This window comes from Battus philenor, unplaced genomic scaffold (assembly GCF_028537555.1).
Source record: "Battus philenor isolate CCGP_79_NKW_IND1 unplaced genomic scaffold, ilBatPhil1.0.hap1 SCAF_22, whole genome shotgun sequence".
Lineage (NCBI taxonomy): Eukaryota > Metazoa > Arthropoda > Insecta > Lepidoptera > Papilionidae > Battus > Battus philenor.
Genome location: NW_027181685.1, coordinates 4120577 through 4697292, shown reverse-complemented (window position 1 = coordinate 4697292; position 576716 = coordinate 4120577). Strand labels below are relative to the sequence as shown.

Below are 576716 nucleotides of genomic sequence, written 5' to 3'. Positions count from 1 at the left end.
ACTGCCCAGAAACAAGCTTCCAGAGCATAGGCAGCAGCGTCCTCTACGTACCACAACACCATACTGCATGGTTTACCCCCTCATAGATATTTTTGGGGAAGGCCTAAGCCTGACAGTTAACAACAAAATACTTTTTGGAAGGAAGTTGACTGGCAAAATTAAGTGGTCAATGTAGTTAACTATGAGAATAAATGTCATAGCTCTATCTGTCAGCCTTTCGATTGTAAATGTGTATGTATGGCTATTTCAATAACAATCATTATGGTATTCTAGTATTGTAATCAGTAAGGGAAAAGTAAGTCCAGCTGCGGACATCCTATGTCTGAAATGATGATGATAGAAATTCTTGACCAAACTTTGGTCACAGTATAAAGTTAGTTCACCAAGCTCCACATAACTCTATGCAAAACTATGGATTTTATTTTTACTCGTAGTAAACGATTCGGAGGTGAGAAAAACGGGACATATGACATTAAAGTGTTCTCTTACAGGAGCGCTTCATGTAACTGACAGTCAGAGTTATTGCTCTTCAGACAAGTGCACCGCGTCTATAAGTTCTGTTTTATTGCGACGCGGAAATTCGCTTGGCTCGGATTAAACGTGTTTGGTTCGAAGGTAAACTCTTTTGCTGAAAATTAAATTCTTTGGAATTCATCTTTGCGCTTTCATGAAAATGGCCAAGATATATTCTTGAAAAATAGAATCAATTCATCCATTTAAATAACAATGGCGAAGGAAAATCAAACTCAAGTTAAGTTCCACGAACTTTAAGCAAAGGAAGTGACATAGTTTCGAGTTTTAACAAAATATTTTATAAACAAATTACTAAATTAGTATTCTATATATGTGCTTTGACGTAATCATCGATTTAGCCCAAAGACGCGCTAATATATATACTATAGGCCTCCCCTAAGATATCTATGGTGTAATATACTATAATAGACACGCTTGGCAGGCGAATTGTCGATCGTAGTGTGGTATTGTGTTACTTATAGGACGCCGCTACACATCCTATGGAAACTTATTTGTGAGCATTGGCAATACTATATAATTAATGCCCAAAGCGTGAATTATATAAGATACTAGCTGATCCCGCAAACGTTGTTTTGCAAAAAAAAAATGATATTTTAATTAACAAATAAAAAATAGGGGTTGATCATAGAGGGGTGAAAATTTATGGTTGGATGTATTCTTGTATGTTGTATCATAAAAAAAATAAAACAAAAAATTTCGTTAAAAAAATAAAAAAATTTTTTTAAGTGTGAACAACCTTTATCACTTAGGGGTATAGAAAATAGATAGTAGCCGATTCTCAGTCCTACTGAATACGCATATTAAATTTGGTAAAAATCGGTCAAGCCGTTTCGGAGGAGTTCAAGTTCGAACACCGTGACACGAGAATTTTATATATTAGATTATTCCGGGATTCGAACATACGATCGCAAGTCTTAAGTAAATAACTTTGGTTTATAACAATATTTTAATTTTGTCTTCGTAGTTTATTTTAACTTATCAAATATATTCCCTCTTGCATTGCCCATCTGCATATTCCGTAAAAGACATCCTTTCCAGATATTGTAGTTCTCGAATATACCAACCCAAACCGTCACGCTTTGGAAATCCATTACAGATTATTTATGGAGTGGCCGCAAAAATATTTATCTGTGTCGATAATGCGTCGGTCGGCGGCGCGCCCGCGGCTTTCACCGGAAATGAAAGCCTTCTGTCGCTTTCCTTTCGCCTAACATTTAAAAAGGATGATATTTGAATGATGTTGGCTTTTATTAAAATTACCATTTTGCTGCCTTGTCTGCGTGACATTTTAGAAAATTCATGTAAATATTTTTGTTTTGTTGGGAGCGAGCTACATCTTGTGTTTTTCAGTGATCCTAACTGGGTCATCTTTTCACCTTGTGGGCGGAAGTCCTAAGCTGCGCTTGCCGGTCCGAGGTTTTTCACCAAAACCTTAAAAACCCAGCAGCTATCTGTTATTTTTTAACTTGCCAATTCTCTAGTGTAATTAATAGAAAATAAAAATATCTATTTCTTTTTTTATTTCGATGCTGGTTTTATCGCCTAACAATAGTATATGAACTAAATAAAAACTATAAAAGAATTGTGTTTATAAATCGTGAGTTTAGTATTGCTTTATGTTTTACATATAATCAATAACCTAACACACAAACTACAACGTTATAGACGCTGTAACATCACGTACAACGCTTAGCTATTGTAATGGAAATACAATACGTGGTCTGTCAATACATCGAGGCATATTACAATATCAGTATGTTGTAGCAGGAAATGAAATTTTGTGTGTTGACGTAGCCTTTGCGGTGGCCGGTGTCAACCAATCTAATTTGCGTGTATAGCAAATTTGTTATATCGTTTTACGTGACCATTAATATTTTACGCTGGCAGTAAAAATAAATTGTACTTAATTAAATAATACATCTTTTTATGTATATTTTTTTAGAAATCCATTTATTAGATTTCATCGTCCCTAATTAACAGCTTGAAATTTTACTTAATTATATTTTTACTGTTCACCATAAATCATTGATATTGTAACTGACTTTATTATTGTTAAAGAGAAATTTTCTCATAGCTAACTCTTGGCATTTCATTCTTTAGACAATACCAAAAAATTAAACATGTACTTAAAAGAAATAATGACACATGAAATATGCCGCTTTTTACCGGTTCTGTTGGTCCTTCGACTGAAATGATTATGGTGATGTTTTGTTTTAGTGAATGTACATTTTAAATCAGTCCAGTAGTGAGTACAACTTATATATTATATATATAAATATATATATATATATATATATATATATGTTGTTTTCCCTACTAAATTTATGTACATATATATAATATAATAAAATGTTTTATATATATATATATATATATTATTTACATATATATATTTACATCTATACTTCACGCGTTCAACTCCAGACAAATGACCAATGTAAAACACTATAGTGCACACGAAGTTGCTTTTAGTTAGTCTTATGTTATGGTCATGGTGAAGCAATAGCCGTTTCATTAGACATCTCAAAGGCCCTTGACCGGGTCTGGCATGAACTATTACTATCAGAAAAAGTCCAATTCTTTTATTCCTCTTTTAATACTCTTATCGGCTAACTAGCACAGTTTCCACTCGGTAACTTATCACCTCGATGGTTATCGAACGAGTGACCGAACCCACGACTCAATAATCAAAACGCTGTTTCAACCCCGGCATTCTCAATCCTTTCACCGGAAGTTGTCACAAAAGAGTGACGGGGTCAAGTAGTGTTGCCATTTAAGAAAATAAAACTACCTTTTATAAAATATTACACAACTTGGTAAGCTTCCAGCATACAGCATACGTACTGGACCGTGCGACTGGATATGTGACTTCCTGAGGGAACGGTCCATTCGAGTTGTCTTGGATGGCTGCTCTTCCGATAATGGCAATCAATGCTGGGGTACCTCAGGGATCTGTTCTCTCTGCAACCTTGTTTCTGTTGCACATATACGATCTTTTAACACTCGATGTTATTAGCTAGGCCGATGACAGCACCATATTTAAGTAAATAACAGAGGTACATGTGCAACTCACGAGCTAGTCCAGAGGAAATACAGTTACTAACCTTCTAGGGTTAGGTTAGGTATTACCATTACCTCTAACCTTAACTTTGGCCAACAAATTGAGTCTATGACACAATCGTAGACAAAAAATTATCAATTCTTTCAAAGGTATTTCAGCCTTTAACAGCTGCTTAATCTTTACACTGCCCAAGTTCAATCCTACATGGAGTACTACAGTCACCTCTTGGACGGTGCAGCCAAATATCATCTGGAAGCTTTGGACTCTATTGAAGTTCTCAAATAGCAGATTACACACCTTTAAGCATCGTCGTCGAGTTGCCAGCTTATCGATTTTTATAGGATACACTTTGGAGAGTGCTCAAAGGCTCTTTTCGAACTGATTGAGCTATCTCCATTTAGCACCTAGTGGTCCTTTATCGGACTCCAAGACGCAGGCAAAAGTTTCATCCATACTTTGTTGACATACGCAAAAGTTGCACTTGATGGTTTATCAGCTCGTTTTGGTGAGACGCGTTAAGATTTGTAACGATCTGCCTTGATCTATTTTTCCTGAGTTGAACTCTGGAGCCTTTAAGGGTGAACAGGTTTCTTTTGGATGGGCGTATACCTCCTTCGTCTTCATCTACACTTTCCATCAGGTTAGTTGAAAGACAAACGCCTATTCCATTACAACTATGTTTAAAAAATGTTAAATCTACGGAGGAGGCCTTCATGCACCAGTGTGCTACGCTGAAAAAAGTAAAATAATTTATTCATTTATTAACAATAAGCAAGCCAACAGCATAAGATAATAAACGTGTGCAATACCATTGTATAGCGCTATACAAAGTTTAAAAAGTTTGTCTATTTTAGGCGTATACAGCGTTCACACATTATCTATAATTAAGCTATCTTATATAGAAAATTTGATTAATGATAAGCCAGAAAATAATACTAAACGGCTATAGCTACATAGTACTAAAATAAGATACTCACATTATATGTTACATTAATTATAAACAAGATTTTAATTACAGCTATATTATAGAAAACAGTAAATTATTTACGAAGTTTTTAAGCATCTTTATATATGTTATTGTATATATGTGTCCATAGCTGCGTTAGCAGTGTTTATTGTAAGTTTTGCACTTTCTGGGAATTAAGTTATATATTACAAAGTTAGTATAGTGCTGTTGAATAGTAAGATCTTGGTCAAGTACATTAAAACAAACACGCAATCTAGAGCCTTTTTCGCATCAAGTAACTCGACAAAGTCTCGATTCTGTTGGCTATAAATGTATTAACCAAACCAAGGCATTGTTGTTTAATCAATATGCATAATTCCGTATATCCAGTACAGCGAATATCTGCACAGAAATACACAATGTTCTGTTTCAAAATAGATATTCGCTAAATGCGCATTCGTTCAGCAATAATGAGTGCGTTGCCGAGCTACATGCAATAGATCATATTTCATTCCCATTATGTACGAATGAATCTATCACTTCGATAGAGCATTATTCAATACTGAAATTAATGGTTTGTAAACAGATCTTTCTTTTTCTTATTACATTTTCCTCACCACACTTTGCTTCAAAATACTTAAAACAGAGAGAAATATAAAAAAAGACTTGGCTGAGGGAAGAGAGGCTTATACTCAATAGAGATACCTTCCCAAAAACAAAAAAGTGTAAGAACTTATTGAGAGAAACTGTAAAAAAATTGTAAATTAAGAGAACTTATTGTTATTATTATTTAGTGCTTCTGTACCGTAAGATGGATTTACATATATTTTTTCATATACTCAATTTTGATATTTTTATTGCTACAAATATAATACATAGAACGTTTTTAAATGACAAAAAGGCCTAGTGGCCCAACTGGATGGAATGGAAGATAATTTACTAAAATAGGTGACTTAAAATCGATGTTACGCTTCAATAAATTATAAAAGTTTAACAACAACTTTTTTTTCTTAAATTTAAATACGGATTACTTTTAGTTTAAATACGGATATCAAATTTATTTGCATGTTATTTATTTATCTGCATCTAGTGATTCGTGTAATTGAGTTGGCGTAGCAGACTTCAGCGCCCGCCGGCTCACTGCACGGGGCCATGGCCTAGACATTGTTACAATACCCCTAACTGTACCATAACATTTAATTTCGACTACACAACGGACGCAATTAGGAAGTTTACTGCAATTAGTGTCTTTGTTTTATATTAATCTCGAAGTGTGAAAATTGTTGATCATTATACTGGAAATCTTTGTGATTTTATTAAGTTCTTGTACGTGATCATAACGGATCTTATCGAGAAGTTTTCAGAAAGTCAAACAAATATGTTTGTTCACGATTTTGTGACTCATCATTTGTCATCGTAACATTTCATTTACTTTCTGTGACAGTACTTTTGTATATATTAAAAAAAAATTGTTTTAGTACAGAACATCTTACTAGCACCCAACAGTTGCATCATTATTTCTTGGAGCACAGGAACCTTAGTTAATAAAAATGAGGCAAGAGAAGGAAACTTAGGTAAACGGTATCGTTTATTATATTGTTAACTTTATGTGTATTACTTTGTTAACTTTCTAAATAAACATAAGAAACATTTAATTCGATGAAAAAAATTTGTGTTACGTAAGAGTTACTTAATTTATTTAGATAGGTTAGGCATTAAAGGGGCAGATACAAAAAACTCAATACAAATTAAACAAAGTAACTTAATTTTATATATATCCGAATATTACCACTAGAACTTTCACGATTTATATAAAAGCCTTAAATTTACAATCGTGTAGCCAATATTGGGTCATTAATTTACATTTGTCAGTTGAATTATTACTTTGTCCACATTAAAAGTGAGGATTCATTAATTGTATGCATTACAAATGACTGCTTTTAACATTGATCCATAAAAAATGCTTGTATTATTAACGGTAATAATTCAAAATTGATTTATTATCTTTTGATAACTGATCATGATATTTCATGAGCACGTGATAAGCAAGCGAGGGGTGGGGCAATGATATGATAATCTGTTTTTAAATATATGATAAAATACAGTCTCATGGTATTCGTGTCCTTGTGAAAGTTTAAATATCATCGTTATAGTTAGGAGACGTCAACTGCAAGGCTTAGGCCTACCCTGAAGATATTTATGCGGAGATATATCATAATTTCTTTGCTGGGCGGGTGATTTGGTGATTGCAGTGTAGTTTTATAGTATGCACAGATCGCTGCTGCCCATTGGAAACTTGTTTATGACCTATGGCATATAATTAATACACTAAGTATGAACTTTTTTTAATTGCGACCTGGCAAACAAACTCGTGACCTATGATCCCAAGTCTCAGTCCTCTGCCGCTGAGCTATCTATGCCACATGTTAGCTGAATGATTAAATATGCCACATGTTGTTTTTTATTTCTTGATTTACAAAGAGAATGTAATATACTGATGTAACAATGTGGTAATAAGTAATTTTTTGATACAAAATTCTGCCTAACACCAGACCCAATAGAAAAGAGGCAATGACGCTAGCTCTACCGCAGTTTCAGTCAGCAGCTGAATTACCTAGGCGACTTTTCAGTAGAATAGATCCACTAGCCAGAGAAATGTGTGCCTTAAGATTTCAAGCCGCTCATTATCAATAACTAAGACAAACAAGGACTCCAACTTTGGAAACAATATAAGATTGACAATATTAAGTATTATTATTACCATTTTATACTGTCATATATTGAATGTTTACAATTCAGTCTGCTTCGTAAATACACGCAATGGTCATAGTAAAGTCGACTTCAACTTGAAAAGAAAACTTAATTTACTAAACAGAACACCCAATCTTTAAACGTTCATCATCTGCAGGCAATTATGGCACGAATTGATTAATATGCATGATAATATCTGCATCTATTTGAATAATGAAAGCGTGCTTACTAGTCCGTTAAACGTATTCGGAAATCGAATAGACAGCCGCTAACGCTCCTATTATCCAGATTGCACGTACAAGGTATCGTTTAAAATTAGCTTGTTGTTATAGTGAGCAAACTTAATATTTACAAGGAGAAATAACTTAAATATTCAAAATTTTATTTTCAAGTCTTTATCCTATACCAATAAGGAGATAAGTACTACAGTTCAGTCTTGTTTTTTTTTTAATTTCGTCATTTTTTCCGCGAAGAATGCCAGAAGAGCCATGTTCGGCTTCCTTAGAACGATATTCTTCAACTAAAGCCACGAGATTTTCTTACGCGCTCTGATCTCAGCTGTTTCCTACATTCATGATATTTAATACAGTAGTACAACAATTAATTCCAAAGTTTTATAATCATATATAAAATCCTTTACACTATAATGTGATTTTTTCAGGTTTCTTTTTCAATAAACTTTTTAATTTATCATTTCAAGTTTAGACATTATTCAAATTACAAATTCAAAATATCTTAATTCAAGTAAGCATATACATGTGCTTTTGAATCATTCAATATTTTAAATTGTAAGTCGTAAGCTACCACCGGCTAGAAGCGCTGATCTTTTGAGAAGAACCGGCTAGAAAGTCAACGGTTGCCATATTTCTTTTTTCAAATTCAATATTTCTTTTTTCATGTCAGTCATGAATGTTAATGGCGCCAGATCGCACGCACCTTTAGCCACACAGCAAAAATTAAAAGAGTTTGAAACTTTAGATTTCAACCTGTTTCGGTATCTTTAGAATTTTTTGGGTAAGCGTCAGCTTAACATCAAGAAAGGCCTGCGAAAATTACTAACAGGTTTTTTTCTAGAAGTCCAAAAATTTCTAAAGAAACGGCTTCATGTTACTGCCTACAAGATGGCTAAAATCTTCGAACAAACAGAACCTTTTTAAACAATTGAAAAACAAAAACACTTTTTAACAAATTGAAAAAAAATTTCCCGGTAATTAATATTAAACGTGAAGGAAATTTTTACCAAAACTATAAGCCAAGCTTACCATATGTATAGACACAATAACTTTTCTAACATCACGGAAACTCTATCAACTTTTTACTACACTGTCTCCACCGAGAAAAGTCTAGAATTTTTAAACTTTTCTGGCGACACGACTGCAGAACTCTGTCCAGTTCTACAAACTTCGTCACCTCATCGGAAACTTTTAGGTATTATTTACCTCTCTAGAACAAACAAAAAGTTTCCTATTTTTTTTCTACGATTGCATAAGATGAATTGAAATGTTTTCGTACTTATTTGGTCTATCAAATCAACGAGAGGTGCTATTCGTGTGCATGTATTAAAGGCCAATTTTTGATTTTTCGCTTTAATTTGAATTCTATCGTTTTCTTTATTTAATTATTTAATTCATTAAATCATGTTATACAAACTAAATATGAAAACAAAGATAAATGAAATTTAAGCTTTTATTAATTAACAAAATTGATTATTAAATTTTATTACATAATTAAATTTTCACTACCGATTTCCAAAATAACCAATAGCGATCTGCATGCAGGGTCTTCTGTCGTCTACATCGTGTGTAGACATACCACGCCGCGCTAACTGGTCTGTGGTATTCACTCCACAACCTTAAATAAAAAAAACTAATGTTATTCACATAGCTACTATGTATAATTTCGTTTGGTTCATATGTACTAATAATAACTACCGAAGTAAATTAGCTATGAATTCTAGGACTTTTCCAGTCAAACCGTTCCATAGAGCGTAGCCAACTTTCTCACCTCGATGAAACTTTATTCCTGTTCAATTAGTCGCGAAACTTGTTCAATGCTTTGAAAGAACTAGCAACTTTGCGTTCGTGTCTTTTTTTGCTAATAAATGACGGCAAGTTGCCTGTGTAAATATATTCGTTATTCGATCTACATAGTATAAAATGAGAATCCAAATGTATTTAACTTTTTTATTTTATATGGGAAACTAACACGTATCCATACAGGGTACAAACAAGACTGTAATAATGTTAAATATTTAAAACTTCACAAATATTTTATTAATCACTTAAAATAATTTAAAGGTAGAGTAAAATCTATAATAAAAAAAACATATGTATCAGGTGTTTCAGTGCACCATTAAAAGTCTTTTATTACTTAACAGAATATGTGTTAATAAATTTTTTATTGTAAATTTTACATGTCTGTTGAGAAGTTGATTTCACCTGCATTTACACGGCAAGTAATTGTAGCAAAGAACGGGAAAATGCGTTCCTTTCGCTTATACTGTAACGTTGCAAGTTAACGTCCCATAAATCTTAGTTAAAATTTTAACCAAAAAATATATAATCACGAGAAACGTCTCATAAATCGCAATACGGCAAAAAATTGTTCAACCCTTAGCGGGTAACGGTACGTCTCAAGTGGCGTGGGGTCGTGGGAGCATGCTATTGGTTTAACGGATCTTTGTTTTTATAACAAAAATTCCAATGCGCCCGCGCACCAGCACACAGAGTTTACACCAGTGCTCGGGAGAAGGATCCTGGCCTCGGTCGCGTTCACTAGCTTGGTGTCGTCTCACGCACCGACGCACACTCTTTGTGTCGGTTGCGTTCACCAGCTATGTGTCTTCATACGCGCCGGGGCCAATTAGAATTTACGTTATAAATTCACGCCTTGGTCCTATTCATTCTCCGGGCATCATTTAGTTCACGCCACAACCTTTACATCGTCTCGCACCCCAAGGGGTGCAAGGTTTACACTGCAAAGTTTATACTACAAGTTTTAGACTGCAAGTTTTACATTGCAAGTTTTAGACTGCAAGTTTTACATTGCAAGTTTTACACTGCAAGTTTTACACCGTTGAAATTATATCACCGTGCACCGGAACCGACACATACTGCAACCTACCGGCGCTCCCTGCTATCGACTTGCTGCCGCCTGACCAGTCCTGGGAGATCGTGCAGCTGCCTACCACCACCATCAGGGGAGTACCGAACTGCGGTGCAAAATTAGACCAGGCCTTCTGCCCACTACCCTTAGTTAAATAATTAAACACATATATATTTTTCTTTGTGTGCCTTTTTGTTGCCATCAACCGCTACCCTTTTATTAAATATATATTATATATTCATCTTCTTAAAACGGCACAATACATAAATATTATTTAATAATTTTTGGCAATCCTCCTTATTGTCTATTAGTATTATTAAGAGCATCACTGTGAACAATATGCATCTCGATTTCTAACCAGATATATATTATGCTACTATGCTTCAGAGATATACTATAGGTTATATTATGGCAATAGTTGTTCTATTGCCATAATACGCTATAATTTCTTAACATTCTGTTTATATTAAGCACAATTTGGTTCACAAATCATACATCATAAAGTGTCTGTGACGGTTAAAGTATTTTCGTGCACGTATTTGTCCCATATTCTATGGCGAGGAAAATAGAAACCATGTATGACCGTGGTGGTGTTATTACAAATATACAGAGACTAGTTTCTGATACGTTTACCCCAATACGATGGCAGCGACTACATCACTACTAGCATCTGAATCCAAATTGGTATTTGAATTTGGATTCAGCCGTGTAAAAATAATTTAAATATATAAAGTCTAAGCCTTATAGGAGTTATTAATACATAACGTCCTCACATGAATGTTACAGTTGTGTTGTTAGCGGAAAAGCCAGAAACGGTACAACCAATTTGGAAATTATATATATTTTTAAAGCGCTACGAAGGCTCCGACGATGAAAAAGTAATATTAAACATTGAAAAGAAAATAGTATTAACTAAATTTTTCTTTTCTCATACAAATCATAGAGTAACTTAAACACTCGTCTATGGCTTTAAAAAAATCGATGTCAATAGAAAACAAAAAGGCGTGTTATATATATTATTATTAAAATTTTGCGTACTGCATAATTAAAACTTATTTTTGTTAGTAATTACTGTATATTACCAATATTATTAATTATTTATTTAATCAGTGACTGCAAATTTTCTATATCTATTGAAAGTACGAAGTATCTGGGGAGATGGTCGACGTATTCTGTGTCTTCATTTAGGTATCTCATCTCCATCCAAAGGTTTGTGTTTTCCACCTCTGTATCAATGAAACAGAATAACAAAAATAAAACAAAGGTGGTAACTCCGTATAAATTATTTAACCTTTGTTTATTCTCTATATTTATTTTGTGAATTATAAATACTCTGACGTATTTCTTTCAATTGCGTTTTAGTGTACAAAAAGTATAAATAAATACATAAGTGTCATTGAACTATTGTTTCACAGGTTCTGCGATATACAGCTTAGATTTCCTTTCAGCATTAGGTAAGTTAAACACTGGCGTCATAATTTTTTTACGCCATAAAATGATTAAAATAAACACAATTAAAAAAGACTTGGGCGATGAAGGTACATATATGTATAATTAATTAATAATAAATGGTTACGCATTTGACACTAGTAAAACTATTGGAGATATTGTATCTCGTTCAGTACTTAGACAAGCATGTTATTGGAGCGTGACGACTCAATCCATATATGCCAAAGAGGGGCAACACGTAATCTGCATATATTGAAATGTTTCGGCCCAGGGGTGCATAAGTTCTTGCCGCAAATTTCAATTGAACATTGCCGTCAGTACGGCTGCAGATGCATCGACGACCCCCGGGACATGTTCTGTGCGGGACTTCTATAAACTGAATTGTACAATTTCACACGAGCCGCATGAATTTACAATCAGCGTTGTTTCTCTTTTAAAACCCTTCTACCATTATTTTCTGTAGCATTCTCTTATTCATATCATTATCAACATAGGATTATTCTTAGAGCTTTTGCCCAATTGTAAACGCCATGAAAATAAGGCCAGGAGAACCTCAATTTAATAGAAATAAAAATAAGATTGAACTAAGCTACAATGATATAATTCAACTTAAAGCTACAAAGATTCTAAATGCACCATAATTTTAGAAAATCCCTTGGCCAACTCGATGGATTTTTTTAGGTCAGTTTTACGATATATTATTTTTATATTTTATTTATTTAGTCTGCACTCAATCAAATTCCATATCATGAAATATGTTATATAAAGAAATTAAAAGAAGTATAAGTTCACAACTGTTGACTAAATGCAACATTCACTTATTATATTTACTACTGTGCCGTTTAAGTAAAAGAAATATAAATATATATGTTTATATATATTTAATTATAATGGGTAGTCGGCAACAAAAGGCAAAAAAGAATAATATATTTGTATTTAATTATTTAACTAAGGGTAGTGGGCAGAAGGCCTGGTCTAATTTTACACCGCAGCTCGGTACTCCCCTGATGGTGGTGGTGGTCAGCCGCACGATCTCCCAGGACTGGTCAGGCGGCAGCAAGTCGAGAGCAGGGAGCGCCGGTAGGTTGCAGTATGTGTCGGTTCCGGTGCACGGTGATATAATTTCAACAGTGTAAAACTTGCAGTGTAAAACTTGCAGTATAAAAGTCGCAGTGTAAAACTCGTAGCGTAAAACTTGCAGTATAAAACTTGTAGTATAAACTTTGCAGACTAAAACTCGCACCTGTGAATAAATGTCACAGTTATGATATACATATATAAGTATATGTACAATTTGCTCCGCTGACAGTAAACCCCGAGATGGCTTGCGACGAAGGAAGGGAAGAAGCCGAAAGCAGTTGATGTGATTGTTTACTGTCAGAACGGAGTTACAAAATGTAAAGCATGTAAAACAATAATAGGAGAGATAAACAAATAAACAAATTGAAAAGTAATAATGAATACATAATGATGGAACTATGGACACAGACAAAATGTTGAGCTCTAACTTATAGATAAACGCTACTTAATAATGATGTCTTCATAATATTTGTTCAACACTTACCCCTTGGGGTGCGAGACGATGTAAAGGTTGTGGCGTGAACTAAATGATGCCCGGAGAATGAATAGGATCAAGGCGTGAATTTATAACGTAAATTCTAACTGGCCCCGGCGCGTATGAAGACACATAGCTGGTGAACGCAACCGACACAAAGAGTGTGCGTCGGTGCGTGAGACGACACCTAGCTAGTGAACGCGACCGAGGCCTGGATCCTTCTCCCGAGCACTGGTGTAAACTCTGTGTGCTGGTGCGCGGGCGCATTGGAGTTTTTGTTATAAAAACAAAGATCCGTTAAACCAATAGCATGCTCCCACGACCCCACGCCACTTGAGACGTACCGTTACCCGCTAAGGGTTGAACAATTTTTTGCTGTATTGCGATTTATGAGACGTTTCTCTTGATAATATTTTTTTGGTTAAAATTTTAACTAAGATTTATGGGACGTTAACTTGCAACGTTACATTACCCCGCGCGTCACCGAAGGATTTTATTTCATTTAAAGGAAATAAAATCCGAACTTATTGATAAGAATTTCATTTTTATCCTTTTAAACTCTTTCTTTCATACTTCTCGCAAACAAACTAGCAATAGTAATCACTATAAGGATTACTAACGCGACCAAACAATAATGAAGGTTATAGATTCATTCTAATAACCCAAACGAAATATTACGCGGTTAATGGTAATGCTTTAGTTTATGTTGTGTCGCATTGTTTGTTATTTATTCAAACCTATTATTTTTAAATCCTTTATGTGCCATGTTCCAACATTTTTATCGGCCATGTTTTCTAATACATACACTAAGAGAGAATTATTTTTAATTATACATTTTATTTAAAGAATCAAGAATAACGTATGTCTTAACAAGCACGTCTTCTACGCTATCGGAATCGTCCGAAATTTGATTCACTCTATTAGTATAAAACATCCCCAGAAGGAAAAAGAGGACCCAGTGTAGCGATTTGTTTACGTAAGTTGTTAACAATAGCGCCATGTTTTATCTACTTAATAAATTGGTAAAGAGAGAAAGAAGAAAAAATTAAATGCACCACAATAAGGAAGGTGTTGAACAAGTATTCTACTCAATCTACTCCGTTCTGTTACAAATTCACTAACGAACGTTATGGTTGCTAGTATAGATGTAAAAAAAAATAACACAAAAAAAATATGAAAATGATGCGTATAACTGCAACTAATGTGTACGGTCCTATGAAAAAATAGCAGAAGCAAAAAAAGTTAAACATAAGAACAAAAAGTATGTTAAACTAAACAAAAACTTTTTTAAGTGAAGGATGTACACTTCAGTTGCTGGCAGTAGAAAAGGCAAAAATAACGTTTTACAAAATTAATTAAAAAAAAAACAATCACATAACTACACTACAATGCAAAATCAGACCTTTTAATACCACGTTAAGGGCGCCAGTGTGCCGTTATAAGAAGAAAAATATGTATTTATAATAAAAATGGGTAGTGGCTGTTGGCCTGGTCTGATTTTACATCGCAGCTCGGTACTCCCCTGATGGTGGTGGTGGTCAGCTGCACGATCTCCCTGGCTCTCCTGATGGTGGTGGTAGGCAGCGCACGATCTCCCAGGACTGGTCGGGCGGCAGCAAGTCGAGAGCAGGGAGCGCCGGTAGGTTGCAGTATGTGTCGGTTCCGGTGCACGGTGATATAATTTCAACAGTGTAAAACTTGCAGTGTAAAACTTGCAGTATAAAAGTCGCAGTGTAAAACTCGTAGCGTAAAACTTGCAGTATAAAACTTGTAGTATAAACTTTGCAGACTAAAACTCGCACCTGTGAATAAATGTCACAGTTATGATATACATATATAAGTATATGTACAATTTGCTCCGCTGACAGTAAACCCCGAGATGGCTTGCGACGAAGGAAGGGAAGAAGCCGAAAGCAGTTGATGTGATTGTTTACTGTCAGAACGGAGTTACAAAATGTAAAGCATGTAAAACAATAATAGGAGAGATAAACAAATAAACAAATTGAAAAGTAATAATGAATACATAATGATGGAACTATGGACACAGACAAAATGTTGAGCTCTAACTTATAGATAAACGCTACTTAATAATGATGTCTTCATAATATTTGTTCAACACTTACCCCTTGGGGTGCGAGACGATGTAAAGGTTGTGGCGTGAACTAAATGATGCCCGGAGAATGAATAGGATCAAGGCGTGAATTTATAACGTAAATTCTAACTGGCCCCGGCGCGTATGAAGACACATAGCTGGTGAACGCAACCGACACAAAGAGTGTGCGTCGGTGCGTGAGACGACACCTAGCTAGTGAACGCGACCGAGGCCTGGATCCTTCTCCCGAGCACTGGTGTAAACTCTGTGTGCTGGTGCGCGGGCGCATTGGAGTTTTTGTTATAAAAACAAAGATCCGTTAAACCAATAGCATGCTCCCACGACCCCACGCCACTTGAGACGTACCGTTACCCGCTAAGGGTTGAACAATTTTTTGCTGTATTGCGATTTATGAGACGTTTCTCTTGATAATATTTTTTTGGTTAAAATTTTAACTAAGATTTATGGGACGTTAACTTGCAACGTTACACTACATGTACATTGGACAAGTTATAATTAACAACAAAGAAAATATTCTTAATACAGAAGTAGAACCAATGAAACATGAACTTTCGGAATGAAATATGTTAAATTAATTTAGGTTTTCGATTAGAATGTGACAGGCCATTTACTTATTTATTTATATAAAACTTTTTTATACATTTTATGTATAACGGCTATTTAATACCGAAGGCATTCTCTGCCAATTAACCGTTAGACAGTGTAGCTATAAATTAGTAAAGGTAGGTGAATTACTTCTAGAAAGTCTGCAGGGACACATAGTTAACAATATTTTATTCTATTATTAAGAATTCCGAATTTCGAAAATGCTTTTGTACAACATTATCAGTATATTATTTATTTATTTCTAAAGTCATTGATTTTAATAATAATATAAGAATAATTGACGATAATGCTTTTAACAAACTATCAACTATCATAACAAATTATCTTTCATATTATACGTCTATTGTGGATAATTACAATACGCGCATGTGTGATGTCTCTAAATTATCTTGTTATAAACTTAAGACATAAGGACTTCCCGCAAGGAAGTCGCTGGAAGAAAGCAGCGCAAGTCCAGTCATTGTGGTGACTTTTGGGGAGGCCTCTGCCTTGCAATAGGAGGCTATGAGCTGATAGCATGATGATGACATCGAATTTTTAACTCCTTCTATTATTTGATGACCGCCCGTTTTATTTCCTTGGTGATTGAATTCATTCAATGGTTGTCTGGAAGAGAATGCCGTTTGCAACTAGCCATCTGCTTTATTAGATTTAGTTTTGCCTGTGTATTATTGTACAGTAAACAACTAAATTATTAAATCCAAATGTATTGAATTTACCAAAAAAGTATAATAGAAAAAATAGTATACCCAGTCAAAAGACATTTTTATTTTAGAAGAACAAAGTCACTTTTCTTATATATACAAAAGCAAACATTACCTTATAAAATCATAAGTTATTTCACGTTACTAGTTTTGTAAGGATATCTTCATTCAACTCAAGAAATTTGCTACTCAACTTTTATAACGTGATATTAGTAAAACATTGCAGTAAATGTCAACAACGAGCTCGTATTTCGAGACTCTTTGCTGAATTTTAACTTAAAAATTTTGTTAGGGTAATGTTGTATATGTTATCTTCATTTGACATAGCAACAGTTTATAATAGGCTCTGATTTTTTTCTCGTAATTGAAAAAAGGCAGACTTACTGGCTAAATATAATCCAAATTTTTTTAATGAAACATACGATAACAAAAGTATCCACTTAACAGGTTTTTACTTATGTTATACAAACTTTCTTTAAAATATGTTGTCAATTTATCCATCTTAGCAAGAAGTATTATATATATGTAAATAGAATAAAGCTCTAGAAATATATTCTAGATTTACAAGATGACTGGTTATAGGTTTAAAAGCTGTAAAAGGTGAATTTAATCATTTGCCGTAAATTAATGCATAATAAATTAAAAGTAGTGGTATTACTTCATATTAAAATAAATTATTTTTACTTACTATCCCTGCACACTTTGCACTGCGAAATTTTTCATCAGTCTCATTTTAAAAAATTTATATAACATATCTCAAAGTGATGACTATAAATGCTGGTTTCAAATAGATGGCAAAGCCTTAAAGCTTTTTAGTAATAACGAAGTTATACATTCACATCTTGAAAGTTTTTACATCTGTATACATCGGATGAAGACTTTTAATATATCATATATATCAGATAATAAATCAGTCTCTAGACTATAGTCTTAACTAACAAATTCATTTTCACGCAACTAAGAAAGAAATTTTTGACCCGAACTGTTACATATACTACATGTAGTATATACTACTGAAGGCATTAAATTGCAACTTTTATCTTTACGCGCAGCCTCCATGGCCGCTACGAGATATTCTGTGAGAAAAAAACGCGTTCGAAGCTTTAATCACGCTAAAACCTTCATTCCGCCATTTGTGCTTTAAAACTGTCGAACAAAGTAAAATACAACTAAATATCTTTATTTTCACTTAGTTGAGATACGCTTGATTTTGAAGCCCCGTTAGATAATTATTAAAGCTTAATTTATTTAATTTTGTGAACCATACTTCTTGCGTCAAAAAAAGTGAAAAGTAAAAACGTCAGCGAGTTTTAACATACATTGATCAGATCAAAATTAAATCTTAACTATTGAATAAGAAAAGGATCGAGGAAATAAAAACAACAGGTGGTATGCAGTCTACATAGCGCATGAGACATGGTCTCTGGGGCCTTAATTTTCATCTTGTGAGTGGATATATTACGCTGTCTTATCAGAAGTCTATGGCGTGAGCCTATTGCCGTCTTACGGTTAAATAATGATGTAATTACGCATATATTGGCTTTCAACTATGTCTTATTTAGATATTTTATTTTAGTTTTCGATTACGAAAAATCAGACATCATTTTTAAAGCAAATTTGGAAAAACATTAAATATGTTTTTTTACTGTAAATCGTACAACATTTATTAATAAACGATGTGTATGTTTTTAACATTTGAAACTATTAAAAGTTATTCAAATTTTGTACGTAAAAATTTGACTTTATTATAGGGCCAACAGGGTCGAAAATTAAGTAAAATTGTAAAAAGTCAAAAGATAATTGGTGTAAAAAAATTATGCACATAAAGAAATATCTTTACTTTTTTTTTTGAAACTAAACTCCTTACATTAAAAAAGATAATCAGAGAAGCCAGATGCTACTAATATTTGAAGAATGAACCAGTGTTATTATTATTGTACAAAAGCAAAAGAGTAATAAGCTGGCGTAGCGGTACTGTACTACAAAGTATTAACGTGTCAAAGAGTATTTTTACGTATTCAAGAATCATCATGAGTGAAAAGATATTTCATCTTGACTACAACAACGAAATCAATATCCCATAGCTATTCAATTTAATTTCACATCACTTGACAGCACTCTTAGCAAATTACTCTAAGTTTCTATAGGAATAATTGGTTAATAAATTATTTTGCTAGAGAGCATATCCAATAAACAGGAAGGGTGATAAATACTGTAACTACCAGGAGAGCGATATCAACAGGCTTGTTTACAAGTAAAGATTCAATTCAGTAGAGAATCAATAAACCAGTCGGTGTAAATATTTTCCAAGTCGTACAGATATTTTTATGATTTGTGGTAATAGAAAACAAATTTACTTCTATTATTTATTTAGAACAACAAAAAAATCTTATCAAAAGTTTCTTTTCAGAAAAGCTTAACAAATACAGTCAAAACTAAGTTATGCGAGTTCGTTGAAAAAGAACAAAGTATTGAAATGACCGAAAAACTAACTCTATGTAAACTGCTATAGGTATATTTGTTCAAGTAAAATAATTTATTTAATTCTGTGTTATTTAATTAAAACCACAAATAAATTAAAAAAACTACGAAGCAAAACTCGCGTGTATTCTCTTTTATCTATTAAATACTATTTACATAAGCCTTTTAATTCATACATGAATTTGCATATAAAAAATGTATAAGCATAAAATAAAAATAGCTATCCCGTACTCTCTTCGCGTGACCTGCAATACACTTTTATGGGAGCAATTTAATAAAATCCAATCTTAGTTTTTAGCACAGTAAAGAAATAAACTGTTACAGTTTGAATTTTTTCTGTGAAGTCCTTTGCAACTGCCCTTGCATATAGGATTACATAAAATCCGTGCATAACTGATCTTTACGTGACAAAATTAAATTTTTTTACCAAAATTTCAAGTTTCTGAGTCTTACGGTTCCAGAGATATTGTGAGAGGCAAAATGTAGGTGGAAATTTTTTATATTTACAGATAATTACAGAAGGAAATGTTTTCATAACATACATATACTGATAAACATAAAAAAATCAACCATAACTGACCAACCAAAGCTTAAAATAACGTTAAATCATTTACCATAGATACAAATCAATTTGAGATATTACGTAAGAAACTACAAAACATGGTGTTTAGTGATCCGCTGTTTTTTACGTCAATATATCTTTGTTTTTCCCTTCGTGTTTTGCTGTTTAGTACTGATAAATACGAATCCATTGCATTAGTATTCACGGGGCAAATCTACTTAGCATCTGTAAATAAGAAAACAAATGGAGACGGCGAAAGTAATCTCTGCTTATGAACCCGCCGGTAACTTGGATTGAAGGATATCCGCGTGTTGCTGTATCGATTTGTTTATGTACTCTTTACACAGATGAGGCAGCTGTGTTTATTCTCACAAGCATATTTTGCTTTAAAAATTATATCATTTACTTATATAAGATTATCTGGCAATATAAGCATGGAATTCCTCCGTTTACACAAAATTCTCTCTTATAATACAAGATCATTAATATAAAAGTACTATTTATTTGCCGAGTAATTATATTATAAAGGGTTTTTGGAAATAGGTGTATAATCTTCAAAGAGTAAAACGTATAGCACATTATTCAGCAACAAATTTTCACGGTTTTAAACATGTTTCTAATCAACCCAGTACAAATTGTTTCTCGGAAAAGATAAATTTTTCCGAAAGAATATTACAAGCCATTAATTTTTAATAGTACAAAGTCTGTGTGATAGTAAACAAAAATTAATTTGGATATGTAGTAATTCGAATTTTTAAACGGCTTTTTCTTACTATATTACCGAAAAGTTATTTTTTATTTCTGACAAATTTACTGCAAATGAGAAATAAATCATACGCCTCCTTATAGCTTCTACACCTTTAACTTATCACCTTTATATAAAGAATATAATATTAGAGCTCTATTCTATAAACATACATAGAATAGAGCTATATATAATAATAATATATGTCTATAATAATAATAATACTATCCGAGTTTAAAAAATTTATGACAAATTTAGAACAAAATTTAAATAACATATAAGTAGGAAACACTGTTAACGTATAGTTTATGAAATATTTAGGTAGTAATAAAAATCCAAAATGTAGTGCGAAGTACATTAGTTTTTGGATTTTATGCAGCCAGCAATTTTTAAAATTAATTATTATGTGACATTAATTGACAATATTTACACATATAAATATATCTAACTAGCCATAGTAGTGCTATTGGAAAAGTGTGCGATGTCATATCACTGAGTTAAATATATCTTATATTCGGCTAACAGCGTAACAACGTCTCCAGAGATCAACGAGATAACACTTTTCTTGTGCCGTTGCTGCGTCGTTATTTACTTCCGCTAAATACAACTTTCGTATATTCATAAAAAAAATTAAACAATGTTAACACTTTCTTTTGTTTTTGATTTTAGCAATATAATCTATTTGCTATAAATAGTGTTATGAGTTATTTTATCATAATTTGCTATGCTTAGATCTAAAGATTTTTCCCGTAGAGGTAATAAATAGTCTGTTTTATCTCTATGGATTTATAAAATAATTTTTACCAGAGACAGCTATAATAAGAGCATTTAATTTGGCGTGTCGGAAATATTTCGTTAATAATAATCTCTTATAAACACCGGTTTTAAGGATCTATATTTAAAATATATTTCAGGTGTGCAAAATCAAAATCCTGGCACTAGACATTATCACTTAATGTCTGAAGAAATCGTAGGCTCTTTAATTAAAAAAGATTTTGAATGTCTATAATTTATATAATATTATGCAATTTATAGTTTATACATTTATAAAATAGGATTTAACACAACCTTTCAAATAAAATCTTTATTCGTCTACAGTTAAGAGAAATAGTTTTTTTACTACTAATGTGTAATAAATACTTAGAATATCTATTGTTATAAGGACTGAGTTTTTAACCAATATGATTAAAATCTAATTATTTCGTGTCAAGCTATGAAAATAAAATTTAAAGCAGTACCTAGGTGTTGATTGTACCTAGATTTTGATATTATCACTTACATGCTCTCGTACTTAAAACTAGACAGAGAATCCGGTCTAACGAAAACAAAAGAACTCAATGAAAATTTTGTGAAAAAAATGCTTCACAAACTCTATGCAAAAAAAACTCCTTCAGTTCTCGCTGAAATCTACGCAGTCTGTAATGTTAAAGTGGCCACAAGTAAACAGAAATTCAAAATGTAACTTTTGGCTAAATTTTCCACTGAATTTGCCCATGAATACATTTGGCAACGTCGGCGTGAATGCTGAATGAATAAAAATGAACAAAGTGAGGTGCGGAGGGCGGTTAATCTTTGCTGCTTGGAATTTATTGCGCGTGTTTCCAGATTAAATATTTGGGTTTTTTTTTGTGGCGTCGCGAATTTTTTTCTTTCGTTTTAAAACTAGAATATATTGCATGGACATTTCTACGGAACAATTTCCGTTATGGCATCTACAATGTCTGTTTGTGCATTTAAATTTCATAAGCAAATATTGTACTAAAGTAATATTCTAGTGTGTCGAGAATATATGTTTATTTTTTTCAACTAGAAATCATACAATTTATAATTTCAATTACGAAAAGAATTAAGACGTCTTCTATTATGCAGATTGCTTTCAATATTGTTTTCGTCGCAGAAACGATAGTCCCTTCTAAATATGGTGATGGATAAGGGTGCTGCAGATTATCGTGGATTAAGCATTGCACTAATGTTGGAGACACACATTACAAAAAGTTTCTTGAGGACCTTAAGCTTAAACAACGCCTCTCGTCGATTGTAAATTTCAAATGATTTAGCTACCTTATGCGAAAGACGTAAAGACGTCGGCAACACTTGTTATCCAAGGTTCTACACAGACTGTAAATTTGTGGTCGGCTCTACTGAAATCAGGGCGCGTTTAGAATGCTAGTAGATAAACAATGCCATTATAAAGATGTACAATCTGATTCTAGTTTCTATCAAAATGGACTCTTCTGGCATTCTTCTCATTTCGTACACTTGTGTTTACTGTTAATGATCCTATTTGAATAATAATACATACATATTAACGAATAAAGAGTTGGCCCAACTTTTCGACGTACGAATCAAAAGAGGACCTTCTGGAAATCGCATCCGAACTATCTGCAACGACCTCTGTGACGACTGCTAAGCTAATAACATATTACTACGAATATCGAGTAAACAATGCTTGAACTTTCAATAAAATTTTTCCTAAAATTTTGTATATAAGAACGTGTGTAAGTATTTTACATTGTAGATATTAACTTTTATTTAGTTGTGTCTTAATAGATTTTTATTTGTGTGTAAAGTGAAAACAATTAAATTCCTTATTTATTTTATGATAATCTTCAATTAGGCGCTTTCGGAATATTTTAGTCAACTCTTTTAGAAATTCATAAAAACGCGATCAATTGTATATTAATGGGTATTTAAGACATTCAGAGGGTCTAGTATAGGGTCACAAATGCAGTGATTATACGTAAAAGAATTATTATTAATTAATTTTTAATTATTAATGGAAGTGTTATATTAACGGTGGTACGCAATTGTTCCTCGCCCGTGAGTTCACGCATTATTTGTGCGCTTATGAATGGACAGAATAGTAAAACAGTAAATTGGGCTTACATGTGTATTATATTATAATTAATAAATAATTATCCATAATGAGTCATAATATTTTAATGAACACAAATAAAACGGTTTTAAATAATACTCTTTACCAGGTATAATTCATGTAGACATTTTTAAGCAAAGATGATGGGCATAAACAGATTAGTGAAGTAGATTTACTCACTAACGTAATTTCTAGGCATCACATAATCCCGAAAGCAATTCTATTTCCTCAGTTCCGAAGTAAGCGGATTTTCTGCGCCGCAATAAAACAGATTCTACTCGAGCCGTGTACTTGTTTGAAGAGCTATAACTCCGGCGTCCAGTCCCGGGACATGTCTGTGAAAGGACAATTCAAAGTGATATGTGCCCACTCGACTCCACCTCAGTCGTCTATTTTTATGACGTCACGAGCCCGCTTACTTCATATTAATAACACGATGCCACGTTTTGTAATACAAAATACAAGTTAGGCAAAAATAAATATCGAGCTTGATCAAACATATACATTTTTATTAAAGGAAAAAAATGAGCAAAAAATTTTTATTTTTTATTTTGTAGAAATTACATCACAAAGATGTACTCCAGATGTTTGAAAACAATCTAATAAACGACACTGAAGGTTTACAAAAAAAGCCTGCTAGTTTGAGTAATTGGAACCGCTGCCATTTCATCTCGAATATTTTGCTTAAACTCAGAATGTGTTTTAGGATAGTTACAGATGAGTCTGCTTTTGACACGTTGAGGTCGTGACATAAAACATCGTATATCTGGACTTCGTGATGGCCACTCAACGGCAACTCTCTACGATATTCAGCCAAGGTATGGAACTACCTACCAGCAGCATTGTTTCTAAGCTAACTATCACTGTTTTCTTTTTTATAGCCTCCGTTCTGGGGAACCTAAGTAAGAGTACTCCCACATCTGATTTTCGGTACAGGGTTTTAAATTTTTAATCATTATATTATTCTTTACTCTTAAATTATTTGTCCTGTAGTAGTAGTAGTAGTCCAGTAGTCTATCTTTTCTCTTTCTTTCATTCTACAATCCTCTAGCATTACTTTGCATAATAATTTCCTTTCATGCATCGCATCTCTTTCATTACGTCGTTCCTTCAAAATCACACGTTTAGGCAGTTATCACATTTTCTTTGCTTTCAGCTTTATATTTATTCTACACTATTCTAAATTGTTATTTCATATATTTATTTAATACAGGTTATCACATTTTGCTAACTATAACTTGGGAATCTCGAAAAAGAGAGTGTATAGGTTTCTTCTAGGCAAGCATGTAGCATTGTAAACCTCGTCATTATTTAAAATCAGGCTACAGAGATGTCGAATGCTTCGCCTATAAAAAAAGGTTATGACTTTTCTTGGCAACATTCCTCGTACAACCTTCGCGCCGGCATGGGATGTAGAACAAGTGGCCCTGTCCTACTGGAGCCAAGTCATGTTGCTACACACATTGAGCTCTTAAAGCTTTAATTGCAAACTTTATATGGGACACACTTTATTTTATTACTAATAGCACAATTGGTGTCGTTATACCAATTTAAATAACTAGTACGAATTTAAATACGTAAGACGGTAAAGTTTACTGACTGTTTATTCTGTATATCTGTATTTTGTGGGATACTATTGGACTATTCTTTGATATTTCAAAACTGCACATTTAAGAAGGCGTGTACACTATCTATTTTAAGGTCATGATTGTGGATTTTGAATGTCATGTCATTTTTAAAAACAGGGTTTGTTAGTTTGTCATTGAATCATGTCATATTTCACATTACTGCGACAAGCAATAATATTACCTAAATAGATTTTTAAAAGTCTTTTTATCATATTCAGATTTAGTTAAGTTTTTTTGTGCCCAGTTATAATTTTTTTCCATATTATTGTGATGTGAAATAAATAATCATCTATTTGTTTTTTTCAGTTAATAGATGCCAACTTCAAGGCATAGGCCGCTTCCCAAAGATAGAAGGGATATACTATAATCGCCACGCTTGGAGGACGGATTGGTGATCGAAGTTTGGTATTTTGATAAGCTGCAGACGATTATGCCCATCCTTTGAAAACTTGTTTATGAGCAGTAGCAATCAGATATAATTAATGCACGAAGTGTAAATTACATAAGATTCTATATTCCGAAAATCGGTTCTCTACCGCTGGGAAACCACTGCTCTATCTGTTGAACTTCACAAATTCGTTAGATTTTCGCATAAAAAAAAGTATTTGTGCAAAACTTATTTTTATGTGATTCATGTTTATCATTTATTTGTATATATTCTTGTTATAATGAACTATGAAACCACAGGAACCGCAGATCTTTAAAAATAAGTGTTTTTACCAGTGTCTTTGTCACTATTAGGAATATGATAATTACGGATAGTTAAGATTTAGCTTAAGGTTGTGGAGAAGAAGCTATGAAGCGTCAAGCGCAGGATGTCCACCGAAAGTGGATACAAAAAAGGTCGTCGGAAAACTCTGGACGCAGACCTCTGTCAACCAGTTCTATTGGAAATCTAAGGGCTTTTTATGGCTGAAATTATATAAATAAGGATTGTTTAACTATCAGTTCAGGATTTCAGTTAAATCAATGATTGGTTTGCATAGGAAAATATTTAAAGCCTTAAGAAATTTTACTTATGTATTTGGTGGTCTCTTCTATTTGTATATATTATTTGTAAGTACTAATTCGTATTTTAATTGGAATCAATTATTTCGCTTAATCGAGCTTGCTATTGTGATAATCCTCGACACATGCTTACACCTGACGTAGACATCACCGCACATATGTATTACCAAATATCAATTAATAATGTGTACATAGTTTCTAATTCAATTAACAGATTACTAATATAGGATTACAGAGTTATTATATTAATTCGTTAATACCGAATTCTACAGTTTTTAGCGAAGATAAGTATATGATATCTAATAAATATTTTCTCAATGAATATTTTTTGAATAAATTGTCTACTAATGTGCTAGTGAAACGTTTTTTCTCTATTAGGCATCTACATTTGAATGGAGATATTAACACAGGTGAACTATTTTAATCTCCTACTTCTCTTACTAAAAATGTAAACTAACGAGTGAACTGTATACTTAGATAATTGCATCCATCAAGGCACCATCGAGTCGAAATACTAAATATATATGTATATGATGACAGCTCAAGCTGAGGTCCTTTCTCGGGCCCCAAATGTTCACTCTATCCATAAAGTCCTTGCTGTACTCACTGTTACTTAGAGCTGAGAATACCTGTTAGAATACGAAGCGGTTTTAGAATTTATGTAACCCAGGGTGAGGCATCATAAGCCATCGAACGAAGTATATACGTAGCGCATTCAGCGCTCTGTTGCTTCAAATACAATGAAACTCATTTCGAACATAGTAAGATGTTTTGTAACTATGTGTTGTGTTAATGACAAAAATAGAGGAATTGAATGAGTAAGCCTAGATGAATATCTATAGGCACCAGAACGGCATTGACATGCAGAGGACACACAGACAGACATGAAAAGAGGCGCACGCGAACATAAACAATTTTTATAATTACTTTTATTATGTATAATCAATTATTTTTGTAATAGTAACACAAAAACCTTAACGAAAAAACAAAGTAACCTAACACGGGAAAAACATTTGATTGTATCGATTTCGAAATATATTTTTTCTTTACTAAATTCAAAAGAAAGTAAAAAGAGAAAATTGGCTGATGGCGTACGCCGTAGATAATAATTTTGGAACCAGACAGATAATCATTATTATTGACCACGAGGAGATGCACGAGGACAGTTCTCCTTTAAAGTCTATTACCTAAATGGTAAAAAAGAACGTTAATATATACGATGTAAGATTATTGGACAAGCCGAGCCATCTTTTCCCCAGCTTGATTTTTTCTTTGTTCTTCTTCATTACTGGAGCTTAACCTAAATCAGTAAATCAGTATTATCGAATATTGTTGCAAGAATTTTAAATTAAAATTATGAAGTAACCGATACAAATAACTCACAAAATATCACTGGTGAAAATAGTTCAGTAAAAAGGAATGTTATATGTTTTATTATTGTGCTAGAAGTATATCGTTCTGATACTTAATATAACATCTCTATCACTGAAATGATGCTTTTGCTTAGTACCTTCTCCATGACTAAGGGTTGTGGCCAAGCACATCAAACGCTGTTACAATTTTTCCAGGCTTGGCATAAAATATTGTAAGAGATAAGAAGCTGTGCATGGCGATGTTGCAAGAAGCGAAATTTCTCTAGAACAATAATAATAGATATAATCAAAGCACGCGGTTTCTCTACAATTTTGTTAACTGCATCGATGTCGTTAATTAATCCAGTCGCGGATTAGGACATGTTGTTATTTATAGCGCACGATATCTTTAGCAACTGTTGTTGTATTAAAATTCAGTTCATCGATATAAACTAATGAGTAATACCTCAATTATTACAAAATATTTATTCAGTATTAAAATGTATTATTTGCCCCTCATTTTCTAATACAATAAGAAGTATTCGTTCTTTTCTCTTTGTCACAGTACAAACAACGTGAGCGAAACTTAGTAATTAAGTTTCTCGTACCCGGGTCGATGTGAGAACTTATCCTTTAACTTCATTTAGCTCCGAACAGAGTACTCAGCAAAATAAACTGTTGCAGAATTTTTCAAAGTTCATTCGGTGACTTCGTGCCGGCGAAGGCCCGCAGGGGACTTACCTTAATGAAACTTTGATTCAGTTATATGAAAGTTGAACTGGTTGCAGTGAAACGAATCGTTTTTAGCTTTTCGCCTCTCTAACGAAGCGGTTCGATTCGCTATTCTTCTATATGTCCAAGAGACCTGGAAGACTTTATCGGTATCATACCTCGCGTATATTTAAAGTTATACCTATATAGTATGTATCTAAATCAGTGTTATTTTGATAATTGTTAAGACTCTTGTTTCATAATACGAGAAGTCTTAGATAAAAACATATATAATGAGGGTTAAATTGCAACATTAACCGCTTGTAATATATTAGGATTTGTTTTTAGTTCAACATCGCAGAATACCAGATACGTCATCATCATCATTTTTGCCGTAGAACATGTACTGAATTATACATGTATATACGGAGACATCCTTATTATACATTATTCTTTTTCTACAAGTTCAGTCTGTCCGTTCCCATATGGTTGAACGAACTTCATTGCACTTGCTGACCTGTGAGCCCCAGCGGTCATCAGGTGTGCGCGTTAAAAATTAAATAAAAAAAAAAGTCTATTTCAAAGGTTTTTTATTTTCAAAATCTTTTTGCTCCTTGCCATTTATAATGTCGACGGACCTGGGATAGAAAGGTATCTACTTCCTATGAATGGGGCTTTACTTCTTCCTTAACTAGGCCTCCTTCAAGAGTCGCAGACAAAGCTGTTGCATTAAATGTTTCTTCTGAATAGGTGTCCTCAAAGCTTTTAAGTCGGTTTCGAAGCCTTCGTTTATGTGTGACTGGTGACTAGACATAAATGTAAAGATGGGAACTAAGCTTGAACTGGCAGTTCAGAGACGTTTAACACTTCGATGCCAGAGTGAACAAGCACAGGTTGGTTTTAAGGCCCTAAGTGTCATATAATTTTAATGAAAAATTCTGCATCGTATAAAGTTACCTATTTTCATAAATGTTTAATCCCATGTTAAATAATGACTTCAGCTATATTTAAATATAATAAAATCATAAATTGTTGCCGAACTGCTATCTCTGACGTGATATTGGCGCGCATTTCCATAATATCCGTTTTATGGTGATCAGGAAATCGCATTCGGTTTTTTAATCACGGATTTTGCGATATTTCATTTTCGTCCGGCGAACGTAGTGGTCGAAATTTTAAAAAAGTTGTACGTGATTTAAAATAAATTATCTTAATTACGGATTACGAAAAGATATTATCTGTTTTTAATCGATTTCATCTGAATACTAAAAAGTTTTTTTTTTCAAGTACAGTTAATATATAATTTAATTTCGAAAGAAAATTAATTAACAAAAGTAAAGAGTGTATGTTTCAGCTTCATTTTTCACAAACAGAAAATAAAAATAAAGCCTTTTTTTACAATATGCTATAGAAACTTCTATGCTCCCATGAACCAAACGGATATCAAATATCCCTGCCGTGTTATATAACGACAGAAGTTATATATATATATATATATATATAGTTTTGTATTATGAGTTATAAGTTGTCAATAACAAAAGAACTTGAACTTTTAAAATCTAATAATACGTCGGTGTGTGTATGAAAAACGAAAAACTACAGAGACAACACGAGAACCAGTTTAAAATTTTGAAAACTAGATTAAAATAAAACTTAAAAATATTTTGTGAAGGGTACCGGAAATCTCAAAAAAAATCTTTTCTTCTCAACTTTCCACGTTTATGTTTAATGTAGTAGTTCATATAGATGTATCATAGCAGTACAAAATCATGTTTTTAAATTTGTTTACTTTATTTAAGACAGATTAAATAAGGTTGCCGTCATAAAAGAATGTTAAATAATATCACAGATGTGTGTATGTTTTTTGTACGTATGTGTGTATATAATGTGTACAAAATATAGCCGCTGAAAACAGACCACCAATCGGCCACTATGCTCTTGCTCTGGAGCATGCGTTTTATGCATTTGTTTTATCGCATTATTGTTATGTTTTTGTTAAGTTTTGATTAACTTATACATGTAATGATATATGTAGAATCAAATTGTACTCCCCTACGGGTGCTGAACTGAGAAAAGAAAATAAATTCAAGCTTTTTTTTATAAAAAAATCGTTTATATTGACGATAGTATTTATTAATTTAAAAACTTTTTATACATTTTAGGTATAACGGCGAACTTAATGTCGAAGGCATTCTCTACCAGTTAACAGTTTGGGCGGTGCAGAGATAAATTAATAAATATAGGTGAAACATAGAAATATATAATATATACACGAAAATAAAATAAAAAGTAAAATTTAATCGAGAAGGAAAATAATTACTTATAACACTTAATATATACTAATGGGTAATTTAAAATAATTATAAAATATATAACATACTAATGGGTAATACGTAATATAATCATATAAATATATAAAACTCCAACTATCGTTATTGTAAAAAAAATCGAATGCAGTTATTCAGAAGGCTGTCTAGTTTTTTGAGAAAGTTTTGAGAAAGTCTGCATTCAAATCAAAATAGCACACATTCCATAGACAATTATAGGGAGAATGAGTGACTGCAAAGCATTGTTATGGAAGGAATCAAAAATGTTAGACGGTATAAGTTTAATCTTATTTTTAAATAACATTTAATTTATTGCTAATTAGTTTATGATTATTTTACTTGTATACCTAATTCATAAATATTTATTAATGAAAACATAAGACTAGGAGAGTTTTAACAGTGCCATCAGAAACTATGAATATAATCATTAGAATTAATTATGTAACAATATACGCTTATGAACTATCATTAATGTAATAAATCCAAATTTAAAAAAAATTATTATCAATTTTTCCAGACGTGTGGTACGTCCACAGTTGGACAAGGGCTTCTCCTATAAATTTCTAATAAGACAATTAGGATCCAACCTACTTCATTTTTCAACGACTTAAAAATAATTATTATAAAATTCGATCAAAATCAATCGCTTTTAAATAAAAACAATAATAAATGTTTTGCCCATTTACTCTTTTATTTAGCATACAGTCATTTTAAAATAAACTTATAGTTTTTCCAAGTTGTTGCTAAACATGGCAGGTATACAAAACTATGAAATGAAGTTAGTGAACTAAAACTTTGAATTCCATCTAAATGACATCTGTAATAAATATAGACCGATTGTTAAATAATTTGTTAGTCGTCAATAGTTATGCATAAAAACATAAAAGCTAGATGGTGTTTATGCAGGTGAAATTATAAGAAAGTTGCTAATAAGTCCTGCTAAGCTGTCCTAAGTTCGTTACCGATGACAATATGAGACTCTAATCATAAGTCACATAGTCACTAGTTAAAGCAAAGCATTAAGTTAATATTAAAAAGATAAGTAAGCTAAAGTCAATACTACGAGTAGAACTGGAGGAGTGTGATAATGTCAGTATGCATTATTTGATTTTCAAGCTTGAATTAATAAATAAATGTACGAGTACATAATGAATTTCCTTTATCTCGTCATTTTTAATCCGACGGATAGGTAATGGTTACACCAAAGTTTATTAACAAGAATAAGAAAAATTATATGTTAAACATACTAAAATTTCAAAAATGAAAAAATAATAGAAAAAGTAATGAGGTTCGTTTATTTAAAATAATACTGCAAGATATTTAGCGACAGTTTTACGACTTTTTGTGGCAGACATCTGCAACCTACCAAGAATATGTCGACCCTCTTGGCGGCTATACGAGTACCATTAACGAGAGATACCCCAAGCCGTGGTCCCCTCAGCGTCCCCTCCCGCACTAGCGATCGAAGAGTTCGGCTGCCTTGCAATTCGGTAAAACGGTAGTATGTAGCCCGCGCCGAGCCCTCCCGGAAACGATCAAGCTTCGCTACCTTCAAAGAAGTATCAGGCTAGGCGCTCTCTGAACCCTGCCACATCCAGCCTGCGCAATCTGTAAATGGAATTTGGGTATTATAAAAACATTATTGAAAATTTTATTAGATTGAACGTTAAATGGAATCAACTTATAATAAAATACGATAAACTAAACAATAGACAGCCCTATACTTAACAATGTATTGTTATTGGTATAACTTCAGAATTAATTATATATAGTGATAATTAAAACTGGAATATCTGATTATTATATTAAAATAACCCATTTTTACTACCTGCATATGAATATACATATGGTACATATACAAAAAATAACATATTTTTTAAAATTTTTGTCTGTCAGTTTGTTCAGGCTTATCTCTAAAAACGAAAACGAACGAAAAACCATAGAACCTTAGATCTAATCTAGTAATCCTATGCACATCTCTAAAATAACTTGGGGAGTATGAAAATAATAAAAAGTAAGTGAAAAATTTAATGAAGGAAGTAAATCCCTGTTCCCAACAAAATAGGGGATGAAACGAAAGATCACCAATAGCGGGACAAAAAAAAATAGAATTAAAAAATTGGAACTTGGGCAACAGTGTGCCCAAGTCCAGTAACCAAAACTCAAGTGCAGTATGCCCCGTCAAAAGAATACTTTCTACTTATATTAAATACATGTAATTTTGGTTTATTATATACTTTTCCACAGCTGCTAAGATCAACCGCAATGTATAAAATATATTCATTTACGAAATTGTTCGAATTTCAGCATGAGCCACAAATAAATTTCGATTTCAATACATTGCGGCCGACGGCCGTCACTTGCGCTTCGTCACACCGCCGACACCGGACATCGCGTTAAACCAAAAACAAAGCAATAAAAATTTAAATGAACGGCATTTTAACATTATTAATAAATTTTGGTAACTCTGGTATATACGGGTTTATTGGTTATAGGCCTAAAAACTTTAGAGGTGTATGTACAGCTCATTTGCTAGAAAATAAAAAACTTGAAATCTTTAAGACATATTTCTAATCATTCATATATAGTATAAAGTGATCACTCTGAAATATGTTACATTATTTTATATTTTCTATTGGAATACAACAACCCAATAACTTCTAACAGTACAATCTTCAGGGACAGAGAGTGAACAATACATTTTTTTAATACGTAGTAGACTAAATTTGGAAAAGGCTTTTCTTACTACTATATTATGTTCACTGCTAGGCAAAAGCCTAAGCCTCCTATTTCCAATATAACCGATGGGTCTGCGTCTTCCGACAACCTGCAAAAGCTCATCTGTTCACGGACTTATACACTTAACATAAACTTATTCTCTACTCTATCATTAAGACAATATTGAAATTTGATTAACAATATCTTCATTAGAAAGAGATAACAGACGGCGTAGATAAAAGAAATAAATTTTTGCATCTAAATAAATCTTTGATGTGATTTGATCTATCACCTTTACTGTTATGAACTCGGTAGTTTAGTATGTGTACGTGGCTAGCCTCGTGAAATAACTAGTATAGACGATTTATTGAGAATATTCGACGACAGTGTAATTATAATATTTGTTTAATCTTAGAATTGACTTATTATATTTAAAAGAATACTTCAGACTGATTCATTTTCATTACAGATCTGTATTAATATTAAAATCTCATGTACCAAAACTATGTTAATGATATCAACGCTGTACACCGTTAATCATTGTGGATAATAATTTCTTAATTACAGTGATCCAATTAAAACATTAAGTGAAGCTCGACAAGGAAAGCTGCTCAAAATTCACCTCGAGCACAAATTATGCAAACTGTTCGCCGCAATATTCTCGTTTTCGACAAAATATTTGCATTCGGAACAGAGCTGTGACGGAATAAATAGCCGCCACGGCACGTCCGCCCACTCCGCGCTCTACTCACGAACTGATTTGAATTGACAATTTGTTTACTAGCTTGAAACAGCTTTTTTCGTGATTTTTTATTCTAAATACTTATGAAAATCAATGGTTAATGTAGGGGTAATACTTTTCCTACGATATTATGCGTAGACGTTCTAGTAGTTTTAACAAAATGCGTTGAACAAGACCAAGGGGTTTTAGTCAGAGAGGTATTCCATGCAGAATTTCCCCACGAAAAAAAAAAAACTTCTTTCACAAAAGAGACAAAATTAATCGGTGATTGAGACCACTTTCGTGGCGTGTCACATACCACAATAGTAAATACTAAAAAATATGAGTATTTGAAATTTACTTAACTGTCATCATTTCTTCAATTAATTCCATGAACATGCACTTATTGATATAAACCTATTTAAGTAATTGACCCTGAAAAATATTTATATTCAGAGAGCAAAATCTACTAATTATTACTTATAATCAATCATCTATAACCGTTAGCTTAAAATTAATCTACGTTAGTTCGTATCGCGCCACCTACTTAGAAGAAGCAGGAACTAACATAAAACTCAGTTGAGTTAGTAGTTTTTTTTGACGATTGTATTAAAAAAATTCTTTAAAATTAGAAGAATTCATTTATTTAATATTTTTAATATTCTTTATTGTACACGTTAGGATACACTTAATAAGTTTTACAATAATATACAAAAAAGTACAATGGGCGATCTTATCACACAAGTCAATCTCTTCCAGACAACCATAGTATGGAAAAGGTAAAAGTACTAATAATGGGTAGTTTACGTGTACAAAAAATACATATTTACAAACAAACGAACATCGACATTTACAAAAATTTTTGTCCTGAACACACTCTGAAAAAGAGTAATATGCCTTTCTACAGTGTCTGTGCTTAACAAATTTATTTACTGCATCACTTCGTAGTTTGTTTTAAAATTGTGAAAACCTTTGCTTTCATCAAAATATAGGGAGCTTGCAAAAATTCTTGACCACATGTAATATTCTTAAAACGTTATCATATTTTTAAGAGTAAACATTTGAAAAAATGTTTCATGATTTATTAAAATTTTATGAAACATTATGTAATAATATTATAATATTAATACTTGTTATTAATAATAGTATTATAACACTAATATTTGTTCTTAATTACAATTTGTAATGAAAATACGATGAAACAATTAACACAAAACAATGAAAAACAAAAGCAAAATTTTATTATATTGAATGTTAAGTGGAATCAACTTGTAATAAAATATGATAAACTAAACAATAGACAGCCCTAGACTTAACAAGATATTGTAATTTGTACAATTTCAAAGTGAATTATCTATACAAATATTCAAAATTGGAGTGTCTGTTTGTTATATTAAAATTACCGCTTTTGTAGTACATGCATATACATTCGGGACGTATACCAAAACATATTTTTTATAAATGTTTGTCTTTCTGTTTGTTCCAGTTAATCTCTGATATAGCTGGCACTTACACTGGCAGATATGTGATGTAAAAGGAAGTAACTTAGGCTATTTCTTTAGGAAATCACGCGCACAGCTCGTATTAAATAAATGTTTATTGTAAATTTGATAGGTATGAAAGAGTATTTTTATAAATCGATAGTGAAAGATTTTATAAGGGTTTTCAACATCCAGAGTGATAGCTGCGCAACTGGACTTTGAGATGAGCGAACGAGAAACCATAGATCCTTAGATCTAATCTAATAATCCTTTGCACGTCTCTAAAATAATTTTGGTAATGACAATACGTCACTGTCACTGTTGACGGAGAATCTTATTTTCCTTGACTATTGGCACAACAAAATCTCCAGCGATCAACAGCTCTCCTCTTGAACCGCGTTATTTATACCAACGCGTATAACTACAATCCAACGCGTTAAATTCAAAGTGAAATTCATTTTAATAGACTACTATACTATACTTACAGTTTTTTTTTATGCAATTTTCCACCTTGTTCCCATAAAAAACTTCTGCCAAGTATTAAAGTTTCTTTTAAAAAAAATGTGAAATTTGTGAAGTAATTAAGTTATAAATGGTCACTATTCACAGTTGTGTAAATTTTATACTAACATGTTAAAAGAAATTTATTTTATAATGATTAATAGTAAAATATTATCTATCAAATTTCAATTTCTTCACGATACACATGAGTGTTTGAAATCATCAGAGAATCTGAAATTAAAAATGCCGGCGCATTCTTTTTCCTTTATGGCCAAATCTTTTACCACACAGGCCGTTTGATTGTCGAATGATTTACCGATGAATATAAGACGTCCAAAATCACTACTTATTTTTAAGAAAAAAGATAAGAAATATTTACTAAACCGATGATTGATTATTTACCCTTTAATTATATGTTTCTTTCAGTTTTTTTTTATTCTTTCTGAGTCAAATGCGATCCAAGTCAGTTTTAATGTTTTAACTAATTATTGTATTTATAAAATGTATTATACCGTATTTATTACAATATATATGCTATATTTATAAGTATATATGTTTTTGTAAATGTATGTTTTGTACATGTTAACTACTCTTTATTTATGCTTTTACTGTTTCTATACTATGGTCATCCAATATTAAGTAAAAAAATAAAATAGCTCAAACTAAGAGGCTAGGTATAATTAGTTCTATCCATAATGTTTGCTTATTAATGACAGTGTAACTTAGTTTCGATTTAACTTACTGTTATGCTTACTTTTATCTTATTCTATGCATGTAGTGTTCACTCCCAGAAAATCGTTCACCTGATTTATTTTTTTATTTACAGTTCGTTGTAGTAAAATAAATCTCATTACATAACATATAAATACTCTATTGTCACTAGATAATTTTTTTAACTTATTTAATATTATTGATACAAAAGACATAATATACAACAATCTAAGCAAAGCATCACAGCTGACATTCAAGGAATGTTTGAGACTTCACGTGATATTAGTACTGTGATTTAATTTAGCACTTCGAGACAGTAGATGACATATATCATAAATCACACTAAGTCGAATTCAAATTATAAACTTCCCAATTCTATTATTAACTATTAATTTCATAATATGGTAACTGTTGACTTGTATAATATGTAACATATAATTCCATTAAGATATACGATTTCATACTTGAAGTGCAGCGGCAGCGGGCAGGCAACATAGTGCGCAGAGAAGGTGACCGCTGTGGTTTTTCTGGAGTAGAAATCACGTACCGTCGCGTAGTAAAGTACGGAGCCGATTTGTCGCTGAATGCAGGCTACTTTCAATCGCTCTTAATAGACATCTAGGGTGGACGTCTCATGTCAAGCATTGGTCGTTCTTTGGCTGAAATTAAAATGATAATATAAGGGCACAATTCCTAAAAAAAAAATTATAATTAATATTTACTACTAACTTTTTAACACTAGAAAGACGGGAGCAGTCATTTGACTGAACTTTCAATTTATTAGATTGCTTATTACAATACTTTTAAAATAGAATGTGATAATTTATGAATTTTACTAACTTATTTATAAGCTTACAGGTACACTATCAATATAATCTTTGTTTCTTTGTTTACTTTTTAAAACGCAGATATGCTGACAAAGACGTCGGTAGTCATTTGTCTTGTAATGTAAGTAATTTATATATTTATAAAATTATGGTGCTTTTGTAAATAAATGAACTATTTTTTCATATTTATAACTTGCTTGAAATTGCTTCTTTTTAAAATATTTTAATTATAATCATTAAATTACTGCAAAAATGACACAAAAACTTCAAAACGATGAAATACTTCATTTGCTGCAAAATCTACTAGAAAGTCAATCAGAATGTGGATCTAAAAATATGCAACTTAGTAGTGATGAAAATTTTCAGAAGCGTAAAACATTAAGTTTTGAAAGTGAAAAGCCTGATCCAAGATGAGGTAGCGGTTGCTACCATATGTCATATTAGCAATATCAATAATCGTGGTCGCAGCAAAGGTAGGAGTCGCCATTTGCTTGACAGTACTATTCACGAACAATTTTAATTAATAATACAGATTCAGACAGAAGATTTATTTTTCCATTTCAGCTAATTATAATTTTACGATATCGCGCTAACAACTTAAAGTGATCCGTATAAGATGACTAGGATAGTCCCGTTTCTAATTCACATTCCTATTTTACTTTGCGCTGCATGTATTGACGGAGCCGCAAAAATTTCCATCTCAGGCCGCGACTTTGACACCTCTGTTTATAAATCAGACCATACAACTTAACTTTAAAAAATATGTATGACTCAGTTTATTCATTACGAAACTATAGGCATAATAAAATATATGAGACTGTCCAAAGAGGACCCTATAGGACCTTTAACATCCCCTCATAGAAATTGTCAAGATAGGGTATGCTTTGCGATGACCAAATTTTCTGGCAATAGACAAGCAACTATATTGTTGTTCTGTTTTCACTTCTATACCATGTGACTAAGCGATTAAAAGAAGTCGCGGGGGAATAAAATATTAAAAAAGTACAAAAAAAGTAGACATTTCAGAGATCTTTATCAATATATCAATACCTAGCGTACTCCTATGAAATTCGAGAGGGCGGCTCCATCGAGAAGATAATAATGGGTGAGTAACACCAAGAGAATCAGCGATAGGATGCGAAGGTATGACTGCAATTTATTGATGAAGCTGACCCTTTTCTTATTAATTCAATTTTTTATTAATAATTAAAAGATGCGTCTTACATAAATTAAAACCAAGTAACTGCTATTCTTTCTTAACCTAACAAAAATTCTAAAATTTTACTAAATTAAGCGGATATAACAGAGTACGGAAATTGCAAAAACTCGTTAAAATTAACGCGTTTTTCTGTCTTATCACCATAAATAACTGCAGCGGAATTCATTTTGCGCGGCCAAAGCGTCCCTAATTCACAGTGAAACATGGATACGAATATTTGAACAGTTTTTGTACAGGCCTTATTAAAAAGATAATTGTAATTTGTCCTATTACTGCTCCTAATTTCTAATGAAATCCGGAATCGAAATATATTTGAATCATTCCAATCAACTTTAAACTGATATTAAGTATAGTAGCATTGTAATAGTCAGACTTTGATACTATAGTGCTCCGCAGTCCGCCGTCAACACCTACGATGGCGGCACTCGTGCGCTCTTTCTCGGCTGCTTCCTTGCCGTGTTTCTCGAAGACGATTTCGGTAGCACTTTAATACAACCAAGTGAAGATTCTTCTTTAATAGAGTATGGTGCTATAAAAGAAATTCTGTTGTGTGGAATTTTTGTGTGTACCTTTTGCCTGCACATATGGATGAAGCTTTCATTTTTAAGTGCTGTGATACTAATTTTTGTAGCGTAATACTTTCACCATCCCTATCTGCACACATCTAAAATATGGGATAATATATCTCACTAGCCAAGTACTATGAAAAATCTATAGCCGTATAAAATATGATTGTCTTTCCGCGTGGCTATTGACGCTCTATGTGATCCTTAATCTGATCTGTTACATCTTTAAAGCTCAGACGGGTTTTGCACTATCTTCAAAAATTTGAGTTTGCGATTTAATATTTTATAACTTAAAAATAAATTAGAAACAAGGTTCCAACACCTCTACATATTATGTTTTCTTTTCGTAGATTTTATAACATTACAGTATTTCGTGATATAATATTGAAATATATCAAATTAGGTTATCATATTCTTTAACAATTATCAAATAACAGCACAGTTTTAGTAGTGACAAAAAAAACTTTTTTTAAAAATTCGTAATGTTTGTATTATAGTTGTACTATAAATGCCCACTACAGGGCTTTCTTCCTCCCACAAAGATATTTATGAAGACATAGCATAATCGCCACACATGGCAGGCGGGTTGGCGATTGCAATGTCGTATTATAGTACGCAGAGAACGCTCCTGCTTATCCTTTGGAAAATTATTTGTGAACATTGATAATCCTACATAAATAATGCACAAAGTGTAAATTATATAGGACTGTATCCCGGGAATCGAACGCGCGACCTACAATCGCTATTTTCAGTCCTCTACCACTGGGCTACGAATGCTCGTTAAAACCCATACCTACCACGAAAATATTAAAAAAAATAGAAAAATCGATTGATATAATAAAAAAAATATTTATATCAATATCATTATTTTAGCCATAGGACGTCCTCCACTAGATATAGCCCCCCCCCCCCCTATATATATCCAATAAGACTAGTTGGAAGCGACCTGCAGTAATAATAACATACATACAGTAACATTCAAATAAAAACTTTCGAAATTTTTAATTAAATCTTCTCAGATTCACTCGGTTTAATGTTTGTTGTTAAACGCCATAATATAGTTATCCGCTCACTACGAGTATTTAGTTCAACGTCTACAAGCATCTGAACACTTAATAAAGTAACGCTGCACTTAGTGGATGAGAGATGATGTTTCGCTTACTTAGTTAGTAAATTTTAAACCTTCGCGCAACTTTAGAACAGTAATTTAATTTTCCATAATTATATTCATTTCATTAGCTAAAGGAAAAATCTTTACAATTACTATATAAGACAATTTTTATTCAAACGTATTATCGCGACATTATGATATTTGATATTAAAGTTTATATTGTATTATATAATATTTAAACCATAAGACAATGTTGGACAAAGTCCTCTCCCAGACGCATCGACTGCACGAAGAGTAAATTATCGCTTATATCACCGGAAAATTATAAAAGCAATACATTATAAAAACGATTACAAGAAAAGTGTTTCAAACCATATTACGACAGAAGTGAGTCATAATCACCAAAATTATGTTAGTGATGTCAGATTTGCAGACGTCATTTAAAAAATTATATTTTTTGGTTTGGTTTTACGAAAAAAAAAACGTCTAAATCTTTTAAAACATACCAGTAAGATTATAATAACTGTAAAGAAGCAGTACATGATGATTAAAGAGTATGCTAGTAAAATGTTACCATATGTACCAACTTAAATAGCTTCCATCACTACTTAAAAGTCTAAATGTGAGTCAATGATTCTTATTAATGATTTTTTTAAAGACTATGGAGTTTCAAAAAGTAAAGGGGGGTCTAGTTCTTCTTTTCAATCGATAGACGCCCACTGAAAGGCATAGGCTGCCCCCAAAGGTCGCAGAAATGACCGGCCCTGCGCTGCCGACATCCGGTGACTTACCGCGATCTACCGGAGGCCTACTCACGCCGCGTGTTTCGTCTTGTGGTCGCAACTCTAGAACCTTCCAGCCTCAACTCTCCATCAGTTGCTCTAGCGATGTGCCCCGCCCTGCTACTTCACCCGACCAATTTTTAGTCCTATGTCGGTGAAGTAGGTTTTTTTCTCCTGGATCCGTTCTCACAACTAAACTCTGAGTATAGCTGTCTCTATTGCTGGTTGACCTCGAGCCTTCTTAGGCTTATCGACAAGCCAATAACTTTCTCCTGCTAGAAGTCAGTAAGCCTGTCGTTATCCAGAAAATAAAATACACCTAACATATTTCAAAGAGAAGACTTTATTATTGATTCAATATTAAATAATTTAATTTTGTTGTTGATAAATCTTGAGAGATGCAGCAGTTAAACGGCAATTTAAATTTGCAGCGCGTGAATTGCCAGACGCGCAAAGTCCAAAGCACAAAGGATGAATAGCGATTAAAGTTTCAGATTTTTTTTAAATTATCTGTGTAATTTTTTAACATGAGAAATATCTACAAAATATTACGAAACTTTTATAAAATCGTATAATATCGATAAATAATCACTACTATCTTATACAAGGTTATATATTTATCTGTTACATTTTTAGTATTATAATCTCGAATACTCAAATAACTGAACCATTAAAAAAAGGCTAGTTCTTCATTTTAAAACGCTATCATTCAAATGAAATAGTGCGGAAACGAAAAAGAAGCGTTAAAAAATGAGTGCAGAGATATCTCGGAGGAATCTAACAGACGGCGGGATGAAAATTGGATTTGCCTCTGATTGGATTTTTATTTACTTAAGACAAGAAAAATTCTTCTTACGAGACGCCTACCTCTTAATAAATTATTTAGAAGATTAATCCGGACCGTTTGCCTGGTAACAATTTGGTGTCTAGAGAATTAATAGCTTCACATTATTGTTAGTCGCCAGCTAAATGTAATTTCCTCTGAAACATTGTAATCAACAATAAGTAATTTTTGATACACAGTTTATAATAACAAAGTCTATGTGTATGCTGATTTAAAAACACGAAAGGTTTCACTTCATTATCATCATGTAAACCGATAGACGCCCTCTGCGAGGAAGAGGCCTCGCCGAAGATAGTCACGTTGACCGGTCTTGTACTGCCCGCTTCCCGCAACCTAGAATAAGTTGTCGGTCAACCTAATGGGCGGCCTTCCCACACTGCGTGTACCTGGTGGTACTAGTGAACTGGTGAACCTTTCATCACCAATGCCCGTAAGTTGCACGAGCTGTGTAACAATGTCTACTGCCACTTCAGATGGTGATCGTGAGTCTTCTGTGGATCTTCTTATTTTTGATTCTGTCTAACAGCGGAGCTACGAACATAGCCTTTCTCCCTTGCACTATGAATGACCAAGAGCCTTCTTTAAAGGCCCTTTGACATATTATTTATAAATAACCAACTAAATTAATAGTTACGAAAACTACGATGCAGTGTATTTAAAAAAAAACAACAACATTAATGTCTTTGGCCAATATTTTTATAATTATATATCTATTAACTCTTTATTTTAAATCAACATTGGACATAAGAAGAAATCAGATAAATTAGGAAAAAACTCCGGTCTACAAAATTAAATGAGAATTTAGATAATGTACTTTCTATTGTTGTAGCCCAATATTTATAAATATATATTTAGGCATTAAGTATATGATGTTTCCGAATTTATATCGACCAGCTAATAAATTAAATAAAGCAATAAACTTTTTCAAATAATACTAGAAAATCCTTGAGAACTTCCCGGCATCCCATCTACATATGAAAACAATGTTCCAGACGAAAAATTTTTCACGTCTTAAATAAATGAAAATCTAATCAGAGATAAATTCAATTATAAATCCTTCGCTTGTTGGACTTCGTCTTCTGTTGGCTTCATTTAAAGCGCTTTCTTTTTCATTACACAATGTCTCTATTTCGATTATCATGTGATAAATGGTTAAGCAAGACGATTGTTGCTTTGTATATCTTTTAAATTTAAAACTCATTATCTAAAATCCTCTTTTGTAAGTAAAAAAAATTCTTTTAGTTTTATACACAAAATTATTACGCAAGATTTGTGTAGAAGTATAATATACAGTCAAATGAAATTAAACATAAAAAACACAATGCGTTTAGTTGGAAATGCACGTCATACGCAAGGGACATATTTTTTTTGTGCTTACATTAGCTTTGTCAGCGGCAGAGTAGAAAAATGTTTTGTTAATATTGTTCAACATACAACGTCACAGGCATGCGGGATTTAGTTGTTTTCATCGCTCTTTATTTTTTTATTTTATTTTTATAAAATGTTTAAGAAAATTAAACGCGAACCACTCGATTTATTTATGCAATTTTAAATGTTTATAAAAGAATGGAACGCATTAATTGCATTTACCTAATTTTCGGCGTAGTATTGTAAACACAACACTAAAGTGGGAGTGGTATATTAAATTGTATCTTAAAAGAAAAATAATAAAGCAACGTTAATCATTATCATTGCATATAAAAGCTAGACATAGACCTCCCCCATTAGATTTCCAATAACACGTGTTGTAAGCGATTTTCATTCAGCGTCTGTGGCCAGCCAGATTCAACTTCAACTTCCTCATCCGTTGTGCTATGTCGACATCTTTCGTTCATTTTAGAATCTCCTCATTCGTAATTTCGTTTCGACCTCGCAGAATAATCGTAATTACAACCCTCTTCATAACTATTTAAACAGACGATGACGATGCGCAACGTCGATAGATCACATACGAGATCCCGAGTTTAGTTTGAATCATTTCGTTGCGCTATTCGATTGTAATTACAAGCTATTTGATCCTATGAATATTATAAATAAATTCTTAGCTATTTTCTTTAACACCTTGCCCTCGGCTAGTAACTGGTCTCGCTGTCGGTCATTTCAATCCATTTTTGTAATTCCAAGCTCTTTAAGCAGATTAAAATTGCTAAGACGGATTGCAGCATTAAAACAAAATAGTGTGAAAATATAAAATGAACCGTTGAGAAATGAGGCCAGTGAAATCCAGGATGAGTCTAACAAGCGGCGGAATGAAAATTGGATTTGTCTCCGATTGGATTTTTATTTACTTAAGGAAAAGAAAAATTCTCCCTCTCGCGAAACGGCGGCTTCTTTATAAATGATTTAGAGATCTGATCCCCGCTACTTGGCTGATTAATAGTTACGATTGTACGATATTCAACTTACTTTATACTGCTTTTAATTTGTATTGTAAATACAAATACAGATAATCTTTTTATGGCAAAACCGCTTCATTGCGATTGCACATTAGTGGAGTTTATATACAGTTTGAATGATTATATCCTACGCGTGGTCTTTTAAAACTTAACAGATGTGGAATTCTATTGTTTAAGGTAAAGATGATTACGTGGGTTGTAAAGGAAGCCAGATCTATACCTGTATCGATTATGAGTCCGACTTGGCCCCCCGCACGGCTAACATTACCAAAGTTTAATTGCATTATAGTGTCGTTTGTATATTGTTAAAACGGTTTACAATATACACGAATTTCGTTTAATAGTAGTTAGTGAAGTTTAATTCGTTAAAGACATCTTGTGGGATTATTACAATCTGTAGAAACTTTAAATGGGTGAAGGTATATCTCATTTGTCAGAAAAAACACTTTAAAGCTTCTATACCTATTTTCAATCATCCATATAATGTGATCACTGTGGAATAAGTTACATTATTTTTTTTTTTGTATCAGAATGCAACAGACAAATATTTTTTTCCAGCAAAAAGTTTGCGAGAGCAGGTAGTGAGTAGTGATTAATTTTAAAATGAATTAATTATAATTTCGAAAACGTTTTCGTACTATATTATTATAATCGTCTTGTATATTATGTGCAAGCTACAGAAATTATGTTGTTATTCAATCGAAAAAAGATAAAGATCGAAAAAACGCATGATAAAGGTAAATACTGCTTACGACATCCGACGTACAGACGAACAGACGTCCTTGTTAAGATCGTCAGAGAACACGGAATGCAAGCCGCTTTTAGTCGTTTCTACTATAATTTTATAGGCGAGGCCTATATACAGTTGTGGACGTCCTGCGGTTAACATGATAAAAGTGATGATGAAAAACAAGCTTATCTTATAGCAACAGAATAATTCCACTGCTGTAGTCTATTTCATATACAACCCAGTGATACTCATGTAGGATACTCTCACACCAATACGTACATAACCGCTGTAATTTTATAGTTTACGGTTTTTTTCGTTATCATCATCAGTTTTTCGTGTTTTCTATGTATATTTTTATTTACAGTAAAAGACGCTGACTTCTCGAACACTTATCCAGCACAGAAACAGAGAAATCAATTAGAATATAGAAAATATATAGAAAAAGAATATAGAAAATGTAGTATATAAATATAGAAAAAGAAACATAATTTTAATCGTTAGACGTCTACAGCTGGGCATAGACAATCCCCGAGATTTCTAATTACACTGGTTCGAATCGGCCTGCATCCATTGTCTTATTATTGTATTAAAAAATTGCAGTACATAAAGTCGACATATAGGGTAACTAAAATAGATTGAAGAGGTGAAACATTTCTTACGTAAAATAAATATCAGAAATAATTTGAACGCGGAACTTTATGAATATATTCATCGAGCGCCCGTGTGTAATGAATAGAATAAAAATGAGCCGACCGAGGAGTGGAGGCGTTTCCATTCAAAAGAAGAAAAAAACAATCGTTTTCTTATTTTAACGATGAGAAAACGTGTCGGTTATCGCTGACTTTTGTCTTGATTTTGTTAGAACATATCTTTGTACAGTCAAAAATCATGACAGACATGAGCCGCTTACAAGCGGACTTACTCGCACGTCGTATGTTTGATATAAGATCGAAATTGTAATGAAAAAAGAATAATAGATGTGTAAATCTCTACACAAGGCTTAGTGTAGTGTTTTTCAAAATCATTTAAAATTGCAACTAAATCTCCGTTTACTGTTGTAAATATATTGTATAAATATTTATTAAGCTCCCAAATAAGTCGAAATGTTGTCTTGTTAAGATATCTATATAAATATTATGTAAATAATAAGCATTTGTAAGAACTGACTCTTCGTACAATATGACTGATCAGTCAGACGGCAGGGGCAGACCTTAAACAATATTTAATTTTAATATATAGTAATTAGAATTTTGAGAACATTTTTGTTTACTATGTAATTATAAGGTTTAATTTTTTTTTTCTTACCGTTGACTTATGGATAGGGTGGACCATACATTAATTGACAGCAAATGAACTACACTTTCACACTTTTACCTATAACTAAACACCCTGTAGAAACATTTTAACAGTTATACCTATTCCATTTTGACCGCGCGCTTATTAGAGGGTTTTTAATTGCACATGGGCTGCAGACTTCACTCTGCAGGCTAAAAGCTAAAATAAATTAAACCCATTTTACAATCCTTTTTATTTCTTCCAAATAATACTAAAGAGCGCTTAAGTTAAAATCAATTCTGTTCTGCTACTCCACGGACTTTTTGTTCGATTCCGAAACGATGGAGGTGTTCATTGTTAAAAAATGAATTCATTATTCAACTTTGACTTTCATTAAGTTATACAAAAGTTTAAAGTTACGACGTCGAATTTGAATTTTCCGATCGCTAAAGCATTTCTGTGTTAATTTTTTTTATTATAACAAAAATATAATATAACTGTTTTAAAGCCTCGAATAATGCCTTATTTTAATATTTTGAAAATTGTAATAAACAGCAGTTTAATATTATTTAAATACTTAAAAATACTAATATTGTATGTATTATTTTTTTTGTTTTTAGCATAAGTTGATTACAAAAGTGTGATTTAAAACTTATGCGCATGGTACACCCTATCTAAAAATCAAAAAGTTCAGTATTTATAAATAACAAGAACAAAACTTCCAAATTCCATTTTCATTCCAAAAACAAGAATAAAATTTCTGATTACTACATCATAAAAGTAATTATTGTTTAGTATCAATTTAAAAGTTTAGTTTAAAAGCCTTATTTCTTTTTGCTGACAAATCAGTTACACAGTTATAAAGTATCTTCGATCACTTTCTGTGTATAAATGTATAATTTATGTGCTTAATTTGTAATTATATATATTTGATTATGATTGTGTTATATTTCAAGCTATCTTTTTTAATTTAAACGTTGACTACCAGCTACTTGTCCTTCTGGTTTCCCCTATAGTTGTTTATAAGAAATCACCTCAAGTGATGATAAGTTTCTGATGTTACGTGTACTATAAAGAGTATTAAAATAGAAAAATACATATTAAGCGATGCAACGTTTAAAAAAGGAAGCTTGAATTTGCATTTAAAAGTAGCATGCACGTGACACGTTTTATGCAGTTTCCGTAATTCCACGAGTACTGTTTCGCCGCTGCATATACCTTACCGGCCTGTCTGCGAATAAAAAAATCTGTTCTTGACGTTACTTGCTAGGTTTTTTTTTTAATTTTATTCTCTATTAGTTTTATGCCTTTGATATTAAGGTAGATATTATTTAAAGGCCGTATATATTTTCTTCACAGAAAAATAGAGATAGCTATTCTCGGAGCATAGGTCAAATCAGAAATGGGAAATTTCGCAGAAGAGCCAAGGTCACTGACATAGCTCGAAGAGTTGCTGAAGTGGCAATGGTCAAGGCACATCGCTCATTCAACCGACGGCCAATGTGGCTAGAATGTTCTCAAGTAGCGACCACAAGGCTGTAGACACAGTCTCAGTGGATGGACCAATGACACACTCAAGGCGAGAAGTCACTGAATACAGGCAACGAGACCAGTAATCGAAGCGATCTTTAGCAGAGAGGCCTAGGACTTGTATTCGTCTAAAGGGTTAATGATGGCGATACATATCCTTTACGATGTACTTCATAGCTATAAAAAGAGCTTAATTTTGTGAGCTACGTCATCATCGTCACCTATTCAGCCGTCTACAGATGTGTGTTATATAGCCCTATCCCATAGACTAATATACATAAATAATGAACTAGTACAATATCTTTATACTAGAACATTATGAGAAGTTACATAATATTAATAAATAACTATATAATAATGAGCAATAGGTCTTAGACAAAAATTTAATGTGATTATTTTTAATTGATGCATTATATAGAATATAACATTTTATTCCATTTGTTTAGATTTGACAAAAAATTTACAATTTTAAACATATGCAATAAAGTTAAAAAAAAAACTCTGGACTGATTGGATAGAATTGTCGATAAAATTGATTGGAATAATTATATTAAAGTTGAATGGAGGTATAGATTATATAATGGCTTGACGTAAAAAATCCGTTATATCGTAATAGCATTTTTAAATAGTAATTAACATGATTATTTCTTAAATACAATTACTGACAATTACTTATCGGTTTTGAGAATTAAACTAAAATTCTCATTTTAAAATCCAGTTGTACGCGTTGCTAACCTACGCAGCCGTCAACTGAATTGCGAACTAATTTTAATTTTCATTCGGCCATGGGTTTTATTTCGCTGCTATGAAAATTTTCACTTGCAAGGAATGAATACATTAATGAAGTTTTATTTCTATAGAGATTTTCAAAAACTTTCCCCTAGATGGGTAGCTTAATTAACCAGGTAGTTTTAAGAAGATTTTTTCTTGATTTATTTCTGTAAAAAATATTCCATGTAATATAGTTTTAAAGTTAGAGACATATAATTAATAAATTCGGTGATTCTCAAATCGTTTTATACAAGACGTACTTGTGATAGATTCATTTGTATCAATCCATAAATATTTAAATAAATTTATCATTTAAAACTAACCTTCTTTTTTATTTAATAAACATCAGGAAGTACTTCAACCGATTCACTTAACCAGTGTTTCTCAACCTTTTTATATCATGTCCCACCTTAGCCTTTCTAAAATACTTATTGACCCCTATGCACTTGCATATTTTTAGAATCAAAAAATAACTGATCATTTAGACAACCTAAATGCTAGATTTTAGGAAAAAATCACTAGAAAATCAGTACAATATACATATTTATTAAATCAACGATCTTTAAGAGTTTAGACAGACACTTATTTCAAATTAACACCAACTGAATCCTGTGAGACACTACAGAAGTTGCGATGGGCGGTTCAGGTGCGAACAACTGCGTTGTTTAGCAAGATTTTATAACGTCCTAGATTCCCCGCGGAGCCTGCCGCCTATCGCGGGGAAGTTTACTTGGCAACGACACCTTGTTACTATTTGTGTCGTCAAACGAAAATATACCTGATAATTATTTACCGCATTTTTTTAAGAATTTGCTTTTTACGATCAATTTGGCACAAAAATCTAGCATTAAATTTAAATCGTTCTGGCCGAAACCCGTGTCGTGTCCTCGAATTGCCCCATTGAACAATTAAAAGCCCCCCCGTGTGGGCGTGGGCTCCGCTTTGGGAAATACACAAGTAATACATAGTTATAAGCAAGTTTATTCTTATCCCACTTGTACATAAGTATAGTAGAAATAAAATGTTATCTATCTACATTTATTAGGAGAATATGAACATACTTTAAATGTTTTGGTAAGTGGTATAATTAGCAATAATATACATGCTACATAAGTGCGTGTAAAGTAACTTTAATTTATGTATTTAATATGATCGAATGTTATTAAATTTTGAAGAATTCTAAAATCATTAAAATTTAAAGAATAAAAATGAACACCATTTTTTTCACGCTGAGATATAACACACTAAATAGTGACGCGCAAAATTTTGTGTTGAGCTTTTAAATTATTTAACTATTTGCTTTTCAATCTGTCTTTTCAAACTCTTTCTGTTTGTCTGTACTAGTTCTGTTGTGTTAAAGATAAATTAATAATTGGCTAATTTAGAGTAACTATACGTGCCACGTTTATTTTAAAAACTTAATAATTAATTTTTATGTAGGTATAACAAAGGAAGCATATTAACATAGTGTACCCGAGTTAATCCCAGCTTAAATAAAGCATTGACAGTAAACATATTACCACTACACCGCTGAAAAAATAATTATAATTGAATAAACATTTTTTCTGCTTTTCATATAAGAAAATACTTTACGCTACCCTTTCCAACTGGCTCGTTGGTCTAGTGGTATGATTCTCGCTTCGGGTGTGAGAGGTCCCGGGTTCAAATCCCGGACGAGCCCTTCTTTTACAAACATTATTTATGATTTTAAACGTACATCTACATTTACAACAAAATTGACCGGTTATTAATATTACATTGAGCAATTTTTAATGAAAATTGCTTATAACTTAATGAAAACGATATTCCTTGAGAAAAGGAATTTCTGTTAATGTTTGATAAAGTAGTAATGAAGACTAAATAATTTATAGGGCTAGTTTTTATTATAAATCTTTTGAAGTAACATTTTCTTAGTGTGTCGTTATTATGGATACTTAAGTCGCGCAAATGGCAATATGAATACTAGAAAAACATTTCTTAAAATCTCTTAGAATAAACAAAGGTTGAGGAATTGCAATTCGAGGCCTAAAACATGTACTATTAAAACTTAGTGGGTTATACAATATCTTTTTCATTCAAAGGTTTGTTAAATTGCAGGTAAAGCAGTGAATAAAACAGTAATATGCTTATGATTTCTCTACGAAATCGAGTCAGGAATGAGAAGATCCGCAGACGAATGGAAGTTACCTGAAGCTGAAAACAAGGGCAAGTTGAAGTGGCAGCATTCAGGCCGCATAGCGCGTAGTGACCAGAGGGGCCTCGAGGTTCTAGACTAGAGAAAATAGAGGCAACCACAGCCTTCGACGTTCATCCGTAAACAGGACCAACGACCGCGTTGAGGTCATCGAAAAACGCTAGAGGCTGGCTGATTCCGACTGGTCCAAGTGGAAATTTTTAGAATAGGCCCATGTCCAACAATAGACGTGCTATAACTGAAAATGTGATGATACCGATACCGTGCAGTAAAAAAAGAAAAGTTAATTCTTTTCTTTATTGTTCTTTTATTTGTCAATAGAAACAGCTAAATCAGAAGAAGTAATGACAAGAGTTTTTTTTTTATTTAATCTTCATTTATATAAGGTTTTAATTGATAATTACAATACATGATTAATTACTTTCAATTTTATGTTTTATTGCCGATATACAAATTAATTAAGCGCTAACTGAAAATCAGAATTAATTTAATATTAATTTAATATTAATATTATATATAACTATAATAAAAGAGCACATTGCCAACCCTCAAACCCCCTGCGAGTAATATTGAATTTTTTATACTATACACTTGTATACATATATATTTGAAGATTGACCTGTATAATGAATAAAAACCACAAACATTCATTTTGGAGCGGGTAATTATAGCACAAAAAAATTGTTTTACACCTTTGATTATAACAATAAAAAAAATTCTATCGTTTTCATGGTGCTTGCTTCTTTTAATTTCTACTTTTGCATCGCATATTAAATCTGACACAGGGTAAATAATCATACAGTATAGAGATAAAGAATTAAAGGGATAAGTTAACGGAAAATAATAAGTTTTAAATAAAATTACTTGAACGTTTCGATATAAAATAGAGTTTGATCAAATAAATGAGCAACGTTTTAAATGTCAAAATCGGTCAAGACGGTAAAGCACTAAACATTTTAATTTACGGAATGGACCGTAAACGTCGCACCCTTTATTTTATTTCACAGTTATGCCTTCGTAAAATATATTATACAATCACACACATAACTTCACGTAATACCCCCCTCTAGTCTGAAATTACCGGAAAAATGGCCGATCCTTTGTCGAGTGGATCGTTGGGGAGAGATAAAAAAGTATTCGTCGACATGACGAGTACCCTTCTCTATGTATTGGGAGATTAGATAACGTACCTCGAGGCGGGGGCCTGAAGCTACGAATATGCCTCCCGACTACTGACTACGACGCGCAATTGCTACGACGCCGTTTTTTCCTTCACTATTACAATGTCTTTATTGACTTATATCAAGTTAGGTGTTGAAACTCTCTAGAAAAATATTTACCTCTGGAATATTATGGCGGCTACATGTCTTCATTATATAATTATTAAACATATGTATTCATTTACTTTTCTTACACTTTATGTAATGCGGACCTAATGCTTTGCATACATTTTCTACCTCTTTTACAGAAAATAGTACAGAGATGACAAGTAGGGCAGGTGTGTGACTTATTGCACATAAGGATGGAAGAAAATAAAATCACACAATAAAAAAATGTACGGTTTTTTAATGCATTAATTAATATTTATATAATATAATAAAAAATATACATTGTTATAATATTTTAATACATACTTAAATATGTCAATATATAATTCAACATATTATTACACAATTATATATATATTATTTTATGATTATATATATTATTACATAATTATATATATTATTATTCGTAGATATGGCTTCATTCTAGCTGCTTTTTAGTAGTTGCGGTACTGTAAAATAACTATAACTTTTTGTAACCATTTTAGCATTTTTTAAGTTAAAGAATTCATTACAGAGAAACATTATTTGATTTTGTTTTGTAATAAATTATGATATCATTAAAGTCAAAATCAAAGGTAGCTTTTAATAATCATCAGCTTTTACGTTACTTCGTATTGCGCCACCTACTGTCAAGAACTAACAAGGAACTCAGTTGAGTTTTGAATTTTTTTTATGATTGTATAATATTAACAAAAAAATCATTAAAATTCGAAAAAAATACTTCCAAATATCGTCAGGGCTAATATATTTTAAAGTAAGTATGACTTTGAGCAGAGCCTGTGTTTTTAAAAAAAAATAAAGTCATAAATATAAATGGATAAAAACGTAAAATAATATGAACAAATGAATAAATATTATTTGTAATAAGTAACTTTTTTCGAGATTCATAAAACATCAATATTTATCCGGCCGTTCGTAATATTTTCTCACTATAACATATTTTTATTAATTATTATTAACTGAAAATTACAAATAATGATTCTAGTAGCTTCTGCCTACGCTTTTGCTTGGTACCTTGTCTAAGTGTTTCCTCTTTGTTCCTGAAAAGCTTTCGTAGCACCTAGATTTATTATTAAAGTTGCTTTTAAAGGCGACACTCCTCGCAATCTCTGTTTGCCCGCGTTGCAAGGCGACAGTTCGACGCGCGTCAGCCCGCGCTGACAGTTTATAGACTTCATAAAATAAAAACCGGTTATTACTTAGCTGCACCTTCTAGCTGTCTTTAATGCATGTCGGACACGTTCGTATTTCCCTCATATTGCGAGTAACTTCTTACGATTTTTCTAATTGATAATGTATTGGTTCCCTGGCTGTTAGATAGTGGGTAAAATTCTTTAATTAATTACATTTTGGGTGTATTCTATACACTAAATCTTCTGTTACATTCTCTACTTCTTTTTCTAGAGTCGAGAATATGTAATGAAGAAAATATAATTATTTGTTGTAAGTTTCCCTAATCAATAAACAAATATTTTCATTAGGACATCTACTGTTGGACATGGGTCTCTCCCATAGACTTCCAACATAACACAGGTTGGCAGTGACCTGCAGCCAGCGTCTTCTAAGGACTTTTACAACATCATCTATCGACTTTGTAGTTGGACTTCTTGCGTTGCGCTTTCCGATCCGTGGTTTCTATTACAGATCCTTAACGCGTCAACGGCATTTTGTTCTGCGTACTATGTGACCGGCCCACCGCGACTTCAATTTTCCAAACCGCAAGACCATGCCAGCTACTTTTTTTGTTTACAGATATTCTCATTACCGATTCAAAATGATTTACTCAACACTTCTGGCTTCCTTAGCAAAGCAAAGCACCTTGCACAAAAATGAGATTTCAGTCCACTATTGAAACTCATCAGCGATTTTCTTAGGTCCAGCCTGTCTCCTTTCTTCAGTTCTGATTGCGGAGGTGCGTTATTGTTCTGTTGTACTATACTATCTTAATTGCTATTTTATATATTACACAATAAGTGTTAATTTAGCATTAGTGGCTTGCTACAGGCTTCCCACAAAGATTTACAATATGACCCATGGGTCTAAATCCAACGTGATCCGACGTACTTAACAGGTATATTAAAACTTTTAAAAACGTGAAACGCTTTGTGCGAATGTCTAGTGTTAGAAATTTAATTTTCAAAATTTCTACTCTTTTATTTGAATCAAAATATTTAATTAAATTAATAAGCTGGGCTTTAGCTTTTTAATTAAAATAAAAGCAATTATGTTATCGAAACAGTTATGGACGATGTGCCGTCACACGCACTTTGGCACAAAATAAACCGGCAATCAAAGAAATGCGACGTCGGCGGGAATCCACATAAATCCGGACTCAACTTCACTTCGGCCTTATTCAATCTTTGGGAGAAAAGAGACAAAGATAACTCAATACTGAATGTGACTTATCAGAATTTACTTAAAGTATAAAAATGAGCTCCCACTAGACGGACCAATGACGTAATTAAAGTCACGGAATGTCGCTAGAAGCTGACAGCGTAAGATAGACGATCTTTGGAAGAGGCCTACCTCCTTACTCCATGCCTTGGGCATTTAACGCCTGATTGATTCTATTAAAATGTTTTATTTTGTTTAATCTTTTTTATCACAGTGATATTTAATGGTCGATAGAACGCAAGTTACTTACAAAGGACTTTGTACAAAATCATCTTTGGTAAAAATGCACAGAAGTTTACATGAAAAATATCATGGATTCCCATATAAATTGTATTATCAGAGAAGTACATTAAATAAATAAAATTCATAAAGGTAACTAAAGCTATTATACTAATACTAATATATATATAAATATCGACTTTATTATTTGGTGTAAAACATATGTATATGATTCCATTAAATATATTCTCTCTATAAAGAGAAAATAAATTAAAAACTAAATTACCCATAAAAAAAGCATTTGATGAATCTTTTTTATATTTAATTTAAAAAAAACACAAATTTTCTCTTCCTGTATCTTTATATCATTGTAAAGATACTTTACGGGAGAGGTTGTGTTTCGCGGCCCCTAGATATAAAAGTCCACTTTATAAAGGCTGACCGCAAACGCCGGATTTTATACGTTTCTGATTCTATGAGGATTTTATTTTAATATTTGAAGTTTGTCTTTTGTACTAAGATATAAGCACCTACTATGTATGGGTCAGTGTATTTGATTTCTCTGAAGATACCTCTACCACTCCTTTTTTAAATTATTTTAAATAAAGTTATTTCGTTCCTTTTAATTTTTGAAAACAAAAATATTTTATTAAAATAATTCTTACACATAGTGTACGGCATTTTAACCAGTTAACTATTTGGGCGGTACTAGATAAACTAATAATTGTTTCAATTATCAAGATAAATAAATACGTTCTTATAAAAAAAAGTATAAGTAACATGAAAGTGCCTTAGCGTGCGTGTTACGCATGTATGCGTGGGCAAGTGCGTGTCTTGGGATATGCAAGAGTATATGTGTGTGTTTGATACTTAATATAAATTCTGTATTTATTAAAAATTACACTTAGTTACTGTACAAATAGTTCGATTTGTTCAATTTTTTATATTGAAAGCGTGTTGGTAGTAACGGCATTTATAATAAATATTAATGATATTTTAGTCTCCTTTCATTATTACAAATATTCATACTTAGTTTCGACAGTTTTGTGTTTTGTAAATTTATTTTAGTCTTAATAATTCTAGTTTTGTCTTTCTTTTTTTGTTTTGTAGAAAAAGAAAATATATATTTGTTACGGCATATTACTAAAGCTCGTAAGTCAATGCGACATATGTTCGAACATTTAGCGAAATAATTCGCTCAATGCCGTTAAGGGTCGTTTTCTTTTATAGACTCAATAAAATATCTCGTCGCTAGGAGTTTCATATTTCTTGAGAATACGTATATCTTTATAAATGCGCTGTAACGTCCACTATCTGGATTAGGTAAATAGTTACGTAAAATAATTTCACATAAAAACTAGCCTTTACTTTACTAAAATGGTAGGTAGCTCACCGCAAATATTTCTGGTTATGTTAGTGACACTTTTATATGATTTGAATATAATCATTGTTTACAGTAATAACTTGTGTACATGAGAAGAATGCCAAAAGATTCCAATTTGATAAAAACTAAAATCAGATTAAGCTTCTGCATTCAACAAATTCAGAAGGGTTGTTTTTAACGGTTATTCAATCTCATGCTCGATTATCACCTAAAATGCTTCACACTCTTCCAAATTTTTTAAGAGTTTTTGTATGAAAAAAATCAGTAAGATATATAACATTATGTTACATATATAAAACATATTAAATTAGAAAATTTTGCACAGAAGTTTACTGATTTATCTTACAGTTGGCCACAAATCAATACCTTGACTATACAAAAAACCTCGGAGAAGACCACGAAAAAAGAAATGTCAGAAGATCATCTAAACAGTAGGTTAATGATGGCATATCAAAAGAACAGAGAATTATCTAACTGAAAAAGGACAAGAATAATAAAAATAGTGAACATGAGTGATAACATAGCTGTGAAATGAAATGTAAATTAAGTGTAACATTAACAAATGTCTGTAAGCTAAAAAATGAAAAAATAATAAATGTAAAATTATTGAATTCTGGAGGGATGGCGAATGAAATAATGCGATGTATGAAAGAAAGCATGGAAATGAATGTAAGATATTGATAAAGCCGAAAGATTATTATTTAAAAAAATATCAAAAAAATAAACATATGTAAATAAAAACCCGAACGACCCATGAGAGGGATTGAACAAGAGGCAAAATATAATTTAAAAAAAAACTAAGAAAAGATCCACAACTTAAAAGTAACTATACAATTTAACGCTAAAAAAGTCCGCATATTTCTTTGTTAACTATTTTTGCATATTAATGAGATGGCAAACTTATTGCCGTATAGGTATTCTTTACCAGTCAACCCAAAGTGGTGCAGAGATAACTAGAAGACAGTAGACAGGTGTGTAAATATTAAAAAAAATATATACATTTGTTCAATATTGGAACTTTTAACAGGACTTTTATTGATCGTCAACTTATTATCCATATTTTTTAAATCTTTTTTTACTCTACTCTGCTTTTCAAGGTATTATAGTTTTGGAGAAGAACCAGAAAGAAATTCCACAATAACACATCTTTTAGTAAAGTACGTAGTAAATACAAGTTTATACATTGTATTTGTGACCAGGGACAATCCTATACAATTAATGCACAAAGAGTGAATTATATAAGTTTGTATTTCGAAAATGGAACCCGCGATTTATAATCGCAAGACTCGGTTCTATACCGCTAACATTTTTTTAATTTTAATCGACTTATTTAGGAACCCGTTATTTTTCATTTGTACAATGATAAAGAAATTAAATAAATTATTAATTGTGTAACGTAATCAAAGAAAATAACGTTAATATCCTAATCAAAAGGTAACCGAAGCAATAAATTTAATGCAAGCATTGCCACGTTTACCTTCCGGGTAATGGCGTCGTTCAAATTTTATTCACTTTTAAGCTAAAACGCTATAAAGATCTAGTTTTAGAGTCGTCCTAGATGTTCCCGCAGATTTAGTGCCGAGATTCCAATATCCGCCGCTAGATGGCGTAATGCGACACGCTCATAAAACATTTTACGTTCCTTCGCAAGCGGATTGAGCGTGTGTGATTCAGAGACATCCCTTAGTTTGAGCCGGATTCGTCACATAATTGTGATTTCACTTTCAGAAACAAATTCTTTGGAAGGTACATGATTTCTTATTCTAATCATCATAAAAAATTAAAGTCTTCAATTATTATTAAACTTTGTCATTTTATATGACACATTAAATTTAGTAAAATATATAATTTTAATGTTTTTAAAACTTTTTTACTTTGTTAATTTTACATGTTAGTACAACTCTAAAACCGGCATTTTAAATAAACATCTTCATCTTTTGTTTACATCAATCGCATTTACACCGACTTGCACTAAAAATAACAGAACTGCTATTATTAATAAACATGTAAATAAAAACATTGTAAATAAGTCCATGGATTTTTTACAACAAAAATGTATATTTTTGATTTACGTTCACATGATCTGTAACTTATAGTATAGCTGTAAATAGATTAAATAATTGTTTTAATATCAGTAGTGTGTAAATATTTTAAAATATCTGCTTTTCAGAAATTTAATTAGAATCATTTCAAAATTTATGACAGTTCTTTTATTTTACCTATCGTAATCCGAATCTTCCAGGACTGCGTTCAATAATGTTGTAAAAGCCGGTAAAGTGCCAAACATTATTAATAATTCATTTATTCACTGCTCGAAAATTGGCTGCGCTGTCATGTTGCATCATCCAAGTTGTTTCTCGTAATATAATTCTTTTAATGACTTTTGAAATTTACGCGGACATTATTTATTACATCACAGTCCATTTGCACAGTCCATTTACGGGAACTAACCATAACAATTAACAATTTTAAGGGTACCTCGAAATAACAGTGACGTATGGAAATCAATACCGTAGTCTTATGAGTGTCCGTGAAAGGTATTGAAAGCATCGGGAACATAAAAATAAAATAAACTGAGGTGTGATTGTTTAAAAAAAAACAATTTTATTTCATGAATAATTCTCTTGTTAAATTAAACTTCATAATCATAATATATGAAAGAAAGTTTTCTCTCTCATAGTTCTCATGCGAGAATATACGAAGTCACAGCGAGCGATCTCTTTGAACACCTCGTACATTACGTTTCACAGACACACAAACACAATTTGCCCGGACAAGCGCTGCTAATAAAGTTAGTCCGTGCACCGGGCGCGTGTTCTCTTTACGGGACGCTATTGCAAGGAAATTGAATGCGGAATGCGGGTAGAATGCAAACCGACACCTGAGCTACCTTCGGAACATAACCACAGATCCTCGAACTAACGTCGTTCGGACTTCACTTCTTACAAAACGCGACCATAATAGGTCATGGGGATCTTTACAGAATATATTTTTAATGTCATCTTTATGTCTCTTATGGCATGTGGATCTTGTAGAAATGACCATTATGCAGGGTAATTGCTTACAGGTATAAAAGCCTTATAGGGGTATGGAAAATTATAACTCATTTGCTTACACTTTATGCATGGTACACTTTATCCAAAAATCAATGGTTTCCGAAAATCTAAGTAACTTAGTGTAACATAGTAATAAAAGATTAAACAAAAAAATAAAATAACGTAATGGTAATCTAATATATAAAATTCTCGTGTCACGGTGTGATTGAACTCCTTCGAAACGGCTCGACCGATTTTCGTGAATCTTAGCGTGCATATTGGACAGGGTGGAGAATCGGACAACATCTATTTTTCATCCCCCTAAATGTTAAGGATGGTCCACCCATAATTTTTTTTTTCATTTTGAAGACAAAATTTTTTGTTTTTATTATTTTAAGATACAGCATACAAAAATAATTACAACCCTAAATTTTCACTACTCTACGATCAACCCTTATTTTTTATTTGTTAATAACATACATGGCAAAACAACGTTTGTGGGATCAGCTTTAGCATAAAAAATATTGTTTGCAACTGTCGCATTCTGATAAAGAAATTAATGTAACGTGTTTCAGAATGATCATTTTATACAGAACGATTATAAATAGATGTAAAAGCTTTAAAACTTTTTGCTATCTTTTACAGGTTTTACAGCAATCACCAATAATCCGTATAAAGTCCGGGTAGCAACGTGAAAGCGCTTCATAGCTCCCATTTCCATTATATATATGGATATTCAGGTCCGTTCCATATCCCTTTTACTTGTATTGTGTCATATAATAGAGTATAATAAAAGACACACTTTCGAACGCAATGGCAAATTTGAAACTATTTGATCAGGGGATAGCGTAACCACCCGACAGTGATGATTCTCTGCATTTTAAACGCAAACTAACTATAGTAAACCAGTGTTATTTTTACATTGCTAGGTTTCCATTCTAGCCAGCTTTGTTACCCCAATATCCATCAGTGCGTCCCCAAAATTATCCAATAGCCCCTCTTATAATAACGACTGCCAATAATTTTTAATAATAGGGTACGTGAAATATACAACATACATTTTCGATTTATTAGTTATTAGTTCTCTCCCAAGCCAACTGGTCCTCGTGGGGGATAGAGACCACAACCCTCCAACAAAAAGGAAAAAAAAAAACAATCACAAATGGTCAAAAATACATATTGCAGCTCTAAATGTTCCAACCAACGTTACCAACTGGCAAAGGGACTTGACTTACTTATATATATAGATATAGATATATATATATATATATATATATATATATATATATATATATATATATACACGTATAATATTAAGACATAAACATTATTGTACTTTCAATTCCGAAAAAGGCTTTATTGTTATATAGTTATTAGTTATGTAACTGAACAAAAATGCGAAAAATAAATTGTAATCACTGAGTGATTTATCTAAAAAAAAAATAATTTTTAATTAAAATTTTAGTCTAAAATTCTTACAATAATTTTGTTTATTTTGATAAGAAAATTGTCAGGTTATGAAAGATATTTTATTGTAATGGATTTACTATTATTGTTTGTTTTTCCGTTAACTTAAAAATTTCTATGACTTCCTCCAATATCGAGTACGGTTCGAAGAACGCTAAATGTTGTTAAATACTCTTCGTTCAGACTTCACACAGGCCATTTACAGAGAGTACATTGACTGGGAATCTACAGTTTATTTAAATTTTAAACGGTTATTCTACGATTCAGGCGATGTTCCAATCATATCGAGGTTATTTGCGTATATAATAAGATAATTCCTTGGAACTTTTTTTATTGGGACAGTTTTATTTTTATGAAGAATTCTTCAAGTGACATTGTTTACAAAGCTTTTTCGACATTTTTGTTATAATGTATTTACTTATTGAAATATTTTCGTTCGGGAAAAATCTTTCGGCCTCCTCCCAAAAGCTGTTAACTCCCGGAACCCAAGAAGCAATACCTCAGATCACTTCATTAATGTACTAAAATACGTGAAACCGCCAAAGATAATCGCTGTGAATTTAAGATCCTGACATTGAAAACTTCGGACAGGAAAGCTCAGTAATGTACCTTCACCCATAAAGTGGTCGTCGGAAGACGCTGAATGCTAGCCGCTTGTAACCGGTCTTATTGGAAAATTGTACGGGAAACCTATTTCCTGCAATGTAAGACCTATGAAGGAAATGACGATAATATTTATTATCACGCCATATACGTAAATCATATAAAATTTATGATAAATTGGTGCAGTATGACTTCGTGAGGAAATAAATATCTTTAAGTGAATTTGAAACGACTCAATTTAACCATGGGCATTGAACCCTCGTGTTCGAAATACTACGCAAACATTGAAATTCTATTTATTAATTTATTACATTCACTACTTAAAAGGTACTATAGTCATTGACGACTACGAGTTTAGCTATAGTCAAGACGGAGCTCGGGTTTCGTCAATAAAAAGTACCATAAAACGTCCGGATTTCCCCCTCGATCATAAAAACTGGACTACGACACCGCCCCGCTCGGAACGACTGTTATAATGTGTGAAATAAAAACGTGATCCCAATACAATTGCTTTATATTTTATTGACAAAGTTTATGTAAGAAATATGTACACGAATTAAAGTGCCTTTTAATATTTTCTATGTAAATGTCAAATTAATTTTTAGATACATGTGAATAAGTATTACAGAAATGCTAAATGCATAGACCCTAATGTGGTCTATACGGATGTTAAGACTTCAGATACCTGATAGGAACGATAAGCAACACTACCACCCACACGTTATAATACAGAACTGCAATTAATAATATCAGATAACTCTGCTCTTAAACAGAAATACTATAGCAAGAATTAATTAGACTATGATTTACTCCATATGCTCCTAGTAAAAAGAAAGATACTCCGTAAGATTCTGGACCCTGAAAGACTAAAGACTGGTTGTTGAACAATACACAGTGCTGATGTCGAACAACTCACGGCTGGAATCATCTAATGCAAGACAAAAACGCAGATAATTTGTTTATTAGGTCACTTGGAATGATAAAATCAAATGCGATAAACGTAGGCTCGTTTTTGGGTGCAACAAATCGGCGTCACCCAATTGGTTGACTCAGATATCGCTGGAAGGACGACTGGAGCTGGCTTGCAAAGTCACGTCAATAGGGAGTGGAGACGAAGACTGAGTTTGAGTCCAAAAACCAATCCCGGGTATTCAAATTCAAAATTTAAATTCATTAAATCTTTATTCGATTAAAGATGCATTTCATGCGTTATTGACATTAAGTATAATAAATACCACAGAAATCAGAAGTACAAGCGAAAGAAACTGCCGAACTACATATTTATTAAAAGAGTATAAAAATACGTAATAGCCTGAAGGAGAACGCATCCCAAGGTGGGTTGGGGATAGGGAAACGCAGACTCAATAAAAATATGTATTTCATGTCAAAGTTTTCAGTACTATTCTAAATGGTTATGTACTAAAGCACATAATCTGTTTCAAAAATCATTAATGGTTTCATTTGTATATATTTTCATTTTAGTACAGAATAATCGCATCATAACAGGAAATCATTTTCGCAGCTAATTACGTAGCTTTTGTTTAGAATTATTTTTTTTTCTTATGTATTGAGGTCTTAACGTGCTTGGCTTATTTCGCTGATTAAATTCTCGTCACGCATGGCATCTAGGTTGATGAGAGCAGTTTTTTTATTTCAAATATGTTCGGAAGATGCTGCTGCCTATCGACCGTGAATATTTTTCCTTTATCTTAAACTTTTAAGAAATATCTACAATGTTCTTACTGCCCGGTACCCTAATGCAGTGATTCTAAGTTCATATCTAAGGTCTATTTTTTTAAATTATGTCATCATCATCATGTTTTTTTCACGCTTTCATACCTTTATCGTCAAGAGGCAGAGACTGTATTTTTAAAGTAAAGATTTTGCTTTTTTAAGATTTTTGCTTTTTCTATTTCTTATTTACTGGACTGGCTGACTCTTAAGCTCTATCTTATTATTTTACATTAAATCTTAACTTGGTCTAATATTATTTTCTTATTAGTAAGTAAGATCAATATCATGTTAGACATTCACATAACAATGGACATCAATTTATCATTAAATACAGGTACAAGAAATTTGTAATTATTACTTGGTACATAATTATACATAACATACATTGGCATAATTTAGCTAAAGAAAAAATATTACCATTTATATTTCTACACAGCACGGTATAGAAAAGTACACAACTTTTATTTTCTTTTTATGCCTCCAAGTTTAGAAGGCCAGCTTTGATAAAGAAAAGTTTGAGAATCTTTTTTATAGTGCAATAACAATTACAAAACGTTCACTTATGACTAAATTACAAATATAAATTTAGTTTAAATGAACATTTATGGTAATAACTACTTCGTCAAACATTCAGTATTTCAGAATTAAAACCTATTTTCTTTATAAAACTCTGGGAACGCGGAACAGATGAGTACTAAAGTCTTATGGTTCTAGACTGAAAACCACTAACCGGCAAGAGCAGACCTTGTTTAAGTCATCAGAAGACACTAGATACAAACCGCTTCAAACCGGGGTTATTGAAAATCTAAGAGAGGGAAATTGATTTCCAGCGCCCTACGGCTGAAATAATAATAATAATGATTAAAGTGAACGCAACATTTTACCGAATCATACTGTACTCATAAATGCAATATTTTCTAAACACAGAATCTCATGGAAATATTAACCTGCTAACCCAGAACCCAGACCCCAGAGGAAATTGCATAAATAATGTATTTGTTAAAAATAAATAAATATCACCTGTGATATAAAAGTTTACTTCATGAACGGTTGCAACAGTCGCATCAGAAAATTGATGTTTGTCCGTATGTGCTCCCCCGTTTGCCGAACACTCCAGTCTGACTCTCAGACGACGCTGTTACCGACGCGTTTCGGCTATATATTTTCATCACAACTTTACTTCAAAATTTTCTCATTCCATCTTTAATATAAAAAGAATGACATAACACTACCATTATTTTCAAAGTTAAGCATTATAAATAGTCAAAGTTAAGTCCATAGCTTGTATAGTTACTTGTTTTAAGCCGATTTCCATCTCACATAACGTCATAGTTAATTAAAGAAAATTTAATACTACTTTGAAACGATCTATATCAAAACAGCTACATCATTTTTTAAGACCACGGAGACGGCTTTACTTGGAATTTCTCTACGACATTAAATCATAAATTATGAGATACATAAACAAACGAAAATAACATAGCCGAGCGGACTGGTCAGTTGAAGTAATATAAGGCGTGTCACATAGCGCGCAGAACAGATAACTGCTGGAGCCTTAACGTTCTGGAGTGGAGACCACGGACCGGCAAACGCTGCGTAGAACACGAGGTGGACAGACAACTTTATTAAGGTCTTTGGAAGACACTCGTCCTTATGAAAATCTATTAAAGAGGCCTATGTCTGGTAATGGACGTCCTATGTCTGGAATAACAATCATGACAACAATGACATTTTTATTACGATTTATATTTTAAAGAAAAGGTGCAATGTGTGATATTGAAGAGGCCAAGAAGTTGGTTTCTTGTTTATATTTGTGCTATCAACCTCTGTTAGAACTATGTGCACTAGAAGTCAAGAGCTCGTGATTAGTAAGATCTGTTAGAAGTACGATTGAAGCTTGTACTTAATTTACTTTGTTGTTACCATTCACGTTTCTACATGTAGTTCGTTGACTAGTTGTGGTAAAAGATAGAAAGTGGTCCGCTCGCCATATGTATTATACGTACCATTAACTTGTTTTGAGCAATGAAAAGGAAAAACTTATATTTCAACAATCATCAAGATTTAAACTTCATTTTTATAAAAATGAAATCAAACGTTTTTTCAACAGCTTAGTGGTAACTTATCTATTCAGATATTATGTATATATAAGTCCATAACAAATAATTTGTGAAAATTTTCATATGACAGTATACATAAATATAATGAATTCATATCTTATCCATTTTCATCAAATATCTGTATTCTAAAATATTTCTGTGTAAGGTATAAAGCAGACGTTAAGTCTTGCCCCGGGCGGAGTGCAGAGACGTAGCCCGTCAATATTGACCACCCACTTTGATGTCGAAGCACAGAGCGAAACACGATTCCAAGATATTTATGCTATTGTCAGAATTCCATAGTATTTATTTAATGCTCACTCACAAAACTTTAACATATGGTAATATTTTGAGGATATTCATTTAATTTTCACAACAACATGTATGTAAATATAGTTCATAAAATTTGTACAGGTCAATCAAAATGAGACCAATTTCAACTGGGAGAAATATTCTAAAGAGATGCCTAGATCATTAATCATAAAATGGAAAACCAGGGAATACATTTTGTGCTTGGTGGGTAACCTAAACTTCACACTATGTATGTTAACCTATGAAGCATTAGGTAAACAAATGATATCAAACCAGACCTAGCGTGACTGACTTCACAAAGCAAGTAGTGGACATTCTTCGATTATAAAGATGTTGATTTGACCCAAAATGTCACCTTTAGGGCATTTGGATAACCCATATTCCCTCAATGTGAAAGTGCACATATATTTAAATAACCAATATCAAAATAACTGAGTCTTTTAAATTGTTTGATTGTACCCTTTGAATTCACTTGTCACCTTATCTTGGACGCATCTTGGAGTCAATCAGTCAGATCTACAGCTTACAAGTCTCTAAAAGTAAAAAAAGTACCAGAAAACAACATAATAAAGTAATAAAAAAATCCTCATACAATCATGTTAGGTATAAAAATGTTTATAACATTAGTTAGAAAGATTGTTCAAGTTAATATTACTTAGCAATATTGCTTGTTACGTGGGTAGTGTGGGCAGCGCAAGGCGAACCGAAACGGATAGCCCGCGGCGAGGTTCGCCTTGCCTCCCGAATGTTAATACCCACTGTCTTTTATTACAAGGGGGCATACGAGGAATCGCCCACGAGCATTTTGATATTAAAATATTATATTTGTTACGAAATAACATCATATTCAAGATTTCAAGAGCCGTTATTAATAAATATTTGAATTTTAAGATTAACAAATACCGTATTAATTTTTTAGCAATATGAATGCGCATGTAAAACTATTTTTCTGATACAATATTTAGGTATCGTCGTGGTATTCTACGGTTAAATTCAAGATAATCAGAGCTGCTCAAAAATGGTAAAAATAATCTTTTGAGAATTCCGTCATATTTTATAACAATAAATACTAAATTTAAAGAAGTATTTTACATCTATGTTCTTGGTTTTTGGACGAAAGCTTTTTTCGGACCAATCTTAATAACAACGCAATCGAAGTAAAACAATTATCGATCGTAGGATGTTTACCTGAATATTTCCGTTAAAACAAGATCTAGGAGATCTTCAAACGAAAGAAATTAACCGACATAGCTTAGGCCTATGCCTTGCAGTATGTCTATAGGCTAAAACGACGACGACAATATATCTTTAGTTTCTTGGTTTTTACTTTAAATATTTCTAAAATCATTTTTCTTTATTCCAAGGAATAAATTCAGTGACGTAGTTTCTTATTAAATGTAAAAAAAATAAAATTTATTTTTAACCGTTTCTTATCCTTATAGGAAAAGCATGCTTCAGCTTTACTTTAATTTTTTCTCGTGCTCTAGTTGGTGACTAAAAATTTGTAAAAAAATCAGCATCTCTGGTATCTAAGACACATTCTGGTCCTAGTTTAGATACTAGAGAAAATCAGAGGTAATAATAATATACACTTTTATTTTATAACACATTTTAATCATTAATATCAAATCTTATGAAAGTAAATTTTAAATTTTATATTTAAAATCAGTATTGTAAGAAATATGAATGATGAAAATATGTAAATGATGAAACAAGAATTAAATATTGTGAAGAACGGAAGAAGAGGATGCAAATAAAATTAAAAAACATGGACCTACTATGTATGTAAACAATATGCCTTAAGGCAGGGACTTCATTTAAACCTTTCACTCTCCTTATAGGCCGCTAGGAGCCAAAAAAGAAATAAACCAAAAAAAATCAATAATTTTAAGTCACGTTTTCTACGTTTAATTTTGATACATTTGCTTTTTACTATAGTTTTACCGCTACCCAGTGATACTAGTTAAGAATTTCACTAATTAATAATTAAATTTAAAAAAATCCAAACGTGTATTACAAATAGCAAATGTTATGTCTGCTGTACAAGTGCCACAAAAATCTTTTGTACATAAATCATAATTGTTAATAAATATAGTAGAAATTTCAACCACTATAGGCATTCTATTTCAATAAAAAAAATAACAAAGATACTAATATATAGCTAGCTAAATAATTTTTCACGTTCAAAATGTTAATAAACGTCATTAGCCAAAAGGAATAACTTATGTTATCTTTTTGACAGTTCCTTCTTGAACGAAAGAAAAATCAAATGTAACTTTGAAACTTTACGAGCCCAACAGTACAAAGGCGTACGTTAAATTGAAAAATAGTGAAGTGAAAAAGAAATAGGGGCAATCACATTATTACAGTTTTCTTGGAATATAGCCGGTTATAAAAGCAATAACCTTAGTCCAGTGCCGTGCTCGGATTTATTTATGAAGTGTACACATCCCGGGACTCATAAATATCCAATCTGAAGATGGCATCCTCACTCGCATGCTGAATTTATACATGTTGAGCAATAGTTGCTGTTGACTGTACAGAAATAAATATCAATGAGGTGTTTCTAGAACAGTTCAATCATGGCGTGTGTGCTCACTTTCAGAATAACGTTTTGACCTACCTGGCGTATGTCAAAGAGTTTGCTTAACAAAACAGATTCCCAAAATCATGGCAACTTTATTAACAATCAAAATTTTCCATTTTTTGCACGGTAAGAGCAGAGTATCAGTCTCGGTTATTAAGTAAAATTTACTTTGCCCCACTGGTGGGTAGATTTTCGCCAGAACACCAATAAGGAATAAAAATAAAAATAATGAAGGTAATAAACAAGAGTGAGTAATAAAAGTGCAAATTAAATGCTGTGTAGATAATAAGAAAACAAATATGAGTAATAAAAAAAAATTGTAAAATATTAAAACTAATAAAACGTAAAAAATTAATATAAAAAATTATATTATATTAAATAAATATGATTCACGTAAATATTAATATAATTTAAATAAAAATATTTAAACTATCAAAATTATTGAGCTAATATAACACCTTCAGCAGGGTTTTTTATAAAAACATTTTTAGCGCATATTCGCCAACATACTGCATCTAATGCTACGAAAGAATGTACACAATTCATTTTCTAAGGTCTGGACAACTTGATTTTGAATTTTTTAGGAAAACGTTCGAAATAAATAATTTTAGCGGAAAACACGATATCTAACTAATCTTTTTTCATTGAAAATATTATTGACTAATCATTACTATATTATTCTAAATGTCATTAACATTATTTTAATAATCAAATAATCTTTTAAGTAAAAAGTTTTCGTTATTTTGAAAGCAACCAAAAAAATAACCAAATTATTTCGTCTAATATTTACTATTAAATCCATTTAAAACTATTCATTAGATGCATCTGAAGGAAAAATTTTAAAAAATCGAATACAAACAATGTAAAGGAATTTATTAGCTAAACAGCATAACAATTAGATTAAAAATTAGATAGAATCAAAGGCTTCAGGATACTGTATACTACTATCATCATCATCATTAGTTTTCATGAGTGTTTCAACCACAGAATGTTCACTGCTGGCCCCTCCTACATAGATTTCCAATAGGACCTGTTGGAAACGTCCAGCTTTCAGCGTTTTCTGACGCTAACAAAGTCGTCTCTCGTACCTCGTGAATGGACGTCCTATGTTATGCTTGACAATTGCCGTGGTCACCATCTCAGAATAATAAAACTGAAGCATGCTACGCGGTATATGACCTATTTACTACCACTTTACTTACTGCATTTTTTTCATATTTTTTTCTACAAATTTTAAATTCTTTATTACGAACTTAGTACGCTAGGAGTTACTTTTGAACGAGAACATCTCGAATGCCTGTAGTACCCATGCGATAAAATTTATAAAGTCATTTACGTGCAAGTCACGGAAGCTGTCGTTTACTTCTTTAGAGGCTCAAACAGTATTGAAACTTACATAATCAGTAAAAACCCACACGAAAGTAAAGTTAAAAAGTCCTATACGTGGTCGGAGTGGCAAGTAACCGGCCGGTGGCGAAGTGAAGTGAACTATCTTACTTTCAGCGGGCCTCACCTCTCACAAATAAAGTAGCTAAGTTAAGACCGGCGCCTACCATGGATGTACAAATTAATTGATACGGCAAATAAACATTATTAAAATTTGTACAACTTCATCTAAGAACTTATGAATAGGCGTTATCAAACCGTGATTTTATATATTCCTGCAATATTAACTCATCTTTATATTGACGGATGGCGAATATTTATCTAAAGGCATTTATAAAAACAACAATATACTTACTATTAGTTGTAAACTTTGTTCTAGATTATATATGTACATCTAAGGGTAAGTATCATTTATTTTAAAAGTAATACTTTGCAGGATTTACAGATTTTACCGTGGTGAACTTATCGTATTAAATAAATTGAAGGTGTAGGTATTTTATATCTATTTATATTTACGAATTTTCACCGGAGGAAAGTCTAAATGATTGGTATTCGTCTTTACCAAAGTACATTTTATAGTTGACGTAATATATATCTTATTCTAAGATTATTTGTGATGTCCCACAGGACGAGTACCCGCATCTCGGTACAAGAGCATGGTTTAGAAAAAGATCAGTTAGTTCTCCCATCCGGTTCCACTAAGGTAGGAATTCTAACGTAGATTATTTTAGTTTGATTTAATAATATTTAAGTATACTTGTATAAACAATGCAATACTACTTAGTGCAGCCGATCAAGCTTTATTCAGGCATCCTGGGAACAGAATTTTAAAGGGGTGCTGATTTTCCTCTAAAAGATCTAAATACTTGATAACTTCAACAAGCGACATAATAGTTCTGCAGCCTCCCAACCTGCTTAAAATTGATGTAAGGACCTATACCCAGGTTGACAAGGGAGCCTTTGAGCTTAGTTATTAAAAAACATGCATGCATACTTAAAGCGCTTTTAGAGCTATGCCATCTCTAATCGATGGAAATATATAAATTTAATTAATGTAAATAGTTACTACCATCCACATAAAATATTACGGCTTGCTTGTTGAAATCACCATCATAATTATTTTTACAGCCGTAATACATTTTTTTCTTGATTTAGGGCTTCCCCATGTACATGGACGTATAGCGACGACTGTAATAAGGTCGTCTGTCTATCTTTTGTATGGATGTGATAGTAAATCCATGATATCCATTCCAGAACCTTCAGTTTAAAATGCCGCATCCATTTACCTATAGTAGACAGACATTCTAACATTAAGTTCGTGCATTGGTATGCGTACCGCGGCGCCCGAATGCCGGACCTACTTGCAATACTTATAGCAGTTTAGTACTGGCCCCTAGTATTGTATTACAGCGAGTATTATGTGCAGAGCCGGTGGAGGGTTAGATATGTACGTGACTCATAGAACTTTGAATCAATTTTCAATCGTAACGGCTTTATTATTCTTGACAGCCTCTTACTTTGATATAAATTACGATATCTATAAACACCTAGATCGATGCACTGTCACTCCAGGAAAATATTTTTTCTCGGCAATAATACTTGGTTCTCTATCGTTATTTACATATATAGGACTAACAACTTTAATTTGAAACTGATATTAGTAAAACAAATATTTGCTGACTTAGCAATATCTACTTTTATAACACCTTAATGTATAAGTTGTGTTCAATTATTTTTGATACTTGACATATATTTTTTACGAATAGACCTTTTCAACGATTTCAGGTATATATCGGCCATGAGATTCTTTTACCTTTTTTTCTCTTTCTCTTTCGTTCTTTTCTTTCGTAACTCGTATTTAGCGATCATTAGCAAAAACCCATTAATATTTTAAAGGTTCAAAAATAAACACTCTAAAGTCTTATTAAATCCTATAAGCAGCTCGTAATTGGAATGTTATGGTAAATAGTAATGAAAAACAATATACAACTACTAAGGGGATGGGGTGATGTGTTCTCTTCCAGACTTAATCCTGAGTAACAAATAAACCTTAAACATACACAACAAAGGTAAACAAGTTATAATGACTTAGTTACTATACAAAGTAAATAAAAGTCAATTAATAGTGAATTTATATGCGGTCGAGTTCGGAGCGAAAGGTATGACCGAGGGAACCAAGATATAATCTGCTGAAATGGCGATCTGTTCAGAGCATTTGCTTATTTCTGAAACGGGCTTCCAAAGCAGCATAAGGAGGTTAATTTCTACGTAGATAGAGAGAAAAGTATGGCCAGTAAACGTTAACGTCAATGTATTAAAAGGAAGCCTCTTCAAGGCCCATCACCGTGCAACGGTAGACCCATAATCCACACGGTGTATCCGTGAAATGCTGAGAAACTTACTATACCATATTTTGCAAATGATAAACCGAGTCAATTTAGTAGGATTTTTTATAAGTTTTTAGAACTCGCGTAGAAATGGTGAATATAATATAAGCAAAGATCACATGTGGACCGTAGCAAACAGGGGCAGTAATCAAATATTACCCGAGATAGCGCCCGGAGCGCAACGTGGACTCTACCGCCTTGTTTACTGGATAAACAAGTTATATTTCAGATAATAAATTTATCTTATAAGCCTTATCTTCTTAGAACTAATTCGATAAAAGAATTAAACAACATTCCTCGGCCTCTTGCTATCTTGTATATAAAAAATCTCGTCTGTTTTGTAGGTAAAATTTTATTTATTTAATAAGGGTAGACTTTTAAAATTTAACCGATTTTACGTATGCGTGGCTATAGTGTGTCAGTTTAATTCATTGATAATTAATTATAAAAAATATAAAAATAATAGAAAACAATATTGCTATCCTCATAAAGTAAGTTTACAAACTTACATCAAGCTATGGAAATTATTTTCCACAATTCTGGTATTCATAAATTTTAATGTATAATTTATTTAACTCTTAAATGTACATTAAGATTAGAAATGGAAATTATTCACATAAATAGGTAAAAGAAATAATAAACCGCGACCTTATCGCACACGACGCCTAGATTTCGTCTAGACAACCATTGGACTCGGAAAAACAGGGCGGTCAAAATCCAATGTATACAATCACTAAAATGTACAGTATTTATAATAAATATAACATAAAATGCGATTTATACGTACATGCAAAGACATGCAGAAGTATAGAAGTAATATGTTACAGTGACATTTTTTAGACCCGACTGTCACTGATTTGACAGTTTTGAGGTAGCAGGGTGCAGAGTGCTCACCTAAGACCTCTTTAATGTATCGGAGCTCGAGAACTCCCGGAGAAGCCTCGGTTCAAGTCACTACACACCAAGCTCCTACTATTTTACCGGATTGGTAGGCCGAGCTCTTAAGTCGCTTCACCTGGAGCTCCATGAAGTACCTATGCTCTAGAGTCCCACGAGGGGGACATGTATGTATTTTACCATAAAGACCTTAGTGCGTACTAACAAGCTACACGAAATACTGCAACTACTTGGCTAAGCTTACTTAAAGACTTTTCAGAAATTATCTCTACTTAATTATGTTTTATTGCAATACCGTTATTAGTTACGACTTTAACGAAAATACTATTGTCCGTAACATATTCCCTATATAAAAATTTCTTATTATAATAGACCATTTTAAATGGAACAATACAATTGATTTATGGAAACATTTTAACGTTAAATAAAATTATAGAAAAAATGTAATATCCATTTTGAGATTGCTTCTCCTTATCCGTATATTTTGTTATAGGTTAAGGTTTTCCAATGTTCGTCTAAGTGATGTCAAATTTTCTCCATACGTCCGACAAGGGGATATGAAGCGACTTACAAGGCAGCAATATTAAATTGGCAGAGGCGAGTCGGCCTGCACAGTTTGCACTTTTATTTAAATTTTCTGAGCAACTTTTGTATTTGTCGTCCTAAAACGTTTCCTTTATTTCTTTATGTCTTCATAAGGTGATAGTAATATAAATTACTATGACTTTATGCTAACCAAACTCGCGACATACTACATCAAAATAATTAAATAAGTTTTTCCTACAATAACAAAACTTTTGTAAATGATGATTGGATATTACCTTATTATTACATTACCGACACTATACAAAACAAAGTGCAATAAGAACAATGAAACAACGGAACCATAATTAAAAACAATTAAACAGCTTAACGGCTAACTCGATTTTTCTAAAGGATAAACAAGGTTTTTAATTATTAGTAAAAAGTTAGTGTACTGTATACCCTATCCAACAATAAATGGCTCCAAAAAAATAATAACTTAATAGTAATATGAAAAGAGAGTTATGAAAATTCGTATTACTACATTTTAATAATGTTATTTATTTTTACTACCTGTCCTTGCAGACTTTCTACTGCTAGATGTTGTTGGCCGGTCGCATTCAGAGTTTCAGAGAGATCATCTTATATAGGAAGATTGTAATAGGTGTCGATTTAAAGCCCTGCACAGTCACCTCTTTAAAGTTTTCACACGTATAACATCTATGTACAAAGAAAATTTAACAATAAATAACAAATAAACGGAGTTCTAAAAGTTTTTTTCTTACAATCTTTTAGTCGTAGACATAAAAAAGATTAACTTTTTAGTAGTTTTAAACAAGATGCTGTTGTGTATTTTAGCTAGATCACGAAATTTCAAAATATGTAGTGGACTTAATATAAAATGAGATTCGTGGAAATATTAAATATTCATCGGAAATTGTATTCCGCTGGCAACAAATACATATTAATATTATAAACATGTTCCCCGTAGCCCGACGTGGACTCGCAAGAAAGTAATATTAAATTGGCAACGACGTACCGCCTGCCTACGTTAGCAGTTCTGTACAAATTCACGAACAAGTTTCGAACATGCAGCGCTAAAACTTCTATTAGAGTTATTCCACTGCACTACACGTCATTTAAGATTAGACTTTGTTAGTATATGTCTGTGACCCTTGTATCGCTGCGACATGAAACTTCTTAAACTGAATCGATTCTACAAAGTTTATAAAATATAATTTATAGGAACTATAGATAAACCTACCAACATATACAAATAAAACATACCTAGATCACTTATTTTTTAGCGAAAGTTAATTACATTTACCATTTAAATCAACGTAATAAATAAACTTTTGCATTACGTCATAATATTTTTAAGATACGAGAACTGATATTCGGATACTTCGTCAACTTGTTGCTCTACTATAAGGAGAGATTTTTTGTTAATTTATCTAATGACTTTGAATTCAATATATAAGTTCATAAGTTCCAGAAATTACTATAGGTAATATGCTTCCGGATATCTGGTACTAAAAGGTATTCTCTCATTATCATCATTTTAGTCGCAGGGCGTCTACTGGACAGACCATTCACCCATAGAATCAGCGTCTGATGATCTTAAAAAGATCGTCTACCTTGTTGGTCTCTAACTCCAAAACCTTGAAAATTAAAAAAGTGTGAAGTTGACATTTAAAATATTTTCTTTCAATTACCTCACAATGTTATTTAATATTTATTTATAAATAACTTCACATGTTCATTTATTGTGTTATTGCAAATGTAGAATACATTTAATGTAATATAGTAGTAGTCTAGACTTGTTTGTGACTAATAAAAGGTTATATGCAGGAATCTACTGCTTTAGCGCGTTACCTCGGAACGTTGAGCACGTGACCGGGGCTCAAATGTGCCCCTCTATTATCGTAGGTCCTTGAATCTCCTTTACTGCGATCTCTATCAATGGATTCAGTAACAATAATGTTGAAGATAGTCGATAAAAAAAAGTCTTTATTATTTTATTCATTACAGTCATTGCATAACTTATGAACTGTTTATATGCTTTTTTATAATAATAGTGATATTTGTTCATGATAGCGTTATTTCTAATCAATGGAGAAAAGTTAACGTTCCATGTTTCGAACAAGCTGAAATAAAAAGTTGTAAAAAGTTCTCCCGTTCCGTTTTGCACCCAGATCGGTATTTGTTATAAAATTTTAGGCAAACTGTTCATAAACAAATAGTTCAATTCACTTGAAACACTTTAGGGTATTAACAATCATAAATAAGTGTGGCTTATATTATAGAATTATGGCAGATAAGGTATTAAACTGACCTATGTGAAAAATGTACTTCGAATTGAACACTGTACAGAGATGAAAACTACAATCCGAACTCGAATTAGACTACAAAAACTCTAACCAAAACTGTAAATGTTCACATAACCATAAAAATATACTAAAAGACGTCATAAACCATGATAGCAAAATTTACAGAATTGTACCAGCACCACACACTACATAGGTCTTTTTCAACTTCTGTAATATACGCTCTGTATTTGAGCCCGTTTCAACATCCAACCACAAAGAATCATCTAATAGATATAGAGTCCGTCAAATACCTTCTTAACAATGTCACCAAATCCTCTTCAACATATTTTCTGTGTATGTGAGTTTCAGTTTAAAATATATTACTGTAAAATAAAAATAATAAAAAAAATATTACATTACTCACATGATCACATAAAAAAAAGATTGCAATAAAAAATGTTTTACATGATTTATGAGTTATGTAATAAGACAAATTTTTATTAACATTGAAGTAAAAGTACAATTAACACCTTAATTATAAAGAATTTTGATCTGAACATAAAATTTTAAATTGTAACAAAGTGTTAAAAAAGTAATATTGTTCAAAACATTGTTCTTTGCATATCATCAGTCTTTAATATTCTACCTTTCCTGCTGAAAGAAGTACCTCCATACGTAAAACCATAATTTTATTAATTATACATAGGGAATGTTTCGGAAGCAAGGTATACGGAATGACCGATGTCTGACTCTGAACTGTGTGAGAATTTCTAATGAACGTAGGCCAATGCATCCACTATTTATTTGTCTATCTAAGTACAATAAATAATGATTAAACGTAACAAAACCGTGTAACCATAAATGTGGCGAGGAATAGTAGGCGATGCGTGAATGTAAAGTGAGTGAATGCAGTGAGAATGATAGAAAATCTGAAGGATGAAAGAAGGAAGAAAAAGAGAGATTGTAAAGAATGATAGAGAGAGAGATAGAGGTGAAAATACGAAGGTATATATCGCTGTCCAAAAAATAAGACGGGGAAAGAGTTTTAAATGAAAAAAAAATAATGATTTTATACAAAAGAAAACACATTAAAAATATACATGTAATCCGTTTTAGGTTATTATTTTGGGTTCAATAGTACAGCGCTATTATAGCAAGCAGAATCCTATGTTCACATAAATTTACATAGAATGTTATTTCAACTTATTCAACTTCTCACTTCGTTAGTAGATGTCACGATGCTCGTAACACGTGCACGAAGCCCAAACGCTTTCCTTAAATACATTCCGTATTGAATGAAACACGTGTCGTTTTCGCAATACGATTATCTTTTGTACGTTCAGGACACGTACTATGAAAAGGAATTCTGAAAGGTATCCTCGCTTATGGGACACCATTTCCTATTTATATACAAAATACACTTATCATGTCTATTAACTAAGTTACACATTGATAATTTAAAATAAACATAATTTTTTGTACTTTTGTATTCCTATATTATGTATACATTACGGCAAACGGTAATTAGAATGTTTTGTCAGCTGATAGAGGCTCACTGCCTGGCATAAGATTCTTTCAAAGATCACCAAAATGACCAGTGTTACGGTGCCCGCATCCAGGTACTTTTCTCGACTATACTACGTCGTCGGTCCATCTAGTCGGAGCCCTGTCCGCATCATGTCTTTGGGCTCGAGATATTAAAGTCAAAGTCAAAAAATATTTAGTAAATATTATCGTTACTATCATTCATAATGGACAGCTTAAAAGTTTAAGTTAGTTCGTATCGCGCCACCTGCGTATAAACTAACAAGAAATTCGGAGGGATTTGAATTTTTTTTTAGATTAGATTTCATAAATTGGTAGACTATTTTGAAATTTGGTTAGATAAAGAAAGAGTCCGGTTAAGGAAGATGAAAAACTAATGCGTTCCAAAAAGGACTTCTTAAACCTGCTTCCTGGGGCGTCAGCCTAAATTCTGTAAATGTATATATCTGGCTATTCTCTTCACGATTCGATGGACCTAGCTCCCGCGCGGTGAATCCTAAAAAGTTAGAAATCGAAATAGAATAGAAAAGTCAATAAATTAGAAATGTACAATATTATTGACAATGCATATAAAAAAACACGCTAACAAAAAAAGTAAAAGAACAAGAATATATCGTGTAACGTTGCAAGTTAAAGTCCCATAAATCTCAGTTAAAATTTTAACCAAAAAAATATTATCACGAGAAACGTCTCATAAATCGCAATACAGCAAAAAATTGTTCAACCCTTAGCGGGTAACGGTGCATCTCAAGTGGCGTGGGAGCGTGCTATTGGTTCAGCGGATCTTTGTTTTTATAACAAAAATTCCTATGCGCCCGCGCACCAGCGACAGCAGTTGACATTTGCCAGGCAGAAGGATCCTGGCCTCGGTCGCGTTCACTAGCTAGGTGTCGTCTCACGCACCGACGCACACTCTTTGTGTCGGTTGCGTACACCAGCTATGTGTCTTCACACGCGCAGGGGCCAATTAGAATTTACGTTATAAATTCAAGTCTTGGTCCTATTCATTCTCTGGGCATCATTTAGTTCACGCCACAACCTTTACATCGCCTCGCACTGCCTGCGACTTTTATGCTGCAAGTTTTACACTGCAAGGTTTACACTGCAAGGTTTACACTGCAAGGTTTACACTGCAAGTTTTACACTGCAAGTTTTACACTGCGAGTTTTATACTACAAGTTTTACACTGCAAGTTTTACACTGTTGAAATTATATCACCGTGCACCGGAACCGACACATACTGCAACCTACCGGCGCTCCCTGCTCTCGGCTTGCTGCCGCCTGACCAGTGCTGGGAGATCGTGCGGCTGCCTACCACCACCATCAGGGGAGTACCGAGCTGCGGTGCAAAATTAGACCAGGCCTTCTGCCCACTACCCTTAATTATTAAATACATATATATTCTTCTCCTGTTACCCTTTCATTTTTAATTATTCTTACTTATAACGGCACAATCGTAACAAAGAAAATTAAATATCAACAATAGTAACCAAAATCAGATTAACTACAGTAAAATGAAATTAAAAATGCATACTGTTACTGTAAAACCAAAACAACATGGAAATAACACAGAAATTAATTTACTTTCAGTTAAAAATAAATTGTAGAAAAGTTTTTAATAAGACAATGAAAAAATAATTACAGAATATCAATATAATAATAATACGATAATTATAATTTTAATTACATCATAAGCTATAAATATGTATTAATTTTTTTGCATTTTGTTTAAATTAGTATCTTCTCTTTTTACTCCGATAAACGCCATCTATAAGGCACAAGCTTTTCCCAAAGATCCTCACAATAATCTGTATAACTAAACAGGAAATGTATAGATGTGTTCGTTGTTCACAATGTACTAAGATATTTTTAATGTATTTACTCTTTTCGATGCTTCTTTCTCTCTATATAACAATATTCTTCATGCCTTGAAGAACGTATAAAAATGGCGGACTTAATAAATAGTTCTTACTCAAGACATTTGACGATTATTTTTATTTATTTTGCATATATAAAATAGATATATGAAACGAAACTGTTTCGTGACGCATCTTGATTTTTAATTCAATAGTCGACGGTTTTATAACATATACAAAACTTAACGTAAAACTTAGTTCATTGTTAATTTTATATTATAAAACAACTGGTATATATTAAGAGTTATATATTATTTAAGCACATTTCGTCGGTCACTTATGAAAGATCATTAAACTGTTTGCTTTAATTAACAAAATAAACAACCACGCACGGGAATAATACTTAGATACACGGGGCGATCTCTCAGCAATATCTATTTTTGGGGGTCCTTTTCGGCGTATGTCAAAGCGTAGAAAATCATGACATAGGCTGCATCAATAAACCGTCACGCTCCTTCAACAAAAAATCAAGTATAATCAAGAGGGAATACGACGGAAACTAAACAGAGGCATATGGACAATCGGTGACATTATATATAATGATTTAAAGATGGCTCTCGGGTTCTCACGTGGTAATGCATTATCATATCGATCAACTACTTACGCGATCCCAGGGAATACTGCAACATGTACATGTCTCGTGTTAGGATAGTCAAGCGTGCTAATTACCGCTCATTCTTTTTGTGTATTGGTTTCAGCCCATAGATGCCCACTAGAAGGCAAACGCTTCCTCAGCATGGGACAGCATAATCGCCATACTTGGCAGGCGAGTTAGCGACCGCAGTGTGATATTATGGAATGCAAAAGACGCTGAAGCCCATCCTCTAGAAACTTATTTGTAAGTAGTAGCAATCCTATATAATTAATGCACAAGGTGTGAATTAGCTATAAAAGATCGTATTCCGGGAATGTACCCACAACCTACGATTGCAGGTCTCAACGTTCTGTATGTTACGGTTAAGAAATATCTACAGGGTTATTGGAGATTTTGTTGTATTATTGTTTTTGGTTTCTGGAATAATACAAAATGTAATGATAGTATAATAATAAAAAGCTTTTCTGAACTCAAAACATATTATTATAAAATAAATTATTGTTTACTATCAGTACCCGTCGAACTTGTACTGCCAGAAGTTATTAGCATGCTGCAATGGAACAAAAATAATAGTGATTACTTTATACAAGGTGATTAGAAATAAGTGTAAAAGCTTTAAAGTTTTTGCATACGAGTACAAATGAGCAACTTATTCACACATATTACCAGTAACAAACTTAGTTCTGAAAAAGGCAAGAGTTACACAAAGTCGTAATTTAACTGTGGTAGAATAACCCTCATATCAAAATAAAACACGTAATTTGCAATTAGTAATTAATTTAATTATTATTACAGTTATAAACGAATAATTCTTCGATAGAAATAAAATAAAAAAGATAAAGTATAGATGTCAGTCGACAGCCGTGACTTTCATGCGAGAACCTACAGAAGATTCGCAAAATGGCGGGAGATAAATGTCGGCCATTTGCAAGACGGAATCTGCAACTTGTCATCTTAAACTTTTTACACAGGTTTTTTTATTTGTCTTCATAACTTTTATTACATATTTTGCGTCGGTGGACACAACTTTTACGAAATTATCTGTATTTCTTTCTCTTCGAATGTTGCCAGCATTACATGCTTTGAAACAGAGATGGTACGTTTGATAACAACGCTTATTTGGATGATTCTTGATTCTACATGCGGAAATTTTCACCGATATTATTTTAGTCGTCTATGGCCAATAATTATTCTATATTTAATAAAAGCCTGTTACAGAATTCAGCTAGAAACTCTGCCATAAGTTGACACAATGAAAAACTGATTGTACTTGCTATTATCTTATACATGCGTTCTCACAGCGAAACGTAAACGTCGGCACTCCAACTAACCAAAAATAATGGAAAATTAACACGAAAAAGTGACGAGTACAGCTTTCACAGACTAAAAAATATTTTTCATAAACTCAGATCAATAACTGGGCTGAGGAAAGCAATGGAAAGGAACGTTTCAAAAGATCTTGTCGTCGATTCAAAACCATCACGACTTACAAAAATGAGAATACGACTGAAAAGAAAAAGGACTAACAGAAGCAAGGTTAAAGATATAAACAGAAATGAAATCAAAATTGAAAATTAACACTTTTCTTAATATAAATAAATTATGACGTCTGGATATTTATCGAAATAATTAATCTTATTTAATGTACGTTTAAAAATAATTTATTAATAATAACATGTAAGTTCGGCCACAGAGCAAGCTTAATGACCGAAACATTTATGGCGAATGATTAATAGACCCTAGCTTTGCTCCAACATCGTTATTTACAATGCTACCATTTAAAAAAGACTTGTGACTCTCTTTACTATTCCCTTACGCATCGTTTTAATAAAGTCCAAATTCGTTTATATGGGGGTCAAACTAAATTGGTATCCAGTTAAGAATCATGTTATACATCATCTTGAACACAAATTGCACTTGTACATATGTAAGGGCAGCTAATGAGATACTTTGGAAGCAATGGAAATTTTATAAAATTTGTTATTTCATTTTCTGTGTTTGTGACAACTGAGAAAATTTGTAAAAGCGTAATAGGATGTTTTCAAATTGTTTTTTAAAACCTTTATTAAGTAATTAGATGATCGAGACACGTAAATAAGAATTACATCACTCACATGAGTTCAAATTTGTATGTAGTGTCGTTATTTTTAAATGTGAATACAAAACAAAGTAACACCTAAATAATACATAAATAATATCGCTTGACGATAAAACTTTTCTTATTTCAGTTTAAACACGTAAATACGTAACGTTGTTATTCTTAACAGTTAACAAGTAAACATAAAAGTTAAAAGGAGAACTCATAAGTGTCGCTAAAACTCATACATATATATATATGTTTCAAATTTTGAAACAAACTATTCCATACAAAATGTTTTTACTTTTGTACCGAAATCAAATTACGGCATTTTTATTTTTCATCTTGCAGCCTAATTTGAAAATGCAAACGCCATTTCTGTTTTTACGGCTCATAAGCCGGCACGCAATTTTCAGATTGAATTTTTACGACAACAAACAAAAAGACAGTGCTGTAAACAGACGAATAACCGTCGAAGAGCGCGTAATTGCTTGTAAAGTGGTGCGAAAAGGGTGATAAATATATTTAATTGTATTAACAGGCTTTTTTGTCTTTCTGTCTCAAATAAGCACATGTTTTTTATTACTTTTCAACAAAGTATCAAAAAATTGTCTTCTTTGTTTAACTATAAGTCTATTAACCAAAGTGAGTTTATTAACTCTGCATTAGTTGACTTCTATTACACCGTAAATCGAAGTAAAAATTATTCACATGTTTAGCTATACATTCACCCCTTGAAACTGATACCAATAAATTACAAACAATGTTAAAAAAAAACAAAAGGAAATTATAAAAATTGGTAATTAGTATTTAACTAGAGTATCGTCTCGAACGCTGAGTCCTATTTATCAGAAGTAGAGAGCAATTTATATATATATATATATATATATATTATACACAGAAACCTATACATGTTCACAGAAATAGACATCGTAACGCCATACTGACATGTAATATATAAGAACCAGCAACCAGTTTAACAAAATAATGCATGACATTGATTTAAACCCTCTTGCACAAGAGTTCCGAGGTCAAAAAAATTGCGATTGATGCATTCTTTTGAGTTGAATAGCGTATATATTTTGCTAACTATGTATTTAAAGTTCGACCTATACATTTCTTAACACAAAACAAAATTTTGTCATTTATGTTCTTATAATCATAATCGTCTCCGGTTATTATAAATTTTAGACGTAATATTATCTATATAACCAATTTGTAATATCTTCACTCTAGAGTATACTGCGATCTTTAAAAGAAAACTTGTAACTTTTTTTAGTATTAATAATGCGTAAATTTGTGGTAGCTGCAAGTTTTCCGTAATAAATAAATAAAATAATAATATACATTGATTAGTGTATTTTTATAGAGGTAACTATAGATCGTATATTCCGTTCTTTTTTTTTTAGTCTAATCTCAGGCATTACATTCAAAAAATATTATTAAAAAAAATACTCTCATTAAAGTAAACAGTTATCATAATAATATAAATGTTCAGTATGTACAAATGGCGTCGTAGCTTGGAAACACTTTGTTGTATTAGGCAAGGCATACAACTTTTTATATTTCTTCTCCCGCAACTATAAAGTGTACCGGTATTAAAATAAATATCTATATAAAAGAGAGATTTCTTAGAGCACTCCTAAATTACTTTAGTTTACTCAAAGGCGAGTGAACGCACGGTAAGGTAACTCTGTTTATCTGTTTTCCGTCGGAACGGTTCGTTTGACAAGTCAAACATACAATCCAAGAGCATTGACTTTACTCAACGTTGTTTTGGTTCTCTAATGATGCTTCTCCAAGTTGTTTGCAGTAAAAACCTAACGAAGAAAAAAAATCAGTTGAATTTAGTTTCATTTTAATACAATTCAGTACTGCCGATTACTATAATCATGACACAGAAAATGAGGAGCGGTTTTTACATGATTTTTGAGGTTTAAAACATTTTACACCTATGTGTTATTATTTATACATAGATAAAAAAAGTTCATAAAATTTTATAACTACAAAAAGGTTTAATTCAATAATAAAAATAAAAGAAGAGCTTTTGATGAACTAACTGTGTATTTAATACATATAAATTTTATATTTTTTTTACGAAACAACTGTACACATATATTTATTTTGACCGGCCATTTGATAGTACAAAGTCTGCAGGGACAGATAACAAATGACGATTAATTTTAAATCGTTTATTAATTCTAAAACCATTGACCTTTGCTAGGGTGTATCATATGTTAATTGATAGCAAATATAATAAGTTCAATAATATTGACTTGTTATCGTAAGTCAAGATTTCGATTCCCGAGATACAATCTTATATAACTTATACTTTATTTACAAACATAAGCGTTCAAATAAGTATTCCTTTCGAGCCAATAATTGAATAGTTACGTATACCGTTAGTCACAAAATTAAAATATAACGGGTTATTTAATTTCTGAACCAAAATAGATATATTCAACATCTAGCGTTTGAAAATTAAATTGATCAGAACACGGGCTGCACCTGAATAATTCCGTTCTTAATTTACAGAGCACGCTACGCCCGTGGGAAATTATCGCTTAGCACCTTGCACGTAAGTTGCAGCGTGTCGGCGTGAGCTAACCGGTCATGCAGTTGTGAAGTTGGAAGAATGGAAGCCTCTCGTGATAACGTTCGAAGAGTTATGGAAGAAACGTAATATATACACTTCAGAACAGTGATAGTTTAGTGAATCTTCACCGGAAATACGAATATAAGTCTCAGGATCATTCCCGACAGACATACACTTCAAATGAAATATAACATCTAATTCAAACAATGCAACAAAAAACTATTTTAGAATCCAACCTTTTGTCTCTCCTTCTTTTCACAATAATAAGCGTGGTAGAACATGATAGGGGTTCACTTCGTATGAAATGTAGCATCGCTACAAACAATGCCTTCGCCTTTTCCCACGACATTAAACCCGCGTAGAAGAATATGCCGTTTTATCCTCTGTAATTGAGAGGAAACTTACGTCAAACAACAACAATAGGAATTAACATCTATCATTATATTTGTTGTTTGTGGGTACTAAACAGAAATACATTCATTTTATTTCTAATTATATAAAAGGTATAACGAATACTTTTTTATGGTAAATTATTATCTATCTGCCATAAAAATTGCAACAATTATGGTATGCAGAGAACACTGTTGCCTATCTACGAAAATTTATGAGCAGTGACAATTCCATCTAATTAATGCGCAAAGTGAGAAATATATAAGATTGCATCACGGAAATAGAACCTGCGACCTACGATTACAAGTTTCGGCTTTCTACCGCTGGGCTAGCACTGCTCGAGTATTACATTATATCTGTCAGTATCATAATATAACTTATAATTTGCATAATATTTAATTAATAATAATTTCATGTGTACAAGTTTAATGCATAGTTCCCGATTATACGAACAGCGAATAAAGATCTTAGAAATAAAAATTTATAAAATGTGACTTCCACTATATTTGCAAAAGGCCCTTGTGGTGGATTATGTCAAGTACCTTCTATCAAAAATATGCTTGTTCTTATTGAGAAAATTATAAAGCAAAACATATATATACAATTACAATTGTATTAATGTATTACAGCATTTCTTCAAATATGAAGGAAATTGTAAAAGTAACAAATTCATAGACACTCAATTGACTTCGCTTTTATATGTTTTTCTTGCAATAGATAAAGACAAGGCGACAGACGCCGCGAAACGTAAGCTGCTAAAAAATGTAAGACATAAAACGACACCAAAAATGTACATCAAAAATTTAAAAGCCAGTGTTCGCGAGCTCCTTTTACACTAACTTTATTGAGAAATAGCTAAAAGAATTCATTCTGACGTGTTCCGGGGCCATTTTAAACTTGGAATACTTAGACAATATCTAAACAATTTTTAACCTTATTTTCTTAGCTGTAAAGTATATTTTAGGCTATCTATCCATTCGCGAGATGGACAGGAAAGTCAATAGGCTGTCATGATATTTATGAGTGTTGCTTTTTGTTTACATTAGGCACTAAAAGAGGAAAAACAACTTTTGCGAACGTCTACGAACTTATATAAAAACAAGCTTGACGCTAAAAATAACACGCTCTTTTGCGTCCTATTTTATTAATAACTTTTAAATAACAATACTAATAAAAATTCAACGAATACCTGTTAAAAAGGTAATGTTATTTATAGCTACTGAGTGTTATTGCATATATAAAAAAAACAGGACAATCAATCGTGTATTATTAAATTAAATGCTTGCTGTAAAATAACGTAGAGTATATTTAACTAAAATAAGAATCTTTAATCTTTAATTTTTTTTGTTTACATTTGTATTTCATCATAATCATCAAAACGGTAGAATGTCCACAGCTGGACATAGGCCTCCCCCATAGTTTTTCAATGAAGCCAGGTGGAAGCAGCTCGCTTCCACCGTCTCCCGGTGAACTTATCAAGGTCATCTTTCCACCTTGGACGTTCTAGGCTGCGCTTACTTATCTGTGGCCTCCATTTAAGAACCACTGCCAATTTAACTTGCCAATCCGGTAAACTATGTTAGTTTCTTTCGAGCTTATGTGTCTTTAATTCTGATTCGCATAACTAATAACAATGTGATAAAATAATGATTATTAGGAAAATAATTTAATAAAATATCAATTTGGTTACGCGCTGTATAAAAAGGGAGTCCACAAGGGGCGGTCTCTGAAACTGGATGAAAAATTACCAACTCCTTTCTGTTTGGTTTTTGTCACTTCTCTTGGCTGTTAACCCCGCAATTAACAGAAAATTTTCATGTTGAAAAGACAAAATTCGAAATAATAAAGTACGCTTTATGTACAAAGCACTACTAGCAAAATCTTATATTTTACAAAAAACATTAATTATCCTATGAATAATAAATTTATTTCATATTCATACAAAAACAAACACCAAAAACTTTATCTTAATTAATACTTTTATATTTATTTATCCTTATGGCACGATATGTAGAGTAAAGCTAATAAAACACATGTAAATCTACTTAAATTAATTTACATAATTTTATTTATTTTTATCCGACAACGCTTCGTCGTGAAATATTCAACTGAATCCTTCTTATATTGAAGTGGGGTCTATTGCCACAGCTACGCAATTAATAATACAATTGCGTTTCCTGTGTGATAACACTTTTTGTGTTTTTAAACAAAATATTTTTGAATCGACTTTAATGTGGTTTGTACTAGACCGACTTCTCCTCGAATCACAGACGTATAACGTCCATATAACTGTTATCGATGTTTTAATTTTAAATGTAGATGTAAATGTGTTAGTAACTTGTGATTCTTTTTGTTTTTATAATTGTATTGTTTGTGCAATGTTATGTAGTCTAGTTATGACTTTAACTGTTTATAATTGATATTCTTAATTGACAAATTAACTTTTATATTTAACCATTCTATGATTCTGTTTATATTGTATTCATTTTACAAAAGGTACTTTTATTTTTCTTAAATGGCAACACTACTCGACCCGTCATTTTTTGTGACAACTTCCAGTAAAAGGATTGAGAGTGGTGGGGTTGAAACATCGTTTCTGTTTCCGAACTGGAGTTTTCTAATAATAATAATATAATAACAATTAATATCATATTTTGGTACAGTACCACGTTTTTTTTATTTTTTATGAATTGCGTATTTACTTATCATTATCAGATATTATCTGTTAAATATTATTATGTGATAGATATAAAATTATTATTGATTGTAATATATATTTATATAGTTGACGTACCTATATAAATATATAATGATAACTAACTACTAAAAACCGTTACTCTAGCAATATAAAATTTGAGAGACAAATATTTTTATATATATATATATATATATATATATATATATATATATATATATATATTAAATAAAATAAACTTAAAGAATGCTTTTTATGGTTCAGGAACTTTCAAAAGCTTATTTTTCTAAACACAATCCTGTCACAAATAAAGACGTTAATTTAGTGTAGTGAGTGGTACAATCAGACACTGTCCGGCACATTGATATTGATGACGACTGTACTCGGTAACGCCTAATGTGCGCTGAGTCGACCGCTCTTCCGCTACCATCTCCTGTTTCATTTATATTGATGAGTTTTTGTTGCGAAGTGAGTCTCGGTGAAAAATGTATCAATTCAGACAATCCTTGGAAAAACTTGCACCAATCTTTTGTTTAATATATCGATATTTTATTGCACTTTAATTTAATATTTATGAAATACAGATAAAGAAAACTGTATAGAAAATACTTTTTCGGATAAGCTGTGTGGACGGGTTACGCTTACAAACGAAAAGAAAAACATCACAAGAGTAAACTTTTTAAGATTTATCCAATAGTAACATCTAATAATTAGTCAATACATAGTGACTAATTTCGTTCCGGTTGCAAACACTTTCTGGACTTGCGAGATAGATTGCCATCAGGGAGAAATACTTGGTTACGAGTAGTTCTACCTACGAAAACTAGACGACAAAACATTAGTAAGTGTATTTAGAACAGTGTTACGGTCACGGCGCTTTTAGTATACTAACGTACAACCTAAAGAGATTAATTTACAATATGAGGAAAAAGTCACAAGGACAAAAAACCATTGATTTCAGCGATATGAGAGATACAATAGAATTGAACAAAAATTTAATCAAGCTACTTTTCACTAGGGGTCTGACAGGCGTTATATGGGATTTCTACCTGAGGATAGAATCTGTCCTGTATCGATTCAACTGTTTCCTTTTGGAACATGACAAGCTCACAGAAGGAGGTCACGGCCTTTCACACTGTTGGTCCATTCAACAACTACGACCACGGGCAAGGAAAAAGTGGACCACTTGAATGTGTCGCTCTGACAGGTATGTCAACCATCATAACTTACCCTTAGTGTGTTTATATTATTACCAAGCTCCCGACGCGTATGTAGGTTATGACTGCGAACGTGCTGAGCACGACTACCGAATGGATTTTATAGGGATTCCCACAAAACACTGTTATTCCCCAATCCACTGGTCTATTCAGGGTAATGACAACGTGGATAAAAATAAGACAAAGTTAGCCTTATTTTTTTCACTTCTGGTAATTCTCTGATGATTAAGAATTCGTTAAAATATATCACAAAACCTACTGCTTCCTGTTTTTACCATTCTTCATCTTCGCATTAAAAATAAGCTTCTGTAATTGAGACCTTAAAACGGCAAACGTTGGACGTGCGCTCACAAGATGGAGAAACGACTTTAAGGTCGTCCGACGACACTGGATACAAGGCGCTTCCAACTGCTCCTATTGGAAATTTATTTTGAGGGCTTATGTCCAGTTGTGGACGTCTATCATCTGAATACTATTTATAAAAAAGTTTTTACATGTTTCTCGTGAGCTATAAAGTAATAATAATATTTAATAATATTATAAATATTGTGGTGCTAAAAAACATTTTAATAACATATACGTTAACATTAACTCTATCAATTTTATTTATTAGAATAGCAATAACATAATATATATAATAATTGTAACCTTAAGTATCAAAAATGTTAAGCGTAGTATACACAGCGTTGTGAGGGCGTGCCGTGAAACGGAATAAAATATTGCTGACGATTTTTTCATCTGGTTTGATTCACTACTCGAGAGACTATAGCCTGTGATGAACACGGTATTAGTTTTGTTTTGAATAAATTGAAATTTTATTTGCCTGGCTTTGATCACTATGATGTATTCCATTACTATAAAATACAATTCAATTCTATCCTATTAGCTAGTTCTTACATAACACATTTACATATGAAGATGAAGGAGAGATGCGTAAATGAAATTAATGCGGTCGAATTGCATGAAAATTAATGAATTAAATATAATATTTTGAATAAGCAAACAAATGACATACTAGATGGCCATTTATCCTTACTTTTTATTAATTAATAACTAGCTGATAGAATATCTTACCCGAAGTTATTAACGTGCCGCATTTTTATAGAAATAGTAAATAATGTTACATATTTCAGAGTGATATCATTCTATTTATTGATTAAATATGAAATTAATAAATCTTGTAATCCTTACATACTGACCAATGCAGCTTTTACCTTTAAAATTTGCGACTAAAGAACTTTCTGGAATTTTTCAGGTCATGCGCAATTTTCTTGATTTCTTACCATTTTAATATTCTATAAATTATTAGGAAACTTATAAGAAAAAGTGTGATCTATTAAGTCGGAAACGATTGTTACAATCATTAAAAAAAAATCAGAAGCAGTACCTGAACCGTTCTAAAATAATTGACAACGATAATTGCCTATGTGACGGGTCCACGGTACAGGCTTTTCACCACTTACTCAGACACTGCTAACGATTCGAATCCAAAAGACGTAACTACGCGACCTTATGCGAAAAACTTAACATATCTCCGTTCAACTTACCGGACCCCCGCAGGTAAACACCTACAGCCGAATCTTTTGATTAGCTGACAATGTGCCTGCATTGTTCTAAACCAAAAGGCATTTAAGGGTCTTTAGCGTTTGGGCAGCGACTTCAAATAAAATAAAGTACCAATTAATGTATAATTAAGTTAAACTTCCGAATTGTATTGTATATATTTATAAAAGAACCGTATCAAATAGTGCCAACGCTTCTCCCAACTGTCGGCACTTAGTAAAAGCGACAAAAAAATTGTAAACAAAACCGTAGCAAACCAAATTACAGTTAATAAAAAAATACAAGAAATATTGTATTGAAATACATATATTAACTATAGAAAAAATTATAAAAATTAGATCTTAGCTGCAGATTGATCCAAAAACTTTAATTTGTGGCGGTTTAGTTGAATCTATCACTTGTATCAAGTTTGAAGTTCGACTTGACGTCGTAAAAATAATTGTACGAGTATGTTCCTGGCATTCATCCGTTTTTTTAAGACTCGATAAATTCATAATACATAATATATAATTTGGTAAAAAAACATTTTTGTTTTTTAATCCCAGTAACCCAATTTTAAAAAAAAATACTACTCGCATGCGTTCCATACATAATTTTTTTCGTGATTCGGAATTCGGTTATTATTTTAAAGTGAAGAGATAGCTTATAATTACAAATTGAAATATTAAGGTTATGTAAAAATTAATTAAAGTCCACAAAACCAGAATTAAAAACATCTTTAATAAATGGATATAAAATTAATAAGTGCGACAGTCGTGAGCACTCGCTGGAAGAGCTATAACCTCCGGTCAGGCACACGCGGCGCCGCCGGTCGAGAACTCTTCAAAACGATAATAAATAGCCACTCGACTGGCACCCGCGTCCAGTCGCTGCTTACTTTATTATATCTTAACCCACATTGAAGATAACGAAACTATGTATGTTATGAAAATAATGTATCTAATTCGATGCACTAATTTATTTTTACATTTACTAATGTAAATCGAAATTCATTGGAAATCAATTCAAAATAATAATTATAATTATTTAGTAATGAATTTGAAATAAATTTTTGTAATTTTTTTATAAGTCATTGATTATTTGTGATCCATCTAGAGGCGTAAAATATCATGATCTGAATCAATGTGTTTTTGCACACTATCGACCTCATCGACATATGATGATATCATATCAGCCGATAGACGCCCACTGCAAGGCTTAGGACTCTCTTACAGTTCGCCATGATGGGCAACTTGCACTGCCTGCATCCAGAAACGTCTACCAGCTCGTGATCGCCACGTGAACACCATTCAACTACTCTTAAGACAAGCAATTCTTCAAGCTATGTAAGTGATCTTAGTTCTTTTACGAATCTGCTCATTTCTATAATTCTTCCACATTCGCTGCGCAAGCTTCGAGCTATTCTCTGCTCTATATCCGATTCACTCTGGGTAACATTAAGCCTTCTTATAAAGCCAAACGTAAACAACCTCGTCTCAGATCTGTGTCATCAGCGGTAACAGTCAACAACCTTCGTCTACAGACATCAGCATTCATATACTTTTTAAATATTTCCTGTTGTTCAAAATTTATGCTTTCGTTATTGTTTTACTAATTATATAATTTTTGAGAAACTTAAGGGACAGTTTTGAAGGAAATTTTAATAAAAATGTTTCACCAACTATTTTCTAGTTACAGTAATACGCAGTTTTATACTTTATAATTATATTAAAGTTATTAAGTATTTTAATTTTGTTCCGGTAAAGATATTAAGAACACAAAATTTTATAAACTCTCAAAAGAAAAAGTACACAATTAATTTACTAATTACTCGCAAAAAAAATTTTATACTGCAGTTGTAAATGAAAAAAGTAAAGTAGGCATTTTTAATTACTTGGAAAGAAATATTTCAATGATTGTGAAGAGTGAATATACATAGCGCACGTAGAACTTCGACGCACAAGGTAAAGCTCATTACTAGCCACATCGAACCACACGTAATGGAAATGTATAGGAAGGGCCAGTCCTAATCCGTAATATGTCCAGCCATAGATGCCCTGTTGCTGAAAAGTTGATGATTATATCTTTATATCTATAAAAATCCGGTCTAATAACATGAAGGGAATTTAAAGTCATCATTTATTCCTATGCCCCCAAGATGGGGCAGAGGGCGTCTACAGTACGTCGCCATCCCGAGCAGTATTAAGCTTCACGTTTTTCTTCGCTCCACGTCATTCCAACTGCCTTCACTTCTGTAGTATTCGTCCGCCGCCAGGTTTACTTTGGGCGGCCACGTCTTCTCTTTCTTTGAGGATTCCATTCTAGGGCATGCCTAAGTGTGTGATCAGGATCCCTTCGGAGCGTGTGACCTATCCAGTTCCACTCGCGGCGTTTGATCTGCTGGTCGATCGGCATCTCACCGCAGCGTTTCCAGAGATCTACGTTGGAGACTTTCTCAGGCCAGTATATACCGAGAATACGTCGAAGAAAGTTGTTAACGAAGACTTTCAGCCGACGCGAGATATCTTTTTGACCTTCCACGTCTCGCATCCATATATAGTAACACGGTTTTCACATTAGCCCGGAATAATTTTGAGCTTAACTCTCCTAGTCAGTTTCCGTGATTGCCATACAGATCGGAGCACCACGAAGGTTGCCTTTGAAAGGAATTTGAAGTAGTTATTATCAATTTATCTTTAAGTATGCAGATATTTTTATCTATTATTGATTAGAAATGATAGTACATAGTCGCTTTTAAAACATTACATATTATGAAAATTGAAGTAGTCACTATCAAGCTATCTTTAAGTGTTAATTTTTATCTGTTATTGATTGGAAATGATAGTAGATAGTCGTTATTAATACGACAAAGTTATTAGAACTAAGTTATTATAACGACCTAAGCCTCTCAGGAACTAAATACTTAAAAAGGGCTGGTGCAAAAAAGGCTTAAATAAAAGGGATAAAGTTGGTCTTTATATATACTAAAGGTTAAATTCCGTTGAATAACGTCTCACCTCGACATTCTAATACTGTATATTACTCGCATACCTTTGATGAATATATTCATAAGGGTAGAGCCAAGTTTAAGTTTGATGTTATGTTTCTTTATTCATTTGAACCTTTTTTGTTACGAACATCTTGTCTGATATTTCATTCTATACAATATTGCTGCTTGCTTATATTTATTTATTGCTGCATGATATGGTGAATAAGAGTTTGGTTATTGGTTAAAACGACTATACATACTTTAATATCAAGTAAGATACTTTGTTTGAGATTTAATTATTAATCTACTAATATCACTAGCGACGGTATCTTTCAGCCCTAAATCAGGAATCGCTTGGCTACTACTGTTTCCTAGCAGATTGAAGTATTACTACAATAAGATATGAAAGATACATTTAGTGTGAGAGTTGTAATACCTTGGACTTAGTTGATCTTGATCTTATTTGCCCTTCGTTGCCTACTCCTATCTTGGACTGCGTCATGAAGTTTAGTTTTAAGTTTTATTTGGTATGAACATCTAATGAGACTACGACCTCTTTTATATTTGCCCTTGGTTCTCGCAGTCACTTTCAGCTGCTCAGTTATATGAGATAAGGCTTTAGTACCTACATATGGCATATTCGAATTCATATTTCTCTAGTTAATCTATTTGTATCTGAAACTGATCGCTATCTTATCATAGCTTTGCGTATAATAGAATGAGACAACAAACTGAACCTGCATGAGAGCAAATAGACTCTGAATTTTGATTTAATTTATTTATAACTTATTAAAACCGTCTCCATAATGCCTTCATCAATCAACCAGAAATAAAAATCAACATAATCTTGGTTCTTTCTTGATCTCTTTTTAACCTAGCTTGCACCACTGTTGGAGTGATGTTTGCAGATTCCGCAGGTACAAGAGGGCAGGGTGCAATAAACGCTTGGCCTGAAACCTCTTTTAAGTTAGCGAAGCTCTAAGGCGCCTTAGGAAGCTCCGGATCGGACAAATATTTATTACAATTTCACTGAATTGGGAGACCGCTGAGCTCTTAAATCACTTCGGCGGACATTTCATTCTATCATAGAAACAGTTGTTGATTCGACACTTATGACGTATATACTCGTATATAAGAAATAATAAACATTATCTGAAAATGTGGCGGTGATTAATGCTTGACAGGATTTAGAGTTGAACATTTCCTGCGAAACGAATACACCCAAATACAACACAACTAAAGTAAACAAATACTACAACCTAATTAAGGAAATAACTAGAAATAAAATCGTGCTAAATTTGTACGTGGTGGCGATAGAGGATAATAGAACCGCATGGTCTCCTTTTAACCCGCTGAATGCTTCAGGCCTCTTAAAAGCGAACATTGTATTATTTCTGAAACAAGCTTCTAAAACAGACTGATCTATATGTAAAGTTAGTAAATTAGGTTGCGAAGAGAATTCTGGTCGTGGAACGCCAATGTATCGCATAGAGTCCTCCTCAAACGCTACGCGCGCTGAGCACCGGGCCCTTCCCTACAATTCTATGGACCAAGCACCTTCATGATGAGTTAGTGAAGTGCTAGGAAATCAATTCTTATAGATGTCGAAATATATTATATTATAGAATATAACATGCAACCGAATCTGAACTCTTATGACCACAGTCGATAGCTCATTTTCGATCGCAGCTAATATTATATAATAATAAATATTTTTTCTTGCATTAATTTTCTCTCGTTTCCGTGTTTTATTTACAACAAAGTGTTTTATTTACATTATTTGTATTCTAATTCTTTTAGAAAATTGTAGGAGTGAGTAAGAGTAAGAGAGTGTATTTTATTTTCTTCGCTTTAACATAGCTTTGTTCTGTTTCTTCTTCTGGGGAAAAATTTAAATCGTGTTTCTGCAATTTATTAGACACAAACTCTTCCACTCTAAATTTAAATATAACCGATAGATTATTCTATTAACAATTAGAAGAAAAGTCTTCGTTAATTATTGATTAATTTTAAATGCTTGCCTAAGATTCCCCCATATCACCATATCTAGTCCTGGTTGGAAGCATCCTGAATCAAGTCTTCCCACAACCTTAACAAGGTCGTCTGTCTACCTTGCGAAAGAATATCTTAAGCTGCGCTTGCTGATACAGCGGGTGTTGGTGCTGTTCTGTGCCCTGTCCGCTGCCACTTCAATTTGCCAATCCAATGGGCTTTGTCGTTTACTTTCATTACTGGATCGATCTCAAAGAAAAATCTGCAAGCAGACTTACTTCTTGCCAATAAGAAACTGAGGTCACCACCTGAAAGACCTTCGCTAAAATGTACTAGAATTAGAAGTTTCTAGAAGCATCCTGAATTAAAGGAGTGGTCTACCCTCAGTGACTGGACTTCAGTCTTCAGTGGAATCAGGCGTTATTTTGCGGAAGTCCATCCTAAGTAAGAAAAGGACCAATATTTAACCACTTCCGCACATGCAGTGGTAATCGTGCAACAAAGTGCACCGCCCGCTAACCGTTAGATCACTCAACACTTGTTTCACCCCTCCACAGGGAAAATTAGGTGTTATGTTACGCCGATTAATGCCAAATACAGTGACTCTTGGTCCTTTTCTTACTTATGAAACATTTTAATTTATATATTGTTAAATTATTACTGACTCGTTAAGGAGCCTTGGATATAGAACATAATTGTCATTAATTTTAAATTTATTTTTATTAAATGATTAAAATTATTAATATTTCTTTTAATTCTAGATATAACATGAGACGATTCAAGAGAATTTACTATAATTATATTAATAATTAAATTAAAATTTGTTATAAATACTAGAAAAATACCTATATAAATTTATATCTATGGCAACATATACCTACATAGAAAATTTCAAAGTTAATCATCCAAATCGTTGACATATATTTAATTCTTTTGAGATAAGGCACCTTCGTGATACAGGGATTTTTCTTCCCTTAAGTAAATAGCAATCCAATCGGAGACAAATCCAATTTTCATTTCGCCGCTTGTTGAACTCATTCTGCATTTCACTGGCTTCAATTTTGTAGAAAGTAGATGTTATATTTTTATTTTCACACTATTTCATTTTAGCACATAATCTATTCAATTTAAAACCGGATTTTGATGTTAAGTATGGCATTTCGATATGATATCGTTATAAGAAATTTAATCAATCGTTTTAAAAACACTACATGGCTACTATTTCTTAGACACGCAGACACACGGTTAGTAATCTATTGAGCTATTTTCTTCTTTTGGTCATCTCAAATAAGTTTTGTAAATTAAACATAACCTTCTAGTTATATTTACAACGTATAATAAGTTTTTACTGCTATAGGACCAACAATTTTAAAACTGTTTCGCTTTGAAGCTGTTCTTTTAAGTGGAACGTTATCCCACTCACTACACTATACACCTACATAGTTCTCCGCGTGTGTACATTTTCGTCGTAAATGGGATACGATCCCCAGCGTTTTAAGTCCGTGGACCTCTGTTTCCAAAAGGGCTCAATTTCGATGAAGCTGTACAAAGCCTAGACCGGCTAACAGCACAACTTCTAACACATCAAATGCAATGGAACAATATTTAATATACAATATTCATCATAATCATCGTTTTTGCGCTGGGAAGTTCACAGTTGGACATAGGCTTTCTCCTATAGATTTGCTATGAGATTAGCTGAAATATCTGCATCAATCCAATGACCTTAACAAGAACGTACTACGATGTGCTTGGCGGACCGTGATCCCCACTCCAGAACCTAAAGACCCTAGCGGCCATATACCCTGGTGATAGTGGCACAGAACACTTGTTTTGTATGCCATGTGACTTACCAACAGCCACTTTAACTTGCCAATCCGTCATACGGTTACTTTGTTTACAGTGTTGTATAATCAGTGTAATACTTCAATTATTTAAAATACTTTAAGAAAGGAGTATGAGCCGTAATCCATTACATGAGCTGAGACTGAAATGATAGAAGTGATATATTTAGTAGGCTTTTGTACCCGAGATGTGCAGACTTCTTACAGATGTTTCCCGTTGCTTTTTGTAAACGAATATTTACGGTAAAAAAAAAACAATTAATCCACAAAATTGAGTCGCAAACCGTCGCAATTCTTTGTTTATAACTACTAAATTAACCACTATCGTTGCTAGGATGAAGAGAGACTTAAAGAATAATTCAATAGCTGAACATAATATAATGTAAACGTTTTTAATACTAAGATCGCTCACTGATTTATCCATTTCATGGTAATACATTCCACTTTAATAAACGTGTATCGAATAAAGTGCTTCGCGCTGGACTTTTTAAACGTCTAAATTTATTGCAGACATGGAAAGCAATTTTTAAACAGTCCCTCTAACTGGTTAGCCGTGAAAAACATACCGAGTGGCGGGGAAAAATTGTATGCGGGCTTCCAACATTTATTCACGTTAAATTCTAACTTGAATTGGGAGCAAATTTCATTTTAATAAAATAGAATTTTTTATGATGTATCATACTATTTATATCTAATAAAATAAATTCGAAAACTTAAAGTAAATTATAAAATTACAATCCGACTTTTTAACTCTAAGTGTAAACTAATTAACATACAATTATTTTCCTTAAATTTGAACTGCTTAAAATAACGTTATGGTTTTAATAATAAAGCCGTTCATTGAAACCGCATCGAAACGAACGTTACTTAGAATAGTACAGTTATAATTCTCAACAATTTAACAAAACCCGCTCAAAGGGGACGAGTACCAATTAGTAACTGAGATGGCTCGGTTCGGGTTCCGTAGAACAAAAGGGGTACAAATAAGCGAAAAACATCTATAAGTACGCCGGTTTAGAATTCCGCTGCCGTGTAATTGCTGCGCCCCGGGCGGAATTGACAAAGATTAAGTAAATAAGAAATGCATTTTGTAGTAAATTTAATTTTTATGTCTACCGATATGTAATTGTACTTTTAAACTACTTCTTGTGTTTGTGAAATAAATCCTGAATAAATACATATTAGTAAGTTTATAATTCTGATATAAAATCGTCATCATAGTAACATAAGCCTATCCTAAAGATCATTCTGATCACTGGTCATGCGTCATCCGCATCCACCTTCGACCATAACCGCGTCTATAGGCTCGTTAAATACTATTTCGCATATAAATTACTGGTTGCCGAGTTCAGTTCTGTTGCGTTTTACTTTATTTAAAATCAATTTTGAATTAATTAGAAAAAAACTGTTTAAAAAATGTTAACTGGTTAAACAGATAAACTACATATATGATTGACGTCAAATATATCTGCGTCCTGTTCAGTTAATAAAAGAGACCTCAGACCAGAGAAGAAAATTCGAGAGATACTCAGTAGGACCATACATTTTTGAAATGAATATGAGATTATATATTTAATAAACATTTTCATAGCCTCGAGCCTGCCAAATATTTACTAACTACATGAGAATACTCTATTATTGAATTCGCTTTAATTTGCTGGTTTTAGCAGGATATAGCTTAAAATATTTTGATCAGCCTATAAAATAATTTATCCGAAATATGTTAGATTATTTTTTTTATTAGAATGCAACAGGTCAATAACTTCTTGTACCATAAATACAGGCAGATAGTGCAAAGACAGATAGTAAACAATAAATAATTTTGATATGTAGTAATCCTTACTTACAAAATGCTTTTTCTTACAATATTATCGTATAAGAAGAAATTATTTAGCTGTTATTTTAAAACCCTTTATTTCAAATTCCTATAAATCATTTCACAGAAAATCCCTTTAAAGCTTTTATACCAATAAACAATCAACCGATAGAAGTCGCCAAACTTAACAAAATATATCACACTACGTAAGGTAAGCAAAAAATCATTACTTTCTTAAGTAAAAGTAGACGATTAAAAATAGAGTACTGTTGTAAAATATTAAGTAACAAAAAACATGTTAATATTTTTCTTTCTTTAACGTAACTTTTAACTTAAAGACTAAATTAAGCATTTAACTAAAACATTTAAAATACTCTGCTTAATCTTTGATCTGTTCACTCGTGAGACGCTATTATGCGATGCCACTACTTAACAATCAATCAAAGGCAACCTCAAGTTAAGTCTACGTTTTCTTAAGATTTTTTTTTTCGCTTTTCATTCGTATATTATGCAGTGACGAACTTCTTTTCGCTTGACGTCTTATATTATTTTTAATAAGTGTAAAAAAGGAACAAAAAGGCTGTTTTAAAAAACAGTCCGTAAGGTGAGCGCGAAGTATTTTTTTCGTCATAGCTCAATCCCGAACATAAATATATTGTTCAAAACTAAAGTATTGCAGTGAACAAATGTTGCGTAATTTGAGCATTAGATTTTAGACCTTTCCTATGTGAGATTTACTTAACGTTTTAATAGAATGGCTATAAATGAAATTCATATCATTACTCCCAGCTACGGACCATTTGTCGATAGTGACTTTGCCTTTTCTTGATAATTTGTTACTTTCCTTTGCATACATTATGTTTACATTTATTCAGTTTAATGTTTTTTAGTAGTGATATTTTTATCAGCAATTTAATAAAATTTTTAATACAATATTCTTTATTGTACTTGCTATAAAACATATAAATATTTTTAAAATAAAAAACAAAAATTACAATGGGCGGTCTTATCACACGAGGCAATTTCTTGTAGACAACCATAGTTTGGTAATTTCAAAGGGCTAATAAAAAGGAACTTAAAAATAAATTATTATGTAGTTCCAGCAGCATCTCAGCTGAATTGGCAATGGGCAGGATACATCGCTCATGCAATCGACGAATGTAGAGGGCTACGGGTTTTCGAGTGGCAACTTGTAGCATCCACGACATAGTAAAGGTCACGAGAAGTCGCCGGACACGGTCAGCGCAACCCCGGTTATCGTAACGATGTTTGGATTAAGCCTATGCCTTGTCTATCACCTGATGATATCTCTATAAATATACATATAATCAATCTGTATGAATAAAACTTAAACTAGTACGTAAAGCAGTAAAGATCAGTAACTTCAAATTGTATCAACTTCGAAGGACCTTTATAAACGTTTTAATTCATTAAGTCATTATTATCCACTTACAATCATTTACAATAATAACTTATATATGATAATATGAATGAGAAGAGTACCAAAAGAACTAAATTTGATAGAAGCTAATATAAGACTGAGTCCCTCTATTAATTGCCATTAACTTAAAGCTATTCCGATTGTAATCTGAAGAAAGGCCATAACAAACTCTTACGGGTTTATTTTTTAGTCAGTTTATTTATAAAACCCTAACTTTGTGATCATTTAAAAATTCTTTAAAAACGTATTAATTTTTTTTTCTTCTATCAACATAAAAAATACATAAAGATATTAAATTATACTCTGAATATTTATACTGTTAAAATAAGTTCAAAAATTTGTAGCGTTAAAATTTTATCTAAATCAACACCCACGTAAATTTTAATAAATTACTCGGTGATAAATTTATGCTGCTATATTTATTTACCCCAACAGTAATATAAACAATGACAAAATTTATGTTACCATAAATATTTCTATATCAAGATTTTTAGGGTCAATAAATTAGTGCTGAATTATTTATTTCACAAAAGAATCAGATGTTACAAAGATTCGATTAAAGATAAATAATACCTACTGCTATTTAATCAAGTTTTGCCTACAAAGCGACGAGACTAGCAAATATTCCAATATTAATTAGGCATTTTATACCTATTACATTAAGCAGTGATTTGAAATACTGTTTTGCGTTCACTCCACTGTGACATGAGAAGGTGAGTAGGTACATTGGAGACATTTTTAGAAATGCTGTTTAAAAATATTAACAAAAAAAAAATATTTTGAAAATGGAACTCTTTGCTTATCTTTTCCGGTACATCATTCCGACATTTATTTTTCTAAATTAATAATATCTTAAAAAATACGTTTCAGTGTCATGATAGATTTAACGCGTAGAAATTTAGGTGTATATATATTTTTTACGATTACCGTTACGTCTGTATCTCTAACAGATAAATCAAAATGGCCTTAGATTAGATTTTTCTTGATTTTTTTGAACCTAGTCTTTCTAAAAATTATTTCCTTTTTTGTAGAAATATATTAAATTCAGGCTTCAAAGCCCACGCTACTAAGTAACAGAAATGATATAATGTTGAACGTAAAAAATTCAAGATGAGATATAACAGAGACTGTCGACTAAGAGATGAGCATTTATCTCTCCAGGGTCGTGAATTTGCCGGAGGTTTCCGTATGAAATTTACGAAAAACGCAATCCTTTTCAGGATGATACTAATTAACTTATATTACATAATTAACTTATATTACATACTAATTACTTATATTATATAAGATAATATAGGAAGAAATTAATTTTTTCAATTATTATATTAAATATAATAGTCATTCAATATTTTTTTTTGCAAAAATTAATTAACCATCACATTTGACTGATTTTCTATGTTAAATTGATTTTTTAAAACCTAAAATCTAAATGAATTCAAGAAACTCTTTACTGCCATAGCGTTTTCCTTGACTTCTTCGTTTCAGTCCAAACATGCCCACTCCAAGGGCTTTCCAAAAGATCGCCAGGCGCTTTTTTTTCCATTTTGCATTGCGACATCTTGTACTTCGCATATTAAGAATAAAATAAGGATAAAAAACAAGAGTTTAAACGATGATGTTATAATAAAATCGTGTTACAACAATGACTTGCATATTTGTAAAACCTAAAAATTCTAGAAACAATTGACTGTCATAGCGTTTTCCTTGACATCTTATTCTTTTCAGTCGATAGACACAAGGCCTTCCTGATGATGTAAGAAAGCTACGATGAACATTCTTTTACTGCCTGCATCTAGCGATTCCGCTTCACCAAATATATCGTTGGTCCACCGAGAGAGAGAGCAACCCACGCCGCGTCCACCTACTTGTGGTCACCACTCGAAAACCTTTCAGCTCCAACAGCCAACGGTTGCAGGAGCGGTATGCCCCGTCCAACTGCCATTTCAGACAACCTATTCTTCAAACAACGGTGATTTTGGTAGTTTTTCGGACCTTCTTATTCATAATTCAATTACGCAGCGAAAACCCGAGCATAGCCCTCTCTATTACTCTCTTGTTGACCATAAGCCTTCTTGTTCATCGTAAGCGATCACGTCTCTAATCCGTATGACACTACTAGTAACCAGTAACATTTGTCAAAGACCTTATCAGACCCTGCGGAATTTTGGACGAGAAGATGTCTCGGAGGATCCCAAACGCTGCTATTCAGAGTTAGATTCAACGATTGACCTCTCCTTGACTGCCTTCATAAAATAGGGATTTTCTAGGATTTCGTTACACATCGAGAATAGTCGGTAGCGTTGCTGTATATTTGCCATTATTTTATTGTTATTATTATTTTCAAAACTATACTATGTTTCGTTTAAGCGCTGCCTTTTTAATTGGTTGTTAGTCGGAAGCAATAGAAAAAAAACTGATCAATAAATAAAAGTTGCAAAGCACTTAATGCAGTATTGCCTTGTGTATGTTAGCTACATTTATTCTACTGCACTATGCACAGCCGAAATAGCTCAGTTGGGAGAGCGTTAGACTGAAGATCTAAAGGTCCCTGGTTCGATCCCGGGTTTCGGCATTTTTACATTTTTAACTACAATTGTTTGTTTTGAAAACTAAATAACTTTCCTTTTTTCCTCTCTTAAATATTAAAATTTACTTTACATATGGTAATTCTACCAAAATTCATAATAATTATTCTAATATATTTTAATAACTTAATTGCGTTACGAGGTCGGAAACACTCGACTTTTCTTTTATGCGACAAACAAAATCATATATTAAGTACATGTATAAAGTTCCTTATGTAATACTAAGACCAATCTATGTTTTTGCTTCCTCCCTTAAATTTGATTCGATGACATAATAAAAAAATTAGAAACTTATCAGGTCTCATACGCAGTACAGGAAAATTCAGTTAAAAGGTATTCTCCTCCAAACAACAAGGTCATAGTTATTTAGAAATGACGCAGAGAGTGTTAAACAATTTTCATGAACAATACTATAACGCAATTAAATTAAGGTAACGGTCGCTATACGCGAGTCAGGGTGGCAATTCAATGCAGCCAGGTACAGGGCTGCCTTTCTTAACGACGGCTAAACAATCGCTACCCGACATATGTTAGCTTAAACAATACATTACTACACATTTGTTCAACATGACTGATACATATCATCAGAGAGAGACACTTTCTATCTGAATTTTCAAACAATATTATATTTAACCTTTTCACCAAGCATACTATAGCCGAAATAGCTCAGTTGGGAGAGCGTTAGACTGAAGATCTAAAGGTCCCTGGTTCGATCCCGGGTTTCGGCAAGTTTATTATTGTTAATTCCAATTTACTCAATTTTAAATTCCAATAGATCATATGCCACCTTTAAACGTTTCTAGATCGTACTCAAAAGACTAATGTTGGTCACTTTTTTATATAAAAAGACTAAACTCGTTGGTCAAACACATTGATAACCTCATTTTAATCTATATAATTATAAAAACATTACTGTGCACAGTAATGTTTCTATAAAAATAAACAAAATTAGTGTGACCACCTGATCTGTTCCAATTTAAATTTAAAAACTAGCTATACTTTAAATAAGTATTAATCGTATTGATGTCAAACCCTGAGCGAAAGTAACCGTCATTGCCGAGCGATTTGGCAAGTTGAAGGACAATGAGTAGCACGCAAAACAGGTCACCACTAAAGCCTTCAGGTTCTGGAGTTGAGACCATGGACCGGCAAGCGCAGTTTAGGATACCTACCAACAAGCGAGCAGCGGTATACCAGCGGTAGAGCACTGAGACTTGCGATCGTAGGTCGTGGGTTCAATTCCTAAGATTTTTTTTAATTTCAGTCTTATGGTGCATTAGTTATATAGGATTGCCACTGCTGACAGAGAAATTTCTAGAGGATAGGGAACAGCGTCCTCTATATATGATGTACCATAATACCACACTGCATTCGCCAACCTGCCTGTCAAGTGAGGCGATTATGGTATATCACCCAAAGATATCTCTGGGGGAAAACTAGGTTTGCAGTGGGCGTCTATGACCTGAACCAACCCACAAGTTGGACTAAAGACATTGTTAAGGTAGTCATTGGAAGACGTTGGTTGCAGGCCGCTTGCAGCTGGTTCTACTGGAAATGTATGCGTGAGGTCCATGTCCAGCGGTTTACGACCTGTAGCTGAAATGATGATGACGTCTAACTGTCTTACAATTTAAACAATTATTTAAGTTCTATACACGAAAAATATTTTAAAAGCACTTTTAAGAATTCTCTGCATCGTTGTTATGATACTGAAATATTCACATATTTCGTATAAAATATTTCTTAAATTTGTTGGCATACGTAGAGCAGTTTTATAATGTCGGAATATATCTAGAAGCATTTTTCATTAAAATTTATCTTATTTTTATGTATCCGCCCATACCGTAAATAAAAATTATCTTTTGTTCTATTTGCTTTATCTGAATAATTATTTTACTCACATATACCATGTGCTGGTTACGATGTATGCATGTATTCAGCGTATGGAGATTTATCGCAGTTTTACGTAATTAACATGCGGGTGTGCAATTTCATAACTCTCGATACATTATTAAAGTCGCATGTGTAAATGCTCAAATAACTATTTTGTTTTAATTGTCGAATCGATTAAAATATCTATTTCTTTCAGCAAATAATTGTTTGCAATCGTTGTTATTTATTATTACGTCATTGGTCAAATCAAAAATTATGAAAAAAAAATTGCTCGTCTTCTGACTTCTGTGGCAGCGGTCAAGGCACATTGTGCGGGCAGCCGATGGCTGTTAAGGCCGAAAGATTCTCGAGTGGCACTATTAACAACACTGTCAAGGTCAAGGGGAGTTCTGAATGCTGGCAATGTTAGACCGGTGACCTCAGAGAACAATTGAACTCAGAATTATGAATCATTGTATCATTGTTGTGTTATGATAAGGAGATACCATACCCATCGAACAGATTCCTATTACGTCATGACATTAAAAACTCAGGAACCGTTTCATGGTGAATCTAAAAGGAACCCATATAGCTGACCCGAAGTGTAAGCCTGTCTCCAGCCAAGCAAGCTTAGATTGGGCTAAATGCTTTTGATGAATGAAAATGTTGATTGGGCTAAACACTTAAAACATAAGCCTTTACTTCTTGCGCGCAGGCGGTGTCACAAATGTAAACCAGTATCTATATTGCCAATGCATCACACTGTTCTCTGGTACCTGACTAAATGGTATTAATAAATAAACTCAACTAAATAATAAATAGTTAACGTAATAACATTATAAGGGAAAGATCTTTAAGCATATCCGAGGTTTCGGCAGATTCAACATGATAAAAATAATAGGTCCGTTTTATTAAATAATTAAACAATAATTTCCATGCTTTTACAATTTGAAATCCTGATCCTACATGTTACTTGTGCGAAGTGAATCTGTTTACTCCCCTTGTTATTTTATTTTCAAAATACAACATACATGTAAATTATACATATGGTTGTTGATGGAAAAGCTCATTTGGTATCGATTAATGTATAGCACACCTTGTTCAACAAATTTTGTTAAAGAAAAAATAAATATCGTAATGATCATATAATAAGAGAAACCGTTTTCAAAATTCTAATTACTACACTTAATAATTTATTATTTTTTACTTTCTATCCCTGCAAACTTCGTACTGCCAGAAGCTTTGGGTCTGTAGCCTTTCAAAAGAAAAAATAATTAATGTAACATATTTCAGAGTTATTACTTTATAAAGGGAAATATAAGTGTTAAAACTTAAAATCATTGATCGCACGAAGACGCAGTTAAAACGAATTAATTAGTATAACTGAATGTATTTACCTCTCTTGTTATTTCATTTTTAATATACATGAATGCAATAAACGTAAAAGCGGGCTTTTAATAATTTAAAGAGGTGAAATGTAAAAATAAAAATAAATTAAAACCTCCGCTTTTGAAAAAAGTCGTTTAAAAAAAAGAAGGCGGCCATCTTGCAACGCGCCATTACTATAACTATCGGGTGAGGAAAATAACGGCACGCGGGCAGCGTTCCTCCGATAAGACGTACATTACTCGCCCTCTCGGATTGCAACAAATCGTCGCCGCAACCCTTGTATCGAATTACCTTTACGGAACCCGAATCCTCGTTACGAAGGGGTCACGAGCTGCGTTTGTTATTTTCTTGCTTGTTTTGTACTACACAACTCTTATTTACTGAAGAATGTGCAAAAATACCTTGGTATGTACATAGGAGTAACTACAAACATAACGTAATATATCATAAATGAATTTGATTAAATGTATATAATAATATCAAAAATTCCATCCCAGAAATTTGATAAACGGCGTAGCAATGAAAAGAGCTACGACCTACGTAGCCAATTACTTATAATTTCCCTCGGGCGTTGACGCGAATTTATGCATTTTAAATCAAGAATAAAATATTTCATATAGTTTTATTTTAAATTCAATTGAACATTATATAATGAACGTAATTAAATCTAAACCTGCAGATAATATAAAAATCCGTCGTCAACTTTTGTTTTGTGCATTTTTACATAGTACCAAATTTGGTTTAAAGTTTTCTGGACTTAGACCAGAGATTCTTAGAAAGATATTTAGCTCCGAAGGATATAGGTATTTATATACTTATTATTATACATCAATGAGTATTAGATATGGTTATAAATTAAACTATCACTTTTAACCGTTACTGTTATTAAATTTAACATCGTTATACATACGTCAATATATCATTCATTATTTTTTGTTCTAGTAAATTGATAGATCTACATATTTTATAATTTTAATGCAAGTCAGGTTTACACGGAGCAAGTTGCTGACGTTATTTTTACATACGTCATACTCTATACGACGACTTACGATGAACCTAAAATAAAGAAATATGAGAAAAAAGAACCAGTTATCATAAGTAATATTATTGAAAAAGTACACACACAATTTCTAAATTTTAAGAGATCTTTTCATAAGAATATGTCAAAATAGATACAAATGTAAAGACTTCCTTGAGAAAAATGTTTGTATTCGATTTTGCGTTTCTTAAGTTTATGTAATAATAATAATAACCGTTATTAATATAGATAAAAGTACAAAAACTACGAGACTTTAGGTTTTGAAATAGTATTATATTACAGTGTCAAGCGTTTATGATAGGTGAAGGAACATACAATTAATTATGTAATATTCAGAGATTATAAAAATAATACAGATATTCCTTCATTCATATCAGTCGATAGACGCCCACTGTAATGTATATGTATTTCTCAAAGATCGCTACAATCGATTACCCGCGACCTTGATTATGTCTATATAACATACATTTAATTATATTTAATTAGAATGAAAATATTATAAAACATTTCAATTGATTCTTTGTTAAATGTATATTCCTTATATTTAAAATTATTTAGTTTATTTACTCGTGAACATATATGCATATAATACTTTTTACATTTCACAAGTAAATTAAGCTTTTAGCCCTCATCATTAACGTTTTCGCCGCAGGACATCCAATGCTCGATATAAAGAAAAAGCTTGCATCAAGCGTGTGAAGAGTTTAATCAGGTTAGTACTACACGCTATTTGGCTTGACCACTGTCACTTCAATCTACTGGGCCATGTTGTTCACTCCTTTCGTCTACGGAACATCGGCGTTGAACGTCTTTGAGTTTGCCAATGAGAAGTAAGAAACCGCGATTCTCTTCCCCCTCGAGTTGTATATCTATACGGTGCAATAGTAGTATGTGGTGGCCCGAGCCGTGACTCTCTAGGAAGCCGTCGAGCTTTGCTATTTTAAAAGCAGTCTTAGGCTAGATACTCGGTCACCTAAAATTAGCAAAATTGTTTGGGTAACAATTGACAATTCGGTCCAATAAAAATGGGATAAATAGTGTTATTCTCAGTTGATGTCGTTTCTTTTATGATTTATAGTTCAAAAATATATAAACAATTAAGTAAAATAAAAAATATACCGATTTGTAAAATGTTCACGTAGCCTATTTTAATATAGTAGACTCGGAGCGATTTGTGCTAGATGTTAAATATAGCTGAGATTATGTCGGAGCAATAGTCGGTAGCGGGTGTCGCCGACTGGCTGCAGATTAAACAAATATTACCCTGTGATAACGATGCCATGACTCTCTCATAGAGTCGGCACCTCTTTTTAAAACATCATTTATTTCCTTCTGACATCTTTTTTGCGTATCCTTGTGCAATGTTGCTCCTGCGCAGTAACCTTAAATTTGTGAAATAAATTATAGATAAAATAAATGTCGTGTCTCTGTTGATTTTATCTGGTAAATTAAATCCAAATCAAACGACCATTATGCTTATGCAACTACCCGTGTCAAACTAATCAATTAATGTTGCTTCCATTGGCACCTTTTGAAGTAATAGTACTCTGATAAATTGCATATAAACATTAAAAACATGATATCTATTATACTATCTAGAATTCTGCATATAAGCCGCTGAAACAAGAAAATCCGTTGTCGTACTTAATCGTGTAAATTTTCTTGCGTGTGTCGTATATTTTAATACCTTCAAAAAATTTGAAAAACCCGGTACAAAAATTTGATATAAAATTTGACATATATCCGAAGCCATTTAATAATTTCGATAGATGACTATATTTTTAACATTTGCCGATCTTGCATATAAGTCTTTCAAGTTACAATAAAGCAAGAATGACGACTATTTTACAGAATTGATGAGAACTTTAAAACAGTAGTCGGCTAAAACGACACATAAGAAGGAGAATTATGATAAGAGCAATATAAGCTGCCACAATGTGGTGCTACTTGCTTTCATAAAACAAAATATTATTCATAAATACATATACTACGTGATAGCTCAGCGGTAGAAGACTGTGACTTGCGATCAGGTACCAGATTCGATTCTCGGAATAGAATCCATTAAAATTCACACCTTGTGCATTAATTATATGAGATTACTACTGATCACGAACAAGTTTCTAGAGGATGGGCAGCAGCGTCCTCAGTATACCATAATACCAGAATGCAATCGCTTATATATATTCTTTGGTGAAGGCCTAGGCTTTGTATTTCATGGGTTACGATAATAACGATGAAACACATATGCATACCTATCATTAAAATTCAAATATTTCGATAACTAATATATCTTGTTAACATATTTATAAATATATCATTTTATTTAGAAGATACTATATACATAAAGTTTTCTCGTAACTTTAATTACGTAGCGTCTTAGGATGAAACATTTTCAATAATAACAGCTAGTTTTTTTTTTATTAAACTTCGGTATTATGTCCAGCTATGGAAGTCTAATGGCTGAAATCATAATGACTGTGATGATTTATGGTCACAAAACATCAGATCCAGTAGTACAAAGAACGTATATATTCGATCGACACATATAAAGCGAAGATATAGATTAAAAATACAGTTATTCAACATTCGTAGGTCTATGTAACTCCGCCAGCTTTTGGCTCGTAATATCCAGCAATATCAATACTGGGAGTCGAACCTGAGAAATGAGCATCGAGGACGTCCTCTCCGGCGCCCCGCTTCTCGCCAATAATATTGCAAGTATACTGTGCAGTAGACAGTTATCAACCACGTTCCTGCACGAATCAAATGAACATTGCCATACAACATAAATATTGCGCTATAATAACCGTAATATTTAAATTGTAATCCTTTTATTTTTATATCTTTCTTTCTTTCTTTCACTTTGCTCACTGCTAAGAACAATTGCTTTCGTTTCATTGCTTTGTTTATTGCACTAATTGGTAGTTCCAACACCTGCGATATCAGATCCTACAGCAATTTTGAACTTTAGCCTACTCATTCTCCTTCGTTCTACTTTCTTAGTCACAGTAAGGCCCCTTTATATGTAAATTGTAAATTGATAGCCTCAGAAACATTATATGTCATCCTTTATACTTTATATTATTTATTTAATCTATGTATCGCCGACACTAGTGTCCGTGCCTTTGTTTTTAAAATGACAATATTTCCGTAATTTTTCTTATTTACACTTCTACATGTCACAGTGTTTACAGAGTAAGTTTCCCCATACTAAGTAGGTAGTATCCCCAATATAATATAATATAATATAACATAACATAATATAATATAATATAAAAAAAAACATAATGCAATGCAATAAAGAACGGCAGGTTTTCCAAGGCCAGCCAAGTTATTGAATAAATATATATAATTGTAAAGTCATCTCTGTTGGTTAATTCGTTTATAAATATTTCGTTTTATCTGAAATGAATTTTGTAGCGCGTTCCGTGTCATGCGGTTGGAGTGCGCGACAATATTTACCTGGCTTTTAAGGACCACTGGAACATAAAATGGATTCTTTGATCTGCCTAAAAGTGGCCGAAGCGCTGCGTCAGGCGGCGTGTCGGAAATCACCGTAATGGATGGGGTGATACAGAGTCAGGGTTGAGCAATTTTAGGGGGTCCTTTTTAATTTTTATTCACTTTATTCGTGAAAATAAAATTTATTACCAAGCGATATACCTTAGGCAAGAATGGGTAATATAAGACTTCATCGTCGTCGTAGCTGATAAACGTCCGTTAAAGGCGTAAGTCTCTCCCACAGATCGCCAAGACCGGAATATTCAATACTGTTTTATTATACCTGCCCCGGGGTCAATAGTGAACGGATTATCAATCTATTAACAAGTTTTATCATAAAAATATTTTTTTGATATTCTGTAAAATAACAGTACACAAAAATTGTGGTACCTTGATTTTGAGAACAAAAATTATTTACCCTGAATATTATATAACACCAGCCAAGTATAAATATTAGTTTTTATGTTTTTTTATAACTTTTATATTTTTATGTAAATATGCGTCATTTATGTATATATATATATATATATATATATATATATATATATATATATAAATATAATGTGTGATACTTAATGAAGTCGTGATTTAATAAAAAAATAAGTATTCAGCAGTATTGGAGGTGAATGTAGGCTAATGAACAGTATACAAACTAATTTCAAAATCAATTATTTCAAAGAAATGTTATAATTATTTCTACCGAAGCTTGTTATGTTCTGAAATAAGTACCGATACAACAACTTACGGTACTTACCAATGTAAAACGACCAATAGCTGCATGAGGCTTTTTGTCAGCAGCAACCCTAACTTAAGCCGGTGCGTCTGGGACTAATATCCATTACTGGGCACTTGTCTCGGTCGCAAGTCAAGCACCCGTTGGTCGGCAGTAAGATCTTTCTTGAGAGATTCTTTACGATTTTTACGCATAGTCATACATCATGAGTGAAAACAACAATTTTTTTTATCCTTGTATATATGTATAATAAAAAAATAATTCTAACGTTTTTCGTTGATTACATTAACATTATATAGTATAGTCGCTGGGGCTTAAGATTCTGGAGTGAGACCAAATAACGGCATGCGTCAACGTACGAGGCGAAGACGACTTTGCTAAAGTCGCCGGAACACGCTAGATGTGAGCCGCTTTCAACCGTTCTTATTTGAAATCTATAGGAGACACCGTATTTAAAGGTCAGAATGGGATCTTAAAAATGAAAACTGCACAGCATCACAATAAATATAATATTTATTGCATAGAAATAACACTTTGATGTAAAATCTTAACTATCACTGTTCAGAGACGGAAATATGACTTAGCTATAATGCTGTTACGAAAGGACTGCCTTTACTAAAAGGTAGACAACTGTTCAACATCAATCATCAACTCATCTGGTAAATCTCAATCATCAACATAAATCAACATCATTTCAGCCGTGGAACGTCCACTGTATATAGGTCTCCCCCATAGATTTTCAATCAGCTGGAAACCACCTGCACCCTTGCATTCCGCTCTGTGATCTCCACTGCAAAACACATAGTTGGATTTTTTATTGTAATCACTTTCACGGGATCTCTTAATCCCGTAGAGCGACTTGATGATGACATGGCATGAAGATTTAATGACTGTTTTTATTTACTAATAAAAATTTATAATTTGACCATTCTGATATCGTGGGAGTTTATTATAAAAACGGAAACAGTTTCCTATAAATGATTTATAAATTTTATAGTCGTTTTTACTTATTGCTATTAATCAACCACTTAGATTGGTTATAAAATTCTAGAAATGTTAGTGTAATAAACTGTAAAAAATTCTAGAATTTTAGTGTGTTACGTAGAAATACAAATCACACAGAAATTCACGAAAATAGAAGAAAGTATAATATAAGCTAAAAAAAATCGCAGGCGTTTATCGCGAAGTAATCTCTGGCAAGACAAGGCGTATTCGATCGGGGAGGTACTTTGCCACGCATGCCATGTTGAATGGCAGCGAAGCGGAGTGAATTCGTGTTATCAGCTCGGTCTCGCATACTCCAGGCCAGGAAATTAGATTTTTGCGCGCCCTTACGTTTCAACGAACCCATTTAGCTAGCATGTTCTGAACAGGTGCCCCATTTAAATAAACCTCTCTTGATTACAAGATATTCTTTATTTATTTCGCGAACGCGCAATTAATTTCGCGAAGTTATATTTGTAACCATGATGTTATCAAAATTGCTACACTTTATGACTTGTTTCTTTTTTCAAGTAATCAGAATATATTATTTATGTGTCGGTGCGACCATCTTATATACCATATATATAAGAATAATTATTAATATTAAAAAAATTGATTAAAGTTTGAAATAAGAAAATTAATTTTCGGATATTAATATTAATTAAAATTGTTTTATATGAATACGAGTATGCCGCTGATTAATTACCACAACACCCGTGCTTAAGGCCGCCCACTCCCTAACCGCGAACAGCGTGGACGAACTGAGGTTGAATCCGGATCCATCCTTGGCTCACCTGTGGTCCACGCTGCCGTCTCAAGCCGCATACACAACATCAACACTACACACCTCTACTCGGCTAGAGCGGTTTACTACGTCATTGTACAACTGGAATGCTTCTGTTTTGTTTTTAAGTTCTCGGATCCTTCCGCTTCGTGAACTCAGTTCCGATGAAGTTGTAAAGGCTCTCGGGCTAACAGCGTTAACTTCAATCGAAACCAAGCATCGTTGATTGAGGCCTCAACATTGTTGTAACAAACCCGTTTCTTGGTATGTATTGCAACAGATGCTGGAATGTATGGAAGTGTCTCAATAGTTTGAAAGTTACTCTAATGTGTATTACGTATATAAACAATAAACTTACAATATGTTTTACAATTGTAATAGAATAGCTACGGGTAATGCAAGGAACCCAACTAAAACCTACCTGCTTATACAATTTTTCGCACGGCATTGCATTTTAAAACAGCTTGAGCACAGCATTTTGCAAAGAGAGAGAATACGAATTCATATCAATTGAACAGCTCTCTAGTATCTTGTGTACAGTACATATCAAATCTAAAAATAAATCTCTAAAAATAAAAATATGTGTGACAAAAACTATTAGAATGATATTAATTTAACTTAAAAAAATTGATTCAATTTTTATCAAACTCAGATCTAAAAGGCATCGACAAATAGCTATCGATCAGTATTAACTAAAGAAGACTTGTTTAAATGAAATCACTTAATTGCGAAGATTGCAGCGTCCTGGAACAATGGAAGGCTTTTAACGAATTAGACGGTCCACTTTTTACAACGGAGATATTCTCGGTGAGCCGTTGTTATTTACTGTAATTACTCGTGACGTTAGTAAGATTATGGTTTGGTTCAAGTGATGAGCGTGAAATAGTTAAATTAAAAATTACCTTATAGAAAAATATATGTGCATATACGGGAACCCTGTAGTTTCAAACGGCACCGATAGATGACGCTAGGAACAAATTGCATTGCACTATACTTTCTCGTCAGGTAGAAGACGGGCACCGCTCGTTTGGGCCAAAATTAAAAACTAAAAAGAATCAAAGTAAACCCGATGTATAATATGGTATCTGTTAGCAAATATATGTTTTCAAACTTAAATAAAAAAATACAATATTAGACACAAAGTTTTAATAAAAGCGTTTTAACGAAAAAAACGAAGGAAAGAAATGCTGATTTAATTTTTTTATATCATCCAAATGTCTTCGGTGAGTTGCACCTACTGTTCAAAGAAGAGCCTTGTGTTCTGCTACACATTTCTCGACGAATATTTTTTATTTAATTCAGAAGCGTTAGCGGCTTGTTGTTGTAAACCTTCTGAAAAGCTGAATATGAAAATACAGAGAAATTGACTAGTTTAATTTTGGCATTCCATATTATTCATGATATCCAGGTCTCTTCAAATTTTATATAGTAGCGACATTGTCTTTTGTTGGCAATACCTTTACGTCTCTTTATTTTTTAAAGTAAACAGTAAGTGCCCTATATGCTTTCTTTATTTACTTACCACGTGAAATTTAATTTCTATTCTTCTGTCTATTTCTTTTCCCATTAAGGCGAAGTATTTAGACTGCGGTCATATATACATATATACTTCAATCTCGTGATAATTACTTATCACAATCTAAAAATATGTCGAAGCGATAAATCAATGAGTACTAAGATTTTTTTTCTGCAAAAAAGATCATTTATTATGATCATGTTTAAAATTACCCTAAAAAATAAAACTTAACGTCAAATATTTCATTATTTATTTAACTCTCCGATGTACAACGAGGTACTGGAAAAGCCAACAAATTATGTTTAACAGATTTGAGTAAAAGTACAAACGACGGTCCCATTACAAAAAGTTGTTTCTTCTAGACTACCATTTGCCGGAATTACATACCAAGAGAAAATAGAGTATAATGAAGTAAATAGAATAACTTGATGACCTTGAATAAAATAATGATGATGATGTTCAAAAATGGCAATCTATATTAAAAATAATACTACTCATAAAACGCATACATACATGTTTATTATAATAACAATTACATACTGTAAAATATGACGTACACAATTTTAAATATATGTTATATGTATAAAGATCTAGTACATTTTCAATGAAAAATCGCAGTTACCACACACAACGTCCGATCAATCAATCTCTGCATTTCCTCCGAAAAGGTTGGAGCGATGCGTGTCGATTGACCGGAAATAGTAGCGGCATGTATTTACAACTTCCGCCCCGGGGTTGCCGGGAAACCAATTAATAACTTTTATGGCTTCCGGTGTTGGCGTCTCGCTCAATTAGTACGGCCGTAAAAATCTTCACGGCTGATTGGAATCGGCGATGGGCAGCAAGGCTTATCGTTACAATATATTGCCGGTATTGGAAAATAATTACGTATTTTATAAATAGTTACGTTGACGGCATACCAATAATTTATTAAGAGTATTAATTAAGTTTGAGTTGTATCTTAATGTCACCCACAATCGCGAAAAGCGAATATTGTCTGTAGCATGTCCCTGTATATTGTAATAACATTATAATTTTTTTAGGTTAAAAAAATAATCAAAAATCGTTATTTTATTATTAATAATTAAAATTCAAACAGACATAATGTTATGATTTTATTTATTGTTAAATTTTCCACGTTTCTTATGACATCATATATATAGTTCGGTGACGTCACCATCATATTTACCCGCACCCGCACTATTATATATATCGCACTTCAAACTACAAAACCGCTCGAGCTATTCATCAAAGCGATAAGGAGGCGATGCATATAGTATCTGAGATTTTTGTGTTATTGTATCACAAGTACAGTCGCTTGCAAAAATGTTTACCCATTTTTTATAATTGTACAAAATAATTTTTTTAAACTCTCCATTTCTATTTATAATTTCTTCATGTTGTTTGAAATTGCGCAACTTTCTGTCCGTTCAGCCTACAGTGCACACACCACGAACACCTTTCGAGTTTCTTCTGCAATAACGCTATGACTACATCAAGGAATTATTATTTGTTGATTATCATGTAGGTTTTTTTTATAATTAAAAACACAGATGATTAGGAAAGTTTCTGTCAAAATACTTATATGTGTATAACTCTGCAATTGTCGAAGACCATGTTCGTGAGAGACTACTTCTGGATCGAGATTCGATAACAGAAAACCTCAATCTCTATAAGGTAAGGTTGTAAGGTTTACTGTCTTCTGCTTCTGTTCTTCCAGAATGCGTCGTTTCTCTGGCTATAACAATTTCTGGCATGTTCAGATAACGTTTCACGTTGTTTGTGCGGTAATGCTTAATGTAATTAGAAACTTAAGGCAAAATAAGATAGTTAACCGAAGTCGTAAAGTTTTATAGGTCATTTATAACTAATAATAACATAAACAAGTGAATATTAATATAAATAACATTAGAGTTAGTTACTAAATTTAAAGTTTTCGACACAGGCCAAAACATAAAATTCGGTAATATTATTAAATAATAATCAATAGCGTCTCAATGGGACTTTAAAGATTGACTAAACTCCGATAATATTATTTATAGAAAAGATCACGAAACTATACATAATCGTTATTTTTTTTTGTAATTGTCTGTTCTCAGATCCGGACAAGTTTAGAATTCTGACTATAGGGAAGCTCAATTTGACTTTACCTTCCGTCAAATCGGCCTATTCCCAAATTATTTTCACTAGAAATGAAATCCCACATTATTTTTTTATTTATATATGTTTCCACTAAGGATTAGTGGAAACATATATAAATAAAAAAATAATTTAGAAACCTTCGCTAAAAACATTAAGTATATGACTAGTATTGTGATATAGTGTTTCGTGAAGGTAGCAAGCTCTTGGTGCGCTCACAGCACATTTCGTTGGCAGCGAGTGTACGTCAGTAGTGCGGTTAAAGCTCGACTGGCGGTAATTGAATGAGAGCGTCGCGGTGGGACCGGGGCGCGTCGTTTGTGGGAGCCCCCACAAATCTACTTAGAGGGCTCTTTGTATTGACTATCGCAGCGTACGAGGAGCTACGAAGCGATTGATTTAAACTCAGATTCTTCTTTCTTTTTTAAATAAATATGTTTCAAGATTTCGTATCAGATATCGTATCACAGGTGTTAAATGACCGAAACATAGTTTGCTTAAAAAACAAAGATTTTAATATCCAATACCGTCACGTCACATGCGTTACCATGAATGTACACTAGTTCCTTGGTTCAAACTTATATTAATGACGCATACAATAAATTTACTGATGATGTACATCTCTCTTCCCGTTCTAACATACGCTGTCACGTGCTTCGCGCATACTAATGTCGAGCGACGGCCTAAGACCAGGTCGTACAGAACAGGTGGAACTGCCAATTATCGGCAAGTTCCTAAAACGGGACATCGATTCATTACTTTGACTCTGCCGTTCAACACACAAATTCACTGATATTGGGTGTTGGAACACCAACCCTTGATCATATTAGATAGAAGCGTTGCTGGAATTTTTACCGCCACTTCTTCTTCCAGCAACTGACAAAGTTGAGGCTCCGGCGCCCTTGTATCGTTATGCTAAACGGGTATTATCAATCATTGACAACCCCAGCCGAGGTCATCTAATAAAGCCCCTTAAGCCTAGGCATTTTATAAAGCTTCTGCCGAAGCAATCTCAGAGCTCAGCAGCCTTACATTACGATGAAATAGTAATACGTAACAACCGGATCCACGGTCCTCCAAAAGCCTTCGACCTTCGCTACCCCCAAAAGGTTCCGAAACCGCGTAGCCCCCCCCCCCCCAAGATACCTATGTGGGAGAATATACAATAACCGCCACGATTGGCAGGCGGGCGCAATGTGGTATGTATCATAATACCACATTGGCAGAAGCCGATGTTGCCCATCCTCTGAAAATTTGTTTGTGAGCAGTGATAATTAATGCACAAAGTGAATTCTTTACGGTTGTATCCCGGAAATAACACCCGTGACCTTCGATCACAAGTCTCCGTCCTCTACCGCTAGGCTACCTTTGCTCTACTTTAAATGTAAGTATTCAAATTACGTATATTACTGGGTTACCAGTATTTTAATTTTCAGATTTCTATCTAATGATACACTGTTATAGGCAAGACGAAACATCGGTCATGTTATGGTCTCTTGTGAAAATAGATCTTCGTAAGTATATATGAACAATTACTTATAAATATTCTACTACTAATGTTTTGAAAGTAGAAAATAAGCTTTGAACTATCTTTATACTAAGACATGTAAAGACACTTTATACATACTTGATAACAGATGATGAGTAATAGGCGAAAATCTCTAATAGAAGAGAGTATATGAGTAATGAAACTATTTTAAAGATGTTGATGATGTTTGCATTGTAAACATTGTAAGTATTTATTATTTCCATAGAGGTACTTAAAAACCTTGAGCCAAGAATATATTTGAAGTGTTCATACTCGATAACCTCCAAAATATTATTCAAAAATTCAGTTCACTGTTCGTACATCATTGAATATCGCTTATGCGCCCGGGGGCCAGTAATGACATTGCCGAACGATACTCCCCCGTTCGATCTCTTAGAGACTTTTATCGAAAAATGTTATTGACGTAACACAAGTGAGTGCCTATTCGCAACTTAGTCGCCGATAAACATAAAATTATCGTGTACGACACACCATTGAACATTTATTTTGATTTTACTTGGATCACACTCTGATGCATATGTCTTAACTGCTTTTGTGTTTATATGGAGTTCTTCTGCGAAAAAAATCATTAAAAATGTTCATATAATTAAGATCGTGCAAGAATTTTTAAGAGAAATCTAAATATTGGAAACGGGAATAAAATCACTATTTCGTTAATTAAAACGAAAAAGCAAACTATACCATCATCGGATAAATGTAAATTTATGGTACGTGAAGCCTATAGAATTGCTGGTCTGAAATGGCAGTGGGCGTGACATTTCGCTTGTACAACCGACTATTAAGATCTAAATGTTCTTGAGTGGCGACCACGAGCTAGTAGAGGCGGCGTGGTAGATTCTCCATTAGATGAACCGACGAAACAGTTAAATTTGCAAAAAGTCGTTGGTGGGCAAGAAAGACCGGTCGTCCATGCGATCTTCAGAGAAGTCCAATGCCTAACCGTGGGCGTCCATCGGCTGAAAAGAAGACTGGCTTATGAATATTTCTATCGACCAAATGACTGTATTTGTTACTAATTTATTACAAATATTTTTTATCTTCAACTCCTGAATAACACCAATTTATGGTAAGTAACATTTCAACGGTTGTCTGGAAAAATTTAATTGCAATAAGACCACCTCTATTACTAATATTATATAGTAGTTTATGTATATTTCATCTGATTACTTTTACTTACATACTCTGTTGATGATAAAGAATGAAATATTTTAAATTAATTAGAAATCTTTAAAAGAATATTTTGTAACACGAGGTGGTTACGAGCGCAGAGTAATTCGGTACACGTATCTGCACAAGTGATAACACCAGCACGGAGCGGATAGCAAAGAACTTTTCTAATTAACTTTACCCAACTTTTTTCGTTAGCGTCCCACCCAACGAAGTGGCTTTTGTTGTAGTTTTAATGTTGTCTTTACTTACCGCAGTTCTTTTACTTTACTTGTTTCCTGTTTCCGATAATTCATTCCCTTCGATACGTTACGTCTTCTTTTCATCAATGTTATCTACTTTTTAATTAATTAACGGACAGAAATAGCCGAGACAGCCCAGTGAATTGGCAAGTTTAAGTAGCCAGGAAACATAACACGTAGAACAAGTGACCGTTAGTGCCTTAAGAATTTGAAATGAAAAGATAAGCGCAATTTAAGACGTCCACCCACAAGGTTTTCTCCGATGGCTTTGACCTGCAAGCCACTCTCAACCGGCCCTATTGGATATCTATCTAAGAAACCTATTAGGCAGTGGACGTTCTACAAATTAAATGATGAAGACGATGTAAAGGGTTCTTTGTTAGTAATGCTGTAATGTTGCTACGTTGCTTATTTCTGCCAGAAAAAATAGCACAATAATTTCCATGTTTTAGAATATTAACCGATATTGTAAGCAAACATAAAACAATTATGAAATCTATAAAACATATATAATAAGCTATTAGGAAAGTTTAGCCTTCCAAAACTGTGAAATACGTAAAAGTATTCCCTGAGCATACAACTTATTTTCTTAGTAAATCATTTAATGTTCGTGCTATTCGCTTGTGGGACGAGTTGTCGGTGAGAGTAAGGAGTTTTCAAAGGGCTGCTAAAAATTGGTTAATTGTATATTATTGTGTACATTGACCAGCTGAAATGTGCACTTTTGCTTATCATTAGAAATTCTGTATATTGTATTTTGAGTTATGTATTATAATATCAAGTAAATATTTTTTTGTTATGTATATTATAAAAAAAAAACTCTAATCTGGTGCATCGGATTTTCAGTCGCTTCTATTACTCCATGACTATTCATTTTATTTTTTCTCAGTCTATTTTCTTTTCAATGGTTGTCTGGAAGAAACCGCTGAGTGCTATAAGTCCGTCGTGCGAACATATTTTTAATTTTATATCAATTCAATAAAAAATATTAAAATAAACAATTGTGCGCTCTCCAAGACACCAATATAAAAGAGAGAAACTTGTTTCCTGTTTATTAATACAAAACTGTTGTTTATAGTACTTGTTTTTTTAGTACTAGTCACGATTATGATTATGACATATATAGATGTAGTTGTAGTAATGATCAGAGTGCCATTCAATAACCAACCTGTCTCGTTGGAAACGAGGCCGGATCGTATATGACGTCGGTAATATTTCATAGGGGTCGCTAACCCCCGATTATACTAGATACTAGCGTTGTTGAAGTATCTTCCGTCACTTCCTCTCCCAGCGCTAATGGTTTCTGAAGTGGTGGTTGTGTTATTATCCAGGTAATAGCAACCGACCAAGTCGGGGTTCAGTCCTTTCGCAAGCCCTTGTGTTGGAATGCTAAGCAGGTATTATCGACCAGTGACAAGCCAAGATGAGACCCTTCGTAGAGACCCTTGGGCTGTATGAAGTATCAACCGAAGCAATGTAACAGCTATACAGTATCTTGACCATGGGAGTATGTCAGAAGCCAACTTTCTTTTTAGTAATTTATTTGTGTAAAAAGGATTCAAATGTTACTATTTAAGTACCATTTGCATATATAAGATAAATTAAAATAAAAAAGTAAGAAATCAAAAATATCATGAGATCGGCACTGCGAAAGAAATTCTCTCTATCAGTGCGTGGTCGCGTTTTTGGCACGTGACCGATGAGAAAATTATAAAAGATTACTAAAGACGAATAGTTCGCCAACGAAGTTATAACGTTCAAGCGCAGTGCAGACACGTTAGAATGTTACTTCGTACGATGCCGGCGCCGTACTGGCTCATAAAAGCTAAAAGCTCAGCAGCCTTCCAATCCGGAAAAGTGGTAGTAGCAGCGGCCAGACCCGAGACTCCTGCAGAAGCAATTGAGCTTCGCTACCTTAAAAGAGGTCTTAAAAAACAAATCTTTGAAATAAGGATTACTAATTCTAAAGCCAGGGTTACCCATAATAATTTAAAGCGAACTACTATCGTATCGTATCGCATTTTCTAACTTAAAAAATCTCGTAGAAACAGTAGTGATAAAATAAGTATTAGGGGGACCGGAGAGTAATGTCGTTTCTGTCTACATATTTTACAGAAAAACAGAATGATTTTACCGCTCTGGCATTGAAAATTTTTATTCTAGATTGCAAAAGGTTATTAATTACGAAGTTGAATATATTGTTGATTAGGAATAAAAACTTGTTAAAAATGCAGTCGTATGAGTTTAACTTAAGTGACATTACGTGCAACATTTTGATCTCCTTGCTATGGTTTTTTTTCCATGTCTAATATGTTTACTGGACCTCTATGTCATGTTTCTATATGTCACAATTTACGTCTAGTTTATATACTAAGTGTATACTTTATCTCCCCTATGTCGGATTCAGTGTCTGAATTCAATAAAGCTGTATTCGCTTTAAACGTTACCACCACTTTTGTTAATAAATTATCGGTAGCTAATACGTCGTTGTTAGGTGTTTAAAGGTCACTTTGACTTATTGATCTTTCCTGAATATTGTCATACCATCATAAACACTAGTCAGTATTGACTTTTAAATTACTGGTATTTCGTTTCAAAATCAGTATACAGTACAAATTCTAATTAAAATTTCAATAGATCCCTTCACCAAAAACTTGTAATACTGAATGATGACTGCAACCATCTCTCATAATACATTTCCTATATATATATATATATATATATATATATATATATATATATATATATATATATATATATATATAAATAAATATAGATATTTAGATTATTACTAGGATAACTTCATGTTTCGTCCGTTCATAATTTATTCTAGGACATAAATAATGATCAACTTATACATTTAATGTTTATTGATTTATTTAAATACAATCATATACAACAACAAATATTATCACACATTTACTTTAACTAGATAAGGCTTTGTTTACAAGACAGACACGATTAACAACAGCAATCTTAGAATTAACAGGAGATTTTTTTTTAAATCTAATACAATTTTAAATAAACTTATCTTTGCTGTCATACCAATATTAACTATATTGAAAGACGTGTAAGTTCTAGATATAGAATAATAACATTCTCCTGTAAGACTTGGCATATTTCTAATACATATTCTTTTTTTAAAATAAGTGATTTCTACATAAAAATGGATTATTCAAAATTCCAAAAAAATGTATATAGTTAATATTGGTTGGACGACAATTTTAGGTATAATATATATAAAAAATAGCACAAAGAACAACTTTTGCAGAGGTAAAAATTAAATGTATAAATGCAGATACGGACGCTTTAACGAGTTTACACAGCACACACAGAAGGTTCTTTACCAAGTCGCGACCATATGGAGTCATGGAACAATCATTAATTAGATCTTATTAAAGTGTTGTTTAACAGAGATACAATAGCTTAAAAACTGAGAATACCGACAGTCAACAAATTCACTCATTAAAAATACTCGTAATATATACTTAATATATTCACATGCTGGAATAAAATACTATAAACTGTAAGTGGTCGAACCAGATAGATTGAACGTTAGGAAGTATTATTATGGGGGATCCACTCGCATCTTTTTGATTAATGAAAGAGGACTGGAACACAAGTCGCTGAGGCACTCGGCAATGTCGAAGAAACTACTGTTCCATACCGCAAAGACGTTACCGTCATTTCAAAAAAAAGCGTCAAAGACCGACACAACCAATGGGAATTCCTTGAAAGATTTTCCCACGATACAAAGATAGTATTTTGCGGTAAAGGCACCTCAAACTCTACCCTACCGACCAAGCACACTGGTAGAGTGGTCTATGTAACTTCAAGAATAAAACAAGGACTAACAAACAATTTTGATTACATTATCATGAACATTTTGTCATTTTCATATTATTGTCTGTGTTATTCAAAAAATACCCCTAATAACTATCATAACACAAATAATACAGAGTGATCTCTTATTAGATCTCCAAAAATGCCAGAAAGAAATACATAGTAAATAATATCCTTTTTTTTTCAATCACAATTTCTTTTTAATTTAAATTAATCTTTAATTAACTTTATTTTTAATATAATATCAGGTATAATCAACTTACTCGAAAAGACATTTATCTTTTATAACAATATAAATACTATAACATTTTACACGTCTAAAAACAGTTGCATACTGCATAATTTTCTCTTTTGTAATTTTATTGTGATTTGTAAATAAACATAAATAAGATAAACTAATAAAATGATTCAATAAATTTAGTAAATCACAATAATTATTATCGCATAATTAAATAATAATAGATCCGTTTCAAAGCAAAATAAATTGTCATTAATGTTGAATCATCATAAATAGCTATTTCGCATTGCACACTTACGTAAATCCATAATGTTTTGCGCTAAATATGACCAGATAGGTCTCATAAAGGAGAACTTAATTTGGTTAAGAATATGCAATATTTGATTCACATTTACAGCACTTAGTAATGTACCTAAATTATTTCTTAATAAATTGTACAGTTAATTTCAGAACAGAAGTTAATTTTTTATCTGACGTGTAAATTAATTGCAGAATTTTCATACATAACTGTATTATAAAAGAATGTGACACATTTATGTCTAACTACGACATTTTAATATATGAATGTAACATATATTAAAATAGAGTTTTAGTAATGCAAATTTTTGAGAACAAGTTTTAAACAATACTGCATTTAAAATTTTTTGTCATTAATTATGTTTATTATTATTATAAAAACAAGAATTAAAGCAATAACAAAATAACATTATAATCAACTAAATATTTGTAAACATAAAAATCATCTAGCACATGCGAGTTAATCAAAATTTTGATATTTAACTCGACGAAACCTGATTTTTTGGTCAATTATTTATCGTAATTTCTAACATAACGTTTAATTTAAAAAAAAAATCAATTTTCAGATCCACCAATTATACTTATTTCGGTAAAACAAAGCAAATAGTTAAACATGTTGTGGTAGTGTTTCCTCGAATTCAAAGAACACCAATTTACGGCTTAGATACCTGAGGTAATTTAATATTGTAATAAAACCATAAAACAATAACAAAATTGTGATATTCGAACACTGTTACTATAAATAGTAAAGTGATACACTGAAAACACGCATCTTCAAAATATATCTTTTATAATTAAAGAAACCTTTAACAGTACAATGATTTACTTGCATAGCCCGTTGCTCCCCTACAGTTTTTCCGAATTATTTTAACAACAAATTTTACATGCTTATCTTTATAATTAAAACAATCTTTGGAGAAATAACAATACACCAACAATCTAAAATAAAAAGTGAAACTTAACAAATAAACACGATATTTGTCAGTGAACAATGTTGTACATTCAACATACTGCCGTCCAATATTGAGTTATACTTCAACTCTTTCCAACATCAACGAACAAAGTTAAAAGTTTTGCGCTTTTTATAAACTATAGACAATATATAATAGAAAAACTGTTATAAAATTATTAATACAAATTAAATAATGTTTAGTTACCAATAAAATTGTAATTTAAATTACAAAAATAAATCTCTTTTCACTTATCAATTGTTATGTAGTATATTCGATCTAATAAAAATAAAGTATAAAAATAACAAGCTATTATCTGCTTAAATAGGTGGTTATTTACTCCTTTGCAATAAAAGAAAAAGAATATATTTTGAATGTAATTTTAACTTACACACAATGTATGTTAAAATGTACTATGTTACTTTGTTACTATGTACTATGTTATTTTCTGTCTTATTATAAATCTTAGCACCACTATGGATTTGGACGGCAGTGAACTGAAAACTCAAAAAAAAAATCTAGCAAATCAACAACGAATTATCGATACAAATATAAGTACAAAACCTTTGGTTCTTGCATCACATAGTATTATAAACAAAATATAATACTCTAAACGGTAAAAACTATTAGGAAACTTTAACATCGATCTCTATAGTTCGGGTTCCACCAACTTCTAAAATCCTCGTAGACAGTGGGTCGTCGCATCATCGTGTCGTTATTCAGAGCGGCACACAACTCGCATACGCTATCCGAGGTCGATGGGTCCAGGTACGTATACTGGGATTTCCATCTAAAATATTGACTAAATAATTCCGGAGAGAGCGTCAAACGGGACATCGTAGCCGCCAAGTCACTTGGTCTCATCTTCAAAGCGTCCAAATAAGTGTTTGGAGGAAGAAACCTGAAGAAAAACTTAAAATTAATAATAATAATAAATTTCTAACAGTTTTTGGTTCATAATTCATGGTACTGAAAGACCTTATTATTAATTCCGTCAAAGCGTTATGGATACGTTCTTTAAAAATAAAAACACGGTGAGTTATAGGTAGGTAAAACCTACCGCCGCTACTTAAAAGCCCTCATGTTTTTGCTTAATCATGGTAATAATCTATTTCCATTAATTAGTTTTACCATCATCGATGTTTATAAGCCCTCTCCACGAAGAACAGGCAAGCAAGGAAAAATGAGAACGGTCCTACTGATGTGATGAAATCCTTCAGCGTATAATGCTGCCTTTCGGTAAAATAGTGTATTTAGCATTTAGCGTCCCAAAGCGAAGCCCCCGGTTTGAGCCGCTAAATGCCTGACAACCTTTGCTACCTTAAAAGAGCTCTTGGGCTAAGCGCCCTTTGTGCTCCGGCACCTTAAACCTGCGGAATCTGCAAATCCGTCCGTTCCAAAAAAACGTGATCATCTATTTAGGCTCATCATCATCATGTAAGTTGATAGACGCTCCCGATAGGTCTCCCCAAAGAACACCACAATTATCGATCTTTCCCTGCTTGCTTGTACCCAACCACCCACTTTATATTTGTAATATTTCGAGATAACTTCGCGACCTAGATTCTTATGGTTTTTTATCTCATTTGATCTCGCAGCAAAGCTCCAAGCATAGCTCGGAGAAAATCTGTTAATCTAAACTTGCCAACATTGACAAAGGTAAAGTGGTCTTAATGCCATAACAATAAATGTTTTAAAAAATTTACTCTATCTTTTTATTAGTTGATTAATTTTTTTAACCCCGCACGCACAGTTAGTGTCGTGCTAAACTAACCATGTTAGTTAAAACAAATTTGTACAACAATGCTAATGAAGATAATAAGTAATAACAAAACGTGTGATTGCCCAAACAAAGACACGTGTCATCGCTTGCTTGTTCTTTATTATTTCATTGAATTGTTATTGATATTAATACTATACCTTGAGTAGTCTGCGCCGCCGTACACAATCGGTATCGTGTTATGATGTAAAGCGGTCAATAGTTTCTCTGTCACATAATCTTCTGCAAATGAATTTTCTAAAGACAAATAAAAGAAATAATCTCTTTCCAACATATCGTCACAACTTTTCTTAGCATTTCTAGGACATTTCAAGGGCCCGCAACCTCCATAAATATCTATACTCAATCCGTACGGATCTAAATACTTCTGGAGTACCTTCACCAACTTTTTCCTTTCACTTCTGCTTGAACAATGTGAGACAAACCATGCCGCTGCTTTACTCTTATTCTGTATAAACGTTAAATCTTCATGAATTACTAGTTTCTCGTCCCATTTCATATCCGGTTTCGGTCCCACGACCTCTCCTTTACGGTTTCTTATTTGTATATAAGGGAACGGAATGTCGGAATTTAACTTATAGGTTGCCGTCCAATTAAAATAACCATTAAATATCTCGTTGCAAATTGGATAATTGTCCGATGATTCCATATTAAAAAATATATATTTTTGATGCGGTGTTCGATTTTTTGGGAGTCCATACTGCGACAGGTGGTCTATGTTCCTTCCGTTGAACGCTATGGCATCGAATTTAGTTATGTTGCCACCGAAAAAGAATTTGTCATCGGTGACATAACAATTACTCATAGGACAATTGTTTTTAATAAATGCACGTTGTCCCTCCCCCAGGCGGGGGAACGGCTCGTAATCTTTCTGTGTCCACAACAAAATGTACTTAATGCCGGCAGGCAGCCGGTCCTTTTTCCTGTACACCTCCGCATACCTCGAGTCTTGTGCGATGTTTTCAAGTGCCTCTTGTACATAGCTATCGCTGATAGGTGAATAGTCTTCTTTGTTCAGTATTTGAATAAAGAATATAGAAATAATGATCCCGATAGCGACGACGGATAAAAAAAACTTATAAGAAGTTGTCTGAATCAGGATCGAAGAGAAACGAAATCGAAGCGGGGTAAATAAAGGCATGTCTGCTGCGACATGTTCAGGCGCTCCCCGCGCTGCTCGGTGTAGATAGACATTGGTGCGACGAGAAGCATTAATTGGAGCACCTTTAAACAAAAAAAATAACATTTTTATGCAAGAAAACTAACTCGCCTCGAGATTGCAAACAAACATCATTTTATGCCAGTCTAGTCACTTGTTAGTGTCAATCTTTCGAAAATATGCCTTCCACTGGACATTATAGATTTGACTTTTGATTCAAAGACTGTGACTATGCTGGACAGTGATGGTTCACTCTATTCTGAAGGCAAATGAAATTAAAAACAAATACATAATTAAAGCTGTGTTGTAGTTGCAAAACTTTTATATATAGGTTGACCCATAGCAGTATTCAGATTTTTAATTGAAATTTTTTCGTAACCGTTAGACAAGGGAGCGGAAAGGGGAACCGCTAGTGTTGTTATTTGTGCGAATTTTTATGATTTTTGAAATCCGCATAGTTACCTTTTTATTTTCAATGAAATAAGTGTTTCATTATAATATTTTTATATGAATTTAAAATCCAAATTCTGTCACCGAACACCCAAATAACCACTATATTATTCAATTGATAAGTATCAAAAATATTAAGAAAGGTATCGTTCGGTGTGAAAAATAATTACAATTTTTATAATAATGATACAAGTTTCAACAATACTAATCATTATTTTTAACTTAATTACGAAAGATATATATGTGTTGTTTCTGCAAAAGATATATAGTGTTATGACAGAACTATTTAAACAAAGGTTTTGTAATGAAGATGGTACGGTCTTATTAAGGTAAGATCTTATGTTTTGTAATTTCGGAATGCCCGGTGTGGCAGTCGGAGCAACGGATGAGAGTGGATGGGATCGTACAGCATCTATTCGTATCCGCAGTCGCATCAGCTCTACTCGGCAGGTAATTAGGTCCTGACCTTCTCCTCTTGAACCGTCATGGTCCACAAGGAGGCAGACAAAAGGGATCGACAAAGGACGGATCCCGCTCGGAAATATCGCCTTTAACACAGAGGCGGGCTTACGAATAGGAGTCGCATATCTCTATCACGGGAATCCTATAATTTATCAAGCTTCCGAGGCTCTGAGGCCAACGAATAACGTGGTCTCAAATTATCGTGATAGCACCACGAAGGTTTCAGGTGTATTATAAATCACCAGACATACTCTGTGACGGGCTATCCAAAATAGCACGACGCAAGAGACTGAGGAAAGAATAAAAAAGTTCCTAAAGGAGTTACGAAGATGCCTCACGCCGCGTAGTGAGCGACGAAAGCTAGTCTCAAACTTCCTAGAACAAGTTTTTCAGACCTTATACTAACACAGGCTATCAAATTGAAATACAAAAGTTAATCAAAAAATGAGTTAACCTTAATGAAATAAAAGTTTTTATGTTTCTTCATCGATATAAAACCGTCAGTACTATTTGCAACAAATTTGCATGCTTTTTAACAAGGTATGTAATGCCTTTTATAAAATTACTAATGATTTTATTACCTATAGTCGCTAATCAATCTCTCGAATCAACTTTGTGGAAGCCGGCACTTCATCTTTATTTACTTTTCAATGGTTATTTCAAGCGTAGTCGGTGCGGCGTTAAGAACTATCTAGGGCACGGTGTAAATATTTTATAGCTATTTTCTATCTATGTTAGTTAGTTAGTTAGTTAGTACGCAATTCGTTGTACATCCGATTTCCTTTCTAAACGAAATAATTATAAGATTTACTATATAATATATATACTATATATATAATACAACTTGTTTACATTGAACTTGTAAATGATGCAAAAAAATCTTTAGTTATTATTTTAGTACGCAATTCGGTGGTACCGTTTATTCACTAATTAATTCAAGTATACAAACTCTGTGGTTATATGTTTAACAGCTTTAAAGAGGTGAATTTTAATAGTTAGTAATCTGAATCATCTGAATAAATCCGATCACTAAACATCTCCGAATATATTGTAACTTATATAGGAGCATGTTCATATGCTTTTGACCATATATATATATATATATATATATATATATATATATATATAAGTTGATCTGTTAGAGGTATTAAACCTTCAAAACCGAGGATGTATATCTCATTCAGTATCCAAAAATCTATTTTTTCGGAAATAATAAACAACGTAGTAGTAATAGAGTAAACATTTTCCAAAATTCGCATCACTACACTGCATTCATGCGCTCCATATATTTTCACCTCTTTAAAACTTTTACACCTATAACGAATCACCAGTATATACGTAAACGCTGGTTTATATGATGACACTATATGCTTTACTTGATAATGTAAACAAAGACAAAAGTCTAAAAACAAAAGAACACCGGTCAACATTCGTATGAGGAAAGGATTAACTCACTCTTCAAATAAATAGATAACATTAATAGTGGTAGTTCAAGTAGTGGTAGCGTTAGCAGAATTTATACCTCGCATTAGCATATTTAGTGACCATTTACGTATATCGTCGAACAATCACTGACAGTCACAACAGGCAGCCGAATACACAGACCAGTACACCGCATAAAACAAAACAAAGGTTCAAATTAGTCACACGATCTCGAAACCTGTCATAATATTGTTTGATACACTAACCATAAATCAAAACACCTCGCGTCATATTCATGTTCGGCAAATGTGAGTAAAAATATAGAAACATAGTTTAATTAAAAATATAGATAAAACAATTTGTAATCTATACGAATATAATATTGTTAATTGTAAACGAGGAAATATACTGTGTTATACAAAACAAGTTTTAAAGCCACCTAAAGATCATGAGGCCCTGGTATTTAGACACAAAAAAGTGATATTATTGGACGGCGGAACTCACCGTCTTAAATAAATAAGCGACTATTTAAAAGAAAATTTCTTCTTGCAAGTAAAGTGTACATAATCAGTGTTATAGTTAGTGGCGTATATTTAAAACACGTATCTCAAAGAATTTCTTTCGTCCGAAGCAGCTGTTGAGGCCTGTATAATATGCTGTAAGATAGGGGTAAGGGCTATGAAAAACCGCGCTGGCACAGTACGAGTGATGTAATCTTTCAGTGTGTTTGATAATAAAATATTCATATTTCATTGTATATACTTCAATTTTTTTTTATAAATTGTTATAGTAATTCACGCAAACTATAGGCTTTTCGAAGTTCAAACTCAATCATCAAATTCATGTCGGCCTATAGGTGCCCATAGAAAAGCATAGACTTCCCCAAACATCACCACGATGACCGGTCTTGCGTTACATCCAGCTATTTTCTGCCATCTTGACTATTTCATCAGTTCACCTATAGGGAACTGCCTACCCACGTCGCTTCCTGTACTCCGTGGAAGATAAGACAACGGTTCGAATTGGTCACACGAGCTGGTAATTTATAAAAGTCAAATGTCATCGTTTAATATAGTATCCTTGACCCTTTAATCCCTTTAATTCTACTTAGTTTCTAACAGTGTCCGTTGCGCTTTGAATTTGGTTGTATTAAGTCTTTTCAAGGTTAGATGTACAGTCGTTACCAACAATAGTAATGTGCTCATATGCGTGGGGTAAATATTGAGTCACTATTGTGAGTCAACTTAGCCAAACGCTATACTATATATACCAATTAGATCTCGGTAAAGACGAAATCCTAAAGAATAGAATAAATCTTTTGTCATTTATTAAAAGTGATACGTCATATATTAGTGAAGGTGCACTGTACATAAGCTCTTTCCTTGACAATAACCTCGCTAATTAAAGAATAGGTGTAATCAACAGCAGGTTAAAGGGCGATGAGTGTAGAACAATTACTAGGATTACACGTGGTACAAATTGTCATAAAGGAATAGACTTTATGAACATTATTTTTATTGAATAACTAGGTGTACCTATTGACGCGTTGCTGTGTTTTGCAAGTAATTAAAACAATAAAAAAGATAGCTCAAACATAAACTCATAAAAAACAATATACCATATAAACTACCCAATTTTCACGGCGATTGGGTGTATGGTTTTTGAATCTATCGAGTAAAGACAGACAGACATTCATTTTTAAAAACAAAAATAAAAGATATTTCTATTAAAAAAAAAACTAAGAACGATGGATTTTGTATCATATTTTTATTACGTGACAGTACTTTAACGCGTGACTAATTATTTTTTATTCATAGGGATTCACGTGTTAGGGTTTTCTATTTAATAATCACGTGTACAATTTGTTATGAACGTTCCGTTTATCGATTTACAAAATACCTGAATATGTCACCGAGAAGAGTGGCAGACATTTTATTTTTGAAAATCGAATCCTTTATGGTCTTTTTTGTTGTTCATTGTCAGATTCTTTTTAATCTATATTTGACGTCGGATTTTCGATCTAAAACCCTTATTTACCGTTTAACAACATATAGGATCGCTATCACGGTATAAAATTACAAATTTAGTCAATATATCTATCTTTCGCTAATCTTCCTCCCCTACCAACTCGTCTAAGCAAACATAAGTGATGAATCACAAGTCCTACTACTATGCTAATTAAACATAAAAATGTTACGTAAAATATGGATAGAAATAGTAAATTAAGCTGTCTAGCTGCCTAATGCTAATATTTGCAATATAGCTATTTAAAAATTCACCTGAAAATATAAACGCCGACTCAAACTATTGCCGATGGAATTTGGTTATCCGTTTTTAGTTGATCTCTTTTCGACAAAAGGAATATTCTGCCAAACGGTTTTAGAAATATCCTGTAAAGTATGTATATAGGTGGAAATCTATTATATACAGGTTGATTGGTTACAGGTGTAAAAGGCTTCAAGGGATAAATGTATAACTCATTTCTTGTCAACTAAAGTATGGTACTTTCCAAAAATTAATGTTTCCTGCAGACTTTGTACTGCCAGAAGTTATTAGGCTGTCGCATTCCAATTTACGTTTTCGGGATTGATCACTTTATACAGGTCGATTGCAAATGGGCCTAAATGCTTTGAAACTTTAATGGCAAATGTGCTATTTATTCACCTCTTTTAAGCTTTTACAATTGTAACCAATCACTATGTATACTTGAAGGTACTGAAATGCGTACTAATCACCCTGAATATAGTGCTAGTGTTTCTAGTGTATCTAACGTACCAATGATCGAAAAACTACACTTAGTACAAAAACATAAACATAAAGAAACATATTGTCAAACATCACATTTTAATTATAGAGGATAATAACTTGTTTTAATACGTAAGTCACGAAGACACTAGGTCAAACACAACCAATACTGCAAAACTGGATAAACAATTTTGTACAGAGTTTCCTTATTTATTGTAAATATCAATAATCACTAAAATATTAAATGTCCCAATCTTCTCACGGTTGAATTTACATAAATCTATAACCAAGACTGAAATGTATTAAACTTACATATGACTATAACTATTTTATAAATAACACTAACTGTACTATTATGCGTGGTCGTTAAAATAATGTAATCTTCGCGGTACGCGGGGTGAAATCGGACTGCATGTCCAGTGCAGGTAAAGAACACTCCTCTAGCTACGCCCACTTCTGTGCCAGACAATGAGGTCCCTATTATGCCCACATCTGGCAGCCACATTATAGATAAAATCTCGTACGTCCTATAATGTGAAATAGAAACAGTTTTGATAAGCATTTATGTAATAACTGTGTAAAAAAATTGTTAAATGTACTTATAAGCAACTATGATAAATAAATATCCAAAAAAAGGAATGGAAACCTAAATAACTGAGTAATTAAAGCCTCTGTATAGGATTTTATTTATAACGATTCTTCACAATATTTTTAATAATATAATCTTTGTATTTTGGGTTTTGAATATGATTCACATTTTACACCTTTCATAAACTTTTGTAACAAAAAGAAATATCGTTTTAAATTAGTTTTAAATTACGTAAATTTACAAATTTTGTACCTTAGGGTACACCTGTTGTAAACACGTCGCTATAATCCAACGAAATATGTAGGTCACCGCACAGACGTCCGCATATTACTTTTTGTGGAGTCGCAATTTTCTGGAGTTATTTCGCACATGCGCACGGGGTCCATGGCAGACACATCGAGCAATGGTATCGGAAAACGCATAAAATGGTACGGATATCACAAATATGTAGATGTTAAATGCGTTTACAGTTTATAAATCGATTGTTTACCATTAATATATTGTTTACACTTTAAATATTCACTTATAAGTCGTAGAAGTCTATTAGTTTTTTTATATAAAAACACCACTTTGCTAAGAACGGGTGGATGGCGCGACGAACGCTCGCTTACTGTCGGCCGTCAAGGTCAAAATTAATACTTGCCGTATTCTTCCGTTAACCATAATAAAAAACTCCATGAATAAATAATCAATACCGTTTATTTCATCTTAATATTTTTAAGTTTGAACAAATAATCAAAAAAATGATGTTAATTTACAATATAATTTTTTGTTATTACTAAACAAGACGAAAAATTAAAAACGAACACTGAATATTTGCTAATAAGCGGTGGTTACTCAAAATTCTTGTCTTTAAAAACAGAATCATTATTTAAAAATTTATACAAGAGTTTGTTTAACTCGTTTTTGGTTTTACAACAGCAATCCCACCCTGGTTAAAAGAAAATAAAAATATTTTAACCACTCTTATATCTTTCAATCAAACTCAAAATATTTTTTGATTTAAACAACGATAAAAGAAAAAAAATTGTTTTGTTAATTCGAAATCACTTTAATAATTTAATGATTAGGTTCATGCTAATTGATTTTTAATTCCCCTGGTATTAACAATCGTAAATTTATTACCAATTTGTTCGATTTATTTGATGAAATATTAATTTTGATGACACAAATCGACACAAATTGCATTGATTTTATTATATTGTATTTATTTAGTTCAGTGCAATATTTACAGTAACAGAGACATTACGATGCGTCATACAGTTCCATCAGATATGAAGAGCATAATAATTTCTCTCCTTTCAGTGCAAATACCATTAAACGCATGAAAAATGTTTTAGATGTTTGTTATGATACTGTTTTTAAACATCACTTGACGTATTTATATACAATAAATAATATAAATATGTAAAATAGATTTATTTTAGGTACACACTTTATTACTTAAGGAAATTAAAAAAAATGGTTTTATTGATAAAAATTAGTCGTCTCTGACGGAAAAACTAAGCCACACAAAGTAGCAACCAGAATGTTGAACGAGTATTTAGTGACTGTATAAGCCGAGTTCCCCTCCCGGAGACCCCTACGCATTGTAAGGACCTCTCAATTTAGTAGTACAGTGAAATGAAGCGGCGAGAGTCGAGGCTGCACAGGAAAACTTCGAGCTTCGCTTACTATAAAATAGGTTTAAGCAAAGCGACAAAAATGTATTTTCTGTAACACGTTCGATTCTCGAGAAATGTGATAAATTTCATAAAACAGTAAAAAAAAAACTTTGAATTATAGGTGCATTAAAAATCTAAATATCGCGACGTCTGTCATATTACACTAAGACCTATTAATAGATTTGGAGGCGTATACGAACCTGGTCTTTTAACAATGTGATTTTTTTGAGGTTAAAAAGAGAAATTGAAGTGGCAGAGGTCAGGCCACATGTCACGGAGAATAGAGAGGCCATAAGGCTTTGGAGTAGAGACTACAGATCAGCGAGCCGACCAGCTTTGCAGGGTTCCAACTCGTTCTCTTAGAGGAGACATATAGGCTATGGACGTCCTACGGTTTAAATGTTCAGAACGAATAAGACAAAAAACCCAAGTTGGGTAAAGAGATAAAATAAACAGAACGTTGTTGTTGTTGGCACAAGGTTCACATTTCACACAATGCAAATGTACTCATCAGCCTGTCTAATTTACGGTGCTCTTCGAACCATAACACAGTACTGCATACAAACTATTATACAATGGTTTTATATGTAATGGTGCAGGCATCAGCGCATTTTTTTCGAATGGCCCCATATATTGGGACCTCTCGTTCCTCCAAGCATAATTAAGACAGGGACGGCAACATTTTTGTCTCTAATTGCACCACGCCATCAAAACTCGGGGATTCCCTAACTAAAAATCAACGCAACAATAGATTTATTTTCACTTTGCTTTGCAATTTTAGAGATCAGTGTGTTGTAATGTAGCGTTTCAGGATTTTTTAAAAAGGGAATAATAAATATGTTTTTTTTTTTGTTTCTGGTCACAAAAAGGGCTTTTTTACTGGCAATTTATTTATTGGTAGAGTTATATTTTCTTTTTTAAATGTTTATTTTGTTCAATTTTCTTTTAAAATAGTAGTATTTTCGTGACCTTGGTGCGTATCTTCGATTTTTATATGATTTCATATAGAAAATCTTAGTTCACTTAGCGTCATTTTAATGTAGACGCTAGTTGTTTTTTTAGAATATTCTTCTGTATTTATTTCCTCACTTCTCGCACATATTGAATGCATCGCCATCCTTCCCTCATCATTTCTGGATCATGTAGTCATCGTGGCGATCTATGGAAAGGCAGGGCTATGCCTTTCAGTAGGGGCCGTTCTGCTGATATGATGATAAGGACATTGCAGCAAGTAAATTACAGAGCTGATGAATTACGAAGTAGAGTACTTTATGGCACACGCTCTGTTGACGTGGTAATGCGCTGAATACTGTACTTAAATATTTTTATTATGTTCTTAATATATAATTATTTCCTCTTTTTACATTTTGTGTAATACCGGACTTAGGCTATTATTATATATAAGTTAATGAGCATTCTCTACCGTTCTACCTAGAGAGGTACAAAGATAACAAGAAGGCTGGTGTGTAAATGACCTGATGAATTTACTAATTAACAAATACTTGAATATCAGGAGAAAGATGAAAGATGTACATAAATTACACTTATACATATATTGCATAAGACATGTGCACGTAAAGTGCATATAATTTCATCAAATCTTTCGTCAATAGTTCTCCAATCTTCTTTTTGAACAAGTCACGATTTAATGACACTTATTCTGAGAGGGGGTTAATTTCAAAGAAGTAGGTAAGTAGTTTAAGATAGTTTTGAAATAGAAATAAATAATAGTAAGTAATAATAAATAAGTAATAGGGAAAATCTAGTTAAAGATTATTAAATAATCGTACATTTACCTTATGGTTCATATCAAAAAATTGCAACTATGATTTAAGTAGAAAGAAGCATTTGACATAAGTAGATAATAGGGAGTAGTTAAAAATTACCATATTTTACCATCAGGTGTTTATTTCGTAGATTAGAAGTAGCAGATCGCTGAAGGTCCTAATCTAAACCTTGTTTTTAATAAAGAACTTTAAAGAACTTCCTCCGAAGAAGTCGCAGCACTATGCTTGTAGCGGGCGCTGGGAACCCCATGTGGGAATATCAGCTCGGGTTGTCACTCGTACGCCTTTAGCATTCCTTTTTAAGGGTACCAGAGAGAAGGGTTTACAATACCGCGATTCCGGGATTCCAGTATTCGGGATCCCGGAATTTTTGTTCGGTATTCAAAACCAGTATTTATGTTAAAATACTGGTAATTCGGTATTACATTAGTTGATGAAAATTGAATTTATGCACAATATAAATCCAATTTAAAATGATGTTAATTAATAACAAGAATTTTTTAAGCAATTTTTACAAACAATGAGATTTTGTTAAAATGTATATCAGGCACATTTATTACACAAACGGAGCCGAGTATGGCACCATCGAGAAGCGGCGGTGTCGGCACTATAAAGCGATTGTTTATGTTTTACGTCTACTGCCCAATGAACAGGTCTTGTTTATACAAATACATAAAGTATGTAACACGGAAATTATTAAATTGTTTAAGCAAATTAGCTGTAGTGTTTACAAGTAAAAAATTGAACGATATTATGTTGTGAATGTAGCGAAAGTTTTACCACAAAGCTTACTTTAATAAACAAAACGCAAGTTATTAATATTATTTCATAAATGCTTTCAATTTAATTATATTGGTTGCTTCTTTAATTATATAATACCTTACCAGCCTATTATATGTAAAATGTAGCATAGAGTTCAATATTGGATTTCTTATATTATTTGTTAACAAAACAATATAACAACTGAGGTAAGTAAAAATATAACTACTAAATTATATATATATATTAATAATAATACCGGTTTTATTACCTGTATCCCGGTATTTCAAATTTAAAATATCAAATACCGGTATTAAGATTTTAGCTGGATAATGTAAACCCTACCACCTGATCCTCTAGGGCTCTCTTAATACTTTCGGGCTACCTTTACTATCGTTTTGTAAAGTGTTAGCGGTTGATGAAAACCAGCGAAAGAAACTTCTGTAACGCTTCTAGCCACGGTTGAAAAAAAAATATCCGGTGTAAAGCAGTATCACGTGTTATAACAATTCCCACTGTCATCCAGAAAGTCCAAAACGTGTATCAATCTCAAAAAGATTTGACAGATTATACTTTCAAGCGAGCTTCTATTACTACTGAGTACATTGTAATTTTAAAATTTATTGTCTATAATTATAACTATAATTAATAATCTCCTAACTGTGATAAATTGAGTTATTCAAAAAAAACTTTTTCTCCTTATAAATTTTTTTGTTAAAATAATACATCAGTTGTGACTGTGAATTATTTAAGTCAGTTCTCGTTGAAATACCCTATTCTACTACACTATGGTAACGAAACTTTTTTTTTATTTTTAATTAAATCGTTTTATTTTACCTGTTGTGGGTAACATGTGGGAACACTTGATGATTTTCTTTGCACGTTTAAAACGCTTTTATTTTTGTTTATTTATAGATAAACAAAACAGATATCCATCATTGAAGTTCGCTCGCAATTACACTGAAACTTGTAATGGGACCTATCATGACTAAACGTAATCGTTAGTCACGTTCGACAGTATTAGGCTGACTTTACACGAGTCTCTGTATATTTAATAATTTTTTTAGTTAGGTGTTTTTTTATGGACCAAATGTTAGATAAGATGCATAATTTTCTCTGGTAAGTCTTATCGGCGTGATCACTGTTGCTCAACGAACTATCGAGAGAGCTATAGTCCGGGAGACAAACGTAAAGTAACGTAGCCCCGCTGATTAGCAAGTAGAAGTAAGTACCATTAAGCGTTTTGTCTCTAATTACAAGTGTAACATTTTTATCCTTATTTTGTATATTATGTACAATTAACTATTGTATTTAATATCAATATTAAAATGTATATTTTATTTAAACATACATTTCAATATTGATATTAAGTAATATTACTTTTTTAATATCTTTTACACCGTTGTTTTATTTTTACATATTTTTTTCGTTAGTTAAATTTTAATATTAATTAGCTTTACATTTTACAGTTCATAAATCGATTGTTTACCATTAATATATTGTTAACACTTTGAATATTCACTTATAAGTCGTAGAAGTCTATTAGTTTTTTATATAAAAACACCACTTTGCTAAGAACGGGTGGATGGCGCGACGAACGCTCGCTTACTGTCGGCCGTCAAGGTCAAAATTAATACTTGCCGTATTCTTCCGTTAACCATAATAAAAAACTCCATGAATAAATAATCAATACCGTTTATTTCATCTTAATATTTTTAAGTTTGAACAAATAATCAAAAAAATAATGTTAATTTACAATATAATTTTTTGTTGTTACTGTTCTGTAACAACAAAATATTAAAAACGAACATTAAACCTTTCCTATTAAGCGGTGGTTACTCAAAATTCTTGTCTTTAAAAACAGAATCATTATTTAAAAATTTATACAAGAGTTTGTTTAACTCGTTTTTGGTTTTATAACAGCAATCCTACCCTGGTTAAAAGAAAATAAAAATATTTTAACCACTCTTATATCATTTAATCTCTTATATCATTAAAATATTTTGAGTTTGATTGAAAACTCAAAATATTTTTGATTTAAACAACTATAAAAGAAGTAAAAAATAGTTTTGTTAATTCGAAATCACTTTAATAATTTATTAAACAGGTTCATGCTAATTGATTTTTAATTCCCCTGATGTAATAAATATTTAACAATCGTTAATTTATTACCAATATGTTCGATTTATTTAATGAAATATTAATTTTGATGACACAAATTGACACAAATTGTATTGATTTTATTATGTTGTATTTATTTAGTTCAGTACATTGTTTACAGTAACAGGGACACTACAATGCGTCATACAGTTCTTTCAGTGCATATACCATTAAACGCATGAAAAATGTTATAGATGTTTGTTATGATACCGTTTTTAAACATCACTTCACGTATTTATATACAATAAATAATAAAAATATGTAAAATAGATTTATTTTAGGTACACACTTTATTACTTAAGGAAATTTAAAAAAAAATGGTTTTATTGATAAAATTAGTCGTCTCTGACGGAAAAACTAAGCCACACAAAGTAGCAACCAGAATGTTGAACGAGTATTTAGTGACTGTATAAGCCGAGTTCCCCTCCCGGAGACCCCTACGCATTGTAAGGACCTCTCAATTTAGAAGTACAGTGAAATGAAGCGGCGAGAGTCGAGGCTGCACAGGAAAACTTCGAGCTTCGCTTACTATAAAATAGGTTTAAGCAAAGCGACAAAAATGTATTTTCTGTAGCACGTTCGATTCTCGAGAAATGTGATAAATTTCATAAAACAGTAAAAAAAAAACTTTGAATTACAGGTGCATTAAAAATCTAAATATCGCGACGTCTGTCATATTACACTAAGACCTATTAATAGATTTGGAGGCGTATACGAACCTGGTCTTTAAACAATGTGATTTTTTTGAGGTTAAAAAGAGAAATTGAAGTGTAAGGGTTCAGGCCACATGTCACGGAGAATAGATGGCCATAAGGCTTTGGAGTAGAGACTACAGATCAGCGAGCCGACCAGCTTTGCAAGGTTCCAACTCGTTCTCTTAGAGGAGACATAAAGGCTATGGACGTCCTACGGTTTAAATGTTCAGAACGAATAAGACAAAAAACCCAAGTTGGGTAAAGAGATAAAATAAACAGAACGTTGTTGTTGTTGGCACAAGGTTCACATTTCACACAATGCAAATGTACTCATCAGCCTGTCTAATTTACGGTGCTCTTCGAACCATAACACAGTACTGCATACAAACTATTATACAATGGTTTTATATGTAATGGTGCAGGCATCAGCGCATTTTTTTCGAATGGCCCCATATATTGGGACCTCTCGTTCCTCCAAGGCTAATTAAGACAGGGACGGCAACATTTTTGTCTCTAATTGCACCACGCCATTAAAACTCGGGGATTCCCTCTCTAACTAAAAATCAACGCAACAATAGTATTATTTTTACTTTGCGTTGAAATTTTAGAGATCAGTGTGTTGTAATGTAGCGTTTTAGGCTTTTATAAAAGGGAATAATAAATTTGATTTGTGTGTGGTTTCTGGTTACAAAAAGGGCTTTTTTTATTGGCAATTTATTTATTGGCAGAGTTATATTTTCTTTTTTAAATGTTTATTATGTTCAATTTTCTTTTAAAATAGTAGTATTTTCGTGACCTTGGTGCGTATCTTCGATTTTTATATGATTTCATATAGAAAATCTTAGTTCACTTAGGGTCATTTTAATGTAAACGCAAGTTGTTTTTTTGGAATATTCTTCTGTATTTATTTCCTTCACTTCTCGCACATATTGAATGCATCGCCATCCTTCCCTCATCATTTCTGGATCATGTAGTCATCGTGGCGATCTATGGAAAGGCAGGGGGCTATGCCTTTCAGTAGGGGCCGTTCTGCTGATATGATGATAAGGACATTGCAGCAAGTAAATTACAGAGCTGATGAATTACGAAGTAGAGTACTTTATGGCACAAGCTCTGACGACGTGGTAATGCGCTGCATACTGTATTAAAATATTTTTATTATGTTCATTATATATAATCATTTAATTTTATTTACATTTTGTGTAATACCGGACTTAGACTATTATAATATATAAATTTATAGGCATTCTCTACCGTTCAACCTAGAGAGTTCAACAAAGATAACAAGATGGCTGGTGTGTAAGTGACCTGATGAAATTACTAATTAACAAATACTTGAATATTAGGAGAAAGATGAAAGATGTACATAAATTACACTTATACATATATTATATAAAACATGTGCACGTAAAGTGCATATAATTTCATCAAATCTTTCGTCAATAGTTCTCCAATCTTCTTTTTAAACAAGTCACGATTTAATGACACTTATTCTGAGAGGGGGTTAATTTCAAAGAAGTAGATTTAAGATAGTTTTGAAATAGAAATAAATAATAGTAAGTAATAAGTAATAATAAATAAGTGATAAGGAAAATCTAGTTAAAAACTATTGGATAATCGCACATTTATCTTATGGTTCATATCAAGAAATTGCAACTATGAGTTAAGTAGAAAGAAGCATTTGACATAAGTAGATAATAGGGAGTAGTTAAAAATTACCATATTTTACCATCAGGTGTTTATTTCGTAGATTAGAAGTAGCAGATCGCTGAAGTTCCTAATCTAAACCTTGTTTTTAATAAAGAACTTTAAAGGCTTCCTCCGAAGAAGTCGCAGCATAGTGCTGTGCTTGTAGCGGGCGCTGGGAACCCCATGGGGGAATATCAGCTCGAGTTGTCACTCGTACGCCTTTAGCATTCTGTTTTAAGGGTACCAGAGAGAAGGGTTTACAATACCGCGATTCCGGGATTCCAGTATTCGGGATCCCGGAATTTTTGTTCGGTATTCAAAGCCAGTATTTATTTAAAAATACTGGTATTTCGATATTACATTAGTTGATGAAAATTGAATTTATGCACAATATAAATCCAATTTAAAATGATATTAATTAATAACAAGTATTTTTTAAGCAATTTTTACAAACAATGAGATTTTGTTAAAATGTATATCAGGCACATTTATTACACAAACGGAGTCGAGTATGGCACCATCGAGAAGCGGCGGTGTCGGCACTATAAAGCGATTGTTTATGTTTTACGTCTACTGCCCAATGAACAGGTTTTGTTTATACAAATACATAAAGTATGTAACACGGAAATTATTAAATTGTTTAAGCAAATTAGCAGTAACACTACAGCTAATTTGCTTAAACAATTTAAAAATTACAAGTAAAAAATTGAACGATATTATGCTGTGAATGTAGCGAAAGTTTTACTACAAAGCATACTTTAATAACCAAAACGCAAGTTATTAATATTATTTCATAAATACTTTCAATTTAATTATATTGTTTGCTTCTTTAATTGTATAATACCATACCAGCCTATTATATGTAAAATGTAGCAAAGAATTCAATATTGGATTTCATATATTATTTGTTAACAAAACAATATAACAACTGAGGTAAGTAAAAATATAACTACTAAATTATATATATATTAATAATAATACCGGTTTTATTACCTGTATCCCGGTATTTCAAATTTAAAATATCAAATACCGGTATTAAGATTTTAGTTGGATAATGTAAACCCTACCAGAGGGAGACAAATGCGACCTGATCCTCTAGGGCTCTCTTAACACTTTCGGGCTACCTTTACTATCAGCGGTTGATGAAAATCAGCGAAAGAAACTTCTGTAACGCTTCTAGCCACGGTTGAAAAAAAAAATATCCTGTGTAAAGCAGTATCACGTGTTATAACAATTCCCACTGTCGTCCAGAAAGTCCAAAACGTGTATCAATCTCAAAAAGATTTGACAGATTATACTTTTAAGCGAGCTATTACTACTGAGTACATTGTAATTTTTAAATTTATTGTCAATAATTATAACTATAATTAATAATCTCCTAACTGTAATAAATAGAGTTATTCAAAAATAACTTTTTTTAAAAAAAAAGTTTTTTTGTGAAAATAATACATCATTTGTGACTGTGAATTATTTAACTCAGTTCTCGTTGAAATACCCTATTCTACTACACTATGGTAACAAAACTTTTTTTTATTTTTAATTAAATCGTTTTATTTTACCTGTTGTGGGTAACATGTAGGAACACTTGTTGATTTTCTTTGCACGTTTAAAAACGCTTTTATTTTTGTTTATTTATAGATAAACAAAATAGCTATCCATCATTGAAGTTCGCTCGCAATTACACTGAAACTTGTAATGGGACATATCATGACTTTAAATATAATCGTTAGTCACGTTCGACAGTATTAGGCTGACTTTACACGAGTCTCTGCATATTAAATAATTTTTTTAGCTGGTATTTTTTTTGGACCAATGGTTTTAACGTAGTTCACTGGCTTTGTGGTGGCAGAACTTGAAAGATGCTAGATAAGATGCATAATTTTCTCTGATAAGTCTCATGGGCATGGTCACGTTTGCTCAACGAACTATGGAGAGAGCTATAGTCCGGGAGACAAACGTAAAGTAACGTAGCCCCGCTGATTAGCAAGTAGAAGTAAGTAGCATTAAGCGTTTTGTCTCTAATTACAAGAGTGACATTTTTATCCTAATTTTGTATATTATGCACAATTAACTATAGCATTTAATATCAATATTAAAATGTATATTTTATTTAAACATACATTTTAATATTGATATTAAGTAATATTACTTTTTTAACATCTTTTTACACCATTGTTTTTATTTTTACATATTTTTTTCGTTAGTTAAATTTTAATATTAATTAGCTTTACATTTATTTATAATTGTACAATGATACACCTGTAAATTAAAGAGAAACTATCGAACATTAATGTAATGGGTTGAATAAACTCCGCGCTTGCGATAATATTTAAATCTAAATGATAATTACAAGACCTACCGCAGGATAATTACATCATTTGTTTCTTTTTATCTCGTAACACGTTTACACAAAATGCTCTATCCGGAACGTAACATACGGTTTCTACAAACGTTTGAACAAGTTATCGTGCAACTAGTTAAACCAATAACACCAACAAGTTGGACATCGCGATAATATTTGTTTTAACTGTGATTTTAAATACGCTATGTAGCAGTTAAAGAAATAGATTTATCATTGTAAGTCCTGTATTCAATTCTCTGCAACGACGAACACTTTGTGCTTAATATATAGTCCACAGATAAGGAAAATTGAAAAGTATGCGTTATCTGCTAGTCCACACTAGGCCCGAGTAAACTCTCTTCACCAGAGAGAGCCTATGCCTTTACAATGGATACATCAGTATATTGCTGCAAAAACCGTACCGCTCGATAAGATAGCGCGGCTAGATGGAGGCCATGAATGAAGGCTTGAGCACCACTATAGGAAATGTTGACAGCGGATTGACGAAATGGAGAGGCGGATACTCCCGACCTTCTTGACACGTTCATACCTAAGCTGCATTCCATGCATGCATCCATTCGCAATCCCGTATTGCTCGCTAAAATTTTTTTCACACCTGCAGAATATGCAAATACCACTTAGGCAGCAAAAAATACAGTTTGGATAGTACTATAGTCAATTAATTACTCGATAAAAAAGGAAACACCATTTAAGTTTTTGAAATTCAACAAATTATCTGTTCATTACTCTTTTCTATCTTTATGTAAATTGAAATTGAACGTAATTAATTTGCGTTTTCTTTTTGAATGTGAGAATTAATTTATTTGAAACTTTTTCTGTTTATAGCGAAACCAAATGAAACGAAGTATTGATGGTAGGTTACTTATCGAAAGAAAAAAAACGAGTATTATTTATTGGCTGACGACAAGAAAAGTAAAAGTAAACATCCCTTTGCATTATTTGCTTACATTTTTAAACGAAGCGAAAGCATGTTAATGTTATGAACCCATTATTAAATATAATATCAATTCTCTGAGTAGTACATATTACCTTTATCTAGTCACCATAGATATCAGATTAATATCTAAACAATGCGAATGTTCTTCCTTGCCTTGTATTTCTAATATGTGTTATCTTTAAAAGCTGCAATTTCATATTATGCACCTACATTAAATCGACAGAGAACCAAAACAATTTTATAAATAAAAATACCTTAAAAATAAAAAAAATCGTTGCGTATTATTTGTCTTCTATTGTTTCGTAACTTGCGATAAACAACGAAAGTTTCCTCGCCGTCTGCCTGAAGACGACCGTCATTTTGACAAACAATAAATTAAAAATAAAAAGAATATAAAACATCTATTGAAACGAACAGCTGCGTGACATCGAGGACAAAAGGATAAAATTTAAATTCAATTGCTTTCGACACAATAAATAGGAAAGACATTTTCTTTTGTAAATGAACCGCTTAAAGAAAACTCAGATTTTATAACAAATTAAATAGTATCTATTTTTAAAAAATCTCGAAACTTTACATGGATGTAATATATACGCTCATCATACAGTTTTATCACTGGAAAAATTTAATTCGGACCCTAATGTGGATTATCTCTTATTTGCTGACTGAATCGGGTGACCAATGAATCTTTGTTGGGATAATCCCTAATTGTGCAGACTCATGGTTTTCTTTGTATGGGGCAATGATAATACTTATATTCTGGGACTTAATAAATTTATTCACTTCTATATTTTTAATGCTCAACGTTCAACTGTAAAATCATCTTGGCTTCATAAGTTTTTTCGCAATCATAGTATATGTTTTCGTGTGGTTTATATATAGCAAATATAGCGATATAATAACTTAATATATGACTATATAATTATGAAAGAAATATTTGAAATCATTGACAGATTACATATTTTAAAGTTATTATTAATATTTAGTCATTTATACATATTTTTGCCCACTTCAATTAAGGTGACCACTTGTACACAAGTGGTTACTGTTACTAAGTGGTGATCTGAGAATGGCTCACAACAATCTAAGACCTGTTTTTTGTAGTCGCTTTTACAACATCCTAATAAAACAATTCCCTAGCTATAATAATTAAAAAAAATACTTACCAAGCTTTTTTAAAAGTATTACATGATAATCCAGAGATATTGTAGTGGCCATATTTGAAAAAAAAAGATAAATGCTATTCCTTCGCTTACAGCTTCGCCATTTCGGAGGTGCAGTTAATATCAATAAGTTTATAGCTCCTTTTAAACAACTAAGCTAGAGCCCATTGGAAGCTCGACTCGAAATACAAAGTTCACGATGTCCTTTACACTTTATATAACGAATGGTTACCACCACGTACACAAAGTGTCACATCTGTAGAGTTTAAACCCGCAGCCAAGGATGATTAGTTAATATTAAATTGCTCTTCTATTAATTTAAACAAGGTCCGAAATTCTGGCACGATGGAATAATATCCGTCGCAACCAAAGTGAGACACGTGAGACTGGTATTTCGATATACATATACGGCTCTGAACCATGGACAATTCGTACAGCAGACCGTAAAATTTGATTGACGCCTTTAAAATGTGATGTGGAAAGAAAATGTCAAGCATACCGTGGACAGCAAAACGCATCGACGAGTCAATCCATCATTAACTCAATATCAAAGCTATCTACGATATATTATCAACGAGTCTTAAGTTATATCGGTCACATAGCTCGCAGATAACTGGCACCCAAACAGTACAAGACCACTCGGATAATCACTAACATGTTGGTTTATCGAAGTAAAGTCAATAACTGAACTATTTTTTAATCATTGAAGCATTGATATCGGAAGATAAGACGGCATGAAAAGAGTTTATTATCAAAGACACGCCCTTCAGTAATAAACTGTTATAAAAATTACGAACACTTATCCATACCGATTAGTAAAAACAGTACAACTCTATAGTTCACGGACCCCTCCGTTCCGTGAACTGATTTCCGATGAAGCTGTAAAAGCCGCAAGGCTAACAGCACAAACTTCACACGAGACTACAGACTATAGTACAACTGAAGATCAGTACAAAGTGTATGCGCGCTAAATCAACAACCTTTAAAACGATATCGATATCTCTATATCGGTCAAAACCAAGCAGATTTAAGTTATTATCTTGTAATATATTAATTTTTAATTTTCTACAGGGATTGAACTGTTCAAGTAACATAACCAAATTGTCATTATCGGAAGAAAATAAATATTACCGTATCAAACTGTATTCAAAACAATCGATCTACAGTGCAAAAAACACAAACAATGTGCTCTTTGTAAGGTTCACAATGGATATCGTACCACAAGAGAACAAAGGGTACCAGCGAATACGATTGTAAATAAAAAAGAATAATTGAATTAGGTTACGGAGCTATTTGTATTTGTATCCAAATAAGATGGCCTGCAAAAGATTTTTATTTTTAAAAGAAAATAGAACGTATACTTCATGAACAGGACGAAGTTAATACGTGGTGATTGGTTACAGGTGTTTGCTCTTTTGCTTAAAATTAGCGTAAAGTACAGGATGTACATAACATTAATTGAAAACACCCAAAAATCAATGAATTTGGATATAATAAACAACATAATTATAATATAATAAGAAAAAGTTTTTTCAGAGTGGATTGTTAACGGGTGGCTGATGGCATTTATGTTTACAAGCTTCAAAAAAATGTAATGTTTGGCACAGTTTTAGTAAAGCCAGGATACAAATGCAGGTTTTATTTTTTTAAAGAGTGTATCATCTAAATGTCTTCCGTCGAATTGCCGACACTGTACAAAACGGAACCTTGTCTTCTACGTCACAAACTGCAGTATACTTGATTCAATTGAGCTGAGTTCTCGGCCAATAATCTCTTTTAAATTCACAAGATTCGCGGATTGTAAACTCTCTCTTTGAGTTACCTCTATCAAAAATTCATTGGATTTAAGTCGGGTGACTTTGGTGCCCACGGGATATCCCCAAAGCGATTGATTTTGAAAGAAAGCTTCGTCAAACAAATTCGTCAAAGCTTTAGCCTTGTAAGCAGTCGAAGATTCTCGCTGATCTCAAGTTAACTTTTAGCTATATGAGTTCTTAATATCTATGTCACATCCTTCAGAGATGCCAGATAATCTTGTAATGGCAAGTATGGATAAGAATAGATAACATAATCTCTGATACAAACAAATAGTATTGAAACTAAGTATTCTGTCTCTCAAACAAATCCCAGAAAGATTGAATGTGAAGCGATAGAAGTCAGATGATATTAATAAAATGTGGTAATGATAGATGCACTGCGTCACCTTAACAAAATGTAAAAAAAAAATTTAACCTCTTCAAGGACTTTCAAAAATGTTAAAAATTCTAAATTTAAAAACAATCATAGGATTACATTCTTCTTTACCAAAATTTTATGCGAATCATTTTTACAATACACTTAGAGTATGGCGAGCAAAAATAAAGAATATATTTTTTTAGCAATTCAATTATTTTGTCCGAACCCCGACTATATAAGTCGGGATTCGGTGCTTACAGGCATCTTCAATAGAAATTGTTGAGCAATATTAAAAGATAACCTCTAAATAGTGCCTGAAGGACTTGTCAGCTCGTCGACCTGTGCAATCCCATTAAATGACTAATGTCAGCGACTGAACCGAGGTTTTCTTGAAGTATACTTAATTTAAAATTAAGACGTTTAGTCTAAACGCCGACGCTCTAAACACACACTGACCCGTAAAATGATCAAACGCCTTCTCCTAAGAGCATGGAGATCGACAACATGAGGCAACACATGGAACTAGATCCGCCCATACAAGAGGGACGCCAGAAAGAAGGAACCCAAAAATGAAGAAAACTTCAACACCGAGAGCTACGGAAGCAGCGAAAAACGACGCCAACGACTACGGAACCTGGAGGTAAAAATTTATAAAAAAGCAATAATATAACATGTATAATTATTTATATTCATATTGTATCCTATAATACATTATAAATTAAATCCTGCTCATGGTAAAACTCGTAAAACAGTAACAAAAGTGAAGAGTAAATTGTAAAATAACATTCACCGCAGACAATATTCACAAAAACGTACTCTTCACGGAAAACAAAAACATATTTAACCACAATTATCCCGCAAGCGTACATTGAACAAGGGAAGTTAGCCACTTTCCCGCCACTTACATGCGGACAGCCGCCATTTTGGTAAACAATAAAATAAAAGGAGTTATCATAAAAAATAACATCTCTTTTGTTTAGGGAACGGGATGGAACGGAGACGATCGAATAAATTTTAAATTCGTTGTCGCATTACAGTGAGCACGGTAGACATTTTCCTTTACAAATGAACCGCTTGAAGGATGCTTTGTTTCGTAAATCTGAATCGGATTTTCAAATGGATTCAAAGACGATTTAGAGATGAAGCTGCAGCTAACGATGTACTTGAATACTGTAGACGTTTATTTCAAATGTATATTTCATTGATAGATTTTATAGCGGTCACAATTTATAAGTATTATTTAATGATTTCTACTAACTAGTACAATAATAAATATATTAACTAGTACAATAATAAATATATTAACACTATATTCTATAGAAAAGTTAATATAACACATTTTCAATATACAGGTGATTGTGATATAAAAGATTTAAAATGGTTTATATATATATATATATATACATATATATATATATATATATATATATATATATATATATATATATATATATACGAGGGTGGATTGAAAAGTACTCGGCCTAACACAGATCCATTCAATTCTAAAAATGAAATCTACCCATATTATTTAGTTCAGTTCAGACAAGTTCATTGTGTGAAGTTCGAAACGTGTGCGATAATTAGTTGTGATTTTATAAATTTATTAACAAAGTAATCGGACATAATTTCCGCGAATGGAGCAAATCGAGCAGCGTGCCGTCATTAAGTACCTCCATAAGAAGGGGCTATCATCAAAAGCCATCCATGATGACATGGTCAGTACATTAGGCGATTGTGCTCTGTCACATTCATCCGTCAAAAAATGGATAGCAGAATTTAAGCGTGGTAGAGAGAGTGTGAAAAATGAACCCCGCTCTGGAAGGCCTTCGACGTCAACTACTGACGAAAATATTAAAAAAGTACTTGATTTAATAATGGGAGACAGCAGATTAAAAATTAGAGAGATAGCCGAGATTATAGGCATCTCTTATGAATGAACTCAAAACATCATTGTCAACGAGTTGGGTTTCCATAAGGTGTCTGCGAGGTGGGTTCCGCAACTGCTTTCAGTTGAACAAAAAAGGACGCGATTGACTATTTCACGCAACTGTTTGGAGTTATTTGAAGCCGATGCAGATGATTTTTTGAATCGTTTTGTTACTATGGACGAAACATTCCTTTCACTCCTCCTCGGTTCACCACCCCCTAAAAAGGCTAAGTTGATTTTGTCGGCAAATAAGGTGATGGCTCCAGTATTCTGGGACTCGAAAGGTGTGATTATGATTGATTATCTTGAAAGGAGTCAGACTATAAACTCTGATTACTACTGCACCTTACTACGTCGTTTACGAGAGGAAATAAAAGAAAAACGTCGAGGAATGCTCAGAAGAAAAGTCCTGTTTCATCAAGATAACGCTCGTGTTCACACGTCAGTACAGTCAATGGCTGAAATTCACAACTGTGGCTTTGAACTGTTACCGCATCCGCCGTATTCACCTGATCTGGCACCATTAGACTTCTTTCTGTTCCCTAACTTAAAAAAGCACTTGGGAGGTCAAAGATTTTCGACAAACGACCAGGTCAAAGCAGCTGTAGACGCATATTATGACTCTAAGGAAGAATCATTTTTTTTCAACGGTCTAAACGCTTGGAAGGGGAGGTGGCAAAAGTGTATTGAACTTGATGGTGATTATGTAGAAAAATAAAAATATAACTGATTTAGTATGTGTTTATTTTCTTGGTTAGGCCGAGTACTTTTCAATCCACCCTCGCATATCTCATTTGCTGCCAATTAATGTATGGTATATCATATCCAAAAATGAATGGTTCCAGAAATAACAAATGATCTAATTATAGTGAGAAGCGTTAATTATTATTTACTATCTGTGCCTGTGGACTTTGTACTACCAGAAATTATTGACTTGTCGCAATCCATAAGAAAAAATAATTAATATAACATCTTTCAGAATGATCACTTTATTCGAGTTATTAATAATAGAAGCAACATTCACCAACATAAAGTTTTTATGGCTTTAAACAATTACCCTGCAGCGAGTAGACGAGAAGCAAGTCCTTCTGTATTTACAAGAATACTTACTCAATTGTTGCTATGTAAAGTAATTCGAGATGTTCATAACAATGAATATAAATAACGAGAAATTGTATAGCAAAAGTTAAGACGTTCGCAATTGTAAGGGGTTATTCTGAAATCGCTTGCTCAGCCTCACAAGCAACACAATAAATCTTTGAGGGGATAATCTCGAATTGTGCTGACTCGCTGCCGGGTATGTCCGACGACGATAGTATGACGAATGTAATGCGACAATATAACCCCTGCTACTTAAATGTACTTGAGATTAATATTTGTTGACTCAAAGATGGAAAGCACTGTTTTTTACTATACACCAACATAAATAAATTTTAAAGCTATTCTTAATTTACATTAGAAGATCAGCGTAAGAATTTAGTGATTGGACAAAAGGGCCTTGACTTGAGCTCTGACTCAGGATCCGGCTAGCATTACGATTCAACTTTGCCAGTAATTTCAGACCCCAGGTCGCTCAGTTACTATTTTTATCTTATATCATCTTTATTCTAAATAACATAGTTGTCTATACTAGCACATTCACATGTTGACAGAGGGATAATCATCAATGCTCCTCATCGGTGATTGGTTGGAAGCTTCCAGACTTGTGCACTATATCTTTTATTAAAATACAAATAAGTCTAACATGTCGGGTTATGAAAAATGAAAAAAACGGTGAGGGATTTGAAGGAACCACATCTTTTAGATATTTTTAGACAATACAACGTTACATATTTAATTAAAATTTAAATAACCCGGAGGCGTAAACTTCATTCATCTAGTGTAACATTTTTTACAAAGTAGCACACAGACGTACTTTGACAATTCTTTTAATGTTGCTGCTCTTGTGTGCATTACCAGGAATCATATTATAAGCGTAAACTCTTTCCATTGAAGCATTTACTAGCTCAATGAAGTCTAGAACAAGCATTTTTTTTTGCTTCCAGAAATTTCGTACGTATCTGAGTATCTGGGTAAATCAGTAATGTTTTGTGGACATACAACACATTTTCATACACGCATGGTGATAGTAGATAATAATAGTGAATTTATTATAATAATAAAAATGTAATAAATAGATATATGTACTAAGGTATTCATGTATATTTTTACTCGTCAAAGACTAGTTGTAGTAATTCATCAAAGAGTTGTACTAGGTCTAGACTAGATGAAAGATTCAAAACGAGCGCAATACAAAATTTTCCACGTATCAGTAAATTAAACAGAGCCGACGGAGCGTCGCGGTAATCGGCTTACGTTAGCAACCGCTTATACGAATTCCAATTGATGAAACGTACGTACAATTGATATATTATGAGAATTTTATAGGCGGGACTTAAAAATTTGTCAAATTAATCTACAAAAGATGTGATGCAAAGTTGTTGTTGCTGATGTGAAGTTAATGAACTCTATTTTATTTACATTTTATTTTAATTTCTCTAAAAATGTGTAAACAAAAATATATTACAGGGTAACTTTGACAATTCAGTGTAAAAAAACTATTTTAATATTACGGAGATATAACAAGCATTATGCTATGAAGTATAAAATTTTTCATAAAATTATTAATTTGAAACATAAACTGAAAATAATTCTCTAACACAAAACTAATAACATTTACGTCCCAATTTTTTTTATGAGGTTTTTAAATTTTGGTAAAGGATTATTCTAAATATTAGTTTCTGGTGAGAGGGCAATAAGTTTATTGTACTAGTGAGTTGTTCGGCGCTGACGGTGAATGTTTAGCATGTTGCTCCGAGTTCTGGGTGCTTTCAGAAAAGAACAAGTGAAACCTGGCTTAGCTAGTAATACAAAATGTTAATTATATTTTAATTTCGCGCATAATTCCGGCTAGTTAAATCGAATACTAAATGTATCTCAGGGATTTATTCATTACTCGTGCGATTTAAATTAACATTAATTTGTAAAATATTTAATAACTTGATGACATGTACAATGAGGCTTAAATTAAGGCTTTTATGCATTAAATATAATTTGAAATGTTAATATAACAATAATTGTTAATGTTCAGAAGCGAAGCGTAGCCTTAAACATATGATGGCAAAGTCAAATTTGCGGAGCCCCGGACTTTTATAGTTCCTTGGCTACTAGAACCTTAAGGTTCTGGAGAGAAGACAATGAACTGCCGCAGGACGTCCATCTACAACCTGCGACCTTAATAAGCTCGTATGACGACGCTACAGGCAGGCTGCTGTTATATTATATATCTATTGTAAATATATGTGGAAGGCTTTTGACCAGCATTAGAGGTCGTATAGCAGAATGAATAGCTGAATTATGATAATGATGGAGCTTAAGGTTTGTAAAGGTAATTATAAAGACTTAAGAGTTTCGTGTCCGGCCCTAATCAAATACTTTTAATCACCTGCATTTTCGAGCCCAAAAGTATTGAAATTAATTAGTCATCTATATTAAAGTCAGGAGTCCTCGCCAGGCCCATTTAAGTGCTAGAACGCGAGCGTGGGTTAACTTCGCCCACGCCTAACTACGTTACTGGCAGCTACTTCTCAGCGTTCGAGTATTAATCATTTCGCAGACCTATATATTGGTGGTTATCACATATTTTCGGTTTTCTAACACTCAAATTCACGTACTCTTGTGATGCTTACCGACAACGCTTGTTAGCGGTGGTAAATACGGGACATTTATAAGTGTATATTTGCCGACTTTCAAAACTACCTTAAGTTACCTTATGTTGAAGATTTTATAAGGTAACAATATAATAATATTTAAAAATTCATCTTTACTGCAGTATTGTGAACGCATTAAGATGAAACAAACATCTAACAAACAATATTTATTGTTATTGTGGCGGCATTCAATGACGTCATTATCGTTAAAAGAATGAGTGCAGCTGACATCTGACAGAGCGGTCAAGGAAAACTGTCAAGGACGAACTTTAGCTCCTCCGGATGACTATTGACGACAGTATCTAATGAGGACTAACTAATATTTTTTTAAATATAACTAAGCCTCTAATCTATTTATCCTCTAAGTGATATTGATTTAGTTTTGCTTCAAATAAAAATTCCAAGCATTATATCATCAAATAATGAAAGGTATCATTACAAATATACTAAAACAATATTAATCAATATTATTGTCATAGGCTTACTATGAAAAAGGTAAATTGTAATTTAAGTTACAAGATGACAGCGACTTCTCTGCAATGATATTTATTAATATGGAGTAATTGTGTTAGTAAAACACAAATACTTCAGACTTGACTTATTTATTTATTTTATTTTATTATTTGTATGGAAAAGTTACAATGGTATTTAATTATATACAATTAAAGCGTTGTTAAATTGTTACCTAATTAAAGTCAATTTTCTTATATCATTCATTTCATTCATATCATTAGGTTACAAATATTTAAACAATGGGCCACAACTAAGATGATTTTGTCAATTTTTAGCGTCAAAAGAAACCATAAAAATTCGTCTCGCCAACTTGTTCAAAAAATTATGTCTCGTGCACCTTGTCTTCGAAGAAACGGTGGTCCAATAAGATGTATGTAATACTGCTTCAAGGCGCCTATTAAACATCAAAATTATGTATTAATTTGTAAGGAAACAACTGGCTAAAGTAACAAATCCCAAAAACTAATTATTTTTTTTGTTACTTTCAATTGTGGCTCGGAGAGAAGAAAAAAATACATTGACCTAATAAATAAAATCATTCTACAGGTTCTCTTTCTGGGTCCAAGTCTTGTTACACCATGGAACGTCCCAAGTTATCTAAGAGATCGACCACCTTCTAATCCATTAATAATATTAGAATGTAGGGGCCGGAGCTAAGGATTCTAATGGAACTCTCAAGCTTTGCTCCCAGAAACGAAGTTTAAGCTACTTGCCAAATGAAAATTCCAAAAGACAACAGTTACATACTTTTAAAAAAAATCCTTCCGCCTCTCTTCGTTTGTACGGGCTATTATTACCAAAATAATATATTAAAATATTTATTTTTAACATTTGTTAGGAGCCTATGCGTTAGAACACACGCTACTACAGCCAGTTACACAGTTTATTCACAACTTCGTACATTCTCGCAATATGTCGCCCCGCGCCAGGATAACAGCCGATTTTATTGCAAGACTTTTCAATAATTTATAACAGAACACATGGCGTTGTTTCCGCTTACCCCACAATTCGTTTAGGTGGTGCGATCCCTATAGAAGGTGCTTTGATGTGATTTATTTGGTACGATGGTAACCAGACTGGCGCATATTAACTAACTTATTAGGTATATCGAAATTCAAAATATTTCCTCAGCTGGGACAACTCCGTTAGGGTCGTCGAGAGATACTGGATGCAGGTCTGTTCCAACCGATCTTATCAAAAATCTATAGAGGACACCAATGTCTAATAGTCGACTGCCTTCGGCTTAAATGAACAAAAGAAAGAATAATCTAGTTAAAGCAATATCTATATGTTATATAAATATTGTGTTCACATCTTAAACAATTTCATCTTCAAAATCAGTAACATCCATCCAGACAACGTGGCGTCTTGTTTACGAACGTAAATTAGTGGAAAAGCAATTTACAAAGTATCGACTTTATGAAGCCATATTTCAAGTAAGTAGATTACGTAACGGTGTATCTGACAAACTACCATTAACACTAGCCATCAGACAACGTTAAGATTATTGATAACTTTTATTTTACTCTTTAACTATTTCATTTTGAAAGTTCTTCAAAAAATAATAAACAAGAAATCATTAATTACAAGTAGATATTAAATATAAGGTTCAACATAATGTGTACCTGAAATCTAAGGAGACACAGTATTTATTACTTAAAAATTAATAGATTATCAGCAAATAAATAGACTTTAGGTTTTAGTAACTGTCAAATACTAAAATATAAAATTATTAACTACTAATTTTATAATTATCACGAATTTATTTTTGGCCATAGTAAATATCATTATTGGATTTGATGTTACAAAGTATAAATGTGCTACTTTTTGTCGGCATCCTTGATATCCAATCGGATAACATGTTAAATATTAGTTATTCAACCGCTGCTAAATAATGATTTAGACACGTGGGCAGAGACGCTTTTTTTCGCAAATTGCTGTATCATATAATATTATTAATACATATTCAACATAGGCTTTTGTTCATAAAAATTGCAAATCTGTCTAGAGCTAATGTACAAATTTTCTACAAAGTCGGTTTTTATTTCAACTCTATGAGACGTAAAATATCACATGCAATTAGGTGATTTATCCAAAACCTGTATAAATATTAACTGCTTTAAATATACGCTGCCTGGTAGAAAGCCGTGTATGGTCTCTTTGAAAAGGAAAACTAACAAAGTTTATTCGTGCATTATGAAACTTAAAGCGAAGGCTGCCACAGCGAGGCCGTGTGTAGAGAAAATCTGTAGTATTATCGGCGACTGTCCAGCCCGGTTTAGCTCGACCCAGAACGACGCGCTAAGTGAATTTGATCCGACAGAGACCAACTCCGACCAATTCCCACTTCCCTCAATGCAATTTTCCTCCTCGTGTACTTTCCAAGCTACGTTCTATGGTTTTAATCCGATAAATACCGAAATATCTTTATAAAAAATTGTATATAACATAAATTGTACAGAACAATATAAAATTTATTTTATCTGTGTCGGCGTGACCGCTTTGCCAAAATGCTTTAATTGATTATTAATACTTTTAAACATTTAATAAAACGTTAAGGTCAACGTGTTTTATAAGCACCTGATTTTTATATTGTAAATTAATTGTTGAGCTTAGACGAATATTTGGTCTATGTTAGACGGTATAAATATGTAACAACGCATCGAAGCAACGGCACAGATTTGTCGGTTTAACTACTGTACCATATACAGGGATAATAATTTATTGATGTAAACGCTGTAAAAGGGTGAATATATACTATGTAGCCTATTTGCTGTCAATTAATGTGTGGTACACATGTCCAAAAATCAATGATTTGAGAAATAATAATTAGCACAATGATATTAAAATGAAATAAAGCGTTTTAAAAATTCGGATTACTTAATATTAAAATTAATCATTGTTTGTTTTATTTATTAGGCTGTCGCATTTCAATATGAAAAATAAATTTATACAAAATATTTAAGAGTGATTAGAAATAGATACACCTATATACAAAGCTTTAAAGATATTTTGCTGACAAATTAGCTATACACTAACGCCATAAAACATTCTGCCGGTTTGATCTTTATTTATTTATTAGAGGGAAATTCCCGAAGAACCTAGTATCAAAATTACCGCCCTTAATGTACGTCATTACTAAAAATAAAATTACACAAAGAAGACCCCATAATAAACTTCTTAAATATATTATTTAAAGCAAAATTTTGTAGCTGGAACAGCTATGTTGTCATGTAATAGAATATGCTCTTGTAGATTATTAAATTATTTATCTTTAATAAAGTTTAAAAATTAAAGTTAAGACATACTTATTTAAAAACTAAGTAATTGAATAAACATATTAATAACTTCGTGGATATTATCTGCTACTTACGCAATACTTATTCCATTATTATTACGAATATTATAGAGCTCTTTTTTATACAAATTTTGCATGAATTTTGGATAGAATAACTACTTGTCTAACAAGGTGACTTATTGTGTTTTGGGGTCACGATTAACTATGTGGTAACAAATAAAAAAGCAGGCATCGAAAATTATTAACGATACTATATTGTAGGGTTTTAATTCTACATTTACTACCGAGGAAATTTATTGCGAGTCTCAATTATGTTAAAGCCTTGTAAGCAATATTTTAAAGTTACCCTGCACTATAAATTAACGTTGCATGTTGAAAGAAACGTTAATTAAAGCCAAGATAAGTTTTATTCTGAAGTCGCATGAAAAAGACGGAATGAGGAAGAGAAAAACGGAGTTGGTTCTCGGCCCAACTGAATAATATACGACTGAAGAATAACGAAGTATAAACATGTGCGCTTAGCACATACGCGAAAGCGAGTAGATTATCACTTATTATGTAAATGTAATGATTAGTTATAAATAGAATATTAACCAGAGATCAGTTAATCCGGTCTTTTTTAATTGGATGACTTATTATTTATGGACCAGGTCACGGAAAATGGTCAGCTGGAGACGTTCTATAGGGTCACGATTGAATATCAGTGTTTCTTCTACTGGGTGATCCTGGTCACATAGTCACGAGATCAATATAAATAGTCTTTATTTGTCTTATTTTGTTTTAGTGTAACTTATTTGTCCTAAGGTTTCATGTTTTTGGTATTGATTTGTATATGTATAATTATGTGTGTGTGATGTTATTGTGCTGTGAATGTCTATTTATCTAAGATCACATAAATAAAAACCATTTAAACCCCTCACCTTTAATCAAAAGGCTTTCTAATAACTCTGGGAAAAGAATAGTTCTTTGACCTAACTGAATTAAACACTGTTGTTTAGTAGTAGTACACAGTAACGCGGCGTGTCGAATGGCGCGCAATATGTCAACGCGGTATGCTGTTAAATCGTCTTTTCTTTAAATATGGCGGAGTTTTTGAAGACCAGTCGCTTAGTCGCTTAGTTAGAGTCGATTTCGCTAAAGCGTACCGTTTGTCGGAGCCCGTGGGTTAACAGTTATGCAATAATATATAACTGAACCTTTCTCAATAACAAAATTTGTTTTACTGATATAAGAAGAGATTTGTCCTAGGAATATCTCTACATCAGTCTTGTAAGAGTGCCCGCTCTTACACCTCAAACTAAAATGCGTAGAAAATCATGTTTTACGTATAACGTTTTTTAATTCGCTTTAGCAAAGAAATATAATGCTAGTGGCGGCACCACCTATATCTTTAGATTGGTAAAACGTTTCATATTACGCCTAGTTTTTAGTATAGATATATCACAAAACCGGGATCTCATTTTTCATAACTGCCAGACCTTATTCTTTATTATACAATAAAAGTTGTATAAAATTAAAATAATTCTTTATATGAAAATCTTACTACTTTTATTTGTTTTATTTTGATTAGACAAATGCCCGGATCACACGATTTAACAGCACAGAGTTATTTTTTGTAAGGCTAACACAACAATAATAAGGGAACCAATCTGTTTCAGCTTTAAAACTAAAATTCTTTGACTTGAATCACGTAAAGGAATTGGTATTATTAATTAAAAATGTTTTAGAATAACATAGACAAATTCAATTTATTTACTTGAAAAATATTTTAATGTAAATTTTTTTAAATCAAGTTAAACATTTATAATCGCTCCGCTTATCACGCAGTTCACGCCGGCGAATTCAATCAGTTTCAAGCTCACGGTGATCTTGGCTGCTAAGGGCGTGTGCATAAATAAAGGCGCGGCGTTGCGCGTCCGCCCTCATCCCTGTCTATGGATCCTTCAGGAGTTATTGCCCCCGACTGCGATGGATGGCCAGCCGCTGCAGGAAGCCTTGCGCGGGGCTTACGCAGACACCACTTAGCGATTTATAAGACACTTGGTTTGTATTACTTGGGGGGAAATAAAATGTCTTTATTAAATGTGGACAAGTAAAATACTATACTGTATACGATATTGCCAAGTTAACCAATTTCTTAAAAGTTAATCTTTAGATTTTTTTTACATTTTTTGCCTCAATACTTTTAAATAACTGCAAAGCATAAATTATACGAATGTGAGAAAAATAAAGTCGGCATTGTTTCTATTTAAAATTTATTCTAAATTAGTTTTATAACCAATTGAAATTTTCAAGCACAGTATAACTCTGTTCATTTAAACGTTTTTATTACAATTTAAAATTAATACAGTATCACATTACATATTTTTGTTATAAATTTACTTGTATTAAGTCGTTGTCATATTAGTAATGTTTCTTCTTCGAGAACATATTATTTAAAGAGTGTGCGGGCCATATACCTGGCACACGATAATTTAGAGATAAGCGATATCCCTAGAATATGCTATGGTTATTTCTGGCTTAAAACTTTTTTTTTACTTTATGTTAAACTTACAAAAAATGTGGTAATTTAAGAAACTTATTCATTGTCTAAAGAATTAATGCAGTATTCGTTTTCTCCCAGGTTATTACTATAATAAAAAAGTATAAATCATTTATTATTTATCAAAATACAGTGCAAATGTGTACTAAAACATTGTTGTATCGTTTAGTTATCATTCTGATAATACTTTACAAGGTCACAAATTTCAAGTGCCAACTATAGATATACACGTGGACCCAATGTGATAAAATTTTCTTCTTTTTTCTCATTAAATGGACTCTGTTGTAGACAACATACCAGATGTTGTTTACAACAGGGTCTACCTGATTCCTAATTTCTTCACTCTCTTTCTCTTTACTTGTGAACATTCGTTAATAGCGGTGATGTAGATATTTCTGGCAAAAAGCATCTAACGAGAATCGAAAATGATCCACTGGTTACTCTGATTAATATAATATCTTAAAAGCATTTAATCATAATGATTAATACATATACAATAAGATCTTAGTGTTGATAAAAAACATGGATACATCGAAGGTATTCGACATTAAACGCGTTTATAGAAAAAACAATCTAACGTATTTGCACGCACTTCGAATAAAATATCCCGTACTTCCTTTCCTATTAGATAGAAACACAAACAAATGCTTGCAGCACATTTCGCCGGTGATCGATCCGACCTCGAAGCCATTCATTCAATCACAGGATTTTCTTTGTTCTTTCTTATGATAAAAATAAAAACCATGTCTTTCTTGAATTTATTTGTTTATCTAATCCTATGACACCTAATATTGTAAATTATTTTTTTACCTGATTTACACTGCTGCCCAAGTGGTATTCGAAGATTCCGCGTGTGCGAGACAGGGCGCAGAGAGCGATTTGCCTCGAGGCTCTTTTAAGTTGGGCGCAGCTTGAGAGCTTAGTGGAGCCTTGGCTTGGGTCGTTACATACCACAAATTCACTAGACTGGTAGTCCTCCAAGCTCTTAGTTGTTCCCACTAGGGGATCTCGGCTAGGGCTGTCACTCGTTGATATTACCCATTCAGCATTCTATCTGGAGGTCACCCAAGAGAGCCAAACCATGACTTGGTCAGTATGTAAACAGTGATTAGTTATATCTCAATGAGCCTTTACTTACGCGGTCCAAGATCTCAGTGGCTTCCCATTCTTGGTGATCTTCATAAAATTAACTTCTTTTTGGGTAATTGTGTACGGTTTTACAATACACTGTCGTGTAATGTCCCTCTAAATATCATGTAAAAAATTTAAAAGGTGTAAAATACGCTTGCAATAAATCCTATTTTAGAGTGAAGTATTTTTAAATGAAAAAATAGAAAAAAAAACACTAAAAAACTAGTAAGAGTTTGTTGTAAATTCTTTTCAGACGAGAGCGCGATTAAAACCCTCGTAGTTTTAAATTGAAGAGTGTTATTCAGGGGGGACTCGGTCTGTTTCTAGGCTCCTAAAATTGACATAAAAGACTATTCTGCGATTCTCCCGAACCGCAAGTAGTGACCACTTGCGGTTAATAATTCTTTATATAGGTTTTATTTTAAAAGGTTTGGTACCTTCAGTGGTCTTCTCTCCTCTCTTCAAAGAACAGAAAGAGAAAACTAGCAGAAGAATAGCTCTGCTCTACCATACAATATAGTTTTATCACACATAGATATATTTTATGCAAAATATAGGTTATTTAAAATCAAGTGGACGATTCCGTAATCAAAACAAATATTTGAAGGCGACGCTGTAGCGAATGTGGGGTGTGACTTTATGGAGGTACTGCGATAAACCCGCCCTGTGGGTCTGACGGTTATTTGCTCCTACAGAACGACATATGGATCTGTTTTTTTCTTTATTGTCGTCTTCTCTATATACGTCGACTATTGCAGGGTTCTACTTCCACACTTCTTTATACCCTTTTGAGTATATACGTATATAAGATTTGTATAAATGTAAAAAGTATTCAGAATATCTATTGACTAATTAACGCTGAAAGGAATAACGTCGTAAGGTAACTCCTAAATTCCGTCTTTAAAAACAAGCCCTTCATGGGTCTGAGTGCATCCACAAGATATCTTAGACCTTCCTTTTCTTAATTTAAATCTAAAATTAAGTATTATATTAAATAAATGTTAATATAGAATTCAAGAATTATTATTATAGTTGATCGAAATGTGAGAATCTTTGTTGGCTAATAATAATGTATATATAAATAAATGTTAAATTTCATTTGAAAAGAGCAGATGTTGAGTTCCTGGTCGGCTCTTCAGCATATCAACATACGTAATTTACTCGTGGACTAATTACACTGACCTTTCCATAGCGTAAAAAGTAATTAGCGATTTAAAAGTGCGTGTAAATGCTTACTTGAATAAACAAGAACATAAGTCATGTTGTAAGTCGATAAAAAAAGCATACAGATTTTTTTCTTATTTCGAAAATTATATAATGTAGTCAAGCAGACAGACCAATAGAAATAGAGATGGCCGGTCACGTGATCTGAGATAACAAAGACGAGTGGTTCACAACCGTCTCAGATTACTAAACACTGGAATAAATTACATCAATACAGTAACATAAATACAAGTCATGTGTATGACCACTTGTATGCGGTAAGTACGAGAATAATGCGCCCAATTTGTATAGACTAGAACAACAGCTTGAACAGATTGAATTCACACTACAATGCCATACTTCAATTTAAAGCCACGAGTAGTACTGAACTTAAAAGAACTCATAATAAATTCAGATGGTTTTTTTAATCATTAACAACCTTTACCCTAAAACACGCCCTTTAAAAAAATCTGTGTTTGTATAGACATGGTTTCTAAATCTATAGTCATATACTTTAATCATACATATTGTAAATTCGAACTCAACCCTTTGATTTGGCCAGACAATAAGATAACCATCGTGTCACCGATGCACATATAAACAATTAACTAATAAACAAACTGCTAAATTAACGGGAGCTTAAGCAGTGATTAATATCAAAGTCAGTGCGTGAGGATAACGCTCGATTACGGATTAACTTCTCCAATGTACACGGGACGTTCTGTAAGCTGGCATCGGCACAACGACGACATAATGCTAACAATACATGACATATACATAAACATTCACTAAAAAATACTTAAACACTGTGATCTTCAAATTAGTGATAGCGTTAGTTAAACTACTGTAATTAATATTATACAGTGTGATTACTTAAAGGTATAAACTTTAAAGAAATGAATGTATAGATCATTTGCTTTTAATTAATATATGGTACACCCACTCCAAAAATCACTCCTTTAAAATTTCTGGGTGTGAGGAATTATAAACAAATGTAGACCTTGCATGTATTTAAAATATATACAATATTTGATTATATGTTTCAACAATTACGACAGCGTCCAAAGTCCGGTATTCAAATCAGAATTCTAACAACATTCCATATATCGTAATAATACACATAAAGGAGTATTTCTGACAAAAGTGGCCAATATTGTATACATGGGCCACTTCTTGCTCGGAAGCTACACAACTGATCTGTCCTAGCAAACAATAACGTGAGAATAACTCTACGAAATCGTTTGTATCTACCGTACCTGCCTTCACCGCCTTTTAACTTAAACCGGCCATTATTCGAAAATCAAACGTCTCCAAAGCATTATTCTGAAGCGTTTCTCTATCGACTACGTTCGCTTCCAGCAGTCCTTTTTAAATTGAACGTAAATCCAGACAAACGACGCTAAGAAACAATTCACTTATTGAGTCGCTGGTTAGAAATGTCTCCATTATATTTGTTTAACTTCTCATTTATATCTGTGGACTGTTGACTACTTTAGATATATTAATTTCAAATATTTACCAACTCTTGCGCACAATTTACGATTAATCCAAAAATATTTGTAATTTCACTAGTTACGCAATACTTCTGGGCAGCAGACATAACCTCTAGTATAGTACTAAATTAGTATTTCTTAAAAATAATAAAGATCTAATACTAGTAAAAACTCATACTCATACTACTGAAAAGATGCATTTACTTCTTGAATCGCAATAATTCGAAAACATCAAAAACTAGATTTATTTTAAACTAGGAAACAGCAGAAGAATTATGTTAGCAAAAAGCTTCAAAGCTTTTACATCTATTTCCAATCACCCTGCAAAAAGAAAACAGACCCATTACTCCTGGTAGTACAAAGTTGGCAGGAACAAATAGTAAACAATTAATAATTTTATATATATAATGATATTAATAAACTTTTTTGTCCATCTTGCAAGTGACCGTCCGGCGCTGCGTTTGCCGCTCCGTGGTCATTTTTTTGTTCTGTGCTATAAAATATGTATCCTACCTACCGCTACTTCGACCAGCCATTCTACTGAACTTTGCCCATATTACTTACTGTATATTAATACGAAAGCTATACTACTGTCCTCCCCGCCCTATCTCTCTCTACAAAAAGGTCTACTTAGTTGTCCCTATCAACACTCAGTGGGAATTTCGCAGCAACAATAAATAGTCCACACTTAAGTTTGAAAGTCCACCTAAACTTATTAAACTGTTACACATGCCTTCCAAATCTGTTATCGAACAATTCCTGCCTAGAAACAAATATCAAACGTAGTTATTACGAACAAACATTTTATTGACTTCGTAGAAAATTAATATCGGTAGCATGAAACCGTCCGGAGCAAAATTACCATCATAAAGGTCGACACTTTTGTACCTGCGTGGCGGTGACTACGTTTTACTGTGCCACTAACAATATAGGGACTGATACAGCAGCATTTATAGACTGTTAAAATGTAGAATAGTCTTTACCTAGTTGAACTGCAGTCAAAATATATTTACCATCAATTCTTTGTTTGTATAAAACTATAGCGGGTTTACGTTAAAATTGCTAGCCAATGTCACTTACAGTCAGATTAGCGACGTACCTTAACCAATTATACCATAGGAACTAAGAAAGCCTTATTAGCTGTAATCACTTTAAGTAAATTCCTAAGAAAATGTGGACCTGTGCCACACTTATTATTAACGCGATACGAATAAAAATATTTTATTATTATACATGATTTTTTCAGAATGAAAACAACACAACCAAAGATATTTACTATATATCAACTCTTTATTATATATCAACAGCACATATGAAATCACAAGTATTATACAACAAATTAAGTACAAAGGTCGGTCTTATCGCAAAACGCTTTTTCTTCTAGATAGCTCTAGATAGCCATTTAGCCAAAGGTATGAAAAGAAGTAACCTGCATCCAATGTTTTCCGACTAACAAACTCACTTGTTCAATTTTTGGGTTATTGAACGCTATTCTTGCCGATTCGTAGTTTCTACTTCAGAACCTTAGGACACAATTCGGCATGAGCTCTGCGCACTATGTGGCCTGATACTTTAATTTGCAAATCCTCAGGACCTTTCACTCACTTCACCTGTGATCACCTAAACTGTGATTGACATTTTTAATATGAAAATCAAAAAATGACACTAATATAAATAGTCGCTATAATTTGCCAGGAAACTGGTTAGTCTAACAGTGGCCATTTTATTTTTTATATTGCTTCTCTAATAAAGTTTTTTTTTTAATTTTGATTTAGCTTGGTATCAATTAACGGTCTGTTACAACCAGCATTAATAGTATACTTAATATTCCGCAAGCACCCGTCAACGCAACCACCACGCCGAGCCAGTCTGCATCCATTCTCCACACCAAACTTCAAATTTTTATTATTACTAAATCTTTTTTAAAAAGGCTTATGAGACACTTATAACAAGTTATCGTGTATTAGATCAGACGGTTTGAACTTTATACACTACGATTCGTATACCTGTGCACATCACTAACATTTGCACGCACACTATTCTTATTCTGAATCAAATGGAATAGAAAGAACACCCGGGTTTAAGAGTTACTAAGTGTCTAGACTAATACGCGACGCTATATCGACTTATCAGAATAAAATATTATCAGATATACATCTGAAACGAACGTCGTTGATTTCATTGGAAAGCTTATCAAATCTTCTACTGATGTCAAATATTTGGCGTCGGATCAGGAACATATTTTTGGTAATTACAACACACTTCCAATGCCACACAGTTTCAGTAAATATTCTAATATTCGGTTAATAGCGTAACAAAATGTAGAAAGTTCCGAACGCTCCGGTGGCTCAAGCAATAACTCCCTTTCGTTGTTGCCGGTGAGTCGTTATTCGTACCTTCGGACAAGTCACGCTGACGAATTAAAAGTACACAATTATGAATACATTTAATATCTTTAATATTATGAGATTAAAAACGATATTGTATTCTGTCACTAATTTTATAACGCTTTGATTGTTTGGTTCGATTTCTGATAAAAATGAAATGATTTTTACTATGTGTTCAAATAATTGGTAAACAGTATTTAATTATTTCTATTTTATTTCATTTTTTATATATGTATCATTTAATTTGTTTTGTATATTATATTTTCAAAATAATGACGATTTGATTGAGGATTTGTTACATTTATATTCTAATTTATTAGTTTTTTTTTTGCGATATTATTGTTTAGGTCTATCTACTAACTATTCTCATGGTATTTGTTCATTTTATCTAGTATTTTATCTTTGAATATAATATTATTGTAACCATAGCCGATGGATCTAAATAAATATAGAAGACACACAATTAGGCTGTTAAAATTCAATACAGTATTAATCATATCAGTTGTTAGTATTATCTAAGTTTATCAATAATCTATAACCTAAAAAGATTAAATGATGATGTAATTATCTGAATTATGTTGCTACAACAACTAATTGAATGATGTTGCTACAAGAAAGTTACAATAAAATTTCACACTCGAAACTCTCAACGTTCCCGCCATAAAATTCACGTCACGTATTTGGTGAAGCCAAGCCCTCTTCGCTACAACCTCTGTTAGGGTTGCCAATCGTTTGGAAATCTTTATTCATAGGAAAATAATCAAGATGCACCGTATTTAATACAAATAGGCATAATGACATAATACAATGGACCATAAGAAATTTATAAAAGAGAGATAAAAATGTACGCTAAATCCTAAAAGGGTTTATAACCCAGTTTCCTATGCAGAGTGTCGCAGGTGCAGTGGTAGCTGGTACTGTGAGGTTAGCACTTGTAGTGTTGTGAGTGTCTGAACCATGTGATGGGCGCGAGGAGTACGTCTTTGCGACGTCTCTTCGCCTTTACTGAGATACGGGGGAGTAGCGAGAAACACTCGCTATTAGAGGGTTTGGGTGGGATGAGGCCGACTGAAAGTGAGTCTCTGAGCAGGCCTAAAAAAATTCTTGGACCGTTGCGAGATTGAGGTCGCTATGGAGATTTACATTGCGATGATACCACTCCGCCCCGGTCGCTATCCGGGTGAAGCGGTTTTGAAGCGTTTGTAGAGAGTTGCGTAAAAACGCAAGTTTTGTACAAAAGCAGTTATTGCTTGAGAGGGAGTTTGCTTGAAGAGCAAATTAGGGGATAAAGCCTGTTAAGGATACGACCGGCTTTAGTCTTGACTTGGCGAATGTGTTATTGAAACAGTAGTTTGAAGTCAAAAGTGACTCCGAGGTATTTGACGAAGTCCTTCTAAGAAATGGGACGGTCGAAGGGGGAGAGAGTGCCCCAGTCGGCGTAACGCCTTCGCGTGCGCGCCCGGGAGGTCGCTAGGAAATATGTGTAACGCAGTTTAATATATTCACTTTATACTGAGTTTCTATTACAAACTAATTTCTTACGCAGTGCCTGCATTTAACTTATTCACAATTGCGCTTTAAATAAAATACATATAATAGCATTTCCGACGAGCAACCCTTGTCTTATCTGACTCGTATTGCTTTATAGCTCTTCTCGAAACGAGTGTAAGCAAAAATTGAATAGAAGGTAGAAACACGGATCCATCCGCTGTAAAAGATATGTGCTATGCAATTGTTCACTTACGGCTACCATTCTGAAGCCTTCATTAAACTAAAAGTTAAGATTTTAGAAATTCATTTCATAATTGATGTTTCGAAAGACAGACTTGCCCGTAAAGTCAAGTCTTTCACACGATTTCACCTATATACAACAAAACTGAACTTGATTATCATTTCAGTCGCAGGACGTCCACGCTGGACACAGATCTCCCCATTAGATTACCCAATAAGTGCGCTTGTAAACTGCCAGAATGCAGCATTTTCAGACGACTTTAACAAAGCCATTTGTCCACCTGGAAGGTAGGCGTCAGTTGCTACGCATTTCATTATTTGTCTCCAGGAATTCAGTACCCCAGTAGTCAGTCAACATAGTCCAAAAAATCTCAGAAATCATAGCGGAATCATGCAGAAACTTATTCTCCAGAAATTGTCTCACTATACACTGTCGTATGTTTTCGGGGAATATTTAGGTTATCATTTGCTAGCACATAACAACGCTAAAACTAATTGTTTATTCGCATTATTACATATGTAACGTAGTACATGCCTTAAATAACGATTCCAAAACAAAAATCTCTTTAAAACTGAATTACATTAAAGAAAACATCAAAACTCTCCAATAGCACTTTATTTACAATCATGTACTGAAAATGTACATATAATACAGAAATTTTATCATTTAACTGTAAAATCGAGTAACAGCTAACACAGAGATTAGTGACATAAGTAAGACCGCAATTGAAATGATGATTAAAATTGACTTCTGCTTTTTTTAATGTGCTAATTTGTAAGTAAAAAAAATTATTTAATCTACTTCATGACTTGTTTAATAAACGGCAAATACTCGAATTTTATATTATCTCGTTGTACTTCAACTTTAACCCGGAATTTTGTTATTCAGTAAAGTGTTTAATTCGTAGAACATAATAAATCATTTCAATCAAAATTTAAAACTGTTCTAACTAAAGTTTTTTATTAAGGTGATGAAACATTCAGCTTTTTTTTAATTTTTGACACCCTTTTCAACCAAATTTTCTAATTTCTATAAGCAATACACGAGTACAAATGTTTAGGTATTTTTTTTGGCAATATTCTTTTTACTGACACATTTTAAGACAGTTATGATTTCATCTCAAAAGTAAAGTTAGAATACATCGCTATAGGCAAGGAGAGAATTACGAAAAGAGAAAAAGGAGGCCCATACTTAAACGTAAAGGGTACAGGTAGACCATTACTGAATTACGCTAAATACGCAAGTAATCCAGAATCAAGGAGTTAAATATTTTAAAAAGGTTAACATTATTGTTATTGTATTATGTAGATTTTCCAGACTGCGAGAGTTAAATTTTTTAAACAGAAAGAGTATTTATACTTTACTTAAAATAATAAACTTAAATAAATAGAAAAAATGTTTATGTTCTCTTCTTAAAAAACAATTCCTCGATCGTTTGTCTATGTTGGGGCTGCATGCGATGTTCTTGACATCGCTTACGTATTATTCTGATATTTTAGCTCAAAGTACGTCGAATGTTGGTTTAATTCTTATAATGCTTACTCCACACGTTTTATCTTAAAATTGCAATGTGTAGCTATTTTTATGATAACTTTTCATATATTCGGATGGTATTAACAGTTTTTTTGGCACAAACAGATTACCAAACCATTACTAATCAACCTTCGAGAAGCCCTTTGTTTTCCTATAATATAAGCCTCCATTTTTTTTCTTCCTCAAATGGAAACACGCTTATCCTCAATCTCATTTGCCTGAGCCTCGTCCGTGCAAATTATTCAATTTAACGCGCGAACTCGCTATTTTTCGTCCATTATTACCCACTTCGGTAAAATCCAAGATAATTTGATTTTATTAAAATGGCAACGGAATTCCCCCAGAGGATTCAAACACCCTCCACAAGAGCACATTCTAACTGCAATTAATTTTATTAGGTAATACCATAAAAAGCAGTGCGTGTAGCGTCATCTTACACATTTTGTTAAATTAAACCTTATAACTGTATCAATAAGTAACATTAATTACATTAAAATTTTTAGTCAAATGTGAATCGGTAAACATTAGATGCAGACCGCTTGAAAATAGTCTTATTGAGAATTACAGTGCAAAGCCCTATACTAGCTTTCCCTAACCCGTTTTGCGATCTAAATGAGCACCCCTCAACCCTCTTGCAAGTGGAAATTCGAAAGTTCTTAAGTGACGATTGACGACGAAAGGAATTTCTTACTATATTTCAAGTTTCTAGAGATATTGTGACGGGTCAGCATATAGAAGCAAATCTCCTATACGTAAGTGGAATAACAAAACTTTACTTTTTGAACTTGTTGATTCTGTGTTAAAATTTTGGTGAAAACAGGACTGCAATTATTTCTTACCGTACCATGCAGAATGAGATTATAATGAACCTCAATTTCGCAAGCGTCAATGGTAGAAGGTCCCACCGTCCAAAACCCGGTACCCGCGTAGAAAGGCAATGCACATTATTGTGATGGTGCTTTGGTTCCACCTAGAATACGTGCAATGTCTAATCGGTCAGAATCGGTTTCAGAAGATATCAAGAGACTTCTTTAAAGTAACAACGCCTACTTAAATGCTGTGAGTACAATTTATTCTACAAAGATCAAATGTAAAATCTTTTTTTACAAAAAGCAGTCTTTAAAGATATTCTATTGTTAATTACTTTTTCCATTGAAAGATGCTGTTAAAATGGTGATGTAATAAGATATATAATTGAACTTATAATACATTAAATTGAGTTAATCACAGATTCAATTGAGCTTAAATGTCTACTTCATAGCTGTAGGTAAAATTACGAAGTGAAGATCCTGCTAATCACGCTTTATAAAAATGTTGTAATAAAATATTGCTATTATAATTTACACAGGCGCTGTGCAACTTTAATTTTTAGCGTTACAAAATGGTATAGGCTATTAGTACTTGTAGTACAGGTAATAAATAGCTTGGTCTGTAGACTTATCAATAGGTCTGCACAACAACTACATCTACATTGATTCTATGTTAAGAGTTGTGATAGTACCACCGGCGACACCAAAAGTATCTTAATTCCTGTTATCGTGTATATACTTTTAATACGCACGACACCAGAGATCTGGGTTCAGAAACACAATTACATTTATAGATACATAACAGATGAAGCAAGTTACACAATTCACACACCTGGTAGGTATTGTCAAAAACTGAAGAAATCGAAGAATTCGTCGCTTCGATAATAGCAACAGCCAGAGCTGTATTCACACAACTTCGGCAATACGGTAGTTATATAAAGTAGCGCGAGAGATGGAACTAAAGATCTATAGATCCAAGTTTAAGTAAGTACGGTTTTACAGATACGATACATTTCAAGTAGCTCACATTAACCGGTTTCTTCGCCGAATCGTTTGAGAATTCTACTCTGATAAAACCACCTACACTGACCAGAGCATGATTATAAGAACGAACATTAGAACAAGCTTCGCAAGCGGAATTGGATAGGCCACACATAGAACTTCTGTCCAAATACTTAATCAAGTATTTTGATGGATGGACCATGGATTGGAACTGTCAAGGGAGACTCAAATGACGCTGCCATCCCAGCATATAGGCGTAAATAAAACATAATGTCAAGGTATGAAGGGAGGTGAAACTTGAAGTCCAAGGCAGTTTTTACACCAAAATTCACTGTGTATGCCCTAGATATTGTAAAACACCATAAATCAAATCATCAAGCATACTGATCCCGAAGGACACGAATTCAACGTAACTAGGTTAACATCGCAGAAACAAACATAGGCTATGTACGTACAGTAGATAAATCAACATATCAATTACCCTAGTAACACAGATCAAAATAGAACACGGTTTGACCACAATCGTTCGCTGAATTAGCTTATGTAAGGTCGTCGTATCTAAATACTACCACTAATTATAATCTGCGTGCGAATTAAGCAACAATTAAGAGTGATTACGGCACGCAACTGCTAGCCTATACAACGAGTACAACGTATTTGGGTTTCACGCTTTAGCGATAGCATTAATAGTCATAATTGCATACAGCTGGATGTTTAACAAATTTCTTTGTTTATTAACTACATTCGTATAAATGAAATAGTAAGTCTGTAAAGATCATGTTTTCATTCACATCGTAGCAATAAGAACAAGCTCATCATAGGAAATCTGCGCACTTGGTGGACAGACAATCTGTTACGACCGTCAGAAAACGCTGGATGAGGCCGATTCCAACCGTTTCAATGTAAATTCAAGGGTGTAGCCTGTGCCTGAAGTGGATGCTGACAAAGATGATGTTGATGAACTTAAGCATAAGTCATAATTATGTTTCATACATTGACGAATTTTCTTTATAATCAATGTTTTTTCGGCTTATTATGTGATCCGACCCAGAGTTTTCTATTAGAAAATCCTTTCAAGAACCATCACTCAACACTAATAGCACTGTTCTATTGAAATTGAATTAAGACAGTTTGCAAATAAATTGCAAAAGTTTACTAACAATAACATATAAAAGTATATAAATTTAATATGATTTTGCAAGACGATCATATAGATCCGATATTTTAATCATCTGTATATGAATTTATCCTTTGTAAACTGTTATCCGATTTACCTACCTCCTCGCAATCAACTAATGTAATAAGTTCATTTTTATTTCTATTGGATATCTTCAAATCTATACGATGAATATATAACTAAAATGCATTGAATCCCATCGCTCATTTAAAAGAATATCTACCGTCGTAAAATGGTATGCATTAGTCGCAAAATATAAAGTATATACTCGTATTAAAAAATTATATAAGATTTCTACAGACAGTTCACTGTTTTAATTTGATTCACGAATAATAAAGGTTCTTCTGTGACACTTGTTTCGGTTTTCGCTTTTCTATCTTCTGGTACATTACATAAGAAAAAAGGGGTGTGCCTCGATACAAGTATTAATATAATATTGTCTGTAATGTCATTATATTACATTAAGGCTTAAGTCCGATCTTACCTGCTATTAATAGCCTATTCACTATTTGGAAGGCATCCACGCTATAAATCGAATACCAAAATTTTTGGTTCCTTTTCAGTATAATATTTGTAATTAATTAAACGTTCATGGGCTTTCAGAAATGCGTTTTAGAGATGTAAAGGAATAAAAAGCGTTATTATTACGAAAATTGCGGAGAGCGCGGCCGCGTTAGACTGTATTCCACAACATTAAGTCCCGTCTCCACATAAACCCCGTTGCGTCATTACCCCGTAGCTTTACTTTCGATTCTCGATTGTGAAAAGTTATAAAAAAATTATGACAGTGAGGGGGCATTTAGTAAGCGTTATTATAATAGGAAAATTATGTGCGTCTGACGTTAACAGAGTAGTCGATAGAACAGTCAAGTACAGTAACTATAATGCTCGTTAAATCAAAAACCCGGTTTTACACATGTGTTTACAAGAAAATTATCAAACATTTTAGTGTATTTTTGTTTATTAAATGCAGAAATTTAAATATTATAAGCAGTAAAATAATACATATAATAATATTCTGCAATACATGATTTATTAAGAATTTCTACCACTTTCAAAGTTTACACGTTAACTGCTATTTAAGCTATTTTCTTGTCACTTTTTACAGGTAATTTTGTCCTACTGTAAGGTCTGTAGCTAACAAGTCAACACTCATATATATATGGGGAAAATCATTTTAAATTTAGATTGCTATCTATTAAAATTAATTCTTTATTATTATTGACTTTATACTGTTATAAGTTGTTGGCAAGTCGCATTCGCATAAAAAATTATTAAAGTATAGTTTAGAATAACCACTTTTCACAGGCTGATTGAGCATACATCTACTCCTTTAAAGTTTTTACTCCCCATTTCGGATCAACCTGTTTATTGAACATTATTAATAATTTGAATGTATATATGAATTGAATTGACTTCACGGATGGAAAAGCTCATAATTGTCAACTTGCATAGGCAAGTTAAATAATTTATTTATAGAAATAAATTACTCGATAAAATTCGATGCAATTTAATTGGTGACTTTCGTTCGACTTTGGTGATCCTGGTACCGCATCGGCGGCACAGATAATCATTTCCTAACAGCCCCGAACGAGACTTTGTCATGTAAACGAGCAACTTTACGATTGCGAGGCAAGTTGAACGACGTCGCACTCAATTTTAAGGGTCAAGAGCTTGACGGGGCTCCATTGTTGTAATCACCGAGCTTTAGCCATCTTCTTTATTACACGAACAAATGATGTTCAATAAGGTCAAGCGAGAACGTAATATAAATTAGATTAGACGTTTGCCGTGATAATAACGCCTTCACAGTTCCTTTGGTTAGAGATGTTACAAACCTAAAACACAATAACTAACTGTGCAAACCTATCGAAATGTTAGTTGCGATTAATTTAGTCTTTCACGAATGCTAAAAGAGAGATAATAAGATATTACCATTTTGACACAAAGCTAATATTTTATTTTCCCTTTTTTATATTTGTTCATATCTTCAAACCATGGATAGCCATAGGGTACCATGACTGGTTAAGCGACTAAGATTGCCCTTCAGTTGTGTTTGAGATTTATATACGAGATCGAATCAGGAGTGAGGAGATCAATAGATGAACGTAAGTAACCATCATTGCTCAGCGAATTGGCAACTTAAAGTGATAGTGACCTACCCACGTAGTGTGATAGATAGATGATAGAACAGATATCCTTAGGGTCTGTTCTAGCCATCCCGCTATTTATGAAGGGGGTGACTATATCCAGTAGTGGATGTCCTATAGTAGAAATGATGGTGAATGATTTTACTTCTTATTTTCTTTATTCTTGACCTAAGCAATAACACTCTACAATCGTATGAAAATTACATAGCTATTAAAAGATGTACATAGCAGAAAGCAGGCGGTCATTAAAAATGCATCAATCTCTAAATAAAGGGGCATTTTATTCAAACATTACGAGACAGACTCGAGCAGAGAGCAGCAGCGACGGTTCATTATCATAACTTGACGACGAGACCTTTGTGATGGTAATCAATACACTGACTCTACCCTTCTAATGATAATGACTCCTAAATGTACTCATTACAATGCGGCACGCACTTTCGCTAAGCAAACATACGAACAAACAGAGCGGACAGCGTCGAGGGGTCTGTGGCAACGATAGGAAGCTAATAGTAACGTCTTTTAATTATCATGTATTAATTATTTAATTTATTAAACAAAAACTTATAAAAAAATTATATAATACTATGAACGATTTTCACAGTTTTAATGAAGCTAGAATGAATTTTTCTGCTATTGTAATAAAACATTTTAAAAGTGTCTACAAAAAAAACGTCTATGTTTATTGTGGTCTCTTTTCAGATCTGGACGCATTTGGAACTCTGGTAGCATTGAGTGTAAGAATAATTTATAGGAATGAAGAATGCTAGAATAGGGGAGTTAAATATAATACTAGTATCTATCAAAATTGGGAATTTCAAGAAGAATTCTTCTCAAGAAGTACAGAAGTGATCACTGTGAATAATGTAATCAACGTAATATAGTATCAACAAAGGAATAATATCGAGTTAGTAAGAACAGAGATTGCAGTTTAATGGGTAATAAAAACGAAATAGTTAAGAACTGTAGCCTACTACCTAAAAGTTACAGGTTCAGACCTCGACTTACTCACCAGTTTACATATATTTAATACATAAATATAGAATTATGATTGCGTATATAAATAGACAATATTCTAATACCAATAATTTTAGGTCAGCGAAAATAGGCTTTTTTAACAACATATCTTTAGTTGTTTGTATATGGCAGATTTTGATGTTACTAAAAAGGTTACCTTTTTAAGAAGAAACAAGTTAGTAAAATTTTGTTTAAAGCTATTTTTATTTGTCTTTCATTTCGACATGTTAAGTGATATTTCATCTTTACGAATTAAAGAAATTACAAACATTTTAAATTTTTAAAAAGTCAAAATGCATTGGAAAATTTTGGATACCACACGACCTCACCAAAAGAACCAAGAAACATAATGAACCTTGTAATATGTATAATGAACCATTTATTTGTGATGATGAAACTGATGATGAAAAATGAAACAACTACAACAAGGACATGCGAAAAAGGTCGTTGCCGAAGACTGGTCAAATTTCACAGACTGTTGCGGTCATGTGTAGACCATCAAGCGTTAATAATAATAAACAACTCCTACATACTTTGGTATTGTAAAGTCTTTTCTTGGATCAAAATAGGAGAAAATAGACAAGATACTCCAATTTGTAAGTAATATTTTAAGGTACATAATGCCCGGGACTTAAAGAACTGCATATCAAAAACGTTAATGTATTTGAAATAAAATAACACGAAGCACACAGCAGAAAAAAAATGTGTAGTCTCTCACGTCTTTGAAAGGGAGAAATCACAACACGATTATAGTGCTACCGAAACCGTTGTACTGTGCCTTAAAATAAAGCAACGAAGTGGTGGCCGAGGAAAGAAAAGCATAAGCATTGTCATCGCGTGCGTTGATAGCGACCTGACAGAACGGAGCAGCCGATAATTTCCCCCGTCCCGCCACGCGCAAATCTAAAGTGCGGTACACTGGTTTCGGTAGCACTATAGAACCTTTCATGAGAAATAAAGAGTAAGAATCCTCCTCGAATAAAAATGCTAAGCGCATATAGAGTGACAGCCCAAAAGAATGACCCCTTTCGGGGGTCCTAGCATCACGCTACTGCACGAACGGTCCGCTTAATATATCTTCCAGCTTTTCGAGCTCCCGATTCTGTGAAACGTCTACACAGCAGCCAGGGTCGGAGTTCCGGAGGTATTGTGGTCACGAACCCAATAAAATAGGAAATGCCAACAGTAAAAAGCATTTGTCGAAGAAAAAAAACAGACTTGAGCTATCTTGATTTCAGACGGGTAATATATCACAATAGAAGTCACATCTTAAACATTTTCGTAATCGAAGAGATGCGGACAGATGTTGCCTAAATGTTATAGCGGGCGATAACACGAGGATTGTGACCTTGGTTTCAGAAAAACTTAGAAGATAAAAAATTGGGTCGATGTAATAAAAATTGATAAGGTTTTAATAACGTAAGCCTTGGCTGGATCTTCACACAATATTTAGTTACTCAATTCATTATTATATATTAAAGGACATATATTATAAAAAAACTTCACAAATAAAAACATTAATTATAACATATATCGCAATTAACATTGGCGACGTCGCTTACACAAGCACCTTGGCCGTATTATTTTCAAACTTTATATATCTTAGACAGGTGACGCAATTAAATACTTTGAGATTTTATATTATAGATATTAAACATGAAATCATGACTATATTTGAAATACTTAGAAAACAAGAAACATGTATAAAAAACACTATCTTAGAGTTACAATTAAGTGATTATATCTAATAATGCTGTTACAATATTCAACTTTAAATTTAGCGCTAATTAAATTGACTTAATATATTTAAATATATACAAAATCTTTCGTTTGGTACAATGCATTATGATCCTTCTTAATCATATCAGCAGCCTTCTCACCGATCATCATTGTAGGAGCATTTGTATTTCCGCTGGGAATTTTTATCATAATCGATGCATCAACCACTCTAAGGCCAAATACACCGTGCACTCTTAGCCTCTCATCTACTACACCATAAGGTCCCATTTCACAAGTACCCACAGGATGGAGCAAGGATCCAACGGAGTGTCGAATATAACATCTCCAATAGCTATCTGATCCCCATACAATATGGTTACATGGGGTCAGATCTAACTTAGCAAGTCCGCCTCCAACTTTTCTAAAATATGATGTATTAGAATAATGAAGCATAAATTTCAATCCTTCCAATGTGGTTTCTATATCTTCTTCATCTCTAAAATAACCCATATTAATAACAGGATCATCAAATGGATTACTACTTCGTAATATAACTTCTCCTCTTGAGCGGGGATGTAAGAGGAGAAGAGACGTTACATCTATTTCCCGATCCACGTTAGCTTTGCTAATTGAATAGGAAAAAGGTTTATCGTAATTTGCCACCGTGCGTAAACCAAACAATATTAACGGTGATGCGGTGGCTCCTATGCGTATGTTAAATGTTTGAAACTGAGGTCTTCGAAAGGTACCTCCAATATGTTTTAAGCTAAAGAAAGATGATTGGATTGGTACAGGATAAGAGTCTAACTCAGTAGTCACAAGTAAATTTTGTACTATAGTTTGCAGCCCTTTTTGCCCAGTAAACACTATTGGTGTGTAGTGATGATCTTGTAAATTTTTACCAACCGGTAAATTGACAACGACATCAATACCAAAACGAGACAAGACATCTCTAGGTCCTACACCTGATAACATTAAAAGTTTTGGAGTATTAAAAACACCAGCTGAAAGTATGACTTCTAAATCTGCAAATACATTTATCTTTTCACCTGACACATACACTTCGACGCCGTATGCACGTGATGTAATATCGTCTATTAAAACTTTGGTTACTCTTGCAAATTTCGCGATTTTTAAATTATGTCTGTCGTTGTCTTTTAAATAAGCTTCGGCTGTACTCGACCTTCTTCCGTTCGCGAAGGTAAAATGTGGTGTAGATGCACCTAGAGCTTCGGGTCCGGTTAATTCCAAAATTCTTTTTATTCCCATTTCCTCGTAAGAATTTAAAACAGCTTCATTTACTTCACGGAAATAACTATTAACTTCTGGTCTTGTTATCGCAACAGGGCCATCAGTAGAATGTAAAGATGCATGGTATGGATTGTCAGTAACTACGGGATCTTTCATGCCTTCGAACTTTTTGAAATAGGGTAAAACTGAATTCCAATCCCATCCAGGAGCTACCTTTCCCCACTCGTCATAATCTTCAGAAACACCTCGGGCGTATATCTCATAATTGTTAGATGATGACCCACCGAGCATTTTGCCTCGAGTCATATAAATGACACCTTCAGGGTGGGCACCTCCTGTGTTTATGTCGAGCTGTGCATTATAGTCCCAATCATACTCCGTGTGCGCAAGAGTTCCAAATAAACTGGGAGCCTGGAACAAATAACAAAAGTAATATTAAATCTCAGGTCTTGAATAAAACGTTTCATTGCAATTTTTTACTTCATTGTGTAGCTTTAATCTCAGTCGAGTAAATCTTCGATGTCAAACCAACATCTGTTTAATGAAGAAAATATGTTTTTTAAAATTGAACAAAAAAAACGTTGCCTAGTAATATAATATAATATATAATAATAAACATAAGGGTGGTGCCCTCATAAATTTCCAACCAGACCGGTAAGAAGCGGTCTTCATCCAGTGTCTTCTAATAATATTTGAAAGGTCGTTTCTTCACCTGATAAATGGACATCCTACGTTGGCTGGTACCATGGCTTCCACTTCAGAACCTTAAGACTCCAGAGGCTTTCTTAGTCTATAGATCTGGCCATTGCTCCCGAGGACAACCCTCTCAAACTTCCTAATGAGGCTCAGAATTAGAGACCACCTTTTAGTGCCGTAAGTCATCACTGCTAACACGCATTAGCTGTAAACTTCTGTCTTAAAGCAGTGAGGGTACTGGACGAGAAGATGTTCGTTTTTTCTCGGACAATGCTGTTTACAACTAATATTTAAATATTTTGGCTCTAAATAACACTTATTATTAATTACTGACTATTAACCGTTACATTGTTCCTAAAAGCCACACGAAGTCATTTTATAAGAAAATTTAGTGCCTCGTCATTAACAAAAAGTTGGAGACACTAAAATGTCCACAAAGCAGTTATTGGATTGAAGACTACAGTATACAGAGTATATCGTAAATTTTATTATTGTTAAACACTGATCAAAATATTAAAAAAATAAATTGGAAACGTACTACACTGGCTGGAGGTGGATCACCGCCTGCTTCCAGAAGGAGTACGCGAAAGTGTGGCACCTCACTCAGTCTCGCAGCTACAATCGCTCCAGCACTTCCCGAGCCAACAACGATAAAATCAAATCTATCCCCATCTGTAATTTATAAAGTAGTGGTAGGTTAAAAAATTCGCTTATTATTTCATTTTTTATCTTTAGAGAAGGACACCAAAAGCAGATGCATTCAAATAGTGCAATTTGTCGTTTTAACAATCATAAATTGTCAGATATACATGCTTATTTTAGATGCTTACAACATTCACAATATTTATGGTGTACAATGTATATAAAAAAGCAAGTTAAGATCTGAAAATTATATTCAAACACTATTAGAGTTACTGCAAAAATCTATACATGAAAGAGATTGCCAGCTACGTAATGATTGATCACGATATGTCTGAAGCCTAAGGCTTTGAAATTTGGTAAGAATATTCCATTTGTGGAGTTTGACTAGGTTAGCTAAGAAAAAAGTTTATGAAATTCCACCTTTCAATAAGTTCGCCGAAAATGTTCCCTCGTCTCGCTAATTTTTAATAAAATTATTAACACTTATTTCGCATTTAAACATAACGATTTTAGTAAATCATAATTAAAAAGCCATAGTTGCCTATACCCAAATAAAATAAACAAGAAGATCCGGATAAAAAATAAAAATATCAACGGTCATTGGTTTTGAAAAAAAATCTGTAAAATTTTAATTGCGTAGACCTTACTTCTTAATGAAAATGTTCTTATGTTCACTGGTTAAAATAAAATAAAAAAACTTACTTTGTAATTGATATGACACCGGCCAATTAGTCGGATGGATGGCTTGAGCTAAAGCCATCAACCGAAGCAACCATTTCACCCACGGTAAATAACTGGTGGACTGAACGAAATTTAAAAAATTGTTAAAAAATACATTCAAACCAGAATTAAACATGTTTTAAATTTTTTATACTGAAAATATCTAATATTTATTTAATTATTATCGTATCACATAAATTTAACCGCCATTAAAATTATTTTTTTAACGCACGAACATATACGACAACGGTAGGGATACCAAAAACAACTTTTTATAATCGCAAATGTCAAATTAAACTATTTGTGAAATAGCCTGCGCGCGATTTTGGATACGATACACAAAAGGCGGCAAAACTGACAGTTGCCTCAATATTTTTATTGGAGGCCAACACTACGCAACATTGTAATGTGATTAGAATAACCAGTTTCAAAGACGGTTTATATTTAAAGAAGCTTTAAATTATATTAATTTAAGCACGTATTCAAACAATTTAATTCCTATTAAACATTAAACATCTACAAACACAGACAAACTAATAGACGACAAGGAAACTACAATTCTGTAATAAATACAATAATTCAAGTCAAGTACAACTTGATAAGTAAAGTTTACATACACCATACTATAGAATATTAACAGGAAAACGTCATAAACTAGATCCTGCTTTAGCTATTTTAATTACAATAATTATGTTAATAAAGATTATCAAGTTAAATGCCCGTGTGATATTAAAAAAAATACTGCATTGTTCCCATAGCTGGAATACGAGCTCTCTTTCTAAAAGGCTCTTATTGAGATCTTTAATTAAAATTATTAGATGTGACATTTAGGTGTCCTTACAAAGTTTTCTTTCAGCGATTGTGAGCAGTGTTAATTTAAGATAATGCAGATAGTGAACATCTCTGAGCCTTTTAAAAACTAGTCTATACTAGACTAGTATAGACTAGTTTTTAAAAGTCTATCTATACTTACCGTCATTATCATATAGTCCACATAGCCATCTCCCATAGATCAAATAGTACTGGTTCTTAAGGGCCATCGAACGTATATCCGACCTTAACAGGGTCCATTTCAATATGACACCGTACATAACGACTAGACTTAAAGGTCACATATTAAGATTACAGAGGCTGAGGCTGAGGCTTACAGCCCTTAAGAAAGTTGTCTGTCCACCTTGTGAGTGGACGTAGTACGATGCGCTTGTCTGTCCGTGGTCTATAGTACAGAACCTTAATGTACCAACGGCCATCTGTACTGCGCGCTATGTGGCCTGCTTAGTGCCACTCGTCTAGCAATGCTCAAGAACTAACATTACTATGCCATTGTATCATTGAACGCAGCTTTCTATTAATCACTGGGACAAATTTTTTGGGACAAAAAACAGAAAATTGTGACAGAAATATTTCATCATAATCATCAAGCCAGAAAACAGGGCGTCTGCTGTATGGCAGAGGTCTTTACCAAATATCGCCACGATGATCAGCGACTTCCCGCGACCTTGACCATGACGTCGGTTCACCAGTTCGTGGTCGTCACTGGAGAACCTTTCGGCACCAACGACAGTCAGTTCCACAAGGAATGTGCCGCGTTCACTGCCCATTCTTCGCGCTACGTTGGTGACTTTAGTAGATATTTGTATTTACGATTAATAAATAAGATTATTTTACAATTATGAACTTAAACGGAACCCATAAAAATACATTAAGGTTGGTCAGAGCAGGATTGTAATTACTTCACTATCAACAATGAACGCTCTAATTAGTTTTTGATAAACTTAACTATAATGATAATTATTCATTCATTCTCTTTCAAATTAAACTATTTTTTGCAAAAATATCTAACACCTCATGAATAATGTAACTAGGTTAGTTGGTTATCATATATTTACATAAAGGTTTCATTAACTTGTTTATCAAAAATAGTCAATGTGCAAATAGAATAAACATAAATTTTGATTGTACGATGTACAGCACTTAAAGATTTTTATACATCTTCATCATTATTATAATCATCACCATTATCATATCAGCCGTTAAACGCCAAGTGGAAAACATAATCCTCCTCGAAAGATTGCCACGATGACCGGTCGTGCAATTCCCCATATAAATGCGTGACGTAGCTTGCCCACGCCACGTCTACTATATATATATATATATATATATATATATATATATATATATATATATATATATATATATATATATATATATATATATATATATTATTATATTGAACTATTTCCATTTTTTATCTTTTTATAAAGTCACCTTAGTTTCAGAATCGATCATGACGTTTTGTAAAACATCACGCTAGTAGCTAGTAGCCCAAGAGTAATAAACTTCTGACACGTGTGTGTTTCGAAATATATTTTTTATTTTAAAGTGTGTTTCTACATTCATTTGGTTATTTCGCGAGCAATGTTAAAGTTACTTCATTGAATAAAAATGAAAACTAGTTAGTAATAGCCTCGTTCATGCATACTTGCCTAACCAATGTTTTCAGTATAGCCCAACTCATATTACATAACATACTCGAATAGTATAGTAGTTACTAACATTGAAACAGCATGAGCTAGTTGTTGTATCTTGTGTAATAAAACCTAGAACTTGTTCGTCTAATGACAGTGATACACATATCATCTTAAGCGTGTACTTGCTGTTAAGAATTTTAAAAATTAACTTCTTGGAACACCAATTTAATTTTACAGCTTAAAAACTAACCCAGTAATTAATTGTCATCTGTGCATCTCATTAGAGAAATATTTACTATATGTCACCATTTGAATATTCCAATTATTTGCTCACATTAGGCAGCGCTATGATAACTATCTATAAAAGCTAGTATTATAGGCATTCGATTTAAGTACACACTTAATGCCTCACGGCTTTAACGCACTCTAGTAGTATTAATAGTCTGTCAAAAGTATCAGATTAAATCAAGATTCGCCCATCACGGGAATAATAGAAACAGAATACCAACCGCGTATTAAATGACAGCTAAATAAGTCCGTGTTACTCCGTGGAGCTTCTTACCCTTTAAAAAAAACTATAAAAATATGTATATATTGTCGTGGATTCTTCTTCGAAGTCCTTCTAGCTTGTTGATTACCTTTATGACAAAAAATACTGCTAATAGACGTATTAACGTCTTCTAAGACTTTACTTGTGCATACTAGTACATAAAGCCATGTACTCGTACTAAAACATGAATGGCAAAGCCTGCTATAAATACAATCACGAGAATCTGAGAAGACAGAAATATCTCCATCACAAAATAAGCCTTGGCATTTCTATCTTACAGTTCTGGATTATGGTCAATTCGCACAGGAGATTGGAAAAAATGATTGCCCTTAGCCGGCTATGTCTATTACTAAACAGCGGGAGTAAAATATCTGTGAGAAGAATCCCTATGGCCAGTAGATCTTGAGATAGTAACAACACCAAGTCTGGAGTAGAAGTGTGTATTTTCATTTGAGGTTCGCCCGTATTTGTACCGACGTTAATGATCAATTTTATTCCAGCGGAATTCCCCTTTTCGATGTGATGTTGCCCCTACATATCACAGCCAAATAAAGTGACAATTTTTAAAGCTACAATCACACCCATTTTCAGATACGTAACACATGCTAATCAATGTGTTTTTTACACATTCCAGATTATACAGAACAAGTTCACGCGTTGGACCACCGACGGGTACATGCACAATGAAGGTCTGTATGTCGACTTGGACCTGCCAAAGGACATCGATTCATTGCTTAGGCTCTGCCGCTCAACACAAATTCACTGATTGTAAGTGGCGGCACCCACAAACCAATCACACCCGGTACACTCAACGCCGTACCGTCCCGAGACCTCGTACGAGTACATACTCGAGTTACCGGACTTGGTAAGACAAAAACACAAGCCACGTACACACTTCACATAGTCAATGTCACCAATCCATAATCAACCGATCTCGTCGAAAACGAGGTCGGATAATATATATCAAAGGGGGCCCTTACCCCTGATCGTAATATGCTACGATATACAAAAAACTCCAGCAACGCTTTTATTGCTGGAGTTTCTTCCGCCTCTTTTTCTCCTAGCGCTTACACTTTTCGATGTAGTAGTAGTATTATTACACAGGCTTTTGCCTGGTTAATAATACCTAGTACTAGTACTAATTGCAAAAACATCCGGCCAAGTCGAGGTTCTTCAGGGACACTTGAAAGTGCAATCACGACATCTATTTCTTAGTGAACGTGGGTCATAATCGTTATGGATCGCGGAGAATGCCCACACTTCTCCTTTTTCTCGAAAAGCATTTTCTAAAACTAACGCGATAATGCTTTGTGGCGAATTAGTGGTAAATGGTGACTGCTAAGGAGAAGGGATTGAGCGGCAGTCACAGCAACAAGGGTCAGCAGCAGTCAGTCAACAGCCAGTGAACATCCTTGGTTGGACGTATGCACCCCATTATAACTATTCGAGTTCTTCAGCTTTAGGCTCTAAAGCCTTCGCGCTGAAGCAAACTCTTGCCGGACGAATCCTACACTAGTGCAGACCAACAGCACCAGTGAAAAATGTGCTTCGGTTCTCGCACTGTGTGGAGGCACCATCGAGGGGTAGTTGTACAACAGCCATCATACTCAACGTCGCAGCCTTTTGCGTACTCCGCAGCTTCGGTGTGGACGCGGTCTTGGTCCAGCTCTTCACGGGGCACGGGGGTTCTCTGAGTACCTTCACCGGTTCAAGCTCAGGGAGGATCCCTTGTGCTTCTGTGAACCGGGTGTGAACCAGACCATGATCCACCTGGTTGCTGACTGTCCCGCAATCGAGAGGGCCCGAATCGAGACCGAATGCCGAGTAGGTATAAAGATTGAGGAGGCGAGAATTGCCTCCATAATAACAGATGAAGAAAGCAGAACACCCTTCTTTTTCTGTCGTAGAAAATATCATAGAAAGAAATAAAACTTAAGTTAAAACGGCCGGCTAATAGTAAATAATCAATAATAATGTAAATGTAAATAAATATTAAAATAAGGAAACAAACAAAATGTAAATATAAACTAAATGAAAAGAAGCTGAAGATAAAACTGTAGATTCTACTGTTTTATACATTTGTATAAAACTGTAAATATCTAAGTAAAAATGTAATACATTGTAACAATAAAATAGACCTGGACTGTAGTGACTGAGGATAAGATGAAGGTGATGAATAAAAGGAATAAAGATAAATGAAAAATTTAATAGAGCAAATGATGAAGATGGAAAGAAGAGAAAAAAAACTGTAAAATAAAAAGAGAACTGAAAAAAATATTGCCCCCATAAAACCCTGTTCCCAACAAAATAGAGGGAGGAACGAGAGATCCCCAATGCGAGGGCTACTACAAAAAACAGCCATCAAAACATTAAAACTACTAATTTAGAATCTCCTCCCTTTCCGGATGGTAAGGTTTTAGACTAAGTGCCATCTGCACCCTGTCCCCTCGAATGATTAGCACGCTCACTGTTAACGACTGCTGTCGTTTTATCCGCCACCTGCGTGAGGAAGGCATCTCCTTCCACACGTACGCCCTCCCCGAGGATAAGCGACTTCGAGTCGTTATCCACGGCCTCCCGCTCGAAACAGAGATCGCCGACGTAATCGACGACCTCAAGAAAGTGGGCACCCTCGTAATCGACGCGAAGCGCATGACATCTCTGCACACCAAGCTCCCCATGCCACTCATTATGGCAACCATAGAGCTTTCCTCCTTGGGAAAGCAAATCTTTGCCCTCAAAGAGATCTGCTCTCTTTCAGAGGTCTCATTTGAGACCCATCACCGCAGAAGCATCGTCGGCCAGTGCCACAGATGTGAACTGTACGGCCACGCAGCCTGCAACTGCTTCTCCCGCCCCCGGTGCGTCAAGTGCCAAGAGCATCACGGGACTGCAGACGGTACCCGTCCCGCGGTCACAGAGACACCATCCGCGTGTGTCCTCTGTAAGACCGAAGGCCACCCCGCCAACTACAGGGGCTCACTCAAGGCGCCTAAAAAACGCCGCGCAGGCCGGCCCTCGACGTCCCGCCCTCCTAAAGTCGCTGCCCAACCAACCTCCTCAGCTCCCGCGGAGAGAGTTTCGAAGCCCACTTCGAAACCTCTTCTCCCTCCTCCGCCCCCAGCCACTTCAGTCTGGGCGAAGCCATTTTACCCTAGATGCAAGCCCAAAACCCTCCCTGCCGCCCCATCGGCAACCGAAACCCACCAAAACCCTAAACCTGGTCCCCTTCGCCTACCGAGGAACTTAAAGCCCTCGCACAATACCTAGCCAAAGTAGACCTCGACGAGGTCTGCATCCTTGCCGCGAAACTTCGCAAAGCCTCCGGTCCCTCAAAGCGCTTTCTCTGTATTGCGGAGCACTCGGCCTTTCTCGCCGCCCTTAAAGCCAAATTTAAATAATATCCCTTCCCCCGTCTCAATGACAGGACACACGCCTCACATCGTGCCCCGGCGGCCTCGATGCACATGTTATGCACTACTCATCTACACACGACTCGGCGGCAGCGTCCGCCTAACCCGCGTTCATGCGAGGGCGGTCCGGAGAGGCCCGTGGCTCTCCCGACCACCGAGTAGTCCTCACTTCGTGCTACATACTCTACACCCCACTGACTACACTATACACCTACACGGTCATAGTTCTCCGCGTGTGGACGTCTCCGTCGTAACTGAGATACGATCCCCAGCGTAAAATTCTTAGTCCGTGGACCTCTGTTTCCACGGGCTTAATTTCTGTGAAGCTGTTAAACGCCTAGACCGGCTAACAGCACTTCTAATACATCAAATAGCAAATAGCAAGTCCCCTCAAACCCACGGAATCTGCAAATACCACATGCCCATATGTATATAACAGTAAGAATCCAATAAAAACGACATTATTACATATTTAGGAAAACCAAATGTTAAAAAAATTATGTTGTAAAATAAGAAAATAGCTTCTCCGAATATTTATTACAAGGTTTTAAACTAGCGTCGCTAATTATTATTTTTGTGCCATTACAACCATTATGGTACGCACTGAACAAATTATGTCTTAAATTTAAAATAAATAAAAATTACGAATAATATTTTTAATACTACTTTTAATCATTTTTTTTCAAGTTTTTAATAACTATATTTTCTCGAATTTATTCACACAATTTATAAATTGAGTATGTACTTATTTTATAATTTGTAATATTTTATGTTATTTTGTCTTTTATAATCTATAAAAAATCACATATCGTAGTTAAAAGTATTTTCTTATACTTGTAGTTTTTTTATCTTGGCAATAACAAGTTTGCGTAAGACGTTTGCGTATGCGATGACATTATTTTAATGGTGAAAATTAATTATAGTTTTTTCATTTATGTTATTAGTATAAGTAAAAACGATAATAATTATGGATCTTCGCGAAAAAATAGAAAATATTTCTTTAAAAGAGTAAGTACTATCTACGTCCAGTTTAATAATAATTGAGAGGTTAATACATTTATCACAATATATCTAATCTTTTAATTATATTAATGCACTACGAAAATTACAGTGAACCACAAAAGAAACGTACAAATTATATTGATTGGACAGATTATTTTATGGCTACGGCATTTCTTGCGGCTAAACGAAGCAAAGATCCAAATTACCAGGTTGGAGCATGTGTTGTTAATAAAGAAAACAAAATAGTGGGAGTAGGGTAAGAGAATTAACTAAGATATACTTCTGCACGCAGCTACTAATTCATACAAATTGTACTTATGTCAATTATAATTATAAGACATACTATAATTGAGCAATAGTTAATTTATTTAAAAAATTAATAACTTATACTGGCAAATGGTTTACTTAAAAATAACTATAAACTCTTTACTACTTTATAATAAACATCTTGATATATTTGACACAGACAAGTAAGTAGAAATACAAATTATTTTTTGACATATTGAGCCTGGTATCTATCCCTTGGGACCGACAGAACTTTCCTTTTGGCCGGCGTCTAAGAACTAGGACCGATAGTTAAAAAATAAATGTATAGTAATATTAATGAAATTTATTGTAACACTAAACAGAAATATGGGTTGTTTCTACATTTATTACAAAATTTGATGTTCTTTTTAGTCACATTTCTGGCTTTCTTGTGTCCAAATAATATTGAATTATTTCATAACACCCTTAACAATATCTTCTAATTTTATGAATGTATCCTACTTTTTTTTGAAATTGGTGAACAGATTTTTTTCAATATATCTGGTAATTTCCTCTTCTGATTGCTGTGTAAGTGCATCCACCAATTGTCTTTAAAACAATGTGACAGATATATTTTTTCTGGTTACTTCTTCAAAACATGAGCAGTGTATTTATGATAGCAGTATTCAATAAAAGCTCGAAATCCAACTTTTTATACCATTTTATAGTCCTTGTTAAGGTACAGCTGTAGGCACTAATATGGTCTGATAAATCAATTGGTATCTTAGCCTTATTATATTCATCAATGATTTATGTTTTGGTGCAAATTCCTCTTTTCATATTTACATTCACCATTTTGTTTGCATATTTTGTGGATAAGGCCAAAACATTCCTCTTATTTTCCACTTCAACACTCTAATGCCATTATTAATCTCTTTAGTGGCCACTTCTCTGTGTTTCAATTTAGTAGTTAGTACTTCATTTGGGTTTCCTTTATGGTTTATTCTAAGTGTGCAAATTAGATAAGTATTTTTGTTTATTAACTTATTTGCCAAATCAACACTGGTGTACCAGTTATGGGTACATAATGTGTGACCTTTATAAAATAAAGACATTACAATGTTTGAAGGCGTATTTACCTTATCAATATGCCACACTCTTGTCAGCCAAACGGAAAGTACAATAATATTGATGCCAGACTCAATGTGTTAATGATTATTTTTTGAATCAAAAAATGCAAACTTTTTTCTCAGAGGTCACTTAAAATTTTGCTATTTCCAGTGGACCCCTTGCTGCCACATTTCTACCATGTTCCCAGGCATGGAAATTTGCATTGGGCTAAATTCAACCATAAATAAATATTTTTCAAAGTTGTATTTTGTCCATTTACATGTCTGAACAAGTGTTGCAGAGGATGGTGACAACAATGCTTGCAAGTTTTACATTATACTTGATATGGAATATGCATGTTTTTATAAGTAACAGTCACTGAGCTTCTTAAAATATTATCTGCCAATAATGATAGGCGAATTCAAACTTACATTTTAGTTGTTCACTTAATAGTACAGATTTTCATTGACCCCTACTTACAAATTATGTACCCCAATTCTTTTTTGTAATGCCAACATAGACCCCTGTTAAGTCACCCTTGGAACCCTGAAAGTCCACACTAAGGATATACAAATTTAACAATGAGAAATACAATGGTAAATGGATGATTTTATAAACCCTGAAATGTTTTAGATTAATTCCAAGAAAATATTGTACACTTGCAAATATTTTAAATTAGAGTAACTTATCCGCTTCTAATATTGCAGATACAATGGTATGCCGAAAGGTTGTGATGATGATGAATTCCCTTGGGGAAAAAATACACCATCACCATTAGATAGTAAATTTTTGTATGGTTAGTAACATTTGATTCTATTTAGAAACACGTTTATCACATTGGAGTATCTAAATATAAAAATAATGTATTTGTAATAAATTAAGCTGTATTTTAATTATACAGATTGATTGATTATAGGTGTAAATTCTTTAAAGGAAAGTTTACAGCTCATTTTCTGTCAGTTGAAGTATGGTACACCTACCTAGAATTAAAACTTAATGGTTTTAGAATTAATAAAATATTGTAATGATATTATAGTAACAAAGAGCATTTTTAAATTTAGATTATTACTCAAGTAAATTAATTATTGATTACTATCTTTACCTGCACATTTTGTACTGCTGGAAGATATTGGCATGTGGCACTCTAAAAAAGTTCCAGTGATAACGTTATCTTTGGGTGTTTAGTTATAGGTATAAAATATTTAAGCTTTTTGCTGATAAATAACCTAGACACTGTCAAAAGGTGTATTACATAAAAAGGCTAATTATCAGTCGCACATTCAAAAGAATAGTTTTACCATTATGTTTTGCTTAAAGCCTTGCTTTTGTACCTTGAGTGACTACATATTATATAAAATTATTTATTTACTTTACAGTTTGCCATGCAGAAATGAATGCAATTTTGAACAGAAATTCAGCTGATGTTAAAAACTGCACTATTTATGTTGGATTATTTCCCTGCAATGAATGTGCAAAAATAATCATACAGTCGGGGATCACAGAGGTTGTCTATCTTTCAGATAAGAATGCCCACAAACCAACGAATGTTGCTTCGAAAAAAATGTTTGATGCTGCAGGTGTAAAATATTGGTTAGTTCAGTTACTACATGAATACATTGTAGTATTATACAATGTTTTCATAAATTTCAATTATTATTGCTCTGAAAAGGAAAGCAAGCAAAAGCATCTACAAAACTTTGTTAATATATCCATTAGATTAGAACTCTTTAAAATAATTTTAAAACGGTTTAACTAATCTGACTTAGCAATGGACTATGCCAATGGTTACTAGCTTGATTACTACATAAGAGTATTATTGTAATTATTGCCAATTATTGTTTCTCAAATACAAAGCTACTTTGCTTAAGTTATCAGAAGACACTGTAAACAGGACACTTCATACCAGTCCCATTGGAAATCTATAAGGGATGCCTATATTCAGCAGTGGAAATCTTACTGCTGAAATAAAGAAGTGACCTAATGTTTATAAAATTTCCATACAATGTAATACTTTAGCAATTATATTAAATTTGATAAATAAGCAAAAAACCATTACATTTAATACAACATTAAAAATAAGTTTATAACTAAAAAATCATAAAGAAATAAAAAAATCACCATATGTAAAATCACCCATAATGATCTGCTTTTAACATTCAATTAAGACAACAGTCATCATGTGGGTAGATATAGGAGCCATGTGGTACATGGGATGCATAAAGTCTTACCAACAATAAGCCAGCCAGTAATGTTATATTAGGTTAAAGAAATAATGAAATGTGCCTTTCTTTGTGTCAAAAGCTAATCAATTTAGTATTCTTTAATCTGGATTAATACTAAATTTATGTATTCTTTTCAGGCAATACAAACCAAAAAATAATAAGATCGTGATTAGCTTCACAGATATTGATTGGGATAGTATGAGTCCTTCAAAGTAATGTTAACAATGATGAAACTGTCATTGCCTATGACTTGGATAGTTTAATTTTGACATTCACAGACTTTCCAGTGAACCCTCTGCAGCTATGTATCTACATATCTACATAATCCCTAATGTTGACAAATAATGTGAAGGTTATATCTAAATGTGGAAAGTTACACATTTAGATATAACCTTCACCTTTCCAACAAATTACTTTTAGTAAAAAATGAGTGTATTGGTTAATTAATTAATTGATTGTTCTATGAATGGTAACCTTAAAGTTAGCCAATCAAAAAAGTGATTCAGCTTCTAAAAATGTTATCTGCCTACATTGATAGGTGATCTCAAGCCAATATTTAAGTTCTTCACTACTGAAACAGGATAATTTTTTTTAAGAATTTGGACCTCTACTTTTATGTTTACTCCAATGTAAACCTCGTCACATGACCTGGAGGTCTATCTGGACCACTTTGGGATCTAAGGTATTTGTATTTTAAAGACAGGTTTTATTGTGATTAATGTGATATTAGATAAAAACTTACTGACGTGTGTCATTGACAGGTAATCATGTTCTAACAATACAAGAATAAAACACAAATATGAATAAATTTATAAAATAAAATTTTATTACTTTATGTACAAGTTGAGAGGGGTACAAAATACTCCAATCATACAACCGAACAGAAAACCAACATGGCCATGTTCTAACTGAATGAATGTTGAAAATATATATAAGTAAAAACAAAATGTGTAATCTATCCTTATTGAAAGTGAAAATGTTTTATAATGATGTATATGTCAATGTTACAGACAATAACCTACAGCAAGAATAGAAAATCCACATAATTATTACTATTAATATAAAGTAGTTTCACACTCTTTGTAACACGAGATAACATTGAATTTATATCTTTCAATAAAGACACATTACACTGTTCACACTGGGTGGAGAAAATTCTCTAACTAAAGTGCACGCAATTACAATTCGGAGTATTCAATTATATAATTATTGTCCAAACTTTACACATATCTACAGAGAATCAAAATTAACAAAACGAAAATGTAGCAACCTAGACCCAGGCCCGCTCTGGACGTATATAAACAACAAACAGCATTCCAGCTTTCACACAGTTTCAATAAATTTCACATTAACAGACCTCCGGAGTTCTAATGATATTGTACAGTAAAAACTTAAAAATAAGACTTATTTACAAAGCGAACCTCAGTTTAGTAGTCAAATATTGCATGAGGTTTCTTTCTATCTAAAACCAGTCATTAAACATTAAAAAAACCTAAATACATCTTGTTACATTGCAATTTGAATTGAACACTTGAGAGGCCGCACATGTTTGTAAGAAATAATAAAACTGTCAGTTACGCATGTATAAAACAAGATATAACATTATACAGAAATAATAGAGACAAATAGACATTATTACAGGCCATTTACAATAATTACGAGCTTAATAAGTCTCAGCTCGAAAGTAATAAATATATTTCATTACAATTTGATTTATTAAATTATAGTTAGTGTAAACAAGCACTCTAATTGTTCAACTGTTACCAATAACTTCAATAAATAATATTAAAGGTTGTTTTATTAAAGTAAAAACTATAGTGTTAAAAAAGACAATTTAGTTATTCTAATAAAATGATTGATTTGTGAAATATAAATAAAAATTGATAACCTATATAGCCACAGTCTGTTTGTTAATTTGATATGACTGTAAAATGGTTATTATCCAATTAAGAAATAATAAGTTTTAAGAAAGTAACATTCTGCATAAACCATTGCTTATTGTTTATTTGTGACAAAATTTTGTCTTTAATTCAGCAGTCCAATCGTAATAAATTAATTATTATGGTTTAAAGACAGCAGTTGATATTAGTTTCTGAAGTATAAATATATTATGTAGTAATGTAATTATTACTTGATGAGATTGTGTCCTGCACGAAAGCCTTGCCTTAACAAATAATTTATTATTGGGCAATGTATTATATACCTTCTATAATTTTCAAAAAAAATTAAAAAAAACAATACCAATTTTGATTTCATCATTTTTACCGATATTTTTGTTAAAACTAGCGCAATTGGGATAAGAATTCAGCCAAATATTTACTAACAAACTGCCCCGGATACAAAGTGGGTGATTATGAATGGCAGTAACAACATTAGATTCAAAACAAGTTTTAACGAATGATCTTTAGGTTACATGTAACATATTTTTTAACGAAAACAAACGAAACAAAATTAATGATCCACACAAATTCAACCCCAAGGTCTCAAGCTCGAGTCCGGCGATAAGACCGTTTATCACTATGTATAAAGTTACCGCCATCTTCCAGACCGCATACATTATCACCCACCTGTTGTCTACGGTTCTCAGTTATTTACCGCAATTTCTTTAGGCTGAAGGGGGACGTCGTCCACATGATTGTCCACACACTCCTGCGCCTGCCCGGGCGGTTTGAAAGCGAGTGCGTACGGGAACTTCGTGTGACACGCTTTGATATATTGCTCTATTTCATTTTCGCAAGTTCCAAAGTCACCGTCCTTGAGGCTATCTAACACTTCAACACAACCCTGTAAAGAAAATAGGTTGTAATTCAATGTAACTTTATTCAAGTAGGCATTTACATGCGCTTTTGAATCGATTATTTTAACATTAATAGTATGCTGCCTTTATTGGCTCAGAATGCTAAAGTGCCGAAAAATAAAAGTCGAAAAAGTGCCAAATTCGATGTGTACATTGATTGCAAATGATTCAGCCAGTCCAGTTCTATGCATTTCAATTTACCAAAAACTCTTGAATGCTATAAGGTTTTAACTATATTGTCAATTTTAGATTTGAATTAAGAAACGGAAGTTTTAAGATCTCTTGGAACTTTTTATATATATATATGTACACTTAAACCCATGAAGGAATCGTTAATATATTGAAGTCATCATTTAGGCGTTACGAGTGTATCTATATTTTTCGTATGTATCATGTGTCTGTCACTGTTTTCTATGTAAGATCTTAATTAAATGTTACTAAAAATGTAGACCTTAAGATCAGGAAATATTAAATATGATATACCTTATTAGATTATTTTCCTTTAGAAGAAAATGTCAGTATTAAATTTGTACAGATTTGCAAAATTATCTAACAAAATAGCAATTAATTCACCGAAAAACCTATTTTTGACTTTGGAAAAATTTATGTTTGACGCGAGACTAGATAGATTTAGTTAGTTTAGATATTTTCTTGTTTTTAGCTTAGTAACTTGTTTACCAAACATGAAACGGTAACAGGTGATTCTTTGTTATCATACAACGTAACTTTTACTCTGATTTCCAATCATCCTGTTTAAATTGAATTCTTTTGGCTTTTGAAAATGAACAATTCATTCTTCCCTATAAACCTTTTATGCCTCTAACAAATCGCCTTGCATACGGATTTTTTCTTAAATGTAAAGGCATCTTTACACACATGATACGGTATATAAAGAGTTATGAATCGGGAACAGACCTGTATAGATAGATCGGGGAAGTGCAGTGCGGTGGCGTGTGCGAGCGCCTCCCTCGTGCGCTCGGGCTTGAGCCGGCAGAGTGCGCGTGCGCCCCACAAAGCGGCAGCCTGCGACGTGCGCGCCGCACTGGCCATAAACTGTTCTGCTATCTGCAACGCGCTGCGACCGCACACCATCTGGAACATTTGTCAACGCTATATCAACCCAAAACAATACATGTCTAAGAATATACAGCGTGCATTATAAAGATTATGAAATATTAATGACCGAATTTATTAAATATTCTTAAAAATAACCAGATAAGACACAGGACATGGTTAGTTTCTGTATGGCAGTTTTTAGTTCCTTGCACCTCATCTACATTAATTTTGCTTTAATTAGATACAAGATTATTACAGATAAGTGATGAAGCCTAGGCTAGCTAGTTCTTTTTGACATATTAAAAAAACATATTAGGTTTCCTATATGTTTTTTTAATATGTCAAATTAAAAGTTAAATATATACCTACAATAACATGAGTTTATTAAAATTTGATTTAATAATACATTCCGTTTTCGAGTTTTGTTTTGAATTTATAAACATAATAAAACACTTCACTGAATGTTCATATCGATGGTATGACTGTCATTCCATCAAATAAATACGCTGACGCACAAACAAAGAAATATTAGGTACAGAATGCAATGGAATTTTTATACAAAGTACGGCTTCTATTATTCAGTTAACCATATTGATCATGACATTCTTAGAACATCTACTTTTAAACATAGATCTGCCTATATAATTTCAATGACTTGTTGAAAGCGGTCTGCATTCAGCGTCTTCTGACGACTTCAACAATGTCGTCTGTCCACCTTGTATGGATGTGTTACGCTGCGCATGCCCGTCCGCGGTCTTAAAACCCTAGCGGCTATCTATTTTGCGAGCTGTGCCTTGCCCAGTACACTACGACTTGCCAATTCAATGAGCTATGTCGGATACTCACATTCATCTGCGATTCTCCGCGTTCTTAAATCTATTTTGAAGAAAGGCATAGCTTTCTCCATGGATTATCCAGCGGCTATGAGATTCTTTGTTACCAATAGTATTCACAATTTAATGTGAACCTACTGTAACGATAAAATTATGAAATTGTGACTAACCGGTTGTGTCTCGGCTGCGACTACGGCAGCGACACTTGCATTTAAGGTAGGCAGAGCTCCATCGAGCCAGCCCTGGAAGCGCAGCAAGCAGTCGTGCAGGTGCTGATGGCCGCTGTCCAATCGCCAAGCCCTCTTCAGGCTTTGCAGCATTAACAGGGGTTTTTCTACAACAGAAAGAAAACAATTATAAATTTTTATTACACTATTAAAGTTAATTTCGTATCTTATACATAGTTTATCGAGTTATAAACGGATATATCGGGTTAAAAACCTTTTTGTTATAAATTTCATGATTTTTTTATATAAAATTTTATTGTCCAGACTAAAGTCTTCGTAAATATTATGTATAAACTTTTAATATTTCTTTGGCTGTACCATTTGTATCTGGCTGGTTTTGATTACATTGAAAAGGTTGCGTTTCAGGAAACGAAACAAGTTACTAAAACTGACTTTTAATTAAGAAATGTGAAACAAAATTTTACTTTAAAAAGGGGAAAAATGCAATGAAAGAAAACCGTGACCCATCATTATGTTTGTATTTTGAATAAACCATTTTATTACTTTGCCAGTCAATATAAGTCTACACTTAAACCTAACTTAAACTGCCTTAACTTGTCAAATATATTGAAGTAAAAAAAATCATCATCATTTAAGCCAGGAGACATCCACTGTTGAACATAGATGTCTGCCAAAGTTTTCCAATAGGACCTATAAAGTCGTCTGTCCACCTTTTCGTTCTACGCTGTGCTTGGCGGTCCGTAGACTCCTCTAGAACCTTAAGGCCCCATTGGCCAATAGTTCTGCTGGCTGTGTGCCATGCCATGCCTACTGCTACTTCAACTTGTCAATCTGGTATGTGGCTGAGCTATGACAGTTTCTTAATTTACAATAGTATTGAGATAAAATAGAATCGAAATTATTTATTACGTTTACTAATAGATGAGTACAATAAAAAACGTATCACGTGTAAATCATTACGGAGCTACAGCTCCAGGCAATGTTAACATATTACCTTTCCTATAGTATATTTCGAAGGCCATTAAATGTGTTTCTATTCTATCCGCGGCGAGCGTCCGTAGAGGTAACAGGAACTTTATCGCTTGCTCTAGAGGATCCTCCGCCTGAAAGAAATCATTGTACGATCTTACGACAGAACACATCTGTAAAAGTCTGTTTATCTATATTAAAATCAGTGAACTAACAGTGCGTCTCTTATTAGATATAAGATATAATATTTAATTTTTTACTATATTTATATTTAAGGAATTTATTCAAGCTACAATAGAACTTAAAAATTGTTCACAATGTAATTGAATTTATTTACATATGATAATTAAAAGACATCACGTGGGAGTGAGTGTCTTGTTATATCGTACATAGATGCCCACAAATGTCGATTCTTAAAACGTTGAAATATAATTCATCGCAAATACGTGTGTAAAACAAGTTCTTACTCTGGCCAGCTTATCGGGTATAAGTTCATCCAGCTGCGGCGCTTCGGGATCTCCTTGTTCTTGCTGCTGGCGGGCTTTGTGGTGCTGTTCGCGTTTCACCTGCAATAAACAATAATATGAATTGTAACTACATGTAATATATACAAAGTGATTGGAAATAGGTGTAAAAGTTTTAAATAGGTGAATGAATAGCTTATTTTTCACGAAAAACTTAAAAAGCCTTTACACTCACATCCAATTATTCTATACAAAGGGATCGCTCTGGTATATGCTATATTAATTATATTTTTCTATTGTCTGAAGAATAGTCTGAAGGGACTAATAGTAAAGAAAAATAAAAGCTATATATTGTTTATTTGTGACAAAATTTTGTCTTTAATTCAGCTGTCCAATCGTAATAAATTAATTATTATGGTTTAAAGACAGCAGTTTATTTTAGTTTCTGAAAAATAAATATATTATGTAGTAATGTAATTATTACTTGATGAGATTGTGTCCTGCACGATCGCTCTGGTATATGCTATATTAATTATATTTTTCTATTGTCTGAAGAATAGTCTGAAGGGACTAATAGTAAAGAAAAATAAAAGCTAATATGTAATAATCTGAATGTTGAAAACACGTTTTCTTACCATTATCATTACGTTATTTTTCTGTAACCGTTTCTTTATTGACAGGGCATACCATATATAATAAGCAGCCGATGAGCTATACATTCATCACTTTAAAACGTTTACATCTATTTCTAATCATCCTTTATAATATTACTGCAAGAAAATCTTTTTCCGTATGAATATTATACTATCTAGCGCCATCTAGTAATACATAAGATATTATATTATCTATTACTAGATGGCGCTGATAAAACATTATTTTGAGAACGAACTTGACTGTGTATTGCATGTATTTCATTTGTTTTCTAATACAATAATCAATATTCTACCTGAACTTGGGCAGCGAGCGCACTTTCTTGTTCCGCTTTACGCTTGGCTTTCCTCTGTTTGTTTCTTAACTTCTTTAGTTCGGACGGCGCGAGATTTTCTGAAAATAAGGACAATCCGCGTATTATTTTTAGGAATAAAGTTCATAATTAAAATAGTCATAGGAAAAACACGGAAGACAATTCTAACAAATGTAACAAACTAAAAATCAAAGTAAGTCCTTTTCTAAACTATTATGTTATATGAATTGGAGAGATGGCGTTAGTAGTACATAATGCAAAAACTTTAAATTAAAGACCAAAGTTTATTTACAGTGAGATAATATTTTAAAAGATTAATTATGCCAAATTAAAAAAACAATAAATTGACGGAAAGGAGTTGATATAATTTTTTTTAATTGACAAATAAGGTCATAAAACATTTATTTAGTTAATAATTACATTGTTTTATTCTAAGTTGGTTTATTTGTAAAATATTAGTATATTCAATGGTTTTATATTAAACGCAAGGATAATTTATAAATAAGGAATCCTTAATGGATAGGATAAAATCTGCAAAACGTTTCCCGTTTTGTGTAATACAAGTTCCGTCCCGTTTTATAGACATTGACGGTCTCGTTCAATACGTTAAATTCTTAATAGAAGGAAAGATCTTTGGAAAGTTTATGGCGTACCAGGTTGCGCCACCTGCGCTTGTCTTTGGCGAAGTTTATTGCTTCGGCTATCGTATTATCGAGAGTGATGGGCTGCGGTCTCGTGATCACAGTACATATATACGAAAGATTAAAACAGACCTCTTTTCTATCGTTCACCGTGACATTAAACAGAAACGACACTAATGATACGCTTAAAAACTGTTCGAACAAAAGATCACGTTCGATATTCCCTTCGTGTGCTTACGTAAGGTGCTAAAACGTTAAACGTAATCATTAACGCACATTTTGATTCATAACGAGACGGCGTTAACATTGCAGAGCATAAAAGGTGCGAAAACAATATTAGTCAGCAATACGAAAATAGCTGACTAAATGCAGCTCATGCTTGCGACGCATGCGCTACCTTATAAGGATGGACTTTTCGACGAGAAATTTGTTTGCCTATTGCATGTTGCTTATATTAATTGAACGTCTTAATCAATATTTAATACACATATCACAACTAATTAGTGCAAAAAGTTTTATGAATAATATTATTTACAATCTACATTTACTAAAATCACTGCAATCTTCAAATAGTCCTTTTGTATTGGTAATATAAAATTAGCATAATCGGTCAAAAAACTAAATGGCGTGTATAATATCAACAAAGTGTAAAAACTTGTTGACCTATGCTTTGGTATCATAATTTTTGGTCTGACGACTTGTTGACAAGTACGTGTTTGATAAAAACAGTGTTTGGTTAATAAACAGGATCATATCATTTAATTTTAAATTATTAAATACATATTTCCTGTAAAATTATGGCAATTGTAATTAAAATATTGGACTAATTGCAATTTGAATAATAGACAAAAATTTTAAAATATTTATTGGAAAGAGAATCCTCCAAATTACTAACACTAGTAAAAAATTAAACATGTATAATAACGTATTTTCAACATATATGTAAAAAATGTTCAAAATTTACAGAAAGTTTCCTATTTAAGTTTCAAATTGTACAGGTTTTTTTTGGTAATTATGTGCAGTATTGTGATATGTGGGATATACAAGCCTTAAAATTTTCACACCGTAGGTTAAGAATAAATTCAGTTACCAACAAAGAGAAGCAAATTTACTTTTAATAGCATCAACGCAATGACAAAATTATCAGTGATTGTTTATATTTTCTTATACTGTTCGGAAATGTGCTAATGTTTAAAAATTAGGTTTCAATGACGAACGCAGCTGCGTAAACGCTCTGGTGATAGGGTCCAAGAATATTGAGCGTATATATACGCTTATGATACAAATACTTTAAATAAAATTCCATTACATATTTCGTTAAAAAACAGATCAGTATGAGTGTCACAAATACGGGATAAAGTCCGTGTGTTCACACGTCACGTCAAAAATCTCGATTCTTAGCCCCTGACTTATTAATGAAATTTACTGCTGAAGTATTTATATGGAACACAAGTTTTAACGTTGTCTGGCTTTTGTCTCTTTGATTTATACGTAGATTTATATCTCTATTTAGACTTGTGTAAGGACAGCGGACATTACGAAAATAAATTTTCTGTAATGAATGGATATATATTCTTGGACACGCTTGACGCACTTTTGCTCTTTTAATGTGAAACGTTACACAGGCAATGTACCTAAGAATAACGCTTTCAAAATAAATTCGGTTTCAAAATAGTTCAGAAAAGTAAAAACTATATGATTTAAAGAGTTCATATTTTTATCAGCGCATAGAATAGGCCTAACCCTCGCCTTCCGTGGTTACCGTAAGAAAAAATATTCAGGGACGATTGGCAACTAGGGCACGCCAACTCTCATGCTGAACGCGACGAGAATCGGCACGTGCCCGTTATGGAGGTTTTACGTCCAGCAGTAAACTTCTTACGGCTAAAATAATGACGATGATGAATTCCAGAACGGAAATTAGTATACATCGTACATTATTATAATGAATAGAAATTGTCTAGTAAACAATGTGCATACTAATTAGTAGTTTCTTGATTTCGTATCTAGTACCAACTGAAAGCTATAAATAAGTTACTACTAGTTATAAATTGTAATTACTTATATCTGGAGCAGCTTCAGACTTCGGTACGCTGGACATTAATTAAGCTATCGGAGCTGCCCTATCACAGGTCTACATTAAAATACTTATTAAATCGACAATCTTGTGTATTATAAATTTATTTATTCATATCAATAACCACAAAGGAAAATTTCCAGTGACAACCAGTGTGAACATCTATGAAAATCATGAGAAGAATGCGGGGACAGAGCAATTTTATATCAAATTTATTTTGATCTGATTGGCCCAAGATGCATTTGTACATTTTTCGAGTGCGTTATAAAATTATATTGAGGGGCAACCCTCACCCAACTGTCTTTGTTAAGTAAAAGCGTAAAAAATATTGGAAAAAAAAGAACACTAGCGATACAAATTAGAATAAATATTAAAAAAAAACGCACCCTGATCTAAGAAGAGACCATGACAAAATCGGAAAGTTTTCTTGTAACCTTAAATAAATTAGCAGAGCGTATCCAACTTAAAAATAAATACTTTATGTGTAAAGTGATAAAAGGATTTTTTTTCCAAAGAGCTTTGTTTAATAAACTTCTTAAATTCATTACATGACTTTCACAAAGTAAAAGCTTTGATATGTCTATACAAAGAAACTACAAACTGAAATCAAATTAAGGTTGACAAAATTAAAATAAGTATAAAACATAAACTGTTTCCTAAATAACGGTTATTTTAGATATTGTCATTAGTCTAGAGAACACGCGATGGGTTTTTACCACTTTCGACGAGAAAGTAAATGGTGAAACTTAAACTGAGAATAATGTGCGAATTCTATTGAACTTTAAAGAGACACAATGGGCGATTTGCGACGGTCACTAGAAGTCATATTTGTCCGCTACTTATTTGGACACGCTTAGACAATGCAGCACATTAGGCAATCGCGAAAGAGAATGCAATTGTTGATAACGAAACACAATAATAAATGTCGAAGGAAATCGCAGACCCATCCCTTATTATATTAATTTGTAGGGTTCACGGGGGTACGCTCCGTAATACTCGCTATCACGCAATACGTATTAAAGTTAAATTATTCGCCGAATCAAATACGAACGCCAGCAATGAGATGGCCGCTGCCATTGTGTTTGGGGTCATAATTATAAATAAATAATTCACAAAAGTCTTACTATATATGTAATATCCGCCACGTCCATCACGAAAGGAATAAATACGGGCACAGATGTTATCTCGCCGCCGCCCGCTAGACGCGTATTTGTTCTATTGGTAGAAGCAAATTACCGTTTTAATGCTTAAATTAAACATTTACTCAGACAGAAGAGCAGACATCGGCAAGAACTTCATTCTCATATTAATATAAATGTAAATGACTGCCACCGTCCATCCGATAGTTGTCTACTACAATAGCAAATAAATCACTTTTAGAATTCCAAATGTCATACACACGAATTAATATACATGTAAATGAATGCATAAATAATATGATTGCTACACATCTATTTATTTTATAAGCACTAATATGTGATAACGTTAAATTCTGTGAAGGACACCTTTATTTAGATATTGCACATAATTTAAATGCATACATTCGAATTTCTTCACTAAAATAATTATCTTAAATTTGTGGGTACAATTTTTTTTAATTCTAAGAGAATTAACATTTTTCCAAACATTTGAGTGGCAGGTTAGCGGCGATGGAATGTTTTAAAAAGATACGTACATAACAAAATTGCATATTTTTGAAGGTAACAGCATGTTTTTTTTATTTATATTTGTGAATACTTTCAATTGACCTTCCCATTTATGATCTCTAATTATTATTCTAGCTATAAGTTTTCCGATATCATTCCGAATATATAAACATCTGACAGTATCTGGCCGTATAGCAAGCGAACAGTTGCGTATCTACTTCACTGTATGCAGTTCTAGAACAGTAAACCCGTAATGAACAAAACTTTAGGGTATTTTGAAAGCCGGAATCCCAAAGAACCTTTATTTCTAAGCAGCAACAATTCAACCTGCTCCACATCCGGTACTTCGTATCTATTATCCACTTGCCCGCGGACAGATTCAGAACGCCTTTCCAATGCAGCTGGGCTCGGCCGAACGGCATTTATAAATAACGATATCGTCTATCTATACACACGGCCACGCAGTCGCTCGGCTGCCGTGAGAAACCACTTAAAAACTATTCATAATACCTGACCGCTAACAAATCATGGAACATTCAAAGTCGATCCTTGACAAATAAACATGCATTATGATATATTTAAACTAACATTTTTAAACAAAAGAGAATACAGAGTATTTATACAGAGTAATTTATATATAAACAAAAATTATGTATTTATTTTTTTAATATAAACAACTTACTCTTGTAGTGATATGCAAATTTAACGGTATTCCAGTTCGAAGGGACATATAATGCATGAAAAAATTATTGTAACATGTGCCTTTAGATCTGCTCTTGAAGCCCTTGTGCCCGAGAACTGTGAATCCAATCGAAGGTTTTTGAAAAAGCCGTTGAGTTTAGATAAAGAGTTTCATCTTGAAACCCGATGTAAAGTTGTTAATTTCTTATTAACAGAGCGCTTGTATCATCGTCAAAATAAAGATACTACATAGATACATTACAATGTAGCGGTAAATATTTTAGATGAATCTTCTTTTCTCTCTTTATTTATAAATGCCATGAAATCTTTGATGAAACTACATCTGTCTTCTGGTGTTGCTTTCATAATAAAACCAACCAGTAAATCCGAAGCGAGGTTATTTTTTATATCGACATAAAGATACATAAGATATGATTCCGCTTTAACCAGTCCCAACGAACACATGGTACGTGATCGGAACCTATTTTCTCTTAAGTGGTTCGTTAGCGAGCGTATGCCAGGGAATCACGTATGGAACGTAAGTGTAATAAAAAGAGAAATGAAGTAATTACGAACCTAAACCTTGAACGAAGCACAATTGATTAACATTGGAAAACAAAGGCTAGTCACGTGTGGAATTGTGAAATTTTTTGAATAAACTAACTGCTGTATTCATTTAATGGTTGCTTCGCCTATTTTTGTAAATTTAATTAACTGTTATAGAAACAGATGTCTGACGAAAGGCAAGCTGTCTGCGCCCGTTTCGCGAACTTAATGAACCTCGCAGCCCTCTCTTGTCGGTGAAATTTCGTAAAATCCGTTCTTAACTGCTCTACCCGTCGAAAAGAATATTTCAACGCAATTTCACAGACATTGTGATGAGTTCATGGATTGATTGATTATATGTGTAAAAGCTTTAAAGATGTGAATGTATTGCATTTACTATCAATTAAAGTAACCATTGATTTTTGGATAACGTATACTATATAGCTGCTGGTTTACCTTATTAAAGTATCGTGACGTTATTTATTATTTGTAATAAAGAATGTCATGATACTTTAGAAAAAAAAGCGTTTTCAAAATTCCGATTAATACAAATTAAAATTAATTATTTTTTACTCTGTCTTTGCAAACATTGTACTGTCAGAATTTATTAGCCAGTCGCATTCCAACAGAAAAAATAAATTAACGCAATACAGAGCCGAAAGAATTCAAAGTGATCACTATACAGTATGTCTAAAGTATGTACGAGAATATATTTAGTGGTATGTTTATATTATTTTTGTAAAGTATATTTACTCGTTCGTAATATGTTTACAGATATTCTCGGGATATGTAAAGGATGATTGGAAATAAATATAAAAACTTTAAGGATTTTTTATTAAATTCATCTCTAAGGTTTTTTACGTGTATATCCAATCATTGTGTATAATAAATATTGTACTATTTTATTAGATTGGAACTTAAATAAAACACAGCTTTAAACAAGTGCACTGTTATTGATATCCATCAGATATCGTCACGAGCGTCCCGAGGCCGCGTTGCAGTAAATATTTTCGGCGGAGGAGACGGAGGCGCGTTTACGTAAGAGCATTGTGCCCGAACGCGTCTAGGACACGTCGCACACACAAATTGCTGCTCTAATTCACTCAGGTTTCGCAAACCTAATGAAACTGCGACCGTGGTGCACGTTGCTCTGCCCGCGTGGGGTCGCTGGGTCGGCATGCCCGTAATTAAAATGTCCAAAATTGGCATTTTGTACACGGCAACTTTAATATCGTTTCACGAATTATATGTACTTGGACCGCGAACTCTCAGCGCAATTCGCGTGTGTCTTTGATTGTAAACTTCAGTACGTACTTTACATTTCAGTTCAATTGAGGTAGGCAAAGGACGACATAGGATAACTTCAGAAAACAATATAGTTTTGTACAAATTTTTGCGAGTAACACACTGAAAACGCCAAGTAAGGGGCAGTTCATACGTCACGTTATGTTATATTCGCTTACTGTGACAAGAAGTGACGTCGGACGAAGTGGGTCTAAGAAAACGTGACAATTTTATGATATATTATCTGACAGCAGATATAATTAAAACTATAAAACGGATATTCCAATGATATATTTCTTAAAGTAATAACATGTAGCAGATTCGCGTAAAAACATTACACAGTTAAGTAAACAATTGCGTTTTTACTCATGTCAATTTATCCGGTGCCCCAGAAACGTTGAGGAAAAACCTAACCTTAAACCGCTATCAACCGGCTGCTCTGAAAGTAAACCTCATAGGGAATAATGAAAATAATAACAATTTAATTTAAAATAAAATTAATAAAAAAATCGTAAACCACAAACGTTGTTAATGGTACTTCCACTTATATTTATAACCGCAAGTAGTTAGTTACATGTACCATTACTGTATGCCTGCAACTGCATCAACAGTAATGATCTGTTATAGGTGTAAAAGATTTAAAGCTCTTAGACTTATTTAGTAATCACTATTCACCGTGTGAAAATTGATTACTCTGAAAAAAAAAACTTTATCTATTGGAAAGCGACAGGTCATAATTTCTGGCAGTACAGTCTGCAGGAACAGATGGTAAACAACAATTAATTTGAATATACAAATATCAAAATTCTGAATAAACTTCTTACGCATTACGTCAGTTATTACTTCTCAAACCATTTATTTTTTTATATAAAGCATCATTACTAACTGGTACTTGAGGTACTTTAAAAATAATAGTTGGTATAACAAATCGGCGATTGGTGTTTATTAGTTACAGGGGGCTATGTGATATAGTTATACGACAGGCGCTTAATCTGTCTAACAATAAGCCGGAGCCCTTAGCGGATGTCGCAATCAGGGCCGGACTTGCTCTGAAACCGGACAACTAGATCGAGTTTCTTGTGCACTTCGTCAGGTTTCTATTCGGACCAGGCTTAAATAATCTTAGGCCCGCGATTGCTGATATCAATCGAAACTATTAAATATTTTACATAATTTAAATTATCTTAAAAAATAACAGTCATATTTAACATATTATATTTCATTTAACAAATGCTTTATAAGTATGAGCATATGCAAAAGTTACGCAAGAAATGTTACAGGTACCTTTTCTTGGTTTAAAATTTACTTTTAATTTATATAATGTCATCAAATAAATCTTTTCATAGCGTTCAGGACTTTTTAGTTAATCGAAAATATGTTATAATCAGTTGACATTATATTTTATTGTCCATAATGTTAAAAACAATTAGCGATTTAACAGTTCATGTATACGACTCCTTAAATAAAGGTATTTTAAATCTGAATATAATTCTAAAATATACCTTTAAGTGGATTAACTTTGTTTGAGAGTAAATTTATAGAACGTTATTAATTGAAGTTTTTAAAATGTATAGGATTTTAAAATGTTGAACAGCCCTGATCAAAACGTTGTTTTGAAACACCTCGCCCACCTGTCACAATATCTGCTACCTTTACGCTTGTTTGAACAGGTATTTTAATCTTACGAAAATATTTTCAAAGTGCACTTGTGTGGGAAAATAGTCACAGTTACTATGATATTGATCTACATGAGCAGATTTATAATTAAGATATCACGATCTATATACACAAAAACAGCGATATTTAATACTACGACACAATAAAAACTGTATTTCAAACCTTCAAATAAGCAGTAATTTTCATTAACCCAAATGGTGGCAAGTTAGAATGAACTATTTCCACCTTTTATTTAATATTATTGCTCGTCACAAATATAGACAGAAAGGTAAAAGAAAATATCATAGTCCAAAAATAAAATACGACTGCTTTATGATTTTCTTGTACGTCTATTTATTTATTTAACATTTCTTTTGGTCGGAGGAAGACGCTGAACTCTAACCGCTCCTATTGGAAATCCATAGGGGCGACCTATGTCTAGCAGCGAACATCTTTTGGCTAAAATAATAATCGCGACAATTCTTACACAACTGAAGTCATACTTTGCCTATTTTTATTCCTAAAACACTTAACCTATTGACGTTGACATTAATCTATACAAATCACATGAATTATTTAACACTCGTGTCCCATCCAAATCACAATATTCTCCCATTAATGTTATCAAAATTTACTTGACCAATAACTCCATATCAACTTGAAGAATTCCTTTTACCTTATCTACTAAATAAAGATGCAAATTTAAACTTTCAGATGCAAATTTAACTAAAGTTAAAGTTTTCTTCATTTTGACAAGCATTTATGTACTGAAAAATATCGATAAGGTTTGGATCAAATGAGACAGATCTCTATTGTCTACTCGAGCGATACGATAAATTACATCTGATGTAAACAGGTAGGCACCGAAAATATTTATTTAATATTCAACACGTAACTAAAGCGTGTAAGACCTCCGCTAGGTGGACTGATTTACTCCAGGAAGTCGCTGGATGTAGGCAGCGCAGGACTGGACATCGAGGCAATCTTTTATAATGAACGTCTATTAGCTGAAATAATGGCTAAAATTGAGATGAATCTTAACTGCTAACTTTAAATATAGACGCGTCCGAACATCCGATCTATAGTTAATGCATAATATGGTAGGAAGTTCACTTATTTTTAATTTCAAAGGCTCGCATGCTTAAAAAGTTTAAAAGACGAACCAAAAATTATTATGACTGTATTACAAAGTTATAAACATTCGCCAAAGACCTTGATTTAAATAAATCGCTTAGCAGACCTACGATTATCGCTTTCATCCGTCTAGTATATTATCTACGAACTAATAAAACGTAATGCTTACCGCGCAGATGCTAGTGACCCAGATACGATAAACTTGCACAACAAAACCACGTTCAAAAGTGTGGCGGGTGCCTTTATCTGTCGTCTCAATGTAATTGTTAAGAGATCATCATATTATAATTGGCACGAGCCAGATATCGTGCATCATAGAATACCGTGATAGTATAGTGATCAAATACCTAATACCGTACAACAAGGGTCAATGTATGAACAACGAAAAGAATTATCAATAGAAAACAGTCGAATTCTAGAACCGATCCAGAGCGATGTGTGACAAACACAAATCAGTTCGTAACCTTTGATAGTTTCTGACCGACATAGCCCAGCGGATTGCGAAGTAGAAGTGACAGGCCACATAGCAACCAGAACCACGTACCGACAAGAGCAGCGCAACTCGCCAACCCACAAAATTAATTAACGCAGTCGTATCCACCTAACATAGGTGGACTTACGCGTGGACAGACGACTATGTTAAAGTCGTCCAAAGATGCTGGATGCAGATACCTCCCCAGTAGTTCCTAGTGAAAATTTATGGGGAGGCCAGTTAACGTCTGACGGGTAAAATGATGATATTGATGTTTACTGGTGTGTGTAAAAGAAAATTAGATTACTTATAACGACAAATCAATTGATTAATGACGCCGTACAATTAGCTCACTTTGCGTATTAATTACAAGCATTTATTGCGACATTATTACAGTTTTACCAATTAAAATGTGTATCAGATTATAGTGATTTACGACTTGGCACAGGTTACGCAAGATGTCACATATGGCTTTGTGCATACAAAAATTTCATTTTTGGAATTTTATTATTGTTTTTTTTTTACTCTATTAATAAATATTTGTATAAAAAATATCATATCAGTAGGTTCGGTTTTTTATCTTTGGAATTTAAACATTTTTGATTAAATATTGAACTAAAAATAATAATGCCTAAGTTTAAAAATGTTTTAGTAAAAAATTGCTTCTCTTTATGTCATTATATTATTCGCTAGGAAGTAAACAAGATTCCCTTCTCTGATATTTTTCTAGAAAAAAAAACGTTTGAAGGAAATTAATTAACAGGAAATGCGAGTAACAACAGTTGGAGCTTAATAATAAATAAAACATTCATTGTGGATGTCAAAGCGAAGATTGAATTGAACACGATATGATCGTAAAATCATAAATCATGACATTGAAGCAAGAAACGGACAACTCAATCGATATAATTAAAACAGACAAACGTTAACTCATCATTAGTTTAGACGAAATCTTGTGGTATTTTTAATAAAAAACAATCGTTTGGTAATAGACATGCAAAATCATTTGTTCAAATGAGTCGTAACACGACGTAAGGCCAATTCGTTTTATTTTAAAATTAAGTTGAGCTAAATTTATGTCGCATTGCGCTTGCGGACTCTTACATAAACAGATCATCCGTTACGTCCATAAATAGTGATGCAACTGTTAAGTTTATATCCGATTCAAGTAATAGAAGATTATATTTAATAAAAAGATAACAGTCTTTGGGGACTAAATTGGGCTGGAATTTAAGGATCATTACAAAATAATAGATAATTTCCCCAAATTCATAACATTATATTCAATTTATAGAGATATTACACAAATTATAGAGATATTGTCAGAATCCAGCTAAAAGCATAAATTAAATTTAAAGATGTATTACGTATTAATGTAATAGTATTGGAACTGTATAACATTATCAAGCAGCAAGGAATGTTTGTGTCAAAACGACTCCATTAATAGTGGAAAATGTAATTTCTTTCCACATTGTTTCTGCATGTGGACGTCATAGTGAAACTATTAACCGGTATAGAAAGAAGTAAAGCAAGTTTTATCATATTTTCTCTAAAAATAAATACTGTGATATTAATTGCACAACATAGTTTGAAGTACAATATTTATCGGAGTAAATTACTGAACAAATCACTTTTACAGTGACGTAGGAGGCGTAATCCAAAAATCAAAACTTCTTGGAACATTAAGTGTCCAATATGATCTGATTGTTTTTGGATAATAGCTCTGTGAGAAAGTTTCATTGGTCTACGTGATCAAACTGCAAGTGTATTTTAATGTATTAATAATCAATAAGTCGTAATAAACGAAGACATTTACTGTATCGACCCAATACGTTTCCAACATTCCACGAAGTAATGGAAATATAAAATTACAACGTAGCTTGGTCATCTGTTATGACCATTCTCAACAGTGACGTGGCGAGTTGGCGCCGTGGTCTGATGTCGTCTGCAGAGCTACGGAAATTTTCAGAACCTATTACTTATCGAGTCACCCGGTTACTGCAGTAGACTTCTATGTTAATCATCATTATGGCATAACATTTTTGTTCTGTTCGCAATTATTGCGGTGACAATACTTAAGTTATAAAAGGGCTTTACTTTAACACTATTTGCATTATAAATATGTGATGGGCGCCTATTGCAAGGCACAGGTCTCTATCTCCCTAGGACCACCACGATGGTCGAATATTTGTAAGTACGTGAAAAAATGTAAAAAAAAATACTACATTTATTGTTGCTTTCGCAAATCATCACTAATACTATTTACGTTAGACATAATTAATATATAAAACTACTAAAACAAAGACCTAACATACGGTATACTATATAGAATTGTAAATATCAGGACTTGACGGGTACGTCTCAGTAATAAGAATCAAAGAGTCTAATCTAGTTCGCAAATGAAAGAAAGCCGATTCTAACTTATAAATATTGTTAAGGAAAACGGTACCGACAAAATGTCTTTCATTCAACACAACAAAATTAATTTGTATAACTATGCGGTCATATTAGAAAAATCTGTACTGTTATATATATAGTAATAGCGATTTAAGACTAATTCAAAATTCAATTTCGAAGGCCTGTCGAACACGTCAACAATTTCCGATTATTATAAATGTATCTGACATAAATAGCGTCCAAATCATTTCTCAGACAGGCCATAAGCTCAAAATAAATTAATTTAGTAATTTTAACGGGTAAAACGAGAATAGACAATTAGTAACAGACGAGAGACGAGCATTCAGCGGTGACGAATCAATTTGAAAACGTATGCCGATAGGCGGCTTGGCTTGTACTATTATTGTTTGTCAAACTTATACTGTCATAATATTAGTATTATATATATTGCGTTTTATGTAAAAACTTATTCTTTGAAATTTTAAAAATATAGGTATTAATTTAATTTCAAATTGTAATTAAATGATTGCTCGGCGTGTGTAAACGTAATATAATATCAATATAACCATCAAAAGAGGCTAAAAATAGAGAATTTGTCAGAGAAGCGGCACTGTGCATTTAGTATATTAGATTTTAATTCAGTTTCATTCATTATTAAAAGTTTCAGATCGGACACGGGTGAAGTATTAATAGGTATCATAGTTGTGTATAAATATATCTACCTCCATGACATCGTATGTAAATAATGTATCAAGTTTTAGCGAAGTTTCTACCTCCTATTCGTTTTGTCATATGTAAATGCAAGTTTAATCGTCCTTGTTATAATACAAAACAAAGTAATTGCGATGAAATCAAATTAATTAAACTAGATTAAATATGACTTATTTCCCCGTTTATTTAGATAAGTTTTAAAGTCCATAGACCCGTACCAAGACTCACAGACGAAAACTTAATCGCAGAGGTACCGAAGTTAACAGATATAAAATTGTATCTTAAAAGTGAGAAAATAACTAGGATAACAATAGTTACAGATGTACCACTTTTTACTAAACTTTATATTTTGAAAAGACCAAAAATATAACGACAAAAAATAAAAATGTATTGTGCAAGTAACAGTTACATTTGTATTTATGTATGGTTTTCACAAATAGCAATACTCTAAAGACCCTTAGCATAGTTGACAGCAGCTTATGTTTACAATTTGATCAGCAGAGGTTAGACGCCCCCCACCCTCTACCCCCGCCCCTCGATGGATCGACGACATAGTTAAGGTTGCACGAAGTAGCTGGAAGCCGGCAGCGCAAGACCGGTCATCGTGGCTATCTTTGATGGAGGCCAATACTTTGCAGTGAGCATCAATCAGCTGAAAAGAAGGAGCTAGACATAAATATGGTTAAGAAAATATATTGTGATAGAATTCCACAGAGGTGAACAAATATTATACAAAATATAATTTTCAGATGTTGAAAAACTGCATATTTCTATAAGTTTAGACCCTTTTAACTTATATGTACATTCAATCAAATATATTAAAGTAGCAAAGACTATTTTGTACATATTGTGAATTATTGGACTCGTGAACAATTCACGCCGCGAGCGTGCTGTGCAGTTTTAACGCGGTTTAGATTGTCGGCTAGGTTCTCAAGACCTTGGTCTGCACACGCCGTCCCCGTGTCACACTCGGCGTGACATTGTCGTTCGTCACACGAAACACGTAAAAATTGTAGTCTCAATACTAACCGATGTTTAAATTGGTACAGCTGTACATTTGTACACTTTACTCGAATGACTGACATTATAAATGTTTTAAAAAAACAATACAGTATAATTGTACTTAACAATGGCCGAGTTTAAATAACCTAATTTAATCGATATTACTTACACGAAACAAAAGAAACAGCGTGTTTTATGCTTTCAAAAGAACCACATTCGACAATGCCGTTTAAATTAACAATATTTCGCAATACTTCTCTATTAATAGTATTATATTCACCGGCATCCAATAATATTTAGACAGCTAACGTACACTGCAAACATCGGGCTGGCTCGTTGGGTCTCAAGTGACACGCCCTGACGTCGAACACCAAACGTTTGATTAAAACTGTACAAATATGTATTTAGCTAAAAACTAGTATCAAGTATAAGACGGAACGCATCAAACATCGCTGTTGACTTTTTCTGTGCAAAATAATCCAACACTAATGTTCAGTTGATTATATTACTTTTTGTGCATTGCTCGCCGTATCCCATTTGATAGTGATACAAACCATGAGTTGTAAATAAAAATGCAATACAAAATTCCTTTTCATCATGAGTGTTACAATAATATCTAAGTTCTAAGAAAATCGACACAATAATGTGCGAATTTTAAAACACTGCATCGTTGATTTTTTTAGACACGTACACGCCGACCTGGTGGATCTCGCTTGTACTTAACTATCTTTAACACTTAACAATATTTATGATTTTTGATTCTAGGCTTTCCGACTTTTTTCGATTTCTTCCGCCGTAAGGGAATAAGCAGAGGCAGCATTTCGTAACTCACACAAAGTGCGCCCTACCACGAATCAAATCCACGGACAACGATCATTTCGTAACGACTAGGCCACATACTGATATAATCGTTTTTAAGAAAGTGGTGGTAGCGGTCTACCAGATGAGAGTACGCTCTGCCTACTACAACAGAGTAGTAAATAAAATCTTTACATTATCCGGCCCAACATAACATTTCTGCCATATTGATGTATTATCCATTACTACAATACAATAATTCCCTTAATTACAACATCCTTTAATGTACCAATATTTGGGCGCTACCATATAAATAGATGCTGTGGTAGTGTGTACAAAATTATCGTATAATGTAAACTTTTTTCATACATGGAATATAATACAATTAGAAGAAGCACGTTTTATTATCGGCATCATATCAGCCGATAAACGCCCACTGCAAGGCTTAGTCCTTTCCCAATGATCGACCGGTTTACGCTGCCCGCATCCATTGAAAAGTATTTCGTCTTCAAGTATTGCGATGTTTTGAAAACAAACACCTTTCAATCTTCCTTAAAATTAACAATGCTAGCCTAACTAAAATATATTTTATAATTATTTAATAATATTAAAATATAAACTAATGATACTATTATTATCCTATCTGAACATGCCATTAATTTTACTAAACAATTTGGGTCAAATTGTAAATTTGCATCAAGTGGAACCTGAACCTATGTTGTGCAAACTTTTATCGCTTTTAGTACTTTATCGAGTTCTATAATACCTCTAGTACCGTCTGATTCTAATTTAACAAGTACAGTTTATGTATTGTTAATCAATAGTGTACTTAATGGTTGCTTTAGATATATCTTCCGTTATTCTTTTACGGACGGAAAAATTTATGTAAACAGTCGAGATCCAAGTGAAACTGAATAAAAAAAACTGCATTCTTGTCCAACTTCAGTCTCATGTATATGAGAAGTCACCCCTAATACATATTTGCCAAGTTTTTAAACGTATTCTGCAGACACAACATAAAATGAATCTATAGTTTTAAATGACTTCGCAATCTAAAAATAGCCGCAGTTGGTATAATCAAATGTCTCTGCTACAATATCTTACGATAAAAGCTAACATAAAAGTCTTTCCGAGAAAGGGAATGCCACTGCAATTTACGGCCTTTGAGCCTACGACTTGGAGCAAGGCCAACAGGAAAACGCTGCCTACTAGCTAAGAGTCCGTGTCGCGTAATGATCACTTAGATCAAATGTATAAGGACAGATGCAATCGGTATTGACATCGTAGATATTTGAGATTCCTTTACTAGATGCTTAATTAATAACTGAGTCTAGGTTATTTTAGAATTTACATACGCGTATAGTTGACAGACTTTGTTGTGTTACTTTTTCTTAAATAAAATGTAACGTACCTTATGAAACATAATGTGTGCAAATAGATGTGATAAAATTAATTATTCAGTATACACAGAACTGCATCGCACAGTTTTAGGAAAGGGAAAAATATTATCATGGATTAATGTCAAATGTTTACTGTAGTAACTAAATAACTCAAGCCTAAGTAACTACACATCTATATTAATAACTTCAATATATATTCAACATTAGTAAGTAATGTTATTTACTTGTAAATCAATCGTTTATATTTTTCTTTTTACTTTGTTTTTCTCATTCCGTTTGTAAAGCTAGCATTTTATGTTGGCTTGAAATGGGTAGCGTAATTTATTTCAGCATGTTTTATATTATTATTGTCAATAAGCATTTGTAAGCCAATCAAATAAAAATGAACTGCAATTTCTTAAAACTGCAGTTATATAATAAAACCCTTATCATTGACGAGTATAGAATGAGTCGCTCGTTCTAAAAACGTTACATTCACGTGGGACGAGGACCACACAGCGCATACGCGGCGCTTAGGTGAACCAAAATAAAACTCAGTATCATTCATACTTTCTCATTTCCGATAAAAATGTAACATAACACTGAATGCTTTTAAAATTACCCCATTTTACACGTGTTCAGATAACGTACTTTTTGTTCGATCCTTCTTATTTTTATATTTAAATATGTCCAAAACCATTACAGCTTTTGGATAAGTCGACTGGTTATGTTTATTAGAAATATACAGGGTGATAGGTTATAGGTGTAAAAGCATTAATGGTGTGAACGTAAAGCATCGTTCATTTGTCAGCAAAAAAATTTAAAGTTCTTTCACCTATTTCCATTTGCCATGGTAAAGTGATCGCGATTACTCTAAAATATGTTACATTAAATTATATTTTCTTTTGGAATGCGACAGGTAACGACTTCTTGCAGTATAAAGTCTGCAGAGACAGATAACAATAATTATTTTTAAGATACAGTAACCTGAATTAAGAAAGAACTTTTTTTAGTATGTTATCGTTATTTGTTATTTCTGAAGCCATTAATTATTTACATGGTTCTACATTAATAGACAGCAAAGTTTTAAAGTTTTTGTCACCTATTTCCAATCAGCCTGTATAAACTACTGATTATAAATCACCAGCACTGTAAACTAACGTAAATCCCAAGTTTCACATGACGGAATAATGACTAGTATGGCTGCGCTGTCAACCGACTGCTGCGAGAAAGTATCACTTGTCTGTAAATGTATAGAGGCATCAACTTTAATTTATATTCATTAAATATTTACCAACTGTTCATGAAGTAGATAATTTTACTGCAACCTAAGGCCGTGTTGATAATGTTATAACATTGCCTAAGTTTGGTGTATCTATTTTTTAACGAGATGGTCTATTGCAAAGAGTTTAAAACAGAAATACCATCTACAATATATCGATGAGAGATGTTATTAACCCTCTTTCCTAAATCCTAAAGGAATCTTAAATAAGTAAGTTCATGGTCATTAAAAAATACATCTTTCTAGTATATTGCCAAAGTGAGGTGGGTACTTCGTGGTTATGGGATTGGATAAAAGGATGCGCACAAGTACGCTAATGAATAAACCATAGTTATTAAAAAAAAACCCCCCGTCCGAGTTCGTTGTGAGGCAAAACTCTTTTCGGGCGCGTTTTTCCTCAGCAGCTTCAAGTTTAAGGATGCCATTATATATGAGCTCAATCTGATTCTAGTTTCTATCAAAGTGGTCTCTTCTCATAAAGTACATAAGTGTCACTGTAAACGTTATTTTTTGGGTAATAACATGAATCAATGAATTTTCAAATTAACGCGTGTTACAAGAGAAATCGCATGGCAGAAGTACATACACGCAACAGGGAAAGGCCATCCTCTATATTATCTGTTTTTAGTTAAAGGTTGATAAGAGGCTTGCGCTTATTCTTTCACAGACTCTGAGGGGTCTGTCGACAAGAACGGAAAGGTTGATATTACACAGAAAAGTTCACGTCTCTGCAGGCGACGGATGCTGGTGAAGCAGATGAAGTGTTCTTATTGCTCATCGGCAACCAAACACTAAACAAATCAAAGGGTGTAGTGGATACACGTCCGATATAGTCCGTCTCTTGTTTGTCGGAAATATTTAAAGGCATTTACAAATCACAAATATCTTGGAGTACACAAAATCTAGACATTTTTTATAAAGAAAATTAACCTGTGTTAACACATCACACCACAATTTTGCAATATAAAAAACTCTATAAAAAGAGTATGAATCAAAAGTGGATAAAATTGCTTGTTTTCAATGAAATCTTTTACCCATAAAATGTTGAAACGGATGGATTCAATATATATTGTTTCTTTCTAAATTTATCTTAATGCAAAGATTATGTTGCAAATGGTAAATGCATCTTTTATTTACTAGTATTTATATTTATACGTAAGTATATTTATTTATAAGGGTATATTTGTATATACGGATATGTGTATACTAATGTTGAGATGTAGTCTGGTAGAGATCGCCTCGAGCAATAAGACCGCCCTCTTGTACCTCACCTCTTTATGAATTGTAACATTTTTTTAGTTATTTTCTATGGTGTACAGAAAAGTGCAAATAAAATAAATGATGTTGATTCGCCGTCGTATTAGTATCATACAAAAGTGAAAACCGGAGACGTCTATTATTAAAACATCCTTCGAGGATTGGCATTAAAATTTTGTAAGTATTAATTTAATTTATAAGGATGTATAAAAAATAACAACTTAAATAGTTTACCTATTTTTATAGTCAACAAAATCTGATTAATTTCCTAAAACTTACTTTTTTCTACAACGAACACGAACATCGAAGAACGTTTTCGTTTATTGTTATAGCATAAAAACGAAGTCGAATGTACTGAAGGTCGTTATATAATACACTAAAATATTTTTTAAGTTGTAGTTGTGTTAGTAAGTTATATCAACGTCATATAACCAATATTTCATTACACAAGTGCGAACACCTCAAATGTTACACTTAAGTAACGCCGAGTGGCCTACCTAGTCGTCCTTCAAATGCTCATAGAACCGGTATAAGTTTGCCGACATTTGACGAATGTGCCGGCTCGCTTTTATAATTTTAGGGCATGTCGTTTGTACATGCAGTCGATATTAAAATGTATGGATTTCCATTTTGAGAAAATTACCGTAATGGCTGAAATATGTATCTCAAAATAATTGAATGTGTTTATCGTTTTTCAACCATAACTAAAGTGTTAACAATAACATTACTTTCAATTAATGTATAGTACGCCCTATCCAAAAATAAATGATTTCAGAAGAACAACGTAATGATAATACAGTAAGAAAGTGTTTTGAAAATTCGGTTTGCTACATATTAAAATTAATTATTATTTATTATTTCTCCCTGCAGACTGTGCTGCGGAAAGTTATGTCAGTCATATTCCAATAGAAAAAAATAAATTAATGCAATATATTTCCAGGTGATCACTTCATACTTTATGCAGAAGGGTTTGCAATAGGTGCAAAAGCTTTAACCTTTTTACTGACAAATAAGCAGCTGTTATAAATTCACCCCTTCAAAACTTTTTCTATGAATTTTAATTCCTATTTTAAATTATAAATGTGTATACCTATTGTAAGAGTATCCTTGATTTGACCATATCGTATAAACTATGCTTAAACTATCGCCACCACAATGATGATAAATCAATACAGTCATAAGATGTCCACCTCTGATCATAGGCCTGGCGTCGCCAATGGATACCAGCAGGACAATTAAGTTTAAATACTATAAATTCATATAATTAGTAGCAAAACCGTTCTCTGTTTTAATCCAGTGAAAACATGCATCTGTATAGTAATAACTTTTTGTTAAACAATAAATTTTTATGTACCTATAAATCAAATGTTCGTTCTCGTCCATAATCATGGAATTACAAATTTCCGCAGACAGAAATCGTGTACAAGTACTAAATAACGAACGCAAAAGTGTTACGGAAAGCTTTTCTACATAATGGCTCAGCACTTTTGCACGCCGTGTTTAGAGATCGGTATCAATCGACTGGTTTTACATTACCGCTCGAACACCGGATGTTAATACAGCGTATCGATTGCTAGATTGCAGCAGCTAGTGTTACGATTAATTCTAGTTAGAAATGTGCTATAGTTTTATATTATCCATCTGTGCACAAGTATCTAAGTATCACAGAAACATAGTGAAATTTTATTCACAAAAATATAAATTAATTAAATGTCTTTTTTTAAATACGTTCATACAGCGGATACAGCAACAACAATATCATTATTTATGATGAAGATGCAAGATTACTTACAAGGATTTATTGATTCGTGCTACATAACGATACAATAGTATTTTTTTATCAAGCTTTCTGCGTATCGCACACATATACACCCAAAATTTACGCACGCATTTATACAAATAGACGTCGGTCGTTCACCGGATATTAAGTGAGATAGCACGCTCAAATAGTACATTGCTCTCAGAGTTTATAATGTAATATTTCACACAATATTTGTGATTATAGTGTATAAACTTTCAATATCAATCATCATTTTAACCGTTGGATGTTCACAGCTGAACATGAACTTCTCCTTAGTTTGCAATATGACAAATTGAATTAGTCTTCTGTCAAGTGTCTTTCAAAGACCTTAAGGTTATCCGTCTACCTTGTCTGATAAAGCCGTCTGTCTACCTTATCTGTAGGTGATACGTATTAGCACGACGTTTATAGTTGCGGGGCCAGCAATACGTAACCTGACAATGCTCATACACTTTTGTCTGAAGGCATAATCACGCGCGGTTCTCGGCAACAAGAACGGCCTTCTACATTATCTCGATTCCACCAAGAATCAAATATTTTTTTCTTATTATTGATAGCTTTGCCAAAAGTTCTTCACACTTCTTTACAGAATGTTAATATTTCCTTATGTATAGTAATAATTGCTTATCCACGTCAGTACACATGACGTGGATAGCCAACTAGGTGGACCGACGACATAGTTAAGGTAGCGGAAAATCGCTGGATGCCGGCAGTACGGGACCATTCGTCGTGGCGATCTTTGGGGGAGGCCTAGGTCCTGCAATGGGCGTCTATCTGTTGAGAAGAAACACAATAATAGTTTTTTTAACTGTAGAAGTACTATCAACAATCGCTTCGAGGTTTCATTGAAAGCTAAACGCGTATCGAGTAACAGTCGTTATCCATTCGTGTAGATAGATATAAATAATAATAACTACTGTTGTGTAGATTCTACTAATTTCTGACGCATGTGTTCCCGAAGTTTCCGATTGAAACTGAAACGATTTTTTGCCATACTGACTTCCAAAGGTAGCTAGCATATTCCATAGAAGAATAGATTTCACCAAAAAAGAAGAGTGAAGAAAGTCAGTACGGTGTGAAGGACAATGAATGTGTTCGCATAAACGACTAAAGACGTCGGCTTCCCGATCTTGTGGATTATCTCAAGTAAAAGCACGGATTCAGGCTTTCGAAGTAATTCACAATCTTAATTATAATATACAGGTTTAGACTAACAACAACATCGGGTAGCTATGAAAACAAAATAATTTGTCTTTTGTACCACACATGAATTTGTGTAAATCTCAAAGCTTCGGTAAATTCCACAACACACGTGATTTACATTAACGAAGGGATATATAGATTTTAAATATAAATCACAAAATATAGGTTTTGTGTTACATGTCGTATATACATAGTTAAGCTTAGATTAGATAATACCACTGCACAAGTCAACCACATTATATCATATCTAACTCAATTATGACTAAAACAAGAACCTTATAAATAATACAAATTAGTTTACACATGTGAGGCCACCGAGAATACGCCGATCAAGCGATCTTAACCCTTCTTTGCATGATTTTTACTATTTTTTTAAAATAAATCAGGGTGATGTAATTACTGCTCTAGATTAAAGGAAAAATATTAAAAAAAATCCTAGTGTGAATAAAAATATGTATTATGTAAAAAACAATATGATGGAAATTTACATCATCATGCAGTTTCACATATTTAGCCCGGTACTAAATAAATAAAAAAAGTTGTTTACTTAGTCTTCTTTATTCTTAGTGATAATTCAAAAAACAATAATTATTTTATTTAAGCACCAATTGACGCCACATTTATTACACGAAATTGTAGAATAGCCTTTACATTTGAGAAATTTGCACCGGGGTGACCCACCTACTTTTGGTCAATGTTCAGCACCATCTTTTCTTATGTCTTTTGGAGGTGGTGGAGCTGGAGAACCTTTTCTTTTTTTGATTGTAATTCTTCTTCTAGTACACTGGTACCAGGACGCCCTCTTTTAGCTGCTTTGGTGGTTCCTTTGTTGCATAGCACAAAGGACAATTCATTTCTGAATTGGCCCATAGTAAGCAGACTCTTTTTAGGTTCATCACTTTCTTCAGCATTTTTTTTTATAAACAATCCAAGAGTTTATAATAGCAAGATGAAATAGATGAAAAAAATACGCAAATACCACTTTTTAGACCCCATTTTTATATGATTTCTGCCCAAAAAGCTATCCATGAGATCTACTCCTCCCATATGTTTATTGTATTCTTGGACAATAAACGGACAAGTAATATCAGTATGTATACCAGTATGATCTTGTGCTAGGAAATTTGATTACTGGCATGTATAATAATATACCAAAGAACTTATACAAATCATATTCTGTAAATGATATAGATGAACTGGGATTACTCTGTTTATTATATAAATTTGTCTCCTTTAGTAATGTTTTGATAAAATCTTCAGTGATAAAATGGTTAAAACATTGATATGGAGTTTCTAGGTGTGATAGACCACCTGAAGCAGCAGAACTCCCCAAGAAAGTAATTTTATCTGTGTCACACACCAGATTCCTTTTTTTCCAAATCAAGTTTCTTTTGTCAAATGGAAAACTGGATGAAGACTGCAAATTAGATGAATTTAATGTGTGAGAGGGTTCTTGATCGTCTGGTTTTACAAGAGGAGGTTCAACGTCAGCAGTTTCATCCACATCGTCATCATCATTCTCTTCCTGCAACACTTATAATTTCATCAGCATCATGGTTTTCATCATCGGAATCTTGGTCATTAAGACCATCTTCTGAAAGCCAACCGCCTTATAACTTACAAAGATAATCTGCAATATCTCTTTCATTCAAGTTTCCCCAAAAAACAACATAAAATACACATTTACAAAAAAAATTTCCCATTCATTACAAGTGAAGTTACTGCATAGTGATGTAAATTTCTATCACAACGTTTTGAGAAATTCATTTATAGTGTTTTGATATAAATTGTACATAAAATAACAAAAACATGAAAACAAACCTTTTTTCCACTCATTTTCATTTTTTATTGTTTTTTATATCTCCGTTTATTTCCATAAAACAATTTAAAATTTCGCTCCTTTCTTCCAGTCTCAACAAACAGCAGCATAACAAGTTCTAGGTCTGGTAATTCATAGTGACCTTTGCTATTTTTCGACAACCGCGTTTTGTTGTACGCAATAGTCGCTTAAAAAGTTGCGAGCAACAACAAATTTACGTTACAAGGGTTTTGAGTATCTTTTTTTATTGACTAAATGTTATGATGGAAATTTCCATCACCATGCAAAGAAGGGTTAATCATTTCGAATTTGCAGTCAAAACTCGCGCCGACTACATGACCGGCGCCATGTAAACATTACTCAGAAAAACCCACACGATTCCTGTGTGACGGAGCTGCACAGAAATGGAATGAATGATGTGAACAGGTCGCCTATGAAGTGACGTGTGCCCGTGCGTAGGCGCAGCGCGCGTGCTACGCATCTTTACGACCTCATCGATTCGATAATTAATAATTGGAAGCGTATGAGTGACGTAATCATATAGATACATTGAACTCTCTTACGTTTGTTTTCATAGTTTTATTTGTCTACATGTAGGTCTGGGCTTATTTACAAATCCAACTTAGATTCTATTGCGATGTCTACGCTGTGATTAATAAAATTAAAAAAAAAATTATGCTTAAAAAATTATTTCTGACACGATCATTTTTTTTAAATAAAGCGTGTAACAACAAATGTAACAAAGAAATTTTATTCAACAAATAACTCATGCGAAATTTTTCCAGACAAACGTACATTCGAGATCGTGTAACGGTGACGCTGTCGTAACTTGAAAATAACGTTTCGTATCAATTCGGAACGCAATGCACTTAAAGTAACAGCTGACCAAACGCAACAATGTGGTTTTTAAACACCCACATGTTCCGTCGCAACTAACTCATGACGCGAAAGACATAAAAGGGGCTTAAAATTATAAATGTGTCTGCAGTTTTCGCGGTAAAAATTAGCGGAACGCAAACCGCGATGACATCACTCATGCAGACCCCCGAGGACTTTAATAACAACGTCACAGCATAGTTTAACGGTGACAAAGAGGATGACGGAGAGCTTATTGAACATATTACAAGTGACAAAGAAATGAATCATTCAAAAGATCGTAGATTGAATAATCTAAGATATTGGTCATCTGAGTGACTGTTACTACTGTTACGTAGACATTTGTAATGCTTAAAAATCGTACATCCGAGCCAATAAAAGAAAAGCGTCTGTAGCGAGCGGCCACCGACCCGGATGCATGCAAAGAAGGACGCGCTAGGTCATCGTAAGGAAACCAAACAGAGTTTTACGCTCAAGGGTACTTCACAATACTGAATATTAAACGTCAGATCAATGCTACAAGGATATGGTATAAAAACCTTGAAATATTCTATCACAGTAATGGAAAATAATTTATGTAAAATTCGAAAAATCGCAAACATGAAAACTAATTACATAAACATAAAAAAGATCATGGGTATGAGTGTACGCATATGTAATAAATTTCCTCAAGATATTTTAGACCTACCTTTTCTTAATTTTAAATCTAAAATTAGAGGTATATTATTACAAATCTCATTGTAGCCTTCAAGAGTTTTTAGTTGATCAAAATGTGAGATTTGGTTTGGCTACATGACTGATATTATATAATTTCTGCATCAAGCTTTGTTAAATTTCATATGACAAGAGAAACTTTCGAGTTTATTACCGGCTCTTCTCAGATCAGAATTGCGAGCTTTTGGTAGCAGCTTACTATAATAATCTTAAAATATTTTACGATTCAAATATATATTTTGAATTTGAAAAAGTAGCAGATGTTAGTTGAATATGTATTAATGCCTTTTTAACAAGGTTTACTAAATTTTTTGGGTGTTCAATGAACTTGATTGTATCAAAAAAATATTTCTATAATTAAGGAGAAGGATGCTGACAGTTTTAACCATTTAATTACTAGTACAGTTACCACCGACATACTGTAATTACATATCGTAATTATAAATAAATAAATAGTACTGCGTGCAAATGACGGACACCAAATATGGAAGAGGAGCACGTACAACTATCAAGTCATCTAATGCGTTCCAGCGAACGATGATCAAATCTCGCCTTGAACGTTCGACACAACAAATTACATTACAATAGCCATAAATGTTAAGCGCACATTGTAATTAATATCGCACGAACAGGTCTTAACTTTGTCATGGAAAATCATTCTTTAAGAAGTTCGAATAGAATTTAAGATCGTATCGTCGAAAACGACGGAAGGAACATAAACATATTGTCAACCCGGAACCTCGAATAGACATCATCAGTAATCAAAGACTAAGGACGTTATCGATATCAATTCGAGGAAACAATAATTGAGCACGCGTTTAGAATAGTTCATTAGACACGGACCGTCGACTTCAAGCAGGACTACGCCCTAACATCTGTGGGAAAAAAATAAATCTCTCATTGACAAGGACACAACGTCTCATTGTTCAAAACACGAACGCAACGGATTTTCCGACGACTTACCTTATTTGCATAAGCGTAAACTAATCGAAATTATACAAACCTAAAGAATGGAAACAAAGGTTTCGTGCTTGAAGGAAAAACCGGAATCCGTGAAGCGTATAAATAGAAAACAACACATGTTAAGAATACTGTAGCTTCATCCGTAAACTGTTTCCCAGGATTAACATAAGCTGTTTATCTATTGAACGCTCTCCAAAGATCGATTACACGGCGTTCACACGTAGGAGTTAGTCATCAGGCGTTGCCAAACAGACAATAATTTGATACTTTTTGTGCACGTTCATAGATAAACAAGAGTTGTGCTTACCTGCCACAGACGTAATACTTTAGGGTGGGTTTAATATTAGTGTTACTTATAAATATATACCTGTTACGTATAACTAATCTAAGTGTGAAACGTTTGAAGGATTACGTACTTTTTCACCTTATAACATTTTATTTATGGTAATTTGAAAATATTATCAATCTCTCTGATTCTAAACTTTAGATACGTAATGATCCCATAATCGCTATGCCTATTTTCCCTATTCGAGTGGACCACGTATAATCTTATATGAACACCTAATCAGATTTAAATTTTCAGCTTTATTCTTTAATTTTATGAGAAAAATGAGGCAGAAACACAGTTTTCTGATTATATTGGCAATAATAACAAGATAAATTTTTAGTTGGACGGGAATTACGGACTTTATTAACAAATAATGTCTAGTTAATTATGATAGATATTAACAAATAATCACTATGTTATGATAAAATCGAAATAATGAAGTTAACTAAAGTATTAATTTAAAAGAATTTAAATCTCGTCACACGATAAAACAAAACAAACGGAAATATCCTTAAGTGAGTATAGAAATAAAAACAATATAAAGTTTAACAGAGCAGCTGTACTAATGAGAGTGAACTACAAAGTCATCTGTTTGCAATAAATTGAGATTAATTTATTTAAAAGAGTTTCATTTGTTAGTAAATGATCCGATTAGAGCGCGGGGAGCACGTGAAATCAGCATAAGCACCCGGACGCCATTATAAAACAAATATGTAAAGTACGTAAATTATTCCAGCGACTTCCTACGTACGAAACGAGCAGATCCGCTTAATAATTATTTATCGAACCGTGCATAATTACAAATCATCGCAAATCAATGACGCTAACTGTCCATAGATAATGCTGCAAAATATTATCAAATAACATTATTTATTGTTTAGCATCTTACATTTTATTTTTACTATACAGCGGTACTCTAAAATTTGACGATAGAAATGATCATCCACTCGACCTTTAGTAATAAATACAAACCTATAACGTAGCAGTTAATAAAGGATCTCTTTTCATAGGAAGACGATCAATATTATCCAAAGGTCCTAAGATCTCAATATATGCGAAAATTATTACAATTTGCTATAAAATAAATAAGTATTTTATGAAATGGCCTTAATTACTTTCGATTGATAAATATGTTTAATTGTTAAGGTAATAGTAGAAAAAACTAAACAAAAACGTTATGAAAGAAAATTATTCAAAAATATAATTCTTTCACAACCTATATGCATAACCTAATATTGTAAACATGCCATTATAATACAAATTCTTTCTATACAAAACCAAAGACATGCCAAAATTTTAATAAAAGACTGAACTAAGACGAGCACTATGTTGAAAAGTACAATTTTCAAAATTAACAAAAAAGACAAAAGATCAGCAGCAATATGTTGTTATTTAATACCTTTCATGCTGCCTTTAATATTTTTATAGATAATATTTTCAATACATTTTAACTCGACTAAAATTTCAAAATTATACGCTAGATCGTTGTGTTTATTCAACAAGTAAGACCAACCGACAAAATGACATGGCTGCTGTCCACTAACACGCCATATTACGTTTCCTGTCGAACCCACGGCAACGTGCAAAAAAGCCAGAGATCATTAATTTTATCGTCTAAGCTATTAACATTACGACAAGTGGGTAACTAGTTACCTCCTGCATCTTACAAGTGTTTATGAATGATTTATTATTAAATAAATTCAATCGATTCTAGAATCATCTCCAACTCGGAACTTAATGTTTTAAGCAGGTCAAGAGACATACACTCCGTCTTAACCTGCTTAAAACTTGATTTATAGAAGATATTACGTTAACTGATAAACGTTATTACTACAAATACCCACTATTATTTTGAAATAAAAAAAAAATATTCTTAACTTTTTTTTTGTGCGACCATTACTTATACAGTTTGAGGCACGAGAGACATGATTGCACCGTTTCGGAACCAATTATAAATCGTAAGAACACACGAAAAGCACAAATTTGCTGCAAAAAATTAAATATTGGATGCACGCACAAGTTTACGTAGTTAAATACATACCAAAACCTTCAAAAACCTTGTTTAATAACAAATTTCTGTAATACTTAGATCCCGGAGCTTGACCAACCGTTTACCTACATCCGTAAAGTTCTTACAATGTCATTATAACACGAATGCAATTATAGCGCATGTGTTACGAGTCTATATAAAAATGTACCTTTATATAACCATCACACCATAAATCATCACCGGAATAGCGAGCTATTAAAATACCTAACAGGATGTTAACGATAATTTATCTAAACAATAACCATAAAACCAATTATCATCTGTTAGCTACTGAATTAAATATGGGTACAACAAATATATAACGACCGCAATATATTCTTTATTTTGTTAAAGTTTATTATAAATTTTATTAAAAACTAATATTAATTTATTAGTTTTTAATAATACTAGATTTAAATAAAAACTAAGCAATATGATAGGAAAACTTATTTAATGATTTATAGCTTTTCGTTACAGTCATTGTTTTAGCCCACAAACGCTTACTGCAAGCCTAGGCATCCCCCCAAAAAATACCTATGGTTAAATATACCATAATCGTCACGCTTGCCAGGCGACTTGGCGATAGCAGTATGGTATTATGGTACGCAAAAGAAGCTGCTGCCCATCTTCGGTAAACCTGTTTGTGAAAAGTGGCAATCCCATATAAATAATGCACAAAGTATTACACAGGGATCGAACACGCGACCTACGATTGAAAGTGTCAATCCTCTACTGTTGGAGCTACCACTGCTCACTGTTTTGTTACAGTAACTTGAGCATGTATTTAACTTAATCAACATGTTTTAAAAATCGTGTACCCCAATATTAAAAGATCTAGATTCTAAATAGGGACACTGGCCAAAGAAAAGATTCTATGCTACATTAATAATATAATCTGAGCATGAAGGATGGGCTTGTTAAATCGTGATGCATGTTTTTATAGTGTTAGTAATCAAATAAATTGGTTGTTGACTGATAGAATTTTACAATTTTTTTTAAAACCTACCTCATATTTCCAAATTGACGCTCTCAAAAATTAAGTTAGGTGCCGAAATAAATTTCTAAGCGGAGTTAAAAGCTACGTTAATTTAGTTTAGTCAAAGGGGTGGCCAGAAGTCGAATTTCTTCTCAAAGATTAAAAAACAATACTGTACTCATTTTGTCACTGCTGAACATCCTTGATGCAAATCAGTGATACAACTATTTATTCAATCAGGGAAAATCTGTTGGCAACTGTTGCCAGTCTCGTCCATTGCACATCCGGCAGGAGATTTATTTTTATTTATAATAAAGCAGTTTTCATTATGCCTCCAAAAATATGATAAAGCTGGACTTCATTTGGCAAACATTTATTATAAATGTAAGAATATACCTTTCAATAACAATAACAAAATTGAATTATTAAATAACCATAAATTGAACCAATAAAATTTTTCAACTGTTTGTAGTTTTAAATATACTACCAATAACGCTTAATAATATTCAAGGTCCCGAGATGTACAAAAGACGTACTTAGATTATTTAAAATAGTTCAATTAAATCAATATCTGCAAATTACTTCGAGCCCTGTACAACAATAACAATTATTTATTGTATAACGTATTCAAAATAGTCACATATAAGTACATGTAGTATGGGCTACACATGTAAAGCAATTACAACTATAACGAATCACTCTGTATGTAGACTAAACAAGTTATTATCAAAGAAAATTACTTTGAATTAATAGCGAATAACAAAACAAAAATGTACAAGGCCCATTTTTAACTTCAATTACGCGTTTTTTTATAGATCGACGCCACGATGACAAAGTTGATAAAGAAACTATGTAATAGTTGCAAAATATTTTAGAGAAATTCAAATAAGCCTAACTATCAAACTTAGGCAAATGAAAACGACTTCTTACGCCGGTTTGCCTCGCAGCTGACCCTTGCAGTCAACTTTCGGCGCACACTCGGAACTCATGGGTTTCTCATTACCTTTATTTCCTTTACATCCGGAACGCGGAACAATCTGGACTTATAATTTAGTTCATTGCCAACTTTTTAATTACACTTCTTTCTACGTTCGCTTTGTCTGTGTCGCATTCACCCAACAATTATTAGGAATGTATAAAGCATTACTCAAACCTAACACGATAACAAGAAGTTGTATTGTATTTTTTTTTTTTAATTAATTTCGTGTCGGTATTTTTCTGGAATGGTAATATTTCGATACTAAAATATTGCTCAATAACATCGCAACATTATCTGATGTATTAAAACTTAGTATTCCGTTCCGCTTCGCGTATCCCACTTTATGTATATTTTGTAGGTGTAATTTCATAAAACCCATTCTTGCTAATTTTAAGAGGTATTTAAGAGATATGGATTTTTTATGAACGTAACCCCAACCCCAAAACCAAACCCATCCGAACTTTTTGCTTTTAAGCCTTATAGTTTTAGTTATATCATGATGATTCAGCACAAGGATGGAAATCTCTTTTATACTAAATAAACAGTCAAAGCTTTAAAGGCGACGAAGTTATTACGCCCTTTACAGATGATTTTACTTCCAATTATCCTGTTGTTATTATATATATAAAACGTGTAAATACAAATATACCAGGTAATATTTTTAAAAAGACATGATATCGTGAACGCGCAAGTTGTATCCGCCGCGAACCTTGATTTTTAAGTATCTATAAATATGAACGAAGCTGTCGTTAGGCGTCCATTAGGTATTGGCGGCGGTGCGAGCTGTACAAGGGCCGGCGCCGCGTCACGAGCGCCTTCGATATTGATGCAATGAACCCGCGATGGCGAACTACTCTCGCCGGTGGCCCCGGCAAATGCCAGATGACCACTGACACTGGCCGCCACTGCTTTGAGCCTGCATACGTAACTACTTACATCTCAATTCGACGAGCGACTCTAAGTGTACTCACCTGTAACAAACAAAAACAACAACTTTAGAATGAAATAAATTAATTTCTCTCCATCAAACTTCTATAAAAATTGTCATCATTTCAGGCAGCGCAAAAAGACAGATTTGTTACTGTACTTAGCATTTAATATGTCGGTTACATCGTTCGTTATTATTACTACAATATGTAAAATGAACAGATATTGGCATGCAGATAACTTTGTTAACGTCGACAGATATTGAATGCAGGCCGCTTCGAACTAGTCGTAATGAAAATGTACAAAAGAGGCCTTTGGTTACGAGGGTATGTTCTATGGTTCAAATGCTGATGATCATGATATACATTGTACATTGGCATGCATGCATATAAAAAAGTTAAAAACGATAGTACTCGAAAAAAAAAACGAAAGGGTTACATTATTATTTTCTGTGTCAAATCAAATATCGGGTACAATATTTAAAGAGTATAAAATCTTTTTTAAATATTATCAGATTTTATAAAATTATACAAACCAATAGATGATTGCAAATATACATAATACAGTACATTCGTTTACATAGTGTTACCACTCGAAAACCTTTAAACCGACGTTATTATAGCTACTAAAGAGACCGTTTGCGTCGTTCGGCGGACAAAATTGGTATAAAAAATTTGCAGTGACCTTTGCACTGTGCTGCGTGAGTTGGTTATTAAAGAAAATGTCGCGATATCTTAGAATCTAGATAGTAAATATGTATATTACGGTATTTCGAATTTAAAACACAATCTTTGCTTAATAACTTTTATTGCCGTTTATACTTAAAAAAAAACAGTTGATATTGGATGATTGCTTATAAGTGGAAAAGGTTTACAAGGGTGAAAGTATAGCTCATTTGTCAACAAACATTTTTAATGTAATAATTTTACACCTTTTTTTATACTTTTTTTGTACTTTTTTACATTGGTAATCCTCTATGTATTTTACATCAACTTATTTTTGTATTGCTAATGGACAGGCCAATAACTTCTGGAAATACGAAATCTGCAGCATTAAACAATTATTTATTTTAATAGGCACAAAAACTAATTTTGAAAACGCTCTTTATACTGTAATCATTGCAATATTTATTACTTCTTGTGCAACCTTGATTTTTGGATAGAACGTACCGTACATTAATTGGCAACAAGTGTGAGCTATACATCCGTCTCTTTAAAGCTTTTACATTTGTAGACAATTAAACTGTAACAAACGTTACTAAAATTTAAAAATAATTTGTTCGTAAATTAATATTATAAACACACACATGTGCTAATTATATCACTGGTGCATATTGATAAAGTTCCGGGATGGGATAGACACCCGGAACTCTTGGAACCGATGACAGTAACATATACTTGGGAACCTGCCAACTTGATAATCGACGATCGGTGGTTATTTATAAACTGAATTACCTGAACTTGTGCCCTTTACACAGGACAACAACATTTTTTTTTAAATTTGAATATAATTATATAACAACTATTGATATTGACGGATTGAAACAAAGTCTCGCCGTAGCAGGTATTAGATAATGATCTTATCGATATCTCTGCTCTTCGTTTAAAGTAATCGATTACAAAAATGTAAATAATGCATAATCATTACTTAGACAAATCGCTAAATGCGTGCAGCGCATGACCGGTCATTCTGGCGATCCTAAGCGGAGGCCCCTATGCCTTTCTGTAGGGGTCCCTCCGCTGACATGAATGAATGATCTAATTAATTATTAAGGCATGCGGTCTTTTAATTCACTAAACTATAATTTGCCTGTAGTCCATTCATTAATATTAATAAATAATAATAGAGATATACCTGATTTGATCTGTACGAGATCAAGCAAAGCTCAACAATAAGTTTTTATTTATATCTAAGCTGTTATAAGAGTCTTGGTACAGAGCATTTGGGAAGGTTTTAATTTTAACGAAGCCGTTGTTATTTATAACGAATAACAATAAAAAGTCAACTGAACAACAATACGAGTAATTAAAGCAGGCCGTCAAATATAACCTTAACCTAGTTGACTCGCGCTGAACTAGGAGCGTTCATTGTTGCCGCGGCATTTTTGAAAAGTGAACGAAACAGTCATAAAGAGGTTTAAGTACACATAAGTATATATTCACGAAAAATCAGTTTAAATAAAATAATAATAGTCGAAGCGTGATAAGGAAAACCATAATCAGTTAATTGCGATTAAATGATACAAAATTATTATATTTCTTTTCTCAATAACGTAACAAAACATCTATGTAACTTCCTTACAACTTCCAAGCACAATATTTTTAAAAGGCACGTCGAATGGTAACAAAATTAGAGCAAGACAGGAAAAGTAATACAAATTATACAAAGAAGCAAAAATTACAAATAAGGAATACGTTGGATTGTTGGATGCGTGATTAGCAGCAATTTACACACCATAAGCAACGTTTGCAATCTTAATTATCATGTTTCAATACCTATGGACGACAATATTATATTTTATCTGTACACTTAATATGGAAAAACCAGAAATTGCGATATAAAACACCTAGCTTGGTTTTTTGGACTAACTCGGAAGGAAAATAACATTATAATTAAAACTAATGATGACTAGCTAATATGAATGTTTTTACTAAGGTAACTAAGGTAAGGTAACCTACTAAGGTTTACATTTATGCTATCGGAGTTGACGTAGTGGGTAGTATTGAATATTAGTAATAAAATGGCAGTGAAACCGACATTTGATTGTTTAATTTACAGCTTCACGTTATTAGATGAGGCGATCGATCATCTGAGAATAAAATTCGAGCCAACCGTAACCGTGTGATCCACATTTTGTAATATAACATTTTACGTTTAGATCTACGTTCGTCACCGATACGAGTAATGGTTAGTAGTCTAGTACTTTCTAGCTTATAACAGAAACGAGGTAATATATTCACATACCTATTTGTTAACACAGTATTTCTTTCTTAAAGGGACTATCACAAAATAAAACCTACAACGTGTTAGCAACCATCAAAATAATGCGAGGGAACTTTTGCAAGTAATTATCATGTTAGGGTAATCTCGGTAAAAGTAATAAATAGTGTTCCCCACTACTACTGTAGCTTTTTTATATAAGTGTAATTACATTGGGAAAGCAGTATTTTGAGATTACACTCTTTAATGTAGTACTGATTTTATTGTTAATATGTCGCTAATAAGTGAATCTCTAATACACTTAAAAGTAGTAAAATATATAGCAGTAGTAGTGAACCACGCAGTTATGATAGGCTACAAATAGCCCTTGTTACTATATTTCTCAAATACTAATTTAAAAATACAATTTTTTAAACCAGACGGACATCATTTTATTTGTACTAATTTAAGAGATTTGAGTAAGTTGCGAATTTTCAATCCAAATAATAAAAACTAACAACTACTTATCTATACAAAAAAAGAGAGACAATCATGCTGTAAAAAATTTTCATTACGTGCTTACTTTGAAAAAGATTGACCGCTTCTGATATTACTCTTTTCGCAATCAAATCTTAACGGAATCTGTATTGGAGCCATGCAGTTGAATTGCTTTAAAGAGGATAAAATGTCGGGTTAGAGAAAGGCCGCGCAGATCCTACGACCTGAACTACTCAACCAAGAGCATGTGACTTAAAAGAAAATAAAATATTCGAAATTAAAAAATTATGAGTGAAGACACTGTCTTTAAAAGGAATTGTGACACTACAATTATAAAGAAAAAATATTCGACGCCCGAAACTACGTGACAATAACCTTGAACTATTGCATCGTAATTCATTAACACATTATATTAAATGATGCTAAAAACATTAAATAGCAATATACTATAACCAACACCTTCGCAAAGCGTACAACTGCATGTTATGAAGTTTATAATTTGAGTATTAGCGAATGTCAAACCTACACATTAGATTCTGGTTTGCATAAGTTTTTGCACCATTCATTCTAACACACTAACATTTGAAATGTGAAGCAAATCGGTTAAAGTTCCTACGATTTTATTATATTTTTTGCTTACAGTTTGTTATGACTATAACGTAAATTAAATTTAAATCTTCGTAGCTATAAATTGTTACCAAGAAAACAAAACTCATTTAGTTTAAACATTTAGTTAAGAAGTTTAATATCAACAACTATGTAACAAATAAATAACATTCAAAAAACTAAGAATGTGTTCAAAGGGGGTTTTAAATTATAGATTTTAGGCAATAAAAAGCCAATAGCCGTGGGACGCCTATTGCTGATCCTAGGCATTCCCGATATATTTCCTACAGCAACTGTTAGAAACTGCATCCAGTATTTTTCATCGATCTTGACAAAGTCTCTGAGTCCCCTTCGCATAAATGTAAGAACTACATACACATATAAAAAGTTAACACGTATCCGGGTATGAGTACATGCGCCACAAAAAAATATCGTACGCCGCATTTACTGAATTAGTGTACGAAACAAATTAACTAAAATAAGTGTAGTTAACCGCAGAGCAGGAAATGCTTTGAGATTAAACGTTATTTCTGAGCAGTTTTCTTGTGTGTGATGAGATAATTCTTTTTTTGATAAATAATTTTGTTAACTTTTTAGTTTGTTAAGTATGACTCGAGACATTTATTTAACTTAATAAACATTCTAGGAGTAAGTCATAAATACACTTGGGTACTGTACAATTAAAACCAAAAGGATTTAATACACAGATCGTCAAATTGTTCATTCTAAACGACCAAACTTAAGAAAAACAAATTTAATCCGTAAACATTCCTTTGAAATGATTTTGTACAAATTTTTAAGGCAATGATAAGTAAAATTTATAGCTTGTCTTTGATCAATATGTTTGGTGTTTTCCGACTATATTAAAAGAGGTTTTGACGAAATTCTTCAGCATCAACTTTTAATTACAAAATCCACGCAAACGATGAATAGTTGATAAAAATATTTTTCTACATTAATAATTTTCTGGGGTACTCATAATGTTTGTGAGAGCCTACCCCGCGAACCTCAATTCGCCTACTTACTTAACAAAATAAACCATTTACGATACAATAAATGATTTAAAATAAACGTGATTTTTAAAAGAAAGGTATTTCAACTAAATTTAAAAGCAACAGTAACCAATATAAATATACTAAAAATATCGTTTACACAGGTTATATTAAATTATCTCTTGCGATAACTTTACAATGTTATTTTTGTGGGCAAGATCACATGAATTATATTTACATCCACGTCCACAAACATACAGTAAATCAAATGAGCGTATTTTACGTTGAGAAAAAAGTTTGAATTAAAATTTGTACAATTGTGCAGATGGACCGATGACGCACTACAAGAAGTCTTGAGCATGCTCATTTGTACAAAGACAATAACAATTTACATAATCAGTGTTTGCATTAACGAGATATGCAAAGAGGAATGATTGCGAAATTAAAAATATCTACCCTATATCTTTTAATCGTTTTAAAGGTTTTGTAAAAAAAAAACGCCAGAAACAAAGGGTTTCAACATTAACACCTATTGTTCGGTAATTATTCGTAAAGAGATTGAACACTGAGATGCCAATATTCAATCACAAATCACTTATAGCTGAGAAGTGACCGTAGTTACCACGTCATGCTACTAGAGTTGGAAAACAATAATGACATCACTATCATTTTTGGTCCAAAACAGACCAATACTTTTCTGATCTCATTTGGTAATAAATGACCACTAGTCATTAGTAAATTTCATCTGCAATAGTACCAGCCTAATAAAAAATAGCCTATTGGCTCTTGTCTTAAGTCTTATTTGAATTGCGGTACTGAATAAAGGTAAACCTTTTCATATTTACTGCTTCGATAGCAATCGTTCCAAAAAAAATACAAAACAAAATAGGGATCGTAATAATGTTTTTAGTCGAAAACTATATTTGATAATTAGTAACTTTTCTAAATGATCTATGTACTCTCCAGTTGCTATTACAATGTTTATAACACTATCATTTGTTGCGTGCAGACAGTTTATATTTCTAATAATAATTAAGAAGTACCAAGCAACGTATGCAAATCAACAGCATTGTTGTTGACTCTACAATAAAATTAGCTTGGCTATTACGTTATACCATCTCTTGGTTCTTTAACAAATATAAGTACAATAAACGCTCAAACACTAATGCAACTTGAGTTATGGTAATCAATAAAAAAAATCCTAACCAAAAATATCAAAATTTTTATAATACAGAACAGTTTACAGATGAAATTTTTGACCAAGAGCTTTTAATAGGAGAGAAGAAATAGGCAACGGTATGTTTTTTTTATTAATACTAACTTGTATCGCTAGTGTTTTTTTCACAATATTTATTTTTCGCTTAAACTAAACGCAGACAGTTGGGAGAGGGACAGATAAATTTAATATTCAAAGCAACTACACTCATAAAACAGATAGTTACATTATTTGTAATTATTTTAATTTATTAATAACTAATTAGAAAAAAATATCTTAGATACACCTGCATAAACAGATTAAGCAGTGTTTGTATACACGCTTAGAGAAAATCGTTTTCACCGTGTCAATAATAGGCTACGATACTAGCCCAGCGTTATGTGTTACGACAGGCATGAGTCTCTATGTTAGTAAACATTACTTAATTTTCTAACAACTCGGACGCGCAACACCAGGCGGCATCCCAATTGCATCAAGAGCTCGTTAAATAGACGAGGGACATGAGAGGTCTCAAACAATAAATTAACTTCGAAATTGAACGCGTTGCAGCGTCGCTGCGCCACCATTGTTCCACGGCGTCCGTAATTATTTTCGTATTAAAATGTTGTCATTAACAATGTTAGCTTTGCGAAACAACATGATTTGAAGCCACAATCACAATTAAAAGAATTTGTTTATCATATAAAATTTCTTTATAATAATTAAAATACCCTTTTTTAGCAAAGATGACGGATGAAATACTAGTTTTAAAAACTAGACTAGAATGTTAAGCAAGTTTCATGATAGAGAAAAAGATTTGAGACATGTTGGCGAAAGAATCGTCACATCTTTCTAAAAATGAATTATGTATATAGCGTACGTTCACATGTCAGTATTTCATGTGTATATCATTTTTCTCTTTTATTAATTTCTATTTAAGTATGTGTCTGTAGGTAAATATAATTATTATTTATATAAATAGGCATATGTTTTATAACTAATTAACTTTGGTATAACATTCGGACACCTGGCCACTATCTATGCACCATCTCAAGTTAACAGTAGGGAAAGGCATTAGCTCTGCCCTTTCAAATAATGTAAAAAGGGTCAAAAATAAAGTTATATATATAACATTTTAAATAAAACCAGAATGTTTAAAGATCGGTCTCATTACATTTAAAAATACTAGTAAATATTAAATACTACAATAGCCAATGATTCAAATCTTCATCATCATATCATTTCAGCCATAAGACGCCCACTGCTGAAAATTTTCTTCCCCATAGATTTCCAATAGGATCTGTAGGGAACGGACTGTATCCTCTTTTTCCTATCGCCTCTACAAGGTTCAGTTTGTGATTGGACGTTTTACGCTGCACTTGCAGATCCGGGGGCTCCACTCCAGAACCTTAAGGCCCCAATATCATCAGCTCTGTGGCCTGCCCACTGATACCAATTTGCGGGATAATGTCACTTACTAACTTGTGCTTCAAACATAACCTTCAAAATAAAAGAACATGTCATATTAAACAAACTACGAATACAAATTTATTTACGTTTTCAAAGCTTTTTGTAAAAAGCTGTAATCGCGCGGTAATGGCGATTAGATACATAAAATCGAACCAAATCCCAAATCATATTAAACAAGACTCATCACTCACTTTCAGGTGAACGACCTGAAAGTGAATGATGAGTCTTTGTATTACAAAAAAAGTACACAAAGCGATGTATTTTGCATATTTCCCACGTAAAATATTAAAAGCACGTCTATCAATTTCTCAATCAGATGTAAGGTTGATTTAAAAAGACGACGACCCGTCTATGTTGACATAACATTGATAATAACATTTTAAGCAAATTTTCTCAGACAGCTTCATTCAAACTTAAATTTAATTTAATTATTTCTACAACGTATCCTTCAAGTTGCGATGGATTAGAAAGTTTCATCTTTCTCAACTCGAACTTAATAGAATCTCACGAACATTCAATAGGACTAGGATGTTAGGACCGCGATAACGCAATAATATTTACTAGATTCTTTGTTTGGTTTTCAATTAAAATTCTGACTATAAGCTTTATTCAGATCAGTTTCGTTCGAAACTATTTTGAGTTTTGAATTTTTCGGTAGAAGACCATAAATAAATACTTTACTGATATTGACTTTAGTAGATGGATAGAATAAAAGTAACATATACGTATTTTTTAAATCTTGCATCTTTCCTGCTTTTGTGTAATACATTGCTAGATGTACAGCAAAGGGTCTACAAGGCTAATCTCAATCCATTTGATTTTGCTACAAATTTAATAATAATAATAAGTGTTCAATGAACTATTAGAAAATCATGTATTATTTATTTCTCAATTATTTTCATTATTGTAAATGGAATAAATTTATAAATTTAAAGAACGGCAGAGAAAATAATTTTATTTTTCGTTGTACAACGTTGTATGCCATTTTTAAAGAAAAGACAACAACAATAAAAGTATAATTTTTATTTTGCAGTTCCCCTACTTTCGTTTTTATTTGTATTCAAATACTGAAATTACCGAGTTGTTTAAGGATTTGGCAGCTGTTCCAAAAGTGTTACACTAGTCATTACTGTCAAGTATTAACCATCATCTATTTTATAAATAAATGATTTATAACACCGACGGAAATAAGATTCTACCCGTGAAAGCTTTCCTAACACATAACGTCATACGTTACATGTTTAACATAACAATTACCCACAACAATGGTCTGCCTGCCTACCCTACGTGACGCTTCTGTGAATTGCGATTCCATCCATCTGCGTCAACTTACGTCTTTGTTAATTGATCATTGTAATTAGTTTTTTTAATCTTAAATCCGCTATCAAGACTTCTCATAATAATAACAATGGCTATTCATACCATTTCCCGCGCAAATGACTCTTGGGCAAATGATCTGTGAAAAGCGAGAGCAAAGCGTACAAAAACTCTTGTTTAACTTCTTCGTCTCTGTTTCATTATATCAAAACAATGTATCTATTACATACTAGACTAAAGATTCATTATATCAAAAAGGCCAGTACCTTAAAACAGAGATATTATTTCAAGCTTTTTCTTTACTGTAACATCAAAGTACATCGACGGTAACTTTATTTTAAAAGTAATTAAATAAAAAAGTGAAACGTGCGGAAAACTTTTCAAACGGTAGATGACGTCATTCAGAAATGATCTCCGCACACCACTTTCCCTCAAGCTAAGTTGACGTGTTAAGAAAGCTTATTATCAGGTTTATACTAGTTTTGCTTACCTTCATAGAATAGTTTAACGAAAATGAATGTATGATCATTGGATTACTGCTATCAAATGTTAATAATAAACATGGATTAAAAAGGTTCTTAACACATAGAATATCGTTTCAGCCCATAGACGCTCACTGCATGGCTTAGGTCCCAAAGATTTATATAGGGGGAAGATATACCATAATTGCCACACGGGTTGGCGATGACAATTTCGTATTATGATATGCATAAGACGCTGCTACCCATCCTCTGAAAATTTGTTGGTGAGCAGTGGTAATCCTATATTATTAATGCACAAAGTGTGTAAGTTGTAGCCTAAAAATCGAACCTGCGTCCTACTATCGGAAATCATGCTCCTCTACCACTGGGCTACTACTGCTTAACACGTGCACATTGAGTATTCCTAATATTTTTCTTTACGAGATCGAATTGAAAATGAGAAGATCCGTAGACGAACAAAAATAACCGACATAGCCCAGCAGATTGGTAAGTTGGAGGTGCAGGTGACGTATTCTAGATTCTGGAGTAGAGACCAGGGACCGGCAAGCGAAGCAAAGGACGTCCACCTACAAGTTGGTCACATTATTAAGGTAGTTGGAAGACGGTGGATGCAGGCACTTCCAACCACAAGCAGTGAACGTCTTGAGATTGAAATAATGATGATTATAAATATTTTATCAAGTAAATTAATTATTTTCGCGTTTATAAAAACATTATGCACAAATTCACTGGCGCTTAGCTCAAATTCTAAAATATTTGTTGTTAATAGAATGGGCTGTTCGAATAGTTATAATTTTAAACAATTCATAAGATTAATGGGGATGTTTAATTTTTCTGCTAACTGAGGTGTTGGGTACAACGCTAAAACTTTTGAAAAAAGGCTTTAATTGTATTCCATTGTACAGAAAAGGCGCTCATGATAAATACTATGCTAATGACAACTTTTCTGATACACTCTAAGCTAAGGAAGGATTAATATGTCTTACATCATGTAACAATAATATAACTACTCTGGCGGGTGTAATAGTGGGTTATAAAGACTTCTCAGGAAGCAATCACTGTGTATCTTTACGTATATATATCCTACGCCGTAAATGTTCCGTGTGGTAATCTCACGCTGAAGTAAACATGACCGGTGTAAGTTTAAAGCATCGTTGCTATCGGAAGTGATCAACTTTACCCGGGAAATTATTGTAGATTTTGATTACGCATCTCAGGCCTTCCGTAGCAAATTAAACATAACGTACGTAATCTGTTATGTACAAGTTTCTTCTTTTAATATGAAAGCAGGTACTTTGTGTTATGTAATTGTAAGTACGCTTTTAATATCTAATGTGTAAATGAAATGTATACTAAAATACCTTTTAAATTACACATAGACGCTTTTATAAGCAGTAAAGGTCTACGTCACTACTATTTATGATTTGTAATGGTTAAAAGCAGTCATAAAATCTAAACACTAAAAATAACTAGAGATCATTTTCTTCAATTAATTACTTCGAATGGATATATAAGCGATAAGTGGCTCAATAATAACGTTGGTCAACTTTTTATGTGAGAACTCTGTCACCGAAAGCATTGTAAGCAATAATTCTTAATCGTTTCTAGCTATCGATGCTATGAGAAGGTACACAAACAAGGATGATTACGTAAAAACAGAGCTTGGCTGGGTAAACGCTTAACAGTGCAAAATATCTTAAAGGAGTTGATTTAATCTTAACTAAATCATACTAAATTGGAAGTGATAATAAATAATGTATATGACGATAAAATTATAAATAGAAACATGAACACAACGAATCAAGAAACAGTACGTGATATGGACACAGTATTCGTAAAATATGGAGTTTTACGTAAATAAATCCAAACGTTCTGTTCAGGGTCAGTTTACCGATCCCATTCGTCTGTGTCAAAATAAAGGTAACGATAAAGTATTGAGTTAATTACTACGATTATAACCAAATCACTTAGAATATCGAAACCAGTACGTCGACGGTCGCATGGTCGCATATTTGACAAAATATAATATAAAGTTGCCGCGCTAAACCAGAACACCGACCGCGGATAATTACTGCTGTAATATTACAAAACATCGACACGTTTTAAAATCTGTTTTACATTTTAATAGTCCGCGCTTTTTAAGAATTAATTCTAAATTTTTGTAACGTGGTGTTCTAAGGAACTAGCAACTTTTTGTGTTTATTATTGCCTGATGAAATATATTTCTTAAAAATATCAATTAGTTATTCTAAAAAAAATATAACTAATGTGGAAAAAGTTATCACTAACACGATTTGTGCAGATTTTCGCTAAAATATCGATCATAAAGTTTATTTTTTAACATTTTTTTATAAAAACAATCACTGCTTGTGATAATAATAGCGAACGGTTGCTTTTCATACAAGAAATTTGCCACAAAAGACAAAACATCGCTCTTTAAGTATTTAAAATTATAAACTTTCTTTACTACATTTTACACAGTAATAAAATCTTCACATGTAATACATTATACTTAACAACCTAAAGGCATATGACGTTTATTTGTCGTAGGTTTAAACATTTTATTGTACGTTATAACGTGATGATACATTGCAGTGTAACATCATTTCAACCTTTGAAAAGAAATGAAAATTTTAAAAATCAAATTTTACATTAAAGGGTCTTGTGTAGAGTTTCGTAATTAGTCCAGTGATAACATGAAATAAGTCGCAAGGATTTACTTTAAGGGAAATTGACCGAAGAGCACAAAATGTAAATTATCGAATCTCACGCGTCAATGTTAGGACAATGAAATGTTTAGTGCGCATTATGTCCACTGACTACTTGTGGTCTACATCAAAGCTGATCTGATTTCTCACGGCTTACGCAACCCTTAAATTGTTACATGTTTTTGTTACACTTCACACATTTTGTAAACTGGTCTGTTGTATCTCTTATTGATTAAATAATAAACATGCCTGTTTTTTATCTTAAACTTTTAGATATTCTTAGGCGTAAAATAAAATTCAAGTGTATTAATTGATGATTTTTATTATTAAAGTTAAAGAAATAGTAACAATCTATTATGTGATTTCCCCGAGTGAGTTACTTTAGAATGAGAGAAAAAATTTAAATGAAAATTACTTTACTTATAATTTAACGTAGGGTCAACCACAGAGGTTACAACCTTAATCTTTATCAAGACAAGTTTAAAATTAACAAAACCTGATTGAAAATGTGCCCAGCGCACAATATTACGTATGGTTGTAACCATTAATTATAAGGACATAACACAATGTAATATATCACTCAATATAATATACAAGTCAGTCGAATGTTTGAAGTAATTTCATTATAGAACACAGTGTGAAAAAATGTCGAACGGTTCAAACTTTGTAAGGGTTTACTTATGTACTTGATAACTTTACATCCAATAGCACAATGAACTTATTACTGACTTACTTTTGAAAGCAGAAAAAAATAAGTAGCCTTTAGTGATATGGTTTAACCTTTGCACGCCATCTTTGTGCCTGGATTCGAGACCTGTCCCTGTATATTTTTATGACCCTCGTTTTTGTGGGCCTCCCGTTCCCCTTGGTTTGTGTAGGGTAGGGACGTTACAGTTTCGGGTTAATTAATTTTTTCAGTTTTTTATTTATAAATCTTTCTCCTTTCATTCCTCACATTTTCTTTCATTTACTGTCTTCTGGTATTTATTTTGATTTCTTTATTAACAATTTTTTTTTTATTTTTTTATTTACATCGATCGTTAGTGTCACCTTATAACATGTTCTATGTTTTTGTAATCGGGCTTTCAAATTTAGCCGTTAGAGATAGATAACTCTATACAAAGAGAAATATCATAACACGCGCTTAACATTAATCAAATTACCTGTACATATAAATATTCGTGTACGTCAAATGACATTCGTAAATTGTTATTATTATGATATTCGGTAATACATTCTTATATATTTTCTTTATGAGAGTTATTAAAATTGGATTTAGCATAAAGGCACTTTTAAGTTTAGCTTTATATAATCCAGACTAAACAACCATCATAAGTATTTTATGAAATCTTTAAAGATTGAAACTCGAAATTTAGCACGAGCTTAAGGATTCTCTTGAATACATTTTACTGTTACACGTTAAAGACGTCCTTTGTTGAAACCAAAGTTTATCGTGCACAAAAGTCCGTAAACTGACCTGAATTTAATAAAATAACAAGACTTAATACCCTGTATTACTGTATACACTTAATATATAGTGATACTGTTCCAGTATTAAAGTTATAAAATACAAAGGATATAAATTATGGCATATATTTTAATATTTCTTTTAATTTATTTAACAAAATTAGAGGAACGACCGATTTAATTAACTCTCGAAAACAATCAAAAAGTATCTTCCAAGAATAAGTTGCTTTATTTAGCACAGGAATCTTTTAAACGACTAAGATGCATACCGTGCAAGGTCGGAGCTCTTGGACAACTGCATTCTCGCTGAGATACCGATAGCCAGAAGAGAAACAAGTTCTCGGCGAGGGTGGCCAAATATTCAGAATCTTTATAATCGCTTTAAATTAAAGTAACCACATTCGATTGGAAGAACAAATATTGGATAGAATTTAATTACATAAAATTTTTAATATCGTTCGTACTTGTAAATAGTATCGTATATAATAGTCTTGATACTTAAAGGGTAATTGGTGTAAAAGCTTTTAAGAGAATGTAAAGCTTTTTGTCGTCAATTAATGTACGGTGTATCCTATTCCAAAATCACGGTTTTAGAAATAAAAGATCTAATAAAATCACTGTAAAAAGAGGGTAAGAGAAGTTTTCGCAATTCGTACTGCTTCGTATTAAAATTAATTACTATCTGTCCTTGCAGAATAAACTTGTTGCATTTCAATAGAGATTCAGAGTGATCATTTTATATGAGATGTTTGGAAGTGTAAAACCATTTTAAGTTTTTTTTTGTTGATAAGTAAGCTATACTTTATCCCCCTTTGGACGTCAATCTGAATTACACTATCAAAATATCTTCCTTTCACACAAAGGAATATATTTTTTTTAAACAATGACTTCTAGAATATTGCAATAAGTATAGGAATTTCTCTACCCGAGCTTACCAACCTCCTTCGTTATGCATGATTTTATTCATAGAACGCCGTGATTATGTTAATGTGACATAACACAGTGATAAAGGCGACCGCTTGTATTTTAGCATGTTTTTACAAACCAGACTGGAATATTCTTTCACCGTTTAAATGAAGGCGACATCCTTTTACATAAATTAACAATGTTTACCCGCAGACGCGGCGCCAGTCGCCTGAACTACATTCCGATTTTTATATTATTTTCCGATTATTATTCAGTGGACCTCGTATTTTTGTTGGAAAATTTTTAATCTGATTTGATTTCCAATCCTACTATGCTGATTTATTTGTAACTATAATGAACACTGGGTAAAATGGGTCTGTGTTAAAAATGAAATCTTTGCAGATTAAACAAACTTAGGTTTGTGTTAGTTTTATTTAAACATATCTATCTAGGCATCACGTAAACACATTTACGTTAATTTAAAAATATATTTAATTTCGTTTGAGCTCTGGCAATGTAGGCGTTGCTTTTTAGTTGCTTCATTCAGCTGAAATTGCTAAAAAAATGGCTAGAGGCTTATTTCGTTTTCCAAAGTAATTTTTTTTTCATTGATTTCAAATATAAAAGGCCTTTAAAAATGCACAACTTTAAGATTTTTTTAACGGCATATCGCAATGTGTTACATCACACTTTGTTTCCCACACAAAGATTGATACAGAATCTTTGATCCATTTTTTGAAAAAGATATTAATCGACGACATACCAAATCATGACCAAGCAAACAGCTGTTAAAAATTAACTACATATTCAAAATGACCGTACTTGAAGAAAATAAGGAGCGGAAAAATAAGAAACTTTATCAACATAAGGCTACAAAAAAATGAATATACGTAGCTTGCAAAATTCAATATTCGCGATACTTTTTGAGTAGACCCTGTACATGACGTCTTCAGAAAAACTTCGGATGTATATAATAAGCAATTGCAATTAAAAATTAAATTTAATAGGTAAAAACAACTGCAAAACTTCTAACTGCCTTTAATAAATGATACTTCTTTTAAATTGACTTAACAGCACATTATGTCTTGATACCAAGAATCAATGTTGACACATCCTTAATCGATTTGCACTACTCATAATAGCTTGTGGTCAACGACCTTCGATGACTATATGAATAACAACGACTGTCGATGACACTAGAATAGCAATTATTAGAAATGTTGTCGATGCTAATTCAAAACATTTCCTCGATCCGAGACATTTTATATCTCCACAAACACTGCTTTACATTTCGACAAACTTTAATCAAATTTATCTCTGTATTTTTATAACGATAGATTTTCTACAACTATAGAGCGAATAATGAAACAAATACACGTTTAAAAAATTATTCACTCAAGTAAAATAAATACGGTAAATGATTTTCACCTTGTAATGCCAAATATTATATCTATGCTTGATTTAAATAATTATAAAAATAACAGAAATAAAATTAGCCAAAATTCAAGCAAGTTATTTGCTCATTTTATGTTATACAATTTATAGAAGAATAATAAGACTATATAAACAAAACAACACATTTCAAATTATAACCTAGGTACTAATTCGATGTTTCTAGAACGAATTCGTAACAAAACAAATCAAATGAGAAATCGTGAGCATGCATTCTATATGTCTTAAAACATTCATCAAAGACAAAGGCGAGTCGTGCTGCCCGCTCGAGGAAGCCAGTTGCAGCCACACCCTAAATTCTAACCATGTGCCGCAGATTGGCCATGGAAGCGAAACTAAGCACCTAAATTAGACAATTTCTTAACCAGTCGGACCAACCACAATTAGTTTAAATCGAATTAAGTTAAGATTCCCTGAGAGCAAGCAATAAATTACTGGCATATACAGCATGATTGTTTATAGACGTAAAACCTTTAAAGCTGTATAAAATGATCACTCTGAAATATGTCACATTAATTTCTTTTTTGTAAGAGATAGGCTGAAATCTGCTGGCAGTGCAAAGTTTAAAGTTTAAAAAAAAAACGGTTTACTATATTAAAAATACGTGATTTACTATTTTTGAAACTATTGATATTTAGATACGGTGTACCATATATCAATTGATGGCGAACGAGCTGCACTTTAAGGCTTTTTACCTATATTTTTTCGCTCTAACCCTTTCGAACAGATTGGAAATTGTTAAGTTTGATGAGAAATATACTACTAAGCGAATACTGATAAAATATACTCAGTTTGCGGCCTTATAACAATTTTACTCTACATTGAGCACATAATAAAGCCGAATGAAATGAAATAAAGTGTCTAGCACTTCGATGCACCAATACATTTACGTGCATTTTATACGATATACCGTGATAAACACTTAATGTGTATAAATTAAATAATTTATGTTGCAACTTGTCCTTGCATCCATGCAATTTGACCTTGTGGTAGCTGCGCATTTTAAATGCGTTTGTGATGATGCAAACCCGCGTTTTTTGTGTCGATAATTTAAAAGGTGGTGATTCGCGTCGTCCGATTCTCACGCCAAATGTACACTCATAATATGACTGAATAAGGAGAAGGCAATTAGATGAGAAGAAAAAACTTATTTTTACTATACATATTTACTTTTCTATTTATAAGGAATGAATGATAATATTGTAATTACAATTCCGTACCGTTTACGTTATTATATACCTTTATTAATCATCAACAAATCTCATACATTATGCGGGATAATTGATTATAAGTATAAAAGCTTTAAAATGGGTAAATATATAGCTCATTTGCTGTGAATTAATGGTACACCCTATCAAAAATCAATTGTTTTGGGGGTAAAACATAACGTAATTATAACACGTAAAAAAATAATTTCCAAATTTAAGATTACTACGAAATAAAGTCAAGTATTGTTTAAAAAAATAATTAAATTCTACTTTTTAATATGAATTAACTTTTACTCTCTATCTTTGCATACTCTGTACCGCTAAAAGTTATTAGCCTGTAGAGCAGAAAAATAAATTAATGTAGGATATTTCGGAGTGATCACTTATGCGAGGTTACCGGAAACAGGTGTAAAACCATTTTGCTGTCAAAGAAGCTATACACGTCTTTAAAGCTTATGCGCCTGTAAACAATCAATTTGTATATTGTTGAATTGTCAGGTAGATGGTAGAAGTCATAAGTAGACTAGAAATTATTAAAAAATTAAATAATAACAATGGACGCAAGACTAATCATAACAATCTTTGAAAGACTAGCTTTGCAGTGGGCGTCTATAGGCCCAAGAAGCATAAAAGTGGGCTGTGTTTTTATTTTAAGCAACTTTCTAACGAATTAAAACTATGAAGAAAGTTGTTATTAATTATGAACTTATCATATTAATATTCAAAGCGTCATTGCAGTACTAAAAATAGTATAAATTTATCGACTTAAAATGAATCGTACAATTTACAAGTTAAGGCGTCGGTACGCTCGCGAGAAGGTAGTGTTTTCGTAGCCTTGCGCGAACTGGGTCCGTGATTCTTGCCATGATTCATCAGCATTGCCGGCATTTTGAAATTACGACCTTATAGCGGCAATAGTTAACAACAATGGTATTAGTCCCATGTTAATAAAAACATTCTAAAAGTTCATTTATTCATAACTGTTCAAATCTGTTAATTTACCGGTACAATCACCCCAATTTGTAGTTTAAAAAGATATTTTTTTTACATTAAGTTCAATGCCCTTTTCGCAATAAAACGAATCTTTATTTCTACAATAATCTTTTTTTGGTTATAAAAACTCTCTTAATAAATATTGGATGTTCAGTGTATTTATTGGTTTTAAACAATAGACTTCTGTTTAGTTAATTATTCGTTAATTGACGTATCATGCAATCGACAAAGGTATCAGAAGAGTTAAATTACGAAAAAAGATACAAAATAAATTATGTAATGGTTTTTCAAGAATGCTTATAGCACAACTATCAATTTTAAGTGGTTAATTCCTAAAGTTTAGTATTGAAAATAATATTCGACTTAAATCCATAAAGCCAATTTTTGACACAATTTTTTTCGAGCACAATGCATTACATAAGAACGACATGTTACGTACGACATATATTACCCTACTTGATATAAAAAAGTGTCGTTCGCAAACTATGATATGAAGAAAATGATACGTGATTATGGGTACTGAAAGCTATAACGGTATTCACCCCTTACAGCTTATTTGTCAGCATAAAGCTTACTAAAACTCTCCATACTTATTATTATTACTATGTACACTACCGTCCAAAAGTTTGGAAGCAGCGAAATAAATCAAATAAAACCATATTTAACGATCTTCAATTACTTATTTTGATATAAAATTTAACAAAAAGTAACTTAGACCGAAAAGAAAATTAACAAATAATGGGCAACATAATCAAATTTTGGCTTCATCAAAGTGACCACCTTTTGCTTTCTTTCATGATTTCAGAACAAATTTTAGGCATTCTATTAATTAACTTCTTAAAATAATCTTCATCTAACTTGCGCGTCCAATACTCAAGCGGGAGTAAATAGGACCCAAATAAGTTAAATATAAAAAATAGCACCGACAGCATCACTTTACCACAAAAGAATGCAACCGCAGTGCTAAGCCATAAAACCACCTGTTTCGTCAAAATCTAAGGAATTGGTAAAACATGTTTGATGAGACCCGACGATCCCTTTGTCTCAATATGTAAACAATAGTAAAAAGCTGCAAAGATAGAAAAACAAGAAAACAAGTAAAAAACATTCATTACACATTTTTACCGCCTGTACCAGGTATTGTTTCGTTTTGGCCAATAACAGATGTGCATCCAAACTTTTGGACGGTAGTGTATATGTCTGCAGGGATAGATAGTAAACAATAATTAATTTTAATATGTAGTAATCCGAACATAATAAACTCTTTTTTATATTATCATTAATTTTTTATTACTTCTAGAACCATTGATTTTGGAATAGCGTACACCGTACATTGGTTGAGGGCAATTGTTACACATTCATACTTTTCAAGTTATTTAAAATACACTTTACGTTACAAAATTTTCCAATTTACTAAATGGAAAATTAAATGTATAATGTTGTAAAGTTTTAAAAATTGCCTAACCTTTGGCGTAAAAATGTATTTTATTTCATACGTTGCACAATCCTTACAGTTTACAAAATCAAAGCAAAGCGCGCGCAACCGTTCAAATAATTACAGCGGAATAAACAAAATACCAAAACGTTGCACCGGGACATGCCGCGTATTTCTAATTCTAAACGTTTTCTCAGTGGGTCAACGACTGACGCCGAACATTTGGCACTACAAAAAATTCGTCACGTAGGTACGCGTGTCTCCGACCAATATACGCCATGTCCATGGGTGCATGCTAATATTACCATAAAGAGAAATATTTAAATTAAATGTGTGTATGTATATAAATTTACGCCTAATTGCGTGAGATCAAAACTACGACTATCAAAACTTTATCAAAAAAACGTTCGGCTCTGATTAACATTGAAGTTCGATTTTCAAATATTCACTACCATATACAGCTTGTAAATTTTAGGTCTGCTGTTTTGGCACAAATACCTATCGTATTTAGTTGCAAATCTAGCATAAAAAGTTCTCTTGCGATTCATATCAATTTTAGGCAAAATTATGGAAAATAAAATAAAATTAGGAGGCAACAACATAATATGAAACAACACAACAACGACGAAACAATGAATTTCTAAATAAAAAAAAAACGTTCATTATGCAGAGCATCTGCACCATACGGAAATATTACGCAATCATGAATGGGTTTATCTGTATTTAACACACTATACTACTATAAGTATTGTGGAGTTATTTATGAAGTTTACTAATAAATGACTGAAAATGACAATTGTCGGAGATATACAGAGTTGTATAAAACAATTTTTAAGTACCATATTAAAGTTACCATAAAAAAGAATACATAGAACTCTTCATCCTAGACCAGCTCAATATAGAGATGCCATAATATGTTACCAATAAGTTCTAATTAATTTTTATCCGCAGATAACAAGATCACATTGACAACTGTAGGGAAATACCTACACGCTGGTCTGATCTAGTCAATTCAATAACTGGATTCTCCATTAAAACTGTCCCCGTGAAAGTAAAGGGTAGGATGGTGTGGTAACTAATAATCGATGTCGTTAAGGCTTTTCAAGACGGACACGTCCTTCAAATATAAAGTAATAACTAAAAAGAAATTATTAAATCATAAATTTCTAAGAACAATAAAATCAAGTTGAAAACCGCACACTAACTGACCTATTGAGGCGGGCTAATTTACAGTCTATTATTAGTTTTATAACCCAAATGCAATTCCAAGTAATTATATCGAATCAAAACACGTTAGCAGGATAGATTGAGAACTAAATAGATATTTGGGAGCCTGCCCGATTGCATTAACCACGGCTCGTTTGCACCAGTCGGCAAAAAGCTCGGCGAATTGCATTAGTTCTTTCATATATCATATAGCTATATCCAGCGCTCACCTGCTAAATCATTTGATAACTGTCGTCGCTGCGTTAGAGATAAACGGCTGTGAACGTGCATGAAGTACTTTAAGAATGATGTTGAAATAAATATATAAGGGCCTTCAGGTAGACCAAAAGTTATATATATTTCATATTGCAAGAAAATATTAGTTCCTTTACAAAATAAAATTAAATCCTAGCTTAATCATTGGCACTGTTTAATTACTAATAATTGTAATATAAACATCACCGTCTAAATTGTTTGCGCAAAATATAATAAAAGAGATAAAATGAACATCGAACGAATACTTATTTTTACATCACATCAAAAGCATAATTCAGATAAGAATATAAAATATAGTACAATCGTAACATCTAGCGCGAAACTGTTTTTAAGTTATTATGTTAATTAAATTTTTTGTAACGCCGCTGTGTATTTTTTATAAATTTTGAAGGTCCATTTACAGAAACTAAAATTGTAAATATTTTTAATAATCTTTTATTAACAGCCTATGTAACATATTCGCCGGATTGAGTTACTATAGCTCTCTACAAACCGTTCATTTGAAAGTAAGTGAACTGGACAGAAAATAGTAGGTGCGTCAACAATTAAATCCTTATTTCGTATTTGTTCTGCCCGGCGAATAAAGTATAGATTTAAAGAGTTGTTTGACGGATTCAAACTTAAAATAATTTAAAAATTTCTTATTTAACAGTTCGAAGGATCATCAAAAGAACAGCCCTATCCATGCAAGGATCTGCATAGCAATTCGCACGTCAACGTCGCCGACAGGCCCACATCACCTGTCACTGGCTCGATCATAAATAATTAATGTTCCTCTCACAGATTGACATTAACACTTGGTATGCGCTAGCGCAACTCCGCCGACATGATACGAGATACATGTAATTATAATTGTAGAATAATTATTAACGTAAATATCAATGAAGTGACACACAGCAAGGATGCACAACTCGAGCAAGTGATTCGTTTGTTGAAGCCGATTTTGAATAAATTATAATTTAACCTTGAAATTGTTTCACTACAATGTTATACGTGTAAATATCGTAATGTTTTTTTTGTTACATTGAACCTGTTGGTACAAAGACAAGTCTAATGTTTTGAACTTTTACATTGTACAACAAATTTAATGCCATGTGCAAAATATAATTTTTAAGAATTTTTTCTTTTTATGTATCATTATTATAAGAAAGGAGGAAATAGGCTGTACTATGGCTGTACATTGCAACAAAAATTGGCAAACAAATTATACGCTTAAAGAATATAACTGATCCAAAAATAGCTCGAGATAACAAAAGAGTATTCATTAAATTGCAATAAATAATTGTCAATGAACTGTAATAACAACTATAATACTATCGAAGTAATTGAACAAGAAAACAATACCTCATAAACAAAAACATAACGTGTTATTGTATTTTTAATGTAGAACAAATGTAACCTTACCCTATCAAGGCATACTTTGTTGCGGCCTCTGTCAATAATAATTTTCCTATAGTAAGCGATGAGTTGTTGATTCATTAACACATTTAATTGACGGCGACATGACGGAGTGGACTGAAAACCTGTCGCGTGGAAAATTTGACGGCGGCCAAACGCCGTCGACGAGAGTAGCAAACGTACAAGTTAAGATATAATATGCGGAGACTATATCCGACGGCCGACGGCTGATCGTGATCTTAATGGACCGGTGGCCGCGATAATCCTAATGATAAAACTCCTGGCTAGTGTTTATGCAGCTCAAGTTATCTTCATCGTTATGACATACTACTCTACATTATGCCCGTGGCTTAGTACAATATTTGCAACATACAAAAACACATTCTCAAATTAATCTATGTAATATATCAAAACCTAAATGTGTTATATTTCTTTAAGATTATTACCAGTGCTTCTGAACTAATGTGATTGCCACGTCAAATATGGTCAACTTGATTTTAGTGTTGTAGTTTTTTTAGTTAATGTTGTCTCCAAAGTTTTACGGATAGGTTGTACTTAACACATTTTGATTTTTTTTGCGTTAACGAGATAAAATGGAAAATTTTGAATGAACTGCTTAATTTTTACATTAAAAAAAAAGATTAATTGCTTTATCATTTTTTTTATCTGAACAGTCCATTCTGAAACACCTAATATAGTCCTTATGAAAAAATGTACTCACATACTTCCTATTGGTGTTGTGATCAAAACAATGCCTCAGTATGTTCTTAATTCTATCCTTTTGATCATGTTACCAAAGCGTAGTTATTTCCATTGCGATATAATTTCTATTTAATCGGTTATGATTTTTGGACGTTTAGTTACTGCTATAAACATATTTCCGTTAATTTTAAATTATGTAAGAAAAAACACAGTTTAGTTAATTAAATACCTGTAGTAATCAAATTATAATCCATTGTAAAGTATAAATTTGAGAGAAGATCGCCTCGTTTACAAGGTTGATGATCGCTTAGAAGCGTCGGACGAATCGGTCAAGTTCACGGCGCTTGAACTGCATAACCAAAAAGTGACTCCACCCACGTAACGTTTATTTATGAGTTTCCACAAACATAATGAAGTGGACAAAATATATACATACATGTGCATAAACAAACATACATTCGATAGTTTCTGCACTGCGAGTATTCCTACCGCACATTAGCTGGCACTTTAGGTAGCGAGTAAAAAGTTCACAGCATGCTATATCCCAGGGAATAAAAAAAGAACCTACTTTATACCTTATCACAAGGATATCCGTGTAGGCTTAAGAATGTCGACCTACAAACACAAGCGGTTTGCGACCATAAAAACCAACAGTTTAACATAAATTGTTTTTATATTTAGTTCTTTTTTATTTCGAATACCGAATGTCGAATAAGGCCAGATTCTTTTGCGCAAGCCGTTAGGCACGTCGAGTCGTTTCGTTTAAACTCATACGCAGACAGTAGCAAGGTCGCCGTTGTAATAAAACAAAATCATTCCTCATATTAACAAATTTTTATATAACTAATTGGGCTATAAAATCCGACTTGAATTTATCTCGGCACGATTTTAACTCGTATCACCTTAACACATTCGTGAACATTAGATAATGTCACACACTACACACCAGAACTGCTTTTTTCAATATAAAACGATAACCTTTTATATTTTTATTAAGTAACCAATTCTACAATCAAATGAATATATAATCAAATAAATCTATTTTATATCCTTTTATATTAGTATACCAAATTTTGATGTTAAAATAAGACAAAATTAGACGAAATAGTATTCGAACAAAAGTAATACAGTTATGGTGTAGCCACACAGTTATCGTTTTCCGGAATGGTAGTAATATTGTTGCAGTAATCTTATATAGGGTTACTGATAGCGCTGTACTTTTGGCTCCTTAGGCTTTTCCTTGAATCAGAATACAGGTGTCGAGCGTCAGCACACGCCAAGAAACTTCCTCTAAGGATCTCTGACAAAATGGAGCGTCCGTGAAATGACCTCAGAAATTTGCGACTTCTTTCTTTGAGGTTTAAGATCAAATACCCTCAGTTCTTTGCAACCTCAAACCACGAGAATTTTTAAATCCGCAATAATAAATTAGTTTTATGTTTGTAACAAGTACGATTAGAAGGCTAGGTGAAATTGCGGAATAAAAAAATTAGGATCAAACTCGTCCATTTGCAGGCGATTGCTTCCTTTAGTAAACTCAATATGAATAATATTAATAATGAATGTTAATTACAATTAAATTATTTTAGTACAAAAAAGAAAAAATAATACCACAATGTAATAAATAATATATGAGCATGTTCACGTTAAATAAATGTCAATAATTATTAAAAGAATATCTTTGTAAAATAAACTAATAAATTCAATTAATTTATGAGTTGGAAGAATTTTGTTAACTAATTTTGTATTTAATTCAAACTTATAAATATATAAATGGAGAAAATTATAATAAAATTATGCATCAAAAACTCATATTTAATACAATACACAAGTTAGGCATCATCACAGTACGTCAAGATCTATCATAAAATTGTCATTTAACGATTGAATGATTTAAATTCCATAAATTAGCAACAAAATGTATTATAATCACTACTGGTAGCCAGACTAACGAGCGTATTAATAAAATATATATATATATATATTTCATCGAAATCTAATAAATTAATTAAAAAATTAAAATAGATTTTCCGATGTAAAAACCATATTTTGATTACCGGGGCGTTCACCTAATACTAAGTGATGATGGGACCGTATTAGTACATTATAAAATTTTCATTAGAATATCCTGCATAGTACGCTGTCAATACCGCATCTTCTCAAGTGACATGTATTACGTCCGTATCGTAACGTTTTGTAACCCATTTTATTGACGCTGCTTACCTCCAATCTTCTAACTAGAAAATATAGCTAAACCATCCCCGCTTGACCTCAGAGCCATACTGAACTAACGTTATAGAGGATAGATCTGTGAGAAGAGCTGGCTATGCTTAAAAGCACGCCGTATGCGACTTTACCCCGACACCTCCTTAGGTTGATCGATAAAGAATGTCTAAAGACATTAAGTTCACTATTACTCAAGTTATAAAAACAATGAATAAATAAATATTTTATAATTTTGTTTCAATTGATTTTATTTTTAATTTATAGACTTTCACATTGTATACGGCGTCATATTTACAATAAACAAAGGAAAACCAAATAATTATATAAGTTTAGTGGAAAAATGCACACAACACCACGGGCCTATGGAAGATCAAAGCGGCGCGGCTCGCCCGAGGTTCCGTTCTGAATAGGTCCGCTTGCATACACAAAAACACAACTTACATAAATACAAGGACACCATTTCGCATGAAACAACCAAATAATGTTTATATGGATTTCTCCTATGAAAAACATAGTGTGTCCATATCTTATCAGTGTAGTTGTTTGTGTTTACTTTGATATGTTAATTTACTTCATTATAATTGTATTGTGTGCAATAAATATAATACTATTCCTTTTATAAAATTAATAATTAGAAACATTAATTAAAAGAAACGTTGAAGTTTGTGGACAGATTTTTTCATACTTCCTACTTTATCATATTCTGTATCTCTACATTAAATCAGGATAGTAATCAAGCATTGGTCTATCATAATTTAAGAAAGAAAATTTAACTTATCATCAATATCTGTCCCATACAGCTGTATGTTGGCACCAAAACAAAATGAGATAATGAACACATCTTGGCTATGAATCATCACGACCTACAATTCGTGTTGCCCAGTAAACCTGCAAATGACCCGTCCAAAAATAACGGCGTGTCAAGTTCACGGCACTGAGAGCGCTCAATAGAAACTTTGACCGACTAAATGGAAGGCTCCGATGTGCATTGAGGTCGAGTGATGCGATCTCCCAACTTCAAGCCTCATCCTTACCGTTACAAAGATAGTATCATTTCATCACATATTTTCCTGATTTTTAAATGGAATTTAAAAGACTTTATTATTGTTTAATAAATTACGTGTAGTTCTTTAAAACATTATCTGTAACTATAATAATCGATGGTTTTTACTATACGGTTGACTGGTCAAAAAGATGTACAAGTTTAAAAACGGCATTCTACATGATAAGATAGTGAACAAATTGAAATTAAATTTTAGGGAATATTTATCATCCACCATCGTTCCGTTAATTGTTGAACAGGGTTCACTATACATTAATTAACAGCCAATAAGCTATACATTCACCCTGTTAAGCCTTTACACCTATAATCATATAACGAATCACCTTGTATACGTATAAGCGGTATATACGGATTAATTTCAAGAATGGTAATAATTCCTTTTTACATCACGTTTATAAAGTGATGCCAGAAGATGCCTCTTACGTGTAGTAATGACCAAATTTAGATTAAATCGCTTGACCTTAACCTATCGTATGAATTAGTCAACGCAATCGTGGCACAGTAAAGTTTAGTCGTCATATTTTACATACACGTTCAAGACGAAATCTTTTATTGAACTACAGAGATAGTGATTAAACCATCTAACACGCCGAGGCAACACCGTTTCACCGACAATTATAAGAGCCCTAACAACCACTTCAATTAAACATTATTTACTATGAACCATAGGTGATTCAGCCTAAAATAATCTGCAACACGTCATCTTTAAATTTGCGGTTTTCGCACACAGTTTAAAATCTGTTCGGATCATTTTAATGGTTTAAAATATAAACTCAAAAATTAAGGTTTATGAATAATTTTACACCAAATTTTAAACATGAGGCAGTAGATGAATAATTTCTTAAGTTATTACGGGAATAAAAAAAAATACGATAGAAGTAATTTATTTATTGGATATTTAGTATAAAGGTTTTTATTGCCTCGAAGTAGTTAATTTGAACATGAAAGTTACCGGTATTTAACCCATTTTCAAAATATGAATATTATTTGTAACTAAACATCTGGAACTTATTTGCATTTTTCTGGGACGGCAGCTCACTGTTTACTACATTGACTTGATAACTTCTATGAAATGGTAACAAAGTTAGAAGCCAAGATCAAAAGATCGTTCAGGAATCATGATTCAGTGGGTTAAGTTAGATAATTCACCATACTTGGAGGCTTCCCCGTTTTTAACTCCTTTAGGTGGACACTCGGTGACTAAACGCAAGGCCTTCCGAGAATCTTTGGTTACCATTTTAGCATTCCGATTTGAGGGTCTTCGAGGGGAATTCGCCTCTACTTGATTAGTTGCTACAGCCGGACTAACATTCCTACCAATTCGAAATAAAACACGGCGGCAGAAACTCCAGCAATACCTCTATCATCACCTAAGGTTCAGTATAAAATGAAAAAACCCTAAATATCATATTAGAGCGTCAACTTCTAATAATATTTGTACATCAAATTGACCCGCAATTACGACGGTGTTCATGTCAAGTTCATGACCTGGTATGTGTTCAGTACGTAAACTCACTACACAAAATTATTTATAAAATCAGTATTATTGCCCATATCAGGTTAGATTATATAAAAACATTAAGTTTTTACCACTTTTTACCAATCAACTTGAAAATGTCAAAAACAACATTTTAAGGTAATGTACATTTTGTAATTTTTTATAAAAACTTCACGGCCATTGTCATTAATTTTGCTTTAGAATCTTAAGGGCGTCTTATGGTATCTGTGGCGTTAATCATCACGGGCAACACACGTTGATTATGTACCCCGACTCGATACGACGATTGACCTCTTTCTCCGAGTTTGACTTACCTAGTTAGACGTACGTGGCCTATGCAGACATTACAAGTGGACAACTTCTAGAACGGAGCCTGCAATCATGTTGATTCATCGTTTGCCCAGATAATGATTACTTATCAAAAGATAACAAGACAAGAGAACTATATTGCAATTTTTGCATAAGATACACCAGAGCAATCAATTCACTAGCTGATATTGTTTCATACAAAATTAGTACTCATATAAAAATCCCTACAATGAATCTCGATAACGTCAAGCCGCTACAATGTAAGCTTCAACAATCGTAAACACGAGAAGTCTTGCCACCGAGATTGCAATCGGGGCCGTGAATAATTTTGCTAATGTTGTTTTAATTTAATTGGCCACAATAGACTATAACGTGTGTCGGCCGAGTTACGTTCCCGCTCTGTAACCGATTTGCCGCGCTCCACATTATTCAACGCTACTAACTTTTTGTTATCAAACTCTTTTGAATACGTAACATAAGACATAGGACTTCTTATCTCGTAATTGACATTATGAGTTCATTACTAAAACATTAAACAGATTTACATTTTCATTTCCAGAAACTTGATAATTATAACATTTAACTATTTTCTTAAGAAATGATGACTGAAGAAAATGTGAGGAAATTTATTTCGCTTATCTAATAACGTTTAAACATTAAATTATTTCATATAAATCGATAAAAGCACTAGGCGACTATAAAATATATTCAAAGTAAATAATTAGAACGAATAATAGGTACGAGGAAAACGCGATGTTAAAAAGTTATACTTTTTTTTTGCTTCCAAACAACATTCCATTATAATTCCATTCCCAACATTAATCCCCACGTGACCGAGTGGGCGTTGGTACATGTAATTACATAAAAAAGTTTACCTTATGTGTAAATGATGGGCCGGCGATTGAAAGATAAAATTATAGATGTTCCATTTATACTTTATTTGTCCTTCAAACGTTTTAGAAGTTTTAGTAGTCCATTTTAGTAATCCTTTGCATTTGTGGACACTTTCGGAAAATATACGGTAACACTTAGAAATTCAACAAGATGGCGCCTAAAACAAGAGACATTTAAATCAGTCCGGAGGGCTAGTAGGGGGTTGCTCTTCAGGCGCGCTTCTAATAACTTTGATAATGTAATAAATATGTAAAAGAATTATTATTAATTGTATTGCAATTACTAATCAAAGTGTAACGATAATGCACATTGTTCCTCTATCGTTAATTCACGTAATACTTGTGAGAATGACAGAGCTAAGAACAGAAAATTTAACCGCGAAGAACTTTTTTATCACACAATAAAAAGAATTTAATCTCAAAATAAAAAGACTTTATGAAGACTTTTTATTTTTGGATATTTTGATGAAATAAATGATCATCTTCTTAGTTATTAAAGGATTTACTCGTTTGTTACTTTTTGCCAGGTTAGATACCCCTTTTCAAATTTAGTATATTGTGTAATAATTTCAGAAGCCATTTTGAATATTTTATCAATATTTTTTTGCATAAACTTTTAAATGAAAATTAAGTTATTCCTCTTCTTTCGATATTTGTTGGTAACACTGAAAAACAAGAAATTCACAGTAAGCGTAACCGTTGCATAAATTTCTTATCGTTTTCAACTGCCAAAAGGTATAAGTCATAAATTTTTTAAGATGCTTTCATTATTTCAATTAATACTTACGTTTTTATTTACACATTCTGGACATATCTTGTTTTTTTTGCAAAGTTTACACCTCGAAAAAAGACTATACACTTTTCTAATTACATTGATAAACCAAGAATTTTAAAACCTAATATATCAAAAAACATTAATTTTCTTAATTTTTGTGTTTTGGACTTAATCGCATTGGCTTCTGAGCGGCTCATATGTAAATACTTTGACTTTAAAACTAAAGACGGTATGATTCTTTTGTCCTCTGACAAGTATTTTAATATATTGTTAAAAATTCCAAATTGAAACAACACAAAATTGGTCAAATCGATCAAAGGGCATAGCTATTATTGAGATTCGAGATATTTATTATTTGTAATTTTTTGGTATTTAAAACCTCCTTTTCCCTAGACATAGCTGAGCTAAGGGTTTCTGCGGGATGCACAAAGTACACGTCAGTACGTGTTATTACCACTAATATTGAGTCGCGACCTTACTGCATATATTATTGTTCAGTGATTATGTACTTGTATCATTAATAGAAACGAGCTAATCTTTTAGAAATTGGTTTACTATCAGTATATAATACTAGTTAATTAAGCCATAATAAAATGCATACCAAAATTTTAATAACAGAGAATGAAATTTGGATCTAAAAGTCGAGAAGTGGCTACCTTCTTCTTGAAAACAAAAAGTTGGAAGCATAATCCTAAGTGATGGCATCAAGCGTATCACTGACCTCGAGCTGCACAAGAGTTCGCCAATGATGAAGGTTGTGTTTGTTCAGATGTACGCATATACGGTAAGGCCGTTGGAAGACGCTGAACACAAGCTGCTTCTTCCTCCTATTGGAGGAAGTCTCTATCCATGGAGGAGGTCTCCGACAGCCAGATCACGTTCTACGGGTGAAGTTATGTTGATATACTATACAAAGATGAAATTTATCATAGAGACTAAAAGCACTATCAAAAGAAAACAATAGCACACAGTCATTTTCTACTAAACGTATACTATTGTTTGAAATATCTAAACGCGAATCATTCTATCTTTAAATCTGTATAATCATAGCTGAAAATAAGTGAATGATACACCAAATGCTCACTGTTTTATTGCCCTGAAGTTTATTAGTTCGGCGAGCAGGCCCATCATTCTTATAACTGTATGACATCTGTCGTATGTACATCCGCGAGGTTTTTAAACATTATCATAATAACTTACTTTTAGAATATGAAATACGTAGATATAGGCAGACGGAATTTATTTTAGGTTCATAAAAAAGACTTAAATAAAAAGGTTTTGTATGAAAAAATTAAAAGAATTTGTTCTACCTACATACTCAGCCATTTTCCTTTATTTTTTCTTTTTGATATTTTATAACCCAGTAATAATTTCGTTTCTCTAGAGATGGACGTCCAGTACCATAAAAGCCTCAATTACAAATGTCTGTGATAAAAAAAAACACAATTTTGTTTTAAAATTCATGTAAAATCTGTCTTATTATTTTTTAGCAAGGCGTCTTATATTTATATTTAAATTTATAGATTCACCTTAACTGGATTCGAGGCGCCTGATGGACGCCAGCCTTAATGAATAAATAATTTCAATAATAGTGGCAAAGTCGAAACTCTTTACATAAATTAATCAAGTGTTAATGAAAAGCAGATTATTTTATATGGGCTCATTAATTATTCCAAACATAATAAACTTGTTGACCACATAAATTTTTTTTAATCAACTACAAACATTCTATTGCAGGCATTCTTTAAGTTAATTCTTAAATCTTTTTGATTCTTTCTGTTTTAAACAAACTCTACTCTATGGCTTTCAATTTATTTAAACTAGCTTTAATCGAGACCAAATATTACATTACAAAAAAATACAATACCATGACTATATCGATTAATTACAAAAGATATAAGCAATAATCATTATAAATTTATTTTATTAACTATCATTATTTAATTTACGTAGAATTTACAAATACCGCTGTTTTTGTCACGTAATTTCTTCATGAATAGCCACTCTTTACACGTTAAATACAAACTGTAATATATTTTACTTAGCAACATTATATGGTATAAAATATTTCCGACGTTAAAATGTGAATGTTTCTCTACAACAGCAGAAGTTATTCTTGTAAATAATTACGAAAATACATTTGCTGTTCATTCATGGCGGTATTTCATCGCGGGGAAAACGCGGGAAAGTGGAAAGTACATGACATCCCATTGTCAGCGTGAGGCAGTTCTATTGTCTGAAGATTCTTGTTTTTCTAAAAAAAATGTCAACGATATCAAAACAAATGATATTCCACACAGATTATAATTTGTTTTCAAACCATGACCATGGTGGTCATAATAAAAAACTAGTTACTTCACCCAACAAATATTCAACTGGAATCATGTGTAATCATTATTTTGTTAAACATCAATGCTGTTTAATCATCGTTTCAGCGACAGAAAGTCCTCTGCTGTACATGAGCCTATTCCTTAACTTTTGAAAGTTAGTATTTACAGCGTCGCCGAGTGTGAAGTCAGAACGCTGAAGGAAATAATCCTGGACCTCCTTACAACAGTATTTTAGCTCAGAGGCTCCCTCGGAAACCTTGGCATTTATTTATTTGATAAAACTTGGGTTGTCACTCGAAATGCAATAAGATCTCTAACGGGAGTGGCCATCAGGGTCGAATCTATATAATATAAAAAAGTAGTGTGTGCATATAAACACAGCCTAATGGCCTAACTTCAATTTTGTAGTATTATCATCATCATTACAGCCATATTACGTGCACTGCAGAATATAGACCTCTCCATTAATTTTCTTGGTGAAACGTGGTACGTCCACCTCACGATTCGCGAAGAGCAACGTTATCGACCAACAAAGTGGACGGCCTAAAATACCAAAGTATGTACTAACACTATATCTCTAATAAATAAAATTAACTACGGAATAAATTACACGCTGACGCACCACCCACAGACCAAAGAGGTAAGTGCATACCTATTGAGACACCTAACCATATTTAAACTCAACGTAAGAAAAACTTCATGACTAACTGGTTTGCTCAAATGGCTGCACGGCCGTGGTACTGTCACAAACAATCACTAAATAAAGGAATCGTTAGCTTGAACATTGAAACCATAAACCGCAAATTGTATTCTTTTGTTACTAATAACTATTTCACAATTTAATTGTATATTAACAAAAACAGTCGAACTTTGAAACTTCAAATGAATTCTAAAAGTTTTACCTAATTAATACTAATCTTTTAATACCGTATTTTTAATAATGTTTTTTTAAATTACGTTCTGAAATTATTCTCTAGTAAAATGTTTTTAAAAATCATCCACAAAAGCACGATCTACATTTAAATTACTGTTATTAATGAGCTGTAACTAGTATAAAGCGGAATGGCGGCGCCGCGTGCTTGCAGCAAATAACAAATATAGCTATTAATTTTGTGGCGTCCGGACGTCGCCTAATAAAATCATATTTCGATATTATTAGCCGCAACAAATTCAAAAAATCTCACGCCGTACCTTCTTCACAGATGTTTGTGTACGACATTAATCAGATCCGCTACGATATCTGTCGTATCGGTAACAGTAACAATCCGGATCTTTTGGCGCCAAACTTCTGAATAACCAAAATTCTGTTTTGTTGCTATAATATTAAAATCCTTATTTGGTTGATATGTAGTTTATTTGAATTGCAACAAGCAAACTTATAATAAACTCTTCTCAAAATAGATATAAAGTTGATATTTGACTACGGATATGTTTATGATATGTTTAGCGGGTTTTCCGTAGCCGGCGTCGCAGTCGCGCGGCCCGCGTGGAATGCGGAGATGACCGCTCTTTTCGGCACATTTTGTCTTTCTTATTAGCATAAAGCCGCTTTGGCGCCCGTTCGTTAGATGATAGATGACTTCAGCGGAAAAAAACATTTGCTTTAGATAAGAAACTCGTCGCCAGATTTCGACACAGGATTCAATACCAATTTTAGTTATTAATAATCTCTTAATTAATTTATTTATTAAACATGAGGGTATAGTACGATAATTATCTTTTATAATAAAAAAAAAGAAAATAATTACCTTGCTTGACTTATGATTATAAGTTAACTCATACATCATCATATCAGCGGATAGAGAGGATCACTTCAAGACATAGGCCTCTCCCAAAGGTCGCCACAACACCTTTTACAAATAACTAAATCAAGCCTTAAACATATTCTCTAACTTTGAATTAAATTTTCTATATAAATCGGTACAAATTTGTTAACATTCAAAAACACAAAAGGTCGTTACGGTGTTTTCCATTTTTTTTTTAATTAAATTTTAGATGTGGTTAATGGACGTCAATTAACTGGTCAAACGCTAATATATAACAACGGGCGATGCTATCGTTCACTCCGCCTACCGCGACTCTTAATTATTAATTAAGTTGTTTTCAAACAATTAAATTCAAAGTGGGTATAAAAATTTCAGTAACTTCTACTTTGAAGTCATTAGTAGTTAATAAAATTGCTACATTGAAATTGATCCAAGCCTTTACGGGCCTCTATGTCTTATCTGCAATCAAAGCGTAGTGTTGAAGTAATTCAATGTTTGTAGGATGATGAAATTGGAAGCATTAGAAAAAAAACCTTTTGAAGTAAGTGTGGTGAATGTAACGAGAAACGGCGTAGGTTTTTGTAAATTCGTCCATAAAAATTGCATATAATTACGATTCTTAAAATCGAAAACATACATTATTTAAGGTAAATTGACATTATACGCATCTGATCGTCTGCCGTCCTTGTAATTGAGACCTTAATAAACATGAATTAATAAAGATGATTCAAAGAACATAACTGGCCATGTACCAACGCAAATATTTAAAAAAAAAAACTTATTTGCACGTTCACGCAATGTACGCAATTTGATTTCCCGTTTCATTTATCATTACTTATATTCATGGCTTAATAATTAATAAGTTATTCCCCGCGATTTCAACTAAAGTCTAAATAACACAAACGTATATAAAAATCTAAATGTCCACTATAGAGTTCTTTAAAGCCCACCTTTGTTAATTTGTTAAATTATTTTCTTTTTTTATATGGCATTTGTTAAGATACTTATATTTTTATTTAAACTCAAGTGCATCGTATTGGTTCCAATTATTTTTAATTCAGTGTTTGCTTTAGGAAAAAAAGGTTAATAAAAATATTTATTAGAAAGCATGGGTCAGATAAACTTCGTACATAAATCAATACATATATTAGTATTTAAACCACAGTTTCTTACTTTAAACAAATATTTTTTTATATTATTTCATAAGACAACCATATGATAGTAATTCATTTTGTATTATTGCAGTCAGTATAGAGAATAAAAATAGTAATGAGAATATTGGTTTCTATTATATACCCATATAACTGGTTATAACGACAATCTTAAAAGTTTTCCTTAAATTTTATTTTCACGCAAATATCTGAGGTTTTCCTCAACTTCCATCATTATTATGACAAACATATCGACTTCATTATCTCGTAAAGTTATAATAAAATGTAGTTAAACAATTGCAATCAAAGGTATATAGTTTAAGCTCCAAAAAATAAATCAGAATTTGAATAACGTAAATACAAAATAAAAATTATCATAATTCCTATGGTTTTAATTTTTGAATATCACGTCGGTCGCGTTAAGTCGCTTGATGGCATCAGCATCAAATCGGTTAAAGTGGCGTTATTTGGGGAAGCCTATGCTATGCAGTGGCCATCTATCAGCTGATATCACGAACAGACTGTAGAATTTATGATAAATTAATCCATTTATATATCAATTAATATGTAATACACTTCATAATGTATTCCTTAGTTCTGGTAACATAATATAGTATCATACATTCCGCTAAAAAAAATATTAGAGAGCCGGGAGACAGTGCAATCGATACATTCCCTTCCTAGCACTATAATTCCTAATGCACTTTCTCCGTTACGTCCATAGGAACTTGTCTCGCTGCGTCCGTAGGAAGATCATATATCCGCTGTTCTCTCTAGCAAACCAAGTGATTGATAAATTATGAAACACAGTCGTAGCTTACCCCTTAGTATGCGCATATAGCATACACGAGATGTTTGTATTAGGTGTAAATGCTTTAAAGGGATTAATGTGTGCAAAAAGTTTTGATATTTTCTTAGAGTTTCGAACCTGATTTAGATCACCTATATAAAATGATTGCGACGAATTGTATTACATTAATTAATTTAATTTTTTTATTGGAATGCGACAGGCTAATAACCTCTGGCAGAGCGGTTTGCAGACATATAGTACTCAATAATTAATTTTAATAAGTAATAACCCTCATTTTTAAAACTCTTTTTCTTATTATATTATCATTACGTAATTTGTTATTTCGGTAACCATTGTATTTCAGACGGCGCATACAATAATCGATACAATAATTGACAGTAAACTAGCTTTTCATTGACCCCTTTAAAGCTTTTACACCTTTAAACAATCGTCCTCTGCATAGTAGTCCCGAATCATAGTCATAAAATAGGTATTCAGTATGTCCGAGCCCGCTGCATAAGGTCTGGTAGCGGCCCTGGTCTTTATGAAGTTGCTATGAATAACCAACAAGGGCACTGAAAGGCGAGACTTTAGCTTATGTCGGTAAGTCACGTTTTACTTACTAAATGCCGACTGTATTTCCTCATACTATGTTAATATAAACTATTGTTTTGCTGGTGATCTAGTCGATATGAATTGAACGTCTAAATCCATCCTTCAAGTAATGTAAATACAATTATTTATTCATATTATCCACAAAGGATCCTTTATATTGATAAGTGATCAATATACGTGCACGTTATGAGAATAATGTCAAAAGTACGTGTAAGATTTGAAAGAAATTATAATTAGAAAAAACTTTTTTACAATATCATTTTCGATTTAATGACGACGTCTCCAAATGGACCTAGATCTGAGTGATCTGACTCGACAAAATCAGACCGTTTTGTGGTCTCTTACAACGAACGCTAGGACGATTGATGTTTGCGAGCATCTACGTCGTCGCTGCTTGCGGACACAGACTTCGTCGATGCTCCCCGCCTGCGCACACGGCTCTGCGCTTTGCACCCGACCTCATTCACGGCAACTCTGCTAGATGACATAGAGTAACACGGTTGCCACAATATCATTTATTCAGAAATAGAGCAATTTTAATAATTTTCTTCTTTTCAGCCGATAGACGACCACTGCAAACCCTCTCCCCCCCCCCCGAAAATCGCCACGATGACCGGGGTATTACGCTGTCCGCATCTAGCGACTTCCCGCGCCCTTAACCTTAACTATGTCGACGATCCACCTAGTTGAATATACCTAGTGGACTATAACATAACTAGGCCGCCCGCGTCTAACACAACTCATTCCCAAGATTTATTTATAGTAACTTAACTAATTCTTTGTACAATAGAGGATCTTTCAACAAGCTTTTATTTAACAAATTTTTAATGTTTTTAATTCGTATCGCCTTTCGGTTTATAAACTAAATAAGTTTACATCAAGTGCCTTCGTTGCTAAATATAGTTTGAAGTTGAGTTCGTCCTTAGTATGTTTCTTAAACGTGTTTAAGAAATTTTAAGAAAATATTATGGAATAGGATACATCATTAAGCAAACCTGAGGTATAATAATATCACAAAAGCCACTGAATAGTATATATTTAAAACTACTTAAAATTCCTTCCATGTACCAAAAACCACCATGTTACGTCAATGTCCAAATTGATAAACTGCAATATAACATCGAATGCTAACAGTAAACGGCGGAGAATTTGTATTTTAGATGAATTGAACAACACCTCCAAAGTAAACCGAAAAAAGCAATAATCGACCATATAAACGTCGCTTTGACAATTCAAACAAAAAAATTATACTCGTGATTTCCTTCATTTGGTATCGGATAATTTATTTGATAAATATTGATGTTTTCCTCGTATAATTATAAAATTTCACGATACCTTGATTTTTTTTTATTGACGGCATAGCATCAAAAAAAAATTAACTAATCAACGTCATAGCGTGGTCATCTAATAAGTTATTCGACCGGTATAACTTAAACATTAATTATGTGCAGTGACGTAAATATGGTAATTAAAAAAATATATGTGCATAAATTAATAAACCTTAATTAGTAAAACATGGATTTTTAATTGCGATAAGTACGTACTTACGTTTTTTAAGAACGTAACTCTTTTCTAACGAACTATTATTTTTTACATACACTATGTTAGTAATTAGTTGTTTTGATGCAAATGCACATTTTTTTCTATGCAATAAAACAAGTCCTTACTTTAAAAAATAGATGGTGATTTTTTCAAACATGAAACAATAACTTCAAAAATTTTAAATATAGGTAATGAATAATCAATGTAACAATATAATATTGTGCAAGTATCCAATTAGTTTACAGTTACATTAAAATATACATTTTTTTCCTAGAGGAAAACCAGAAACTCAGCTTTTAAAAAAATACCATTAAACCTACTCAATAACTATTATATAACATAAACATCATCACGATCCCAAGACACGATTCTGTTTTTTCTATATTAAGGATAGTACTATACGCCATAAATTCTTGATAGTAGATGTCTTCACAGTACGATAAAATTACAGTTTTTGTTTTAGTCAATAATGTTTGTTGTTTTTGTGGTTTGAAATTTGCACAAGTAATAACAGTCATTTACTTCAACCCGTGTGCAACAGACGATAAGCGTTAAGAGTTATTGGACATAGAGTATTTATGTATGAAGATACTATGTCACTTATAATAGAATGAAAAAAAAAACAAAGTGCACTACTTGACATAGGACCTTTAAGACCCCCGCGGCTGTTTATTCCGTGCACTGTCTGACCTGTCCACTGCCGTTCATCTACGGATTACATCATTTACCATCGTTACTGATTCTTTCTCGTAGAAAAATCTCTTGTATTCATGGCTCCGTTGATCATCTTAGAGCTTGGCTGAAACGCGAAGTGACAGACCTCGTTTCAATGCCGTTACACACATTTTCGTTTACGACGCCGTGGGATTTTGGAAAGATGTTTCATTGTTTCCGGTACGCTGTCCAGCAGTTTTTTTTTTTAATATGGCCCACGTTATTGGGGACCTCTCGTATACATCCCTATGTTAATTTCGGGGAGACGACTCTTTTGTTTTTAATAATTTTTCTTTCATTTTCTGTCATACATCACAAAATCTTACATTCTCATTTTTTCTTGAGTCCAACCGATTTGCATTTTGGATTAAACTCATTCTTAAATTTGACTTAGTTCGGCTATACATGTACCCCTAGGTACACGAACTAGTCAATAATTAAAAAATAGAACCTGTAACTGATATTGATTAAACCTTTATTTAGACACAATTGTTTTAATACCACTAGGTGAGATGATGAGTATAACTGCTCGTAGGTGTGAGTATAAAACTTTAGAAACCTAGCAAAACTAATATTGGAATAAATACATTATACGATTCTTTATATAGCAACTAGAGGGCCGCAAAAGATACCTTCTATTAGACATTTGAGCACAATTTGCAACTTGACCTGCTACTGACTACTCGAAAGGTAGGTGGTAAAGGAGCAAGGTGATATTTTGCAAGTGAGAGTGGAAGGTGTTAACAGACCGCAACTTGTTAAAACGAAGTAATCAGATCGAGGCCCAACATTACGACACACCATGAGAGTATCGATACGTAACAATTGAATTAACTGTATCATAGTGCGCGCATTCATATTCAATGTCAGCTTCGAGTGCTATTAATTGGTTTTCGCAACATACAGACCGTGGTTCCAATATAAATTAGTAATTACATCTAGAATTACAGAAATACCACCTCGATGATCAATTAGTTATATATTTTAATATGACTGCGATATAGTTTTTAAAGCCATATCTGAATAGAAATGCACCTATAATTTTTTCCGATATTATTTTACGTTTAAAATAGTTACCAAGATTATTATATTCCATTTTCATAATATTTATATTTGTATATTGATTTATAGAACGTCTAGTCCAAAAAAAAAATTACGAAAGAAAGAATTGGGTGGGTATTATTTGTTTTAGGAGTCTATTGACACACCAATTCAAAGTAAAAAAAATCAATCAGTAATTGCGAAATGTGCTAAAATTTCCGTAAACAATAATATGCTAATCCTTGTAACAAATAAATTTATTGCTATCTAATATAAGTATAATTAATAAGGTCTCAAAAAAACATTAGCTAGTTTTAATTATAAGTCTGAATAAAAAAAAAAACTTGTCAATAAAAATACGTACGATTTGTTATATGCAAATATAACACGGATGCATTCGGCACAAAGTAACCAGTTCCGAGACTCAGCATCCATTAATCGGAATGCGCGGAATCCTAAACACACCTCACGTGTCGTGACACAGATGCGTCTAGGATACACAAAGGCTAAATCCGCTTCATAATTGAAACATATTGCTTGTATATATTGTCGTGATTATGTATCTGGCCCGAGAATATTTGTAAAAATATTACGAACGATAAATAAAGTACCTTATAAAAATAATGTAAACATGACACATTAAATACATACTCGTATATACCTTTAAACATACAGTAGTTATTACTCTGAACTCTATCGACTCTATGTTGCATCAATTTATTTTTTCTATTGAAATGCGACTAGCCAGTAACTTCTGGCTGTAAAAAGTTTGCAACAATGATTAATTTTAACATAAAGTAAAATGAATTTTGAAAACGCTTTTTCGTACTATTTCATCATAACATTATTTATTATTTTTGAAACCATTCATTTTTTTAAATTTATCATACATTAAATGACAGCAAACCATTTAGAACCAGTCACTCAGTATAATAAAAATCAAAAAACCTTTAAAATTAGATCCCAAATATTTTATTATAACGAAAATTTTACAAAATTAGTAACATTAATTTTCTATATTCTGGCAACAATTACATGAATAGGGTAATCAAGTTACGTAAGTAAATGAAGTAAGCCAACCGTGAAACCTTATGAACTAAGATAATGTTCTCGATAGAATATCCATTGTCGAGATATATCATTATCATTTTCTTCACCATTTACGGCTATGTTTATTAATCTGCGCAGCAAGTCATATTCTCTTACGTCCGTAAGATAGACAATAACGATAATTTCATATATTGAAAACAATATATCACTCAACACTTCCTTAATACTTCCTCCTATCTTCTATACTTCGAAACGGATATATGAAGCTAATATATAAAAAAATATTTAAATATTTAAACATTTTTTTAACAATCGACATTGTACCGCACACGTAATATCAACTCCATAAACTGGCCACACGCTCATTTTTATTCACATAAATCAAAATAAATAATAAAATAATTAAAACTATCTTCTTTTTCTTGGTATGAGTGTATAAGTTATTCTAAAAATAACCGACGTAAATAACGGATCAAGTATTACATAATAATGTATCCAAGGTTACGAATATAAAGATATTGTATTTCTTTAGGATATTTCATTTAGATAAGCACAGACAGTTGAATATAATCACTTATGATGGATAACAAAATGTCAATGAAAAAAGAATGGAGGACCTAAAATACGGAGATGAAATCTTGCAAAGTTAAATGAAGACATTGTTAAGAAAATATTTTGAAACAATAAATACTTTTTCTGTAATTGTGATTTTTTATTTTCAATAGTTGACCATTGAAAGAAATTAACTCTTGTTTATATAGTTAAAAGCCGCGGGAAGTCGCTGAATGCGGGCAGCGCAAGATCGGTCATTTAGCGATCTTTTTGGAAAACTTTACGTTGATCGTCTATCGGCTGGTGTGATGGTACCAAAAAGTTATCTATGTATAAGTTCAAGAAACGCTTGAAGTAAACAAAGTTTAAAGAAACAATTTAATTATTTCGATACGATACAAATAGAATATTAATAAACTTAGAAGTAAATGATAAAAGACATTGGGTTGGCTCTAAACAGGCAATAAAAAGTGTAAAGGCGTATTGACTAGCAACAAGACTGGCTCTCCCCATATCCGGGTGGACTGGCGATGTCCGATAAAGCAGCAATGCGCCCGAAACGTCGTCACGATTATTCGATTATATAATTTAAGCGGACAGACGCCACGGTTGGGAGTCCGGCGCCGTAAGGATGCTGTGCCCTTACCATTGGTAACGACTAATGTATTAAATGATAATTTATTGCGTCGACTTACAGTACACAGTTACATTTAATACTCAAACGTTAATAACCAATGCTGAAGTAATGATATTTTGGTAGTTTGTATATTGTTTTGTAAAAAAAACCTTTTGTTATTTAATGGAATACATTTAATTTTGCTAAAAATACATTTAACATCGAAAACATCAATCAATCTTACAAACAATTTTAATACCCAAACGGTAGCTTCATATATCACAGAGAACATTCGCAACGAAATATACACTGAAAAATGTCACCGATCGAGAACACAGCGAATCGAGTTTCGATAGTAACGAGGTCGGCAGAGTTATGAAGTGGTCAAACGGTCAAATCCGAGCGCCTCGGTGTCGCGGAATGCGGTACGGACGCGTCTCGCCGACACCGCCGACGCCGCACACGGCACAAACATGATTCCGAGAAAAAGGACGAAAAGTAACGAACTCGACTGCACCGGTACCGCGTCGGCCCGGCCTACACGTACAATCCCCGGTTTTGGGGGAAACCAAAATTGTTGGAATGTTGCTAGTAATTTCTCTATCAACAAAGTTATAAATTACTCAAAGTTGTTTTCATATGGCAGAAGCATCGTACACAAATTAAAACAGTGCTATATAAAGAAAAGTAAAGGATTTTTTTCAATTTAAATTTTTATTATTGACGGATTAAGTAATTCTCATACTAAAGCTAATATTTTAAGCAATTTTTTATATGAATATTACGGCCAAAAATATTTAGTGAGAACAACCGGAGTAAAAAAAACATAATTATATTTATGATTGACACTACCAATTTTAGCATGGATAATATTTTCTGGGTATATCAAAAAAGAAACAAGTGCGCTATTAATTAAATTAAATGCAAAAAAATAAACAAAAAAACTCTATACAAACACCCGCGACCTTCTAACAAATAAGTTGTTAATACGTCAAACTATACCATACCACAGGCTCCATTTTTAGAACCACCCCAAATACGTTCCAACTAATTGTCACATTAGTTATACCTCCGCATGAGTATCAAGATTATACGCACAGTTTAACTTTCTATGCTAATGTGACGACGTGCTTGCCAAGGTTTTGCAAAAAAAAATCCTGTGAAGCATCATTCTTCACTCGTCATTTTAATACAATGTGTCTACATATTTTTGGCTCAATAATTTCACTATGGTTCAAAAATCGGAACATAGCAATAATTTTCAGACGTATGACGTTCAGAGCTGGATGTTAAGTTTATCCATAGATTTCTAATAGGACCAGTTGAAAGCGGCCTACCATCAGCGTCTTAAGACGACTTTGTATGTGAATGGTAAAGTGGACCCATGGTCTCCACTGCAGAATCTTAACGCCCCAGAGGCCTTTTATTCTGTGCGCTATGTGCTTTGCCTACATTTACACTTTAACTTGCTAATCCTTCATATTGCTTACTCTCGTTCGTGTGCGGATTATCCGCATTTCACCAAGACTTGTTAAAAGGTGAAGGTGAGCTTGCCAATGTAAAGTGAGAGACCACGATAACGACATAGCAATGCCTTAACAAACTTGTTTAATGGTAGTGACCCAATGATCATCAGCTAGATTTTTATAATACAGTAAACAGTAGGTAATATAGAATCGAATATTTATGTAACATAAATCACTATTACTACTCCATCGGGAAGATAAGTAAGCTTCGCTGTAATGCTTCAACAGTAAATGATCGTAAAAAAATTGTTACATACTGGTATCTATAAAATTATTAAATACGCTTTAATTTTTTTATATTGAATGAAAATATTTTTTTAAATATATGATTATAAAATATCTCCAAACCTATAATTTAAAATAAATTGAACATAACACTGTAATTTAAATTCGGAGTGGGTAAAGAAACCCTATCGGCAATGGCCAGTCCATTAAAGAGTTACATTTTTAAAATAAATAATTACCAATAATGTAGACCAGCATTTCTGTAATTGTTAGTTTGTTTCTTTGAATCCTATTAAATTCAAGATGGAGCAAAGAACACTAACAATATGTATATCAACAATAGAATACAACAAATAGAAAAAGTACATGTATTTGGTTTTATTTACTAACAACATTTTATCCTGAAAAGCAACACGGATACGAATGTAAAAAATATATTGACGTAAAAATTAAATATCAACGAAAGAACCTGCATTACTTCCAACACATGACGCAGGCTAAGGAAAATCCCTGACATTCCTCGATCATGATCAAACTGACGGTGACACAAGTTCAAAGGTTAATATCTGTGGTGACCTACGGAGTTTCGCCGTGAGGTTGACGTATTAGATAACACTTGGCGCCGTCGCTTGTTGATTTTGTTAACAAGTAAAAAATATTGTGAAGCTCCTAAGAAAAGCATAATGTAGTACTTTTAATTGATAAGGTAAAACATAAAAATAACTTTCCATTTCCGAAGTCTTAATGCTACTTAATCAAGTTCCATCATAATATTTGATCCAAAAATGTAATAAAGTCTATTCATCAGCGCTGGTCCTAGTTAAAACCTTTCAAGTGTGAATACCATAAATATCCGGCATCCACCTTACTACCAACATGGACAAGCGTCGGAAAGTTTCAATATAATAACCGCTACGGTTTAGACATGGTTATAATAAGCGTGAAATCGTATTGAAAAACATTATTATTTATAGAATTAATTTATTTTAAAGTTAAGGAAAATTTCTATACGCAGATGACCTTAGTATGTACGCTATTGTTTTCGAGCGAAATATTTACTAGACCAATGATTATTTATCCTTTCATTGATTTTTGTTTCTTTCTCTTTTTATTCATTATGAGGCAAGTGCGATCCAAGTCAATTTGATGTTTTTATTTCTTATTTTATATGTAATGATTTGTTATACGGTATTTATTGTCAGTATGTATGCTTCTATACATACGTATGGATGTTTGTATATATATATGCATTGTCTGTATGTACACGTCAATTACGTTATTTATCTCTTAATTCATTTTTGTTTCTCTGTTTTTTCTTTCTGAGAAAAGTGCGAACCAAGTCACTTTAATGGTTTTATTAATTATTGTATTTATAATTATATATTACACAGTATTTGTTATAAGTATCATACTTCATACATATATATGTATGTTTATATATTTGTCTATATGTACACGTTAATTACTTGTTTTTTATCCTTCTACTCTTTCCATACTCTTACTGTCTATTGTATTTTTTCTTTACTAATATGAATCATGTATATATTTTCAAGCGTATACAAGGACTATTAAATTAAACAGTCAGTAAAATTCTGGCAACGAAAAACATTAATAAACTAACCAACCGAATTGAGTAGAAAACTATTAAATATTTAAAAATTATTAGAAAGATTAAAAATTATTACCAAACGAAACATGAAATGTTTCATAATAAAAATGACTAACAAAACTTACAATAATAACATATATGGTATCGTAAAATTCTTTTTTCGATACCATATAAATATTTTCATTACTATTTAATGAAAGCAATATTTAACTCGAATAGGCGGCGAATTTCATTTTCTTATAAGTGAAAAATCCTATACTAAAGCCTACTTTATTAGATGATAACAAAGTCGAACCTGTTATAAATGTCATATGTCCATGTTACACATAATGGCAATTATAACATAATAAGCAATCAAAAATCTATTTAAATAAGATGAAGCGATTTGATATAACGTCATAAACAAATAACAAACAAAACAAGTCCACATAAAAGTATATTTACAGAAGTGGGCTAAAGTGTACGTGACTAGTAAATTCATACGAACGACCGGCAAAATGAGATCCGGGATCATTCTCAAGATGTGAAAAGATTACGGCTCATATTATCATTATAAGAAAAATACACAAGGACTCCACCACACGTGCAGCTTTAGATTTAATATCTACAATTACAATTTATCTCATTGACTGCTTGTGTAAAAGTTTAAAAGTTTTAAATTAAATCTTTTACAAACATTTTCAATCAATCTTATCATTTAAAGTGATCACTTTGAAATATTTTTTTTTTTTTTCTATTGGAATGCAACAATGCCTGCATAAAGTTCTTAAATAATATAAATTTTAGTATGTATTTATTCAAATTTTGAAAATGCCTTGTCTTACTATATTTTCAATACGTTATGTATTATTTTTGAAACCATTGGATCTTTAAATAGGATGTACCAAAATACCTTTAATTGACAGCAACTGAGCTGTACATTCACCCCCTAAAAACATTTACATCAATAACCAAACACCTGTATCAGAGAGTTTGTTTTTCGACATATTGAAAACAACACATGGCAGTATTTAATACTGTCTAAAAAATCAATAAATAATGAATTCTCTGAACATTGGCATAAAATTAGAATTGAGGAGAACTTAGTTCTACTAACTCCATCATCAAGGTTTAAATATTCAATAATTATTATAATAATTAATTAAATGATATTAAACTTTTTGTTGTTATTGCGGTACATTTTAATATTTCTTTTAATTATTTCGATATGTAAAAATAATGAAAACGACGTAAGTATATATCAAAACTTTTTTGTTTTAATTACGATTTTTTATTATATACAATGAGCGGTTTTATCATACCAAGCAATTTCTTCCAAACAACCAATAGTATGGAAATAGAAGTATAAGTAGCCAATAGTCAACATGTAAATACAAACATATACACATACTACACATATACTCGCATTAATTAATATGTACTCACAATAAATATAATTTATAATTTTAACTAAAACGATAAATAAAAATATCAAATGAACTTGAATAAGTTCACACCTGTCTGAGAGAGAATAAAAAAAAAATTGTGTATTAATGGTTATCCATAATACAATATTTTTAGACCAATAATCAATTGTCAAAAAATACTTAGTTATTACAACTATTGTTGCAATTACAAGTAATAAATAAATAAACGGAGGATTTTATAAGTCGCATCGTATGTTGGAATCCTAAGCAATTATGCAAATATCGCGGGGTTCCCGTTCTGGTCTGACGCGACCTTCCGAGGACGCGGCCGATGTCGATGACACGGCTCTCGCGGCTCTCACGGCGCAAGCCAAACGGATTGAGCAACGGATAAACGGATGAACTCTAAGTCCGGACGCTACGGCTCAGGCGAACACATAAATATTTAAGAAATATGACGGCTTCAATCGGAATCAATAATTTTCAACTATTTTTATTGTCAGCTCCAAATTAATTTAAAATGTAAATGACATATAATAATAATATAATCACAAATATTAAATATTCAACGCCTATTAATCGTCTCCGTTTTTATTTCATTACATAAGAACAAACTGTCCAATCCCGAATTGGGCTCATCGCAGACACATTTAAGGAATATAACTGAATGTAGGCTTGAATCGGAATCATTTCGTACAGACTTTGTTTTAATAAAAACCAATAAATAATTTTAAAACAAGCAAAGCGTGAAATTTATCTTTTTTTTTTACAGGACTCTCACTGCTGTACGGTCCATCTCTCCTACCTCGGCTTGGTCTGTCAGTCGTCGACAATACAAGTTTAGCATTCCGACACAAGGGCGCCCAGGAGTGCAGAATCTCGGCTTGGCCGGTTGTTATTGCCTGGCTAACGTTACTACTACCACTTCAATTATACTATGTATAAATACAGATTTTAACTACACACTATTACTATTTTCATATTTAAATTAGATTAAGGTATGTTTAATTTATCTTTATTTTTGTTTATCTACCGCATGTTGTGGTTATCTACCATTAAAATTGCAATTAGTCTCATATTTTCTATTAGCTTTGTATTTGTATGTAATATTTGTAATTACGTTACAAATGAAATAAATATAAATGTACATTACATTAATATCTCGACTCTGTGAACGTGCACAGTGGACCCGGAAGAGAAAAAAATCAAAATTTCATTAAAAACAATTCTTATCATTGAACCATAACAATGCAATGCAAAATGCAAAAACATTATACGAAACCAGTCAAATCGCGATAACGTTGCCGTGAATAACAATTTATTTTCCCATGAAATAAATATTAAGTGAAAACAATCTTAATCATTCATCCATTTACCGTAGCCATTGAAAATTTGTTATGCTTAAAACAATATTGAATATATAATAAAATCAATAAAAAATAGTACCACATAAATAGGATCCAATTATTCAACTGTCAGTATGTTAATGCAAGTTATTTCCCGTAGTTGGAATTGTCAATGTAAGAATATATTTTTCTGGTATTAGATGTTATATAAAACCAAATAAGTATAATAACTTATACAAACATAGTAGCAGTTATTTATACTTCTAAGAAAGAATTCAGAATCAGTGGTAGTCTGATACTGATATTGGTGAAGCAAAACTATGCACTATACAATAGAATATATAACAAGAATAAAACCATCAAAATAAAATATTTTATCACTAGATTTTTTATAATTTTTCCTGACAAATTATTCTTTCACTCTGCTGTAAATATTAAAATCCTTATAACAAAAAAATATTGTGAGCATTAAATTACCAAATATTAATTAACGTTTATTCTACTACACCTATGTTATGATAATAAAAAAAAAACTCATTATACGTGAAACACTTTATTGTTAAATTACCATGTAACAATTTGAAAACCGTTTATTATATTAATAACTACCTCGCTAACGTTAATTCACAATAAAAAAAATTAAAAACAATTGTATTCGAGCACTACACAAAAAAAATTACTTAGCCAACATCACTTTTCAAAAACGTAGCACAACTTTAATTTCTGGCAGGGAATCGGGGTCCTCCCATCGATTTGATATCGATGCCGTTGTGGGTCTAACGCGCGACACGCGTACACAACAGCGCGGGGACGTTTTTAAATCTGTGTGCGTCGCGTATTTCAAACCGTTGTAGTGTGCGTGATCGCTGCGCACGCGCTTACGGCGGAGTATTTACATCGGCGCCCCCTACCACCTTGGCCACTCATGCGCCGAGCAATCTACAGAACACACGTGCACCCCACCATCGTCACCCGCGGCGACCCTTGAGGATCCACGAAGACATTCCGCTAACGAAACGCGACGGAAGCCCGCTATGTGCCTGTGACCCGAGTGACACTAACAGTGCAGTGACTGACATGTGCAATTAAGAAGTGTACGAGTGTGTACCAGCAGCCTCAGCCGTTATCATACAATGTAAGATTTATATTGCAAAACGATTTATTATTATACTGCATGCAAATAGGTGCAATCCAGGCCCCCGACCTAGATCTCACGAGCTAGACGCCTCACAATATAGGGACGACAGACAATGCTTTTAACGCGACACGAATAATGTTAAATTTCACATAGCCCAGCCTTCAGCGCAATACTCAATGACGCGACGTAGAGAAACACTTGTGAGAAAATACAAACAAAAGTTTTCGTCCGGCGAGTTTTCGTCGCGCAGCCAGGCTTCATATATTGCAATAATGCAAGAAGAGGCAAAAACCGCGACCCGTCGACATTTATCGCAAACTATAGAGTCAGGGATTATTGGAATGTTCTTGACGGTAATGAGCACAGCAAATATTATTCACATCGTACCGGCGATGTGCTAATCCAAACCTACGCGACACTCAGCCGCGAGACATACAATTTCAATAGTTTATACACTCGTCTTGAACTTTGATTCAGAATTCGATAGTATATCAAAAGTTTGTTTCATAATTAATTGCGAATTTGTTATTACAATTTAAATTCTCATTATTCGTGTTCATACGACTCTCAAGCATAATCATAAAGTTATTACGAAATTCATTATAAATACTTAAGGCGGAGCTTAGTCATAGCCACAAATACTTGCTTACTTAGTCAATGTACTGTATGTAATATTGACCTTTAATAAGGAATGGGACAGGATGTTCTCATAACGGCGGGCTCGCGGTGTGCGTGTAGACAATGCTAATTAACTAGGACCGGTACATTTAGTTACGTGACCGCTTAGGCTTCATTCATCACCCGGCGATTCTAATTTTATTTTTCGTCCTGCGTTTTAACACATTCTAGACATGTGGAAAATGATGCATAGCAATTTTATTCAATTACATACATTCACGGATGTTATATTCGTTTAAATGTACAAATCATGGTGACCAACTCCGATTCGACTCATGAAAGTAGTCCAACATACAAATGAAAGTCGAACACAGCTTTAAATGACATAATGCCTGGAAGTTGTTCATATTACAAATAATCCAACACAAAACGATTTCGAGATTTTAACACAAAAACACATCGAGGAAGTAACTATCAATAAATCAATAATTGTTACGTGAACAAACCTCAGATCGTGTGAAATTAAATAATTCAAACAAGGACATAGCGAACGCGCGAGATAATTAAGCGAAGAACAGGAAATCCACGTTAAATGACGTTAGATAAGAATCTTAACCAACCGACAGATACCAGCCGACTATGAAATATTTATTGCCCGAACGATTTCAAATCCAACTCATTGTGGTTTCTAATAGTCAATGCAAATCTACATCAAATGTAATGGGATTTTAGTGGAATGGAAAGTATCATTTTTCAAAGCTCGCACGCGTATATTGCTTCTCATCAAGAAAGAGCAAAAACGACCATTATTGATGTGCATATTTTTTCATTCAACGACATTAGTGGTACATGTCATCAAAGCGAGCTTGAATATCATATTTACGAGATTATACATAAGAAAACTTACCAGATTTCTTTCGGTATAATTGTATAGAATATTTTTATAAGACATCTGTACAGTTCTGGGACCGCGGCCTCGCTCCAATTCTCTCGGGGTTCCGAAAATCGTAGGTTTTTAACGCCCGACTGCGTTGCTAACGTGAGCTTGGTACTTATTCAATAAGATGTCATAACAAGATTTGTTTTTTTTTTTTAATAAATGAATATTACCTTAATTGTTCACTATCAGTGACACAAATGTTAGTTCAGAATTAACGGACAATGTGGTGGTTAAACTTAGTGTCTTACGTATGGTACGACTTAATAATAATTTCTATAAGTTTTTTAACGGAAAACACTAATTGACGGCGATCAAATACCACATAAACGTTAGATGTTCTTTAACAAAAAATTGCATCCGGCTAGGAGCAACTTCGAGGCGATATTATCAAACGAAAGAAAAAAGCAATAACGCGCGAAACCTGTTACACCCGTCCAATTTCGAAGAGAGCAAGGTCTGTGAATACCGCGTTTGTGTGAAAACAATGTATAATACAACATAATGGTATTAAGCAATGGCAATTGTCGCGCGCGCCAAACTGCGATGTGGACGCCGGATTGAATCTAATCGGGCTGTTCTGTTCGGTGCCAGAGCATCGGTTTACAGCAGCAAAAATTACTTTGCAGCGCGATAATCTTATCGCCGCCCGTTGACCGCAATTGCTTAAAAAAATTACAAAACACTGCCATTTAAACATTCAGCTTTCCTCCAAAGCAAGCGAAGGACTCCAACTGCTAAGGTTGCCTATCCGCCACGCTCCGAAAAACACCAAAAGGTAGCCGGAGTGTCGGAAAACTTTTGAAATGCATTACGCAAGCGACTCATATTAAACAATATGGAAATAACGAACAGCGACGATTATCTGTTCGCTTAATTGGCGTTTACCTCATGGATGCAGTGCGCGAAGTCTCCGCCCACTCCTCTGCGATCGTTGCCGATATGTGATCTAAATATTCACTTACCGATAAAAAAAAACTTTCGGTATTTTTTTTCTTACCTGTAACAAAATATAAATCTTTTTATCATCTTTATCTCTCCTAAAAATTTTCAATTAGAAACAAATTAATTAAATTGAACTATTCCGTTTATGTTACTATACAAAGGCAGTTTAACACAGTTATTACATGTAAATCAAAATACTCGTACATCTCACGTATCACACGTACGTAATTAAATTAAAAGCCGACACAGTGGAAAGTTCAAAAGTTAGCGACGACGCGCGCCCACGATTTCTTTTTGCTTTTGTTCAATTCATGTGAAAACATCTACGAAAGGTTTCGAAACTGCGTAATAGCTATTACGGTTGTACATGAGAACGAATAACCGACCGTTATGTGGAAGATTACATACAATAATAGATGTGACCGCTTTGCGAATAACGTAACAAACAATCATGAAAGTCACAACAAAGAGATGAAAGCTTGCATATAAATTGTTAGCACAAAACAACAAAAGTAAACATAAAATAATGGTAATTATTATTTATTAAACTTGAATAATATTGAAATGAAATGAGAGTCCACACGTAGCATAAACAAATCAATCAATCATAAAGATTTGGCTGTTTCATACATGAATAAGTAGCCATTGAGATTATAAATATGTATATACGAGTACAGTTCTACATTTTTCACTTGCGCAAAGTTATGAAAAAATCCTTGGACGTAACTAAGGCAATGGCATAAATCATAAGCCATAATAGGCACATGGAACATAGAAATACTTGGAAATATTTCACGACGAAATGGCCCCGGAGCAGGCGCGTGCTTCGTATCGCCGCCAGTCACGACACCGCTCAAATCACTTTTTTACAACTCGACCTTACTTAGCATACCGGTGCACCAACAACAACCGCAAATTCGACCATCAACCTTAATAGACAGCGTAATTGAATCAATATGTACTGTGAATTATAGATGAAAATTGCTTACCAAATGTAAAATTAAATTAAGTGATGAACGCACGAAACTTGTTAAAAATAAATTGAATGTTTTTAATGTGTTTTGCATATAACGACATGTATAGTATAACGATCAATACAATTTTTTAAACCTCAACGGATAAAATAATTTATTTAAAGCAAATAAAAAAGGTCTTAATGAATTAAAATGAGTCATTAAAGTAATATTGCTAATTAAGAAACTTGCTGGTATGACAGTACAAACAGGACAGGCTAAGTAAGATGGGTTTTGCCTTGACCTCCAGCACCTTCGAGACAATTATTAAGCCCTGACACTATTAGAACTCATTTCAAACCATTCATTGAATCGAACAGCGATTGACGAATACGATAATGTAACAATTTACGCAACACTAAGAGATTCATTATAAAGATTATAAAATAATTTAAATCGTGGTATAGCAAACCCCATATAAAAATGAAGGTATAAACCTATTTAGTTTTACATTCAAATCTGTAATAAACATTAAAGTCTAAATATTGAAAGAAGTAGTAGTTCAAGGATTTAACACTGCTACAACGCTTGCTTATTGCTTCTTAAAATGCATAAGGCTTTGTTTTGTCGGCTGTAAATAATTTCTAATTAACCGTGATTAATACAAATCCGTCAGGCGCTCAATCTGCGGTGATATTTTAGGTAATAACAGCTTAAGAACAGTGACTAATATATTATTAATAATACTTCACTCAAAGGGTCCAACGCCAACCTTGAGGCAATTTGCTATGATTTCGATCAATAGGCAATAGCTATCATTTCAACTCTAATTTTCCACGATTATTTTCAACCTAATAAACGGTTTTCACTTTAAAAAAAGGTTTGATTTGTTTATAGGAAAATTACCTATCTACGCGTTACGTACATACGTATCCATACTTCTGCTATCTTTTAGGTATTAGTTAAGTACGACATTAAATGTTAAATTTAAGAAATAACAAAGAAAAAATAAATGTTAAATTTAAGAAATGGATTTTGCATGGCCAGAGCAATAAAATAAAGCAACCCGACTAACAAAGACTGTCTTGGATCGAAAGAATAATGAACTTTGTGAAATCGGCATGTCCTGTCTACTCAATAAATAAAGGCCATTGGAAAGTTGGCGGCTTGTTTACCACGCATGTTGAATACTAAATGACAACAATACATCGGGACATTTCCCAACACTGGCAAAGATGCCAAAGAAAGTTCGTATGCAATTGGCATACGTTTAAAATTATCTTTCATCTGTGGCCGATTTTAAATAAAACGTGCCTCTATATGATTAAAAGACTTTCTATGCTTTGATCTATCAAGCTTTTTATTCTAATTAGCTATGTATCATAAGACTTGAAATAGCAATTTTCACATTCACGACACAGCTGCCTCAAGTGCCTAATGATCTTTATCTTTCGTGAATTAATACATTAATGATAAAATTAGATTATTATCTTAAAGCAAAACTTGTTTTTGTAGCTTTCCATATTTAGATTAAACCTATGCAAATACTTCAGAAATGGGAATCCAAAATTTGAATATTTTAAACAGACAATGGCAAGAAATGCCAAAAGTCTAAAACTTCGATTGGAGAACAATCTGTGATTTCGACGAAGGTGAACGGGTATCGGAAACGAAAGGATGTGCGCTTCGATACCGTAGGCCAAATGTCAAATCAAGTAAACATTGCCGTGCACTTTATAAATTTCAATTCGTACGATGCCCATACGCTGATCTACACGTTTATAGATAATTGAATTAGTGATTTAAGGCATATCCGCTTTACTCTACCCCACGAGGGTCGTCTGTTTTCTTTAGTATCATGTTATATTTACACACACCACTCGATCAACTGTTATGGAACTCAGTCAATTTGACGAGGACATAGCTGGAAAAATTGTTAAGATCTGTAAAGGTCGAATATAATAACCCACGTGTCTAATTATTTATGCAATAGTTACTAGCATAGACATTCTTTAATGTTAACGATTTGAAAAGTTAAGTAATATAAAAAGTAATAATCTGTTAATCGTATATTGATTCGAACTTATTTTACATAACACTTTGCTCTACTCGTATATATTTTAAGCCATTAACCTTAAACAATTTTAAAAAGTAACGCAGTTAATAAAGCAAAAAATCTGCGTAACCTTTAGAATTTTCTTAAAGATATACGTCTGACGATTAAATTGTTCGTAAAGTTTTGTAAAGCAGTTCAAATGAGCAAGAACGATTACGGGGCTCTTGTAAATATCGAAGGCGAAATCGAATAAAACACCTTTCACAGGCCTAGTCACACCCAGTGGCTCGAACCAAACGGACATTCTGACAATATTTTATACAATACGGTTTGCTTTTAAACGTTTCAAGCAATCCGCTCTACATTATTTCGTAATAAAAACACGAACAATTTCACAGGATCAACACGTGACTTTACACAATATCCCCACACGCTATCGGTGACACAAACATTTTTATACTGTTAACGTACACAACATGCAAGTATGAATTTGCTTCGGTCAACTATTTTCCAATCGCCGACTCGTGCCGACAAATTGCAAGAATCGCTACCTCCCAATGTTTGTTTCAAAACGAGTACCGTCGTATTATGTCGATAGCCGTAGAATATTTGCAACAACAATGCGACTCGCTATAATTACAGGAACAAAACAACGTACCGAGTTTAACAAGGCGAACGCGAACGGGTTTAAAAAACGAGACCGCTTTGTCGCAGGCCTCGATCGGCCTTCCTGTCTTGTGGCCATTACTCGCTAATTTCCAAATTAAACGCTTGATTCTCAATGCCAGCCCGGTCGGAGGTGGTCGGCTACGCGACTTGATAAAAGGCAGGCGTTGGCGCGCGGCTTGCCAGTTCTTATATTACCGGCTAAAGTTTTTTACTCCATCGCTCCTTTCACTTAGCTCATGTACACGAAGCTGCAGACTCGATTAACAAGAACGAGCCCGTATAGATAAGTGATTTATTAATTCGCGCTTAACGTAGCAAGTGACTGACGAAATATGTTGCGATTTATATGAATAGTGATGCTTTATAACTAAGAAATGTTTTTTAAACTTTCAGATGGTGAGAGGGGCGGTATTAGTGCTAGTGGTGGCGCTGGCGTGGGTGTGCCGGTCGCAAGCCAGCGTCCTCATTCCCACCTACGTGCTGCCACCCGACTCGTTCGTGCGCGACCAGCGTAGTCTCGCTTCGCCACCAGACTCGGACACCGCAGAGACCCAAAGAACAGTGAAACGTCTAGTCGGTGGACACATGAAAATTAAACACAACAAAGAGTACAGCGCGTCCAAAAATTACATCGGCTACGACGGAAAGACTGAAAGTGGGAAATTTGCAGGCGTGTACGTGCCCGAACAGTCGGGCGGCACCGTAGGATGGAATCAAGGTATCTGGGACGACGGTATGCTCATGTCCAGCGCCGGCGAAGGTAAGGAGACCGGAAAAGTGAAAGAGGATGACGAAGAGAAAAAGACTTTGTCGGATCAGGTAGCCGAAGGAAAATACGGATTAATACAAAATGAGATATTTGCACGAGCTCCTAAACGACCAGGAATCGTTAGTTACGAACCCAATTCAGAAACGAGATCGAAGGATAATCTGCAGAGTCTCGGTGGACTCAAGAAAGACGAGATATGGCTCGCGGAAGATCACCTTTTGGTTCTCAAAGGAGGATCATTCCCTGAGCGCACCAAAGAAAGTGAACGCAAACCTTGGCCACCGATCGATAGTTACGAAGCCCCGAGAAGGCAAGTAAAGCTCCCACAGAAACCCAAAGTACCCCCGCCCTTTCCGGTACGCCTCTCCGACAACGGACCGCTCGTCTTCCTTACGCCAAACGGTAGCGTCCCCGCGTCCCTTTTCCCACCCTTCCCTACGGGAGAAGGCGATGGCCCTCTACCACCACCGCCATTCCTCTTCACAGCGGGAGCGCCCTACTCCCCGAGTGATGATCAGAGAAACTCTTCTTCCGGGGAAGCGCCGATGCGAATTCCTACGTTCCCATTCCTACCTGGGAATGCGAGCGAAGGACCGTACCCACCATCCATGAACGGCTCTTTTCCAGAAGGCTTTCCTCCGGGCGCAGCATTCCTACCACCACCGAGCAATCAAACAGATCTGTACGACGAAGACGACCCTTCGATCTATTATCCGCCGCCCTACAATTTTTCTTACCACTCTGAGTACAATAACAGCGTACCGGCGGGTCCGCTTGTGCCAGGAATAATCTTACCGCCACCGCCAGATTTCTTTGCTCCTCTTGAAGAAAAAACCACAACCGAAACTATACAAACCACAAGACCCGAAAAAACATCGACTTACCCCAGGCCAAAATCCACACGAAAACAAACAACGCCGCCAACTACGTATAGACGTAAATACAAAACGAGGCCCACGTCAACAGAATCGACTATGACAACAGAAGTTCCGACGACGGTAACCAATCCACCCGCTACAGAGATTGTGACAACACCCAAAGAGAGAACACCACAGCGTGTGGTGCCGCTGCCGCCTAGACATCCAATCCGAGTACACAATTTACCCGACGAGATAACAACTAGACCAAAGAACGAAAAGCCAGTGTACAAATCAAGGACAAAACTTACTTCAAAACCATTGTCCGTATCTGTAATATACGATTATCCGGAACAGGCTTACAACACCAAACCGCCAGTGACTTCGGAGAACCCTTACGTAATCTATAGAATACCAGAGAAAACTCCTAACTCTATCCACGACGAAATCATAACGTCGACTCAGGTGCCGTTAAGAGCTTATTATTCCGACACACAGAACGACGGCATCCCCGCAACTAAACTACAGCCGGTGTACAGAAGAAAACCGAGCCAGAATGCAGTAGCATCATTTTACTTTTACGACGAACAACCGAAATCCTCGCCAACTCCAGAAACCTATTTTGATGGAAGAAATTATTACAAAACTGTACCAGCTAACGCGGCTCCGCTGCCTGAGCAGCCGCGCATCAACTCACAACAAGGTTACAACCCTGCAGTCGATGTTTCTTACGGTGCAATTGATGACTCAGACGGACTGTATTTATGGCCACCAAAACAAAGTCCCAAAACTTTAACACAGGAGTACTTCAGTATCCAAAACCCACGTCCCCAACCGGTGTACGTGCAGCACACAAAGCAAAATCCAAATACATTCTATCAACAAATAGCAGACATTAGTCAGACAATCGATTTGTTTACCACAAAGAGACCTAAAGCACAGTCACAGCGTTATACTAAAAAGCAGAAACACGCTACCCCGAGACCAGTTTATCAATTCAGCTATCAATCTAATCCTAGACCCGAACAATTGACCTTCCGTGCACCAAAACTGGATCCAGAACCCTTCAGACCAATGGTTAGTTATAGCAAACCATTTAATGTTGAAAATGAGTTTAACGCCATCTCTTCTCCTTCAGTTTCACCAGTATATAATCAACAGTATCTAGTAGAAAACGTGCAAGTTACGACTGAGACACCGACACCCAGCAGATATTATCCAAAGACAAAGCACAGAAATGAAGACTACGATGACCCATCCGTGAGCAAAGAAGCAAACAAAAATCGAAATCACATTCCGGTACAAAGCAGCAAGCCGGCGTCTCCTGTACATCATGTGAATCCGTATCCTAGCACCACACCTAACCCCATAAGCAACGGTTATTACACAAAGCAAGATGAGCGTTATTTCGATGATATCACGAGGAATTCATTTGATATTTTCGGGCAAAAAGTGGAAGACGGCGCGCATGACATTAACGGTCTGGCAGTTACACCTCCTTTAGAAACTGTGCGAACTCCAGTCAACAACAACATAAATCTGCAGTATGATTACGAATTGGTTCCAGTTTCAGGGCCAACTAACCCGCCATCGTTAGAAAAAGATACACTAGTGAACTACCGTCTACCAAGGCCGCAAATAAACCCCAACAGTGAACCAATTCCAGCAAGTCCAAATGCTCAATTAGTGCGACCAACGAATCCTCCGTCTTTATTGCACGACACGCGAGTAAATGACAGATATCCACGGCCGACAATTAATCCCAACAGCGAATTTATCCCCATACCAAATCCCAATTACCGAAAAGCAGCTCAGTATGGCATCGAATTGGACGATTTAAACGCACCACCGCCATCATTACATCATGATACAGATGTGAACTACAAGAACCCTGCGCCTACTATCAACCCTGATGCGGAGTGGATACCACCTGTGAATACAGGGGACGGACGACGAGGTGCCTTCGTTTCGTACAGGTTGCCGGGAGAAGGAGCACACGTGTACTTCTTGACGCCGCAGGCCTCGCAAGGCCCGCCGGAGAGACACAGATCGCCCGGCTACGGACGGTGAAACCAAAGCTCTAGTCTGAACTAACGCCGCAAGGGAGGCGATGAAATGTGTAAATACAAAGCGCAAATGTGATGTTTAAGTGTCCTAGTAGTATAAGCTCCGAAAAGACTAGCGGCCCCAGCCGCATTGCCATAATATTTAAAAGAAGCGCGAGTTACAAATAGTACGTTACGTACCAGTGCGGGGATGCAGTTCCAAAATGAACGCTACTAACTTTTATAACCTATTTATTAAATCGTATTTATTAAGTGACTGTGGTGCAAGAGTAGTGGTAATTAATTTATTTATGTATGTCAGTATTGTGTTTGGAAATTTAGGCTCGATGCGATGTGATAAACGTGACGGTGTTTGAACGCATTGTCTTAGAATAATATAAGTGTACATATTGTTATTACAATTGTTATGTAAACGAAAATAATGACAAGTAATTGTGATTTTGTATCTGTATTTTGTTACACAAAGAAAGTAAATTAAAATAAATATCAAAAATTTTAAATTAAAACGCCTCTTATTTATGTCCTACTAAATAACCACATATACACATGTAGGTTCCTATATGAGAATCAGTGGTTCGACCACTGGGTGATTCTTGTCACTGAATCATGACTTATTATTATATGTACTATAGTAAGTAACACACATCAAATGTGCCTGCTAAAATATTTTATTAATTATAAATATTTATTTTATCATATTGTTTATGAGGTTCTGGTCTTTGATTTCATATTTTTTGAAGTGTAATTTTGTGTCATTGCGATGTAAAATAAATGCTTACCTTGTAATAAATAAAAACAGAAAATGAATAATGGATATTAAAAAAATAAATTCTGTCTTGAGTGTTATAGACCGCCTGAATGGAGCAATTAAGAGTCGACAGATGAAACATTTTTTATACAAACTACGTGTCTTATTCACAATTATGGTACAAATCAATTTCATTGTTATATAATTCAATAAACCTTATTATAAGTTGTTATAACTGTAATTGATAAAACTTAATTAAGTAATAAGGAAATGAATTAAAAATACATTAAAGGACAATATTGTTTGATTACCTAGGTTATTAAAGTAGTCCCCCTGCTAGCTTCCCGCGACCGAAATCTTTAAATTCGTTAATTTAATTATTTTTTTCAACGAAAGCCTTCTCTACTATTTTGCGGGTAGAATTTCGTAAAATCTTACTTGATTACTTCTTGGCGAGAGGAATAGCCGGAGCTATCATGATGAATCAGTGCATAGGTGTAAATTGATTAGAAAACAAAGATTTATAAATATATATATATATATATATATATATATATATATATATATATATATATATATACACTTCTGAAATAGGGACCTAGCACGATAGAGCCCTACAAGTCAAAGTTCGCGTAACACAAATGTAACTGGTCCACGACGTAAACAGGAGTGACTTGTCTAAAATATTTTCTTAACCTTGACAGTAACTATTAAACATGTTACGTAATTTCTATTAATAAAGAATTATTCAATCGTGATTCAAAATTCCTGAGTGCTATATTTATAAAAAAAATGTTTTTATTTATCCTCGTAGGTTAGGTCGTGACGTACTTTTGTACATAAACGTATTTAGAACTTCGACAAGACTACTATAAGTCGATTAATATAATTTAAAAAATATTAGCTTAATCCGTAGAATAATTCTAAAGGAACCGAGGGACTGTCAAGAAACTAGCCACTTGTGGCTATAACAAAATAAATGTATATCTAGTTTATAGCATCCAAGTGGAGAAATATACAATGGCTAATAATTTATACGCCAAAAACACCTTTGTAAATTTATGTATAGTGTTACCAAAACCACCTTACCTCGCCTTAGGTATGGGCGCAGCGTAAAGGGAGGAGTATCGTATGCTTGGTTCAACCTACCTAAAGTCAGTACTGGCGGCTGCACAAATGTTTTTTTTTTACTTTAGACAAACACATCATTCATCATCAAAAGGTCTAAAGTATGCAATGGCTACTTCTACCAGACACTCATTTTTTTGGATGGACTTCTATAAACAGGTAAAATAGAACCGGCGGTTATCAAGTAATAGGTAGGTTTATTGATTATAAACAAAATTATAGTCAAAATAACTATGTTATACAATGCATCAGTTAAAATATAATTTACATTTTCAGAAATAAATAAACAATTAAATTCTACCAACAAGTGATGAAGCTTTAATAACCTTTTGAGAATCGGTAGTAGCCTTATTAATAGTAACCATTTATAACACAGTTCTACAAATGTGCAATGTGAATGGATGTAAATGATTTGTTTGTGTAATTAGTTGCGGCTTGGAAATTTCTAATACCAGAATCAATATCGCTCAACTCAAGACATTAGGTCGTCGTTAAGACAGATTAAGAGACTTACTTTTTTTACTTAAAAACTGTAACATGCAAAACGTGAGCTAAAAAAATTCAATTAAAACCAATGTCAATTATTTTAAAATAATAAGTAGTATGCTACCAACAGTTCGGAATACTCATATGCTAAAAAGAACCGTCCAGAGACTTTGTCCTTTTTAAAAAAATGTAATAATCTTTGATCTATCAATAATGTAATAATATCAACCCTGCAAATGATTCAACAACCAAGTTCTACGCTTTTCAATCAACCATAAACTACTTGAATGCTATAATAAGATGTATTTAACCTTTAATTTTAAATTTAAAACTAAAAATCCTTTCCTTACTTTTTAATCTTAAAGTTCTAAGATATCTTGTGGAATTTTATTTATATATGTTATATGTATATACTTTAACCCAAGAAAAAATTGTGAACTGTGTGAAGGTAAAATTTAGTTGATATGAATTTATTTTTATTTCATGTTATTTATTATACCTGTTAGTATAAGCGAGTGAAATTGTCCAAAATTCTTTCTAAGTTGACCTCTACTAGGCAAAAGGAATATTTCTACCAAATTTCAATCCTTATATGTCACAAAAATCACGTGCAAGCCTTATGATCTCACCAAAATCTTGATGGGTAGATCATAGGTATGAATTATGTCATAAAACTAACCTGTATCGGGTTCAGTAGTTTGGGGAACATCTTGCAGGGGCTGCGTGTAAAGACGAAGGTACACTTGGATCGCGACGCGTGCGCATCTGAAGTAGAAGGGATGCGACCTCAGGACGTCTTCTAACCTCAGCAGGCCGACGTACGAACGAAGAGTCATCTTCCGCATGCAGTATGAATGGAAGTCAAACTGATCCTCCATTATTTCAGAGAAATGCTGAAAGGAAATCCTTATTTTTATTACTTATATACAATATATTTACAATTAATGTAATTTCCCTTGGTGATGTCAATATTTGATGCACAGATGGTTTAATTATTTTACAATAATTCAATAAATAAAGTGATTACTCTATTTTGTCGGGAAGTACAAATTCGTTTTGGAAGGCTAATTTGTAGCAAAAAATGTGATCATGTACCTTCGAAGATTTTAAAAGCTTAAAATAGTTATTATTATTTATAATTTCCGCCATGCCGTGACTTTCTTTGTCTTTCATTAAGATGTTAAAACTATTCAAATAATATAACGTTATGTAATAACTCACTCTGTCAACTTCATGGGCTTTTTTTAATGCTTCGCCCCACTGTTGTAGCCGCTGATACGTGGCCGCAGCCTCCGTTTGGAACCACATGCACTGCATTTCATTAAGGTTCTCAGTAGCAGGAACCCCTGTTAGAAGAACATTAATAAAATTATTGATTAATAGTTTTTCAAGCTTCTACAATTTTAAATGTGCCAATATGTTTATGGTAAGTCTCTCTTGATTCAATTTTAATACATTACACATAAGATTTATTTCAAATTTGTTTGGGCAAAACTGTAGCCTGTCACCTATGAACATTTTTCTTTAACCGACAACCACAAGAGAAGAGGAGTGGGGACTATTCTATTGATGAACAACACCACAGCCAATATTTTGCGCAGTTATGTCCAAAAGCACATACTGTCCATAGTATAATGACTGAGATAATGTATTTAAAATCAAAATTGATGTTCACAAATATGGCGTTTTTATTACAAAGTGCCTTATAATTTATATACTTAATTTCTAGTATACAAAAACTACAGACACTTTTATTATATAGTACGGTAAGTGTGCCATTAATTAATAATCATTGATAATTCAAATTATAATATTTCATGTGAATATAACGAGAATGAAGGATTCTTTCAAGTAGCCTTCTATGTCCATATTACTAAGCAAAAAACCAATGAAAGTGATCAGATTGTCAAATTAATATTTACCATTAGATATTTTAGCTATGAATTATAAAGATAGTTGCAATGAGTTACTACTAGTTAAACAAACGTAAAAAATATATATTTATGGAGTATTTAGATACCCATGTGCAAGTATAATAATCCATCTTGATTGTCTGTTTGCACCCTAACATGTATTCTACACAAACATGTTCTTCATATAAAGTCAACATTAAGAAGCCTTATCCCATCTCTGTTTTACCTTACTTGAATATGAAGTTAACAACATAGTGAATTTTATTCCTCATCACCATTTCAGCGATGGAACATCCACTAATGGACATAGGCCTTTACTGTAGATTTCCAATAATTAACAATAATATTGCAACAATATTGTAAGCGAACAAATAGAGTCTATCCTTCTTGTGAACGGCGATACTAAGCGGCGCTTGCCGGTCTGTTTTCACTTCCTAATCTAAATGCCCCCATGGCCAAATAGTGGAGCTGCCTGGGATCAAGCTGCGTCTACTGGCTCGTAGTCGTCTTTCGAGAATGTTTCAGCCCCAACGGACATCGGTTGCACGAGCGGTGTGCCCCGCCCACTGCCATGGAGTAGTATGTAGGATAGTGTTGGATGCAGTGGGCACATACCTTCCCTGGTAAACTTGGCACACATTTCCTCTGCCCGTTTCACGTGGCCAGCACGCAGCATGTAGCGAGCACATTTACTGTTTACGTAGCGGTCTGCTGTGTCCATAGCTTGCGCTTCCTCTAAACACTTGTACGCCGAGACAGGATCTCCAGCGTGCTGAGAAAAATAAATATTAACTTACTAAACATTTCTCCCTATTAATTGCACTGACGATCTAACTACAGTCAGTCCTCGAGTTACGACCACCTCGACTTACGACGATAGATTTTCGAAGGTACAACGTAATATTCCCCAAGCAATTGCCTGTTATGATGAAATTTATAAGGAGAAGAAAAAACACACTGTCTAAACAAAATTGGACTTGTTTATATAAACAAAAAGCACTACTACTAGACTCCTTGATAAATCTCAAGGGACAGCAATGAATATCAGTAGCTCAGATGATAATCAATCATAAGCCAGAATAATTCTTAAATATATAGTTATTTATGTATGTAGTTATTTAATTACCTAACTAAAATAACAACAATTAAAAATCAGAAATAAAAGCCATTACATTTGCTTATATAATGTATATGTATTTGCTTGTATAATGTATAATTGCTTATATAATGTATAATGTACATATATGTCATTTCACCTTACGTTCGAAGCTTCGAACCATGTCGTAAGTCGAGAACTGACTGTACCTACATTATGTGAAATAAATTATTAGCAGATTATATTGCTATTTATGGCTTTATAGCTGCTTTACACACATCAGTAGTCATGGGTAGGACTAAGATGTTGGACGTCCACATGTCTTTAGTTATTAAGGAAAAAAGATTAATTAAACAAAAAAAACTACCATTAAAAATGTAAAATTTACAAGGTAGTCAAAAATTTCAATAAAATCTGAATTCTTGATTGGTCTAAGTTAGTTAAAATTAGTTTTACATTTTGGAATAAGTGAATGTATTACACAATATTTAAAAAATCTTGATAAAAGTTATTTTAAACCTCACTGAATATGACTGTATGAGTTATATTATTGATACTGTAGCAATTAGCGTTGTTCACGCAGATAAAGGAAATAATCAACATTTTAAATTCCAACATGAACAATTTAAATTCATACCTTATATATTCTTCCTTTAACGATAAATAATTCTATAAGTGTTGGTGTATGTTCTATAGCAGCATCAATATAATAAAGAGCTCTGTCGGTATCTTTCTTATAGTCGAAATGTTGTGCTGCATAATAATATGCCCACAATAATGCACTGGCGGGTTGTTTTTCCTCATCATTCTCTGGACCAAATGTACCATGCTTTGATAAATTCTCTATATACTGTACAATCAACTTTTCTATTGTCTCTGCTTTGCTTTCATCTGCATATAAAGACCTGGAAAAGAGAATTATTTCTATTAAGATTAAAATACACAAACGGGAAGAAATTTTTTAAATTGTAATAAATAATCAACATCAATGTAATATGCAAGAATATTTAAATCCGTAGATAATAAAATATATACCTCAAATCCACAAATAGTGGAGGAATGCCTTTGTGCAAACCATGTCTCAAATATTGGTCCACAAGGCTTTCAAACACGGGTTGTGCTTGTGCTTCCGTCAGCTGCAACCTCCGGGGTGCTATTGCTTTTGGGAATTCTTTTCTGTAAATAATTTTTTTAAAGTACATGATTATGCTTGCAGTAAGATCCTATTAAACAAACAAGTCCCCTGACTAAAACAAGGAATACATTTCTATTAAAGAAGGTTCTTTAAAATCCTGTACATACTTGGTTACCAATGGGGCAGTACTGATGTAGAGATTAAAAACGATGATTATAAATAAGCGTTAAAATAATTAAGTAAGGACTTTAAAATATGAATTAATACATTATAAAATTAATTATTGATTTATATCTCTCTTTGCAGACTTTTTACCACTGGTAATTATTAGCCTGTAGAATTCCAATACAAGAAATTAATTAATGTTATATATTTAAGAGTGATACTCAGTTTGCTAATAATTTTAATCCCATAAAACACACGATATTGATCATAATTCACAGATTGTAAACATTTATTACAACTAGACATAAAATAAAACATAGTAGAGATTATTTTCGTAGATTACTCACTTATATATATCAAAGAAGGCCACCTTTTTATCAGGATCACTAAGCTGTTTAGCTTCAATTAACTTTTGGTAATACATAACATTCTCGGGGTTTCTTTTTAATAAATCTTCGTAAACACCTTCTGCATCTCGGAACCTTGAAATTGCAACAGTGTGTATTACACTCTTATAGATATAAATCTAACCATAACATAATGTCCACCTACTATCATATATCAACACTATTATCAAGAGAGCTAAATTATATTAACCACTGACATACCAAACCCCAACCATTTATCAACAGTTCTATAAATTTAATATATTGTATTACAAATATATCATTGCTTCACAGAACTTTTACTTAAAACAAAAAAATTAATGACATGGCTAAAATTTTGATAGACAGGAATGTAAACAGCAGATAAGGCAAAAAAAAATAACCTCTCTTAACTGCATAGTAAAAACAATTAAAATCATAATATTAACATGACTTTGAAACACATATTTCGGCAGTTCAGCAGTGTTAGAAGTTCAGGTTGTGAATTTGTGTGATAGCTTCTATCCAGCCATTGAGTAATAATACAACTTGCGCTAAGTTACTCTTGGTAACAATAATAAATATCAGTATTAATCCCAAGTTATGGCAAATAGATGAGACTGTTTAAGGCTTCGTTTCTCAACATGGAGTTCACACCAATTCAAAAGAGTTTAACCCTTTTGCTTTTATATAATAATGTATGTTAAATTTGGGGGTTGTTAGAATTTTAGTATGGCTAAGATGGGCCAGGGCACAAAAAGGGTAAGAAGATATTTGTTTAGGGACTGTTGGTCACAATGTGCTTATGAGTTTCTGTGAACTAATCAACAGTGGAGCAGAGAATGAGGAGGACATGGTGGCAACAATCTTCAGGGGAAGGACATCTTTCTCAATTAACTCATGACATGACATACAGGCTTAACTGTAGCTGCAAGGTACTAAAAAGAACTAATGATTACTTGATCTTGTCTTAGTATCAGAATGACAATCTCGATCTCTCCGGCTGTTTATGCTTAACCAAACAATGAAAAAAACATATTGGCTTACAAATATCTTTTATGGAGTAAAAGAAAAACAATATCTATTACAATAAAAGTTCTACTAACCTCCTAAGTTTCAAATAATATTCCCCAGAGGTCTCCTTAATAGATAGTTTATCAAGAATTTGACTTTGGAACTTCTGTAAGTGCTGTAATGCCCGGTCATATTGCCCTGACTCTGCCAACACCATATTCTGATACAATAACAATTCAGAATGCTCATAGTCATATGGTCCCTTCATCTGATTGGTGCGGAAAGCATCAAGAATGCTATTGGCCATCTCATAGTCACCGAGGAGATGGTAACTCATTGCAAAACCAATCCATGATGCTCTCTGTGTAGGTCTCAGCATAAACAATTGATATCTTGTGTCCTGAAATAAATTATAATAACACAATTTACTAAAGATATATTAAACAATGTATTTTAAAAAAATAATGATAATATAAACATTAATGTAAATATGTAATTAACACACTTAAATATCAAATTGAAAACTATATACATTGTCCATTAAGATAACAATTGTTAACTAAAAAATATGTACAGCCAATACATATGTACAACCAGCCATAACTCCACCAATTACTGAAAATATATAATAAACTGGTAATACTGGCTATTCCCTTCATTCTAATAACCTAAATCCAATATTAAGGGATTCTCCTATATAAACAAATGATGAAGCCAACAGTTTTCAGTGCTTCACTCGATTAATTAACTCTGCACTAAATTTATATATACTATTTATTAAAATGTAAAAAAGGTAATACAATATATCCAAATATTAAAAAAAAATCAATGCATCAAATCATTTTAAATTTGGAATACTATTTGTACTGTATATATACATATTGTATATATATTGAATTGAAACAAAATTAAAATTTTATTTGCAAAGCTTAATATTTATAATATTAGACTTATATACTAGACACCTATGACATGGTATTTTAATGCAAATTTTAGTGTCTACAAGATAAACATATTTTTATGTACATCATAAAAACAGTTCATGCTTGCAATAAAGTTAGCATTCAGAAATACTCTCCTGAAACATGAGCACAGTTGCAATTAAAACCACTAGCAGGGAAATCTAACCACAATTCTAATGTGAGGTAGATTTTCAAATACTGTAGACAGATAATCATGTTCTAATATTTAATTTAGATCATAGTCAAATGTATCCAAACTTAATGTAAAATGTAATTGTCTTTCTCATATATTTAAAACTTTAGGATGTGTGGTAGTATTACGGCTACCAAATCTAGGCAATAAGAAAATAAAGACTCTTTCGTTTGAGGAACAGATATCAGTTTCACTAAGGGAGTAAAGAAAGGCAACCCTGTACCTACATTCAGTTGCCAGTACAATATGGCTCAGCATATCACAAACATTACATTATTTTTATGGCCTCACAACACAGCTCAGATTGTGTGAAATAGAAAATACTTTGACCAATACTACATATTTACTTAAATTCAATCGCGAGAAGGCTACAAAACTAGATGTAATGGTATTTTGCAATGCAATCAATAATTTATATCACTGTCAAGGTTATGCATTCATTGTTAAGCCAATTATTTTAATTGTCTGTAATCCATCACAGTAAGAAGCAATTTACGTTCTATACCTAACTCAGAATATTGAACAATCCATATAAGAAAGTATAAATGACCAGAGTTATTTTAACTTAATAAATTAATAACTTCAGTAAAGCTTATAATCAAAGTTTTGGTTTAATTTTAACCACAAACCTAATATCTTCTTTTCCTATGTAGTATCAAGTCATTTCACTGACATCAGACCTACACCAATCTTCACACTGAGGTAATGTCCCTGTTCAAATCACTGATATGCATCCCAGACCCCCATGTTTAAATATCAAAAAAATTAAGAATCAGGATGGTCTAATGACTGCCACCTCTCAGCAAAATTTCAAAGTAAGCAGTTCTTCCTGCTTTTTTATTCCCAGTAATTTTTGTACATATCCCTGGATGTAGTAATTACCACCTTTAATCTTTTTGTTCATTAAAACCACAGATTCACAAACACATATTTAACACATCATTTTTGTTGTAAAATTTCACCTATAAACTATATGGTGCTACCTACTGTTTGTTAACATCTACTTACTTTATATCCCTCTAGATCTCTCATTTGAATTTGAAGTAATGATAAGTCACGAAGAATTTGAATATTCTCCTTCTCCCACTTTAGTGCATTTCGGTAACATTTGATAGCTTCGTCGTACTTCTTGTCTGAACGCTGAAGAAGCCCGTAGACATGCCAGCACACGGGTGATTTTAAATCGTTGCGCAGACCACGACGCACGTAATCATATGCTTCTTCTTTGCGACCGAGGCAATTCAAAGTCAACCCTTTCATTGCTAACGTTTCTACAATGTAAACAATAATTCAGTAATAAATTTATATCAAAACCAAATAGATTGATCTTTTTAGTAGCCCATCGCGTATCTCAAAAATAATAAACACTCACCACCATGCTCAGCAAATTTTGGATTGGATAATATTTGTTTCGCGAATTTTAACCCATTTTTATATTGCTTATGTTCATAGCATCTCTGGAAAGTAAATTTTATAATTATAACAAATAGTTAACCTATATTTATTATTAGATGCACCCAAATAGTGCAAGGCCGACTGTAGTTTTATTATATTTATTTAGATAACAAGTAAATAAATAAATCGATAACAACATTGTAATATATTGTTAAAGATATCCAAAGTTAATAAACGTTTTCTCGTTTCATTTAAATGCATTATTTTTTATATCGAATTAAAAACCAAGAATGACAAGCCAGTCGAACAAAATTGTATGTTTACACCGGGACTTACCAAAATTCGTTTGAAAAGTGCATTTTCTTTCGGCGGCAATGGATTGCTGGGAGGCATTTTTATAAAAGAATTCGAAGTATCCGTTTGTTATTCCGCTAATAAATTGAAATATTGCTAAAAACCTCGTGGCTATAAACCAAAGAAGTCGATGAAGGATTTTAGCCTATGGTATACAGACAGATCACGTGACCAAATGTACTCCTTGCCAGTTTGAAATTGCGTTGGTTAATAAAATTTTTCTTAACAAAAAATGATAACTGTTTGTATTAACAGCGTTTACAGTTTTCTTGGTTCATAGGTGGCAAACCGCTAATATGAACCACTAGAAGCACTGGTCTGGACTTCTAATTAAGAGAATAAGCTAAAGTCTGGACAAGATTCGTTATATAGATTTTTTTTCGTTTTCTCGGGTTAGAAAGGCCCACAGTACATGGATCTCGTGGGAAAGGCTTCTATAATGAATAGATGCTTTTGTGAAAAGAATTTGACTTTGATTCTCAGTCCGTACGATATTCAGATTGTGAAGCGATCTGGAGGGCTCAACTCAGGCTTATACAGTTGTGCTAATTTAGTAAAATTTAAATTTGAAGTCTTGACAAAGCATATCGTAAAATAAATAATATGTACGATCAAGATATTAAAATAAAAAATATTGAAAGTATTAGTAACCAAATATGTTTACGACATTTTAATTTCTCGATTTTTATTATTCTTTAATTTTAATGCTAAGTTCCAATTATTTAAAAAAAACTACTACGTTAATATTTACATAATTATTAGGTTATTGATGGTTTTTTTTTTTGAAAGAAAGAACAATCAAAATAAACATTTGATTGTAATCGAAATATTATTGATAAGACTTAATAATACATGCTTATTGTTTACCGTTTGACGTAAATGCCAGTTGACAGTCATACGCTATGGTTAAGCGTCAATTTAATTCATGAAGAAACTTATATTGTAAGATTGCGTTCTTAAAATACTTTATAGTGTAACATAACATTGCTCCATTTTGTGTTTATTTTAATATGGGAATAGAAAACATGCGTCGTTGGCCAATGTACATCGTGTTTGCGGTGTGCATTTTACTCACCCTTTCACTTTTCAATAGCTGGAGTATGGAGACGGAATTACAAAATAGAGTCGGTGAAATAAGTGCACAATTACAAGAATGTTCTAAAGCACAGACGTCTTGTATGGAAGAATCTCTGACTCTCCTAGAACAAAGAGATGGATACAACACAAAAATGAATGACTTAGAAAAAGAAAAAGTAAAACTCACTAATCAAATATCCGAATACGCGAACAAAGTCTCAAAAAGTGAGACACAAGCTAATCACACGTTAGTCGATCTAGAATTCTGTAAAACGGAACTTCAAATTTTAAAAAATGTTCAGGTAAGCAAATCGGCTACCTTAGAAACATTAAGATTGAAAAAAAATTCACTTACGGCTGAATTGGCAGAGAGTAAAGGAAAAATTGACGAGTTAGAAAAAGAAATACTTAAACTAAAATCTGCTTTGACAACTAAAAGTGCTCCTAATCCATCAGTTTCTTCCAAAGTAACCCCAGCAGCTCAACCACCTAAATTAAGTCCGGCTCTTAATGCTCACAATCCTATTAATGAGCCGGTTTTAGAAAACAATGCTAAAGAGGAATTAGAAGATCCTAATGCTTTGAATGATGGTAATGATTTTGACCCACAGGATTGAAGAAATTTACCTGTAGTTTCAGAGCTGTAAGATAATATCAGTAAACAAGAGTTTGTTACACAATGAGAATGTGAATCTAACTTGTCGAAATTCCATATTTAAATTTAAGATTTCATGAATATTTTTATTTTCATGGAAATTGTTATATTCACTACTGTAAACTTTTAGTGTTTGAAAGTACAATGTGAATGATAAATGGACAACCTTGAGGTGCTACACTTGTTTATAACATTACACATAACATCATATATTTGTATTATTAAGTATTATAAAATTCATTATCCTTTGTAATTTTTAAGAAAAATTAATACAAAAAATTTTGAGATGACTGAATGTTATATTCTTAAAGCAAACCTTCCCTTGTGTTTTACTATATATACAATTCAGTAAAGGAAAATGTAAAATCTTTAATGTTTGTCCTATATTTTATTGCTATAAATTATTATTTTAATTGATGTTTGTTATTATTTGAAAAAAATTGCAAAATAATTATTTCATCATACTATAATTATAACTACTGAAATTTACTCTCCTACATAGCTGATGGATATAGGTGATGATTGGATATATACCTTTAATTGATCATCTTGTATGTCTATGCCATAATTACCAGGCAGAGTTAATACAGCGTTTTTTCAATTGCTCTTTTGTAAGCAAATAAGGTGATTTTAGTGTGTGATGACAATTGCAAAAATCTGAATGCCTTAGCAAATAGCTATTTTTGCAAGGATGTGCATAAGTAACAGTTTTTCTTGTTTGAAGAAATGACACATGTGTTAATTATCTTAGGCAACAATATAGATTGATTATTGACAAAAGTTGCTTGGAAAAGATTGCCTTGAATTATTAGATTGTTTTGTATCTATGGTACTGTATAAATTTTATAACTTTTGTTTTTCGGTTTTTGTAATTTGTAATAAGAGATGCATTTTACCGTACATAATGCAATAATGTATAGATCACCACTTATGGTAACACAGCCTAAAGTAACCAATGAGATAAGATGTCTACTTTCCTGCCTGGAAAATGCAGCACATAAATACTTTTGTATTCTGTAAAACAAAAATATGTTGGATACACAGATGAAAGAGCAAAAATTGTTTTAATTTAACCAATCTGTCTGCAATGTAAGTACACATTATTATATTACAAAAAAAACATAACAGGATCATGACAACCAAAAAATGATTTTTAATAATGTGTAATTATTGTTACAAAAGTAGTATATATAAGTTTTGTAATGTCTTGTTTATCATTCTGCCTTATTTAAAATGGTTTTGTGTTAATTTTCCTAGTTATAATTTTTTCTTAGATTAATATAATATTATTAGTCCTTATAAATTTTTGTGATTGATTATTTTTCTTAGTATAAAGCATCACAAATTAACAGAAAATCTTGAATGAAAATTGATACAATGTACTTTGTGTTATTATTGTGAGAGGGCAAATACTCATCAAATCTATATTTTTGGGTCACACTCATGTATGTATACATTCAGAACTACAATATTGGCTGTTAAATGAAGTTGTGTATTTAGTATATAGAGTAATTATAAGATATATTGCCATGATGGTGCCACATAACAATCTGGAAGAGAATATACTTGTTTTTTTTTGCTGAATACCAATAATCATTTCTGGAAAATAAAAAAATATTTTCATAATTTGTTAAAATCAGATTTACTCCAAATTAACTAGCATGTTTAATAAATTGTTTATAATATGAGAATTTGTATATCATTATAGTACTGAAGCTGAAAAACTTTTGAACACCGGAATAATAGATGAACAGTGATAATAAAATCATACAACAGTAACTAAAGCAACGCCCGAAGTTCAGCACAGATGTGATATCATAGTGCACAATTTACTTTCCAAAAAACGGAAGGAGCATGTTGTTTGTTCACAGTATTTTATGTGATCAAATCAATATAGAATTCATATTGACCTTAAGTTAAGGAGGTAGCTTATTATAAAAAACACCATTGTTTGAAAAAAATCTATAATAAAAGTGGGCGAGTGGGAAGGTAAATATGGTTGTGAAAGTGAGATGACAAACTACTACTGTGTGCAGAACACAAGCAGTTGTATTTTCTTTACAGTTTACTTCAACTTTAACATTAATATTTTAATAAAAAATATGGCACCATCAAAACTACTGAAATCATTTGCCGATGCTTAAGTAACTGTCTGCTTAAACTGCTACCTTTAACCCTTTGAATCCATAAAACAGCATCTATACTCAAAGAAAAAAAGTAAAAGCTAGCTCTAGTTTGTTCAAGTACAAGATACAGAATAAGTTTAAATGATAAGTGCGATGGTGGATATAAATGAAAGAAAGCACATTTTTAGGTATGTTTATTCGTCTTATACATCTCAAGCATAATAAAACAAAAATTCACCATCTTTATTACTTCTTAAGTAACGTTTTTATAACAAAATGAACTTAAAATACTTAATCATTAACAACATTATAAAGAAATCTTACATAAATTTTAATAATTGAGAAAATGAAAATTCAAAGCACTTCAAATACAAATATTGAACTAAGTTAAATAAAATGTGACAATAATAACTATCAAGAGATAATTTATTTGTGACTGGAATAGTGGCCATTAAGTCTCCTTATATTTTGAGAAAAAACCCACACATGCACATTATTAATAAAACAAAGTTCATAACATTTAATTTGAATTCATCACCTAAAACCATAGCATCAAATTTTTGTGAACGCAAAAATTAAAGTCAATCATAAATTCATTATTGCTCAAAATATGGTCCCACCTACAACTAAATCCGAGTTATTCTTTACAAACATATACCTGCTATGTTTGCTTTTTACTAGATCTCAAATTTATTATATTGAGAAAATACATGTAATTTTAATGTATTCAACACTTTCATCGAGGTAATTATCCTTAACATGTGATGTTATTATAATATCTATTAGTCTTCTGAATTTCATCGGTGGTATAGCAATTGTTTTAATAATTATTAAGTCATCCACGATATGAATATTGCATTTTATTATAAGAATAGGTTGCAATTTGTTAAATCAAAAATATATTTATTTCAAAGTCTATCTGAAAACAGTTTAAGATACATGGTATGTCCCATTTAGATAAATTAAGTAATTGTTTTCGTTATTATTTTGGTTATTTGTATCTACTTTTTCTTGCAGACAACTGTGCAGATATTATTATTTGTAAGAACTTAATAATTAAGATTAGAATCATAAACAATCAATCAGTAAGTAATTGAATCTGCTAAGTTGAAATTGACTAATTGAAATCACTATTAATAATTACACTGCAGTAACTTACAGCAACATGCATAAAAATATACCTTAATTTTCACATTAAACCTATCACTATAAATAGTATAGTTTTACTATAAATTTCATAATACCTAGAGGTACCATATTGTCATAACAATAAAAAATAATTACAAATATATATCTAAGAAATTTTATAACTAATTTATCCTTTTCTAAACTACAGGAGTTATCACATGGGCATCAGACTACTCAAATCAATGTATGCAACAGAGAATTTACAGACATGAATATTTAAACTAAAGTTTCTTACATGCTTAACTAAAACAAAACAGTAAATTATAAGAAGTAAACTCTTACAACAAAAAATTTATAAACAATTGCTATAAAATTATTTCTATAATCAGAGAACAATATATTGAGTTAAGAAGAAAAAAGTTGTATAGAATAGTAAAAAAATATGTTAATTCCTAATCACTTACTGGGATCATGTATTTTGCCATCTAAACTACAAGTATAGTCCATTTTTCAAATAAAATATTTACAAAGAAATTTCTAGTATTACTTCTTCTTCAATTCTTCCTCTCTAGCCACTTCTTCAAATGCAGCTAAAAGGTTGCGTCTACATTTACTCTCGTCATGATATCTGATATTCCAAATTATATATTCCCCCACATTAAGAAGGTCTTCTGAATATGATATCTGAACCTTACACTTTCTCTCCCATTTCACAGAGTCTGAACTACGATTATTTCTAGTCCTTGTAAACTCAATGTAACCATTGCATTCAACAGCAAGCCTTGGTAACTGTGCATTTAAAGTTTCATGTGATCTGTCAGAGTCTGTACCACTAGTGGATGGCAGGCAATCACCCTGACCCAACTCCAAGCTAGGAGGAGTCATTGTAAGGCACTTCCTTTTGACAGCTCGTTTACAGAGGGCATAATCTCCCTTATTACTAATATCCAGATGCTCTTCAGAAGGCAAACACTCTTTCTTCCCATTGCTTAACTTTACATTAACTTTATTACCATTACTTAGCAATTGCAAGTGACTCTTCATTTTTTGTTTTTTTCTTTCTGTGCACTTAAGTTCACTATCAGGTCCACAGTTTTCAGCCCATTCTGGACTGTTACAGTTGGATCTTAATAATCGTTTTTTGGCCTGTTTTTCTGTTATTTTTTCACACATTTCAGGGGAACTAAGTGGATTAGCGAGTAACACATCCTCTCTTCTGAAAATATGTAATGGATGTTTAAAGTATATAATAAAGGTTTAATTGGTAAAACATAACATCCTACACAGCTTATGACATCAAGCTGCTTTGTAATATTATAAGCTTAAAATTTTATTGTTATTATTAATAAGTAATGGCTACAAATTGTATTCAAATAAATGATGTAATATTCATAGCTACTGAGTGTCTGTACATAATATCACATTAAAACTAGGCCTGTTAAATTGGCTATGCTATTTATGAAAAATAAAGGTGGTAAATACATTGAAAGAAAACAAAATTCAAATGGTTTGTGATTTATTAATGAAGAAGATTAAAAAAGCAAATTTATAACACACTTCATACAAACCTTAATGATGATTCATGCCTTGTTGGTATCCATTCTATGCTATCCACAGTTCTGAAATCATGTCTTGAACATTGCATATCATATCTTAGATAAGCAGTAACTTTTTTCCTGGTTTTAATTGTCCGTCCGAACCATTCTAATACAATATCATCAGCAAGGTACAGAGCTAAGTTTTGACGATCTTCATCAATCATTTGCTTGTACCATGAGATGAAGAGTCTTGCATTTTGTCTCTTAGAATATTTTGAATTGGTGTTGTTATTATCTTCTTTAATTGGTGTAGGAGATAAACGCCTGATTTTATTCTGTTTTCTTGGTGTTGCAGGTGAATTTGACATGGTTATTCTGTTAATTAGATGTAAAATCATTATAAGAGGCTTACTTCTTCCACTATAACTCAAGTGTTTTTGATATCAATTTGAATATTAAATAAATATTAATAGCTGTCTATGATATAATTTAATGGCCTTGTTGTTTTAGAAGACTACACATATCTTGTACATTTTCAATGCAACTAATTGCCGTATATCTTAAATTACATCAATCAAAACTTAACTGACTTTGTAAAGAATATTGTATATGTTACTTACATTTATCAGACAAAATTTCTACAACTTTGTTAGAACTGTTAGCTTGATTAGCCAATTGTAAGCGAAAATCTCTTAGACGAATCTTGCTCTCTTCTATGTAAGTTATTATTGACAAGTTTAATTCCAATAATTCTTTTTGAAATGTACTAGCGTTTAGAGTATTTACTGAAATGTTTTCTGAAATAAAATATACATAAAACAATCTGTCAAGGACTAAGCAACGAAAGAACAAAAACCTTCGAAATTTAAAATAACCTACTTAAACACTTTGCAGCTTCCAATGCTAAGTGCTCCCGAGTTAAATCGTCTATTATTGATGAATGCATTTTATGTTTGCGTTCTTATTCCAATGCAGTTTCCCTCAAAACATCTAAAAACTTTAATTTATAAACACAATATTTGCAATTGGTGATAGCGTCGTTTTGTATAATTATGAAGCCATAATACTCTATGGTTGTTATCAACGTCCGTGCAACGCAGATTCTATATCATGTGGTTAAATATTCAGATAAATGTGTTATGAAATCTTATGATATTAAAAAATTATTTATTTTAATAAATAAAAAAATAATCTGATAATTATAAACAATTTAGATATAATCAAGACTATTAAATTTTATATGTTAAAAGTTTGTCAATATTTTTATATTTTAATAACAATTGCAATCAGTACTGAAATAAATCAAAACATAGTCATTTAATCTAACATTTAAAGTATATAAATCTTTTGTAGTTTTTATTATACGTATAACATAATTATGAACCTTTAAATATTTATACCAATTTGTTAAGTAAGTTGCAAAATGGTATCACTGCGGGAGCATAGAGAATGTTTTAATTACGAGACCGAGTATTGGATAGTAGAGCGACCGCGCTTCCTTGGGAGTGGTAACGCACCGAACCAATCTACAGCGTTCTTGTGATCATTGACACCGGCCATTGGTCTATCCTTTGTCAACCAATCATCGAAAAACCAGTGAGGATACCCAATGTAAGTTCACATTCACAATTTTCGATGAATATTACTCGATGATGGTCGAGTTACCAAGCTTTCGCAATTTAGGCAAAACTGCAATTGTTTTCCAAAAATTTTGATTTTTGTTGTGAAATTGGTAAAAAGCAGCCATTTTGATTACGTTTTCTTAGTCGCGTTGGCCTCGCACGAGTGACGTATTACTTATTTTGTGATAAAATGACTGATTATTGCCTCTGAATTACTTGTTATTTCTGTTTTATTTAATCTAATTAATTATAATTTAATGTAAATATAAGTAAACAATGTTTTCTATATACCAATCACATTGTTGTATTCAACGATAATTCTATTGAGGCTATATGCTAATTGAAAATTTAATAATATTTTACTCTATTTACTTTTACATTTAGTATAGATGAAGTTTTAATAACCAATAGCGACTTTTATCAAATTTGTAAACGAATGTACACTTGACTCTATATGTTGTTTACACTGCTGTTGAATTTGTAAATATAAGTTTCATAAAAATGTAAGAGTTAATATAATCTACTACGCGTAATATGTCACAGATTTACATACATTACACTAATATCAATAAAAATAATTTCTTTTAATATCATTGACGAACGCAAGCAATGTAACGAAATTATAATTAGATGTAAGTTGCTGCAAAATAATGTATATACATAGATAATGTACGTAGGACATAGATAATGAAGAAATGTTTTATAGGTAGAATATGGAATTAAAAAAAACTATATACAACTGCAGACACAGGGAATAGTGAAAGATGACATTAATTAATACTTTACAAATGTTAGTTTAACAGTCAAAACGTCGCTTCTAATTTAAATGAAATACTGGTGACAAGTAAACCGCATAGATGTTTCATATAAAATGTTTGTATTGACAAGATTACATAGCTATTCCACTTGCAAGAATAATACCATAAAGTGTTTTAAACCATTGTGGCGAGGTTTGTCAACACAGTGTTCTCTGTTGACACAGCTTTCTCGAGACCGAGTCTTGTCAGCAAGACGATAGATAGACCGACGATGTAACCCAGTTTGCAGGAATTCTCCGAAAGCGGACAGAGTATAATCGGTTATCTGGAGACCTGGGAGGAGGCCTATGCCTTGCAGTAGGCGTCCAGCAGCTCCCAGGGCGATGTAGTTTTTGGTGTGGCAGCTACAGTACATCTATTGAAATTAACACGTGGATTACCATGTCACGTATATTAGGGTGACATAATTGTTCTCATAAGGCCACGCCAACCGTATTCGGGTGACAACTAGAGTTCCCATCGCTGATCAAGGCGACTACTTACAAAGAATTTTCTCGCACATTTTAACGTAAATTCATACAGAGCCACCTAATGGAAATTTCATTGTGAACACACGGGGCAGCAAACCTGTTAAAAAGCTTTCTATTTTAAAATACTGCTAGTACTACCACAGTTGTTTTTTGACAACAATTCACCTGTTTGCATTTAAAGTTTCACCAGATTCTAGGTTGATTCCTTTATATAGTAATCAAGCGTGATGTTTCACTCCCGGGCGAACATTAGGGCTATAACATTATATACTCTACCGAATTGGGAGGTAGCTAAGCTCATGTTCCAGCCTGTCTGCTTTGGCTGTTACACGAAACACGTTTAGCATTCCGAAAGAAGAACGCCCGCTTTTAGATTTCCGTCTGCCATTTTGCACAAGGCTAACGCTTTCTGAAGTGGTGGTTAAGTTTATCAGGTTTTACCAACTTACCAAGGTTCGGTAGTCTCGGGAGCCCTTGATCCGACTCGTTGTAAATAGCTGAACGGGTATTAACGACGCGTTACAGCCCAATTTGAGGTCCGCTCATAGGGGCCCTTGATCGTAATCACTTCATCCAGTGTCTGCCAAAGCGATTTAGCAGCTCGGCGACCTCTCAATGTAGTAAAACTATATTATGACCCGAACCGTGGTTCCGGGGGGAGAATAATCTAAGCGCCCTCTAAACTCCTAGAACCCGTAAAATCTGCAAATACCAATTAAATAGCAGTGAAAATCCAGTACCAAAAGCTTAATTCTTAATTAGTGACATTTGCGCCCGCAAAAGGATGTGTGTGTGTATATGTATATATATATATATATATATATATATATACATATATACATGTATTAAAGGAACAGAGATATTCTATTCAATTTTCTTTGAAAATACTAGGAGTAGTAATATAAAGTAAAAAAATAATGACAAAAATGTAACATTTATTTATTACTTTCGTTAATGTCTTAGAAATACATATCTGTTGTTTAGTCTATGCATTATTTTCTAGAAACTAATCGGCTTCATAACTCTATGCCCACTAGTCAAGTATTAGTTGCACAAGAACGCATTAACAGAAAAAGCAAACAGTACAAAGATAATGTCTTTAAATTAGTTATAGTATTTCTTTTTTAAAACGGTCTATAGAGATACGAGTATATATTTGCAAAAATATTTCGCTAATTTAGACCAAAAATCGAAGGACAGTCCGTTTGCGACAAAAACATATCCCGTTAATTTAAATTAAAGTAGAAAGTACAGTTATTTTGCAACAAAAATATATCTCGCTAACTTATACTAAAATAGCGAGTATAGGTCCTTTGCGACAAAAATATATCCTGCTAATTTTGATCAAAAGAGGAAGTACAGTCCGATGGGGAAAAAATGTTTGAAATCTTTATTGTCCGTCGGCCTGTCCACGCTTACATTGAAATAATTTTTAATTAGAAAAGTTATTTCACAGTGAATGAACACTTTCGAACGCAACGGACTGTATAAAGTTGCATGTTTATAGGAAAATTCGTTTAGAACATTAACATCATCATTTCAGCCGTCGGACATCAACATATGTATGTCCCACACATATACACTTCGTTCACAAATTTAATGATTATAGATGTAAAAGATTAAAAGGTTTGAATATATAACTCATTCGCTGTCAATTATTGTACGGTACACCCTATCCAGAAGTTAGTGTTTGTAAAAATTATAAATAACGTAATTATAATACAGTAAGAAGTGTTTCCAATATTAATAATTGTTTACCATTTGACACTAGCTTATAAGAAGGCACAATTTTGAATCTCTTCATTTTCGTCAGGAGATCGAATCGGAAATGAGATCTGTAGAAAAATTAAGGTCATCGATGTAGTTTTAAGATATGTTCGTCTGAAGTATCCGTTGGCAGGGGACATCGCTTGTGCAACCGAAAGTTTCCCGAGGGGCGACCACGATCCGATCGATTTGGCGTTGATAGGCCCTTTATTAGGTGGACCGACGACATCGTTAATGTCGCTGGAAGTCCCTCGATGCGGGCAGCGCATGACCAGCCATCTTTGGATCACATTTGGATCTTTGAGGGAGGTCTATGCCTTGCAGTGGGCGTTTATCGGCTACCAAACCTGCCAGTATGATGATAAGATGATCATAAGTTATTAGCCAGACACATTCCAATTAAAAAAAGTAACTATTATTTTTTTTTTAATGAAAAAATAATTTACACCAAGATTTTGTCTAAATACTTGAAAGTAATAATGATTTAGATGATGATTCTTTCAGTGATCGATGATGGAGCATGCACAGATCCAAACCTCAGAGGCCCCGCAGGTGATGACGATCAACGGGCAGCAGATGCAAGTCCTACAGATGAGCAACTCCCCCCACATGATCCAGGGTCCCAACGGGCAGCAGATTGTCGTGCACTCAATTCCATCCACTACGCCCGCCATTCAGGTATTTTATGCATAATGCAGAGCTATCGGAAGCTTCGCTACTATACGCTACGATATTGTGTGAAGTGTAGAGTCATAAATCACGGAAATAGAGCATATGATTACGATTTACAATTACGTTTATGTGAGAAAATAACTTTTTAAAATTTGTACGAGGATGCAATTTGTAACAGTTACCAATAATGTCTATGTTCGAATAATGGTATCTCGAATCCAAGCCGAACTGACGAATACCTGCACTCGAGGCTAGGATCATCGCCTCCTGGGTGGGCGAAAAAAAGAGTCGCTCTCAGTTCCTGAAGTTCAGCATTGGGGTAATAGATGTCTTAAACAAAAATACATTAAGTTAAAAAGGGTCATGTAAAACCGGAAATAAATAGAGTTTTAAAATGTGAGTAGTAACTAGTGTTATAGTTTTAAGGACAGAAAATAATGAAAAAAAACGTATAAGCAAATAACTATAACAAAATAGGATAAAATAAAACATAGAATTGGAGATATAGTAGACTATATATCAAATTTTAGGGACAGAAGCCAAGGTATGAAGGTGGTGTGCGTAAGTAGACAAGTAAGCCCTGAGTCCGATGAAGCTGTAAAAGCCAAAACGGCTAATAGCGCCCAACATTAGAATATAGAGACAAGTAAGCCAGGAAAATGCAAGATATTTTGTCGAAAAATCGATGATGAATGAATGAAATATAACATAAATAAATAAATAAGGATAGAAAAAAAAGTATGCGAAAAAAGTATTTTATAGAATAAAAAGACTCAGACCTTCACAAGATTGGGGTGGACGAGAGGTCCCCAATAACGGTGGCCAAAAAAAATCCGCACTCAGCTGATCGCCGGTCGCGTACCGCGAATGTCACGTATTTAAATAGCCACGCATTACAATCCTAACAAAGTTTTTCTTTGTCTTTAATTCTCAGCTGTTCTAGGCAAAATAAAATTCTCTTATGTCAAATTATTGGTCTGTTTCAGTGCTATAAAATAAATAAAGGACCTAATTTACAGCATTTCCACTATATTATATTGATTAAATGTTTTAGTAACGAAAGACAATTACAAAAATAGTTTTTTCGTTTCTTACACTGCACGTCTAGTAGCAATGTAATGTATTGTGGCACACGATTCTTTATATTTTAACAACCCCGTTGATGCGTTGCTGTGTTAACTGAAGAAAAATTTTTTTTCTAAAAATCTTTTTAACACGTTTTTTAACACGTTGACTGCCACTTCACCCGTATTCGGGTGACAGTCAAGTTTCGGATCCGGCCACGTCACTCGTATTGGGGTGACGCTTATTTGACTATTTGCGCAGTCATTCAGATGTATTTTAAAGGAAATTTCACAGAATAAGTACCAAACTATTGAATATTATTTAACTTAAACCATTTTTATTAACATAAATTTAAATTTATAAAAGGATATTCATTTGTATAAACTATTGTTTTAAAAGTAATATGAAAATGGTTTATTAAGGAAACTTGGTGTTGAGTTGGTTGGGACGACTTTGATAATGAGTTGTTGTTTTCTTTACATTATCTCGTGTTATTGACGTGCCCATTCGACGAGTTTTATCTGCATAACACTGTTTGCACGCGCGTTTAATGCTTCCTCCGGAATTATTTTTTTCGAACTGCGATATGATGCTGTCTTCGGTGAGAACATGGAAAATTTGTTGTACTGTCAGACGACCCTAAAACCCAGATTTTGAACCCAATATTTCCCTAAATCTTCTAATTTCATCTTTCTCACCTCGCCTCTCTATAACTAGACAAATAAGTTTCCCTTTTCCTTTTGGACATTTCAACGAATTACTAGGGTAGACATTTTCAGTTATATCGCTCGGTACTCGGCAAAAAGTTGAACTAATCCTATACAATACCGAAATAAGAAACAAGTGCGAAGTATCGAAAATAAATGACTGAGTATCATACCATGGAAACAAACGGGGTGGGCAGCGGTTCTTGCGACATTAAACGATTCGCATTTTTAAAATGTTGCAATACACTCCGAATAGCGGTACACGTGGGCTGGCGGGAATTTCACTGTAACCGCACGTGGCAGTCAACGAGTTAATTTATTAGAGTTACAACAGACTAATACGCATTTATTTTTATACATCGAAATTACTTTCTAAAAGGCCTATGTTTTTGATCGGCGTAAAATGTATGACAGCTAATCTCAGGTGTATTATTTTTTCTGCTAAAAAAGAAAAATATTGGATTTTTTACTATTTAGGGATGTTCATTTAAAATACATACGATGTTTTTACAGTGCATTCATTGAAAAGCTTGTATCGATATTTTTCGATATATCAAATCGGTATATTAATAGCTAAATATGTATACATACACCAGGAAAATATGAAATATAAATTGAAAAGTAGTTATCTTCGAGCTGGTTTTCTTTTACCTTTCACAATATTTTACGATATAGCGTACGTAAAAAAAACGAAAACATGTTCACCATAGCCAAAATTTTAAAATATGAATGTTACATAGAAGTGATCTAAGCCACATGTGATGATAAAAAAACATACATTTGACGTATTTAAAACAATGTAATCTTCAAATCATTGAAATTTATCATAAAGCTATGTGACCTACCTACGCTAAATAATTCAGAAAATCCCAATGATTTTAATTGATTTAAAAACTATTTGACTGGTGTGGGTGACTCTTAAGTTTTCGTTTTCTTCCAAGCTTTTTATAAAGTTCAACAAAGCCTTCACTCCACTTGCATCATTGCTTTTTTGTCCCCCACATATAAAATAAGTACACGCTGTGCATATAAAATTCGAAAGGGTCTAGTCATTCATAATTTTCATTATTTTTCGATAAGCATATAAATATAAGCAGATAATATACCGATGATCTAGTTTTAGTAAATATTGTATATCACTTTTTATGGAATTCGGTTAGAAATAAAAATATTCATATGGCGTTAATTAAATAAAAAGAAAATACATTTTGATTTTGTGTTATTACAATTAATAATTATGCGCTTGCACTGAAAAAGTTATCAGAAGGCAAAAACGGTTAAAACGGACGACGTGAACAGATTTGCATAAACTTCATTTATTTACGTATAAGTAAAGATGTTTACTTTATGAATTTTAAAAAAAATAACCTAATTTATCCCAAAATATCCGATTCATAAGGCTAATTCTATACATCAGATTGTAAATATCGATGTTAACATTGTATCAAGCTATCTTGGTATTCCTCATAATTTTTCCTATTATGCTTTTCTGCTAGGCGTGCGATAGGAAAAGTTAAACAGTATACTTACAGTTCATTTTCAACATCCGTAAGATTCCCCCTTAATTAAAAAAAAACACAATTTAGGTTAAAAATTAACACTAGATTTCCCTTTGAAACCAATTTCTGAAGCTTTAATGAATAAAGACAAGTAAAAAAACAGCGTATTTCATATCAAGACGTTCTCGAATTTTGCACATAGCAACACGTCTGGCATGGATTAATTTTTGCAGCTATCAAATGTATTGTTATCACATTAAAATTAGTGCGTATTACAAGTATACAAAATAATTTATAAATATTATTCCTACATGCATTCAGATTGGAGCTCCTCAGATCCAGGTGGTAGTATCACTTCCATAGCTTCATTAGTATTATTTGCATTTTGTTTACCATCAGCTCATGTCGTGACTTTCCAAGTATTCATCATCTTTTGTAATAACTTTAATGGTTTAAAACATAAATAGTAAGACTATATTAAAATTGTACATTCTGCTGAAACATCTTTGCATGGATGTCATTTGCTTGTTTTTTCATGCTACAATTGTTTTAACCGTGAAGATTATTGCATGATAAGAGTGCATGAGAATATTAGTGGTAATAAGAAAGTGTTTTCTTTTAAAAATCATAGTGGATGCATGTAAAACTTTTTAACTGGGGCATTAGAAATATTGCAATTGTGTTATCTATTATAAAACATTATTGTGAATATATAATAAATGCAACTGTAAGATTAAAAGTGATACAGATAAGATATTAAGAAATGTTCACTCAAATTGGAAAATACAGATAAGGTGATATAATGCATGCTTTTATCTTTAATTTAAGCTTTATTCCTTACTCGTCAACATGTTACACTGCATATCTATATAATATCCATATAATGATTGTAAAAAAACTATGAAAAATAATATTGTTATAATACACATAAATCCTTCTTTTACTTTAATTAATTCATTGTTAAAAGAAGATTTTAAATTGTTCATTGATGGAATATTACAAAACTTCTAAAGTAACAAGCAAGAGTGTTTCTAGAACTTTTTTACTATTTTTTTATACCGTCATAGTGTTAATAGAAAAGTAAACAATTGAAGTAAACTGATAACTTAGATATATTATTATTATTAATGATTATAATTTCATGTATTTTAGGTTTGTTAGTGTTTAAACATATTAATTAACAATAGTTTACTCAAATAATGTCTCATTAATTTCAGGTGGCAACACCAAATGGACAACAGATTCAACAGCTGCCAGTGCTACCATTATCAAGTTTGCAAGGTAAAAAAGGAAATTTGCATTGAGAGATAATTATTGTCTCAAAACTTTGTTCCAATAAATTTACATTAATTATAAACCATGTATTTTGTTACTGTCCTACCAAAGAATAATCTTTAAGAGAGCTTTGGAGGATTGATCTATAGTGTGTGTCAGAAACCAAATTTGTTTAACGCACGAATTAATATTTGAAATAAAAAAAATGTTGGTAAGAATGTAACCACACTTTACCTAAAATCAATGATTTTAAAAAAATATAAAAAATGTAATAGCATAGAAAATGTCTTTAAAATTTAGATTAATACATATGAAAATTAGTTATTGTTTATTATCATGTCCTACAGTTATTGTACTACCTGAAGTTATTTATGTAACATATTCTTGAGACATGATTGGATATAGGTGTAAAAATTTTAAAGATGTTTTCATACAAATAAACTGCACACTGCTTTAAAGCTTTTATATCCATAACCCTGTATATATTATATTAATTTTAGTTTTCTGGCATTTTTATATTCAAAATAAGAAGACAAATTCAACAATGACCTGGTGGGAAATGACATCAATGCCAAAAAAATAGCTGTTACACTGGGTTTAGGGACAACAATTTTTTAACAACACCAGACATATGGTATTTTTTTAAAAGATGTAGTGATATTTAACATAGTTGTAATGTTTTCTTGAATAATTTGTTAATACAAACAATATGTACATAGCATATGAATTTCTCTTAACAGGTGCAAGCAGTAATGTACAGCCAATGCAGCTGGTGCAGACGCCGGACGGTCAGACCTTCATCTACCAGCCAACGGCTAGTGCGCCACAACCCACCATCGACCAACACCAGATCATCCACCAACCTGCTGGTAACACATCCACTTAATTCTTATTATTATGATATCATGAGTGTAATTTCACTCACTGTTTTTCGTTGAAGCACGAGAGACATTCATGTGGAGAGAAATATAAAATAAACACTTTTCTTTTTTGTGTATGTAAACTGTTGGATAATTTATAACGCCTGTCCCTAAATGTCAAATATTAATAATTTTTAATATATTTGTTCTATTGCATAAGAACTTCCTTTTAGCTCTTAGTTTACCAGAACAATAAATAATAAATGGGATTATCGCAATTCTTCATAAACTCTACACGTATATACAGACTAAAAACAATAACCGTAAAGTATATGTTTTCGTAAATATTTATCTTTCAGTTATCAATCTGAACGGCAATCTAGTTCAGCTCGCTGGCATTAGCGGTGCCGTACCCCAGCAGCAGGTGGTCAACCAGCCTAACATCGTCATGGTGAGTACTGTCAGTGTTATATAAACATATTGTGGCTGGCCAAACTTGAAACTAGTTCAATACATATAATTATCGCTTACCTTCGAATCCCAACCAGTCGTCTTGTTCATAGACAATGGATTTCGAGTAACGTCAAAGTAAACCGCGTTTATTGACGTCACTACGAGCTACTCATATGCCGCCACTGTGGAAACACTTCATAATATTATTGCTGAAGGAGTATAAATACAAACGTAACTTTGTCGGTTTGCAAATGTTCGCGACGAAGGTTTTAGAATAAAATAAATATAAGTGGATGGAATTATTTGGCAACCTTATCCACATGAATGTTAAAGTTGAAGAGTAGCGAGCGACATTGTTAGGTAGATGTCACATCAGTTTTGATTTTTTTGTGTTCCTTAATACGTATTGCCTCCCAATGCTTCCTTTCATATATTTATTATATACATAAATATATTTGTTATATACATAAATATTACTATTTAACTGCAATATGTTGGTTACGAGATGTATGTGTCCCAGGTGTGGGAATATTATAAATCTGTGACTAAAAACTAGCTTAGTCACCGACTCGAGAGCACTTCTATGTACAGGTAGGGATTCCCTAGCACAACTAAAGTGTATACTGTGAACTTGTACCACAGTGCTTCATACTGATTCCTAATTTTTCAAAAAACATGAAGTGAATGTGCTGGCTTGCATTTTACACAACACAGGACTTCACAAGCACTCATTGATCATTGTCACTTGAGTTGCAAGATGTTAATTGTATTAATATTTGATAACCTAATTAAATAAATTTAATGCATATATTGGACGATCCTTAATGTTAATTGTTTTGTTTATTTATTTAAAAACATTTTGTTTATACAAGTGTTATATATGGCGACTTTTAAGATAATACTTTGTGGATGCGGGAGGGCTGAGAAATTGGTGTAAAGAATTATTGTCAATATGGTTATGTGTTCTCAGATGGTAAACGGTTCGAGCTCGAGTTCGGGCGGCGGGTCGGAGGCAGGGGGCGGTGCGGCGTCTGATGAAGAGCCGCTGTTGTACGTGAATGCTCGCCAATACAAACGCATCCTAAAGCGCCGTGCCGCTCGTGCGCGACTTCACGAACTCGGCAAGATTCCAAAGGAGCGACCGGTAATTACCACTGTTTTTATTCTTGAGAGCCCTCTAATCACTCCATGAAGCATCTGTTAAAGCAACATTAAAATCTAAAGGCCTTCACTGTTAAATTTGTGCTTCCACACAGATTTTCAATAGCTACAGTTGGTTTTACATCCAGTGTTTTCAGATTAACTTAACAACGAAGTGGTTCCATTTGTTTAAAATGAAATTGATATATTTGTTGTTGCAATACCAGAAATACCTTCACGAGTCCCGTCACAGACACGCCATGAACAGAATACGGGGTGAAGGTGGTCGCTTCCACTCGGGCAGTAGAAAGTGAGTAATTTCTTTTAATTCATTGAGATATTTATAACCTAAAGAAACCCATGACTGACTTCACATATGTGTACATGCAGTGTATGGCATGTGCATTTTAATTCCTGAAAAATCTTTGAACATCACCATAATTAAATATTTAGGAATGGCATTAACAAAGGTGATGTTTTAAATATTAAAAACTACTACTTCAAAATATTTAATTTATTTTAGGAAATAATGCAATGCAATAACAGGAACTATATTCACACAGACCTACAAACACTTGCAATAACATTGTAAATAATGTTAAAAATATATATTTAATGGTTCTTTCAACTAATAGACTATGGATGGATATAATTTTTTGAAATTTACTTATTTTGTTGTGTCAGAGGATTAACAATGCCTGCAGTTTTATACTGCAATAGTACAAATAGTGCCTGTTACTGGTCCTATTATGCAAACTATTTATGCTAGTAAGTATTGTAGAGGTTTTTAAATTATATGTAAAAAATTTAGAAGTATATGGACATTTTATGAGGCTTTATCATTAAACATTATTTTTGCCATTAGAGATCCCTGACCAAAGGCCTCTTAAATAGATTTATTTTTTCCATAGATTAATTTTTTCGTTTTGTCGACAACGATAATGAGGTCATCTGTTCACCATGTGGATACATTTCCTATGCTGAGCTAGCCAGTAGCTTTATATCAGAGTTTTAATTTTTCAGGAACATGGAAAACGCAGAGCAGGATGAGAAACTTCTGGATGATATCAAACCTGACACAGTGTCCATCACTATAATACAAGTGAGTTTAGTTTTAGTTTACTTCGACAACATTTATTTTTATTTTCTAGTCTTATATACATTACTTCTATCCTGTTTATAGTAAATTTTCTTTTGTTAATCCTGCTTTCTGACATTATATAAATCATGCATTTACTTTTGGTGTATGGATGGTAATGAATTTGTGTATGTGGGCACATACAAGCCATAAATAACAATGTTGGAACTGTGATAAATAATAATTATCTTCAGTGCTAAGATATGCCAATTCTTTCTTGAACGTTTTGTACTATTTTAAGTGGCGATTTTATATATTCTTCAGCGTACCTGTCAGTACCAGTGGCATACCACTGCCAATAATAATCTATATGGACATTATATAAAATGTTGTGCTTGTTACACCATTTATAACTCAAGAGCGGCTGGACTAATTTTAATTTTTTTTTTTGTTTCGTGGTCTTTGTCCTTAAAATTTAACATCAAAAATATCAGCAATCAGTTTAGACATAAATATAATGATTTTGTGTAAATTTGAAAATCTTCAATGATCAAAATATTCATTAATAAGTAGATGGTGGAACGGAGTTTTCTGGTATTTAATGGAATCAGGCGTTCTCTGGATCAGCTAATATAATATATAACTTGCTTTGACAAAATTCATACAGTCAAATGTTATTGGACTGTTGCAGTCCAATAGATGGAAACATAAGTTGATCAAATTTAACCGTAACTTTTTGTATTAATTTACTTGCCTTTCTCTTATAGAGTGCCTTACTCTTATAAAAGATATAAAAGAAAAATTTTACCAAATTAGTGAAGCCATTTTCAAGATGTTTCTGTGTTACATACATACTATATATAATACATATTTGATATTGTTTGTTTATGTTGTTAACCATTATTGCTTTCTCTAAAATATTCTTTTGTTTTATACAGGAAGAAGAATCTACACAAGAGCACCAACCTAACCAATGGCGAAGACTCGCACCACAGCCCATGCAGTCTACATAGCACATAAAGGAGGACAACAAAGAGGAGATACCTGAATAGACTGTAAACTGTGCTAATTATTGTGTGGAAAAGTGACTATAATGGTCAATGGACCTTTACCAAGTGTTTCTTAAACAAAAATTTTGTACAATTAATCGTGGTGATATTTTAAAGTAATCAACAGTAGAGAGCCAAGGTAAAAGACAGCTGTTGCTATTATGATCTTTTAAGTGTGGACAGGCAGAAAAAGGTGTTACTTTGTTTTGTCACATTTGCATAATGACTGTGTATGAAGGTTTAAATATTCTGGTGACTATATACTGATAGTAAATTCATGTGAACATTCCATATGATGATTTTAAGTAACTGGTCATCTATTAATAAAAATTTGGGTTTTGGCCCATATTTAGAATATCTGTATTTTTATATTACATATAATGTATAAATATTTATTTTTTAATGATTTGGACTGGTATGGAGGGTTTGATTGTTGCAATTGTCTGTAGTCAATGTTAATATTTTGAGAATTTAATTTATAAACACAGTAAAGTATTTTGTTAATGCAAAAATAAAAAAAGAACTAATATAAGACTATACTTGATATTATAAACAACTGAGGAAAATAGTGGCAAAACAAAGAAACCTTGATATTATTTAAAAATAAGAATAATCAGAGAAAGGTATTTAGTCTGGCCATAAATATTACTACAAAGAAAAACATTTTTTACTTTTCTACATTTATAACAATTACAGTTCCTTAGTTTAATACATTAATATAATTTTTATTAAACCATTAAAAATATATAATGATTATTTGGAGTCGCCATTGGGTGCAATACAGTGCCCTAAATGTTCAGGCCAGTAATCAATAGCAGCATGCACTCTTTCTGTGGGAAAATTCTTCACTGCCAATCGTGTGGATGTTTTAGGGACTTCAAATTATCATGGATTTTGGAGTAAGTCTTACTAACTTAAATTGACCATCAATCATAATCCAGTGGATTATAAAGCCTCATGAAGTCTGGAACGTTTGTTTCTAACCAAAATTGGGTGGATTGTGCTTTATGATCACTGGGTCCGGTCTTTTCAGCAAGACTGCACCGGCAAACTCTGTACTCTGTTGACTAATAAGGAAGTTTCTTTAGATCTTTTGGCATAAACACATTCATTTTGTTTGTTAAAATATTGATCAATTGTAAAAAATTTCTCATCTGTAAACTAATTTTTCTGTGACCTCCTTTTGCATATTGCTTAAGTAGTTCTATTGATATTACCACTGTAATTTTTTTATGTCACTTTAAGTGACCAGTGTATTATTTACAGATTGCAAGTCCTAAGTCATCTTTTAAAATATGTACCTTGGTTCTAGAATCTCACCTCCTGAGATAATATTTTTTGCGTTTGGACAATTTCTATGAACACTGCATGGACGGACAAATCTTTTTTGTCGCAAATTGATGAGGTTTCTTTGTACTTATCAAGCCCGGTAAACAAACATTTGTGTGATACTAAGCCTGTGATTTTGTAAAATTGTTTTTGGAACCATACCTACTTTATACACTACATTTTAATTTCACGGAATATACTAAAAATATATTGGCGCAATAATAAGAAAATTAACAATCATACAGTAATAACAAATACCAAATAAAAAATTATATTATGTTTATTTTAAATTATAACTGTATTTATAGCCAGACTAAGTATGCTTGTGGACAGAATGACAGACTATGTACTGGTTTTTACATAAATTACTACAAAATAACTGTTTACATGTTAAGATATAAAACAATGTGGAAATGAGATACGTATTTATACAGGTCGAAATGGAGAAATTTTTTAAGTTATACTTCTTTTTGCATACAGAGTATGACAATCTCGGATGTTACTTTGTAGTTTCTAGTTAGGTAAAATACGGCTTTTGAATAGAGAAACTTGTAAAATTGAAAATTTAGATTAATATAGACTCAGAATTTATATCCACTGCCATAAATTTAGTGGACCAATTTAAAAAAAAAACATTTTAGAAACTAAGGTAACAAAATACATTCATGTTACAGATGACATATTGACGTTAAGTACTGTCTGATCTTTGATAATAATTGTTTTTTAAAACAGAATGCACTTACAGCTACATTGATACAGTTAAAACTAAGAAATAAATTTGATTAAATATTGGATACTAAATACCAATATCTTAAAATTTAGCTTTAGATAGTTATAAAAAAATTAAATACCTTGTCTAAATATTCGACATATAGGTAAACTGCAGGTCAAACATTAGTTTTCATCATTTCTTTACTTTATTTGCCGAACTGGGTTAATATCTCCTTCAACTGCACATTTATAAGCAAATGAAAGTGATAGATGATTGTAGTGTATCGACAATTGTAAAGATATGTAGAGATGCATTTACATAATTACTTCTTTATAATATCCACAAGTGACATTCACATATTAGATTTTCTATTGTTGTCTAGGAAAAAATAAGAATACATAGTTTAGAAATTAGTCCAAAAAATGTGAAGTTAAAACGAGTATCGCGCAAATGGATACCTTATAATGAATAACCAGTAAAATATTTATATTGTCTGCTATTGACTCCGTCCGGCAAATGTAGTATAGTTACAAATCGTCATAAATATGTAAATTAGTGTATAAAAAGTGCGATTAGGTGCAGTTTGCAGTAGAAGTATAACTTCTGTCCAAGGTTTTTAAAATTTTTTAGTATAGCCTTTTAGGCTTAAGATGTCTGTGTGACTAAACGGAATACTCTCCAAACTGTATAATATGTACATAGTTTTTTTACGACGGTCTAGTGCAATCATTAGTTATCGAGGCAGGCCAAAGTTTTAAATTATATGCAGTTAAATTTTACTAAAAGACTGACCTGCATATCCGAACAGTCTAACTTAAATGTTGATAATTTCATTTACTATTATTTGATTTGACGAATATTTTATAAATTTTTTTAAAATTGGCAGTACTTTGTTGACAAAGATTTAAATATTTGGATGCATTAATCATTTTATTAAAGTCATACAAAGTTCACTGCTGGACATAGACTACCTCTGTTGATTTCTAATAGAACTGATTGGAAAAAATAAAATCTGTCCTCTTACAGTTAATAACAATTGCAATAACTTATACAATTTTATTATGAATAGATGGATCCAAAAAAAGTTTTATTTGGTAATCACCATTAGTAACCTATATTATAACCGTGTCTATTATTTTATAGAAAAATATATTTCAAATTTGGATCCAAGTACCTGATCTTTGTTAATTAATGGAGGTCTTTTTATTTAGTTTTTATTTATTTTATTATGCAGTAAAGTTTTTAAAGTAATAAACATTTTAATGTCTCGGCTATTTATTGTTTTTCCGAATTAATCATGAGTATCATTATTAATATACTTCCATTTTAAATTTATTTGATAAGAAATAGATTGATTTAGTGCTACTGTACAGGGTTTTCTTCCATGTTTTCTTCCCTTTTTAAAATCAGCAATGTGGTATTTTAAAAAATTAAAATAAATTTTGTTTCAATTTTTTTAATATAGCAACACTTCAATGTTATACAATTATATAGGTTTCAACAATCATGGTGTTACTATTTAATTAATAGGAGTATTTAAGTTAATAAAGATGACTATTAATGTCTTTTTTTAAACAAAATTATGTTAGGAAATCAACAGAATTTTAAATAATTGTTCATTATCACTTACAGGATGTATGTGGGTCAGGTGTGTTATATTTATATATTAAGTTTATTGTTAATTGTTTTTTAAAAATCATCGGCAAATCTTATCTACTGTGCTTAATAGACTAGATCTTTGTTTGCAACTTTCTGTGGTAATCATTAAGAATTATTATATTTCAATTGTGATTGGTGTGTGTATAAGTTGCAATTTTATAATGTACTTTATGATTTTTGCTATTCTGTTAAAAAGTACAAAATAAATACCTGTGCAAAAAGTTCGTTTTATTTTAAATTACTTTAGTTTTATTTAGTTATGTAAATAAAAAAATCCTTTGAAAGTAAGCTTGGGTTTATTTTCATTTATTCATATTATGAAATTTTGTTCTTTTTGGTAGTACTTACTTAAACTATAAACATATTTAGGATTATTGGGCAAAAACATTTTTGTATGCACTAATGTAGTCGGCTCTCTTTTGTATATACAAAGTATAATAACGAGTAAGAAGTATATCCAAGAACAAACTGAACTTGAGAAAATCTGACAGTATGGGTACTACCCAATGAAATTAAGACATTTTCCGGAGCTTATGATGTTCATCTAAATTTTTTGCCAAACTATTTAATATAGCGTTCTTTTAGCAACTTATAGGAAAGAGATTGTGGTGGGCTTCCAAGTTTGTAACGATGTGTTTACCTGGATACTTTTTTAATAGGTTCATAAGTAACAATTTATGACCAATTGTTGTAACGTGTTGTAAGCTTGTAACAATTGATTTACTGTCAGCTTATGAGAGTCTTAAATTGCTAAGAAAATTTAGTCGTTATTTCCATGTTATGATTCATGGCAGATAATTTCAGTTATCTGACCACATGTTCATTACAATTTACATAGAAACCAGAAAAATTAAACAAATCAAACAAAAACGACAATCCAAAATAAGTAAAATGAAAGTAAGATATATAGAGAAAATTAAAAAGAAAACTCACACATATCCCCATAAAAGGTCATACAATTGCATTTGGAAATAAAACTGCTCCGATTGTTCAATATAATTTAATATCAAATTTGACAGTAATATCTCTTTAAACAGATTTATATAGTAATGATTTTTGCAATAAAAATAATTAACATTGACTACATATAAAATAATTATGTCACAAAAATCAAGAGTAGCAAACAAATTCAAATAGTTTAAAACTTAATGTACTTAATGAATATGTTAATAAATAACAATAAAATAATATCAAAGTCCGTTAAATTAAACTAAAACCGTGATAAAAATTACAAATTTATAATTCATTAATATATAACAAGTTATCCCTAGAGTATTTCTGATTTTAAAAACATAAAATATCTTTTACCAAATCATAAATTTTTTAACCATATCTAGCCTATGTTTCAATATCTTTTCTAGAGCTACCTTGTCGAAATATCTGCAAACTATGTTAATGGTTTATAATTGATTTGTATCAAAAATGTTTTTAACCTAAATCTTTGACATTTTGTTTCTATTCATATTTTAATATCTACAATCATTATTCTGGCAAGGTGAAATATGATTGAATATAAATATTTGTGGATATTTCTACATACACGTGGGCTTACCCGTTGTAAAATAGCGTATTTGTTGAAAATTGTGTTATACTTTTTGAACATGACTTCTGACATCTAACACTTAAAAACCTTTTCGAAGCAATTTCTCCGAGGTATATATATATATACCTCGGAGAAATCGGCTATCGGGACGGGAATATATATATATATATATATATATATATATATATATATATAATATATATATATATATATATAATATATATATATATAATATATATATATATATATATACCTATATATGCCTTTGATATATGTACATTATATTATAAGGGTTTTGGTCTGAATTTTATACTTAATATATCGTTGTCAAACCAACATCATCTATGTGAACATTAATTTATCGTGATGTAGCTTTTTTTTAAAAAAACCTCAATAATGACAATGGCGATATCTTAAAAAAATGCACACAGAGATGATTTGTTTGACAACGACGATTTATATTACTTGACTGTAGTGCTAACCGAAACCGCTGTACCGCGCTTTTGGGAAGCGCCCCAAAGTGGGAGCCGAGAAAAAAGAACTTGACCGCCGCCGCCGCGAACGATGACGGCGGACTGACGAGAAGTAACATTAAGTGCGTAGCGACATAGCGATTTCTGAAGCACTACAATGTAATAGTACAAATTACTTTTTGGCAATAGATTATTACTCAGTGATTTCCTACGGGATACTATTAAAATAATTCTTAAGTGGTACACGTTATAATAAACCGTTAAATTAGTTTTGTGAACGGGTATAAATATTTATATACCCGTAATGTAAGTTAGAGTACATGAGGCTGGACTTAGGAGTGTGTGGCGTTGTCTCGGACGCGCTGTATTTCGTCTTTGATGGCGGATATGAGGGGCAACGCTGGGTCGTCCGGTGGCAGGCGGCCTTCAGCCAAAATGAACGCGGGATTTACGCTCGGAGTTGGCAGTCGACCCGACAGCGACGGTGGCTGACGAAATTGTTCAAATTAAAATTATTTCGAAACTTCTTAGTCGACTATGGCTTCTACCCGTGTTTTGAGCATGCGCTGTCAATGCTTTTACGAAATAACGCATTGATATTTAATTAAATAGATAAAAAAAGGTCTTTTATATTTTCTCCACCTACTTTTTTTGATTTGTGAATTATCTATTTCATGTCAACAACACCATTCGACAACATTTACGCATGTAGAATGTTGGACGCATGCCACTTTCAACCGGTTTTATTGGATGTCCTACAGCTGAAATTATGTTAATCATCATGATTTCATAAGCAATGGCTTTTAACATTGAAAGGTATATAACTAAAATGTAAAATGACTGAGTAAAGAACTCAATGTAAAAAAATTATGCTCACGGTTTATAAAAATAAAAAGTGTGTTACATGCATGTAATGTTATGTTATTTTTGTAAAACGAGAGATAGCGTGTGTGTTGTGTTTTTGTATCTTTCCTAATAAAAGATGTCAACCGGCGGTTACCTGTGGCGGCGTGTGTCCCCAGGCGCGCGTCGGGGGCGCGCGGGTGGTTGCGGCGCTTGTGAACGATGTCCGCGGACGCGAGCCCTCTGTCTTATCCGATCCTATTTGTCCATGTCTGTCGGGTTAAATGATCATAATATAGTAAGACATTCTGTTGAGAGCCTTCGGGCGATAATGTCCGTCTACGTAACTTTCAAGTCGATCAGGAGGGTAACGAAAGCAGGAAGTATTACGATGTGTCGCTATTCCAGTCTCGTGTCCGCGATAGAGCAAGATGGTGAACAGATAAGTTTCGGAACGGGCGGGTGCAAATCTGACTTCTACGGCGGAGGTGCAGTTGTGGACAGAGAGTGTTACTATGACAATGTACCGTTATCCCTACTCTAGACGCATTTCTTGATAGAAGAGTGACATTTATATCCCGCCGAAATAGTTCTGCTTGAGCGCCCGAATGAACGGATCTGTCGTATATAGCGATGATAGGGAAGCATCGCGTTGTAGTCGTTGTAAATTTGACATAAACCTTCTTGGTCGTATAGTAACCGAGGAGACATTTTTCTGATTAAAAAAAAAGAATAAGCTTAGTGTAATGCTCAATTGTAACGTTCCTTTTCTGATCTAGTTCTGCAGTGTTGCTTTTCTGTGGTTTGTGGCTGTAGAGCGCGGTCGGCGTTTAGCTAGAGCTCCCCTGAACCGCGGCACATCACATGTAATATTAACGTATTGGGAATATTTACTTTTGTTTGTTTTTTGGACCGTACATAGACTGCCGTCAGACTGATATTTACAGATTCCGCGGCTTTAAGGTTGCCGGTTGCAGAGGTAGCTAAGATTAGGGAGTCCCAGTGGAGCCCGGACTAGATTTAGCGAATCGAAGGATACTCACCCTGCGCCAGTGCCAGCGGAGCGGCCGCGAGGGGCGTTGTGTGCGTCGGAGGGCGCAGCAAAAGGCGTGGCGGGGGGCACGGTGGGAACACGCACATTGTCATTACGGGCCTGCGTCACGCGCTCGCCCTCTGAGAATATTATGAAAATTTCATACAAAATTTTCACGATTTTTTAAATCAAAAGCCTGTATATTAAGCTGTTGTGTTTCTATCCCGCGGTGAAAACCTATGCTTTAACACTCGTCGGCCAACAACACACGGGTGCCAATAAAAAGTCAAGGTCAACCGGAACCAGAGACCCAGAGGGATCAACTAGTGAACCCTGGGTATTCAATAAGAAAAAAAAAATATTGAGATGCACTTTAGTTAAGACTTTGATGCAATACATTATGAAATTAATATATTAGTATTAAGGATGAAACATTGAAACAAATATTCATTCTTTCGAAAAGGCTTTGCTAATCACCTTCGAAAAGTCAAGACTCATTTATATAACAAATATTTAAAAATGTATTTATATTATTTATACATTCACTACTGCCAAGTTTGGATTGTTGATTCAACCGAGAAGAGCCTGGTAAGAAACTCAATAGATATTCTTTTAGCGACAACTTTATGATGATTTTTTTGTAATATTATTAATAATAAATTTAGCTAATTATATTAGTATTGGTTTTTAAGCAACCGTTGAAAGAGTACGAATAGATTTTTGGTGTCACGCCTTTCTAAAATTCTTGTGCCCTATATGTAATATACAAATTTTACTAATATAATACTAAACACATTGAATTGTTGGTTTAAGAAACTTATGCGATAAATTTAGAAATAAGTTACTAGAAAATCCGTACAATGTATACATTTTTTAAATCTAGCTTTTATAATAGTTTAGACAGATACATTTCAAATTAACACCAACTGAATGCTGTAAAAACACTACAGAAGTTGCGATGGGCCGTTCCGGTGCAAACAACTGCGTTGTTTAGCAAGATTTTCAAAGGTCCGGGATTCCCCGCGGAGGCTGCTGTCAACCGTAAGGAATTTTACTTAACGACGAAACTAAACACTTAGTTGATGTTATCGCCTTGTCAAGCGAAGTTATCCACAAAAAATTCCGATTGAACACTTTATACAGAATGGTCGGAAATAGGTGTAAAAGCTTAAAACTTTTTTACAGACAAATGTACAAATACATTGCTCCCTTTAAAGTGTTTACACCTACACCCAATCACCAATTACCAGTCTTCCTCTCTTTCGTTCTGTGCTCTCTCTCGAGAGTGAAGGTGTCGTGCGAAGCGCTGGACGCACTGCCGAAGAGCGTGAAGGCGTCGTCCATCAGCTCGTTGAAGCGTTGCCGCATTCGCGACGGCCCAGTCTCCTGGACTTGGGACTTCACTGGACTTCGTGTTTTCGACGCTATGGTGCATACGCAATTTATTTCATATGAACACAATCAATATGAACACACACAAATCTAATGTCCGTCGCAAAAAAATTTTGCTCCATTTTTGCTTGCTTTACGTACAAAAACTATAATTATAATAGTTTTAATTTTTACGGTAAAAAATTTTTATTGCCTTATAAGAATACACTTTTATGACACCACAATTAAACATCGTGCGCTGCAATATTAATTCTACACATGGACATATGACTTTATACTTATTTATCATCAACAACATAAGATCATATGAAAAGAAATAAGAAGGCATAAAGGTACGGGCAGAAACGCTTTGCACAAGATTTAAAAAACCAGATTATCACAAAAAATACCAAAATAAAACTGGATAATTTGTTCTTCTCCATACTTGGCATAGAGTTAGAGTTGTGGATTTTAAGGAACAGCGAAATCGTGTGGACGCTTTCGAGATATGGAGCCAAAACAAAAAAAAAACTACAATAGGCATTGCTAAGCACCTTCGAAAAGTTACAACATTAATGTAATAAATATTTAAATATGTATTTATACATAAACTACATCCAGGTTCAGAGCTTTGATTCTATTTAGAAGTACCAACAAGGAACTCGATGATTATTCTTAGGATATCTTTTAATTTTTTTCTAATAATAAATTGTCTGTCTGTCACGTGAGAATCAGCACGATACTACTCCCAGTCATGTTGATCTCCTACATAACCTTCGATACAATCATTTTCGCGGATAAATTAAAAGTTACCGAATATTGGAATTTTTGACCTCATAGCAAGAAAAGATGGTTCGTGGCTTTAACGCCGATGGCAAATTTCTTAGATATCGTAGTCCTATTAATTGGTCGTGCCGAATCCACTCGCAACGACACCAATCTTCACACTAACAACAATGCTAAATACAGCAACATTGTAAACCATAATAAAAACGAAGAACACTCCATGACCAAGTGTAGGGACAGGATACTTCAAATTGAAACTTTATTTTAATCAACAATAGAGATGAGGCAACTCACCACTCTTAATCCGCTGACAATGTAGATCCCAAACCATGGGTCCGATTACCCCCGGGTCCTTATCAATGCTGCCCAGCCGAACCAGTTGCGATGGCATCTGTCTGCGCTGTGTGGAATCTTTAGAGGTTTTTATTGGAACTTTGGGAGAAGTCGGCGGCGTGTCTATGTCCAGATGTCGGACGGAAACAGGCTCTAATATACGCGCAAGAGGCTCCACAGTGTTTCCTCTGCGAAAATATACATTGGGATCAATTAAAAAGCTATCACCCACAACATATTTACATTTCAAACGGGTTTTTATGTGATCACTTTTATTATACAGTAAAAACTCCTTATTCACGTTTCCTTCATTCGCGTTTTCAAAAAAAATGGGACCCAATTCCTGTATTCGTGGATCTAATAAGTACATACATAATAATGATTCTAATAGGTATCCAATTGAACATCCTATAAATGCCATCAAACGAACTAATAAAAAAAGTTATGTTATAATGCTAAATTCACAGCCCATTGAACAAGAGGCTTCAATAAGAAATGGAAAGATGACATTTAGTTTGAAGAATCTTAGTGAAGGTTTAAGAATGACAAATGAGCTTTGCGATTTCTTTATGAACATTGACCCTATGGAACGAAGTTTTATTTTTTAGAGGCAAATTGTTCATTCGACTGGTACGTGTCAGTTTGATTTGAAGGAGCATTAAAACTGCCAAGCAAGAGAAAATTACAAAATTCTTCAAAACATTGTTTAAGCCTTGAGATCAAAATTTTAGAAAACTTTTAAATATTTGATTTCTTTATATAATTGTTTTTTTTTATTATTTTGTCACCCAGGAACGTATCCCCTATCATCCCACATAAATTACAATTTCGTATTCACGGTTTCTGTATTCGCGGCATTTTTATGGGACATTTACCTCGCGAGTAAGAGATTTTTACTGTATTATAATAATTATCCAATTCACTTTTAAGCTTTATTATCACTTACAATATCCTGTCGAAGCTTTTTGTATTCCGTCCATTCAAATCCTGATGACGGATCAACAACGCTAATGAAGGACGCTATGTCAATGTCAGACGCGCTTTATGCGATAAAGGCGTCCAATAATTGGTGCTACAAGTAAGTAATGTTGCAAAAACTTCAAAAGGCTGTGAATTTTAGGGGAAACATAGCATTTGTTACTACCAAAGAGTCTTACCTCGGAAAGGCAGCGAGAGAAGGCATAGACAAGTAGGAGGTAGGTGTGTGAGGGGCAGAGGGAACTGAGGCCGCACCATCGGAGCTGTCCAACCCCGCCGCCACTAGAAGGCTGTCCGTCGTACCCACTGCAGCTGTAACCACAAACAATGAATCTCATCTTCCACGATTATTTTCAGTTCATAATATTGTAGAGGCAACATTACGTCATCGTCAGCGACGCATCGAAAAGGGACATTCCACAGAAATAAAATTGTTCATTAACATTAGTATAAATGCGTGCGAAGCTCGAATATACACACTTCTATTTCGGATTTTGTGTTCTTATTATATTTAATGGAATCAGGCGTTACCTTGCGGAAGTCCATCTTAAGTAAGAAAAGTACCAATATTTAGCCATTTCCGCACATGCAGTTGTAGTTGTGCAACAAAGTGCACCGCCCGCCAGCCCGCTGATAAATATGTATGCGGCAAACAATGCGAATTACACAACTGCCACCGTCAAATCACTCAACACGTGTTTCACCCCTCCACGGGGCACCGATTAGTGTCAAACACAGAGTTATTATCTCAAGACCTATCGACCCTAGGAAGAAACCTACAAAAGATTATCTTCCTATATTATCACATTATAGGATGCAGAAATAGTTATGCATTTCTATAATATACTTAATGCAAATATAGTCTGATTTATCGAACAACAATCTTTAAATCCCCTTAATTATCTAATAAGATAAGACAGAAATTTTCACACTTAGAGAAAGAAAGTTTTGCAAACCTAAGCAAAAGCCTAACAGTCGTCTGTCATCATTGCCGAGGGTCTAGATCTTTCTGGACACGGAGTAATCTTCAACTTCGTGACGCTGCGCTGCCAGTTCTTATCTTAATAAAGAAATGATGTCAAATGACCAGCGGATATGATCTGACCAAATTATAGAATTAGGATCTTCTGGAGATTTTCCATCGAATGTTCGAGATTTTGAATGTCCTTTCTGACTACGTGACCTAAAGATTTCTAAAATTAAGCGCAGATGGTAGAAAGCATTTCTTTAAGTGTTTCTAAATTGGTCGATATTACCTTTTGACAAATTAAAAAATTAATATTTTGAACAAAAGCTTTAAATTCATAAAAATAATATTGCTATTTAGTATTAGCGAAAAAGATGTCTGTGCTGCACCCATCAACGCCCTCTAGATATTTATAAACGCAACTAGACATACAACTGAGTTTGAGATATAAGAAAAATTAAATTAAAACAATAATAAAACGTTTGGGAGACGGAAGAAATATGTATTTTTTGGTTTTTACTGGAGATCTAGAGAAACTTAACGAAATCCGCTTTATTCTACAAGATATGCCAAGTTTAAATTAAAATAAAAATAAAAGGTTGATTACTTCTCCTTTTGTGTGCCTTCTTGAACGCGTTCGACTTCTTGTGTCTGCGACGCAACGCAGCTGCCACCTCTGATACGCCAGATGATGTGGTGGATGAACTGATATAGAAATAACTTAATAAGCATGTTATGTTTCATCATCATCATCATACTAGCAGATAGACGCCCTCTGCAAGGCATAATCCACCCACAAATATCGCCACGATAAATAATTTTGCTTTGTCTACGTCCACCGACTTTTGCGATTTACGTCGTCGTTCCACCCAGAGGAAAGCCTATCCACATATCCTCGCCTACTGCCACCTCAAACGTGTAATTCTTCAAGCTACGTCAGTGAACTTATCATTACTTACCTAATTTTATTTTTGTCGTGTGTGTTTTGAGTAAAATTCATTATTCCTTCTTTTTACTTAATGTTGTCGGCTGCTTACTTCTTTTAATAATTGCAATTATCTGTTTAGTTTATATTTGTTATCTGTGCGGTTACAATTTGATGTCGACGCTGTTAGCGTTGTAGGATTCATACAGATTGGTCGGTCTCAGAGCTTTCTCTAAAATCAATGTAACTATTACCAATACCTTAGTACTATTTTGCTGCAGGAATATTCGATTATGGTCCGAATGTCTTATGGCAAGTCAGTCTAGCGAAGCACATCTAAATTGGGCTTTATATATGTAATAGAGAGACAAGTTTGATATTGCAGATTTTAATATTCTAGTAATTAACGTTATATTTCTAGATATAGTTTAAATCATCATCATCTCTACCTAGTATAACAAAAAGAGAGAGTACAATATAGACTAAATTAACCAAATTAGTCGTATTCAGTCATCTTTAACAAAGAATTCTATAGTTAACTCCAAAAATGTGTAAGCGTCGTATGAAAACATACCCTGATTCGCTGCCTGCTCTGTAGACGGGCAGCAGGGTGCTGCTGGGACGAGTCCTGCTTGGAGACACCACGCTAATCAACTGGAATGTTACAAGTATAAACGAATTCATCAGATGATTAATATGTAGTATGTATAATATAACCTAAACATATTTTAGTTAAGCATATTTTTGATTATGGCAAATTTTGATTGAAGATGGAAAACATGGTGTAAAAAAGTCGAAGGAGGCCATTACGTGTGTTTGCATCTAAGGATGATTATTTAATAAATGTTTAAGTGAAATTTGCTTCGAATTTTGTTTTCAAACTACATCCCACATAGTATATATAATTAAGTTGGATATTGTGCGTAAATAACTATATTTTTTTTAAATGATATATTAATCTACTGTAGGGTAGACACATAATAAAACCTGATTGTTGAAAAGTAATTATTGAGGGTAAACGAATAAAAAGCTTTCAATGGATCAAAACCAGAGGTCAGTGCAATCGAACTAACCTTTCCATCTCTCTCTTCGTGGACCTGCTTCATCTGGCTGCGTTCCACCTCCCGCATCAGTTCGTTGCGGTAAGCACGGAGCGAAGCAGCTGTTGTCTTCTGTGTTTTTCTTCTGCAATTAATATCCTGCATTATTTATCTTCTCTTCATGTATAAAAACAGCATTTTCAATGATTTTTGAGTACTATTTTTAGATGCTGGATCTACTTTAGCGATAATACGTTTCACTAGCGTAACAATGTTGTACGACTTCTCGCGTTTAGCTATAGCGCGAGGCAATCATCTGAGAGCGTCATCTATCGACGTCATTCGAAATTAAAGTGTCTCAAGCGCCATCTTGTAGCGAGTTAAATTTGAAGACTTTAAGTTTTCAAAATAATATTCAAAAGAAATCAATTGCCATTTTTAGAGAAGTTCAATTTGTAGCGAAAGTATTTAGTGCTGATATGTTTTATCTATAGCTAATAATCAATACACAGAACTTGTGAGTTTTGACTAGGATTATTAATTTAACCATGTTAAAGGGTTATAAAGTCCCTAAGCTCTTACGTAGCCCAGGTAGATGCTCTACATCACAGGGCTCTAGGCGTGAGGGAGGAAGTCAGCTTAGGCCGTCACTCAGTACCCGCTTAGCATTCGAGAGCGCACTAGAATGCATAACTTCAATTTGATCGGTGCCTATTATATATGGTATCTTTGTAGACAAATAGACTCCTTTGCCGTGACTTTAAATTACAAAATGAAAACAAATTTTACTTTGGATTTTTCACTTTAAAATTTTTGGTACCTGTGAGCGAGACACAGTAGCACAAACAGCACTAGTAGCAGCAGAACGGCGACGGTGGAGCCGACGGCTAGTGCCCATAGTTCGACACCATGTACTCCCTCTGCGACGCCCTCCAGCCCCTCAGCTGCCTTGAGATACGCTGCTGGCGGGCACATTAACCGTTACACGAATCGTACAGAACCAAACCCAGATCTCCTGGATAGAAGACTTATTGCAAATTGTAATCAAACACGAGCATATTTATTTTACCATTTTATTTTATGGCTACTTTGTTTCAAGGGAACAAATTAGCAGCCTCTTATATACAAAAGATCTTCACTTATGCCATCTGATCATCACGATATTTCTAAAACTAAAATGATTGCAGACTAAAAATTTATTCTAAATATTTCTTATGTCTAACAGACGTCAGTTAAGAATCTATTTTTATAAAATTCCATCACTAAAAGCGGATGAGTTATGTATCATAGTACCGGTGACAGTTTACCAAATACCAATTCTTGACTTCATATTCGCTGTAGTATCACTAAGCCATTACTATATTGGATGCCGTTCTACTCACGCTTGCTTTGTTGAATAATGGTTTCCAGCCTTTACATTCGCTAACTCTTTTCAGTCTATTTAGCTACTAAATAAAGAATATAAGATTAAGGCAGCGCTGAGACTCACGCTCGGCCTTCGTGGTGACGGCAGCGCCGAGCTCGCGCGCCACTTCCGCATCGCGCACCAGCCGCATGTCACGCGCAGCCACTGCAGCCGGCACTGCGCGCCCCCCCACCAGCACCACGTATACAATTTGCACGCTACCCGTCTCCGCAGACTGACGCAAAGAGACCAAAACATAATAGTTATTCATAATCATCATCATTTCAACCGAATGACCTCAACTGCTAGAGAGGCTCCCCTCACAGATTCTTAATAGTATCAGGAACGTGCCTGCTTCCGACTACCTTAACAAGGTCGTCTGTTTACCTTATGGGTGAACGTCCTTCTCTGCGCATACCAGTCCGTGATCACCACTGCAGAACCCTGAGATGCCAGCGGATGTCTGTTCTGTGCGATAAGTGACCTTCCATCTGCTAATTCAACTTGCCAAACTGTTGGTCTATGATGTCTAATTGAAATTAGTCTACGTCTTATTACTATAAAACAAAAGATCGGCAACCTACTCTTCAGTTACTTTTTGCGAACATTTAAGTATCTGTTAACTACAATTTATAATAAATTTCAAAGTGATATCTCAAAGCACAAGTTAAAAATTAAACTAATAGTGAGAACAACCCAAGGTTGAAGACATTTTTGGGGAGATATATCATAAACGGCAGGCGGGTTGGTGATCGCAGTGCTGTATTATGGTTTGCAGAAGAAGCTGCTGCCAATTCTCTGAAGACATGTTTTTGAGTAGTAGCAATCCGGGAAACGAACCCGCGACCTAGGAGCATAATGCTCAATCCGTACCGCAGGGCTACCACTGGTCAGTACTAGTGGGGACGACTTCTCTTATTTACTAATCTCTACTTAAAATAATCTTATCTAACATATCACATCATACGAATTTCCCACCAAGAAGGCAGGGTACGTAACTCAGAAAATTACCAGTTATGAAAGTAAAAAAACAACTATGTGGGTAGGTGGACGTTTTTTAGTCATTTATAGTTTCAAGTGAGAGGAGATAGAACGCTAAAGGCTAAGTAAGATATGCGCTAGCGCAAGGGTACACTAGAGTGCAATTCAATTTGGTAATGTCAATTTGTAAGTATCTAGTCTCTCTATTCCGAGTCGAGAGTAAGCGTGAAGTTTGCTATGATCGAATTTAAAGTGATGTGAGTTTTTACCTCTGTTATATTTTGAATGTGAACACGTACTGGAGGCTGTTGCTCGGGCTTCAAAATTTCTCTCTTATATAACATTGTATCGTTACTTACATCTTCTTCTAAAGGAATATCGATAAGTTCCAGACTTTCGTTCGCTTCCTCATATTTTGACACCTCCCTCTTTTTTACGTTGGTAATTACAGTTGGTGTAACCAATACCCATAACTCAGTTTCACTTAACTTTGTTGGGTCAATGTCGGCTTTGTTAATATCATCTAAGTTTTCAGGAAATACTTCACTAAATGAAGATGTATTGACTACAGATGATAGTGGACCTTCGGAAATTGTGGTTATTGTACTTAATATAAATTCTCCAACGTTAGAATGATTATCATCTAGATATTTTTCAGGTGATTTGGAACTGTCTACGGTAGCATGATTGAAGTTATTTTCTTTATTAACAATAAAAGATTGTACTTCGTGTTTCTTTCTTGAAGTTGGTGCGTCGAGAGATTTTATGATTCCAAGATGTTTCTCTTGTTGTCTGAAAAAAAAAGTAGTTTTGGAATAACTGCCGTATTTCACATGGTCATTATCAGTGTATATTTGTCCACTACTGCACGTTTTCTTCTGTCATAGCATAAATTTTTATGCTTAATTCGTTCCGTACACCTTTACGTAAGAAATGATACAATGAGAGAAAATTGCGGAAAATTGTATAAAAGGCCGAACAATTAATCTGATTAGTACAACTACCTTGCCAAGAACACTCTGCAAAGAAGTTTTCTTAATGCTTCTTACTGTTTTCCATCCTATGCGGATGCCTATTGCTGAAGGTTTTCTAAGGATATCAGCCCATCTGAGAGAAGACTCAATGACTTTTCCCTCTCATTTGTCCATACGTAATCTACCTTCAATTTGCAAATTTAAGGTCTGTATCGAACTATTATTAAAAATTACGTGGTTGTATCAAATGATAGCGCAAAGGAATCCACCACTAGCGCCACCTATGGACACCGTCCAAAGTACCAGTATGTACGACAAGTATATTATTATCGTGTTAACTTAGTTATTTTTACTGAGAGGTCTAACAGTATCATCTTGGCGAGATAGTCGTTGTTCGGAGCCTTTCACCGTACCCTGACAACTTTATCTATGACAAGTGAATATAGATAAAATAAATACCAATAATTTGTTCTTGTACCTCAAAAAAGCCTTCTGGTATAACCTGGCGAGTCTTAATTGTAAGCTGTCTGGCGTTGAGCCTTGTATGACAGTGAGCAGCCAGTATCGTCGGTCTTCTGGTATCTCCGGTTCTAGGCTGTCGGGCACACTAGCGTCGGCGCAGTTCAGAACACAGTCGCCGGTCGTTTTATCCGTCACCGCCTGAAATAAGTTTCTGTATATATCATTAAATATACTTTATTTTACTTTTTTAATTTATTGGTGTAATAAAACGTTTTGTACGTTTATGAATTTCACACCGTGGGACTTGGTTTAGAGAGCGATGTTCAGGGATGTATGCGTTTACTATTCCTGTTCTTCCGTGTGTTAGTACTTTCCCTAGAGTTTATAAAAAGGACGCAATATTTTTTTTTAAATTAACACGAGGGAAAAACTGAGCACACCGGCTAAACATTTATGCTTAAGATCCAAATACAACAGAAGTTTTTTTTATTTGTTATCAATACTGAATCAAATGCAAAAGCAAAGTGGTGGATTCAATTCCTGCTCATTAATATGGAGTTTAAAGATGAGATGCATGGAAGTCCTAGTAAGTCGAAAATAAAAAGTCAGACCGGCACAGCAATTCTGAAGCTAACAAATGGATTGTCTTAGCCATCATTGGCGTGATATATATTTTAAAAACTTCAATTTATACAAGATTACTGGGTTTTATTTCCTCGCTATAGAAGCATAAAGTTAAACGCGCACAGGTGGTTTACTATGGCAACTCCAAAATAAATATTGAAGTGCCTTCTTTTTCTAATCTTGATGTGTTGGTGTTAAATGAATTGATGCGAAAGAATCTTTCGGAGCGAATTTACTCCTTCGGTTCTTTGTTGAAACGTAACGTAAACTACCCACATGTGTATTTTAATATGTGCATTTAATTGCAAGACCAATATCCCGTATGTGCCTAACAAACCATTTATAAAACGCAAATTGCTTACGCTATCTTCTATAAGAGGCCGTTTACTTAAAGTATTGGTGCATATTCCTGTGGCACACATACATTGTCTTAAGTAAGCTGTATCCAGTGACGCTAATGAGACCTACTACAATTTGTTTTAGGATACAGGCTTGAACGCGGCGCTCAATTAAGTGCACCAAAGCTTCCTGTAACACATTTCCTTTAACCATAAGTTAAATATTTTTATGATACATAAATTTGTAAATAAAAATCGATAGAATTCAGTGATAACCTGTGGTGGGTAGGAGTCCAGATAGACAGTGGCCAGAACGGTGGTAGTGAGAACGATTGGTGTCGAGGGCGAAGGCACGGGCACTGCAGGGTCTGGGGGTGGAGGTCCGTCGCCAGAACCCGTCCAGAAGAAGTCCTCCAATCGCGGCGTTTGCACGTGTTGGTCAGCCGACACCAACATGTACACTGAAATTTACTTAAAGCATTAAACCAATTTCTTTTTAATCGTCAACAATTCTGGCGATAGACGCTCACTGCAAGACCTAGGCCTCCACCAAAGATCTTCACGATGACCGGTCTTGTGCTGCCCATATCCAGCGACTTCCCGCGACCTCGACTGTGTCATTGATCTGCCATGTAGTGGGTTAAACCACGTCGCTTCCACCTACTCATGGTCGCCACTCAAACTTTTCAGCCCCAACGTAAGTTTTTTTTTTACACAGTAAATAATTAAAATTATAAGCAAAATGTGCATACTATTTATTAGTGGACTACATGATCCCATTTTGATCAAAAATAAGATGCTGATAAAATCCACTTCCAACAAATCCATAGGTGGGACCTATGTACAGCAGTGGACGTCTAGCAGCTGAAAAGATGATGATATATTGCGGTTAAAAATTACCGATTCGCACAAATAGGTCCACTGAGAGATATAAACACAATTTTCTATTTGGAATCTTTTATAATAATTGTTATTTTATTATACATAATCTTACATCATTCCACGACCTATCGACGTGACCGTTCTCCTGGAAGGAGGCAAGATGGGGGAGTTTTCGCATTACTTGACGTCCGATAAAATGTGACATTTCAAAATTCAAGATGGCGGCCGAACTGTAGGTACCGACTTTTTTATTATGGCATTTTTTTTCAATATTAATGCTGTTTTTGGATAATCGGAGGACGCTTTATACAATGAAACATAACTTGGCGTAAATTGTTGAACGTCAACTATCAACATATGTGGTAGGGTGTGCGTGTGTGCATTCTTGTGTTCATTATTTTTCCTAATTCATTTTAGATCTGGCTACAAAAAGTATCTGCGCAAAAGTAATATTCTGAAATATTATTTTTCCGCAAATTATTCGGAAATGAAAACACGATTGGTAAATTTAGCGAATTTGGAGCTATAGCAAATGTTTGACGGGACGACAAACATTTTGGAGCGTCGGAGCATCGCGTGATCTCCCGAATAAACGGTCCCTACAGTTTATCGCCCCTGTAAGCTGCCTGTAACGAAGACTCGTGACGTTTGGCGCAGTTGACAAAATATGAAAGTTCATAAAACGATAGATATATAAATTTATTAGATAAAGTTGTCTCCCCAATATCTGCTATGTGCACTTCTCGAGACTATAATGATTTTTAACCAAACAATTATTTCAAAAAAATTCTATGTAATTTTTACAATTATACATTTAACTGTGGCCGCCAAAAATATGCTATGAGCATCATCTACTACATGAATACTACACAAGAAATATTTTGTTTGATTTATCAAACTTCAATATTTCTTGACGGTGTTTTTTCACTTTAGGCCTCATTGACAAGCTTACACTACGAGTTACGGAGAGCATTATATACGAGATTTCTCAACGAGATCTATGGACGAATAAAAGTAACCGCTTCAGCCCAGTAGATTGACAAATTGAAGTGGCAGGCAACGCCCAGAAAAGATCATCGTTGGCGCCTTAAAGTTCTGTAATGGAGACCACGAATCGGCAAGCGTAACGTAAACCGCTTGATGTTGTTGGCTATGTGCAACAAGTCCTTTTGGATATCTATAGAGCAGGCCCATGCCCGGCAGTGGACTTACTTAGACATAAATTATAATATAATTGATGACACACTTGACACATACAATGAAATGTTGTAATAAAAGTTATTTAAAATAATTACGATTAATAATTACGATTACCTTTAAAATAATAAATTGATAGTAAGTGGAATATACAATTAAAGAAAACATTAAAATAACCAGAGCAATTTGTTTTTGTGTAAATGATAACTAAAAATATAATAATTATAATATTTTAATATTAAATAAAGTATTTTACATTTCAAATATGCTCTAAATAGTGGACAAAACATTTCCCTTTTTCTAATTTTCTTTTAAAGAGTTACCTGGGGAGCAATAAATGCGCCCAAAACAATGAAAACAACTATTTTATATAATATAGTCAATACAAAAAATTATTGCAATTCCGCTAATGTGTATTTCATAGAGAATCGCTTTCAGTTTATAAACTGTGCTATATATCTTCGTCAAGTAATATTTCAGGCGCCACCCTGTACCAAGCTCCAAGGCGGTTACTAAAGGAAACGCATTTCCTATTTAACTACTGAGTACATAACAGATAACAGGATTATAGCAACTTAAGATTATCGTTGGCTTAGTTACAATATTTTCTTCGTTTTTTTATATAAGGGTGAAATAAAATTTTTTAATGTACTATTTAAGTTTAACATTACATTTACGACAATATTTATAATATAGTAGTTGGCGGAATAACACCAACGCAGTTAAAATTCTTTTTTTAAAAAAAGTATGATACTAATTTTCTCGTAATAATATTTAAAATTAATAATGAATTTATAATAATTTCATATAGAAATCAAAAAGAAATATGAAATTAATGACAAAAATCAGCGACAATTTTAAATTTTATAATGCCACTTAGAATATTTGGTGTTCTAAACACACGCATTCTGGCCTGATAAAAGTACAATTTACAAAAGTTTTTAATTATTTGATCATATTACGGGCCAGTTTTAAGCGTGGTGTTCAAATAAGTAATTCTGAAGTCAAATTTTCGCTTTCGGCTAATTTTAAAGTCAATGCTATTTTGCTATAATCTGTGGCACTGAATTCCAAGAAATTTACAGTTTAAAAGGAATATTTAATTTCTTTGACATTTAATATTGTTATAATTGTTTAACGGCTTCTAAAATTAAATTTTCTTTGATAAAAGTCACCAAAATTGTTGCACTGCTTCGGGGCTCAGAGGATAAACATTAGTAATTTGACAGTCCAAAGAACCTGGCAGCGCTTTTAATTGATTATTAAGAATAGACCTGGTTCTGTAGAAAGATATATTCGAAGCCACGGAATGATGTTTTTTGTACGTCAAATATTTAGAAGTTATATACCTTCCCAGCCCACGGTCAGGAGTAGGATTTTTACTAGCAGTACATAAAATCAACACCTGGCCTGTGGCTCTTAATTACTCCAAAGTACCAAGTAGCGAGGATTAGCTTTCTCTCGAAATTTTGTGTCATGGACTCAAGAAGACTTAGATGATAAATCAGTAAACACCTACATTGTCGAGTGACTCAAAGATTAAAAGATTGATTTGAAAAGGCACGTTGAGAAGATATCACTCCTTATATTGGGGACTCTGTTATATTTTAAAAAGAATAAGAATACAGTTGTCATTGAAATCGACACACTCAATTGACAGTAAACGGGACAGAAATAGTGATTCTGATGAAAACTCAACTTATATGGTCGACGACGCCATTTGTATTGGTCAATTCGAAGACAGGCCCTCAGTTCAAGCTCAAGTATGTCTGGTACGTTTTAAAACGACGATTCGGATCAGGGCAGCCAGATCCTTAGACCTTCAAAGAGCTAAAGAATATGGTCGGAGTAGGAGCATATTCTGCAAGAAACCATGAGCATAAAACTCTCACGCTCTTAGGTTTGGCAACGCTGAAGCCACTATGCTAAAGGTCAGAATTCTTCGTTCGGAATGGCCAGCTCAAAGACTCGACCTAAATTTAATCTATTGTGTTACAAGCTTTAGCATGTTTAGAACATTCACAAACAACGAGTCGAATCAGTACTGTCGGATCCGCAGTCCACCAGAGAGCTAAGTAAGCCATTAGCTCAGAGCGGGGTCGTATTCCACAGGAAACCATGAGTATTTCGCTAGCTTGCCCAGACAAGCTGCAAGATTCACTGCAAGAAGAGGTCATATCTCACAATAAAATTTACACTACTTGTACGTTACTTTTTTATTAAGAGAAAATAAAGAATAAAAATAAAATCATTTTTACTTAGCAAAAAGCTGCACCACCAGCAATTATAATTTTAACATTTTATTAATTTACCAATAATTTATTCAAATATCGTAACAAAATTTTTGAAAAATATTTTCATCTTACATTTTTATTAATTCTAAGGATAAGATTGCTTGGTATCATCAAAAAGCAGATAGTTAAATTTATTATTTTTTAATAAAAAGTTAAACGTATTTATAACGTAGAAAAAAGTATGAAAAAACATTTAAATGTTACCCCAAAACATTTAATATTTTTATAGGACGCCAAACCTTTATTCGTATGTTGTTTATCTGTTGCCAATATGACACAGATAAAACAACCTATTAAATGGTAGGTTTGTAAGTTGACGTTATGGTGCACATCCTGTCCGAAACCGTGATTTTTGCGTGGCGGACAATTGAATAAAAAGCCATATAAAAGCGATGTAATTTAGAAGTGGTTAGGGCTACCAGCTTGTTTCAGTCAAAGACTAAACTAATTAATTACGTTCCTATTAAAAACTTTCCTAGAATACTAAATAGCATTCTTTATAATGAATAATATTTTAGATTGAATAAATTTTAGAAAAATGTCACTCAAACGCATCCAAGTATAAAATAAAATAATTTAAATTTCAACTGGTATTCCTAAGTCATTGTTATTAGAAGCATCGCCATTATTTTAGTCATATAATGTCCACCGCCGGACCCAGTCCTAGAAGCATCGGAAGACGACTACAAATCTAATAAGACGTATAATTTGTAATTGTAACTCAATTCAGGAATTTTTTAAAATCCGTTCTAATTTACCTATATTTGGCAAAAAGAACATTTCTATTGTTTTTATGTCTAATCCTTTCAGAAATATCGTGATTAGTTAGTAAATGATAAATATTTTTAACAGATTCTTCTTATAGATTCTACGTTTTTATGATTAAGACAAGTCTACGAATTTTTTTATAAAAAATCAATGTGCACAGTAAATTGGTACAGTTATGATATTGGTACTTACTGACAGTTATAAAACCAATGTTTGAAATATTCAAAACTATAGCACATTGTACATCATTTAAGTAATATCATTCTGTAGGTAGCCCTGGAATGATCCAGTTTTGTAAATGCGCCATCATGTTTTGTGTTTGTGTTCCAAGCGGATGTGGCATGGACACACCGGCGCAAACGCACTCCACCGTGACGTTCTCGCCTTGACAATAGACAAATTTGGTAATGGGATACATGTATGAATTTTAAAATTAGTTCATTAAATTAGAAATAAAAATATTTTACGAATGTAAATAACAGTTGCAATAGAAAATGTCTCATTAGAAAAGTTTATATTTATATGAAATTATACAAAATAAAAATAACAAGGGATATCCCCTTGTTATTTTTATTATGTAAATAAAAACTTGAATTTTGCAAAATAATTTAAAATTTAAAAGCAATTGATACTTTCATATGAACAATCTATATCATTACACAAATATTTTTCTTAGAAGCATTTAGTGTGTAATGAGTAAGAAATAGTATTTCACTTACTCTCATCGTCTCCGAAATCACTGGCAAAAACTATGTGTGTTGACACAAATACACTTATTACTAATATATTTCTGACCAACATAGTGGTTATTTACATTTCCCATTTAAAAACAAGGAAATGCATGTTTTAACTGTGTTTATTTATTCAATTCTTGTAATTAAAAATTATAAAAACACCACCATGTTATAACAATGTTAATTTCTTTGAAGTGGATGAAGGGAATTATTACTTTTGTACATAGCAGAACAATTTCACTAATTTAAAAAACAACCCACTCATAAAATTATCAAAATGCTACTGTGCTTGTAGGATTATTATCGCGTTGCGTAGCAACTGAAAGTGTAATTGAATACCGCGCGCATTGATGTCCATCGCTTATAGAATTTAATGGCCGCCGCTGTATTGCCTTTAACAATAAATTTGAAACAAAGTTCTCTAGAGCAAGAAAAATATGAACAACCAAAACAATAGCAATAAAATAAAACAGTTTATTTTTAAGTTTAGAACGATGAAAACACAATTTGTCTCTATTTTAAAAGTTATTGATGTAAAAGTTATATTTTTAATTTAACATTTTTGCAAATTAATTCATATTTATAATATATACTAAGTTTTATTTTAAAGTCATTTTTTTATTAAGTTAATTTTCAAATTGGATTTTGTCTTACTCAAAAAGTCTACTAGTAGAAACTTGTTTTTTCAAAATGGTAACACTACTGATTTGTTGTCTCATGTCTCGTGCCTCGCAGCTATATTCGTTCAAGTTCGTCGCCTTCGTTCGACGGGCAGTGCGACGTGTACGGGTGCGTGCGAAAGTATGAAGTGAAATCGTACAAATAGTGTGTGAAATGTTTAGTGTTAGTTTTTACTGTGTTATGTATCCAAAATGAGTGCGAACGGTTAACCTAACTTCTTTATTATCGGTCCATACAACTTTATACATTCGTGTCACACGTAACATTTTATATGAACGGTTTCAAAATGGCTGTGTTTTGAAGGACCCTTTGTCCACTTCTTATGTTTCTCCAGCATGGTAGTGGCATCATACGGACATAAATTTAACTTCGGAAGGTGAGAAAGTTTATTTACGGAGTGCACTGCTTACGTCTGATAATAATGTGGTGGAAAATTACTGACACTGTTTTAAAGAGTCGCCTACCTTTCTATGCTTGTGATATCAGACGCTTGCACGCTACGTGTTAGTTTCTAATAGAACTATTTGCTCCTTTTGTAATAGAATGGATGGCGTTGTTACTGGTTATTAATTTACACTGAACATTTTCATATATATAATATCCGTTACGAATATACGCCGATTCACATGCAACGGCTGTTGTTTACCTCGCTGTATGACTATCATAACAAATTAGCTTATTGGAATCCAGTACCCGTTTGTTTTGATAAGCAAATGCCTAATGAGAAATAATTGCATAATCGCTAAAAATGAAATTATACGCAAATAAATTGGCAAAGATATGTAACGGTTAATTTGAAAATTTAACGAAAAAAGAATGTATTAAAATTAAAAAAGGCTATGATTATTTTATTATCTTGTAGAAATATAATTGGTAATATTTTAAAAGGATATTTATATTACAAAGAAGCTGTTGAAGAGTTAACGGTAATTTTATTCTATATTCAAAAATTTCTTTAGTCTTTACTGGGTTTATAATATTACGGGAACATTTGGTTAGGTTCACTGTCGCAAAATCTCTTCAAAATTAACTGAACATAAGTTTTTAGGTTATAACTGGAAGCATTTTGCTTAATATATAGTTTTTTGCCCCTTATACATTTCATAACTATTTGTGTTCTTAAAAAAACTTATTTTTAACTGATTGTTTTTAGATAAGATAATTCCAAATGAATCACCTTGTTAAATAAAGTAGGATTGTGAAGTGTGTGTGAAGTATGTTTCTGAAGCAACTATATTTTTATCAATTTAAAATCATATAATATAACTTATTTTTTTTTGATAGCAAATAACTTATAACTCATATTGTCAGAACAAAATTATGAAATTTCTTTTATTTTCTTTCAACTATCTACAGTGCTGATATGACAGTAAATCAGGACTGTACAAAATTATGCTAAATATCTATTTAGTTTTTCTAAAGAGGAAAGTTAACATTTATTTAATTAATATGTTCAATTAGGAATATTTTCACTTTATGTTAAGTATAAGAATCACACCAAATAAATAATGACTAAAATATGTATCTTATTTAAATTGAGGTTTTAATATTTTTCTATATGATATGATATTCATAACAATAATAAGAAAATGTGTTTGAAAGAAGCAGCACCTAAGTGAAACTGGAAGAATATTTATGTTTCTTTTTAAAATATACACATAATACTTTCAATAAATCATGCAATTTCTTAATACAATTTGACAAACATAATGCAAAAGACTTAGGGTAAATATTTTGAGATTTTAAAATGATAAATCAAGTAAATTATAAATTAATGATTTACTTTGTTACTACTCAATAATATATTAATACATAAATAATACTAATAGACTAAAATTCTATTAAAATATAAAATAGCTTTTTAAGAACTTATGTTTTTTTTCTTTTAGACTGAATAAATATAGGATAGCTGTATAAATATTTGTTTTGTTTATTGGGAACATAAATAAATTTGGCACACTTTCAAAAAATAGCTCTCAATGTTTTGAAGGTTCCAACATGACAGTTGATTTAAGTGTTTTCACAAAACTTAGACATTTGTCAGAGAAATTCTACTTATATCACTCTGCATCCCATTGAAACACTTTGTTAGAGTAATGTGAGAGATATTTTTAATTTTGTATTAAGCTACCAGTATTTCAGGAGGTTTAGGTATTCTGAAATAATTGCAAAGAATATTAAAATAGAGCACATTGAATGTACTATAAAGTTTGAGGTGGGTTATTTAACTTTATATGTGACCAAAGCCTTTTGTATGTTTAATTTATAGTCTCAGTGAATGTGAGCACAAATATAAATAATTAGTGTGCATAAAAAACTAAATAAGGATTTTTTTGTGATAATTAAATTCCAAAAAATATGTAGTGCATTAACTCGGCGACTGTTTCGATCAATTATTACAATTAAAATACTGGTTTATGAGTTGTAACTTTAAAAATAATTGTTGGTAAAAAAATTTAAACATCGCGAAATTAAATACGTAAATTATTAAAATTTCATTTATATGACAAGAAAAATAAATGTGAAGAAAAATACTCTAATTAATCTGTTTATTATTAGTATTTTTAAATTAATACATTTTGTACAAAAGGGAATTAAATACATGTAGATATTTAATATAGTACTTTTTTAACTTTTGCTTGAAATAGGTTATTTCATGCAAAAGTTAAAAAAGAATTTAATTTACTTGATTTATTTGGATTGGAGTTATTTTGTAAAATGTTGACCATATCAAAAAGTGGCTAAGCAGCGGGAAACTACTAAGGTCACCCCAGTCAGACTTCGCTTTCTGATCGTGAAATGTCGGGGGCACCGTTAGCCGGTTCTTCGATAGTCACGGTATAGATAGGGCGACCATAACTTACGACATTTAGTCAAGAATTTAAGAATTTAAATGGTATATAAAATAATGAAAATATAATCGATCCGTAAATAAACTAAAACTAAAACATTGGACATCGTCATTCCAGACATAGCCAATTAACCATAGATTCAAAATAGGACTAGTTGGAAGCGTCCAGCATCTTCAAACGAACTTACCTAAACTTCAGTCCTTGTGGGTGGGTGTCCTATGCTGCGGTTATCGATCTGTGGCCTGGTCTCCACTCCAGAACCTTAAGATACCTATGGTCTTCTACTTTGACCTCTGCGTGTCCTGCCGAAGTACTTTACAATCCGATAGGCTATGTTCGTTACTTTCCACCGTATATGGATCGCCCCATTGCGAGAGTAGAGATCCTGGGCATGGCTCGTAAACTAGGCCTAATTTTTATTCACATAGTATACATATATACTGTTATATGTATGAACAGTTTTAGTACGTAATTAATTGTTTGTTCACAGTGACTTTGTATTTTTCAATTTGACTTATTAACACTCTTAAAAAATAAAAAAAACCATTACTGTAAAGTAATGCGGGAGAATACACTGAGTTCACAAAAATGAAGAATCAAACAGTTATTGTTCTGGGTAGGACGTTTTCGTCCTTTATTGCTTATCTTGAAGTGAACGAACGCTTTACTTGTCTCGTCACTTTATGGTATATAAAAGTTATACGAGTATTCAATGGCCGTTTACTTTGTGACTGCCTTTTAAGCAGCTCCCACTGTATAACTGTTACACAACTGTTAAAATTAAGTATATACATTCATGCTAAGATGTCTGTACTTTTCTATAAAGTTATCAATAAAGATAAAGTAAGTATAATTATTATTTTCTATCATAGATTATCATTTCACTTACACGGAAAGGCTTTTTCATTCCTCGCGTGAAAACACCCACTTCTAATTGGCAAATTCTGATGCAGACAGGTTGTTATTATTAATAAGTTTGGATGTTTAGATGCATATTTATAGTTGAAGTGTTGGATTACAATGGAAAACGTCAAAAAAAACATCCCTAGACTTAAATGGGATGGATAACTATACCGACGGCTCAATAAAAGTACCTGAAGCTTGCTCTGTAATGTCTGGGTCAAAAAAAGCTTTAGGCTAGCTTATGCTATCGAAAAACCAAGCATTGATAATGGAATATTCGAAGAAATTAAATTCGCCATTTTTTCGTAATTTTACCACTTTTATATACAAATACATAGCGCTTAATTTTGCATTTATTGTACCGGGATTTAGACAAAAGATAATACAAGGGCATATGTCGGAAGAGAGCAAAATACATTATTGTGAATATAAATGAAAGTATGCATACATTTCTTCTTTAAGAAAGCCGAGGAGTTATGTTATATATGTATCTCGTATTCATATTTTTTTTTTAAATTCCTTGTAAATGTCTATATTAATATCCAGGCGTGACATCCTAAATTGTTTAATTAAAAACACAATTATTATTTGTCTACAAATCTTATTGAATATATTGAATAATACTTTTTAACTTAATCTAGTAAAATTTAGACCGCGTAACGGTTTGACGAAGGCCCGGTTTTACCACGTAACTTGCTTACTTAAGTTAATTAACTTGGACGGTACTGCGCCTTTTACCTTAACTGCTTTTACGGATTTGTCAAGCCTCAGCCCTAAATAGCTCGCGGAGTCCGAAGATAACTTAATGATGTCTTGTCTTGATATACGAAATATTTATTTTAATTGATTCACTAATTTGACTGTTACACTAGAAGAATATAAGCTGCTTACATCCTATACTATGTGAACATAAAAGTAATAAATAGGAAAAAAGATAAGAAATGGTAACAGAATTCAAAAATAGGATATCATCATCATATCAGCCGGTCGACGCACGCTTTTAAAGCGCAGTCTTCTTACAATCATCTTTACCATGATCGGTCTTGTATTGCCCGCTCCAGTAGCTACCCGTGACGTTGACTATGACGTCCGTCCATCTCGCGGGGGATGAGATATTATGATCCAACAAAATTATAAACACTTTTCTAGAAACATTCATGAATATTTTTTAACTTCTAAAAATAATCTACAAGGTCTGCTTAAATTTTTTGTGTCAGTATTTTTCATTGATGTTATGTTATTAGGTTTCAAAATCTTCAATATTTCAGCAAAACTAGCTTTTAGTATGTTTGGATATAGATGTTATACATTTAAACTTTAAGGGGCACACCTAGTGTGACAGCCAGAAAAAAAGGCGATTTTTGAGAATTAATAAAAAAAAAACTAGTGGATCAATCGTTTTAAAATTTTGAAGGTATATTTATACATGTTTTGAGAATACACAGTATAATTTTTGGAATAATATATTAAATATTTTTGAAATAACACGCGATCTCCGGCGGCGCCAAAAAAAAAAGGCCCTCCACTGCTGGAGTGATTGCAGCCTTCTGCGTTGATAAAACCTAAAAAAAAAAATTCTCGTTAAACAAAAACATATTGTCTGTACGATGACCCTCGGACGAATCAAAAAATCAAAAATTGACAAAATAGCGGCATGTTGAAAAAAAAAGTTAAATTTTACCCAAAATTTTGGTGGTTTTTGGCCTACCAAAATCCGATTTTTGATCAGATCATAAAACTGGAGGGTCATCGTATGGAGAACTATATAGAGAAGATGTGAAAAAAATTTGATAGCGATCGGATCATTTGTCTCCGAGTAATCACTCCAGCAAATTCGAAAAATGCTGTTTCGAGAAAAACGCGTTTAAAGATAAAATGATCGTTTTCACTGTTATAAATGGATTAAAGTCGTACTTACAGCTAATCTGCTATTCCAGGCCCATATGTTTCACCTTCCTCTTCCTCAAAAAGGGCTTGATGAGCTGAAGAAGCTGTCCACAAATTTTTAAAACATCCATCAAAAGTTTGATGGTAAAATTTGCTTGCTAGATCCATTAGTCCGCAAAAAAGATTGATCCCATTTATTCCGACGTCCAAAAGACGCATCACAGCAACAAGACGTCTATTTATTTCAAATACGTTATCGACCTTTGGTCCAGAATTAATGTACGAATTACCACATTCACAAATGTTAGCTATTTTAAACCCCAGGCCTCTTGGACTTGCTTGATTAAAAGTAATTTCCTTGTGACAAGTTTTGCACATCAATAAATTGCTGATACCTGGAGGCTCACAATAGAAACCTGAATCCTATTTGCAAAGGTTGGAAAAGACGGTAGACTCCGAACAGTAGCTCAGGTATGTCCTGTAGCCAATGCAACTACCTAACTGTCGAGCGGCTACTCTTTTAAATGGCTGTAACTCAAAAACTATTTAAGATATCGATTCAAAATTTTAGTATGTTATTTTTAAAGGTATAACCTATCGAAATATGAAAATAAAAAAAAATCGATTTTTTGAAAATTTCACACTAGGTGTGCCCCTTAAGTCGATTAACCTTTCTGTAGCTAAGACTGCTATAGAAGCTATTCATTGATGCATTTATTTGTAAGTGCAAGTACCAGGCAAGAAAATACGTCCGTCAGTCTGACACGCTATTAGTATCACATTCGGTACATATTACCGTGGTATGCAATTTCAGCAACGATTTTGAACCATTAAAATTTATTAACAATTACGACGACAAGTGCTCGTTGCTTCTATATAAAAATGTGCAAGTCAAAATTTGTCCGAAATATTAGGTTGCTAAACTTATTGTTAGTGTATTGGAATACGAAAATATTCATTGTCGTTATTTTAATGCTGGTTCTGCATGTGCCGATAATAGAAGCATTAATTTTGATGTGGCTAATTGTTCGATTATTATTTTTAATTTATTTAACCGCTGCTGTACTATCAATTTCCCCATAGATAAATAAACAAATCGGCTTGTTTTGGTGGGCGTAAATAACGAAGCACCGACGGCGCTACTAGAGAGTTTGAATCGCTGGAGCGTTCGGTAACGCTGTTAGTCGAAAATAAGAAGATTATGTGGTGCTTTGTTTTTCTGAAATTTGTTGTAATGACCAAAATTATGTTAGTAATCTGTGGCTATTTCTTATTACAAATATATTTTGTTATCATCAACATCATCAATTTAGGATATAAGCTATTCAGGTTAGAATATAGACCTTCCCCATAGATTTCCAAATAGACAGACGCTGGATGTAGGCCTCTTATTAGCGATTTTATCGGACATTTATTTTGTTGTATTTGTAATATTCTATTAAATATATTCAAGGTCCAAAAATGTATCGGAAAATTGAAGTAATTATTTAGTTACGGCCATATTATCTTTATCTCAAGTCAATGTAATTTTAGAATTTAAATGTCATTTATTTAAGTTTACATGTTTAAAATTAATTCGTGTACAATCAGAACAAGAAACGTTTTTGTCTATAAGATAAATATATGTGTTGGCCTGATACAATGTTTTTTCATGAAGTACGGTTACATAACATTTTTGTCCACCGATATATCTATTCCGAAAAAGATAAATGGATCATACGTCGTGTCAACTATATACTCGTGGTATGTGTTCCAGTCAGATTTTTCACTATTGATGATAGAAACGTGAAAGTTTTTTCATTTTCCTCTTGTCATAACGGTTTTTGAAGTTACACTAATGGAAACTGCAGAAAATTTTACAATTATCTGTTAATAGTGGCCGATCGAGCTGTGATGCGGTTTGGATTCGGTTTCCAACTTATGAATCTCGGTAGGTTTTGCGCTAATCACACCATGGGGCAATTTAAATATCCAATTCTCCATACGAGGCTTTCAAGAGACCACTCGCTCGAAATCAGTTATTTACTAAGAGCTAAAATCTTCTAGAGCTTTAGAGATATACTCAGGTATATTCAGGTATTAAACGTTTAGAAAAATCTCTTTGCGTTTGGATCCGTTATGGCAGATATGGCCAGATATATGGCCAGACTAGGATCTAGGATCTCTCGTGTGTTCTCGATGTTGGTTAAGACCTCTCTTGGAGAAAGTATACGAGTTGTTCACCCTGCGGGGACTGATAAAGAAATGTTAAATACCGTTTTGATTCTTGGATATGACAATTTTTTTAAGATGTTTTTACACCAAGGATTTAAATTAAATTAAATTTTGTTACAGATCGGAGAAGCTGTAATTTTCCGCCTATGGGTCTTAATAAAAAATAATATAGTGTTTTATCTTGGCAGTGTATTCTATGTCATCATTTTCTTTGTAGGCAAGGTCTGTCGTCGACCCGTATCAAACCAATTTCGCCTGAGATGTGATTTAGGCCGTCCCTAAAACTAAATTAAACACAACATTTCGGCCGGCCGGCCCACGTTGTGGCGCAGGATGTGCTCTATTTACTAATTGCTTGTCTATTCATTGTCTGGATTAGTAAATATGCCTATTTGGTCATTCATGTCAATTGGACGTTTTTTAAACACATGTATTAGATTTATCAAATAATATTGCAATATGCCTCTCCTCCCGTGGTTGCCGTAAGAGTCGGCTAAAATAAAAATATTCGCGGAGGACAGGAAGTAAATAAAAAACTGCCCGTGTCAGCCCGCATTCCTACGGGCATGCGGGTTGTCTTATAACCGATAAAAAGACTAGGCTACCAAACTCCGGCAGCTCGGGGGATACCAGCCCTGGTAAGGTGGTGATACAGGCTGCTTTCAACCTATCACGTTTGAAAATTATAAAGCTTGCCAATGTTCAATGGAGGACGTGCTACGGTTGAAATGATGAATCGTAAAAACAAATTGTTCATTATAACAAAACTTATCTTTTTAAATGTTATCTAATGCTTCAGTATCTTATTAAAATTATAAAACACGTTTTCATAATTTCTAATTTTAGATCAAAAATTTTAATCTCCATAGAAAAAGGACAGATTTCGCACACGCCGTCATTTTATTAATTCAATAGTGTATGACTCCGTACTATAAAATTTTATTGTTCTCTACTTTGTGTATCCCCGCGTTTGAGTAATTTTCATCTCCGCCTATTTTTGTATTCGTCTCGAACACCTTGCCGCCGGTTGTTTTCAAAGTACGGTTAATTTAATTGTTCGTTTGACGAGTTGCTTTAAGTGCGGGTGTTAAATGTACACCATCATTTTTATGTCCGCAAATTGAATTTAATCTCTGTCGATAGAGCCTCGCTTTCTTAATTTATTCGATTAATGTTTGAAGTAATTTCGTAAGTGAACAAAGAGGCCCTTTTTAGAAAACATGAATAAATGTTGATTTAGTTAAAACTGTTATAACGTTCAGATCTATGTTAGAGGCAATCTTGGATAAGCATCTAGTAGTGAATTATCCACAGCTCGAATATTAATTTTTAGTGTTAATATATTTTTATGGGGCATTATTAATAAAATTAGATGTAACAAATATTCAGGATAAAAGGTGGTAGATCGATTATTCAAGCTATTCACGTTAGTGACATTTCAAAGTAAAATGTAAAAACAAAAAAACTGTTTAGGTTTTCAATGTTCTAATATTAATTATATAATATTCGTAAGTGATACGTTGTATAAATTTGCTATATATTTAATAGTTTTAAATATATAATGGCTTTCTTCTTTTAGGCCATAGGTATCTTCAATGTAAAACGCAACTCGCATTATCCTTGAGTTTACGAGTATGCTACTTATTGCCGTTGAATACGCGTCTACTAATTAACGAGAAATATTTTCACTTTTAAAAGTTAACGGAGCGTTTACTAGCTGCGGTTGTTTGTTCATTTTGCTGTTTTGATTCTACGGTGTTTAACATTATTAACATTAGTATCGGTGATAAGAGTAGTGATTGTTCACTTGTTTATTTATCTAAAAGTCATTGGTTTACTTGTGGTACCCTGTGTAAAACGTTTGAGTAGATCTTTATAGAGAAATGAACCTATTTACGTAAAGTCAAAGTGTAGATAATATTTGATTGTTATTTTTAACCACTTTGGGTGAGTGTCTTTGACCATGACCCACCACGTTTAAAGACACGTGTTCTACTAACAACACTGTCACATCATTAATGCTTTATATTGATTCATTTTATAACTCATTACAAATATATATTAATTGCTTTGTGCAACTTGTTATTTTTACTATCGTAGACTAAATAGATTACGTCATTATGGGTTGATAAAATGTTCAATGTTGATTTGATGAAGCAAATCATATAAGATTATATCGGTTTTGTTTTTATTTAACGGCTTTAACGATTTGTACATCTCTTTTGTTTAACCATTAAAATTATCTTTTATGTATCACATGAAAATGTAAAAAATGTATTTATAGGTACATATAGACACTATACTCAAAGCCAAAACTATCAATGTATACATCCACTTAGCTCACGAAACTGCAGTACCACACTAGGCGAGTATGTTTATAGTTCCACAACGATGCAAAGAAATAATTAAAATTATGTATTAACATATATTTTACGTGGAGTAAGTTTGTCGACATCAGTTGAAGCTCTTGACTGAGTATCGCATACAGTTTTATAGTTTAACAAGCGTATAAGGAATCATGGAGCGCGGGCACGCCTGGGGCTCCCCGTTTGAGCTCTCTTCAAACAACACTCAACCTAGTTGGAGGGTAGGCGGCTGTTTGCAATGCGAAGGGAAACTTTGCTCGGGTACTATATTTATTTGCGCACTTTATAACTTGAATATATTAAAGATCGATAATCCGTTTAACAGCGTTAAATTGAGTAATAATGTATCGATTAGGTAATTAAATGCAAAAGGAAATTTATAAAAATGTAATTCATCAATATATAATCATATGTCATGACTATGGAAGAGAAATAATAAATATCCAGACTCCGGAGAGTTTCGAAGGGTTTCGAAAAAAAAACCCAAATTCATATAATGCCAAATCTGGTCAATGCTGAAGTCGGGATTATAGTAATATATCATCCAATATGTCGTTCATCATCATCATTATTTCAGCAGAACGATGTCCACTGTTGGAGAAAAGTATTCCTATAGATTTCCTATATGATCGGTTAAAAGCAGCCCTATCCAGTGTCTTTAAGAACATCCTCGTCTGTCCACTGTGTGGGTGGACTTCCAACCCTATGCTTACCCAGAACAAGTCATTATGGTCAGGTTTAAGATGTAAGTCTGACAAATGACTATCGTTGATTATGTATCAAACGACGAGATTGTTTTTGAATAAACGTTGAAGACTTGTTTCTCTTAAATTATCGTTTAACTGGAAATCCTTTCATCCACTGTTTGTTATTTTAAAATATTAATTTCGTTCATTGGAATCTTTAGTCGAGCACCGTTACAGTCAAATACTGCAATGTATATGATATTTTATGAATTGAATAAAGATATTTTGTTTATTATCATTCTATGTATATACTTGGACGCAGAGATTTCTCCTCGGCATGATGTGGCACTCGGCTAGGAATTCACTGGCCTGCCGCCAATGCTCATAGAGCGTGTCTATATATTTGTTGCGACAAACAATCTCTTACCTTGCTCGCGACTACGGTTTTGTGGAAAAAAACAAGATATGATTTATTGCGATAATACAAAAGTAACGCTCGTTGCGATATATATCAACAACAATGTTATGTAATTCCACGGTAAATGCACGAATCTTATCTAGGATATATTTTGTGCGCGGATTTGCAATCCGCACAATGTCAGTTCGTTAAAGATGTAAACCGCAGTCAGGAACATAATTATTATTTATACAGGATGATTGGTTATAAGTGTAAAAGATTAGAGGGGGGTGGTGAATGCTTGGCTCATTTGCTGTCAAATTAATTTATTTACAGTCTCTCTATAATCAATGGTTTCAGAACTATAAATAAAATTGATAATGTAGTAAGAAGATGCGCTTTCGAAATTGTTTCGCCACTTCTAGAAGTTATTGCTCTGTCGCAGGTTCCTATAAAAATAACACATTTGTATAACATATTTAAAAATAATAGAAATCAGTATAAAACTTTAACGCTTTTTGATGACTAATGAACTATATATTCATCCCTTGATGCCTTTACACTTATAACTATTATATATATATTATATATACTCTGTGGAATTTAGGCGTAATACGCATTGCCACATTAAATTCTTAAAACCATTATTGCATACCATTTTCCCCCACTTCTGCCCAGTGAAATCCTAGTATCTTCGAATAATCGTCCTTATTATAGCACAAATAGTTAAAGAAACGTTTCGTAAATTCTTATGCGTGCTCTCTCATAGAAATCTTAAGTAGCGTGTCTTTTTTCAATACCATTATTCAAATTATTATCCACACAGGATCATTTAGTCACCATTTCTGTACGTCTAGAGAAGAATGCCAGAAGAGCCCAATTTAAAAGAAATTAGAATCAAATTCACTCCCCGACAATGGCATTCTTAATTTAAAAGTTACGAGGGTTCAAAACGCGCCCTGATCCGAGAAATGCTTACACATACTCAGATAGGTTTTACTATCCTTAATGTAGAGCAATTAATCCCAAGCTTTATTGTCCTCTGTACATTAAAAATCCTTAGACTATAATACACAATATTGTTACCAGTTTATGTGTAATAAACTTCTTAAATTTATATCGTTGTAATTCTTATAATCTTACAAGAGGCTACTAACTCCATTCTTGCAAGTTAGAGCTATAGTGGAGGCGGTCACTCGCCGTCAATAACTCCACCGCGTCCGGTTACAGTGTAAGTCTAGATTGTTTAGACGCTCTCGAGTTTCCCGGGCGTGTTGCGTCTCGGCGAATTAATATCGGACACCGGTGATGTCGACGGTAACCCGGTCCGAGTATCGGTGAGAAGGACAAACCTGTGTAAATAGAACCAACCGCTTTAAAAAAAATTATAACCTATTCTAACGAAAACATTCATCGCTGAAACCTTTTTATAATTGCTAGCGGAACCTTTTGTGGGTGCAATTTTATAAAATACGTTTTGGGTAAAATTTACGAAAAAAAAAATGTTCCGGCCAGTTTATATACCTTAAAGAGCTTTAGATAGAAAACATGCATTTTTAATTACGTCCTATTAACCCAGATTTACACTATATGTAGGATATTAATATATATATTAGATGGACCGGAAAGTATTGTTGTTTCTGTCGACATTTTTACAGAAAAAACCTATTGATTTTTACTTCTCCGGCATTGAAAATTTTGTATACTCGTACTAGATGGCAAAAGGTTTCTGATAACGAAGGTGAATATATTGTTGATTAGAAATAAAAGCTTGTTAAAAATGTAGTCGTGTCAATTTATTTAAGAAAGCGACATTATTTTCTGATCCCCCTAATAATATAAAATAAATTTATTATTATCTATATATATTTATAACAATATCAATTTTAATGGTTATACTTTGGAAGTGTTTAGTTAATGAGAGATGTTAATGCGAGCGAATTACGGCTCTATTAAAGTTAAATATGAAAATTATCTTAGGATAGTAAATTCAAAATGGCCTACATTGAGTACTTAAAGATTTGTGCTCTCACCAAATGTTGGTGCGTCTCGCGCAATATGTTTGCTAAATAATATTCTTAACATGGAGTCAGACTCGTTGGACAGTCTTATAAAAAGTTCTGTTGTTCACGAAATCTTGTCAATATCCCAAGATACACATTTTGGACTTGATCTATGAATTTATCATAGTATTACTTATTTACCTAGTTCATATTGTATCAGGAATGTAACCAAGAAAATTGTATCTATATTTAGTAAATTTAGTAGTAAGTTGTACTTATAGTACTTGTAGTAGTTTGTACTTTTGCGGTAGTTTAATATGTTTTAACATAATCATTGTTATCGATTGAAAAGAATTAAAATTATTGTTAAAATGATTGTTTCTATTGTGATTAACTGATAGCCGCTTATCATCATTCCGCATATGATTTTGAGCAAAAACGACGTGCCCAATGTAACTTGTAACTACTCATTTTGAGCATCAATGGGCTGAAAAATTACTTTCCGCGATGGAAGGAATAGCTATAGAATGCTTCTACGTCGATGGTTTGCCTGTTCGTTCGCGGTAACAAGTTTTATATTGGTTTTCACACTCTGTCCCTATCTCGCCTTGTTCATTTTGTCACCGGTTCACTGATCAACAAAAAATATATTATTACTTATTATACTTGCACTATATTCTAAATGATAGAAGATACCAATAGTGATGTATTAAAAGTGTATTTGTTAGTGGAAAACAAAGATTATCCATTTCTTCGAGTACAACCCAATGACTAGAAATGTTCTAAGAAATTTAATTGAGTTCGTATAATTTAATTTTCATTTATTTAGGTTAAATGTTGTATATTGATTCTTTGAATTAATCTATAACTTAGGTCTAAGCAGACCAAGTCGGTTCGCGAAGCCAGACGATATATCTCTAGTAATTAGATAAAGTCTTAATCTTCTGCGCCAGAAATACGTCCCTATTTCATTTCTCCGCTCCGAGCTTCTCCGCTCCTTTGACAATTAGGTTAATGAGGCGTTTTTATTTCTACATTGGATTTTCGTGTCGCGTGTTATTTACGAGGTGTCTTCACGAAAGTCATGGGTTCCAGTAATGGCGGCTCTTAGCAAATGAAAACTCGATTTCATGGCGCACTTTGCGGGATTACTTCGAAAATATTAAAATAACCGCCCGTAGATCATTCTCCCCTCGCGGTTGTCGCTTTCAAAATATTTGATGATGTCATTATTCAATTGCGAACAGCATCGACTTGATATACAACACAAATAATATTTATTATAATGACCGTCCTTAATAGATGATTGTGTTTACACCAGGGAATGCATGTCATGTACCCGGAGCCGCCGGTGCAAGATCGCAGCAGTCAGCCACACACGCACAGCGAGTTCCAGCCGGCACAGTCGCCGGCACGCCAGCCAGCCAAAAGGCTCCGTCCTCTAAGCCCTCGCTTTCGACATTCCGGGCTCGTTCAACCCGACACCACCCTCTACAAGGTAAGACCATTGGCAGCCAGATTATTGTGCAGATAAAACAGTATATATATATATATATATAGAAAATACAATAAAATTACGAAACGATGGAGGCGTTCATTAAGGTTTTCGCAAATGAAATAAATACTAAAAATGACAGTCATCAAAGCCTTTCATTCGCCATGTCGAAACATAATGCTACTGTGCTATTCCAGCCGAAATTTATTAATGCACTTGCAAATACTGATTATAACAACTATATAATAGTAATAATAACTATATGCCTATTGTATAGTAACTTATAAGACAGGTTTCCAACATTTGGTATGGGTAATTTTTTTCATAAGGTAATGAAATTAATTTGTGTAATAATATTTTCACAGAAACATTTTCTAATTGTATATCCAAAACATACAAGTGGTGCAGGTGTTTCTTAGTAACGTTAAAATTAATATTGTCCTTTTTTTGTTGTGCATCATTCTATAATCCTTACAGCACTTATTTTATTTTCTATTAGTATTCTAATTTGTAATTAAAATAGGCTCTAGTCTTCATTAAAAAGAATAATGAAGTACCATTAGTAAAAAGTTATAATCTCTATTCGTAAAATATTTTTTTGTGTCTCGGTTCATACAGTCTTATACATAAGTTAAACTGAAACGTGGTCTCGCACTTCAGGCTTCATTAGAAAGCTCAAAGCCACTAAACGAATCACGGAGACGAATATGCCTATTTCTCTACGAAATCGAATCAGAAATGAGGCAATTCTTCCTTCACCTTCACCTTGCTTCTCCGATTTAATACAAGTTTACACCTACCTTTATTTTCCTGAATTTTATTGTTTGTTCGATCTATGTAATACTCATATCAGATAAGCGAAGAAGAATCGATATTGTAATTCGTTTGTTTAAAGATAAAACCTCACGAGCCTTCAAGTAGAGTGGAAAATTTCTAAGCAACGTTGTACCCACTGTTCTAAATTGTAATACTGATATAAACAGTTTCACATTCACACAATTGTTGAAATGATGTTTTTCAACGCCATTATACGCAACCTTCACGAGCTAAAGTACTTTGGCGATTAGGTTCGATCCCATGCACAATTGATTTTGATAAACGGCGCGGTGCACGATAATATTTTAATCATTATTTTTATTATGGTCTCTCGTACGCTGCTACAAGCAGTTGTTTGTGTTTTTACAAGTCATTATTTATCTATTTATAACAATTACAAAATGTATTTATGAAATCTTTTGACGATTACCGAATAACTGAAAGTTACTTAAATATTGTTTTTGAAGAGCTTATTTTTGAAAATCAATTTATTTTATTTTTTCATATCACGGGCTCAGTATTACATACATGTAGATAAATACCATGCTTCATGCTATTGGAAAAATATACAATGGAAATGATTAAGTATTTAATTCAAATCTTTTTATGTCAATCCACAATAAAGGAACGTTCATGTTAAGATATGGCTTTGTGAAGATGCTGGATGCAGGCTGCATCCAACCGGTCCTATAGGAAATTTATGCATGGCATGAACGTCCTACGGTTGAAATGATGATGATTATATTAAATATATCATCACCATTTCAAATATATTTTACATATGATTTATTTTCCATCTTGTTTATGAAATTCAGACCTCGATATAATTTAACCTAGCTACTATATGAGATATTTTCGTCATTGTATCTTGTCTCGTGGAAAATTTCACGCGCTTGAGGTTGACGGCGGCGGTTTGTTTAGTCGCCAGTCTTGAATAATGCTGCTTCGAGTTAACTTGATGAGACGTTTTGATAGCTCCGGCGGCCATGTTGAATATTTAAACATGTCAACGAAGTCTCTTTGATAACAAATGCTTCCATTCGACATAAATCGTATCATTTTAATTTGAATAATTTAGCACTGCTTTGGATGGGTTTATTTGTCATTTTGGATTGTCGTTCAGTAATTAGTTAGATTTTATGTGAATTAAAAGCAAACACTTTACTCGTAACTGAAGTCGGAATATAGGTAATGAAATATATGTGTGAGAAAGGATTTGGGAACTATTAAATTTATTCTACAATTTTAAATTAAGTCTATTGAAACAAAAGCTAATAGAAGTTGCGCTAGTGCTGCCTTTAAATTAATGTCCACTCTAAATATACTTAATTTTTAACATCATAGGTTATTAATCGAATTTCACAGCCCAGGCTTGTAACGGTGCCATGTTTACGTCGGCGATTATAGTTAAACTTAACTTGGTTTTTGATTATGAAAGGTACGGAAACGCGTAACGTTGATATCTAGGTTGTACATTCGGTTCGATAAAGCAAAAAGGTTGGAAAACATATCGGTCAGCGCGTCACAAATTGCTTGCTTTGGAAGTTCGCCGAAATATTGTGCCTGTGGTGTTTGAGGTATACATTACTTGAGTGCTTTTAACGATCTAGAACGAAAATAGTGACGTTCAATGTTATACGTCATGCTGCATGCCGGTCGGAACATGTTTTTCTATTCATTCTATTTAAATTCGGCTACGAACCGTTATGTGCACCTAGCAGTACAGGTCAGATGCGTCTGACGTAAAGGAAAAAAAATTGGTGAAATAGGGTTCAGCATCACGATCTTAATGTTCGATATGGGCTTCCCCATAGATGATTACCTATTAGAAGACCTGTTAGAAGCTGTCTGCATCCAACGATCTTAATAAGGTGGTTCATGTTTTTCTGCCCACCTTATGGATGAACGCCTTATATCGCATTTGCTAGTTTGTGGTCTCTTCTCGAAAAAGCTAAAGACCCCAGCGGTCATCTGTTCTGCAGTCTACCCACTGCCAGTTTTAATCGCATAATTGCTAAGCTATTTCGTTAACGTATTTGCTCCTTCCTCTCCCGATCTCGTTGAGCGAAAGTGAGCTTGACAGTGATGCCCTGATGAAGTACCAAAAGTCATCACTGGTAACACACATTGAGGAATATTGGACTAGAAAATGTTTTTAGTTTCCCGAACGTTGCTCTGTCAAGTTAGATTCGACTATGGATTTCTTTTTCAAAGGTAGACTTACTTAATTTGACTGTTCAGAGTAGAACACCCTCATAAAGTCTATATCCCCGGCGGCCGCGATTACTATAAGAGACGTGATGGTGTTAGTTTCGTCAAGTAGTTATTTACGCAATCGGTCCCCGCTGAATCACAATGAGCGGGTATCGGGCGCGATCGTCCTCGAATCCAAAATCATGCATTCGCGTACATATCGAATACATAATCGGCGTGTGGAAATATCGCCCGTTTCGGTGTCGGATCCTGTTGTTCGTGTGCTCTCAGTGCTGTGCGCCTGCGCATCTGTCGCGATTGTCTCAGTCCCGTTACGCGGCATCTGGGGCACTTTTGAAAGCAACGTCATCTCGCTGCCTTCGTTTATTACGCCTTAGTAGGCGTTTTTGTAGGTTTGTGTTTTTTATATTTCATTATCCAAATTTATAGGATTTAAGCAATTGAGTGCAATGAAATAAATTTTATGTAGCAGTTTGACATAGAATGCAGAAAACTTGAACGATATTACTACACCATACGCTTGGTTGCTGTGGACTTTGTTGGAACAAATTTTATTTTTTATATAATTAAGTAGCTGTGTTCGCTTCGGAAACGTAATGGACGGTCCACTGAATCCCTGTAAACGTGTGGAATTTCGATAAAGCTTCTTAATTGAAACTACTTAGCGAAAGTAATTAGGAGAAGAATTCCTACCAAATTTCAAATCTCTCAGCCTTATTGCTCCAGAGATAACGTAATGAGTCAATGCATAGGTGGAAATCTCTTACACACATATATGTATATATAAATATAATTTAAATAAATATTTGTTTTATTATCTACATAACGTACACAACATTTTCCGTTCACACTAGCATTTTACTGATATAGATTCTATATAAAATACTTTATTTTCAAACGATACATACAATAGCTAGTGGTGTGAGTATATAAATAATAGGTAGAGTTTAGAGGGTTGTTAAACAAACGATTCTTGTGTTATTATATATTAATATGATAGTATCTTATACATTAAGGTCTTCGATAAATACATAAACCTTATTGTACTATGCTTTGTTATTATAATGACAAATTTTATCAATTTGGATCGATAAATTTTTAATAAAACCCAAAGACTTAATACATATTCAGTCATACCCTCCGCAAATGTTTATTCGACGACGGCGACTTATCTGAAATTTTAAACATTTTTTTACCGCCGTTGACTTTATACATCGGGTAGGTCGAATGTCACGTGGTGGAAATGTTCTCTAGCCGCACTCGGCCGGGAATTTCATTGCTTACGCAAATCTCGGGGCACGTGTACCCGAAGGCCTGCCTCGTGACTAGAGTGAACCGACAACGTGAGCAAGGGGCGGCGATGGGGGAAAACCGGATGTTTAGCCGTCCTGAAAATGTTAGACGATTAGAGCATTGACTTGCTGATCAAAACTATCGATGCTACAAATCATTTTCATTTCGTTACCTATTGAAACGGGGCATGATTATGATTGTTTCTAAACTGTTATGTAATTATTACTGTATATAATGGGGATTCAATCCCACTCTTTATTATCGTCATTATCATTGTTTCAGTCGCAGGAAGTTCACTGCTGGACATACGGTTCCCAATAGGTTTCTATAAGAACCGGTTGGAAGCGACCAGCGTTCAGTATCTTCTGACGACTTTAATAAGGCCGTCTGTCCACTATGGTCTCCAATGGTCTCCACTCCAGAAACTTAAGGCTCCAGACATTTCAACTTGACATTTTGCCGGGCTATATCAGTTGATTTTAGTTACTTTTTCTCTTCATTTTTGATCCCACTCTTCACCACAGATCAATAATTGTAACGAAAAACACGTTTTATTCATTTTTATAAAACTAGCACTAGGACTGCTTTTCCCTTTGTATATAAAATTGTTTGTGCATAAAGTGGTGATGCTGCCTTCATTGGTAAACCACGTATTTAGACGCACACACTGACACATGCAACCTGTCTCACATCGACACTTAAGATATCAAATTAGATTATAAACTTGTTTAGTTGTTTCCCTAATAAATAAAAGTTAAATAAAAATAGATAAAAGTTGACAATACGAATACGGCAATCATATGACGTGATGGTTAGTGAAAGTTTAATTATCAATTTTAGAATCCTTAAGGAATCTCTTTCGTTCGACAACTGTTGTGTACTAGTTTTATATAGTACTCATTATCATGTCAACCGATAGACGCCCACTGCAAGGTAGAGTCCTCCTTCAAATATCACCACGATGAACGGTCTTTCGCTGCCTGCATCCGGTGACTTTCCGCATCCTTAGCTATATTGTGGTAGCCTACCTACTCCGTGTCTACCGGTCTACCGGCACGTGGTCCTATTTGATAATATTTCGCCTGTATGTAGTACTGTTCGAGTGCTATTTTATCTTCAATAATATTTATTGGCCTTTGTCTTGAAATATTTATAACATGGACGAGGTCGATCGGACGGTCGTTTACGTAAATCTACCTCTGTGGAAAATGAGCTGCCTCCTGAATGTCTGAGCACGATTGATATTCATTACACCCGAGGGTTTCTGCTTCCAAGAACTTCGCAGTTTCATTAATGCAATAAGAATTTGATTAACGATATTATTGTTTTTCTTGTTTTCCTACCTTTTCCATACGCGGTAAATATTTTTTTACCTATTATTTTGTTTACGAATTTGTAATAATATGAATAACGCGAATAGAGAATTGACTTCTTACTACTTAAGCTAATGCTTGAATTCTTTTACGTTCATTAATTTACGAAAAGACGTTACTTGTAAATAGTAAAAAGTGCTTCGCGTCTTCATATAATTATGATGACCATAGTAACGGTTGAAAATCTATAAATATTTCTATTCTGGTCCTGTAGTACGCCGTTGTAGAAATATTTTTCTGCTAGACGAATTTTGTACAAAATTTCACAACTACTGTTTGCCCCCGGATTCAGCGTTGTATGTATAGGTATCCCTAAGCATGTATTGCGAGGTAGACATCATCCTGACGTATAGCACGAGAATTATACGGGATAATGAAGGCGTTGTAGCGTCCGCGAGCATACGATTCCCCCATAAAAATCCTGCGCAGTAGTCCATAGCCATCGAAGATTTAGATGGATTCCGGATGTGATAGTTAAGCCTAAGCCAAGGTGTGAAAGCATTACTTTCATTTCGTTTTACAATAAAACTTAGCAACAGATCTTTTACGCAAACAATAAATGTTTCGATAAAAGAGTACAAAATAGAGTCGAAAGTACCCGAGTACATTTTTAATTTTGATGCATTGTTAATTGTCTAGTTACGTGAGAATTTAGCTGTGTACAAAAAAACGATCAACTTTTTTTAAACGTCGACGTCGTGAAATAATTGTTAAACTCCGTTCCGAGTTGTCGTTGCGAGAATTTCGTGAATAACAATTCGCGCGGCGTAGTGCAATATGGTTTTAAAAGCAATCGGCATAAGGTGGCAAATGGAATGCGCGACGGTATGACGCAATATCGCTTGTTTACCGCAAGCGGAACGAGTACGTGCGTTAAGGATAGGGTTACCAATTCTAAATCGAGACAAGTCGCTACACTAATTTTGTTTTACGTTTTAACGTTTTTTATTTACTAATGATGTGTTTATATATACTATACTACCCCGCTGAGACCGGACAAGATGTACTGTACTATATATAGTACAGTGCGTCTTATCTTAGTAATATTTTTTGTGTACCCGGGGTCAGTAAGTTTTAACAAAAACATTAAAAAACCTGACAGCCCAAACCTATAAACCTCTTTTAATGCAAACATAAGTCACACACTGTCTGCTATTACAATGTAAACTGGGCGTTTATTTGATAGTAAGTTTCATATAAATTTAGAGTGATAAATATTGCTTAGCTCCGGAATGACAAGTTATTGCTATTTTTTGATAAATTACTTTTATTAGTTTCCTTTTTGCACTTTAACGTTACTTTTTCCAGTTAGACAAAAGTATATACAAACTATGTATAGATCGTAGCGTTGTGCTTTGTCCGACCGACTTAACGGTACGCTTCCGAGCCGTCGAAGCCAGTCTTGGGTATTGAATAGTTACAGTGTGCTGTACATAATCCGATTATTGTTCATTACTCTCGTACCGCATGACGCAAGTGCTTCAGGAAAGCTTTGCAGGGTTCATACTGCCTTGCTTGAAGTTTCATAACTTTGTATTTAGTCCCAGGAGTAATGTTGTGAGACGATGAACCTTTAAAAAAGCATTGAAATTAATTTCTATATTAGAGTCATGTTTTTTATAGATGACACACAAAGGAATACAGTCCAGAAATAGTCTTATTATATGCATTATCAGTTTTGACAATTTTTATAACACTACTGCATCCTTTAAAAAAAACTAATGCATGTCGATTTACGCTAATCCTGTGTAGTCGTCTGTTTTGATCAATGCTCAGAGCGCGGAAGAGTGCGCCCAAAAAACTGCCAAGCATCGTGTAAAAACTCGGAGGACAGCTCCCGGATGTCGTGACCAACTGCGACAATTACGCCGCTCTCGGGTTTCTCTGTTCTTTTTTAAAAGGCCTCGAACGTGGGCGGAAATGTACCGAAAAACCCGGGTATCGAGTTGCCGCACGTTCACCTCGCTCTTTCGCGGCCCGAGAAAGGGACCCGGTTTTTGGCGAGTTGATAGATTCGAATTTTTATAACGTACATAACAATAAAATATATTATGTTTTATATGCGCAAGACCGATCACCGTAGCGATCATTGGGCGAGGCGGTATGCCTTGCAGCGGGCGTTTATCGACCGACATGATGATGATGATTTATCCTATACGCTTTTTTAAAGGCCTTTAATTATAATTGTTATGACGTGCTAGCAATGTAAAATAATTAGTATGCACTTTTTCATATAATTATGCAAACATACAGGGTAATTAATTATAACTGTGAAAGCTTTAAAGTAGTGAATTTATAGTTTATTTGTAAAATCTCTCACACGTATTTCCAATCACTCCTTAGCGTGTAATCACTCTAAAATATGTCACATTGCTTTGTTTTATTATGACATGTTTAGAAATAATAAGTATTAGACACTTTGAACTACTTATGTTAGTACAGTCTGTAGGGACAGAGTAAATAAATTATTTTTAACATCTAGTAATCTAAATTCTGTAAGCATTTTTCCTTATTATATTATCGTTGTTTATAATTTCTGAATCCATTGATTTTTGGATAGAGTGTACCATACATAAAATGACAGCAAACGAGCTATAAATTCATCAGTTTAAAGCTTTTACCCCTATAACCAAGCAACCTGTGCATTACAAACATACGTACACGTAAACGGTACGATTTGGTATATCCGAAAAGAAATATATAAAGTTAATTACCATATAAATTCAACAATGAAAATCCTTGGCATAGTGCTGCTTGGATTTGAGCGTGACGCCAAGCTATGGTTGCGACCTCCAACATCCTTGTTATATAAATCTATATATTTAAAAATATATGCATAGCCACGGTTCACATAGCGCCATTGCGTTGTTGTTACAATAATTATAGCAAAAAACTAATTGTATTTCATTAGAGAAGCTTGTAATATTTAACACGCTGAACGCTCCGTCAAATAGTTTTTCTGTATAGGTTTCATGACTCGCCATCTCTCATTTAACAAACTAAGTCATGGGGGTCATTCGTGAGCCGCATCTAATATTTATCAGAAACGTTTCCAACCAGCCACATATTGGAATTATCAAACAAAATGCACTAAGAAGCGAGTATGTTGGCCAACCAACTGGACGGCGTGGTTTTCAAATCTAGTAACACTTTTCTTTTTCTACCTTTTGCTGTATCGCTAAAACTAATTTTAATATTTAAATAACCACGTTTCATATACTTAATAACGTTATTCTTTATTAATATAAAAAATACTTCTTGATTTTGCCTTGGTCCGAATGTAGTAGATACAGTGTTAAAATTAACAAATAAATAAGTAAATTAAAAAAATAAATAATCACGCAAACTACATTCTTTGAAAGCGTTATCGTCTACGAGTACATATAAATAATACTTATTTCTAATTTCTTGGGTTGGTAATTGAGTTAATGAACTCATTTTAAGACTGAATAAATATTATTTGTTTAAAATTTTTTTTTATGATTAATACGAATTTAAAATCATTAATGTATCAATTGGCCTTTGAATGTCGGCTGGTTCGACGAAAAATACCGACGGCCGATATTAATTCATTAAATATTTTTGAAATTCTTACTTCGGTTATATTTATTCTTTCGCTGTTTATGGTATACTAATGATAAATGTATCCTTATTATACGAGTCCGCGGCTAAGAATATCAACGAATAATAATTATATGTAGATTTAAAGTTGGCAAGGTACCTAACGGTCCGGATCACTGATGTAAACCGCATGAAAATGGAGTGCACGGTTCCAAAGTTATAGTCGCGTTGAAAGATAGACGGAAATATCCGATTTTATTCTCAGCAAAAAATTATTCAGCTTTTACACCATTGCACACTGTAGTTAGAAATACAGAAAGTGTACAATATTTATTTTGCATATTATTCAAGTAATTCCAGTACAACTATAGCCTATCTACTTTCTACTATGCTTAATAGGAACACATTTGTATATCACTTAATGAAGACCAAGATAATCTATGAAACTTAGTAATACATTACAGATCTGTCTAATAGAGTAGTATAAACAGGAAGTGTTTTTTAAATTTAGTTGTTTGAGAGACTATATAGTAGATGACTGTTAACTGCGATGCTAATTTCATTTAAAATAAACCAAAAAAACTAGTCAGTAAACTAGGCAACTATAGCCCGACCGGAACCCTTACACAGTGAGTTAGGCACATCTAAGTTATTACAAACAACGGTTTAGATTTAGTCTAAACTTGCCTTAAGCTTGCAAATAATATTGTTTACCGCCAGATAAGTGCCATGTACATGTCAACATTCTACGCTATTAAAGAAAAGAAAAAGTTGAATGTTTTGATATATGCCTAACTCGCTACACCAGGCTAGCATGACCCTTGACATCGTTCCTTTCGTCTATTTCGTACCGAGTGTGCAGTGAAGACATCGCGATGTGATGCGATGAGCAAATTGGCATCGGCCGAGCTGCAGGTCACTCACCCGGCCCCAGCCCCGCGCGGTCCCCCGCACCCGCGCCCTCCGCCCGCGCGTTACATAACATCGCGCTGTTGCCATACTGGTACTGTCAAAGTCGCTACCTCCTCGCTGTTTATTCGCGCCTGGTACTCGCTGCAAGCGTGCAAGTCATTCGAACACCCACCTCTGCCGGCCCACAAACTTATATGCAAATTTATATTCACTTTGTAAATAAATGGTCGTTTTGAAAGAAATTTTATGCTGTTGCTGTATTATATACGTGCACGTTTAATTAATGTACGTTAGGTAAACAATACGATGAAATAAAGTTATTCATCGGATGAAGCGACCAATTCAGCAAGAAATAAGCAGTTTAATTCAGCAACAGTTGATGATTAAAAAACCTATATAATAAGAATTAAAATCCTGTGATTGAGTACAATGTTATTTTTTTTGCGATATATGCTATATATTTAAATATTTATTATACTAAACGTTATATACACCTTAATTAAGCAGGAGTATCAGGTTTTTTTAATTTATATTAAACTTAATTTTACCATTTTAGGGCATCTGATTCTGGAGTGCTTATCCGAATGAATACGTGAAAGTCACAACAGACCTGATAAATATAACAGTTTAGCAAGAATGAATTTAAAAAATATGATTTTTCGCCAATGGCCCACGCTATGTATCCTTAGACGCGGTTTTAACCAAATGATCTGTTGTTAATTAGCTGCCTAGCCCCACTACATCCGGTTTGCGGTCGTACGCTCTATTCTCGTGAACCAAATCTTTGTGTCCAATATGCTGAACTTCCTTCAATATTAATTTGTGGTTATATAACATAACATTTATTGGCTCACTTTAGATTAATGGACAATAATACAAATTACAGCCACAGTACGTTAGATTAGTATAGATAATCGTAGGTTTTTGTATTTTCTTTATTCGTGTTTCATCATCATCATTTCCACCCTAGTTCATCCATTGAATGAAATGATGTTCTCCAGAGATTTTTAATGAGACTTATTGAAGCTGGTCTGCGCATTCAGCGTTTTCTCACCATAACAAGGTGTTTATTGTTATAATAAGACATAATACAGTTTTTGTAATTATTTGTAGAATAATATTATTGAATTTTTTAAATACAGTGCTAGTAAAAGATAATAAACATAGTTAAGGTTTAAAGAAGTATTTTTAAAATTAATTTACATGGGCGTAAAAGCATAATTAACTAGTTTATTTTTAATGTACTCTATTGATATTAGATGTGCAAGGAAGCTAGCGTGTTTAATTTAAAAGATAGCGATCACTATCATAAGTTTTAGTGAAAATTGGAAAACACCTATTAAATTTCTGTAACGCGTTTACCATTTTCCAATAAGAACGAAGTTATCTTCAACTAAAAGGAAAGTCGAGCGGCATTTGTTATATGTAGTAAAGAATAATAGATTATTACATGTTTCGTGAACTCATGTCAGATAAAACTAAAAGCTTTATGGCTAACAGCACTAATTTCATCAGCAACAATAAGTTTATACAATTAATTTTGTGTTTGTTGATATTTCGGATCATTCTAAATATTTTAATTATTCTAATTTTAATCTAAATATTCGCAAAATGGTCGAAATCAGTTTCCCAAAGGCCGATATAAATAAACACTAATTTTGGTTGTCGCCGAGTTTTTAAAATACAGACACAAATCCTTATTTGAATCGATCAAGATACTGTATAAGATGTTTTACATTTGCCAATTTGTTATTGGAATAAGTCATATTTTAGTATAAATTGTCATTATTAAAAAGAAAAAACAATATTTTTTTAAAACAATCTTGCCAAGTTACTAGCCGCAAAGTTTTAAAATTTGTAAATATTTTGTATTAATAAGAAATAAAAGGAAGTAAGCGATGGGAGTCAGTTAATTTTGGGTCACACGTGTAAAATAGTTTGGGAATCCCCACTTTAAACATTCTGGCCGATGATTTTAATACAAACTGAGTCCCACGCTGTGGGTATTTCATACCGCGCGGTTAATAATCTCTCGTTATAACTTGCAAAGTGACATAAGGGTCATTTTTATACGTCCATGATGTAATGTTATCAAACTTCATGATTCAATCACGGCATTTCGAATCTGTCATGATTACTTTCGACGAAGCTAATTACTCGCTACAGACGCATGTTTTTAAAAATACAGATGACGCAAGACAATATGTTTTTATGAAGTCAACGATTACACGTATGATTATTTTATACCTTTATTTGCTTACTGGTCTAGATAATGGAAAACTTCACACAAAACACTTTACATTTTAATATGCGCGATTTATTAACTAAAGAAGGTATTATTTTTTAAAATAAAAGAGAGCGCAGAATTAATTGGTATACTGTAACTGTAGTGGGCGATAGCTTAAATTTTAAAACAGATGATTTTGTGTAATACATATCTGAGTTAGGTTAAGGTTAACACAATAATACGTCATATCTACCTTTTTCACAGATATACCTAAAGCCATTCTAAGCCATTCCTAAGGTGTGTCGTGTTAGTTCTAAGATTTCAACGATGCCTCTCGATATTATTCTTAATAACTTTCTGGTGGGATTCTGACCCTTACTCAAAGTAACACGAGAACAATTCGACGTTGATACCTCATACCCTCAACCCTCGAGTACTATTTTTTTTAGTTGACTTCTGTGATTTCTGTATTCTATATTTTTTAGAATTAAGTTCGGTTTCCGAACACTTGAGAATAAAGCGTTGAGAGAATGTATGAGTTGTCTGTCGTCATCGCATCGTCGTTTACGTGTTGGAATAGGGCTTTTCTGACTTTGCGGGGGTCTCTTCAAGACTTATTCACGCAGACATCAGTGATGCCTTTTGGATGGACTATACATCAGCAGAGGTGATATCTACCTAGAAAGATTCCCGTTCACCACAATTTTATAACATTCAAGGTTGGCTCTTAATGTGTGTACATTTTCACAAACAATTTACACGTACAAGATCGAATAAGTTAGAACTTATTCGATCTTGTACGTGTAAAATGTTTTTGTTCCTTATATAATTCTAACTGAAAATTTTTCACAAGTAAAGAACGGTACTGTGACAGTGCGATTCGCGTCGCGCGCCTTTGTCGCTTGATGACCGTGCTGAGGGGCCATTAAAGGCTCGGCGCCGAAACTTTGAGGACCCCGGCGAATTACAAAGGCCGTCAGACTATGTGCGACTGATTACTCACTGTCGCAACTTTCACCGGCGTGCATTATAGGATATTGTATCTCCGGGTCGCGGAACGTTTAACTTTCTCGGTGCCCAATATCGCTCGGCGGTCGCATCGCGTGACCTCGTGCGGGCAACAAAGCCGCAGCCGATGCCAACCCAAATTATGTATTTTGTGAGCTTCGACGCTAATCACTGATGTTTTGTTGGCCTTCGCCTGATTTATGGGTCCGGGGCAAAGTTGTTATTTATTTAGTCGGTTTTTACCAGTTGCTGTGATGGCGTTACGCTGTAAGACAAAAGTTTGGTGTTTGGTATACCTGTGTACCTTCATTTATTTCATGTTCAATAATTAAGTCATTTTTGGTTCTGGTGCATGTCTTGCCTAGTTAACCAATCTTTCTCATCAAGCCCTGCACAAGTAAGTAATGGGATCTGCAACATAGTTGTTATGATAATTTATAGTGATCATCATCATGCCAGCCGAGAGACGTTTCGTTGTAATATATATATATATATATATATGGTGATCATAAGTCAAATTTAATAGAAACTAATTAATATTACTTAAAATAACCCACGATAAAATCTGTATTTCGTGAATCTGTATTCGATGTTTTGCTGACAGATTGACTTATTGTAACTTCAATGATTATGATTCGTAAATCTTTTCGTGCAGTCAGACATTACTGCCTGGACTTTTTTATTTAAATCAAAACGCAATTTAAAACATTTTAAACCACACACCAACAACGATTTCAATTCGTTGTTCTACATTAGTCAATTAATCGGTAAATTCATTAGCTGGAGTCAATGACTTGCAAAAAAAACCTAGTGTAGGTGCGTAGAATAGCTCGATTTTGTTATAACAAGCAGGTATAATGAATTGACAAATACAATGAATGTTGAATAACAGCCGCTTGAAAATTAAAACGAATATTGTTGTGAGATCTTCTCCAAATTTAATTCTTTTGTTTTTAAAAAGGTTTCATAGTAGTTTAATCCTTTTAGGACTTGTAAGTATACTAAAATTTAATAAAAGAATGCCTTATTCGAAGCAAATGTCGTAAACATGCATAACATACATATATTACAAGGTAAAAACGACAAATAAACCAAGTAGCGATTAAGAGTTATTGCTTTAATTTAATTAGCATCGGTCTGAATTTAAAGTATAAATACGTTTGATTACTTTGTTTCATGGAAGCCCTGAGCTAATTACGCATATGTAAATACAGAGCGGTTTATATAACCTGAAACAAGGTAAATGCTAGTCGACTTGCTCGCCAAACTAAATAAGTGGAGGCGTTTGTGAAGCTGTTCCGAACCCTTGACTGAATTGCACGAGATTCGCTTTGACGCGACTTTGACAGATGCCATATCTACAGCCGCGACGCGAGGCAACAACCAACGCTCAAACATGGTTCGCTCGCATTGCAAACTGAATGGATCTTCACTTCCTAATTATTTCTCATACCAGCTATTACGAGTGTAAACGTACAATTGTTAAAATTTTGACTGCATATTGAAAATTGATAATCAAACGCCCAATAATTTTATGGTCTTCACATCAAATATAACGTGTACTTTAGAACGATCTAACTCGCTTCGCACGATCGCGGTGTCGGTTATGTACAAAACGTAGGTAGGTACGCTTTGTTTGCGCAGTAATTCACGGTGATTTGAGCTCGCTCGAAACAGACATTTGTATTCGGACCCAGATCCGATCAGTTCGGTCAGCTCAGGATGTTTTGTCGTTCAGCGCGCCGAGATAACGTATAAACATCCTTTCATAAAAAACAATTTGATGCCATCGGTTTCTCGTGAATTCCATTATAGCTACTTCGGTTGTCATGAGAGGCTACAAATTTATGTACCACGTATTTTATTACTAATCCAATGAAAGTTTTTATTAGTCTTCAAATTTGACTGTGTAATATTTAACGATGGATATAAAAACATTTTCGATCTTTTCCAATTCCAATGACCCTTCTACTATCTTTACTCATATTTATTATATATTTGGAGAATATACACATGTTTTCTGAGATTCACAGTCATACAAGGCTTTTGTATGACTTGTGATTCATTGTCACAACTTTTTCACGTTTATTTATTTAATATTATTGTATTACAAAGCATTATTAGAAGCCTAACGTAAACTTGTAATTCTCTTTGATGCAACTAATTTAGTTTTAAAAGTATTCCATTACTTTTCATCTTAGCACTACACACTATTTAGACTCGTAGTCCTGTATAGCATTGATCAGGGCGGTAACAATATATTTCATTTGTCTATGTTATGTATTACATTAAATATAATTAAATCAGTAAAGATATAATTTTATTCAAGAATGTATCTATGTATGACAAAATGCTTGAAGTGTTAATAAATATTCAATACCTATTTACTGGCTTTTAGATACATGTGTTGTTCACGGACGTAAAGGTCCTTAACAAGAAAATGACGAAACCGTCAATCATACAGTTGATGGTTTCAGAATAAAGTTTTTGATTTACCTAATCAAAACCTACCCGTTCGCCACCTTGAGACATATAAGTTGTGCGTCTCAACAGATTGCGCACCAATGTGTCGGTAGAAATAGATTCTAGTTGTAATTGAAATATTGAATGATGAAATTGGACAGCGTTTAACTCTGTCGCAAGCCACATACATTGTTACACCGTTTCCTCACAGAATGAACGCGTGCAATTTAGTGATTACTAAATTTACAGACAGTCATCAATTCAGACTAAACTAGGTAAGTTGAGCTAAATTGATGACTCTTTAACCAAAAGCATAAAGGCTTAAAAAGCAATTATACTTTGCGACGGTTGTAATTACGATTTTGCATTTTGGCAGTAAAGTTCGGATTGCAAAAGCGGACTGATTTAAATTGCTAAGTACGTTAAATTGCAGCGCGGGATTTTTATAAATGTTGAGACATTAAAAAAAAACTTTAATGGTAACAATAAATATTAGTTGCGAGAGACAGCTTAGTTTCAAGTGTTGTGCAAGATCGGTCATCGTAGTGATCTTCAAGAGAGACCTCTGTACCCTGCAGTGGATGTCTATCGGCCGACGTGATGATGATGGTAGGTAATGCATGTGATAATTATACGTTCTTCATTTTGTTATCACGTCAATACAATCTTGCTGTCTTTTTTTCGAATTATCATTATAGGCAACAATAGTGTACTTAGAATATTATAAGCTATGATTGATAATATAATGCATAAGATTATAAAAGTAGACTAAAATGAAGCCAATTTTAAAGCATCTTGTATGAGCATCAAGTAATAAATGGATCTTTGGACCGGATAGGCGATTTATGACAAAATGAAGTTATTGAAAATTATAGTACGTAAGAGGACGTGAAAGTCAATTAATGTATATATTAAAAAAAGTTTCGATCGCACGGCGGTTTACAATTTTATTTATTAACTCTACACAATTTTCACATTAATTACAATTGAGATGGTAAGAAATTCGAAATCTGAAGGAAATTGGTTTTGTATCGAAATAATATCGTGTTAAAATTATTACTAGATTAAGTGTTAATAATTTAGTGCGTTAATATTTATATATTTCATCGAACAACAACGCGATAAATAAAAGTGTTTAATTTTACAAGTACAGTTATAATACTGTTTTCGATTTACTATTCCTATTGTGTTCTTAATGATTGCTATTGATAAATAATAGTACAAAACATTTACTCATTTGTATGCCTCGAGTGAGGCCGTGTTATCTATTGTGCTGACGGGGGTCGGGGCTGCCGGAGAACATGCAATGTAAACATCGACAACCCTCATTTAGAAAGTAAAAATACAGTTTTCTAATTTGCACGCTTCGTGTACAACTCTCGCTTCTACTGCTGTAAGTGAATGTCCATTCACGGCTTCCGTTAGGAGGGACTCTTTTTAACTAGATGTTGAAGAGAAAACATTTTGTAATAAAACTATAATTATTTCCATAACATCAGAGTTACAATAAAACTTAGTGTTTAACAAAACAATGAGAACTGAAAGAAAATTAAAAGAAATTATACGACTATGATATCATAGTTACCTTATGGTCTTTATAACTTTTCGATGTGTAACTTTGCCTTTGTATTTTAAGCAGTTTTTACTAAATAAATAATTTAATGTACAATTTATGAAATCATTCATCTGATGTTAAATTTGCAAGAGTTTAAAATAAAAAAAGAAAAAAATTGCCTCGAATCTGAGCCTGCTTTTTTAAAATGACGATGATATATTAAGGAGAATCATATCATTTTCTACTTAAATTAAATTATTATAACGAAAGACGTTCCAATACTCGAAAAGACTTCGAAGCACAGCTTATCGGTATTTGTAAGACTCGCGGTATTCCCGTGGCTTAGTTCATAATGTACAAACTTTAGACAGGTTAACGTTGTGGCTGTTATAGAGTTTTCCCAAAGTAGGGACGGGTCAGCGCTGATCCGCAACCGTATTAAACTGGAAACTTGTAACGATCACGCTCTCAGAAAATGCTTGGGGCTTAAATAAACGAGTGATCGCAGCCGTTCCGAACGCGCGGTGAATTAACCATAGACCCAATTACCGATGATAATCATGATTCAGCGCAGAAAATAGATTTCCGTGTCTACGAGATGCATAAGCCAGACTAGATGACGTTGTATTTCTACACCGTTGATCTTTTTCTTATTATATAGTTGGAATAAACTTTAAGTTTGGGAAATTATTTTGCTAGTTAGGCCAAAAACTTTGAGTATTGGTAGTATCATTTCATGACGAATGAAATACATGATATTGGTTACAGGTGTAAAAGCTTTAAAGTATTATGCTGATAAATGACCAATCACCTGTATATTTAATATTTAAGTCACCTTTTACGGTATAGTTTTAAAAAAATCAGGTAATTCTTTACGAAAATAATACTTTTCATTCCACGACGCCCAAGACGTATTTACCTAGGAAAATTCAGTTGCGATGAATTGTGATAATTTAGCAATTAATTTATTACAAAAAGGCATTCTGTGTTAAGCGGATTTTCATCTAAAGACCTCGTCAGCAGCGTTTTGTCAGCAAGCCTCGCGGGCAACAAAACAAAGCATCTCTGCGTATTCATGGAATTTTATATTACGCGTAATGAGACCCGTATGCTATCGCATTTCTATCTTTATCTCCAGCGCTGACTTTGACGTCTGGCTATTGTGAGTTTGTAGCTTCGTTTAGTTTATCGTTTGTTTTATTAAAAATTTTATATGGTGCCTCATTTTTTAAAATATTCTTTTTACATGCCTTTTACATACTATACACGAACAATTTCGATGTGATATTTTTAGATAAAACTTTCATCATATTTTTATGTAGTATTAGTATGTAACGTAACAGTGGAAAGTACGCTGTTTGGTGATCATTAATTACAAACACAAATACAAATGTTTTAAGTCGTGAAATGGAGAGATGAGAATAGTTTTTTATTCATTGCATATGTATGCAAACTATTATACAGTGCTGGTAGAAGTAATAGTTATATGAATATATGCATAAAATTGCGAAGTACCCGCATTTTTTACTTAGTCTGTTTTTAAATAAAATTGATGTATTTTCACTGTTTAGCACCAGTAGAATTATTCGTGATTGCGAAATCTATCTATATTGTAAATACAAGGTGATTAGAGAAGTTTTAACAGAGTGTATGTATAGCTCATTTGCTGTCTCAATGACCTAACATATATAGTGATCATTATAAAATACGTTGCGCACATAACGTCTGCCAGTACTGTCTGCAGGGACAGAGGTAAGCAATAATTAATTTTAATATGTGCTTATCAAAATATTGTAAATGTTCTGGAACGATTGATTTTAAAGGTATACCATACATTAATTGTCAGCAAATGTACTATATACTTTCACCGCTTTAAACATTTTACATCTATAACCAATTGCTCTCGTGCAACCAATGACCGTTGGAACCAAAACGTGCTCGAGTAGCGAGTACGAACCTGTAGACGTGCTGTGGTTAGTCCCCCCATTAATAGACGACGTAGTTAAGGTCGCGGGAAGTCATTGGATACGGGCAGCGCAAGACAAGTTATGGTGGCGATCATTGGGAAAAGCCTATCGACTGAAAAGAAGGAAACGTACCAATCACTCTGCAAATCGTGTTTCAGGTTGTAAATATCGACGTGGCGTAAGATATGCGATCAGTTTGTCGCTAAGGATCAAAACATCATGATTAAACTCTCTGCGTACGTACAGTATAATCGGTCTCAGTTGGCTCTATCTATTAGTTTAATTGCAATTAAATTTGATTCCGATACAAACGTTTTGAAAAAAAAAATGCTTAAAAATTTAAGCTTCGGAAACCGTTATTTGACTTTATCTCAAAATACAATAGATTAAAGATTTTTAAGCGTGGCCTCCGGTGCTCGTTATAAACGCACTGAATAATCAGCGTCGTGTGCTCTTTGTCTGTGTGCGCTTGCAACGCTCGCATTACCAGCATTCGCTCCCACCAAGTGATACTCAGGTTACAACCCAGTTGACGATTGCGCACTTATCCAAGCTTAGACCAATGTATGAAATGTTACGACGACGTTGTTGTAATGTTATATTGTATTAAAAAAAATTTTGTTTTACTCAAACACTTATTTATTTAAAGAACACACTGATCAAAACCAAAATACAGCATCAAACTGGTTTTTTTTATTAACACTGAGCAAGTGACGAATACTATGATTCCCAGAAAGTTATGGAGAGAGCAATGCTTGGAGTTTTGAATCCGAAATGATCTCCTCATTTCGGATTCAAAACTTGCAGAGGAATTAAGGTCACCGACGTGGTTCAAAAAGTTGCCCGTCTGAAGTGGCCATAGACGGAGCACATCGCTTGTGCAATCGATAGCCGCCGATGGGTCCGAATGGTTCTCCAATGGCGAATGGACCATACATAGGGTCGCGGAATTAGCTGAATGCGGGCAGCGCAAGAGCGCCGGTCATCGTGACGATCTTTGAGTCCTTTCTCTTGCGATGACAGTCTATCGGCTGATATGATGACGATGAAGTGATGATTCTAGGATGTATCTCTAACTATGTATAGAACAACACGATATTTTTTTATTTTCACATTTTTTATTATCTTCTAAATTAGGGTTAAACATATCGAAATCAAAACTATCGTCTGTAATAATATTATTGTATAGCCTTGTGTATCCTTATTACAGGATTATAAAAAGATGTTAGGTTTCCATAAAGTATAGCTAGTGTCGATTTGCGGTCATAGTAAAAAGGGAAAGTATAAGGAAGACGAGTCAAAAAGTACGCAGTCTTTGATTATATGTCAAGGAGTTATCCATGGAATGTTTTTATTTTTCCTATATTTTATACCATAAGAGGAGTAATGCTATAGGTGACACGTTCTGCACGACTTTGTAGTGGTACTAAACTATTTATATTTGAGTTTTAAGTTCAGTGCACGGTATTGCAATCATTAATAAGCTAGGATTTGGTACTATTTTGTTTTCCGTTTAGCTCAGCAATTTCATTACTTCTCGCGTTCATCTGACCATCACATATGTTTGCGGGCTACTGCTTAACGGCATAAACACGCGTTGCGGTGATATTTGTATTTATAACCACTCCTAAATGACGCTTACCGATTGTTATGTGTTTAAGTATTCGGGATACAGGTAGAGCTTCCAACCTACCTAAGGCCTATCTCTAGCGGCGGACCCGCAACGGCAGAAATGATAAAAGGGTGATTAAAAAATGTTTCGAGACAATTTACAGTGCTGTTATTTTTTAGTTAGAGAGTAATTTCGTGAAGTTGTAAAAGGCGAATTGAATTTGTAACAGTACTTGTCATATGCTGGATTAAGTTTGTTAATCAACTATGATTTGTAGGTTGACTTGCACCCACTTGTAATATAATAATTTAAATATTTATGACTTAACTTCGTAATAAACTATTAGTGTCGTTGAACTATGAAATCACTAATAATTTGTCATTTTTCGTCATGACGCTGTAATGTATTCGGTGGCAGACACCACTCGCGTTGTGTTAGTGTAGTCGTACTAATTAATAGTGGTTAGAAGCGAATTTGTATTGAGCATTGTTAGAAGCGTGACGCAGGGCCGCGAGGCCGACGTGGCCCCGTTGACCGAGTCCATTGCTCCTCCCCGCGAGTGTTCGCTTGTTTGTTACGCAGATAACACACATAGAGTGTCTGTACTATGCTATGCCTACACTACACATGTCTAAGTATACAGCGCACACCTAGACATGTGACTGTGAGGAAACTTTGTTCTGCAAACTGCTTTATACTATTTGATTTCATTTCTACATGTTTAGAATCTTAATGTCATGTTCAGAATATTTTTTTTTTTCAAGATAACTTTAGGTGATAATAATTCGGGAGTTTTCTTCAACTCGACGGTGAGATGTAAGACCAATATCTATGTAATCAAGGCGATTATGAGTCTTATCTTTCTTTGATCGTTGTCTTTTCGATTCCATTAAAAAGCCCATCGGTTGCGTTTTGTCCTTAGACATTAAAAGTTTAAATTTAATATTTAACAGAAGACATTGTTCACTTGAAGCTGCTTTTTACCGCGTGTGTTAATTGCAAATTGCTGAGACATAGCCTAAAACATTTTTTAAAAGGTGGTTTTCGTTTAAATAACTTTTAGTATTTTAATTCTAATTAAATTTTAAACACAATATATATTTTTCTACGACAGTTAATTTTATTCAGACCGTAAACACTTTGAAAAATGAATAATAAAGTGACACGATCAGCTGCTCGTGAATTACTTTCTCTTTAAAAGTTATTCGAAAACGCGTTTGCGAGTCGCTTACGAATGTACAGCGCGATTTCAATTCAATTTCACGCTGTTTGCAATTCGACTTAAAGTCTCCTTTTGAATGACTCACATTATCGTCGCGTACTTGAGTCAACATTTAGATTCTATAATGAATATAATATTTGTAGGACGGTATAGGGGATCTGTTGTGACGTGTGTACGAACTTTGTTTATTCGTATGTATTCTTGTGTTTAAAAGTCAGTGGTATTCATCGAGTGCTCATTTGCCTTTACAATCTCTATTTAATCCTGCTGTCGTCGAATCACAATGAATAAGATAAAAATTCAAGAAACGAACATTGTTTATCTGATTTCCCTATAGTCTCCAGTCGCGTACGTCGGCATTTGAGTTAGGACCACGATAAGCAAGGCGGAGACTACGAGGAAAATTAATTCCTTCGCGTCTTCCACACATTCTGATCAGGCTGTTAAAACTAGGCACTCTCGCTTTGCCCGTCGCCTGTCGCTCAATGTCTAACTCCTTGAATTATAAGCCGAGAGGATTATATGTAACCTGTAAAGTGCAGCGGATTACCGTAAGTAAAGATTGTATCAACGCGAACACGTAGACGTGCGGCCTGCATTCGTAAAATACGAGCTTTCGAAGTGACATGTGAGGTATTATATTTAAATCCCATACGACAAGGGACGGGGCTTTGTTTTGCTATGCAATGAGTTCTATTATGATACTTTAATTAAATTTAAGGTTTGTTTTAAGCTGGATGCAGGCAGAGTAAGAACGATCATGGTGGCGATCATTTAAATCCCAGCCGACCGGGTCCGGGGCTCCGTTTGCTATAGAACGAATCACTATGCCGCTGCATTTAAACCCGTAATTCAGCCGCATGCGGGCAGCCTAAAACCAGTCATCGTGACAATCTTTATGAGAGGAATTTTAATTTCAGACGATATAGTTCCGGGCTTCGTTTGCCTTACAACGTGCGCCGCTATGCTGGTACATTCAAATTGAAGCCTTGTAACTCAGCTGGTAATAGGCAGCGATATTTGAGGGTGACCTATGTCTTGCACTTGGTGTCTATCGGCTGACATGATTATGATTCGGTTCGAGTGCAAAAGCTTTAAAATGGCGAATGTATACCACATTTGTCAGTAAAAAGCTTTATAGCTTTTACTCATATTTCTAATCACCTCTGTATATTATCACTCTTAAAAAAGTAACATTAATTTATTTTATAATTGGAATGCAAAAGGCCAATAATTTTGACAGTAAAAATTTGTAGGAACTGGTAGCAAACAATATCTAACTTTAATATGTAGTAATACCAATATAATTTTTTTTTTCGAACTATCGTTAGTATCTATGTTCGTTAGTATTTACTATTTCTGTAATTATTGATTTCTGGATATGTACATTAATTAACAGCAGCGCTATACATTGACTCGTTTTAAGTTTTCAAACGGCACGCTTCCAACATTTTGTGTGTAAGGGCGTTAACTCGTCTCGTTTTCCAACACGACGTAGTTACCATCGCCAGGCCTACATTTGCACGTATACATTTTCAAATAGCTTCCAGAGCGTTCCCGAATTGAACATGCGCATTTTCAAGTCACTAGAAAAGTGTTATCGCGTATTGAGTATATTTGTCGCTTGCAACGGATACACGAGATAAAGTCAACGATTAAAATGCTTACGTATAGTTATGTGATAAACTCCCTTTGAAGAGAAGATGCTCATAATATAACTTTTAGTATCAAGTTTCATTATTATTATTTCAGCCGCAGGTAGTCCACTGCTGGACACGGGCATCCCAAGCGACATGTGCTCGGCGTCTAATTATATCAAAAACTCAACACAATTTTATCAGTTCTTTTAAAAATTAAACATAACCAAAAACAGAAAAAAAATGATGGTTTCAGAAATAATGACATATTCATAGAATAGTAAGAAAAAGCATTACCTAAATTCGGATTACTACATTTTAAAATTAATTATTGTTTACTATATGTCTCTACAACTTTATGCTGCTAATTATTAGCCAGGCGCATTCTAGTGCAAAAATAAATTAATGTAATATATTTCATAGTGATCACTTTATGCAGGGCTATTGGAAACAGGTGTAATACCTCTTTTAATAATTTAGTTTTATACCTAATCACTGTATAAATGTAAAACTGGCCACACACACGACTTCTGTTTAACTTTGTTGGTTTGGTATCGGGAAAGAAATAATTCCGCCGAGTTGCGATGAGGCAATATCTCGTTTAGTTAAAAGATCATGTTGTATAAGGTTATGAACATTAAAACCTTGTAGGGATGCAATTAGCGTCGCTAATTGTTTTCTCGTTTTGCACTGACGTATGCTGTCGCGAAACGTCTTGGGCAATCCTTTGCTGTTGGTTTTTGCAACGGTACATATATACGATTGTTATTAATGTTAATTACATTTTATTTGCACGTTCTTACAAGTTACAAAGGCTTGTTTGCTAATATTGCAGTAGATGCAATAGTATCCTAGGTTCGGAATACAGGAACGCACGTTAGAAGTTGTATTGGATAAATATGCGACTAGTTTTGTTACTAACTAAAATTACAAACTAAAATAACGTGTAGTGTAAGTCGTTGGTATACTGATGTATATTAGTAGATGAAGGCTTTTCTAGTTTTTAGTCCACGAAATAGGCTGTACCACTGCGTCTACTTCTACCACGAAAAAGTAGTGGTTACTACCATTGTTTTTAAGAGTGCTACAACCATGATCATCATTACAGTCATAAGACGATCACTGGTGGACATAGGTCTCTCCTATGGATTTTCTATAAAGATTGGTTAAAAGTTGCTTGCATATAATGTCTTCCAACACCCTTAACAAGGTCGAGCACAGTATTTTTGTAGCTGAAATAATGTTAAAACAGCGTCTGTCAAGTATAATATAAAACACACGTAGTATTTGTAGACACAGTACTCCGACAAGATTTCATAATACGCAAAACTCTGGGCGGTATAACGTTTTGATAGATGGGTTAAATTTACCTCATGGTAACCGGTCGAACCTTACTGTACTTCCATTTTATAGTATAAATAAAGTCTAGAGGTATAAGTTGTCGACTATAAAACCATCTGTGAACCTTTTTTAATTCTTTTATTTAAATTGAGTTTGTAATTAAAATGATTTTTCTTTCGTTTCAGGTAAACAACATATACAACTATACGGACTGGCCCGCTTCGGAAAGGGGTCGGTAAACAAGAGTACAAATCTACGAAGTAGCCGAGGGAGCGACCTCCTTTACCGTATTTATACTCTTAAAGCGAAACGTGCTCCCAATAACGTTAATACGTAATGGAAAATGTTTTCTTTACTTAGGTGCTATATATGGCACAATACAAACGATGATAAAGATGATTTAGAAAGAATTGTCACTTTTAGTGTTTACTATACAGGTGGCTTTATAGCCACTCAGTGAGTAGGTCCTGTATCAGGCGGACCGATGGCATATTCGAGGTCTCGCGAAGTAGTTGACGCGGGCGGCACGAGACCGGTCGTTGTGGCGATTTTTTAGGAACCTTCGCCTTGCAGTGGGCGTCCATCGGCTAAGACGATGTTAATGGCACATAGAGTAGAACATCAAATACTTTAAATAATAATAGAATAATTGATTTAAAGAGTAGTTCACATAATTGCTACACATTTACGCGAATATTAGTAATGAAATTAATTTCATTTTTAACGGGTACATCGTTGGATTTATTTGTTATTTTATCTCCCAGACGTTTCTAAGTCTTTGCGGGTGGCACACACAACACATCAGTAATACCCGTTACAATGTGATGTAGCTTTTTAGTCTTAAATTCTAGGAAATCTGTCCTTAATTTATGTTTAAAAGATCACTTTGTGTCATATTTTCTTCAGTAGCGTTGTTGCAATTACTTTTAATAAAAGTTATGTACGTCGATATAATCTTTAAATGACGTACCGTATATTTTATTTAGTCTCACAGACAAGGAAAATTATGTTATCGTGTAATGGGAACATAATTAAAAAACTTTTGCGATAGTACTTTTAGTAGATACGTACGCCACGGGGGACGCCCCCCGCCTCGAGGAAATTAATTAAATTGTTTATTCCTTATGCCTCTTCCTTTCCTTCTCGCCTAATTTAGGAGTCGCTTATTACACCGTAGATTTCCAAGGTTATTATGTTGCGAATTTTTTACCTTAATTATTTTTATAAGTGTTTTATAAGAGGAAATTCATTAATTAAATTTAGATAGATTAACAATTTGATTAAATCCAATATTAATCAGCACTATTTTAGAGATATTTTAGATTTTACAGCTAGCGGAATTACCGAGTAAAAAAAACCTTACATAGCTCATCATTTTTTTTGTGATCATCATCATTTCAGCTACAGGACGTTCACTGCTGAACATGGGTCTCTCGCATAAATTTTCAATACCATAGACGTGGCCTGCATCCAAGCTACCTTAAAAAGTTCATTGACAAGTATTTTTCTAAAAAAAAAAAATGAAGAGTCAAACATACCTGTACAATAGTTCGAATAATAAATCTATCCGTAGCATTTTTTATATTAGATACTTATATTATTACATTATTATAATTTTTATAACACATTCGCAGTTACCTAATACAATTTAAAATAAATTTTTCTCCGAGATTAAAGTGTTCTTGAGAGAACTTTCGTGTTATTCTTGCAAATACCTAGATACATATGAATAGTATGTGTTAGTGATTGTGAATTTCAGTTGAGCAATACTCCGATATAATGAGAATGTATACAGCATACCTTTTACAAGGCAGTGTCGCATAGCAAATTAGATCCAGAGCATCTCGGGCCGCACAAAAACTGCGCCGCCGTGCTCTCGGCGTCTGTTTGAACATCATTAGCCGTGTGTCGCGAGCGGAGCCAAACAAACGCAAGTGCATCGCGCCCAACTCCCACACTCCACAGAGCGAGCTATGTGAAACTGCGTACAAAAACTATCATAAATTTCCGCGTGCACATAAAACTACTAATTGGCCCTCGCAGTCTTTATATCTTAATGCACAGAGTCGGTTTTACCTAGCGCCTTGTTTACGAGTTTATTATAGCGAGTAGTAATTGAGATACAAAATTATTGCGCATTCATTTTTCATCAATAATTTATACGCGTTCATTTTTCTAACACATTGTTAGAAAAATGAATGCGTGTGTTATCGAAATTACCCACGTTCGTGTTGTTTTGATGAATCCGTTAATTTTTTTCTCCTAGTTATTAATTAAGTTTGTGTTTTTAACCACGCTGCTTTGTGATCTGGCTAGCGTTATAACATCACCAACAAAATTTTAAATAAAAGGAAGTTGCGTAATTGGATACGTCTAAATATTAAGCAGTGCAATTATATCGGTGATTCATTCGTTGTGATTCGGACGAATTTAGATGAAATATTTCCATTGGGCTGCCTGTCGCGACACCCGTTCACAGGATATTTGCTGTGGGCGGGTATTTTGGCTCGCAGACATTAATATGTTTTATTTGGCGTTGACCAAATTAAGGTACTTTCGAATTATATCTAGTCTCGTCTTCATTAAAAGTGTAATATTTTTAAAGAGTGAGTGACTGCACATTTGCTGTCATTTAATGTATGGTTCACCCTATCCAAAAATTAGTGCTTTTAAAAATAAAAACCGTAATGATAATATTAAATGAAAAATCATTTAACATTTGTCTCTGCAAACTTTGTACAGACAGAATACATATTTTAGATACTATTACATTTAACATATTTCAGATTGATCAATTTATACAGGTGATTAATGGATAAAATAGGTGTTATTTTTTAAGTTTTTTGCCGACTAATGAGCTGTACATTCACTTGTTTAAAACTTTTATACCCATATCAAATGAACCTGGTTCTAGTTCTCTTTTTTTAATTTTTGGTGCCGAATATTTTTGTCAATAGTATCGTGTCTGGCGTCGAAAGGTGGCCATGACTATTCAAATTGCCGAGCTAATGTGTTTGGACCTATTTATCTCTTAATGTTACAAACGCGATGCTTTTACAGAACAATTGTGTGTAGTTATAGGTCAAGCGTGTCATTTACTATTTATCACTATGTGGTCACACTCTTGTTGATAAATAAAAACTTTATCTTGTAATTTTATATCGATATAAATTTTATTCTAAGTCGATTACAAAAATATTCTTTTCGTTGAGCTATAATAGGTTTTACAAATTAATAAATTGAAATAAAACATTTATAATTATAAATGAATAAAATTTCATTACCACATTCAGTTGACGATTAATCAATGTTAGACTATTAAAAAAAGTAGTAAAGCATGGAAGGACTGATCATATTTTAAAAGTGCTGTAAATCTATTTTCTCACTTTACGAAAAAATTAAAGATTTTTATTTATTGTCATTATTTACATATTTCTTAATCAAAAGTGTACGCTAATTATGAGACTATATAACGTTGTTACTCTTTCGTCTATATGTAATTTGTTTATATAAATTTGTTTCAGGCGTGTTTGACTAAACTGTTGTAAATTAATGAGTGGCAAATGGAGTTAAACTAACAATTAGTACACCACGGACACTTCTTTCAAAATACATGTTATATTTTGATCTGAAAAGACTACCGCGGCGATTTACAGCTTAAGTAATCATTATCTTTTACGACGATTTAAAATCGACGTACCTAGTATCAAGTGCAAATTGCACGTGACGTCATTAACGAAGTAATTCACACTTAGTAAGAATCGCATCAATAGCGCTTATTGTTCAGCCAGTGTGATGCAAGCATTGTACTCCGGTGTGTTTGGATGCCAAACAATATCATCAGCTAACCGCTTGGCCGATCGAACAGCACTTTGATTCGAGATTCGAGTTTCATAACTTGGTTAGGTTAGTAAGTTGATTGCGCCGTTCATATCCCGCCAAATAGTACAATTAAGATCAGAAAATACACAATTTATTTAATTTTTACCGGTACAGAGGAAAGGATGCGATTTCATGTGGCAAAATGTAAATCTACATCTGTGTAAACAGGATGAAAATGAGTTGTCTAGCTTATATTACAATTACAATTCTTCCTTTTTGCAACTTCGTATTTTTGGATTTATTTCTGTTTAAAATTCGAACAAGCAATGAAATGAATATTTCATAAATTGTTACTTGCACAAGGCTTAACCTTTCGTGTTCTTAAAAAACCTATAGAATAACTTACAATATCCAATATATAGGTTCAATAGGTTTGTCATGTGCTCCACGTTTAATCATACAAAAGTAAAGTTAATTCGAAGGTAAATCTTAAAAATGAAAACCAAAACGTAAAAAATATAACCCTTGTAAATCTACCAGTCCCTTTCGCACGCTTACAAAATAAGGAACAGAGTTTGATTACTTCGATATAACATTTAAGGTATCAAAGTACCAACGAGACGTACCAGATGTATGCGTAGCATCTTATTATCTTATGATATTGTATTTCAAGACTATGCATAAAATCTATGAGCAAGCCGAATCACTTATTGTCAGGTGATCGTTGAGTTGGTCGCATATCAAATTCCAAGGTCATCATAATACACTTTGAGAAGCTATAGAGAAGACTTTAAAAACTTATTTGGCTGTATTAACGTTTATTCACAATTTTTTTTCTTAATTACTTAATTTTTAATTATTTGACTGAAATTAGATTTTTATTGTATAAAACTCATGAACATTTTGCTAGTTAAGTTAAGGACTGTAAGATTTTTCAACACCTTAAATATTCTTTGGCTTAATTAGTCTTTTCTTAATTTATGATATTAATAGAAAACTCAATTTTAATGAGGTAATGTTAAAACGGAGAATCTGTATAATGTATGGTTATAAGAGCGAGACTCTAATGTAGTAACTAGTAGATGAGATAATGTAAAAAATGTAAGGTTAATATTCATTGCTTCAATGTTATTGTTATGAAATTTCAATATATTATATATATTACTAGTATTGTTTAATTAATGAACGATCTCGAGTATCGATGAGGTTATCTCAATAAACAGCTCCTGTTAAAAGAAAACAAAAATTTCCACTTCGGAGTCAACAAGCGAAAAAATATCGCGCCTCGCAACTTGTTTTCTCTTCCATCCTTCTCGATGCGGTGCTCCCTCGCGTGGGTGTGAATCGGGGTGGAGGCTGACGTTAGCCCCTCTCCTACCTAATCCCCCTGGTCCCTAAAATAGATACGAAGGCCCGGGAGAGCCCCTCAATGAAGACCCCACAGCCTGCCGTGGGGTACTGCTAAGATATGAAAGAAATCTTTTGTTGTCGCTATTACTCACTGAAAGTACAAACTTGCCGTCTTTATTGTGTAATATAGCGTGATGTTTTTTTCTTAATTAAGTAGTGTTCTATTATAAGTAATCTGTGATTTCTTTTCATAACCATAATAATATGATATACAATAAAAAGTAAACAAAAAAAAATATATGCATTAATCGTTAGATTATTAAAAGTACTTTCAAATTGTAATTTTATTTAGAGAAAGGGAAAAATCATGTTAATAGGATTGAATTACCGCGCATATAGGTAATAACTTCAATAACAAGTGATTCAAACCATCGGACTAAATACATCACGAAACAATCCGATCTGTTGGGAAATGTACGCCTCGTTCCTGGTACGCGAGGTCGGTAGCTAAGCATATTCTGCCGGGCCGGATGTCTAACCTCTTTGTATGGTACGATGCAAAGTAATAAAAAATACAGATAGATGAAGGAAACTGCGCCATTTTGATTCATATTATATTAAAGTTAATAAATTTTAAAATAAATGTCAACGGATATCCTGTGGATTAATTAAGTCTGTTTATAGTCACATTTATCTACCTTTATTATCATTACAGATTAATGTGTATACATTTTGTTTAGTACATCTAGATAAACAACATCCGACTAATACACGAATAGTTTACCAATGAATTTTTTAAAGCTTATAACGGCTTAAAAAATTTTTAATCGTGCGGTTTTTTTAATCATTGTTTATTAAATAATAAATCTAAATATATTGTAGTGAGTATTGTCCACTAACGGTTTACCAACTATTTCATTCATACTTTGATGCTATGGGTCAAGCAGTTTAGCTATCGTTATTGTTTTAGTATCGTATATATCGGCTAAGCCTGATTTTCTCTTGTAAGGTTTTTTTTCGATGTTTGTTTATATAGAGCATATGTGAAAGCTTTAAAGGGATAAATATATAACTCATGTGTCAGCAATGAAACCTTAAAGCTTTAACAGCTCTTTGAAATCTTTCTCTAAAAAGAGATTGCTCTTAAATGTACATCTTATTTAATTTTGTTCATTAAAATGCGACAGGCCAGTTACTACAGTACAAAATCTAAAGGGATAGATAGTACAAAATAGTTAATTTTAATATGTTGCAATCTAAATTTCGAAATCGCTTTTTCTTACCGTATTGTCATTATTATTAAATATTAGTGAAATCATTGGTTTTTGCATAAGATATGATTGATACATTTATCGATAGCAAATGAGCTAGCTATACATCCATCGAACTTTCAAACAAAAATTATAAATAAGTATTTAAGACCTTGGAAATTTATTTTTTGACAGACAATTTTATATTCAACACGTCTCTACCGCGAGAAACTGTCAATATTTTACCAGCCTACTGCTGCCAGACAGTTTTGTGCCAACGTTACTGAAAATACTGGACTTGCGCAACTATTTCTTAACGTAGACGTGGTGTATGTTTCTTGTCGTCGCTGAATGTTGTGTTTCAGTATAACGGGTATTATCTTCATGAAATCCATTACAAACAGTTTACATTTATTTTTTTAAAAATAAAAGTATCTCAATGTTTTTCACTATATTATTACCATTCATAAACAAATTCACGGCAGTTCGTGTCGTCTATTGTTATTGTCATCCACATAGACATTTAAAGCGACCACTTACGTACGTCATGAAAAGAATGCTAGAATAACCGTATTAGATAAAAACTAGAATCTTATTTAACTCCTTGATAAGGCAAAGTATTTGAAATACTTGAAACTTGCAAAAGACAATTCTAAGGATACAACAGAACATCCTGTTGTGCCGTTTTATAGAGAAAATAGTTGCTGGCAATAAAAAAATACTAAGAAGAAATAATATATGTGTATTTAATTATTTAACTAAGGGTAGTGGGCAGAAGGCCTGGTCTAATTTTGCACCGCAGTTCGGTACTCCCCTGATGGTGGTGGTAGGCAGCTGCACGATCTCCCAGGACTGGTCAGGCGGCAGCAAGTCGAGAGCAGGGAGCGCCGGTAGGTTGCAGTATGTGTCGGTTCCGGTGCACGGTGATATAATTTCAACAGTGTAAAACTTGCAGTGTAAAACTTGCAGTGTAAAGATAGCAGTCTTAAACTCGCACCTGTGAATAAATGTCACAGTTATGATATACATATATAAATATGTGTACAATTTGCTCCGCTGACAGTAAACCCGGAGATGGCTTGCGATGATGGAAGGGCAGAAACCGAAAGCAGTTGATGTGATTGTTTACTGTCAGAACGGAGTCACAAAATGTAAAGCATGTAAAATAAAAATAGAAGAGATAAATAAATAAACAATTGGAAAGTAATAATGAATACATAATGATGGAACTATGGACACAGACAAAATGTTGAGCTCTAACTTATAGATAAATGCTACTTAATAATGATGTCTTTATAATATTTGTTCAACACTTACCCCTTGGGGTGCGAGACGATGTAAAGGTTGTGGCGTGAGCTAAATGATGCCCGGAGAATGAATAGGATCAAGGCGTGAATTTATAACGTAAATTCTAATTGGCCCCGGCGCGTATGAAGACACATAGCTGGTGAACGCAACCGACACAAAGAGTGTGCGTCGGTGCGTGAGACGACACCTAGCTAGTGAACGCGACCGAGGCCTGGATCCTTCTCCCGAGCACTCGTGTAAACTCTGTGTGCTGGTGCGCGGGCGCATTGGAATTTTTGTTATAAAAACAAAGATCCGTTAAACCAATAGCACGCTCCCACGACCCCACGCCACTTGAGACGTACCGTTACCCACTAAGGGTTGAACAATTTTTTGCTGTATTGCGATTTATGAGACGTTTCTCGTGATTATATTTTTTTGGTTAAAATTTTATCAAAGATTTATGGGACGTTAACTTGCAACGTTACACTGTCTACCATGATGCGAGCATCTAGGAAGATGCTAATATTTATTTATATTATAATAATATATCATTCACGTTACCTCATTAGAAAAATGTCAAATAAGCACACCACAAATTTAGTCGAATTTTTTGTGTTCGCTTTTACAATATTATACAAACAGAAGTTAGAGCGATTCATTCCCAAGCTATATTATCTCTTAAATAATTCTTCACGCTATAATTGTTTTGTTTACAAGTATTTGCTTGATGAACTTAAATTTAATTACAAGATAATTAAGAGATTGTAATACCGTACTCAATTGCCCACGAAAGATTAACTAATTTAAATGAAGCCTAGAAAAATATATAACGTGTACGTCACATTTGTTTTTTTTCTTCTAACATTAGTAACACCGGTGGCTCCTGGGACCACCGCGACAAGTTGTCGTCGAAATACTGCGAAATGCTAATTGGATTAGTTGACGTGTCATTTATTACATTTAATATTAATATCGTGACTTGTCAATATTTTTCACCGTTGAAATAGATGTAATTAAGTACTATTTTTATTACAAAGGCAGTTTTACTCTGTAATTTTGATTTCTTTACTATTATTAACGAAGAAATCTATCTTTAAAATTATGACTGTCAACCACACTCCTCATTGGTGAAAGTTTTTATGTTTCTCGTTTTGTGTATTTATAATAATAAAAACATGGCATAAAGTGGAAGCAATCGCGTCACAAGTTAAGGAAAGTTAATTTTATAAATAGAAACACGAAAACTTGCTCAATATTCATCTAGTCCGCCGAGGTCGTACAGTTGGGTTTCACCTTTGCGTCAATGCCTTCAGCTTTATATCTGTTATAGTGGCAATTCCTTTTTACTACGCAATGTAATACGTGCCCAATAAGATCGATTTGTTGTTTCAAGTCTACTACAGTTCAAACTTTAAAGCAGAGGTTCCCAGACTTTTTTTCTCGTATACCACTTTTTGAATTTAACTGGTTTTGCAGTCACATCCCATTTTTGTCGTGTACTGAATATATAATATGCAAGTTTTTATAAGTAACAGTTGTCGAGTGCGAATTGTGAATCCTTATATTTTGTTATACCTTCGTAAACCCCCATGGATCCCAGGAGTACATGTGGTTTACTTTGGGGAACACTGAAGTTAATTGTCGTTATCATTACAAGCATATGACGTTCATGCTTAAAGCCTATATTTGGGACTAAATAAAATAATGATTTTAAATTAGCATTCTAAAAAGCAGTATACCATACTTAGGCAGTATCTCCTATCGATTTTGGCATGCTGTCGCGACGTTATACGCAGAAGGGTCGGAACGGTACCCTATCGTTGCGGTTGCGTAGGCAGTGAAAGCACGACGTATATTGCACAAGGGTCGCCTACGACGAGGGGTCACGCCGACACAAAATAACCAAATAGTCTACCGTAGCAGCGCTTCCTGTGACTCACGAATAACGAACGCAGTAGCCTACGTTTGTGACGGAGATTCAACTAGATGTATTAAAACTTCTTTGCTTCCATTCATTTTAACGGCTGGTAACTATATGATATATTGTTATATCCGGACAGTAGCATTAATAAACGAAAATCATACATGTTATTCGAATTTATTCATACCATGAAACCCGATAGCAGCCAAACACGCTACCTTGTTTTGGTAGGAAAGGTAGTATAATCCGATACTATTCTTCGCAACATTGTTTCTGTCCTCGTCTATGTCTCTTACAGATAGTGACTGTTTTCTATTTGTACGCAGTTTAAACGGTGTCCCACAAATCAACGACAATCCGAAATTTGATGATAGGCCCGATAGCTCCTAACCAAAAAAATAGATGTATAAACCACCGCCATCATCATATCAGCCGTGAGATGTTTAACATCGACAAAGGCTTTTCCCATAGATAAAAAAATCAGTTAAAAGCGGCCTGCGTCCAACGTCTTCCGATGATCTTAATAAGGCCACCTTCGTGCATGGATGGGTGGACATCCTGCGCAGCGCTTGCAGGTCCGTGGTCTCCACTTTAGAACCTTTAGACTGGCTGCCTGCTGGCCATTTCTACTGCCCGCTATTAGGCCTGCCATGTTTTGAAATGAGTTATATTTTTAATATACACTTAATGTATGAAATATCTTAATATTTTAAACGTATTTATACACAACTATCCTAGCAAGTAGTTTAAAGGCTCGCCTTTCTGCTTAAGAGACACCTCAACCTCGTTATCAGGGACTGATATGAACGAATACTTATGGTCGATAGCGCTATCGCTCTTTGCGCTGTGCGGCGGCTTATGAAACCGGCTTATGTATGCTACGTACGATATATGCTTCTATAGAGGATTCTTTAGGAAGCAATGTCGCAATAGATCAAGGTAAAAAATCTTACATTCATCAGTTATCTCTTAGCACTTGCCATTTTATCGTGAACGTTTGTTTAATTTCAGAAAAACTACTTTTATTTAATATAATTAAGGCATATAACAGTGATTAGAACAAATAGGTAATAGACCCTTATTACAAGTAGTGTCGTGGTATCAATAAAAAAAGTATCGTTGTCAACCACCAAGACACTACAAGATTAAATAGTTAAAAATAACATTTTTGTAATGCCCATAGTCTCATTTAATGTCTCACTGTTTTATGAATGTCACTTTCTGTCTGGTTTATGATATATTTATTTATTTATATTTACTAAATCCAATATAATTTTTGGGCTTAACCAAAATGTGTTTCAATCGTAGCGTGTGAATATGCGAGACGCCCATTAAAAAGGTGTTAATATTCGGACAGTTGCGACACATGCCTCAAAGGCTCGGTACTGATTATAAGATATTACATGTCCTTGGGTTTTTTTTTCTTGGTTGGATTACATAGTGGTTTTCATGAAATATATAATATTCCTTTACCTTTACTTTAAATCGAACCCGCTGTGCTGCCTACGGATGTAAATTTGTTGACCATGATACATTACAGTTAATTGAAACTAATTTATAAAAGACACTCGCAACTGATGAAAATTTATTTTACCTTACAAAGTTAGTAAGTTTACATTTAGGTGCTAATGTGATTCTGTCTCCTTAATGCCCGAGGAAAACGATGAAATTTAATTTTGACTCTCGTCCCTGGCTGTCTATTGAGGTTGTTTTATTTAATTTTATTCAGCCTTGAATGTATTGACTTTTAATGTGTTATTTTATTGGTGGATGTGACGGACAAGTTGATGTCATGTTCTCCTTACGCGGAGAGAAATTTACATATCTAGGAAGGAAGAATCATAAATGTATATATATCTATATGTTTGTATGTAAACGCAGACCTCCCTGCTTGCTCTTTTCCTATTTCCATGCTATGGTTGTCTGTAATAAATCACCTTGAGAAAATTCTTTAATTTCCTTTACACACGGTCTTATCTCTCTTATCTAAGGTATGCTTTAGCTATTTCGCATTTGTCTGAGGCCACCAAAAATCTAAATTTATCATTGAGAAATCTATCCCTCGCCGGTTACTCAAAACTACGGCTCGGACGGGCGCGGGCGAGCGTGTGTGTGTGCGTGCGCTCATTGAGCGGACGCGGTGTCGGGCCGCGGGGGACGAGGGCGCTGGGACTACGCCTCGCTGGGGGCCGACCTTGGCCGTGACTCCCCAGCGACCCCTCATCCTCCCCCTCCCCCGCCCCGCCGCCGCCCCTCCCCGCGGGGATACGCACCGGCCCAAATTGATTTTCGTAGCCACCCCGCCCGAGCGAGAGGAATTGCCTTCGCACGTTGTTCTATAGCGACAGAGCGAGTACCCGTCTGCTTGTTGTTTACAGCAACTATTTGACGCCTCCAAAAATATGTCTGCGATTCTGCGCAGTCTATGCCATTCATCTCGAAAAGTTTGTCTGAAAATAATACAGACGTTTTGTGACTGACATCTACTTGTCTATTAATAACTGTTAAAATTGTATGTTTGTTATTTTGAACTGGCTTGTTATACTTAAAAACTAATTTCTACTGATCATCCTCGGAATAAGTTATCATAGTATTTTTCTTTATTTTCAAGTACATAATGAACACAAAAAATACATTTAAAAAAATATATATGAACGCCTGTCCATTCTACTTTAATTGTTCAGCTTACATGTACATACTGCAGTAGACATGCGTACATATATACATTTTTCGCTTACATGTATCGATAGTAATAGCAGGCAAGTGTGATCACTCATCGCGCTGTCCCTTATTTAGATGGGCGTTACGCACGTTGGTCGCAACCTTACTGAATGCTGAATTGATGAACAAAATGAAACTCTTGACAATAATCTATTACCCAATTAAACCTCAATTTATCTTAACAAGTCTCTATAAAGGGTGATACAGCGAATAAAGCATGTGTCCTAGTGTAATTATTTATTTTCAATATTTAAATAAAAATCATAACAACATATCACCGTCGTGATGTTAGGAGTAAGCCTGTGCTTTGTAATGGGCGTCTATCGGCTGTTAAAACAAGGACCTTGAAAGAATGTCAAATTTCATTTAACAAAATATGAATGATGGTTTATTCAAATGTTAAACCCGGCGAAAAAATGCTGATTTATTATAGGCTCTAAAACTAATAGCTAGGTTTTTCGTTCACTATCGCTTGTACTAAAATTATGGAAAATAAGTTATTCAAGAACGCAAAACTGTTGCTAGCTTTTAAGCTAACCAATATATTCATTGCTCGTTTGTATTTAAGTACATATAGAAATTAAGCACTGTAACAGTTAATTTTTATTCTATTAACACATTATTTCCGCTAAAATTAATTAGTCATTCCTTCTCAAGGTTTGATGATAAGTTCTATTATACAAGTATATTTAATTTTTCATTTCGTTAGCGCTTGAGACGAAAACAACAAATAATTTGTTAGCAAAGTATTTATATATAATGTAATAAAACGTTTATATTAGTTTGCAACATATATATTTATTATTTATTTCTATAAATTAAATTTTAAGTTCCATAGAAGGTTTAAAGAGCTGAAATGTCCTTTCTAGAAATACATGGTTCTTAATCAGTCTTGTTTATCTCGAGCTTGAATGCAAATTTAGATTAGCTTGGCCAGACTGGATTTAATCCGAGACACTAGAGCCGTATGAAATGCATGGTATGGTGGGGTCACTTACTTCCAGCAACATTGTCGTTTGATCAAATGTGATCGCTGTGCTTATTTTGTTACCAATGCATCGGCTAATTCTGGCGCGAAACATTAACGTTGGAGTTTTATTGTTTTTTGTTTTAAATCGACCCTTGGATATTTTTACAACAAGAAGAATTTTATGTACCAAAATGGCAAACAGGCGCAATGCTACGCAGTATTTTTTATCTCAAAATCAGGTGTAGATACGCATTTATTACATCACCGTTATGGTTGCGCATCTAGCTCGCCACGACATTTTATAGTAGCCATTCATTCCAAGACATAATTTCTTTAGTGGCAACATAAAACGCGGTCTACGTAAAATGTTCGCGCTATTAAGGTCTTCTCGGAAATTTTTCATTCATCCTTTTACCATTACGCCAGCTTTGAATGAGGGGCTAGAGTTTTTTCAGAAACGCGTTAAGTTATTGCCGTTGAATGAAATGTTGTTTGTGAAAAAATGTACTTGAAAAATTGTAAAAATATTCTCTTTTCTCAGCTTCAAAGCAAGTCAAGTCGTCGCTTAAAGCCATACTAGGTAATAGGTTTGCCTCAACCCAATAGCGCTATGTCGATCGATACTTTAAACGAAAACGAATGGCGCGACTATCACAATCCTTGCAAATAAATGTTTTTCCTTAAAAATTAATTAAAATTCTCTATGTTAATTAAAATCGAATAAATATGCACACTTAATTGTGTTGTTTTATACTTGGTTAAGCTCGTCTGAGGGCGGTAGATACAGCAGCAGGTGTTGTTGGAAATCAATGGGGGAAGCTTATGTCTAGCATAAGAAGATCATGATGGGCGTCTTACTCTTGAAAGGAAGATATAATTAATATCGAAAATCTAATTACTAGTGTAATATTAGGTACAAGCAATGTTTTTATTACATTAGAATTACTAAAAAAACACACTGATTAACAAAACTCTTCCTAGAACCTGTTTCATTGAGGTAATTACGTTCAAGTAACATTTTCAACTGATGTTAAAACAGCACTGAAAAAAGAAAATAAATGGCTTTGATGTTGTACTTACGTTTTTCGTAAAACTTCGCTGTGTAATAGGTCCAAAATATATTTTATATTTAGCTATTTAAATAATGAAATCGGAGAATCACTAACTCCGCTAACTCAACTTGCTTTTGATGTTTAAGTTTCACTCATTATTTAATAAGAATAAACTGCCATTTGCTTACGAAAAATATATTCATTTATACAGCTGTTTGTCGTTATATGTGAGCGGCGTGCATGTTAAATATCACAAAAACTCTTCGCTAACAGATTCTCATGAATACGAGATGTTTAACCTTAGACGTCGACAATCGTAAAACGAGTGCAGCACGCGGGCCCGTCTAGAGCTCCTACTTATGAATTTTACACAGAATTTTATTGCTCCGTACGTTTCAGACTTTAATGCTTCGTACTCTGTTCGGAATACCCAAGTCTCATTATTGTAATGTACTTTATGTTATAACTGTTGTACGGAGTTTAGTAAAACACTAATTTGATAAAATTTCCACCGAATCCTTTCTCTTTGCTTTTACCACATTGATTATTATTCTCTGCGCCGTGTGTTCGTATGGAAACTGACCAATATAATATCGTGCGCTAGGTTTAATATTAGCTAGGTAATGTTCCCACTGTCGGAATAAGCCTGGTACAAATTGATGGAAGTAAAGTAAAAACAGCTAATTTATGCCAGTTTCTTCAGGATATTTTCCTACGATGTTTAAAGGTTTTGATGAGCTTACATGGGCACAAATTTAATAAGAGTAGGATTGTACATTCAAACGATTTTTAAAAAACCACATCAAACAAAAAAATGTAATTAAACCAAATTAAAACGTCTGTTACATAAAGATTTGTTTTTAATAATTGATTTCCGTGAATAATACGCAAGTTGTAGTAGCGGTGGGCAAGCCGCATAGCGCGCAGACCAGATGACCGTTGTGGTCTAAAGGCATAATGCATGGATATCTCGGAGCGGCAAACGCAACATAGGATGTCTGCCCATAAGGTGGATACCTTCTTAATTTCATCGGAGAATGCTTGATGAAGTCTACTTCCAGGCGATCTTTTTGGATATTTACGTAGAACGCCTATTACTGGTTATGGACTTCCCACGGCTTCTCGCGGTCATGTATGGTTACTATAATTGTGAAAATAAACTAAGATAATTAATGTAATAAAAACTCTACCAATTATTTTGTAATTTGTAATCAGTTTTGTGATTTCATTAAATATGTCATTTACAATGCAAAATGCTGGACAATTTATTTGCCCTCGAAGCTTATTCTTTAAATTATAATTAAAAGTGTATATGAGGTACAGGTTATAATATCTTAAAAAAATAAGAACTCTTGTACTTGAAGTTCACCTCGGCTTATGTCTAGTTAATACTTTTTTATTAAGTTTTTATATTTGTACTGGACGAATACAGATACATTTTATATTTAAATGACGTTTAAAAATTATCATGAAGGAAGGAAGTAGAAAGTTAAAATGCGATAATAAAACATAAATAACTACTTAGAACACACCTTTTATGGTATGAAATGAGCTTTTATATGGGTAAGTAGTCGTGCAAGGCAATGAAGTTTACATTTACAATAGATTACATTTTAGCTTCGATCGTACAATATTTTCTACTCTCAAGTATTTCTACAATATATGAATTTGATTATTTATAATCACTATATGGCAGACATCGATGTTTAAAATTTATTTTAAATAAAAGATGTGTGAAATACCAACATAAGTTATGTTAAATAATGTATTACTCATTATTTTATACTTTATGAGCTTTTACAAGAGTGACTTCATTTTATATCGTGCCCTATAAGATAAATAATTAACTGTAATAAGCCTTCAGTAGATCTATCTATCGATTCCAAATGGTTTGCCTGGATACCATATTCAAAAGACATTTGGTTGGTTTTTTGAATATGCAAGAACACAGGTCTATATTCTCCCAAGGTAAGATTGTGCAAAACATACAATTAACGTTAAGTTACCTCGTCTCGACATCTTTGCTACAATCCTTTGAGAGTTCCGAAAAGAAGCGTTGACACATTTGCTGGATAAAATTGATTAATGATTTTATTTTTGTTTTGAAATATATGGTATATGTGTATATATGTGTGTATAATTACTACATTTAATCTACTTTTTTACTCATTGCCATTTATATATCTATTGTGAACATTTTCCGATAAGATATTTATTTTTTATTTTTCAACAAATATTTTTTTTGTGATAACGCTTAATAATTATTTTTATTTTTAGGTATTTTCTTTGAGGGGGCTATTCTAAATAAATAAATAAATGCTGTGATTAAAGAAGCAAATGTAATCAGGAATGTACACGAGGGAAGAAAGGCGATGTGTGAAAAAAGATCAGAATGTGAAGAATGAAAGATTTTGTTAAGAAAAAGAGAAAGATTTTGTGAGGAAATAAAAGAGCAAAATTAAAAAAAATCTGTAAAATTATTTATACCCGAAATCGTCCCTGCCCCACACTTGGCTGAGTAACAAATAAAAAAAATGAACTGAAAGTATTAAATAATTTTTATGCCTTTTTCTTAAAATTTTGTTACACCGATCCGAAATAAACTGTACAAGCTCCTGCAAATTAAGACGTTATTTTACACACCGCAATAGAATTGCGACGTAGGAAACCTGCTAGCGGTACAAAACAGAAATAGACGGAAACGTATCTTTGTTGGAGGCCGCCGAGAATAAATTGTGGAACTAATAATAACCAGGAGGCGTGCCTTGTCTCGAATAGAGCTCTTCAGCGTACTCCTGGTGCGGCCATTTTGTATTTGAGCTGGAATCACGCACTGTGACGATGTTCGCGTGATTCTTGATTCTATTATTTATTAAACGATATTATTGCTCGGATTTCTACACAGATGACGGTACATTAAAAGGGTCACATACACAATAAAAAAGGTCATTGAACATAGCATCTACGTCTATAATTATTTACAAATATTTAATTGATTTCTGGAAGAGTGACTACTACAGTCCCAAAAATTCAACAATAAATTATTGATGTAAATGCTATGTAATGTATAAACACTTTTTGTGTAAGTAAAACGCAAAATTTTATGTGGTCATAGGTTTATATACTATTGAGGAATTTTAAATATGTATACCAATTGTAGACATACACGTTGTTTTTTTGCCTAACAAACTATGGATGCGCTTTCCATAATTCCTTTAGTGTGATGGATAAATTGAGAAAAGAAGTTATATGTGTCGGAGTGTCCACCTGCTTACTAGCAGGCGTAGTTATCTTTAGCTCATCCTGAGGTTTCATATACAAAAGTACTATCCATAATAAGCCAACGTTTCAATTTTAGGTAAATGTAACATATTCTGTTTCACTCTGATCACTTTTAAAATCTTAATTCGTTTTGTCCATTAGCAATGACTAATGTAACCGTAACTGTGTTAACATTAATTCCAAATAACTTTTTGTTGTCCAAGTCTGGGTGAAGTCATACAAGAAACTCGGAATATTAAAAAAAAAATAATCATGCTTGTAATTTTCTATAACAATATCTGTAGCTAGTAATTAGTAAATGTAGGTAAATCCGGGATTAGTTTATGAAGTAAAGAGGCACCCGGGCAGACTTGGCGCGGCCGGCCGTGCGTAAACTAGTTTTTAATGCAAATTTAATTATAAAAGTTAAAAGGTTTAAACAAATAAGGCATCGTCCGGTCTCAAAACTGTTTCCCACAACAACCTATCGGTTGTGGGTGTTGTGCAAACAGTATCAACAGAGCTCGGTTTCATAAACACCGCGTATCACACGTCATTCGTCCCCGCGACCGTTGCCACTGTAAATACAAATTTATAACGTGTTTTTTCCTTTACCATGTTTTGTTTTAGACTTACAATTTACTGTAATGACGTTTATGTCTAACATTAGAGGGTCTCGTTCCGTATGTAATACTATGTTCAAATTCAAAATATCTTTATACAAGTAGGTATTTACACGCACTTTTGCGGCATGAATTACTGTTAACATTATAAAAAGGTCAGTTTAGTTAGTCCGTAAGTAAGCTACCATCTCGGAATGCTGATCTGCTAAAAGGAGCTGGCTAGAAACTAAATTCTTAAATTAAATTTAATATGTAGTCGTTGCTTTAAAAATTGATTACCATCGTCATAATTTCAGCCGTAGGGACTAAGTCTCTCCCATCGACATCCAAAAGGACCGGTTATACACAAAGAACGCAAGGCGATTACTATGAATGTTTATGTGATGGAAATTCCCTTTACTGTTGGATACATGAACATTGTCTAATAGAAAACAGTGTCTAGAAGTATATTCCTGCGTAAGCATATGATACAAAAACATCGATAGCCGAATAAATACTTAATATAATATTATATTGTCAAAGCTCCCGCAAACTTCATAAAGTAATTTTTTTATTAGCTTGTTGCAAACCATTACAAAAAAGGATTATCACTTTTTTATTTGATTTAATGCCTTAGTCACAAAACACGATTACTTCCAAAAATAAGTTTTAAATTGACTTTACTACAAGTTTTTACAGTACACTTTTTTAAATATTTTGTCAAAGAAAATAATGTGCAGCGCTTAGCAACACATATGGCGAAACGTTTATTTTTATAATTAGACGTAGTTTTAATTCTTGTATTGTGCAATATGTTACGTACCAAATTTAAGAATAATTTCCTAATTTCATCGACCTCTATTCAACATAAAATATGCAATCTAAATCAAAATTAACATTTCAACGAAACGTATGGCTACATACATAAACCGCACACGAAGACTTTACAATCGCATTCTCGCAGTTGCTGATTCGATCGAACATTCGTTTTGCAACGCTGAGTTTTGTGGCAGGCGGTTTCGTAAGCAATCGATGTGTTGCTGCGAAATGTTTCCCAGAATATCGCCCTCTTCTCGACTGTGGAATTGTCGCGATGCGAAACACTCGGAAAAATTCACGCATTTCCCATCGAAACGGCGTGGCATTGTTTTCTTCTTTATATACAGATATGTGACGCCTATTTACGTTGTATCGGGTATTGTGTATCTCGAAAGGTTCAAATATCAAATGTCACTAGTAACTGCATGGAAGATGTGATCGTGAAAGCTCGGCGGCCGCCCAATCCTGCGAATTAACCAATGTAAACTATTCAAGTCAGAACTATTGAGAGGGTCTTCGGGTCCAGTTACTGTAAAGAGATTTACGCACCTTCAGCTCGCTGATACCTCAAATCTGGTGAAAGTGCAATTTACAGCTGGTAAAAAGCACTTGCCATTGAAAAGAAATAAAGATAATTGCTGCATGCGCACTAATTAGATACCGCGAAGGGTCAGGGGTCGGTTCTTTCGTTAACACTTTTACTGCTGCATATTAAAGTTATGTTTTTACTGCCTTGCAATTGTTTGACGATTAGTATAATCTTCTCTTTATCTTGCTACTCATTATTTGATACAATGTCCTGTCAGAACTATAAGAAATTTTGACCGGTATTTAACACGGCCAATTTCATACAGTAATAGGGATTCACGGCTCTACCCACCTAAACGAACTCTTGCAAAATCGATTTACCCACCAGTTGTATTACGTAGCGCAATTACATAGTTTCCTTTCTGTTTACAAATAACTTAAACGGTTCACCTTCGTCTTAATTTGTTGTAGTTGTTTTATTTTTGCTCTTATATCCATACAAACATCAGCCCGCTGCGTTCGTGCAGCCTTCTCCCAGACGGAATCGGAACCGGTTGTACCGAGGCTGCACACGACACGCTACACAGACCGCACGATTGTACCCGCATGTTTCGAACTGACGTAGGGGCAGAGAGCTCTTTTTAAATTGGTCGCAAAGTTCCACCGTCAGTCACTTCAGTCGTACAACACGCACCCGCTTTTAAACATTTAGAACGCATCTTATGCGAGGCGTGGCACCCACCAATTTATATTTCGTTACTCGCATAAGAAACTTTTTGTCACTTATTTAATCAAAATCAATATAGAAACAACCCAAACTCGGGCCCGCTCGTTATATACAACCTAAGAGCGTAATCAGTCTTGGAGTGTCCTAAGTCCGCGATCGAAGAGCTCGGCGACCTCCCAAATTAGTGAAATAACGGTACGTAGCGGTCAGAGCCTCATTCTCATATCACTATTGCTATGCTATACTTGCTATACTGTGTAATTTTAATAATCGCTAAAAACCGGTGACTTATTTCGCCTCGCTTGATTTATGTTATGATTTTAATAAATTAAGCACGAACGCGCTTTAAGATTGGCGTTTGCGAGATACGAAATATGAGGCGAGAAGCGCGGAATACAAAGTACACTTAAGCTCGGGCCTGTACACCAAGTCGTGGCTCGGAGTAAGCTCACTTAATTATGTCCTCTTTATTCAGTTTTGTAAACAACGATATAGGCTGATATAATTTTGTTGTTTATCTTTGATGAACTTAGGAAAAATACTCTCTTACTCCTAAATGAATTAAATAATAAAAATATTGTTAAACTTTGTAGTTCCTTATTAGTTTCTAACCTGTTATTTTAATACCATTTTAAACTTTTTATATCCGACTGATAGCGTTACAACGTCTAGAAACAACTTACAAGTAACAACCGGCTTATACAACCGCATAATAGTCAATGATTAATATTTTTTTATAAAAAACAAATACTTTCTATAGTTATTTTTGTACATTAACAATGATTAGTGGAAGAAGTGCCAACTTATCGTTTAAACGTTACTACCTGCGGACGTAACTCAAACTCTGCCCCGTGGCCACGGGCGAGGCGCGCGTGATCGATGGCCTGTCCGCCTGTCCGCAGCGAATAGTAGTTCGATGTTCATATCGCTCAGAGCCGCTAATCCATATTCCATGTCAGTTTACCTACTTCGGTTTTATGTCGGAGGGTTAGTGATCGCCTCGCGTGAGGGTGAAAAAACGGTAAAACTTATCTCGGAACCAAATTTTCTATCCGTTTTCCTACTTAGTTATTATCAAACGTTCATTTTCTTAGTAATGAATAAGCAACAATATTTAACCTTAGCAGATATCCTGTATATCGAATGGAAATAAGTTTTAAAGCTCAGGGCGTAAATAGATACCTATATTAAATACATACACTCCTTAAAGTCATATTTGCTGTCAATTAATGTATGGTACACTCTATCGAAAAAAGAATTTTTTTTGAAATAATAAATAACGCAATGATAATATAGTAATAAAAAACGTTAACAAAATTCGGATCACTACACAACCTATTAAAATTAATTATTGATTACTATCCGTTCCTTCAGACTTTGTACAGCTGGAAGTCAGTGGCTTGTCGCGTCCCTATAGAATAAAATAAATTTATATAACATTTCAGAGTTATCACTTCATACAGGGGGATTTGAAAAAAGGTGTAAAATATTTCAAGCTTTTTTGACAAATGACATATACGCTCATCGTTTTAAAGCTTTTACATCTATAACCAATCACCCCGTACATACCCGACGTACTTTATAAGAAATGTTGAAAATTTGTTCAAGTTATATATTTTTAATAGGTTGACATTTTAAAACCTTTTAATAATTAAAGAGTAGTTATTGAGGGACGAATATAAATAAGTTGCTTGTTGTTTAAATAACAACGCGCTGATGGCACAAAGAGAAAGTTGTCTCGGTCTGTGGAGAGGTTGTTACGCTGTGTTGGTCAAAAAGAAGAATATTGTTCGAAACTTGCGACCTCCAAAATTATATTAGTGACGTGGGCTAAGCAGAACGTAGCAATTGACAAAACACTGAAAAGACAGCATACATAATAATGAGTAATGCTGCTATAATAATATATCTTCACTGATAATGATCGCGTACTTCGTGAATTTCAATCAGTTTGTTTTTGATACTTTCAATTTACGATTACTTTGTTTATTATCTAAAAAGTGAGGTTAAACAAAAGTTTTATTTGACACGATACAAGTTTCTTAAAAGAATGCGTTTTTGAATAGTGTGCTACCGATATAAACTCCCGTTACCCTTATTCCAAGTTTCCAACAATCATTTCTAAAAATGGTGTCACTTCTAGCAACAAAGTAAAATTACGTTCAGAAAATTGCACTACGTAATGTTATTGATCGACTAACTATAGGGATTTTAATATTTAAAGTATTAGGCGAATTTAAACAACACCAGTATATAAAAACGAAATAAATTATATTTTGTTAAAATCAAAACTAAGCAATGCTCGTTCTTAAAATACTGATTCAAACGTTTTTTATATCAGAAATGTCCACTGTGTTCCACGGTCAGCCTGTTTAGAATTCTGAGCGCAAACTTTGGTAGAGCTCAACTAGATAGATGTTGAATGTCAAACAAACTGGCTTTCTTCGACATATGCAACATAGAATGAAAACTCACTTACTTTACTAAATTTTGTCATGAATATCGCCACGATTTTTATTATTTTTATATATTCGGCTGACGAAACTAAAAGATATTATGCCAAATAATATTGTGCATATATAAAGTTATACTTACTACTGTTTGTATAGAAATTAAATCACGGCCAAGACTGTCTTATTACAGAGTATATGGTGAAATATAAAATTTATTGTAAAACTTCTCAAGAAAAGTCACAGCACTAAAGTAAAACAATATTATTAATTGTATTAGTAATATGACAAACAACATATTTCTCAAATGAAATGAAAACATGAGTGCTTTCGGAGAAGCATCTAAATATAAAAAAGTACTTTTGTTTCATTCTAATAATATTATAATATTTGTTCTTTATCAAACTCAACATTTTTCAAAATTACCCACTATCTCTAACTTCTTTTATTAAATTTTTACATTATGCACAACCGGTTTTTTTTTTCATTAAATAAATTGGATCAAGGAATGTTTTTGATAGTTTTTTTTATTAAAAATTTATACGGGCATTATTACCTCTCCCATAATGATTATACATTATTGTCTACGTTTTTTTCATTTTGCATTTAAGTGATAAAAAACAAGTTATTGTTGTATACAATTGACTTCGTGCATTTAACTTACATCATTTCGATTAAATTTTAACTGCAATTATGTATTAAATTATTTACATCACCTACCAGTTAATGATATATAAATAGGACGGAAGTTCTTTGTATTTCATGTACACTGTAATTGATTCCAATCTAAAGTTGAATTTGTATATAATCTGTTTTAGAAATTCCTTTGATTTACAATCCACACGGCTTGTACTCGTGTAGATGACAAAATCATATGAATTAAAGTATAAATTTAGTTCTGACATCTCAATATAATTTGACCACAATTTAAAGAGATACAAAATTGATATTATTGAAGAATTATAGACTGGAGTTTTACGCCATTGCAGAAGACATGCTATTTAAAATTAACAAAACTTTAGTGAGATATTTTGAGGTTACATTTTCACGAAAATAGAGAATGAAAGTAAACCTTCATATTACAAATTTAACATCATGTATGTAAACATGCAAAAATCTCTCTATATACACCCCATTAGAATGTTACATGGAACTTGTAAACTATATTGCAGTGTAATTCTATTGTCTACAATTAAGATATGCCTACTGGATGATTGCTTACAGATGTAAAATTTTTTAAAATGTAAATGTATAGTTTATTTGTCAGCAAACAAGCTTAAAGCTTTACAGTGATCATAATGCGATAGGCTACATCTTTTAGAATAAAGTCTGCAGGGACATACAGTAAACAATAATTTGAAAATGAAGTAATCTTAATTTTGAAAACTCTTTTTCTTACTGTTATCACAATGATTTTCGGATATGGTCCATCCATTTAATTGATAGCAAATGAACTATACATTCACACGTATAAAGCCTGTACACCTGTAATCACCCTTTAAAGAGCGGTAGCCCGCACGCTCATTCGACGTATTTCTTGATCGATTGGCATTCGCGTGAGGCCTTGCCGCTTGACGGACGCTAGGTGTGATGGGTTCAAGGTTTACCGCAGTGTGTGTTACGATAGTTTGATTCGAAAAAGCTACTTTATCACCATTGTTATATGATTTGTATTATGTTCGATTTTTATATAGCACACATTGTATGATTTTTGTTTTTCTATACTGAGGCGCATGTAGTTTCTCCAAACCGAATAAAGCGACGAACATTGCCTAATACTTTGAACAAATTTTGGCTAAACATTGCAAAGGGTTTTTTATTAGGACGACATCCAAAGAAAGAAATATTTTGTAAGTAACATCAGTTAAGACTAGTTTCGTCTAATCCCTCGGAATGTATCTCTGGAGTGGTTACTTACTATATAGGATTGGAACTAAACTTGTCACGGTATCTCTGCAACCCTAAGGCTTAGAGAATTTGGTAACTAAATTCCTTACCCCTCTCCTCGTCCTACCCTCCCGAGTAGGAGGATATCTAAGAGCGGGATTTATAACATCCTACCTGCGAAGAAATGTTTATTTTCAAACAATGTGCTCTTATAAGTATCAAACTTAGTCAGAATATTTTTCGGAATTATAAAAATTACTAAGAATTGATTATTTGAAATTGCAAACGAATGGAAGTGCAGGCAGGTATATACAGGAACCGAACTCTATCCATTTTGAAACAATACTGTGAATGTTTCAAATTTACACACAGTCTTTTTATCGTTTCAATGGAACTAACGTCCCACATGTTCTATACAACGCAAATAAACAACGCCGTGCGTAATTGGTGTCGTGCTGGTGACCAAACGAATGAAAACGCGTGACTGCCGCACGGGCTCGCCAGCTTCGTAATATTAAAACTGATTTATTTCAACCCTTTCAGTGCCCAACGACATATCGCCGCTTAAAACTTGCTTCTTGGTACAAAATGTCGTACAGAAGATTTTTTTTCATTTTCTGCGTTGTAAACCATATAAAACTTGTGTGCAGACTTAATTAGAGGATTTTTTGTGTCAATTAAAAAAACTTTAATTTGCCTTAAGTACCACAAATTTATGATACGTCATTAAATTGTTTAATATTAAAACAGCTTATTTTTAATGACACTTTAGTCATTAAAATTATTTGGTGTGTATTTTAATTCTTTTTTCGTTTTGTACTAAGTTGTTTTTTGAATTAATTTTAATTTTATTGCTTTAACCCAAACCTTTGTAAATTATCACATTCACATTGTTATTTTGGCATAATCGCCGGTTTTTACTAGGCACTAAAAGGGTTAAAGGTCAACTAAGCAATCATCCTAGTTTTAAAGGTCAAAAATATCACGCATATTTCGTTAAATTCTAAGTCATTGGACTCAAAACTTTATATATTTAATTTCTTCAGATTTAAACGTAATTAACATATTTATTATACATTTTTAATGAATACGTGTAAGGTTTTTTAAGTAAGGGTGTTAAATTGACTTTGGGTAAACATTGGTCCCAGGTTTAGTCGTCTTGGGGGGACTAACACTGCAAAAAATAACGGGATGTAAATCGACAGGGGTAAGATCTAGCATGGGAGACCATTCTTAGAAATGTAATTTTATTTTGTAATAAGTCTCTGCTCAGAAAGAATTTAAAAAAAAAGATTAAAACGACCTGTACACCTATTAACACTTAATATTCTGCCAAAAATCGCATCCTGTGCCGTTTCCCTCGCTTCCTCTAACTTTCCCCAAAGATATCTATGGGGGGGGGGATACATTATAATCGCCATGCTGGGTAAGCAGGTTGGCGATCACAGTGTGATATTATGGATACGCAGACGACGCCGCCTATGCCCTGAAAACTTGTTTGTAAGCAATGACAGTCCTTTATAATTAATGCACAAAGTGTGAATTAAGATTTTTTCCGGTAATTCAACTCGCGACCAACGATCAGTCCCCTAACGCTGGGCTACCATTGTTAAAAAATCGCATAGTAGTGTATAAAACATTTAGAATTTCACTTGTGTTCTCGAGTTAACGTTAATTACTTTTGTGGTTAAAAAAATTGAGTAAAGAGTATATTAAAGTTGTATATTTTAACCCTAAAACAATACACGACAACATTATCTTTGCTAGTAGCATGTTAGTAACTAGTTTGTATGACTTACTCAAAAATTACTAGTTTTATGGGTTATATGATGTGCTATATATAATAAACAATAAATATGCACAGGACTTGCATTATCTCATTCGTCGTTCCCTTTTTATAATCGGATTATTATTCCTTATGTCGTTGATATTCTCTGCTGATTCGTCTATATTTTGTTATAAGTATTGTTGAGGTTTTAAATAAGTTTAAGTATTTTGCCCGCCTTTCTTTGGTTAAAAATTTTGTAGACATATTGGAACGGAGCTAGAAGGCTATAGCTATGTAACTTTATTACTAACCTCTACGACTGTAAGCTGCTACATAATACTATGGAATATATAGATAAATGTTGTTAAGATGACGAGAATATGATTTAAAAAAAATTATCGCCATGATAATTACTCCACTTTGTAAAATCAGAATCATTTCGCCAGCGTTATTTACAGAAAAAGCTTTCAAGGTATGAATGGCCTTATTCTTTTCTAAAAGGCCAACAAAGCAACAACGATTCCATTAGTACTGCAGATAATCAGAGGAGAGGTTTCTTGGTATCACTCCCAGTTGTTAGATACCTCCTTCCGCCTCCGGTTACGTTAAAGAAAAAGAAAATGTATTCATAAATACATTTTTGTAAAATATCTTCATTGCATTTGTTATTATACCTGTTCTTTTACCTGAGCTAATTTATTATGACTCTAGGGTCTACTTTGATGGGCGTCATACATCTTATTTTACATGAGGGCAAAAGAAGTGGGGCATTCTGGGTAATTTCTTCTTGGTGTCGTAATGTTAATGTTTTAAAAAAAAGAAAATTCAAATGTATTCTGTATTGCAATCATGAAAATGTTGACGTAAAAAAGTTATCGTTTGCACCGACCACAAGCTGACACGGGAACGGAAACCATTTACTGTATCGACAATCGAATTGCAAGTTGCGGTGTGAGGACCACAATGCTGGTTGCGGAGGCAGCCGGAAGATCAACACGCAGGGCCGGATTGCACGTCTGTTGTAATGTTTTATAATATACAAAGAAAATGAACCGGAAGTATTTGATTATGCGAAAGCCGTTCACAGTCTGGCTTAGGTCTCTGGCAGTTCTTATTAATGTATAGTTGGTAAAATAATGTATATATATACATAAAATACAATATCTGATATTTTGCTTTGAATGCGTAACGATTCCTGATCATCCATATCGTGGAGGAGCGTATTCGTAAAAAGAACAGATTTATTGTTTATTTTACATTAAAATGAATACATTACCTTTGTCGCAAGTTATGTAGTGTTTAGTTGGCGTGATTACGATGAGAACAAGCTATTAATAAAAGCGTGGCCACGTGGCCTCAATGTGAAGTCTCTGAAAAAACCAGTCCAGCACTTAATGTGTTGAACGTATAAACTTTAAAAACTCTGATAGCATGATAGTCTTATCGCGATTAAATTTGCTTTTAGCAAATATTTAACGTGCAACGTGTAATATTTATTAAATGAAATTTAACCAACTACACCGTGTCAGGTCAAGTAAGCCTTATTTATTGTTTTTGCTAGCCTTTTATTGTTTTCTCTGTGGAAACAAGTCTACTCCTGTGAGTATACAGGCTATAAACCGCCACGTGGACCACATGAGGATCGATCGGTGGCACATAACTTTCGACTTTTGGTCTAAAGTTACGTGGGTTGTTCAACTTTGTCTCTGAGAAATGTTATAATTTTTAGAAATAACAATGAATTGTGAAAAGTGTTGGTAAACGCAAAACTTAGAAACAGTTCAACCAATTCAGGAGGTTGCCTTGAAGAAAGAAAGAAAAGTACTAGGAAAAAAAAAACCAGTTATTTTCCCACACTAGAACACCTGTAGTTAGCTGTCAAACATTTGAGGTCAATCACAGCCAAAAAGGCGTGTTAGGATGTGATTAAACAAAAATATCGTGTACCATAAAGCATTATAACTTAAATATAGTCATATTACTAAGAGAGTCTTGCAGTGTATGAAACAGTAAAGATATTTTCTTTTGTTATCGCCATTCATTATTAAGACTATACGAATATAGAGATCACTGTGAAATACGTTTTTTTTTTTAAATTGGACTGCAGCATGCTGATATCTTTTGACCACACGTCTATCCAAAGTCTGTTAAAGGTTACATTATATATCCCATTGTCGATAATTAAACGCGAAACTTACGTATCTACGGTATATGTATATGCTTAACCATTAGGCTACCATTGCTTGCTATCCATAATTATGTATATAAAGGTGTAAAATAGGCGATTCACCTTGTGACGTCACGAGCGCGTGACCGGCATGGCCCAAAAAATGTATTAAGATATAATAAAGTTTCTCTTCGCACAGGAAACGAGCGCTCGCAGTGGCGCCAGGCGCTCGCCACTGCATTTTAAATTTGCCCGCGTCACATTCACAACTTGTTCGATTAATAACGAAGGCCGTTCCGATCGGAATTTTATTGAGAACGACATTGAATGCGGTCTAAAGAAGTTATTATAGTGTTATTTGATAATTAATGATCCAACCTGCCGATTAAACATGCAACTAGAGCGTCCGGCTTAGCATATTCAGGCGACGCCAATTAGATTTGCTACTTGTTAATTGGCGAGTTTCATATGGAGAACCAATTAAATATAATTGCAATTTCTGTTTTTTAACTTCAGAAGCCATATACATCATGACTGAAAGATCAAATACAAAAACATCATGTGTCGTAAATCGAATCTTGATAGCAAAACAAATATGCGGAGAGGGCTTATATGTATGTCGATTGACGAGATGTTATTCATGCGATTTAAAATTATTTTGATAAAAAAGTGGGTATTAAAGCATATTTTCTAAACCACTTGCTTAGTTGATTTATGTGGGTAATTCTTTTAAATCTCATTTATGTTGATTATTACCTCTTTGTATCGTTCAAGATTTTTATAGAATATCAGGAGGTACTACTCCCGAGTCTGCGAGTGCCATGAAAGCAACGCTATTGAGTTTCCCGCACAATAAATTAACCACAGCGCGGCAGTCCGGACCGCAACGTAATTGCTCCATTTTGTTTTATGATTTCATTTTAATTTGTAGCTTATGTCCTATTTGTTGTGAAACAATTTGTTTTACTACATTTATTAATAAAACATAAATTGTTATATCGTACGTAGCAATAATTTTTCTATAATGGACGATGGGATTGGTAGACTGTGTTGTGGTTCGATACGTATGGCCGTGATAAAGGTTAAACAATCATAAATATGTCGACACCGTGCAAAGTATGTTCCGCTGTTTCTATTAAAGTTGCATAGTCATTTTAATGTAAAACAATATATTCTCATACGTTGTCAGTAGCTAGCCTCTCCACTAGGTGACCGACGGCGTAATAAACATTGCGGGAAATCGCTGGATGCGTTCTATGCAATACCGAGGAATGTCCCGATCTTTGGGGAGTCCTATGGTTATATCCTGAGCCGTCTATCAGCTAACATGATGATGATGAACTAATAAAATAAAGATCTCTTTAAAAAACTTACGTACTCATAAAAAATGCTCTTCGATGCGGACAAGAAAATATAGCAACGTCTCAATCATCCAACCTGTAGGAGCCGCCCAGCCACAACAAAGGGCGACATACAATCGCTCCAAATATTCAATCTCGCAATTTTAACAGTATCCACATATAAATTGCCATACTCCGCCCTTTACGATATCTATCTTTGTTTTGCTATAAATACGTAAACGAAACACTTCATTTATCTAAAACTTGATAAGATACTGAGAGCGCAATTGTTGTATATTTATGCTACGGTTTTGTTTCGATACTTATCATATTTCCAAAAACTAGGATGAGAAAAAATGTGATATGTACTGCTATCTTTATGTAGTCCATTAGAGATGAAAACCTCATAGAACTACAAAATGCTTAACCAACGATTTATGAAGATTAATAAAATTAGGAATTTAAACTAATTAGTATTTCCCTTAAATGTACGTATTTCATATTTATACGTGTTTTAAATTTAAGAGGAATATACCCACTAAGATAAACACAAGCAGACTTGAGTTTATCTTGTCTTAAAGACGTAATATGGCGTAATGCACCATCGGGTGTATTGGTGGATGAATATATATAATATAAAATGCACTGTGTATGTATGGAAACTATGCTTTTTGGTGACCTTGTTTAGGTATGTACTTAAACGTTTTTAAGTAACTCAAATAAATAATGAATAGTTAAAACAGCCTTAGGTCAGAAGGCAAACGTTCCAGCCTGTTTTTGATTAGGATACGGAGAAAAATACTGTAAGTCTAAGACATAGTTAATAACTATTGCATAATGATACGTACAAACAAATTAATAAGTAATAAAGGAATAATAACATGTTAATGTAAATTTTTTTTTTGTTACAGGTAATGAAGAATCCACAAGGTGTTTTTTGAAAAAGAAACTGGGAATTTTATGAGAGGTAATTAAATATTTTACTGCCTTGCAGTGTTTAGCAGCTAACGTCTAGTGCGCTTACCCGTGCCTAGTTCACGACGAGCTACTGGCGGTGTTGTGTGTGATTAATATTAGAGCAATATTAGTTTAGATATCGCAACATAATTACCTTGCACAAGCGGCGTCGAGAAAGTTTATTACTAACACTTACACTGCGTGTCTTATAGATAGAGGCATAAGCTGTGGGGAATAGATATAACATTTTGATTAAGCATTTGTTTAATAATAATATTTTAACCTATTTCCACTATAAACGTGGAAATATACGCTTTTAGCGGGCCCCGGCGAGCTCAAAACCCAAACATTTATCTGTTCTTTCTTGATAGCGAGGAAGAAGCGATCGTTCTGTTGTTTTTAAAAAGACAATGATGGCTTCCGAATTGAAATTGGCGTTCGTATTGAAATTCGAAGACGCGAGAATGATTAAACATAAAGTCATTGCAACCGTAGTCGCCAGTAATACCGAGCGTTAATGCTACACTACACTACACCAGTGGAAGTATATACGTGTTTGTAGTAAACTAGAATCTCTATAAATTACAACTGCTATACCGATACCTCCTCTATAAACACGTTGATAAATGATTCCTCCAGTGAGCAAGCAGCATTCGCGGCCCACGCGTGGGTACCGCACGTGTTATTGTTCGGCACGGTGTCGTAAGCCGGGTTCTCACATCCTCGAGCCATTGTGCGTGGATGTTTTCCTAACCGGCGCGCTAGGCGAGCTCTAACAATACCTTATTTTCCCCCCGCTGTTTACCAACTCGGCCGTCACGCCGTATTGTTGCGTTTGCGGTTTTAAGAGATTTCTCTTTTTGTATCGCCGATTCTTTACCAACAACAGTAACTAGCTACAGTTTTCAGGCTCGTAACGTATAATCTACAGTAATAAGCAAATATAGCGTTATTTAAGATAGAATATACCAATTTATATTTTTTAGTATCATCATCGTTTCCGTAAGACGTCCAATACTGTACATAAGCCTCCCCTTTAGGTTTCCAATAGGACTGGTTGGAAAGGGCCGGAATCAAGCGTTTTCTGACTACCTTAACAAGGTCCGCTTTCCATAGGTAAGGTTCCATAGATAAGGTCACCATTCCATATCCATTGTCCAAGTGAGTTCAACTTGCCAATTCGCAGGGCTATGTTGGTTAAGTTCATTGATCTACGGATTTCGTCATTTCTAAGTTGATCTCGTAGAGAAATAGGAATGCGCAACCTAGCCGTCTATTTAGCCAGTTGGGTGATTATGAGCCGCCTGCTAAGTTTAGACAGAGAGAGACCATATTTATTTTCAATTGCTTTAAAATTTAAAAAATCGATAAACACAAGTATTACCTAAAACATTTTTATCGATAATTTTGGATTCGCAATATATAGTCTATTTTTAGATTCTTTTGCGGATGGTCCACCAAAACAAAACCATTACAAACTATATTTATTGATAATATAACTATTGAGTATTATGTTTACGAATATGTAGCATGTCCTTAGACTTACGTCACACGATGTGGTCACCGCTTCCTCCACATTCACACCCACACGTACCTTGTGCAACCGGTCGGTTGCCCAGCTCTTTGCCCAATTCTACGCGACTGTTGAAAACACACGGTTAACTGGAATAAACCCTACAACTCCGATCCAATGAAGTAGAACGGTCTAGTTTAGACGAAGTACTGTTCGAGGAATTTAGTGTTTAGTACCTATATTTAAGGTTATTGTAAAAAACAGTGTTGCTTTTTTGTTGCTAAGGTATAACGTCAGAGATAATCGGCTCACTACAAACATTCAACGCTAACGTTTCGAGTTACCCGGCCGACGATTATTTCGTGCAGCTGACACTACGTCTCAATATGGGAAAGTGGAGCTGCACACTTACATATCCTTTTCGAATATTAATTGAACTCACCGTATAACTATTATCCTCGCAATTTGACACGTTTTCGTGGCTTTTTCTTCTTTGCCAAGTCATTCTTCTGAATACTTATCGTGGTTCAAGGTGATGTTTGGTACGCAAAAGTCGTGTGGCCTTCAGAAACGACAGCTGCAGACCGACAAGGTCGTTTATTGCTTGTTTTAAAAACAATAATTATTGATTTATATGACATTTTGTATTACATACATTTTAAAAGTTTGGGTTTTCTTACATATCCCTCGGAAAAATTTTACTAAGACTAAGTAACTAAGTATTATATAGTGAACTGTGATTGCTAAATATATGTTGAGTGCGTCAGTTTTTAAAATTTTACGCAGCGTTTTTATTCAAAATTTCAGTTATAGTTTTAGTGAGATATTAGCTTAACATCAGCAATGTAACTTAAATCCGGGAATTACAATTATTGGCGGCAAGAATTTTCGTGTCCGCAGTACCCGTGCGCTCGCTTATGGACAAAAGTTAAATATACCTTAAGGCTACTCTAAAACCTGATCCGCGCTCAGTGACAGGCGGTGCGGCCGCTTCGCAACGGGCAAAAGCGTGTGTTAACGTTTACCAGTTGCCATGTGGCATTGCTTCGTATGTTATTATGTATTTAAAATTGTTTTGAGAGCTCGCAACTTAAACATTCGGGTTATTGCCTGTACTTAATGCGCCGGAGTGTGGGCGCAGCACTCATGTCAGCCCGTTTTGGTTTTAACGCATTCGTGATGCTCGATAAGATCTTATCACTTAGATACGCCACTTGTAACGAGATTTTAAAAAAATATTCTTGGAATAAAAGACGTTTCCTTTCTAAAGATCAAGCTTAGTATTCTTAATGTACGAAAGTAGAATTCATTACATTTGTTTAATAAAAAAGCACACAAGAAGCAGATGCATAAAATGTTACTATAAAATGTTACTATTTAGTGTATTAAAGATTCTGCATGTACTTATTTAAGGTGTGTACACCATCACAATATTTATAATATACAAGAACAAATACGTTATAAAAATAGGTTAATATAAATAGTTATAACTGTATAATAATTTACTTATGATTATTTACACATATACCATATATTAAAAGACAAAAAAAAAATTAAAATCAATATTCAACTTTACTTAGACGACGATAGACCAAAGATGTCCGTCTTTAATAGTAGTCTCCGCTTGCCGAGTGTAGCATCAACCATGTATAAAAATATTAAAATGGTGTAAATATAGTAAAAAATTGTCTTTTTTGATTATATAATCAATGCTTTTTTTCTAGTGAGTAAATCCGGTAGACGACATTGCATAAATGTAAACAATTATTTAACGGATTCAATCATCACAAGGTTTTCCTAGCAATTATCCTTCCGCTGGTTTGTTTTGCAGTATTCTGCAATTCATTTATCCTCATACGTTTTGTTTTAAAAAGATACCCACATATGTCGTACACGCACTTGGCAACCGTAGTTTCCTTGAATCCTGTCTGAATACATCTATGAATATACGACTTATGCTGACTAACTCTTGCTTTGCTCTTAGAATAGAAAACGAGTGTTATGCTCACGCCGGACGGATTGAAGAGCCGCAGAGAACATTGCGGCAAATTTAGGATAATTACCTATAGGTATTTTATCCCTTCATTGCTTTCTTTGATAACGCGTCTGCTACAGAGTGGTTCGAGTGTCTGAGTCACACAGGTAAAGTGGGTACGTGAACATTTCGGTGGCTAAATTGTAGTACAATTAAAATTGAACATGGCAGATGTTCTTCGTAAAATATGGTTTCCGTGCCGAATATCTTATGCCTTTAGTTTAATGTGTTTTATTATGTAATACATGGCAATATAGAGTTAAGTGACTTTATTGTGACGTGGCGTATAATAATGTGTAATTAGTAACAAAAAAATATTACCATTTTTTTTCAAATACCTATTCATCGTTAACAATTGTAGCCATATGACGTTTACTAGTGGGAATATGCCTCGTCCCATAAGGTTCCAATAGGAGGAGGTTGGAAGCGACCTGCATCAGGCATCTTCCGTCCACTACATCTGTTCACCTTGTGGTTAGAAGTCGTACTCCGCGTTTGACGGCCCGTAGTCTCAACTCCAGAAACTTAAATCCTATTGGCCGTTAATTCTGCGCGCCATGTGTATTGCCCACATCGTCTGCAACTTGCCAATTCAGTTGGCTTTGCTGATACGATCACGTAGAAAAGTAGCGAGCACATGAAAATTCATATTAATAAAGTATAATGTTTTAAATATACAATCACACTTTCTGATAGGAAATATTACTTAATATAGCTTTTAAAATTTAAAAATCTCAATCGACGTTAGGTAGTCGCTGTCCTTTTTAGTTTCATCAACTTAACAAATAAAGGTATTATGTATTAGTTCTTCGGAATTACAGACATTAGAGATCAAAGTTAAAATTTGCCGATAGCCTCAGTTTTATTGTTTACTGCCTATCTTGGTCATCGTTAAAATGATTTGATTGCCATTAATTTGGCCCTTTTTATAATTAAGATATATAAAACATAATACCTAAGCACCAAAGTAAATTGTTAGTCGTACACTCCATAAATCACTCTGTAAAGGATCTAGTCTTTCCAAAATTTACTTTATACTAAAATTAATAAGCTTTTCCAGGCTTCTCGCGGTTAATGAACTTCAGATCCAATTAATTGCGGGCGGTAATACATTTTGTACTGTAGAGGTACGCCGTATTAGTATATGTATAGATTTAGCGTGAGGTAATAACATTAGATCGCGTTGCTTTTTATACAGGGTTATTAGTTGTTATTGTAAAAGCTTTATTTATTTACTCCTTGTAAATGTATAGCTATTTGTCAGCAAAAGGCTTTAAAGCGTCTTCTCCTATTTCCAATCATCCTGTATAAAGTGATCACTCTGATAAATATGATACATTTTTTTTATTGGAATTCGATATTCCAATAAATTCTGGCAAATTAATTATAATATGCAGTAATCTTTATTAAAGCTTTAAAGCGTTTAACACATAACGAATCATTTATACAGAATAAATCACGCGCATGTAATGCTATAGCAAAACAAAAATTTTCTCTTTATCTCTATTGTTTTTCTACACTGTTTTGGGTAAACAAGATTCATGATTTCCATGTATCTTAAAAGATATTCTTGCTGTGATTGTTTTCCGAAAGTAAATAACACTATTAGCGGTTACCGAAACTGAAAGATGGCTTTCACTACCTTCTTTTACTACGGTTTAATTATAATATTTCTGCAGCCGAAGAGGGCTTATGATTACTTTTTCAACTCTACTGAAAATTTATTATGTTCAATCATCCATAAATATCAATTCTGAGAAAGCCTTGCAGCACGGAAATCTCAATCTACCCTCATTCATTAAATATAAGCTAATCTAAAGAAACGACATTGCAAGTGCTTCTTCGGTTAATGATTTAATGTAACAACGATTTGTATTAAACATGTCCTTTTCTTTATGTGCATCAATTATAATCCCTTATTCATCAGCACGGGGACTGTATCGTCGATCAGGAATGCTATTCAAAGATGTACAAAAACTTTTGCGTCTTGTGATTACCACTATATTTTTGACGAGGAGGTGTATATATTAATATAATATATATAATATAATAAATATAATTTAATATGTATGTTAATTTGCAGAAGAAATTTAGATTCAAGTGACAAGTAATAATTTAGATTAGTGATATTTTAGTGACGGTTAGAGATATCTAAGTAATAATATTAAGAGTTTTGTATGTCCGTAAACATAATTAAATATATTAAGATCAACATTTAAAAAGATAAATGTATTAGCGATGACGTTGCACATAAGCACTATGGTTTTGTTGAGAATATGTTAAACATCCGGTTTAATAGACGTTTCCTAGGGAACAAGTTGTCAATAGGGAACATTCTTAGACAAAGCAAATGCCCGCCTACTACGTCACAATATATCGAGACTCGAAATGTCAAATAGAAGAAAGTGCCGGGTCACTAGAAGAGGTGTTTGTTTGTGCAATATTCACCCCAGCGCTAGTGTTCGTTTTCTCGTTCTTGCAGCCTGGTAATGTCAAACTATTTTTTTATATATGGCCGTTTGAAGAGTTAAAAAACCGTTAAACATGAAAGAATGCTGCGACTCCGATAATTTTACACGCAAATACATTATAAGCGAACTTTACGGTGTCTATTATGGAGCTCTATTCTGCACAATCTCGAACCCGTGATAATATCAACAGCACAGAATCGACTCGTTGTGTTCTGCTTTAAGTACAGTCAAGTTTTTCTGTATATTTTAAAAGCTTAAACAGCTGTTACATAATATATTATTAAAACTATAATTTATTAGAGTTTAAAAAGAAGAGACTTCAAAAAGCTACTCTCCTTGATCCATGGATGACATATTCATTTTAAAATTGACAACAACGAATTAAAAGAGAGTCACTGTCTATGCAATTAAATTTCTGTACGGTGTTGGTACCACCAACTATTTTGACAAAACTAAAGTTTTAAATATTGACGTCTTGTCTCCATAGTGATAGTGATTGTTGAATGATTCAATGCTGAAAATAAAGACAAAAAATTTTTACACAAATGCCTTTTTACTTTCAATGTGAACACGGCTTTCTAATTTTCTATGGTCCCTTTGATCAAAGGGCGTGATTAAACTGAAGAGTATTAGTAAAAAAATAGTATCTTCACGTTAATACACCATAACTACTACTTTTGTAATACCTATGTACTGCTGCTGATACTTCGCTGTATAGTAGATACAGTTATACAGTAATGCTTAACCTGCCCGGAGACTAAATGCTTCCAATGGAAAACAAACATAGTAATGATTGTTCAGATTCGGAATTACTATGATTATCGCGATCTGTAATGGCGGGCCATTAACTTGTAATTGATTGAGTAACGCGGCCCGTGCAAATATTTCGTGCTTAATAAATCAATTACGCAAATAATATGCTATTATAAGGAGCGTAAAAAATATAATGTTTCTTAATATTTCACTTTGTGTAATATGTGTACGTAAAAAAAAAACCTTTTTAAATGTTCATCGAACGTGTCCATAGAACGATTGCTACATTTCCAGATTTATTTCTCTGTTCGCATTTAAACTGTTAATGTTTGTTCGCTAATCCGAAATCTTAACTAATATTTATTGACCATTAGATTTATGCGGATGATACTTTTAATCATGACATACAAACCACGAATGTAAAGTAAAATTTATTATAAAAAAATTAAAAAACCATGATCTGCAAAATTTATTTTATTACATTCCAATCCATTATTATATTCCAAATTTATATTGTACTTTTGAAACTACGCATTTAATAGTTCGAAATATATATACTACTGCATCCGCCAGTATTTCACCAAAAAATCAATTTATTTTCTAAAGATTGACACAGTAAAGCTAGTTGTATTTAAAAATAATGTCACTGTTAACATTTTTGTTATATTATTAGGTAATAAGTAATATATTCGATTTCCTAAGTATTTTTGGTTTAATACACTGAAGTAATGATCTGAAGCTAGTTAATTGCTAAAATTCTTTAGTGCGGACATCAGTTGTCGGTCCAGCTGCTGTATTTATATATTAACTGGGAACAGGCGAGTGTGTTCAAAGACATAAGACTGATCAGTTCGCGACATCGCGGCCATTAATCAGAACTGTGTAGTGACAGCTTCTCAAAACGGTTTACAAATAAAACGTACTCCCGGCGGATATGTACTTAGCAGGGAACGGTGAGTTTTTAGTAAAATATTGTTTTTTTTTTTATTAATTTGACTTCTGTATGTGCGGTGCTGCTTAGCGCTGTTAAGCTTTACGTCTTTTCTAGCTTCGTCGAACTGAGGGATTTATAAACGCTTTACGACCTATTTATATAAAATATTGATTATAAAGTGGATTTCGGTTTCCTCAAGCTAGCATTAATTCGAAATTTAAAATTATTTTCACTTTCGGTTTATTAAGATTTTTTTAAAAACTTTATGATCAATAGTCCATGACTTTAGTATTGTAGACAAACGGAGGGACATGTCAAGTAAATAAAAAGATGTTAGGCTATCTGCGTTGGTAAGAAAAAGACACCATGTAGTGCTTATGGATAATTTCTGATGAATTGTAAGACGATACATACGTTAAATTTCTACATTGCATCGTTAGTATAATTGAAATTCAACTCTTCTTCTTTTACGGGTAGCAATGAGCACACGGTATCCAGAAACCGAGTTTTAATTAAATTAACAATAATTTCAGTAATAATAATTTCTTTTTTATGAATAACACAGGTCCATATTAATATAATATATAATACGGATATATAATAATGTATATTTCATACAGTAGAAGAGATAATAAACCGCTATGAAATATATAGCAAATATCGATTTAGCTATCGTATTCGGTGTTTGCTCCGTTACTCTATCGAGATTAATAGCCGTCAGCGTGGGACGTGGCCGGCAATAGACGGGCTCTGTTCACGCCCAGTGGCTCGAGAGTTTGCAAGTAGGCGATGATTCCCTTACAGGGAAATGGATTTAACTGGATTCTGGTAAATGGATCAAACTGATCAAAAAGAAGCAGTAAAATGTAAAATGATTTTTTTGTAAATCTATTGGGAAAGCATATGTCGTCTAGCAAGGAGGGAAGTCGAACTGCTGAAATATATGATTATTTAGAATAGTTTGCCTGCGTCAGTATTTCAATCCAAATATCACGAGAAATCTTAATAGAAGATAAGAGTTTAAGCTGTGTCTGTCCTGCTGAATTTTTCCCATTCATTAAGTTCGTTTTCTGTGGTTACACGTTTTTTTTATAATATTCATCACCTGCTGTAAGTCGATATTCATTTTTAAATGTGTAAAAAAATAAGATTTTCTTTAGATAAATGTCATAAATGATTTAAAGGTATATGAAAAAAAAATACTTTGGTGTGTTTTTTTTTTAATGTAAATAAAAGTACTGGAACTTCCTCCGAAAATATAGTAAATAAGATGAAGATGAGTATTTTGATAACATATTCACATTATATTGAGAAAAAATAAAAATGTGCACGGGCATGTGAAAAGGCGCGTCAGTCGTAGGTCCCGCCTACGTCTCGGTGGCCCACTACCACTTGGACGTCAATGATATAATAGTAACACCTCTACGCTACATTCAACAATGAACTGTATAACTATCACAAACCGTTTGGGGTGACAATTTCAATAACTTTCACGTCATACGCGTTCTTTTTTGGCGTTACTCTAAATTTCAAAAGATAGAATTTTGTATACAGACCGGAACCGCTGTACCGACCGTTAAGATAACGCACTTACCTATCTCTGGGTACAGTTACTAATGCTCATTCAAACGTAGTAATGCGCACTTTTGCACGCTGGCAGAAGTAGGGGCTGCAGTTGTGACCAACCGCAAATAAAACGTTGATAAACAGCACGAACACCTGGTCTTTTCCGATGTTTTCTTGATTATAATTTAAAAGCCGCTCTAGATTAAAAGGCAGTAAGATTTTACTAATATTTTTATCAGCTTAATAACATACGGCATTATATCAATTGCTAACTTATTGTTTATTCAGAGCTGACGAATATTTCTGCAGCTGTTCTTGCCACAGGTCAAAAAGTCTAATGATTAGTTAATTTAAAATTAGTATTTTTCCTACAAACGTACCACGAGCCTAGTTCGTGATTACTTGGGGCGCGTCGGCGGTGTTGAGCCGCTGTGCGCGGTCCGGGCGCGTTTCCCGGCCCTCCTAACTCAATTGGCAAGCAATCTCGCACCGGCGCCGCTCGAGTAATTACCGACAACGCCCTCCCCCGCCCTCCCAGCACCCGGCACCTTCCACCGGCCAACCGTGATGTGATAGGAATAGTATTACCATTACCAAGCTCATAAATCCAACATTTATCTAGTAGTATTTGTTTAAATTAATATAAAATGAAAAAAAGTGTTTCTTGTTACTTGATTTGTTAAAATATTTCATAAAAACCTATTTGTGCTAACATTCGCAGATAGCGATGTGCTATGCGTATGCGGTGATGATAAACGTATGTTAATATATACAATTGAAATAGTATCCTATTGAAAGACTGAAGGAAGATTTAAATGACTATTAGAAGGCCTGCCCTCTGGGAAGTCCGTGTCCAAAAGTATTCTTACAGCTGATAGTAAGTATATAATTAAGAATTGATAAAATTGCGTTGCAGTAATATGAAAGTAGTAAAATTTTTTGTCGCTTTCTAAATAATATGTAATGATGCACATAATTATATCCCAAAACTCAAGTAATCTCTAGAAATTAGTTTTGCAATACTTTGTGTATGCAATACACAGTGTAAACGACGAGCAGTGTAGCCGGCGCAATTTAGAAATCCCATTAAGCGCGACGAAGCACTCTCAAATTATATCGACTTGTTGCTGCGCTGGGAGGCAGATTTATCACATTTCCGATTGCTTGATGACGTGACGATTGCTATGGTACTTTCGACGACGACTGGAATTTTACGACGGAAAGTTCGGACTCACTTGAAAGAAAAGGAGTGGGTTGTGATAGTACGTACGTCTTACCGAGAAAGATGATTGAATTTTAAAAACGTGAAAATGTATAGATACATACAAAATTTCGCTTCTAGGGATGTAAGTTAGCATAGCCTGGACATTTGTAAAAAATTAAAAATTCATTTTTGCGGTACATCATGTCGCAATTACAAACTTGTAGACGCGAAGTGGTTAGGCTCCCTACTAGGTGAACCGATCACTTAGTCATGGTCTAGGTAAATTAGTTAAAATAGCCGCTAACGTCACAGATATTGAACATTCGTAAAACAATATACTTTTCGGGAACGCTCCGTCAGCAACGGTCTAACCAGTGCTCCGGTGGCTGAAAGAACTGTCTCTTCAGGTGGACTCTCTTTCCGGGTCGACGTTTTCAGAAGCGCTCACTGGTGATTTCCTTCACCGATGTCGGGTCACGGGAAGAGAAAGTTTTGCAATATTCTCGCCAGCGTTAATCTTTATTTTCTAGTTTTGTGACTGATGGACTGTCGATGTAAGACCACCTTATTTTTCCTTCTATATGGCATCGAAATAAATTCCGTTAATTTATATTTGTAGAATTCGACCAGCCTTTAAAAGTCGTGAAAAAGATGATGTTTTAAGGAGTAGAGAGAGAATAAAACGACTCAGAGATGCCACTGAGGTTGTGTATGTTGCGTTTAAGAAGTAGGAAGCCGTTATTCGAAATTGGTTTTTAATACCAAGTATTTGATTGCGCATCAATCATCCTCGCAAACGTTTATATATTCAGATTACTGAAACGCGTCGGCTTAGAAACCCGTCGCCCGGGGCGTCCGCCATCCCTATTACGAGCATGCGACGCCGTCTCCTCGTCTCACGCCCGACGCACTTTCCATCTGCCAAGCAAACCGCATTAAGACGCAATCTCCGCCGCCCAATACGCCTCGGCTGCGGGGGATTTCGTCACGGTTTATTTATCATTGAATTCCATATGTGCGAGCGAAATCAGCTTACATTTTACCCCGCCGATTTATTGCCGCTAATTTTATGCAGGGTGGCAGATTTATTTGCTTTGATGTTCGAGCATCACCGCAGAACACACGTGTAGATAGGTTACAACGGAACTAAAATCGGATACCGTTTTGCTACGGCTGCCGGATATTACATATTACAACCTGATCCTATTCAAAACAATCTTATCGATATGCTTAGTTACAAGATTACAACACTCGATTGAAACGAAAAAAGTCGTATATGAAATTTTAAAATAAAATTTATAAATATCCATAGTAGTATAAAGCGATCGTTCTGAAATATGTTACATTGACTTATTTTTCTTTAGGAATTCGACAAAACAATAACGGTTTGGCAGAAACAGTAAAATTAATTTAGGTAGCATCCGTAATATATAGTAATTTTGTAAATGCTTTTTATTGCCGAAAATAAGGTTTTTATTGTTTCTAAAACCATCGAAATTTTGAAGAGGTGTACCATAAGTTAATTGACTTTAAATAATGACTTTTACACTCGCTCCTCTAAAGCGTTTACACCTATGTCCAATCATCCCCTGTGTACTATGGGTCGACATTGTGAAAGTCTGCGGGAGGAACGGGCTTTCCCCCGTAAATCAATAAATTCCCATAATGGTGTACTAATAGTACAGAAATGTTTATCTAATCAAAGTTTTAGCTTATATTTTATAGACGGCTCGCGGTTTGTGAACAACGCTAACGTAATTGTTTATTAACATACGTTATCGTGCGTGCAGTCGTGTCTATTTACGAAGGAGGTAATGTCAATCAAATAAACCATCTGTATGAATCAATGCGTCAAGGGGAGTCGTTCGTCAGGTATGTGGGACGTTTCGAAAGTGACGATGTCTGCCAACGATTGATGCGCTTTGCCAATGGCTCTTATTTCAGTTGCTCTTCTGTAGAGTTGGCATGCGTGCAGAGCTGGCCTGGACAGTCCATAAACAATAAACGTTCAAAATTATTTATTACAACTGCGAAGTTCCTGTACTAATTTTTCATTTCAATTATTTTTATAGATATCTCCAGATATTTAATATTGAGTATTTATAACAATTTACATAAAGATGAAAAAAACAATGTGATGTCATGCAATGGTGCTCCCCATATCTGCTATAGTGAATAAAATTGTTTTCCTGTGTAATACAGAACATAGGCCTCTTCCGTAGAATCCGAAAAAGATGCATTGAAAGCGGCCTGCACACAGCGCCTTTTGACGACATTAACAACGTTGTCTAATCTATTGTGGATAGGTGTCACAACTTCAGAATCTTGAGGTCCTCCGTCTAAGTGTTCAGAGACGAATAATTATGATGCCAAGAAATTTTATTTGTGTATTTTAATTTACTGGGTTCCTAATTGCTCACTTCTTAACAATGACTTTTTTGTTAAATCAGAAAAGTTATAACATGTTTTAATTGCTATTATAACATTGAATGCTCTGTATTACTGACCACTACAGCCACAATACTTTTTAGAATATATTACTTTTAGGCCTTCGAATTCGGACTCCTGGCTGTAAGATAGTCGCTGCCAGTGTTTGTAATAAAAAATATACATTTCTAAATATTAATAAACTAACGAAGGATAATTTACCTGCACCTGTTTTACATTACATTAACATCAGATGTGATTTTAAAAATTAAAACTACACATGAAAATTTATACCGAACTGTGTGTAAGATGTGCAGTGTCGTTCAGTGGAACGAACGCTGTCCGTGCCGTGCCTACGTCGTCGACATTAGCTCTCCTCGCTTTCACAACGCGCTCGCTCACCTGGATGGCTGTTGTTGAACGTATCTATAAAATTGTCTATTTTAGAAACTTCTCTTTTTTCCATTATATTAAGACTCACAAGAAGAAACTTAAGAAAAGAGGATCTTCACTTTTTTCACCAGCTTTATTAATCCAGGACTATGATTATTCCAATCTTCCTATTGTCTTAGAATATCTAAAGTTAACGTTTTCTTAGCCATATCCAATAGATGTGCGCCCAGTCTCGATTTGAGGATTGTTTTTGTTAACTATGTAGAACACTGTTTGAATCTAAAACTTAATTGTTTATTATACGTGTACCGTTTGTATACTAGTAGTACATGAATTTGTTTGTAACCTTCAACTGCAAGTAGTAGTACTAGTGCAATATAATATACATATGTGAATTCTTCATTTTTGATGGTAGCCGTTATAAAAGTGCTGAATTTAATTCTAATTTTTATTGGAGTCATCTGGCATTCTTGTGATTCACAAGTGATTTAATTTATATATATTTTTTTTTGGTAAGGTAATGAGACGTGATTAAACAGAACTCATATGCGATAATGTAAAATTTACAAAATCAACACGATGCTCTAGTGAATGAATGGCTTGCATCACTTAACAACAATTAATTGTGTTTCATCAATCTGGGAAAACATTTGGAATAAATTTAAACCTGTATGTAACTGAAGGACAGTGTGTAATTGGAATGACAACAGTTTGCTTGTTTTAAAATGTAGAATGTATTTTCGTATTTTATCAGATTATAAATTTAAACTGAAATCGCCTCCGTGCAAACTAAAGAACACTAATGAAATTGCATGTTAGTAATTTGTTTTTAAAATGAGGAGAAATTAATGTTACTGAGAAATATAAATATATTATATTTTAATAAGTATGTCTAGCCGCAAATGACTCTGGGGTCAATTTGTGGCCTCTCGCAGGGGTTTTCATAACGTCACATCCTCCGCATAGTAAGCGACAGTGCGGAATTCGCTCCAGATGCTTCTACTTTTGTAAATTCAATAAATATTGCCGGCTTTTATATCTGGATATTTATCCCTAATAGCCAGAAGAATATAAGTCAACAAACTAGTCATCTAGTTAATTATCATGTTAGGTAATATTAAGAAATGTAAATAAAGTAATTACTAGGTTTAAAAATAAGCTTGTTATTTCTTTTTCTAGGTATCAAAAAATTAGTAAATCTTGTATGGCAACTGTGTACGGTGATCGGAAAATAAATTTAAGAAGTTCATTAAACATAAAGTTGTAAAATAACCTATTATAATGTGAAAGTTTTTTAAGTGATAATAAAGCTTGGGAATTCATTTCTCCCCCACTGTGTTAAGGATATTATAAAAGTAGCCGTAAAACAGATCACAACGAAACAGGCCGAGTTTGTTGTGCGCTCTTCTGCAATCATGGCGTGTTTAGAACCCACGTAGTTTCAAGTTGAAGTATGCCTTTATAGGGGAGCTCAATTTAATTCTAATTTCTATCAAGTTGATGAGGATTGATGGTACTATGACCACTTGTACAGGCATAGTAAATGATCCCATATAAATAATCATTAAAATTAATGGTAGGCATTAATTGGTAAAGATAATACAATTAAGATTTTTTATAATGATTTAAAAAGAATAGCGTCATTTATTTGAATTGTTTAGAAGCTGCGGCAATTGTAATAGATACATGTAGCACTTACATCTATTATATATCTAAAACTTTCATTGCTATCCTGAAACGTGTTTATTCCTTCCTGGTGTAAATTGAACCCTTCAGGGTTACATTTAGGTTAAAATTAGAGTAACACATAGTTTCTTTAAACAATTACAATGAGAAGAAAGAGTCATGAGCATATCTACAGTTGCGGTGAAGCGCCTGTGCTTTGTGCTCGCCGGAGTCGAAACGCTGTTATCTGCCGTCGACTTTCATGGATAAACCGTTTGTTTTAAAAGTGATGCAAGTGTTTACAGTTCGTAAATATAAACGTAAATTGCATACGGGCAGTAATAAGATATAGTTAAAGGCCGTGGTAATTCGCTGGATATAGGCAGTGCACGACTGGTCATCACAGCAATCTTTGGGTGACGCCTATTCCTGAAAAGATGATGAAGTAATAAGATAAGAACAGTGTCATTAATACGGGTATATCAATATACCACAGCAGCTCTGTCCGAGAATGGAATCCGCGACTTAACATTAACGTAGGTTGCGGATTCGATTCTCGGAGATCGCTTTGTGCGAACTATATCACCACGCCACTGTCAGAAATGGTGAAGCAAAACATCACGAAGACATACCCTGTGAAGAAAAATGTCTCCAACACAACCAACCCTCGCAGAGTCTCAGGGATTCATTACGGCGCGGAGTTCGTAATCGGAATATAACACATGTAACAAACAGAACCAAAATGGAATCTGCAAATGCCACTTGAGCAGCAGCAAAAATCCGGTCCCAAAAAAAAACTTAATTTATGCTTTGCGGACACAGTGAACAGCCTTTATGTTCAAAGGTTGTTTACTGTGTCCACAAAGTTCGGGTGTTGGTGGAAACGATGCAATAATTTAGATAGAGGGTAGACGATCATTTAGCTACAGCGATAACTACACAAGCGTGTGCTCATAAATTGTAAGCGATAGGAAAGTAGTATAAAAGCATTAACGCGTGCAGTCCCGCTATGAACTTGAGTGGTAGAGCTCGCCATGCGGATCCATTTGACGGCGCGGCGACGGCTAACGTCCCAGTCAGTTCGTCCGAGATACGGGCGCAGCCCGCGGCGGAACTATAACATTGACATCTTTACAGCTCGCGACTACGTACAGTTACAGACATTGTCCGACAGGTCATGTAATTAATAGACGTATACGCTCCTATGTACATTTGTTTGTCTACATAGTCTGATAAGTTTCTAAATTACAACCGGGTTGATTTTTTACAAGGTAAAAATGTTCCTTGGAAAAGTGTGCAAAAAATCAGCTTTAAGAAGGGATATGTTCCACAACTTTAAGAATCGTGTAAGATGATAAAATTAAATATTTACAAAAAGAATCGTGCGAAGGAAGTAATAATAGGATACATAACACATAAATATTTATAAAATGAAAATTCAATCCATAAGTACGAAAAATTATATTAGGAGTAAAATCAATTTTGTGACTATTCATCGCTACTTTATAAAGCGTGCACGTTTATTACGGACTGGACCAATAATTCTATTATCATTAGATACTTTTGAAATCCAGAAAATTAGTGTTAAAAAATTGTAGTGATATTAGTGTTAGAACAGAAAATTTTTAAAAGTGTTTTGATTTTCAGTTGCAAATAGCGTTTTCTTAAAATCTAGTAAAGAAGAGTAAAGTCTGTTTCAAAACCGAATAACATATCTTTATAATATTAATAGCTGTCCTGAAAAAAATAGTAATAATACGGGAATATAAATAAAAACATATTTCAAAGTGGTTCACTTTAGTTGTCCTAACAAATATTGAGCCCTCTTGCGAGGTATGGGCCTCCCCCGAAGATCACGATAACCGGTATTAATAATGAATAACAAGTATTACGTTTGCTTATAAGTTATCTACCACGCTTTGTTTTGTTATAATCATTATAATTATCATAGCCATCCCCGTTGATTTTATAAGGACCAGTTGGAAGCGGCGTACATCCAACATTCGATTAAGGATTTCCCTGTATAAAACCTTATTTAAATTAAATTAATTTTAAACAATGTCGTGGTGCCAGAAGGGAGCCGTTGATTGCGATTGCTACTTGAACACGTCAGTCAAAGCGAAAGCGCCACGTGTGGTTCGCTTACACTATACAAAAGCCGGATCTCTGGATTACCCCAAACGTTTAGGGAGAACATTTAAATTTTTTTACGGTGTCTGGGATTTACGAAGCCCTCTCGTCCATAACGCTGGAGACTATACCTAGTCTGAGAGGCTCTTAATGACCCTCGATTTCTAATAGTGGAACTGCATCCTTTTGCCTGAATATTGCCTTCGTCGAGCTTATAATATTATAATGATATTAAATAACGATTTTAATTATCAAACTATATGAATATTAGCCTGCTATCAAGTATTAATTTTTATTTATGTAATTAGAAAATCATAGGCTACACTAGCTAACCAAAGTATTGCATAATATCATTGATTGAACTTTGTATAAAATTTATAGATTGCTATGTGATAGGCTGACCATTACATTTGCGTAGTATGAAGTAATATTTCTATGTCAAATCACAGTACATGCCTGAATGATCTTTCTAAATTTTAATTAATTTTTTATTAACGTCGGTTTGCACTGACACCAATAATAATGTTCATCGACTGCTAACGCGACAACTTGTTACCGGTAAAACTTGATTTATAATGCAACACCTCCTATATAAATACATTAACATTTTACTAAATAAATGTCTTTAGCGTTGTAAAAAATAAGGTTGATTGATTTCAATATTCTAAACATATTTTTATAACATATTAATTTAATTCTACTATTATTTAGTATTTGCGAAAATGCGCATGATGTGGAAATAATATTTTTATTTTATATAGAAAAGAGGCAAACCGAGAAATATATATATAAATATATATATGTACCCGTATTATTATTAAATATGGATTAAGAGTGGACTGTCTGAGTATTTTACATGAATCGATTTAAATATGTGCTGTAATTGTAGGATTTACTTTCGCTTAACCTTTTATACAACAAGGTACTCGTAGAAAACAGCGTGTACCGTGCTTTGTACTGTCTTTTGAGCGTTGTGATTTCTTTAATAGTATAAATACTGCTGCCTAAGTGGCATTTCAGCTTCCGTGGGTTCAAGTGTGGGCAGTGCGCGGTTTCTTGTAAAAGTAGTAACGCACGAAAATTTGGGATCATCGCCTTAGGCCGCTAAATTCTACTGTTCACCAAATATAAAAGTTCTGTAAAAGAATTTAGTAGTATGCTAGCGACAGTGTTATCATTACCGTCCGAACAGGATATAAACAGTGTACGAGAAATTAGAGAATAGAAATATTACTAGGTAAGCGCGATTTTCTAACCACGGCTAATTTTTCTCTTAGTAATAAGAATTAATCTCAATTAGGTATTAGTCTTTTTTGTCTAAACAATTAAGTACTACTCCGGACTTTTAAAATACCAAGTGTTCAAATAACCCATCACCTCGGACTTACGGCCGCAGCAATGCTTTCTTATATTCTATTATATATAGTTAATACCTGAGACTTGACTTCAAAATTTTAGTAAGTCTTTCCATGAACAATGGTATAAACTTTTACTTGGAATTCCAAATAACACATAGAAAGCTATTGTTAGATTTATTAAAACTGTCAAGGAATATGTGTGCTCTCTGAGTTACTATACTGTGAGTTCATAGAAAAACGTAGACCTCGGAAATGTTGTTCGACTGCATGCTATATTAATAGTAAACAAATAAATCATTTTATATTTTAAAAAAAAGTTGGTAGTGTCGCGGGGTTTCTTTGCCTATTGTTAGCCGGTTTTTGGGATTAATTATCCGAATAGACGATAAACCCATCCTGAGTTTAATAAGACTCGTCCTATCCTTTATAAATAATTTTAGTATTTAAATGGATATTGTACTTGCCGAGTCAACTTATGACGAATTATTTATACCATGAAAAGTTTTGGATCAGTAATATTAGGTGTTGACAGTAAAACTGCAGAATGTTACGATGGCCCCACTCCATGGGCGCAACATATGCGGCGGCCCTCGCTCGCGTGCAGGATACGTGGCGCGAGCGTTAAACGCCGGCCAATCGCAAGCGCAGCCCGTACAGATAGTTGCATTGATAAATTGTTTTTGTCTCCCGCCACCGATCACTTGCAACGACGTGGTTCTCGCATTCGTCTCTCGTGTACACGGTCAGATTCTCATTTATTTATTTGACCAATGAATAGATTTTTGTCATCTGTCTTGTTCATTCTTAAGAATATTTTCTGACTGAAGATTTGAAGATTCTGGAGCGGAGACCACCGGCCTGCAAGCGCAACAAAAGACGTCCACGCACAAGGTGGACAGATTATTTTATTAAGGTAGTCGGAGGACGCTGGATGCAGGCCGCTTTCAACCGGTCCTGTATATAACAGTGGAAGTCAGCAAGACTAAAACTGTTGAAAGATGATTATAAATAGTTTACTAAACAACTACAATATAAATGGTAATTACGTGACTCTTAAGATTATACAGTTAATCATAGTAACTAAAATGAGCCATTTACGCAAAAAAAAATCAAAATAAAGATTGCGAATGTAACACACAATAAAATAAGTGAGTGTATCAAATTTTTTAATATTTTTAATAGTGTTTAATTTTTTCATTTTAATTTGCATCTGCTTGTGGTGTATTTTTCTTAATAAATGAATTAGTACTTTATGCACATTTCAAAGACATTTCAATATATTTATTTTCGTGTAAAGAAATAAATATTGCGTTTTATTACGTTGTGGTGGAATATCTCATTAATTCTGTAAATTCACTAGCTACAGTACCTTGGAACTGATACTGCAATACTTGCGGTTTCACGGTAATATATCTACCTCACAAAGAGCCAAAGATTACTTACGCCCCATGGCGTTACGGGACCAAATCGAAATTCCACTTTACATCGTTAACGCTCTTATTTGGTCCCGTGCGCCAAATTATTAAGAAAAGTACCACAAGTAAATAGAGACAAACGGGGCGTAAAAAGTATCACACTAAAGAAATGCAAATTTAAATTTTTACATGTTCAGGTGTCGAGTGTAAATGTAAATGGGTGCCATGTACAGGCAAGATGTCAATAGCGGCTGTGAAAAATTTAGAGGTGCACTCAATTTACGCGTCTCTGTAAAACCATTAACGCTTTCGGAGCAAAACGACCGTTTCCGTTCTATTTAACGACTCGGCTCATTGCAGCCTACGTGCTTTTCACGAAGCCGTTCACCGTTTCATTTTCCGCATGGATTTTTTCATAAATTTAATCTAAGCAATTAAATGCTTTTAACTTTTTTAGCGCTTATACAACTTGCGGCATTTAAAAAATATCAGATGACTTTATCTTTGTTTTATTTAATTTTGATGCATCGGAAGACATGCAGTAATTTTTTTGTTAGTATAGGTACAAACGTGATTATTTAAAATCTTTGAATAATATGTATATTGAGTGACAGCCCAAGTTAGGGTCCTTTCTCAGTCGGTGGTGCATCCGCTGAAGTAGCTTAGATACCTCCTTGACGGGTAAAACATCATTAACGACCGGAGCCAAGGTTTCCGAGTAAGCGCTTCAGTTAAAATACTAATAATAACGAGGTTTAGTCCAGGCCTTCGTACCTTGCTATGTGTAATCCTCGGAAACTCCTGAGTTGTAACGTCCCTACCCAACACATGACACGGGAGAACGAGAGGTTCTTATAAAAGGGAGCCGCTAAAAAAAACCACGGAAACAGTATTAGTCAAAAAGTCACTGCATGACTTACTTTTCTATTTTGCGTGCAAATTTGAATGTTATTGTTTTCATTCCTAAATGTGAACTCTACTATCAAAATGTACACATTTCGCAGAACAATTTTCAATTTAATAAGTTTTAATCTGGCTTTGATTTATTCTGAAACTTAATCCGTTGAAACTGCATCGTTCTCGTAGGCCGATAAGGGGATATAACAAAGTTCATTACGAAATTCTACTTAAAATATACATTACGTTAAAACAATTATGAAAGATATATTCTTCTGTAAGGTATACGCAAAATACGTTTAATTAAACTGTTACCAATTGAAACATGCTGATAATTGATGTCTTTGTTATAGGAAGCAGGTAAAATTATATGTATCGATTCTTTTAGGACAACTGGATAAGTGTAAATGTATTTAAAAAAATTACAAAATTGTAAGTTTACGTAACCAAAAACACGAAACACAAAATAGTCTCCCTCCACGCGTGTAGAGATTAACGAAATCTCAATTAATAATATTTAATACAAATCTATGTTGTTAGAATACAGGATGCTACAAAAGAGCATAGATACCAGGTTTGTTAGCTATGCGAGTCCGTGGCCGCATGCCCATTGGACGGCATGGCCGCTGATGGTCCTTTGTCACCTCGACTCTGCATGCGCGTCGTGTCCATTACAATGGCGGAATTGATGCTATCCAATTATAACGGATATCGTGTAATTGGACTGTGCGTGACTGGCCGCTGAATGCAGACGCGTTTATGCTAATATTGATTGACTCTATTAGCCAGCCGGCTGGGTTATTGGTGGTCTGCCACATAGCTTTAACGTTATTAATGTACATAAAATACTTAAGTTGCGAATGTAATTCATAAATTGTTTTTTTTTTCTTTGCAAACAAGAGGACACTGTCGCTTTATCGTTTATAAACATTACAATATGCGTTGCAAAACTGATAATTTAAATTCAAATTATCTTAATTATAATTAGCATTTACATGCACTTTTAAATCGTCAATTATTTTAAGATTATAAGTAATAAGCCAACACCGGCTCGGAATGCTGATCTGCTGAAAAGAGCTGTCAAGAGGTTCACAGTTGCTTTTTTTTTCGAATTCAATTTAGGAATGTGTGATGTATATAATATCACCCGTGTAGAAGTCGTGAACAAATCAAGTTCAACGCATTACGATCAACTAAAAGCTTTTGAATGCTATAATAAGATTTTTATTACTATAGATAAATTTAAAATATATCACTTGTTTTAATATCAGTATGTTTAAATACTTTATGTATATAATGAATATATACATAATCGTAAAGTATTAACTTTTTTTACAAAAAGATTTTTATTTAACAGCATTTTTGATAATGTACATTCCTTGTTAAATTATGGAATTAAGTGCTACCTATTATTTTACATTGCGTAAGAAAGAAAAAAAACATTTGTGTGCGTGGGCGGCACTCGGCCGGACTTCTCCCGCAGAGTTTAATATGATGAATCTTTTAGAAAGCGATTCACAATAAACTCCAATCGTTATTGATTGTAGCGACACACGCGCGCGTCCCCTCCGCGTGTAATCCACTTTATCGCTCGTCACTTATTTTTATTGAAGTCGGCATGACATTGTCGCCTTTTCGACATTGCGCAACCTTGCGATAGAACATTTATTAGTGTCACCTCAGAGCTCATCTCAATATCGCCGGGTGACCCGCGTAGTCCACCCGCCCCCTTACCCCGCGCGCTCTCCTAATCCTGAAAAATTGAAAACTTTTCGCCGGCTCACTTTAATATTCAGAAAGTTCGGGACAAATTTGTGTTCGTACCTACCGAAATTTTAGACACAACGTACTCTTTTATATCAAAGTCATGACAAATATCCAAGCAATTTAAATATTTATTAGCTACTTATTATCGCTGTCCAATGGAAAAGGTAAATATATAAGACTTATTAAGATATTGCTTGCAAAAACACGTTGTTTTACAAGAGTTTGGTAATAATATAAGGTCATTGTGGGGCTTAACGGTATTTTCTGTTCGGTTCCATCTTTGATACACGTTTTTTGGGTTTTGTAGTCAAATATTAAAAAGTTATAGTTTAACTCACCGAAAAGATGTAAAAAGAAAAGATATTTTTCCTATTGTCATCGATATGATTATTTTTTTTCTCTACATGACGAGCTATTTCTGTGCTTCACCGAAATTATTAAACAAAATTAGCCGAATTGGTCGAGCCGTTTTCTGGTTTGTCACTAAAGAATATTTAAAATTTTGCTATTTGTTTTTATTCATGTCGTTTATGACGAAAATTATTGCAACGCTACCAATAAATAATCATCTTGGTATTTCATCCTCACAATTGTATTGTTTAGTTTTATTGTCTTACTACTTAAACGAAAGAACTCGATAGAAATACTTTCTATTTTTTATTAATATAAACGTAAAAAAGATGCATTAGCAATTCTTAAAATAAAAAATCTACATAAATAGGCAAGCAGCTAAAACATCAATGTCAATCATGTACTAGGTACATTTGTATATAGTACTTAAAGCGGAATGTTATAGTCGTTCGTAAGTTTATTGGCAATTTTTTTACCCTACATCAAATCCAGACTGATCCCACATGTTTCAAATATTACCTAAAACAGTGGTAAAACGATGACGTAATCGAGCTCGGGCTTCCCTCGGCTGATTCATCGCCTCGACTTGAAATTTATGTAGTGAGTTAGAATATAAGGGGGGCTAGCTTTAAGCTTTATGTGCAGCTTGATATAAAATGCATTGGATTATCCTAAATTTTAATCCTAGTATTGAAGAACTATGTCTCTGTATTTTTATTGATTGCCTTTAAGTGGTTTTTAATTTATAACATTAATGTTTAGTTATCTCGTACATTAAATACTTATGTGGAAAAATAAAAAGTTAACGAAAAAAATGTTTATTACCATATCACTTAACTCTATTAAGCATAGCATGTTAAATAAAATACCTGTGTAGTTTTTGTTAGCATAACCTTCGCAGTGATAAATTTTAACAATATTCAAATATTCTATCATGGGAATAATAACATTGTGTGTTGCGTTCATAAAGTGTTTTTTTTATTATTCCAACGAAATCGATAAGATGAGATATACTTCCAATTCGTGATATCTTATATGTTATTTCCTATGTATCTTTTCGATAAAATATTATTACATGAAGCATGAAATTTCTTATTTTATATTGTATTTAATGTAAAACACAAATATGAAGGAAATTCATTAAAAAGTTACATTTTTAATTAAATCCCTTCGTGAATAAGTGATGACGTAAAACGTTTCAAGTATTTCCACTTGGAGTATTGAGACGGCAAAAAAACAACGTTGAGTCAGCCTTCCCACGCTGGTAGCGAAGCGAGCGCGCCCCCGCCTTAGGTACATATCTGTAGCCGTTTTTGGAGATATTCTTACGCGTGGAAGTACTTTGTAGTGCCATGAATCTGTACATTTCTTTTACTCAAGAAATAGACTCATGATTAAGATTAGGAATCTGAAAATAAATTCAATTAGTTTGGCAGGTTATCACAAGAACAGAAAACAGAAACGCGGGACTTTTCCTCTAATTCATGAAAATTTATTTAACTTACTATATATTTGATTGGAAAATATAGGCTTATAAAGCTTAACGAATTGCTACTATATCTATATATTGACGACGAAGAACAGGGCGCATTTAGAACCGTTTCAAAATTATTGCATTTCCTTCTAGCCCGATAAACGATGCTCGATGAAAATCCTTTTTAAGTCATACCCGCAGCCCCTAGCATCCGTACTACGCAAAACTGCATTCCTAATGGATTAAATTTTTCTATACACAACTGGTCAAATAATATAATATTTATTGATATTCATTCAACACGCCATAATTCTTTTATTGTCTCTATATTGAATATAAACAAAATTCATTCAAATGCCTTAAATATATAATCCCGGCATAAATAATATAGTATTTTTTGTCATTGGTTTTAAGGTATTTTTCACTCTGTTAGCAGACTGGTGTACGTGGCCAATTCCATTGAATGAATGGCGTTCTAGACTACACATGTTGATTGATCAATTTCTTAAAAATAATAAGTGTCGGAGACACTTTATAAACACTGGCAATAACTGGTATTTTACGTCCTACCTGCCTTTGTGCAGGACATGAGGTGAGAGTCGTTATTCACATCCATATACCGTCTTCAAGTGAAAAGTAATTATTCACTTTCTTTTGTCAACAAACACAGTTGATGATTGTTGCGACAACAAAACCGTGACGTTCTCGTTAAACAAAAATGGAAAATCGCACAGTTAAGTTTGTTTATTTAAAAAAAAAACATTTATCACAACCGATCGAGCCATGGTTCGGCTCCATAAACAGGAATATTAAATGCGATTCGAGTAACACACTGAGAAGACTTTGTCTAGGTTTCTTTCTTGAAGGCCCATGCGCCTAATCACTTTACGAAGTGTCTGCCTATGCGAAAAGCTTAGAGAGCTTGGCTCAATACGAAGAAATAAAATAATAATCTAACGTCCCGGTCTGAGATTTCTGAATTTTCCCAAAATAGTTACTGTTAAGATATTCGAGCTATGGACCTTCAGCGCTATGCCATATGAGCTAAAAAATTGCAATTTCTTCTGCAAGAATATATAACATAGAATTATTTTCTGTTTTATTTATTTAATATAATGAATACTGCTAGTGTTGCCATGTTTAGAAATATAACTAGAGACATTTAAACGCGTCACTCCCCGAATTAGCGGTAAGACATTAATGAATCGCTGTGAATTGTACGGTTATAAAATTATCTGTACAATAATAATTTTGGAACAGAGCCACAAATAGCTTGCCGCACAAATTATTCATCGCTCGCTGTGAGCGACCACAATCATCGTCACGCCAACCGAATCAGTGTTATTACCGGCGAAGCCTGCCCGTTATGGACTCAACCCCTACCTAACTCGGCTCTGACGTTAACAACGATTTTACTTTAGGAAATTAAATATCTTGTCTTGGCCTTCGTTAGTGTTAAAATTACACCTTTTATTAATAAAGAAATTTTAATATTATGTAATTTATTTTGAAATAGATCACAGTTCCATTAATAATCTGGAGTTTTTCTTAGCATTAATTATTTAAATAACTATAATTCTTTGCGAAATTGTGAGAAAGGAAACGTATAATATGAATCATTAGAAATTAATGAAAATAAAAGTTAATTAACGTTCGCAGACAAACAGGATGTAAATCAGGGATTCCCAAAGTGTTGGATTTCGGACTCAGTTTCTCAGTGTAAGCTTACTGGATCAAGAAATTTAGTCTATTTTTATTAATTAACTCAAGTTCTTATTTGAAATTCCAAAGATACCGTGTAGCGTACACCAACTTCTTGTGAAAAATACTAATATAGTAGAAAATATCGTTATGGTAAATACCAAAATGAATAAATATTCATAAAATTCTTTTTTAAATAATAACTGAAACTCATTGGTATTCTGAAGAACCTAGAATAGACTTGATGGTACGTCTTGCTGTCTGTGGTATGCGTAACCTAGTCATTTTATAAAAATTAAAATGTTTTACATTGTTATCACTTCTATTGAAAATCTATGAGATGCCTGTGTCCAGCATTGGACGTCCCGTAGTTGAAAAGATGTTTACTTTCTTTAATATCGTAAAGTGTTTCAGTTTTAAATTTTTCGAATCATGTTTTTATAAATACAATTATTCCAATTACTAATACAGAAGTAGAATATTAACCGAAGCCATTGTTTTTCCTCGAATACAGGATCGGAATTAATTTTAATAAACAAATAGTAACAAAGGCAGACGGTTGGCTGTCGGTGACAAGGGCGCTTCGCCGGGGTTCTCAAGTAGTATAGGCGACACAGCGGGACGCCGCTCGTGTCCCGACCCGCGTACCGATCACTGACTGACATTACTGTCAGCGCGCAGTCAAATACAGAAATACATTTACGCAAGAACCTTGCGAAAGTAACCGACATAGCTCAGCGAATTTAAAGTGGTAGTGGACAGGGACTCATAGCGGATCGGATGACACTGGGCCTGAAGCTTCTAGAATGAAGATCACCGCTCCGGTGGGACGACAGAGTTTTTTCACTTTCAAGTTGTACACACGACTTTGTTAAGGTCGTCGGAATACGCTGCATGCAGATCGCTTCTAACTAATCCTCAGTCGGCTTCGAGTGCCGGTCTGGAATTCAAGTCAGGGAGGAGACAATACCCTCCCTGATCAGTGGCGAAAATAAAAAGACATTTTTATCCCTATGTCGAGAAATCGCAAAAAAAGCCATCGACAGAAACAAAACAAACATTGTGTAAAAAATATAAAACAAAATAAAAAGCTAGAAGAACAAAAATGTAAAATAATAGTATAAGATCAATGTTAAACAATGTTAAATAAAATTAAAATTATAAATGTAAAAAGGAGAAAAAAGGGAAGAATGTCAGACGAATAGAGCGAATGAGAAAGAAAGACGAAATGTAACATGAAAGATAGACAAGACTGAAAGATTATGTGAAGAACGATAGAAGAGAAAGACAATAAAAATTCTGTGAAAAAATTATATTAAAAGATTAAGTCCCTGTCCCACTCAAGATAGGGGTACGAGAGGAAAAAAAAAAAAAACTAATCCTCATGGAAACCTCTGGGAGAGGTCTATGACCAGCAGTAGACGTCTCACTGCTGAAATTATTTTAATGAAGACTAGTAAAAGTTATACGACTCTTAATTGAAATTAATCTGTTAAACGAAAACAAAAATATAAAATTAACTTCATATTTTTATTTTCGTTCAATAAATCTTGTGTCTCTATGTAATACGAAATGTCTTTAAATTTATGATACTCGGGGTATTTAAAATGAAACAAACAATTCAACTTATTAGCCCAATAATTTTAACATGCTTCAACAGTAATGACCTATTTTATTATTATCTCTCAAATCATTTATAAACGGAAAATAAGAACTGGAATGGCCTCATGTGTGAAGTTACCGAGAGAGTCTTGATCTTGATGATGATAGTTTTTAATATTTTCGATTAACTTCCGAGTGCGCCCTCCTTTTATGAATACCTACTTTAGTACTTTCCTCATAATCGAATTGTCGCTTTTAGTTTAGATGCTTAACCCCGCAGATTTAAAAAGGAGACTATCCTTATTAATCGAAAATTGTTTCTTAAAAAAATAGATATCTGCGCGAAACAAAATTTGTGACGAAAATATATACGTTTTACGAAAGTCTTAGGTTACGATATTGTACTTCAATTCTATCCCATACAACAGATTACAAGCCAATCTATTCTCGAACGGCTCGGGGGATCGACACGGAGTGTTTCGAGATGTCTACGCGAGCACAACACGTTTCTTGAATGCTAGCTTTCTTGTTCCAGGCTGACAAGCTTGTTTTTGTCTATGAGATGCTGAAACTTAAGGAAACATTTATATTAACTTTTCGTACGTTCTCAAGATTAATGTTCTAATTAAGAGCTTAAATTTGAAACATGATCGTCGACTTTTATCTATACTTACATAATAAAGAAGTTATAAAATTAATTGTCTCCACGTTAACTATGCGTTTTAATAATATTTCGATTTAATATTAAACAATAGACGTCGCTTACTATATTTTTCGTAGCTGCAACTGTCCCTAAAAATTTAGAAATTGTAGTGTCCGTGCGCCTAGCTTATAATTTATCGGCGCCATGTTCTCTTAAGAGCTCAGGAGACAAGAAAACGAAGGAGATGAACAATATTTTTGTCGTACAACTGTCTCTGTTCGTCGTCATTATTTTTACAATTTATTTAATACTTCCTAAAATTCGTATTCTTAATTACCGCCTATAATAGAAATTATATTATTTAAAAATATTAATAATAGTTCCCCAAACCGATTTAGCTACAGAGGAGGACACCTCCAGTCAATATAAGCTTTACATGCCAATAAAACAAACGAGTCACAGTCATGAAAAAATAGCAAGCACGATAAGCGCAAATGTTATGGATGATGGTTTAGTCGTCATTTAAAATTTTTATTAAAAAATGCTTATGCAACAAATTTGTTAATAACATAAGAAATAAGTACATTTAAATTACTGTAAAAGTTTACCGTTATACCTGACGTCCCACTGCACCGCTTCACGTACGTCTTAACATTGATCGGTATCAGCGCCATTGTCTGCCGCTAATCTCCGTCGTTGAACACGGGCCATTTAATATAGCGCTATTAAAAAGAATTGCGCGGTAATGAAAGCAGCACGCCCGCCGGCACAGTTGCCAGATATGGGGGTCAGGTAGAAACTCCTTTAAAGTCAACGATCTAAACACGGAGCGGCGCTGCCCCGATACTGCGATATACGATCCTTGACATGCTGCCACTGAGGTCACAGCTGTACCGCTTCGGAGATACGGAGATCCATTTACGCTTTGTATACCGTTGCTTTATACTTACGTAGCACTCTTTTCAATTACTTTAAACTGCTTGCTTAAACGAATCTAAGTCTAAGTAGACGCGGCGTGGGTAAGCGGCCTCCTACGGCAGTGCAAGACCGGTCAATGTGGTGATCTCGGAAGAAGGCCTATGCCCTGTAGTAGACCTCAACCCGCTGACGCGATAATGACACCCGTTTGTGTTATTGTAGATGGCCTATGTCCGGCACTAGATGTCCTACGACTGATACAATGATTATTGAAGGATTCGCTTAAATATCTAGTTATCATTTAAATAGTTATCATAAACATTGTAAGTTATAACTCCGAATAAGATATTCACAAGTTACATCAAATGAAAACCACACCGTCTATCACTAAGCGCAAATCGCCGCGCCCATTGGTGAGGCCGCCGTCGGAGAAATTATAGCTTAGAAATATACAGGCCCAAATCGGTGTCAAGACTGTTCTATTCATATCGATATGTGCACTTAATATGTGTCACATGGACGGAATGTATTACGATTAATGTATATAAACGAGAAAGCATGGTGTTATAGCATAGTGCGTTGTATTTTTTAATTTTTGCTAATTCTTCTTTAGTGAGAGCAACAATTTGAGAATTATGTGTCGGTGAAACCATACGTCAAATAACTAAATTAAATAATACAATATTACATTTATTTTTATTCAGTACGAAAAATTTTAAATATAAATCCAATTAAACGTATGTAGTGTTACATAAAACTAAACATAATTTCGACCGCATCAGGGTCGCCGGATGGACCATAAAGCCGTGCAAGTAACCATAAAGCAACTGATCATAAACTATACGAGGCTGCCGCTCCACATACAGAGCCGTTACGGTGCGGCGTGGGCAAATCTGGACCAATTGTGGGCTGTTCCCCAGTCACGACTCGACACCGTGGGAGACGCCCTGCCTGCAATAAATCTGTATCAACCGGTTTACTGTTAGATTTTATTTTAATTGGACTTTTTTATTATGAACATAAAGTGAAATGGAAACCCCCAAACATTGGAACAAGACTCTTAATTAGTATAACTTTAATGTTTTTACAATAAACGTTAAAAACAAGTCTCAATTATCGAACCATTTTTATCCATGCATATCTCTAACCGCTTCGGCAAAATATTTAAAATTGTCATAATTCCTAATTAAAATTAAAATTTTGGAATTTTTGGATTGTATAATTAATTCACTTCTTTTCTGTTGTCACTTGAAAAGTAGTCACAGACTATTGTAAAAGTATTATAACATTATAATGTAACAAATTAATATTTGGTATTTTTTTTAAAAAATAATCTTAAATATATTACGTGGACTAATTTACAGTCATTTTGTTTTTATTGTTACATTTATGCACTAATTTAACCTTAACATATTTTTCCTATAAATATAATAATTCATGAGCGTTTATTATGTTTATTTATGTAATAGAGTTAATAAAATATTAAAGACTTTTTCGATGATTTACAATTTTTAATCGTTCCAAATCAAATACTATTCACTTGTTCTCTACGAGCCAACATGTTATTTGACTTGTTTACATAGATGTACAAAAAGTTGCGCAGTTATCGTTTACCAATCATTTAACTGTATGCTCTCCAAATTAGCTTTCACGTTACATACACCTTCCAACAATTAAATGCTTCACTTATGTGACAGTAATGCTCAAGCTGGTACCTATACAGTATACTTCTTTGTAATGTTTTTTGAATAGTTTTTGGTACGTGTAGAAAAACACGCGTTTAAAAAAAAACTAGATTGTACGTAATAGGTAGTCTAGTATTAAAGTCGCAGATGGGCATCGTCTAAGAAAAACTTAACCATCTCACGGCTAGAATCCGCCGCGCTGCGAACATTTTAGCAATTTAACATACCTTGTGTATTTGTACAACAGTATGCCAGAAGTACGTTCTGTTTGAACATTACAAACGAATAAATTACTAGTTATTTCTGTACGCTTAAAATATTTTTGCATGCAAGCTTTGGCGAAGAATGCATTACGTGTTTTATAAAAGATTATTTGCCATCACGCAAGTCTATTTGTGCACTCCACAACGGATCGCACATCACTTAGATATTTTGGTTACCAGATGCCTTTAATTACAAATGTCTGAAACACATTGTAGAGATGTATTTGTGAGTACATGCAGTGTGATTAGTTATTATGTAGCTTTAAAGGGGAAACGTATAGCTCATTTGTGCGCAAAAAGATTTAAAGTTTTTATATCTATTTCCAAATACCTTGTATAAAGTGATCACTTTGAAATAGTGACATTGATTTATATTTTCTATAGCGATGGGAAATGATAACTTCTGGAAGTATAAAATCTACAGGAACAATTAACAGCAATTGAATTTAATCAATATTCAATCTGAATTTTGAATACGTTTTTTTCTTACTGTATTGTCATTACGATAATTATTATGCCTGAAACCAATGATTTTTGAACAGGGTGCGTTCTATGTAGTATACATAAATTATAAATTGGCTGTTAATGAGCCACTTTCACCCCTTTAAAGTTTTAAACCTATAACCAATCACATTGTACATGCTTTCGTTAGTCAACACCAAGCATCTATTTGATGTATGCACGCATTTATAATACCAGTTCATATTCCGCACATTCATCTCACATGGTCAACATATTAATTTCTATAAAAGCATGGTGTTGTCTCGGCATAACTGAATCCGGTCGTTAGACCGATGCTGGTAGGCGGCGTCATTACTAGCTGCCTGCAGTGTGCATCGCTGCAGGGAGATTCCTCGACGCGACAGCAAAACTGAAGTATACATAGCGATGAGTGCATTCAGCACGATGCATTTATGTTATTTCAGGACATACTTGCATGCTTTGTATAAATGCTTCAACTTGTTTGCTAATAATTGCGTTGTTTGCTTTATTTTATTTAACATTTCGTCCTTTGCATTCAGGTGTACCCCCTTGAAAGACGTTTTTTCAAAATTAAAAAAATATTTGGTTTCCTAAAATCACCACATAAGAAATAAAGTAATAGAGAAGCCTATAAAGTTTTATTTCTAAACTCAGGGGTGACGGTGAGTGTGAAGGAATATCATTATTAACCTGGAATTAATATTGTATTTAAGTAAATAACAAATTTAGTATATAGCTATATCATTTATAAAGCTAAAGCTTAGTTTTCGTGTAGTTTTTAACTATTAATAATAAAAGTATAAACTTACAACAGCATCCTTAGTCTATTGTACGTAGATTTGTGTTGTAAAACAATAGTATACATTAATCGCACGGCCCTATGATTATCTGTGTAATTTCCAGCTAAGCTTATGTTTTATAGGCGGCGGTGTTTCTTTTACAATGGACTTTGTGTTCCTTAGTATTACGCAGCTAAGGTAAGGCCGGTGCAAAAAATTAGAAAACAAGATACATTTTCAATGTACTACTCAATAAAATAATAAATCTTTGGCTATACTATACGGAGATTGTTAAATGATCTATTAAGGTTGAAGTTAGAATAATATGCTCAGAAATATCTACATCGTATAATCGTAAGATGTCGTAAATAATCTAAACTTACATTTTAAATTTGTTTTGTTAATATTTTCTAAAATTGAAAGGTTTCTATTTATTAAACTTGGCAGGTGAGACCAGTGTCGTAGTACAGAACATAGCCTCGAACAAATAGGAAAGTAAGTTTTAACTCGATATATATTCACCACGCTACCTATATCAACGCAATAGCTTTCCTCATCGCAATGCCAAACCGAGCGCTTTTTGAAGCGGAACATACGGAACTTCTCATTTTACCCTTGTACTTGATGACTTTAAATCATATGAAATAACTATATTATTTAAAAATCAATATATAGTTTATATACTTTAGTCTAGATTTTTCGACAATCAATATAGAAATGGTAGTGCACAATCAATTCTTGTACGGGTCGCTTTAGCTTGCAGAATGCGAAATCTCTCATGTGTTCAATATTGTGTCTAACTCTGCAATTATGACCTCCAATGTGTAATGTAATTAATTCATCAGCCATTGATAAATTTCATTGAACATTGAGTTACAGTATATAATTATGATTTCAATAAATGGTTCAAGTTTTCGCCACGCTAACGGGAACGATGCGATGAACAATACTCGAGGATTTGTATACCAATATTTAAGTCTTTACCAAAAAACTCTTGTTATTTTTAATTATTCAGTTTTGTAAACGGTCGTTCTTAGTACCTATATCGATTTACATACAACGGTAACAATGCAAAAGATGATCAGCTTTGACGAATATATTTTTTTATTTACAGACGAAGGAATTTTATTTATTTTTTGAGAATTAAATTGTCGAGATGTCGACCAAATCTTCGGGAACATTCGAAGGGTCTCCAAAACACACCTGCCAGCTTAAGCTGTTGGAATAGCCGACATTTATTCACGAAAGCTATGCTTAAATTAAAAATTTTTTGCAAATTTTTTCAGAGATTTACAAAACTTTCCGCTCTTGAGATTTCTCCATAAAAAATCGCAAGGCGATAAATCTGGACTTCGTGGTGGCCACTCAAAGTTGGTGTAAGATGCGTAACGAGTGACCTCATTCAGTTAAAACGAAAAGTTATTCAACAAACAAAAGTGGACTTTAATCTGGTCTCCCTTTATATCGTGACGAGAAAAAAATATACGTAAGATTAAGACACATATTTACTGTTTTATTCATTAGTACGTTATCTTGCTATGGACATTGGGTAGGTTGTAAATGTTGATAAGACTGTGTATATAATTGTTGACATTTACGAAATTGCTTCGTAACTCGTGGTATGCAACGTGATAAGCTATGACAGTGTCGTTATGACGTAGCGGTGATTGTGTCCAGTCGTACGCCGAAGAGGAATGCTGGTTTCAATGCGTAAAGTAATAACAGAAATTGATAAAGAGAGTTCGTTGTTTTTAGGAATATTATTATATACACACAAAATAATTTTTAAATATTTTTTCTTAATACTATGTACACATTGTTGCATGGATATGTAAAAATAGAATCAGTTCCTTTTCGGTGCACTGTTGTTCAATTATGAATTCGTCACTAGCTTCGCTTGACGTCATGCCTTCACGATTCCGGATTCTGGCCACATGTATGAAGTCTAGACAGTCATGTGTAGTGCAGATCTAATCGTTCTATACTTTGTCGGTAACCACCGGTATTTTAAGTCATCGTCTTGCTCGCTATATGCCCATAATACTGTACTACTAACAGTGCGCTTTAAAAAACTAAAACATTTTTTTTAATCTTTTTTTTTAAATAAGTTCATTTAATTTATCTCACTATCTACAACCACGATTAGATCATAATAGCATCCCTGGACTTAAAGCTACGTGGGTTTCAAACGCGACCTGAAGAAAGCATACGAGTTCAGACTGGTTTTTTGTCACTTTTGCAATATCTTTAATACAGTACTAGACCAATTCATTTCCAATGACTATATCATTTAAAAATCCTTCACAATGTAGTAGGGTTTTAAAACGATTTATTTATTGAACTTCTTAATTTTTTTTGAAAGTAATTATATCTGTTGTTATATGACTCTTTCCTGCCTGTGTACTCGGTTATGGATAGAATGTATATAGATAGTTATACACCGTTGCCGAGACCTACCGTTAGTCTAACAGCGTTTGTCATAATTGATTCAAAGAAAGACGGCTAAGGGAGTAATAAAACTTTATAATGGACGCTACTCCGTTACTTTCCTTATTACCTGAGCGTGTCTGAGGGTGCCTAAGGGTGCGGCAGGTGCTTTGTACTTCCTCTTTCGAAAAATCTCCCCGCTCCATTCCCTCAACCACCCAGTCGCATAGTGTTTAACCGACGAAGCATTTACTGTATGCAGAAATAATGAATTAAAAATCTCTGTTTATTACAATAACATAGATAATGTTGTCGACAACTTCTAATTTTTGTACGTTGGTTTTGTTTCCTTTAAAATATTATAAATTCTAGAGATTTAGGTGAAGATATCTTATTATGTCTGTTTTTCGACTGATGGGAATTCAATTGAAAAAAATGTAACATGATGTTTTAATATGTGGATTCATAATAACGTGTATCACTTTTTATTATATATATATATATGTAAGTAAATATTTCTCACGCGAACAAGTTCTTCACTTTACATGCCTGCTCACGGTGGGCATTGAGCTTTAGGGAATAGTTTGTGTAAAATTCTTACAACTGCAACAATATTTAGTGAACTTGTTTGTCCCTCTTTTCAAATTCGCTCGTAAAGGAAGATTAACTTGCTACTTATTAAATTAGGACAGTCTGGGATCATACATAGTAAGCAACCGCGCAAATTAGACTTTGCATTCCGTTGCGTGGACATACTCTAGTGCTATGACTAAGCCGGTTACCGCGTGTACAGCGATTGCCACACACGCGATGACGTGCGATCCAGGAGCTGCGATTGATACTTTTTTATCTACTATTAATTTAATCATATAATTATCTACTTTAGATCATTTATACTGACCACTTTTGTGTCATGAGAATAACACTAGAATAGTCCTATTTGAAAACACATAGCGTGTAAAAAAAGATAGCCGCTGGGGCCTAAGGTTCTTGAGTAGAATCCGCGGAAGACAAGCGCACCGTTGGACATCTACAAGGTAAACAAACAATTTTGTTAATGTCTTAGGAAAGACGTTGGAAGCAGACCACTTCAACCGAAACTCATCGATGTAGTTTTAATTTCACTTGCACTAATATCATTATTCCTTTAGTTAAAGCAATTCTCTACAATATGATTAATTTACAAGTTTTGGTTTAATAATCCCATAAACTTATTATATGATGGTTCTGGGACGTCACTCGGAAGTGTATTGTAAAATAGTTGCCCACAAAAGAGTTACTAGCTTTATAGATCCTAGATCATAGTGTAACAAATTTGGCATTCTTTATTCTGGTATTTTTGTGTACATCGTTATTTTTCTTATACTTATTACTTTAAGCTCATAGACAAGATTTATCATATACTTGTTGACAATGGGTTTTCATATTGTTTTCTTTACGTGCTTTTCTCTAAGAGAATATATAGCTCAGATTTTACGAATAATTCTCTTCTGCAAACAATTTCACAAAGTTTGTTCAGTACACAAATTATATCGATTTGAACACAATTCCTGCTATACAGATAGCTGGAATATATTAAAGATGTAACTATTATACTATCACTAGACGAAATTAACTCTACAGTGATTTAACTTAAATAGCTCTGTTTTGAATAGATTAGAACACAAATCATAACTTTCAACCCCCTTTCGGTTGTACGAGTATACCTTTCTTAGTAACATTGAAGCTTAGCTTGTAAGAATTTACTTAAAAAACAAAAGTGGACTTTTAATGCTTTTAATTAAACATTTAATGGTGTTCGTTTTATTCATTAATATATTGACATTGAGGAAATTGTAAATGTAGGTAAGTCGGTGTATATAATTGTTGACATTTACGAAATTGCTTTGTAATTTGTGGTATGCAACAAGATAACCCATGATGATGACGTCGCTATGACGTATGACCATACATCTTTCTGTTTTGAATAGATTAGTACTCTCAGGGGCGGCTCTAGCTTGTGTAGCGCCCGTGTGCAATAAAACCCTGGCGCCCCAAAGGTCAGACCCTCCCCCCCGCGTCTATAACTATTAACTATTCCGTCGTAACAAGAATTTTTTTTCATGTTTCAAAAAGCTATTTTATAAGTAGGCATAGTTTACAGTATGGTATGTATTAGTTACGGCCTTTCTTCTTATGACGGCAGAACAAGCAAACACTCATTGTTTTTATGCCTGTAGCACATCTTTGTTGCGAAACTAAGCGAGCATGACGGTCCAAGACGATGCTCTTAGGTGTCGCCCCCTGAAACGGCGGCGCCCGTCTACATTGCACACCCTGCACAATAGGTTAAGCCACCCTTGAGTACTCTTGTTAAAGTTCGGTTGAGTTCCGGACACTATCTCTAGAATTAATTAAACGGCGATTTAAGTCGCAATGTTTTTTTGTGTTTTTTTTAATATGCAATTTATCTTCACTTTGATGTCGTAATAACTTTTTATGAAACACAAGAAGTCATCTTTCTGTGTCAAATAAAATTTGCGATTACGTGACAACATTTTGTTGTGAGTTTCATTGATTTCGCTGATTAGTTTTTTTATATGCAACGTGTCAAGACGTCAATCATTTAGAGTGGATGTCGGCGGTCGGTCGTGTCGGAACTGGTCGGGGCAGAGCTCTGCACGTTCTTTTCCGTGTTGCTTATCGCCGGACGGGTTTCATAACCGGATGCTTTGTAAGTCGCCCGGGCTGGCGTCGTGGCGCGTGGCTCGTTATTACACATACATACATAAGCTCCTTATCTTACAATAGTTTCTTTTTACCGGCTATAAATCGGCTAGACTGATGGATGTCATACTCATGGTATTGAACAAACTTCTCATCTAATGATCAAGTTGCTTTAACATTTCTTAATCTGTCACTCATTTTATAATAAAAACAGGAATAGGCAAATTCGCAAGCGGGCCTAGGTCGCCAACAAAGCTCGAAGAATTGCTTTTCTGTAGTGACAGTAGGCGGGGCACATCGATGTGCCAACGACGGCTGAAAGGTTCACGAGTTTCCTGTAGACGGACACTGTATCGCAATTTCTTTAATGACTGTCGTCGTTATACCATAGTAGTAACATAAATATTCTTTTTTTTTTTACAACTACGTTACTGTCCAGGTTAGTTAAATTAACTTCGAGAAGATACAGAATTATAGGTAAATAAGGAATTTATCGCTTGAGCTTCGTATCGTACATGTGTACCATCAATTATATGACGATTTGCACGTCAACTATGTAAATAGGTAATTACTACTATTTATATTAGCATATATGTTGTAGTTCCTATCACAGCGCTAATAATATTGTATAGATATGAAGAGACAGGTGTAAAATATACTAAATGTCTGTATTGCAAAGTAATTTGTTGGAAAATATTCAATTACATGTCTTTCATATTCTTTCATATTCATGACTCGTTCGAAGTGTATTATTTTAGTCAAGGAAATGATCAGCTTCTGGGACCGCACGCTAATTATACTTTCGAGCACATTCGTGCAAAACAGAAATAACCTAATGATACAATCCAAATTTGGGTCCGTTTATAACACAGGGTGACGTCATGCTCATGTTTATCAAACGGTCGTCTTCTATTTCGTGTCCAAAAGTTCCAGCTCTTTGTTCAAAAGATGCAACATTCGTGTGTATATTGTAATAATTTGAATGCTTTATGCATTCGATTAACATTTATACATTATTCAATAGTCCCGCGGCGTAGATTACAAGTGAGATCAAATTATAATAGAGGTTACGTAAACAGATTATTTTTTTATCGTTTAAATGTATGCCGTAAAATATAACTTTCATATGAAGTTACTCTTCTCTACGTTTAAGAACTAACATTAACATCATCAATATGAAAAGTTGTAATAAAACTCTTCTTACAGCAATTTAAACGTGTAAGTGAATAAATTTATTTAATTGATTTCATAGCACTTTTGGTTTTTTTTTTCGAAATTAAAAAACCGCTACTGTTTGGCAATTCTTGATTTAAATATACTATTCTGAGTTATTACCAAGCTCGTATAATATAGGAATAGCGTTTTAAAATATTTTAGTTTGTTATTGTTTTTTAGAATGTTAGTTTATAAAAGTAGAAGCTCCTACATTTTTGGCAGAAAAACTCTAGATAACACAATAAACTTTGAAAATGTCTTGTATATGCAAAAAAAAAGCTAAATACATGCTATTGCAGTTTTGTTGATCGAACCGACAACACTTGAACTCGAGTAGTGGCCAGACCGCCCATTAGTATGACTACGTGTATTATGTAGTAAGTTATTTTCTTTGCCTTATCATAATACATTAAATACCTTAAAATTAATCGGTCGCGTATCAGAGATAATGTGATAATATTTATCTAAACTAATTAGTTATTTCTAAAATTCAATGATTGATTAATAAAGATTAATAGTGATTGCATACTTATATAAGTCGTTTTAATGGTTTTTTAACGTCGTTGACATGTTCGTCATCATTATGAAGTCTTTTTCAACTCCTTTTCTAATTGTAGATTAAACACCCATACTCAATCTCACCGTCGTCAAAAAGATCGTCACGGTAGCCGGTCCTGCGCTGCCACGTTCAGCGATTTCTCGCGATTTTGGACATGTCGTCGGTACACTTAGTCCTACCGAAAAGTAAATTTATAATATTATTTTCATTGTACTTGATGTGGTATTAATGAATAGCATATCTATTTAAAACTAAATAGTAATATTCCAACATATTTTTTAAGTTAAATTCTGCATACCCAAAAAATACCCTTAGTAATGTGTACTAAACATTACTAAGATGCTACTAATAAACGTCTAAACCTCTTAATTAGGATATAACAATGATGAAGTACTCGTGTATGCCTGTAATTTTTATCGTAAATTAGCTGCTCTGACATTATACTATCGAAAAATAATAAAAAATACCTGTAGAAAACCAATAGGGAAAAAAAGGTATTTCAAGGTATCACTTTATTTATTATCTTTTAAACTTAATGAATTAATGATTATGTAAAGCAAATAATACTAAAGTTAAAATGAGATTTCTTACGATTTTTCTTTCTCCATGAGACTCCACGGGCCTCGACAAAAATGTTAAAAAGGAACGAAACTTCGAAATTCCCACATGTGTAGCAATACATTCGATTATTGAATTTTCGAAATGACTTTTGAATCAAGATAGTTGCACTTAAATTAAAAATCTTCGAAACACATGAACAAACTAGTTTTTTTCTTATATTAATATGTATCGAAAATACATATTAAGTTTTACACTTTTAACGGTGTAATAAAATAAATTTATTTTCTTAGTGTTATTAAAAACATATTTTTTTAAATATTTTACTTTTTTGTGTTTATTGCAAACGCTTGCAGTAGGGTTAGTGTAGTGGTTAATGACTGTGGCTAATTATTGTAGGTAGCACGTTTGACCCTCGACACGTTTAACGATAAAATTGTAGGTAGGGTTAGGTTTAGAAACTTTCGTTCTCGACAGCGAAAAAGGTATGTTGGTTGAAGCTAGAGAGTAACAAACAACTTACAACAACAATTTCATCGATCTTTTTTCCCGAAGAAGTGAATTTTTATCACTATCTGTAGGTATAAAATTTAAATATGCAAACACCGGATGTGAATATTGTTTTGACACTTTAATAATGAAATAAATAATAAAATAAATTAATTTCAATAAATAATTAATGAAAAATGATTAACAAATGAAAATTACTGCAAATTAAATTAACTATCAGGATTATATTAAAAATTAAGTAATTGATTCGCGTTAATAAAACTCAAATTAATGCCGTTAAGAAGACGCGACACTAACAAGCTGTCATTCCATTGATGTTTCAAATTGAAATGTTTAGCTTGTTGTACATACATGTAATTACATGCGTGAAAAATATTTGAGTAAAACGTGTTTTATAGAGGTGTATGCTATGATAAAAATGTCTAACCAAATAAAATAATTATAAAAAATCCATTACCTACGGTAATGATTTATGCTGGTTACTCAATTCCAGGTAATAATTAATCCCGCTTGGTAAAAATGTGCTTATAATTTTCGTCGGCCTGTAACAATTCTGGGAATTGTTTATTGCCTTCAAACTTTTAGAATTTAATGGTTTTTTGGTTACGTTGATTACCGCTTGAAAGTAATGTTAAACAGATTGCTAACGCTCGCTTCTTTTGTCTAAATTTTAACTTTTTAAAGAAGACAGAAAATGCCGCCACTAATTCGCGGAAATTCATTTCCAAAGACAAAGTATTCCTTTCTATTGTCGAAAACATACGGGTCCTTTTGTGAGCAGTGGTAGCCGCTAGAGGATTGAGCCTTGCGATTGTAGGTAGGTCGTAAATCTTAGGATCGTAAGTCTGTCATTTTGTAGCCCAAGTTATAAATATTTAATCCTTTTTGAGACCGATTATCTTAAGACTTCGTTCACCTCGTTGGTTTAGAATACCAAAAAGTATTAAATCGATGATATCAACCAGTGCAATATGTGTAGGGACTGCTATATAGTGCAAACTCATGGGTTCTTAAATACTTAATAAACTCCATGACATGAAAATTGATTGTTTGCCTTAGAATAAAAGGCTTACATTCGACATATAACGAGTGGTTAGTTATAAGTTTAAAAAGCTATAAGGGAGTGAATGTGTAGCTCATTTGTCAGCGGCACATTCTAAAGCTTTTACACCTATCTATAATATCGCATTATATAAAGTGTTGGTTCTGAAACACGTTACATTTTTTATTGGAATGCTACACTTGTATGATTTCTGATAGTATAAACTCTGTAGGGACAGGTAATTGAACAAATATTTAATTTTAATATGCGATCACATGTATTTAAAAATCTTTTTGATACTGTTATTGCAGTATTTTTTCTTATCCATTGATTTTTGAATAAGGTGTGCCATTCTGTAATTGACAGTAAATTTGTAATACCTTCTCGCCCTTAAAACTTTCATATCTATTACTTATTTATAATATATGTTTGCCGTGTGGCACAAGTTACAAGAGCTTTCTGATCGTTCGCAGAACAAGTTGTGGGTTGGCGTCGGGCCGGGCTGCTGTGGTGCGTGCGCGGTGCCGAGTCGCGCGTGCGATGCGGAGCGGTCCCCGCCGCCCGCGCCGCCACCCGCTCCGCCTGTGCTTTGCGCCAGACCCTGTTGCCGAGAACCTACGTCAGTATACACTGATACAGACGAGACATTTGGTGATTATACTTTTAGGATATGTTTTTCCTTTTATTAGTTTTTAAGTTTTTGTTTTTGTGTTAAACATACATTAAACATCAGATCCACAATGTGTTACATGAAAATAAGTCGTGACAACTTATGAAGATTTAAATATAAGGTTGCATATGACTTGGTAAAAAACATATCTGGCTGCAGATGTTACAGAGATGTAGATATTCCGTAACAGAAATAATGTATCCTGTTCTTTTAAATTAACAGATAGATGTAACGCTAGCTTGTGAGGGCAGCTACAAACCACTATTTCACCAGATTGGCAAACTAACCTTTTAACCATTTTTACACTGTGTTTTTAGTTATACGTGTGCTATAGTAATAACAATTACTGAGCAAAAAACAAAATATCATATAACCATGTCTACCACAAATTTTCGCTCGGTCGAAACGTTCGGGGCAACTCGGAATCAAAAAATTAACCATAATGTTAGAATTTCAATTTTCAATGTATAGACGGATGCAAATACTGTCAAGAATTCCAAAGAAATCTCAAATACTTAATCTTTCTTAAAGTCATAATTAATAATTTACATTTAATAACCTTTGTATAAATTTTTAGTGTCTTGCTTTCAAATTTTGATCACGCGAACTGTCATATTCATATTTAAATTATAACTTTGTCTGTAAAAGTTTACTTTGTTTTCGAACTTCATTATTTATTTCGTACATACTCTGGCACGAAAACATTTTAATGAACTTTCAAACTAATTGCGTGCCGCGTAATATTTTAAATTAACATAACGACCTAGTAATTAGTAAATTAGTGAAACTCAAGTCGGACAAAGCGTTTAGTAAGAACAATGGGTCAGATACGGTCTACGTTCATTCAATCAGTCGCTTTGGGGCAAATACAATCGCATAAGCAATAACAACGTTCACACAACACATAAAAACGTTGCACGAACGAATAGTAGGCCTGCATTATTCTATTTCAATACCAAGAATTTGGGATTTGCGACCCCTAGCTACCTGGCATCCCCACCACGCTGTCCGGGGGGCTGCAGGGACGAGGGGACCTCTCCCCATCACTTCATCCCCAACCCTCTACGATGCGCGTACGCAGTCTCGTTACGTATCCCAAAAACATACATAAAGTGCTTTATTTGAAAATTATTCTACAAGTCTTGAACATTTGCTTATGATAATTGTGGTGGGTTTTTTGTACAGTAGTGTATAGTATCTATAGCTGTAGTGTGTATTATAGTAGTGCGTTTGTTTACGTAAATGGATCTGTCACTCCCGAGGATCAAATTTGAAGAAGACGAGTATTTCGAGGACGAAGGTGAACTGGACGATGTGGAGTCGTAAGTTAGCTAATCTGAACAAATATATTATGGTGTGTTAATAAAGCCGCATGTAATATAGCGACCAGTGTTTCCGTAACACTGCTAGTAATGCAATTAATAAAAACTTGGAAACTCTGACTGATGAATAGTGAAGCGCACTTTATAATATTCTGTCTTTACCTCAAAATTCGATCTTAAATCACCCCTAAAATTATGTGAATCAAATTTAGTAGAAATATTTGCGGCGGCGCAATAAAATCCAGCTTCTGTTTGTATTGCTGTATACTCTATTATCGGCGTATAATGATAATAATGATATATATTGCAAAAATGAAACGATTTCAAAAATTAATATAAAATTTAAAAAAATAAAAATGTGTTATGTACCACCCTGGTACCTCGAGATATTTCGCTTGGGATCTGTTTTTGGATTCTCATTTTACTGACGTGATTCTTTGCTGCTGTAAAGTAAGCATTACGTTGTGACTTAATTGCGCTAAATTATTATAAAGTAAAAATAAAGAAGTAGTGGCAGCCCAGCGGTAAAGGACTCGAATGTCTTGGACGTCAGGAGGTCGAGGGTTTGATTCTCGGGATACAATCTTATATAATTCACACTTTGTGCAATAATTATATAGGATTGCCACTAACAAACAAGTTTGTAGAGGATGAGTAACAGCGTCCTCTGCGTAACACAATACCATAATATGATCGTGAACCCGCCTGCCGGCGATTATGGTATTCTTCCATAAATTATTCTGGGGGAGGTTCAGGCCTTACAATAGTCATATAAGGTTTAAAACTATGAAAGTAATATATCATTATTATGTTTAAAATGCATGTTTAAGATTGTATTGATTAATAAATGAAAACATACTGCTTTTTGCAACGTGCAGAAACGACAATATATACAGCATAGCCACCACCATGTTACCACCAAATATATATATATAACAAAACAACAACAATAAACAATGTAACAAATGCAAGCTAATCAAAATATTCCAAAAAATTAGGGCAAAATTAAAAAAAATTGTACAATTAATAGCTACAGTAGGTAAGTTTAATATATTTATTAGTCAGGGTCTATTGCATGTTACAGTTATACGCAAAACAGAAACGTACAACTAAATCGTTGATTCTTTTGAAATTATGTTATTACGCTATACAGTTATATAATGCCATCTAAAATGGATATAATTAATGGAAATCATGGACTTTATCTTTCAAAGTATTTGTGGACTCAGGTTTTTGGATTAGGATGTACGGTACTGTTTATTAGATGAGACGCCTTCTTGTGGTATCAGAAGAAAAGCGTCAACAAAAATGTACATATTTTCTATGTGATATTATTGCGCTATAAAGATATCTCAAGTCAGTTAAAACGGATTGAATAAGTGAAAGACTTGAAAATCCATAGGCTTTTGTATGTCACATTGTAATTGAGATACAGTAAGGTTGCTTAGCGGATGCGAGTAAACAGCTTGTCGCGTCTGAAAAGTCTAGATAAATGTAAAAAACTGCAAATATCTGCAAGTAATTAAAAAATTAGGGTTATTATCTCTGCCTGCCTACCTGTATAGTATTAATAACAACAAAATTACACTCGGGCAGCGCGGCTCAACAAAACCTCGCACCGGCTGCAAACCGCACGGCCGAGTCGCCGCAGGTGCGGCCGTAGTCGGCCAAAAGGAACGTCTTTTTTTGAATGAATCTCTTGCTCGCCCGGACGGCGATTTCTCTTTGATGCTCTTTATTTGTAACAAAAAAATTGTTTCGACTCGTAACCTGTTCTGCGCTGTAACTTGTCGCGGCAAAATTATCGCTAACAATCATCCGACAAAAAAGTTCCCGAATCATTGTTTTATATGAAGCCTTTACTTCAAATTAAAATTTGCCCATTAACAATGGTGTGAAATTACTAAAGATTCTTTATAAAATTCATCAAACACTTACGCGGTAAAAAATTATGGCTTACTTTTCATTTAAAACCAAGGCGCCACAAGTCGCAATCAACTGTAAAATATTTTATTAGTTTTCTAATAGCAACCATTACCTTGTTCTATTGGCAATACAAGGCGACTAGTGACAAATTAATTGTGCAATTTAAAATTCAAACGTTTAGTCACGTAACGCAGTCAACAATGACTTTGTCACGTTCTCATTTACAAAATGCCGTCAGGTTGGTGCACATAGCTCATCAGTCGGGTACCACCTAGCATGCGCTGGCACAACGTAAAGTAAAAAATGCCCTTTAAATTCAGGCATCATGCAGTAACCTAAACATGTTAAATTGTATAGTTAATACAACACACGTTCGTAAATTAAATATAATAAAAAAGTCTTGAGTGTTCAGAGGTTCTTAACCTGAAGGAGAAGATTAAATGAATAACTAAAACCAATATTTGCGTTTGCCTTTCGTGTTAATGTTATATTAATTTTTTTTTTCTTTTAAATGTTATATAAGCCATTAATGGCAACATTTAAATTTTCCTCGTACCATGTACGGATTTGTTAACGTCGTATGTCATTTAGATATTTCATTATTAGTACTATAATTCTTTAGATTAACGGAAAAATCCAATATTCAATTACTCACAACTTAAAATTTTATAGTTAATATGCTACAATCGTGGACTCTGGTAAATTAAAACCTTTTTACACCCTAACTACTTAAAACTTAAATTAACCCTTTTCAAAAGAAACTTATTAGGTACGTGTTCGTAATAATTTGGCGGTGGTTGTGGGAGGTTTCGCCGCCGGGATCGGCCTCTGCCCACGCCGCGCTGATTGGATTGGGAATTGGGTAGCGAGCTTCGTTACGTGTGCGCTCTGCTAGTTAGGTCATACGTTATAATAAGTTTGTGCCATAAACATGTTTTACTTTTTGCGCATACAATCAAAATATTAGGGTAATAATTACACTTTAAATATAACAATAGGACATCTCCATCGTTGCAAGACGTTCACTGTTGGATAATGGTCTCCACCATAGATTTCCAATAAGACCGGTGTTAAAAGACCTGAGTCTGTGTCTGGTAGCTTTAAGAAAGTCATGTGTTCATTTATAAAACAACCTAGTATGAACCATTATGAATAATGAACGAACCAGAATGAAGGTTCAAGAAGGTCAGTCTAGATGGGTTACCACGCGACGTTTACTACTCCCATACGGTCAGGGATAAAAAACTGTTTTTGTATTTATTGAAAGGCAGCCGAAACTATATTACTTATTCTTACATAGGCAATATCATCGTCTTGTGTCTTGCATATATGGTTATTTTTACAGGCGTTTATAACTGTTTGAGGTGGTGATAGGATGCTGACGGCGCTTAACTTCGATACTTATTTTAAGTTTTGCTTGATATCCCACAAAAACCTGATCAGGGTTGGGTGTAAGGGCCACAGAGAGGAGAACTCGGCTGTCACACGAAACGTGTAGCATTCTGTTTCGAGGATATCGATCTCTTCGTCAGCATATTATTATTGTTCGAGCGGTCTGCTATAGAATTATAAGCCGCAACAATATTTATTCACATTATCACTTATATAATATATAAAATTGATGGAAGGGAAGATTTTTAAATTCGGATAATAGATGAAGCGATTCCTTAATTCTAATTCGTCATATGGGCAAGCGATGGACTACACGAAACCTCGCACAATGTATAGTTTTGATAACAAATTCCAGGTATGTAGCTTCACAAGCGCTGACTGTTCGTAGCTATAGGAATTTGTCATAATGTTAGAGCCGTAGATTATTTAACATTGGAGTGGAATTTTAAATGTGTACGAGAGTCAAACGGCTTGTTATTACGACCGGGCTCGCATTTACATAATAGTACTCCGTGATCATATTAACATTTTGTGTGAATGGTGAAAATCGAAAATCTTAGCTATTATCATTTTATAATGATGATAACTAAAATTTCATCATCATTTCAGCTGTAAGACGCTCACTAGGCCTCTCCTAGAATTTCCAACGGGACCGGGATTGGAAACGACTTGGATTCTGCGTTTGCCTATGTCCTCAACAAGTTAATGCTTTTTTTTAATAGCATTTATATAACAAGAATTTTAGGAAATAAAAATAAAATCAACAATAATTCTAATGATTTACGTACCTTAATCTAATTTAAAAAGTTAAAAGGTGATCATTATTCCTTCATTAACTATATATTAATTATTTGATTATTCAAAGAATGCAAGATCTGTCGATCTGGGCGTCTTTCGACTGACATGATTATCGTGATAACGTGTGTCATACGACACAGTTAAAACCGCTGGATTGCATACTCAGAGCCGATCATCGTGGTAATATTTAGAGGAAGTCTATCCTTTGCAGTTAGCGTCTATCGGCAGACATAAGAGTGAATAAAGTTGTATGTTATTATTATCAAGTTTTATGTGGTGTGTGCTTTTAGAGCAATATAATAAAGTGGGCGTATGTTGCAGTGTGGGAGATAGCAGCGAGCGCGCGCGAGCAGGCAGCAGCGCGGGCAGCGGCGCGGGCGCGCGCCTCCGCGGTGCGGCGGCCGCAACGACGACGGCGCACAGCAAGCAGCTGGCGGCGGGCGGGCCCAACCACCCGCCCCAGCCGCAAGGTAACAAACGTAATGTCCGCATTCTTATATACCCCCGCACACACCCGCACATATACACACGCACCATCACGCACACACACACCCGCACATATACACACGCACCATCACGCACACACACACCCGATATCAGCCGATAGATGCCAACTCCAAGGCATAGGCCTCCTCAAACATCGCCATGCTAACCGCATTTGCGCCCCACATCCACGAATCACGTATAACTTTATTATATACTTTCATTTTCAAATATTTTTGGTTTCAAGTGAATGATAGATCTACAAGTTTTCTTTCAATTTTCCCCAATTCTGCGAAGATCCTTACTGGATCCTTCCATTACAAAGGGTCCCGCGACTTCGGTTTTGATCCATTCTCTCTACCCTGGGCAGATGATTAGTTCCCATTGCTTTCCAATAGCATCGGTGAGAAGCAATCTGCATCCAGCGCCTTTCAACGACCTCAATAACGCCCGCTGTTTGCCGTGTGGTTGAATGTCCTCCGTTATGCTTGCTAGACCGTGGTCTCCAATTTATAATCTTAAAACCCTAACAGCCCAGCCATCTGTATACAAAACGTAACGCAAATTAAGACAAGCACGCACGTTTAAATATATCTTTGTTTTTATGTTCCGAACTATCAATGTCAAGTGATCAAACCTTTGTAGATTTATTGTCATTAGTTTTATTATTTCTTTTATTTATCCCACAACACAACTCTCCTTATAATAACAACACTCATTATATAAACATGTACGAAAATTGCCATCAAAATTGAATTAATAGTTTGATAAAACAAATATTATTAGAAAATGATCGAGTTAAAATTGATTTTGCTTTGAATATTACTTCATTCCATAATTTTTTTAAGAAATATTTTTAAATAACTAGGTATTTTGTTAAAATAATATGAGAGTAAATTTAATTTCTGTAAGTAATTTTCCGTTGACTGTTGATCCGATCAAGCCACGCTATTTTTATTGTTTGCACAAGCGATGCATATGTAACGCGCCACGTACGCTCTGTTCGCATGCGGGCGGCGCGCCACAGGATCGGGCTGCGGCGGCGATGGGGACTACCAGCTGGTGCAGCACGAGGTGCTCTACTCCTCGTCCAACAGGTATGTGCTACTTCTACATTTTTATTTCCTGGGGTAATAAAACATACTTTAGGCGCAGAGTTCTATTTTGATTAAAATAAAGGATGTTGTGTGAAGTAAACTACATGAGATTGTTCCATACGGTACGCTATTACGGCATGCTGTTATTTTTATGGACTTTTTATGAACCTTCGGGAATAATATAACAAAAAGGTTCCACAATCGCATATTAGAATTTCAATGATATTTGTATGATTATTTAGAATATTGAATGATATAATAATCACGAGGTTTTATTAAAAAAAGTTAGATTCCGTTCCCCCAGAGTAATATTTAGTTTTTATACGACTTAGCTGGAATGTTTGTCGAGAACAGAACAATTACTTAAATAATGTTCGCGGTGCAGGTACGAGGTGCTGGAGTTCCTCGGGCGCGGCACTTTCGGGCAGGTGGTGAAGTGCTGGAAGAAGGGCACCAACGAGATTGTCGCCATCAAGATATTGAAGAACCACCCCAGCTATGCACGCCAAGGGCAGATTGAGGTAACACACAACAAGAGATTTAATTTTAAAAACTATTAATATCTTACTTAGTATGCAGTCTCAAACAGTCCGTGTTAATTTTGAGTAATAAAGAAGTGAGGTAGATAAAAATGAAAAATCTTTGCTTTTCGTAAACTTACTGCAAGTTACACACGAATAAAATTAATGCATCCAGGTTTGTAATATATATATCGTTGAAATTCTGCTCGAACCGAGTGCACCCGTTTCATCGCACAAAAGCGTTCTAAAACGCCGCGCTTGTTAAAAACACCTTAATCTCCGTATAATTTACTGACGCAACGCCTCCGACCTCTTTTCTATTTATTTTGCAAAGTGCGCTTCCATAGAAGCTCTCGGCTCTGGCCCATTTCCAATTATAAGATCATTGTGTTTGTCCATCGGAGTGCACTTCGAACGCGCCGCGTGCCGGAGATGAGACCGAATTCCGCTTCTATTTTATATCGGAAATAAAAATGGCTTATTTACCTTTACGTCTACACAACAACATACAGTCTCACACTCGTGTATGTATTATACAACGCATAGGCTATTCACTAAGATAAGGACTCTTACTAAAGATATTTGCACGCTACTATAAACGAGGTTTGCAGTCAAGTGCTAGTGTTAAATGAGTAAAAGAAAATTTTTAAACACACATAATATGCTGCCTAATGTGATAGATTCTACAAATATAATGATTCAAAGAGCTGTCCTTGGGTCACGAATCACGATTTTGGACTGTATTCTTTTTATATATCCTTGTTTTACTAATATATTTAATTGACTTACAAAATATCTAAAAAGATAATTATAAGTAACATTTGTCCCTTCGGAAATTGAAGCAGGTAAGGCCACAAAATATTTTTAAAATATCTGATCTACTATGTTCCTTACACGTTTAAATCTAAAACATGTTGCTGTATATGCTACTTTATAACGAGTTATTACGTTATGTCTGATAACAGGTGTCGATTCTGTCGCGGCTCTCGCAAGAGTCCGCGGACGAATTTAACTTTGTGCGCGCGTACGAGTGCTTCCAGCACCGCTCGCACACGTGCCTCGTGTTCGAGATGCTGGAGCAGAACCTGTACGACTTCCTCAAACAGAACAAGTTCTCCCCGCTGCCGCTCAAATACATCCGCCCCATATTGCAGCAGGTCCTCACCGCGCTGCTGAAGCTCAAGGTACAGCATCATCGAGAATATTGGAATACTGTTTTAATTATTTAAATTATCACTACATAGATAAGAAGATGAAACTAAGTATAAGACGCGACTCAAAAAATTCAAGTTTTAAAAAATATTTCAATTAAAAAATTCTGAATAATATCAAGTATATCTATTTAACTAATGACGAACTTGAATCTACACACTCTTACTCCTAGTACTGCTAGATAAGCTTCCGCTCTTTACTCATTTCCATTGTTTAACTACCTTTAAAATACTCTAATTTTATGTTTTTTATTTAATATCAACATCACGAATATAAACCCGATTGGTTATTCTATCTTCTATAATAAATTGTCAATTATCTTAGTAATTTTAAAAAATACTTCATTAATCTTACTATGAACAATAACTTTTCATTTATTATAATTTTCATAACATAATATACAGTACAGCGTTTTTATAATTTGACTGCCATCGACTGATTGTATCGCAATAATTGTATGTGCTCTACACACTTGTCATGTTTACTTACCGCCGACAAGCCCTCCATTGACCATAAGACGCATCACGAATATGCTTAAAAGTCCTATATTTTAAAGATGTTTGACGAAACAATCTCTAGTGATTATGGGAATGTTTATTGGTAACTTGTGGAAAGTTATTTTAAATGCATTAGACGTAAGCTGTTTCAATTTGCCATAGAAATAATAGTAAAGTAGTAGATGTGCTTAACTTCATAATTACTTTACGATTCCAGCAACTGGGCCTGATCCACGCGGACTTAAAGCCCGAGAACATAATGCTGGTGGAGCCTGCGCGCCAGCCCTACCGCGTCAAGGTGATCGACTTCGGCAGTGCATCACACGTCAGCAAGGCCGTTTGCAATACCTACCTGCAGAGCAGATACTACAGGTGAGCACACACACACTAACTTATCAACATAACTGTGTTATATCTGAGGTAATTAATTTTATCTGGGCGTCTTTGTCTAGCTCTTTCGCTCAACGAGCCAAGAGGGAGGAGAAGAGGAGGGCTATGTTCGGAATTCCTCTGAGGAAAGAAAGTAACCGCCTTAGGCCAGCGGATTGGCAGGATGAATTGTCAGAGGGCAGGCTATTAGCATCCAGAATAGTATAGATGGCCATAAGGTTAAATATATATGGGGCGTTAAGCTTACGAAGTGGAGATCACGAATCGGCAAGCGCAATGGGCAGACGATATTGTTAAATTCGTCGGAAAACGTTTGACACAGGCCGCTTACACCCGGTCCTATTGAAACTCTGCCTCGAAGGGCAATATCCATCAGTGGACTTTTTACAGATAAAATGATGATAATGATTTAATTTTTATTACGTTTTTAAAAAAAAATCACTATAGATGGCCATCACACGGCATCCATTTCACGTGTCAAACAGTAATTTGTCTGAAATATGTCTTAATAAAATTAGTGACTATTATATTTATAACATAAACGTGGTAGAATTGTGGGACTTTGAAATTGTAGTACACCACACTGATATAAGTGTAATTCTTATTATCATCCATCATATATGTACATTATCACTTTTGCGATGAACTTTCGAGAAAAGATGATTGATTGGTCTTATCAAAAAAGATTTGTCGTGATGTCGTCATTGCGACGAATATTAAAGATCAGAATATGACATGTACATTTTTATTACATTCTTCATATAAAAATAGAAGCATTCCAAATATCATCACCTTCACTGTCATCATCATTGCAGCCTTTAGACATCCACTGTTGGACATTAGCCTTCTCCGAAGACTTTCTACAGGACTGAATGGGGCAAACTTACATACAATCTTCGACCGACCCTAACACGGTCATCTATCAAATATATGTAATTAATCATAAGAGTCTTAATGTTTTATCTTTCACGAGATTAAATGCAAAGCGATGTATTGTTTTTTTTTTAAACTACACTCGCCTTATGAGTTACTGATTTTTAATAAATATGTTAATTTGCAGAGCACCGGAGATAATCTTGGGACTGGCGTTCTGTGAAGCGATCGATATGTGGTCTCTTGGCTGTGTGGTCGCAGAACTGTTCTTGGGCTGGCCTTTGTACCCGGGCTCCTCCGAGTATGACCAAATACGATACATCTCTCAGACTCAGGGCCTGCCCACCGAGCACATGCTCAACAGGTAATGCATTTTTTAATTACATGTTTCAGTTGTAATGTAAAACTACATGTACATATTAATGACAATATACATCAAGTATTTCACTAAGCTGATGGTTACATTCATTAATCATATTCAAAGAGATATCTTCATTGATTTTGTGTACAAGATATTTCCCTGTTCTTTGCAAACTCTTTTAGCACATGCACATTCAATGTCAATTTTAAGTTTATTATATTACTTATTACTTGAAACTTTCAAAACGTGTGAACAATAACTGAGGCCTGTTAAGACAGGCACCTTGCTGAGAAAATTTAAATATACATGCCGACATTTACATAGGAATTTATATTTTAAAATATAGTTCGCACTATATCGTAGTAATGAGTAAATCATATCATATGTGATATCACAATGATATAGTGTTGCTTGACTCATTCTTATATAGTTTCTAATAATTACAATTGTGTCTAATCATCATGGTACAAACAACTACTCTGTGAAATAAAGCTTTATATTTTTATTATATTATATTAGATTAGAATTTATTTATTATATTAGAATATTTATTATATTTTTACTAATTATCCTCAAAAAAAAAAACAAATGAAACACAAATTCATGTGTCAATGAATGATATTTGCAAACCAGAGCGTTAATAAGAAAATGTAATTAAATTAATGTAAAAAGCATGAAATTGGTTAGAAAGTTAGCCATTAAACTATTGTACAGTTTGACAGACTATATTTTTCTTTTCTTTTTTTTTAAAAATAAAACGTTTGTTTTGCTAATAATATTTTTATTAATGTGTGTGAAAATGCTTGTCATCTAATGCGTTTTTCCAGCGCATCAAAAACGGCTAAGTTTTTCTACCGCGATGTGGATAGCACGTATCCCTTCTGGAGGCTGAAGACACCTGAAGAGCATGAGCTTGAAACTGGCATTAAGAGCAAGGAAGCCCGGAAGTATATCTTCAACTGCTTGGATGACATTGGACAAGTAAGTTATATTAAAATGCATGGACACAAGCCCTGAGACAGGGAACTTAGCGATTCTCACCATTGGGGAAAATAATTACTCACATATTGTCTGTTTTATCAATATTTTGTTCTTAGACATGAGGAATCGCCGGAGAGCATTATAAAGATCTCAATGTAATTAATAAAATTGAAAATTAAAACAATTCAGAAGCATTATTGAAATTTAATTTAATCACATGAAACCATAGTTTGTAACAAGCCTTATTTGTTATACATTGTAGATTGTATTGATTACATTTCAAGTTTCTGAACTAACATACTACAGCAGAATAAAATTGAATTGTGCTTCTAATTGTGTAACATCTACTAGGTTAGACAGTTTGATGTAACATTTATAATTTTCGTAACTAATATAAAATAATTGTTTGCCAGGTAAATGTACCGACAGATCTTGAAGGTGGCCAATTGTTGGCAGAGAAAGCAGACAGAAGGGAATTTATTGATTTACTGAAGAAAATGCTGACCATGGACCAGGTACAATACTTCTCACATTTTATTTGCAAGATATCAAACATTATATATTTTTGACAAACAAGAAATATTAAAATTTAATTTATTACTATATAAATTAATTATAATGTCTACATTAAATAAACAGTTAACACACTGATAAAAAGGAAAACTTTAGAGTATTGTTCACGTCTATTGGTAATATAAAATGAATAATGTGAATTTATTGGAAAATGTTTCTTAAAAACAGGAAAGAAGGATAATGCCTGGAGAAGCCTTGAATCACGCGTTTGTCACACTCGCGCATCTCGTGGATTACGCTCACTGCAACAATGTGAAAGCCTCTGTGCAGATGATGGAGGTGAGTTTTGTGTTGTAATTATATTTGCTTGTATCATGGAATTTTTCTACAATAATTGATAATCTATGCAATAAAATGTAATGATGATGGGTTTACCTAAAACTCCACCAAATTATTCCAACTAACATGGACCATGCATAACATAAAAACAATGACTGAAAAAATTAATTTAAAAAACGAAAACATAATGTAGTAAACGTAATAATGACTTATCGTCATATTAAAAAAATAACATTAGGTAGGAAAACTACTGTATACTGTGTAATGGGTAGTGTGCTAACCTGCTACAGCACAGGGTTTAATATTTTATAGAATTTTAATGATTAAAACTTGTTATTAAATTAGGTAAAGAGAAGATTAAAGTAAAATAAAAATTGAAGGTTGTTTATATTTCATATTATATACTTTTTTATGCTACTTTTAAATGTTTTTCTTATTAATATTATGGTGTACCAGAAAGTAAATTAATGAATAAACGAAGATTTATACTTAACATTGATTGGCATAGAGAGTATATTATTCTAGTAGACAATTTTATGTTTACACTGTACACTTATGAACATAAATGAGCAATCAAAAATGTGTTCACTTTGTATTTGCAGGTGTGCCGTCGTTCAGGTAGCGGCGTGGGTGGAGTTGGCGGCGGCGCGGAGTACGGCGTGGGTAGCGTAGTGGCACCCACAGCAGCGCCCACTGCCCACCATCTAGCTTTGACTATCAACCAACAGCGCCTGCGCGCGGCGCCCTACGACAATTTGGTACGTTACGATCTAAATTGTTGTAAATAAGTATAATAATAATTGTAGAATTTAGTATAATTATAGTTTAATACATAATGAGGCTCTTAACATCGCATTTATGTACAAAATCACAACATGCAATTAATGATTACAAACGAAATTAAGTTAAATAGAAGAACAAGATTTGGTCTTTCAAAAAAAAATGAGATTGAACCCAGGCGTAACTTAGAAGACTAAAAACTACACAAAAATAATTACTAGTGAAGTCAAGTAACTATTTTTATATAAACTGTAGCAGTATGTAAGAATTTCTATTTATAATTCTCGATTAATTCCAAAACGACTATATAGTAGTTTTCTAATAATTTAGATATGGCACAAGGACTGGATTCATAGTAATTTATTTAGAGAATTTGACAGTTGGGCACAGCAATGCATGCATCACACATCATCACACATCAAATATTTACTATTGTTGCAAATCAAATAATTTATAGTTATTTGTGAAATTGTTGTAGTCTCTAATTCAATGTTCTTTGCGACATCTATCTCTGCATACAAAGAATTCGAGGGTTGACGGGCGCTGAATTATAGTGCACTATCGTTAATTTTACATTTTCTAATACTTGCTATGTAACATATGATCACATCTCACATATAATCCTCGTTCTTTATAACAAATCAGAACACTTTTAATATTTTACTTTAATTATTATAATACCAGCCCTTACTTTAAATATTCAGTTTGCAAGTTATCTGTAGTGTGTAATGCTACTGCTGTCCAAGAGCAATGCCCCGTGTAGTCCCTTTTAAATACATGTCATTTGTTTTCATATTTATGGATGTTACCAAATAAAGATAGCAGTTAAGACATTAAACAAACAGTAAGTAGGTTCTTGTACCTAATGAGTCATTTAATTTGATTCAAACATGGAATTTACTGAGTCTTGTGTCAAACATTTGTCAGAATTATTATTGTGATAATTATAAAGATATATAATGTTAGCATATTGTATTGCTGCAGTACCAGCTGTACCAGGGCGGACGCGTGGCGGTGGGGGGAGCGCGCCAGTACGCGACGCGTGCAGCGGAGCCCTTTCCGCATCAGTTCGTTTCATCCATACTATGCCAGCCCGCCTACCAGGTGTGTAACTTGCCTATCTCACTTCTTATATTCGACTTTTATTATAAAATTAATATCTTGTAGTGTAGATAAAATCCCGTGACGATTATGTGAGAATATAATCATCATATAAATCTTCATTAGAGAAAGCACTGAGACAGAGTAAGCCACGTCAACGTTATTTGAGATTATATATGTAAGCATTGAAGAAGCTGGAACTAGAGAAGAGAGGTCTTTCTCCAATAATGTAACACAATATGTTTAAAAAAAAATTAATAAAATAACTAAAACTAGTTATTAAATACCTAACATAATCAATAAATATTTTTCTTTCATATATTTATCACCATATAACTAAAGTATTGTACCTTTCATTTTTATTTCTAATAATGTTCTGTATTTAAATGTGTTACAGTATATTTATACAAATATGTTCTACTTTCAGGTTCAGCAGTTGGCAGCAGCGGCCGCGGCTGCTGCTGCAGCCCACCATCAGCATGGGGTGGGTGTGGGCGTCGGCGGTGTGGGTGTGGGCGTGGGCGATGTAGGCGAGTGGCGTGCGCCTCTCATAGTTGAGCCCGCTCCGCTACCCGAACCTGATGTGTGGGACTTCCATCCTCACCATCCACAACACCATCATCCTCATAAGAGGTAACATGAAAGCTGATGTTATTACAGAGAAATATATAAAAATGTTTTAACCACTATATAATAAACAATTTTTGTATTAAAAAAGTCCTTAGTAATGATATTTCCAACCATACAAGAAGCTGGTTTAATGTTGATGATCGTTGTGATATGATATGATGGTTTTAGGCATAAAAAGTAGTAAAATCAATATTGAATGTATTTTTTATTAACAATAGCTGGTGAAATGTCTAAAACTGAAAATTTGCTAAAAAACCAAAAATATGCTTGTTAGTTCTTATTAAAAACTCTTATACAGAAAAGTGAAAATACAACGATTTATGTGTTACTGTCATGGCAGTGTAATTAAAGGCGCGTTTACAATGTTGACAGATCTACAAAGCAGCAGACGAGCGCCGTAACCCACTATCAGCCGCATCACCAAACGCATCAATACAGGTAATAGACCATATTCACCATGTGTTTTAATCTTATTACTTATAATTCCGAGAACATTTTATCATGTACCTTTTTAAAAAGCTTTAACTTTTTTCAATTTTTTGTAGAACTTTCTTTTTTTAGGAAAATTTAATGCTTCTAATTTTTTCCCAAATATTATGTATATATATATATATATATATATATATATTTATATATATATATATAAATATAAATATAGAGATTTAAGTTATGACTTTTATTTATATTATAGTATGGCAAGCAGTGGTGGCAAGAAAGAACCGACTCAGCTGTCTCCAGTAAAGAAGAGGGTGAAAGAAGGTACTCCGCCGTCAAGACATAGGCATCATCATGATCATACGTGAGTAGACCTTCTGAATTGATTATGAACAAATACTATTAGACTTTTTAACTGAAGCAGTTCTCATAATTGCTTCAAAGTTAACAAAAAGTTCATCTTTCTTGCTTAATTGAAAGTTATTATTCATATACAATATCGACTTCACGAAATATATAGATTCCCGATACTTTTCTAATAAAACCAGTTGGAATCTGTTTACATTCCGACTTTCACGAGAGCGTCTATTCACTTTGTGGTCGGTCGAGTGGTTTCCACACTAGTATACTTTGAAGTCAATTAACACAGCTCTTTTTAACCACCACTCCTCAACAGTGGTCAGAGCGGTGCTACGGTGGCGGGCACGTGGGAAGGCAACGGTAACTGCGGCGGCCACACCATTACGATCCGTGATACGCCCTCGCCGGCCGTATCCGTGATCACCATCTCGGACTCCGACGACGACGAGGCGCCACGCCGTCAACGACAGAACCAGCAAAACCATCAGAACCAGGCCCACCACCACCAGCAACCGCAGCAGCATTCGCACAATAACAGAGGTGAGTACAGTATAGGCACCACTTCGGTATGCTAATATGCTGAGAAGAGCCAGCCAGAAAATATGCTCTTTTTAAATGATAACAAAATTTGGTGTCTTCATTATAATATCAACCTTTCAAATAACTCAACAAACTTTAACGCATTTTATTCTATTCTACTACAAATTCTTGAATGCATGAAATAAGATTTATTTAATGCTTTAATTTGAAATTTAAAACTATATATGTGTACACATGCGTACAAAGCCATGAATGTTTTAACTTTGAAAACAGTTCGTTATGAGCTTATTTTATTTCTTTTATTTAGGGTGTCGTCTCCCTGCTTTCATATTAATATTTGAAACTGGCGGATAAATAAAAATAAGAATCGAGTGGCAACCCTCAGAACACCCATTTAAAAAAAAAAACTGTTGTCATGGCGACCTTCATTAAACAGAGAAACAGCAAATATATAAAAAAGTAAACCGTTTTCTTCCAGAACTTTTGTTTATTAAATTATCAATGACATTCTACAAGACTATGTTCACAAACCTTTTCAGTTTTTTGTATTTTTGAGTGATAGGTATCAAGATAATTTTGTAAAAAGTGATTGCGATACAGACTTGATCTAGCATGAGATGTTTAAGTCGAAGCTAACATAATGTAAGAGTTCAATATATCATTCATTATAAAATTTCATGTTATCATACATTGGCTTATTAAAACTTGATTACATAGGAAGTGGCGAGTGTGCGGCGACGACTGCAACAACAACGCACAACAACACCAACAACAACAACGGTGCTGCGCACATCAATAACGGTAGCAACAACAACGGCGCGATAACAGTAAGCAGCGGCGGAGTTATATGCAGCGCGAGAACTCCTCGCGACGAACGGCACGTCAAGCACGAGCCCCATCAGCCCTGCCACCACCATCACCAGGTGAACTTCTCATGACGACTTTGCGCACTGCATCGTCTTTTACTTCCTAGCAGATAGACACCCACTGTAAAGCCTTCCCGACAACCTTTCGTCCCAATCGGCCATCAGTTGCACGAGCGATGTACTCCATCCATTGCCATTTCATATACGCAATTCTTCAAACTACATCTGTGATCTTTGTTTTTCTGCGAATCTCCTCATTTCTGATACGTTCTCGCAGGGAAACTTCGAGCATTGCATGGAACCGAAATGCTAGGTTTTTTGATGATAAATAATTTGGTAACTTCTTAAACTACTGGGCTCTGAATACTCGCGACCGAAACAGTCTGGTGGTCACTGAGGCTGAAACACTTTTAGTGCTAGACCGGGCTTAGTATTTTAGGCACAAAATGTAATACATTTTAGTAAATTTTTTGCATAGGGCTAAATAATTTGAAACTTTGTAGGTAGTTTTTGGGTTATAAAATTGTTAACAATAAACATTAAAATTGGCAGTCAAATTAATAAAATTTTATTGTATTATTCAACAGATTCATATAATGACACACTGCTAATATAATGCACTATTCTAGGTTTGGTTTTCTTATTTTTTTGATATGTATGATATGTGTATATATTTAGATATACTTATTATTTAACTTAATAATATTTACGTTTATATTTGATTACGTATGAACCCGTCATCTGTAAAAGATCTTGGAATCAATAGATAAATAAAAAAGTCCACACTGGCGATTTAGAGTAAATGCCTATATATGTTATTTGAGTATTTTTAAACAGCTATTTATATGATTAATCTTATTGCAAAGTTAGTCTTTGACTTATAATTAACGTTTTATTTTGTATTTTTGTTGTAAATATTTATATTAAATTCTAATAATATTGTTTGTTAGTCACCATTTTACCTAATTAACTATATGAGACAAGCTGTGCCTATTGCAGTATTTTCTTAAGAAACAAGTTCTATTGTAATTGGAATAATATCGAAATGGAAAAGTAATATTTTAAAAATTTTAATATTAAAAAATATATATTGTCCCCTCCCGGACACGATGAAGAACTACACTGTAGAAGCGCGAGTTGAACCCGGAGCATGGTTGATCTAGAAATTAACTTATTGTTATAAAAATTACAGCAACCACAACAACTGGTTCAGCATCAGCAACAACAGCAGCAGCAACAGCAACAACAACAACAAAGCGTCCGCAGCCACGCGCCCGTGCAGCCGCAAGCGACGCCGCAAAGCCAGAAGAAGCGGTTGCTCGCACTCGCGCAACAGGAGGCGCAGGCCAAGCAGGAGCCTCTGCCCGACCAGCAGCCGGCGCATTACGTTTCGGTTAGCTTGCATCTTCTCCGGCACAACATGTAACTGTCTTAAGACACATCACTGTTAAATGATTTGTCTTGTCGCAGTTATACGATACACATAAGTTACCACTGCGGTAACATTTATATAGAATATCGATATGTTATAAAGTTTTATCTACAATTTGTGTTATAATTGTTAAAAACACAAAAAAAACTATTCGAGCTATAATTTCTACAAATTTCTTCATTAAAGACATTATAAAAAATCGGCGTAACTGAATATAATTTAACTTTACTTAAATAATTATTTAACACTATAGTATACAGTAAAGGCCGCCCAGTATTTGACAAACGATGGTTGTTGCAGAGCGGAGCGACAATCCGACAGACGAACGAATATCAGTGCAATCAATACATGCCGGCACCACACAGTAAAAGGGATAGCGTAAGTACTTGTACTGTAACTATAAACATAATCTTCTGATACTAAGACTGGTCGTACAACCAAAAGCCATCAAGTTACAAATCATAAAATAATTTTTATTTGTGATACAAAACAAGTATTTTTAATTTTAAAATGTTTTCTTTTTAGTGGTAACTCTAGAAAAGCATTTGTACTTCACTTGTAGCTTAAAGTTTATTTAAAAATTTTCTAGAGCGGCGGCTGCCGTGAGTACCTGCCAGCTACAAGTGGCGCGATGAGTGCAGTGAGTGCGGTAAACGCTCACGCGGTAGGAGTGGGAGTCGGAGGTGTGGGAGTGGGAGGCGTCGGTGTGGGAAGTGTGGGAGTGGGCGTGGGTCCACCGGCTGCGCACAAACATGCCGCGCCGCATGCCTGGCACCACCATCCCCATGCACATTACAAGTGAGTGTCGTAGTAATAATGCTGTGGTTACATAAATAAATTAGGTTAAGTAAAGTGAATTAAGTTTGCCAAAAATATTACCGGTATGCAACAATTTGGAGATGACAAATACAATTAAGATGTCTAAGGTGAATAAAGCAATAACCATTTGTGGCTCAATTTGTAAGATAATATTCCAATGGACCTGATGTTTACTTAATCCTTTAATTTCCAAAGTGGTCTCTGAAGGTCCTCGGGGGGAAACTCAACTACTTCATTGGCATAAAAAATGAGAGTCACACTTTGCAAACAGGAATCTATGGAAATCGGTACCTGCTAAATTCTGAAATCTGTCTATGACAAAATTTCAAGGAATTGTTGATTTCCAGCATACCGATAAAATAGTTGTGTAAAATAAAAAGTGTTAACTTAATGCCTAAATAAAACATTCTTTCATTGCATTAGATGTATTAGAGGTATTTAATCGCACTTACGTTAGCTCAAGCCATTTCCCATGCAAACACTTAAAATTTTTACCATAATAAAACAACCAGTACCTAACCAGTTTACAGTTTGGGTGACTGAAGTTATCTTATAATTGAATAGTCTTCAGTTGTCTTGGAATGACAATAGATTTTACTTTTATGACCGTAACATTTTCAATAACCTCTGAAACAAACGTATCTAAAAATCTATTTATCAAATAATTTTAAATAACGGCCGGCAACTTTCCAAACTATAATTCAATGGTTTGCTCCTAACTTTACACATATTGTTTTTGATTCATATGTAGGCTGTCAAATTTATTGTTTTAAACTCTATTCATGCCCATAAACAATTGTGCACTACCATGATTATGACAGATCATTCATAACTATTCAACATACTATAATTCTTACACATATACTTTATTATGAAATTCGATCAAATTAGCTTTAGTTATTTTTCATTGGAAGTTGGAATCTCCTACTGGCACTCAAGATTGCTTTTAATCAGCTTGTCATTGGCCGCCATGTTTAATTTCTAGAAGTACTTACACATTAATTCATGTGTACATATTTTATAAAATTTCCAGAACGGCTAGTGGCGGTGTACTGTCGCCGGGCGGAGGTGTATCGCCCGGATACTTGCAGCCACCGCTATACGTGCCTACGTACCATTACCACACGTGAGTTTTGTTCGAAACGATCATTACAACTGGTTAAATCTGTTCATTATTATTATTGTAGAATAGTGCGTGTGTCTCAATTATTGCAGAGGTGTCTATATTGTTACTAAACAGTTAAACATTATTGTTGTTTGGGAGATAGGCAGTAAAATTTTTAGACTAATGTTTGTTAGTCTTTATACCATCTATCACACTACAGAAATGATTGGATTGACACCCGCGTAAACTTATAGTTTTAAAATCCAGAGTTAAACATTATTCATAATTTGTTAGTTTATTTAACATTCAATATTGTCTTTGTTTATTAACAAATAAGATGTAAATAGTCAAATATATTGTGAGTAGATGTTAATGTAAAATAAAATTAATTTTGTTTCTTTATGTATTTATTACCACGAGGTGATACTGGTGTACAGAACAGTCTCCAACCTCTCCTCCCATGGTTGCCGTAAGAGCCGGCTGAGTGTAATATATTCTCTGACGATTAGCGCTGCAGCATCTCTCGAAAACATTTAAAATAAGAATTCGTCAAACCGCGTGCTAAGTTTGGCGTGATACGTCACAAGCCACCATTATCAGGGAGGCCAACATCCTGTTGCAGACCTATGGCTTAAATGATATTAATAAACGAAGATTGACAATATATTATTATATATTATGGGTCTGGTAAAAAAAAAAACTTGTAACAGAATATCTTTGGCTGTACCATTACTCTCTATCTGGCTGGTTTAAATTCAAAATTAAGTTGATAAATCCTTGTTTCGAGATATTTCACGTTGTTTTTTTTTCTGTCAAAATGAATCTTTTAAACATCTTCCATATTAGATTCATTTCGAAATTTTACTTCAAGAAAAAGTAACTTTAATGCGGGTCATATATCCCATACCTTTTTATACATTTTGGGGAGACCAGAAGTGGATTTCTTGCGGAAATGATGATAATCAATTTTGATTAGCAGTTCTTGAAAAGCTTTACCATAAATGGCTAATTTGTTTTGTTTTCAGGGGAGGTGTGGCAGGTCCACCGCCAGCTCACCACGGCAGCGGCGCGCGACTGCCGGGCTACCTGCAGCCCTATTCGCCCACCTATCTCGTGCCGCCGCATGCACCGCATCCCTCACATCAGCAGCATCAACAGCACCTTTGGTACGACTGAGCTGTTCGCCAGTCTGGCCTGCGCTGTCCCAGCTGTCCTAGATGTCTCAGCTGTCTCAGCTGTTCTAGCTGCCTCTACTTGTTAACACATGAAGATTCTCATAGCAGCTGTGTTTATTAATTCCATAAAGACACATTTGATCGGACCAATACTCAACATAATGTATTTTCGATCCCATGGATATCAATTAAAATGCCTGATTAAAAGGATTATTGGTAGCTGGCGCAGTCGCACTGTATAGCCGAGAAGGCGGTGTAACAAATGAGCATGTTTGCTGAGGTGCAACTTGCATGAAGACTCAAGTATATGGTACCATTTTCTTAAGAAAATCTTTGAAGGCGAACAAGATACCAGCGCGACACGAATTCTGGTGCGAAGATCGATAGCGACTCTAATGTGAGACATCGCAAAGCGTTCGCCGTGCGGTGTGGAGACGAAAGGGTTTAGAAACAGCTCGCTTCCCTTTTTCACCAACGACAGGCCAGACTATATGGTTGGATATAACCTGAGCCCTCCTTGGTCCACAAGGGCTGCGGAGCGAGGTTCTCTAAAGCACCCGCCGCGAACGACGCCCATCACACTGCAATTTTTAATTCAAAACTATGACTAGTGTGTCGTTATGTAGAAGTTCCTTCGCGCACCAATTTTTGGGCACCGTGACATTGATGCTTTACTTTTTGTAATTCAAATATTTCCTGTACAAAATAGCTTATCGGGGGCGGGCGGACACCACTGCGTCGCGTAGTGACTGCCGGTAGTGCTGCGCGAGCCCGCACTAGCTAGGTGTTTAGTAACGAATCATTTAATTGTATATGGATTGTACGTGTAAATTAACTGTAATTGCCGACGGGAGCGTGTGGTTGCATTTACTAATGTTTTATGTAGTTGGTAGTTTGTACCAAATCGCGTAACGGGGTGTTTGGCGGAGTGCCGCCTTTAGCTATTTTCGGTTCTACGTGACGTATTGTCAATTACGTTTCTACTTTTAAAGCGTTTAGAGTGTATTTCGTTTGTGTACGATGTTAGTGGGCGTGTTCTTTTCTTTCATTGTTACGTTCCATATCACTTAGTGGTAGCCTAAGTAATATGTAATCAATCAAACAAACAAGAAAGCTGTGTTTTATTACTATATTATATTAACGGGAGTATCTAGATGTAATACGTGTGTAGGATGCGGTGATGGAGTATTCGTGTAGTTCGTAGGTACAAGGGATAAAGAAATAATAAAAAAAAATTATATTAATGTTTTTTTAGCACAGTCATAGTTAATTTACCGAGTGTAAATGTATGTGTATTCACGTTAGTTAGCGCAAAATTTTAAAATGTGAGCTGTAATTGGAATTTTTTTTTTTCGTAAAGTATCTTATCAGGGGTAGTGTATATGTGAAGATTATTTGAATGTTGCCAGTTTATTTCTTTATTAACTAAATACTAATGTCTTTCGTTCGGAATGGCTGTCACGACTGGCGAAGCCTGTAAGTCGATGTCTAGTAATACAAAAATATTACTTGCTCTACTACAGACGCGTCAACTTGCGGTCTCTGTAACTTTGATTTAGAATTACTACTTGACGGACCCCTCTTAGACGTTTATCTGCTTGTTTCCGCTGTGAATATATTATTTTATTAACTAGCGAACGATTGCCAAGTCGACGCGACCAAACTGTAAATAATTAAAAATATAATAACGTAAGTGTTTCATCCCACTAGGGTGTATTAAAGTTCTCCTAAAAGTGTCCATAGAGCTAAGTGCGTGTGGGTCACTGTTTTGCTTATTATTTATTAGTTGTAACTGTTAGTAGTATAAGCAATTTAATTTAATTGATTACTGGCCTTATTAATTAATGTAATCGCAAAAATATAAGATTCTTTTATTACACTTATGTAATATGTAATTCCTACCAAACGTTTTTAATTTTTTTTTATGACAAGACTAATTTAATTTTATAACTTAGTACATACGTTAGTATTGCTGCCTGACAATAAATTTATGTTAAGTTCTTTGAGTTTAATGGTTGTAATTTGATTACATTTTTTTGTTTAATTTGCGAGCATTGTGTTGAATGTGCAAACTTTGTGTCTTCAGATTTATCGAAATATCGTTTTTCTTTCATTTGCTGTCGTGATGATTTCAATGCTGTACTTTTAATTGTTTTTCTTCCATTTTCTTTAATGATTTTATTTTAGTTTGTCTCGTTCCATACAATGCTCCTTACGGGACTACGGCGGTGTGTTGTCAAATCCAATTAATGTAAACTCATTAAAGAGGTCACGAGCAACATTATTAATTATATTGAATTTCATTGTGTCTCAAAAGGTACCTCTTCTTTAGAATTGTATCACTGTTAATTAAATTTTAATCCAACTATATTTTGTATTATACAATAAGAAATTGTTATGGAACTGATATCTAAGAGTAGTTACCGGGAATGTAATTTGGCGTATCGAAAACACGAGTGAGATATTCGGCTGGATTTAGTTTCGTGGAGTGTTTTTTAACGTACTTTGCGCAGACAGTTTGCTTATTAACCAGTCTGCTGTAAGTCTTACTCTTTTGTTCAATGTGCCAAATCAAATGCCAGGTAATATAACAGGAATATAACACACCGCGTGGTTCCCCGATGCGGTGGACGTCCGCGGTCGGTCGCGGCCCGACGCGTGCGTGTTTGCTGTCTCCTGTCTGCTATTTTCCGAATATTTTAGTTAGTTATTCGAGAGGATTGATGATTTGATTTTTTAAAATTAATGTAATGGAATGTTTTAGTTTGGCTTAAGTTTCCAGCGGTGAGTTGTACCGTCGACGCGATGTGATTCTGTGCTCGTTGACGCTTATTACGAAGTAATATAGTGATTTCTTTTTGTTTTGGGACGATGCAATAAAATTAATCTCGTTGAACGATCGTATTAAATCAAGAAATCGCATATTTAGACGCACCGACGGTTTCATAGCGATCTGACCGCGTGTCCGCGTGGCCGCGGCACGCTCCGTGTCGGCCGATTGAATGTACAAATAACTCCCTGAGCGAGTGATGTAACAATTTCATTATCCTTTAATTTAATTAATTTTTTTCTCGTATAAGATTCATAATTAATTTCCTCTGTGATTATTTTCGTAAATTGGCACCGGGGGTGCAAAGTTTGCGTTTGTTAGCTGTTGCAGTTATGCGAACATTACTTTGTCAAGTACCCGCCGGTACGATGCGAGAGCTAATTGTAATAATGGGTATTCTTTGTTTTTAATTTAGATTAGGGGCTTGTGTTACTCGAGACGAAAATATTAACATTATTGTAAATTAGATTTGTGGGTCATCCGGGGATGTAGTACTGATGTTGTTTAAGTTTTATCTTCTATAATCGCATAGTTATAACGAGAGCGTTGTAAATAAACATCCAAATATCCCTTTTTATTTTATTTTTATTTTTACCTTTCATCCATTATAATTTCCACCTTGTCCTTTGTTTTCTTTCACCATATTTACGGGCCTGTGCGTTTGCAGGCTCGTCGTTAGTTTTATTGTTTTAGCGAATTGATCGGACTTTCAGTGGTTTTTAATATATTACACAAATAATTTGATTTTTGTAAAATTAGTTTTGTCCTCATTTAGCCGTTATAAGTACATCTTGTTGATTTTACGGGAGATTCCGTTACTATATACCATATAAACGATCAAGCGTATATTTAGTTTGATAAAATTATCTGCAGTTGCATCTCGATGGCTCGCGTCAATGTAACAGTTGTAGTCAATAGTATGGCGCTAGTCGCCGGAGCTGCTGTCTCGACAATAACCCAGTGTCAGACAATAATGATTCTTATTATTTGCGTGTTAGAGATTTATTTATTTCACCCCGTGTAGGCAATAGTTTGCCACGTAGGTCCCATAGGTATATAGATCTGTTAAACGCAGCGTTGTTCTAAAACCATTAAAACTACAAACTCCGAAAATGGGATTTGATTTAGCAAATTATTACAGGATTTAATCACTATAATAAAAAATATTAATGTACAAGGAAATTTTATTTGACGGTAAGGTTCTGAAGAAAAAAAAATTAAAATTTTTTTAACTACATAAGCAATGAATTATGTACATAATAGATGATTGTGGAGTTTAGAAATGGTATTAGAACATCGTAATCTAAAAATAATTATTCGCATATTGGATTGTGTACCTTTCGTCCGTTAAACTGTTATAGAGGGCGTGTTTAATATCCTGCTTTATAATATGAGAGAGCATGGTTAATGAAAATTAAATAATATTCAACGGTCGTTTATATATGAACATAAATGTAAATAAAATAAAAAGATTAGTAACATTTTATTTACTAGACCTAAGTGAATGTCTACTTTAAACTTTGAAAATCATAACTTCACGCACAAGTTCATTTTATTCATTTTTTAAATTATACATATTTAATACTGACTGAATATAATCTTATCCTATTTGTGCTTAGAAAACTGCTTTTGTAAGCAAAAGTATTGTGTAGTTAATTGTGCACGTAGAGCCTTGTGTGAGTGTAGGCGGGAGATGTGTTTAATTTTAATCAATTTAATGTGCACACCTCGTTATATTAAATCTTTTAGGACTTTGTAATACGCAGCGACAAAGGATCGAAGTTAGTAGGATAGGGCAGCGCCTGTGGGAATGCCGAGGCAAGGCGGTGCGTTCGAAGCGGGAACACGATGTCGCTCCGCACTTGCTGTCGTAAGGTCTACTCTAAGTCTGATGTCATACCTTTGTATGGTCGCAGCCGTCGGGCTCCGTGGTTTAGTGTACTTTTGTAATATTTGACGTTCGATATCTACCTGATAGGTATGTGTGATAATAATAATAAGCTTTCTCAACTAGATGAAGTACAATGAATTCTAATTACTTATAGGCCAATGTTTATAAATATTATTTTTACACTGTCTATTAATATAAATGTGATTTTTTCTGTAGTCGATAATGTCTTAGATTACTGCGCAGTCCAGCCGCTCCGGTTCTTCGCTTGTTGACACACGCGTCTCGGTCGACTTGTTTCCCTTTTATCTGTAACAAACTTTACTTGCGTTGTGTTGTCTGTCTCGAGGCGTTCGCGCGTGGAGTTTCAATATTTGTTGCAGTTCGTACGTGTTCTTCATAAGAATCGCGAAGCTCCCGCACCGAGGAGCCGTTTTCACCGAAATGTTTTTGCCGTCCATACATCGTACTCGCGGACAGCTGGACTGTTGTTATTGAATAATTCTATTTATTTCATTTTAACTACGATTCAGATTTCAACACCATATTAGGATTAGTTTTAATATTATACATAAATGTCTGAAATATTTTATATTTACCTATAGAGCTTATAGAGTGATTAGGGCCTTAGTTATGGAGCGGTTCGGAGGCTGGAACAGTTCAACAGAAGTCATCGCAAGAGACTTCGGGCGGTGCCATCGCCCGGATCGCTTTCCCCAAATAGAAAATCGGGGATGTACCAACGTAGCGTTGCTTTTAAATAAATTACATGTCAAAACTTTGTACAAGCTGCGGGTGTAGGGTAAATTGCATAGTGTTGTTCGTGTCTCCCCGCGGACCGGCGTCAGTGACAAACCTGCTTGCAAGAGTCTAGGCGCAACTGTTTTTACTTTGCCGAAGTGAAATTTCGGTTTCAGTGAGCTTGTGAAAATACGCGGGCGAACAACGCCCGACGAGTGGGCGCATATCCTGCTGGCGCCGAGACCGTGGACCCTACATCCATTATTATTACTATATTACTAAATAATATAATTATTTCTATTACATGTGATTTGAATGTCCAGATTACTCGAGATTTGCTGTTTTCTATATAACAATAGAATAAGTAACGATATCCTCCTAGCGTCCAATGTGATTTTGTCGACTTCTGTCTGGTGTAGCGCCTGACGCGCCTCGTATTTACATTAATATTACTAACACATATTTATGCTAGACTAGTTTCTGCAATGTAGAATTATGACCAAATTAGCAAGTAATTAAATTATATCTTATAACACAAATGTAACGTTACCCGTACGCGAGACGTGAGCGGGTCAGCACTGATGCGGGATTGGGGAAATGAAAGTACAAATTTATCAAACACTCCCCACTCTACAATGCTTACAAACTCTTTCATTATATATTTGGTGTTTTATATAAGCGGGCGAAGCCGCGTTGTCGTTTTAAAAATGTTTCAGAGTTAAATAAATGTTGTATTAGATAATTCGTAATATTTCTGATTCGGTCATTTTTGCATTGTTCGGTTTACTAAATGTTTCTATAGATAAAATAATCTTTGAAAATTTTTATGGAATATCCTCACGTTCGGTCGGTCGTTTTGTAATCACGTGTATTAGATTCGTCGTAGAGTAGCGGGCGGTGACAGGATCACGTTTTCGAATTAATTCGTAATTTTATAACAATCGATGTGCCTAAGTGTAATACTCTATCATAGAATGTATATAATGAATAGTTACGATATTTATTGAAGTCTCGGGATCGGTTCGGGGGCGAAGTTGCGCTTCGTCGCGCGTTCAGAAACTAATTTAGCGTTTTCACGGATTGTTACGGTGGTTTATAAATCCTTTTCGAGACAATAACTTCTTGAATTGCAGTACATGCGGTTTTTATTTTTCTTGTGATTGCCTTCTTTCACTTATACGTGTTCTAATGTTTTGGTAAGTTTATTGATTCGGTCACATTTCACAATAGCCTTGTACTGATTAGCAACGTAATTTTCTGATTAAAGCTTACGTTTTGTACCGTTTCCACGAGAGATTTACTGTGACACGTAGTATCGTACCGTCGTTTGAACACTAGCTAATTAGAATTGATAACATTTTTGTAGCACGCCAGAGATTTTTGCTTTTAACCTAAATTTAGCGGTTTTTCTTTACGTATCGAGAAATATGTATTCGAAGTTAGATGTTAGCAAGGCCGCGCTGGCGGTGCTTCAGTGTACTCTCGAGTATGTTATTGTATCTGCATGTAAATCATCAATACTCAACGTGTACGCGAATGATGGGTACCCGGGTAGCTGTGTAGACTTGATTGTGATATCAGTAAACATTTTCATACGAGCATCCAACTGTTGTTTCATTTTGTTCTAACCCCTTCCACCTACTGATTCTCTGATGTCGTTTGTAAAGGACGATTGGTTGTCCGTTGGTAAACTTTTTAATAGCTTAAGGGGATCTTTGCCTTTACTTGACAGTTACTTTATTTATTTCACAGGAATGGCAGCCGCGAAGCCAATTTCATTACCGCGACGTCCTTAAAAATAATATTTGTGTCTACTGTTTTTACGTAGGAAGTGAGCAGATGAAGGAAGCAATTGCCTCACTTCTAATGTCGTTGATAAGTTTAGTTAATGTGTGCGTGAACAAGGAAAGTTGAGAAGATTTAGTGAGTAATATTTACTTAATTTACTAACTGAAGGAGTTTTCAGTACGATTGCGTCGCCAACGACGTAAGCGTTAGTTGATCAATTGCTCACCAATGTTCGATTCTATCAAACCTTATCAACTTTTACAATTGCATCGTATCCAGGGCTCGCGGATGGTGGATGTGAAGGTGATTTCGGGAATAAAAACACAGTTATCGTATGAATTAAGCTTTTTTTAACTAATTATATTTTTATACATTATATAATTATAATATGGACTCGATACACAATAAAACATTCATTAGAATAATGGCCGAATATGTACACAGGGCGCGGCGGAGAGCGTGTGGTTTTTGGCTACTCTTGCATACTGTACAAAGAAGACTAATAGTGTCGGTTAATAACAGAATTTATATTCAAACGATTGAAACGATGATTCTAACATACAGAAGTCTGAAGCTACACGGTAAATATTTTATTGATTAACAATTTGAATTTCATGTGTGAATTCATCCGATCCACAGCATACAGTGGTTTTTCTTTTCTGTTCTGTTCTATTATGTCACAGGGCGGGCGGCCGACGTGAATTCGTCTACAATAAATACACGTGCTCTGGTATGTACAGTGCCGACGCCGGCCGGAGCGGCGCCCGCGCACCGCCGCGCCGCGCCTTAACGCTCTGCTTCTGATGTATTAAATCTTTTCTCATTCGACGTCGACAATCGACTCCATTAAAGCGAACATTAATGACATTGCATACAGTAAAATTATGGTCTGAGATCATATTTAATACATCACAGGTGTTAAAAGAGAAATATATGAAGATTACATTTTAAAAGATTGCAAATTGTGTGCATAGGAAATATGGAAAATCCTCAACGGCGTAATAATATAAATTAATTATTATAATATCCATTGTATTAAGAAATAAATATTTGAAATAAAATTACAGGAGAGTTAGTTCCGAGAAGTAATTGATCGTTGACAAATATCGCATATCGTCAAATCCATAATTAGGAAAATAAAATAACTTACACATTTCAAAAAACAATATTACATTGGCGTCGTCCAGGCAACGGAGGCGAAACTGTTTCGTAAATAGTCGTCCAAAACCTTAGAGTTAGGGACGATTATCTAGGATTGTGTTTATGAAGCTTCATCATAGTTACAGTTTGTTTCGGCGTTTAGTTTGCCGGGCATTGGTGAATGTTTGTGTGAGAAACGAGTGAGTACCAGCTCGGACGTCCGCTGCCGAGGCGACGCATAACACAATCCATAAATTTCACAAACGTCAAAATTTCTTACAAACAATACCAACTATGTTCCGAATAATTACACTGATAAATACGTCCCGATTTCTAGCTTTATATAAATATTGTCTTCAAATAATCAAATAGTCAGAAGTTCATTGGGTAAGCGGTTTCGCGCGTCGTAATTGACCAGTCGACCGGCAACATCTGACTTAGGACTACTTCGAATGAGTTATACTTGTTGTCCACGGGGATGCGACCACCGCCAAGCGCTTTTATCGCTACAGAGTTCTGTCGACTCCAGAGCGCTACAATCGCACAACTGACTCGTTAAAGACAAAACTCTATTGCTAGCTCTCAGTCTCGTGTGTCGCGTCTTCGTGGATGACGATGATTAAACGATAACGAGTTGTCTTTTTAACTTCGACCGCGGCCCTCTACCTACGTGAAGTGAAATGATTTGTACTGTCGCCGGACCGCAGCCAGCGCGCATACACGCGCACGGATTTCCAATTAAAACAATTCTCTATACAACCATAAAGAATATAATCCATTAAAATGCAATAACAAAACAAATATATTATTCTACGGAGCCTAGCTGTCGTAACCGGACAGCGCTCGCCTCGACGAGCTGAGCGGAGGAGGTCCTCTGCGACGTCAACACATGCAGATGCCTTTAACACCCAACTACCCTCAGACTCGAGCAGCTGCTCCGTTATTTTATTCGTAAAGTTAAAATATGCTAATTCGCGTTAAATGCTACTTCAAATGTGTTCCCAAACACAAATACTCAACTGTTAGATATAAAATTGTTATCAACTTAATAAATAAATATTATTGGCAAAAAATATTCTGTTTCGAACGTAACAAAATTGTTTTAGTTTTTGAGTATTTGTATTTTTACTATACTAAGGTTCTGATTTATACTCTCTATCTGCGTCCGCATGCCTCTTATTTATCTCAAAAAAAAAACGCGTTAAAAATGTTTGAACGCAGAGGGACCGAAATTAAATTCCTGACCCGCGTTAAAGCACTTTCGAGGCGACATTTCATTGACCTTTACTCGACATACCCTCTGAACAAACTCCAAATCTTAAAAGTAAACACTCCACGTGACCCAATACGACTACAACTTAACCTAATATAACTTAATTAACGTGTCAAAGAGATCATAATAAACTTAAATCTAATGCGTCACATTTAATATTGCATTCGTGATTTGAGAGAGTTATCCTGGTACCGGGACACGGCCCGCGTGTGGACGTCTGGTGCGTCGGTTGAGCAATACTCTGTTGTGATGTAGCAGTGACAACTAAATACATTAATCATTTATACAGCTCGGCTACGTTGTAATGGTTGGAGTTATCTTAGGCGACACTTGGTAGCCGACGACTACGAATAAATAAAGAGATATAACATAATTTGCACATGGTGTCGCACGGAGGCGACGGCCGCAGGGCGTCGCTCTAGCTGGGGCGTTTAAAGTGCGTCTGTGTGAGTCGCGCCACCTTGGGCGGGCGGATGTGCGCGCCGTGTCCGCACTCGTGCTTGTGTACGGACGGCGACTTCTTGCCGTTACTCGATAACCTCTTCCGGGGCTTCAGGAAATCTGGAAAAATGAAACAATCGTTAGCATTGCACTGATATATCACAAGTTACATTGCCCTCGTAAAATTCATGGGCGGAGCCGATGCAGTTGGGCGAATGAGGTGTCCCCTGCGAACAAGTAAGGTACACAACGAAGCGATTTGTCAACTATTTTATGACTTCAAAAGAAATAAGGCCATAAAAAGTACCCCTAAAAACTAGGGTCACCATGAGAATTGTATGGAATGGGAATCGCACTTAAACATTTTTAAAGACAAATATATTATGTTTTGTAGGTATATACGGGTAAAGAAAGTTCTATACAAATGCAAAGTGTAAGAAATAAAATTTTCGTAGCATCGTTGCACCCGGAATCGAGGATTCGAAACCCTTCGCCAGAAGGACACCCTAGCGTCGAATCTTTTACAAAATAACCGTTCCTAAGTCAGCCGAGCGGCAACCATTCTTTAGGACTGTTTGAAATTTTGAAAAAAGAATATGAGCTTAAAGAGTATAAAAGTTTACGAGGTTTTTACTACTGTTTAATCTGCTTTATAATGGCCGAAGGCTGTGAGTTACTGTTACGGCGTGCGAGGCGGCGCGGGGACGAAGTTCACGGGCGGTTCGCTCGGGAGCGATTAGATAAATTTAACCGGCTAACACTTTACAACACACGCGACATACATGAAGTGTTTAGGAAAACATTGTTGAAATTGTAATAATATTCCAGCGAGTCGGGCAAACACGCGAGCGATGCTGTCTCGTGGAAATGCTTATTTATAATAACCTTTGAATCTTGTTCCCTAAAAGCCAACTTACGTAAATTGATGCTCAAAATGAGTCCCTTAGGTTATATGGTTGAGGCGAACGAAACGTTAAACTAGAACAGCGTTTTTAAATTTTCCGCTAAGCTGATATCTGAGAATAACTAGGCAATAGAGGAAAATTTTTTAGCAAAAAAGGTGGGCTCGACGATGATGCTAATAATGTAACGGTGAAGCTAGTTTAAAAAACAATTATAATCAAATAATTGATTAGTTAAAGTTTATTCATATTTTAAAACCCTCTTCTACCTAATAATATCACATTAATATTAGATTTATATATTAAATTACCACTTTTATTAATTGCTGTTGTTCATCATCTTATTGAAATTTTATTATACGCTCCTTAAATAAGCAGATGCTACAGATTTTTTTATCGTTTAATTGTTCTGTTTTATGGAATCTTTGGGTGTGCTTTTCTCAGTAGATAAATATTAACAGAGCCCTTATTAATGAAAACAGGTGGCAAAATAAATCAAATTACAAGCGAAATTTCTTAAATTATATATTTTTTTGTTTGTCTATGGTCGAGTGTCTAGAATTTTGTATCTAGTAAAAGGGTCACTTATTTAAGAACACTGAGCTAGAGCAAAGCGTGCGCGCGAGACAAGGGAGCCCCTGCCCGGGCGGGGCTCCCTTGTCTCGCGCGCACGGCAACAGGCGATGCGCTCAAGGCCGCGTCATTTCGTGTTTGCGAATGATTCTTAGAATCGTCCGATACGTTTTCACTGCGTGTTAGTGAAACAAGACAACTGACTCTTTTTTTTTTCTAAGTGCTAGCCAGCCTCATTATAATATTGAAATTGAATTTAAAATTTTTGCCGAAATGCATCTCAGCAGGTTACATTAACCAATCATCATTTGAACAATCAGAAATCATTGTTGTCAATTAAATATCTTTTAACTTGAAGATGAATAAAAAACTTGTCCTGTAATACTTAAAAAAAACCTTAGATTATTTTATTGTATTATAGATTATTTTATTGTATTATGCTTATAGTTTGACAGCAGTGTTTATATTTTGTATAAATGTCAGTGTAAATAAGTAATTAATTAATTATAACACACATTTGGAAAAAGCTATCCCCGCAAATATTATGGTAGTGTAGAAATGTAAAAAGTAGTCTGTCCTCACAATATATATTCCAAATGATTCGCGAGAGACATATTTGTTTTCGGTTACCATAACGCTAAGTTTTTAGATTTAATTTTTCCCACATCACCAACTAAGAATTGAAAATAACAATAGTAAAGTCCCTGAATGCTGGCCCCGCAAGATCAATCATCCTGGTGATCTTTGGAGGAGGCCTGTGATTTACTGCGGGCGTTCATCGGCTCACATGACGATGACAAATGTAAAATGAACGAAATAATTATCTTATTCAGTCGTAAAACCGCGTGTAAATTTATCAATAGAGCAAGGGGGAAGCATTTTCGCAGATAGCAACAACCTGTATAAAAATTAGGTTCCAGCTAAAAAAGAGCCCGCGTCGGTTGTGCAGCGGAGAACTACGTCGGTGACGTCGCGAGGCTCAAGGTCGACTGGTCAAGCCGCGCCGCACAGCGCACCCGTTCCCGCCAAAACTAACAAACACGTGGCTGTATTGACAAAAATTAACCTACTTACAAAATATATTGGAAAAAAATAGATATGTTTAATTAACGCCTAGTACATATCTATTCCGCATATCAACACTGATTCCGAAAGCCAATATACTGATTGCTTTATGAACAGAATTGCCGCTTCCTATGTAAATTCATAATCGCTAATTATGATAAATTTACTAACCTCGGCGATAAAAAAAAAACTAAATACGTTATGTAAGTGACAACGTGCACGAGATTATAACCTATTTTATAAAAAAAAATTCAATTATGTAATGAAACTATTCTAGGCTTCAATGTTATTGTGCATTAAAAACAAAACTAAACCAAAACACAAAGAAAATACTTTCACATTATTACGCAATATATTCCCGCCAAACGTTCAATGAAGCGATTCGCGCCATTTCTCGCTAGTAGCTATCCGACCGATTGAGAAGTTAGCTCACGCTTGTGGACGTTATTCGAACGGCGACGTATACAAACATCGGTCGAATTGTATGCGTAAATCGGACTCGCGTAAACACGCGAGTGTGCGTAAACAAAATGGCCTTGGGAGACCCGCGCATGCGCCTAGCGATGATTCTGTACAAACAACACGCACACAACATGCTCGATACCAATTGTAAAAGCGGCCATTATCACCAAATTGCTGTTTTTAGACTAAAAATCCAGTAACAGGACATTATAAAAACGTATAAAAATATGTTAAGGCAAGATATATTATAATTAATAAACATGCCCGGGATTAATAACCATGCTGATTTCCACGTGACAAATATGAGACTTACATTTTTTACGCATGTTGTGAATGTGGTATTTGCCCGAACATACTATTATTTACTTATCATAAGTTATGTTTCACAAAAGTCTTAAAGTGGCCATATTTTATTGTTAGCAAAACGAGGAGTTTAATACTCCTGGGTTCAAATTCACTAACAGCCGGTGAGCCGCGGCTATTTTAGTCGACCTAAATATCTCCACAGGCGTACGACGCCCTCTCTTTCGATACAATTCACTTGTTTACCGCTGATACTGAATCATTCCAACCACAATGGCCTTTATAAGGGAGACTAAAAACTGTTTTGTACGACTTCATACAAACCATATGTCGTGTGGGATCCACACACGACTGTGTTTTTTGTTATTATTTAAAGATGCTCATAATTATTCACGTAGCGCTGACGGCGGGACTTGACAGCGTTTTCATTTGGCAACATTTCAAAGTTAAATATGACACGAATGCAATGCACGCGCTCCGAAGGCCGCGGACGTGGGATACATCCGTCTCGTCCTTACATTATACACAACTGGCATCCCGGAGTGGAAGAGGAGAAAAAAAGGATAGTTAATTGAGTAGAAACATGAAGGATCCCGTGTAGCGTCAAATTAGATTTTTTTTGCGTCACGACTTCGAGGCGAGGGCGTGAATGTTCAAGTAATTTTTCGGGGTGTTTTGTCACTGTCTTTTGAAGTTTCAACAAAGGCCGCATATTCGTCATAAAAATATAAAATGTTGATTTCACTTACGCACTGCTCAAAAGAAAATAGTAACCGAGCTCTTTATGATTGTAAAGAAAGCGGTATCGCCGCGTTACACGGCCGGTGAAATGTAGTTTACCCAAATTGCCTCTCGTGGAACGTGAATGTTTTATGAATTGCAATTCTTCTGTTGGCAAGTGCATCCTTTTCATACAATGCAAGTTAAGTTGGTTTTGTTTAATAGCTACATCATGTAATAAGGTTATTAAACATTGTTGGGTACAATAACCTCCATACGGTAGAGAAATTAGTAGGCGGGTATAAAAAAGAGAACGCAATTTCAACGGCAGACGGCGCCCACGCCAAACGTTATTGTGGATTTGCATACTCGGTGCCAAAAATTCTTGTAAAGACAATTGCATCACAACGAGGGCCGCGTCGGACGTGTGACGTACGGCGTCCGCAGAGATTACGTGCGCCGGCCGCAGCACGGAGCTCCGAAACAAGTCTAAACTTGATCAGGCGCGTTCATGATCGCTACAAGCTTAGGTGTGCGTATGATTGTAAGGAGAGGTGGGGGGAGTTGGAAAAAACTGGCGCTGATTTGTGAGACGTGGGCGGAGGGCGTCCCGCCACCAAACAGGTTGGTGCCTCGGTGCCCTAACGCGTTACGCTTCTTTATTTTTTTTTTATATCCAGGGCTGCTTCGACATTTGATTGAGGGCATCTATGTGTCACGTAATATTATCACTTTATTTACAACAGAGCGAGTTACTAATAACTTGGCATGAACTTGTCACTTCCTGACATATAACAGTTTCTTGTCCCCGGTTAAGATTTTCCGGTTTCTGCAGCTAGCCCTGTTTAAAGTTGGAAACGATGATTAGTGCATTTGGTGTCTTAGGGAATGCGACTAGTTCGCATTGTGATTACAAACCAGTTCCGAAACATCTAGGTCAAGTGAAAGGCGTTTCGATGTCCAAATGAGCGACGCGGATACGGCGTAATGCATGCAAAGGCCGACGCAACTCCGTAGCCTCCATTCATATCGAGAGATTCGTTTATGTACTTCCACGGGCTTCCTACACCTTCACTGCCACGCAGTAAAATACCCTAGTGTAAACCGACGACAACAGACTGTTCGCTATTGCTTTCAAAAAATTAACATGGTTATGCAGGATTAGCATCACGACAAAGTTTTGTACCAGCTGTTAGGTCTACCAAATATATTTTTCTGTGACTGAAACTTTAGAAACTCAATTTCAATGGTTTTTCCTGGCAGATTTTCTCTTCTTTTTTATTTATTAATCTGTATATAATATGCTTTTATTCCTTCACCGTTATTTAAACTAGTATAATTTAAATATTAACACTTTTTAAAAAAAAGAAAGTGTGACAACCCTAGGGAAGTCTAGTGCAACTGGACGATAAATATAAAAAGAGAAACAGAAACTGATCTCGCGCTGTACGTACGCAGGAACATATAGACGGGCTGCTACTGGTTTTTAGCCGGCCCTAAACAAATAAGTGACAAGTCGCAGGTAGCGGACATTGTATCCCTTTTAACATTCGTTAAATATTATCTGATATAGTTTATTTGAATTGCGGTAAAGTTTAAACTGCCCTTCGCGGCTCACGTGTGTTTTAGTTTTTAGCTGTTTATTAATAGAGCGATGATTGACGGCGCTTCCGTGTTTGTGTTCCGACGCTTTGACGTAAACTACATCTTCAGGCTTTGCTACGTTTGTAAAACGTGAGAATCACTTCTCTAGCTCTAATATTATTAACCTTTTGGGCTCTAAAAAAACTCGTCGGAACTGAGTAAATAACGCGCAAATAATAAAAAAAATATAGTGATTTTTTAGCAAGGGAATTACATAATTAAAGAGTTTTATTTTTTAATATTACAATTGTCATTATTTACATGTGTTTATAATAAGAATAAAACTTTCGAATTATTAATTCTCAACAATTTACAACACAATTTTATAATAAATTAAAGAATAAAATTAGAATTCGAAAAATGGACGGATACGTATATATGCAAGTGGTGCCGTGGTCTAATAGCGCGATGACTGAGTAAATACATATATTTGAGTCTTTCAACCATTTTTGCCGTACGATGAGGACATGACTGTAATGAACCATCAATTAAGAGCATAAAATAGGTAATAAAAAATTCGTTGCACAATTATTGTGCTGTGACGGTCAGCAGCTGAACAATGGTGCAGGAAGTGTCGTGGCGGCGGCACCGTCGCAGACGACCGACTCACGGGACAGCTCATTTAATTAACCTATTTACGCTTGTTGTTGAACAAACATAATGTTGTTGACTTTCGCTCTCGGCGCTCTCTTGTTGTTGCGCTTTTTGTTGCATTATATTGTTGCTAGTAGTTTCGTTAACTTCTGGTTAGTTGTTGTTTGGATATTGATTACTTTGTGTGTTAAATTGAAAATGAATATACTGTTGGAAAGGAAAGGAAATGTATGTGTTTTAACCGACCAATAGTCTGTGTATTTATAATAGTGTTTTTATATTATTAATACATTATATTAAAGAAATTACTATTAATTTGACTTTTTGATTGAATCTTTCAAGAATAGCAAAACAGTTAATTGTTGACAGCTACTTTGGAACTGTAATAATAATGTTATGTTTACCAGACGTTGTCAGTCTTAGGTATCAAACCGGGCGGCTAATTGAGACTGTCTAGATCGAGGCACCGCGCCTGTACCCGGCACTCCGCAATTATTCAGATTTTATCTGCTAAACAGGATGTTATGAATTGGCGGTTAGACTAAATTTGGTTAGAAAATTACTGGGTAGGTATCACTTTGGCATTTTCTGAACATTCGAAAAAATGGAATCAAACAATGGAACGAAGTAAGATCATAAATATCATCATTTCATCTTTAGATGTCCGATTTTTAGAAATGCATTGTTTCTATGCAAATAAAGCAACCTAACTAATATGTCATACAAATGTTGTATTATTTGAACAAGTTCGTATTAGAATAAAAATGTTTACTTCAAACGAGGTAGATGTTTGACAGTTTGATTTTTTGACTTTTAGAAAATATTTTACTGCAACAATTTTTTCTTATGAAAAAAAAATGTTATACTGTTGAACTCAGAGTACTGTCCATGGTTGTACTGGACCCCAACAAACACCCGACATAGTTGATGACATGTACCATTTACTCATTATTATTAACATAATCACAATTTCACAATCACCACGTCAGACGCCCAATGCAAGGCGTCTCCAAATGTCGCCACGTTGCCCGGTCCTATGCTGCCCGCATCTGCTTACTTCTCGCGATCTTGACTTTGCTGTCGTCCGCCTAGTGGGGAGCCTGCCCAAGCCGTGCCTACTAGTTCGTGGTCGTCACTTGAGAACCTTTCATCCCTAACGGACGTCGATTGCACGTGCGATATACTGCGCCCTCCGTTATTTCAAACAAGCAATTTTTCGAGCTACGTTTGTGACTTTAGTTCAGCGAACACCTCATTACAACTTACATACAAATATATGTAGGTACATAAATATAAACTTAAATACCTACATACACATTGTCGTGACACCTGGCAAATAGAAATATTATAAATTGATATTTACATTACAGTTGAGTTTGTCGAGGTCTGAGCTGTGAAGCCTTGACAGTCAGTTTAGGTGGTTATCGCATTCCGTCTTTGTCCAACAGATGTCAACAACCGCGAGCGTGCGTTGCGAAACGTTGGTTTGTTTGTAAAAATGTCTTCGACTTGACCCATATACGCCGGCGTGTGAACCGCGCGAGTTGGCCTGCGTGAGGTAAATATTGCGTGTCCGAGCAAATAAGCCAAGCCGTTTCGCGTGCACTTGACAGAAACCTTATTCGATAAGGGCGATAGCGTCCCGTACTGTTTGCATTAGATTACCCGGGCAATGTCGGGGAGAAATCTGGCCACCGATCAATATTTGCTAGACGTGTTGTTATGCAGAATTTTGTTAGCGTCCCGATAACGAGTTATCGCTTCAACTGATGTCTAAGGGCAATATTTATTCTGTTTTTCTCTAATACAACTCACTATATGTCGATGATTTCATATTCAAAATAAGAATCTCCCGGAATAAATGCACAGCAACTAATAAAATATTATTTAAGATAATAACTGTTAATACACATTCATAATTCATGCGATCGCAACAATATTTGATACAGTTGATATCGGCGGTGATTTTCAGTATGCCATATAAGAGGTTGTTTTGGATAGGCCATGTGATTTTTAAGTTTTAAATTCTCGAGTCTTTTGATTTTTTATCCACTGCTCAAGTTGAACACAATAAGTCACAAAAATCGTTGTAGATTAGATAATGGTTTAATCCCTATGAAATAATTTAAATAATCATTTTGTACTAAATAACTTATTAACTTTTAATCAGAAGCAGCGGTTAACGGTTGTAAATATATTATGTTGCGCACTGAAGAAATCTATCAACGGTACGTAAATGTACGGCGAACGTGTCTGATTTGCGTGGAAAATGACTTTCATTGGCGGCGCGTTCTCGCTGTAGAAACTTTAGAAACTGTTGGCTGGTGGCGACGTAACTGTGGAAGTGAGGGACGAGGTGGTCGCGAGCCGGAACGTGGCGCCGCTGTGCTGGCCGCAGCGGCTGGAAGTGGCAACGGCTATATCCACTTACCACCTACCTTATAATCATTTACATAGTCCAAAAAATAACATTCAAAAAATATTACATACAAGGTTATGTTGTAAAAGCTTAAATGGTGTAAAAGTATAGTTCACTTACTAGCAAAAAGTTGTTAAAATTTTAAACATATTTGCAATTATCCTGTATATTATCGATTTGGAAAAAAAAATATTGGAATGCGAAAGTCCAATAACTACCGGCTGTACAGAAGCTGCAAGGACAGATAGTAAACAATAATTTATTTTAATAAGTAGTAGTAAACCGAATTTTGATAATGCTTTATACTGCTATACATTACACTCATAGCAATCATTTTGTACATTTATTAGTAATGGTCTTTGGTACATTTTTACAATTGCTTACGTGTTTCAACATAGTAATAATAATGTATGCCTTTTAAATTGTTTCCCAATAAAAGTTTTCTTAATTGCGTGTGCTGGTAAGTCTTAAAAAATATTGAAATAGAAATGGTGTTCGTAAATTTTAACTGCGTTAATTTTGGGGTTAACTAAAAAGCTTCGCGTGTTTTGTAAAGAAATATTTATAATAAAAAGAATGTACTTTTTTTTTGGTGTTTACTTCCTTGCTTTCAAGAGATAAACTTGTAAATTGTATTTGTAAATAAATCATTATGTGATACTTATCAAAAAAAAATTTTTTTTTGGTTAATATTGCTTCAACAAAGGTGTAATATTTATTATGCCCTGTGTTATGTTTGGGTTTGTGCTCTATAATATTACTATCTGTGGTACAATGTCTGCATGTATAATATTATCAAGATTTGAATAAAAAGTGTATAAAAAGGTTCGTGATTTAAGACCGTTGTTGACCCTTTTAAATTTCCATATATCTTTCCTCGTTCACGTTAAGTTGCGACATGAGTCGAGTGTCGAAATTTCACAGATCGAGATAATGCTCTGTCACGAATGTAACGTTGAAGCCATGCATTAGCTGGCCCCACTGCGAAACATTTCAATTTAAAGTATACCTAACCCTCGCAAACAATGAGGAGATTTTTTTTAGTTTAATGTATTATACAAGTATTAAGCCATTAACGTAATAAAACGAGTAAACACTGGCATAGTGGGTCGTGGGTTCGATTTCCAAAATTTTCGAAAATACTTGTGATAATTTTACATTTCTAATATTGACCAAAGAGGTAAATTGTATTTGGAGTACGACCTTATTCTAGGCTATGTTAGTTTTACAATACAAATTGTATTCTAATTGTAAACATGCCGAGATTCCTAGTTAAGGTCCATTGGAAATATATAGGGAGAGGCCTATGACCGTCAGTGTACGTCTAATGGCTGAAATGATGAAGATGAACGTGGAGTTTGGAATGCTTACTCAAACTACCTGTGACTAGTTACATCAGTCTGTTTTTAACTGTTTTAATTTAAAATCGTATTTGATCCCTTCCAAGAAAAAAAGTATTTATTCCGATTAAAATTATCATTGTTAATGTAAGTCGGTACGCGGTTTAGAGTATTCGAAACCAGAATATCACGGTGCAAGGTTACAGTCCTGTGGGAGCGCATGCCAAAGTTCAATGCACCGCGACCATTTTGAGATTATTCGCGCGACCTTTCGCGTTGCGAATTATCACAGACTTTCAGCGTTTGGTGGCTCAGTTCTTCCAAATAAATCATGAATGCTCCTTTATTCATTTTACGCGACATGCAAGCGCTAACTTGAATTATTCGAATCACATATAAAGAAACTAATTGTTTGAAACTCTTCGTTATAAGATCACAAAAAATATGCACTCGTTATAATGTTTATTATTAGCCTTAGGTTTCGCGAATCCGGAATAATCCCCCGCCCTTTTTTAAGCGATTTCCTCACTGCCTTTTTTCTAAGATTACCCACTATTTCCGACAATAACTTGTAAGAATAGTCACGCTTCTAACAATACTAACTTCCATTCAGAACATTTTACTACGTGATTAGAATGATTACTAACACGTTATTAATCACAAAATTTATTGCAGTGGTTTAGGTCATACAATATTTATTTTACGTCATTTGTAGCCTGTCAGATGCTTTCACATTAAATCTTACATGTAAGTCAAACAAAACGAGAAAAAGAAGTTGAAGAAGCTGTGAGGCAAAAAACCAATTTAATATCCTTCTGTTTTTGCGCTGTTGCATTTTTTACAGGGCCGCGTATTTACAGAGTCCTGCGGGGTCCGTGCGCTAGGCCAAGGTACGGCCGATGAACCGTGGTGGCAGGGTACGACGATACGATTGAATACTTGGAACATATTCATGACGTTATATACGCAAGTGGTATTCAATATAACTTATCTAAAACATACATATAAATTACTCGGTAATGGATACCTAAAAATTACAAATAAATAAGAGTTACTCAGAATTCGTGACATGTTTAAGACAGAGATAAACAGCGACAAAGAACCCTTTAGCGTTTGTTTTTTGCATTGTTAAATTTAATTATTATCACAAGAGAATAAAAATTTAAAAATGAGTATAGCCAAAATAATGTGTTAAGTCAATACAGGCCTAATTAAAATTTCTTCAGAAATACACATTTTTTGCGGGCCGTGAGTAGTGAAAACCTGGCGGTGTTAAATACAAATAGAGTCAAGTGGAGAAACATTTATGCGATACGCATATTAACACAATTGATTTCATTCCGAACGCATGTGCATGCTGTCGACAGGTGTAAATCGATATATATCGGTAGCTACCTGTTTACCTCGATGTGGAAAAGGATTGCTATATTTGCTTATATTTTTTATTCAATGACATCGTTGTGTGAGTCGTCCTTTACAGGCGCAAATGTAAATGTTTGAATGAACCTGCTATCTCACACTGACACGCCAAAGACAATAACCCACGGTATATGTAACAGGGTGCAACTGGAATGCTTTAATAAATACAAAAGAATAAACATAACTCCTTCACATACCGTGGACAGCGCTCTACTAAATTTACAGAAGCAAATTAGGCCAAACAATGAAGTCACAGTGATGTATTATGAATATCGATCAACATATCAAACATTTTTGGTTTAGGTCTATGAATATTTATCATTACTTTGTTTCGGATGTTTGATGACAACTAACTTGAACAATAGGACATAGAGTAACCACATTAAAAGATAATACGAATGGGAAAAGTCACTATTGAAAACTAAGGCTTAAAGATGATAGTGAAATATAATATACAGGGTAATTGGTTAAAACTGTAGCAGTTTTAAAAGGGTGAATTTGCAACACATTTGTCAGCAAAAAGCTTTCACACCCATTTCCCATCAATCTATAAAAAATGATCTTTATGAATTGTTACATTAATTATTTTTTTCTTTAGGAATGCGAGAGGTCAATTACTTGTGTCAGTACAAATTTTGCAGGCACAAAGTACATAAAAATTCATTTTCATATGTTGTAATTAGAATAAGCGTTATCATCTATAACCAATTACACTGTAATAACTTTGACTTATGTATTTAACGATGGGTAATAGATCAATTACGACTCCTTTCACAAGGTTTTTTTTAAAAAATATAATGATTGATTAGTAAAAGTAGGTACTGGTTCCACATTATGTGTTGCAAACATTAATCGATTCACTGGGGCAAGGTGCGTGCGGGGCCCTAATGAGCCAATAATAGAGCACCCGCGGCGGCGAGATGAAAGCGCCGAGGCGGCTGGCGGCCGGCTCGCATCAAAGGGCCGCTTTATCCGCCACTTGAACTAGCGCGGATCGCCGCCGCGCACTCGCTACTGTGCGCCGATCTCTCACTCGCTGCACGTGTGATAGGTTTTTGTTGAATAAAAAGAAAATGTTTGCGGCGACACCAACGGCGTTTACACTTGCTTTCATAGGTTGATTAATATTGAAGGTTAATAAGTTAATCTGTCCGATGTCATATCAATTTCGGATATCTTTAAAATCATATCTTGCAAGGTGTAAAATATTTTGGATACTTTCTCTTAACTGTGATTATTTTGTTTCACATTTTTTTAATTACATCGTAAAAATACTACACTATAGTTATATATATGACAACTAACTTTACAGTTTCAGCATTTAACCTTATACAAGTTGGTCAATAATAGAATCAGTATTGAAACCAGCCGCAAAGTGCTGATGATCTCTGCGTACATGTGAAATCATAGACATAAATCCTACAGTATTTCGCTATTGCGAAAAGTCTATTTGAGCATTTGATTTCTTATCATACCTTACCTAACATGTAGCATGTATATTATGTGTTTAGGTGAACAAATAAAACTATTACTTTAATATCTCTTAACGTTTACTGTTAATGGTTGAAAGAAGGGAATAAAATGAAGCTATTATTCGCCAAGTTGCTTTCCCGGTTTATAAATAGGAAAACAATTGCGATGTTTACATGGTGCAACTGAAACATACTTGCACATTTTTGTTTAAAGTCGGAAATATTAATCATTGTTTTGTTTATGTTCTTCAGTCCATAGATTCAAAATTAAGAATTATTGTCCCTGCTAACATAACAATAACTAAAAATATTATTAAAAACATTCAGAAGCGATTACGATCACGGCCATTTCTATGTCTTTATTGTTCAAGTTAATCTTTTATTTGTTATGATTTGATCCTTATTACAACAAACTGGTAGAAGTAGCGTATTCCCATCGTTTAAATTCAAATTTTGAATACACGCGAGATGAAATTACTTCATAAATCCGTCGAACAATAAGAGGGATGATGTTTCTACTTGTAACGGACAAAAACGGTAGCTAAGTGCTTTGTAGAACAAAGCCGCTCCATTGTTAGGTCTCCATTACCCATTGTCCGGTCTCCGAAACTGAACATCAATATCGGTTTCTTACAGTAAACACGCTGTACCCCTTTTGTTGGCTGACCTGTGCGCTGTAAGATGCGACCTCTGGACCAATTTCGGGAGCCTCTGTGCCGTCCTAGTGTCGCTCACAATGGGAAGAAAGGGATCGGTTAGGGGACACGATGGAGATGCTGAGTACAGTACGAACAATGGGCACAAAGAGCGGTGTATGTTTACCCATGAATACGCAGTACAATGGACAATGGCCGGTGCTATGTTAATAAGGTAACAGGTTCAAAGCTTTCTTTCATTAGATAATTCTACTTGTATAACGAATTCGCGTTTCAAGTTAAATCGTGCGTTTCAGAGGGCGAGAGCGCCGTGTAATCCTAACTTTATGTAAAACGGCGGCGGCCGTGTGTTGCCATGTGAATTGAATATATTATGCCCCTGTTGCCATTATGCGCAATGCTTGTTTGTAATCAGACGTGCTCTGATCCCAGCACGCAGCATTCGCATGACTAATTATGACCTATATAAATTGATGACCATGTAACCCACTTGTTCGAGCGCCTACTTACCTAAGGTCGTACTTTAAATTCAATATTTTAGGTGACGTTTATCAAGGTATACTCATATTACATCTTTTACGTTTAACATTAACAAAAAATGAGTAAGGTGTCCACCGTCTTGAATTGTACCAAGTACAAATGCGAAATCCATGTACGACTCAACACTCGAAATGTCTAAGTAGTTGAATGAAATTGAAAGGTAATTAATAAAATGTTAAAGTTATATACCACCTGTATATAACTTTAGTTGATGTTTATGTACCGGGTCCACTAGAGTTGAAGTTAACGCGATACGGGCAGCGCGACATTTGGCAGCCCGAGTCCGAGCCACTGTTGTGAGCAATGATTATCGGTGTAATGACTTAGAAGTCCGCCCGGGTGCCACATGGCCTGGATTAGCCCTCATCGAGTTACGTCCTCGGATTACCAGATCAGTTTCCTGCCAGTCTAGTCGCGAGTGGAAAGCATGGTCGCCATTTTGAAACGCATGACGCTAGATTACGCATTATCTTAAGTGTTCGCAGAGACGCGTCGCCAAACATAATGGCTTTGTAAGTGGGATCATTTTTTCTCAATTAAAATCTGTGCGACTCGTTAGTTTTAAAACTGCATAAGTGTTTCCTTTTTAAACTTGAGTGCTTTTTTCCACGAGTGCCTGAAATTGTGTAACAAGTTCACAAAAAGAAAAGAAAAAACAGAAAAAAATGTTAAGGCCCAAAATTTGGGTTAGGTTTCATGAAAGAGAATAATTTTATTGTGTTTGTTCTAGATATTTCGGGCCACCCAAGTTGATTGTTCGAATTAGAACAGTGGATTATGATCATGAAATAACTTTTTTCGAGTCGGAATTCTATTAGCTACATTAACTTTAATTAGCATACCGCTAACAAACAACACAAAGTGTTGTAACGTGAGAATAGTTCGAATGCAGAACGTAAATCAAAACTTAAGCCCGCCAATAAAACGCGACAACGACAACTACCCCATTCTGCCACAGAACGATTTTCCACATAAATATATTTTTTACGACAATATTATACAGGGCTTGTTCGACGTTTAATTTTTTTTATTTGGGAATTTTATGAGGTGACCGCTCGTTAATATTCGACAAATACTATATTTTAAAACGTGTGAAAGTAAAACATTGGGGGGGTCGTTGGACGCCAATAAAAGTATAATGTGACGCGCAGTGAAAGGCCGGGGTCGGTTCATAAAAACGATTGGTCAAGCATTGACGGATGAAGAACATAATGATTTCATTCTCCGATGTAGTGAATATGGGTCACCGGGTGTCTTGGGAAAGGAAATGGCGTGACGTTATGTAACGGTACGGTGTGCTGATTAACTTAACACGTAGTCGCGTTCATTACATGATTTTCTTTTCTTATCTCTTTATGTTTTTACTGTTCAGACATATGCCTCCTTCCTGAGATAGTAATTATGGTTCCTTTACGTCATTCTACGCGCGTTAAGTATTGAATTTTTTAATATCATAAGATATAGTTAATTAAAGTAGGCCATCGGCGTTCGTTGGTGGGTTATAGACATGTTCGGAAATAACATTGAATATATTTTTTAACGCTACGAGCGACGTTGAGCAACAGAGCAACCCACATCGTGCAACGGCATACACGAAAACAACCTTATCAGTATGCATTGCACGCCTGATATAATGTTCAAACAATAAATTTAACACGTTATTTGAATGCACAATGTTCGAGATCATCGGTTACTTTTACAGATTTATTTCGTATACAGTTAATGTAGTTTCAGTATACTGAATATACTATTGTTTGAGAATCACCCCTTTAATTATACATTGGTTCATATATTATGTTGTTACCAATATACTATGAAATGAAACTATATTAACCGTTTCCACTTTACGAGCCACCATTTTAGGTATATATCTAATTAATCATAAGCACAACTTTATTGTAATAGGCAAACCTTTTTCGCAACTATTCTATGCATGTCCTGTTTAAAAATGGCGAAATATTATGAGTAACACATATCATCTACTACATGACAAATAAATAAACGTTATTATTATATTAAAATTATTGAAGTTAGGGAAGTTACATTATGTTTATTTTTTTGTATTCTTATTTAATTAGATAATTAATTCGTATACTAAACCGTATGTCAAAAGAGTCCTAGTTTCCTTTTAAAATGTACTCTATAATCAATGTGGTGTGAAGGTAAGTTCGTAACAGTACGCGGCGTACCAACACGCACCGGTACGCGTACCGAAAGTTGATTAGAGGTAACGGTCAGGTTTGTTTGTCCGGTCGTGACCAATGCAACTATTTGTTTTGAATTTGCCACGATACTTTACGCGGTAATTTTATTGCAAGAACATTGCGAAACTGCTTTAATTATAGACATTAAAACGTAATGAATTATTTATGTTGAAATTGCTTCATTACAACATTGCAAGTCATTTATTTGTATCCCATTAACGCGGGTCTTGATTTCGGAATAAAAACAAAAGTGACATTTTAGGTTTTTAAATTCGCTTCCAAAATTACCTTAATTTGGGAGTGAACAGTTTCGATTCCATTTCAGGTTGTTAATAGACGATAAATTTGTATTATGTCTTTGGATAGACGGTGCAATATAACTTTTTATTAAAATTTATCTTTTATTTTGATATTTAACACAAAAAAGATTATAAATACATATATTTGACACGGGGATATTGTCTTTTTGCATATCATATGTTTATTACGATGGATGCAACTTCCAACCGGTCTTGTTAGGAATCTATGAGAAAGGCCAGTCCAGAAGTCCAAAGTCCAGCAGGTGAATTGATGATAAATACACTGCGATATAAAAAATAAAATGAAAGAATTTGATTTTATTAAAAATAAATAAGATAAATAAATAACATGTAAACAAGATCGTACGCCTTATTGTCCGTGGGAAGCGAGACCCAGGGTGATGACCAATCTGACCAGTTTCGCGAGTGCGTCTATGCAAATTTTGTGTGAAACTTATTTTTTTTTATTATTCAAATACGGCTGATGTTACTTAATCTCTTATTTGATTAAATTATTGTACAATAGAAAGATTAATACAATGTTTATATTTATATACTTTACATGTTACAGTAGTTTGAAATCGATGCAATGTTATACAAGAAATTATCATTGCAGAAGTTAACGTGATCATGTTCTTAGGTAGAAAAACGGTTGCATGCGGCGCTTAATTGACGCGTAGTTGAGTACTTAGCGAAACTGCCAAAATCGATTCGCGGCGTTGCGGCGATGTGGGTTGCAGCGGCCGAAATTGCTTCTAACGGTACCCGCTCATTACGACCGGCGCGATTTGCTAGCGAGTCCTAACTTACTGTACCGCGGTTTGCATCGCCAAAGGCGTGTTTACGATGTTTGGCAAACTATCAGCCGTTGTTTTTTTTTTTTTAATAATTCTTCTTTAGCCGAAAGACAACTGCAACGCATAGACCTACGCAAAAGATCACTACGATGGCCGGACTTGCGGTGTTCGCAAAAGAGATTCATAATGTCGTCGGTTCACTTAGTGGATGGCATACTCATGTCCCGTCTACGAGCTCGTATAAAACAATTAATCATTTTTTATCATAAACATGGTGCCCCATAAATTAACGTCAAGCCGAAATGAGTTGATAGAAAAAGTAGTTACTAAAGCAATGAAATAACTAAGACGTCACTTTTGATGTCACTTACCAACATACTATAGGAATTTTTTTAGCACGGTTAATTAAAGTTGGATGTAGTAAGAACGTGCAAAATTAGATTACATGTACCGTAGTACATGATAATAAATAAAATAAATGAATTTAAAAATTGCTAGGTATAGTAAAAGAAAAACATCACAAGGTAGAATTGATTTAGTCTTTAAAATGGTATTATTTTTAAAAATATACGACACAGAATTTTTTTTGGGGTGTTTAGATCTTGAATTATGAGGCAACTTGTATTATATGATACACATAAGAGTAAGAATAAAAACAATACCTCATTGATTTGACTGTACAATAACAATAACTTTGGCGTTCCAATTACAAAAGAAAACAATAAAAAAATAACACTATGGTTCTCACGCGGGATCGTATGCTGATATGTAAGACGCGTTCGTAGTTCGGCATGGTTTAGCATAAATTAACAAGTCGTTCTAGTTTCGAGCGATCAAAACATTGGGCGGGGAATCCAGCATGAAAGAATTCATTCCAGACGGATTGCTCGCATCTCGCAATTACAATAACAACGTTGTAATTATTTCAACTGTATTTGCATAAGACAATCGTTTAGTAACGAACTTAAGCTTTTAAGGCGGCCGCCCGCTGAGCTATTCAGTCGTTGGACATTCTTTATTGTGGCAAATGCCGTTTACTTTCCTCTATATTCTTCCAGAATAATGAATTAAAAAAACATTGTTAATTTTATACAAACAAAATGTTATGCACAACTATAGGTAAGATATATTTTTCAATGTTATTTTAATTATTAATAGATCTCTGCTATTGTTTAAAATTGATTAATCTGGACTTGTTTAACCAAGGTTGCTCATAATCTATTAAACGTAATTGTGATATCGTAGTCAAGGCTTTGTTGATAGCTTAAATATTAATATTTTAGCTGTTAATAATAAATTCATAACGTTATTAACATATGTGGATTATCTAAAAAAAAAAGGTTTCTCTCACAATGACTCAGGACTACGTAGACGGCACCATACCTTTTATTTACAAATAGTAGTATTTATTTATGTATGTATAAATATGGGAAACCGCGAGCAGGAAGGAAAAATAAACAAATCACCGACGTTGTTCATTAAATAAATAATGGCAGAACAAATGTAAGCTAATAGAGCCACACTGATTTATTTATATTTGACGCAGTATAAACGATTAAAGCTTGCAAATATATATATTATTTAAATATATATATTTGTAAGTTTATATAATTATTAAAATTACTATTTATATATAATATTTTGTTACATCCGATAGATATGGTATGATCTATGTATTATTTATTAGTTCTTAAACCCTTGATTTGAATAATGTGTACCATACAATAATTGACAGCAAATTTACTTACCACTTCTAAAAATTTTCACAACAATACTCTGTCAACTTGTATATAATATTGTAATGTGTTTAATTTAAAAATATAACAATTATAATTGGGCTAAACATTTTTTTATTAAAAATATCTATGAATCTCGTTATAGTTTAAGATTAAAAATTGAACAGCGTCACAGCCCCCAACTACCCAGGGTTGGTTCCCACAAATAGTAGGCCCCTTTTACACGCCACTTTGAATTCGGAGGGTGGCGTACTCTTAATTAATTTAAGCAAAATAATAAACGGATATGTATGGGAGTTGATTTTAACTCTGCCCTAAATCACGCGTCAATTATTTTCCAGGTTATTTTTTTTTTCACACGAAATTATCACGATATCGTGGTTATTATTGACGCAAACATTATACTAACAGAACCTAATTGCTGAGTGCTTTTATGAAATTAAAACATAGATTGAAAGAATTTTTTTAAGTATATTTAGCAAGTCTGGGCATTGTCGCGATCTTTGGGCGAAGCGAATAAAGTGCGATATCAGGTGTATCGACATTACCAGTATGATTTAGTCGATTACTTCGTTATATTATTACAATTAATTTAATGATTCGACTGACAGCGTAACAACATCTTGAAACAACTCCTAACTGAAATATGCCGTCTGCGCATGGCCATTTATAAAAACAAGTTTAAGCAATTTTATTAATATTCGTCTACCGTCAATAAATACTTTTCAACAATCGTCGTTGTCGTTGTTTATTTACTCTGCAATAATAGATTAAAAAGTCTATACAATTATCATTTTTCCCAAAAACAGACAATCACTACAGTTATTTTTCAAAGTGTTGTGCAACACACTGTTGTGTTGTTCTCAAGATGTCTTGATTAAAATCCTGCCAATCGAAACATTGATACATTTATTATTTTCCTCACCGAGTAATTTATTATCACGTGAAATGCAAGCGCGTGACCCACCAAGATATGACTTCACTATCATACTTTATTAAGAAACAACAGATTGTGGCGCTGCAACGTTGCACGCCCGTATCTCGTATGGCAGCGCAAATAATTGCATTTATGTACACTTTCTCTGCGTGCGTTAGTAAAGGCACTTTCTGTATAAGTGCTACACGCAACCAAGAAAATTGTAATAACTTTTGTCTGAGTAATGCGAGGCGACAGTGCACTCGTGCGATTGAAGAAAACAACGGCTAACTATAAATTATTTTATCTTGTGTAGACTATTTGTATTAGTTATTTATTTATTATTAAAAATTAACATAATAGTATTGATGTCAGAATCGTGTTTGCGTGTAAAAATATAATTAAAAATGCCAGTCATTAAAAGCTGGATCAATGTAAATTATACATTTTGAATTATGCAACGTATCTGTTTACTTGCATTATTTATAGATATAGGAGATTGAAATGTTATATGTATGCTTATGCTTTAACAACGATAAATTTATGTTACACATGGAAAGGACGTATATGTGTATAGTACTTTTCAGTTCCCTTTTAACACGAGTTCAATTGCATACGTCGTGTTGGTTGTCGCTAGCCTTGTAGTAAATATTGAAAGCAATAGACGTATTCCTTGACCTTAGATGAGGCCGTTTGTGAGTTCGTTTACGAACAATCGAGGCGCACACGATAGTGCGTAGAGACGGCCTGTCTGTACCGCCGTATCTCATACGGCCTTATCCGTATTTGTTGTGTAGATATTTGTTGCCATAAATAAATTACCAACATAGCTGTGAAGCGATAAATCTATTTGTTACTTAAGCTGCGCTTATACGAGTATTTATCGTATTTATAACTTTTATGTTAACTGCACTTCTACTATAAATTTAAGAGTTACTAAATTATTTTGGAACTGACTCTTACTGCTGTCCTTGTGGCTTTTGCAGGTTCCGCGGGTTATGCAGCAGGGCACTTAGCTTAAGATCTTCAAGCATCAGATATTAACTAGGCTCAAGCGACCTCACGACGGGTTCTAGTCTTCGGCTGTCATTCGATAATACCTTGCTTTTACTCTGATGATGTTAATGCTGTTAGCCCTTAGGCTTTTACAGCTTCATCGGTATTGAGTTTACGGAGCGGAAGGGTCTGTGAACTAGAACTCTTGCAGCGGTAATACCCTACTTAGCATAGCGACTCCAGATCGCCCGAAAGAGCCGTACCACGACTTGGTCTATTGCAATTGATTGGCTAAATGACTAAAATGGTCCAAAACTACCATTTTAATCAAGGTAAATATTAAAAACTAACGAATATTATAAAAGTAATAATAAGGTTGACAACATTTTTGTATTATGAAGGAATCTCAAAAATTTTATAAAAAATAATGAAAAATATCTTAATCATTGCAACTAGCTAGTTTTTTATTGATATATATTATTATAACTGTATTTTGATATTAGATTTTTTTATCACAAATGTGTACAGATTTATGGCCTACTCAGAGAAAGCCTATCCGCGTCTACTAGCATTAACGGTTCACATATTAAAAATGTCGAAGCATTAGCTTTTAAAACAAGGCGTTCATTATACGGAATAGAAGGTCTTTGTAGTCGCCGCTGAGCGCACGTGCTGTGTGTTTACATATTTCCCCGTATTTATACGTCGACCTACCGCAGGACGCTTCAAGGATGCCGGTTTGTTTTGGAAACTTCGAAGATAATTTGCTTTGTGATAACAACGACGTGTCCTCGTGTTTTGCATTAAAATTCACGTCCTAGCTCGGCTGTCTAAATGGTGTTGTATTTTTTACGAAAGCTTACGGTATATAATAATAGATTGCGGGCTTGATAAATAGTTATCTAAAAAAATGAAAAATTTACGTAAATTTCGATGGGAAATACCTACTTTTAATACTTGTTTCTGAAATAATAGAATATAGCGGCCCGGGCCGGGGCTCCCCCGGAGCCCTTAAGCTTCGCTACTTTTAAAGAGGTTCTAGGTAAAGCGTAAAGTAGCCTTGAACGCAAATTCCACGTGAACATGCGGTTAAGGTCCGGCCCAAAAGACATCGAGCTTTTCTAATGACATATAAAGCAAGTGAAAACGTAATTTCTCATAATATTGCACAGTCACTGTAATTATCGCGCCTCGCGTCTAGCAGGGGGCACCACGAATCCATCATCCTGTCCATTATGAACTCAATTAAATCTCATTAACATAACCTAAGAGCGCGAAAGGGATGCCCTTTCTTTCTCCTTAGACATGTCACCACCTTTGTCCCCTGTAACCTATTCCTATTGAGAACGGACAACTTAGGGGAACAATAGGTACGTTTGACCCACAAAGACGTAGACCGGCCCTATTTGTGTATTTTGAGCAATAAACAGTGCGTTTTATGCGATTGTGGAGATTTAAATATGAATGGCTGAATGCGCATTGTCCGTTGCGTGAGCTCGTGGAGTGCAGTACGCAGGTACCGTTGATGCATAATCATTAGAAATTATCGTAGCGAGAGTAACGCGTTCGCCATATTGCATGGGAATCGTTCGCGGAATGCGTTTGGCGGGAAAAGTGACGCTCGTTTGACAGATGGCCAGTGAAACTTGTTTTTTTTTATGCGGCTAGGTCAATATTTTTATGTATACACTTTTATATATAATACCTTTACATATAGAACCATGCAATATCCAACAAAAAACTGTCTATTTACTTCTTACAACTATTAGTATGTGAGCTTTAAAAATGTAACCTTTGTGGCACTGACTTGTAAAGGTTTTTCTTATGCGTGAAGGCAAAGGCTTTTTATTATTTCAAACATACACAGGAACGTGATCGTGTCGGCACGCTGGGAACATGAATAAACGGTAGCAGTAATCCTAATATAATAGATGATCTTCTATAGATATGCCTTTAAAACTTTATAAAGTCAAAGACGCTGGAATTAAAGGTTTGTAAAGTTTAACGATTGGGCATTACCACGGGCCGATTCAAGGATTATTTGTAAAGTTCGACAATGAATATAGGTCACATCTATAGTTCAATCTATAAGAAGTAAAAAAAAATTTGTAACTTGGACTTAACTAAACAATAACAAATGCGTTACACAAGTACATACAGGACTCGATACGCACACGAGGACAACAAACAATACTACAATGATTTTCATTCCTTTTCGGTGCGTACGCGCATCTTTTACATTCCCCTCTTTCGTATAGCGCGCTTTCGCTCACACGGTCGTTGACCGTGCATCTCCGAGATTGCATCTAGTGGCCAGGCAGCTTCCCTCAGATAGCTACAGTTTCTGCCCAATTAAAGTATGATTTTGTATTAATTTGATTACAATTTTATTTCAGTGCGCATTCCATCTTACCTTCACTACAAAAAATTACCAAAATTTACAAGAATATCTAGTAAATTATAATAATATTTGTACTATAGTTCAAACATAAAGCTAAATATACATAAAAAAGTGAAAAAAGAAAATGATTCTTCTAGAATTTATTGCGATAAAATCCTTGTAAATGAATTTTAATAACTGATGTGAATTTTTTGTATGTTAGATATAAAAAGGCTTAGTTGTATTTTAAACACTACAAAGAGCGTAACGTGAAAAAAATATTTATATATTAGATTAGCTGTGACCCACTTCACGTCGATAACAAAAAAAGAAATAAAACGCAGTTCTAACACGTCCACCGTTACGGGTTGGACCGTCACACATGTACCGCTGCCCGTTGCTCAAACATTTGAATCTACGTTTAAAAAACATACTCGTAGCACTTTATTTATGGCGTAGTACAAAATCTCCAATAAGCCTGTTTTTATACTCGATGGTCTATTCTGAAAAAAATCAAAACTTTTTTTCTTCGTTCCAAAATCTGTTTACGTTCTCTCTGCGATAATTAAGAGAGAGATGGGTGTAAAACATCTTCTATTTCAAATATAAAGGTAACGTTCATTGGGTGATAATTTTATAGGGTTGAGTCTTTCGGCAATTTATTCTTTAACCTTTAATAATTATTTTCTATTTATTGATCTACAGCTAGATTTACTCACACAAAATCAAATATATTTTTTCCGCTTAATCAATCTAATGATAATTATATGAAGTACGTTAAGTGTTTTTATCTCGTAAATTACAACCCTAAAACTTTTTACTTCCAAGAAATTAAGGTAGTGTATTATCTGTCTTAAAGAAACAACTACTCTCTTTATACAAATTCATGGAAGTGTGACATTGCCTGACCATTATGTAGTCGACAAGATAATTTTAACTACATTACACTGTAATCCTAACCGGTAAAAGTGATGCGCACGCGAATACAGGGGATTTATTGTGTATTTAAAACAATATTAAATTTGTAATGTAATAGTTTGATTATTAACACTTAAAAAGAATATTTTTTGTTCCCATAAACTGTGCAAATTAGAAATTACGGTAAACATTTAACAAAAAAAGATTTTTGAGAACCTAATTACACACATACACACACCGAGTTTTCCAATACACGTACTAACATAGGTCAGTTCTGTCATTTTGGAATTCAGACAACTTTAAGAGACGCCATCAAATAAAGATTAGGTGGCGTAATCTTCACAACAAAAACATTATCGAAACGATCGCATACAGCGTAAAGGGGTTAGTGGGACGCCAAAACTATGAAGGTCTAATTTAGTAATAGTTGCCCATTGACCGAGTTAAGATAGCCCTTGAACTTATTATCATGAGAGCATTCTTAATTGTTTTACTCGTGTAACATCCAGGATCACAGACGAGGTCGGAGTCGTTCCATCAGCATGTTAACATTTAAACATCTAAAATGAAGTTCTTAAATTATATTTAATTTATAACTTACAAGTAATGTAGCACCAGTTTCGTAGACATTAATAATAACAGCGGCGTCGATCCACGCGCAATCGTAAAAGTTGTCTCAAATAACAAGATATCAAAGATCTGCAGTAAAACCGCACACGGATCCGTTTCATACTATGTGGCGAGTACCAAATGAAATTTGATCTTTATATAAATCGGATTGCGGTTGCGTACATACGCCTTAGTGATCAACGTTGGCATCGAGCTTCGCAGATCTAATTTACATAGGTTATTGCATACGTATGATGTATTACTTTTATTATACGGGACATAGAATGCATGCCATTAATTATACCAATATAATTACTGTTAGCATTATTGAAAATCTATGTACATGAAATGAATAGGTTTATATGTATTTAAGTTAAGGCATGAAGGAGTTTCTTATGAACAGAAACGAAAAAAAAATTTTGATTTGTTTGGATGTGATCAAACATTTTGTACTAGACTTTAATTGCTGGCCAAGTGGTATATGAATATTCTGCGGCTTCGAGGCGACAGGGCGTAGAAGGCGCCTACGCTAAGATTTCTCTTAAGAAGGCAAAGCTAGCTCGAAGTCATATTACGATTTCAACGGCTTGGAAGGCCGCCGAGCTTTGGGACCTTAACTCGCCCATAACACGTAAAATTCCGTATACGAGTCTTATAGTGTAAAACTTAAAAAACCTCTTTTTGTTACAAACTTATGTTCATCAATAGACATTGTTATTAATAAATAAAATGACTGAAATTTATATTTTTTTTGACAAGTAACTTGACAGACATTTGTAGAAACAGCTTGATAATTGCATAAATTAAAATCATATAATACTAACGTACCAATGATAATGCTAGCAACACCCACAGTTCAGCACCGACTATCGCGAGTGGGGGCCGCACTTGACCCAAATAGCTAAATAGACCGCTCTCGATGTTTTCACATATAACGCACACACGAAGCGCACTAATATGGTACGAGACATAACGCCACAACTAAACGTTAAACAAATAGCGTTAAACAAATATGTAACGTAAACGTACTGGCCATTCTATTGCAGCGCGCATAAAACAGAGAGTATTTCTCGACCTTTTCGCGGCATTACAAAACTTAACGACGGGCGGTAATAATCGGCTTCAATTATAATCGACGATTGCTACATATTATATTCTGTTTACAGTAATCGATTAATTTATCTATGAAAAATGACATACAATATTTTAAATGTCATACGATTATACTGAGAGGTCGTTTGTTTTGAATATAATACTTGATTATTTGTATTGTAACTCTTGCCTACTCAATGACGAATAAAAATTATAAAAATGATTATAGCGATTCCTTCAAGCTATATTTAAGACAACTCAAGTTGCATACTTTTAAAAATTAATATAGTTGAAATGTTAATATTGTTTAAAGCTAAGTACTTACACCGTGTTTATTATTACTGCTATTGACAAAATGATGAATCGCTTACCTGAAACAAAAATTTACAAAGTTAAAATAAGTTAGATAAATATTTATTTTGTGTATTTACGAATAAGTCACAAAAATCTGCAGATTATAGCATTGGGCAACGTGTACACTTCTTTCCCACGGACATAACATGGCCAACCCTAAAAACACGTAATTGTAAATCATTTACTTCAATCAAGTCAATTACTTTTTTTAGATTTTCTACTGGAATTCCGGGTATGCCTTGAGGTAATTATTCTAGGACCAAATGACCGCTTATTAAAATAATCGCCGGCCAGTACGAGTGGGAAGTGGAGCCGTGATCTCACGCGGCAGCCGCTCTTGTAAATATAAAACACACAAACGGAAACACCCCGTTTATAGCTTGGTTTAGCTTAACTAGAACATATGAATTATTAATTTAATGGGTTCACAATTATTACGTATTATTGATTAATGTGTTTCGTGATTAGAATTTACAAGTCCGACTACGTCTTTTAAAGTTCTACCGGCAATATTAAGAGATACCCATTTAATATCACAAAATTAAAATATACTAACAAGTAGTTTCAAGTATTTATATTAAATTCTATAGACTTAAAAAAATCGGCGTCCTCCCAATCTTGCGAAATATGTAATGTCCCCAGCCCTGGTTCCTTTATTTTTTTATTTAATCTATTAATATTGTTATTCACGCAGGATCCTTTACAATGATTAGACCTTGTGTTATGAGTAGAATGCCTAAAGAGCCCAATTTGATAGAATTTAAAATCAACTTCAACTTCAACTTGAAGGAACAAGGAGTCGCGCCCTGAGAAGAGCCCACAACAAATTCAAACGAGTTTTTGTTAAAAAAAAGTAGTAGAGAAATTTATTCCTAAAGTTTATTATTACTTCTGTAATAGGATTATAGCAAAAGGCAAACCTTCAATCACCATAAAAAATATTGATTTTAATTTTTACACGAAATACTTCGTATTAATGCTGTACAAGTGTTAACAGCTAATTTATCAGAGTCGGAGTGAGGCAATCTACAGTTCAGATCGGGAAGGCCGTACACTTTCTCCGTGTTTAAATGGTTTAATTGCACTCCGTATTGTTCGTGAAGGTCGGATGTTTTAAGAACTTAATGCCGATTACAATAAATTTGTTGTTTTCTGCTCTTTCATTTAGTATTTTATGACAAATCTTGCATTAAACATGTTCTAAATTCAATTTTGTAAACATATTAATAGCATAATTTTGATTGACAACTTGATAGCTATTTTCACTTTCTATTTGCAGTTTATATTTTCCACGGATAAGCGTCATTTTCCGTATCAATAATAGTAAACATTGCGGTCGAACTGGTTCTAGCGACCGCCATCCATCATTCGCCGCTGGGCGTTTTTAGTGACTTGCATCATATTTAATAAAATGTTTTTTTTTTTATCTTATCTTTATGCGACATTGAATACTTGCTTTTTGCTTGCAAACACATTAAAAGATTGAATGCATGGAGCAATAAATAATTTTCATTACTTTATAATAAAACAGTGGAAGGTTTATTTATACATAATTTTTATATGACAGCTAAGAAAAGTATAAATGTTTTGAAAGGCACAGTGTTAATTATAACATTTTATCCGTATGACGTAGCTTGTTATCTTAAACACAGCATAATCGAATTATAAACAAACAGTAAACAAATAAGTTATTAAAGGTCTGTAAACACGCTTGCATTATCTGTGTACGGTTCGCTGCGATATCGTTCGTCGCAAACAATCAAATAATTACAGGCCAGTTGTAATCGTCGACAAAATGTCGGTGCATGAAAATTATGAGTAATTGCGTCTGCAACGAACAATGATGATCTCGGTTTCGCAGACAGTAAAAAATGTTTTGTCGTTCTCTATCGTCTTCATTGTACATTTTATAATCATTACATTAATTCTAAGTGAATAATTTTTTCAATGACAAGCATTATCTGCTGGTTTTTAATGTTTCATTAGGTTTGTAGTGGCAGTGTCAAAAGTTCTTTGTTAAAACATCTTCCTATAACTAAACTGCGGGGATTCTCGTTTCGGGATTTACATTATATTTTTCACCGTTTTAGTATGGAAAAATGATGGAGTGGTTATGTCTCCGTGTTACTCAAAGCCTGGATACATGAGAAGCCTCATCCTGCGTCGTTACTTTATATTTATTACCGAATTAGAAAGTTGCCATGTTTTTAATTTGTTTAGACATACTCTTGGACAGACATATATGAAGGTTCAAATTTTACAAAAAAATATCTGTGAAAATCACTATAGAAAATTGTGGCTATTACGGCAAATTTGTGCAGAAGCCCGCGAAAGTTGAATAACCCCAAACTCAAACGCTTCAAAGTGCTGTAAAAGCGTGGTCGTCCATCACGCTCACTCGTACGAAGTGCGAGCGCGACGATATTTGTTTGTTTGTAAACTCACTATTGTGATGTCCATTTTGGCATGTTGCGGTTAATGTCCGATTCTGGGACGCGAACTACATGAGTACTAAATGTGCATAAACTTTATTTGAATACGGTACATATGCTGTTAAATGCATTGTTGTTTTTTTAATTATGCTTGAATTTTACAGTCGAGTCTTTACGAGCTTCTTGCCTCAGCATTCATACTCATATAACACATTTTGGTCTTTATTATATTTTTAAATTGTCCATATAATAATTACAGGTAACATTGAAAATGGAGTACAATACAATGTGTTCCTTGAGTCGAAAGAGACAGCAAGAAACGTTACCTAAAACAATAGTCAGAAAATATACAAATTAAGGATAGTATATGAAGATAAATCAAAAAATACATTTACGTTACGATATTTTATATGCTGAAGTGCTTAAACTGTTGATATTTACTTGAGTAAAAAAATAATTGATCAAATTTAAAACTTGATAGTATTTACAATGTCTATCTTTTCGAATACCAATCGGTCAAAAATTTTATAACATAATACGATTTGGTTCAATAACAATACATTTTTATTAATTTAAAGTAAAAATAAACTGATTCGTGTTTATTCAATCAAATATTTTACCAGTGTTCCTTGATTAATATTTACACAGATGATTGCATGCGATTTAAAAACAGCTATGCAGAGGAAAACATCGTAAATGTTTTTATAAAAATGTAATTTATACGAAGTAACAAAAAAATGGTATTTTTAAACATAATTTTTTTTGTAGCGTTAGAATAAATGGGGTTCAACCACCTCTATAATTTTGTTTTGGAGGATCTAGCGAACTGAGTGTTTCGGAGCAAGTTTCCGGCTGTTTACGGTTTAATGTTAAACGCATTCCGGCAATGGCGTAGAGCAAAAAAAAACCATTTAACATTTTTCGACAGAAATAAATGAATTACACTTTCTTATTTCATGACTGTCAATAAAATCAACATGAAAATTCACGTTTACATATACGAAACAAAAAAAAAAATTACCTAACAGAAATTGCGTAAATACTAATTTGGCCCACTATCAAAAACCTTAAGCGTTTTTACGACATATATAAGGTAGTTAAAAAATTCGTTAAACTGTTTGTTATAAATATAGGTATTACATCATCTATTTTTTTTCCATAATTACCTAAGTATAGGTGAAGAATTGGATCATGAAATCTTTGTTAATATTGCCGAAATGCGCACTCATTGTTTCGTTTATATTTCGTATCGGGCCACGAGAAAGGCGTTGGCGATATGTACCGTTAATTCTACTACTGCTCAAATAAAGCCTCGTACACACTTGTTTTTTTCTTACGTATCTTGCTGATTATTACCGACCTTACATATTTTCTTAAATGTGTCATTGTTAATGAAAGCCGATATCGAATTTAGGTTGTTAAGTCGCTTTTATTGAATGCAAGATTATTTTTGCTAGTTCGAGTAATTTATATATTTAAGTAACAATTGATAATTTCCACAGAACATCCGTCTAATGTTATTGCATTGACGGCGAAAGTAAATACTATAATATAATTTAGTTCTCATGATAGTTATACAATAGCGTTTGACAAAATCGATTTAAAGAAATATAACTATATAAAGAATTATAATTATTATACAATGCACGTATAAAATAAATTTTGATAATTAAATAAAATTTGTAAATGTTACAATAAATAAAAACAAGGAAAAAACAGTATTTTTAAATTTTATCAGACAGTCATCTTAAAGATTTCTGTTGTGTAAGTGAAAACGTGTGCATAATCAGTTAACAAAATGTGGTTTGTACGTGTGATAGCTATCCCGTAGAGCGTTTAGGGTTGAACCAGGGATATACCAGAAGTATGAAATTTAAGTTTTTTATTTGACTTGAAAACGTAACATAAATAGTAGATGTTTTATCTTAGATGTGCAACCAGCGCATGCAACAGAAAAAAGGACATTTTTGAACAAGCAATAAAATAATGGTAATTATGTAAAGATATCAAAGCTTGTTGATGTTATATACTGTAAACAAAGAAGGCATCGTATTAGATATGTGGGCAGTTTTAAGGACAGTTTGCCCTAGGGCTGTGGTCACATTGGTAACCCTATTTGTTTGCCTAGTGCGTGTTATGGTAGTGGCACGTTCAATAACATCAGTGTGTCGGTTCGACGACCCCAATGCGCAGGCGCCGTTTGCAGAGACAAGCCGAGTCAACTGCGCGAATCTGATATTAGGTTTTTTTTTTAACATAATCAATCTTCCAGCTACTTTCCTGCTTGTATGAAGTAAGAACATTAAAAATGGATATTAATATGAAATTTTTCAACAGATGTTTTCAAATTGGAACATTACCGTTGAAATTCGGCAATGCCTCAAATTCGATAACGGAAACTTGCAATCGTGACTCCGCGGATAATTTCGCGTGAACAAAAGAAAAAAAGAATTGAAGCAATAACTGAGCTCAAAAGTGGGCAATTTTTACCGTTATAAGGAAGCCCATACTAACCTTGCTAGGGCCTCTGCTATAAGATAACGGAACCGCTAGTTAGTCACAGTTCATACGCGTATCTGGTACCTCGTACGTACTTTTTCTTAAACTAGTTATGAGTCTGTGTTAGGGTTGCGCTCGTTTATAACAGACATAGGTCACTGTTCCATAATAAATGTGAAACCTTGCGTGTATCCTGTCAATTTACGCATGAGCTCATCCAAAATGAATCATGAAGGTTCATTTAATAGGACATCTTCTTCGTTGCATATAGCTGAATGTCCCTGTACTTTCAATAAATAAATATCTATTTAATTTTTATCCTTTCAAAGGAATGTTTATTAGTAAAGATTAATTTATATATATTACAAAGTAACAGCTTTTAATTTTAAAATATATTACAGCTTTGTAATAAGTAAGCGACGTCACTTAGTAGGTGAACGTACTTTACAATGCAAAATTAGATCTTATCTAGAGAAAATTTTTAGTCGGGCTTTGTTCATTACAGAACGGCTTCATGATTAGTGACGGGCAACAGTAACGGTGCGAAAACTTTGGCCAGTCGGTTATAAGCCTAATTGTGCGCTGGGGCGGTAAGTGCAAATTGTTTGTATCATGGGAAAGCAAAAAAAAAAAGTAAAAGAACAAACTATAAATGAATGTAAGAAAATATAAGCTTTCATCGACGGTATTTTTTAACTTTTTCGTTAAACTTGAAGTGGCCGGTTACTAAAAGGGCTTGGTGTCTTTTCAGTGACTATTCTTGACTCTCGCGGAATTTTCGGCTCATCATTTCAGTCGGATTTCAAATGCTAGACGTCGGCCTCCCTCATCGCTTTATCAATAGGTACTGTTAAAAGCTATCGCGCTGACCTTGTAGATGGACGCCCTACTCCATCATCATCTCCTGTCCAGAACCTTAAGGTCTCTGCAGCAATCTTTTCTGCGCACTATGTGGTCTGTCCACTGCCACTTCTGCTTGCCTCTTCGCTCAGCTAAGCCGGTTACTTTCATCCGTCCATCGACTTATTAATATCTTTACATACTTGAGATATATTATGTACTATATTCATTGGTATCAGTTTATCTGAAAACGAAACAGCGCAATGCACAGTGGTCCACTATGCTCTACTCAACCCTTTACAATTCTGGGTCACTAACCTAATCAATATTCATATTCACAGCGCGTTCACACACAATTAGTTTCATTATACGATACAATTTCATAAGTAGTAAATCTTAAATTTAGATCGTAATCCTATACCTTTTGATATTCATCTATAATGCTATGAAATATGAATTTTGCTTTCAACAATGGGATATTTTTATTGTTGTGGCCTCTATTCATGCACCGAAGATAGAGTTAGAGAGCAATACAAGTATTCTTTAAGGTTTTTTATCTAAATAAGTAGGCTGAATTTTGGAAGACGTTTTTGTTTCTATATTTTATACAGGTTCATAACACAATAACATAATTTGACGTTGTAAGAATCACATATATTTAATTAAAAATCCTTTATGGGAGTGTGAGTTCAACTTTACTATAGAAAACTGATGAAGGTTGTAATCAATCATTTGAAATGTCAAGGCTCAAAGGGTCAAGGGATCTGTTGACATGGCCTTCTCTTGCGTCAACCTCAATAACATATGTACATCACTTTGTCGTTTTTTTACTAGAAATTCATTTAAAATGAACATTATAAATTCTAATAATGTGTTTGTTTTATTTCTTTTGGTGTTGTTTTTTTTATTTTGTACAGTGATAAAACGACTTATACGCTTGCAATTATAAAAAAGGTTATAATTGAAAACTAATTGATGAACACTAGTTGTTCTACAAAATAAATAAAAACAAAATTTTAAACGAATACACAATTCATCCGTGTTTTCTTTAATGAAAAAAATATGTTTTACAAATATGTTTACATTACTTTCTATTACTAAATGACGAAATTGGTATTCCTAAAACCTAAAAGGTAATTTTTACAGAAATGAATAATATTTTAAAATTATTTACACCTAAAGATAATCTGTTGCCGTTAAGAATGCGGAAAATTATGTATTTTTAAGCAAAAAATATATATTGAAAGAGTAGCAGTAACTATCTTGTATCTGTTAAACATTTAGTGATTTTTAAATTCTAGGAAAACAAATGTTTTAAATACAGTTTGAAATAAATAAATTCGACGGTAAACGAATGCTGCAATGATGAGTTGATAAAAAAAAACCAGATTGTATAATTAACACGTATAAACACAAATAAAACGTGTGAAACTGTAAATGACCAGTGCATTTAATATTTATTCAGTTGTAGTACACTCGACTCAATAATTATTAAGAATTAACATTTGGATTAACATTGAATTTGGAATTAGCATTAATGTCTATTCATTAAATGCGATCCGTCAAATCGGGGTCGTAGATTTGAAGATGGACGACATCTCGGATGACATTTGTGACAGATGAATTGGCGGGAAGAATGGGAGCTTCAGAAAGAATTCTTTATAGAGTTATAATTCACACGTGTTATTCGCCGTTAAAATAGTTGATTTTGTTTTGAATTGGATTTCTCAAGTTTTGTATTTAAGAAATAATTATTTATGTTTAATTACTAACTCCATGATTACATAAAAATAAAGGGAACCTTTTTGCAGTCAAAATTATTTAATTTAAAAAATACTGATAAATAATACTTTCGTATTAAGTTCTGATTAAATTTAATTTAAAGCACAACTAGTAATGTACAATTATTTTTCAGTTATAAGCACATTGTTAATACAAGCATTAGATAGACATTTCTGAAATCGGTTTTACATTTTTATATTAAGTAGTAACAAATCTAGTATAATGTGTAAATGAGTAGATATAACAGTTCAATATTCATATACATTCGTTATTCATATTTATTCAGTTCAATATTGAAGTATTCCAACCATTTTTGTTAAAATATTGATAAACATTTGGCGTGTTAAAATTTGTGCATTTGGGTTCTTTTAGGTGAAAGGTAATATAAACACTAATTGTCGAAAGTTATTTTCGGTTTTTCCGCGTCCTACGCAAGCGTATGCTTAAGGCTGGATCACGTACCGGTGGGTAGCAGTACAAATAGCGCAACGACAAACATTTTGAAACTCGACGGGTTGTCTCCGTTGAGTACTTGTTTGCGTGTTTAACTATAAGTTATTTTAGTTAGCAGCTTGGCAGGTAAACTAGTCGTTTGGTATTGTATTACTTGCCTAGTGTTTACGCTCGGGATTTGTTAACGATTACGCTTTAAAGGTGACATCACACTTAACTTATGAGAGTGTTAACCTCAACAGAAATATCTATATTTATTTATAAATAATAAAAAATCGTAAAATGTGTTGCTAAGAACGTAACTATATAACGGCTTGTCCAGGCTACTTTTTTATATTTTCGCTAATGTACAAAGGTTTTTTTTTTTCAAAAAAAGCAAAAAAATTCAGGTAATTGTCAAACCGATATGTCTATAGAGTTAACTAGTATGGAAAAAGCTTTCATATATTCTGTAAAGGCGTATCAATGGACACGACATTCAGAAATGAAGAGTCAAATAAGAAAAAGGTATGAAATCACCGGTCCCTAGCTGCAAAAATATGTGTTGTGGTGTGATATTACAAAAATTTAAGAGCCTTATAGCTTTATAATGAAAATATAATATAATTAATTATAATATTAAAAAACTCGTAAGCCGAATTATTTGATAAAACATTAAATCAATTGATGAAGTGTTCACTCTTACATACGTTATATTTATGACAGTGCGACGTCTATCGGGTCACCTAGTTTTGTAATAATTATCTATAGAAATATGCATCGGACCCTTACATTTAAACGTTGAGATGAAATAGAATCCACTGCATGACAAAAGCGAAACGCGTTTGAATGTAACAATATATATCGAAACGCCTAATCCGACCGCGTCTCGAGTGTTCCGTTTGTATTCCCATTCAATTGTACATTTCATTTGGAATAATGTCAATAAATATTATGGAGTCGTATCGGGTAATTCATCATATATCATTCACGCCTCTCCTAAAAGTGACAACAGTTGGTATTTACATAATTATGGGATAGTTGCGTCCCTCATTCGTCTGTATATCAAGAAACATCTTAATTATTACATTAGAAGAACATCTGGCCGACGTAGACCGCATAAATTGCTGTTTTCAGAGTCCAACCGCATAAACTTAATGTTTAATCTTCGAGCAAGGAAATATTCGCGTGCATTTAGCCAATTTTATTTAATTTGTGAAACTCAATATAAAGCAGCACGCAATGTAAACAACGGTTTAGCTACTTCAATTATTCAGTGTACTACATTGATAAAAACAAGTATTAAATGTGTTTTGGAAACAGTATGCAAATTTTAAGAAATTAAGTTCATTACACTTTCGTATCAATATATCTATTAAATGAATGACTTCTTATAACGCGCTTTTTATTTGTTTATTTACTCGTTATTATAAGTCAATATACGTAAAAAGGAATAAAATGTGATTAGGACCAATATTTAGCCACTTCCGCACCATACCTACCCTTTTCTTACTTAGGATGGACTTCCGCAAGGTAACGCTTGATTCCATTAAATATTTAAAATGTGATAGATCAAAATATAAACCAATTTATTATCACAAAACACGATTAGATTACTAGATTTCCGTATATCGATAAATTGTGAATTGTTTCGATCTATTGTGATAATTCATAATCAAACATCTTATTACTTTGTATTATTAAAAATCTTCATTGCGGTAATTAGTATGTAGTTTTAATATTTACGTTTTTTTAAAAATTAATTTAAAGAAATATTTTTGAAATTTTGTTTTGTGATGCAATTGATAATTACGTATGCGCAAGATACTACCGTATAGAAACGTGGTCTGTCGTTTTGTACGAGGATTGGTTGTTATTCTTTATTTATAGAAGCAGAGTGTCTGTGACGTCACAGTTTATAAACATAAGGCATAGTTCCCACGATTGCATCTACTTCCTGATTGTGGATTTTTATTTACATTTGCACCAACGTGATCATTATTAAGTTAGAACATACTGTAACTAAACTTATTCATATAGGAGAAGTGTGAATGAATTTTAAAACTTTACAAAAAATAATAGTTTTTTACATTTGGCAACATTGGTTGACAGCCTTGGTTTCCGTTTTATAACACGTAAAAAATTACGAACCGTTACTTTATACTACCACAACTACTTGCCTTGTGTAATATGCGGAACATTACAGTTTGAATGCAAGGAGTTCATAAGAAACATTTGGCTTATCATCATGTTTTAATAGGCTAAATTTCGCAGTTTGTTTCTTAAACCAGCGGTTGCAAACCTTTATTCACTTGCGAAACATTACAATTTTCTTGTTTAATTTTATTCTCTTAAAAAATACAATATAAACGTAGATAAATCTAATTTTAAATTTAACCCTACACTCCCCCAAGGAAATTAATATTAGAGCAATATTTCTCTATTATTGGAAGCAAATATTTTGACAGGCCGACGTTTTGTGTTTCCTTTGTCCTTCTGTCAGACGAAGCAAAAATAAATCGGACGGTTTCCGTGATTGAAATTGACGCGTTGCACTTAAAACAATAAAGCTACCGAGTTTAAATTGAGCATAATGAAATGTGATTGATGCATGTTGAAATGGATTGTGTTAAAGTTTGACATTAAAATGAAGGGGTTACCTTGACCACCCCGGTGCAGCGTATGAATGTTCTAGAATCTGCTTCTAATTACTAGTAGGCTGACTGACAAATATTTCTATTTATCTTTTGGGTTCTGTGGAGGCAAATATCCGCTTACTCTATGTCATCGACGTGAACCGAAGATATAGACGCGCATGTAAATTTTTCGAAATTTTCTAGTAGTCTAGAAATATAGAGACTTAATCTTCAGTCGTTCTCGTAAAATTTAAAAAAAATCTCAACAATCTTGATTACTATGAACGCTGTCGTAGTGTCCTTTGTACAATATCTGGCGATATATATTGCACATCGACCTTTGGAAAGAAAGGCCGCACAACTGACAAAATGTCACATAGGTAGTATCAGACAGAGATAATGCTCTACGAAGCCGAAATTAGCCGATTGTCTCTTTCTAAAGGTCGATGTGCAATATTTAGCGCCAGGTACTGTACGGAATATTACTTTAAGGAGCATTTTCATTTAATATATTAAAAAAATTGTATTATTACTCGTTACGAATGTTTTTACGCCGTATGCGAGTATCCGTGACTGTAAATATCCTCCAGGATTCAAGTTCCGCAAAAGTCATATTCACACGAGGTTCATACACCGGTAATTATTTATTGATCCGGTGCAAATTTATGCGATTAAAAAATTCCCCTCGCATTGTTTCAACAGAATCGAGAACTAGATGGGGACTCCTCCTCGTGTGTATTGACTCGCTGAACAGAGTATCGATAAGTTGTATAATATAATTATAAAGGAACTTTGTAATGACAATTTTTTTATGCTATGAATGCGTCTCTGACGATGCTGGCCGCCACCGGTTGGCGTTTCATATTGGAAATCTATGGAGGAGTAGCGGAGGTTCTACGATGATGTTCTAATTGAATTGAAGTGCGTTTGTCAGTGATACTTTTATTATACATACATACATACATACAAACCTTCGATTTTTTTGTCTAGTAAATTTGAAGTTAGTTTGATTTCGCACCTCGGTTAATTATTATTCTTTTTAAAACCATCTTTTTACTACTTTATAAACATATAGCCATGTATTTTATACTCCAATTTGAAATATGTTTATATGACGTGCCAAATCAAATGCCGAATACTATTGGTTTTTTTGCACACGTAAAATATTAACAAGAATACATTCTATTTTCAAAATAAATATATAATCGACAAGATTGTGAAAAATACTGTACATCCTTATTCAACCCCAGTGGTATTGGGATCATATTCATAAACAGATGCGCAGTCAATTAACAGCCTACATCTGTCAATGAGATGCACGGTTCGGTTACCGGCCGATGAAGGCAATTCAGATAATCCTTATTGGCTACTGTATAACGCACCGGTTTTCACATTAACGAAAACAGACTTTATGACAACGGAATAAAGTTGATAATAACGAAACTATTAATAGATATTAAAATTGTTTTATAATCTATTTTACATTCCGTGAATTATACAAAACAAATTTTGTTTTAATTTACAATATGAAAGCTATGTTATTAACTAGAAAAAAAAGATTCTTTAGAAATAAAATGAGGAGACTCGCCGCTTAACCCAGGTCACCGATGTAGCTCAAAGAATTTCTTTCTTAAATGGCAGAAGGTTAAGCACATCGCTAGTGCAACCGATAGCCGGTATACGTAGTGTGGGTATGTTTCCCACTAGGTGGACCGATGACATAGTTACGGTCGCTGGAATCGTAAGACAGGTCATTGATTTTTGGGAGAGACCTATGACTAAGAAATTATGAATCAAAAAATTGTCCAAAGCTCTACAAGGGTTTTTTTTGGGTTTAAATTTAAATGTACAGTGAACAAAACATTTGAACTGTGTTAAGGTTACAATTTAACGGTCGACCGGTCAACCAATTACGTAATAAAAGGATCATTGTTTAACTGCAACGAACTAAATGGTAGTACCACTCCCTCATTGGATCCCACGTGTTTATCTCGTAGCGTCCGTCATGGGAAACCATTTAACAAGGGTGATATATCGATAGTATCAATTATTTACCCTGCAGCAATCGTGCTCCGTTTGAACCAACCGGTCGTTATTGATAAATTATAGATTGACAAACCGTTCGACGCTCTATGAGAATCGAACACCTGTAGACTTTATTACAATTACCTCCTAAAATTACTACCGATTATTACCACGCCCTTAACTAGAAGAGCATGCAACTGTTCGTTCCTAATAGAGGCAATTTAATAATTTGTAATGTTAAACGATCACAGCTAATTTGATCATTTTTAATATTAAAATTTGTACTCGGCTCTTACAACTAAAGCATATATGATGATTGGTAATAGGTATAAAAGCTTTAAAGGGTTCAATGTATAACGAAATAACGCGAGAGGACGGTAGTTTTGATGTATTAAAATAATTGTAAACGATTACACAAATTTGCAATTTGAAACATTTACGAACAGAATGCTGAGACTTTTAAAGTTGTAAAAAATTTAAACGTGTGGTTTTATACATATAATCATCCTGTATGTGTGTATATTTAAAACCTATGTAATGCCATATAATATAGTTGTTTAACGTGCAAGATGATTCCAACAGCCATTGAGTTTATTATGGTAAAACATTATATTGTTTGAAAATGTGCAGAAACATGTTGGTTGTTCAAAATCATAAACCTGTTATTTCAGCATAACTATGCTGCTCTCGCTCCCGTATTGTTACGTACGAAAGCAAAAGTCTAAATTCCACTTTCACCGGAGGCCTTCTCAACAGGAATGAATTCAAGATTTTACGCTCTGCGACACCCGGCTTTCCCATAGAAAAACCTTCGGGGTCCTTGGCCCGTGACAGAACTCGATTTATCAGCTGTTTTTATGGGTTTTTGCTATTTACTTGCGGCTCGAGCGACTTGTCGAGGGAACAAACTGTATTAAAATAATTGCAAACTTTTTCATTAACCTTTTTCGCGACACTTTATTGTGATTGATGGTTAAGTATCATAATTGAATACGATAATGGTAATAACGTTAATTTTCAATAAGAAAAAAAAACTATAATCCCTAGTTCATTTAAAACTTTTTATATAAGAGGGACCCGAAAGTAATGTTTCTGTCGACAAATTTAAGAAAAAAAAACCGATTGATTTTTATCGTTCTGGAAATTTGTATACTAGATGGCAATAGGTTGTTGATAATTAAGGTGAAAATATTGTTGATTAGAAATAAAAACTTGTTAAAAGTGTAGTCGTGTGATTTTAAATTAAAAAAAGCGACATTACTTTCCGGTATCCCTAATATTTACGTTTCTCATTACTCAATTTATTATTGTAAAGATAACTTATTTACGTTTGATTTATTAAATGTACAGCTTATTGAGATTTGATTAAGCGAAGGTTTAAAGACACAAAGCTAGCGACATACACCAGCAGATAGGTAAGTAGATGAACAGACGGCTGTTGGAGTAGACACGGCCTGGCAAACAGTGTACGACGTCTACTTAAGGTGGACAGAATGAATAAATAAATAGTAGCAGCCCATAATTACAGTAAATGTGACAAATATTTAGTCATGTACTTAGTTAATTGTATAACTAATATGTGCAATATAAAATACTGAATCTACTATCAATATTTGACTAAATTATGTGACAAATATAACATTGTATTAGACTTATAAATTTGTAAGACACTTTAAAAATTGTGTGAAAACACGTACAATGTTATACGGCATGTAGAATATTCAGTTACAGTCAAATTTAACGTATTGCAGGCATGTAATCGAGATAGCCTCGTTCGCGTTCACGCAATAATTAGAAAGTGCCGCTGCGGTTTCTTTTTTATTGAAATATATATTTCACGAATAGGTGCTAACATGTGTTATGTTTACGTATTTAGTATATTTCATATTTAACTTTTTTTATATACTTGAATATTACATTTATGCGTTTAATAGTGAAACGTTCTAATGTTGATTAATCTATATAAATAAGTGATTTTATAAATTGTTACGCGCAAAACTCGACCGAATCGTCCTATTTTTTTCACGTTTTTTTTTTTAAATAAGATTAACTTTTTCCGACAAACTACAGAAAAAAATACTTCTGAGAGACTGTAAAACATTTTGTTTTAGTGTTTTTTTTTTTCAAATTGATTAGGCTGTTTAGGTAATCAAATTATATTATTTACTAGTCAAAATAACACTTGGAAAGGAAATTCATCATTACTTCCTGTGTGCGTAAGTAAATTTTTAAACAAAAAACAGGAAGTTTTAATTTTACATTATTCTTATTGGACTTTGATTGGCTAATATGAGGTATTACTGTAAAAAGCTGTCCCAATGACTAGTTCTGTCATATTAAAATTTTAGACAAGTTCTAATGTATATATAATTAAAAAATTCTTCATAAAGCGAATTACAGTTCAAAGCGTGCGAGAGAACTTTTAATTATGTGCAAGTATCAGGAAGAGTCTCAACAGGGCTGACTTTTTGAGTCGAGGTGCCTCCATTACTAGGAACTGTATAAGGTTCAGCGCTGGCTATCCAAGGCATTGGCGGAGAAAAGCATGTGAAACTGCAGTTTTTATTCCTGTACGTTAGCAGCCGTTGGGCGCATTGAACCATATCTTACATTGCTTGCTTCCTTAGGGTGGTGCCACACGTGAGCGCGGGCGGGAGCGTGAGAACTGTAACGTACTTTGACGCATTAGTCGCGTATCGATGCCCACCCATTGCAATTAACTTGGCAAGTGCAAGAAACCTGCGCAATTACTGACAAGTGTCAATTCTTCAACAGGACGAGGGGACAGGACAGTCTAGTAACTAACAAGTTCACTTCCCAACACAACCGTAGGTAGTTATACAAACAATCGTATGTAGTTGTACCCAAAAAATTTGTTAAAATTAGTTACGAATAACGAAAGAACCTAAAATGGACTTATTTTCGAAAAAAAAAAACAATCATCTAATCAACGATTGCCCTAAAATTTAACTATATTTAGCATAATAAAATGTATTATGTTTTAAAAAAAATCTTTTTCATTTGGTTTCTACAATTTGCTGATTATCAATAAACTACCGCAGGTAACATTGCATTTAAAGCTTTTAAAAATAGTAGCATGTCATTTTAATAAACTTGCTTTATACAAAAATCTTTGAACCTTTGTCCAGTGAGGGTTGGATTCTGTTTGCAAAGCCACAAACAATTAATGACATCACTAATTTAATGTAACCGTGCTAATTCTTTATTAAAAACTGGGCAAAAATACTTCCGTGAATTGTTTAAAACAGTAAATGTCGCGTTTGTATGTTTGTAAATAGTGAGTCATCGTTCCTTAATCTATCAGTTAGTTGTACGGAAAGACGTGTTCATATTGACCAGCTGTACAAAAAACGGACACTCGACATTCGTTAATTTACAATTTAAAATCCTAGCAATTCGTAAAGCGATGTATAAGCTGAGTGATAATAATGTATCAGTGTTTTATTTATGTGTATATATAAATATTCGGAGAACTCTATATGATATTTAAAATGAATAATTGTTCCAAATGCAAACAATAACATATTGCGTCGTAAAATAAAGAAAACCGTTTAAATTTTAAATTAAGAACACGAACCGCATATTTATGTATTATTACAGATATCCCTCGCAATTGCAGCCGCGCTGCATCGGGCGTAGGGTGCGTTCGCTATTAATATTGTACGGCAAAGGTTGGCACGGGGTAGCAGATGCAGGGAGCGACCGTTACCGTCCCCTGTCTGTTGAAATATTACAATTTACAACACGTGCGCTGACAACATTGCGTTCCTTATCACCCGCATGAAATTCAGTTTTAAATATTCGATAACTTCGCGCATATGTTCCTTAGAAAATAATACTGGCAATGTAGCAGTGGTTAAGTATTGCGAATTGTAATCAAATATCGCGGACTATGTTCCCGGTAGCACACTTTGTGTAATTTTTTAATATTACAACTGATAAAAGGCCATTCAGTAAACAGAAATCGTGACGGAATAGGTATATCATAGGATCAAAAAACCCTAAATATTTTTTTAATTGACATACACTGCTGTTTAATGGACGTAGGCTAAAATCTCTGTTATAATTAATGAATGACAATATGCGAAACTCAAAGGCTGTATGTACCAGGCATACTAGTGTCACCAGATTGGGCGGCTCAGCTCTTACATAGTTTAGGCGGAAGCATCATAGAGTAACTAGATTAAGTGCCGTCTTGTAAGAATCTTGGCTTGAAACTTGAGAAGAATATTGTTCGGTTGCTACTGCCTGGCTAACATTATTATCAGTTCGAAAAGTATTAGCGTCGCAAGAGCGATTCTATTTACAATAAAGACTACGCTTTCTGGACCACTGGTAACATCTACCAATCACCACTTACCCTATATGACGAATTTTAATTATACCCTCGACTTATCGGCATAATTAAAAATTACATTTAAACATATAACCGTTCCAATGTTGGTATATTTTTTTATCTTGAACACTATGGCAACTAACATAACATTTTCGATAAAAAAGAAAAAGAGGGTAGAGGGAGGAATGACAGTTAAAAAATCAATATGACCGTTAGTACGGGCGAGGGTGCCGACACAAAGGGTGTCTGTCGCACGAGCCAGTATTCGCCCGCGCAACTCATTACGAATAACAATACAGATTTATTATGGAATGCGGACAGATGGGTTATGTATATATATATTTTTTTCAAACAGTATTTACACGCACTTTTGAATCGTCAATTATTTTTAACATTATAAGTAATACGTTACCACCGGCTTGGAATGCTGATCTACTGAGAAAAGCCAACTAAAAAAATTAAATTATTATAATATCAACCATGTGATACGTAATTAAGATAAACAAGTCATTTAATGTAATCTGCAACATATCTAGTATACATATATATGCTGCATATCCAAGATACAGCTGAGTTTGGCTCTGTACGCATATTCTGCAATTGAATTCAGTTTAATAACAATTTGTGTATCATATATAAAATATATTTAGCAATATATTTATTAATTTTAGACTAAAAACTATGAAAAAGAATTTCTAAAAATGCAGTAGTGCAGAATTTATTTAATATTTAAAATAGAAAAAAAAACCGGTCATTTGTATATCTGTCCATGTAATCTGAGAATAAAATACAATTTCAAATGCAACTAGCGTTGTTTCTAATACAATACTAGAAACCCCGCAGATGTCCACTCAAGTTCCCATACGCAAATCAAATCGTAAGTTCAACGACCCCAGAAAAGGTATAATTATGTTCCGTAACAGTCAAAGGGACGTAAGAAATTGGGTGACCCGATTATTTCTTAGACCCCCTACATAGTTTCTACGGTTGGTCAGTTTTAGACAATAAAAACGTGACCCCAAAGTGCGATTTAAGTGCTCTTAAACTTTCATAGTAAAAACATACATCTGCCCAAAATATTTTTTTTAATTAAGATATGAGAAATATCGTTTTAGTTTGTGCTCACATTTACATAGATTAGAAACTAAACGTTATAATAATTTATAAATATAATTATGATAAGGCATAAAAAACTTACCATATTTCGTATAAAAAACTTATGTAAAACATAAATAATAATCAAGTAGCAAATTCATGATAACAGCAACAATTAACAAATGTTAAAAAAAAGTTCGCCATTTTGTAAAATGGCTTCAATTCAGTGCTTGAGTGGCGTCCCACGCGCGACACTTTAGCGCGTGGGTGCGACAAGGACAGGTAATGTTTACTACGAAGCGTATTTGACAATTCCTAGAACTCTGTAGGGAGATTTCGAATTTAAAAAATAAATATGCGTCTTATGAGTTTTTTTTTCGTATTGGAATTGACGTCTTATTGCACCTCGTACAATATTTGAAAGTAATTTTCTATAGAGTTTTTAATTTAAAATTATATTTATTGAAACAGGCATTTATACACACTAATGACCCGTCCATTATTTGAAAATTTTAAGTAGTAAGCTACCATTGATTCCAAATGGTGGTCAGCTAAAAAGAGCCATCAAAACCTGAACAACTATTCTTTTTAAATGAATTTTAACAATGTTAGATGAATATCTACATAATAATATCAATCATATTAATTATTCCAAGATAATTTCGTTTAACTAGAAACTCTTGAATACTATAATAAAATTTATTTGATAATGTAAATGGTCTAGGCTAGGTCCAGTCTAGATAAAAACCAATCGGATGATAGATAGCTTTACTCAATTACGAAAACATATTTTTACATAACATTACGAAATTCAGGTAAGCTTTCCATGGGTTTATTTTGATCCTGACTAATAGTGGATCCATTATAAAATACCATTTCGAATTTTAATATCTAGTACTGAACTAAAATGGAACCAAGTTTAACTCTATAGTGGAATAGTGTCTTAGTTCACTATACTATAGTTTCAGTTTTATTTTTATCAAATTGGATTCTTTAAAAGTGATCACAAATATTCCTAAATAACATGTAAAAATATAATATAATTAAATGTTAAATAAATAAATATTGCTGAATATCGTGAACCAGCTAAAACCTTAAACATAAGACGAGAAATAGAAAGATATCCTCATCATTATAGATTAAAAAAAAATTTAGTACTTTTTGTAGAAATTATAAATTAAACCAATCGTAATTAATCATTACAAATACAATATAATACAGAAGTGAAAAAGTGTTATAAATATTTCTATGGTTCTTATCCGTAAACCTAACAATAATTATTAATTAAATTTATGTAACATATAACGAATATCTACAACAAAACTACTTTAATGAATATCTACAATTAAACTACTTTATCTACCATCCCTTTTAGCGTCTTTTTAATGAATCATCGAAATATTTAATTTTAAAGGTACATACCAATATATATATATATATATATATATATATATATATATATATCTCCAGCATATGTGCATATATATGACTTGTAGATTTGTTTGTCAGGTATAAAATATTTTGTTATCCAATTTTGAGCCAAATTTTTCATTAAATTCTTATAACATTATATGTTAAAATTCAGAACTTTACTGTTTGACTTTATTAGTCACTTTTAACAATGTAAACATTTAAAATGGCAAGAAAGTTCAAAAATAATTTTCACATGCTCCCATTGTACTGTTTACTACACTTGTTAGAATTAATAATAACATTTTCGCATGATTGACTCGGTTAGCGGACTACCACACGTGTGCAATCTAAAATGGGCTAAGTGTGGGAGACTACTAGCGTTCGCGCCATAAACAAATGATTTAGGTCAAGCTTTGATCATACGCACTCATAATTGGCAATCACGCTAAAACATGTGTTTCAAAAAGCTATATTATTATAAATATGAGATTAAGTTTGCATATACTACGAAATAAATATATTTGTCGAAATAACGGCTTAAAATTTATTATTTATAATACGTAAACAATCATCTAAATTATTTAATAAGCAGTTAAAATCTTAAGCAACCCAATACCGGAAGTCAAATTAAAAACTAACTAAGAATAGTTTAAGACGTAATTTTTAATTAAGCGCTTTGAAATTATTAAATAAAGACTTCCCATTTGGAGCTATTGTAAATTTAACACCTTGATGGACAAAAAATATTTAGCACACTGGCCAGTTACAAAAGAATTTAGAAGGCGTGCTTTCTTCTAGTTACAAGGGGTGATATAATAGTAAAACTTAAACAAAAAATTTGTTGCAGTAATTAATTAATAGCACAGTTACGAAACTAAATTTTAAATGACTGTTAATTATATAAATTTATAATTAGTACACTGTTTGTATTTGTTAAATTGCGATTTCAGACTGGCATTTATACGCCTTTTTTTAGAAATAAAAACAACAACTACCGTTGCAAAAATTTCTTGCCTTGCTAGAAATTAATTGTGTATGCAGTTTTAAGTTCAACAACACAATCGTCGTTGACCGATAAAAGTCACGACAATCACAACGTGGAATGACCTTGAATCTGTACTGGTCCATTCTGTTACCACGTGCATTTGCAGTAACCATAATAAATAGCGCATGCAAAAACCTTACTTCGCATCGGTAAAATAAACACGTAAATAATTTACTGATAACATAATGATAACACAAAGCCCTCAATTCGCTAATTACGAAGTTAAACAAAAATTTTGTGACGTATGTCAGTATGTTTATTTTCATAATTATGTGTTCCTAATGTCATTGTCCATTCAATAACAGAACGAAAAAAATTGAATGTTTACAAATAAGTGACAAACACTGACCTGTTATTCTTTTTTGTGTTTTCGCATTCTCAGGACTTGATACTTGAGCCTCTTGTGAGTTTGCACTCGGTTTAGGAGTGGTTATTGTGATTGGTGATCTTCGGAGGGCGGCCGGGACAGAAGACGCGGGAACTAATTGCCATGCGAATCTTTGTGCTCCGGGTAAGGGTTTCTCATTCGTAAAATCAAAACCCCATCTTTGACTATCTAACTCCAGTTGTCTTGCTAATTCTCGTTCTACAAATCTTCGGTTTTCTTCTCTGTCAGTGCAACCGAATAGGTTTCTACGAACTCCATCAAGGGAGGTAACACCGCGCACACGGAGGGCCCTCGTGTCCAACATTGTCGTGGCCTGCAGGCCAGGGGCTCTCACACTCAATGTAGACATCTTCGAAACGGAGTCCAATTGCACAGCCGAACACAGGCCGAACGCACTTCCCGATCGCATCCGCGACGCTCTTCGCCTAACACAAACAAGATGCAAACTTTAGTTTTACTGGGTATATTAAGACGACAGATTTAACACTCTAGTTAATGTAAGGTTCATCACGTATTAATTGAAAAAAGTGTTTGTCTATTAAGCAAGTAAACAAGTCGTATACAACGCGACGTGGTGCGCTTGTGACATAATACGTCCACACGGGCGGTGATCGAATATCGACTGAACGGCGTACGCTTCGTGTTCGTTCTTTGCACGGCCGACGACGCGACGCGCCTTTTAGTTCTTCTCTTTGCCATGGTGTGGCGCTGTGTACATTTATTTGCCCTACGTTGCGCAAAAGTCACCATGTTTGTTACGAATAACATTTAACAAAATATTACGCGGCAGAAGAACATTTATTTTTATCTTTATATCTATATATTGCGCGTGTATATAATAAGGGGGAAATGTAAGTTTTATAAAAAAATAATATTCATAATATAATTATGTATAATAATAATTTAACTACGCATTTAGGAATTTTAATTGATAAAGGTTTCTAGCTCCTATGCTTTAAAAAATAAAATAATTTCAAAGTAAGCGTTAAAACAAGAAGTTAGATTAGTTTTATTTTATTAAAATTTCCATCCTCATTTTTTATTTTTATTTATTATTATTTATATGTATAACTTTTTATTATTTATCATTATCTTTATTTATCCTCAAACTTAGTTTCTGCACAAGTAGACTAGTTAATAAAAAAGTAATAATGGCTTTTAAAATGAATTGGGTGTACAATTGATATTAATTTTTTAGTTAAAGAAAAATGGATTTTTTTCATACTAGGTAATTAAAATAATCTTGGTAGCTCTGAATCATATTTAAAAAAATTTACTATATATTTACAAATATTGTATATTTATTTTTTATTTTATAGTTACATAAACAAGCACAATATATTATGCAATTTATTGGACAGGAACTTCATTCATTTATTAATGCATATTTTATTTGTAGAGTATATCAATTCCATAGCGTATTTAATACAATACAATGTTTATTACTTTAATTTCAACATTGTTTCTTATTAGAAATAAATTCATTACGACTGCAACGTAGCGATAAAAATATTTGTATATTTCCCAAAATATAGGCATAATAATTATAGAATGAATGGCAACACTGACATCGGACTTGTTTACGAAGAACGAAGACGTGTCTAGTTACGTGTGCAGCATACTTTAAATCTACTTATCGAAAATACCGCCATCTCTTTTACTCTTACGTTTATTAGTGTTGTTAAAAGAAGACAGAAGATATATTAATAGTACTTAATATCGCCGCCATTTTGCCGATGCAAGGCTGACTAGATTTGTATGATACGATTTATACCGATTATTACGGCTCTATTTTGTTAGTTTTTTCCGATATTTTAAAAGTAGCATGAAAATATTTGTTAAATTGTTACGTTATTTACTATTATAATATATCTTCCGCGTTTTTTAATTCTTTTCTATAGAGTCAAAAAAGAATTTCTGAAATATTTTCGATATAGTTGCTGTTATTGCGCAAGATAATGAAAAAATAATGTTACTTATTAATATTTTATGACATAAATTACAAAACATCACTCACCTCTGGGTGTATATAATAAAATTTCACGGAAAAATCGTCAATTAACCGTCGGGGTTCACTGCACTGCTGTACTAATTTTTGAGATATGACAATGACGCGATGGCGAGAACGCGGGATCGACGCTCATTGGTGGAAAATGGCGGCCGTTTGTCCGATTGGATACACGATTTTAGGCGGCAAATTTCGGTTGGTCGAGGCGGCGGATGGCGCGAAATAAATGTAAGACTTTCCGGTGCGCATGAGCTTTGTTACGGAAAATTTTATTTGGCGCGTTTTGTTCCCGCTTCTTTTTTCTACCTACAATAATTCTGCCTGATGGTAAAGATTAGGTTACTTTTGATTCCTGAACACAAAATATTATTTAATATTGTAAATGACACATGATACTATCTGTCTAAATTAAATACTTGATATAAGTTATGATTTATACGCTTTTTCTGTACCATTAATAGTTAAATTTCAGCTTTTGTGTAAAATTTAAGCATTTAAAACTGTTATTTTGGTATAATATTTATTAAATGACAGCGGTACCATTTATTTTTAATTTGTAGTACGGATTTAATTTCATTGTGTATATTATCTAATATTAATAAATAAGTTAACTAGTGATTGCGTTTATGAATGTGATGCTCTGTATTGCTAACAGTAACAGTTTTTCGTTGCAAATTGCTCAAGATCTATTAAAAGATGCAACTAATTTGTGGGTTTCCTTCACGGTATACCAACAAAAAACGTTTCCGTTCTGTAAGCAGATGTTTTCAGTAACGTTCAATTTTAAAGCAAAAAATTGACTTTCTTTGCAGGTGCGTGGTGTTACATACGGACATTTTATGATTCTTTTTTAAATTAACTTCGATTTTAGTTAATGAAAATTCTTTCTAGTAACACCAACGAAGAAAAACAAGAACAGACAAGTTTACAGAGAAAATTTGTTCGAATATCAATTGCAAGTCTCATTCGAATCTGGTTGAATTATAATTATGATAGAAATAATTTTAAAACTATTTTGAATATTTTAACGAGTTATACATTGGTCATATGAATTAATAGGTTTACATAATATTAGATTTGAAAGCTTTATAGGCTCATTTTATGTTCATTAATATTTAGTACTCTATCTAAAAGTAAACGGTTTCAAGTAAGATGCATTTGCAAAATTCGGTTTACTACATATTTTAAATAAGTTTTTACTATTTGCCCTGCAGACTTTGTACTGTCAGAAGTTACCAGTCTGTCCTTTTTAATAGAGTTTCAGTGTGATCACTTCATAGAGGTGATAAAAAATAGATGTAAAAGTTATAAGCCGCTTTAATGACGAATGGGCTACACATTCACCTCTTAAAAGATTTTACAGCTATAATCGCTGCGTTACAGCAACTATACTTTTAAAAAAAACAGTGTATTTTTCAAAGTGGGCAACACTTGACTGCAGTCTCGCCACATGTTTTTTTATTTAATTTTTTCTGAAAATTGGAGTTAAAAGTGTTTAAAATTTAATGTAGCTTGTACAGTTTAATAAAGATAGCAAGTCGTGAGTTTACAATTTTTTCTCAGCAAAAAATTTGATTTAGCCGCAACGGATGATTGATGTGAAACATATTTGGGCCACACCTCGGTCTTGGCGGCAAAAAAAAATTTACTCTCATCCGACCGGCTGTCAAACACAGATTTCATGCATTTCCGATTTTAAGAGGATATATTTCTCTGTTAGTATTGCGTAATTGGAATCTTAACGAATTTGTGAATAATATTTTTTATTATTTACAGATTTGGTTTACTTTTGGACTTTATATTTAAATATAAACATATCTTTGTTCAAGGCATAGGCATTTACACATTCTAACATTATATTATAGTAAGTTTCCGCTAGCTCCGAATGCTGTTTTGCTGAAAAATGCGTAAATGAAATGAAGTCTTTGATGTTAAAAGTTTCACACATTTCGATCAACTAAAAATCTTGAATGTTGTAATAATATTTACATGTTCACCATGTTTGTGATTTAAGCTTATTCGTCAAGCTTAGTGTCAATTGACAGATTGTTACCACAGAACGATTGATTTATTTAGGTTATTTTCATTTGAATTGAATTTTGACAAACAGGTTGATGATAGATAATGTTGTTGACAATGACACTATTTTTATTCGTGAAGAAAAAAATGTGACGATATGCAATCAAGATAAAGGATAACATTCTGTTATCATTAAAAATATTTGTTATACGTTGCTCTAAGCTCCATAAAATAAATAGTAATAAGTGGACAACTTTGAATGATTTTGCATTTTATTTATTCAAAATTAAAATTAATTATAGCAATTTTATATGGCAATATTTTTCGTATTTTCGTTGACTACAAATTCGAAATTACTCTCACAATGACGTTTGTGGTCTATGTTCATATTAAACAATAAATAGGAAATCAAAAATCATTTTCAAAATCAATGAAGATGAGTTGGAAAGACTTTAACTTTAACTTTAACCTGGGGGAAGTTTCGGACAAAAGAAAATTTTAGAGAAACATACAGCCTAAATCGGTAAAATATTGTATTTGTTACGTGTGTGAATCCTACTTTATTATATGGTAGTTAAAAATGAACATTTACTGACAAAGTTTAAAAGCGGAATAAAGACTACGTGAAGTAAAGTAAGGATGATGTGGATCAATGGATAAGGGCACACTCTGGTTAAGAAAAGCCCAAAAGATCAGATACCTAGATACCTCGAGAAAAAAAAATAATTAAAAGAGACATAATCATCGCTCTAGTAAATATTTATTAAACATTTTTTTAAAAACTGATGATGACTAACCATATTGAGAGACCAAGAACTAAAAGATACATAGACACATATTGTTATATCAGATATAATATGCATTAGCTCACCTAAGCCCTTATATTAAAATGGCGATGAGCTGGGCACGTAATGCGCTTTAAAGTTAAAAGGTGGGCATTGATGTCAATGTAATAGAAAGGTTCATTAGCAAAAGAGCAGTTGGTTGACCATAAAAAACATAATATTTTGGAAATCGCATGAAGGAACTTGGTGAAAGAGAGGTCCAAATCAGAAAAGAAAATTTTAGCAACTAACATTAAGGAATAACTAAACATTACAAAGGTTACTGTAAATGTAATTATTAAAAGATTTTGATATAAATTTAGCTGCTTTATTATTATTAAATGCGTCTGTACCGTGTACATGTGAAATTTCAATAAATTCAGTCCAAAAAAGTTAGCCTGCGTTTTATTTAACATTCATATTGTTACAATACAATTAAGTTAATATGTATCCGTTGGAAGTCCAGGGACAAGTTGGATATCCTGCTTTGTTAAGGTCGTTCGAAAACGTTGGACGCCAGTTACATCTGTTCGGTGCTATTTGAAATTTTTACGTGAGGACTATGAACGTTCTATGACTGAAATGACGATCGTGATATTCTTTCGAAATAAGGCCTGTCTTAAGTAATATATTTTAAAAATATTAATAATAGATTACTTTATGTTGACACATGGTTATGAACAAGAACTGAATATGGTATTTAATTTAGTTTATCAACTGAAGTTTATTGCGGGAAAATAGTCGTGATTGTATTGTATGGTGTAGACTATTTATATATGTTATTATAAACGTTTAAAATAAATATAAAGAACTACGCATGAGTCTTGTAAGAATCGTATCTTGTCGGCAAGCAATCCAATCAGGGCAGGTCCTTTGAAAGGATCAATGGACACGCTATCCCGTGTAATTGTTTAAATGTATACTTTCGTACAGTCGCAAACAAAACTCTTTAAATGTGCAATAATAAATATATTAATTATGTATTTAGATAATTTAATTTTAGTTATTCTACTACACAGGGATAGAATGTTACGTATTATTCATACTTTCTGCATTAATTGCATAGGATTACTACTGCTCGCAAACAAGTTTCAAGATCAGGGGCAGCAGCGTCCTCTGCGTACCACAATACTATACAACGATCGCCAACCCCTCATAATACGATCGTCAAGCATGGTGGTTTTTTTTTTAATGGCCCCCACTATTAGGAGCCTCTCGTACCCTGGTGTGGGACAGGCTTACATTTATTTATTTTTTTCACGGACATTTTTATTTTCTTTCTCTTCGTTTGTACATCATATTATCTTTAGTTCGTTTCATTCTTGCCACAATTCTTCTGTCTTTCCCTTTCGCTCTGTATCGCCTTTCATTCATTCCTCATTACTTTTTACATTTTCTTTTTTTATATTATTATTTTATATCATATTTTTTTTAATTTTATCACTTTATTTTGCATTATCTTGGCATATCTAGCATGGTGTTTATGGTGTATCACCCCATAGATATTTTTGAGAGATGAAATATTTTGTAGCCTAGAGAAAGGTATGAAAATCTACTAGTCTAGTGCTAACATTCTAAACATCTCTGTTTTTTTAAATATTTTAACATAATAATATTTTAATGCACAATAAAGAGTCTCTGCAAACATCTTATTCATTTTTAAATGAACCATGAAAAAACCATGCGTGGTTTCGCGTTTACACCACGAAAACCATAAAACAAATATTTATTCTATCTTTAATGTTTTTCTTGTGGTTGAAGTTATAATCCACGATAGTACTCTATCCACTTTCATCTACGGAAGTTGCGTGACTCACACATGATGACTAATTACTGATGTCGCAAAAACAAACTTTAATAATAATATACATATAAAATTTCGCTTGTCCGGACATTTTATTGGATTATAGATTTTAATTGATACTTCGAATACCAGTTATTGAAGATATGAATTACTGTATTTTGAATTTAGCCGTCATAAATAAACAGTGGTAGCGCAGCGGTGGAGAGACAGACTTGCAATCATAGGTCACAGGATCGGTACCCAGGACACAGTTTTTTATAATTCATACTTTGTTCATTAATTATATGAAATTGCCACTGCTCACAAACAAGTTTTTTAAGTATAGGCAGTAGCGTCCTTTGCGTGCCAAAATACCACACTGTGGTTGCCAACCCGCCTGCCAAGCGTAGCGATTATGATATATAGGGGATATAGTATAACCTTGTCCCTAAATATATTGCAGAGTTATTTTTTTTTCTTTTATATAAAAAGATTTGTGGATGAAAGGTTAGTGAAGAGTCGTTGTATTAGAAAAGGTTCGGAAACATAATTTTACACCGCTACTGTTTCTCGTCTGTGTAAAACCAAAAATGGTACAAATCGCAAACAAGATGACCGTCCTTGTACTGAAAGCTTTAAAGAAGGTTTCCAATTAGTCAACAGAATACAACGTGGGGGTAGCTATTAAGGAATAAGTCAGCCATGTTTTTGTGAAATTGGTATCAAAATATCGGCACAAGTACATCAAAATACTATTCTTGAAAAGTTAGTTAAGCTTTTTCAGCAGCACTTCGATTAACTCGATCACCTCGAAGCTCGATCCTCCCAATCTTGGTCAGAAACAGAAAGTAATAAAAGTATTCATGGCAAGACTAAATAATATACAAACTGTTTTATTTTTGATGGTGAAATTGTCTGAAAGCAGAAAACTTTTAGAGAAATGAACAAGAAAGTGACGTGAGAATTTCATGAAAACAAAAAAATATACGCAAAACAGACAATAATTCGTAATCTGTCATGGTATCTGGTTAGTCGGCAAAATATAAAAACAGCTACCGACTTGAATACCTCGCCATGATATCATGCCACTTATTTTTGTGTCATAACATTCTGCATTGGTTTTTTGACGGCTCAGAGTACTTGGCAATTTAGTTTGACATTTCAATATTGTTTACTTTTATTTGTATACATTAAAACCTATGCACTTTAATGAAATTAAAAAATATAGGTTAATTTTATAACAATTTCTTTTGTTAGATGTATAATTTCTTAAAACAATTAGCCAACATAGATTCAATGTTGTGACCATCAAAAATTACTTTTACCACTGTACGATTGTTATGCTATCAAATGATTCGAAGCCGTTGAACTGGATGACCCAGTTACTGCGGAAGAGATATCCTGACATATTGTACTCTCGGACGTTACGTAGATAAAAATTAAGTACAATAACATCCTGTATATATCGCAGTTGCGATTGGGCTGGCAAGGGCATGTAAGGATTTTTTTCCTCATGGATTGGCTTTTGATGGTAATAACATCGTCATCATAATCATTTTACTTGTTGGAAATTCACTGCTGACCAGCATCAGGGGTTTTTCTTTGACATTAACAAGGTCTTCTGTCCGTCTTTTTGGACTTCTCCACACCAGCGCCGAAGACCGGAGGAATGCCCAAGCAACCATTCTTTTGCACGCCATGTGGCCTGCCCACTGTCACTTTGCTAATTCGCTGGGCCATTTACTTACGTATGTCTACAGATCTTCTCATTCCTGTTCGGTCTTTATTCGATCTCATAGAGAAATACTGAAGCTTACCTTCTTCGTGCCAAAATCGATGGGCAATTGTGGCTAGGCTATGGGGCTCGAAGTAAAGAAAAATCAATGGAGGTGTCTCATTTTCAGCTGTTCCATTACTAAAATTATAAAATACGTGCAGACACCAAAAACAATCATTCTAAAACGTTATGTGAGAAGAGTTATAGGCAAAAATTGAAAATGTTTTAATTATATATTAAATCTTCTCTTCTTATACGTATGCTGCCAATATTACATGTAATATTAAACGGTTCTGGTTATGTTGGTGAGCAGAGACGTTAATTAGCAATGCATATACGTTCGTTTCCTTAAGAGATAACATACATGTTTTATTGACTAAGTACTATAAGTCCCATGAACGCCAGTACTCGTTTATTTATTCATTCACTCTTTATATAACTTGTTGAATGACTAATTCTTTATCAGTCAATCAGTTATGGAAACAATATTAGATATATAGTACTATGTGCTATATATACGTGAAAAATAATTTTCTTATTAATGTCTAATTACTAATAAACGTGTACTTAAATCGGAGTTATTAATATGTACATAAACTACACGTAACATATAGGAGGATAAGTTCTCTCGCATTTTATTTGAAAATTTTCGTTACTTCTGACTATATTATGTACGCAATTAGTCGCTTTAGCAGTCCTGTTTTGTTGTTTAGTTAAACCAAATAGTTAAAACTGCCCAAATAATTCTAAAGGGGCCGAAACAGGTAGAAATCTGAAAAGCTGTAAAAGGTGGACGCTTTGGCACTTTCCAGCCAAACTTAATTTTTTCTGGAGAGCTAAAGATGTGTGTGGTTTAGCGTTATCATGATTGTTACCACATATTGATTTTTTCGGCTATTTTTTCCTACAGTAAACGCTCTTTATTCGCGTAGTATATGCCTATGTATGTCGCAAATACAGAAACCGTAAATATGGAAAAATAATTTATAGGTGAGAACAGTGGTGTACCAAGAACTTTTGCCGCCCGGGGCGGTCTCCAATTTGCCGCCCCTTCTATTATAATTCAATCAAATAGTGGTTTTTTATAAATTGATACACATAAATAAATTATTAAGTTATTTAATCAATATTAATTAATACACAAAGTAAATTTTTTTAGACATATGTGTATGCACTCGTAAACATATTTATATAATATCTACTCTTCTTTCTAGCTTTCATACTAGAAAAATCGTGTATAATGCTCTCAAAATTAAAATTATTTGTAATTTCTTGTTCTATTGGCAATATTGCAAGAGTTTTTGGTCCTAATTGACTCATTGTAGAACGAAGATAATTTAATTTATTATTCAAGAAAGAAAATAAATATGAAATGAATATGTTGCTTTTTACAACTATAAGTAAATTTAAAAAATGCCGCCCCTAGGTAAGTGCCGCCCGGTGCGGACCGCACCCACCGCCCCCCCCTAGGTACGCCACTGGGTGAGAAAATAAAAAACAAATACGGAAAAAATCAAATTAATTAAAGTTAAACACAATAAGATCTTAAGGCTTAAACAATGGTTTGATGATTTTTTTAATTAAAAGCTCCTTCAATTCAGACTGATAAGTACCAGTCGCATTAACAATTTGCCTCTTAAAAATAAGACTTTTCATAGAAGGATTAATGTTCATAAAGAAATTGTAAAGCTCATTTGCCATTGTTAAACCTTCACTAAGTTTTTTTTTAAATTAAATATATTTCCAGAGCTTGTTGTAGCCTCTTAATGGGTTGTGATTTTAACATTTCCTCCAAATGGGTTTCAGTCAAATCTTTATCTTGCGAATCAAGCAATCCCTAAATGTCACTTGATTCTATCTGTTCTAATCTATCTCGTTCTATTCCATTAGCGATTTCTATTATGTTTGCAGTCAAAGTTTGAACTCACACAGATCCTTTGTCATTTTCCGCAGTCATAGCAGGCCACACTTATCGCCTTGGCCATACTGTGTTTATTAGTTCATTTGACGGCATTTACAAAGAACATTGGGTTGGATACCCATTAGAATCCTTTTATTATTATGTATGTACTTATTAGATCCGCGAATAAAGAAATTTTAGCCGCGAATATAGGAATTGGTTCGCATTTTGTAAACCAGGGAATAAAGAAGACGCGAATAAAGGAAGCGCGAATAACTTTTTACTGTATGTACTACTTTTTACTGTAATTTATAAATCGTAATAAGAGAAAAGTTATGACGATTATTCCGCTTAAACTTTCTTTTCAAACATACAACGGTTTGCTGACTCTGTATTTTCGAGTTTAGTATAGTTTACTTTATAAATAAACGTACGAAAAGTATTGAAATGACTTTTCTATGCGACTGTACGTCAGGACGAAGGTATGTTCATGCGTTGATCGATTTAACCCGAAAAGTTAAGGGCTAGGAGATCACACAGGAGTGTTAATAAAAAGGTTAGACACGCACAAGTGTGAGTGCGCCTCGTCATCGTCCGGTCACAGCGGAGGTCGGAAACTATAGAATGGGTTCGAATCCTTGATTAAGACTTTGGTTGGTTTCACTCAAAAAAACTCTACTCTTATTCAAACGAATATTTACACGAAGGTTGTATTATATAAGACGTGTATGCATTTTAATAAGAAATTTTTTAAAAGCAGTGTTCATTTTAAAATCAATATTTTAATAAATAATTTTTTTTATTGGAAATATTTGATGATATATATAGTAGGTCTACTTCCCATCGCTAAACTTTAATGCGTAAACGTTATTGTTTGATGCGTAAAAGCAAACGTTAATATTTAGCATATTAAAGGAACCATTTTATTATTACAGTCAATGAGGTTTATTGCGCGTAATTTTACATTTTATAACGCTTGGTGAGCCGCTATGGTACGGACGATCTACCTTACGTACTATCAAGTGATAACCTTCGTATTTTATTTAATAAAACAATATGTAACGATTTCCTTAAAACGTCACACGTTTACTTCGTTTGATTCTTTTTTTAAAATTCCTCGTTTTTGTTTAATTAATAACGTTACTTACAGGAGACAGTGTCTTCCTATTCTTGAAGAATAGATATTGATATAGAATAGAATTGTTTCTTTTTGCATCATCCTTGATTTGTATCATTATGGATTATTATAAAACAAACTTGTGAGACAAAATTTAACCCAAGACCACATCACAGCCTTGTTGCTTGATTTATTTTTAAGTTCTCCAACTTTAATTTAAATAGGTCTAATATTACAAATAGTTATGTTGTCTAAAAAGCCGTTGTAAGACCAGTTATGCTCTACGGCTCGGAATGCTGGACTGTAAGTCAGAGACACGAGCAAACACTCCATGTCAATAAGATGAAGATGCTTAGATGGCCGGGTGGCGTCACTAGAATGGACAGAATACGGAACGAATATATCAGAGGTTCGTTTAAGGTAGCTCCGATCCCCAGCAAATTACAGGAAAATAGATTGCGATGGTATGGCCACATTCAACGAAAACCAGATGACCACGTGGTAAAAACTGCCTTAAGCCTCCCATAATGCCCCAGAGGCTTTTCAAAAGCTACGCGGTGGTCTAATATCGGAAAGGAACTGGAAATCCTTCAACTTTATGCAGAGACAACTCAGAAAAGAGTGGCCTGGCGGCAATTGATAAGGAGACCCGACCCCAAATAAAGGGAAAAGGGAAAGAAGAAGAAGAAGAAGAGTTATGTTGTAACGCAGGTTGTACCAAGTGTACATAACACCAATAAAAGTAATACGAATAATTAGTTCAATATTAATACTATAATTATGTAGAACAGTGGTAGCTCTGCATTAAAGAATCGAAACTTGCGAATGAAAGTCGCTGGTTCGATTCCCGGGATACCATCTTATAAAATTCACACTTTGTGTATTAGTTGTATAGGATTGCCACTGTTCATAAATAAATTTCGGACGTGTAGCAGTGCCCTCTGCGTACCATGATACCATATTGCTGCCAACCCGCCTGTCATAGACATCTTTGTGAGGATCTTCGGGGCTGAAACGACAACGAAGACGACGACGACGATGATTTTAATAATAAAGGTAAAGATTATAAATAAAATATCAAACAAAGGTAGATGTTATTAAAACTATTTATAAATATCCAATAGCATACAAGCCAGAACAAATTGGAAAAGACTAGACTTTTGTTTAAGATCTATATGATCATTAATTCGTGACCTAGTTTCTTTATTTTTTTATTATTGTGTCGATTAACAAATGAGAAAATGGCAAAGCAATCTGTTAGTGAAGAGAATATGAAGGAATGTAACATCTATAATTGATAACAATGTCTTAGAGTTTTATATTAAAGTGTTGTGAGGTGAAGTCGACCATTTTCCAACAAAGTGTGACATATATCATGTAAATAGCAAAAGAAAGTGTTGAAACGAAAGAGCAAATGAGCAATGCTATTCATGGCCTAGGGAAGCAGCTGCATCTGGTGTCTTTCAAAATATAGCAGAGTAGCTACGGTACCTTAAAGATTTATAGCAAAAGTAACCTATCATCCATGAAACCATCAGTATTATTAAAAGGCTATTATATAATGGTTCTTCCGCGTAAAAAAGTCTATCCATATTTTTTTTTTTTTACAATCTATAAATTATTTAAAAACTGTTAATTTCATTGGCAATGCATTTAAATATGAGTAATAAATGATGATTTATATTCGTATAAATGATTTTTTGTTATATACTAGTGATTTAAAATCACTGAAGCACGACCGCCGAGCACTGTGCCGTACCAAATGATTACTAACGTACCAATGGTCAATTAAAGGTGCACTTGTGGATGGATATCGCAAACGTGGCGAGACAATGCCGGACAGCGTGACCGCGCTGCGTGGCGGCGGTTGACAGGTGCCAATCTCGTACGTGACGCCTCCACCTAGTTCCCGAACACACGGGGTGGAAATTTACAAAAGTAAATTGTACTACAGCCACCTTACATATTTTATTATATCACAGATTGAAATGTGCTACATTCATCTGCCAAAAAGGTACAGACGACCTTGTTAAAGTCGTTTATATACGCAAAATACGGGCCGCTTATATCTTATAAGAAACCTATGGAGGAGGGCTATGACCAACAATAAACCTATAATGGCAGAAATGTTGATAATGATCTCATATGATTACTTAGTTAAATCAATCTCTACTTATTAAATTACAAATTTTTATTAAAATCATATAAAATACAAACAATTTAAAATATTACTAAAGGACGCGTAAATGAAATTAAAACGGTCGAAATAGAACGTACGGAAATAATGAATTGACGTAAGTGTCTTGCTGTAAATACGTCATTTAACTGGAATTTTTTTTTTCGAACAATTTCGTGTTAACCATGTTTATATAATAAAAATCTGAACAGTTGCAAATATTGGTTAGGAAATATTACGTATTGATGTTGAGAAAGAACTGTTTTAATCTTTTCGACGCTTATAACTGTTTGTTTTTATTTGAAGAGAACTAAATACTAGAACTCGAGTGGTTTAAGATGAGCAGCAGTGATGATTTTAAAGCAAACAATTATACTAAAGAAGCTTTGATTATATATGTAATAAAAACAATTGTCGTTTAAAATTGTTAGTAAATATTTTTTAAAAAAATCACCCCGTGTGTTAGCAGTTTGCACAAATAAGTTCATGCGTCACAAACTCCTGCGCAGTGATTGCGGGAGGATGCCGACCATTACAGGACCCCTGCCCCCCTTCCTCTTCGTTCCACACTACAAAAACTATCAAGGATGATATCAAGAATGGGGTTGCATGGAGATTCGTTACAAGGGTCGGAACGAAAGTGAAATTGTGACCGCAGGATCGTGCTGAAGACGAAGCCGTACAAAAAACGGGCGCACTCGACCGTGAAATTCATCCGTAATCGTTTTTGGGTCGTCTCTCACCACCTCGTTATCAATGGCTTCGATTTTTGTGTTATGGTTCTAAAAATAATACCTTTATGGTTGTGCAGACCTTGTAATTTGATTTGTCTTCATCTTGTATGGTGGTTGGTCAAAAAAATTGTCTATTTCATAAATTATTATTCATCTATATATATATATACAGGTTGATTTGTTATTGGTGTAAAGCATTTAAACTGGTGAATCCATAGCTAATTTGTCAGCGTTAAAGCTTTTCCTCTTATTTCTAATCACACTGTATAAAGTGTTTACCTAGAAATATGTTACATTAATTTATTATTTGTTTTATGAATTATTTCTCCTGGCATTACAAAGTCTACAGGGACAGATAGTAAACAATTAATTTTAATGAGTGGTAATCTGAATTATGAGATCTTTTTCTTACAATAATGTCATTACGTTATTTACTATATCTGAAACCATATTTGGATAGGATATATCATGTATTGTATATATGTCTTTCAAGTTTTTACACCTATATCCAACCAACCTGTACAACAAGAGATTTCCATCTATATTGGCTCATCACAATATCTCTGGAACTATAAAGCATTGAGACTTGAAATTAGGTAATAATATACCTTTTGTCATGTAACGTTCAGTTAAGACTTCATGAAATTTTACCCGCAAGATAGGGTTGAGGGTACATTCATTAAAAAAAATTAAAGTATTTTTCTTTATACTTCTTGCTACGCGAATCGAGCGAGGCACTGCTTGTTAAAGAATAAAAATTGGAAATTTATTTCTTTAAAATTATTTTTAGATCGACTCTCACCATCTTATTATCAACGGTTCCGCTTTTTGTGTTATGGGGTTGAAAATAATATCTTTGTGGTAAGTTTCATTTTGTAATTCGAGTTGTTTTATCTTATATACCAATCCCCTACTAAATATACTATATAACATAGATTGTACATGTTTTTTTTTAATTATCATTTAGAGAGCTTCATATTGATTTTCTTTTTCATTGATTTATTCACGTTAAGATACAATCTATTATAGTTATGGTCAAAGCTGTGTTCGCTTACTAGAGGCAAACATATTTAATTTATTATTAAGTTATATGAAACTGTATGCAAAGTTACAGATATTATGTTTTATGTAAGATATAGGAAAGAAAATTCTTTGTCGGAAAAGAATGCCAGATGCCGGAAGAGGTCACTTAGATACAAACTAGAATCAGATTGAGCTCCCTGATAGTGGCTCCACAAACTTAAATTAACGAGGGTTCTTTTCGACCTGATCTAAAATAGCTCACAATGAACTTAAGACGTTTTTTTATATAAGCTCGAATATACCCATAAGATGCTCAGCTCAGATCGCTATACTATTCATTTCCCCAATTTCAGATCACGACATACTAACGTGGTGTTACTAAAAGTAAGGGCCTAAGACAGGATCGATAGCCTGGCCTCATCTGTCACTGAAAATAAGTTTAGCATTACGATTCAAATTTCCAGCTATTTCAAATTTCTACAGCTGACATTACTAGTACTACGGAAAGTATTGGTGTTGGTAGAAGAAATGGAAGAAACCAAAGAAATTTCTCATCTACATTAAGAGTAACACTCCCTGGTTCTTGAAAGAATCGCTAATATTTTGTAGGTCGTCTTGTCGAAGAGGATTTTTTTTATTGATTTTGATTCCTGAAACTGATACACTATGATAAAATAGCAGACATGTGTTGACTTGTTTTCATAACTATTGCCATCAACATGGTGCAAATACGATTTGCGCATTATTTTTTTTTAACGTAACAGAACTTAAAATTACTTAATCACAAATCGCAATGAACTTGTATAATTCTACTTGATTATTTTTTTCTCGTTGATGTCACCGAATTATGAAGAATTCAAGATATTTAGTAATAGAGTTAGGTTAGGTTATTAAGTTAGGTTATGCATTTTGTATAAAGGCGAGTTTTATGCCTATATTTATTCAGTGCCAGTACTCACTTAGCGCATTTTTGAAAAAGGTGATTTTGATTCTCTACTTCAAGAACTAGTATCCGCAACGGCGTATGTGCGATCTATAAGCAGAGCTATCGTCTGCGAATCGAGCTCGCTCTACTAAATTTCTACTAAAATTGATACAAATACGTTCATATAGCGTAACGACTGACATCCATATATGATGATTTAGAGTATACCAAAACATTGAAATATGCAATATTGTCAATTGCAGTATAGTTTACAAGCGTCATTAATTCTCTTAATCAAAGTAATTGTTGATAAAATCTAATTACATATTGAATAATTGTCAAAATGTTTGCTATAGTAAATCGAGGATTATTTGGTTTAAATAACATTTGATAAGGAGTCAATGCGATGGTATATACTCTGTAAAGGTCATACATATGTGTAACATAAAATAGAGTTATCTGTGATTTAAAAATGCATTTTGATCGTTTGAATTCACCGTGTTTAGATTATTGTGGAAGATTGTTGTGGAAGCATAGCCTGGACTAATTTGTAGTAAGATTAAGAGCCATAGGAGCCTGATTTTTACATTATGTATTTCAAATGACTGGATGGCAGTCAACATATTTTCTGACTGTATGGTCATCATGACCATAGGACGTCCACAGCTCTTCGTCAGTCATAAGTCTTTCCTGTAGATTTTTAATAGAACCTGACGTACGAATCCAATGTGTTCCTACAACCTTAACAATGAAGCGTGTCCATTTTGCGCGAAACCAAATATTCATTGGGCATGGGAAATTCACTGCCTATCTAGGTTTAAGCTCAAGGAGGGTCCCTTGTACACCTGTAACCTAGCGGTGGACTAGACCACGGTGCACGTAATTACAAGCTGTCCCGTGTTCACAAGATGGCAGTTGGAAGTGGAGATAAAGGTAATAATAGAAAGTGACACCATTGTCTCCATAATAGAAAATAAAGAAGGCCGCTGTATATTTTAATTATTGGTATAAAATTATAAAGAACGTAATTGATACAAAAACAAATTAAAAAATAAACAAACATTTTTCGTATGGTTGCGTAACAAAAGAAAACCTTGCGCGTACGCCGTACGCTACGCTTGCAGGTCTGTGGTTTCTGGTCAAGAATCATAAGGACCTAGCCGCTGTCTGCTGTCTGCTCACTGTAACTTTATCTCGCTAGCCTTCTTAGTTCTATGTAGGCTACTTTTGTCTAAGGATCTCCTTGTTTCTGATTCCAAATCTTAGATAAATGTTGACATAATTTATGAATATTAAATGCGTTTCGTAACTTCCGGTGATGCATTAAATTCATTTACATTAATGACTACGGAGACCTAGCAAAACCAATCAGTTTGTGTATAATTTATACTTATTTCTCCATTAATTAAACTATTTAAATAAAACTACTATTCGAGTCACTCTTCAGTTACTCTATGAATTATTCAAGTAACTGTTATCTATGTAAGCTTAAACTGGATATACTGATTGCGCTGTATAAATCTTGCCGACGTGGTTGTAGATGGTGTGATATAAAAGGTCGTTCAAAGAAGTTTTAGTAACAAAGACTTTCATGCGGCAGTAAAGGCGCATAAAGCTTTCATACCTGTTGCTTCTGGAAGCGAATAAGTAATTCCACCACAATTTATTTATTTACTCTTTATTGTATATCAGTAATCATAAAAAGTAAACAAAGATACTAGAAGCCAAATAAAAACAATAAAAAATAAGTAGAATGAGCAGTTTCATCGTAAAACGCAAACCAAAATAAACACGAAAAATAAAATAGTAATCTATAAATAAGAATATACGTTTGTTATGACCTTATTATGTCTGATATATTTAAAGAGTACAATACAAAGTGTAAAAACTTCCCTTTAATGAAAATAGAATTTAAAGTTTATTGTCTATAGTAATTTTTAAAAAAGAATCAACTTTATTGTGACGTCTTATTAGTTTATAGCGCGTTTGAAACCTTGCCTTATATTATATATTTTTTATTACGATTACCAAAATACAAATTAACAAAGTTTATTCAAATATGTAACATAAACTGGATGAAATTTTTTGTACATCTACGAACGAGATCGATCGTCCATTTTTGTAAAGTTATTAATAATATGTAAACAAAATATTGGCGGACCATACCACTATTTGTTTTTAATAAAATTATCGAGGAATATTTTTATTTGTAGAAAATAATAAAACAAATACAGTTTTATTACATCTTTACAAGTATATTTTATTAGTTATCTTTATCGCTAAAGACTTTTTTACTTAATAAAAGTGGTACGTTGTTACTTTTTAGTTATTAATGCAATAAAATATAGGACAGAGAAAACTTATTTTATGTCTTCGCATACGGTCTGACTGTTTGTATAGCTTCGAATATTATAGCTTACGGATTGTGTACAGCCTTATTAAGTTAGGGCGATGCGTTGTCACACTTGAATGAGGAGCGAGTCGGAGGGTAACGTTATTGTGTTCAACTTAACAAGTGCACGCTCGCTGAGGAAAGGGGTCAGGCGGATTGGGTTATGTAGCGCAAGCGATGGAGTCGATTTAAACTTAAACTGTTCTGAACTAAGTTTTCTCGTCTAATATCCCTTAGCGTCTGAAGACGAAGGTGTTAAACCAATGTGTGTTATCTGTGGTTATTTACGGTAGAGAAACGAGGCTCAATTATTCATGAAAAGGGCTATGCTTGGGCTTTCTCTACGGAATTAAATTAGAAATAAAGTGATACGTAGACGAACGAAAGTAATCAATATAGCCTAGCGGATTTGCAGGTTGTAGTGGCATTCAGCAGGCCGCTTGGCTCGCAAAACAGGTGGCCGCTGGGGCATTAAGGTGGACAGGTAGCCTTGTAAAGGTCCACCGGTCTTATTGGAAATATATATAGTTGACTTATGTGTGGACATACAGATAAAATGATGACGATGATACTAAGTTAACAAGGTATAAGCTACCGCGGGATATTATACCGCGCAATCATATTTCGGACAGGTTTTGATTAATATTATCCTTTATCAATCACTTTAACAGTCACTGTTATCGTATTGGAATATACTATAATATTTGAAAAATCGGTAATTGGTGCAGAGTTTGCATAGTGCAATATAAAGGGCTTTTACTTTAAAAATGTCATTTGTTTTCGTATAACAAATTTTTTAATTAGTGTCTTGGACGTGTGTGATTTGATTGCTTGTACGCTAGATTCTCTTGGCTGTAATTTTTTTGAATAAATGGACATAAAGAACGCTGATTTATAAAAATAATCAAGACATTATAATTTCTAAATATTTATAAAGATATTTACACTGTAATATTAATCTCCTTACTGTTAATAAAAAAATGAAATAAATAATTTTAGTATGGATGAAATAGAACGGCTCTATCTATTTCTGTGCTTCGATCTTAGTAGCCCTCCTCACGAAATTTAGAGCTTAGAAGGGATTCTAAAAAGACGTTCCAAAGATTTTGACAAAGGACCAAATGCACGTGTGGACAACACGTGGTCCCCGGTGGGGTCAATGCACCGCCATCAAAAAACAATATGCACTCATTACGTCTTTGCATGATTACATAAAAGGAAATAAAAGAAAATCGTTGCGTCTGCGCATACGTTCCGATGCGCGTGAATGGATCTATAAATTTGGAGTTCTATCTTTTGTTTTTATGCAGCTGCGGCTACGGAAGTTCGGATGCGGTTCATCTAACTGCTCTGTACGTTTGTAAGCATGTTTAACGGATTTTGATCTAACGTCGATTAAGACATATTAAATCAATTAAACATGGGTATATATAAATAAATATATTCCTTAAATAAACCTTTTAATACATCTGAAAACGAAGACTTTGATCAAAGTGGATTGCTGGTTACTTATCTATCTGAAATATTTACCGTTGCGGTCTTATACTAAATCTCAAGACGCCAAAAGGTTTGAAAGTGGTTATGCTCGGAGCTTTGCTGAAATGAGGAGATCCGAAAAAGAACTAAGAAGAGTTACTCGTCATCACGGCTATCTTCGGAAAAAGTAATAGGCTTTGTAGTGGGTGTCTACGGGCTGCCATGATTATATATATAGTAATATGTATCTGAATTTTTAATGTCAAATGTAAAATCGCAATTTGCTTTAATGTAAATACGGTTTCTAATAGATTCAGGCGTTACTTTGCGGAAGTCCATCCTAAGTAAGAAAGGGACTAATATATAGCTACTTCCGCCTTTATCAGCGGACTGGCGGGCGGTGACTTCATTGCACGACTACTGTTGAATAGCGCAAGTAGCTATATTAGTCCCTTTCTTACTTAAATACGGTTTATTAAATATAGTATTTGTAATGTTTCTACTGCTGGTACGCAAACCTCTTCTCTGATAGATACGATACTCTTGGACATTACGGCCTATGAGGCCAATACGGATTGCAATGTACCACACGGAACAATTGCGGATTGATTGTTGTTACGTATCTTACTGATTATTGTTCATGTGACACAATGGATTCTTAACGATGCTTTCCTTCTCTGTATTGTGCAAATTATATAGTTCACACTAAGCTTTTGCATCCGGGAAATTACCGCTGATTCGTATGAATGCGTAGTTCGCGGTGATTCCCCGCAATCGCAGTATTTGAATGTATGAATTTTTATTTTTTACTTTATACGTCAATAAGCAAGTAAAGCATATATTAGTGTTAAAAAAAGGTTGCGGTGATATAAATCATCACTAACGCAGTGATAGGTACGATCGGGAGTGCCTAAGAAATAGGTGTAGTACGTCTCCATATACATATACATATATATGTATATACTCGTATATATATATATACATGTATATATATATATATATATATACAAGTATATATGTATATATATGTGTGTGTGTAAATAAATCATAAATTAATATTTAAATGCTTTTATAAGTTATACCTGTTCAAATAGATATTATGACATGAAGAATTGTTGACATAAATTTAAAGACTTTTACAAACAATTCTAAACATAAAATCCTGAATCCATAACTCGATGAATAGCTGCGTTAACTATTAAAGTAAACTATTGGTATAAAAACAATGACGGTGCAATGAAAACCCGTGAATTGGACGACAAAAGGCGTTAGAGCGTGTAAAGCAAATGTTTATTAGAAACAAACAGCCTCCTGTTCTCCGCACAAAAACGCTCTGTCCGTCTGTCCCGATTGTAGTTCAAAAATGTTTTCTCCGCACCAACAAATGACTAATGCACTCGGAACGCTCTCACGGAACATCTATCCTACTTATAACATACATATACGCTATACGCACATCCCGGTTTTATAGTATTCAATATGGTAGGATGGCTCCGGTCAGTGCCCTTTTCTTTTCAAAAACTTTTTAGGGTTCACTACTCGAAAAAGTATACAATGACTATTTCTGCTCCACTCCTGTGACAGTCTTTGTTGTTCAAGGAAAGGAGTGGTCGACGCTCTTTATATAGGGTCGTTAAAATTTCCGGAGTTTGGAATTGTGTTTTAAACTGGCTTTTGCTGACATCTCTGCCCTTCCAGAGTCTTTTCATAAACAGTTTTGATGTTATTTTTGTAGAAAAAAACAGTTTACGTCTTCCAACTCTACGTATAGTGTAGAATTCACGATTTTTCCTAATTTCTGTATTAATTTATACCCTTGATGTTTTTATATTTTTTTATATTACAGATAGATACAAACCAACATTGCGGACATACACATGATTGTATAAAATAATGCTGTGTAGGTTACACATATGCTTTTAATATTCTACACATATAAAATTTATTTGATATTTATTGACCCAGCTATTAATCAATCTAGATACGGCGCTTTAGAATTAATCCTTTAAACGAAAATGTACTATATACTTCAAATGAATACTTTAAACAACATTATACTAATCTTAGAACAAATATATATAAAGTTTCTTGAATTAATTTCTTCTATATCACAAAGGACTAGTCAATAAGAATAAAACAAGAGAGCCTTGTTTTATGACACTCTAGACACTCTGTTAGTTTTTTTTAATAAATTTTACGCACAATTGATCTTTTTAATAGCACGCACTATAAGGCATAATCCTGTCCTAAAGATATCTATGGGGGATAGTATTCCAGGAATGTAACCGGCGACCTATTAACTGTACTCCATTCGCTAGGTGCGGTGATGACATTCTATGTGTTAGATATAAAATTCATTCCTGGTCATTTTGAATATCTTTATCATCATCATAATATCAGCCGATAGACGCCCACTGCAAGATCGTCACGATGACCGTTCCTGCGCTGCAAACATCCATCGTTTCCCTAGGATCACGCCGTACCCCAGCGGTTCGTGGTCACCACTCCAGAACCTTACGGTGTATACCTAATTTTTGGTTTTAATTGATTTATTATACCAAATATTAATATCATGTTCTTGGCGTTATAAAGTATAACTAATATTAATAAATTATTAGAAAAATTTTATGTATATATTTTCATAAACATCTGTAATTTGTTAATTTTTAATAAATTATTTTTGTTACGTTGTGAATCCTTCGAAATTTTAGATAACATTTTTCTATTAAAAAATATAAAACGTCTATTAGAACTTCGCTAATTTATCCCCAAATATTATTTTCAAGGGCAGTGTTACCAGCTGAAGTTGTTAGCGAATGAAAGGAAAAATCCCGAAGGTTAAAATGTACATTAAATCTAAATATTTACACCTGCCTTTTTAAATATGATACCCAATTGCTACGTATCATGAGGAACCTATTACGTAACTTAACATATGGACAAGGCAGTAAAAATGTAAATTATGTAGCAGATATTTTTTCTTTGAAAGTACAGGGTGTTTCTTTATATGTGTATAGCTTTAAAGTGAAGGTATTTGCTGTCAATCAATATGTAGTACACCCTATCCAAAAATCAATTGTTTTAGAAATAATTATTAACATTATCGTTATATCGAAAGAAAAAGCGTTTTCAAAATGCGAATTATCTCATATTAAAATTAATTATTATTTACTATCTGTCCCTGCAAACTTTGTACAGCCAGAAGTTATTCTACCGTCTATCGCATTAATTTAAAATATTAATGCAACATATATATATATTTATATATATATATATATATATATATATATATATATATATATATATAGATAGATAGATATATATATATGTTTGTTAAACAATAAAGGCGACGGCTCCGAACACAAGACTTTATTTTATTCTTAACTGCATAACAATCTTTTCACTGTATATTTTTCCTGACATTACGACTTGACGGTTAAACGTCAAAAAAACGTAATAAGTATATAAAAACTTATAAATAATTTGATTTTTTATTCACTTATATATTAAGGAGTAAAAGCTCTAAAGTTTTTTTTGCTAAATATGAGCTATAAATTCACCCATTTCAAACTTTTTAGCATTTATAATCAATTACTCTGTACAATACGCATTTCAATTAAATTGAATCACGAACATAGCTATTTATTCGAACGATGTAGTGATTGCATGTACTTAATGTTGATTTCACTTGATAAACATTCCCCCGTACGTTGCTATCGCGCGCTTTTTTGACGTATAGCGCAACCATCGCCTAACAACGATGGTGGTCTTTGATCGTGTCTGATTGACATGCCGAGTACCTACAAAAGCACCGGCTTGAAGGGATCTCTACTTGAGTGCTTTATTGTTTTTTTGTTTCAATATACAGACAGAATTAGGTATGACCGAATGCACTCAATTAAAGTATAATTTATTTTTTAATTATTACTACAAACAAAGATACAGGCAGCATTTAAAGATACTAAAAGGCTTTTAGCAACAAACTTTTTGGTTTGATAATTAGAATTAATCGTTGTCGTCGTTGTTAAGTAAAAAAAGGACTACTATACAGCTACTTTCGCTAAGTAGCAGTAGTTCTGCAATAAAATGCACCGCCCGCCAGTCCACTGATAAATGCGCATGCGGCAAACAATGCGAATTACACAACTACCAACGCTAAATCATTCAACACGTGTTTCACCCCTCCACGGGGCATAATCAGGAGTAATGTTACAGACATTGTGTACATGCTACATAGCGGAAGTAGCTATATATTAGTCCTTTTCTTACTTAGGATGGACTTCCGCAAAGTAACGCCTGAATCTATTAGATGTGTCGTCGTTGTTTCCGCCCACTGCAAGGTATATATTGCCTCTCTCAAACATATCTATGGGGGGGATATAAATCAGGTAGGTGGATTGGTGATCGTAATGTAAGCAGAGGATTTTGCTACCCATCCTCTGTAAATTTTTTTGTGAATAGTGGTATTCCTGCATAATTAATGTACAAAGTGTGAATTATATAACATTATACCCATGGAATTGAATCCGCGACCCACATTCGCATGTTTCAGTCTTTACAGCTTGGCTACTGTTGCTTTTACAATAATAAAATTATGTAATTCGTTATTTTGCTTACCAAAGAATAAATTAAAGGACGTATATATATGAATATCTAAACAAAAAGATTGCGAAACGCTCCTTACATACTACTGTTTTATAGGCCCCGTGATTATTTTTTTTTAAAAAATATCTAAAATCATATATGCAACTTAGCGATAATGTTGGCGTTGTAGACTCAAATAGCGACAGTAAAAAGATTAAATTATTTGTATTTTCTTTTTGGAAATAACGATTCAATACAGATAAGTGTTATCTGTAATTGCTTGCAATTACATGTAATCATTTCTGATGTCCTTTGCATTAATCATAACGATAAGCTAGATATTTAAAAATAAAAAAAACCTTGCGATGTTTTTAATCTGCCTTTTGTATACGAGAGCTGTTTAATAAGTCATAGAAAATTACCGACAAATAAGCGTTTCAATTTTCAACATAATTTCCTCTTCGACAACCAGCGCATAGCGTTTTATTAAATTTTTATTTTTTACAAACAATAGGCTTTCTGACGACCATCAAACTAGGGTTTGTTTCGGTTTCGATCTTCGTTACTGAACTCAGAGATTATTAACCTATTATGGTTAGGAGTTGCCCATGGGTTCATCAAGTCTTTTCTTGATTTTAAATGATGACTTTTATCCATTTTAGTTAAAACACTAGATGATCTGCTTTTAATGTCTGTCAAATATAAGCTAAATGACCGAAGCTTGCTCAAAATTCGACCGTTGTTTATTAAAAAATAATAGTTGACGGCAGCAGTGTTGTATTTATGGCGAGAGATAAGTAAAAAAAATCACGGATTTATTAAATAGTTTTCGTTTTTAGTTTTGTTGATATGTGTCGAATTCCCCGCTGTCTTATTTAATAAAAAATGGCGTTCTGCCATTCGATCGCGTTTATTATTAAGCAATCACAGCAATAACGGTTTGTTGTAATTGTTTAAACGCAGAGCTGCGTCCGTATGTAACTTTTAAAATGTACGCAAAGAGCTGATTTGTTTCGTAACTACATACTCGTGTAATTGAATAAACAGGCACGCATCCTCACCTTTAAATGTTCGATCTTACGATATCGTTATAATGAGAAATGTGGTCATAGTGTTCTTATGAATGTGAATGACCGTTTGACTTTTACGTTTTCTTTTTTTGACCTTTCTGATATTTGGTTTTTATTTTCTAACTATATTTAATTCTCAAAATAGCTCATTTTTATAGAAGGTATCACGGTAAAAGAAGAATTTTAGACTAAAAGCTACAAGGTCTGAGAGATGTTTGACTTAACTTCTTGCTTCTTGTTTTTAAATGTTATAATTTAGACATGTAACATTATGGGTTATAGAAAATGAGATATTTTATTGCTTTTTCAATAATAATATACGAAAATATTTTTTAATTAGAGTGGTAACTTAAAGAAAGCATCGCTTTTTATAAAGAAATACATTGAGTAATATTTCACTGTTTAGGTTTAGTTATTCTATTCGAAAATAATTAATCACTTCTGTGTTTTGTTTTTAAAAAAATGCCTTTGTCCATAAAATCAACTAAAAGACGTAGCATTTTCGATATACGGGGATTAAAAAGATAACATTGTTTCACGAAAGAATTATTAATTGCGTCGCAAAATAAAATTCAATGACATTTAAAAAAAATTGGGTTTAATATCTTTTAAGGAATGTCTATAAATTTATATGTGCTACTTTCTTCAATTTTCTGATGGTGAAGTAATGCAAGGTAGTGATTGAGATCTTTTGATTGTTTGTGCTTACTCTTCTCGAGGGCAAATTGCGCAATGACCAACAGTGCGTAAAGCGATGTTAACCGACCAAATCAAACAGCAGGTTCATAGAACAGTTCGCTAATGTTTATTTAATACGCGCTTTATGCAACGAATAGGTCTAGCATATTTCGAAATATAAAATGTCTATATCAGTAATATATATATAATAGTCTTACGTAACTTCCCTGCGTTTTCGTTATAGGCAAACATTTGACCTATATTTCGGATGATTTTAAGCGATGACTAGGTCTTTGATGGTGCATGCTTGCCTAGTAGATATCTATTCACTCTTGACATTCTACGGGTTCACTATGATGCTGGGATGGGAGTGAGTTATAGTATCAGGAGCCGATAAAACGCCTACCAGACTTAAAGAGGCTATCTTACAAGCATTGGCGTTCACTTATACCGACCAGACTCTGATGCTTTATAACAAGGATGCACAGACCGCGGCCCGCCGGTCGAATACTGGTGGCCCGCCGACAGCAAAAATAATACTCTCGTACATTCCAAAAATATTGAATTCTATTCCAGAATAAAACCAAAAAAATTTAATTACCTATACTTCTGGCGGCCGGCCCGCCATCAGTTCTTGATTTTCCCGAGTGAACCCTAGTCTTAATAAGTCTGTGCAACCATGCTTTATAAGCTCATTTCAGAAATGAGCTGATATATGTTATTCATCATCATCATATTAACTGATAGACGCCGAACAACAGTCTTGCGCTGCCCGTCTCCAGCCATTTCCTGTAGCCTTAACTGTGACGTCGGTCCACCTATAGTAAGTATACTAATGGGTAGGACCCCCTCTTTTCCGCCCGTAACAGGCCTTAATCCTTCAGTAATTTATAGAATGATTTCGCTGTTATACCCCTAGATTTTTCCTTTACCAAACACAAATTCTCTATGAGTTTTTAATGGAATCAGGCGTTACCTTGCGGAAGTCCATCCTAAGTAAGAAAAGAACCAATATTTAGTCACTTCCGCACATGCAGTGGTAGTCGTGCAACAAAGTGCACCGCCCGCCAGAGTCAAACTCTCTCTGTATTTGGCATTAATCGGTGTAACATAACTCTTGAAGATGCCCCGTGGAGGGGTGAAACACGTGTTGAGTGATTTGACAGTGGCAGTTGTATAATTCGCATTGTTTGCCGCATACGCTTTAATCAGCGGACTGGCGGGCGGTGCACTTTGTTGCACGACTGCCACTGCATGTGCGGAAGTGGCTAAATATTTGTCCTTTTCTTACTTAATCATAACGTTATTTATTATTTGTGAAAACAATGATTTTTGGATAGGATGTAACATGTATGAAAATATAGCTCATTTGCTGTTTAGCAAATGAGCTATATTTTCACCACTTTAAAGATTTTACGCCTACAACCCCCCTTATATATAATTTTGCTGGTATTGACCTGGTAATGGTGTAAGTGATATGCTAATAAGATAAGCATTTATAGATACAATTATTTCATTAATGATAGAATGACAAAAATGCCAATAAGTACAAAAGACCTTCGGCATTTGTTGTCTTCCGTATCAGGTGCACAGCTGGTACGCTGTACCCATTAAAGAGTTGGTTCTGATGATATCGATGTGGGTGGTTGACCCCAGTGCATTTAAGATAAAAGCGCATTGGCCTCACCGAAGCAAAGGTCGCGTAGTTAAAGCCCTTATCTAATTAATATTCGCTTTAACATGCCATTCGTTCATTCATTTTAAGGAACTCATCAATTATCTACTTTTACTTTTTTTTACATTTTGGTTATGCCTTCAAATATATTGGCCTTGACTTATCTGATCTGACATTTACGATGGGCCTTATAAGAAAGGCCGTATTCACCTAGAGACCAATGGAGGAAGCTATGCTCGGATCTTCGCTAATCAGAAATGAGAAGATCCGTAGAATAACCCACTTCACAAGTGGGAATTGGCGGGGCAGATCTCTCGTGCATCCGCCGGCCATTATGTCCTTCAAGGTTCTCGAGTGGCCATCACCACCCGTAGACCCTGTGGACAGATCTCCTGCAGGAATAGATAGTAAATAGTAATAAACTTTTATGTGTAGTCATCGGAATTTTTGAAACGCTTATTCTTGCTGTATTACAATTACGTTATTTATTATTTCTGAAACCATTGTGTTTTGAATTGACTTGGCCTGTACAGATCAATTTCAAAACGATCTATACATTGACTTTTTTAAAACTTTAACACCTATTTTTAAGCAACCTGTATATAGATGAATGAGTTATATTTGGCATAACATACTAAAATAAGTTTCTTGGTATGTATACCATGAACATTAGTATTGTATTCTAAAAAATTCATAACGAATGTTTCAATAATTGTTTCACTCTTCTAAACACCGTATGTTTTTATACGAATTGCAAAACACTCGTAGCCGGCGAACATAATTGCTTTCACTGTTGTTTATTTACTGCAATAAATTTGAAAAATGTCGGTGCAAGAAGGTGAAATATATTTTTTAAGAAATTTACGCTTAATAACTTTACAGTAAATAACTACTGATTATTATTGTAATTATAAGAAATAAAGATAAATGAAGAACAGAAGAATTTGGATTCTTCTCTTCTAGAAAACGAAGCGGCGCCCTAATGAGTGTAGGAATTGAGACAGATTATCCAGCGATGACTTCCGTCTGGGAAACGTGGTATCTCACTTCGGGCCTCATCGGCAAACTCCTAGTTGCTTAATCTCGCTATAATTTATGAGATCAAATCAGGAATAAGGAAATCCATTGACGAACGAAAGTAACCATATAGCGCGTAAAACAAATGTTCGCTTGCACCACAAGATTCTGGAGACCACGAACCAGAAAGAACAGCGTATGATGTTTTACCAAGTGGACAAGGGATCTTATTAAGGTCTTTGGAAGATGTTATTGAAAATCTGTGTAGGAAATTTATTTTCAGCAGCGGCAGTCCTATCGCTGAAAGAAAATTACGATAATATACCTCGAAGAACTCCTGCCATAGAAAGCATAGTTTTCTTGGAGTTATCGCGTTTATTAACATTAGAATCGTAAATAATTAATTAAATATTTCTTTTACAGCTGAAACTCGCATGGTACTCTACGGCTGAAATAATAAAAAAGGGACTAGATTAAGTTAATTACATTTCATCGAGAACTAGGCAAAAAAGAAAATACTGAGTGAATTATTGATGATATTTTAGGTGCAATTTTTTTCTGAAATTTTTTCAATTTTATTTTCAGAAGTTAAAATTAATTTTTTAAGCAATTAGTAACAAATTTCTATTCTCAGATATTGTCGACAGTAAAAAAGGCGGTGCCGCAAGTATCGGCTAGTGTTATATAATTGTAAAACGCATAATAGCAGACATTAAATTGTAATTAACCTCATGCAAATCGTAATTGCATCATCCAATGCGCGTCTATCATCAAACAGAGTATACATTGCTGGGCGTGCATGGCCAATAATTACGTTTTTTTTTTGGTGCCGGGTGAGCATCGCTCCCGTATCGGCGCAGTCATTGTTGTCGCCCACGCACCGTGTCGGACACAATCTCCTAAACGAATTCACCAATGCTGTGCATATTGATAAACTGGCCTTGCACGAGCTTTCTTTTGATAATCATAATTGCATGCGATCGTAGATTGCTAGTAGGGCATTGCTACTTGACGACATATGCGACATATTACATGATTCATAGTTTCATTTGAAACTAGCTACTGTAACAAACGGAGATCTGTTAAATGTTATTGACCTGTTAAACTAAACTAAACGTCACTACTTATTGATATGCTTATATATGACAAATAAGGATTACTAATGCATATATCTTTGTTATTTCGTACAATGAAAGTTTTTAGTTATATATTACGCCCTTTTGGTTTTGTTTAATGTTATTTAAAGCTTATGGATAGATATTTAATTTACTCAATCTTTTGTAAGGGTGAAGAAAACTGTTTTTATACTTTCTAAGCAATTTACTTATTTTATCTTTCAGTGAGACTTTTCCGCGTGCTTAAACAAAAATATGAAAAAAATTTTGAATTGATGAAACCGTTCTCGAGTTTTTTTGCTTACCAATACATGAAGCGGTGTAATGTTATTGATATAAATTATAAAGAATTGACACAAGAAATGCTTTCTTTATTTATTCTTATTAAAAGATAAAATTTAAGTAAACATGTAAACCTGATCTCTACCACTAATTGGTATTGCCGTGAATTTATTTTGTTCATATAAGTTATAACAATTTATTATAAATGAATTAAATAAATAAAAATAAATGTCTATATCGTAGTCTACAAGTCCTGCAACAAGCACTCTATTGTAGCCTTGGGATCACACTGAACTCTTCGATAATATGTCTAGGCAAGTTTCTATCCCCGAGTATGATTTAGCGGATGATAAAGGTCTCACCCTAAACGTTCACTAGTCAGACGCCCTGTTTAGTCGCCTTCTACGATTAATCATACTTACCATATTGTCAAGATATTTGCTGCCATCGCCTCTCGTTATAAAGAGGCATGATCCCTTATCCAATCGAAATCTCGAGTATAAGGGAATTCAACCAGTAAAAACAGCGAGACGCTAAACGAAACTTGAAACACTTCCTTCCTAAAGAAATCGACACCGAGTGGTTTTTACACCATCCTCTTTTCTGTTTTTCTTAAGACAGTAGTAATAGAGTGTCGTCCAACAACTTTAGCAGGACACGGTCTTAGTCCAGATGCTCACGGGGCACGTAAGATTCTCGGAGTACCTTTACAGGCTTATGCTTAAGGAGAGTCCTTCATGCTTCTGTGAGCCGGGTGTGGACCAGACCGTGCTGTATCTAGTGGCCATCTGGCCCGCATTCGGAGGATTCCAATGCTATTCCGAGCTCCTGCTAGAAAAAAAGATAAGTGAATGCAGTATCGCCTCACTAATAAATGACGATATAGTTAGGCCTATGTTTCTCAAATACTGCAGCACCATAATTTAGGACGTGATCGAAAGTTCTGAAAAATAAAACTGGTCGGGTTAGGGTGTTAAATTAGGAGGAAATGAAAATAAAAGTAAAACAGGAATTGTAAACAAAATATGAAGGTAATAATAATGTCATAAATTTATAATTTTACTGTAAAAAATATGATAACGATTATAAAATAAATAAATGAATAGCATATTAAAAAAGTAAAACCCTGTCCAAAGTCAGCAAGCGGTGTTCAAGAGAAAAAAGCAAATTTGAGTTTTAATCTAATTTTATAAACAAGGTGAGAATGTTCTTATGTTATAAGAAAGACGTTACTCACTAAGCTGATGTTTAGCAATTTACATCTAAACTAACAAAGATACACAGGATCTTATATCACAGTAATATATAGTTACAAATTGTTATTGAACAACTTTATCTTGGACTGTTAACGATATTTACGTCTAGAAAATTCATCGTATACGAAATAAGTAATACATTATAACCTATTTTTTGCTTTTTCTTAAGATGCATCCACAGCTTTCGTCACGTGCATGCGTGTGTGTATTCCCGGCGTGACCGGATATCTGTCGTAATACACACTTCATTATTTATCTTTCATACGTAAACAATTATAATATTATTACGAATTTCATTTACGATTAATCACTTTTATAAGATTAATTATACAGTAGCGATTATATTTAAAAATATTAAAAGAATATTAAAACTTTCATTTACCATCTAACTTTCGTCACCTTCCCACCAGTTTTTTTAAGTTTACACTTTGTTCTGCTTTGCTTTATTTTTGTTTATTTATTTTTCTTTATTTGAATATTTACACCCCTTTATAATTGAATTCTTACTTTCTAATCTTTTACATTTATCACAGATTTGAGTATTTATTTTGAATAGTCTTGTACACTATTGTTTTTTTGTCTGCTTGTTCCTTTTAATGGACTCTTCTTTGACTCTTTTGCAGCACTCTAGAAAGGTATTGCGACTCTACTCATTGTCGCTTACCCCTTGTCATAAGTCCACCTTGTGTGGACGACTTATGTTGCGCATTCTAGTCTGGAACCTAGGCCTAGGTTGCCATGATTTACGCGGTCTGAGTTGAATAGTTTGGGTTATGACTTCGGTTACGTTCACTTGTCTACGGTAAAGAAATCGTTAGGCGACTGTCAGCTTATTCGTGAGGTTAAGTCGAATAATTTACCTGAATTATTTATTTTGTATTATTCTTCTCACGTTTCTGTGTTAAAATTAACTAAAACTTATGATCTACGAATATCTCTATATTGTCTCATCGATTGCTTTATAAAGGAATAAAATCACGCACATGCGAATGTTCACTTCGGTCCAAGAACAGGGGTTGATGGCACTGATAAGGTATAATTATGGACGGTGGACGGTCAACTTAATCGGTGCATGGGCACGTTATCGGCGACCACGCGTTGCAGTCCCGAAGGGCGACGTGACCATTGTGCGTCTCGGACAAATTGCACAGTCTTCTTTCTTTTGCGCCAGTTATCTCTCATCGTTGGCCTACAGACATATTTCTTGTGGGAATCGCGTGCAACATAAACGCACGGTGAGTTTATCTACTGTTAAATTAATCGCCTAATGTGTTGCTAAGCGTAGAACTCTAGCAAATTTGGTTAATTTTGATAATATGCTTTTCACATTACGTGGAGGTGTGAAACACGTGTTTTGCATTATTTGCCGCATACGCATTTATCAGCGGGCTGGCGGGCGGTGCACTTTGTTGCACGACTACCACTGCATGTGTGGAAGTGGCTAAATATTGGTCCTTTTCTTACTTAGGATGGACTTCCGCAAGGTAACGCCTGATTCCATTAAATTTTCACATTAAATCAGTTACTTTATTTCAAAGACACCAATCGTGGAGTAATCTTCTATCGTCATCATCATTTCAGCCGTAGGATATCCAGTGAAGGACATACGGCTCCACAAGAAATTTATTATAGAATCGGTTGCAAGAGTATGGCATCGTCTTCCGAGGATCTTTATAAGGTCGTCTGTTCACTTTGTGTAAGTCCCACGCTGCCCTTTTACCACTCTACATTATTACAATCGTCATTGGAATCGAAGCATTACCGCACAAGCATAAAAAAGGTTAAAATTACTCCCAGAGCATACAATGTTACAATTGATGTTTAAAAATCAGAAGCTTGTAATTGTAGCACCTAAGCCTTAATTCACTTAAGAAATTACTCTGTACTACACAAGAATAGTTAGAGGTCTGAAGCAGCATCCTACCATTTTACGTGTATTAACAAATTTAAGATTGAAAATTCATGATATTAAAGTTACGTATTATTTAAAAAAATGTATTTTAAATTATTAAAACTCAATGTCAAGGCCGAACAAGATATGGAAAGGCCGGGGCACCGCAAGAAATCACATATTAAAATTGGTTAATTCCCTGGTCTTCTCTATTTGAATGTCAGAGACGACGGCTGATTGGAATCTTCTAGATCAGTATTTTCAAACCTTTTCTACGTCATGCCCCTCCTCAGCCTTTCTAAAATTCTTACGCCCCTCTATGTAACACACATAATTTTTATATTAGAGCGAAAGGGTTAAACGCGTGTCGCGTCCACTTTCGAATTGCTCCACTTAACAACCAAATTAGCTGTAATATTAAGAACTGAGGTGAAGAATGAGAGAAGATGAAAGGAAGGAATGTAATAAATGATAAAGAGTGGAAAATATTGTGATGGGTGGCAGTAGAGAGAATGATTGATAATGTGACGTATGATAGAAGAAATAAATTAAGAGTGTAAATCACTTAATGGAAATAAACATCCTTAACCTTACACGTGTTAGAGAAGTACGAGAGGCCTCCAATAAAGGAGGCCATTAAAAAATAAATAAAAAAAACAACCAAATTGCCTCTCTTTGGGGCGTGGGCTACACGTTGTTTTCGAGATGTAACGCTGCAGAAAGATGCTGCAAATTCCATGGACCGCATTCTGTACCAACAAGTTCGTTCTGCGCAATGTCTAAAACCGGCTTTCTACCAACTGCCTGATCCAAGCACTAAAATTTTTTGACCATATAGCTAGAAGTCTATCAGTTCATGAGCTAGAAGTATATCAGAAAAGACGTCAAAGATAATAACAGCAGCACAATGAATTTGAAGATTCCACCGTATCCAGTGGATTACGACTCTCTGTAATGAGCACAACGATGGGTGGAGAAAGATTTTTAATTGGTATCAAGAACGTAATTAATTATAAATGGGTAACTTTTGTACATGGCAACATTGGACGGACGGTATAAATGTATGTCGCGAGTTGCTTTAGCCATGAGTCCAATAAGCACTACAAGCGTAACAACGATCAACACCAGTGTAATATTACTATCGATACCTGTGTATTTATAAATATTAATAAAATGTTGTGAATATAATTGTAATAATGTATTATTTGTCTAGCTGGAGATTACTGCAATAGTAGTAAATATGTGTGTATAAAATAAACTTTGTTTAAATAATACAAAAATATAAATAAATAGATCTTTTCCGTTTCCGACTTGACGAAAAAAAAACAACACGTTACTGTCAGTTGACATTTTTTTTTAAATAGCTGCAAAATAATTTTAATACCTAACAAAAAATATTTTTCAAGTGTAATAAAGAATAAGAAAGAAATAAGAAATACCATCTTTATCTTTCCCAACGGTAACCTCATCATGTTGTATTTGACTGTTTATAAGCCAGAAAGATTTTTTATATTTTATTATGATTATCAAAAATGGAACCCGCAACCTACGGTCGAAAGACAGATGTAAATCAATACGCTAACACTAGCAGTTTGTTTACCATTAGGCAGCAAGTAATAAAACATAAGATTGAATTGTTTGGTATATGATCCAGGAATTAGGTTTAAATGTGCTTGCATTGCGTTTTTTGTTAATAACTCAACGAAAAGAATGATTACAAGATGTTCTACGTAGATGTTACAATCAAAATTTTAAAATTAGAACAGTGACATAATTTTTAATAAATCGCTCTACTGCTTTCGTATATGTAAATGTGATATCTGTGAAAGACATTAAGAAGGATGGAATAAGTAACTAAGGATAGGACGAACGACAAAAAATTGAGTAGACGTAAAGAATAATTACGTCTACCTGTCGACACGAGTCCTTGGACGTGGTATGGTACTTCTTTTTAATCCTTCACGTGAGTATTAAAAAATAAAATTACTTTGTGATTTTTTAAAACCATCATAAATAAATTTAGGTTCTACTACTTTGTTAATAAGGTTCTAATTTAGATAAACTTGTGTAAAGTACATTAAAATCAGCTGCTGCAACTCACGCGCATGCGTCAGTATTGGCGCGAACGTAGCGCGCGCTCCATGCGCATGTCAGATTTCCCGCGCTATTTCGTTTCTATTCTGTGACATTTTATTACGAGCAAAGGCGGAATTAAAGAAATTAAAAAGATTAAAAGTCAATTAATTATCGGTAAGTTTTTTAATGTTAAATTTATATTTTGTAATTAATTTATAATATTAGATACCTGTACAATGACGTGTTTAGCGTTGGTATTTAGTTTTTTTTACAGTCGCATCTAATAACATTGTTTTATTGCTAAGTAAAAATGCAAACAATGCGAAGTAAAACTGATAAGGCTATTTCAATTGTTACGTGC

General features: G+C 33.6%; 11 protein-coding genes and 3 non-coding genes across 19 annotated transcripts; 8 read left to right on the top strand and 6 right to left on the bottom strand.

The window, feature by feature from the left end:
• Positions 1 to 50305: 50305 nt before the first annotated feature.
• On the top strand, positions 50306 to 50377 carry TRNAP-CGG (transfer RNA proline (anticodon CGG)). Its single transcript has one exon. It is a non-coding gene; the product is annotated as a tRNA-Pro (tRNA).
• A 52330-nt stretch (positions 50378 to 102707) lies between these two features.
• On the top strand, positions 102708 to 102780 carry TRNAF-GAA (transfer RNA phenylalanine (anticodon GAA)). The gene has a single exon. It is a non-coding gene; the product is annotated as a tRNA-Phe (tRNA).
• Positions 102781 to 103448: 668 nt separating this feature from the next.
• TRNAF-GAA (transfer RNA phenylalanine (anticodon GAA)) lies at positions 103449 to 103521 on the top strand. The gene has a single exon. It is a non-coding gene; the product is annotated as a tRNA-Phe (tRNA).
• A 21955-nt stretch (positions 103522 to 125476) lies between these two features.
• LOC137923776 (alpha-(1,3)-fucosyltransferase C-like) lies at positions 125477 to 138738 on the bottom strand. 3 transcript variants are annotated; one of them, XM_068767045.1, is made up of 3 exons: positions 138691 to 138738; positions 126957 to 128040; positions 125477 to 125937 (listed from the first exon to the last, which is right to left on the bottom strand). In XM_068767045.1, the coding sequence occupies exons 1-3, from the start codon at positions 138704 to 138706 to the stop codon at positions 125673 to 125675; spliced, it is 1365 nt and encodes a 454-aa protein (XP_068623146.1). In that variant the 5' UTR covers positions 138707 to 138738; the 3' UTR covers positions 125477 to 125672. The 3 variants fall into 3 exon arrangements, with proteins under 3 accessions (XP_068623146.1, XP_068623147.1, XP_068623148.1); XM_068767046.1 differs by lacking the exon at positions 138691 to 138738 and adding an exon at positions 133896 to 134204; XM_068767047.1 differs by lacking the exon at positions 138691 to 138738 and adding an exon at positions 132589 to 132620.
• Positions 138739 to 178492: 39754 nt separating this feature from the next.
• LOC137923589 (ecdysone oxidase-like) lies at positions 178493 to 181861 on the bottom strand. Its single transcript, XM_068766806.1, has 3 exons — positions 181708 to 181861; positions 180902 to 181035; positions 178493 to 180078 (listed from the first exon to the last, which is right to left on the bottom strand). Exons 1-3 carry the CDS (start codon positions 181859 to 181861, stop codon positions 178504 to 178506), a joined length of 1863 nt encoding a protein of 620 aa, XP_068622907.1. The 3' UTR covers positions 178493 to 178503.
• A 7175-nt stretch (positions 181862 to 189036) lies between these two features.
• LOC137923863 (deoxycytidylate deaminase) lies at positions 189037 to 195544 on the top strand. 2 transcript variants are annotated; one of them, XR_011107575.1, is made up of 6 exons: positions 189037 to 189167; positions 189271 to 189417; positions 191225 to 191313; positions 191894 to 192107; positions 192877 to 193421; positions 193501 to 195544. XR_011107575.1 is itself a non-coding variant. In XM_068767152.1 (5 exons), exons 1-5 carry the CDS (start codon positions 189127 to 189129, stop codon positions 192953 to 192955), a joined length of 570 nt encoding a protein of 189 aa, XP_068623253.1. In that variant the 5' UTR covers positions 189037 to 189126; the 3' UTR covers positions 192956 to 195544. The 2 variants fall into 2 exon arrangements, 1 of the variants encoding a protein (XP_068623253.1); XM_068767152.1 differs by having other exon boundaries at positions 192877 to 195544.
• On the bottom strand, positions 193557 to 301980 carry Naa15-16 (N-alpha-acetyltransferase 15/16). Its single transcript, XM_068767151.1, has 16 exons — positions 301806 to 301980; positions 301447 to 301531; positions 301083 to 301345; positions 299012 to 299319; positions 297888 to 298022; positions 297276 to 297416; positions 296878 to 297145; positions 295760 to 295916; positions 294453 to 294577; positions 293911 to 294124; positions 199993 to 200090; positions 199050 to 199148; positions 198608 to 198716; positions 197596 to 197759; positions 196452 to 196628; positions 193557 to 195523 (listed from the first exon to the last, which is right to left on the bottom strand). Exons 1-16 carry the CDS (start codon positions 301860 to 301862, stop codon positions 195323 to 195325), a joined length of 2601 nt encoding a protein of 866 aa, XP_068623252.1. The 5' UTR covers positions 301863 to 301980; the 3' UTR covers positions 193557 to 195322.
• LOC137923689 (mucin-2) lies at positions 280796 to 291369 on the top strand. The gene is made up of 2 exons (XM_068766927.1): positions 280796 to 280996; positions 287571 to 291369. Exon 2 carries the CDS (start codon positions 287571 to 287573, stop codon positions 290871 to 290873), a length of 3303 nt encoding a protein of 1100 aa, XP_068623028.1. The 5' UTR covers positions 280796 to 280996; the 3' UTR covers positions 290874 to 291369.
• Positions 301981 to 302703: 723 nt separating the features above from the next.
• Positions 302704 to 306535, top strand: LOC137923718 (uncharacterized). Its single transcript, XM_068766966.1, has one exon. It carries the CDS (start codon positions 302834 to 302836, stop codon positions 303515 to 303517), a length of 684 nt encoding a protein of 227 aa, XP_068623067.1. The 5' UTR covers positions 302704 to 302833; the 3' UTR covers positions 303518 to 306535.
• Positions 305898 to 309404, bottom strand: LOC137923716 (uncharacterized). Its single transcript, XM_068766965.1, has 4 exons — positions 309227 to 309404; positions 308968 to 309144; positions 308378 to 308722; positions 305898 to 308025 (listed from the first exon to the last, which is right to left on the bottom strand). The coding sequence occupies exons 3-4, from the start codon at positions 308713 to 308715 to the stop codon at positions 307353 to 307355; spliced, it is 1011 nt and encodes a 336-aa protein (XP_068623066.1). The 5' UTR covers positions 308716 to 308722; positions 308968 to 309144; positions 309227 to 309404; the 3' UTR covers positions 305898 to 307352.
• Positions 309405 to 309855: 451 nt separating this feature from the next.
• Nf-YA (nuclear factor Y-box A) lies at positions 309856 to 326658 on the top strand. 2 transcript variants are annotated; one of them, XM_068766860.1, is made up of 9 exons: positions 309856 to 309958; positions 313529 to 313702; positions 318185 to 318248; positions 318983 to 319111; positions 319462 to 319553; positions 320526 to 320699; positions 320923 to 321005; positions 321719 to 321797; positions 322712 to 326658. In XM_068766860.1, the coding sequence occupies exons 2-9, from the start codon at positions 313535 to 313537 to the stop codon at positions 322784 to 322786; spliced, it is 864 nt and encodes a 287-aa protein (XP_068622961.1). In that variant the 5' UTR covers positions 309856 to 309958; positions 313529 to 313534; the 3' UTR covers positions 322787 to 326658. The 2 variants fall into 2 exon arrangements, with proteins under 2 accessions (XP_068622961.1, XP_068622962.1); XM_068766861.1 differs by lacking the exon at positions 309856 to 309958 and adding an exon at positions 313245 to 313432.
• Positions 326659 to 328870: 2212 nt separating this feature from the next.
• Positions 328871 to 347540, bottom strand: LOC137923587 (uncharacterized). The gene is made up of 16 exons (XM_068766805.1): positions 347459 to 347540; positions 347116 to 347118; positions 341875 to 342059; positions 340653 to 340834; positions 339470 to 339992; positions 338304 to 338454; positions 337635 to 337776; positions 336848 to 336956; positions 336349 to 336428; positions 335457 to 335554; positions 334062 to 334188; positions 332866 to 333092; positions 331662 to 331838; positions 330425 to 330554; positions 329539 to 329653; positions 328871 to 329026 (listed from the first exon to the last, which is right to left on the bottom strand). Exons 1-16 carry the CDS (start codon positions 347538 to 347540, stop codon positions 328871 to 328873), a joined length of 2487 nt encoding a protein of 828 aa, XP_068622906.1.
• Positions 347541 to 348231: 691 nt separating this feature from the next.
• Positions 348232 to 486502, top strand: Hipk (Homeodomain interacting protein kinase). 2 transcript variants are annotated; one of them, XM_068767123.1, is made up of 24 exons: positions 348232 to 348530; positions 362784 to 362960; positions 460958 to 461103; positions 466914 to 467071; positions 468103 to 468172; positions 468558 to 468693; positions 469659 to 469877; positions 470620 to 470774; positions 471853 to 472029; positions 472854 to 473007; positions 473421 to 473522; positions 473749 to 473859; positions 474462 to 474617; positions 475624 to 475743; positions 476168 to 476373; positions 476743 to 476808; positions 477062 to 477169; positions 477482 to 477705; positions 478423 to 478628; positions 479764 to 479964; positions 480304 to 480381; positions 480593 to 480801; positions 481856 to 481948; positions 482953 to 486502. In XM_068767123.1, exons 2-24 carry the CDS (start codon positions 362787 to 362789, stop codon positions 483101 to 483103), a joined length of 3420 nt encoding a protein of 1139 aa, XP_068623224.1. In that variant the 5' UTR covers positions 348232 to 348530; positions 362784 to 362786; the 3' UTR covers positions 483104 to 486502. The 2 variants fall into 2 exon arrangements, with proteins under 2 accessions (XP_068623224.1, XP_068623225.1); XM_068767124.1 differs by lacking the exons at positions 348232 to 348530; positions 362784 to 362960; positions 460958 to 461103 and adding an exon at positions 462051 to 462476.
• Positions 486503 to 490687: 4185 nt separating this feature from the next.
• dap (dacapo) lies at positions 490688 to 542637 on the bottom strand. The gene is made up of 3 exons (XM_068766890.1): positions 542575 to 542637; positions 540519 to 540982; positions 490688 to 493323 (listed from the first exon to the last, which is right to left on the bottom strand). The coding sequence occupies exons 2-3, from the start codon at positions 540964 to 540966 to the stop codon at positions 493181 to 493183; spliced, it is 591 nt and encodes a 196-aa protein (XP_068622991.1). The 5' UTR covers positions 540967 to 540982; positions 542575 to 542637; the 3' UTR covers positions 490688 to 493180.
• Between the last annotated feature and the right edge of the window lie 34079 nt (positions 542638 to 576716).

Excerpts from the sequence above, each read along its gene's own strand:
- LOC137923776 (XM_068767045.1), bottom strand. Across the intron at positions 125,938-126,956 it reads GGCGGCGCAGACTACTCAAG|GTTTCTTCCTCCAAACACTT; the intron begins GTATAGTATTAA and ends GTTTTTCTTCAG.
- LOC137923589 (XM_068766806.1), bottom strand. The coding sequence starts at position 181,861 with ATGTTTAATTCTGGTTTGAATGTATTTTTTAACAATTTTTTAAATTTC. Across the intron at positions 181,036-181,707 it reads GGTGTCATATCAATTACAAA|ATGGGGATAGATTTGATTTT; the intron begins GTAAGTTTTTTT and ends TATAAATTACAG. Across the intron at positions 180,079-180,901 it reads ATCCACCTCCAGCCAGTGTA|GCTCCCAGTTTATTTGGAAC; the intron begins GTACGTTTCCAA and ends TATTTGTTCCAG.
- LOC137923863 (XM_068767152.1), top strand. The coding sequence starts at position 189,127 with ATGGATCTTCGCGAAAAAATAGAAAATATTTCTTTAAAAGA. Across the intron at positions 189,168-189,270 it reads GAAAATATTTCTTTAAAAGA|TGAACCACAAAAGAAACGTA; the intron begins GTAAGTACTATC and ends CGAAAATTACAG. Across the intron at positions 192,108-192,876 it reads GCTGCAGGTGTAAAATATTG|GCAATACAAACCAAAAAATA; the intron begins GTTAGTTCAGTT and ends TATTCTTTTCAG.
- LOC137923689 (XM_068766927.1), top strand. The coding sequence starts at position 287,571 with ATGGTGAGAGGGGCGGTATTAGTGCTAGTGGTGGCGCTGGCGTGGGTG.
- Naa15-16 (XM_068767151.1), bottom strand. The coding sequence starts at position 301,862 with ATGCCTCCCAGCAATCCATTGCCGCCGAAAGAAAATGCACTTTTCAAA. Across the intron at positions 297,146-297,275 it reads CCACTATTTGTGGATTTGAG|GTCTTTATATGCAGATGAAA; the intron begins GTATATATTTTA and ends TCTCTTTTCCAG. Across the intron at positions 199,149-199,992 it reads CGCTCGCTGCCCAAGTTCAG|GTGAAACGCGAACAGCACCA; the intron begins GTAGAATATTGA and ends TGTTTATTGCAG.
- LOC137923718 (XM_068766966.1), top strand. The coding sequence starts at position 302,834 with ATGGGAATAGAAAACATGCGTCGTTGGCCAATGTACATCGTGTTTGCG.
- LOC137923716 (XM_068766965.1), bottom strand. The coding sequence starts at position 308,715 with ATGTCAAATTCACCTGCAACACCAAGAAAACAGAATAAAATCAGGCGT. Across the intron at positions 308,026-308,377 it reads AGGCATGAATCATCATTAAG|AAGAGAGGATGTGTTACTCG; the intron begins GTTTGTATGAAG and ends ACATATTTTCAG.
- Nf-YA (XM_068766860.1), top strand. The coding sequence starts at position 313,535 with ATGATGGAGCATGCACAGATCCAAACCTCAGAGGCCCCGCAGGTGATG. Across the intron at positions 313,703-318,184 it reads CCACTACGCCCGCCATTCAG|GTGGCAACACCAAATGGACA; the intron begins GTATTTTATGCA and ends CATTAATTTCAG. Across the intron at positions 319,112-319,461 it reads GATCATCCACCAACCTGCTG|TTATCAATCTGAACGGCAAT; the intron begins GTAACACATCCA and ends TTTATCTTTCAG.
- LOC137923587 (XM_068766805.1), bottom strand. The coding sequence starts at position 347,540 with ATGTTGGTCAGAAATATATTAGTAATAAGTGTATTTGTGTCAACACAC. Across the intron at positions 334,189-335,456 it reads GAAGGCACACAAAAGGAGAA|TGGGTACGACGGACAGCCTT; the intron begins GTAATCAACCTT and ends TTACAGCTGCAG. Across the intron at positions 330,555-331,661 it reads AACGAAAGAGAGGAAGACTG|AGGGCGAGCGCGTGACGCAG; the intron begins GTAATTGGTGAT and ends TAATATTCTCAG.
- Hipk (XM_068767123.1), top strand. The coding sequence starts at position 362,787 with ATGCATGTCATGTACCCGGAGCCGCCGGTGCAAGATCGCAGCAGTCAG. Across the intron at positions 473,523-473,748 it reads AAATGCTGACCATGGACCAG|GAAAGAAGGATAATGCCTGG; the intron begins GTACAATACTTC and ends TCTTAAAAACAG. Across the intron at positions 480,382-480,592 it reads CACACAGTAAAAGGGATAGC|AGCGGCGGCTGCCGTGAGTA; the intron begins GTAAGTACTTGT and ends AAAATTTTCTAG.
- dap (XM_068766890.1), bottom strand. The coding sequence starts at position 540,966 with ATGCGATCGGGAAGTGCGTTCGGCCTGTGTTCGGCTGTGCAATTGGAC. Across the intron at positions 493,324-540,518 it reads AACACAAAAAAGAATAACAG|ATTTCCTGAAGCCCCGGAAG; the intron begins GTCAGTGTTTGT and ends TCATTTTTCCAG.